At 39.4% G+C, this 554,090-nt stretch overlaps 3 protein-coding genes, 1 non-coding gene and 1 pseudogene across 6 annotated transcripts; 1 reads left to right on the top strand and 4 right to left on the bottom strand.

Annotated features, from left to right (window-relative positions):
- Window positions 1–12,899: 12,899 nt before the first annotated feature.
- On the bottom strand, window positions 12,900–142,465 carry RTL9 (retrotransposon Gag like 9). The gene is made up of 5 exons (XM_016198253.2): window positions 142,307–142,465; window positions 118,982–119,109; window positions 22,848–22,963; window positions 13,691–17,657; window positions 12,900–13,147 (listed from the first exon to the last, which is right to left on the bottom strand). Exons 4-5 carry the CDS (start codon window positions 17,594–17,596, stop codon window positions 13,031–13,033), a joined length of 4,023 nt encoding a protein of 1,340 aa, XP_016053739.2. The 5' UTR covers window positions 17,597–17,657; window positions 22,848–22,963; window positions 118,982–119,109; window positions 142,307–142,465; the 3' UTR covers window positions 12,900–13,030.
- A 5,620-nt stretch (window positions 142,466–148,085) lies between these two features.
- AMMECR1 (AMMECR nuclear protein 1) lies at window positions 148,086–253,360 on the top strand. The gene is made up of 6 exons (XM_016198259.2): window positions 148,086–148,555; window positions 196,044–196,154; window positions 230,263–230,377; window positions 245,046–245,136; window positions 246,540–246,636; window positions 249,001–253,360. The coding sequence occupies exons 1-6, from the start codon at window positions 148,086–148,088 to the stop codon at window positions 249,113–249,115; spliced, it is 999 nt and encodes a 332-aa protein (XP_016053745.2). The 3' UTR covers window positions 249,116–253,360.
- A 15,709-nt stretch (window positions 253,361–269,069) lies between these two features.
- On the bottom strand, window positions 269,070–443,484 carry TMEM164 (transmembrane protein 164). Of its 3 annotated transcripts, none has more exons than XM_087813644.1 (6): window positions 443,462–443,484; window positions 373,012–373,061; window positions 338,868–338,934; window positions 300,039–300,117; window positions 275,472–275,572; window positions 269,070–273,786 (listed from the first exon to the last, which is right to left on the bottom strand). In XM_087813644.1, the coding sequence occupies exons 3-6, from the start codon at window positions 338,925–338,927 to the stop codon at window positions 273,580–273,582; spliced, it is 447 nt and encodes a 148-aa protein (XP_087669770.1). In that variant the 5' UTR covers window positions 338,928–338,934; window positions 373,012–373,061; window positions 443,462–443,484; the 3' UTR covers window positions 269,070–273,579. The 3 variants fall into 3 exon arrangements, with proteins under 3 accessions (XP_087669770.1, XP_087669769.1, XP_016053768.1); XM_087813643.1 differs by lacking the exon at window positions 275,472–275,572 and adding an exon at window positions 442,083–442,747 and having other exon boundaries at window positions 443,462–443,476; XM_016198282.2 differs by lacking the exon at window positions 443,462–443,484 and adding an exon at window positions 442,083–442,747.
- Window positions 443,485–485,198: 41,714 nt separating this feature from the next.
- On the bottom strand, window positions 485,199–485,305 carry LOC148090433 (U6 spliceosomal RNA). The gene has a single exon (XR_015713772.1). It is a non-coding gene; the product is annotated as a U6 spliceosomal RNA (small nuclear RNA).
- Window positions 485,306–542,885: 57,580 nt separating this feature from the next.
- Window positions 542,886–543,658, bottom strand: LOC107526186 (apoptosis inducing factor BLCAP-like; annotated as a pseudogene).
- Between the last annotated feature and the right edge of the window lie 10,432 nt (window positions 543,659–554,090).

The raw sequence follows: 554,090 nt of genomic DNA on the forward strand, positions 1-554,090 counted from the left end.
ATTCACTTCCGTTAAATAGAGTTAATTTTATATATCTTATTCTCTCATTCTCATTCTTTAGAAAGCAATTCTCAGCTTTACATTATCTAAGCAAAGAATTCCAAACTGCAGCTTGCTGGTGCCAGTAACACAGACATGGCTCACTTTGCTATCTGGTAAGTAATATGTCTATTCAGTCAGGCATGCAATTGACTGTACTCTCTTGTGTGAGAGTTTTGATAGGCCACTTTTAAGATTCACTTGGCAATATGTGTTCATCTTCCAATAACTTTTAGATGCCTTACTGGAAATAAAACAAAAGGCATTTCATAAATAAATACACATCCAGGCATTCAAAAGAGAATGGATCTGCCAAAAGAGACGCTAGAGGCAAGCCTCTACTCATGCTTTACCTTTCACTCCAGCTGTTTGGGAGGCTGTGTTAAGTTCTTCTCATCTGGCCTCATGGCCCAGGGAGTCTCGAGATTAAATCTCTTTTGACTTTTTCTTGTCCTTCTGAAAGACAAACTGGTAGAATTAGGTAAGAAGAGATTTTTCTGTCAAGTAAGATTTTCACAGTTAAAATATAGTGATACACAAAATTTATTTAGACCAATGGTTCTCAACCTTGCTCTACATTGAAATTATATGTAGAGAAAAAAATAAATTATATGTAGAGCTTTAAAATATTGATGCTTGAATCTCATCCTCAGTGTTTCTGGTTGGTCTGGGTTGGAACCTAAGAATCAGAATTTTAAAAGCTCTACAAGTGATTGTATTGTGCAACCAAGATTGAGAACTACTGATTTAAACCATTCTTTAGTGTACAGGTATCCCTCACTTTTTGAAAGTTCACATTATGTCACTTCCCTTTTCTGAAAGACCTACATTAGTACCTGTTTTCACTGATGAAACGATACCATATGATTTCACTTATATGTGGAATCTAGTTAACAAGATAAACTAACAAACAAAATAGAAACAGACTCATAGAAACAGAACAGACTGACAGCTGTCAGAGGGGAAGGGAGCTGGCTGGCTGGGTGAAAAGCATGAAGGAATTATCAACAAAAAAACCCTCATAGGTACAGACAACAGTATGGTAATCACCAGGGGGAAAGGGAGGTGGGGGGAGGTAGAAGAGGGTAAAGGGGGAATAAATGGTAATGAAAGGAGACGACTTGGAGTGGTAAACACAATACAATATACAGTTGATGTACTATAGAATTGTACACCTGAAACCTGTATAATTTTATTAACCAATGTCACCCCAATAAATTCAATAAATTTTTTAAAAAAGAAATCTAAAGAGAATTTTTTTCTATGCCATTGTAGGGGCAATGCGCACCTTGAGCAATAAGTGTAGTACTGTTTTTACTATATATTAGTGTTCTTTTAGGTTTTATGTGTTATTTGGTATGATTTGGTAGGTTATTTTGGAGGTCTGTAAATGCTCAAAATTTTTTCCATATAAATGAATGAGAATAGCTTATTTTTTTAACATCATTTCAGTTCAGTAGGAATGCTCTACTTTCAGATACTGAGGGGAAAATATGTTAGTGAGTTAAAATAACACCAATCTATTACCTTACATTTCCAGAGGTCAGAATTCCGAAATGGGCCTCACTGGGCTAAAATCAGGAAAGAGGCAGGACTGCATTCCTTCTGGAGGTAGGTTAGGGGTAATCTGATTTGTTGCTTTTTCCAGATTCTAGAGGTTGTCTGTGTTCCTTGATGCATGGCCCCTCTCCTCCATCTTCAGGGCCAGCAAAATCGGGCCAAATCTTTCTCATGCTACATCATTCTGGTTCTCCCTCTTCTGCCTCTCTCTTCCTCTTATAAGTACCCTTGTGATTATATTGGCACACCTGGATAATCCATAATAACACCTTCCTCTCAAGGTCAGCTAATTAACAGTTTTAATTCCATTTGCCATGTAACCCAACATATTCAGTTTCCAGGGAGTAAGATATAGACATCTTTGAGAAGCCATTTATATACCTATGAGAATTGGGTCTCTCCTGGATCATCTGTAATTATTCCATCTGGAAGAGAGAGTGGTTAGGTGGAGGAAAAGAAGTATATACCAAAAGGAAAAAAACTAAATCAATTCTGTTTATTTTTGGGGAATCTGAAGAGACACACAGTTACACATTCCTGCTTAGGTTCCCATTTAGCTATATATGTAGTCAATAAACACTTTGGACAGAGCCTAAAATATACTAGTTACTCAATATATGTTGAATAAATAAATTGCTTATTATGTTCCCAAATACATATTTCCTCAAATTTTTCACACTTCTCTGTCTTGAATTATTTGTGCTCTATTTAAAAATATGATCACTGTCCTATCAAGCTCAAACCTTCTTTGTGACAAAATTTGAGTAAAGAGAGAAATTTAGAGGCTGAGGTGTCCAGACTAGGATAGAATTGTTAGTAGCAAGGCCAAGTGAGAACACTAGCTCCAACAAGAAGAGTGGCTAATGCCTTCTGGTCCTCAGGAGAGAGAGCTACATTCAAGGATGCATGACCTCCTTTTCCTGGTGCCAGAAGTGTGGATAGTACTGGATTTTCTGTACTGTTTTGAAGTTTTAATAGATCAATAAGCCAAATACTGTATGCTAAACAACAAAATTTCTGAAAATTAATAACAGGAAGCAGTTATTGTGTGTGTGGATTAAGCCATCTCCATTTGGCTCCACTACAGAACTGCATCTCCAAATCCTTGCAATCCCATTTCTACCTGGGTCAGTTTTCACCTCACATCTGTCTTTCTAGCTCAAAGAATTCAGCTTCCCCAAATAGCTTATGTTTGTTCTTTGAATTAAGAGAATGTGGTCATTTTAATTGGGTCTAGAGATCCTGATGCTAATTCAAATGCCAGGGAAAGACCACTGCTCCTGTCAGTTTTCCTCATTGTGAGCTCATTTCAGGAGAGTTGGGACTGGAGCAATGTCTGCAAAAGCCTACTAAAGTGCTAAAGGAGAAAATATGACAGACACCAAATGTTTTCTGACTGTAGTTTTTTTGCACGTCTGTGAGGCAACTTCCAGTACTCTCAGGAAATAAAGACCTTTTAGGGATTAGGAACATCAGAACAGTCAGTGCTGGAGACTACCCACTTAGCCTAACAATGGATGTCATCACAATAAACCCTCTTGGAACCTTTCTTGGGGAATATAATAAAACTAGTATCATTGTTTTACATTCACTTTTTTTTTTTTTTTCCTAAATGTAGTATTATTCAGCTTGAGCACACATCTCACTCACTAGTCTTAACTCGCAATGATTACTGACCATTTCCAAAATCAAATCTACTTTCAAAAAAGAAAAATCACTGCCATTTGATGATATTTGATCAAATGTGTCCAAGAGGATATCTGATGAATGTGTCCCTGCAATTAGGCAGCCCTAATGGAGGTGTTTCTTGGCTGTTTTTTGCAGTTTAGTCCAATCTATAAAGTTATACTTTGCATGTTAAACAGCTCTCACAATGGTTTTTCCCTGAATATCACCAATGACCCTAGTAAGTAAGGGTTATACCAGTTCCAACTCAAAGATGTGCACACTGAGTCCCAGAAAAGCTAAGTGACTTGGGCTTGGTCACATGTTTTATGAGTGGTGGAACCTGGAAGTAAGTGAAACCATTTCGTTTGGAAATAGTGTCTATCTTCCGAAATGCCTATGAGGGATGAAACAGTCTTTTCATTGCAGATTGTGCTTATTTAAAAGTAATTTCCCAGTGACGGTCTTGCCCCATCTTAGATGGCAGTGACTGAACCAAGAGAGTGATGCATTAAGGATGGGGGAAAGTGGATGGAGGTAGGATCTGTAGAGCTTGCTACATAATTAGCTGTGGAAATTTGAGAGTTTTAAAAAAGACATTTAGGATGATCCTAAATTGGAGCATATCTACTGTTTTATTGATCCAGTATCTTTTTTTATGCTTCTGGGAATTGTCTCTTTGGCTATCCCAACTTTATGTCCCAACTGGAGGTGCTGTGTTGTCATGTGGCCCTTCCCCTTGGGCCACATAGGAATGCTTTAAGGGTAGACATTTTGCTCAACTTTACCAATAAGTCCCCTTTCTCTCATTTTTGTGCTTTACCCCAAGAGAACTCAATCAATCACACACCCGGTGGCTATAAATGGTAATCTTATAGAGCAGTACTATCCATTAGATATGTAATGTGAGCCAAAAACGTAATTTTAAATTTTCTAATTGCCACATTAAGAAAGGAAGAAAGTGGAATTAATTTTAATAATATACCTTATTTAACACAAGACATCCAATGTTATCATTTCAACATGCAATCATTGTTTTTTAATTAATAAGAATTTTACATTTTTTTTCTCTCATACCCAATCTTCAAAATACATTGTGTGTATTACACTTAACAGCTATCACATCTCAATTTGGACTAGTCATATTTCAAGTGCTCAATAGCTACATGTGATGGGTGGCTGCCATACTGGATGGGGTAGCTTTAAAGGGCCAGATCTTCCACCACATGGAGAAAGCCAGCCTGTAGAGAGAAAAGAAGTAAGCAATGTACAGAGAGTTGCAGAGATTAGAAGCATAGAGAAATACCAAGAATACTGGTGGCATTCAAGTCCCTGGATTTAAGAGTTCTTGAGAATCAGCTGCACCCTCCCACCCAGAACGAGTCATAGCTTGGATGTTTTTTGAGATATCCATGTTCCCCTTCAATAATATCCCGCTTTGCTATTACAATATTATTTTCATTATTATTAAATTAAAATAATTTGCAAGACTTTACCTGAAAGATGGCCATTTTCTCATTTGTGTACCCACAACTCTGTTCTTAGCAGACATTACTAATTAATTGTTCATTTGCTGTCTTTTTTATAGATTCCAAATGTGACCTAAGAATTCTTCTCAACAATACTGTAAGCAGCCACTACCAAGCAATTGGAGTAAAAATATAAGTGAAAATGTATCTGCTACCTCTGCTATATAGTTGCAATGTGTCTATTTTATTCTTTCCCTTGATGAATAATAAGAGAACTGTCTTTATGAATACATAGCACACAAGACAGCCCCTTGATCCTCTTAGAAATAGTATGTGTTCATATTGACATTAGGGAAAGAACATGACCTCATGGAAGACTGGAGAACCTGCAGTAGCTGAAGAAGACACAATTAGAAATACATGATTTGAACAGCTATTGTAGCCATATATCTTTTTTGCCCCAAATGAGTAGCTTGGGGTGCCACCTTGGCATGCACAAACTTAGTCACTGTGAAATGTGGTAAATAATCAAAAGATTTAGTGGGGAACTTCTGGATGATTTTTTATAACATATCCGTCTTGTAAGTATTTAATTTTCTGATTATAATAAACATAAGCCAATGAATGAAGAGAATGAAAATAGTAAATGCCTTAATTAAAAATTCTGTAACTTAAACCTCTGGAAGAGGTTTCAAATGAATCTGAACAACTCCCTTGTGGTGCTGATGGGATTTTCACAGGGGGAAATACATTTGTGCAACTGTACCCAAATGAGACCAAAAGCAAACAGGCTTAATTAGAAATTGGAAGGCACAGTCTTCCTTTTGCCATCTTAAATTTGTTAATGGACAATAAAACTTGCAGGAGGCCAGATTCACTCTTCTCTTTCTGGTTCCTCTGTATATTTTCAGAAATTCTATTCTTTTTGTAAGAATGTCACTTATAAGAGAGGAAAAGACGACATTTTTTAATTAAATCATTCTGAGACAATCACATCTCAGCTAGTGTCATTAGAATAATTGCTGATACAATGCTGCCCTCTAGCAATGGCTTAGATTAAGCTTCTACCCCAGTAGTGCTCTCCTCAGGCCACTTAGGCACCTTCCTTCTTCCAGCACATGTCCAAAACAAGAAAGGAGTTATCACCTTCTCTAATTCCCTAATGAGAATGAAACAATAATAAAGATGAAGGTACTCAGGCTCAGAACAATCAAGTGACAATTGACCTGCCCAAGGTTACACAAATTGTCACTGGCACAGGTGGGATTGGAATACAGATTTTCATCTTGTTTCTCTACCTACCTATCTATCTACCTATAGCTATCTATCTCCTCCTTATCTTCCTCTTCCACCCACCTTCCTTCTCCTTCTCAGGATAGAGGATATTAAGTTTTGGTGATTGGGTTATATACGAATAAGAAGTTCTTAGCTTAATGAATGATCACAGCAATGAATTGTTTGGGTTACTTTAGTTTTTGGTTGAAGGAAGAAGAATCCACAAGGAAAAAGCCACATTTCTCCAGAATTTTTGTTTTTGAGCTAAGGCTTCTGAATCTTCAGCAACCCCCAAAATACAAGCCCACACTCACCTTTTGTTCTGAGGCAATCTTTATTGCAAAAGACAACAGTTGAAAGACAGCTGTTCTGGGTCTGGACAGGGCCATGAAAATTTGCCTTTCTAAACCACTCCCCCCTGAATTCTGAAAAGGTTTGGGACAATGGCATAGTTGGGGCTGGGCTGGAGAGCAAAAATGCAGTAGTTTCTCTTAAAATATTCCCCAAAAGTGAAGCCTCTAACAATATTTATAGTAATCAGTTGCAAAGTGGTTGAATTTGTAATAAAAAATTATTAAAGGGAAGCTCAAAATCATTAGCAATCAGGGAAATACAATTCAAAACCACAACAAGATTCCCACTAGGATGGCTATAATCAGATAATATCAAGTGTTGATGAAGATGTGGAGAACTTGGATCCTTCATACACTGCTGATGGGAATCTAAAATGGTGTAGCCAGTTTGGCCAGTGTGGCTCAGTTGGTTGAGCATTGTTCCATGCACCAAGAGGTCACAAGTTCAATTCCCGGTCAGGGCACATGCCCGGGTTGTGGGCTCAATCCCCAGTAGGGGGCATGTAGGAGGCAGCTGATCAATGTTTCTCTCTCATCAATATTTCTATCTCTCTCTCCCTCTGCCTTCTTCTCTCTAAAAATAAGTCAATAAAACATATTTTTTAAAAAGTGCAGCCACTTTGGAAAACAATTTGGTAGTTTCTCAAATGGTTAAATATAGACTTATATGTTTGAGAAATGAAAATGTATGTTCACACAAAAATTTGTGTATGAATGTTCATAGCAGCAGTATTCATAATAGCCAAAAGGTGGAAGCAACCAAATTGACTATCAGATGATGAATGTATAAACATTATACTAAGTGAAAGAAGTCAAACCCAAAAGACCATATATAACATGTGATTCCATTTGCACCAAAGTCCAGAATAGGCAATTCTACAGAGACAGAAAGATTAGTGGTTTCTTGGGGTGGAGTGACTAAGGAATGGGGGGTAACTGCTTAATGAGTATGGGTTTCTTTTTGAGGTGATGAGGATGTTCTAAAATTAGATTGTGGTGATGGCTGCACAATTATATGAACATACTAAAAAGACTGAATTATACACTTTAAATGGGTGAATAATATTATATGGTATACGAATTATATCTCAATAAAACTGACAAAAACCAACAATTTTTAAAATGTTGTTAGAGGGTATTTTGGTAAAGTAAAGGATAGTCCATTCAATATCCATTTATACATCAGTACTTAGACCAGTGAAATTCTCAGCAAAGGTTGTCAAAGGGTGGGAGCTTTTATTTTCTTTTTACATCTTGCCAGCTTCCCCAAGCCTAGCCCAAAGGGCTGCACCTTTCATATGAATGGTGAACTGACTCATTCTTTGTCAGAAAATGTTTATGTTTCATACTGACTTTTAAGTGATAGTTGAGCAGTGCATAGAATTAGATATTCACAATTTTACTACTCAAATGCTGTAATATATTCCATTGTCAGCTTGCCTGTATCTATTCAGACTCGACCACATCAACCATGGATGGCTCTTTTTTTTCCGCCCCTGGGGATTTCCCTTTCTTTATTTCAGGCTCAACTGCAAGTTTTTTCTCCACACTTCATTCAGCACTTATTTGGTTAAAATGGGAAAAGCCACTCCAAATTATCTCTATCAAGTTGCTTAAACTAGAAGTGTCTGATGCCTTATTAATGTGTATACTCACCCCAGTGTGAGAACTAGCGTCACTGTCAGGGGATGGGGGACATTGGAAGGCAGAGGTTTGGAGCATCTAAATGATTGATCATCTTTTTCCCTTACTCACTTCTCCAATTTTCTGAGAGAGAAGTGACAAAGAGGGAAAACAAGAGCTTATTAAGAAGAGCCAACTCTTAGTATAAGCACAAAGATCCCTTCCACTTTCAGAGTCCTATACCATTCCACATATAGCTGGGCTCAAGATGTATATTTTTCTCAATGGGAAGATGCCAGGGGAGAATCTTAGCTTCCTTCTCAGGCCAGAGCTCAGAACAGACTACTCTAATCCGGGTCTGCAGCTAGCACCTGAACAGAACCTCCTGAGCTCAGGAGCATTCCACAATGATTTCTTCTTCCTCCTCTTCCTCTTCTTCTTCTCTTCCTCCTTCTTCTTCTTCCTCCTCCTCTTCCTCTTCCTCCTCCTCCTCCTCCTCCTCCTCCTCCTCCTCCTCCTCCTCCTCCTCCTTCTTCTTCTTCTTCTTCTTCTTCTTCTTCTTCTTCTTTTTGAATGTTAGAGACTTTCCCCTAAGTACCCCCAGGAGGATTCACCTCTGGATCTAAGATGGGGAAGGGAAAAGCATGGTCATTTTTGCTCAAGTCTCAAATTTTATGAACTTCAAATATTGGTTGCTGTTCATTGCAAATTTGTTCAGGGGAACAGGGTAAGTCTTCACAGTGGCCTTCTGACTTGAATAATGAAATCATGTGTATATGATAGAATGGCAGCATGTAGGGTAAGAGTGCATGGGGCTCTGGGGTCAGACTATACATGTTCAAATCCCAGCTCTGCTACTTTTTAGCTCTGTAGCCTTGGGCCAGTTATTTAACCTCTCTGTGCCACAGATTTTTGGTCTATAAAATAGGATTACTGAGAGCACCCACCTCTCACTGCTGCTTGGAAGATTACATAGGATAATCCAGATAAAGCAGTTAGCCCATAGCTTGGGCCACTGATAAGTGTTCCACATATGCTAATATTAAACTGTGGCTTTTGCCAGGCTTCAGTCAAGGTTTTACTTTTAGATCCTCCCCCACAGTTTAAATAGAACCCTTGAAGAGAGTGGATGTTGAATATGTCCCAACTAGCCCTATCCCACCCACTTCCCAACCTCCTCAGGGCTAAGCTTAGGTTTACATATAATAACAAGATCCTACATTTTTATATCTTGCACTTGATTTTTCTCAACACTTTTACAACTTTTATCCCCTGAAGCTGTACAGTTAGCAGGATGGTGATGATTATCCCTATTTTGGAGAAGAGGAAACTGAGGCCTTGAAAGGAAAAATGACCTGTTTAGAACTATCCAGTTTGGTAGAAAGAGAGACAAAGGTACTTAAAGTCAGTCTTCCTCCTTCAATGGTCATTTCAACCTCCTACACTATGTATTCTATAACTCTTCCATTAGATCACAAGGGATCAAGCAGCCTGCTTCCCTGTCTCACAACTCTTCAAGATGCAGAGTTTTCAGACCAGGTGAGAAGGAAGGAAATGTATGATCTATATGTTAAAAATATCTCTATACTTTGAGGTAGGACAATTTATTTTATTTGTAATATTCTAGTTGGAGAATGAGGTTGATAGTGCCTTGAGGTCTCAAGCCTATTGGAAGAAATTAGGGGGAAGAAATATTGTATTTGATCTGACCAAATTAGTCCAGTGTAATGGGAACTTCACTGAGCCCAAAGTGAGGCTCAGAAATGTCTGGAAACTCTCTGAGTCATTGGTCATTAAGTGGCAGCCCAAGCTTGTACTTGCATTTGAGAATGTGGTCTTTAAGAGAGCCTTTTTATTTCAAATCAAATGGTAAGTTTATTAAGAGAAGGTTTTATATACTATTGGTCCCTGAGGGGCAGAGACAGAGACCAGGTGGTGGGTAAAAGGATAACAGAAGGGTGGGGGAACAGGACAGGGTGATATTTGCTTTCTACCTAAGCCCCAAGGACTGGGTGTGTGGAGAGAGGTCCTGGTATCTATTCACAAGGATGATAGTGGTTTTTTAAGAGATCTGTGGACTTACAGTGCTTTAGGGGCAGGGATAGAGACGAGATGGAAAATTTGGGAATCAGAGCAGAAGGTTGGGTCTGAATAAAGTTGATGGCTTTTGTTCTCCAGCCACAGGAACCAAGTCTGAAAGTCTGAGTTGAGGCAATGGAGGTGGGGGCAGCAGGGGAGAGGTTGCTGTGGGAAGGAGCTGAAGCCACTCTTCTCATATGGGCCTCACTGAGATATAGGATAGAAGCAATGCTGTTTTGATGATGTCCAGGGGACAAAATGTGGCACAGAATGGGGAGAGGAATTACTACCCCCACTCCCTAATTCTACCCCTTAAGTCCCCCACCCACACCCACCTACCCATCATTAACCCATCAGTGGTTTTAGCCAAAGCTGCCTAAAAGGAGGACAGCACCATTCAGGCCCTCTTTGGATTTGCAGAATCCACACCCCACCCCAGCAGGGGCCTTCAGGTTCTCACAGCCAGAGGCACCCACTGGCAGCTTGGGCACTGTGGAGGGGCTGTTCTCACTTGGCAATGTGGTCAGCATCCACAAGGCTGGTTAGGAAGAAAAGATCAACAGGAGAGGACTATCTCAGAGTAAGGGAAACTGTAGGATCTTCCACAAATAACCAGAGGAAACCTTCAAGTTGTTAAGATTTTGTAACACACTGGGGTCAGTGACATCTGAGTTTTTACTGCTTATGGAAACTTATTTTTACTCATGGGCCATTGAGGCCTGGAGAAACTTGAAACACTATTTTACAACAGGCAAAATAGTCTCAAGTATTTGGGCATATGATGGCTCAGCTCCATGAAGATGTTGAGTGACTCTAGAAACATTTTTAAATATATCCTTTTGGGGTGGTAGCAGAGCAGGGAGTGAGCTCCAGCAAGGTATACAGGTATATGTAAGTTTCTTTTGCTCTATTTATCTCTAGTGACATTAGCTTTAAGGAGTGGAGAGGCAAAAACAAAGGGAAGAACACTAGGGAGAAAAACAAAGAAAAGAATGTTATTGTTCTCCATTATCATGGCTATAAAAAAAAAATAGTTTTATTTTTAAAGACATTTTCCTTCCTATACGCACTTTCCAGACACAAATTGTGACTCTGTATCATCAATATCTTTTTCAGCAAGAGAAAGTTCAACAGTGCTTTCCCAAGCTAAGAGCAACCCTGGCTGAACACGGAGATCCAAAGTTCACTAGGGCCTGCCCTGGGCCAGGTGTGAGTCAACAGGGTCCCCAGAGGCCCACAGCCTCCCTGCCTGGAGTTTGGGTTTCCCAACTTATTGCAACCTCTTTTTCCCAATGCAAGAGGACTGGTGATTGATAGATCTGTTGGCAGCCTGCAGAGTCATATTCTTATCTATATTACCATGGGGTTGCCAATTTGTCTGCCAATCTTTGTTGTTGTTGTTTTCTGAGAATCATTTTCCTCTTCCTGGAATCAGACTTAGTGTTTAGGGTAATGGAACAGTAGGCTTAAGTCCTAAGAGGGCAATTGGTCTGTTCCTCTTTTCATCCCTGCTGCTATAAGCCCTAGACTGACTCTCATCTGGTGAGTCAGCCACCTATACTATCACAGTAGGGAGCTTATCACTGCTCTCTGATCCCTTTCCCCATCCTGCCTCTAAACTCTTGCCAAATTTACATTCTAAAACATGTTTCTAGTATGTTACCTATTGTTTTTAAAAGATCTTTGAGTAACCCAATTACATGGACTACGATTGAATAAATAAATTAGCCCCATTAGAATCACATTCCCCAATATCTTGATTTTTTGTCTTTGTAACCTTCACCAAATTTCAACCTATCTTACTTATGTGCTTTCTTGCTTATTGTCTGTCTCTTCCCTCCACTAGAATGAAGTTTTCATTTAATGAGCATGTTTACCTGTCTATCCCCAAAACAGTGGTTGATACATGTTAGATAATAATGTTGAATGAAAGATCAATAAATCAAATTCTGTTAGCAACAGTTCTTTTTTTTTTCATAAATGAAGTTTATTTACTTCTATGATTACAAATGTAATGCATGCTTACTGTAGAGACTCTGGAAATTACAGAGAAGTAGAAAGAAGAAAATAAGAACACCCATAATCCCATCACCTGAAGGCAAACATTGCTCACATTATGTTCTATCTATGCCTGTTTAAAGACCAAGACCCTTATCAAGAGTGTTGGCCATGAAGCACAATAGCCAAGGGGAATGAGGGCAACTAACAACTGAGGGGGTTACCCAGAGGTCAGAGCTAGAAATTTGACACTGAAAGACAAGAAAAGAGCCATACACAACAGCTGAAGAGGTCAGAAGCTGAAAACACAACAACAAGTTGAGTTAAGGTAAGAATGTAGTGAGATAGTGTTTGTTAAGAGCGTAGCCCAGTATCTGTCACAGAGTACATAATCAATGAATGTTAGCCATTACTATGATTACTATGGGTCAAAATGAATGGTTCATGATGGAGACTATAAACAGGGAAAGTACCCTGGAGACCCACTTTAGATGTTGTGATTTGGGGCATATAAAGGCAAGCCTACTGGGTAGAAATGATTGTGTAGGAGTGGGCATCACTTTCCACATAGGCTCCCCTGCCAGGTGAAATGAGTGCCAGGGAGTCCTCAAGTTTGCCTGATGACATGTGGCAAGACACTCTAAGGTGTTTTTGAGGTAGGACATGGTTTCTCCTGCTTAGACATCTCCCTGGACCAAGAACTAAAACTGGCCTTGATGATGATGGGGGTTCAGAACTTCATACACCAAACGCTCTTGAAGTCCACACTCTGATTGTCGGGGCAAGTCACAGGCATATGGGGTAAAAGAGGTCATATCACTTAAGTGGAAGGTAGGGTGAGATGTGCCTGGAGGGGGAGCCCAAAGGAGGAAGGCCACAAGGTTTATGATGTAATTAAATGGAATGAGTTCAGGAACCAGTCCTCAAGTTAGCAGCCAAGTCAGTTTTCACAGAAGAGTCCAGGGAACATTACTTGTTGGTGGAGGTCTTCTTATGACCTGCGCTCTGTCGAAGGTGGTTGTGTAGACCCTCTTGGGGGTCTCTATGCTCTTTCAGGTAGTAACAGCGTTTGGGAACATGCTGGTGCTGGTAGTGAGAAAAACAAAAAACAGCAGAGGTAAGAGCCGTGCTTACTGTGACAAGGGGTGTTCCACTTGGGTAATTTCAGTAACCTAGCAGATCAAAGAACTTGGCTAATGTACCTTACTTGTAAAAAGTGTGACAGGAGACTAGGGTAGCCAAATTTCCTAGTGACCTGGGTCCATCACACATGTGCTTACAGGTGAGACCCAGCCCCCAAAAGATGACCCCTCCCTTAGAACTGGACTTGGAATAAGTAGAGAGTTGGGACTGAGCCTAGCTGGTTCCCCCTAATCAGAAGACATAGTACCTTAACTATTCTAGGCCTTCAGTAACGAGCAGGACTTTGTTCCTCAAAGTGGTTAATATACCCAAAATAATTGCAACAGCCAGGCCTACTAATGAAACTCCAGGTTGGGGGTTATGGTCTAGGAGCTCAATGTCCCCCCTTGCCTCTTCCTTATGCTACTCAAAGGAGCAGGATGTATTCCTCATCATTTACTCCTCATTTTCTGCTCTAAAGCCTTGAATATGTTTCCCCTTTATTACCTCCTCAGTCTGCTGATGAGACTTCATTTCATTCTCCATTGCCTCCTCATTATTCCGCTTACAGGCTGTCTGCACAACCTGGCTTGAGAGGCCCCGGGAACTCTTCTCTTCAGCCAGCTGGCACTCAATGTAGAGAGACCTGTCTATCAGCTCCTTTAGGCTGCCAGCCACCTTCAGGAAGATCCGTCCCATTTTGGTGCTAACAGCTTCCGAGAGTCCTTCCAGAAACCTGGTCCGTAGGATGGCATCGGACCAAGACAAATGTTGGGCCAGCAGCAGGAAGTCAGTGGCATATTGCCTGACTGACTTCTGGCCCTGCTTGGGGTGGCAAAGAATAGCACTGAGGATGTCTATCTCAGAGAGGGAATCATATAAGCCCTGTGATCTTTTCAGGAAAGATTTATTTTCATCTGAGAGGGGGTTTCCTACCTCCAGCTGCAAGATGGACAACCTTTCCGCTGCCCCCAGATGAAGAGACACCAGAAATGCCATTTTCTCTGAATCATTCAAAAATCCCTTAATTTGCTTCTCCTCATCAATCTCCATCTCCTCCTCCTCAGAGCATGAACTCCGGGCTTCCTGCTCTTCTAAGAGGTAACAGAGTGCTGGGGTCAGCATGCCAAAGGATGGAACTTCCTTTTGTGGTGGTTTCTTCACTCTTTCGGGGGTCGTGGTAGTCACACGTGTTGTGGGCTTTGATCCAGAGGCTGTGATGTTATTGTGAGCAGCAGATGTTTCTCCAGAGTCTGTGACTTTGATGTCCACAGTGGACATCATTCCAGAGGCTGTGGCTTCCATCTGTGGTATAGACATGGCTCCTGGGACTGAGGCCCTCATTACTGGTGTGGATATCCCTCCAGAGGCTGTGGCTGTCATTTGTGGCATGGACATTCCTCCAGAGGCTGTAGCTCTCAGAAGTGGCATGGACATTGCTCCAGAAGCTGAGGTTCTCATTGGAGGTGCAGGTATCCCTCCGGAAGTTAAGTATGTTTTTTGTGGCAAAGACATAGATCCAGAACTTGTGACTCTTGTTTGCAGTGTGGACATTGCTCCAGAGGCCATGGATGACATCATTGGCATGGACCTTTTTCCAGAGGCCGTGGCTCTTATAAATGGCTTGGGCTTCCCACCAGAGGCTATGGTTGTTGTTTGTGCAGCAGACGTAATTCCAGAGACTGGAGCCCTTAATAGTGGTGGGGACATCACTCCAGAAGCTTGGGTTTGCTTTGATGGTGTGAACATCTCTCCAGAAGCTGTGGGCATCAGTTGTGGTGTGGACATTGCTCCAGTGGTTGGGGCTTTCATCAGTGGCATGGACACCTCTCCAGAGGCCATGGCTGTCATTTGAGGCATGGACATTACTCCAGAGGCTGTGGATCTCATGAACCGTGTGGACATGGCTCCAGAGACTGGAGCCCTCATTTGTGGTGTGGACAACCCTCCAGAGGCTGTGGCTGTCATTTGTGGAGTAGACATTTCTCCATAAACTGGGGGTCTCAGAGGAGTGACTATCTCTCTAGAAGCTGGGTGTCTCATTAGTGGTGGGGACATGTCTCCAGATGATGAAGCTCTTATGAGCAGTGCGGACATCTCTCCATGGTCTGAAGCTCTCATTGGTGGTGTGGACATCTCCCCAGAGGCTGGGGCTCTCAATTTTGGTGTGGACATCAGTTCCGAGGCTGGGGCTTGCATCTGTAGTGGGGACATCCCTCCGGAAGTCATGGATCTCAGGAGTGACCTGGACATCCCTCCAGAGTCTTGGGTGTTCATTTGCTGCCTGGGCATCTTTCCAGAGGCTGTGGCTCTCATTAGTTCTGTGGGCATTGCTCCAGGGCCTGAGGCTCTCATTAGAGGTGTGGACATAGTTCCGGAGGCTGCAGTTGTCATTTGTGGTGTGGACATGTCTCCAGAGGCATGGACTCTCATTAGCGGTGTGGGCATCCCTACAGAGGCAGTGTTTGTCATCTGTGGCAAGGACATGGTTCCAGAAGCTTTGTCACTCATTACTATTGTGGATATATCTCCAGAAGCTGTGGTTGTCATTTGCTGCATGAACATTGCTTCTGAGGCTTTGGCTGTCATTAGTGGCTTGGACAATTCTCCCAAGGTTGTAGCTCTCATTTGCGGCATGGGCATCACACCTGAGGCAGTGTCTCTTGTTAACAGTGTGGACATTGCTCCAGAGGCTGGCGCTCTCATTTGTGATGTGGACATTGTTCCAGAGACAGGGGTTCTCATTTGCAGTGTGGACATTGACCCAGAGGCTGGGGCTGTCATTTGTAGCATGGACACTGTTTCAGAGGCTGGGGCAGTAACTGGCTGTGTGGACATTGCTTCAGAATCTGCTGCTCTCCTTAGCGGCATGGACATCATTCCAGAAGCTGGGGATCTCATTTGCAGTGTGGACATTGCTTCATTGTTTGTGGCTTTCATAAAGCCTGTGGATGTTGCTCCAGAAGTTCTGGCCACTGTTACCTGTGTGGGCATCACTCTAGAGGCTGTGGTTGACATTTGCTCTGTGGACATTGTTCCAGACGTTGTGACAGTCATCAGTGGGGCGGACAATGCTCCAGAGTCTGAGACCATCTTCAGCAATGTAGACATATTTCCAGAGGCTTGGGTTCTCATTTGTGGTGTGGACATTGCTCCAGGGTCTGAAGTTCTCACTGGCAGTGTAGAAATCCCCCCAGAGGCTGTTGCTCTCATCCGTGGAGTAGACATGATTTGAGAGTCTATATTTTGTGTTAACTGAGAGGACATCACTCCAGAGCTTTGGGCTGGCATCAGCTGGGTGGGCATCACTCCAGATGTTAGAGCCGTCATTAGCAGTGGGCACATTGCTTCAGCATCTGGGACTGGCTTTGGCAACGTGGACATTTCTCCTGCATCTGGACCTGACAGGAGTGGTGTGGACATTGCTCCAGAGCCTGGAGCTGACATTAGCAGTGAAGACACTACTCCAGAGTCTGGGCCTGACATTAGCTGGGTGGACATCTCCCCAGAGTCTTGGGTGCTTGTTGGATGGGTTGGCATTGTTCCTGAAGCTAAGGCTGACATTATCAATGAAGATATAGCTTCAGAGTCTGTGCCTGACATTAGCAGTGAAGATATCTCCCCAGAGGCCAGGGCAGTCATTAGTACTTTGGACATTGCTTCAGTGTCTTCATCTGTAATTTGCAGTGGTGACATTGCTTCAGAGCCTGGAACTGACATTGGCTGTGTGGACATCACTCCAGGGTTTATATCTGGCATTAGGAGTGGGGATATCTCTCCAGGATCCGGGGCTAGCATCAATGATGTGGACATCTCTTCAGAGGATGGAGTGCTCATTATAGATGTAGACATCACTCCAGAAGATGGAGTTGGAATTGCCAATGGTGATATCTCTGAAGAATCTGGTGCTTCCATTAGTGGTGTAGACATTGTTCCAAAGTCAGGAATTGTCAGCAGCCCTGGGGACATTAGACCATAGTCTGAAGTGGACAGCAGTGGGGACAATGTTCCAGAATCTGAAGCTGGCATTAGCAATGGAGACAGTGCCCCAGAGTCTGAGTTTGGCATTAGCAATGGGGACAGTGCTTCTGAATCTGAGGCTGGCATTAGCAATGGAGACAGTGTCCCAGAATCTGAGACTGGCATTAGTGGTGAGGACAGTTCTCCAGAGTTTAGTACTCCCGTTAGAGGTGTTGACATGGTGTCAAATTCTGTGGATGCCATCAGCTGTGTGGACATCCCTCCTGGGTCTGACGCTGAAGTTGAGACTATAGGTTGTACATGAGATTGCAGAATTTGGACCTCTTCTCTGGTCTCTATTGTTGATCCAGAGAAGGTCGTCCTCCTGTTTGGAGGGTCATTTTCCTCCATCAGCATACTGTTGAATCGCAGTGAATGTAAGGGTATTGACATATCTGAATAGTGTGGAGGAAGGATATCAGGGGTCCTGCTGAAGCCCAAGAAGCAAGAAAATCTGTAAACAAGAAATAAGTTTAGCAGTCAAAAACTAATATAAAAAAGACTGGGAAACAGAGAAATGATTCACGATGGAGGCCTTTTGTGTGTTGCCAGCTATGTGGCATAGGAGATGGGCCTGTCAAGTTAAAGAAGCTGTGCAACAATGAACAAATTTGAAGCTGTAACAAATATCCCTTCCACCACTATTCTTTTCAAGCCAAATCACTCAGTCACACAGCACAGCCTCTCAGTTTATACACACTAAAAATGACAGCAACCTCAGCTGCCAGGTGCCTGAGCAGTCCTGGATCAAATGAAGCAGCAGCACCACCTTCTGGGCAACTGTGAAAAGTGCAGGTTCTTCTTGGGTTAAGCTATATAAGCCAGCCAAGGTGCTGGCAGGCCTAGATGTGATAGCCCTTTGCTCCAGTAAAATCATTAGTTCCTGGGGCTCATTGAGTACTGCCAGTAGTTTAGTACCAATTTTACTACTCTGATGGCCCTGAATATTTTACTACTCTGATGGCCTTGAATATCTTCTAAGGAAAAAGAAGACTTTTATCTGATCAATGACTAGGAGCAACATTCCATGAACTGAAAAGCCTGCTTATTGTCATTATTACTAATAAAACGAACAACCATTACTACTAACACTTATTGTTCACTTAGTGTGTTCCAGGCACTAAACTTTAGGCAACTATATGCAACAGCGTGCAACTTTAAACTCTATAATATACAGAGATTTACATTATCCCATTTGAATCTTACAATACCCTGCGTGATGGTATTATTATTCCCATTTAACCAGCTTTCTCAAATTATCCAGGGTTAGGGCTAAAATAGGGTCACTGAAACAGTAAAAATTGTATGTCTTTGACTATCACCCCTCCTCGGGGTTGCCTAGCTTTTAGCATCCTTAAGGCTGCATTCAATAATCTTTCTGACATCCTAGATCATACATAGCTCACTTGAAGCCCAGTCTATAGCATAAACAAATCTCAAGTTTCTCTGATGACATGAGGGTAGGCAATCACAGAGCCTCATTCTTGTGGCCCACCCACATAAGCAGTCCTAAAAGGGGCTCCTTGGCACATGACTTGGAAACCAACACACACATTAACACAATGTTGACACATCCCCACAGCCTATACATGCCAACAATGGAATACTTGCCTATTTGGGACAATGTCACAAAAGTCATCAATTACATGGCATTGTGCCTCCATAATAATAATGAGAATATTAGCAATAGAAACTCTAACATTTCTTGAGCATACACTGACTGGCAAGCACTCCACTAGGCACTTTACTTGCATCATCTTATTTGGTATCCACAGCAACAGTAACAGATTGGGTACTTTATCTTCATCTTAAAAATGAGAAAACAAAGGCCCAGAGAAACTTAATAATTTTCCCACAGTCATATAAATTCCCAGGGCCGCCCAGCTGCAGAGTCCCCTACTCTTCTCCATTGTGCTATAAAGCTCCACTTGATCTGCTCTCTCTGCCTCTTATTCAGTCACATTACCAAGATCCCTCCCTCTATCTCTAGCCTTGGACAACCCCGAGATGGAGTGTAGTAAAAGAAATATTGGCCTCCTGCTGGCACCTTGGTTACTCTACTAATAAGTGCAATGGGAAAGATGAGTTAAAAAAGCAGTCAAAGACATCCACCTCCCATTTTCAGAAAAATCTCAACATGCCACAGTTTCCCACCAGGCAAAACCCAGAAGGATCTTACCTTGTCAGTTAAGGAGAAGAGAGAGAACATGTCTTTTGTGCCCCTAGCTCTCTGAATCTGACCAATTCTCTTATACCCCATGCCCAGCCAGTTTATTAAAGTAAGACCCAATACCAGCAGCTGTTCTTTGCAGTCTCCCTTAGGTATCCCCTGCCACGCCCCCCTCCTGCCCGCCAGCCAGCCAGCCTGCCCGCCCACCCGCCCCACTGCTCCTGACTTGCTAGTGCTTGCTCTGTCTCTCTGGTCCCAGATTCCTGCCTCTATATAGGCTCTGACACTTGCCTCTGGCCGCCTTTCACTTGACAGCCCTCCAGAAGCTCCACTTTAGCACTTGGCCTATGCAACTCCACCCCATTTCCCCTCACCCCCAATAGTTGCAAGAGCCCACTATACCCACTTCTAGTTGTCCCAAACAAAAGAGGAGATTCACACAATTAAAGAGGTGAGACTGAAATGTTCCTGGCTCAAGAAATGAGAGATAGCCTCTGCGGCTGAGCAGACACAGGAGCCCTGGAAGACAGGCACTGGAACTGATGTGATATAGAAGCACAGGCAGGGGTTAGAGGTAACAGAACCAGGGATGGAGGCTGAGTGGAAGTGTCAGAGTTCCAAGAGGTCAAGTGCAGGGAAATCAGGGTTTGGGAGGATGGGCAATAGGGGCTTGATAGAGCCCTGATGGTGATAATACAAAACGTAATTTGCCCCAGTGTCAGAGACCCAGAGGGAAATCTGGCAACCAGTGTCACTGTCACAGAGCTAGGATTTGACAATGAGGCTCCAGGGCATTCAGACAGCTGGCAAGAAAAGCACGCCAATCTTGAGCACGCCAGGTGAGAGCTTGCTCACAGACTCAGGGCTACACAGCCTACTTTCTAGAACTGGGGCACAAGGTCAGAGTAAAACTAGCAGAAAGTCTTGCCAGAGCCCTCTAACCTTCTGAATAAGTACCCCTTAAACTCCCAGACTAGGGCAGAATTGGTCTCTGAGCCTTGGATAAGGCAAAGCCTTTAGATGAAGTTCAAGTAGGTAAGGTATAGGGACTCAAGAGTCTTGGGGTTTGGGGGAGGCATTCGGGTCATTATAAATCTTCCCACATTCATAATTAGCAATCAATAACACCTGGGCACTCAGGCTAAGCACTATGCATGCATTATATCCTTTAGGCTTCATGCCAACACCTGCAAGGTAAGAAAATGGGGAAATGGGCTTGGAGAAGTTATGATCAAGGTCACAGCTAGGAAATGGCAAAGCCCAGATTTGAGCCTGGGTCTGTCTGATTCAAAATCATTTCCTATCTTTGTAGTCAGATAAGTGGTTAGAAACACTTGAAGTGCTTTACTCAGTGCCACCTTCCTCCTCCCACCCCCACCAATGACTGAATCATTGTAGTAGTAGTAGTAGTAGTAGTAGTAGTAGTAGTAGTAGTAGTAGTAGTAGTAATATTAAATGACCTTAATTGATCTCCTCCCATATACCAAGAACTGTGCTGAGGGCATTACAAGCATTCTCTCATTTGATGCTAACTACCCTGTGATCTAGGTCCTTTTAGTTCCCAGATAAGAAAACTGAGTCTCAGCAAGGTGAATTGACATGACCAAAAGCACAAAGCTCTATTTGACTCCAGAGCTCACTACTCAAAAATTTAAAAAATTCAAACTGCTTTCCCCTCTCCTGTAAACCAAAAACTCATCACAGAAACCCAAACAAGAACAATCATTATTATACCTAATAATAAAAGCTAACATTTAATGTATCAGGCACTGTGCTAAGCACTTTATGTATATAATCTTGTTACGACAACCCTATGAGGTAGGTACTATTATCACCTTCATTTACAGATGAGGAAAGACACAAAGAGGTCAGTTAGCTTTCCCATGGTTGCACAGCTGGAAAGCACTGTTGTTTATGATAATAAAAAATTAGAAATAACCTATATGTTGATGTTAGAAAACAATTCACTTAATGATAAATGAATCATAGTGCATCTGTAGCAGCCATTGAAAATGATGATCTGATTTTTATTAAATAGATATGTATATTTTTGCATAGAAAAAATACAGTCTGGAAAGATATATACCAAAATGTTAGCAATGACCATACCGAAGTGATGAGATTAAAGGGGATTTTTGCTTTTGTTTTTCTTATTTATATTTTCTCATTTATTTATAATGGACCCATATTACTTGTATTTGAAGGAGAAAAGTTATTTTTATTTTTTGAAAAGGTATGTTTCCTTTAGGTTCTGTGTCTAGCCCTCTCCCTTCTTCTCTCTGTATGTTCTCTCTAAGTATCTCCAACATCTCCCCACCTAAGCAACCTTTCTTCCCTGACAAACTTACTGTACTACTTAGATCCGTGGTCAGTAGTGACCTCTGAAAAATGCCTCCAATGGCTTGTTTTATATTTTGTTGCTGTTTTTGTTTTGAAAGATGATTTATTGTTTTTCTAACTTTTATTTGTGTTTAATATTTACACAAGTAATCTAGAAATATATTCTCAGAAAACTTGAAATCTTACATACAGATCAAGCTAGCCCTGAGCCTACCCCACCCCCCATCCCCTCAAGTCCCATTCCTCTGTCTGTTCACAGTTGGGTGTGTCTCCTTCCAAACTTTTTCTAGCTTTAATGACATTCAGAGTTCATATCATGGAATTTCTAGCAAAACCCAGTATGTGTAAAGAGCTACAATTAAAAAACCATTCTGACACTGGTCACTCCAGGATTCCAACTTCCAGTCCATTGTGACCATTTGTCATCAGCCTGCTTCTAGGGAGACTACACAGAGCGTTCTTGCATGTTCACCCATTTGGTACACAGGCTTCCATTTTTTTAATGCCAGTGTTTCTACAAACACAGAGAGGGAAGGCCTTCTGAGGAAGGAAAAGCCCAGAAATCACTGCTTAGCACCTCCCAGGTCCTTCACGTCCTGCCCAGTCTGCATTGATCAATACGGCTAGGAGGTGTCATGCTTCCTGCTGCTTCACAAAAGGTAATTGAGTTTCGGGGATTGCATGGCTAGCTGCTCGAGAAAATAAGAATAAATAAGAGATAGTTCAATATGTCAACAAATAGCTTTCCAGCTCTTGAAATAACCTTTCCCTGAATTCTCAACAATATCCTTTCTCACAGCCTTAGCAAACACATACCCAGTTAACTGAAAATAGACAACCTCAGAATAAAGAAAAACCTGGTTGACTTTAGGGTCCTGATCAATCAGAAAGGGAGAAATTCTCTCCATCCCCTTGCTCCCCAACAACCCTGACACTTAAAATGCCCACCCGGCTCTTATAATAAAGGGGAAAATAGCTGTCACTGAGAGCTCACTCTGCCAGGCACTGTATTAAGCACTTTACATAAATGACATTATTTATTACACAATAAGCCAAAGAAGTGGGTTTTTCACCCCCATTTTATAAATCAGCTAAAGAACTGAACTGGAGAGAAAATAAAATCAAATAACTTACCTTGGCTCTCACAGCTGAGAGAGAGTGAAGCTGGGCTTGTCACTTGGGTCTGTCTGACTCAGCTGGTGCTCTTAACTCAGGGGAAAGTCACACACTGTCTTCAGGTCTCTGAAGGGCTGTCATATGAAAAAGAGGGTAGGTGTGTTCTGGGTAACTCCAAAGAGAAGGATTTGACTGTTACTTGGGAATTATGCTTTCATTGGATGCGCTGCAAATTCCCCAAACAACATGTATATGCATGTCCAACTCTATAGGGGAAAGAACACTATAAGAAGAGCAAACGGAACTGCCTTGCATTAGGTGCTGTCCTAAAGGATCTGTGGAATCAGAGAGAACAAGAGGGATACCGAAGGACTGCAAATGGGCAGCATCCCAACTTTCTTAAATAAGGAAACTACAGACCAGTATATTGTAAACTCCAGAGCTGTGAGCTTGATGTCAATCCTCTGAGAGATTCTGCCACAGATTATGAAGCAGGTAATTTATAAGCACTTAAGATATAAGTGGTGATAGGAGGTACCTGGAAGTCCTAGCAGAACTGTTCAAATTAGACCAGGTGCCCAGAATGGCAGCTATTGCAAACCGAAAAATGGAGGCACTAGCAGCGGGTTGTTAGATTTTTATTTTCCAAGTAAAGGCATTAACCTCAAATTCTCATTTCACAAAAAGAAATGACTCTTTAAATACTAAAAGAATAGGAAATAATCTCAGAATAAAGGATGGTCCTTTAAAGTGAAATGAATTTCACTTTAGAAAACACTGACTCTGTAGTCTTCAGGCTTTCTCTTTGCATCGTAGACTGCTACGATTTTTCAGGAGGATGGGCACTTGTCCAAGGACCTGCTTTAGGGAATCACTCCCAGTTAAAATATCAACACAGATAAGATCAGATACCTATAAAACAGGAAGTCTTTCTGGCCAGAACAGGGAAGAACAGAGTTTGACCTTATGCTAAGTGAGGATATTAACAAAGATAAAGAAAGTGTCCATGGAAAGGAGCATGAGAGACATAAAACTTGCCAAGTGTAAATTCAAGCCCTGCTGAGGCCTGACTTGGCCAAAGCATTTGACCTATACCACCCCTTGGACCATACAGCCCTCTTGTAGGAATATGTGCCTGGTATTTTTAAGCATTTGGGCCACAAACCTGTTTCTGACTTGAGGCTCTCCAAGCAATCTTCAAACTATTACTTTTCTTCCTAGGGAGAGTTCCTAAAGGTAGATGAATTCAAAACTTGCTCAATACCACCAACAGAGTGGGGTTCTACAACAACCTAGAAGAAGCTGCTAGCCTTGATTCTGTCCTATACAACATTTTTAGCAATGACATATATAAATAAAGCCATGGAAGCAATTCTTACACAATTATTCTAGGACCAAGAAGAACCTCTAGCATCAGCTTAGGGAGTGGGTTTACATTTGAAAACCCCCATGTTTTACAATCTATCTCTCTGCATTTGGTAATTTTCTCTCCTGTTCTTTGTCGCCAGTGCACTGAGTTCCTGCAATTTGTGCTCCTCATGAAAAATGCTTAGTGAATATATAAGAGCTATGAGCTCTGTACCCTGGAGAGCAGATAGGGTCTTCTATACAAACTGCTGAACATCCATCTCAATTCTGCCATCTTCCCTCAGATAATCGGTGTCAGTGTATACTTCCTGGATCAAAAAAGTGGACAAATTGATGTCCTCTTATTTGCAGAATTAGCCCCATTCCCAAAAGAGTTTAAATTGGAGTTTGACCTTATCTGTTGACATTAACCTTGCTTCTGAAGGTGAAGGCAATGCAGTACCTGCCATACTCTCTCAAAGTACATTTCTGCTTCGGATGTACCCTGGGAGGACTGTTAAAATGCAGATGAATACTTGGGGAGGGATCTTCACTTTCAAAGAGTCAGACTCAATAGGTCTGAGGCAGGCCAAGGAATCCACTTTTTTTTTTTCACTCAAAGTACCATTTTATTAAGTGCTTTAAAAATGAGGTCGCAGAACCTTCAGGCAATTTAGGATTTAGTGAAGGAAGCAGAAGATTTGTGGTACTCTCTGAGGAGTTTCATTTGAGGGCTCATATTGGCTGTTGCTTGGGAGGCACCAGGAGTGTGTGTCACTGAGTGACCAGAATTCCCCATTGAATTGCCAATCAGATAGGTTCCTCCAGAGCTGCTGATGAGTTGTCCTCCTGTGATGCCCATTTGAATCTCACTAGTGCCCACCATACTGTGGGATGAGACCACGGTAGTCACCTATGCAGAAATCCCTTGAATATCAAAGTAATTCCCTTCAGTGTTTTGGCTGTACATCTGCGTTTCTGTGTAAGGATAAGTTGCTCAGATTTTGACGCAAGCGATTCTGAAACACTCTAGAGTTTAAGAACCACTGGTTTAGGAGTCTGTGTGCCCTCATTTTAACATTAAACAAGCCTGGGCTCCATCCCCAGCACTTAAACTACTTCACCTCAGTTTCCTTGTCTGGAAACCAGGGATAATAACAGTAGCTTTCTCACAGACTCTGTGAATGTTTTAAACAACAACAAAAATGTTTAGTGTCTGGCATCTACTTGAAGCTCAGTAATCTCTCCTGGTCCTGCTTATTAATGGACCCTGCTGCCTACCTTCTCTGTGTTCAGTTACTGCCCCTGTGCCAACTGCTCACTCCCTCTAGGTCTGGCGTTCAAACTCCCCAAGCAAGAGACTTTCATTGGTCCACATTTAGTCACAATTGTGCTTCTTGGGCAAAATTCTCATCCCAGGTTCCCTCATAGGCTGCTTGCCAGCCTATAGAGTGACTGCTCTTAGATCAGATGCCCTCTCCTGGCTCAATCAGCTATTGCCAGGGAGAAGTGGAATCACATGGTACCAAACATAGCCACCTATTCATAAGAAACTTCTACTTCCCTCAGCTAGGATCTGTGGATGGAAACTCCTTAAAAGAGGCAATGGGTGTGTCAGGAATTCTGAGGCTTAGCCCGTCCAGTACACCTAGGCTTCTCATGTATCCAGCCTGCCAAAGGAATGAAGCATTCAAGTTCACTGATGTCTCTATTTAAATTCCGACTTTTCATCTCCAGGAACACCAGTTTAAAAAAAAACTAGGCTACAGTCAAGAAAAAAAATCTTAACCCTAAAATGACACTGTCTATTTCTAGAACATATTTTGAAGGTTACAAAGCACTTTTGCATCAATTTCCTCACTGCAGAGCTTGCAAACTGGCAGCCATGGGCTAGATCCAGACTGCAGATGAATTTTATTTGACCCACATAATGTTTGTAACAATTTTTTAATTAGTTGCCAACATTAAAAGGTCAGATTTAAAATAAAAAGCTGGATTTCTGGCTCTTCTCGGAAGAACAGAAAAGTCTGGATCCTCATTCTGACATGGCAACAATCAGCTGGAACAGTGTAAGCTGCTCCCTGTATGTGGAGCATTGGCTCATGAGTTACTGTTTTCAGAGTGAATTGTTTGGCCCCTGTAAGCATTTGAAGCCTCCTTTTAACCCCATGGAGTAGGTTCTGAAGGTAGTTAAGAGCACAGATTCTGAAGTCCAACTGCCTAGGTTAGGATCCCAGCTCTGCCCCTTACTGGCTTTGGAACCCTGCGCAAGTGATTTAACCTCTCTGAGCTTCATTTTCCTCATTTGTAAAGTGAGGATGGTAATAATAATGCCTACCTCATACCATCATAGGTAAACTAAATAAGTTAAGGCATATAAACTACTTAGAACAATATTTGGCACATGGCAAGCACTAAATAAGTACAATTGACTCTTGAACAACACAGGTTTGAACTGTGCAGGTCCACTTATACAAGGATTTTTTTTCATAAGTACTGTAAATGCATTTTCTCTTCCTTATGCTTTTCTTAACATTTTCTTTTCTCTAGCTTACTTTATTGTAAGAATAGAGTATATAATACATATAACACATAAAATAAAATATCGACTGTATCTTATTGCTAAGGCTTCTCTAGTCAACAGTGGGTTATTAGTAGTTAAGTGTGGGAGGAGTCAAAAGTTATACACAGATTTTCAACTGTGTTGGGGTTTGGCACTTCTAACCCCTGCATTTTTCAAGAATCAGCTGTACTAACTTCTTTCATTATCCACAATTTCCTATCTGCCTTTTGACCTCCAAATAATTCTAATATATATATTCTTTGTGGCAAGCTCATTTGTTGGCAGAATTGGACTTGAATTGGAATGAGGTTATTCATTTATCCCATTTAGAAGTATTTTTAAAAATTTATCTTTATTGTTGAAAGTATTACATATGACCCCCTTTCCCCCCATTGATCCCCTCCACCCCGCATCCACCCTACCCCCAGGTCTTCCCCATTCCTACTTAGAAATATTAATGTGTTTGATCACAGGATACTGCCTCAGATCCCATAAGGAGTGTTATATGTTATCTGTACAATATTGCTTTTCTAAAATTCAAAGTTTTGAACTCTAAAACATATCTAGCTCCAGTGGTTTCAGATAAAAATTATGTGCCTGTATTATATTATTAGTTTGTATATCCACTTGGCAGATAGGGAAACTGAGCTCCAAAGCACTAAGTAACTATCCATAAGTCCCACAGCTTGGAAGCAGAAGTAATACCGATCCTTAGGCATGAAGCCCACACTAGCTAGTACTGTGGTATTCGATGGGCTTGCTATAGGCATATTGATGCAAGACTCTAGTGGCTACCATTCGGGGTCCCCTAAAGAATGCCACCGTTTACTGAGAGTGACAAGCCCTTCTTTAGTAACATTCTGGCGATTATTTGCATTAATCTTCACTAAATACCCTTGCGTTAGGATTAGAATAAGGATTATCGTCCTCATTTTACAGAAGAGGACACTAAGATCCAGAGAAGAGGTGTGACTTGCCCAAAATCACACAGCAAAAGACAGGCAAAGCTGGAACTAGAAACTAAATTCTGTGCTTTTTCTTCTTAAAGTCGGTCCAAGAAAGGCACATGCTGAACTTTCCACATACTGACCCCAGTCTCTGCAGACAATCCTGAAATTTTCAACATACCTGATGAAAGGAGGGTGTCCCAAGATCTCAGCAAATACAAAAATGAGACAGCATATCTGGGTGGACCTCATCCTTCCCAGTACCATAAACAGCAATGTACAGACACCATCCAGTCAGAAGCCACGGAGGGGAGACTCCTCAAATCCCAAGAAAATCACAGAGACCCTACTGTTTGCTTTTCTCTGTTGATTTTTAAGAAGCTGACATTTACTTATGCCAAAGGCCAAAGGAAGTGAAAAATCTACTGGAAAGGGAATTTCATCAGTTATGAAGCAATATCTTTAAAAAACCTTTGCACAGTATCAGTTCCCTTGCTTGAAATACAGAAAATAAAGCACTGCTATTTCATATTGTTAGTGCATTAGAGACTTTGGAATGCAAGCAGCATCCCTAGGACCTCTTGCCAGTCCCCTGTCTCAACACAGGGAAGCTTTCTGACATCGCCACTAACTTAAGGAAGTTGAAAAAGAAGACAGGCCGTGACCCGGGTGACCTCTTGTCTCTCCTAAGCTTATGGCTTGAGTCCCTACTACCAACAAATCTGCACTTTGATCACACACCCACCGTGGCCCAGATCTTTGAATTCAGCAATTCTTTCTCAGGTTTCAGCGAGGCATTGGCAGCCTGAGCTATTTTGGGACACTTTCTCTGCTGTGGATGCCACTTTTGGAATATGCCAGGAACACGCTAAGGACCTGGAGCTCTCCGCCCTGGACCCGTTTTCGGGGTTGCTCGCTCTCTCTCTTTCTCTGGGCTGATCTTTTGGAGGATGGTCATTCTTGCCAACCTAATCCCTAGAGTCTGACTACCTTGCCGGGCCACAGGCTCCAAGAGGCAGTGTGGCTGCCAGCACCCTCACGGTAAGGGGCATGGAAGCACCAGGAAGCCTGGAAAGACAGATGTCTTTAGGGGTGGTGTGAGTTTGGATGTGGACTGAACAGACAAAGGAGAGGGGAGCCAACAAGATTTTCCAAACATCTTCTTACAGTCATCACTTCTTAATCTGATGCAACTGACTCGGCAGGCATTCAGGAGCCTGCGGTCTCCATTTTCCTGTCCTAAAATCCTCTGCATCTGTAAGTACCAGGGCTCACTGCTTCTCATTCTGTCTTTTGGGGAGGGGGAGAGGAGGGCAAGGCCTGGAAAGGTCATCAATATGTGACTCAGGTGTGGGCAGGCCCATAGCATTGGAGGAATTCCTAACACCCCCACCCCCACACCCCACCGGAACTGCTTCTTAATTTTGAAAATGAAAATGCCTCTTTGTTCTTGCCCAAGCCCCCAGCATACCAAAAATTCCAACTGTCCTTTGGGGTCTTCTGTTCATCTGTGCTGTGTACACCTGATTTGTCATGTTAGACTTAATGGGAGAAGTGCACCCTTGATATTTGAATTTCTTAAATTAAGCAACCACAGTACTATTGTGGGCACAGCCCCTGCTGGCTTCTCTATCTTTTATGCAGTTTGCTAAAACTGTGAAAGATGTCATAAGCAGGAGAGTATAAATGAGAATTTAGAAACTCCTTCATGGTAAAAGGGAAGAGCAATGTGGTTTGGGTTGATTCTCAACACAGAAATGCTGCCACAATGGCTTCATGCTATGCGGTGGGAAGGGCCTTTTCAGTGCCTTCCTATTTTATTGGGGAGAGAGGCCAAAACAACTACAGGCTCTCCAGGAAAGGAGCTTTTCTGATGTTTTTATTTACCACTTTCCTGAGAGACTGGACATTGTTTCTGGCCAGCTTGTCAGTCCCTGAAGGGGATATTCAACCCTTCTTTTTAGGACTGCTGAAGTTATCTCAAAATAGTTCAGGATGATAGTCAGGCCTTGTGACCTACCCTCCTCCCCCAACACCAAGACAAAATCATTCTTAGGGTCCAGGATTTGTTTGAAGGTGAGGATGAAGAATGCCATTGATAGAAAGTCATTTGGAAATCCTGCCATGACCCAGAGAAAAACAGTGTCCTTCTGGGTTTTCGTAATAATTTCCTCAGCCATAAATAAGAACAGGCCAGATCAGCAGGTCTTGCCCTTTTATTTCCATACAGCACCATAGAGGGAACATTGTCTTTAGCAGAGAAAAAGCATAAGATGTTCGTAAGACCAAGGCTGGCTACCTTCAGTTTCTCAGATTGGAGAATTAAGCAGCTGCTTATTTGTATTCTACGAAGAGTGCCAGGTCTGAGGAGGATTTGAAAACAGTGCTAACATCAGTGCTGGAGAAATCAAAAAGGGAAATTCACCTTGTTTCTAGTGGAGACTGGATTAGTTCTCAGGCTCTAGGAAGAAACTGGCCTCAGGAGGAATTTGGCTTTGCTTTGACTACTGCTTGTTTGTGTGGTCTTCGGTAACTCATGAAGTTTCTCAGCTCTTCTCCCAAAGAGCTCCGAGAAAATGATGCTTGGATCAGAGAACTTTTTGGAAAACTGGAAAACTTTTTGTCAAAGCCTTGAGTGTTGGGTGGGGAGAGGGAGGGCACTATATGTGATGGACTCTGATTGTAACCAAAATAATCCAGGTTCAGGTTTGGCAGTAGCCTGAGTTTTTGTTGCTGTTGTTGTTTTTGTCTATCTATGGTATTCTGGGAGTATTAAGAATGTTCCCTTGCCCTTCCAAATCTCTCCCTATTCACTCCTAAGGACTTGAAAATTCTTAAGTACATAATTCCTTTACTAAGGGCTTTGGCATCAGTTAAAATGCTAACCTCTAGAAGGGTCAACCTGTTAAGCCTCATCTAGACACAGCCAATCATGAGCAGGTTCTGACAGAAGAGAGAAGAGAAAGGAACATGTAGACATAAAGATGAACAAGCAGGGGTCTAGAAGAAGGAGCAGGTCAAGGCCAAAAGTACCAAGAAGCTCCATTGGCAGAAAGGGAGGGTTCTAGTCTTGCTAAAATGAAGTACAAGGCAACTTACTGAGATAGAGACTTGGTATTTGGGGAATAAGGCAAAGACTCGATTAATGAAACTGGGGTACAGAGAGGAGGAAAAATCCCATTTACTAGAGTAGAACAAGAGATAGGAGAGTTCCCTGCAAGGGCACCCTCAGGCTGTTACCTGAGCCACTGAACTAGGGCTCTCAAAAATGTTGAGTTCTCAGGACAAGGAATCAAACAGATTAAATACTCTGTCACCCCTCAATACCAGCATTTCCCTAGCCCATCAGGGCAGGTCAAAGGAGAGAAGTATGCAGGGACTAAGACTTTGAGACTCTGCTCCTACATTTTCCTTCCTTTGAGACCAACATTGAACTCATACTTGAGGAGACTCATCTTCTTCATCAAAAGCTATAAGGTAGAAAGAGGGGATGTCCCTGCACAGCCACAGGCCAAGGGTGAGGCATCCCCACATCTCTATGTGGGCTCCTTCCTGGACTAGTGGACAAGATTCTAGAGTAAGACCACTGGGTTTAAATCCTGGCTCTGCCATTCACTAGCTATGTGGCCTTGGGAAAGTCATGTAACCTATTTGAGCCTCATCTGTAAAACGGCACAATAATGGTAGGATCTATCAGACAGTGTTGTCAAGATTAAATGAGAATGATGCCTGTAAGATTGGTAGTTACAAAATAGTTACTGGGGATATAAACTGTAATTAAGATTTCCAGCTTTCTGTTGTATGTATGGCATATAGCAGCAGACAATCCTGCTCAGTGCAGGTCTAACACCACCAGGGTTTCAGGGGTTCACCATTTCCTTAAAGTAACCCTCTTCTCCTTTTCCTTCTGGTCTCACCAGATTAGAGTGTTCCCAAGACTTCCCTCTCACTGCTTCTGCAACCACTCCATTCCCCAGTTAACTACATTGACAGATTCACTGCTAAGAATACATGAAACCTTTTTCTTGGCTTTCCCCAACCTCAGACTGAGCCTGGCTACCCATTCCCTAGTGGCGAGATGGAATCATTTTTGGAAGGGTGGAGTCCAGAAGGGTGCAGCTCCTGAAGCACTAACAAAAGAATTCCTACCTAAAACTTTGTGCCTCTGGTTTTTATAAAGCTCATTGCAGCTATGGTATTGATACCTAGTCACAGCCACTCCCACTGTGGTTTCCTGACCCCCTGACTGCTGGCCCACTGCTGTTATCCTCCTCTAACACTCCCTCTCTCTTCCTCCCTCCCTCAGGACACTCTCTCTTCAGGGCTCCAGGGTGCTGCAGGTTCAAGAGGCTTTCCTTCGCTTCCTTCTCTCTTCCCCCTCCCCACCCTCTCCTAAGGATGCAGAATTCACTCTCTTTCAAGGGGTGGGGTGGCAGAAAGGAGCTCTACTTTCTGTGTAGGCATGCTCTCAGCATGCTCTCTGCAATCTAGCCCTCCCTGGTTCTCTGCTCAGCAGGAGGGAGGGGGAGAAAGCACCCCTAGGCATGATTATGGTACCTCTAGAATCAAAAGACTGGCCTACATCCTTTCAAAGACTAAATGAGAGTGGCTCTTGAACTCTCAGTACAGGAGTTGGGTAAAAATGCATATTTCAGCTACTATCCTCATAGAGATATAGAGCCTCTTGGTTTGGGGTTCATCTCTGGATTCTGTATGTTTAAAAAGCTCTCCTTGGGCCACACCTTAAGAAAGAGTGCACTCCATCTTGTGGAAGGGGCAGGGACTAGGGAGGAAAGTCACATGTCTCTGATTCCTATAACTAGGCTCAGCCTACATCTTTTTTTAAAAATGTTTTTAAATGTTTTCATTGATTTTTAGAGACAGAGGAAGGGAGAAGGACAGAGAGATAGAAACATCTATGAGAGAGAAACATCATCAACTGGCTGCCTCCTGCATGCAACCCAGTAGGGGATTGACCCCCACAACCCCAGCATGTGCTCTGACCGGGAATCAAACCAGTGACCTCTTGGTTCACGGGTCAATGCTCAACCACCGAGCCACACTGTCTGGGTGCAGCCTACATCTTGACGCTGTCCAGGAGCACATGCAAATGCCTTCTGAGTCCTGAGCTTCTCTTGTCCAGACAATGGCTCCTGGCTGCTTCACAAAGACCCTAAGCAGGGTTAAATATCTGGGCTGCAGACTTAAATCAGCAGTGCTACCAGTCTAAGGTACAACTGGACAGTTAGCTCTTATCCAGAGGCATTTGGAGCTAGTAGGAGCTAGAGAAGACCTCAGTGGTTAACAGCATGCTGAAGCCACACCAGCAGGCTATGACTCTCAGTCCAGGCCTCTTATAAGCTATGTAACCTTGAGCAACTTAATCTTTCTGTGAATTGTTCTGTTATCTGTAAAATGGGAATAGTATAATACCTCAGAGTGTTGTTCGGGGGAATTATGAGTTATTTCACAGAACTGCTTAGAACCATACCTGGCTTACATTAAGCACTCAGCAAACATTATCTTTTATTGTTGTTACTATAAATACTATTAAACATATAAACAGGGTCTATAATATTCACAAGGAATAAATGAGTTCATGTGTGGAAAGTGTTCAGAACCATTATTGCTGTGGCCCCAGAGACTTAACAGAGAAATCAGTAGCCGTTCTCAGGGTTTCTGGGGAGACCAAAGCCTTCCTGGGTAAATAGTTAGGTCTTGGGGAGAAGTTGTTCAAGGGTCATTCAGAGTCTGAGAAAGAAGATGGCAGTTTGGGAACTCTTACATTCAGAGTATAACTAAAACTCTCGTACCTAACTTGTTGCTATAGATTTATGGGATTATGGGATTTGGTTATGGGGCCTGCTAGGTCTAATTAAAGTTCTAGGACTCCTAGGAGACCGGCTGTGGTGCTCACAGACTGGATCTTTAAAAATGTCATTGTGAATGGGCTCCCACCTCAGGAGCACTGAAGACTGAGTTGTCTGCACTTACTGCTCCAGTGGCTCTTTTAGAGCTTTGATTTCTGTACTTTCTTTCCCAAGTCCCCAGTGGTTAATTTTTTGGATTTCATTAGAAGATGCTCCCCCAGTACAAAATTCAAAATCTAAAGTGATTGTTCTTTCCTTGGCATGTAGCCCCTGTATGGAAATGAGTTCTGCCCACAGAGCACTCCCCTTTGCTGCCCTGAACGCAGCCCTGAGAAGAGGGTGCTGATCCTGAGAGGAAGGGATGAGGTTTTTTGGAGGGGTCAGAAGGGCATCTTCTCACTCTGGGCCAGTTTCCCCAACCACCTTGCCCCTTTCATACTAAGGCTCACCTGGCTCTGTCCCCAGGCCTTGCCCTGGAGGAATAAATAGGAGAAGAGACACTCCATCAAGTCCCATGGAGTCAACTAATATCACTTGGACCTTAGTGGCTTCTCAGCCCCCATCTCTCACCTCACTTCTTGCTGAACATGTCCACTGGGAAGTCCCACTGCCATCCCCAAACCAACCTGTCCAAGCTTAACTTGTCACCTGTCTCTACTCATCCTCTTGCCAATTAAGTCTTGTGGTCCCTGTCTCAGTTGACAGTCTCATCATTGACCCACACTGAAACATCAGAGTCATCACCTTTTCCCTCTCTTTGATTCTCCATGACACCCAGAGCTGTGGTTCCTACCTATTGACACATCCCCAGAATGGCTCCCTCCTCTTTTTATTGCCACAGTCCTGGTCCAGAGCATTTGTCATGTCTCACCAGGACCTTTGAGATAGCCTCCCAGTTAGTATACCTGCTTTTAGCGTCTCTCCCCTCCAATCCTTCCTACCTAGTGCCCTAAGAATTGTCTTCCTGGTCTGTCATTCCTCTGCCTTAATAAAAACCTTTGATGGTTTCCTATTGCTCACAGAACAAAGTGCAAAACTCTTATAGTGACCAACAAAGCCATGAATAGGCTGATCCCAACCACCTTTCCCATTCTCCTTCTGTTGCTGCCAATAACTCCCACTCTCCTTAACATGCACTTTCAAGCAAACACTGTTCCCTCTGCCTGGCATGTCCTTCCCCTCCCTCCACTCCTCCTCCTAGAAAAACCCTCCATCCCTCAGGATCCAGCTCCAACATACATCATCTGTGACACCTGCCTAATTTCTCCAGATACCAGGTCACTCACCATTGGTGCCTCATGACACTGCTACATTCCTCAACTACAGCCCCCATTGGACCATGGGTATTTATGTGTGCCTTGGCCCCTCTTGCTAGCTAGGGAAGTCCCCCAAAGCTGCCCTGGACCAGATTGGGTTCTCTTTTGAATTTCCAGGATCCCTAGTCTTGAATACAATAAGCTACTGGTTTCCTTATTTGTAAGTTGGGGATGAAAATAATAGTTGCTACCTCATGGCAGTAGAAGGGTTAAATGAGACAATGTATATAATATTCATGCAGATAATGATAATAAAGATGGCGATGATAAGAAGGAAGAATAGTTAACATCCATTTAGTGCTTTCTAAGTGCCAGACACTGTCCTGAACTCTACATAGATAAGAATCAGCCAAATAGATAACCCATAGAAAGTGATCATGCTTGCATGTGTTTGTGTGTGTATTTACATATTACAAACATCATATAAATGACTTATGTATAACATATTCTCCACATTGTGCCTGGCATTTAGCGTAAACTCTAGTTTTTCTTTTCTTCTCCAACTTTCTCTCCTCCATCATTAGCCCTCCCCACCCACCACCATCCAGGGCTGAGGTTGGAGAGGGGTGAATATGGAAGGGGTCTCTGTGTCACTGTCCCTGGTCACAGACTATTTAGTGAAAGAGAGCAAAGCTCTTAGAGTTGCCTTTGGACTTGGTGTCTAAGTTTTGTCTCCCTATTCAAGCTGTTATTCCTTTGAAGACAGGGGCTATGCTGTACCCCTGCCTATGTCCCCCCATAAGCGCCTGCACAGTGGTGGGCACGAGGCAGGCCCTAAATAAACTCTTTTAGGCTGGGCTTGGCTTTGGAGGTTTTAGTTTTCAGTTATTGCTACTGCAGGTCTTGGAACCACAGTTGACAGGTTCTCAGAAGCACAGAGAGCAATAGCCAGAGCCACCCAGTAGCAGCCCTTCTGGCCCTGTTCTGCTGGGGACAGTGTACCAGGCCAGGAGGCTGAGGACTTGCAGCCCAGACTTAGCTCTGCCACCCACCAAGCTGGGTGACCCTGTGCAAATCTCTCTGCTTGCCCGGAGCTCAGGGTACTCACCTGCAATGTGCTGCCCCACCGGACTGTCTGAAGATGCATGGCATGACAGCTGTGAAAATTCTTTGCCAAAAAGCTGTGTAGAAATGAGGTGTCACTAATTTCAAGGGCTGCGGCTTCACTCAGAGGGAAAAGCTCAGGAAATGGTAGTGGAGGGGAAGAGCAGGGGCTTGTGTATCTAAGACATATGGGGGCCTATATTTGTTGTCCTCATGCTTAGCAGCATTAGTGATTAAAGCTGGTGCTGCCTGTGGAACACTCTGTCCTTTGGGATCCTCAGGGACAGGAGAAGTTGCAGAGCAACGAGGCTAAAGCCAGCACACAATACAGTGAAAAATAGAGTGATAGCAATGAGGAGCCACGCACACAGGTTCATACGCATTCATTCGCACTCCTGATGGCCCCCAACGCTGCCGTGCAGTAACAGCTGGAGCTAATTACAGACAGACAGACAGCTCCTTCTCCAGCTCTTTTTCTTGAAACTGTCAACCCTCCCCCCTCACCCCACCTCTGGGGATTGCCTGAGCTCTTAGAAGGGGTGTTGCTGGCGCCAAAGTTAAGTGCCTAGAAAGAACATGGAGGGGGAGCAGGGGTGTAGGAAGCTGCCATAATGCTCCCCTCTTGTGGGGGTGGGTAGAGAGGAGGGAGTGAAAGGGGGAGTGCTGGCTGGGATACAGATGCAGTTTTGTGCTAACAGATGTGCTTTCCTGGCAAGAGAGAGCCCAGGAGCTCAGTCCCTCCCTTCTCCTTCATCTGAATCCACTCTGGGAGCCCCTCTTAACCCTTCTCCCTCTTAAATCTCCAACTTCCTCTTCAAACTCTGTTATTTGGCATAAAGCTCAATACATGTTGAAGGAATGGATGAATGAATGAATGAATGAATGAATGAATGAATGAATGAATGAATACACGACCCCTCCTCAAACCAATACCACTCCCAAGCTCTGTTCCCACCTCACAGACTATGATAACTGCATAGGAACTTTCTTCTGCTTTTCTTTCTATATGTTCCATTTGAACAGTTTCAACTCTCACCTCTAGACTCGTCACTCCCATATCTTTCTTTCCAGACCAGACCTCACCAGCTGCCTGAACATTCCTTGCACTCCTCAAATCCAACATGCCTCACGTTCAAATCTTCAACACCTGACATCCCCAGCAAATTTCTGGCAGTGAGTCCAGGGGCGAGAGGGGAAGAAAGGACTTTCTGTATGCCCCCTACCAGGACAGGGGCAAACATATTAGCACAGTCACTGGGGCAAACTTCTGATCCCAGGGCCTCTTTTCACACCAGGATACCAAAGTCCTCTTCACCCTCTTAATCTTCAACCCCCATCCATAGGCAAGTCAAATTGAGAATCTTGGAGACTAACTGCCCAATCCAGGCTTCTAAGATTGGAGCCAGGCAAGTTGTTTCTGCAAAGATAAGTACTTGAAAAGGAACCAGTGTGTGCTGGGAGTTATTTTTTTCTCCAACACTCTCCCTCCAAACCCCACTCTCATTGCTTTATAATCCTGGTACTCCCGACCCCCACCATTCCTCACCCAGTATACATACACACAGTCCTCCCCTCATTCCTAACTCCATTCCTCTTCATTCTGGAACCTTATCTCCAGGCTTACTGCAAATCCCCAGGTAAATACTGAGCCAAGATTGGTGGAAACTGGGGATTTCATTCCATCACAGGAGGCCAGAGGTTAAGACCCAGACCCAGGCTGTTTACTGAGAGTCCACACTCAAATTCTTTCCTGGCCTTGACAAGGATAAGAGCAAATAAAGTCCCCCTTTCCTCTAGGTCCTCCTAGATTTGGAAAGCAGCCAAAGGACAGGTAACAAACACAGTAGCCTTTGGTTCCTGACAGCCTCAGGGCCTATGAAGGAAGTTTCTTCCTTTCTATTCCCAGAGGCTCCTGAGTACCATACACCAGGACAAAGTCAAAGTGTGATTATACCCAACTGTGTTATGGCCATGTCTAGGTATTTTCAGATTCTAAAGCAAAGTGAAAGCTTTATCACCAATTTCAGTCTGATCCACAAAGTGTAATTTATTTAAAACACTGTGGTTAATTTTGAAGCATTCATTTGTTCATTCAGCAAACATATACTAAGCATTTCAAAGAGCTGTAATCCATGGTGTCCACCTTCAAACTGCTCATACTCTAGTTGGTGAGGGGAACCCCACATATAAGTGTTAACTCACAATACAAGACCATGCCAAGTCCCTTCTCATGCCTGGTGTGGCCTGTGTGGTTCCTGTAGTCCCTTTAGCAGTAATGAAATTTTCCACTCTGTTGTTACTGATACTGATATTGATGTTGTTCTCTTCACCAATACAGGATGGTGGTTACATGTATCTCTAGGATGCCTGAGTTCATATCTGAGTTCTGCCATTCACTAGCTGTGTGACCTTGGCCAAGTTACTCAGCCTCTCCAAGCCTGGTGCCTCCTCTGTAAAATGAGGACCCTAATAGTACCTATCTCACAGTTATAGTGAAAGTTAAATGAGTTAATACACACAGCACACTTAGAACAATACCTGACACATAATAAGTGCTCAATAATGTTAGTAATTTTATTTTCCTGAGGCAACTACTGTCCTTTGTTATCACCAAAGGTTACAATTTTTATTGGGCTTCCAAAATAAGCATGTAGGTACCTTGTTTATCCATCCATTAAATCAACATATGCACATTGAGCATCTAAGCTAAGCCTGGGTCATATAGACAAATAAGACATAGCTCCTGCCTTTGAAACTAAACAATTAAGTAATCCTGGGTTAATAGTGCCCTAAAGCACCTGGAATAAGCAAACACAAATCCTCCCTGGAGAAACACACCTTCCATCCAGTTTTCATTGGATTACCATGGCTAAAGTCTGGCTGAACATGAACACATAATCCAAAATTACAAAGCACACAATAAAGTTAGAAACAACAAGAACAGAATTACATCCTCAGGGACTCACATACCGCAATTATATGATACAAAGTATTTTTTAAAGTTTTAAGTGTACTAATAAACAAAAGAGATTTTGAGAACATTAGCAAAGAACAAGATACTAGAGAAAATAATTAGAAAAGGTATTATATTTTCATAGATGGAAAAGCTAGAACTCAGAGAAGGAAGTGACTCCTTCAATGTTACACTGCTCAAAATGAGAGACTCAAGTCAGGTTCTCTGTGTCTGGTCTTCTTTGGCGGATTGAGTTACCAGGGCTGTGGCAATTTTTCTCTTTCAGTCAATGAATGAGTACAAAGCACTGTACTAGGTCTGTAGAAACTACCAAGATGAATACAATAGAGTCACTGTCATCAAGTAGCTTAAAATTTAGTAGAGAGACATGACTACAAACACAGAAAAATAACCATTGATAACAGATTGTGGGGTAGAAATAAACCACTGTGGTCTAGAACAGTATTAGTGCTCATCAGCACCAACTGGAGGTCTTCTTAAACACAAATTGGGGGAACACTGCTAGAATTTATGATTCAGTAGGTCTCCAATAAGTACCTGATCTAACAGACTTTTCAGAGATGCTGGACCCATACCCACACTTTGAGAGCCTCTGGTCTCAGGTATTGTGAAGTCAGTTATACTTAAGTGGAGGTGGGGTGTGAAGTGATCTGATTTACATCCTAGAAAGATCACTCAGGCCACTTTGGGGAGAAGGGTAGCAGAGGGGGGAAAAAAGAGATGAGGAAACAGGAAGCTATTGAAGGAATCAAGGCAAGAGAAGACTGGGAGAGAGTCCTAAACTAAAGCAATGGCAGGAGGAATGGTGAAAATGGGTCAAATTCAAGGAATGCTTAGAAAGTAGACTTGGCAGGGCTTAGTGACTGGCTAAATGCAGGGGTGAGAAATAAGGATGAGGGAAAGACAAGTCTTGGGTTTTTGCTTTGGACAACTGGTGACTCCTGGTTGTACTGAGCATATTGTTTACTGTAATCAAAAGTTTAATGTTACCAGACTTGGAGTGTGAGGTGGGGGTGGGGGCATTTCTGCCTTCAAATCTCATAGCAATAGTCCCAGGGAATTCAACAGGCATCTCTCAATGTCCACTCAAACTCTGCTTTTAGCACCATGAGTCCTCACCTCGACCCTAATCAACTTGGTATTCTCTTCAAAATACCTGGAAAGGAAAAGGGAAAGGAAGACTGTGATCACCCTGACTTAATGACCAGTCACTGGAGCCCCAGGTATGGGGCCTACCCCTCTGTTATTACGCCAGATGTGTTTATTTCATTTATTCATCACTTTAATATATATAGGGCTGCTGCCTAGAGGTTTTTTGAAATATTCACAGAGGCCACGTTACACATACAGGTAAAGAATTCATAACCTACTCTTATATAACCAGGAAAACAAATGAAGTTTAAAGGGCAGCCTAAAAAGACATTTATTCTGTATGGATTTAAAATGTGTAAAAATGAGCAATTTGCCAGTACATCATTGGTCGTGACTATTTGTAAGTCTCCTCCGTGGGCAAGTAGACTGCCAGCAATCAACAGGACTAGCAGGATGATGGATGGGATAATTGTCCATTAGGGAATAGATAACTTTTGTACCGTGGGAGGCTTCGACAGGATACAAACATGATAGATGGAAGAAGAGTTAGCTAATGTGATAGGAGTTGCAGCTCCATTTCTGGTAGTAACCGTTCTCTGGCTGAATCAATGATTAATCAAAGACACATTCTCATCTGAAGCTGTTTTTTCACCAGTGCACAACCCCCGCTTTGGGTTAAATTTAAAGTCATCATTAAAAACTGCAGTTCAAGAAACTCAAATTACTTTGCCCCTCAAGAAATCATGTCACATTAGAGAGTGTTATTGTGAGCGCTCGGGCAGGAGCTATGCAGGGGGTATACCGGTGTTTAAATGTTGAACATTTGAATCCTCAATGCCTACCACAGGAGCTGACGCATACAGTGCACTCAATAAATGTTTGTTAAAGGGAAATAAATTAATACATTTGTCCATTCATTCATCTGCTTATTCCTCCAACAGACATTCATTAAATACAGGAATTAAGAGCTCTGGCCTGGGAACCAGATGCTTCAGGCTTCAAATTGCACCTCCAACCAGTTGTATGCACTTGGGAAAGTTAGTTAGCTTCTCTGAGCCTGATGTGAAATGGGGTTACAATAGCATTTGCTCTCATAGGGCTGTGTGAAGGCTAAATGAGTTAGTGTATGTAAGTGTTTAGTACAGGGCCTAGGCAATAGTAAGTTCTCACTAAAGGGCAACTGTAATTGTTATCATTGTTGTATACACCCAGCTAGACCTTTCTCAAATAACTAAGTCCATAGAAGAAGCACAGAATCTCTTAAGAAATGACATGGCTTTTTGCTAAAGCTGGTGTTCATTAAAGTGGTTATTTATGGTTCCTAGCCCAGAGCCCTATTGCCCTAGGCCTGCCATTCCTGGCCTGGTATGTTCTTGTGGCAGGTCAGGCTGTTTCTAGGTATGTTGTGCTCTCTAGAGAAGCTTGAGAAATTGCAGAGCAAGAAGATGAAGGAAGAAGGTAAGGGCTGGCAGGGCTACAATTAATCATCAATGTGCAAACTTCTTGCACACCCATCATTGTTAACCTGCTTGGGTGTCTTTCTGTGCTGTTATATAGCTCTTTCTACCTACTAATTGATATTTTTATATGCTTTTATTGATTTCAGAGAGAGAAAGAGAGGGGGGGAGAGAGAGATAGAAACATCAATGATGAGAGTCATTGATCGGCTGCCTCCTGCATGCCCCCAACTGGTGATTGAGCCTGCAACCCAGGCATGTGCCCTGATTGGGAATCAAACTGCTACCTCCTGGTTCATAGGTTGATACTCAACCACTGAGCCAAGCCGGCTGGGCACTAATTGATATTTTTAATGTTTATCCTCTTGGCTCAGTTGACTAAGATTATTCTTGATTTTAATTTTAATTTTAAGGCAACATAGTGGAAAACATGTGACTTGGAGTTCAGTCAGGAGGTAAGTGGGGGCTCATACAAATTAGTGGCTATAAGAAGATTCTACAGATAGAAACAACTGGCTACTGGAGAGCTGTGTGACCTAGGGCACATTACCTAATGTCTCTGAGCCTCATCTGTAGAAAAGGGAAAGGGAGAATAATGATTGTCAAGACTAAGTAAAAACCACTTAGTGCCATGTGTACTGCACAGTGAGTGCTAAATCAGTGGTGGCTATGACTATTATTCTGGGGTATCATTTGTGAAAACAGAAATCCAGAGAGTTAACCCATTGTAACCACTTGCCTTCTTGGTCCTTATTCTCATTACTAAACTAGGCCTACCTCTTTCAAGCCCTTAATAGTGTCCTGTTTACACATATTCTGTTATACTAATTACAGGCAATGCTTATTTGTTTTTTATATCACATAAACTTAATACATTTAAATTTATGATTCCTATATCTGTCTACCTTGAAGGTCTTATAAGCAACTAGAGGGCAGGAGGTATAGATTTTTCATTTAATATGTGCTCAATAAATGTTGGGTAAATGTTGGCAGTTGAGCTAGCAGTTAGCCTACTCAAATTGTATATGTCTTACATCTCCTATGTTTCATTACAAGCAGTTCAGAATAGTGGAATGGGTGTATTGAATTAATACAGGCTTGGGTTTGAATCTACAACTGATACCTGGATGTAAAGTACCTACCAGTGCTAAAAAAAAATGCAGTGCTAGATAAATGATAATAGTACTAATAATAGTAGCAGCAGCAGTAATAGTACCTACAGTAGTCCCCCCTTATCCATGGGGGATACATTCCTATATCCCCAGTGGATGTCTGAAATCACAAATAGCACCAAAGCTTATATATATGTACTGTGTTTTTTCCTATACATACATATACTTTATGGCTTCTCTTTGGCATATCCAAACTGCCAGCACTACTATTCTTGCACTTTGTGGCCATTATTAAGTAAAATAAGGGTTATTTGAACACAAGTCCTACAATACCACAACAGTCAATCTGATAACCAAGATGGCTACTAAGTGACTAAGGGGTAGGTAGTGTACAGGGGTAGGCAAAGTAGGTTTACAGTTGTATGTGAAACACAGAGTTTATTCTTGTATTACTATTTATTTATTAATTCTTGTATTATTTTCCATATGAACAACTGTAAACCCACTTTTGCCCCACCCTGTATATACAGCAAGGAGACACTGGACAAGGGGATGATTCATGTCCTGGGCAGTACAGAGTGGGACTGCGTAAGATTTCATCACACTACTCAGAACTGCATGCAATTTAATACTCATGGATTGCTTATTTCTGGAACTTTCCATTTAACATTTTCAGACCGTGGTTGACAGCAGGTAACTGAAACCATGGAAAGCAAAACTGTGGATAAGGGGGCACTATTGTGCTAGCAAAAAGCAGAGTAGAAAAATTTCCCTAAGGATTAATTTTGCTCTTAAAGGTTGTGAGGGGCCTAAAATAAACTATGTGGAAGAAGTATAGTGCAATTGAATCAGATGAGCCTGGGTTTGAATCCCAGCTCCCTATATATTGACTGTGTGATCTTGCATTAAGCTCCCTGAGTCTCAGTCTCCTCATACATAAAATTAAGAAAATACCCATACTTGCCTCACAGCTTTGTGGTGAGGATGAAACAAGATGTAGTATGTTAAGTGCATCATAGCATAGTACCTCACACATAATGAGGACTTTAAAAAAGCTATTTTATGAATTAATAGATGTGTATCATCAATAAAATGGCATGAAAGACACTCCGGACACCCTTTTGCACCTGCATGAGGTTTGAAGGAAGAAGAGATAACTCCCATTGAGAGCTGGTTAAACTACTTGTCTCTTACCATGTAATATCTAGTGTTGGAGACTAGAAAATTATCAGAAACCATTTCACTGAATGCATAGAAAGAAGCCAATGTTTTATAGCATAACCAAATAGTCGCTAGAGCTCAGAGAGTCCCTCAGAATGTGATTAAGTCTTGAAAAGGACAAGTCATATGGAATAATCAATCATGCCACCTCCTCCCAAATACAGGGTGTCCCAAAAAATGTATACACACTTTGAATAATTATAAAGGCAGTGTTTATTAAAATACATTTCATTCTCAAAATGTAATAGAATCTACAGACAAAAAGTGTGTATACATTTTTGGGACACCCTGTAAATAGGAGCAAATTCACCAATAATCAATGAACCCAAAACAGAAAATCCAAGTCAAAGCAACTGAGAACTGATCATGATAGTGACCTCACTGGAATGATCCTTGCTTTTGGTCCTGGGGTTGCATGCCAAACTGGAAAACTTCTGAGGCTGAATCTTTGACCCTGGAAGGAAAGTCTGCTGTCACAATGTCACCACATGTCCTCTCTCCTCTATATGAGTGGAGAGGAGCCCAAACATGATGAAGTGAGATCTTCTCCCAGCCTAAGATGCAAAAACTGCTTTTTTTCCTCTTTCTGTTGCCCCCACCCCTGTTCTTGTTTGGACATGCACTGAGAATAGCATTCAGGATTCCTGCATTCTCTGACTCTTTTTTACTGTTTGGATTGGCTGCTTGCCAAAGCAATTGAAGAGCATTTTCAAAGAGCAGGTGAGTTTGGAGAAGATCTCTTATCTTCTCCAATATTTTAATTCCCTGAAAATTAAAGTAACCAGAGACCCCCTTGGAAAGAGCATATATGTGCTCCTAGGGCTTCCAAATTAAAATCCCTGTAAGACACCCAATAAGGTGGTTATTTTCAAGGGAACAGTACCCAGGTGTGGTAGTTGCTTTTAAGGAATTTGAGAAGTGGCACACAGGTTACATTTCTGATGTGAAAACCACTCTGTTACTTGCAAGCAATTGTTTGATGTGTGGCATTGCAGTCATGGGTGTAAAACATCTGGTTTTAACCAGAATGGGTGATTTGCTCACAATTAGGGAGGGCAGGTAAATATGGCTTTGCCTCCTGGTCTTGTATCTGGCCCAGACATGCAAATTCCTGTCTATGAACTTATTCTTCCCTGCCAGAATTCAATAAGTTAATGTCAGCAACTGGCAGAGGTCTGCTTGTGGTTACAGTGAATGCCACATGGTACGGACAACAGAGGCTGCTAGAGAAGGGAGCCCAGTTTATCTGAGGGGCAGATGACCTGGCTTGCCAGTCAGGGGAGGGAACAGGCTCTGGTCCAGGGCCAATATTGGCAGAGCAGAGAACAGAACCAGAAGAAACCTGGACAGGGAAAAGGAGACGACAACTACCATTTGTTAAGCATTTACTCTCTGCCAGGCACTGTGCCAGGTCTGGGTATGTTCTCTCATTTGGTCCCAGCAGCCATAAGGAAAGGACAGATCAAAAGCAGGAACCTGGAGCAGCCCAAATACCAAAGGGCCCAGAAGGCAAAGAAGTTGGAATCAGTTGCCAAGCAAAATTCAGGAACCTGATTTCTTTATAGTCATGGTAATTGGGATTAGGAGATTTGCATCTAAACCACTCCACCTCTTTAGCTGACTCCCCCACTGGGCCAGCTCAGCCTGTTACACTTTGAGGTGGCTGGTAAGGGCTGGTTTGGCAAGGTCTGAAACCAGGAGAGGGATGGACAGGTGTCTGCAATAGATTCCTTTGAAGAGTATATTAATGGCCATATGTCATAAAACTCCAGTTAGCATGCAAAGTGGAAGAAGAGGATCAATGAGTTGCAATAGAAAAATTGACACATGAATTTGAGCTGTTTATACTTCTGTAATCATTGCCAACAATTTCCTTGTTTGGAACTAAGATGTTCTGCCATCATTAATACAAACGTGCTTGAATCTCATTAGTAGAGACCTGTGCTTAAGCTTACTGGCAACTGCAATCAAAGCGCGGGTCCTACTGAAATTAACACACAATAGAAGTCACAACAGAACTCCGATTCATAAATTTTCTAAATAGTCTTCCCCTACAGACAACATTAGCCCTCATTTGTTCTTGAGCCCAAACTTTCTTTGGCTCTCATTAGCAGTTAGTGAACAAATGACAGTGTATTACAGCATCCTACCACTAGAGTGTACAACTCTCACACGCATGACAAGCAAGCATCTCTCACCTTGGGATTGCTGTGCCTACAAGCTGAAAAATCCAACTGCATGAAAAGAGACCCTGCTTGGTCTTTGAAGGGTTAGAAAACATTTCAAAGGTGACATACATCAGACTGATCTACTTACACTGGTTGGGCTGTGAAATGGATTCAGGGTTTGGATGAGAACCTGAAACAGTGACAACACAGTTGCATTCCCAGCTGTGTTAAATGACCAACGTATCATGATTGCTTTTTCATGCAAATGTCAATGACATAATCTTAATAGGCTTGCAGCTCTCTCAATGATGTAATAAAACAATGAACCAATTATTTTGGAGGGCTGAAGCAGCAGATGAGATGTCTGGGTATGTTGTGCAGGACACTGTGTGTGATAGATGTTGCACAGTAGGGCAGCAAACTGTGTGCTGAGGATTTAAAACCTGCTTCCCAAGCCAAAACTCCTGCCATTCATCTGGTGGGGTGTGTGTGGGGGGCGGGGGAATAAAGTTATTCAGTATAAAAGTTCCCACTTGTTCTCATGATGGAGGCCAGTTGGGAAAATGTGGTGCAGCACTGATTGAAGCAAATTCTGTTTAAAAACCAGCGGGTTTGTGGGTATTTGTTTATTTATAACTCCCCCCCTCCTACTACTCCACACCCTGCCTCTTTCTCAAAGGATTTAAGATGAGATTTGAACACTAAAAGTTTGTTTAAGTCCTAAACAGATCCAGCTACCCTTTAAATCAAGTGCCTTGCTCTGTAGATACTGACTGGGCTTTCCCAGTCAGAGCTGGTCTCCCTTGTATCTTGTGGTGAGAGGGACCTCTTGCACCAGAACACCCTTGTCCCCAGTGCTACGTTTTAAAAAACCAGGGAAATAAACAAGAGCCCATAAGCCTGAAGCCTGAAAAAAACAAAAGAATATGGATACACTCACTCCCGCACTCCTTCATTCACTCAACAAATATCAGTTGTTGTCTATTGTGGAAAGAGCTCTATTCTATGCACAGCAGAAGCTAAAATGAAGACCCATTTCTTGCACTTGAGAAACTGCCAATCTAGTGGGAAGGCTAGATGAGTACAAGCCAGGCACTGCAGCATGATCACTGCTGCAGTAGAAATATGAGCATGGGGCTGCAGGAGAGCATGGAGGCTGGCTGCAGCAGGAGCAGAAATGATTTTGTTCACCGACTCAAACTCTGACTGTTGTGGGTTACTTTTGGTTAGGCCTCACACTAGCTGTGTGACCTTGGGCACTTTGCTTAACATCTCAGTCTCAATCCCCTCATCTGTAAAATGGAGCTGGGTTGAATTGACGTCATTGGCTTATTATGAGGATTAAGTGAGATAATCTGTGTAGACCACTTACAACAGTTCTTGGCACATAGTAAGCGCCCAGTAAAAAGTCAGCTTTTTATCTTTTCTATCCCTTTTGTTTGATTTTCGCAAGACTCTGTGTCTGGTGATGGGACTCCAAGGACTGGTTTCTAAAACAGAACTGCTTTCAACAAACTCCTCCCTTTAGCCTGATTTTTTTTTTTTTTTTTTTTTTCATTTGGAATGACACAGTTCTGTCATGATTTTCCCCTCAGCAACCATATGTCTGGCAGGAACCTCAGGGAGAAAACATTTCCCAGATGGTTTTGTTTATGTCAGCCTACTATGTGCCAAGCACCCCTCTAGATGAGAGGGACACATTGCCAAGCAATAAAGACAAGGTCCCTGTCCTCTTGGAGTTTACATTCCAGTGGGAAAGACAGATGAAAACAGGTAAACATAAACAGACATAATTACCCAGAGAGGTAAGTGTGATTAAGGAAGTATTGCTGCTCTGGTAGGTGCGGTTCAGTCCTGAGAGTGTCTGCCAGCACACCAAAAGGTCACAGGTTTGATTCCTGGTCAAGGGCATGTACCTGGGTTTCGGGTTCATTCCCCAGCCCCAGTTGGGACATATAGGAGGCAACCAGTGGATGTCTCTCTCTCTCACGTCCATGTTTCTCTCTCTTTCTCTCTCTCTCTCCCCCCTCCCTGCCTCCCTTTCACTCTCTCTAAAAATCAATGGAAAAAATATCCTCGGGTGAGGATTAACAAAAAAACACAAAAAAATGAAGTATCGCCAATAAAAGGAATAATAGGGAGGGGCAGGAGAGAACTAACAGTAGGTGGTCAGAGAAGGATTTTCTCAGAAGGTGACTTTAAAAAAAAAAGTCTTTATTGATTTCAGAGAGAGGAAGGGAGAGGAGGAGAGAGAGATAGAAACATCAATGATAAGAGAGTCATTCATTGATCGGCTGCCTCCAGCATACCCCCCACTGAGGATAGAGTCAGCAACCCAGGCATGTACCCTGACCTGACCAGGAATCAAACCTCGATCTCCAGGATCATAGGTTGATGCTCAACTGCCAAGCCACACAGGCTGGGATCAGGAGGTAACATTTAAGATGAGGCTGAAAGATTAAGGAAAAAGCCTCCTGTGTCAAAAGCAAGAGCCACAGCAGTCCAGGCAGAAGGAACAGCAGGCACAAAGGCCCTGGGGCAAGGGAAGACTTTACAAATGTTCCAGAAATCAAAAGAACAGTGTGGCTAAGATATATAACCCTGGTAGGGAGGTAAAGCTGTCAGGATTATTATATGCATTTTGAAGATGAGAAAATAGAAAGCCAAGAGAGATTAATGGACTTACCCAAAAAGCCTTGCACATAGTAGGTTCTTCATATGTTGTAGAATTCTCAGTCTGTAGGGTGGGGCTGAGGCCCTCTGCCTTCCAAATTCAGGCTGAGGTTTCCCACCACAACTAGGGATCTGCTACCCAGGAAGACTGAAACATACAGTGTTGGATGTTTTTTTGTTGGTGAGTCATACGCAACACGCATTAGAGTGTGGGGTCCAGTGGCCCCAGCTGCCGCCTGATTGTAAGGGGTGGGGGTGGGCTCAGGCTGTGGCTGAAGCTTTTTAGCATGTTTATGATGAGCTGAAAGCACTCACTGCTTAATTTAAAATACTGCTCACACATACACATACAATTCAGCAGCTGGGGGAGCTGCCAGCAATTGAAGCTAAGTGTAGAAAATTGGAGGATCAGAAATATCAGGTACCCGGCCCTGTTTCCCAGCTCCCACAGGCTGTATCTGACCCCATACAATCCCATCTTCTCTATTAAACTTCCAGAGATCAAGACATGAATGGGGGCAGCAGTCGTTGGGGGAAGGGAGGCTTCTGCAGAGCCCTTCCTGCCAGCCATACTAGTTCTACCTGGTCTTAAGCTTGCCTGCCTTCCTCTCCATATATACCTATTAAAATAGCCCTCAAAGCCCAAACCCACTCTCTTGGTGAATCCTCCCTTTGCAATCCCTCCCAACTCCCCCAGTGTTCATGTCCCTGGAAAACTGACAGCTGGGAAAACTCATTTGGCTCAGGTCACAAACTGTCTGGGCTGGCTGCTAACTTTTCCGGTGTGTGTATCTTGTCTCCCTAACCACACGGGGGCCCTTAGCACACACTGGAGGAACTGAGTTGCTTTCTTTTGTATTCCTCACAACTCACAGCACAGTTGTCTGTACACAGTGAGAGTCCCATGTGCATTTGCTCATGGGTTGCACGATAGTATCATTTGAAAAGCTTTTGGGTGGAGTACCTGCTCTTCATTGAAAAACAAGAACTTCAACTTGACAAAAATGTGAAAGTCCTCCAGGGCATCCAGTTTCCTTCCCATTGCTCTCCTACATCCAGGGTACCCTGCCCACAAACTGGATGAACCTGCAGTTGTTTCCATCAAAATGCCCCACAATTTATTCCTTTGCTTATCATATCCCTTCTGACTAGTGATCCTCTCTCCCAACTCTTCCTATCAAAATACCAACTCATCCTTCAAGGTCAAATCCAACTGCTATCTCTGCCATGAAACCTAAAATTCATTGCCTTGTCCCTGAACTTTCATGGCACCCTGTTTCTACCTCTTTCGTGGTACAGGCTGGTGAGCTGTAATAACGTAGGCTCAAATCCAACTCTATTACTTCCTAAGGCAACCTCAGTTTTCTATTCTGGAAAATAGGATAACAACCTGCCTCAATGGAATACTGGAAGTTCCCAAGGAAATAATATCTGCAGCCCACTAAGCACAAGACTTGGCCTAGGGATCTCAGTAAGTGTTACTTGTCATCATTGTCTCTGGGAAGCAGGGTGAAGTAATGGTTAAGAGTGTGGGCTTGGGAACCAGACACATCTACACTCCAGGCCTGGTTCCGTCACTTCCTAACTCTGTGACCTTGGGCCAGTCACCTCCTCTCTGAGGCCCAGTTTCCTCCCGTGAAATGAAGTAATAATAGTTTCACTGCCCCCATCCCAGAACTTGTTGGGAAGGTTCAAAGACATAAAGTGCACAAGGTAAACCACTCAGCACAGGGCTCATCACATAAAAATTCCTCATTCAGGTCTATATACTCCTACAACCTATAAAACTCCTTTAAGGGCATAGACAACATTTTACTTATCTTTGCATCTCTCCCTGTCTAGCCTAGCCCAGAACCTCTGCAGCTGGCAGACCCACAATAAATCATTGTTGAATTGAATTGAAAACCCAAACCAGATGTGCCTCCTCCCCTGTCAAGTGAAGCTTTCAAGCTGGTGGGTTGGGCCTCTGCCCCTTCGACTCCCCCTCCCTCCAAGCTAAGAGGCCACCATTGTCTCCTGGGCTCTGGGGAATGAGGCAGGATGGTAGGGAGGGATAGGAAGTTGGGAAGAATAGACGGGACAAATTGGGTAAGGAAGAGCACTCTGTCTGCTCCTGGTGACTTCTAGTAAATTGCCTTTCAAGGGTGCTACCCTGAAGTCTCTGTTGAATGAAAAGAGGTGAGCTTGGTTCCTGGAGTGACATGCCAAAAGCCCTTCACCAGTGCCCAGCTGTAGAGGAAACCCTCCTATCCCCAAAACATCAAAAAATGGAAGTAAATAAAGGTGTCAGGAGAAAGTACCCTTTTCCTTTAGCGGAGATGGTAAAACTGCAGTTCCGAGATGTTCAGCTCTGAAATCATGAGGCAGGGCTTCAAAGTAGAGTTCAGCTGGTGCCACAGGAAAGTTCTAACCCCTGAGCACCCTGCCCCTAGGTTAGTGTTGCAGAGGAACAGAGGTGTGTATTTATCCTCCCACCTCCTCAAGAACCCTGGGAGTAGAAAACAAGGATTTACTGGGGGAAAATATTCCAAAAAGTACAAATCTGTTTTAAAACTACAAAAAGAAGCCCATGTCTTCCTTGTTTCTGAGCCAGAACTGTGTATGCAGAGCACAAGGAGTAGAATGCTGTCCAGCACAGGGTCAGGTTTAAGAGCCAGAGACCAGAACATGGCTGTCTGGACTGTTACTCTGGCTCTGTCACATAATAGCCTCCCTGACCCCAAGAAAGTGACTTAACCTGCCTGTGCCTCTGTTTTATCATCTATCACAAGGTGCCAATGATAGTACCTCCTCACATAGTTGTCTATGAGAATTAAATGGTCTAATATTTGTAAAGCACTTACCACATACCTGGTGCATGGTAAATATTATATGACTGTTAAATTAAAATAATTACATACCTCTGTCCCTCTGTAGCAAGACTAGCTTAGAGGCAGGGGTTCAGCAGTTAGAGCTTGCTCGCAGAGCTAGCTGAACTAAGCCCAGTCTCATGATTTCAGAGATGAATCTCTCTGAACCTCACTTTTATCATTTCTAACATGGAGATACTAACAGTCCCTCCCACAAAGGCTGTTGCAAGTTTTAAATGAGATAGATAGCTGCAGAGTCCTGAGCGCAATGCCTGATGCAGCAGAGTGAGTAAGCACCCATCAAAGGCAGAGTACTCATCATCTGAATCTTGGAGAGTGCTGCTTTCCATTTTTTGCCTCTTCTGGGTTAACACATGATATGTAGTTTTGGAAATCTTCCCACAGTGAAGAAATAATTTCATCATTTTGCCAATGAAATTCCTAAACATTTTATTCGAGAGCCAGAAAAAGGAAACATTTTTGGTCATTTCTAAACCAAGAAAGCATGGGTTATCAGCTTCCCCACTAAGCAAACCTGACCTCCAAAGCTGCAGAAGTCACTTTGCAGGACAAAATAGAAGGAATGACTATTTCACTGCAAACAAAAGCCATCTTTGTTTGCTACCCAGTTTTGGGAGAAAAAAATACCTCAACCCAGGAGCTTGGAAAATTCTTGAAAGTTCTCATTTTATTCCAGCAAATCTGACCGAATTGGCAAGACTCCAGGCCATGTGAACCTGAATCAGAATGAGTTGCCTCTGCACACCATGCTTCCCACAACACCCAGGACCCAGCAGGGTGCACTGGGCATCAATACACATTGGTCACCAATCCGTCCATGGGAGCCCCAGATTCCATTTCTACAATGTCTGCTACATTGCCAATACACTAGGAAAGCAGCACTAAAGAACATTTTGAAAACGGGGAGGGGGGAGCATCCATCAACTCAACTCTGACACAACTCTTAATTTTATGTGGATGGTTCTCTTCCAGTCTTTATCCACGTGCAGACATATTTTTACAGCATGAGTCATAGGGGAAAACTGCAGTGGCTTCAGCCAAGAACCAGATACCATACAGTTCATGTCACTAAACTTTCCAAGTGAGGGCCTTTTCTGTCTTCATTCACTCCATTCATTCATTCATTCATTCAGTCAGTCAACAAACATGGATTTAACCAGGCTCTGGTGCTATGCAGAGATGGACATGACTAAATCACAGCCCCCAACCTCAAGCAGCTCCTGGTTTAATTAGGGAAACAGGAAATTTAGCAGGAAATTATAGCACATTGTGATCAGTGCATAAATGCTGTGAAAGTGCAGATGAGAAAACATTAAAGGTAGATGGGGAAGGGATACAGGAGATGCAGAGATCAGGCAGAACTATACATAGGCATAAAGTTAGAGGAAAGCAAGGTGTCATTAGGTAGTCAAAAATAGTTCACAATGGCTGGATCATAGGCAGACAGCAGTGAACACAGTGAGAAAGGAAGGAGAGGGCAAATTATTAGGATTAAAGGTTACAGTTTCATTCTAAAGATTGTAGGAGAGCTTCAGATCAATTTTAAGCAGGGTAGTAGCACAGTACACTTAAGATTGCCCCAGTAGCAGATTGGAGGACAGATGGGAGGACATGAGTTGGGTAACAGGGGGACCATTTAGTAGGCTTTCACAGTAAACTATGAAGAAGATAAGGAGGGTCTAAACAAATGAGATGGCTTCTTCACCTACATACTGTGTCGCCTTAGTAGGTAACTTAACCTCTCTGTGCCTTAGTCTCCTCTGTAAAGCAAGAATAACAATAGCATCTCCCTGTGGAGCTGCTGGGAAGATTAGATGAGATACTACTACATGCAAACCACCTGGCACCATGGCTAGTACCCAGAAGATACTCAAGCCGTGTCTTGGGGAGGGGGGGCTGGGTGGAAAGATTGAGCAAAAAAGAAAGAAGAGAGAGAACTCATGGACATGGACAACAGTGTGGTGATTGCCGGGGGTGAGGGGAAGGGTGGGTGGGTGGAGGTGGAAGAGGGCATAGAGGGGATAAATGGTGACAGAAAAAATTAAATTAATTTAAATTTAAAAAGACATGTCATTTCCCCTTCCCCTCATTCCCTTTTCTTCCACCTCACCCTTCCTTAAAGGCTGGCACGGTATGGAGCATGGAAGTGGCCGAGGCAGGATTCTAACCCAGACAGTCTGACTCCAGAGGGCAGTGGAGAAACTTTAAAAGTGCTGTTGTCAGGACAGTTACTTAGAAGGATTGTTTAGCGGAGTCTAGGGCCCAGCTGAGGTTGGAAACTATGACTTTCAAGTGGGACTAATCAACAAAGTGATGGGATTTTCTCCAGCAATGTTCCTCCATCTGGGTGTAAGCACAGAGGAGGAGGCTGTTAGTTAAATTTATCCAGGCTTGGGTCTTTGCCTAGTTGATTGTCAGAAAGACACAGGGCAAGGGAGTTGAGGATATAGACAAGGTCCTGAAGTCTACATTATAGGATTTAGGCAAACAGACCTGGCTTCAAATGTCGTGCCTGTCCTGTACTAGCTGTTGGGCTTTGGGTAAGTCACTCAACCTCTCTGAGCCTCAGTCCCCTCTTTAAAGAAAAAGAACAGTACCTGTCTCACAAAGTTATGGTGACAATTACATGAGATTATTGAAACGATGCCTGCCACATACATAGTCATTGCTAATTTAATCATCATTTTCAAGAATGGAGAGGGAAAGAAGGTGGAAGGGGCTGACAAAGTGGGAGAATGAAGGGAGCTCAAAAGCCTGGCGATCCTCCTAAGGTAGAAAGATGAGCTTTGAGGTCAGCGGGCAGAATGTGGATAGTGGGGGGGTTCTGAGAGCAGTTTTAACCAGTGATGAAGCATGGTATGGCTAGAATGGGGGTGTGTCCTGCACATGGATCATGGATGTCGAACTCACCCAGAATGATGTCAGGACTTGGGGTGGAGAAGACAGTGAGCCAGATGTCGAACTCTTCGTTGAATGGTTGAGGGGATGGTTTGACCAGGAGGGGGTGGTTAAAAAGAAGGGTCGATGAGGAGTGGAGAGAAGAGGGTGCTGTAGCCAGATGGCATGAGAAGGAGGAGCTCTTGGCCGAGGGCGGAGAACTAACAGTCTGGAAGCAAACAGGGAAAGCTAGAGCACAGACCCCACCTCCCAGGCTTAGAGTGCCTGTGATATGAGAGTGTGAGCAGTGTCCACTAGGGGGCCCTGAAGGCAAAGCCGTGAGCTCCTCCGTCGAGACTCAGGTTTCAGCGCTTCGAGGCGTGGAGGAAGAGAACAGTCTTCTGTGAAGTTTATTTACAATTCAGCGGGAATTGTTTCCCTTGAGGGGAGGGGGGCGTCCAAAGGGTACAGAAAGGGTGGGAGAAGGTAGTAGCAGGGAGATAAATGGGTCAGAGGTGGTTAGGGAATGGGAGCACAGAGCAGAAAGAGGATGGTATGGGAGAGGACAGATGACGGGAGGGGAGACTCACGTTTGGGCTGTAGCCAAGGACTGGGGGATGTGAGGCTTGGTGGGATTAACTGTCCTCAGATTTCTAAATGGAGCTTTTTTTCCCCTTTACATCTTTTGTTTATTATAAAAGTCACATATGCTTGTTTCAAACAATTCTAATCATTACTGAAGTGAATAATCTGCCTCCCCATCCTGTTCCCCAAAGATAACCACTGTTGAATGTCTATTCCAGATTTTTTTCCTATGCGTAACACATAATATCTTTAATAAAAATCATATCCTACTGTACTAATTCTTCTGAAACTTGCTTTTTTCACAATACTATATTGGAAATATAATTGCATATCAGTATATACAGAGATCTAGCTTTACAAGGTAATTTGTCATCATTCTATGTAGTAGTAGTAGCAGTAATAAGGATAGTAATGGGTGGCAATTATTGAATGCTCTGCACCAGGTACTGCCTAATTACTTCATATTTCATATGGATTATCTCATTTACTCTACATAACTTCATAAAGGAGGAATTGCTATTTTCCCCATTTTACAGATGAGAAAATTGACTCACAGAAGTGTTTGGAAACTTGGGCAAGGTCACACAGCTCCCGATGGCAGTCTAACCTCAGAGCCCAAATTCTTAATTATTAGCATAGTGAAGCTCAGTCTGTCATTATTTGGATGTACTATATTCAACCACTCCTCCAGTGAAGACATTTAGGTTCTTTCCAATTTTTTGTTCTTTAAAAATAATGTTTCAATAAGCATCCTTATATATAAAGCATTTCAAAAGGATAAACTCCTAAAAGAAGACTTGCTGGGTCAAATGATGTTTCAAGTTGCTCTCCAGAAGCTGTGCTAATATAAATGTGCACCAAGAGTGAATATGTATACCTAATTCACCATGTCCTGACAAACACTGGGTTTTAGCAACTTTTAAATTTTTGCCAATCTGAGAGGTGAAAGATGACACTTCAGTCATCTCCATGATATTTTAATTTGCATTATTATTATTACTGAGGTTGTGGACCTTTTTATATGCATGGCATAAGCTCTTTGTGTCTCCTCTGAGAGTTCTCTGTTCATTTTTCTTTGATGATTTTTCTAGTGGATTGTTCATCATGGTCTTAGTGATCCATAGAAGCTCACTCATTCATCCCTTCAACAAGTATTTATTGAGCACCTACTGTGTGCCAGATACTGCCTTAAGACTAGGCATACAGTGGTGAATAAGCAAAGCTTCCACATTCATGAAGCTGACATGTAAGTATGTAGAAGAAACAGATAATGTGCAAATAACTGAATAATGTAATTGTAGATCGTGGTGAGTGCTATAAAGAAGATAATGCACTTCCTATAATGAAGCTCTTAAAATACTATAAAAATTAACCTGTGTCTGCCTTCTATGTTGTGACTTTATCCTTGTTAGTCTTTTGTTTTTCAATTTTGCATGAAATACCTTTTGCTATACCAAAGTTGTTCAGTTTTTGCAGTCAAATCTGTAATTCTTCTCCTCTACAACTCTTGGGTGTTTTTTTTTCTTCTTCATTTGCAAAGACTTCTTATTTCAATATTTATAAAATGTTCTCTTATGCTTTCTTCCAATCTTTAATAGTTTCTCTTTTTAAAATCTAAATCTCTGACCAAGATGAAATATATTTTCAAATAGGGAGTGAAATAGTCATCTTTAGTTTATCTGATGGCAGACCAGTTGTCACAGTAAATGGCACCATGTATTAAATAGTGTGTCCTTTTTCCCAGAGCTGATGAAGTGGAGCCCCCAGAAAGCAAGAGCCTTGCTCAGGGTCATGTAGCAAATTAGTGGTGGCAGAACTGAGCAGAAATATAAGGTCCCAGGGGTTGCTGACTCCATAGCAGCAATACACAACTGAGCTTGTCACAGCTCCATCCCCTGGTGCATTTGAACCACCCACCCTGACCTGCGCCAGGATACACTGTCTATGGCCATGGCACTTTCCACTTCCAATAATCCCTCCCTGACCTCTTACTCAGAGATAGGAGTGCAGAGACCCATGGCAGCTCTGCTGCCTATAAACCAACAAACACCTGCTGATTTCTGCTGGGATACCTCACATTGAGGCAGTTCTGGCTGTGGAGAACTGGGGGCAGGGGGTAGACAGATTTGCCATTTAGGAACCAAAATAAGAAGTGTCTATTCTAAATAAAGAAATCTGGTGTTGTTTTCATTCAATTGCTGATGGAGCAGCTGCTGTTCCAGAAGCCTTCCAATGGGGCTGCTTTGAATTATGCCAAAGCAACAAGGTGGCAGTTTGAAACCTTCTGGAACTTGTACTGAGGGCCCAGGTAGAGCAAGCCAAGAATCTAAAAGGTTATCTTGAAAAGACAAGTGTTTATACCACCTCCACTGCAGCTTGGCCTAGTATACCATTTCATTTTGGTGTTTCCTATACAGGCTTTCCCTTCTCCCTCCACATATCCCTGAGCTGAAGACATTTTCACACACACACACACACACACACACACACAAGACAGGCAGGTAAGAATGTATCTCCAGGGAAAAAGAAAAGCAAAGGAGTTGAAGTCATTCATGCTACTTGACATGACATTTTTTAAAGCTCATATTTCCCTCAGTTACCAGGAGATATCCAGTGAAAGTGTTCGAACAAAATAGGTGGATAATTGCCTTCATTATTTTACTCAGCTTTCTCCATGCATAGACACAGCCAAAGATACTGGCAAGTTCTTGTCCTACTAACCTTGGTGGGTATTTTGTTGCTTCTCTTCTAAACCCTGAAGTAAATTTACTGCTTGTAATAAGGTGAAACAGCCTTTTAGCATCCTGTCTGTCCCCTACCTACAGGCAAAGTAGGTAGCCAGCCTCTGTGGTGAGATTTAAGGTCCTTCTTCCCCCTCCAAGGATCTCACCAATCAGTCACAATGTCAGATATCACACAGCCAATACAGTGGAAATAAACATGAGTTCCAGCCCCAACTCTGCTATGACTTGCTGTGCAACCAGGCACAAGTCACTGCCCCTCCCTGGGATTCAGCTAGCTTGCAGTAAAATGAATGAATTTCCTATCCAGGTTTCTTGTCAAAATCACTCATGCTACTTATTAATATGAAGATTCCAGGCCCCAATTCAGACATACTGAATCAGATTGTATTTCAACAAAACTCCCGGAGATCCCACTATGCAGACAGGTTTGGAAATCTAGTGAACCAGATGATCTCAGGGTTGCTTCCACCTCTACCTTAGGTGATTTGACACCTCCCTCAACATTTATCTATTTTATCTCTAAGAGAGATGCTTTTCTTCACACCCACCCCATCCTCATGCAAAGCGGGATCCCATTCTCTCATCAGGAATCATGAAGGCTTTAGCCATTCATTTGTCAGATATTCAGCAGTTACCTTTGGGGACAGGACCCAGAAGGAAGGGGTATACTCATTATTGATTGGAAGGGAGATAGGAGAGTGAAAAACAACAGCAGCAACAACAGGAAAATGGGGGACTGCCTCTGCCTGAAGGCCAAGGCAGTCTGAGACCCTACTGGGGACATGGAAGGCATTGACATACTGTAGAGACCACACCTAAGGTTCATTTTCCCTGGGGTCATCTATGCCTTGGCCTGGGTAATACAATGCAAAGAGGTACAGCCAAGCTAGGAAACAGCCTTCCTTTTAGTTGGTGAGGTCTTATGACCCCTGAGGTTGATACCATCAAGTGAGGGTGTGAACATACCTCTCTCTGCCACTGGGACCATCTGATCTCAGTCCCTTGCCCAAGCATAACTTGAGACAAGAGGCCTATAAGAAGCACTGGGCCTTGACATCAAAACACTCTAGCTTTGGGGAAGTCTTTGAACTAGGGCCCTTTTCTCACAACTGGGGTCCTGCCCTCTTTCAGTGATCAAGAGCCCCCATCTCCTGCCAGTTTTATCCCCTTACTCTGCTGACCTAGATTTGTGACTCTCTGTCTCTGTGCTTGAGTCCACATTCATTATTCATTATTCACTCACCTGCTATTTTCTAAGCACCCACTCTGACCTAGCACTGGGTTAATTAGGCCAAATGGAAGAAAAACAGACATGGTTCTGGCCCCTCAGGAAGCCAACAGGCTAGCACAGTAGTTTACATTATCAGAATTAACACCACTTATTTATAATAAATTTTTTTTATTGTACTCCTTTACTATCCTGAGATTAAATTCATAGATACTATAACCTGCCTACACACATAAATTCAAAAATATCGATAAATGCCCTACCATATAAAAGAAAATTAAAGTAATCCATAGTAAACTACTATGTATTTAAATATGTAAATGCTCATACAGGACTACATGGAAAGAATAACTGAAGTAGGGAGAGGCTTGTGCCTTCGTGGAGAATCCTGATGAATGCAACAGCTACCAATACAAACTGATAAAAGGGTGTTGCATTGACAACTCTAATTCCAAGAGCAACATCACAATTGTTGAAATGATTTTCTGAAATGGTTAAAGACTTTTGGTAAGTCTCTGAAAAAAGATTGTCTCTTTACCCAATATGTAGTTTCATTAAAACCGTGGAGTTGAGGGGAGTAAACCCCTTTGTGCATATATGCAAAATATGTATAGTAGAAGTTTAGGTAATTAAAAATGGGATTTTCACCTCCACGGAACATTTGAAAATCATGTGGGATGCTGGACTAGTCTTCATTTTGCAAGACTGTCCTAGGCATTGCAGGACATTTAGCATCCCCATTTCCAGTCCACTAAGTAACCTCACAAATTTTCTAAAAAAGTCCCCTAGGGGGCAATATTGCCTCAGTTGCAAGCCACTGGTCTAGTCTTTCAGTTCCTTCAGGACTAGGGCTTCATCTAGTTCTACCTAGGTTCCCATCTCCTTCATTCCTGTCCTAGAATGGAGTCCCATCCTTGCTTCCAGTATCTGATAGAAATTGTAGCCTCACCTCTGCTTGATCAGTTACTTCAGTTAGGCTGGGTAGGATGGCTGCTTCCATCCAAGCCAACTACATGTTTAGATTGCAACCTGTTGTTGCCACTCTTTGGGTGCTGCCACTGAACTCAGCCCCTGCAGCCGAGTGTCATACCTCATCCCAAAGGTGCCGCTACTTGCAGATACCAGCCCTTGCACTTTGCACCACAGCCTCCAGACGCCCTCCATTCCAGCCCCCCATAGAATAGCCAGGTTGGAACTTTGATCTTACCAGATCCCTGTGGCCTTTTGCCCTCAGCTAGATTCCTGTAGGATACTGAAAGAGGAAAGAATTCTTTAGTGCAGACAGGAAGACAAAGAGAGTCAGCCACCCTCGGGGCTTTCTTCTACCAGCCTTTAAACAGCTTTTTTTCCTCAGTATCACACATAGAGTCCCAAACCATTTGAGAAGCCAGCCTGGTTTCCTGCAGAACACTGTAGCCAAGAGCGTGTGCTCTGGAATCAGACAAACCTGGATTAAAGTCCAGGATCTTCCTCATACTGCTGAGGGACTTTAAGAGTTTCACTTAGACTCTGTACTCTGCAGTTTGCTCATTTAGACAAAATGGTTATAATAATAGTACCTACCTCCATCCTGTCCTCCTAAGGATGAGATGAATGCTTGTAAGATGCTTAGCAGAGTGCCGAGCACATAGCAATCCCCCAGAAAATGATAGTATTGTTGCTATTCTGAGAATCACATGGTGTGCTGTGAAAACTGGCTTCAGCTTTTCTTATCCTATTCTGCATGTTTCCACTTTATCTTCTAGACAAGCTAGAAGTTTTTGTGAGGCTGACCAGTGTGTGTCCATGTCCTGGGTTGAAGTTCCATCTGATGAGAAATACCAAGCTGATAAAATGTTAAGGACTCTATTCACCCAGCCAAAAAGAATGTATTTTTATTTTGCAAAGAAAATCTGAGATGTTGTCATTGAACAGACCAGGATTGGAAAGCAGAATTAATTAGGAAGTATACTTAAATATGGCACAGCTTTCTTAGAAAATTCAAGAATTGTCTGAAAAGGTATCTGGTGAAGTTGGCTGCATGGCTAATCACCTCAAGCAGTGTCTGCACCATGCCAGAGCTTTTGGAGGAAAAGGAAAAACACAATCAGTCATCCAGGTGCCAAAGAGAGCATTTAGCATCTGGAAATGCAGAAATGATATTAAAAAGTCATTTTTATGCAAGCAGCTAGATTAAGGCTATAGACATCTTGAAGTTTCTAACCTGACTTCTTAGCATTAAGAAAGGGTCTTGAAAAACCCAGAAACCACTGAAGGGAAAGTCCAAACATTCATCAGTCAGTCAATATTCATTGAGCACCTACTATATGTATGGCACTATGTGGACTATAGAAAGCAGAGGCATATAAGAATCAGTCTAGAACCTTCTCTTAAAGAACTTGCTATCCAATTGGGGGGTGGAGCTGGGGTGAAGAGAAAGAAGAACTCCCTAGACAAAGCACTAGAAAGCCCTTCAGCTAGGACTTTCAGAGTAGGCTAACATCATTTTACTTGCTATAATTATAGTCTCACAAAATCAAACGGACCAGATATTCCACTATTTGGTAAAAAAACCAAAAAAATACAGTCAAACTTATTAAGATGTCTGTTTGACTTTACAAGAACTTACAAAGAGTGTTTCAGAACCAGGTTTTGGTGTCTGGCAGATCTGGTTGTAACTTCTGGCTCTGTCACTTTACTAGCTGTGTGACCTTGCCCAGGTTGCCTAACCTCTCTGAGCCAGTTTCCTCCTGGGGAAATTGAAGGTAAAAACAGTACCTTCTTTGAAGGATTGTTGTGAGGATTAAAAGAGATACATTAAGTAAAGCACTCGGCATAGAGCCTACCACATAATTAATGTTCCCTAAAACGGTAGCTTATTAAATCATTAAAAGAGAGAAAAATGTCTGTTACTAGCATTGGCCAAAGACATAGAGAATTTCTGAAAGAAATTTTCAACTTCTCCTATTAACAATGATGGCAAGTTCTATTCCTTGGCACACTAGCATTCTTGGGGAAGAGCTGGCCAGGCTTGTTAAGATGGTGGGTAAAGACAGTATTTATTCCTACAGCAGAACCTTCTCCCCCAAGGTTAATCTGGGTTTCATGCTGCTGCCTACACACCCAGGAGGCACTCCCTTCTGCCACTGAGGCCCCTTTCTTGGAGCTCTTGGTCATCCAATTTCAATATTCCTCTTTTTACAACCTCCCTTTGCAATTTGACATCCTACATCTCCTTCCCTGAGGTATAGCAACACAAGAAAGGATACAAAAATTGTAATGTGACCTTTTCACAAAGAATGGCCTGTATGTAAAAACCCAACAGCACTTCTTAGAAAATGCATGTACACAAAACCCCACAAAAGACTCTGACTCATGCTTGGGAGAAGCGATAGGCACACCTGAATAGATTTTCCTGTTTTAACTGGCAAAATGTATCTCTGGAATCTCTGTCACAGTATGTATAGTTTCCACCCCAAAAAGGACACATCAGGTTTTTATGAGAAATCATTATGGCAGTTCCAACAGAATGTGGATGACAGAATTTGCTTCCGAAAATGCTACCATGTGTATTTTGTTGTTTCCTGGTTGTTAATACAATACATTTTGCCTCTGAGTCAAATGTTTTTACTTATGCCCAGAAAAATGGTGAGTTACAGGAAGTCTAACAGGCTTAATTAGTGAGGAATTTTAACTTAATCCAATGGTTTTGCAATAACCCACACTAAGTCAGCCTCACTCCCTGCATTTAATGGGAAGTAAGTGGTCAGAAATGGCCTTTAGCAACCTTGTTAGAGAAAAGGCACATGATGAGCATAAACAAGGCTGGTTTTCCTGAGGTAAAAATGACAGGCTGAGGTCACTAATTATCCACAGTGCTTTCTGTATGCAGTTTCCTATTACATGTATTACCTGTTGCTTTCAGCTTTCTGTAATTACACTTTTGTATGGTCAGATAACCCTGTTTCCCCTTCATTTTACCAACCAGCACTCTCGGGAAAAAGTCATCCCTGGCCTCTTGAGTTTGCCCTGTGAGTGTATTTTAAAAGGCAAAGCTTCTTAGCCCAGCCAAATGAAACTGATTGGAAAAGCTCACCATAGAAACGAGAGGCCTATTACGTGTAATAGCTGAGCTCTGTACAGCCCGATCCTAAGCACTAGGTCACAATTTTGGAATGAAACAACCTGTATAGGCTTCAGAAGACAGCAATGAAGATGATTAAAAAGGATTGGAAAGAGTATCTAGAAGGAAAAATTAAAGGTATCAGGATTATAAGGATGATTTTATCCCAAAAAAGGAAAAAATAAATAAACAGGCTGACTAGCTGCTCTTCCTGGCTATTGATGACACAGAATAAATGAATGGCGGCATGAGGCACTTTAGGTTAGATGTAAGAAAGAACTTCATAACAATTTCCCTTAAATACTAAAGGCAGTTCATTCTTCATTCCTAAAACACTGGTAGCACCCCAACCACATAAGGGAATGTGTATTAGGCACTGGAGAAGTTCACAGGTTAATGAGAGAAATACACCAAACAGATCATTACAAGAGAGTGGGATGTGTTCTATAACAGAGAAATTGAGAACGCTTGGGAATTTTAAAAGGTGATAGGGTGTATATAGCATTATATTAAATATTACCTTCAGTGGGGTCTGAGGCAGCACCCAGTAATCAAGTACACTGATATTGCTAGAGCAAAAACACAAATAAAGACTATAAATAGTCTCATGCCAGTTTGAGTTTTGCTGCCAAATGAGTTTGCCATAAACTTACAAAAGGCTCTCAGTTTTCAGAGATTTTTGGATTTTGGAATGACAGATATGGGACTATGGATCTGTGTAAGGGGATTCTGGCCCAGCACTAGGACTTGGGAATGACAGGGGACTTCTGGCCACATGCAGCACATGTGTCTCTAATGTTCTAACGTGTCCCAACTCTGCTCCCTCAGTACCATAGACAAGTTTTGAGGAAGATGGCTGTGTGTGTGTGTGTGTGTGTGTGTGTGTGTGTGTGTGTAACTCAAAGGGAACCTCCTCATTGCTACACAGGTCAAGCCCACTTTCAGGACTTATAAGGTTGACTCTGGCAATGCATCTCAGAGGAATTAACCAAATGGTCAATAAATGGTTTTTGCTATTGTTATAAAGATTTCACATATTTGGCAGCATGATCCCTATGAGCACTCCCACAAATTTGCATGCTCATGTGGGGTTTTCAAAGTGGGGTGGAATCACTGTACAGCAGGGTCCCATCTCTGGCCTTTTTGAAGCTGTGTTCTGTGAAGAGCAGGGTTGGGAGAGATCAGCCATCCTGCTCTCTTTCCCACACCTACTCCAGTGGATGGCAGAGTTTGGCAAGGGATAAAGAAAGGTGAACCACCTACGGGGGGGGGGGGGGGCACCTCAGTGCCTAGTTATCTGAATTAGAGGAATGCTCAATTACTCTCCACCAGCCAAGTAGCTTTGCTGAGATGCTAGCCCCTTTTGAGGGGAGACACCCAGTGAACCCTGCCACACACCTTCGGAAGTTGTTTGCTTCCTGAAAAACAGGGGAAGGCAATCTTTGCACTTGTTCTCCTTTTGTTCACAATCAGGAAAAAGAGACCCTCTTCAGGGGCCATTTTCTGCTATCAGCCATCTGCAAACATCACCTACATCTAAAGCTCAAAAATACTAAGGCTCTCTTTTCAGCTTTAGACTCCTCACCAAAGCATGTCCTCTGCACTGGTCCTCCTGTCTGCCTTCTGGGACTCCAAGCCCACATTATTTCAGGATGAGCTCAGCCTACAACCACTCCCTTCAAGGCCTGGCTTCCCAACCTTGGTGATTCCAAAGCACATATCTGTTGTAACACACAAGGCCCACCCTAGGCAAAACCTAGCTGGGGCCAGAGCCTGCAGTCCCAGGATTTTCCACACCCCCACACTCCACCATGCTCTCAGCCTTCCTCTTCCTGAGGAAGTCAGTTCCCTGTAAACCTTCACTCTCCTCTCCACAACAGGAAATGCTTTGATAAGAGAAAATGCCCTCAGACATAAATAATAACCCTGCCTTACCCTGGTACTCCTACCAGACCCTTTCAATTGGACTCAAAAGAACCGTGCACTGATGGCAGAGTTTGTGGCATCACTCATAGGCAAAAAGGAGATACCTGAGGGCAGGGGAGCCTTCTCAATGCCCATCAGATTGTGATGTGAGGCCACCAAGTCAGTCCTCACCTTTCGTATGTAAGATGGACTGTGGCAACACTCCTCATAGGAATGAACTCTGTTTTCTGAATTCAAATCAGGTCGTGCAGGCAGATATCAGGAAAGACTATCTGGAATTAGGACTGATCTGGAAAGTATGAGATGTAGTTTTCCAAAGCTCGAGGGTTCCGGGAAAGGAAGGGGAGATTTTGAAAAAAGAGACATTTTGGTAAGAAGAGAAACAGAGAAATGAGAGGAGAAGTGCTGGAAGAGAAACCTGGATGGCAAGCTAGAGAACTAGTAAAACAAGATTTAAGAAAATAGTTAATATTTTTTGAGTATTTATTTTGTACTGGACACTGTAGCTATGCCATCACACATCATTCTTACAACCACCATAGAATATGAGAACTATTATTAGATCCATTTTCTGAGGCTCACTAAGGTTAAGCAATTTGTGACAAGTCATACAATCAGTGAATGGTGGGACTGGGATTCAAACACCTGTTGGTCTGGCTCCAGAGCCCTCAGCCAACTGAGGAAGAGGCCAGGCACCTTTTGATTATAGATGGAGCCTCCCTGGTGTATGTTTGTAGAGGCCCCCAGGCAACCCATCCCCCTCATCACACACAGAAGCACCCACACTGCTCCCACAGGGACCATCTGCTCCTGGGTTAATGATTGAGTTCAGAGAGGGCACCATTAAAATGTAAATATGTGTTTTGGAGGTTAGCACAGCCCAGAAGACAGGGGGGAAGCCTGCCCTGTTTCAAGGTCTTACAAGAGTTGGGAAAGATGGAGTACCCAGCAGAATGGGTGGCCTGTAGGAGCCATAGCAGGGGTGGCAGTGAGTGGCACTGTGGCAATGCGTCCCTGAGACAAACTGGGAATCTGAAGACATGGAAGACAAACTTGATTTATGTCACTGTTTTATCCAGATCTGGCCATGCCCTCCGTACACACAAATGGGGGAGGAACACCTGGTGCAGGCATTGGAGACCAACAACCTAGGTTCAGACCTTGGCTTTGCAACCCTCAAACTACATAACTTTGGGCAAATCACTGCTCTGAATTTCCATTTCCCCATATGCAAAATATAGATGGACATAAAAACATTTACTTTAGACATGAGATTGTTTGTGTAAAATTTTCAGCACAATGCCTGGTACTTAGTACAAACTCATTAAATATCAAGTCTATCTGCCCTGCTCTCACCACCTCTTGGCAGAAAAGGGAGGCCAAACTTAAAAGCCCTAGAAAAAGCCTCTGAACATAAGTAAGAACTAATACATTCATCAATTCATTCAACACATAAGCCCTGAATTCCTCCTTTATTCCCTGGAAAGTCTGATGTAAATAAACCAGTCCTTGTTCTCAAGGAGCTCATACTCTAGAGGGCACAGCTCCAACATACTACTGCCATATAATTGAATGCATTATATGATATAGGAGGGACAGTGGGGCACTTGAAGACACTGAGAAAGTTCACAGAGAAGATATTTGAGATAGAACTTGAAGGATAAGTAGCAATTGTTAGGCCAACAAGGAAAGAAAGTATATTCCAGGTAAAGGGAATAGCATTTGTTTAGGAACGCAACATGATAGGTTCAGTTGGAGCAGAAATGGTGAGGATTGATGAGATATTACACTGGAGGAGGAGTCAGAAGGGATAGGGTATTATTGAGGTGATATTCAAAATGTATAATAACTAGTGCAACATGGGCAATAAACACTTAGAAAGGTCCCACTGGTCATAAACAATAAGTAAGGCCACAATGGGGCCTCTAAGAAAGGGATTTCTCATATTTAGAATAGTTTTGGCAACTGAAGTGAATACAAGTAGATAATCGATGCATTTGTTATTGCCAATGCTCCTATGCTATTTGAACATTTAGCGTGACAGTAACAGCAATATCTGGCATGCAAAATATGTAGACAGTGGCATATAATACTATTTTACGGAAGCAGTTTTATGAATTGCTTTCGTATCAGTACATAAGAGATTTTTTACTATCCTGCCAGGGTGGAAGAGGATAGTCTCTTTATAGTTAGTTCCCTTAAGCACACAGGCCACAACCACACACACAATATGTTCCTAAACAATGTTGAATTGCTGTAATGAAGTCAGTTGAATTGAATGTATTCCCTTTGAAATTCTATCCCTGTCAATTTCTTTGAAATATTTTATCTAAAAATTCTAATTAACTCACCTCTTTCCCTTATCCTATTCATTACCTTTGCTAATAATGTCAGATATTCTTAGGTTAGAGAAGAAACATTTTTCAATTATCTTGGGATTCCATAGAGCTCCCATAGTTAATTACCTTCTGATTATCTCTGACTCATCCATGTTCATCCCACACTTCAGTCTTATGCTAGCATGGATTTTATTGTCTGACCTGTTGTTTTTCTGAGTGTCCCAAGTGAGAGACTCAGTAATGCAGACTAGCCACACAATGAGGTTATATTAATCATTTATTTGTAAGTGAACCAGGTCACCTTTCACGTCAGCTCTCCCCACATGTCAATTTTTAACACATCTAACGTGAAACAGCCCAATGAAATCAGCTCTATCTAGGTAAGGGCCTGCAAACAAATCTTTTTTAGAAAATCAGTAAGAACACAAACGATTTTTCCTCCACCACAATTTAGTCCTAACCAAATCAATAGGACAAGGGCCATCTCTACCTGGTGTAGGCTGTGAGGGCAAATTCAACATCATATTTGTAGGAAATGAGAGCCCAATTTAGGCTTTGGAACCAGATCAGCCTCTGTTTGCATTCCAACTTTACCACTTGCCTGTTGTGGGCCTACAGGGAAGTGTTTTTAACTTCACCAATCTAGGTAATTTGGGGATAAAAATACCTACCTTGCAGGGTTGTTGTGAGGATTAAAGGTAAATTGGAAAGTGGAAGTGCTTAGCTTGGTGCCTGGCAGTGAACAGATACTCATTAACTGGTAGTTATTCTTACTGTTACTATGAGTCCATTATAAAGCAGAAAGAACATGAGACCATGAATCAGGAGATGAGGTTCTGTTCTTAACTATACCACTAATGAGCCAAAGACATTGTCTCCTCTCTGTACCTCAGTTATTTTGTAAAATGAGCAGATTTGCTGAGGGATAGCTAATGTGTCACATGGGTTCCACTATTCTTCTCTTTGACGTCCATGACAGGCATCAATAATCAAGACTCTTTCCTGATCAGCAAACCTGTGGACTTAGAATCCTTCTCACCACTGGGTCTCAAATAGCCTCTACTGCTCAGTTAAAGTTGGCAAATGAAATGAATGTTATTTGCCTTCTCTGAATTAAATGGCCTCAGATGTACTTTTCAGTGCAAACATTCTATGGCTCTGTGGAAGATATGTTCTCTGGTAATATTTAAAAGGTGTCGTGAAGGATTTCAGGTTCAGAGAGTGACTTTCCACCTAACTAGATGGAAACAAATAATTCAACCTACTGGTGTAATGCAATAAGACCAACCTGGAATTATGTCTATTTCTTTGGCTGAGTCCTAGCTCTGTGACCTTGGACAACTCATTAAACTTCTCTGAGCCTCAGTTTCTTCATTTGTAAAAATGGACCTAAGACTGTTGTGTGAGATGTTAACATCAGGGAAAAATGGGTGAATATATAGAAACTCTGTTCTGTCTTTGCAACTGTTCTGTAAATCTAAAATTATCCCCCCCCTCAAAAAAAAAGTTTACTTTTACAAAGTGGGCAGAAAGGCAACTACCTTAAGGGGCTGTGAAGATTAAATGAGATAAGGTGTGGGAAAGCATGGAGTTTGTGTTTTTCTTTTTTCCCTCCCAGGCATCTTCCTTCACCTAGACATTCAAACTAGGTATGCTTTCTGAACTGTGATGCCAGGAGGTTCACCTGCCTGATGGCACTGCATTTCAGAGCCTTGCTGCCAAGCCAAAGCCCTGCAGGCAAGAAGGTTGGGTTTACACTGTCCTGGGAGCCAATGAATGTATCACACATTGCCAGAAAGCAAATTGGCTTCCCTGTTTTTGTTGGATTCTGAATGTATATGTGTGAGGGGGGAAGGGCACATGCGGGGGGAGGGGTAAAATAAGAGAACTGTGTAAGAAGTGGGTAGAATCTGGATAAGACGTGCAGGTAGATAGTTAAGGATGCAGGTTCATGCCCCACCCCACCCTTACACTTAAAACTTTTTTTTGTCCGCTTTGGGTGAAAGCAGTTTCCAGATAGACCCTGATATATTTGAATAAGTTAGTGGAGGGGGGGGACAGAAGGAATATTCAGCCATTAGGTCCATGCTGGTCCCAGCCCTGTTTGCCTACAAATCCATTCCTTCCCTTTCCTGTCTCTGCTCTGTATTGCAGCAGGAGGGAGATGGAAAGGGCAGAGGGATGATTTGACCCTTGCAGGCTCAGAAGTTCCTAGACTTTAAATGGAAAGCACTGATAGGACATTGGAAAACAAAAGGAAGAAGAATCCAAGGCATTTCTCTCCCTCCCTCTCTGCCTCTTTTTATATCCCCAGCAGTCACTGTGTCTCTTATGGCTCCAGCCGTGCTGACCAGGTTAACTGTGGCTCCAGTTTCCACCAAGTGATCCAACCCCTAGGTTCTAGCATAGGTGCATAGGAGCTCCCTGCTATGGCTAATCTCTGGGTAAGCCTCATTGTCCTCAACTTGGCATTAAAGCTCCCTCATCAGCTATGTAACCAATTCCTCACACTGGATTCCCTCTCCCTTAAATATTTGGTGGTTTTTGTTGTCTCATTTTGACCAGAATGAGCCATCCTTCATTAGCCAACAGCAAGGATTCCCTCTTCCCACCAGCTAGTTTTCATTTTGGAAAGCAAGGCTCTGAAAGATGTGGGAAATCTGGGTGGGAGATTTGGAGAGTGGAAGATGTGTGGGGAATTATAAATGGAGGTCAAGCTCAGGAGAGCTCAGGCACCTAAGAAGTCTCCAAAACTAGAAAAGAGCAAGAAGAGGAAAGTAGAGGAACTGTTTTGTTTCTTCTGGACTTTGTCCTGTCCCAACGTGTGGATGCCCTTGGAATCTTTTGCATTGGCAGAGAGAAAGTCTAAGCCTAGAAAGAGAAGAGTGATGAGCTCCACCCTGCAATTGGGCTCCAGGAACATGGGATGAAGAGGAAAAAAATCTCCAGTATGTAGCCTGCCTGTGGGTGGCGACTGCATTCCAATCAGATGGAGAACAAACCCAGGAGTGCCACTGATGCCATCACTCAGGTTTCCCAATGGGCCTTGATCAAACTGTCCCAGGGAAAGGATTTGCTGAGGCAAGGACTTCAACAGCAACAGAAAACACACAGGACTGTCCCCAGGCAAGGAGTCCCTTAGCTTAATTTCCTTGCAAACTCTGTTTAGGGCCGTATAGACTCAGCCATAGTGCTGGAGTCTCATTTATCAGCCAGTAATTGACTATGTGACCTTGCAAAATGGAGAGGGAAGTCTGGCCCTCTGCTTACCTAATAGGACACATTGTGAGTACCCAATACACATCAAACTGTAATTCCAGCTCAGAGGAGGTATGAGAGCAGATGCCTGAGAAATACTTTCTACTGGGTGCTTGGAAAGAGCAGAATGGACGAAGTACTTTGTAGTGCTCAACAGCATGGTTTTAAAGAAATTGTCACTGCCCTTTGGTCAAGGGCAATGATAATATTGTCATTGTACATGAAAATATCCTTAATTTTTTTAGATGCATAATGAAGTTTGTAGAAGTAAATGATATATCCCCTGGAATTTCCTTCAAAATATTAAGGCAACTTAGAAAAGAAATGAGAAAAAGAAAGAGAGAGAAATAAAGCCAACATGAAAAATCTTGATAGCTATTGAATCTGGGTAATGGGTACATAAGGAGTCATTATACTTATTCTACTGTCGTATATGTTCAAATGTTTTCATAATAAATATTTTAAAGCATGTGTTTTAGAGTCAGACCTAGATTCAACACCATTCATTCAGGCAACAAATAGATATGGAGTAATACTGAGTGCCAGGCCCTGTGTTTTTACGCAGCAGTGGTGGGCAGAAGGGGCACAAAACAGACCAGTCAGGACTCCTAAATGTAGGAAAGGCACTTAGATATTAGCGTCAGAAAAAAAAAAATGGCAAAGGTCCACTTCCTCTGTCTATGCTCTTTCTAATCTATCCATGTTCCTTCTAAAGCAACTTTCTGCTTGAAAAGCCAGAGTGCTCTCTGATAATTTCTCCCATGATCCCTGGAGGCAGGAGCCACCCCAACTTAGAAGGACACTGGAGTTCTCTTTTTGTGTCCTCTGCTGATGTAGCCAGTGGATGGGCAAGTAGGAAGCCCTCCACAGTAGGGACCACTGTAATCTGGTATGGGCTGCTTTATAGGTGCCCTGAGCATCTCAGATAGGACCACCCAATCCTCATTTACAGGAGATTCCTGAGCCTCCTTAGGCCACTCTGGAGTCACAGGCAAATTGCTCTCTCCCTCCCCCACCTGTTTCTCTCCTTCAAATCTGTGCAGGATTCTATGAAATTGAGTGAGAAACAAGCAGTCTCAGAATTGACTTGTGTTTGAATTCTAGCTCCACTGACTTACTACCAGTGTGACCCTGAGCAAGACGCTTCCATGCTCTGAGCTTCCATTTCCTCATCTGTCAAATCATGACAACACAATTTGTATGAGCGTTAGTGAGGAAATGCATGCAAAGTGCTTACATAGTGCCAGGTACAAGGTAAGCCCTCCCAAACCTGGGCACTGCCATTACTGAGGGAGAGGAAAGGGAAGAGTCTATCCTCTGCCCTGGTGGAAGGGGTAGACAGGAGTTCAGATCTGAGTCACAGCCTGATGATCCAGCACACAGGGCTCCTCTTTAACATGGGCCCTGAGGCAAAAGACACGATGCACCACCCTACTTGGCTAGGGAAACACAGAGTCCCCAAATGAGGTTGAGACCCTCTGGCCCTGGGGCACGATAGGATTTTAGAGGAGATCGAAGGAAACCCAGTTCTGAGCTCACACCAAAGGTTTAAGGCTAATTCCAACAAAGACCCCTGAAGCAACCCACACACATTCCCCGCCTTTCAGGCCAGATGCTTTGCCCAAATCCCAGCAGTTATTAGAAGCTTACCTTGAATTGAGTAGATTCTTTGGTCCTGCATTGTTCTAGATCCCAGCCACTAGTTCAGGATCTGGGAGTGTGAGCCTGGGAGTAGGATCTGGGGTGGCAGGCCTGCACCAGCTAAATGGATCACACTCAGCCCCCAGCTGCTCTGTATATGCTGACTGGACTTACATAGGGATGGCCTGCTCTCCCTGCAGGCCAAGTAAAATGTCACAAAGAAACCTTATGGTACAGTTTACAGATTTCATTTTCCAGGTGAAGGGACAGAAGCTAGGAGAGGTTAAGTGGTTCATCCACTATGTCCAATGCACACTCCAGAGCTGTCAAGGGGCTGAGGGCCTCCTCATCCTCCTACCAGCATTCTTGCCCATGGCTTTCTGCTGTCTCTGAGTATAGCTTTGTGGGAAGCAGCTATCACACCAGGGTAGGCCATGGGGAGGGACGATGAGGAAAGAAGAAGGATGATTCCTAGAAGAAGAATCCTCCTTTACAAGAGCAATGTGACTTGGCCATGGTTTGTTGGCTTGTTTTTAATAAGCACATATTTTATTTAACTCGTTTATGAGGAAACTAGTAAGATATCACAGGAGTGCAAAGGATAATTCAAAATAGCATGCCTTTTTAGTCATTTAAGAAATGCTAAAATGAATTTCCAAATGGAGGTAACACAAGAAAAAAAACAGTCAATAGTCCCAGCAATAATCAATTGTATTCCATCAGACACCAGACCTATACAATCCCCTGAGCCTCCAGAGTTACATTGATAGGCTATCCAGTGATTTCTTTGCTCATTTCAAAATCTTATAGAATTTTCCCTACACCTGGAAACTGCAGAGATGGAGGTTCTTGACCTTGTAGAGGAAACTTTAAAAGCATGGAGGAGTGGCAATAGTACCAGTAAAGGGAGGGAGGAACTTGAAGCCTGGTTTCTGCTCTTCCTAGGGTGTTGCCTTGGGCAGGGTAATTTATCACACTGAGTTTCAGCCTCCTCACCTGTAAAATGGAAATATGGAATGGTATTATTTATCTCATATGGTTGTTATGGGGCTCAAGAATGAAGATAATGCACCTAGTAATTGGTGAATAATCATAATAGCCAACATTGAAAGGGGGCCTCCTCTATGCCAGGCACTGGGATAAGCAGTTTACATGCCTTAATTCATTTATTCTTCACAAAAACTATGAGGTAAGTGCTGTTAATAGCCCCTTTTATCGGTGAAAAAAGTGAGGCTCAGGGAAGTTACCTGGCCCAAAATGACCCCACAAATTAGTGATGGTACCAGTGTTTGAATCCAGGCAGTGGACTTCACAGCCAGAGCTCTTAAGTTCTCCACTGCCTTCCTGTTTTCATGGGAGATGTGGTCTCGGGTCAGAGGTGGTCCCAGAAATAGAGGGGCAATGTGCAATTGGTCCAACTGTGGTCTTAATCCAGGAAGCAAGTTTCCCACAAACACATGCCCCATAAAGAAGTTTCAGAGGTGAGACCAAGGCATAGGCTCTTGGTGTTGTACATGTTTCCAGCCTTACGCTTCCTACTCTACCCACAACTGCCACCCCAGCTCACACACTCACACTCACACACATACCATCAACTCTTTTGATTGATTCCTCCTCAGTGCTTCTCGGCCTTTTTTATTTCATGGAATACATACAAAAGTATATTTTTAAGGCCCAAGGGCACTTGCTTCCCCAGCACCCTCCCAGCCCCTCTGAGGGTTAAAGGAATCAATAGCTTGGTATGTCAATTCAGTCCATTTACTGTAACTCATAGGTACCTTCTATATACTAAAGGCACAATGACCTGACTATAAGTTTCTGACCAAACACAGACTAAAAAATTTTGGAAAGTTGAACACAAATCTTTCACTATGTTTTGGGCTTTGGACCTCATTTCTTCCACTTATATTTGAAGCTGATAGATGATTATCAATTGCCTGATATTTAATGTGAGGCCATGCATTTTTAAACATGTTATTTTAAATGTCTAATCAATGTGAACTCATTTGTCATTCTTTCCTACAAGCATGGCTCATCGGAAACTCATCTGTGATTCATGAGGATGTGAAAAATACTCCCATGGGAATTTTATCTTAATTCAGTATTATTGGTCTTTCTAAGTGAAACATTATGTTTGCTCTTCTGAACAGAAAGTTCATTAATATTTATTCATTGAGAAGTATATAATTTTTTGTATTTTTGGGGTGTCTTTGACAAAATAATGGGTAAAAACTAGCCATTTCTGCATGATTCCAAAAGATACAGATGAATAAAAAAGGAGGTGATATTGTTCAATGACTAGGCTGCTTGTTCCATGCACTACTTGCCAACATCTGTGTGTTTGGTGTGAGAGGATTGACAGTATTTCCTTTTCATCCATATGTTATGGCTTTGTGTATATTGATGGCTTCTCACTAAACAACTTGGATGCCTCTTTTATGAGGGAATATATAGAAGCAGTGAGAAGTTAAAAATGGAAGGGGTAGGACAAAGGGAAAATTGTGGCAGAAGACATTCCTAAAATGGTTCTACCACTGCCATGGAGTTGTAGCCCAAGCAAAAGAATTTGCAAATGTTCTACATTAAAGTAGAACTGGGAGGCTGCAATGATGATGTAGAAAATTGTGGTTACTATGAAAAACACATTAGAAGGGGAAGATAAATTATCAATATTATACTACCTATCAGAAAAATCCCTGAACATGATGTCTGGGGAAACAATGACTTGACTTGCTCATGAATTAAGGAGTCCAGGGCCCATGTGGCAGTCACATGTACCCTTTATACACTATTCAATTGTAGTTCTGAATTGAGCTAGTGGACATTCACAACTTCAGTGTGAATGTGCAAAAAAACAGACAAGAGGATTTCATTTTATAAAAGCAAACCCAGAAACGCTCAGTAGATACACTAAAAAGCAGCACAGAAGATCAGAGTTTTCAGAACACATTTTAAAACTGCAGATCAATAGAAAGTAACTTAAAATTGTAGTAGAAGGGAATAGGCAAAGAGAAAGAGCTTTACAATGACTCTCTCCACATCCCACTCCAGAGAGAAACAGTCTCCTTCTGAAGTTGATATTACTCTGAATAACCATGTTCTAGTTGACAAAAAGTGGATAAAAGAGAGTGGCAGCCAGCTGCTGTTCACCACTGAGACTGGCTCAAGAAATAACTTTCAACAGTCATGGGAAAGAGGCATACTGTGCAAAGGGTTTACAAGGGAGACTCAGGAAACTTCTTTCTTGAAAGACCTCACGGTCAAAAATCTAGATGAAAAACAAATTTCACCTTCTTGACTTAACTGATAAGGTCATTTGACTGAATTAACCGGCTGCTTGGCTACAATGACCACATAATTTAGCTAATTCAGCTCAACCTCTCCTGAAGCTAGGCATGATCCAAGAACTTAACAGAGTCATCTGTACTGTGCTGAATGATAGTATGTGGGATTTCTATTTAGCCTTGTGCTTTTGGGGTCTACAGCTGTGAGGAGTCCTCTAAGACCCTTTAAGCATGTTCATTTCACCAACTTCAAGATATACAGGAGATTGAATATCAAGATAAAAGATTAAGAAGCTACTTCTGGCCCTGGCCAGTGTAGCTCAGTTGGTTGAGCATGGTCCCATGCACCAACAGGTCACTGGTTCGATACCCAGTAAGAGCACATGCCTGAGTTGTGGAATCAATCCCCAGTAGGTGGTGTGCAGGAGACAGCCAATGGATATTTCTCTCTCTCTTTCTCCCTCTATCTCCTTCTCTCTATAAAATCAATAAAAACATATATTTTTTTAAAAAGAAGTTTTTACTTCTCAAATATTTTAGTAAAAAGCCTTGCTAATGTTCTCATTATCATTCTGCTATGCAATCAAATAGGCAATTAATTAGAATATAGATTTTCCATGTCATTAAATATTGTTTTCACTTTGAATTTAAAAAATAAGATGGAAAGCTTCTTTCACTTATCATAATACTCTCCAGATTCATTCATGCTATTGCAAAAGGTAAGATTTCTTTCTTTTTTATGGATGAGTAATATTCCATTGTATAAATGTCCCACAGATTTTTTATTCCTTCATCTACTGATGGGCACTTGGGCTGCTCCAGATCTTGGCTATTGTAAATAATGCTGCGATGAACAGAGGTGGGGGGTTGGGGGGCTGAGTGAAAAGAGTGAAGGGATTAAGCAAAAAAAAAACCAAAAAACCTCATAAACACAGACAACAGTATGATAATTAACAGAGGGAAAGGGCAGCAGGGGAGGTAGAATAGGGTAAAGGAGGAATAAATGATGATGGAAAGAGACTTGGCTTGAGGTGGTGAACACACAATATAATATACAGATGGTGTATTATAGAATTGTACACTTGAATCCTATATAATTTTATTAACCAATATCACCCCAATAAATTCAATAAAATTTTTTAAAAACACAGAAAGCTTGTAAACACCTTTTTTTTTTTTTTTTTTTTTTTTAAACCGGAATTGACTCTTGTACCTTTTGAAAAGATTTCACATGGATCTTCTAGGGATGTTATGTTGCATATATTTATGTACCTTGTAGAAATTCAGCAAATATTAATTGAATCTTAAATTCCATCAACTACTTTTCAAATGATTGTTTAATGTGGGCATGTGTTTTATCTATATATCAATGTAAATATGTTGTGACATCCTGCCACATACAACTTACAATGTTTCTCCATTGGGTCAAGTTTGTATTTTGTTCAAGTGAAAATAAAATAACTAATGATTAATTGGGGAAAAGACACACTTTCAGTGCTCTGTGGTAAACAAGCTGACTCAGTGTCCTTGGTAAAACAAAATTCCTTCTGAGAACCAGGAATAGAATAAACACAGGATATGTCTATGCTTCTCAGCGTATTCTTTCCAATTGGAATCACGGCCTGCAATGACCTGTCTCTTCTTCCTTTCCTTTCCTTCCTTCCTTCCTTCCTTCCTTCCTTCCTTCCTTCCTTCCTTCCTTCCTTCCTTCCTTCCTTCCTTCCTTCCTTCCTTCCTTCTTTCCTTCCTGTCAAACTGTCATCATAAGGCTTCTCACTCTTCCGGCTTTGAAAATTGAATAGTCCTCAGGATATGATAAATTCCAGATTAAAAAGAATGTGTGTGTGGGGTGTGTGTGTGTGTGTGTGTGTGTGTGTGTGTGTGTGTGTGTGTTGGCTGGGGCTACTGGCTGCCACCATCTGCAAGAGAATGATAAATGCCAGTCACACCCATCTTCATGGGAGCAAGTCAACTTGTGGCAGAACAAAGTGACAGAAACAGAGCAAAATCCCCGACCTTTTGACTCCTACTCTAGTGCTATTTCCATTGTTACCTGTGGCCTCACTCGCTGATAAAATGTTTTGGCACTTTGATGTAAACCAGTGAATGTTTCTCAAGCCATATTCTACAGAAAACTAGCCAGGCATTAATAAAGGGTCCTTAGTCAACAATGCCTGAGAAATGCTGCATATTCTATCTTCCTTTGGAGATTTGCAGTGCATACTAACATTTTAAAGGTTCTTAGAAGACTTGCAATAAGAACCCTGTTCAATTTTATTTAACTCAAAAATTACCAGCCTTCTTGGAATATGGATCTTTTTTTATCCCATTGAATGCCTATTAACATCTTGTAGGGTTCCATTATATGTAATTTGGGAAACACTAGTAAAATAAATCAGGAACATGTGGATTAAACTGTACTTACTATGCTTTGGACACTGCTTAAGAAAATACCACTGGTGCTGGAATCCAGCCCTTCTGGTTTCTTTGCCAGTTCACGCTCTCCCCACTCATACACCACATGCATTTCCCATGGTCTTTGTTTCTTCTGTTTGCTAACTGTTGCTCAGATCCCTCTAATTAGCTACTCTCTTGAAACAACTGCCTTGTTAATCTAAGGCCATAGTTCTTAAAGTGTGGTCCCTGGATCAGTGAATGCCATCAGCATCAACTGAGAACTTGTCAGAAATGCAAATTCCTGGGCCTCACTCACTTCAGGCCTACTGAATCAGAAACTCTGGGGCAGAGCTCAACAATCTTTGTTTTTAAAAACTTCCAGGGGCCCGGCCAGAGTGGCTCAGCGGTTGAGCATCGACCTATGATCCAGGAGATCCCAGTTCGATTCCTGGTCAGGGCACATGCCCGGGTTGTGGGCTTCATCTCTAGTAGGGGATCTGCAAGAGGCAGCTGATCAATGACTGACTCTCATCATTGATGTTTCTCTCTCTCTCTCTCTCTCTCTCTCTCTCTCTCTCTCCCCCCCTTCCTCTCTCTGAAATCAATAAAGACATATTGAAAAAAAAACTTCCAGGGGATTTATATGCACCCTCAGACTTGGGAACCACTGATCTTCTAAGGCAAGGCTTTAAATGACTCTTGCTATATCTGCTCTTACTTAATCTATCCTCTTATTGGTCAGAAAACAGCCAAGATAAAGTAAGTTACATCTCAGGGACATATGCCTACATAATAGTCCCCTCTCTGTCCTTCTCCTAGATCAAAAGATCAAAAGACAGTTCCTTTGGCAAACAAATTACTCATTCCCTCCTTTAATGGGATGAAAAGCTTTGCATGAAATATGTAAAGATTATCCTTTAGCCAGCCTATGCACATGAAGCAATTTGCCCCACCAAGTCACTGTAAAGCTAAAACTTCTTTTTAAAAAATCATCTTGGATTTTATTAACTAAAACTATAATGCTATACAATTAATTGTTCTCAATGAGAATACATTTGTAAAAGAGCATTTTTGTCACTTTCTGGTAAGCAAAACTTCAAAGAAAAGTATTGGGAAAAGTTTTTAAGTTAGTAAAGTATGTACAATATATAGTTTTGAAAACATTGCTTTTTTTTTTTTTTACAAATTTAATTATTTTACTTTTTTATAGTTTATTTTTTTTAATTTTATTTTTGTTTAAAATATTACAGATGTCCCTTTTTCTCCCCAATGACCCGTTCCACCCCGTCCCATCCTCCTCCCCAGTCCCTCTCCCCACCATTGTCCATGTCCTTGGGTTGTGCATATATGCATATAAATTCTTTGGTTACTCTCTCCCCCTCCACCCACCCACCCTCCTCCATCCCTCTGACATTCATCAGTCTCATCTATGCTTCCATGTTATTGAATCTATTCTGTTCATCACTTTATTAAGTTCTTTAGATTCCACGTATAAGTGAGATCATGTGATGTTTGTCTTTCTCTGCCTGGCTTATTTCACTTAGCATAATTTTCTCCAGGTCCATCCATACTGTCCCAAAGGGTACGGGATTCTTATTCTTTACAGCTGCATAGTATTCCATGGTGTAAATGTCCCACAGCTTTTTTATCCACTCATCTACTGATGGGCACTTGGGCTGTTTCCAGATCTTAGCTATTGTAAACTGAGCTGCTAAGAACATCGGGGTACATATATTCTTTCTGATTAATGTTTCAGGATTTTTAGGATGCATTCCTAGGAGTGGAATCACTGGGTCAAAAGGCAGCTCCATTTCTAATTTTTTGAGGAACCTCCATACTGTTTTCCACAGTGGCTGCACCAGTCTGCATTCCCACCAGCAGTGTACTAGGGATCCCCTTTCTCCACACCCTCGCCAGCACATGTTGTTTGTTGATTTGTTGCTGGCAGCCATTCTGACAGGTGTGAAGTGATACCTCATTGTGGTTTTAATTTGCATCTCTCTGACGATTAGCGACGTCGAGCATTTTCTCATGTGTCTCTTGGCCAACCGTATGACCTCTTTGGAGAAGTGTCTATTCAAGTCCTTTGCCCGTTTCTTAATTGGGTTGTTTGTCTTTCTCTTGCTGAGTGCTATGAGTTCTTTGTACACTTTGGAAATTAGCCCCTTATCAGATTCATCCTTGGCAAATATGTTTTCCCAGACTGTGGGGTTCCTTTGTATTTTGAGGCTGTTTTCTTTTGCTCTGCAGAAGCTTTTTAGTTTAATATAGTCCCATATGTTTATTTTTTCTTTTGTTTCTCTTGCCCTAGGAGATGTATCAGTGAAAAGTCCACTACGTGGGATGTCTGTGACTTTACTGCCTATGTTTTCTTTCAGGATTTTTATGGTTTCATGACTTACATGTAAATCTTTTATCCATTTTGAGTTTATTTTTGTGTATGGTGAAAGTTGGTGGTCTAGTTTCATTCTTTTGCATGTATCTGTCCAATTTTCCCAGCACCACTTATTGAAGAGACTGTCCTTACTCCATTGGATACTCTTGCCTCCTTTGTCAAATATTAACTGACCATAATGGCATGGGTCTATTTCTGGGGTCTCTGTTCTGTTCCATTGATCTATATGCCTGTTGTTGTACCAATACCAGCCCGTTTTGATTACAGTGGCTTTGTAAGACAGTTTGAAGTCCAGTAATGTGATCCCTCCCACTCTGTTCTTTTTTCTCAAGATGGCTGCAGCTATTCGGGGTCTTTTTTGGCTCCATATAAATTTTCGAAATGTTTTTTCTAGGTCTGTGAAATATGCTATTGGTATTTTAATAGGAATTGCATTGAATTTATAAATTGCTTTGGGTAGTATGGACATTTTAATGATATTAATTCTTCCAATCCATGAGCATGGTATCTTCTTCCACCTGTTTAAATCTTCCTCTGTTTCTTTTTTCAGTGTCACGTAGTTTTCCGAGTACAGGTCTTTTACATCCTTGGTTAAGTTTATTCCTAGGTATCTTATTTTTTTAGTTGCAATGGTAAATGGTATTGCTTTTTTAGTTTCTCTCTCTGAAAGTGCATTGTTGGTGTATAAGAATGCCATTGATTTCTGGATGTTTATTTTGTATCCAGCTACCTTGCCAAATTCGTTTATCAAATCTAGTAGTAGTTTGATGGAGTCTTTAGGGTTTTCTATGTACAATATCATGTCATCTGCAAATAATGGCAGTTTTCCTTCCTCCTTTCCAATTTGGATACCTTTTATGTTTTCTTCCTGTCTGATGGCTATGGCGAGGACTTCCAGTACTATGTTGAATAAGAGTGGTGAAAGTGGACACCCCTCTCTTGTTCCTGTTTTTAATGGAAATGGTTTTAGTTATTGCTTATTGAGTATGATGTTGGCTGTAGGGCTGTCATATATGGCCTTTATTATGTTGCGGTATGATCCCTCTATTCCCACTTTGCTGAGAGTTTTTATCAGAAATGGGTGCTGGATTTTGTCAAATGCTTTTTCTGCATCTATTGATATGATTATATGATTTTTGTCCTTCATTTTGTTTATGTGATGTATCGCATTAATTGATTTGCGGATGTTGTACCAGCCTTGCATCCCCGGAATAAATCCCATTTGGTTATGATGTATGATCTTTTTAATGTATTGTTGGATCCGGTTTGCTAGTATTTTAGGGAGGATTTTAACATCTATGTTCATCAGGGATATTGGCCTGTAATTTTCTTTCTTTGTAGTATCTTTATCTGGTTTTGGGATTAGGATGATGCTGGCCTCATAAAAAGAGTTTGGGAGTTTCCTTTCCTGTTGAATTTTCTGGAATAGTTTGAATAGAATAGGTGTTAAGTCTTCTTTGAATGTTTGGGAAAACTCACCTGTAAATCCATCTGGTCCAGGACTTTTGTTTGCTGGGAGTTTTTTTATTGCTGCTTCAATTTCATTAGTTGTTATCGGCCTATTCAGGTTTTCTGCCTCTTCTTGATTCAGCTTTGGAAGGTTGTATGCTTCTAGGAATTTGTCCATTTCCCCCATGTTGTCCAATTTGTTGGCATATAGTTGCTCATAATATTTTCTTACAATCCTTTGTATTTCTGTTGGTTCAGTTGTTATAGTGCCTCTTTCATTTCCGATTTTATTTATTTGGGTCCCCTCTCTTTGTTTCTTAGTGAGTCTGGCTAAAGGTGCATCAATCTTATTTACCTTTTCAAAGAACCAGCTCTTGGTTTCATTGATTTTTTGTATTGTTTTTTAGTCTCTATGTCATTAATTTCTGCTCTGATTTTTATTATTTCCTTCCTTCTACTTCCTCGGGGCTTTTCTTGCTGTTCTCATTCTAGTTCTTTTAGTTGTTGTGTTAGATGGTTCATTAGATCTTTTTCTTGTTTCTTGAGATAGGCCTGTAATGTTATGAATTTTCCTCTCAGGACTGCTTTTGCCGTGTCCCATAGATTTTAGGTTGTTGTCTGTTCATTTTTGTTACTTTCCATGAAGTGTTTGATTTCTTCCTTGATCTCATTGGTAACCCATTCATTGTTTAATAACATGCTATTTAGCCTCCATGTGTTTGAATATTTTTGAGTTTTTTTATAGTGGTTGATTTCTAGTCTCGTGGCATTGTGATCTTTTTAAAATTTATTTTATTGTTGAGAGTATTACAGATGTCCTCCATTTTCCCCCATTTGCCCTCCTCCACCCATCTCTCAACTCACCCCAGGCCTTCACTTGTCTATTGTCTGTGTCCATGGGCTATGCATATATGCTTCTAAGTTCTTTGGTTGATCTCTTCCTGCCCTCCTACCAGCCTTCCCTCTGAGATCTGTCAGTCTGTTTCATGCTTCCTATCTTGTTCATCAATTTATTGAACACACCCAGGCTTTGAAGGAAGTTTACACAGTGAGTTCTTCACAATCTTATTAATCAATAAGCCCGCAAATATCTACAGAGTGCCTATTAAATGCAGAGCACTGTGCTCCATGGGCCCCTTGGACTCTGGGATGTTACAATGTAGTTTGAGAAAGACAACTATTAAATCAAAAACTGTCCAACAACATCTAGTAGTAACCAGAAAGTGCCAGAAGAATGTTACTAAGCTATATGCATCTAGACTGGAAAGATATATTGTTGAAAGAACATTAAGTTGAGAAGCACAAAGCATCGGTTATAGTTTTCCCTCTTTCACATAATAGCTCTGTGACTTTGGGCAAGTCACAGCCTCTATGGGTTTTAATCGATATTCTGTAAATTAAGGGTAATAATACCGTACATGTATAAAAACAGGGACTAGAAACAGATGCACTTTTGAGGTATCCTTCTGTCTAAGACCTCTGATTATAGGAGGTCTTAAACTGAAAAGTCTGCAGCTGTAAGCAGGGCTGAAATCAGCCATGGCCCTAGAGAGTACATGCTCCAACCCAGGGGTTGCCGGGTCTTCTGATTTTTCTACAGAAACAGAAATACATATTTTATGTGAAATTTACCCATTACAATTTTTGTAGCTAATGCTAATTTTTTTTTACTTGAGCCAAACAAAATGTGTCTGTATGCCAGATGTGGTTTGTCATATTGCTAATTGGTAACCTCAGGACTAAACAGAGGCCATAAGTCTTCCTAAGGAAGGTGGAATTGTGGAGATTTTTGCTGAGGTTGAAATGTAATGGTATTATCAATTTAATCATTAAGTTGTCTAACTTCAAACAGAGTCAATATTTTTTATTTTCTCCCCAAGTCTTTGTTTAATATTACACGGGCATGGCTGCAGTCAATTATAGGTCACTTAGATCACTCCTCCATAAAGCAGTCCCTGACCACCCCAGCCCCAAATGCTCTCACCATCTTTTGAGTTCCCATAGCAATTATTTTCCATGCAATTCATTTGGCAATTAATCACACAGTGCCTTGTGGCATCTTTTCCATTGTGGCCTTGAACTGCTATTTAAACATGTTATAATTATTTAAATTCCCAAATGTTTGCATCTTCTCTCCCCTCTAAATTAGTAAGCTCATTGAGAATAGAGGCCAGATACTATTCCTTACAGTGCCCGACACAGAGTAGAAGATTAATCTGTTTTGAATTTAATTTCAAAGGAGGATAGTAGAGAAGGGTATTGTACATAAGGGTAACTTTTGGCTGGTTTTTAGGTCTTACCCTCTCTAATACAGTCTGTGCCCTTTATCATATGTGAACTTATAAATTTCTATTTGATAACAATCACTTCAAGAAAGTGAAAAAATAACCCACAGAATGAGAAAAAAAATTCCAAACATATATTTCACAAGTGACTTGTATTCAGAATATATAAAGAACTATTACAACTCAAAAATAAAAAGACAACCTAATTTTAAAATGGGCAAGGTATTTGAACAGACATTTCTCCAAAGAAGACATAAGCATGGCCAATAAGCACGTGAAAAGATACTCAACATCATTAGCCATTATGAAACTGTGAATCAAAAAATCGAGATATCATTTCACACCCTCTAGAATGGCTATAATAAAAAACACAGATAATAACCAGATAAAGACATGGAGACATTGGAACACTCATTCCCACCATTGGCAGTAATGTAAAATGGTGCAGCTGCTATGGAAAACAGTTTGGTAGTTCCTCAAACCATTAAACGTGGAGTTATCATATGATCCAGCAATTTCACTCATAGGTATATACCCAAAAGAATTTAAAACATATCTTCACACAAAAACCTGTAAATGAATGTTCACAGCAGCCTTATTCATAATATCTAAAAAGCGGAAAACAGCCCAAATGTCAATTAAGTGATGAATAGATAAAAATGTGGTGTATCCATTCTATGGAATATTATTCAGCATTAAAAAGGAATAAAGTGCTGATTCATACTACAATATGGATGAACCTTGAAAACATTATGCTAAGCCGGAGAAGATAGTCACAAAAGACCACCTATTGTATGAGTGCATTTTTATAAAATGTCCAGAAGAAGTAAATCTACAGGAAGTTGTTACCTGGGGCCTAGGAAGGGAAGCAGGATTGGGAAAGGCTGCGGGGTTCCTTTTTGGAGTGATTAAAATGTTACAAAATTAGATTGTGGTGATGGCTGCACAACTCTGTGACTATATTAAAAACCACTGAACTGTATACTTTAAATGGGTGAATTTTGTGGTTTTATAGTATGTGAATTATGTTTCAATAAAGTTATTAAAATAATAATAGCTAATATTTATATAGCACCTGCTGTATGGCTGTGTCCTGATGTATTAACTCATTTAATACTCACACAACCCCCAAGAGGAAGGTACTTTTATTGTTCCTATTTGACCAATGGGTAAATGGCATTATACAAACATCAAGTGATTAGCCCAAGGCTTCATAGCAGTAAGTAGTAGAGGTGTTCTCCTAGTCCAGGCCATCTGTGTCTAGAGTGTTATTGTCATCAATGCAGTGCTATATTGAAAATAAATAGTCAACACTTGCCATTTCTTCATAATTCTTCTAGAGGTATGATGGAGAGTCTACACAGACTTGGCCTACACTAGAAGTGAGTGAAGGGAAAGTTAATTGGCAAACAAAAAGGAAAAGGCTGCAGAAGAGCACAGGAATGAATTTATAGACAGTCTGGTTCTGCAATAATTTTGCAACTCTTTCTTCTGTCCACCACAGGAAGAGTATGTACGTTGTACCTAGTATGAGAGGGACTGTGTCCAATGGCTATGTGAGGAATGAGGGGATTGGTAGTGGTAGAGCAATCATTAGAAAGGATTTTGCAGTGATTCAGCTGGCCATGTCTTTTGCTTTGTGGAGGATGCTACCCCAGTTCAGAGTGTCCTATGAAATAGAATGGAAATGACTCACATTTTCCTCTTGATTCCTATGAGTAAATAGAGTTATTCTGTCAGCCTGGATCCCCTAGATACCCAAGTTTTGGAAGATAACTAGCTTCATTCAGTTGAATGCAAGTATTTATTAAGCTAAATGCAAGGAGATACAAAGTTGATAATACCAACCATTTAGTGTATGTTTACCCTGTGCTATGCTTTTCATGTACTGATTTATTTAATCCTTAAAGTATCTCTATGAGGTGGGTACTATTATTATAATCCCCATTTTACAGATGAGGAAAGTGAGGGTCAGGGAGATTGAGATCATACAACAACTAAGACAAGAGTCAAGATTCAAACCCAAGTCTCTCAGATTCTAGTGCTTTTCCCACTATAAGACAGTGCCTCCAGAAAATATTTAATGAGCATATACTTATACAAGGCACTATAGGGGAGAAGGTAATACAAGTGTCTTATCATTAAAACACTTGTAAACCAGCTGGGGATATATAAACAGTAAAGGTTCAATAATGCTATAATAGTAATACAATCATAATATAATAATACAGGTGTATATACAATTATGCTGTGTATATAGGAACACAACATCAGGAGAGATGATGATGTCTATATTTATTAACATTTACAATTTGGCAGGCTCTGTTCTCAAAGCTTTACAAGTATTACCTCATTTGTTCCACTTTATAAGTGAAGAAACTGAGGCAAAAGGAGATGAAATAATTGGCCCAGCACCATATAGCTTATAAGTAGCAGAGTCAGGACTCAAATACAGGCAATATGCCTCCAGAGCATACCTTAGTTATTACATTGTATTCCCATGATAAGTATAGTACTTTAATAAGGGTATAAAAATGCTATGGGAGTCCAAAGGAGAAGGCTATTAATTCTGTTGAGGTGGTCAGGAGAAGTTTCCCACAGGATGCAATCGCTGCGTAGGGTCTTAAAGGAGGGTAGGAATTTACTGGTGAGATAAGAGGAATAAGGGTGTTCTGAGCAGAGGGAACAGCATGTGTACACATTGCTGCAAAGGCTTAGTTTATCTGAGGAATGTTGAAAATTTCAGTATGACTGGAGTCTAGAGTTTGATGGGATTATGAAAAAGTAGGGAGAAGTGGTGAAAGTTGAAGATGAAACTGGAGGAGTAGCCTGTGTAATCACAGTAGAAGAATTAATAAAAAATGAGCTCAAATATAATGTATACTGTGACATTCTCCCCTTTTTATTTACCCCTGATTTTTAAAAGGACCCTTTTTTTCTATAAGCTTGAGGAATGAGTTTTGCTGAATAAGGATAAGAGTTCTTTGGGAGAGAGGATTTGAAGGGTGTACTCTTTGGAAAAGAGATGGGCCATGGTACAAAAGAAGATTGTAATGAGGAAGTTTCCTAGAAGGAAGAGTCTCATCTATTTGAGAGGGAGAGAGGTACCCTTCCCCAATATTCCATTAGGTTGAGAGCAAGCATAAGTTACTAAACACCCACTCAGCCCCCATATATATAGACATTGGGAAGAGGGATAGTCCTGAAATCAGGAGGAAGAATCTACTAGTTGGCTTGTTTCAAGTTTCTCATCCCAGATATAGCTCCTCCCTCATTTGTCCCTTCATCCATGTGTCTAGGGGAATCCTTTGGCTGGCTCCTTTGTAACTCCACTATGCAAAACTAAGGGAGTTCTATTGGACTGACAGAGGTTTATAAGCAAGGAAGTATTAGGATGTTCAGTCTTGAGACAGACTGAAGCCTGAACCAAAGGAAGGAAGAGATTAACTAGAAACAGGAAGCCTGGTCCAGGTGAGAGAGTGTATGGAAATTAACACAGTGGCCCTGTTAGTGGGTGTCAGAAGAAGGGCCTTGATTCAGGAGAACCTTCTGAGGTAGGCTCACAGCAACTTGGTAACCAGTTGAATAGAGAGGAATACAGAGAAAGAAAGGGGACCCTTAGAAATAGCCAGCTAATTTGACAAATTACCAGTAGGAAGTTTGTTTACAACACTTTCATTGTGGCTTTCTAATGCTAGTGAGTTTGCCTTGTTTGTCTAACTGGGTTGATACACCAAAACCAGCTATGAGTTACGCCCTTCCTCCTTATTTTTCATTTGGTCTAGCACTCAGCTTCATGATTCTTTCCTACTGCTTTTGTAGTTTCTCTTCTGCTCTTATAACAAAAGGAATAAAAAAGTCTGAAGGTGCCATTTCCATGACCCTCATCTATGTCCTCTGTATCCAGGCAGCCTTTGTTTCTTGTTGTTGATAGTGCTGCTTTCGTTGCTGCTCCTTTTCTTTACAATTGGGACATTATTTACTCACACTCTGTTTAATAAATTTATCATGACCCACTGCATTCTTTCTTCCCAGACTTGTACATAATTATCTTGTGTTTGTGTGTGTGGTTTGTTTCTTCTCTCTATGGCCTTCTGAATTTTCACTGCAGTATTTAAAAGCAAAGAGAAAATTCTGACCAAAGCATAGGCTTGGAGTGTGAATAAATAATTCTTAGCAAAGATTTTTTTGAAAATATTATCAATAACTTAGAGGATCTATAGATTCAAACCTGAATCAGATTAATCTTCCTAAAGTACATCTCTATGTCATTGTCCTACTCCAAAATCTTTCATTGTTCCCTCAGGTTGATAGGAAAGAAGTTCAGATTTCTAAACCTTGTATGTTCTGTCTTTTCCCCAACATAATTTTGCAACCTTAATTCCTACTATTCTCCTACAGGTAGTTACACTTTCCCATGTTTGTACCTTTAGTTATATTATTTATTTTAGCTTTCTCACACTGTCCCATTTCCGTCTTTTGAAATGCCAATTGTTACTTTGTGCTTGGAAGACCTAATGAGGAGGAGGAATCAGATCTGGCTTTCAAATCCAGATTTTCTACTTACTGACTGAGTGATCTTGGGCAAGTCATTTCCCCTCCACTGAGACTCAAATTCCATATCTGTAAATGCAGATCATAATAATCTATTCTCAGAGTTGAGTGAGGGATAAATTATATGACATATGTAGATACATCTGCCACAGTGTCCATCACATAGTAGATGCTCAATAAATTATTGAATGAATAAATTTCAGGGTGGTTGTAGACCACCCAAAGGCCATACATGAATTTAAAATTACAAGACCTTGAATTAGAAATCACTGGGATTGGGAAGTCTAGCTGAATAAAACATATTTTTGCTTCCCCATTTACCACTATTTTCCTCATCCCTCAAGAGTATGTTTGTGTGCATACATGTGCAGGTGCATGTGTGTGTGAGAGAATATGTGTGTGTTTTGTGTGTAGGGGGTATTTACTTCAGCAAATACATTTCAGAGGGAATTGAGAAAACAAGACTTGTTTTTAAAATAGGTAAAGTCAGATGCCAGGAAAGTTGAGTCACTCTAAGGAAGGCCCCAAATGGACCCAGAAGAGAAAAAGAGGACTGTGCAGAAAGCCATGATAGGCTGCAAAGTTCTCTAGTTCTGAAGTCACAACTTGTCACTGAGGGAAAGTATAGAGTCTCTTGAATTGAAGGTGGCAGCCTGATAGAAGACTTCTGTGCATTACAATTTAGAACAGTAAAAGAACAGCTGAAAACAGATCCTTTTTTGTCCCTCATGGAGAATTAATATCAGATGAAAATCAGAATCTCTCCAAACCGTTTACTAGGAGTGTAGGCCATGTAAAGACTCTTCCTAAAAGCTATCATAGAAAGGGAAAGCAATCAAGAATGGCACACTGGAGAGCAATTCAAAGGTGCACTGAAAAGGGGATGATACAGAATATCATGAAAGAGCAAGACTGTTGTTAAAGAGAAAACCAGGGAGGGGCCTCAAAACATCATGAGTGGTGAGCCCAGTTACGGGAATGGAGAGCCAAATTGAGCAAGGCACATGAAGAAGCTGTGCTTGCTGTTAAGGCAGGTCTACTCTCCACCAGATTGGCAGAGCCAGCAGTGGGGGCCAGCAGCTACCATTTCAGGGTCTCTCAGGACCACTTAAATGTGTCTTCCCAGAGAATGATTCACAGAAGAGAATTGGGTAGCTCCCAGGGCACACTCAATTGACAGTTGATTGGCAGTTGTCTACATAATCATACCCACAATGGGGTCCTCATAAGTAGTTATTATTAATGGAAGTGGAATTGCCTGGGGGGACTATAATTGCTCTAATCAGTACTACTATTCAATTCAATAAATTCAACATAATATTGAGCCACCTGGTATGTATTGTGTGTTGTGCTAGCTCATACAGGATCATTCATTTATTTATTGAGCACCTACTGTGGGCTCTGGGGATATAGCAGCGACCAAAACATACAAAAACTCCAGCCTTTCTGGAGTTTACATACTAATGAGATCAAATAATAATAAAGCAAACTAACTGCCATGGAGCAGTATCTTACATATCAGGTACTTTACATACGTAATCACATTTAAACCATACAACAACCACCTATGAGAAAGGTTATTATCACCATTTTACAGAAAAGAAAACTAAGGCTCTCAAACAAATTAAAAGATAGACCAACATTATACAGTTAGGTAGTGGCAGAAATGACATATGAAGCCACCCATCCATGTCTGTATCATTCTATAATCCATGGATTTCTGTTCTAATTTTTCAACCTTCCACAGACCCTTAGAGTTAATTTCATCACTCTCAAGCTTTAACTTTTGGAGATTGTTGCCTAATGCCTAAGGGCCACTAATAAATGCCAGAATTATTCAAAGTTCAGTGGGTCAGAGCCAGACCTTGGTGATACAGAGATGATAATGCATAACATTTATTCCCCCCCCCCCCCCCCCGCCCGCTTTTTAGAACTCATTCTCTTCTTCCAACAGGGTTTTTTTTTGTTTTTTTTTTTTGTTTTTTAAATATGATTTTATTGACTTTAGAGAGAGAGGAAGGGAGAGGGAGAGAGAAACATCGATGTGAGAGAGAAACATGGATAGGCTCCCTCCTGCGTGCCCGCTACTGGGGAAGCGAGCCCATAACCTGGGCATGTGCTCTGACCAGGAATGGATCCAGTGACCTTTTGGTGCATAGGACAAAGTACAACCCACCAAGCCATCAGCCAGGGCTACCCTTAACTTCTTACTGAGTAGGTGGAGAGGCAGCCTGGCAGAATGCTTGAGTCCAGATACTAGGGGAAGATTCAATAACTTCACATCTTAGATCTACTTCTGCTTCTGCTATACTACCTGTATAACCTTGGGCAAGTTACTTAACTTCTCTATGCCTTAGTTTTTCAACCTGTAAAAATGAGAATAATAGTACCTGCTTCAGAGGACCTGAACAGACATTTCTCCAAGGAAGACATACAGATGGCAAATAGACATATAAAAAGATGCCAAACATCACTAATTATCAGACAAATGCAAATTAAATTAAAACCACAATGAGATTTCACCTCACACCTCTCAGAATGACTATCATCAATAAATCAACAAACAAGTGTTGGTGAGGATGTGGAGAAAAGGCAACCCTCATGCACTGTTAATGGGAATGCAGATTGGTGCAGCCACTGTGGTAAGCAGTATGGAGATATCTCAAAAAATTAAAAATAAAACTGCCTTATGGCCCAGTGATTCCACCTCTGGGAATTTGAGGAAACCCGAAACACTAATGCAAAAGAATATATGCACCCCTATGTTCATCGCAGCATTATTTACAATAGCTAAGATTTGGAAGCAGCCTAAGTGTCCATCAGTAGATGGGTGGATAAAAAATGCTGTGGTACATTTACACAATGGAATAATACTCAGCTGTAAAAAAGGAGGAAATCTTACCATTTGCAAACGCTAAATGAAATGTCAGAGAAAGACAAATACCATATGATTTTACTTATATGTAGAACCTAACAAACAAAACAGAAACAGACTCATAGATACAGAGAACAGATTGATGATGGTTGCCCAAGGGGAGTTAGGTTGGAACACTGGGTGAAAAAGGTGAAGGTATTGAGAAGTACAGATAGGTAGTTACAAAATAGTCATGGGGATATAAAGTGCAGCACAGGGAATATGGTCAATAATATTGCAATAACTATGTACAGTGCCAGGTGGGTACTTGAAATATTGGGGACAGGTTTGTAAAGTCTATGATTGTTTAACCACTGTGCTGTACAGCTGAAACTAATATAAAATAATATTGAATATAAACTGTAATGGAAAAAAATTTAAAAAGTAAAACAAACTGGGGGGGGGGATAGTACTTGCTTCATGTGGGGTGGGGTGGGGTGAGGTGGGGAGGGTTGTGGGGATTGAGGAAGATAATAACAAATACTATATACTGTTTATTATGTGCCAGGCACTATTCTAAGCTCTTTTATGTGGAGCAGCAGTTCTCAAAATATGGCTCAGGGACCCCTGGAGATCTGGGAGGTCAAAACTATTTTCAGAGAAATACTAAGGCCTGTTTTACTTTTTTCACTTTCATACCCTCACAAGTGTATAGTAGAGTTTTGGGAGGGCTGCATGATATGTTATTTGCATCAGATTAAATGGAGAAGCAGATGTGAAAATCCTGCTATTTTCTATTAATCTAGACATTTAAAAGATTTGCAAAAATGGAGAACAATGCTATTCTTCTTACTACTTTTTTGGGGTTTTGGAAAACATACTTATTTCTCATTAAAATGTGTTATTTATATTAACATATGTAATAGGTTTAATATTATTTTAATAAATTGATAAATAAATATATTTTTTATTTCTCAGTTTTAATTTCTAATGAGATAAATAGTGACCAATAAGCAAAATAAATACTCTTTGGGGTCCTTAATCACTTTTAAATATGTAAAGATGCTTAGGCCAAAAGATCCTTTGAGAACCTGTGACACATAATATCTAAAATGCATTTAGCACAGTAGTGTTTGGCCCATAGTAAACATTCAACAAATGTTAAGTAATTATTATTATTACACATATAACAATAATAGGAGCCATATGGTTAGTGCCTTAAAAGAAATGCTAAATGCTGAGGAAATTCACAGAAAAGAAAGCTCACATCCAGCTGTAAAATCCTGGAAAGGATTCATGAAATAGGTAGCATTTGACATGGGCACTGAAGAATGAATAGGATAGTGAACAAAGAATGTTGTGGAGGGGAATTGATTCTGGGTGGAAGAAACACTGAAGCAGAAGAGCATAGGGTGTGCTCTGGAAATAAGGAGTGGTCAAGTTTGGCTGAAGCCAAAGCTATGTGCAGGAGAACAATGGGAGATGTTGCTGGAAGAAAGATCAGTGAGCATTTAACAGGATAAAGTTTAGAGAAATGACAGGCAGCTATATTTAGGATTAGTTGGAGAGAAAGAAGCTGGACATGGAGCCATTGGTTAGGAGGTTATAGCAACAGTGCAGGAGAGAGGAGGCAAAGAACTGAGCTAGGATAGTGGCCCAGGGGATGGAGAAGGGAGAGATATGTGAAACAATATGAATGTCTATTAAATAAGTAATTATTCAGTGAAATTCCATGACCTACTCTGTTTGTCTCTCCAACATTAATGACCTCCCCATCCCTAAGATCAGTCATAATGGAGATACTTTGTGTTTATGGCCCCAAAGCTGTGCCACATTGTAGTCAAAGAAATTAGGCAGAAAAAGTATGTAGGATTTCAAAATGAATGTCCACAAGGAAATCAGGGTCCTGAAGAAAAGGACAAAAGTGGAGAGGTATTGGATATGAGGATAGGTATTAAAATCCAGACTCCCTGTACCAATCAAAATGTGTTCAGATATATGGCTTATGCAATCTAGTGGAAAGAGAAGTTATGAGATGAGCTGAAGGACAAATAAAAAGTATTTTTTCAAACAAAAGCAAAGGAAATGTTCCACTTGTCCTGAGTAAGAAATGCTGGGCAGCACATGGACATGGGGGTGGGGTATGGGGGTGGGATTAGTATATAGTAGTTCCAGCCTTTTGGCCAGTTAATAAATGGTTTGGTTTGGGTATTTTGTTTTGTTTTTTAAGCCAAGCTATTCAGTGATTTACTGCAATGTTCCCTTAGTTCTCATACCATTCTTTCTGTACTGCGTAAAGGACAATAAAGTTCCTGGGAAACTGTTGGCATCTGTGCTCTGCTATGCAGGCTGTATTAGAATTGTGAAGAGGTGGGACAGGGGTCTTGCTGACAAATAGAAAGAAGTTAAGGTTCTTGTTATTGCAAGTGGCTAATGCACATAGCTTTGCTGGGCAGGAGTGAATTTTATTCTTAGCTCTTAACCCCTGAAAATTCAGTGTAGGTAAAACATTCTCCTGGCAGGATTCCAAGATTGGATTTAGACAGTCCTCTCCTGTGAGGGAGTGTCTTCAGGGCTACAGGAAAATCTTGTGAGTTCCATTCTTCTTGAAGGTTCATATCATTATCATTATAGTCACTGTCTACTAGTGGCTCCACTCAACCTTCACCCATAGCTCACCACCAACATCATTCTGTGATTTGGAAGACTAGAGTGGGAAGGGGCTTCTGTGTCCCTAGGTGGGTCTGGGAGATTCTTCTACTGGGCTATCAAATGCTCAAAGAGAAGCAAATGACCAAATGCCTTGCCTTCCCCACCCCAACAATAGAAAGAAAACAATGGCTAACATTTATTGAGGGTTCACTAAGTGCCAGATACTCTTGATGTGAATCATCTCACTGAAACCTCACCACAAGGCAGAAACAATGATCATATTGTAGATACAAGAACAGTCTCAGAGAGGTTTAAGTGACTTGTTTGAAGGCATATACTAGCTAGTAAACGGCAGGATCAGGATTTGAACCCACATCTCCCTGACTTTCCATTAGTCCTCACCACCACTAATAGTTTCCTTTTGGTTTTCTTCTGAGTGTTTGTGCAAAGCACAGGGCAAAGCATGTTTTTAGTGACGCAGATGATCATAGCACCATGGATCTTCGTGAATCATCATGTAGAATTCTCCCTCATCTGAAGGTCTCTGAGGTGCCATGTCAGTCACCTTGGGAAGCTACCCTAACCCGTTGGGCAAATTGAAGCTTAGATTAAGGTCATCTGGTCCAGTGCCTCAGCTCATATCAACTCCTTTCTCTAACGTCCCTTTCTATAAGCCAGATAACTTGTGCTTAAACACTTCCAGTCAGGCCTGGCTTGATGGGTTTACGACTATTTTATTTTGCATTGGGCCCTGCAAATTATGTAGTGATCCTGCTTCCTGTGAAGAGAAACTCATTATCTCAAGAAGCAGGACATTCCATACTGCTCTGTCTCTGAGAAAAGGCATCCTTATGGTGTGAAGAAATCTGTTTATCTGCAGTTTCTTCCTACTGGCTTCAGATGCAAACAGATTTCAGAAAAAATTTCTAGCTCTGCAAATTCCTGACTGTAAGCAAGTCATTTAAATTCTTTGAACCCCAGTGTCCCCATCTCTAAAATAAGAATAATATCATCTTTGCAGGCTTTTTTTTTTTTTTAAAGACAGATAGGACATAGCACATTGTATGTAGTCAAAGAATGTTAACTATAATTAACATTATTATTACCCTTACAATGAACACATTGAGTGCAAATGACAGAATATGGTACAGAACACAGAACTCGATGTGTCCCTTAAGTTAATTTAGAAAATAATTTGAAGTATCTTATATTTTCAGTAGTCTTCTTACTTTCCAGGCTAAGAAAACTTGATATAATTAGCCCACTTATCATTTCACCTTTAAAGTACTGCAAGAAGCCTTCTAATTTAATAAAAAAACAACAACTCAGTAGTAGCTGTAGTATTTTACCATAGGATTGCTCAGTGTTTTAATTCCATGTAATATTTTCTCATTTCATTTGAATCTCACAATAACTCTGAGGTAGGCAGGGCAGGCATTAAATCATTCATCCATCCATCCATCCATCCATCCATCCATCCATCCATCCATCCAACCACTGTTTACTGAGGCTCTACTATATGCTGAGCCCTATACTAGGAGCTAGGTATACCATGGTGGACAAAGCACACTTGATTACAACCCTCTAGGGTTTATATTCTAGTAGATTTGAAGATGAGGAAACTAGTCTCAGTACTTCTGTAATCTGCACAAGGTGACGTGGTTAATAGGAGGCAGATCCAGGACTAGAACTAAGGTTTTCTAATGCTTATTCCAGTGTACATTGCACTCTCCCATTCCGTCTCTTGTTCCCCGGCATCCATTGCCTTCCTTTCTTATACTTTGCCCTGAGCTCTGAAGCATCTTGAGTTTGCTATTAGACTATTTTTCCTAAACACCACTTTTAGTCTTGCCATTTCAGTTTCATTATACATGGTTTGCACTAGTCATGCAGTTCAACATCAGGTCACTCTAGTGTCTCTGTGTTGTTTGCTAAGCTTGACTACTACTTATCTGGATAGCCTGTCCTGTACCCAAGAAGCAGGAGGACTAGTGACTTGAATTACTTTATTCAATCTCCCAGCTCCTTCCTGGGTTAGCTAACCTCTAATGGCCAGATAATGTAATTTCCATCTTAAAAGGCTGAAGTTGCTCCCAGTTAACCATGTATTGCATCAAATCCAAACATTGCCTGGTTTTCTAAGACCTCCATAATCTGTTCCCACCCTGCCTTTGAATCTTACCTCTTTAATTCTCCACCCCTTCACAGATCCACCCCAAGCTCATTTCCTAGCCTATAACTTGTTCATGCACACCATCATTCTTGTTACCTCCATCCCACAAATCTAGGAGCTCTCCTTTGTTCCCTCGATCTAAATTAAATCCTAATAAGCCTAAGTCCTGCTTTATTTATTTATTTATGTATGTATGTATGTATGTATGTATGTATGTATGTATTTATTTATTTATTTATTTATTTATTTATTTATTTATTTATCTTTATTGAATTCAGAGAGAGGGCAGCAGAGGGAGAGAGAGATAGAAACACCAATGATGAGAGAGTCATTGGGGATGGAGCCCGCAACCTGGGCATGTGCCCTGACCGGGAATCGAACTTCGATCTCCTGGATCCTAGGTCGATGCTCAATCCCTGAGCCACGCCAGGCTGGGCCCTACTTCGTTTATGGAATCTTTAATGGTTCTAGCCCTCAGTGATCTTGCCAACATCTGAATAGTCCTGCATCTGAATTTTAAAAATCAATTGCCTAAGTACATGTTAGAGAGGACCTCATTTGACAGCCATTCATTTGAAAAAGTTGTGGAGATTTTAATTGGGCTCATGCTCAACAGTGATGATGCAGTTTCAAATATATAAATAGATACTTGGAGGACACAATCTCAGGCTGTACCAAAAGAAATATCATGCCTAAATTGAGAAAAATAATTCCTCTACTGGACTCATTAATTCACTCACTTATTCATTTAAAACACATTAATTTCTTTTCAATGTGCATATCCTTTGTTTCAGAAATTCTACTTTTAGAATGCTACAGAAATATTTTGCAGCATTACTTGTCTTTAGTAAATTTTAAGATTCTTCCTTTTATCTTTGATGTCCTGAAGTACCATAATGATGCACTTAAGAGTTATCAATTTGTCTTAATTTATTCTGCTTAAGACTAGGTACAGGGTTTTAACCCAAGGATTCATGTTTTATCAGTTCTAGAAAATTCTCAGCCATTTCTCTTTGAACATTACCTCTTTCTATTTTTTGCTTCTGGAATTTCTATTAGATGTATGTGGAGCTTCTTATTCTGTCATCTATATCTTCTAATATTTCTTTCATAATCAGCATTTTATAGTATTGTGCTATATTCTATGATTATCATAGCTCTATTGTTCTTACTAATTCTCCCTTCACTCATGCCTTATTTGTAGTTTAACCTGTCAGTTGACATTTTAACATTTCCATGGGACTAGAACTAAGGTCTTCCAATGCTCATCCCATAATTTCTATTATTCATGTCTAGAATTGTTCTTTATGTGTGTGTGTGTGTATTCTTGCTTTATGCATTCTGTTCTTTTAAAAAATCTGTTTAAAGATTTTGAACATACAATATTTTAAAGTCTGTTCAGATTTCTATATTATCTGTAGTTCCTTAAAACTGAATTCTTCCATTTCTTATACATACTAACTCATTGTAGTGGGTTTCTTCATATGCTTTATAATTTTATATGTGAACTTAACTTCTGTAGGAGTTGTATGCTGTGAGAATTTGACTCTAAGTTGTAGAAATGGCACAGTAGGAAGTTTTTTATTCGCCTCTACCAGAGTTCTATGGTGTTCCCAGTTCTGGACCAGTTTTTATGTTCAGTTCTCAACTCAGGGTTTGTGAACTATGTGAGTACTATGAATTTGAGCCTCATACCAGTGTGTAGCTCAGGTTTAGATTTTAAACTGCTTATTGGTGAGTTTATTTCTACCTCATCCTAGGGAAGATAGCCTATATCATCTTTGTAGAGATGCAGTATAGATAGCATAATAGTTAAGAGCATGGATCCTGGAGTCAAGATGCCTAGGTCTGAATCTTATTTCTTAGCAGTGTGACCTTAAGCAAGTTACTTAAACACTTTATTCCTTATTTGTAAAATGGAGATTATAATAATAACTACTTTATAGGGATTTTGTGAGGATTAAATAAATTAATATATGCAAAACATATAGAACAGTACCTGGCACATTGTAAGTACTAAAAAAGATTTGTTATTATTGTGCCATTGGCTATTTGGCAAACCTGGTTTCCATTCATAGATGAAACAGCTCTCTTCTGCTTCTCCTTTTGTTCAGAAAGCACAACTGTAACTCAATTCCAAGCGCTTTAAAGGACTCAGACTTCAGCATCTAAGGTACATATCTGGTCCCATTATCCCCATGAGCTGTGAAACTTCAATCCATGCTCATTGCTGTGATTTTGAGTTTCCTTTTTGTCTCTGTAATCTGGAGGTTTTCCTTTCTTTTTAAATTAATTTTTATTTTTTTCAATTACAGTTTACATTCAATGTTATTTTGCATTAGTTTCAGGTGTATAGCATAGTGGTTAGGCAATCATATACCTTACAAAGTGATCCCCCTGATATTTCCTGTACCCAGCTGTCACCATACACAGTTATTACAATAATTTTCCTTTCTTGCTTCTTGAATTCAGCTATATATTTTTTGTGGTTAAATTTTATTCATAGTGTCCTTGTGTTCTGAGTTGTTTTGCTCATAATAGTAAACAGTATTAGATAATCTAGCTGTCCAATAAATAGGGGACTTGTTAAATAAATTATGGTACATTTTTCAAATAGAATAAAGATGCTCCTGACTTATAATAGTCTGACTTAGACATTTTTTTTCACTCAAAAATGGTGCAAAATAGATACACATTTTATAGAAACCACACTTCAGATTTTGACTTTTGATCTTTTTCAGGCCAACAATATGCAGTATAATACTTTCTCATGACCCTGGGCAATGGCAGTGAGATGATTTTGCCCAACTATATAGATTAATGTAAATGTTCTGAACATGTTTAAGGTAGGCTAGGCTAAGCTTTGATGTTCAGTATGTTAGGTGTATTAAATGCCTTCTTGACTTATGATATTTTCAAGTTAAGATAGGTTTATTGGGATGCAACTTAATCGTAAGCCGAGGAGCATTTGTACAATTCAGCCATAAAAAATAATGAAGTAGGTGTGTATACCCTGTATGAGCTGACATAAAATACAGCTATGTTGTACTGTTGAGTGAAAAAAAGCAATAAGCAGAGAAATATGTGTATATAATTGTGTGTGTATAAATTTATGCATTTTTGTGCATAGAAAAGGTACTGGAAGGATACACACCACAAATTATCACCATGATTACTTCCTGCATGAATGTGAGGGATAGACTTTGACTTCACTCTTTAGTTATAATTTTTATTATTATTTCTTTCCTTCTACTTACCCTGAGATTTTCTTGTTGTTTTCTTTCTAAGTCTTTAAGGTGTAGGGTTAGATAGTTTTTTAGAAATTTTTCTTGTTTTTTGAGGTAGGCCTGTAATGCTATGAACTTCCCTCTCAGGCCTGCTTCGCTGTGTCCCATAGATTTTGGGTTGCTGTGTGTTCATTTTTATTTGTTCCCAGGAAGTTTTTGATTTCTTCCTTGATCTCATTGGTTACCCATTCATTGTTTAATAATAAGTGAAAAGCCAGTCAGAGGAAGACAAATATCACATGATCTCACTTATATGTGGAAGCTAATGAACAAAATAAACTGACAAACAAAATAGATCTAGAGACATGGAAGCATGCAGCAGACTGACGATTCTCAGAGGGAAGAAGAAAAGGGGTGGGAAGAGATTAACTAAAGAACTTATATGCATATATGCATTACCCATCTGCATAAACGCTAGTGCAGTGAAGGATTGGGAAGGGGGCAGGAGTGGGGAGAAAAGGGTCAATGGGGGGGGAGGGGACATCTGTAATACTTTCAACAATAAAGATAAATTAAAAATAATGATAATAATAATTTTTAAAAGATGTGCAAGCATTTATTTTTAAAATTAAATAATTTTAAATAAATAGAAAAACAGGTACCCCCTCTCTGATGCCATCCCCTTCCAAAAGAAAAGATAGCCAACATTTACCAAGCATCTACTTTGACAGGAGCTGAGACAATAATGATGATTAAGTTTCATCCCAGCATGAGAAGTTCAACATCTAATGGGACAGACATGCATAAATAAACACAGGGTGCTGTAAAAAAATGTTCTCAAGGAGGTGGAGGAAGAGCTAACTTTCTCAGAGGGAAGGGCACTCAGATAAGCCTCACAGAGTTGCTGGAGCCTGAACAATATAAAGTTTACCAAGTAGACAAAGAAGGGAAGGTCATGGTAAGAGTCAAGGGTCCAGTAGGAAACCAATGGCACACTCACACAGGGAAAGTGAGGAGTTTAATGAGGTACTGTTTAAAAACAGTGTGAGCAGGATTAAGGGAAACCAACAAAGGATGGTGTAGCACCCCAGGGAGCCTTTACAACCTCTAGACCTGAAGGGCCAAGTTACCAGAACCCAAAGGCAGCAGTTACCAGAATCCAGAGAAATTAGGTGTAGGTATAGAACATGGCTGCCAAAAAAAATATGTGGCCTGTGGTATATCCTTCTAGAAGGACTCAACCAAACTACTGACACTACACCAAGAGGAAGCCAGAAGAATAAATATCCAGACTTTAATTTGCTTCTGATCTCCAACTGCTTGCTAGTGCCTTCTATTGGTCATTTCCAACAAGAATCCTGAGGACAAGGAAGCCAGTTAATATAGTCCATAAAGAGGTCAACTTCTGGGGATACAGAAAGAGAATGGAGAAAGGTGAAAAGTGGATTTGCAGGAAGTCTATGGGAACTCTCTGTACATCCCTCTCAATCTTTCTGTGAACCTAAAACTGCTCTAAAAATAAAGTCTATTTTTTTTCAGTCCTCACCTGAGGATATTTTTCCATTGCTTTTCAGAGAGAGTGGAAGGGAGAGAGAGGAAAAAAAAAAAAACATCAGTGTGAGAGAGACACATTGATTGGTTGCCTCCCACAAGCACCCCGACCAGGGCTGGGATCAAGACTGCAACCCAGGTATGTGCCCTTGGCCAGAATTTAACCCAGCACCCTTCAGTCCATGGGCCAACACTCTAACCACTGAGCCAAACCGGCTACGGCAGTAAAGTCTATTTTTTAAAAAGTGGATCTAGACAGGCAAATAGTGATTATTTCACATATGCATTTTATGCAGATAGAGCCACACAGGTAAAGGAATGAGAGCAAGAAAGTATAAGGGTTATGTGAGAAGTAGAGAATAGTTTAATGTGACTAAATCACTGGGTTTATGGGAAGGACCAAGGTGAGGTGATAGAATGTGGAAGATGTGAAAGGAATATTAACAAATTGTATGAGTTCCAAATTCTTAGATTTGCAAACTGCCAGCCCATGGCACAAAATTGGCCTGTAAATGTCTTTTGTTTTGAGTTTGAATGTGAATATCTTTAGACAACTAAGTGGACTCCACAGGTCCCACCACTTGCCATTGTCTCCAACCTGGTCTACTTCTCCTTTTTTATTATCTACCTGCTCCTGAAGACATTTCAGGGAAAAGTCCATATTAGATCTTGTCCAGGGGTAGAGCAAAGCATATAGGTTTAGAAACAATTTCAAATTAAGAGTTAGGGGAACTAAGCCATTAAGCCTTGGAAAAGAGATAACTTAAAAGGCCATGATGGTTTTCTTCAAGCCAACCTAAAGCTAACATAGAGAAGAGGGAATAGATTCATTTTGTGTTGTCCTTTCATTCATTTGACAAATATTTGCTGTATGTCCTCTGTGTACCAGGTTCTGACAGAACTGCTCTAAATAGCAGATTTAGGACCAAGGGATATAAGTTGCAGGAAGGCAGGTTTAGAATCAGGATAGTAATTCCTAACCGTTTTGGTCTTCAGAACTTTTTGAGTCTGATAAAAGTTATAGGCCCTTTCTGCTAAAAGAGGTACCTATACACAAACACACAAATATCCACATGCAGTTTCAGGAGAGTCATAGACCAGTGTAGATCATACATGGACTCCAGCCTAAGAATCCCTGAAGAACATAACAGCCATACAATGGATAACTATGCAGCCATCAAAAAGAAAGACATAGACATCAAGTGAGAAAAAAGAGAGGTATAAAATATTTATTAAGAAAGATTATACACACAGATATGTATGTATAATGTATAGGCTACCTCTAGAAAAATACACAATAAGCTAGTAAAAGTGATTGCCTTGAGGAAAGGAACTTGGTGGCTGGGGGCAGAGGGAAACTTTAGCTTTTACTTCAAGGAAAATTAGATGACTTGGTCTAGTTTTAGTAAAGGAGTGACATGATCTGACTTATGTTTCTAAAGGATTTGTGCAAAAATTTTGGCAAAAAAAAAAAGGGTGGCTTAGAATAGGGTGGTAACAGACAATAGTGTGGTGAAGGCCTGGGGGTGGGGTGGGAGAGGGGTGGAGGGGTCAATGGGAGAAGAAAACGGGACATCTGTAATAGTTTCTACAATAAAGATAAATTTTTTCTTAAAAAAAGAATAGGGTGGAATATACTTTTCACTAGTTGCCCTTTGACCATTTGGTATTTTGTATCATATATATCTAAGACCTATTCAAAACATATTATGTATCAGAAAAGAACCCTTGGCCAAATATCTTTCTAGGAATTAAATAGCTCCAATTATGGAGTGTTTTGCTTTAGACTGTATGGAGCTTCCTGGAAGGCCTTAGGCAAACACTAAATACATCACCAGAAATGTGGTATACAGGACTCTTGCACTTTTAGGAGGGTGCTTTAGATGATGAAGGCTATCTGTCCCCACCTGAAGATGCCAGGAGTCTAAGAACACCTACTGCATTTATAATCATTCTTTATCCATTTGACAGATATTTATTGAGCACTGGGGATATAACAGTGACAAAATAAAAGCTCTGCACTGCTGAAACTTACATTCTAGTGGTGGAAATAGGCAAGCAAATATTAATATATCAGAAAATGAACAAGCAAGCAAATATTAATATATCAGAAAATGAGAAGTGTTATGGAGAAAAATAAAGCAGGGTAAAGTGACCTGTAAACATGCAGAGAGTTGCAATTTTAAATAAGGTGGTTAAGGAAATATCACTGGTAAGATGTCATTTGCACAGAGATCTGAAGGAAGCAAGTGAGTAAGCATGTCTGGGGAAAGAACATTCCAGTTAGAGGGAACAGCAAAACCCCACTGGGAGCTATCATGGCATGTTTGAGAAATAGCAAGAAAGGCATATGGCCAGAGCTGAGCAATCAAGGGGAAGAGTAGTAGGAGTTGAGGTCAGAGAGTAGCCAGTGAAGTAGGAGGAGAACCAAGAATGTGTGGTGACCCAGAAGCCAAGTGAAAAAGTATTTCAAGGAGGGAATGATGAACTCTGTCAAATGCCGCTGTTGGGTCAAATAAAATGAAAACAGAAAAGTGACCATAAGATTTAACTGAGGAGATATTGTTGACCTTGACATGAACCATTTTGGTGGAGTGATGGGGGCAAAAGCCTGATTGGAGAGAATTCAAGAGAGAATGGGAGGAGAGAAATTGGAGCTAATAAGCAGAGACAATTCTAGAATGTTTGCTCTGAGGAGAAAGAGAAATAGAAGTGTAACTCAGGTGAAGAGAACAGTTTTGTGTTTTTTTTAGCATTGGAGATGTTAGTTTGGTGAGAGAAGAATTGCTGATGTCAAGAGAGGGGGAAATAACTAGAGAAATCACCTTGATTAAGCCAAAAGGAACAGAATCTAGTACATAAGTGGAGAGGTCTTTCAGTGGAATTATCACAGTTCGTTCATAGTGACAAGAGGAAGGGCAGGATATGTGGATACAGATACAAGTAGGTTTGTAGATATAGTGGAGGGAGTCTGCAACTGTTCTCTTCTGACTGCTTCTATTCTCTCAGTGAAATAGGAAGTAAAGTCATCAGCTGCGAAGGAATGTTGGAACTTTGAGAGGGAAGATATAAAACAGCCATCCAGGAGAGTTTGAGAATAACTGGATGAAGGAAGTAGTGAAACTGAAGGGTGACACTAAGGGTCCACTTGGGGTTAGTGGTCATGAAACTAGTCAGCATGCTGGGGCAGGTTTGGAATAGACAGAGTAGCATTTAATCAAAATTAGGTGTCTGTCACTCAGATATGATGTGGGCAGAGAGTGGCAAGGGAGACTAAGGTATATGCAAAAGAGTGAAGATAATGTTGGACATAGAATCTAAGCTGTACAAAAAAGAAAGTGAGGACACAGGAGCCTCAGGAACAGTATTCTACAGTTCAGCAAATACTTTTTCTCTTGTTCCTTTTGTTACATAAAGGCTAAAATATGTTTGTTCCTGTCAGCAATTAGGAGGGTACCAGTGACCTTGGAGCAGTCTTCTCACAATTGTATTCCTCAGAACCACTAGCCCCTCACCACCATCCCTGTGAGTGAAGTCACAAAACTTAGAAAACCCTGTGTCCCCCATCCATCTCTTGGACCTGTCTGCTTACATATTAAGGCTTCTGAACACTCTTGCTGCTTGGAAACCACATTTGAATAATCCAGTGGTTTGTAACTTTGCTTGTTCATGGGGTTTTTGTGTAATATTATCAACGTCCATCCCCAGGGACTAATACTCCATGGAACACACTTTGAGAAATAGTAACTTAGGAAGCATGTTGGGGATTGGAAGCTAAGTTTTAGGCCCAAGCCTTATTGTAGCCTTTTTCCAAGGCAGGGTGCAGGGCAGGCACCCACACCCACCCTAGACCATCTCACTGTGCTGCAGCTGAGCCAGCCCTCAGAGACTTGGGTTCTGTCCAGCTCTCCTACAGCCAAATAAACTCAATATTGTCAATATAGAAATACAGCTGATTCCCTAGTTTTCATTCAGCTGCAGCTCTCTGATATTATATCTTCAATAATTTAAGAGATGCTACTGTGACAATGCACTAGAAGCAGCATGAACGTTTATTAACCACTTCCTTGCGTCAAGCACTGTGCTGGGCATTTCACATATATTTTCTCACTCCCTCACAACAATATGATGAGAAAGTATTTAGTATTTTAAAAAATTCAGGAAAATTACAGGCAACCAGTCTTCTTAAAAAACGTGTTGCCTGGAAGAAGAGAAGTAGGCTTAGATTATAACAGGCAATGTGTTTGTAACAAACAGATTTGAAGCCCTAGGAACATTCATAGAATCAGAATATTGGAGCCAAAAGAAACCTTAGAGATCTGTTTAAGATATTAGGGAGAGGTTATTGCATTCTCTTCAAAAGTTATTACGTAAATTGTCTCAGGAGAGAGGGATTAAGAAATCTTGCCATAACTGCTTTGCTTTAAATCAAGCAATATAAAATGATATAGTCACATGAACTAAAGCTTGCAAATCATGCTGTAGGAATGCAATATTGTAATTGGTTATTGGCTGAAACTGCAAATGAACATTTGGAGTTTAATCTGTATTTCAATGTTGTAAAAGCCTGATTTCACCAGAATGCAGGGGTTCTCAAACCTGAATATATATCAGAATTATTTCAGGCTTATTTTAAAACTCATCTAGACTCCATCTTTAGAAATACTAATTCAGGAAGCCTGGTATAATGGCAGGAAATTGGCATTTTTAACAAGCTCCCTGGGCAGCATTCAGTGGTCTACCATTATGGGTGGTGGTCCAGAATCTGGTATGCAAGCGGAGGGGTCTTTCAGTGGAATTATCACAGTTCATTCATAGTGACAAGAGGAAGGGCAGGGTATGTGGATACAGATACAAGTAGGTTTGTAGATACAGTAGAGGGAGTCTGCAATTGTTCTCTTCTGACTGCTTCTATTCTCTAGACTAGCCACAATCTGAGAAACACATCCTTAGGGATATTTTTTTCCTAATAAGCTGTGAGAAGGCCAATGTCAACTAGTTAGGTGGGGCAGTTGTCCTGCAAAAAAAAAAGCTGATTTAGAGCCATAAGAAATCTCTACTGTTTCTGGATCCCTATTTTTCTACAGAATCTCATCAGTGTGATAATGAACTCTTAGAGACATCTTCTTTCCTGTAACTTGATGATAGGGACTTCAGATTTCTTGCCTCCATAACTGTGAGAGTAGGTACTCAGAGGAATCTTTCTGAGATATAACATTAAGGTGGAACCAAATTTCTCCTGTAAGCTCTTAAGTAAATAGAAAAATTCTTCTGTATACCCAGAGGTTTATGGCATTTCATTATGTTGTGGTCACTTACATAGTAAAGAAATAGGCATAGCTTATAGACTATGGAATGCCTATACCCTGAAGGGATCTTGTTCCTTAGCCAAAATCCAATCTTCGCTTTCACAGGTTTCAAAACTAATTTTTGTCAGTTTTAACCAGGGCATGATTAGGCTCTGCGGGACAAATTTCACACAATTTAAACTCATAAGGCAATGTTTTAGAAACCAAAATGTCAATTTATTATTTCAGCTTGATAATTAACCACAAAGCAAACTTATGTCAATCAGTGCATCCTCTTCCCAGTAGGAAATCTACTTAGGAAACTAAATAAAGTCAGAAAGCTGAATGGGGGAGGCAGCCTGGTTTAGTGGAAAGAGCCAGAATTTTGGAGTCTGATACATGTAGGTTGGAATCCCTGCTAGGCTACTTGTAGTGGGTTGAATGGTGTTCACCCAAAAGATATGTCCAACTAGAACTGCAGAATATACAATCTTAGTTGAAATAAGAGTCTTTGCAGGTATAATTAAGGTAAGGATCTCTACATGAGGTTGTCCTGCATTAGGGTGGGCTCTAAATTCAATGGCGTGTGTCAGAAGAGACAGAGAAGACTGAGACACAGGGGATAAGGCCATGTGAAGACAGAGGCAGGGATTGAAGTGATGTGGCCACAAGCCAAACAAAGTCTGTAGTCACAAGAAGCTAAGAGGAGGCAAGATATGGAAACTCCCCTAGAGCCTTCAGAGGGAGCATGGCCCTACCAACACTTTGAGCTCAGATTTCTGGCCTCCAGAACTGTGAGAGAATACATTTCTGTTGTTTAAAGACACCAAGTTTGTGGTAATTTTTTATGGCAGCCACAGGAAGTTAATGTCACTCATTTAGTTTTATGGGCTTGGGTAAGCCCCACAACTTCTTTGAGCCTCAGTTTCTCCATCTTAAAAAGGGGCTAATAACAGAACCATGTGAGATCATAGTGTGATTAGTGTGAGGATTAAATAAGATAATTTATATAAAGTGCTTGACTCAGAGTAGGTGCTTGTTATATGGTGGCTGTTGTTACTGATGAGTGCAAAGGTCAGCAGAAGGTGTGGGGTAGCCTGAAAAGGTGGAGTCATATATTTTATACAGCCTGATGCAACCATCGATCCCCCTATTGGAAAGACAATAAATATATCAGCAGGTCAGAGTGGGCATGGAGAGAGAAAAACAACTTTTCTTTCGAATGATTTTTATGTTTGTTTCTATAATGATCAATTATCTTGCTTACACATGTCTTGGTATTGTGAATCACTTCCTAGTGTTGATGGACTTTCCCAGCCATTGGATTTACAAGGCTACAGTAGAGTTTTCCACTGATGACATTTTGGAACATCACTTCTTAAAGACATATAGGGAAATACCTTATCTCATTAGTAAACACTTTTTTGTATGTGTGTGAACAGCCAATCCCATTTCTACAGTGTGCAACTTTCATGTCAGTTTAAGTCCCTGAAGATAGCATTTTTATATCCTATAGGTTGACCTAAAACCTCTAGAGTTGAGGGCACTCTGCTCGTTCATTCTGTAGCCCTCTGTTTCCATTTATCAGAACCCTATGAATTTATAGAGCTATGTTCACTTTCTCACCAATCTGTTGCAGAAAATTTTTCATTTTCTGCATCTGATATCCCCCACTCCCACTTACACAGCCCCAACCAGTGTTACCTCTGGGAGGCCAAGTAGATCATGCCTTATTCATCCATGTAGGTACTTCCTAGTGTACTGCATAGTGTATGGTAAATAATTGTTAAGGTGGGGAAAACAATGACTAAATCTTGTCCCTTGAGTTAGGCAAACCTGGGTTCAAACCCTAGCTCCCCTTTTTGCTAGCTCTAGGACCTTGAGCAAATCACTTCAGCTTTTGGAACCTCAGTTCTCTCATCTGGCAATAATAGTACCTACCACCTAAGTGTTTTATAAGAATTATATGAGTAAATATATCTAAAGCCCTCAGCACAGTAGCACATACATAGTAAATGCTTGGCAAATGTTAGTAATGTGTGAAGGACTGTATGGAATAGTGAATGAGTGAATGTATATTTTCAACAGGAAGGCATATAACGCCAGGAAACCATTAGTGCTTATAAGAGACTCAGGGAAGGATAAGTGACTAGTCAGTAAGAACTGGTGAATACTTCATTTATCATATCTCTTACAATGTGATTCCTACTGTTGGGAGTGCTTGAAAGCTGGAGTTTATCAGAACAAACCATTCACATGAAATGTATGGGAGGAAAATAACGTTTCATATCATAACAGTGACAGTTGCTCAACTTCAAAAGTACTTCAAAATATAAACAATTTTGAAGTGTAGAGTTGTCAATAGAAGTTATTGCTAGCAATTGCTTTAAATTAATTAAAAATACTGATTTTTTTCTGGTTTTAATGCAGAGTTTTTGAGTTATTATTGTTATTAGAAAGAGTTTGAGTAGGGGGATTGCATAGACAAATGACAACATTAAAGGAAGTCAGATGAAATTTCACACACCAAGAGAGTTGCACAGGCAATGAAAGTAATTTTTACATCATGTGACATGCTTTAAGCAGTAGTGTAGGGATGCTGGGGGAAGGGAGGAAGGAGAACTGATACACTGCAAACCTAGCCAAAATCAACTATTGCTCAAGATTCTGCACCATCAATGGCTGTATTACAGCTCTCCTGATCCCTCAGTCCTCCAGTCCTCCACTGATTCATTCCTTCAACAAAAGTATATTAGGTACTTATTATGTGCCAGGCAATTTTCTGGGTGTTAGGAATATAGCAGTCAAAAAAATTCTTGCCATCTTGAAACTTATGTTCTAGTAGGAATCACGGATCATGGGCAAAATCTGCCCCCTCACCTGTTTTGGTAAATACAGTTATATTGAAACAAAGCCATACTCATTATTTTATGTATCATCAGTGAATGCTTTTGCGTATCAACAATAAAGTTGAGTAGTTGTGTTAGAAACTGGGATTTGAGTAGTTGTGTCAGAAACTATCTGGCCCACAAAGCCTAAAATGTTTACTATCTAGCCCTTTACAGAAAATGTTTGCCAGCCCCCATTCTAGCAGGAGACATACAATTTAAAAATAGATAATATGTCAAATAGTGTTCAAAGTATTAAAAAAAAATAAGACAGGGAAGGCAGGTAGGGGATACGGAGAGGACATTTACAACTTTAAACATGGTAGTCAGAGCAGATCTCATAAATAGGGGGCATTTGATCCAATACCTGAAGGAGGTGAGCGAGTGAATTATTTTGATATTTGGGTTGTATACAGCATTGTTGGCCATTGTAGGGAGATTTACTGTTACTATGTGTGAGATAGGAAGTCATTGGAGGAGTTTTGAGCAGAGGAGTGGCATGATCTGACTTTCATGTTAATAAGATTAGTCTAGACTTTAAATCAATAAAGGAATAATAGGCTTGAGAGAGGGTAGCAAGGACACAAGCAAGGAGAATAGCTGGAAGGCTAATGCAATACACCAGGAGACAGATCATTGTGACTTAAACCAGGTGATAAAAAGTAGTCAGATTGTAGGCATATTCCAAAGGTAGAACCAACTAGATTTGCTGATAAAATAAATGTAGGATGTGAGAGAAAGAGAAGGCTCAAGAATGATTCCAAGGTCTGCCTGAGAAACTAAAAGAATAAAGTTACCATTTAGTGAGATAGGAAAGACTGCTAGGAACAGGTTTGATCAGTGGCACAGACTGGCGGGGGTTTGTGTGGGAGTGGTAAATTAAGAGTTCAGTTTTGGATTTGTTACTAGAGGAGGGAGTAGAGAACTGGGTGAAAAAGGTGAAGGGATTGAGAAGTACAGATTGGTAGTTATGGAACAGTCATGGGGATGTAAAGTACAGCACAGGGAATATAGTCCATAATATTGCAATAACTACGTATGGTGCCAGGTAGGTACTGGAATTTACGAAGCAAGGGGAATACTTTGTAAAGTATATGATTGTCTAAGCACTATGCTCTATACCCAAAAGTAGTATCAAGTAATACTGAATGTAAACTGTAATTGGCAATTTTTAAATATATAAATAAATTAAAATACTAAGATGCCTATTAGGCATCCAAGTTGATATGTCAAGCTGGCAGTTAGATATAAAAGTATGGAGAGGCCCAGGCTGGAGATACACATTTGAGAGTCATCAGCATATAGATAGTATTTGAAGCCATGAGAATGGGAGCATCATCTTAGAGAACAGAAGAGATCTAAGTTTTCAAACCTTCCTCTACCTCTCAACTTCAGATTCAGTTCATGACAAGAGCCTATCAATTCTTCCTTTATAATGTATCATTTTATTTCCAGTCCCCTTGCTACCATCCTAGTCCAAGGTCTCATTCTGTCTCACATGGCCTTTTGCAATAGCCTCCTAACTGGTTTCCTTGCTTCTAAATGTCAATTGGAAACTCATCATCTCAGTGGTCCCTCCCCTTCAAAAATTCTCTCTACATCTCCTGGGCTCCCCATCTTAAATAATGGCACTGCCATTCATACCTATTTGTTCAAGTGTGAAACATGAAAATCATCCTTGTCTCCTCCATCTCTCCAACATTCTACGTGCAATCCATTACCCAACCTTGTTCATGTATACCTCCAAAATATAACTCAGTTTTGCCCATATAGTCCAAGATGCCATCATCTCTTACATGGAGACTTGTAAGAGCCTCCTAACTTTTCCTTCCTTCCAATCTATTCTTCATACTGATGTCAGTGGGATATTTATAAAACAATATAATGTGGACTTTGCCTACCTATTTTGTAGGTTCACAGAATAAAATTAAAAGATGTTTCATCCTTTGGCCATAACTTTTCTCTCTAGTGATAGCTACCTTGGTTCTTTGGGAAATTTACTCAGTTTCCGCACTGTGATCTCATCAATGGTGTTTAGGCCTACTATCACCACAGTGTACTCCAGTGCCTTGCTGCAGACCTTCCTAAGGGTATTACAAGTGTCTAAGGCTATGAACCCTGAGCCAGAGACAGTACAGTTGAAACTCCTATGTCATTTGCCTCTGGGCTAAAGCTGCTGTTTCTGTTCACCCCAATGTGCTTTACAAATACTATGCTTTTCTCTGTGTACCATGATATGATAAGAGTTGGGAAGCACTGACTTACTACACACAGTTCCCCAAGCCTGGGAAGTGCTGCTCCATCCTCTTCTCTAAGTTCTAAGTGCCCTTCCATGCCCAGTTCAACACCTATCTTCTTGATAAAGCTGTATTTGATGCTGCATACTCAGCCTCAAAATTCCTGTATGACCTAACTAGACCCCTCCTTTGACACTTAGTACTTATAACTCTGGGTTATTCAACTTTTTGTATTGATACCTTATCTCAGTTGTGTTTTCAGCTCCTTAAGAGCAAGGATTTCCATACCTACCTTCCTTCCCACACACTGCCTTAGCATATACTAGGCACTTAATAGATTTTTATAATATGAATGAATGGACAAATAGATAAATGAATTAATGAATGGATTTATAAAACCCATCCGATGGCATAATGGAGAAGACAATTGAATTAAGTCAGAGAACCTGGCTTCTAGTCTACTTTGCCACTAGATGGTTGTATGAGACATTAGGCAAGTTGCTTGCCTTAGTTCCTTCATTCACAAAATAGGAACAATACTTTCCATCCTCACTTCCAAGTTGAGATGGGGTAATTTATGGAAAAAATATTTGGCAGGTGAAAAGTGCATGTTGTTCACGAGTAATGCCAAAGAAGGAATTGTGAAGGATGAAGAAGGAGCTAGTGAAGCACACTGCAGAAAGTTGTGGGTGGAGGAAAAGACAATAATAGTAGGGGAAATTTGCAGGCAATGTAGACTTGCCCAGGAGTGGTTGAAAATGAACAGCAAGTATAAGAGACAGAAAAATAAAGGTTCTCTGTTGACAGGCAATATAACATAGTCATTAGATACAGACTGCCTAGGTTCAAAGCCTGGTTTTAGCACTTACCAGCTGTATTACCTTGGATAAGTTACTTAACATCTCTGACCTTCAGTTTACTTATTTATCATATGGGAATAATAATAGTACCTATTTCCAGGGACTTGTGGTGAGACTCAAATGAGTTAATATTTGTAAAGTGCTTAGAGGAGTATTAACCAATGCCATGCATATAGAACACAGTAGAAGGGTGTGTTAGATAAAGCAATAGCCTTGCTTCTCCTTTCCAAGAACTACTTCAACACCTATGGCTGGGACTTCCTCATTGGACCTGAAAGCAGGGCACAGAGAAGCTTAGAGTTCCTTCCCATTGGCCATATTTGCTTTCTGGGTTCCAGCACTCAGTCTTCTAAGCCTCGTGTGTTTCAGTGTTTATAGGACCTGGCCACTTTAGCTAGGTTTCCAGCTTACAAAGTATCTTCCCCATTCTTCAGCCTTTTTCAAAGCCCAGTAGAAATTATTGTGAGGACAGACTGGAGTAGATTCCATGAGCTCCCAAAAGCAAATAGAGTCCAAAGAGCCTTTAAGAATAATGGCTTTGCAACAAGATAACGTGAGTTTGAATCAGGGCTCTGCAAATAACCAACAGGATCACCTTGGACAAATCAACCTCACTGAGCCTCAGTTTGCTAATCTGTCCAATGAAGCCTCATAGGTGGCTGTCAGGATCAAATGAGAAAATGAACATGAAGCATTCAGCACAGGGCCTGGCACATAGTAAGCATTCAAAAAGTATTAACTCTTATACTAATTCCTAAAATTATGGGTCTCCAATTTTCCAGCTCTAGAATGTAATTTAGTAACACTATATCTCCCACCCATTATTGCTCTGTCATCCCAATTTGCCCCTTCCAAACTAAGACAGTGCAAAAAGTACTCTTGGTGCCAAATTGAGAACACTGTCTCTGTATTTTATACTTCATTTGAGGTTTATGTCCAGTTCAAAGGAATTATGGAGAAAGAAACAGAAACTCTAATTATGCCATAGATTTCAACATGTCTGTGAATGCCTCAAAGACAGTGAGGTGCTCTCAGCCTACGGTGGACATCAAAATCACCAATTTTTAATTTCATTAAATATATTATTCTTATAAAATGGAAAATAATATTTTTTAAATGCTAATACTTTGATCTATCCTAGAAAGAATTCTCCTATTGAAACAAATCTCCGGTGGGGAGACAAGTGGCCAGGCAAGTATGCTTTGCAAAAGTTACCCAAGTGGCTCTGGACAGTGTGGCTCAGTTGGTTAGAGCATTGTCCCATGCACCAAAAGTCTGCTGGTTGATTCCTGGTCCGGGCACATAGCTAGGTTGTGGGCTTGATCCCTGGTTGGGGTGAGTACGGGAGGCAACCAATCAATGTTTCTCTCATACATCAATGTTTCTCTCTCTCTGTCTTTCCCTTCCCCTCTCTAAAAATCAGTAAAACATATCCTTGGGTGAGGATTAAAAAATAAGTTATCCAGGTGAGTCAGTCTGGTAAGCACCTCTGCTCTGAGAGAGGGAGTGGAAAGTGAGTTTTGGGGAAGAGGTCAGGGCCTCCCTGTGAGAAAAAAATCCAAGGCGGGTAGGTATAACCACTCTTCCTCCCACACAAAGAGGGTATGTAAAAACACACTCTGTACCCACCAGGAGAAAGCTTAGTGTTTTCTCCTCCATGCATTAATCACAGAGGACTTACCTCTTATACAAGCATCATCCTTGACACACCAATTGGAGAATTGTGCTCAGCGAGATTACAAGATTTGTCCCATGCTTCCAAAATGCAACTATATTTCATGACTGGATTAAATATGTGTCATGCCTAAAGATCAAATATTATTAATGTCTAAAGCAAGAAAAAATATTACCAAATAATTCAATTAGTTTTTGTTTATACATCTGTTCCCAAATCTAATTGTTTGCTGGCAAAACTGTTTGGCCTTGATTATGATCATTAATGAGCGTGCTTGCATTTCAAATCAAGGAATCAGTCTCTCAAACGGCTTTAACCAAATAAAATAAAAATGTAAAATAAAAAGAAAGCATAAGAAATAATTTATGAAGTTATTACTTTTTATTCCCTGATTTATATATATCAACTTAGTAAGTTATGATTTTTAGTTTGAAATATTGTTGATTTTTTAATGGACTTTGTATTTTAGAGTAGTTTTAGGTTCACCATCTTATATATTTTACACCAACTCTTTACATATATAATACACTTATATATTATTTTAAATATTAATATGTAAATATATATTTATATAAATGAATATATAATATATAATGTATGTATATATACATATTGTACATAAACATATAATTTATATAAAAATAAATATATGTTAAATGAATCTACATTACTTTGGAGGGCCACCAAAATCTTAGATTTTTCTCATATAATATCTGAAAATTTAAACATAAATTTTCATTTAAATCTTTTAAAAATAAATAAAATATCATATTTCATATAGATACATGTGATTTATACTGACAGACCTATACTAATATATAAATGGTCAGTTCTCATTTTTCTAGCAGCAAAACTCTTACTAATGAATTACAGTCAAAGAAAGAAAGACTTTTGCAAAATAATACTTCAGGAAGAAATACTAAATTCATAGAGCTATTGGTTTCAATATTCTAATACAAGGATGAAAAATTAATAATGTAGTTAGGAGTATGGACTGAAAAAGCAGGCAAAACTTATTCTGATTTTCTTCCAATCTCTTGCTAACTATATGGCCTTAGGCAAGTTATTTCATTCTCTGAGGTTCAATTTGCTTGTCTGCAAAATAAGAATAATAATAGCACCTATGTCTTAGTGTTGATGGGAAGATTAAATAAGAAAATACGTGTAACATTTTTAAAACACTGTGTGGAACATGGTAGGTGTTTAATGAATGTTATGAGATTTTGTTATCATTTCTACAAGAATGTCAGCTTCATGGTGGCAGTTTCTTTCCCATCTTCTTCTCTATTGGATTTCCAGTACCTAACACAGTGCTGCATAAATATTTGTGGGGTGAATTGACTTATGTGACAGATATCCAAAGGTCTAGTGGAGCAGTTTACTGATTTTTGTCACTGCTTCTAATCACACTTGGCAGCTGGACAAGTAACTCAAGGTGAATTTTTAATAAGAACTTTATTGAGATATAATTCTCCCATTTAAAATATACAATAAAATAGTTTTTAGTACATTCAGAGTTGTGCAGCCATCACAATAATTAATTTTAGATTATCATTACCCCAAAAGGAAATTCTATAACTATTAATAGTCACTCCCCATTAACTCACAAACCCTCCTCCCCAGCCCCCTACCACCAATTCACTTTCTGCCTTAATGGATTTGCCTATCTTGGACATTTCTTATGAAAAGACTCATGGGACCAGTGGTCCTTTGTGGCTGATTTCTCTCATTTAGCGTAATGTTTTCAAGTTTCATGAATGTTGTAGCATGTATCCATACTTCATTCATTTTCCTGGCTGAATAATATTCAATTGTATGAATATAGCACATTTTTTTTTAAATTTAAAATTTTTTATTTATCAGTTGATGGACATTGGGGTTGTTTCCACTTTTTAGCTACTATGAATAATGTGGTTATAAACATTCACATACAAGATTTTATGTGAAAAAATGTTTTCATTTCTCTTGGGTACATACCTAGGAGTAGAATTGCTGAGTCATATGATAATTCTATGTTTAACTTTTTGAGGAAATGCCAGACTATTTTCCTACTACCTTAACAGCAGCTGCACCATTTTACATCCCACCAGCGGCGTATGAATGTTTCAGTTTCTCCACATCCTTGCCAATACTATGTCTTTTTTTATTATAGCCATTACAGTGTGAAGTGCTATGTCATTGTGGTTTTGATTTGTATTTCCCTAATAACTAATTATGTTGAGCATCCTATTATGTTCTTATTGGCCATACATATATCTTATTTATACAAATGTACATTCATATCTTTTGCCTTGCTCATTTTTTTAAAATATGTTTTTATTGACTTCAGAGAGAGGAAGGAAGAGGGAGAGGGAGATAGAAATATCACTGATGAATGATGAGAGAGTCATTGATCAGCTGCCTCCTGCATGACCCTAACTGGGGATCTAGCCTGCAACCTGGGCATATGCCCTGACCAGGAATTAAACCGCAATCTCCTGGATCCTAGGTCAATACTCAACCACTGAGCCACCCCTGGCCAGGCCACCTTGCTCATTTTTAATTGTGTTATTTATCTTTTTATTATTGAGTAGTAAGAGTTCCTTATATATTCCAGATACAAGTCCCTTATCAAACATATGGTTTGCAAACATTTTCTCTCATTCCATTTTGTTGTCTTTTCATGTCTTTGATTCACAAAAGTTTTTAATGTTGATCCATTCAACTTACCAATTTTTTCTTTGGTTCTTTATGCTTTTCATGTCATATTTAAGAACTATTGCTTAATTCAAGGTCATGAAGATTTACACCTATATTTCTATTAAAGAGTCTTATACATTAGCTCTTACATTTGGGTCTTTGACCTATTTTGAGTTAACTTTTTTATATAGTGTAAGGTAGGGGTCCGAACTCATTCTTCTGCATGTAGATATCCAATGTCCAAACACCATTTGTTGAAAACACTCTTCCTTCTTCACTGAAATGCCTTAACACCCTTGTTGAAAATCAATCAAAAATAAATGTAAGGGTTTATTTCTGGTCTCTCAATTCTATCCTATTGATGTATATGTCTATCCTTATGCCAGTACCACACTTGCTGTTTCTTGGTATTAAGTTTTGAAATTAGGAAGTGTGCATCCTTCAACTGTGTGTTTTATAAGATTGTTCTTGGCTATTTGGGGTCCCTTGAATTTCCATATAAATTTTAGGCTCATCATTAAATTTCTGCAAAGAAGCCAGCTAGGATTTTCATAGGGATTGTATTGATTCTATAGATTATTAGTTAGGGTAGTATTGCTACCTTAACAATATTTTCTCCTGGGTGATGAAGATGGGATTTCTTTCCATTTTATTTAATTTCATTCAACAATGTTTTGTATTTTTCAGTGCACTAGTCTTGTACTGCCTTGGATTAAACTTATAACTAATCATTTTATTCTTTTTGATGCTATTGGAATTAAAGGAATTGCTTTCTTCATTTCATTTTTACATTGGTCACTGCTATTGTACTGAAACACAACTGATTTTTGTATATTTGTCCTACAACTTTGCTGAACTCCTTTATTAGCTCTAATGGTCATTCTTACTTTCCAACCTTGATGCCATTTATTTGTTTTCCTTGCCCAACTGCCCTGGTGAGAACTTCTAGTACAATGTTGAATAGAAGTTGTGAGGGCAGACATCCTTGTTTTGTTCCTAATCTTAGGGGGGAAGTCTTCAGTCTTTCATCACTGAATATGATGTTAGCTGTGGGGGGTTTGTAGATGCCCTCCATCAGGTTCAGGAATAAAGTGAAATTTATTTGAAACTAGAAGACTGTCACCAGTAATAGACATCTCAGACCCAGTTGTACTTCTTCTTTTCTGGTGTGACACACTTCTTCTGCTTCATATTCTCCAAACAGAGGAGAATGCCTGAAGGGACAGATTTATACCTTATTCTGGGTTTCAAACTGGAACCATTTCACTTCAGCAGTGTTTTGAAATACAACCCACTAAGAATTGTACAGATACTTAATAATTAATGTGTCAAAAATAAGACAGCAGGCTTTCTTTGACCCATGACTTTTATTTGGTTCGATGAAATCTGGGTTTTGCCAGTACAACTCATCTTTTTCTTGGTGGGAGAACAGGAATGTGGGGAGAGCATAGAGGATTCTCTGATGCATGATGCCTAGAGAAAAAGTAGCATGTATCACAAGACTGCCTAGGTTCAAATATTTGCTTGGCCACTTACACGTTTTTTAAACTATGTAACCTATACGTACCTCAGTTTCTTCATTTGAAAAATGGAGATGATGAAAATAATAATGAAGACAATAATAATAATACCTACCTCATCAGGCTGTTGTGAGAAATAAATGAGTTATGTGTAAAAGTATTTAGAACAGTTCCTGGCACTAAAATAAACTCAATTTTTGTACTCGCACTTAATCAATAGTAACAAGTGGCAAAGACATAAGTTTGAGAGCCAGATAGATCCAAGTTGAAATCCCTGCTCAAATTATTTTACTAGCTATGTGGCTTCTGACAAATTACTTTATCTCTCTGAGCCTTAGTTTTTGTGTTCCAAATAGGAAACAGAACCTACCTTGCAAGGTTATTAGAAGGAACAAATTAGATAATTCAAGGCTAATGAGGTCCTATCACAGAACTTCTGCTCATTTAATAGTTCAGGCCTGGGGCTAAGAGAAAATATCATTGGAGGCTTTAGTTTACTAAAAAATTATTTGTAAAATTATAAAAGTAACATATACTTGTAAAAAATTAAATTTTACAAAAGCATGTAGTGAAAAGTAAAAATCTCTTTTTACACCCATTCCCCCACCCATTTCAATTCTCTTCCAAGCAATAACTATAACAACAGTTTAGTGTATATCCATCCAGACTTTCATCTGTTTATATCAATACATATGATTATATACATAAGAACACATATACACATATATATTTCTACATAAATTATACCTTACTATATATACTATGGACTTTCTAATTTTACTCAATATCATATCTTTGACATCTTTCCATTTGAGTATATAGAGACTTACCACATTCTTCTTAATGGCTGTTCAGTAATCCATAGGATGGATATGTCAGTGGCTTATTTTGAAAACTCTTCAACATTCTCAGGATAACATTGTGAGTCTCCAATTGCAGTGTACTTCTTTTTCAAAGCCTGTATTTAACAATATAACATATAAATGTGCAATTTAAGGCAAATTCATAGTTTGCATGGATAGTGAGTGTTTTGTTGAATTCTCAGTCATACAGACATAATGGAAAGCTAAATATTCATGCAGAACAGAATTTCTTTAGCTAGGTCAGAAGGAAAAACAAGTCACTCGAATTATTACTATCTTTTGAATTTTTGTCTTTCCTGGTGGTTTTTAATATTGAGAAACTAAAAGAAAAAGAAGACTGGAGTGGATAAATATCAGTAAATTTAACAAAATCTTGGGAAGCTTACTAAATACAAAAGTAACTGTTGATCTGATGAATAAAACACAGAAGTAACTATAATAATTAACTTTTTGTACTGAGAAATTACTATAATAATTACTCTTTTGAATGACAAACTAGCCCAAATAATTGAGAAATGCCAAAAATGATAGCCATGTATTCAAAATAAATACATTTATATAAATAAATCCATGAAGGAGAAACTAAAATTAATGCTTTCAGAATAAACAAAATATATTGTGTCAATTTCCAATGGCCCCAAAATGTCTATGTGCTACTGATGGAGATTTCAGAATTCTGGGCAAGTATTCACAAAGTTCAAAAGTGTCATAACAGTAAAGTGATGTGGTTATAAGAGTAGAAATGTGTATAGATGAAATCACGGAAATGTCACTCACTGTAATATCTGAGCAGGAGGTTGCAATCAAGGCAATTAGCAATTAGAAAGTACAGGGCCCTAACTCCCACAGAATTTTTGGTTCAAGCAGCTCTGACAGCACACAGAACTGTTGTAAGATACTTTGTGAGAAAGCTTTGTCAGTGGTAATGCCTGCTTTAATGACATCTGAACACAGCTGTTTTTCTCCAAAGAACAGCAACACTTCTAAGCCTGCCAAATACAGATAATAAGGTGCTTACCTATCATTAACAAAATTACACTTTCCTTATTGACAGAAAAGACATGTTCACATTGTGAGAAGATTACGTACATTACAGAACTAGTGGAAAGCAATTGAAAATTATCATAAGGATGGCTGCAAAGCAGTGATTTCCACCCCTAAATGTGCCACCATCTAGGGTGTCTTCAATTATCCTAAGGATCATAATGAGCTTTTGAAAGCTTCTCAAAACAAAATTAAATACAAGTCACATTAATTTAAGATATTATGCCATACGACATTTTTAGGAAAAGAGGGAAATGGCATAAAATCAAGCTAACAATAAAAGTGCGTTATAAATTCCCATAAATTTGGGAGCCAACGATGGAAAAACTGGAACATTATGTAGATTCAGTGGTAGTTTTTATGAATTCAGAAAATTGTACCAAGGCATACCATCTAAACAGTTATAGTCAAGTGTATAAGTTTTCTATGTGCTTTGAAAGTGGGTACTCACATAAATAGTAATCCTTAAAATCTGTCTCCAACTTTTGGTTAATTTTTCTACTTAAGAGTTTCCTGAATATTTGAAGATATATTTCAATGCTAGTAACAAAATCATTAATTCATTGAAGAAATATTTATTGAGAGCATGCTATATGCCAGGTGCTGATTGAAAGTTTGTATCAGTCATGTACAGGTGTGCCTATTTTCCTGAGCCTTTCTAATAACGTTTAAAAATATCTTTAGCCCCAAAGAGGCTCACACCAAGACATATCATAATTAAAATGCCAAGGGTTAAAGGCAAAGAGAGAATCTTAAAAGCAGCAACAGAAAAGCAATTTGTTATCTACAAAGGAGCTCCCATAAGACTGTCAGCCGATTTCTCAACAGAAATGTTGCAGATCAAAAGGGATTGGCACAAAATATTCAAAGTGATGAAAAGCAAGAACTCTAGAACCAAGGTTACTCTATCCAGCAAAGCTATCATTTAAAATCAAAGGATGGGTGAAGGACTTCCCAGACAAGAAAAAACTAAAATTCATCACCATAAAACCAGTACAACAAGAAATGTTAAAGGGTCTTGTTAAGAAGAAGAAGAAAACAAGAAGATCAAAAATATGAGTAAAAAATGGCAATAAATACAGGGTGAGGCAAAAGTAGGTTGACAGTTGTGAGGACATGAAACACACCGTTTATTCTTGTATTATTAATTAATTACTGTATCATTTTCCACATGAGCAGTTGTGTACCTACTTTTACCCCACTCTGTACATATCCATCAACAATTACTTTAAATACAAATGGATTAAATGCTCCAATCACAAAATACAGGATGGTTGAATGGATAAGAAATCAAGACCCTTACATATGCTATCCACAAGAGATCGACAGACACACAGAGCCTGAAAGTAAAGGAATAAAAATGAATTTTTTATGAAAATGGAAACAGATAGAAAAAAATCTGGGGTAGCAATACTTTTACCACACAAAATAGACTTTAAAACAAAGGCTACAACAAGAGATACAGAAGGACCAAGCAATTCCAATTCTGGGTATTTATCCAAAAAAACCAAAATACTAAATGCAACCATATATGAAAAGACATATGCACCCATATGTTCATTGCAGCATTATTTATAATTACCAAAATATGGAAGTAACCTAAGTGGCCATCAATAGATTACTGTATAAAGAAGAAGTACAATTGGTAGTTATGGAATAGTCATGGGGATGTAAAGTACAGCACAGGGAATATAGTCAATAATATTGTAATAACTATGATGTGTTAGATGGGTACTAGATTTTTCAGGGTGATCACTTTGTAAGTTATATCATTGGGTTGTAGACCTGAAACTAATATAATATTGTACAACTGTAATTGAAAAATAAAAAATTATTTAAAAATAAAATATATTTAGCACTATCATTAGCATATTAGTGAAAACAGTATATTATCGTAGTTTATCACTTCTTTGAATATTAGTGAGATTATACTTTTTTATATGTTTATTGATCATATAACCATTTGTAGTTGCTCATATCCTTTGTGTGCCTTTCTACTGGTATTTTTACTATTGATTTGTAAAGGCTCTTTACATATTACTGTACCATCTATCTGACATTAGAATCTTTGAGTAGGAGCTTCTAGAGACAGCCAAATTTGCTCAGTAACTATTAGAGTTGAAGTCAGCTAATGTTGTCAAATATTTGTATAAGGTCTATGAGTATCCTGGAATCATTTTGATGTTGTTTACTTCTGTTTCTGCATTAAATCTAATTTTATGTACACTAAAGCAGGTTATGCCATAACCAAACAGATTCTACGAGCATCGAACAAGCAATATTGTTCAGTAGTCAACAGAGAAAAAAATTGGACTATTATCTTGCCAGTGATTTAAAAACAAGGCATAACAAAAAACTAAAAGAGGTTACTCTAGTCACCACCATCAATTTCCTCATTATTCTTGAAGTTGGTATTAACAGTAGCATCTTTGGAATATTTCAGCACTTTTTTAGTACTACATATATTTATTTATTTTATTTTTACTTTTTTATTTTTAAGTATGTCTTTATTGATTTCAGGGAGAGGAAAGGAGAGGGAGAGAGAGAGAGAGAAACATCAATGATGAGAGAGTCATTAATCAGCTGTCTCCTGCTTGCCCCCTACTGGGGATCAAGCCCACAACCTGGGCATGTGCCCTGACTGAGAATCGAACTTCGATTTCCTGGATCACAGGTGGATGCTCAACCGCTGAGCCATGCCAGACAGGCATTACTACATATATTTAGAAAGGACTTTGATGGCATCTAAGGCACACTATATCACCCTGCTTTAAAAAAACCTTAGCAGCCATAAACAATTAGGTCCTGGAGATTTGTGGATTTGACAGCATATTGACCTTTTCACCAGAAATGATGGAAACTAATTTGAGGCAATGCCAGTGCTGCTCAGTAACTTGAGCCATCACCCTCAATAACAGATACATATTGAAATTTCCATAGAATTCTTTTATCTCTGTGATTCAGGATCAATAAACATTTCCTGAGTACTTAATAGGTACCAGGTGTTTACATACAATTTTCCCTCTAATCCTCACTACTGATCTATTATATTGGTATCCTCACTTTCTTATGATTAAATTGTAACTCAGAGAGGTTGCCTGATTTGTTCATGGTCATACTAGTAGCTACTAAGTGGCAGAGATGGGACTTGAACCCAGATTTCCCAACTCTAAATTTAGGAGTCTTTTGACTGTGACATCTGCTCGCCTCAGCAAGTCTCGATGAGACATGTGAATGGCCCAGGCAGGCTTTGTGTTCTCATGTCTCTTCAATATTTTAAAAATATTTGTTCAACATTTACTTAATGAAAGAGGAAACTGATTTTCTACTAATAAAAATACTATTTTCATTATGTTCAAAATAAGAATTCACAGCATGCACCTATCACAGTAACAGCTGTTATTTATTGAGCACTTACCATGTGTCAGGCACTGTGCTAACCACTTTAAATGCATTATCTCATTTAATCCTAGGAGTTTGGCATCATGATCATCATCACCGTCGTCATCATCACATCTCTGTTTAATATATGAGGACCAAACAGATTAAGTGACTTAGGCAATGTAAGTGGTGGAGCCAGGATTTAAGCTCAGGCAGGCTGACACCTTAGCCTATAAGCTTAACCATTACATTTTATTGCCTTCAACTATAGCAAAATTCCTAAATTGGCATTTTAAACTACTGATTTCTTACTTTCATTTATTTTCTTTTTTGTAATTCAAAACTGAATAAAATGGAAGTAATTTACAAGAATATAATTATAAAGTCACATTTAAAAGATTTTAGATTTTCCCCCTTGTTGTTTAGTTTTCTTGATAACAAACCATATCCTACTCTTCTGCAGTTCTCATTTTGTCTTTAGTTCCCTTTTGCAATTTTTCAAACCAGACTACTTTTAGGGAGTTGTATTAGAGGATTTAAATTTTAGATAAGAGTATAAACCCCTCATTCCTGATAAACAGCACTGTGGCATGCACTATTTTGTTTCACAATTTCAGCTGATTGAGGAGAGTTGCTTACTTTAAGCAACTCGGAGTTTGTTAATGCCACAGTTGGTGGCACACCCTTTAACTTGCACATGCTCATCACAAAAATGCAGTGGCTGGCACCAGTGAGGACTGGTTTTATTTTTGCTTTTGATTTTTTACTCAAGGGCCCCATCCTCTTGAGCAAGAGAGGGGGCTAATTTCCATCTCACCAATTACTTTGGGAAGTACTGGCAGAAACCCAAGGTAGTCGGCACCACGTTTATAATTAATCTCAGAGATTTCGTAACACCCCTGTTAAATTGGCACCCCAGGCTCTTGCCTGGCTGGTAAATTGCTTAATCTTTTGTCTCACAAAGCTGTGGAGGCATCGATGACTCTAATCCATTTTTTTCAATGTAATACAGAACTCAGGAGTTGATGAAGAAGGGTATAGTTTAGATAAATCCATATTGATTCAAATATTAAAAGACAATTTTCTATGAGTTTCAGCTGACCCTAGAGGGCATATAGATTCTAGAGCAAAAGCCATTTGGTGGGTTTCCTCTACTTGTTATATGTAAACAGGTAGAACCTGATTATAATGAATGTGAGAGGGCAGCTATACCATGCAAATTGAATATTGATGTTGACAGCTGTGTAATTACAATGCTGTTTCATTACAAGACACTTCATATGTATAATTATAAGAAGTTTGGATAATTTAGAAAAACGGCTGATTGTGAGCAATGTCAGGCCATCAACAATCTGAACTTCACCTTTGAGTTATTAAAGCAAAACATTCAAACAGAACTGGTGAAAAGACTCCCCAACCCTGGCTTCTAGTTGCCCACTCATTGTGTGTACTTCTGTGGAAAACTGAAAATTTTTTTGACTGAGTACTTCTGGGTTCAAGATCATGCTTCTTCCCCCATCCCACCTCACCCTGCCAATTCTTCATGGGCACAAGACTGCTTGGGGTGTTAATAAGATGTCTCTGACTAGGACTGAGGGTTTCAAATTAAGTGTAGGGAGTGGAGGCAGTTTTATGTCTTGAAGCCTGAAAAAACAAAGCCTCCTTAAAAGGCTAAAGAGAAATGCACAGTGATCACATTTTGGAATTTCAAAAGGGAAACAGTCTGAAAATGGAACAAAATATTTGAAATCAGGACTGCCCCAGAAAACTTGGATAATTATAGCTATCATGTATTTTGAGCACTTATATGCCAGGCACTGGGAAAAGTACTTCCCATGTATCTTATCTCATTTCATCCTTTCAACAAACCTAAGAGGTAGGTTCTAGAATCCCCACCTCTGCAAAGAGGGATCTAAAGCATAGTGAGGTTTACACTACTTGCCCAAGATCATATAGCAACTATGTGGCAGAGCTAGGGTTCAAATCCAGTTTTCATGAACTCTGAAGAACTTTTTCTTAACCACAAAGAGGCCCTGCCATTCTAGTAGATATTTAGTCTCTAAATTTTTTTTTTTTTTCCAGAAGGGATTCAAAGGTAGGAGCCAAATCAGTTTTTTCATCTTTGTATGGCCTGCACAATTTTTGCCATATCCAAGGATAACACAAATTACAGACAGGTGTTCAGGCCTGCTCTGTCTCATTCCCTGGGGGTGGAGGCAGCCTTCCTCACCTTAGCCTCATCCCGATATCCCTACCCACGATCCATTCATGGCCAGCCAAGTTGGTCTCTAGAAAGCCAAGTGCCATGGCTCTACATACTTTAACCTCCTCTTAAACAGTAATAATTATGAAACCATGGGTTGGATGTTAGTTGTATTTTTAAATGCACATCAAAATAAAGAATGTTCATCTGCCATCACCTACAATTATCTCATACACCACCAGGGGGACATATAGCACATATATGAAAGCACTGATCTGGATGATCTGTAAGTGACCTCTAACATTTAACCTCTAAAAATAGTTCAAAAAGGTTGAGATGGATTTGAGCAGGATGGCTATTTGTCAATCCTTGTTTTTTTCCCTCTCTCGTAGTCTCCAGTCTCTGTTCGACTGTCCTCCACTTTCTGAGATTTTTCACAGCTTTTCAGAAGAAACTGGGCACTTTAAAGAGAACTAGCTTTTCCTATTTCCACAATTACTGACCTTCAACCTCTAGCTCAGGTATCACATCCTTAGAGAAACTCTCTGACCACTCAATCTACAGTAACCTCCTATAATGTTACTTTGTCTTATTTTTCTCTCAGCACTTATCACTATTGGAAATCACCTTGTCTGTTTTTTGACTAGTATACTGCCAGTCTCCTTACTAAATCACAAGCTCCGGGTTCCTGGCATTTAGCACAATGCCTGGCATGTAGTTAAGTGCTCAAAGAGCATTTGTCACATAAGTGCACATGATAAACCAGGGATTCTAAAGTTAGGGTAGGGCTGTGGAGTTGATGAAACAGAGGCAACATAAGGAAAGCAGAAATTTGGGTAATGTAATTTATCCAAAAAGGTAAAGTGGGCAATGACCTGGAAAGGTATAAAACTGTCTGAGGTACTTACATCACTCATTCTTTCTTGAGTACAATGTTCAGGGCACTGTACTAAGCTGACCCTCTTGAACTGGCTACTATTGTGTTCTGGGGCCTATGCCATTGGTAATCTCCAGTTCCATTCACATAACTCATGTTTACTGAGTGACTGCTATATGTCAAGCACTATTCTATGCTGGGATACAGAAGTAAGCAGCACAAAGTTCCAGCTCTCTATCTAGTAAGGGTCAAATCAGTATCAGGCACACATCTTTATATATTTTTTTCCCCCAGATAATATTTACTAGTGATCCTTTACCTTTCTAGCAAAACCAGACCTTTGCTATCCTAGAATCATATGCCCTGACCCTATTGTATTTATAACAGCTACCATCCATTTGTTGAGTATGCATTATGTGTCAGACACAGTGCTGAAGGCTTTAAATACATTATATTATAGAATCTTTTCAAAAACCCCATGAAAAAGGAATTATTAACTTCATGTAACATAGAAGGAAACCAAGGCTCACTGATATTGAATGACTTACCCAATGTCAGGTATTTGTTATGTGATAGAGTGCATTCAAAGCTAGGCAGAGTGCCCCCTGGAGTTGTACAATGCAATGACCCTCTAGAGTCACTGTCCTTAACCATAAGTATGTAATGGTGCCTCTTATACTATATAAGGGCCTCCCTCCACTAAGGAAATCTAGCTCTGAAGATTCTGGCAATCGAGACACTCCCAGGTATGGGGTCTGCCCAAGGAACTGGAAATGAGGTAGGTAGAAATGTTTCAATATTGGCCTGTGTGGTCCAGAACATAAGGCACAGGTGCATATATGTTATGGAGTAGTTAATACAGTTCATTATACCCTAAGAATAACACTGACTCTCAGTAAAGATGAAATTACTGAAGCTATAGTCCAAGAGAAGAACAGTATACATCTGAACTTCATTCCTTTTAAAATGATTAAAGACAGGGAGGAAACAAGATGGCGGTGTAGGTAGCAGCTGAACCCGCCACCTCCCTCAACCACATCAAAATTACAACTAAAACACAGAACCACCATCACTCAGAACCTCCTGAAATTTAGCTGAACAGAAGCTCTACAAGCAGGGAACTGAAGACGCACCAAGACCGGTAGGAGGGGCGGAGACGCGGGCGGATCGGGGCTGGATCGGGGAGACGCGGCCGCAGGCCCACACCCGGTGCCACGGTTTAAACCCGGGAGGGAATCTCGGCGGTGGAGGTTTCCCGGAGGAGGGAGGGGTCCCAGCCCCACAGCAGGCCCCCAGCCCAGGGCTCCAGGGCTGGGAAGAGAAGTCCCACAACTCCAGGCTGTGAAAACCAGCCGGGACTGTGCCTGAGGGTGGCGCAGGCTGTGGGAGCCTCAGGAAGCTCCTCTTAAAGGGCCCGCGCACGGACTCAGACGCGCTCCCTCTGAGCCCCAGTGTCGGGCAGCAGCTTGAAAGGAACCAGGGACATTTGGGGAGGAACTAACCTGCCTGAAATTGGGGCAAGAGGTAGAGGGGCAGCTTTCTCCCAGGCAGAAGAGCTGGCAGAGACCATTGCTCCTTTGGCAAGCCCTCCCCACCCAGAGTAGGCAGGCAGGCACCATATTTGAATCTCCAGCACCTGACTCACACCTTTGGCCCCGCCCCAGCGGTTCCCCGAGGCCCCACCCCTCCCTACCTGCAAGCTCATCCAAGCCATTTCCAGGGACTTTTCTACGCAAGTGGCCTCTCCAGCCTCATGCTTAGGACTTTCCTAAAATCTCTCAAACAAGCAGCAGCTTGCCCCATATGGCTTGCTAAGTGGCCCCAGGCCTGGCACTAGCGGCAGCCTTCATTGGTTCATAGCTTGGCCTCTCCTGGACAACACCAAGCCCAGCACAAGCAGCGGCCAACTACGGTTTTCTGAGTAGCTCATGCTGGGTGGCCCTGGGCAAGGCACTGGCACAGGCTGACTTTGCACCTCCAGGGAGGCCCCGGAGACAGTGCACCTGGTGGTCAGACTCGACCACGCTGGATTATAACCCTACTAAATCCACAAGTGACACACTCAAGAAGTGTACTTGGTGAACACCAAAGCTCCACTGAAGTAAATCCTGCTCCAAAGGGGTGTCTCTAGCACAGCAGCTCTTTGGCTGTAGTTGCAGCTGGTCCTCACAGCCAACTGGCCTGGAAGTCAGTTTATCCTAGTGACGCCAATAGCAACCAAGGCTCAACTACAACAGGACAGTGCACACAGCCCACACAGAGGAGCACCTAGAAGGCCCAGCTCAGGTGACTGGAGAGGCTGAGCCAGTGGACCCTACAGGACACCTACTACACAAAGCCATGCTACAAATTCCAGTAGACATAGCAGCTCTACCTAACACATAGAAACAAACATCAGGAAGCAGCCAAAATGCAGAGGCAAAGAAACATGTCATAAAGGAAAGAACAGAAGAAATCTCTACAAGAGGAAGTAAATGAAATAGATCCAAGCAAGCTAACAGATATAGAGTTCAGGATTTTGTTTATAACGATGCTCAACTATATTAGTAAGTGTATGACGAGAATAACTGAGAAAATCGATGACATAATAAAATACCAATTTGAAATGAAGGCTACAAGAACTGAAATGAAGAATAATTTACAGGGAATCAACAGTAGAGTAGAGGACGCTGAGAATCAAAGAAGCAATTTGGAACATGAGGAAACAAAAAACACCCAACCAGAAGAGCAAAAAGAAAAAAGAATCCAGAAATGTGAAGATAGTGTATGGAGCCTCTGGCACAACTTCAAGAGGCCCAACACTCATATTATTGGGGTACCAGAAGGGGAAGAAAAAGAGCAAGAAATTGAAAACCTATTTGAAAAAACAATTACAGAAAACTTCCCCTACCTGGGGAAAGAAATAGACTTACAAGTCCAAGAAGCACAGAGGGTCCCAAACAAGAGGAACCCAAAGAAGCCCACAGCAAGACACATCATAATTAAAATGCCAAAGGTTAAAGAGAGAGGACCTTAAAAGCAGCAAGAAAAAGCAGTTAGTTACCTATAAGAGAGCACCCATATGACTGCCAGCTGATTTCTCAACAGAAACTTTGCGGGCCAGAAGGGAGTGCCAAGAAATATTCAAAGTGATGAAAAACATGGAACTACAACCAAGATTGCTCTACCCAGTAAAGCTATCATTTAGAACTGAAGGTCAGATAAGGAGCTTCACAGATAAGAAAGAGCTAAAGGAGTTCATCACCACCAGACCAGCACTACAGGAAATGTTGAAGGATCTTCTTTAAGAAGAAGGTAATGAACAAAAGAATCTGATGAACTAAATAGATCCAGAGACATTGACACGGGGAACAGACGATCATATTTCAGAGGAAAAGGGGAAGGGTGGTGGAGGGTGGGAAGAGATTAACCAAAGAAGTTATATGCATATATGCATAACCCATGGACACAGTCAATAACGGGGTGAAGGCCTGGGGAGGGGGTGGGAGCAACATGGTGGGGGTCAATTGGGGGGGAAAATGGGACACCAGTAATACTTTCAACAATAAAGATAAATTTAAAATAAATAAATAAATAAAATGATTAAACACAGAGCAATTAAAGAAAAGCTGAGGAAAACAACCAATGCATTTATGGAGAGAATATTAAAACCATACCTCAATATAGACAACTCAGATTAAGATAATAAATATATTTGTGCTATCAGTTTTATCATAATATATCCTTTAGATTCAGTATAGAACTAAAAGCTCTAAAATGTTTTGTTTTCACATTGATTCTACATTTTACTGAAATATATTCATTTGTTTGATGTCTTTTCAAAGCAATTTTTCTTACCTTACTTCATTTGGTCTCATAAAAACCTTGTAAGTTAGAGGAGGAAAAAGATTATCTTTCCTTTATAAAAGTATAAATTAAAGGTATAAAGTGGCCAAGTAAGTTACCAACAACACCAAATTAGAATTGAAGCAGTGAAATTTGTTTCACACCACTTCAGTACAAAAATATCACATTTTTTTAATATCCCTACAATAAATGAAAACTGCTCTGAGCCTTCTACTTTTCCAGCTGGCTAAAAATGCAATCTCACTCATGTTTTTTATTTATTTTTAAATATATTTTTATTGATTTGAGATAGAGAGAGAGGAAGGGAGAGGAAGAGAGAAACATTGACCAGCTGCCTCCTGCACATCCCCTGCTGGGGATCAAGCCTGCAACCCAGGCATATGCCTTGACCGTGAATTGAACCAGTAACCTCTCAGTGCATGAGACAAAGCTCAACCAACAACCGAGGCACACCAGCCAGGGTTTACTTATGGTGTTTAGAGGCCATCCCTTGGTTAACGTTGCTAAAAGCACTAGGAAATCATACACATCCCAGAACTTTTAGGGCAGGCTCTTTGTATTTTGTCCATACTGACATGTTTATCATGCAAATACTCAAGGCCCCTTGTAGATAGACATGTCAGCTGCTTCTGTGCCACCCTTGGACATTGGCAGGAAGTGTCTTTGGCAGCCTCGTGGCCTAGTATCCAGCGTCTTTTAAGTGTACCATGCAGCCATTCTCCTTTGAGATCTTGCCTCTTCTTAGGGGCACTTAGAGGGAACAAAGGGACCTGCCAGCATGGATCAGCAGTTGAGCATTGACCTATGATCCAAGAGATCGTGGTTCGATTCTTGGTCAGGGCACATGCCTGAGTTGACTTCAATTCGGCACATTTATTCAACACACACAATACTCCTACTACTGTACTATGTATTATCTGGCACATGTAAGAAGAGAAATGTATGATCTTTGTCTTTGAAATCTAAGGAAATGAATCCACAATATGGTCTTTGACAATCTGTTGCTGGTAACTTTCATATCGCACTACCCAAGGGGCTAGGATTTTCTTTTCCGAACATTATGCCCTTTTTAAAGAGTACTTTCTTTTCTTTTCTCTTTTTTTTCTTTTCTTTTCTTTTCTTTTTTCTTTTCTTTTCTTTTTTCTTTTCTTTTCTTTTCTTTTCTTTTTTTTTCTTTTCTTTTCTTTTCTTTTCTTTTCTTTTCTTTTCTTTTCTTTTCTTTTCTTTTCTTTTCTTTTCTTTTCTTTTCTTTTCTCTGTTCTGTTCTGTTCTGTTCTCCCCCTTCTTGTTTTCACTCAAGAATAATTCTATGCTAGTCATGGGGCCAGGGATTTAAAAAGATAACACTGTCCCTGCTCTCAAGAAATAGAAACTAGGTGGAGGAAGAGAATAGGCTTACAATATCAGAATGACCTGATAGAGGAGGCACTATTTAACTAATGACATAAAGGATGAGTTGGAGTTTACTAGAAAAAAAATAGGGAAGAAAATTCCAGAAAGAAGTAACACCATGGGCAAAGAAGAGAATAAATTCCCTAAAATAAAAATAGGGCAGTGAAAGGACATAACATGCTTAAGAAACTGTCAATAATCTTATTAATGTACAAAGTTTGTTTGGGATAATGGTGAAACACAAGGCTATGGAGCTAGTCTAAGGTGTGACTGAAAATGTCCCTATATGCAATGCTAAAGAGTTTGGGATTTTTCTTAAAGGCAATGAGAAACTAACCAACGGTTCACATAGGGAACTGACAAAATCAGAACAGCATTTTTTTAATGCTCCTTCTGACAGATACAGAGGATGGACTGGATCTGGGAGAGACTGGATACAGAGAGAGTAACCAGGTGGCTTTTAGTGAAAATTGATTAAATAAGGCAATGGAAGTGAAAATGGATTTAAGGTAATATTGATGGAATAAATGTAAGAGGTGAGAGATAAATGAGAGTTAAAAATTACTCCCAGGCCTGGGTAATCAGGTAGATGGAGGTGATTTTAACCAAAATAGGAAATACACAAGAGGATCAAGGTTGTGTATAATGAGCTATGTTTTAGATATGTTGAATTTCAGGTGTATTTGGGATATCCAGGTGAAACTGCCTAATGAGTTGATTGAAAAGACAGCCTGCAACTTGGTTAGTGAAGTCAGGGTTTGAGTTAGAGATTTAGAAGTCGTCAGAATACAGGTGTTGAATTGACTGATGGCAATGAATATAGAGCAAAACAAAAGGCTGAGGATAGGGGCTTGAGGGACGGCAGCAAGAGTAAGAAAAGGCTCCAATAGAGACTTAGAGATGCAGCAATCAGATGAAGGCTGGAAGAGAAAGGTATCCTAGAAGACACAGGAGAGAGGTCCTGGAAGGTAGGGGTGGTGTTGTATAAGAAGTACAGAGTAGAGGTCAGATAGCACAAGGACTGAAAGGGCCACCATGAATTGGGCAATTGGGACATGGCTTTTGCTGGAGTAGTAGTAAGAGCATAAGCCAGACCATTGTGGTTTGAGTGTTTAAGAGGAGGTAAGGAAGAGGGAAACAGTATATGAAGCTTATTCTGTCAAGAAGGCTGTCAGTAAATGGAAAGTGAGAAATAAGATTGCAGCACAGTAAGCAAAGTTAAAAGAAAGATTGTTTAATGTGGGAGAATGTTTATGGAGAGTGAAAGTAGAGCTATGAGAGAAGAGAAAGATAATGCATGAAGCTGAGTCTCAGACAAGTCAGGGGTGGATGAGTTCTGGTCCAGTACTTCTCAAGTTATCTGTGACAATCAGCTTATAAAATTTCCAATCTGTCACAGATTGGTACTTCTGTAAAATATTATAAAAATGAATTACTAGAAAAATTTCAGTGAAAAACAAAGACATTCAAAATATGAGCCCCATTTTTCATTGTTAGGTCCAATAAACATATAATTACTTTATCAGATTGCTAGAAAAGTTTCTAAATTCTTACTCCCAATTTCAGTATTTATGTTGTTGTGGATCAGTATCAAACAGTTTGAGGATTGGAAGGAGTCCACCACTATACTTGAAGTAACACTATTCTAGACCATGGGACATGGAAAGAGGGGGGAAAGAACCCTCCTTTCAAGAGAGAAGAAGTAAGTAAGAAAGAATGGGAGAATAGAGACAACATTTAGGAGTGGGATGAAGGAGAGTTGAGGTAATTCCCACTTGAAAATCATTTTTGTGTGTGTAATGAAGTAGGAAGCTTGACCTTCAGAAATGAATAAAGGATGCAGGGGATGGGGTGGGAGGATTGAAGGAGTGCAGTAATGGGTTGAAACAGCTGCTGTGGGAAATGAGAAATGGAAATTAATAATGATGAAAAGAAAAAAGAGTTATAAAACAATAGAGAGAAGGGCCAGCTGGTGCTGGAAATCATAAATTTGTTATGGAGTTCAATTTTGTGATTTTTCCCCCAGCAGTTTTGCAGTCTCAGGACAGGGCTGTAGAAACATATGGTGGGGTTCTGGTAACATGGTTGACTAGGTGTGCAAACCGACTCTCCCATGGAAAACAACTAAAAATGTTGGGTAAAATTCAACAAACACCTTCTTTAAAGTATCAAAAATCTGGAAAGGTAGTAAGGAATTATGAGCCCACGTCTAAGTGAAGGCAGATTGATGAAGTTACTTCTTTGAGAACATTTGCTGAACTTAATTTAAACTTCAGGGAACAAGCCGTAAGCAATGTGAAAACACAGTCAAGGGCCCACTCAAGGGGGGAGTCTAATAATGTTCCTCCCCAGATAAAACTGGAATGACAAGGAGCTAAGCCATCAGTGTACCAGTGAATGAGAAATAACCCCCCCCCCCCCACACACACAATAAGACTTTGAGGAAAGTAACCTTGGTACTGAATGGAGGGGGAGGCACCTGCCTGAGAGATTGTAAATACAATCTTGTCTAATAATAATTTGCAGCTTAAATTCACATTACCACGTGCTCCAAAATACCTCAAGCTCTGAATTTAGTTTAAAGTAGACCGAGAATGGTAGTGCCACCAGGTACCTGGCAGAATGTAAATCCTCTCTGCAAGAACCCACTCTCCTGCTAAATCTCAAAATATCTCCACAAACACTTTTTCAAAGAAATAAGAATATCTAATTAAAATCACTAAGCACACAACAACAAAAAAGCACCATGTGTAAGACAAATAGGAAGTTCAAATGAGATAGATTAGAATTCAAATATATAAGTAACTATATTTAAATAAAAAATGGGCTAAATACTTGTGTTAGAACATAGCCAGATTAAATTTTAAAACTCCAACCATATGCCATTTCAATAGCTACATTTAAAACATAAAATACAAAAAGTTTGACAGTAAAAGGATGAAAAAAGACACTTCACACAAATTCTAACCAAAAGAAAGCTGGTACTACTATATTAGTATCAGACAAAATAGTTTTTGAGGCAAAAAAAGCACTACTAAAGATATAGAGAGTCATTTCTTTTTTATAAAAATACAGCCCCCCCAAACAGGATTGTTAAATTTGCATGAATAGCCTTAGGAGAAATAGACAGGTCCATATCATAATGAGAGATTTTAACACACTGCTCCCCATAATTGATAGAACAAAAACCAATACATATCTACAAGATTTGAATAAGAATAACACAACAAAATTGACCTAATATTGTATAGAACACTAAACCCAACAGTTGCAGAATACGTATTCTTTTCAAGCCCACATAGAACATTCATCAAAACCGGTTTAAGTAACTGATATGACAATATACTGGGTCATAGAGCAAAGGATTAAAATAATACAAATGACATTCTAATATCACAATACAATTAAGCTAGAAATCAACAAAATGATAACTAGAAAAACCACATATATTTTAAAATGTAAAAGCATACCTTTGAAAAACATGAATCAAAAAAGATATCATATTGGAAACTGTAAAATATTTTGAACTGAATTAAAATGAAAATACTACATATAAAACTTGTGGGATGCAACTAAAGCAATACATAGAGGGAAAGCTATAACCTGAAATGCTTATATCTTTAAAGAAATAAAGGATGAACATGAAAGAGCTAGGCATCTATCTTAAGGATCCAGAAGAAGAACAACAAAATGAAGAAAACAGAAGGAAAGAAAACATGCTGAAGTTGATTCAGGATCAGAGGTTGGCAGAGGAGATGTGGTCAAAGGTAATAAGTATAAGGGAAATTGAGGAAGCCAGTGAAAGTGTGGTCGAAATGATTTATAATGGGTATCAAGCTAAGAAGAGAAGGGGGTAAAGTAAAGGTGGGGCAAGGAGGAGATGTCAGGAAGATTGGAAAATAGCGATTGGCCTATGGACATGAAGTCGCAAAGACATGAGATCACAAAGCAATTTAATAGGAGTAAGGGAGTAAGAGGGGTGAGTTTCTGATTAGCATGGAATTTTAATGTTAAAGATTTTATATGTGAAACAGTTCTAAATGAAGAAAATGTTTGGCATGTGTTCATGTAAGTGTGTTGCTAAAATATGTGGCCATATAAGTGGGTTGCTAAAATGGATTGCTTAATTATCTTTTTATAAGTCTTTCTATTACTCTGAGTTGGTTTGTAAGACCTTACAGGATAGGAAACTACCTTACTCATCTCTACATCCCTACTATGGGGTCAGGAACACAGTGGATGCTTGACAAATGCTTGTCTACCCTGATATAGGCACTATGCTAAGACTGCATACACATTATTTAATCCTTACAATAATTTTGTAAGGTGCATACTGATATGTAATTCCAGAGAAAAGGAAAGTGAGGTTAAGTAACTTGCTTGAAATTGTAAAATGAATGAATAGGTGCTGTGCTCAAAGTCTGAGAGTAGATGTTTACTACAGCCCCAGACAAGATATGCCCAAAGCAACTATGAGGCTCTATTGTGATTCTGGTGAGCAAAATTTGGCTAAAGTAGTAAAATATCACAACATCAAAATTCCACTGGAACTTCAAGGCTAGTCTATAAAATGCATGTCCTTCCTCTTTGCCCCTCAACTGTCTACTTCTCTCACCCCTTCATTCTTCAACCACCACCAAAGCCCAGGTATTTGTTGACTGTCTTCTCCCTGTGCTCAACATTTCCATCTAGCTCAGTTTCCTGTTTCCTGGTGGATCCTATCTTATCATTATCCCTATTTATAAGACTAAAACTGAATAAAAATTGATGCTTTGATACCTCAGTATTTGTGTTTTCAGGATAGAACTGTTTCTGGGTTAATTCATCTGTCTAAGAATTGCTTGTAGGTATACTTCACTGAAGACTTTCTAATGATGATCATCAAAGAAATAATACTAATCATGATAATAATGACAACTACTTATAATAGCTCTAGAAACTATCCATAATGAAAGAAAAGCCCTTCTTTGACCCAACATTCCTCTCTGGCTACCCCCTAGTTTCTCTGTTCCTCTTGGGAGCCAAATGTTTCAACAGAATTGTCTGTCTAACCTATCTGCAATTCCTCACCTCCGTATTCACTTTTCAATTCACTCTTGTCTGGCTTATGGCCCCTCCACTTCAATGAAGCTACTCACATTATTGCAATAAGTACCCTCCATATTACCAAATCCAAAAGACATGTCTCTATCTACATCTTACTTGAATTCCTGGCAGCATTTGACATAGTTAACCATCCCCTTTACCTTAAAATATTTTCTTCTTCAGATATTGTGACACAACACGACTGGGTCTCCCACTCCCATGCCCATCTCACTGGCTGCCTTTGTTTAGTCTATTTTGCAGATTTCCTCTACTACTGTGGTACATCAGGACTGAATCCTGGGCCTTCTCTTTTTTCTTTATATTCCTCTTTATGTCATCTCATCCAGACCATGGCTTCTACTACCACCTATATGCCGATAAGTCCCAAATTTATTTTTTTAGTAAAGACTCCTATTTGAGCTCATAATATTTGCATATTTGACTCTCTACTTGACATCTCCATTTGTATATCTATCAGGTACCTTAAACTTATTATGTCAAAAACTCTTGATATCCCCCCAACCAGATCCTGCCCCTATATTCTCCATCCCAATATGTCACCAACACTTAATTAATTACTTAAACCAGAAATATAGGCATCATACTTAATTCTTTTCTTTTCCTCACCTCAACAACATATCTATAAGTAAGTCTTACTGACTCTATCTCTAAAGTTTATATAGACTATCTCCCTTCAGTTCATCATAACTGTTACTACATAGGTCCAGGGCTATCCTAGATTATGAAAGTTTCCCGACTGGTCCGATTGAACCCTTCAATGTCTTCCCATCTGGCTCTTTGAATAAAAGCCAAATTCTTTATTTTGTGATGCATGAGATACTCTTGCTCTGCAATAAGTAAATAGAAGACTTGAACAATAATATACACCAACTAAACCCAACATATATCTATAGAGCATCCCACCCAATAATAGTAGAATATGTAATCTTCTCAAGTGTATGTGGAACATTCTCCAGGACAGGTTATATGCTAGGCCAAAAAATAAGCCTCAAAACACTTAAAATGATTGAAATCATACAAGGCATGTTCTCTCCCACAAAGAAATGAAAGTAGAAATAAATAACAGAATGAGTTTCAGAAATTCACAAATATGTGGAAATTAAACAAAACACTTCTAAATAACTGATGGGTCAAAGAAAAAAATCACAAGATAAATTAGAAAATATTTGCAATGAATGAAAGCAAAACTACAACATACCAAATTTATGGGATGCAGCTAAAGCAGTGCTTAGAGAGAAATTTTATAGCTGTAAGAACTGTATTAAAAAAGAAATATCTCAAAAGTATCTCAAATCAATATCCTAACCTTCCACCTTAAAAAACTGGAAGGGCAAACTAAACCCAAAGCAAACATAGTAAAGTAAATAATAAAGATTAGAGCAGAAATAAATGAAATGGAAAATAGAAAAACAATAGAGAAAATTAATGAAGCAAAGGTTGATTGTTTGAAAAGAACAGCAAAATTGGCAAGCCTTTAGTTAGACTGACCAAGAAAAGAAGAGAAAACTCAAATTAGTAACATCAGAAATGTAAAGTGTAAAGGGGGACAAATATATGGTGATGGAAGATTATTAGACTTTGGGTGGTGGCACACAATGCAATATACAGATAATGTATCATAGAAATGTACACTTGAAACCTATATAATCTTATTAACCAATGTCACTCAAATAAATTTAATTTTTGAAAAATGAAACAGGGAATATTACTACAGAATTTATAGAAATAAAAATTAGAAAAGAATATTATAGACAATTGTATGTGAACAAATTAGATAATTTAGTTGATATGGAAAAATTCCTAGAAACACATAAACTACAAAAACTAACTCAAAATAATGTGAATTATAATAGACATATAGCAAGTAACAAGATCGAGTCAGTAATTAAAAAAAATCACCCAATAAAGAAAAGCCCAGGACCAGATGGCTTCACTGGTGAACTCTGCCGCACTTTTAAAGAATTAATTCCCAATTTTTCTCAAACTTATCCAAAATACAGAGGAGGAAGAAAAGTTCCCACTCTTTTTATGAGTCCAGTATTATCCTGAAACCAAAACCAGACAAAAACACCACAAGAAAACTTAAACCTATATTTCTTACAAAAATAGATGCAAAGATTCTCAACAAAATACTAGTGGATTAACCCATCAACAATAAAAAAAAATTATACGACATGACCAAACGGGATGCATCCCAGGATTGATTGGAAGGTGGTTTAACAACCAAAAATCAATTAATGTAATACACCATTTCAACAGCATAAAGGGCAAAAAAAAAAACCCTTTCATTAGTCACAGAAAAAGATTTGACAAAATCTAACATTTCATGGGGGGGGGGGGGGAAAGCTGCTCACCAAACTAGAAATAGAACAGAACTTCCTCAACCTAATAAAGGGCATGTATAAGAAACCCACAGCTAATATCATACTTAATGGAGAAAGACTAAAAGCTTTCCCCTTGAGATCCAGAACAAGACAGGGATGTCTGCAGCCAACAGTTTTAGTCAACATCATACGGGAGGTTTTAGCCAAAACTATTAGACAACAAAAAGAAATAAAAGGCATCAAGATCGAAAAGGAAGAAGTAAAAATATATATTTGCAGATGACATAATCTTATACAGTATTCCCCCCTTTTCCACCAGTGGATGCCTGGAACTACAGATAGTTTCATGTTTTTTCCTATACATACAACCTTTTCACTTACAAAAAGCACTTTATGGATTCTTTTAGGCATATCAGAGTTGTTATCATTACTATTCTTTTGCTTTGTGGACATTTTTAAGTAAAATAAGGGTTAAACACAAGCACTGTGATACCAGTGCTTGGTATCGATCTGATAACCTAGACAACTACTAAGTGACTAATGCGTGGGTAGCATTTACAGCACTGATACCCTGAACAAAGGGATGTCTCAGGTGGGACAAAGCAGAATAGTGCAAGATTTCATTATGCTACTCAGAATGGCACACAAATTAAAATTCATGAATTGTTTATTTTTGGAATTTTCCATTTAATATTTTTGGTCCACAGTTGACCACTTGTAACTGAAACTTTAGAAAGTGAAAAGAGGGATAAGGGTTGGGCAGACTACTTTATATAGACAGTACTAAGAAACCCAATAAAACCTATTAGAACTAATAAACAAGTTCAGCCAGGTTACAGGATAAAAGTTCAATATACAAAAATTGGTTATGTTTTTATACAATGAAAAATCCAACAACTGAAATTAATAAAATAATTCCATCTACAATAGCATCAAAGGAATAATATTCTTAGAAATAAATTTAACAAAAGTAGTGCAAAATTATACTCTGAAAAGTATGAAATATTATTGAAAGAAAGTAAAATAGACCTTAATAACTGGAGAGAAACCCCATGTTCATGGATTGGAAGACTTAATATTGTTATGGTGTTAATACTCCTCAAATTGGTATACAATCAATGCAACCCCAATCAAAATCACAACTGGCTGCTTTGCAGACATTGACAAGATGATCCTGAAATAATATGGAAATACAAGGGTCCCAAAATAGCTTTAAAAATCTTTAAAAAGAAGAACCAATTTAGAAGACTCACACTTCCCAGTTTCAAAAACCACTACAAAGCTACAGTAATGGAGACAATGTGGTGCTGGCACAAGGACAGACATATAGATCAATGGCATAGAATTGAGGGCCCAGAAATAAACCCTAAACATTTATTTTTGATTGGTTTTTGAAAAGAGTGCCAAGACGTTTCAATGGGGAACAAAGTCTTCAACAAATGTTGCTGGGACAACTGGTTATCCACATGGAAAAGAATGAATTTAGACCCCTTCCTCACACTATATACAAAAATTAACTCATAATGGATCAAATACTGAAATGTAGAAGATAAAACTATGAAACTCAAAAGGAAACATCGGTGTAACTCTTTATGACCTTGTATTTGGCAGCAGATTCTTAGATATAATACCCAAAGTATAAGCAACAAAAGAAAAAATGATAAAGGACTATATTGAAATTAAATTTTTTTGCTTCAAAGGATACTATTAAGAAAGTGAAAAGGCAACCCACAGAATAAAATAAAATATTTTAAAATAATATGTCTGATAAGGGACTAGTGTCCAGAATATATTAAAAATTCCTTTGACCCAATAATAAGACAAATAATTTCATTTTAAAATGGGAAAAGAATTTGAATAAACATTTCTCCAAAAAAGATATACACATGGCTGATAAGCACATGAAAAGATGTTCAACACTGTTAGCCATTAGTGAAATACAAATCAAAACTATGAGATACCACTTTACACCCACTAGGATGGCTACAATATTTTTTTAAAGATAAAAATAAGTGTTGGAAAAGATGCAAAAGAATCGGAACCCTCATACACTGCAGATGGCATTTTAAAATAATGCAGCCAGTTGGGAAACAATCTGGCACTTCCTCAAAAGGTTAAATATGGAGTTACCATATAACTCAGAAATTCCACCAAGAGAAATTAAAACATACATCCACACAAAAACTTGTACACAAATGTTCATTGCAGCATTACTCATGATAATCTAAAGGTGGAAACAACCCAAATGTCAATTGATTAATGAATGGATAAACAAAATGTGGTATATTCATATAATGGAATATTATTAGGCCATACAAAAGAATGGAGTACTAATAGATACTACAACATGGAGGGACCTTGAAAACATTATGCTAAGTGAAATAAGGCAGACACAAAGGAACACATATTGTATGATTTCATTTCTTTGAAATGCCCAGAATAGGCAAATCTATAGAAACGGAAAGTAGATCATTAGTTGTCAAGGTTTAGGGTGGAGGGGGGCATGAAAAGTGACTGCTAATGGGTATGGAGCTTCGTTCTGGGGTCATGAAAGTTTTCCAAAATTATGTTGGTGGTTGCACAACGCTGTGAATATACTAAAAACCATCGAATTGAAACATTTAAGTGGGCGGGCTATATGCTTTGTGAATTATATCTCAATAAAAAGAAGAAACAATCAGAGAAATTTGGGGGAATCATAAAGCAGGGTGTAGCATGGGAAACTTTAAGTCCTTTTAAAAGCCATATGCCACCATGAGTCATCTGCAGTAGAAATGACCGAATGGGGTTTTAGTTAGAGGCCCATCAAGTGGCAAAGAAATCCAGAAATCCTTTTGAGGAACCTGTGGAGGATGCAGACAGAAGGCAGCTGAGGATTAAAAGGCAGCATACTGCCCTGCCGGGCATGGCTCAGTGGTTGGGCATCAACCTATGATCCAGGAAATCGAGGTTCAATTCCTGGTCAGGGCACATGCCTGGGTTTCAGGCTCCATCCCCAGTAGGGGGCATGCAGGAGGCAGCCAACCGATGACTCTCATTGATGTTTCTCTCCTTCTCCCTTCCTCTTTCTGAAATCAATAAACATATATTAAAAAAAAAAAAAAAAAAAGGCAGCATACCTGCCAGGCAGTTGCTGTGGCATCGGGTGAATATCCCCAAAGTCAGGGGCTGGATGGAGGATATGGCTGAAGGTTCTAGGGTTAGCAGGCCACTAGCAGCTGACGTAGGAATCCTGGACAGTGAGTAGGGAGGGACAGCTGAACTTTCTTACACAATCATTGTGCATTACCTACAGTGAAAGAATGAGGCATATATCATGGACATTTAAGCAGTGGATATAGTGAGGCAAAATGAGATAGACTTCAACTAGGATCTAGCAGAGGTTATGGGGTTCACTTACCACCATACATGAGTTTAAAGTGTGCAGGGGTGGGGAACATCCAGTCCACAGGCCGTATATGGTTCATGAAATCATTTGTTCTGGCCCTGCCAAGGCAACCATGGGCTGGACTTGAAATTTAATAAATCTAGGAGCTTTTTTCATAGCTAATTTTTAAGTTGACAATTTTGTATGGCCTGTGAAAGATGTTATAAATATCCAAATGGCCCTTGGCAGAAAAAAGTTTCCCCGCTCCTGTTTTAAATTTTAGATTGAATACAGGTCTCCCCCACTTTTGAAAGTTTGTGTTAAGCCACCGTGTTTTTACGAAAGACCTACATTAGTACCTACTTTCACTAACAGAAATAAATCTGAAGAGGATTTTCACTTTTACAAAAAAGTCCAAAGTGATAATAGAGTTCAGCATTTGTTTCGGATCAGCTATTATAGAGGCAAGGTGCTTCCTGAGCAGCCAGAGTGATACTGTCCAGCTCCTTCCCTTGAAACTACACTCAGCATTTTAGCATCAACCCATCATAAATTTGAACTGTGTCTGTGAGATTTTATGTTTTATCTCAATTTAATCTGTACATCCATTACCAAGATACGTGTACTAAGGTATCAGAAAAACATGAGAGCTCATAAGGTTGTTGTGCTTAGTGTAAAACTGAACATGGTTCTGCTAGTAGCAAAGTAGTCTCTTTCAGATGGCATCCAGGGAAAAGCCTATTGCTTGAGTGGATCGATGGGTGTAGAAAGCATCATGAGTATTTATTGTATTATTCCTTCTTTCGTTAATACTATATGTTAGTGTTATTTGGACTTTTGTGTGATATTTGGTATGATTTGGTAGGTTATTTTTTGGACCTGTGAATGCTCAAAAATTTTTCCATATAAATTAATGATAATTGCTTCTTTGCTTTTCTCCATTTATGCTTACAAGAGTTTTTATAGAAATTCTCTTCTTTGGATAACGGGGAAAACCTGTATTTGCACAAGATACTTTTAATTCAGAGCACATTTTAATATTTTAATTGACAATGTTAATCTTTACTCTGCCCAACCTGCATCTCCAGGCAACTGAAACAAGTGCTCCAGAACACAAGATTAGTTATAGAAGAAGAGCTATACGTTTATAATTAAATTTGGAGGTGGGGCACATTATAGTATATACTGTACATTTTCACACCCCATTACATGCATAGAGGATAGTAGATGAAGTCTTTAAGGAAAAGAGAAATAAAAAAAAAAATAGTCAAGTAATGATTCTCCAAACTGTAGTAGATACCTTCATGTTTTGTTTGCTCAGGACTCCTCTAACTGCCCAAAACAATACTAGTTTCGATTATCTCTGCCCTAAAAAGCTTTCCTTTCCAATCCACAACTAGCTAGCTTTGTTAATTCTTCCACACACAGTATAGATATTAGCATGACTAAATCTCATAAAGGAATTTATATAACTTTGTCTCAAGGAAATAGGTAGTAAAAGACATTCAATTAGTTTGCACTCCAGTTGATGATAGAAGATATAAATGAAACATCTAGAAAATATCCCATAGTAGATCATGGTACTTTGGTTATTAAGGTGTTCATTAGATAAAGAAAGGATTCAGGAGGGAAGGATCTGCTTTGTAATCAGGTAAACAAGGCCGATTTATCAATTTGAATTGAAAAGTAGGTAAAGAATTTCAGTATTTATTCACACATTCATGCAAATAATAAAGGAAACCTCCACCACCATAACCATGTGTTCTATGTGTACAAAGTTAGATCAAAGTGGTAGCTAATAATATTATATTCTGCAGTTCAAGGATGACAGTTGAGAAAGTTTGATGACAGAGGATAAAAATAACACTTGTTTGGACATAAATGGAAGTTTCTTTTCATTGAGTTATATGAACGTTCCTCATATACCCACACCCCCGGGAACCTAAGAAAATAATTTTGCAACACTAACAAGTGTTCATCACCTCATCAAATTATATTTTGCTGAAATGAAAAATAACTATTGTAAACATGTGAACAAATAGAGGTAATGATAAAATAACCAGTAACCATTGGGTTCAATTCCATTTCCCATTTTACCACCTAGTAAATAATGTGCATAGCCTTTGTTCAAGTTGTTTTTTGCAGTTTAAAACAAAGCATTTGACAAGAGTTAGTTCATAGCAATTTAGAAGCAGATGCAGAAGCAGAAATGCTTACAGTTTGAATGTGCTCTGTTGACAAAGAGACTACGGCCTACTTACTTTTTTTATTTAAAAGAAATGTGGAATCTTTAGCTCCCAGCTTGACAGTCAGTTACAAAAAGCAGAAAGCACCTTACCGTTTCCTCAGGAGGGTATTATCACTGCACTTCAGTATCAATACCGGGTAGAAACACATGTGCTCTATCATACTTTGACCTTTACACTTCAAGTCGAAAGAATCCTGAGCAAGGTCAGTTTTTCCCATCCAGTGTGCACTTTGTGTAGATGTAAAAAAACCAAAACATTTTCACAGAATTGGATTTGTGAATTTCATTGTTGTTTGAATGAAATATATTTATTTCTATGCTGTGACTTTGCAAGAAAACAAGGACAGGAGAGGCATTTCCTCAAAGGCTAAAAGAAGGCATTACCACCACCATCAGTACTTGCCAGGGGATTTGCAAAGCATCTTGAGGCACAAAGTTAATATGGAAGATAAGCCAGGCTCAGGAGAAGTTAACACAGAGAAAAGGGTTGCAGTGTTCACCACTCCCCGTACCCCACTTTAGAAAGCCAATACAACACAGTACTTCAGATAGTAACTCCTAGTGGTCAGGTAATGATTTATTTTCTGCAATGTTCATGTTTGGGTTTGTCTATTTCCTTTATGATTGTAAGGTTTGGAATTAGAATTTAAAATCCTTGCAGGGAAAGCTGTTTTGTAATTCAGCTGGGACGTCTTTATCTTAGGGTTTCCCATTGCATCAGTCCCTTAGCCTGGCATGATAGCCATGATAGTGCTTTGTCTTTTAGATAAAATGTAGGACTAAGGACATGGCTACTGGTGCTTATTAAAGATTCCTTGCTATTTTCATGAGAGTAGGGGTATTAAACTCTTGTCTACCAGCCAAATTCTAAATTAGGAGATTACATACTGCTCTCCTAAATTCCCCTAGCAGAAGTACCCATCCATGGTATCCTACTTTGCTTCCTGTAGTAAATTGTAGCATGATGTCATTAAATGGCATTGGTTTTCTACTCTTAGTAGAGTGACAAGTAAATTGGTACCTATTGTCTGATATTGTATTTGACTAAGTTTCAAACAAATTAAAGGGTAGGCTTTGATAGTTAAGGATAAAGTATAAAATAAAAACAAAACACCCTAACAGTATACCAGTTGCTGTGGAACATTTTTATTTTTGAGATAAAACATGAATTTCAGTTTGTTTTTTGTTTGTTTGTTTATATTTAGCTTGTGGAGCATTTTTTAAAACCAATCTGCTTTCTCTTGTGCAACATAGACAAAAAAGAATTAATGCTTTTTCTTTTCTTTTTTTTTTTTTTTAACTCTACTAGTGGTTCACAAGAATTGTTATTTGCCTCAAACAGGCTAGTTCTAACAGTGATGACGAAATTTGAGAGGATGAGATCACATACCAGAAAACAGTTAACTCATCTCTTTTGTCTTTAGGTTGCATGTAACCATTCTAGATAGTTGATCTATTTCATAAAATCTTTTTAAAAGGAGATTCTCAATCTTTCCTTGAAACATATTTTGGTGTTCTTCAATCTTTCCACAAAAACTAAGTTATTTTTGTTTAACTTCTGCTCCCCTACTGCAGTTTAATGTCACCATCTTTTATCCATCACTAACCTTGTTGTCATCTAATGAGAAGCAGTTTTCACAATGGCATGGTTTTTGGAATCAGACATGCCGGTATTCAAATCCTGGCTGTCACTTTCTAGGTGTGTAATGTTGGACAAGTTGCTTCTAAGTTTCAATTTCCTCATTTGTAAATGAGCAACCTCAGACGAGGGTTACTCCGAACACCAAGGGCTATGGGGTAAGATGAGGGATGCTACTCAGCACCCAAAAAGTGCTCAATAGTAGGTATTTATCTGATTATGTACCAAGATATGACTTAATTCATAAACTCTTTGTGAATGGGAAGCATACTTCCTGGATGTCAATGTAAGTTTAGTGTTGTGCACATAGTACAGTACAGAGGCTCAATGTTTATTGAATGAATAAACTTTTTTCCCCCTAAGTGGAGAGAATAGCCCTCAGCTGTTTTCAAGATCCCACTCATTTAGCTCAAAAGTAACCAAATCAATCAATTCTTTGATGCCTCCAAATATGCAGATACCTCATTTGTCTAGATGTTTTGGCATGGTGTAGAGACAATGTAAATAACATACTTTCTGTTTCTATCAGATTCATTTCTATGAATTATAACATTTGATTATTGTCTTAGGTGCTCAGCATGGTACTGACTTAATCATACGACTCTTTATCCATTCAAGCATTCCTTGAGAAAATTTAAAAAATGAATACTAAGAACTGCCTAATAATATAACTGGATAAAATCTTTCAACTTGTGACTCATTACACTGTCTACCGTATTTACCTGTAAGGTCTGTGCTGACCAAAGACATATTTCTATTGCTTTGTTTCCAAGACACACACATACCCATAACCCACCACCGCAGGTTCCAGAGCACAATTTACATCTTTAAACCAGTGAGGTGTTGGTTAGGGCTTTACTCTTTGCTTCTAAACGTTTTCACAGGGCAAGGAGGGACAGTTGGGGAACAAGTATTGTATATATAGATTCAATTGGGCTCGCAGATCTATCCACAAGGAAAGGAACAGTACTGCTCTTTTACCACAGTCTTGGAAAACGCCTGGTGCATGCTTAGATTGGTATTAAAGCTACACCATTGTCGCCATTTCCTCGATGCTTTGTACATACTTTATAGGAGCGGTCTCAGGTGTGGAGCTCTGAGCACCTGCTTGCTCACACTCCAGCAGTTCAGCAACCAGCTTATTTGAGGTCGGTGGCTCAGGTTCCATGTAACTCGGCTCAAGTGTCACTAACACTAAGTGCAGCTCCTGTCATCGAGCCGTGCTTTGGGACTTCGATACTTACTTCGGACTTTCTTCTCTCGCCGCCCCCAACTAGTTTCCCTTTCCCTCCTTCCTCCCTGGTAGTGCCCAGCTCCTCCCTCCGCTTCCACTCTTCGCATTCCCCTGGTCGTTTCCTTCTTCCTTTCCACTGGGCTTCCCGTCTTTATCCTCCTTGGGCCCCAGGCCTGAGGCTGCAGCTAGGAGGAGGCGCGAAGGGCAGAACCCCGAAAGCATGGGGCTCGCGCGGAGGCGGGGGTGCGCACGGGGCCGCCGCGTGGCCCGGCGGCCGGGCGGGGAGCTGCGCGCGCCTCTCGCGAACTCCTGGCGCGCCCCCGATGGCCGGGGCCGCAGCGTGCTCGCCCCCGACGCCAGCTCGCCTCACTTATGGGTCGGAAGCTCTGCGTGGGGGAAGCTGTTCCAAGATGGCGGCGGGCTGCTGCGGGGTGAAGAAGCAGAAACTGTCCAGTTCGCCCCCCTCTGGCTCGGGTGGCGGTGGTGGCGCCTCCTCCTCTTCCCACTGCAGCGGAGAGAGCCAGTGTCGAGCTGGGGAGCTGGGACTAGGAGGCGCCGGTACGCGGCTCAACGGGCTGGGAGGTCTCACTGGGGGAGGCAGCGGCTGTACCCTCTCTCCCCCTCAGGGCTGCGGTGGCGGCGGCGGCGGGGGGATTTCCCTGTCGCCACCTCCGAGCTGCGGAGTGGGGACCCTACTTTCCACCCCGGCCGCCGCCACCTCTTCCTCGCCCTCCTCTTCGTCCGCCGCCTCGTCCTCATCGCCCAGCTCCCGGAAGATGGTGGTGTCAGCGGAGATGTGCTGCTTTTGCTTCGATGTGCTCTACTGTCACCTGTATGGATACCAGCAGCCCCGGACCCCCCGGTTCACCAACGAGCCCTAGTGAGTACCTGCCCTCCGCCGCCCTCTCCCTTGCGCTCGGGATGGGGCTCATAGTTGAGGTAAAGTACGAGGCATGAGCCTGCCTCCCCGCGGGCGGCTGCTCCTGGCCCCTCTCGCTACCCCGGTCCCTGAGCCACTAGACCTAAGTCAGGGCACCCCGCGCTTTCTGCCCTCCGAAGCAAGCACCCCACACTTGGAGGAGGGTGCTGCTGCAAGAGATGGCTCCCAGGCTCCCAGAGGTGTTCGCCTTCTTTTTCAATAACTTCGAGGAGTTTTGACCCTTTCCTTCTCTCTTTCGCCACCCGCGTCCCCCACCGCCTGGGTTTTTGGAAGTCTGGATTACTCAAGGTGTTGACCTCTCCTCACTTTGGTTTCCATTACCCCTGACGAAAGTCCCGCCAGTATTCCCGCCTTCCTCAAGGAGAGTTTCTGTCCCATTGCAGGGTGAAAAAAAAGCAACTATCCAACTTCTGTTCTTTTAGTGATGGAACTTAGCGCGGGAGCTTATGAGGGTCCCATATTTTCGTTCGGGTTTCCTTGTGTCCTGGGGAGGAAGGAGGTTTTTTTTAAAAAAAATTTTTCCTTACTGCCTATTTTTAACCAAACAAACCCGTTAAAATGTGTTTATAGTGAAGCACACTGCCAGCTCTCTCACATTTGAGGAGTGAGGAGTGAGGAGTGAGGAGTGAGAGACCATTTTTTTTTTTTTTTTTTTTTTCATTCTAACGTCTGGGTAATAGCTCATTCAAAGAGAGCTGTCCCTATCAGAGCCACTGTCAGTTTGTACATTAAGCGTGTCGACCCTTTTGTGTTGATTTCACTTTTAAGAAATCTATATTAGACTTGAGGATTTGAGAAATGGGTATTCCTAACTGTGTGTAGGAATTTTTGTGATTTCCTTTGGTTTTGTACTTTTAGTTATTTTACTATTCAAGTGTGTGGTTGAAATTGTTTAAAATAGTACTGTTACAGCTAAAAGCCAGGTTAATTCTGATCCGTGTCCATTTGGGTGTGTGGGAGATGGGGCATGTTGTTGTTTTTTGTTTTGTTTTTTTTTAATGTGTAAACTGAGTGTAACCTGACTTTTTGAGTTAAATGCTAGATAGAATGTAAAGCCCAAGGAAGGGCAGAACGACAAAGAGGGCGATTGTTTTTATTATGAATACTTAGCATCGACAAGAAAAATAATAGAGAAAATTTTCAGATAAATTTATACTGAAAAGCATCAACCCTTTCGCTAGCTAAGATAAGTGCCCCATGTCCCCATATCATAAATACTTGAATCGATGTTCTTTATAACTTCTTCTTTTCACTTTGTGAGATGAGGGGATTATACTGCTACTGAATAAGTACAAACACTTATGCCTAGACTAAAAATATTAATATGTAAAGTGGAAATTATAATAAAGTGTCCTGGAAATTGTAACTTTGTTTCGTTTGTTTTCTTTGACTTTGATATTTTAAGTGTATTTAATTTTGTATGACTCTTCTCTGGTCTGTGCATTTTCTTTCAGACTTTGTTCATCTTTGGGCATTGGTTCATAAGAAATGCATGGAATGGCATCCAGACTGACACTGTCAAAGAAATTAAATATCTTTACATATTTCATAGTTTTTATTCTAGGAGCTTAAGTCCTAAAGCCACACCTTTACTTAGCCAATTTTTTTTTTTTTTTTTTTTTTTTTGGTTAAGAAGCAAAATTCATTTTGAAAAGACTGCCATATAAAAAATCTATGAAATATTTATTAGCATGAGTCACTTATTTGTGACTTTTCTGTCTTCTCTTGGATATCTATGATGTATTAGAGCCAGTACTGGGATGATACATAGGTTAGCTCTGCAAAGTCATGGGACTGCAAAAATTCACTCCTGTTTAGTTACATGAGTTTGGCAAAGGCTGTTTTACTATTCACGCTCCATTGCTCCAAAGCATATGTGAACACACTTTCAGAAGGTGCTATTTTCACACATTTTAAAGTGAGTTTGGGTTAACTGAATGACTGTAACAAGAATTTTAAAAGGAAAGTGAGCTTGACCAGTTCATATGGAGAATGCTTTCGAAAATATCATTTAACAGTGGCCACTTTGAATACGTACTGAGGTATTGTTTCTCTTCTAATACCACTTCCAATGGATTTCTTTTTCATGGAATTAGATAAAATATGACATACTTTTGATTTCTGGGGATATGTTGAAATGATAGTGGAAGAATAATAACTTATCATTTAGCAGTTCTTGAATGTGTTATGTATTCTATTGAACAACTAATTTAGAAAAGACACTGAACATGACCAAGGGGAGAATGAAAGTTCACTTAAGTGGAAAGAGGACTGCATCTTGTTTTCATTTATCTTAAAGTCATTTTTGAAGTGTACTGTATAAAATTCAGGAAAATTGCTTAAAAGTAGTGTTTGATTATGGGAGTTTTTGAAATAACTATAATCACTTGACAGTGCCTCAGTAACCACCACACATTTTCTTTCTGTTTTACATACAGGGGGGCAAAAGTACCCCACTGGTTTATAGTTGTTTGTATGGAAAATACTACAATAATTAATAAATAATACAAAAATAAACTCTGTTTTTTGAATACTCACAACTGTAAACCTACTTTTGCCTCACTCTGTACTTAATAGTGTGTACTTATTAGTATCGCTTTGTGCTAGGGACCATAGGGCATAAATAGACATATTGCTTTTGCCCCCCTCAGAGTTATTAGTATCATATCATGAGCAGTGGCGTTTCAGGTCCTATCTCTGTCCACCAGAAAACATGCTTTTCATACGTTCCCAGGACCTTTCTGTCAAAAATATATAACTGGTGAAATCTGTCTTAGAGGTTTAGAAGTCCTAGATTCATCAGTTAGCCTTCCACTCTGAAAGGTTATTAGAAATTTCCAGTGATCTATCTGTTTCAGGTTTTGGGAGTGGGATGCGGGGGGGAATGTCAGGATATGAACAGGCTGTATGGATACAAATTCTTCACCATTGCTGCTGTTTCTTGGAGCACCTACCTCACTGTAGAGAGGTAGCAGTAGCTCGAGCTTGGGAGGATGGTGGAAACTTGTTTAATGGAAGACAGGTAACATTTGTGTATTGCTAAATCGTTAGTTTCAGTTGTGCAGTTGTAACAGGCACATTTGCCCACGGGAACAATGTTCAAGACATGATAAATACATGACTTGAGGTGCATTTAACTATTGAGAGTCAGAGCTCTTGGATTTATATGTGGGAACCTAGTTAGCCATGTTATAGGAAACCATTTGCTACTATAAAGGGGTCCACTGGGCCAGGTGTTGAGCCAGTTAGACTGCAGAGCAGTCATTCTCAACCTTGGCTTCACTTCGAATCACTGGGGAATTATTAAAAATGTGGATGCCTGGGTCCCAACCCCAGAGATTCTGGTTTAATTGGACTTGGATGGTGCCTGGGTATCGGGATGTTAAAAGCTCCCCAGGTGATTTTAATGTGCAGCTGAAGCGGAATACTGGTTTTATTTGACTAAGCCTTTCTGCTTGAGATTCAGATTAATTTGGTCTGGGGTGGTGCCTGGGAACCCGTATTTTACGAGCACCCTTGGTAATTTTGTTAAACAGCTGGTTTGGGAAACAGTTGCAGTGTGGTCTGTAGAAGACATCACCTGGGAACTTGTTGGAAATGGAGGCTCTCAGGCCCCACCTCAGACCAGCTGAGGTAGAATCTGCATTTTAACAAGCCCCCCAGGTGATTCTTAGGCACATTAAAGTTTGAGGAGGAGTGGTTCTCTAACATACATCATAATCTCCGGTAGTGCTTGTTAAAACACAAATTGCTGGGCCCCATTCCCAGAGTTTCTGATTCAGTTGGTCTGGGGTGGGGCCGTTAATTTACATTGCTAACAAGTTCCCTGGTGATGCTGCTGCTAAGTTCCTGGGGCCACATGTTGAGCCCCTCTGGGTTAGAGAGTAGTGAGGACCTGAATACTACTTGAGCCACTATAAGGGAATGGCAGTTTTCACCGCTAGTTTCCGGTATTAAACTTCCTGCTTCCATGTCACTATCCTTTATCATGTTCTTTCTAATTTAGCACCAGGGAGATTGAATGCTGCCTTTATCATAACAAGAGTCTGAGGTTCTTGGGATAGTTTGGGGAAGGAGGAGAGTGACTCTTGGAAACCTGTAGTATGATTTTATTTTTTTCCAGATATTGTTAAATGTGAGGGGCACATTTTAGGAGTTAAAAACAGCACAAATATGATATCTTACAGTGAGCTGTATTGATTTTAATAAGTAAAGCCCCATCCTGTTCCCATAAAAAATGCTTTGATGATTAGCTTACTAAATAACATGTTTTTTAAGATTTTAAAAGCTTTACTTACACTTATGCTTGCTGATTGCATTTTAAGAATTTACCCCATTAACAAAGAAATATAAAAGGACCCTGCTAAGGCACTAGGATTGTTTAGTCTTATATCTTTAATGCTGTGTTGCATGTCATGTCCCATGAACTTTTAATTTTAATCTTCTTATCACCTTTGAAGTTAATGCAATGCCACATTTTGTATAGACTATAGCACATAAAAGATACTTTACTATTAAATATTAAACATCAATAAGTGTGGTTTTCCATTACAATGAATACGATTTATTCTTTTACAAATCTCCTGGCCATGCAGATTTTAAGAGACTCTGATCAGGTGTTTGAACAGTTAACTCTTTCTTACCTTGGTACAGTAATCAAATTGCTGTTTTTTGGTTGCTTGGGAGGAATTACATTGTGTTAGGGAGGTAAGGTAGGCACTTTATTTCACCAGAACAGTAACAATCCTATCGCACATTAGTGAAAGAAAAAAAAGAGCTCGATAATGCAGCTCAGGTCAAAGTGATATTAAATCAGCATTTTAAACACAAGCTAGTATATTTTTATGATGTCTTTTTTGATGACAACTGACCAGAATAGCTGGAAGGTGTCTCTCTATTGCAGATGATACGATTAGGCCATTACAGATTTCCTTATCCATGCTAGCATAATGGTCATATCTACTTTTTGTTTTAAAAAACAAACACATATTTTGAAAAATTGAGCATTTTTGAAGGTATTTATATGGGTTGTTTTTCAACACTGTTGATTTCCATTAGAAGGCAATCTGTTGTCCTATCTTACTGATAAGAAAGAGAAGCATGCTCCCTCCCCCTGCCCAGTTGTCATTACTGATGTAAAAAGCATCAGCGACTGGAATGAAAGGATGTAGAAATATAAATTACAAATTATTTTTATATCTGTGTATAAAGGTATATGTAGGGCAAGGTATATTTAGTTAAATAGAAAAATTTGATGCTTATTTCACCTTCTCTCCCATATGGCCAGAGGGAGTAAAAATCTAGTTCATAATTTTTCTTGCTTATGAATCGTGTTTGTGTTGTTTTCAAGTCCTAGTTAATGAGTGGCAACTCAGAAGGAATCTCTGCTGGGATCTCTCAGTCCAATGGAAAGAAAGACTACTACTGAGAAAGTAAAAAATGCCCTGTTAGCCCATGCATGAGTTGTTTTTCACAAACACATACTAACATTCACATTGTTGTCTTTAAAAAACTGTACACTTTTTGAAATTGTATTTGTGTAAAACACCATCAGTTATTACTGTAATGGGTTATAATTTTGAAATCAGTTGTGTTTTTCATTTATAGACCATTTTACTTTTTGAGAATGTATATGTGTGAAACACTAAAACTTGGGCAAAGAGATTAGTCAGAGTTCCCTATTTCAATAGGCGTTATTCTATTCTCTGGATGTCACACATGCTTGCCTGTTTTAAAGCAGCACAATGGCCAGGGCTTTTACATTTAAATTTTCTTAAATGGCCTTTTTTTCCAACTTGTGTAATAATGTCTCTTTTTGATACTGTTCTGAATCAATTAAGCTAAGTAACTGAGGACCAGCAGTAAAAGCCTGGGCCTGCCAAGAATGGACCTTCAATGTGTAAGCTGTCTTTCCACACAGTAACTGGGCAGTTGGTCACAGGAGACTGGAGACAGTGTGGGAAGCCATTGGTTGTGTAGGTGGGAAGAGTAGATTCCCAACAGTAACTTATTTAGAGTTGAGCTTCTGTAGTTACAGTATTGCTAAGAGCAAAATGGAGCCACAAGCTTATGTAGTAAAAGGAAAAGAGCCCAAAGGAAGAAGTATGGTGTAATAGTATAGTTGGGTGGGTGGAGCATAATTTATGTTGGTCCAACTCTTAAGTGGCATCTTTTTTATCAAGTGTGGGTGTATTTTCTACAGCCCTTAATGTATCATACTTTCAAACTTGCTCAACCTTTAAAATGTTAGTGTTGGATATCTGAGTGGAAATTATATGTCACTGGGGGAAAAAGCTGTTGTGTTTGTTTTTTTGTTTTTTGTTTTTAGTATATACATTATGCTGAATTCCATGGTTCGACACCAGAGAAATAGAAAAACTAGTTCTACCTCACAGAGCTGAGAGTGTTAAGATATGATACAAATATCAAAATCACTTAAAATGCTTACAACACAATATATACATGATTGTAGATGAACTTGATACATGAAAAATTTTGTACATAAGCATGATAATGACATGGAATAAAGGAGTGGTCAGGAAGAAGGTTTTTGAGAGGATAACTTTTGAGTCAAGTTTTTAAATGACAAAGGTACAAAAATTATTGGTGAAGAGTCTATATACCAGTAAATCTTGAAGTCTTACTTGGTTGTTCTCAAACCAGTTGCTGTCACCACCACACCCCTTGCCACAGTAATTGGGGATTCCCAGCAGCTGTCTTTAGTCAGCAACTTGCACTCTCAGCATTCTCCATACCACACCCCTTGCTCTGGTCTCTAAGCTCATAAAACAAGGAAATTAAAATAGCCTTTTGTCTTTGGAACCCTTTGGGAAAGCTGGATAAGAGTTATTGGATCTGATTATAGGGTTTTTTTTCGTATTAATAAGAACAGCATTTGTAGAAGAGTCCTCTAGAATGCAAGATGAATTGGAAGAAGAGTCTCAAGGTAGAGCAGATCAACTATGCTTAAATTTATGAGGGCAGTAGGGAAACTGGCATTGAAAAAAATGAGGAAGCCATCCCAGGGGCAGAGTTTGTGAATATAGGAGTGTTATGAAATTAAGAAGTGGAAAAGTTATCAGCATATGTAGGGACTTGCACTCCAGGGCCAGGTTTTGTGTAGGAGTGGAAAGACTGCCGCTCACCTGTTTTTTGGCTTCCATCATTGCCTCTTCTTTCTTGGCTCTGTGCCTAGCTATTCTTGTGCTCTGAAAAAGTTTGTTCAACAGCTCTGTTGGAATGGCTATGAAATTTGATCATAAGTGTAAGAACCTCCCCTTCCCCTCTCCCTCTTCACCTATTCCCAACTGTATCTAATTTGAGAGAAAGGAGGAGACATGTTGGTTTATAGAATTTGGATCAGTATAAAGATAGCTGAGATAGCTTTTGGATGAGGACCTGAAATTAGGTGATTGCATGTGAGTAAAGAGGCTTTGCAGAAAAAAATAATCTACCAAATTCCCATGCTAGAGGAAGTAAAAGGGAGAGAGGCTTTGGACATAATTCAGAGTTTATAAGCCGAGCGAACCAGGAGGATGGTGGTGCCACTAAAAAAACATGGAGGATGGATAAGGAGAGAGATAGGAAGAAACAAATAGTCAAGTGAAGTCAGATTTCTTAATATGTGTATTTCAAGTGTTGGCAGTTAAAATGTCATTTCTTTTTTAATTAGCAGAACCACAGAGCGGCAACAGTGTTATTGTGCTGATTTAGTTGGTCTTTTGGGATCTCTCCAGCCTCTGCCCCACCTCCCCCATTGTGACTTTGAACTGCTCAAATGGGTAGATATCAGTGATGCTTTTTAGCTTTGTATTGCTAATAAAGATACCTGACAGAATGTTGGGTTTCCCTAATGTAGGTTTATACATTTTCTCAGTCTGCAGGCTTATCAGTTTGTAAAGCAGTCAGCATTTCTTATATTTCCTTATGTGTATATCATAGCACAGTCTTCAGCAAAATAGAGCCTTGTGGAGGACCATCTCAGGAACTTGTAGTTTCAGATCTTAGATTAAAGGAAATTTATGAAGGATTGGAAGTACTGTCTGGTACTAGATTCTAGGTCCCATGTCTTCAAGCTTAGAAAGTAAAGAATCAAGCTGTATCTGTTTTGTAGCTTTGCTCAACAATGAAGGATGGGTGTTATCAATGGACAGGATCAGCCATATTGTTTTATGATCTTTGTGATCTTCAACGGATGGGCAAATATAAAAAGTTCTGTTGAGTCCAGGCCTACTAATATTAGTTTTTAAAATAAGGTCTGTGATAGTGTTGATGATTCTTGCCTTTCCCCTATCTCTTTCATTTTACAGATAATCCACACTGTGACCCAAAGCCACATGCAGTGCTGGGAGATTACAGTTGACTGTATTATGCAATATCCTGCCAGAAGATGATGACCAGATCTCTAGTAATGGAAAATAGTGAGATTGACTTGACAGCCTATATAGCTTGCCTTGCCATTCCATATACTTTCTGTAAGCATATGACACACAATTTTAGTAACATATCTTATATATTGAGATCTTGGATTGCTGCAAGGTGGTAGCACCAGGTTCCGTGCTTTGCTTTAGGCATTAGTGGATCTTTGAGTCATTCTCGTAGAATGGAATCTGTGAAAAACTGGTCTTGTTGCTGTCAGCCTAGAGTTCCCACTGTGTCTGCTTCAAAGAAATCCTCATGTGCTAGTCATTATCAATGTGCTTCTTCTCTGTCACATTAATATTCCTTATGTAGCCGAACAGCCACGTGGTTGGGTATAGGTGGTTTGGAGTGCAAATAAATTATGTAACTGGTAAAACTTGGACCTCAGTATATACATCATTGTAGTAAGACAAATACCCTTTGTATCCTGATTTTGAACAACAGTGAGGTAAGTGTTTAGATGATGGGTGCTTTTTTACATTCTTTTTAAAAATATGGTAAGTGGAAGATGGTGTTGGTGATTTATTCACTAGGGAAGAATCCCAAGAAGTATTCTGGCCTTTTTTCCATGTCAGAGTATTGCTCTCAGTGCATTTTATGAAGTTCCCCATAGTTAACCAACCAACCAAATCAACAAAAGCTTGCTCTGCTTATTTCCCATTAAAATGAAAATCTTGCCCCTAGGTTGGCCAGGTACTTGAATTTGTGGAATAGCTCTTTGATGTTAGGAGTAGGTGCCCTGCAGTCATTGGTTAAAATTTTTTTGTTCAGTTCATGGGTCTATGTACCCCACACTCTTGTCATTTCAAAAAAAAACCTCACAAGAACAAACGGGAGTGATACCACTTCTATTTCTCTGGCACTAATGAGGTGATGTGTGGTTTGTGGTGTACTTTACAAACTTCTCTAACCATTGTCCTGTTTGGCAAGTTATTTTCCAGAAATCTACTCTTCCACACTGAAAGCATTGGCTCTATAGAGAAAGAGAGTCACACAGGGCTGGTGGTAGGAATGGAGGGCATGTTGGAATCAGGGAAGGAGAAAAATGAGATTATAGTTAAGGGAGGGGGATGGGTGGAGGTGAAAGAGGGCATAGAGGGGATAAATAGCAATGGGAAAAACTTATAGTTTTTTTGTCAGATCATCAAAAAATGTAGTTTTTGGTGTGCCACACAATTTTAGTAATTAGTTTATGTGATCCATGAGATAAAAATAGCTGATATAGATGTATGTTGCTTTTAGCAATTTTTTTTTTTTTGTGTGGTAAAAAAATAACATGAGATCTACCCTCTTAACAATTTTTTTGTTTGTTTTTATATTTTTTAATTTTTTAAATTACAGTTTAAACTCAATATTATTTTGTATTAGTTTCGGGTGTACAGCACAGTGGTTAGACAATCATATACTTTATAAAGTATTCCCCCTGATATTTCCATTACCCAACTGACATCATACACAGTTATTACAATATTATTGACTATATTTTCTATGGTGTACTTTACATCCACGTGAGTATTTTATAACTACCACTCTGTACTTCTCAATTCCTTCACCTATTTCACCCATTCTCCCAGACTGCAACCCCCCCCCCCCGTGCACAATACAGTACTGTTAACTATAAGCACTATGTTTAGCTTGTATTTTAAAGGTACATAATAGTGGTGCTACCTAAGCAATTAGTTTTTCATAGGAATTTTGAGAATTTTTAAAAATTTATTCTTATAAACATATTATTATTGTTATTATTTGTGTGTGTATATGTGTGCCCACAACCCAAAGTCAAATCGTCTTCTGGAAGATGATTCACAAACATGTATTAGAGATGCACAAAGCCTAATTACAGTAGAGCTTTGAGGTTTATTTTTTAGGCTTTGAAGTATTTATTTTTCTCAATTTATTGAAAATTATGCCCAAACTAGACTAGAAGCATTAGAGTCAGATGTATCCACTTAAAAAAATGTTTCAAGCCCGGCTGGGCGTGGCTCAGCGATTGAGCGTCGACCTAGGATCCAGTCGATCAGGGTTCGATTCCCAGTCAGGGCACATGCCCGGGTTGCGGGCTCTATCAATGACTCTCTCATCATTGATGCTTTTATCTCTCTCTTTCTCTCCCTCTCCCTCTCCTTTCCTCTCTCTGAAATCAATAAAGATATATTTTAAAAAAAAATGTTTCAAATTTGTAGCATCTCAGTATTTGACCTGGCAGCTATCATTTACTTTATTAGTGTACTTACTAACTATATTTGAAAAGAACTTGATTTTCTAGCTTACTTTTTAGATTGTCATTCTCATCCTCTGTTCTTAGAGCTTTCTAATGAATTTTATAATAATAATATAAGGAAATGTATTTGATAGGTAGAAACTTTGCCCTTGTTCACCCACTTTTAAAGATAGAAGGTCCTAGGCACTAAAGGAGAACATTAGTTTTGACAGTTGAACCTGATATTTTTGAGGAAGTGTGTTTTCTAGAGAGAAGGAAAGTTGAAAAACACCTTTCCTAATGGGATATTTTAAGTAAGGTCTTTAATTCCATATGTGTATATATAAACCACTTAAGTGCTTCTTGAAATTGCTTCTTATAGTGTACACACTTGCGTCTAATGAAAAGCTCAGATCTGAATGTGGTAGTGACATTTGTGAAATATTAGATATGATCAAGTCATGAGTCGTGAAAGTTGTTTATTTACCCTGTTGTCTGCACAACCAGTATGAGGTTCTTTATCATAAGCAGAATTGCAGACATATTATCACTGAATTGTAATGTATTATTTTGGCCTTTGGAGCAGTTTCTAGTTTCTTCCATTTAGAGATGGCTTTGCAGTTCTGAAGAGGAAAGTAGAATTTCCACCATGATTATCCCTTTGCTTATAGACATTTAAAAATGAATATTTGTTCAAGCTTCAAGATTTATTTGCCAGCATTATCCTAAGTCAGTGTGTTTTTTCATCAAAGTCCATCTCTTATTCTAAGCTAGTATTGCTTTTCATATTATGGTAAATTCTAATATTTCAGTTCAACAAGTAGTATAGCTGTTGCGGGTGGAACATTATGCTAGGCTCCTTTTGGGATATGAGTGAAAGGTCTGTAAAATAGGCATAAGCCGTACTGCCTGCCCTTAGAAAGCTTGTAGTCATATTGAGGAGGCAAGATTCGTGAAACAAATAATGAGGTTATACATGATTTAATGGCCAAATGAGTGATGGAGACAGTGAGTTTGGACAAAGACTAATGTGGGCTTGAGTTATACAGGAGGACTTCATGGACAAAATAGGGTTGGGGCTGGGTACACATTTCATAGATGAATTATTCTAAACAGGAAAACAAAGACACAGAGGTCAGAAGGAGTATTATTCAGTAGTCAGTGGATGCCAATCAAAGGTAGATTTACTGGGGGTGGGGGGGATCCTAGCAAGAACAGGCACCTGTCAGGAGGAGACTGTTGCTAGAATTCAGGCACTGGGAAATGAAGGTCTGCCAGGTGACAATTTTAAACTATTAATGGCCTATGAATTGCCTCTTTCTTGGTAAAGTTTCTCTTTTGTCCAGTTAATTATGCCTCAGCAGTTCCTTTAATGTCATGAATGTCATGAAGCCTGGAGAAGAGACTGGGAAATAACACAAGCAGGAGTCTGCTGTGTAGACAAAGTGCTTTCATTCATCAATAGACATTTAGCATAAGTCAGGTTAACATTGGTTACATCACCCTTTGCCTGAGTGCCTTCTGTATGCGGTGTTCTTTTTTTTCTTCTAAACTTCAGTGTATCAAGCATGAATTTGGAAAAATTGAGTAGCTACAAAGATTATGTAATTTAAAAATGAAACTACCCTAATTGCTATAGAATAAATAAATGCCTTTAAACCACTTTTTTTCTCCCCAAATTAATGAAAAAATTTTACTTGGATGTTGCATCTGTAGCCCACATAAGGTGGGTACTGGGAAATACAATGATTATAGGAGGATCGAGTATTAATTATTGAATCGTGTCATTTATTAAAGTAGCTTAGGCATAGATTAATAAGTGTGTTCCTTATGGTTATTAACATGCCCTATTCAAGGATGCTACAACTATAAACAAAATCTTTAAAGATTTTATAGTATTGTTTAGAAACAAAATTCTAAGTTTCCTGAATTACAATAGAACTGCATATTTTTATTTTATGTTGAACAATTACCCTTTGAAGAAAAAATTCTCACTTTTTGTTTGTTTTTTAATATTTTTATTGATTTCAGAGAGAGAGGAAGGGAGAGGGAGAGAGATAGAAACAGCAGTGATGAGTCATTGATTGGCTGCCTCCTGCACGCCCCCTACTGGAGATCAAGCCTGCAACCCAGGCATGTGCCCTCATCGGGAATCGAACTGGGATCTCCTGGATCATAGGTCGATGCTCAACCGCTGAGCCACGCTGGCCGGGCTCTCTTTTGTTGATGCATTGTGTGTTTACCACCCACAATCATATCTCTTTCTATCACCATATACTTGACCCCTTTATCCTTTACTACCCCCTACCCCCTCTGGTAACCACCGTACTCTTGTCCGTGTCTATGAGTTTTTGCTTGTTTTTTTCTTATGTGTTCACTTGTTGCTTTCAGTTTTATCTCTCTCACATATGAGTAAAATCATGTGGTTCTTTTTCTGACTTATTTCACTTAGCATGTTATTCTCAAGGTCCATCCATGTTGTCAAAAATGGCAGTATTTCATCTTTTCTTATGGCTGAGTAGTATTCCATTGTGTACATGTGCCACATCTTCTTTAATCATCTATTGAAGGACACTTTGGTTGTTTCCATGTCTTGGACACCGTGAATAATGCTGCAATGGACATAGGGTTGCATATATCTTTGTGAATACATGTTTTCAAAATTTTCGGGTAGATATCCAGAAGAGGGGTTGCTGGGTTGCTGCGTATATGGTACCTCTATCCTTAATTTTTTGAGGAACTTTCATACTGTTTTCCATAGTGGCCATACCAGTTTACATCCCCAACAGTTGTGAGTGAGGGTTCCTTTGTGATCACTGTAAATTTTAATTTTACTTTAGTAATTCTCTTCTTTCATTCTCCAGAATATGTTTCAGAATATGAAGAAATTATTTCCTAATTATGAGACTGATCTCTGACAGGTTCTAGCCACATAATCTTGAAAGTTGTACCAGTGTACTCAGGAAATAAAAAACAACACTAGCATGATGCTCATTAACAGTGTAGTCAGTTTTTGTTTGTGAGTAAATGAGCGCTCCCTCATATCATAGCCTTGAATTATGAATAATCTGTAATTTGAATTATATATTACAGTAGTGATGTGAAGAAATGCCAGATGTTAAAAGAAAATGATGGTAATATTTTAAAGTTTTTGAAGAAGTATAATGGGTTTTTTACCTATGAAAATGATTGTAGACCCCTGCCCCATAATTGCATGGGAGGACAAATGGAATCCAGTGGTTCTTAGGACAGACCACACTAAGGTCCCATCATTCTCAATATGCTTCAGACTTTTATGAACAAAGGCGATTGCCCTCGCTATAGTGAGGAGAGATAATTTTGCTTATACCTGGTCGAACTGTTTAGAGGCCAATTTCATTTTCACAAGCTTCAAACAATAGCCATGTTAAATAGGCAATGGTCTCTATAGTGTGGAGCACAATCAAGTAAAAAAAAAAAGTGGTTTTTCCGGTTTGGCTGTGGCAAGAGAACAAGCAAATTTCATTTTAAAGTGAAAAAATGGGTATGGGTCCAAAGGGTCTTGTTCCCGTCTCCATTGGGCTGCTCTTAGAACCTTTGCTGTGTTTATTACAGTTTAGTCTAGAGAAATTCAGGTCAGTTTTTACAGAAGAGGAGAGGTTTAGTCTTAAAGCTTTCTTTCACTTTCATGAAGATTATAATTATTCACCATTCTTTAATAAACATTCATTAACCCTTTACTAACTTAACTAATTCGCACCAACACTGCAGGGCCACTTTCGATTTCCCGTCCTCAAAATTGTTATATTGATTTGAATACTTTAAAAAAAAAAATGTTTTTATTGATTTTTTAGAGAGAGAGAAGAAGGAAGAGGGAGAGAGATAGAAACATTGATGATGGAGAAACATCAATTGGCTGCCTCCTGCAGACCCCTTACTGGGGATCTAGCCTGCAACCTGGGCATGTGCCCTGACTGGGAATGGAACCAGTGACCTCTTGGTGCATGGGATGACACTCAATTCACTGAGCCACAGGGGCCCGGCTAATTTGAATACTTTTGACTCCCAATCTTTCCCACCCCAAAATTGAAGTATAAATCTAGGAAGATGCGTCTCTTCCCCTTCCTTAACATAATTTCTCTCTGGAGCTTTGCCATTTTTGAGAGCAGCAGTCTTGAGTATTTGAAGGCTTGGTAGCAACTGCATTATACAATTTTTACCACTTAACACTGTTTAACTGGCCTGAATTCAGGGCAGTGCTAGGTCTCAAAAGGTTTCTAAAAGTTTTTCTAAGGAGGTTTTAAAGCAGGGAATAAATGAGATATTCCATTATGCTCCTTTCTGTGCCTTACTTAGAATTGGATATCTTTTTGTACATGTATATACCAGACACCATGAGATCCTCGTGGATTTATTAGATATTGTTTGTTATTTGGGGACTGACCTGGCTATACAGGGGCATAAGAACATGTTTTTGTGGTTCTCAAGGAGGGTATGGCATAACCTTTAATCACCTGCTTATCTTTTACTCTATGATTCCGTTTCTATAGGGAATTGGAATGCTTGGAAGGCCATTTGGTACTATTTATTTTTCTACTGTTTTGTTTTGAACTATAGGTTCCCATATGTTTAAATAAATGTTTCGTTCTTTCCTAATGTTTCTACAGTCAAGACTTTTTAATCTGTTGCCTAAGAATAGGTGTTAGGGGTTCAACAAGCACACTGAATATCCTATGTTTGATGAACAAAAGGAGTACCTTTATTTGTTTTTATGGAAATTCTTGATGTGTCTATTTTCACATTAATATAATTTAGATGACGAAAAACAGATTTGAGGAAACCTGACCCAAGGCATTATAAATGATCTTGAAAGCACAAATAATAATTTAGCATGTAATTTCCCTCATAAAATGTTTTATGGCAGACTTGTTTATGTCATAGATCTGAGTCTAAGCTGAATTAAACACATTAGTCTTTAACTTATCCAAAATTAATATCTTCTGGCTAAGAACCAACACTGCTTTATGACTCTTATATCATTTCCTTATATTAATCACCAGAAGTAGAAATTTGCTGTACTGGGGGGAAGAGAGTCATTTTTTAAAACAATTTATCCCTTCCTGACTTCTTGCGTAGTTTACAATGTAAAGAAAACATCCAAGCATAGTCGATGATAAGGATAGACTTACTAACTTAGCAACTTATTCACACATATTAGCCTTCACACAAGATTCAAATTCTCCAAATTAATGTCTCAGCAAAATGAAAAATTATTTAATCATGAATTTAATGGTTACTCATAAATTCCTGAACTTGCAGATTTTAAGTCCATGAATTCTAAAGATACATAGTAGTGAAATCTTGCCATGGTGTACACTTTATTGTATGCTCATGCTGGTTTTTAAAAATATGTATGGAATAGAACAGTGAAACTCTGAATTAATAATAGTGTAAATATCACTGAGACTACTGTTGTTGATTTTTATGAGTGATTTCCCCTATATTAAGGACCTGCTTAATTTAAATTGATTTTCTCAGAAAAGATCTTAATGAATTTGTAATAACTCTTATAGTGTTTTAAACATTGAGTTAGTGATTCTCAACATTTTTTTCCTGCAACATAACTCTGTGCCCTGCAGCATGACCTCCACATTCAGGGACTTCTACGTGCTACTTTAAGAGGGGCAGGGCAGTTATATGGAAAGCATTATGTTTTCATTCTCCATCCCCGCACCCCACCATTTTCCCCCTTTCTTACATACCCACACAAAGGTATAAGGTTTCTTTCATATCATAACTGCGACTAAACTAATTCATGATCCCAAATGAATAACCACTTATAATATGTTTAACATCTCCTAATTTAGTATTAGAGTAATGTCAAAATTTTTCATAATTTTTATTTTGGTTTGGCAGCATTAAAATGAATAATCAATTGTGTGTGATATAATAGTAAATGTTCTATTAAAATGTTCTTTTTTCATGTTCATGATTTGTTATTAAAGTCAAGACTTAGAACTTATCACCATCTTCCTCATTTCGTCTAAGAAATACATTGAAACCTTTCCTTGGCAACCTTTCATCTGTTATTACTCTAGGCATCAAACAATATGCTATGCCTTCAGCTCCACCATGACTCAGATAAGTCATATGCTCTTGTGTTCTTTTATTTAAAATTAAAATTTGTGAATCTTTAAAAAGGAGGAATATTTTAAAAATACTTGAAATGCAGCCAAGTGTCCATAACAATAAATGCTTTTGTATTGAATCTTGTCAGAAAACACATTTATTTCCTTGTAGTCATCAAAAATACAATGGAATGTAAATCTAGGCTGAACATATTTTCTCTTTTCTAATTTTATGAATATTTCAACCTATCAATTTATGTGTAGATATCACAAGGGATCCCACATATTTTGCTGAGCAATTTTAAGACCTGAAGTTTACAGTCCTTTTAGAAGACATCAATACCAGAATGATTTTCAAACTCAAAGTGGGAATTTCCAGAATATTGGAGTAAGGACATCAGAAAATCTACTCCTCTATAAAAGCAACATGAACACTGGCAAACATTTTCAAAATCAACTTTTTCAGAATTCTGGAAATTAACTAAAGTCTTCCAACAACCTGAAGAGCATTTATTCATTAAAAACAGCTGAGTTTCGGTAAGAACAGCTTTGTATTCAAACTTGCCCCAGTCCTGTCTCCCATTCCCTAGTTCCACAAGGAAACCAGCAACCTTGCACCCACAGTAGCTATGGGAAGCAGCAGCTACTGGAGGGGTCAAGCTTCCAAGTATCCCTATCCCCAGAGAATTGTCACTATTTTACCTGCCTGGCAGCTCCCTAGAAAGGCCCCATTCACAAGGCTTGTCTTCATTTGACCTGGCTTATTCTTGCTCATTGGAAAAGCCTTATCCTCAGGTCATTTGTTCAAAATAATTAGGGTCAATTGTTAACATTGCACCTGCCTGAGGTAGTGATACAGATGCCAGGAGAGTCAAAGAAGAGGCTGGCCAAAAAACTTAAGAGGAGGATATGGAGATGAGATGGGGCTTTAAAAAGCTCCAAAGTATTCCTGGGTATGTAGAAGGCTGTACACAATGTGCAGAGTTCTGTGCATGCCCAGGAAGGACCCAAGAAGGCTCTACTTGCCCACCTCTGGCTGATCTTGAGAACCTGCAGAAGCAGGAAATGAAGACTAAGGCATTGTTATAAACTGCCGGAGATTTAAAGGCATGCGCCAACGCACACAGGCTACCTAGGCAAAGGGTGAAAGATCCGTTGGTTAAAGACTTTTCCCAAAATTTCTGTCCAATCATTAGCTGACCCCTAAGCTAACTGAACAGAGACTTCAGGTGGCCACACATGACAGGGAATAGTCCAGAAATTAGTCCAGGAAAGTCACTAAACAAACAGCAACAGCTACAGCAAGCCTAGGGGAGGGATCTGATTTCCAAACTTGTTACACAATACTATTTAAAATAATTTTTAGCAGAAAAATAAAATACAATCAAAGAATTAGGTAAGTATGGCACATATACAAGAAATAAGTAGTCAATAGAAACTGTCCCCAAGGAAGCTCACATATTGTACTTACCAGACAAAACTTTAAGTGAGCTATTATAAATAAATCAAAGGGAATTCTGTCTAAAGAATTGAAGGAAAGTATGTGAATGCCTCACCAAATAAAGAATATCATTAAAGTAATATAAATTATTTTTAAAAACAAATTGAAAATCTAGAGTTTAAAATTTCAATAACTGAGACTGGTATTAATTCGAACTAATTTTTTAAAGGTTAATATGCTAATTATTTCCAGGGCAATCATTAAGAAAATGACTCAAACTAGAGTAAAGAATTGGTAGTTAGCTTTAGAAATCTCAGTGCTTTAACATGCAGGTTAGATTCTGGGAGTGAGATTATAGATTTTTTTCAAAATTAAGTTATATTTGACATTTCATTTGCTGTGAACAGGTTTAAGTATATTGCCTACATAGAATATTATGCGCTCTTTCTAGATAAACCTTAATAAATCTACAAAACCTTCATAATAATTTTCAGAACTTTCTCATGTATTAAGAATTTGTTCTTTTCTAGTTTTTAAGATGAGAAAACTATACCAAAGATAATTTAAGCCTTGTCTGTTTTTTAGTATGATTTCTAACTCTGAAAATTGCAATGCTGAAGCTTTTTATAACATATCCCTCCTCACTCCTAAAAGAGCTTAATGGCACATATTTATTTTTTGATATTAAAATTAATATATTTAAGAATTTTATGAAACCCCTCAAGAAACTGAAGACAGTTAAAAATCTCTCTCTGAGCTTGCTTGCCTGTCTTCCAGAGCTCACTCCAAGATATCTCAGTCTGATGTGCATTAACTGTCACAAAATGTGTATATCTATTGCACAGAAAGTTGTTTTTAGCTCAGGTGGAGTCTCTTAATGTGACTGTGGAAGAAAAATATTTTGTTTCTGAAATAAGTATGACACATCAATAAAAGATGAATCATTTTTATAGAAATTTCTGAATTTTAGAAGTGATTTATCTGTCAACATGCAGATTAAATGCATCCTTGAGAAAGTTAATTCAAATAAATATTTCTTAAGAATTTACTATGTCCAAGGTACTGTGGGAGATTCAAAGATAGGTCAGATGTGATTCCTGCCATTATCAAGGCTTACTGTTAAGGACAAATGTGAACTGTTGTAATATGATGAAAAAGATTACCTTTTATATGAATGCTTACTTTAAAAATAATAAAGAAGAATTATAATGGAGTTTTAGTATGACCTAACCTTTCGTAACTTACATAACTTTACCTAATTAAGTACAGAATAGATTAACGAAGTTCTAGAAAATAAATTCCATTATAACTTGTATTATAATATTGGTGATTTGTTCCTATGGGGAGAAAATCAGCTCTAATTTTGACTTGCTTTCAGTTGTGTTTATTTGAGGAAGAAGTAATGTGGCAAACAAAATGATTAAAAGCTCTGAACAGTTTTTAATGTATCTTGAACTGGCTGCAAATAGCCTGAAACAAGGACTGCATTGCTTCTGGAGGATTGCTGTCAGGATCAGGAAAGTCTAGCAGACATAGCAGGATACCTTCTAAGTAGGAAGCTATTGAACTGGTACTCTCAGAAGGGACTGCCATCTTCTCTCTCTCCATAGGGATCTTTGTCTACCTAGTTAGCATTTGTTTACCAAGCTTAAAGAGAGATGAAGAGGAGCTTAGCAATTTTGTAGTACCAGTTCAATTTAGAAGCCAGCTATACCTGGTTGAGGAAGACAGGATGTACTTCCAGTATATAAATAAAGAAGGTGCTGGTTTCACCTCCATGAAGTCAGAGCTTGTTAATAATGATAGCATAATTTCTTTCTGGAATATGTACTTGTAAAAGTCTTTTATTTGCCCTCACAATAAGCCCACTGAACTATTTTAACCAAATTAGTTCAGTTATAAATTAAATGATATTTTAAAAGTTATTTAACTTTTAATTTATGAAATGTTAATTAAATGAACTGATTTCGGAGTAATTAATGCAAATAAGTTAAGTGCCTTATAGAGGGACAAATAAAACCTATAGAAGTTTGTAGATAATAAGCATGGATAGGGGATTTTAGCTAAGATGACTGAAAAGTTGATTAGGCATACAGATATTAAAATAAAAAGGAAATTTATAAATCACCCATATTTCCACAAAAAAATCTTGCCTTCACTACAATAAGCCTGCATCTATCTAGAGATAGACATTTGTTGACCTGGGAACAACTTATGCTAATAAGAAGTTAAATTTTAAAACATTGTTCCAGGGGAGAATCAATGGTAAAGAATTATTCTGGGTCTGGGTTTTAAGAGTAGTTTAAAAGGAAGAGTCAGTCAAGAAAATTTATGTCCCTAAATGTCAGACATTGTGCCCAGTACAGCTAATTTTGTGGTTCCTTGCCCTTGAGTAGCTAGTTCACAGTCCAGGAAGAGAACCCAGAATGATGGATCAATGGAAGAAACTATCCTTAAGTTCTATCCCATAATCCCTGGGCCTTCTAAACTGGGTGAAGGGCAGTATATCAGGTGGAAGGTGATACTTTAAAACCTTCTTGCAGGAAACTGTGCCCCTGGAATGAACTGTTTTTGAAGAGGTAGTATGTGCTCATGGTATGAAATTTAAGCATCATAAGAGGACAATAGATGTAGATAGATCTCTACACCTCTCCCAGAGGCAACTGTTGCTGCCACCAGTTTTTTGTGTATCTTTCCAAAGATAGTCTATGCATATACTAGCATTTGTGTCTACAAACATTCCCTTTTTTGCCCAGAGCAGTATACTATACATGCTTTTCTACACCTTTTTTGCAGCTAAGAGTCAATCTTGGAGATACTTCTACACCAGCAACCCAGAAATGCCTAGTTCTATTTTTCTTCTAACTTTTTATTTTGAAACCATTATAGAGTCACAAGATGTTACAAAAGTAGTACAGAGAGATCCTATACACCCATCGCCCAGCTTCCCTCACTGGTGACATCTTACATAACTATAGTTTATTATAAATACTGAAAACTGATTGCCACAATATGATTAACTATACTACAGTGCCTGTTTCTTTTGAATGCCTGCAAGATATTCCAGTGTATGGATGTACCATAATTTATTTAACTAGTGCTTTATCAATGCACATTTACATTGTAGCATTACTAGTATAGGGAAATATGGGAGACAATATCCCAGGTCCCCTGCTAGCACACACATAGACTTGGTATGAATTAGGAAAAAAGTGCCCACTCTGGGCACCCTAGATGGACATATGGCTTGGAAAGCAGAGTGCAACCTGAATAACTGCATTTAGCACCTCTGCCCGTGTATCTTTTTTTTTTTTTTTAAATATATCTTTATTGATTTCAGAGAGAGAAAGGGAGAGGGAGAGAGAGAGAGAAACATCAGCAATGAGATAGTCATTGATCAGCTGCCTCCTGCATGCACCCCACTGGAGATTGAGCCCGCAACCTGAGCATGTGCCCTGACCGGGAATAGAACCACGACCCCCTGGATCCTAGGTCGATGCTCAACCACTGAGCCACGCCGGCCGGGCTGCACGTATATTTTTTTACACATAGGTGTGAATACATATGTAAGATACTGGAATGTAATTTAAAATCTACAGCATGCTACCAGTGTTCCAATTTGAAATGCTGAATCTGTCTCCTTTCAGACTTGTCATGTCTTCCCACCCCTGAACTCATCTGTAACCCTCATCACCCCTTCTAAATACCTCAGTCATTGAACATTTTCTTTGTATACGTGTCTGTCTCCCACTGTGGATGGTAAGCTCCTTTGACAACAGAGACCTTGTGTCTTCATCTTTGTGTCCTCCTTCCTTTTCCCTCCTCACTCCACTATTACCTACTAGATAGAATATTATTTTATATAAAAGTGTTGAGTAAATTTCTGTTTAAAATTTTTAAGGCAGGAAGTTCAGTGAATTTTTAAATCTGTCTCTCAGTACTTCAAAAGGTGTTATGAAATTTTAAAACTAAAATTATTTTTAATTAAAATACCCACACATATCACATTTGTAGGAAAGAAAAATAGTGTATTGTGAAGTCAACCAACTAATAATGGGGTACTACAATTTCAAAAACATTAAGCATTATAGTATTGAAAGAAAGAAAATAGAGTAGCTGAACTTGTGAAATTGTAAGATTATTGAGCTGAATATTAAAAAATGGGAATAAGAATAATCCTAAGTGTGTTTTAAGAACTCATAATGTGTACAAAAGAAATATATATGTTACAGATAAAAGAAAGCATTTTAAAGCTCTATTCACAAAGAACCTAAAGTATTATATGTGTTATAGGCATGTGTTTAGTAAGTATAATTCTGAGAAGTTACATAAATCTTGTGCCCTAAAAATATGTAATTTTCATCAGGTCTTAACTTTATATGCCAGTGATTTAGGACAAAAATTATCCATTTTACCAGTGTCTTTTTCATTACTGTTAAGCACCAGAAATATTTTATGAAATGTTTAATTATATTAAATACTTCATTAAAACTTACATCGTTGGAACCATATATAGTACATATCAATATTGCTATTAACACACAAAGAAACATGGAAATGTATTGTTTTTTTACTGTATCTTCTATTGTGTAGAATTTATATTAGCAGTGTAATTAAATAAAATGAGCAGATTAACCATACAACCTAATTGGCCTAAATCTTATACAAGTGGCAAGTTAAAATAGATATTAATAACTGCAAAATAGTTTGATTCTGAAGATTAGGCCCATCGCATAGTCAATGAATGGACTTGCTCTCTCTATTAGATAGTTAGCTTGCTTGTGTCGAGCATTTAAGGAGGTAAGGGATGGGGAAGTTGTGCCAAATAAAACTGTGGAGGAAATCTCTTCAGATGTTCACAGTGAATTCTCATATGAGAGCTGCTTTGCCAGCAGCACATAAATATTTATCCATTAAAGGGAGTGACTGTTACTGGAAGAGAATTGAAGAAAACATTAGTTTTCCTTGATTATTTGCTATAAATAATTTTTGTAACCAAATTAACAAACTACTGTACATTCATTATGAGATGGAGCATTGTTATAGAGAGGCTCTGTTATCCTGATGTTAACTATAAGGGGTACTTACCTGTATTCCAGGAAATAAAGCAAGTTGGATTGATTCCACTAGGTTTTCTTTTTCAACTTTAGTGCTAAAATTAGATTGTGTGCAACTCTGAATCATGGTTCTATAAATTCTTGGCTATACTAAGTAAATTACAGTATACCTTTCAGTACAATTTTAAGAATGCTGTAACATACAGGATCCTTTTCTTGATTTAATTTTCTCCTGAACTTGGCTGTATAGGTTTTCATTCAGCTAGTATTGAAGATCACTGTCAACTACCACTTGAGTGCCATCTATGTATTTGACAATTTAATGCAGATTAATAGAAGTTTAAGGAATAGTTTGGTGTAATCTGGTCAGTGTGGCTCAGTTGCTTGAGCATCAGCTCATGCACCAATTCCCAGTCAGGGCACATGCCCAGGTTGTGGGTGCTCGCTCGCTCTCTCCCCCCATCCCCCTTCCTCTCTCTCTAAAATCAATAAAAACATATTTAAAAAAGAATAGTTTGGTGTAGCAAGCTTCCTTACAGGAATAAAGAGGCTGGGCATATTTACTTTGTAACTGTGTTTATGCTCACTACACATTTCATATTTATCTCAGTCTGTAAACTTCCAGTATACATAGAATAATTTACCAACTTGCTCTTCCACTGGGACATACATAAGTAATCCATCTTTTCTACTTAACTAATAAGCAGGTGGCTATTTCTTTGGCTATGAGGTATGTTTCAATTTTTAATATAAATTGACATAATTAAATTTTATGTATTATCTAATCACCTCTTATTATCCCTGCCTCTGTAAATAACTCTAATGCAAATAGTGCAAAATAGTACTTTCCTTATCTCCTTTTCTTGACTTTTTCCCGCATCCTGTGAGCTGTCTGTCTCTCACACTTTGCTCCAGTGTCTTCACTTGGAGTGACCATACCCCAAGCCGGTAACTGAAAGAGGGGACACAGCCATAGGTGGGTGATGGGGAGTTGGGTATTTGTGATTACACATGAGTGTGGAGGAGGCATATTACTTAGGCTGAAGTTTATGAACTTATTTTGTTGGCTGAAAGATTCATGGAATATTTTGAATTATGTTTCAAATCATAAAAATTTAGAATTTGATTTGGGGGAGAATACATTAGTGAGGATCGTAAACAGAGTTGATTTGAGTAGTTTTGTTCAGGGAACTAGCAGGAAATGAGAATATCTTAGAAATCTTGAATCAGGAGAGAGAAGAGTGGAAAGGCTTGAAATTAAAGCATCTGTTCATTCATTTTGACTTGATTTTTTGACCTATTGGGAAATACTGGTGTAGGAGTTTATATGGTTGAATCAGAGTGAGAGATTGGTCACATTTAAAACAGTCATTGTTTAAGAGAACATTGGAATAGTTTAGCCCAGGGAAGGACTTGGTATACATAAGGATTAGCTGTGAAGTTAGGTTTGAGAGGGAAAAATAGGTACAAATAATAGCACAGGAAAGAAATAATACACTTTGGCATTTTACTGAATAGTGTGGGTGGTGATCTAGAGGTTCATGTTAGGCTCACACTATTCATCCAAAGAGAAAGGCTATGCTATGACCCAGTGGATTTTGGAGAGCTCTGTCAACCATACACTCACAAAGCCCTGCAGAGTAAGTTCTGTATTTTTGACTCCAAGGTATACTTCTAAGATCTCTCTCTCTCTCTCTCTCTCTCCCTCTCCCTCTCCCTCTCCCTCTCCCTCCCTCTCTCTCTCTCTCTCTCTCTCCTCTGTGTGTGTGTGTGTGTTCATATCCAGAGAGTGCACAATCTGACTTGTGAAATTCTTGTAGAGCTTGTGGGGAGAAATCAAAAGCAATAATATTTGCTGAGAGTTTATGTGATATGCACCCTGCTGTGTATTTTACATACTTGCTTTTCTTCCCTGTTTCTCCACCAAATCAAACTTTCCATAAGGGTATATATGTGGGTGGGTGAATGGGCATTGTGCTGAGAGAGAATTCTCCACACTGTCAAAGCCTTTGCCACCTAAAATGTCCAAACACAATGATGCCCTTTGGGCTCTTTGACCAGGAGGTTTCTAGCCTTCCCCCTTTGTTTTATTCTGTCTTTGATATATACTATGTGATGGCTCTAAGACACAGACCTCGAGCTAGTCATGGTCTTCTCCTTTCTTCCCTTAACTCTCACATTAAATGGCCGCCTTCTATGTCCCATTACTCCTCATTCATAGCTATTTTCCTATAATTTTCTGCTTTATGTTAAATTCTATTTGTGTGTTTCTCTCCTTCACTAACTAAACTAGAAGCTCCAAATGAGCAGGGATGGTATTTTTTATTTCTGATCACTAGTGTATAGCACATAGTAGAAAAGGTGCTTCATAATGATTTGTTGTACTAAATTGACCCTGTCCACTACAGTTTGGCTTTTTATCTTGTTTATACTTGTTGGATGGCCCTGTATAATCTCTAACCCATTCTTTCTATTAAGAAAAATATGGGGGAAGGAAAACCTCTTAGGTTTCTTTGTAGTCTGTCTTAATCCAGACAGCTGTATGCCCTGAATAGCTAGTTCTGACATGCCTCCAGATAACAGACTGAATCCTCCAAGGGCTTAATATTCCCAGCTCTAACCTATACCACACAGTGCTGTGCAGACTATTAACATGGGAGACTGAGGTTCAAGACATGGTTGAGGTGAGAAATTCTGAGCAGCAATATACACACCAATTTCTCCTCCAGAATGAGGACACCCAGGAAACCAGGGAGTTCTTGGTTACCTAAGGAAGTGTGAAGTGTTTCAGATTCAAATTAGATGAAGTCATGCTAATTACTGTCACTGGCAGGCCCGGTGGTTGGATGTGTTCTCTCCAACAATGAGGTGGCCTCTCTTTTCCAGAGTTGGAGAGGAAACCAGAATGATTTTCAAGTTCCTATTCAACTAGGTCTGGAGGCATAGCCACTTCCCTGAAGTGGAAGATACTCTGATTCAACAATGCCTCCTCAGTCTCAGTCACATTAGATGACTGCACCAGTTAGTGTGTCTCTGCATTTTGATTTTCATTTGGAAAATGCATCCCCGGAAGGAAAACTGACACAATAGTAAGAGCTGCTTTATCCTTCATCCACCTCTTTTGACATCCTACTCTTGAATCCTGCTGTCTTTACCAGGAAGGGAAATTGTTCAAACTCACCTAGCTTTGACTGACTCGCTAGCAGCCGGTCTCATAACTGGCTGACTCAGTGGAAGAAGGCCATTAATTCTTCTAACCAGCCCAATTTTTATAACTAGTGTTTATAAAATTCTGCTTAGCTGTCCATTGGATCTAAAGAATAAACATGATTTAGTATTGAAGGACCTTGTATCCCTCCTTACCATCAAAGGCAATGAAATAGTCCAAAATAACCCTTGAACTGGTATTAAAATTCAGTAGTAGCTAATCTAGGATACTCAGTAAGCCTAATGACCTTTTGTTAACGTCCAGATTTTGGCCAGTGCATTTATAAAACCAGAAGGAACTGGTGGAGTGAGTAGAAAGAAAAGATGATCCTAAGTAACTTTTCATACATGCTCTAAGATTTTAGGAGTCATGTGCCCATACAGCCTCATCATACAGGGTGAGTCATAACCAGAGGCTGTATGAGATTATTGTGAAATTCTGTGTAGCTCTTTAGCCATGCTGGTGTTGGGTTCTTTTAAAAATAGACCATTTCCAGACAGTAACTATATATTTAGGGCTTCCCAGGACAACTGATTTCAGTTTGTCCCATTGTGTCCATAAGTATACTTATATTCATCAGACTCTGTGCCAATTTTTGATTTGAAAAATATAGATACCAAACATATAAAGACTTCCTTCTTGCAAATGGAGAGGAAGCCATCGTAGCATAGCCATGCTCTTTCAGCCTTGCCATTTTCACTGCCAGTAATTCTCACCCACTGCCAGCAACCTCTGATTCTGTTCCCATCTTGTTTCCTCTCCTTATTTTAACCCTTCATGAGTTAACTTCTTTTCTTTGACATCTCTTTGCTTTGGAGTCCAGCAAATGGTGTACCTTTACATTCTCACAAAGCTACTTGTATCCTAGCATTTGGGTGATACCCTTTTCAAAATTAGCACACTTTCTTCTCAGGGCTTTGTTGGAGGTTGAAAACTGTTCCTATGAGATACTCATCTTCACAGGTCTCCAAAACAAATTCAGTAAGAAGCAGCACCACCACTACCATTTACTGTTTACCATGTACTAGAACTTGGGCTAATTTTTCTTTAAATCTTATTTAATCCTTACAACCTGTGAACTTGGTATTATTCCCTTCTCACAGATAAGGAAACATGCTTAGAAAGGTTAAGTAAGTTGTTCAAGATCCCTACTTAGTAGTCTCCATTCGGAAATCCTTGCTATATTCCAGATAAGATATTAGTTGTATGCATACCAAATTCAGAATTGTGGATGACCTCACCAAGCATTCCAACCCCATATTAGAAAATAACTTTAATCTTTATACTTCCTGCCATCAGGAAATGTATATTTTTGTACTCTTGATAGGTGATTTTTTACACATCTTGTTGGTTAGCAGTGGTCCTCAAACTTCAGCATGTATGGAAATCACCTTGAGGTCTTGTTAAAACACAGATTGCTGGCCCCACTTCCAGAGTTTCTGATTCACTAGATCTGGGGTGAGGCCTGAATTTGATTTTCTAACAAGTTCCCAGGTGACCCCAATGTTGCTGGTTCAGGGACCATACTCAGAATCATGGTTATTGACTAATCGTTTTTTATTCAACGAATTATTATTCAGCACTTAGTTGTGTTATAGGCACTCTGCTAAGCACTGGGGATATAATAGTGAAAAGGGCAGACAGGGTTTTTGTTCTCATAAAGCTTATAGTTTATTGGGGGGAAACAGAGGACTAAACTAATTTTATTTGGGATAACTAAACAGATCAACATTGAGAATAACAGAGTTGCTATTCTCTACTTTAGATAGGTTGAGAGAAAGCCTCTTTGGCTATTTACTCTAAGACTTAAAGGGTGTGAAGAGCTTATTAAGACTTTGAGGGTTGGCTTTTCTTATCTCCAACCTCTGTTGCCATCACTGGTGATGACTGCCTTGGGAGAACTCCATGAATTTCAGGCTGACCTCTGGGCAACTCATTCCTTGGTGCTTTCTGTGGCCTTGGCCAAGCTTGATTGCATGCTTCCTCTATGACTATTTCCCTCCTCTCCACCTCAATATCCCCCCACCCAATATAGATACTGGGTTCAGAGGAATGTAAAGGGTAGGCTAATTTTGTCTTCTGGCTCCACCTAGGTCACATTCCTTGGTATCTGATGGCTTGGGAAGAATATATACCAAGGATTGGGCCTGTGAACCTACCATTCATGGCCACTGCCTTCACCTTATAACTATTTATCAGTGACATTTTAAGATTGTCTTCTTGCCAGTTGGCAAATTTGTCCAGAAGGGGGTGGCAGTAAAGGAATCCACATGACTCCCTAGCAACCCTGATGTTGGGTTGCTTTAAAGAAGATTCCCAGATTCTTGCAGTCTAAGAATACACTTTCTGCTTTCCAGAAGTCTGTCAGAGCAACACAAAACCAAAACTTGCTTCTAGTTGTGTTGAGGAGACCTGGAAAAATTTTAGACATTTGATGACTTTGCTCTCAGCTATCCTTATCTCTTGCCTTCAGATTTTGAGCTCTGAAGTTTGATGACTTAATCTTTTTTGCTCTGGATCTGCCCTGCCATGATTTAATTAGCATTTGCTTGGAACCCTCCTGCCTCTGGAACAATTTCCTTGATGTCCAGTTTAACTCTGTTTTGATTAAACATTTCCTCTGGTGTTCTGTTCCTATAGAGGTTAAAGGGACTCTTACCAGGTATCGCTCTGGGTGTTTCCAGGAAGAGCATTTCTTTTGGCCTAGCTATACTTTGTTTTTTAGGATAACAGACTTCTTTAGTCACCTTTCTATAAATCCTCAAACCAGAGGATGTTTGTCAGCTGGGGAATACTGGAAAATGACTTTTCTGGTTGCCAAGGATATCCTGAGTTTACTTAAGAAAGTTTTAAAATAGTTGTCCAGTGCATGTTTAATGGGCTATGATGTCTCTTCTAACTACTTACATCTAGGGGGCCAGAGTTAACTACTTTATCTAGATTAAGAATCACTTTTTCCCTGTGGATTCAGGATTTTCTTACTGTTAATCTGGTTCCTGATGGTAGAGTGAACCAGTGTGTTTAACCCATATATCAATCACAAAAATGACTGAAATAACAAAAAGAGAAATGGTATGCAAGCTCACTCATATCTGGAGATGATAAACCTTTTCTGTGGCTTTGAAGTTAGAGAACCCTATTTATATCATCAGATCTGCTCCATGCTAGTGGTGTTTTAGGCCAACCTCTTAGACTCAGTTTTCTCATCTGTAAAAACCCTTTTTTAATAATGTTGCTATGAAGAGTAAAATGCATGTGAAAGCGCCTAATTGTATTTGACTCATAGAATGCTCTTATTGAATATTAACTCTCGCTTTCCTACTTAATGTTCTTAAAGTCCTAAACCATTTAATTGAGCAAGGCACCCCTTACACCAGAATCTTACATTTTCCTACATATGGAATTCATTCAAGAACCATCTGTGAAATTAGAATACTTATTCTAACAAATTATCGTACTAAATTATAATACCAAGAGTATTCTACTTCTCCTAGGTATCCAAAGAAGGAAATTAACAATAATTGAGGGGCTACTTAAAATAGAGGTCTCATTGGCCAGAAATGATGATGACATTAATAATTACACCTTTATTGGGATGGCATTATAATAATTGGCAGTTTCCAGGACCTTTTAAATGGCTAGTGTCCTTGAATCCCTGTAGCAGCCCATCAAGCAAACAGTGCACTTGGCCCCATCTTGCATATCCATATCTGAAGATGAAGGAAATTGGATGACTCCTTCATGATTTTCTGACTAATAGATGGTGGAGGTGAGCTTTGGGCCTATGTCTTTGGATGCCCATCCTTATTTCTATCCCCTTTCCACCCTATTTCAGCACTTTTACCCTACTATAACGTATTTATTTAAACTCTGAGGTTCTGGTACATGATTTACCCAATCACTAGACTTCTAAGAATAAAACATCTCTCAGGTTTCCCCCTGATTTTATCCCCGAGACATTTATTTTCCTAAGAGATACCTCTCAAGTTTGAGAGTTTCAAACTCTACCAAGGGGCTTGAGAAAGTTGTTTATGCCTGTGATGTAAATTCTGTGTGCCACAGTTAGATGCCCACAATAATTTAAAAATGGTATTTCTTGGACCTAGACCCACAACAAAATTCTCTTTTAGTGTGATTATCATTAGATTTTTTAGATTAAATTATTTCATTTATTCAACAAACATATTTAGCCCTTACTATGTTCCAAGGACTAGAGATGCAGCCGTGCCAAAGACAGATTTCTTGGAACTTACAATCTGGTGGTTAGACAATAAATAAATAGTTAGTGCTGTGAATAAAAAATAAAAAACTTTAAAATTTTTGCCCAAACCATGAGATTACTAAAATTGCAGTAGCTCCCAGTGACCCCTGGTAGACTCTCTAAAAGAGTTAGTTATTGGGAAGATGGACTCAGGAAAGGAACATTGTCTCTCACAGCACTTAGCAGTTTTTACCTTCCTTTCCATTCTTTGGACTAAGACCTTGCTTTCTTGTATGGTTGTGAGCAACTCTGTTAGAGTTAGATTGTAAGGACATGGCCAAGCACTTAAACAAAAACTGGAGAGGAAGGCTTTTATGTATAAAACACCTTTAGAAAGAGTCTCACAACTACTTTAAAGTTGTGTTTATTCTTTATCCTTTAAATGTAATGTCTTGCATTATAATGTGTTATGTGAAGAACATTGAAGATAGATGGATTTTAAAGTATCAATTCAACTATGTTATGTTTAACAAAACACAACATAAAACAGTTTCCTCAGATGCTTCTTGTTTTATGGCGTAAGACCATAGAATAAGTTCTTTTTGACACAAGTGTTTTAAAAGTTTTGAAGAACAGGGAGTCTGCAAGTTGGAAAGAAGCCATTCTTACCACGAGGAAAATATACTTGACTTTAATTTTTAAACTATAACTGCTGTTTGACCTTAAATTAAGACAGTCTGTTTCCATTGTGGTGTTTTACTGGTTTAACAATAAGAACATTTAAAGCAGCTGACACCAATTAAAATGATTCATAAATGCTGGTTGTAAATAAACTTGAAGTTTTAACTCAATAAAGTCAATGTTTTTAAATTTTATTTTAGTGGCACTGTTTCTGGAAAGCAATTTGGTAAAATGCATCAAGAGCTTGAAAAAATGTTCATACACTTTGTATGATTTTTATTTCATTCTTTCTAATTTTCTATATTTTCCAAAAGTTGTTTACAGTGAACATGTATTATATTTTATTTATAGTGAATAAAAATGTTATATAAGTGTTTTGACCCTTTCTTTCAATGGGATGCTTTTTACTAATACCCAGTCCATTTATATTATTATGACATACTTTTTTTTGAGATTTTCATCTTTAGAGTATTTCTTCTTTTTAGTGAAGTTCTATGTTTTTAATCTTCTGTTTATTTTAATTTTTAGGATATACACAGTATCAACAATTTATTTATGCTAGCCCTGATTTCCAGGTGTTCTTCTTTAAAGCCAATAATTCAATTCTACATTGGAATACTAATTTTCAAGTGGTTTATATCAAAGAACACATACACATTCACAGTATATAGTGAAGACAGTTGGCTCTGGAGCCACAATGCCTGGGTCCAAATCATGGCCCCACCACTTAGTAGCTATGTGACAACTGACAAGTTAACTGCCCTTTCTGATTCTCAGTTTCCCTATTTGTAAAATGGGGGATAATAGTAGTATCTACTTCATAGGGTTGTAGTAGGAATTTAAAAGAATTATTACATGTAGCCCTAGCCAGTGTTGCTCAGTAGGTTGAGCATTGTCCCATGTGCAAGTTGCCAGTTTGATTCCCTTTCAAGGCACATGCTCAGGTTTTTGGTTTGGTCCCCAGTCGGGGTGTATACAGGAAGCAACTGATGGCTGTTTCTCTCTTACATGGATGTTTCCCTCTCTCTCTCCCCCTCTCCCTCCCTCTCTCTCTAAAATCAATAAAAACATTAAAAAAATTATTACATGCAAACACTTGAAAAAAGCCTGACACAAAGTAAATATAAATATACCATATAAAAGTAAGCTATTTTTAGTAGTGTATATACACATATATATACACAAACTTATACATATTGTCATGATCATTTGCAAAATGCTCCTTTTATGTGTCTTTTATTTTTTATACAGTTGTAATTTTAAAATGATGATTTTTGTCTTATTCGCAGGTAATTAGAGTTAGTTTTCCTTTTGTACTTTGAAATTATTTTAAAGAGTTCCCATATTTCAGCAGTAGAAATCTTATTGATTTGTTTTCCAATCATATTTTCTTTTTCCATTTTTGGAATTGATGATCATTCATGTGGGCCAGATGGATAAGGTTGGTTTTGTTCTAGGTATAAAATAACTTCCATTTACATGGCCGGTATATTGATTACCAGTTATTTTCATCTATTAAATTATTCTATTTATTTATTTATCCTCACCTGAGGATATTTTTTCCATTGCTTTTCAGAGAGCGTGGAAGAGAGAGAGAGAGGGAGAGAAACATCAATGTGAGACAGACACATCGATTGGTTGCCTCTTATACATGCCCTGACTGGGCCTAGGGATCAAGTCTGCAACTGAGGCACGTGGCCTTGGCCAGAATCAAACCCAGGACCCTTCAGTCCACAGGTCAATGCTCTAACCATTGAGCCAGTTCCGATAGGGCTATTTAACTTATTTATTAAAGTACCACTTGAGTAGAGAATGAGGGCGATGGTGGACAGGTAAATTTGAATGTACCCCGAAGTAATAAAACCACATTTATTTTAAACTCTGTAATACAGACTCCTCTAATTGAAACTGATCTTCCCAGACAGATTTGGGGTGAAAATAGCACTACCATTCAGTAAATCATGCATTGGGTTAGACACATATATTATGTAATTTTGTAGTGTATATGAGAACTAGTTAATTATAAGTAAAACAATCATTTGGTAATTTTGCTGTCTTACATTACAAAATGAGAAATGTGTTCCTATAGAAAACAATTTGTATTTAATTGATTAACTTTTCTTTGTTGCTAAATACAATAATCTTGCAATTGCTCAGTTTCATTTCTTTGAAGAAGAGGTGCTTTTGTGGTATGTTTACACTGGCAGAATGAGGAAAGATGCTGGGCAAGTGTGGTAGCATGAAGCTGGTCACTGAAAGACTTTTCAAATAAAAAATTTTTCATCAGTATGGCAGTGTTCAACTGAGACATGTAGAGTCCCAATATCTGCATCTTCAACTGGAAACTTAGTGTTTAATGTCAAGAAGGGGTGGGAGAGGCAGGCCTGGTAGGAAATTACATTTCTCCTGTTTAGTTCTGTGTTTTTATTCTCCATCTGTATGGAAGCCCTGGATTGAGTATGAAGTTCCATATGTGCATTTCAGATCTGAAAGTAAGAGACAGCTCTAGTTTAAATTATTTTTATCTGTGGGATTTATCTAAAAAGCAAAGGTTTGGGGTATTGTTCTTGCTGATTTTAAAGAAGAGGACTAGGTGGACTCCAGGGAAAACATTAACTTTCAGGGATGAGCATGTTCAATAGCTCAGGTGGCAGATTTTACTTTCGTGTTGTATTGATGTGATGAAGCTGACAGGTCACCATCACTTCCACACCCTATACATTACATTTGGCTAATCTAGTCTGCCATGTACCTAGCAGTTCAGCTAGAGGCTTTGTAAGTCAGAGCACTTAAATATACAGAGGAAGTTGTTGTGCTGATGTTTGTTGGCCGGGCTGTTGTATTCTTTCTTATCTTCCCGGGGAGTTTGATCTTTTTGTTTAGCTTCTGCTTCATTTGTTTAGAGTTACAGGCTTTGAAGTAGGCAGTTATATAGGACTACCTAAAGAGAAGTGTAAAGCAAGAAGGTAAGCAAGCAATTGTTTCCTTCTCATTTCACTACCTTATTACCTCAGTTTCTCAGCCAGTGTCATTCATGGATTTTGTCTTTTTCCTAATCTATTCTGCACTTGCTATTCGCATTTTCTGTGGAAACGTATGTTGTTCTGTGCCTCCCACACTAGAGGCTGACTCAATGTACTTTCTCAACATTGAACTATAACGGTGTTGTCTGATGTGTTAGTGAGAAATTTTAAAAATAATTTTTGATATGATAATATAATGGCACATATCAAAGTATTTTTTCTGTTTGTTCCATCATAAAATAACGGCATATCTGGTTTAGATAATGTGAAGTTCCTGTCCTTAGTCAACTACCTTTCTATAGATATGATACTGTGATTGCAAGATTTGGGCTATTAAGAATATGATAAACTGAGTATTACCTGGTACAGTAGTGAGGTAAATTGCTGTGCCATAAGATTATTTAAACAGTCATAGTTGAAAAAATAACCCTTTAAAAATAGCAGTAACAAAGCATAAATACATCATACATCATTCAGGATTATTAACTTCCTCAAGATTTTTTAGCTGTTGTAAATTAAGGTTATTCAGATTGCATTAAAAAAAAACTTGTATGGAGGGAGAATAAGAGGAGTGAGCTATTTTTGGCATGGAGCTAAAGAAATAAATATCAGTGTGACTGGTAACTGACACTTTTGTTAAGTTCAGTTTCTACTTGACTGCTTTGATTTTTTAAATTTCATTACTTTGGATTTTAGAGTTCTTGATTTGATATTTTTAAGTGACATCTCTAACCTTTTGGTTCCGAGCACTACGTTGTCCCTGAAATTGTTTAAGTCACTTCATATTCTTCTGAGAGCTCACTACCTGTCAGAGCTAAAGAGATCTGTTCCTTTTGCTTTCTTCTTCCTGCACCATTTTCCTGCTTGCTGTAGTCTTCTACTATTTGTGGTAGGTGTTTTTTTCAAATTTAATAGGTGAAACATACCAGAGTTTGACCCTTAAATTAACTCAGTGTTGAAGGTCTTTGAGACTTCCATTTTGGTCCATGAGAGAGTAACTGGTATAAGATGTGTTTCCTTCTGCCTCAAATACCCTATAAACAACTAGGAACTGGACAAAATATATGAAACAACTGTTTTCAGATATTGGGCAACAGGTAGCACAGGACTGTGATCCCTGAGAAAAAGGGAACCAACAAAGTGAGCCCTATGCTCGCCCTGGCTTTTTTCCTGCAGCAGTTTCTGGACCATAGTATTGTGAGAGAGAACCCCAGCAGAGCCTTCAGTCTTGTTGAATTGTTGAGAGAGAGATAGGAGCCCAGGTGGGGAGGCCTACATGGTAGGAATTTATATAGCAAAGTACTGGAGGGGGGAGCTACTCAGAGAAATAGCTCCAGAAATCTGCATACATGTCCCCTTTTTCTTTCACTGAATATGAATCTGTGCAGGTGTTGAGAGAAGCACATGGGGCTGGACAAAAAACAATTGCTCAGGAGCTATAAGCTGAAAACTTATCAAAACTCATACAGGACTGAGAGACATTTGAGTTCTTACAACAAGGGTAGAGAGATTTTGCTGAACACCCAGAGTATTCAGTAGAGACCCCAGAAGGGTCATACCTTAGTAAAAGGGGTAATATAGCCCTAGAGTAAAGGGTATTCTGAATCCAGTCTAATAAAACTTAAAACCAAGTGTTGAAAAATAATTATCCACAAATAATTTTGATGCATGACAAAACAAACTTCAATACACTGAAGGAAAATAGTAAAATCAAAGCAATCACAAATATAATGATTATAATATCTGATATCCAAAAATTACTAAACATTCCTAGAAGCACTCACATGTGATCCATAATGAGGAGGAAGTCAGCCAATAGAAACAGAATCAGAAATTATGGTTATAGAATTAGCAGACAAGGACTTTATAACAGCTATGAAAATATGTTGAACAATTGAAAGTAAAACATGAATATAATGAGGGAAGAAAATGAAGACATAATAAAGAACCAATTAGAACTTCTGGCGCTGAAAAGTATAGTATATGAAATGAGAAATTCACTGGATGAGATTAATAGCAGATTAGAATGCAGAAGAAAAGATCAATGAATTTGAAGACATAACAATAGAAATTATCCAATCTGCAACCGAGAATGGAGAGAACCTGAAGATAAGAGAGCTTCAGAGAACTGTGGGACAATATCAACCAACTAATGTACATGTAATTGGAGTTCCAGAAGGAAAGAGAAAAATAGGCAGAAAAAACAGTTTAAGAAATAATGACAAATTTTCCAATTATGATGAAAACTATAAATTCATAGAAGCTCAATGAACTCTTGAATGGGATAACCAAATAAATTCACAATATAACTATTATAATCAAATTGCTGAAAACCAGTGGTAGAGGGGGCATTTAAAAAGAAGCTAGAAAAAAAAGACATTCGTGCAGAAGAACACAGATAAGAAATCATAGGTCTCATTAGAAAATGCAAGCAAGAAGACAGTGGAATGAGATCTTTAAAGTGCCGAAAGAAAATAAGAAGTACTGTCAACTTCAAATCCCATCTCCAGTGAAAATATCTTTAAAAAATTAAAGCAAAAAGAAATGAAGGTGAAATACATTTTTTTCCAGACAAACAAAAAATGAAAGAATTGTCACCAGCAGACCTGTACTACAAGAAATATTAAAAGAAGTTTTCAGGCTGAAGGAAAATGATACCAGATGGAAACTTGGATATCTACAGTATAATGAAGAGCTCCAGATAAGTGCAGTAAGTATGGGGTAAATATAAAAGACTTTGTTTCTCATTTTAAAATTTCTTTTAAAATTAAGTGATCGTTTAAAACAAAATTAATAATCTATCATGGAATTTATATAAGGTACAACAATAGCCCCAAGGGGTGGGAAGAGTGAAATGGAAGTATGCTGCTAAGGTCCCTATGTTATAGGTATAGTGATGTGATATTACTTGCAGGTAGATTGCAGTAAGTTAAAGATTCATCATATACAACCTGGAATAACCACCAAAAAAGGCACAACTACAAATATCAAATATAAACATGGTAGACAAACATATCAAAGTTACATTAAATATAAGTAGTCTAAATACTCCAATTAAAAGGCTGCATAAAAATGCAAGACCCAACTATGTACTAACTCTAAGAAACCCACTTTAAGAACGAAGACATAGATAGGAAAAAGACAGAAAAGGCTATATCATATAAACACTAATCATAAAGCTGGAGTGACTATGTTAATTAGACAAATTAGACTTCAGGACAAACAGTATTACTGGGATAAGGGAGATATTTCATAATGGTCAATTCATCAAGAAGACAGCAATCCTAAATGTATGCTACTTATAGAGACTCAAAATACATGAAGAGAAAAAAAAGCAGATACAACTGTAAGGATAGACAAAACCATGATTTAAGTTGCATACTTCAACAGTCTTAATAGTAATTGATAGAACACGTGGACAAAAAACCAGCGAGGAGATAGAAAACCTGACCAGCACTACCAATCAGTTATACCTAATTGACATTTATAAAGCACTGGACTTGACAGTACCAGAATACATCTTTGTTTTTCAAATTCACATGGTACATTCATTAGGATAGACCACATTCTGAGCCATAAAACAAGCCTCAGTATATTTAGAAGAACTGAAATAATAAAAAGTATGTTCTCTGATCAAAATGGAATTAAATTAGAAATCAATAACAAAAATATATCAGGAAAACTCTCAAATATAAATAAATTACACAGTGTACCTCTAAATGAATCATGGGTCAATGAAGAAATTTTAAGGGAAATTAAAAAATATTTTGAACTGAATGATAATGAAAACAACACACTGTAATTTGTGGGATACATCTAACAGTGCTTTAGAGGGAAATTTATAGCTTTAAGATATGGAAGATCTAAAATCAGTAACCTAAGATTCCATCTTAAGAAGCAAGAAAACGAAGAGCAAATTAACCTCAAATAAGAGGAATAAAATATTAGAAGAGTAGACATCAATAAAATAGAATACTAACAATAAAGACAAATCAATCAATAGCCAGCTCTTTGAAAAGATCAACAAAATTAGTAAACCTATAGCTAGACTATATAGGTAAAGATAAAAGAGATAAAAGATACAAATTAACATAAATGACCAATATCAGGAAGGAAAGAAGGGTATCGCTACAGATCCTATAGGTATGAAAAGGATAATAAGGGAATATTGTGAAAAACTTCATGCCAACAAATTCTATAATTTAGAGGAACTGGACGAATTCCTTGAAAGACACAAATTACCAAAACTAACTCAGAAAGAACTAGAAAATCTAAATAACCTTATATCTATTAAAGAAATTAAAATTATAATTAAAAATCATTCCATAATGAAAATCTAAGCTCCAAAGACTTCAATGGTGAATTCTATAAAAGACGTTAGGAACAAATAAACCAAATTTGTGGTAACACAGGAGGACGAAACCCTTTTCAACTCATTATATGAGACTGGCAGCACTGTAAATACCAGAGACTGACAAAGATATTACAAGAAAAGAAAACCAAAGACCAATATTCCTTATGTACATAGACATAAAATCCATCACCAAATATTAACAAGTAAAAAATTGAATCTCAACCTTTTCCTCACAGTATACACGAAAAAGTAACTCATAATATGTCACAAACCTAAATGTAAAAGCTAAATTTATAAGTCTGGAAAAGAACAGGAGAAAATATTCATGACCTTTAGATAAAGGTTTCTTCTATTGGACACAAAAACATGAACCAGAAAAGAAAAATAGATAAAATTAAACTTCATAAAAATTTAAAACATCTGCTCTTCAAAAGATATCATTAAGGAATTGAAAAGGCAAACCACAGACTAGGAAAATATATTTGCAGTATATACAGATGTGATGAAGATTGGTATCCAGAATATATATATTTTTAAAAACCTACAACTTAAAAGATGACAATTCAGTCTGTCATCCAGTGTAAGGAGTTAATGAGTTGAACAAGCACCTCTCAGAAGAAGATATGGGAGTGAATATTAACCACTTGAAGAGTTGCTTAATATCCTTAGTTATCAGAGAGCTGCAAATTAAAACCATAATGAGATATCCCTACACATTAACTTGAATTTTTTAAAAAAGACAAGACCAAGTGTTGGTGAGGATGTGGACAACTGGCACACTCATGCAGTGCCGATAGGAGTGTAATTGCTACAGCCACTGGAAATTGGTACAGCTAACTGGAAAATAGTTTAGCAGTTTCTTATAATGTTAAATGTACACCAACTCATGGCTCAGGAATTCTCTTTGCAGGTAGTTACCTAACAAGAATGAAAACTTTTGTTAACACAAAAACTTGAACGCAAATACTATCATAGCAGTGTTATTTATAGAGGCCCCAAACTGGAAGCAATCAAAATATCTATGTGGATGCGTATATAAATAAATTTTGATATATCCATCCAGTGTAATGCTACTCAACAATAAAAAGTACCAAATAACATGGATTAGTAGCAAAGGTATTATTCTAAATGAAAGAAGCTAGACACAAAAGACTACGTATTGGATGGTTCCATTTACATGAAATTCTAGAAAAGGCAAAATAATAGTGACCAAAAGCAGGTTAGTGTTCACCAGATTCCAGGAGTGTGGGCGGGAGATGGATAGCAAAGAAGCATGAAAACCTCTGTGGGGTGATGGAATTGCCTACACCTTGATTGTGATTTAGGTTATGTTTGTATATGTTTGTCACAATTCATTGAATTTTACACTTAAAATAGATGCTTTTATTATATAAGTATAACTTTAATGGAGTTGATTTTTAAAAAGAAACACTTTGGAGGTGAGGATGTCAATTCCATATAAAAAACACAAAAAAACCCCAACCCTTGGATACTTAATAGTAGAGAGAGGTTCTTGAGAGGTTGAACTGTGGACGGGGGAGCAAAGGCAGCATAAACAGCCCTGATTTGAGTACTTTATCCCTAGCTCCCACCTTTCTTCCTTCCCTTAAAATAAGAAGGGCTTGCTGAATTCCTGCTACAAAGCTGAGTCTATCCAGCTGCTTTCTCCCAAAGGGTCAGGTAAATCCAATACAAGACTTTGAAATCACAACAATTACCTTCCTAAACCCAGAAAACGTGGAAAACGAATATATCAAAGTTTTATTGCAGGTTTTACTTATTAAGCTGGCACATGGCATCAAATCTCCTTGGAATAAGAAACAAGATAAAAATCTAGAATGAAGGAGCTGGATAACTTTCCAGCTCTTTTTATGTTAGTGCTTAAATCAGCATATTTTTGGGAGTAATTGAGTGAGTTCTCAGAGTAGGACAAGATGGTAGGAGTTAGATCATTAGCTGGGGAGGTAAGCCATATGTACCAAACCCAACCAACCGACCAAACAAACAAACCCTTAGTTTGTTTTGCTTAAAGTGTTATGAATTCTCCCAATCATCCAGCATACAGATTGTCAAATGGAAGTCCCAAAACACTGTTCCATAAAAATTTTTAATGGCGTAAAAAAGATTTGACTTTATTCATCAATATTCATTCTAAAGCTCCTGGATCTAGTTATCCCAGTCTCTTGGTTTTGCTATTGACTTTAGAAATCTTAAGACTTCAGCAGAAGGTCATCTGTTTTAGCCTGGTCTGTTTTATAGATAAAAATAATTCTTTTGGTAGTAAAGGCTGAGTCTCAAACCTTAAAGTTCTTTGAAGAAATGGTTTCAGAATAGGAATTTCAAATAGAAGTTATTTCATTCTGGAAATCTATAGCAATTTGTCATTTGAAATTTAGCTGACTCAGATTTTGAGATAATAAAGATTTGTGGTTTGTTATCAGAAAAAAAATCCCACAGTTATTTCATCCTTACAATGCTACCATATATTAAATTTAATACCCACTGCAGTGTCAACTAAAAAGAGAAAATATATGCAAATATGGCATTTTTTTTTTCCAATGCAGGTAGTCTTTTTCATCTGATTTGGAGCTATAAAAAACAAAGTAATAAGACAGACTATATCAGTATATCAAGTCTGAGACTGATTTTTTTTTTTTTTTTTTTTTAGTTTACTGAAAATTGTTGATTTGGTCTAGCTAAAAGGAAGAAATGGTTCTTTCAGCTCAAAAATTGGCAGAATCAAGCTAATCCTTTAAAGTGTGCTTGTGATTTGCCTGGTTGTATGTTGGGTGGTGATTATCCTTGATTTACAAGACACACTCATACTTTCAACCTTCCCAGTCATAAGTAAGACTTTAGACTGCCTCCCTTCCTCTGGCATTTGCCATTTAAATTGGCATTATAAAAGCAGGGAAAATAGGAACATAATGCTGCTATGATAGAATTTCTGGGAATACCAGGTAGAGAAAAGTACTGAAAGATTGGTAATTCCTGATTCCCACTTTCATGTATTTGTGGTTTTCAATACTAAGCCATGCTGTCGTTTAAGCAGTGTCTCCTTATTTTCCTGAGCCCCGTTGGATAAAGACTATTTACAAAGATTGGAGGGAAGACTGTGGTATAAGGCTTTAATGGTGATTTAGTGTATTTTCCTTATCTGCAGTAAAGGATCAGTGTGTCCGTGGAAGCGTAAAATGCATTAGAACCTTATCCCTATTTACCCATTTCTATTCCTCTCCTTTCAGGGCTTCCTATCAATTTGAATTTCAAATTATCTGGAAGAGTTAAGCCTTATTCATTAATCATTAATTTTTTATTCATTCATTCATTCATTCACTCATTCATGAAAAAGCCCCATTAAGTAATATGAATTACTTAAACAATCAGGTGGTAAATGGGAATTTTGATTTGATGGAAATTTGTATATATTCCCTAGAACACCTGAGTTTGATGAAAGCTGGCTAAACAATAGGAAAAAATGAAGCCAGAAGGTTGAGAGAGAGTCAGAACAGGTGCTGGGAAACCATCAAAAATAAACTGGTAGGTTTTGCTATGAGCTTTCAATGGGAATAGTATAGAAGTTTGTAGATTGGGTCTAGTATTTCTGGCTTATCCAGCATTTCCAGTTTGTCCTGGTATCTTCTCAGCTAGTCTGTCTGAGGAGGAGGAGATTTGTGCTTATGCCTACCTGCATGATACTGTGTAGTATACATGAGATTTTCTTATTTTCTAGTATTTTAGAAACATAGATTTGCTATGTACAATTTCCCCCCAGTACTGGGGGAAAACAGTTAAATCTGTTGTAAGAAAATGTGGAGAACCAGCCAAATTCCAACACTAACCAGCTTGGTGACTCTGCATTTAGTCTCCCTGGGTCACTTTTTGTTTTTCACCTGTAAAATGAGGAGGAAAAAGATAATCCCTTCAAAGTTCTTTAAACTAATAACCTTAGACACATTATTATATAAACTTTTAACTATGTGCTAACATTTTTGTTAGGGGATTTGCTGTGGAGTGGATTGTGTCCCCACAAGATTCATACATTGAAGTCATAACCCCCACTGTGACTGCATTTGGAGATAGGGCCTATAATGAGATAATTAAGGTTAAATGAGGTCATAAGGATGGCGCCCTGGTCCCATTGAATTAGTGTCCTTATAAGAAGAGACACTAGAGAGCTCAGGTGCATGCTCACTGGCTCTTTCTCAGTGCTTGGTAGAAAGGCTATATCAGGACAAAGCAGTCATCTACAATCCAAGAAGAGCTCTCACCAGAAACAGAACCTTACTAGAACCTTGATCTTGGACTTTCCAGCCTGAAAACTGAGAAAATAAATTTCTGTTGTTTAAGCCACCTAGTCTGTTGTATTTTGTTACGGCATCCCAAGCATACTAATACAAGATTTATCCATATTGAGTATATATTTCTGAATTGAGTTCGTAATTTATATGATTTGTAAATAAGATACACAACTTTCTGTTGGAATAAGAAGTGAAAGGTTTTAACCTGGTGGTGGAAGGAAGACTCCACCATTTCTGTTTTTCTCTGAGCCCCTACGTCCTGAGGAATTATGGTATTGAGTTGGGTATTATAAGTAATTCAGTTGAATTTTTGAGCTAAGTAGCAGAAGAACCTGAACATAGTTGAGAAGCAACTATTATTTGAAGGCAGAATGAAAGAACCAAGCTAGAGAGGTTCTTTCTTTACCCATATCTACCTACAATATTAATAACCTTGTTAAATACCTCTGTTATAGCAATTAGTATTATATTGGTGGGGATTGATATCATATAGTTGATGTTACCACCTACAAACTTCATTCTAAGTAATCTAAGTCTAATGAAAAGCAAATTGTCAGAGTGGGGGCTTGAAAATGCCTAAGGCTGCTGGGGTTTTTTTTGTGTGTGTTTTTTAACCTCTGTTTGTGCCGTAGTATAGCAGGGGAAATACGGTTTATGATAAATTAATATTGCTAAGTAAATACACCTGTTTCATAGTTGTTCCCTTCTCCTACAAACATATTTCTGACCTGTTCTGTACTGCATCAATAGGATAGTCTTAAAGAAGAGCATAGGAAGTGGCATGCAACTTGAACTGGGGACTATCCTGCCCAGATTTACATTGCTTTTCTATACTGTTGCTGATTCCATGCAACTACATTTCCCTGAGAGCTACTACTATTGACCTGATGGTATTGGCTGCCAGTTGGCAGGGAGGATTCACCTAGATTAGGTGGTTACTTCTTGTTCCTGTCTACAGACTTGGAAAAATGGAGAGAGTTTTTCCAAAGATTTCTTAAAATGTAGTGGTACAAAATGTTCAGAAATAGGAAAATTCCTTAAAAAGCAATGTCTTGTTACCCTCAGGTAAACATTTCCATTAATATTTCATTTCATTTTGAGCCCCTTTCTATTTTGTATATTTTTCAATGTATGTAGGTGACCTTAAAACATGTGGTAAAAGTTATTTTCCAAAAACATTCCATTTCTGTCTTACTATGAACTGTTTTCCTTGTACCCTTGTCATTGGGCAGCTTCTGTTAACAGGCTCAAATCCCTTTTTATACTTTGATCTGTCTCTGAGTATGTTGAGGTCTTATGTCCTTTTGGGAACTCATACATGTTTTAATAACACATTTGAGAATGAAATTGCCTATTTTTTCCCTCTGTGTGTTGGGAAAATAAAACTTTATTGCTATTTTTACATAATATAAATTTTACATAATATTGGATGTCCCTATAGTAATTGCCCTATACAAAATAGTTATCACTCTCAAGTTATCTTTTGTGCTCATTTATGTATATTCTGTTTCAGTCTACATTAAAATCATTAACTTCCCAAGTTTTTACTCCATTAAATAGTGCTTTTAGGTATTTTGGGTTTTTTTCAATTCCATATATGTATTCTTTATAAAAGACATTGGATAAGCCTTTGCAAATGAGAAATTAGAGTCCCAGCTTATGAAGGAATAGTTTTAATCTGTCTACTAAAAGCCTGATTTTTTCCATCTTTGGGCATCTGTCCTAAACTCAGTGGAGTTGTCAAGTAGAAACCCTTCACATCTTTGACACAGATAGTTCCCCGCAGTACCAAAGTGGATGTTGGTAAGGAACAGGGAGAGAGCAGACAAGTCTGCATTTGCTTTACCTCTTGTGAGGGCTCTGTAGAACACATGTTCAACAGTTCCTAAAATTCCTAGAACATTAAATCTAGAAGAGACCGCGGTCCTGTACATTTTCCCATCTCCATGCTCTTACTTATTATGTATGAAGTACCTTGTCTCCCAGGCTGCCTGGCAAAATGCAGCTTATGCTCTAGCATCCTACCTCCTGCATATATCATCCCTTCATCAGTGACAGCATAGCATTGTAAGAAACTGTATAATTTCCCCCACTATGTGTTTGAATACCCTCCAACATATTTCATAATATAGTGTTTAATATGTGTGCTTTGTCTATTTATCCTACAAATTTTGAATATTAGTTTGAGTAGAGAGGATTATATAGTAAGAATGATGTCCATATATATTTTAGTGAGATAAATAAGAGAAGTGAAAGTAAAGTACTTTTAAATGACTTTCATTTCTGTGTTTCTGATAGGAAATGAATTCACTTGCAGTTTTAGATTTCTCTCTTTAGTCACTGAGGAAGAGAATATGCCACTTAGTTCAGTGTTATTGAAAAGCCATCATGATATTTTAAAGACATGTTATATATGGTACAGTGTGATTCACTTTGTTCTGGTTCTGCCAAGGGGCATGTCTTACATAGAGATATTTTGTATAGGTGGTGTTATGGGAGAGGATTGATATCTTACTGTTCATATAATGGTTGCTGACATTGACTCCACCAAGTTAGAAAGTAAAAAATGAAGAGGTGAAATTCATCTTTAGAGATAACATGTGGATTTTAGGATACTAGTATTTGTGAGAAAATAGTTCTGTCTAATTCTTGACTTTCTGATCTATTAGTCAAGAGCAAACTGGAACATTAGAATCTTATCTCAAGTTATAAGACATTCAGTGCACATGATGTAGAAAACAAAAAACCTTGAATTTACATTTTGCTTTTTATTTTAGTACCTTTACTGTAGGTCACTCAGCATTTGAATACTAACATGGACAGCAACTTGACCTTGTGTTTTAGTCATCTTTTTCAGTGCCTCTGGGCATTTGGTTTCTGGAAGAAGGTAATTCTTAGTACATACTGCTTCCTGGTTTGTATACTGTTTATTTGGGAACCTGTCTGCCATTGTGGCTACCTGTCAGAACTCAGCATAATTTAAATGTTTGAGGTGGGTGATTGAAGTGCTTCAACAGTATATCTGTTCAACCTCTGATGACTGACTAGAGAGTACTTTAAAGAAAGACTATGTTCTCCAACTCAATGACATAGTATCACAAATAAATGACATACGGTATGTCCCTCTAAGATTTAAATTTTTAGAAAGCTGAAATCCACTATATTATACCAATAATACTATGAATACTCATATTAATAGGAACCATCCTCAACTATAGGTATTGATCTTTTTACACAATGTCCTAAAATTTTAATTTATTTAATAAAACCGACATATAAAGTTGCTTCTGATGAAAATAATTGTTTTTAGACTTAACCAATAATTAAGGCTGTCAGTGGTTTGCTGCAGAATCCAAACATTTACTGTATTAAACTTCATTTAAAACTGTATTACTTTCTTGATGCCATTATATTATAGTAGATGCTTTGGTAGTTGATGCTTGAGAAATTATACTTATTGACAATACTTTTTTTTAAAAAAATGTCTTTATTGATTTCAGAGAGAGGAAGGGAGAGCGAGTGAGAGAGATAGAAACATCATTGATGAGAGAGCCATTGATCGGCTGCCTCCGGCATGTGCCCTGACTGGGAATTGAACTGTGATCTCCTGGATCATAGGTCGACGTTCAACTTCAAAGCCACTCTGGCTGGGCTATTGGCAATACTTTTATCTAAAATTTAAAATATATTTTTTGGCTTCAGAGAATTACTTCGTTAATGTTCACCATTGTCCTTCAGGTCTCTGAACCCTACTCATTTTTATAAACCAAGTTGAAGATCATCAAGCTCGATGAAATTTTCTTCTATCCCAGTAGCTTAATTTATGGGAGTTTGCTGTGAACATGCCCGCCTCCTGTACTGGCTCCTAGAGAGCAACTACTATGTTTTAGGCAACTTTGTATTTACTGTAGCACCTTTCACAATACTTTGCCCTGATATTCAGTTAAGTATTTATTGTAATTGGTGATTTTCTCTCTGATTTTCTAAACTTAGATTTATGAATCAATCAGTAACTTGAGGTTTAAATAAGTAATCAGGCAGTTGGCCATGATGGCATTTTGAAAATGATGCTTAAGCCTCTGTAGTCAAGATTGTCCAGGTTTGAGTTCGTACTTTATGTATGAACTGTGGGATTGCCTCATACCTAAAATAGAAATGTTAGTAATAGCACTGGTCTCCTAGAGGTGTCAGTGAGGCTAACATAGATAGTTTGTCTAAAACATTTACTGTGCTGCCTAACACATAGGATATGCTCAATATAGTGTAGCTGTAATTATTACTAAATGCAGTCCTATTGGGCCAGACCCAGCCCCTTGAAGTCCTGTCATTTGGTCTTTCTATCGCAGGCATCTAACCTTGCATATAGTAAATACTCAATAAATACTTACTTAAGTTGAATTGATTGATTTACCCTATTTTTATCTTCCATTACAGCCCACTGTTTGTAACGTGGAAGATTGGTCGAGACAAAAGATTGCGTGGATGCATAGGTACTTTTTCCGCCATGAATTTGCATTCAGGACTCAGGGAGTACACACTTACCAGGTGAAGAACAGTTTTTGTTACCTCTGTTTCTATATTTAAAAAAACTTATAAAACTGGAACCTGATTATTTAATTCCTTTTCCTTTCCTGAATTGTCAATATTCTTGACTCCTTTCATGTTCAGTTTTTTCTTCCATCATTTGCCGTATCTCTGGTAAAATGTGGTTGATATATATATTATCATAATATAAAGTACTGTGATTACATGTATTCTGCCATAGAAGTTTTAAAGTGTTTTTCTTTTCTTTCAATACCAGATTATTTTGTATTATTTGAAAATCAATAACCAAATGTCCATGGGTTACCAAAATGTATTATTTCAACAATTATAGTCATTGTGTCTTCTCTGTTAGGCTTTTAAAAAAATTGTTGATGTCTATTTCATCTTGCACATTTTGCTACACTTTTAGGTATTATTTAATTTGAGCCAGTAATCTAGGAAGAAAATGATGCCACAGCCTGGCAACATAATCATTCACATTCACACTTTACCCAGAATTAATTGTAGCTTACTTATTTTGTTTCATCAAACACAAAGACAAACTAATGAATGCCTCATTACAGTTTTTAGGACTTTGTTTTTAAATTCTGAACTCATAGAAAGCTATCTAGCGTGCCATCTCATTTTTTCCTTTTAAGTTTCTATTTCTAGCAAATTGTGTTCCAAAATTATTTCAAAAGAAGAAAATTCCTTAAATAATAAGCTATTAGTAAAGGAATTTCCTGTTTTTGTTCATATTTCAGGGTGATTATCTAATACAATTTCTATAGTTGTAATATGTACAAGTGTCCGTCCAACAAGAAATTAGTCCCTCCTGACTATTGGTACTTGGGGCAAGTTGCTTAACCCCCAATAGATAAAGTAGTAGTTACAGTATGTATTTTGTTCTATATACATAAGAGAGATGTGAGAGAGATGTTAGGGGAATGAAGTAATAATCAATCACTACTTCAGGATTAACATTGTGGAACATTGATTGTTTTACTGTAGAATCTCATAGATGCAGCTTATAACACCAGTTAATAAAATGCCGGTAACTGAATTTAGTATTCTTTTATTTGAAGGTGTAGCTCAGAACTGCATGGTTTTCTTAGCTTACAGTGAAGCCCAGAAAGAAAAGAAAAGAAAAGACTTAGAGGGTCATTCTTAGATTTTCACAGGTATTAGAAACTTGGTGTTTGGACTTGATTAAATAACATACAGGCAGCAAAGGGGTCAAAACACATATTCTGGAAATAACTACAGCTTGCTAAAGATAGTGCAAATGCTAGTCTAGGCATGTTAGATTTTTTTCCTGACATAAAATACTATGGACTCCTTTTTTAAAAATGTATTTGTTTATTTTATTGAATTTATTGGCAGAATTTGCTAAAGCCTCTTTGGGACAGGTGCTTATGAAATGACACTTTTAATAGCTAATCAAGGCAATTTATTATACATTTCCTAGTATAATTTGTTCTGAGGAACACTGATTGGTTCCTTACTATTGCCTGAAGAAAAGGATTCTATGGCCAAATATATTTTGGGAGCACTGATTAAACAAATTTAAACAGCTCTACTCACTGCAGGACTTCTCAGAACCTTTTCTGTTCACAGTGTTGTTTATCTCTAAGAGAGAGAGAGAATGCAGCACTTCCCAGACTTCAACTTTTTTTGTGACTATTGAACCCTTTTATCACCCTGCTCCAGCATCTTATGCCATTAGTGTGCTAAGGAATATATTTTCAAAAACATTAATTTTATTTTAAATTCTTTATATTTCTTTGTAGTTGAGTCTGAGTTGATAGCATGGAAACCCTTTGTACTTTCTAGTGAAATGTGCCAGAAGTCCCAGTATCAAATATTATATACTTTAGAAACTTTTAGTAGTAGTAACTGTAGTAGCAATTTGGTTTTGTTTAAAGAAAATACTATTTTTTTGCCTACATTGATAAGAAAGGATGAAAATATCCAACTTTTCTGGACCTGTAGATCTGTTTCCAAGGGTAATTACCAGAAGAATTAGGGTATATTTTTCTGATAATGTGATTCTGAATTAATTGCTCAAGTAGTTGAGCTTAGGAATTTCCTACATTTGTATACTGGATTACCCGCATTGTAGGCTATGGCACTTGCTGTTTAATTTTTAATTTTTCCTCATGTTTTTATACAACTTCCTGAAATTGTATATATCACATTAGAGAGATGCATGTTTGTGTGTGTATGTACACATATACATATCTGGTCTTCTCATTTTTGTTTTGCTTAATTTCTTTTGCTTAATATTATAATAAAAATGACGTTATTTAGAAGAGATGAACAAAAGAAAACAAGTGTTACAATATATGGTTGCTCTTTTTTTCTGGATTAATTTTAGAATCAAAATTGTAGAGTCCTTTTTAAAAGTTGCAGTATAATGTCTTTCAGTCCAATAGGGCACTTATTACTTCTACATGCTGCTGCTGTTGCTACTGTTATTATTATTATTATTGTTAATAGCTGCTATTTATTAAGAACCTACTACATGTGAGGCACTGCGAAGGAGCTTTATATGCATGGTCCTCACAACAACTCTTAGATATTAATATCCACATTTTAAAAATGTTTCTTTTATTTATTGAATTTAATGGGGTGACATTGGTTAACAAAATTATAAATGTTTCAGGGGTACAATTCTACAATACATCATCTGTATATTGTGTGTTCATCACCCCAAGTCAAGTCTTCTGTCACCACTTATTCCCCCCTTTTCCTCTGGAAACTGAGATTCACAGAATTTAAATAATTTACCCATTCACACATATAGTAAGTAGTAAGTGGTAGTGCCAGTATTCAAATCAGGCAATCTGACTGCAAAGTCCAAGCTCTTAACTGCTGCATTTAAGATGAGACAACATAAATTTTTCTGAGAATATATATTTTGCAGCTTCGTCATGAAAAAAATAAACATGAAAACAGATTACTGTAAATCATGGATCAATAATTTTGTTGTTGTTAATCCTCACCAAGGATATTTTTTCCATTGCTTTACAGAGAGAGTGGAAGGGAAGGAGGGGGAGAGAGAAAGAGAGAGAGAGAAACATCAATGTGAGAGAGACACATGAATTGGTTGCCTCCTGTAACCCAGGTACATGTCCTTGAACAGAATGGAACCCTCCACCCTTTGGTGTGCAGGCCAATGCTCTACCACTGGGCTACACTGGCCAGGGCGGATCAATAATTCTTCAAAAATTCTAGTTAAGAGCTAAGATTGAAATTTTGGAAAGCTATTTTGTATTACAGGAAATCCATAGATGAGATTTAAAAAGTATATCACTCAGGGTTGTATAGGCTGGTCAGAAGAAAACTCACTTGGATTAATATTGTAGAAAAGGATAATGCTTATTACAAAAATATACTACTGTATGTATGAAATTGTGTTCTTTGGCTACATGTAAATAATGGACTAGACTCTAAGAAGAATACTGTTTTTCTTAGCATAATAATTGGTGATTCTAGGAGTCTGTTCTTCTAATCTTAAAAACCCATAAATCACAAAATTGACAAATGGAATAAAATGAATTTAGGGGATTGGGGAAGGAGAAGGCAGAACGAAAAATAAACAATGAAATTAAAGACTCACCAGGCACAGGTATCTTTTAAAAAACCTGCTTTTCACTATGTTCAACTGTGATTAGATAGGCTATTGTTCAGTTTTCAGAATGTTACTCAGCTGTAGCCTTTTTATTTTAAAGTATATGTAACATAAAATTTACCATTCTAACCAATTTTAAGTGTACAGTTCTGTGGCCTTAAGTTCATTTGATGTGCATCATCACCACCACTCATCTCTAGAACTTTTTCATCTTCCCCAACTGAAATTCTGTACCTACTGAACACTAACTTCCCATTTCCCCCTCTCCGAGCCCTGGCAACCTTTATTCTACTTTCTGTCTGTATGACTATGACTCTTCTAGGTACCTCATATATAGTATTTGTCCTTTTGTTACTGGCTTATTTCATTTAGCATAATGTCTTCAAGGTTCATCCATGTTGTAGAATGTGTTAGAATTTCCTTCCCTTTTAAGGCTGAATAATATTCCATTGACTATACCTACCACATTTTGTTGATCCATTCATCCATCTGTGGATACTTGAGTGGCTTCCAGTTTTTGCAAGTAACGCTGCTATGAACACGGGTGTACAAATACCTGCCTGAGTACCCTTTTTTTTCTTTTAAAAAGCTAACCATTTTATAGAAGAGAACAATCTAGTTTGTTTGTGGTCCCCTAATCTCTAAAACCTTAATCTAAAAAAAATGACCAGGTACTTTTTAAATAAAATGCCTATCCTGGATTAAGTTTTTATTTATAAACATGCTTTTTAAAAATTAAAATATTTGTCATAGTCAAGGTGTATGTTCTCTTTGGATGAAATTTTGATTTTAGACTGAAGTAAAACCTTATAAATGGGCTGAGGATTTCCTCCCCATTGTAAAGATGCATAATTTCTGTGTAGATAGCAGGAAAACTTTGTAAGATTTATGACGTGGAACTATTAAATAAGCTATTCTTTCTTTGTCCTTGGAGACTCTGTGTAAAAGCAGGAAAAACTATAGCAAATAAGAAGCAGAATGGAGGGCTGGGAATTATTGATAGAAGTTTATCCATGGTGACAAATTAAAGTCCACAAATAACTATACTTATTAGTGGTCAGAACTTCAAAATAGAAATATTCTTTGTCTCAGTTGAAGAAGAATAACTTCTAGCATTTACCAAGGTACTTGCATTTATGGCTTTTTATGTTAGAAAACAGACAATTTATAAGATAACATAAGATTAACACGTATAGATTAACACAGACATCACAGTCAAAGAATATTCCCTAAAATGTTTGGCCAATAAATTGTCAACCAAAGTGTTGATTTATTTCTTTGTGAAAATTCAAGTTGGTAGTAATTTTTGTAGAATGAAAATCACACATAAGTGATTAGTAGATGTATTCTTATTTCATAAAAGGAATGTGGATTCTAAGTGATTATAGCACACATAAGTGATTAATAAATGTGTTCTTATTTCATAAAAGAGGGGTGTGTTCTATCATCAAACTTAAAAGACTGTCTTTTCTTCTAGTTTACTTTGTTGTATTTGGAGCTCTTCACAATTAAATAATTTTGCAAGTGTGGGAGATGTCAGGAGCTTGATTATGAACTGTGCTACTTTGTTGAACTGCTTAATTCTGAGAAATTGGCAATGGAAATGTGTTCCTTTCTAGGGAACAGTGTGACCACATAAAAGGTGATATGTTTTGTTTTGGAGTTTTGTGTGAGTGAAGGGTGTGTATGTGGGTGGGTGTGAGACTGACTGATTGATTGATTGCATGTTACAAACTGTTCACTTACTATTAGGCTGTTTGAGATAGTAAAATACTTTATTACTTTCAAACGTCCTGGCTAGATTGGGTACTTCTGGGTGACTATAAATTTGTTGTAAACCATATTTACTTTATACTTTGGTGTTGTAATCTGTCACTTTTCTAAACCAGTATGAGTTTAAAACTTTTGGGTGGACTATCTTGTGATCATTCTTATTCTTTCTTATTTTAGGTAACTAAACTTGGCTCATTGTGAACAAGTCCCTCCTCCCAAATTTAATATCAGTTCTCACAGCATCACACAGATCAATTTTTCTTATGAAAAGAAAAGCTGTACATGAGTCACTTCTGACTGTACACTATTGTCATGGAAGCTCATTCTGGAGATGTTAAGGCCATACTATTTTTGGCAAGTGTCTACGGCAAGACTCCTGGCTAAAATATGTGTTTTGAAGAAACAGATATATCAGAAACACTATGCAAAATTAATTAGCTTAATTTACATTCTATATGTTGTTTCCTTAGATGGTCTGATCCCTAAAATTTATACCTAACTTGTTAGTTGCAGTGTATAATCACCAAATGAGAAACTGTTTGTCATATTTTATAAGCGTTTAATTTAAGGTATAGTTTGGAACCTAGATTGTTACATACCTTTTACCCAAAATTATCTGTAGGATAGGACAGTTAAATATAATCTGTGGAACTCCAGAATTTTTACTGTAGCTGCTAGTTTAATGCACTCCTTCATTATCTGTGGTTGTGCTAATGTAAAGAGGTGTGGCCAAAAAATGGCCAGCAGAATGCGGAAAAAGCAACTAAAGAATAAGAACCATTCCTAGTATGGGTAATGGTTCCCGAGTTATTGAGGATGATCTGATTCATACAGCACCGACTGACACAGGAATTAGATGTAGTTAGTATATCAGATTCTAATTCCTTATGTGTTTCAGATATTCAGAGTCTCCAGTTGGAGTCCCCCATGCTGCTTTGATCAAGCGCTATAGACAATGCCTTTGGGTAGAAAAGCAGAAAAAGGCCATTTGTAAAAAAGTGAAGGTGTGTTAGAAGCTGAAAATGGGCTTCTGCTCTTTGTTCATAAAGAGGAAATTGACCCTATTCTTACATCTAACTAAACTTTACCATTTTGTTCCTAGGAGGCTACAATTTCCCCCTTTAATTATATTTGAACAGTTCATCATGTAAATCTCATCAAAATGTTGCCTTAGGAATTTATAGTATAGTAGGAGAGATGAGAAATTATATAAATAATTATAATCCTAGGTAGAAAGTGATTTTTGCCTAAGAGGCAGAGGAGGTGATGATGATACTAGATGAACAGATACTCTACATCTGTAACAAAAGCAGAAATATATGTAAAGCAATTTATGAAATTATTTTCTTTAGTCCATCCCTTGTTCATGTTGAGTAAAAGCAAAATACTTTATACAACTTTTTTTAGATTGTTTTTATTCTACATGGACAAAAAAGTCCAAAATTAGTAGGATGTGTATAAATTGTTATTGTCAAAGTGACCACATACAAGGTATCGAGTATTTTGAGAGATTGCTAACACATATTTGAAGGAGGAAATGAATTTGCTGTGAGAAATAAAAAAGAAAACCTCAGACACAGAGTATACTTAAAAGATTGTGTGTACACTCTCTCTCTCTCTCTCTCTCTCTCTCTCTCTCTCTCTTCACCAAAGAGTAGCTAGAACCAGTTGGATTATAGCCCTGATGTTTGGCAAATGCAGAAAAATTAAAACTTAATAGTTTAGATTCCGCTTTCCTCTTGTTCCATTAAAATGAATTTCCTATTTTGTTTCAGTGCAGTAAACTAATATCTCCCTTCTTTCCTGAGAATCATTGCTTGAGATGGTTTTCACTTTTTCCAGGGAAAACTGAAGTGGTGAAAATAAATTAGAATACAAATATTGTATGAAATCGTTATTATATTAAATATGGCCTAAAATCAATCTGTAGGCATTTAACGATATATTTACTTTTTTCTGAGCATTTACATATAAGTGTTTAAAGTATTTGAATCATTAGGATCTGAATGAACAAGAGAACAGATTTGTGTCTTAGTATTTTGGAAGAGTAAGACACTTAAACCAATGCATGCTCAAGGAGATTATTCCTGTCTAGACTATTATGCAAATAATACGTTCTTACTACTTCTAGAGGACAATATTGCTAGTAACTTGAGTACTTTAGAATAATTTAATGTTGAGGTTTTGTGCAGCAATTTAATATTACATATTTAGTTACTTTATAAACATGAGAAAATAGTTTTTAAAAGATTTCCTTAAAAGGCCAAGAAACAAAGACCTTCTCCATGATCTTTGCTCTTCCCTCAAACTTCATACTACCTCAAATGTGAGCATTCAAAGTAGTAGCCCTTGGAAAATTTTCTATTTTGTCATTGATAAAAATTTAGTGTTCTTTAAAGACTGAACACTTATTGTTGTTAGCCCTTTATCTTGCATTATAAATATATTTATCTTGGAAACAGCTTCCAGAGTTTTTTTTTTTACAGTCTCTCTCACATTTTAAATAAAGAGTACTCACTATAAAAGGCTTGTCCTGAAGAGCTACATTATCTGAGCTGCTTCTTAAGAAAATAAATTGAGCCCAGCCGGGCGTGGCTCAGCGGTTGAGCGTCGACCTAGGATCCAGGCGATGGGGGTTCAATTCCTGGTCAGGGCACATGCCCAGGTTGTGGGCTTGATCAGTGACTCTCTCATCATTGATGTTTCTATCTCTCTCTCTCCCTCTCCTTTCCTCTCTCTGAAATCAATAAAGATATATTTTTTAAAAAAAGCAAATAAATTGAAAAACCCATAATAAATAAGGTAGACATGGAAAAATGGTAACTTTTTTAAAATTTCTATTGCAATAAGAATTTTATAGGTGCCAAGAATTTTTGAAGATGAAAATGGTGTCTAATACATTCTATTGAGAATGACACTAATTATTAATGTGCATTATCAGTAGTTTAAAATTTACAAGAGAAGAAAATATATTAGATTCATAAAATATAGATTTACAATTAGTCTAATGTTCAGAAAATTTTTCAGTTTTACTTCAGCTCACAAAATTATCCTGTAAATAAACATTGAAACTACAGGCTTCATCATTTAAATTAAATTAGCATGTTATTGTTTGATAACTTTTTTAACCCTCATTTTTTAATTTATACATTGAAATGCCAACTTTTGTGTCCTTCCTAGTGGTGAAAGAGAAGATTTAAAAAGCCATAAAATAAATTCTTCAGAAGCTTTAATTAAAGAATTGCCCAGAACTCAACTTCCTGTTGCTATACCCAGTTGCTTTCAGGACTGCTTTATATGTTCTACAAAGCTGATTGAAAGGGTTCCAACTGTGTTTTTTTTAATTATTTTTTAAAATTAATTTTTATTATTGACACTATTACAGTTGTCCCTTATTTTCCCCCCTTTGCCCACCTCCACCCAGCCCCTGCTCCCCTCCCTCAATGAATATTTGACAAAGGAGGCAAGAGCATACAGTGGAGTAAAGATAGTCTCTTCAATAAATGGTGCTGGGAAAATTGGACAGGTACATGCACCAAAATGAAACTAGACCACCAACTTATACCATGCACAAGAATAAACTCAAAATGGATAAAAGACTTAACTGTAAGATTCAAAACCATAAAAACCCTAGAAGAAAACATAGGTAGTAAAATCTCATACATCTCCTATAGCAACATTTTTGTTGATACATCTCCTGGGGCAAGGGAAACAAAGGAAAAAATAAACAAATGGGACTACATTAAACTAAAAAGCTTCTGCACAGCAAAAGAAACCATCAACAAAATGAAAAGAGAACCCACTGTATGGGAAAACATATTTGTCAATGATATATCTGATAAGTGGTTCATTTCCAAATATATAAAGAACTCATACAACTCAACAAAAGATAGACAAACCATCCTATTTAAAAATGGGTAAAATTTTCCAACTGTTGCTACTTCACTGAGGATGGGAGAAAAGAGAATCTCTTTTAAATTCTTTAGGCTGCTTTAAACAAGGCATTTTTCTATGACAGCTTTCTGTTGCTCCCTGGCTAAGGGGGATTGATTTGCTTACCCAGGTCTCAAGAAGTCTGCTAAGGCTTTGAAATGTGTGTTGCATAAGAAGACCAGTTAATAACCATACACTGCTGTTTAGAACGTGCTGCTAATGAGGTCATGGGTCCAATCCCCATTTGGGTCAGTTTGCTTTGTTTTGCTCCATATCACAGACTGCACCCTAGACCCTAGGCAGTTGATTACAAGGGGACTCATATAAGAGCATGTGGATAATTCAGTACCACACCCAAATCTTCAGCAGCATCTCAGCATATGAAACATGCTACACTTGGAGTGCCCAAAACTTAGCTAACTCATGAATAGTTAATAATTCCAATAGTAATTGCTTTGAGTCCAAAAGAAAAAAATGAGAATATTTAAAAATGTTAATTTCTTTTCAGAAGCCCTCCGAGGAGAGCCAGTATGACTGGGGGGTGGGGAAACTCTTTGGAGTGGCAGTAGAACTGAGAACACAGGTTGGGTTTCAACAGGCCTGAAAATGCTATACACAAAGGGAGATTTCTGGTTAAATACCTGGCCCCAGAGGAGAAATTGTTTATTAGTTTCCCTTTCCTGAGTTTCCACTTCTAACTATGAGTAGGGGCTAGGAATGGGAGTCATCTCAGATAGTAGTGGATTTCAGCTGAAGTGACTCTTAAGTACTTCAGTGATGAAAGGATGATTATGTTAAATTTACAAGTTCTAAGTACATGTTATAAAATGCCATTGCTCTTTTTAAAAGTTCATTTTTTGAAGACTGCATTTTAAAGTTGTCTTTGATGGTGTATTGAGATGCTCCTGTGCCTCATGTGTCAGCTCACTAAGGTGTGTGTCTGTTGTCTAAGCATATGTGCCCTCCCGTACTGTTGCATCTTCTCTTCATGGCTTTTATTATTGCTCAGAGCAGCACACTTACCCCATTAGCCAAAATGGGTACAGACATACCTATTGGCATGACTAGATTCCTCTGTTATTATTAATCCTTATACTTCAGAGAAGACCCCCCCTACATGTATACCCATCTTGCCTAGAGTAAAAACCAAGTCATTCCAAAACCTATATTTCACTCAGAGAGTAAAATCAGTGTTCTACAATGAAATCATCCTCTGGCTCTGCCTCTCTCACCCCCACCTCCTAGTCCCATTCTTCTTAAGAAGCACAGTGTATGAGGCCTTAACCTCACACTCCAGCCATGCACAATTATTCACTACTTCCCAAATATAGTTTTTGTGTCTCTCTGGCTTTGAACATTTTTTTTCTCTCTGACAACCACGCCTCTCTCCATTTCTACCCAGTCAACTCCTACTCATCCTTCAAGACTCAGCTTGCTCATTACTTCCTCCAACACATTTCATTGATGGTTCCCAGCAACGCTGGTCTGTCTCTGTGTTCTCACAGCACTTTGTTCAGACCTCTATTATAACACTTAACACACTGGATTGTAGTGACTAACTTTATATGTTTGGCTCTCTCTTTTGAAATTGCCCTCAGCAGTAGTTTACCAAGCCACATCAAAGCAAATAGACAGAAACCAGTCTTATCCTTTTCTGGTAACTTTACTTGATCCTGACAACCATTTCTCTTCTCTTCTATTTCTGTCTGCTTCTGTTAGCTTAGGTTTGCCACTTTTTCTTACTGCCAGTGTACTTGACCCTATAGAAGTTGCCGATGCTGATTGGTAGTGAGAGGAGTAGTTTAAGGCCAGTTGGAGTTTGGGTCAGGGGACAGGGATCCTTATCCAGAATACTTTAGAAAACAAATTAACATAAGGTTGCGCTTTTCTTATAAGGGCTATAAGTGATTGAAGAAGAACAGTGTAAATTGATGTTTGCTATGGGACCATAGAGCTGGAAGGAGTACTTAGTAGTCATCTAACCTCTATCAGATACTTCAGTCTCTTGTATACTGTCCCAAGAAATGGGCATCTAACTACTATCTCAGTACTGACTTGGAACTGACTACCTCTAAACCCACTGCCACAACTCCAGTTACCACACAGCTTTAGTTGAAATGCCAGAGTCAAAGATTGCCTGTATTTAGCTCTTTATTCTTTATAGAAAGCCACAGTAACCAGCAGTGATTTAACTTACTCTGAGTAATGTCTGAGTCTTCAGAAGTTTAGGAGTGGTAAGATACACAGCTTTACAACTAACTTTCATCCATAACAATTTTAACTGGCCCCTTATTATTGAAACCATTAAAGCTGCTGCAACCATATCTTATTGCACTGCCTACATTAGACTTCTGGAATTGGCTGGGCCAGAGAGCCCATAGATTTCAAGCTTTAACTGGTACTAGATCTTTTAGTAACCCCCCAAAAATTTATTACACAAAGCTGGAACTAGAGTTAGGACACAGGTATTCTGACATTGCCTGGGATTTTCACTGCAATTTTCTCATTCGAAGGGATCCATAAATGTATGTAAATTTATACATTTTATGTTAAGAAGCATACAGTTTCAAGGCACCCAGTAATAAAATAATCACTTTGCAGTGTAAAGTCTCACTCTCAAGTTATCTGCCTTGTGTCAAGTTTTGGGCATTTTTCCATAAAATGAAGAATACCCTTAGAACTATTCAACCAAAACTACAAGAGTAACAGAATACCAGTATTAGAGAAACCCAAAGCAAAACCCAAACACGTGCGTGTGCATACACACACACACACACACACACACACACACACACAGTTTATTTTTATCTTAGATTGACCCCTTCTTCAAATATGCCTCCAATATACTACTAGTTATATTTCCTAATCACAATAATAACTTGTTTTTTTGTATGTGCTGGACTTGTCCAAGTATTTTATGTAAGTTACTTCATTTAATCTTTTCAACAACTATGTGAAGTTGAAGGTATTTCACTTATATTACAATCAGGAAAAACCAAGGTTTAGGGAGGTTAAGTAACTTGCTGAATAACAGCTAATACATGACAGCGCCTAAATTAGAACCTGATTCTGTCTGATTCCAAAGTCTGTGTTCTCAACCACTAGGTACACTGCTCTCCTCCAGTACCATCTCTCCCTTGAAAACTTCTTAGAGCCATATGTCTATCAACTCTACTGATATCCCTCATCTAAGCTCACAGGAAAAACAACCAACTAACCATTGAATAACTTTTCTTTTGGGTCCTCAGTTTCCTAACTCAGGATTCCAAAATCTCCCTTACACCCCCCTCTGTTAATTTCAGTCTTACTCAACTCCTCCTGGATTCTTTCCTTTTAGAATCCTTCAGCACACTCCCTCACACACCTCTTTTCTTCACAACTGTCCTCTCAGTCTAGTTAGATGTTCTGAACTCCCATGGTTCCATTAGAATTGATCATTTTCTCAGGAACACATGCTCCCTATGCTTTGATATATATTTTTGTGTGTGCAACATTTGCATTTAACACCAACAAGTTTACATGGAATACTAGTTCAGCCTTCAGGTTTCTAGCTTAGCAAAACCCTCTGAAATCTACTACAGTAGCACTCCCACTTCCACAGTTTTGCTTTCTGAGGTTTCAGTTACCTATAGTCAACCACAGCCTGAAAAATATTAAATGGAAAATTCCAGAAATAAACAATTCATGAGTTTTAAATTGTGTGCCATTCTAAGGTGCATAATGAAATCTCGTGCAGTTCCACTCCATCTACTTGGGATGTGAATCATCCCTTTGTCCAGAGTCTCCCCACTGTATACACTGCCCACCCATTAGTCACTTAGTAGCTATCTAGGTTATCAGATCTACTGTCATGGTATGGCAGTGTTTGTGTTCAGGTAACCCTCATTTTACATAATAATGTCCCCAAAGCTCAAGAGTAGTGATGCTGGCAGTTCAGATATGCCAAAGAGAAGCCATAATAATATAGTGCTTCCTTTAAGTGAAAAGGTATGTATATATCGGAAAAAAACATACTATATATAGGATTTGGTATTATCCATGGTTTCAGGCATCTACTGGGCATCTTGTAACATATCCCCCATGGATAAGGGGGGCCTACTGTATGACTTTTGGGTGGCTTAGGGAAGGCTTCACTATAAAGGGACTGTAGATAAAAGCCCTGCTCTTCTCTACAACTAGTCAAAAGGGAGACCATGTTTCAGGAGTAAGAAGTTAGCCTGATCCTCAGAAATTATAATTAAGGAAACAATTTTAAAATTTCCAAGTAATTTAGAACAAATTCATTGCCTTAGTTTACATTTTTACAATTTGAAGTTCCTTGGGGCAACTTATCAGAAAACAAGAAGCATCTATATAAATGAAAGACAAATATATCCATGACTGATATTTTTCTCATTGAAATTTAAAAAAAAGGAATTTCAGGAAGGAATTGTATGTGTTTCAACATGGACTATGTCCGTTTTACCATACTGAGATTTCTTACAGTTGTAGGGTTTTGAAAAAATAATAAAACGATTCAGATTGTGTCTCTTAGTGCAATCTGGGATTTGGGAATCTGAGTATTTGAAAACCAGGGAAGATTTTTAAATGTATTTTTAATTTTATACGAGTCTTTTATGGCTGCATTACCTTTTTAAAATTTTTTGTTGATTTTGAGAGAGAGGTGAGACAGAAACATTTATTGGCTGCCTCCTGTATCCCCCCTACTGGGGATGGAGCCACAACCTGGGCAGGTGCCCTTACCTGGAATCAAATGGGCAACCTTTTGGTGCACGGAACAACATCCAACCAACTGAGCCATACCGGTCAGGGCTGCATTATCTTTTCTAAATTTTGAGATAAACAGTAATGACAACTTAAGAAACAAAGACATTCCAAACATCTTCTGTTTTTGCCCCTGATCCGTTTTAAAACTTTTCTTTGTCTGAAACAAATAGTACATCATTGCAAGTCTGTTTCCAGGATAGGTATTTTAAAATTTGACAGGAAAATTACCTTTCAAATTTTTTATTCATATACTGCCTGTGAATTATTATAACATTAATAGCAATGTTAGTTGTCCATGTCACATGTTTCTTAATAGGATTGCAAAGAATTTTGCCAGTGTAAATTTGTCATTTTACGTATTGAAGTCCCACATACTAGAGATTCATTGTGGCAACTTGGCAAATTAGTGATGCAGTGGAAGAGAAACCAGCAAATGGCTGGAGGTGCTAGCCCAGAAATTAGTAACATTTTTAGCCTTTGGGATGTCAGTGAGGCTAAACAATGCACTTATAATGACATTTGCAGCCTTACGTCATAGGCTGAAGAGGTGGGAAGAGAGGGTAATAGGGCCTGGTAGAGCAGAAATCCTGCCAAATAATTGAATGTCAGATTTGATTGCTGTTGTTCTGTCTCTTGCCTAAGATGTATCCCTTTTTATGTTCAAGACTAAGAAACCTTCCAGAAAGGAAATCAAATACTTTCAAAGCAAATAAATCAGTAAATGCTCATGTCCCTGTAGTTTCACATTACAGATTTCTTGTTTCCTAAAGGATTCACCCAGGATTTTCCCATATCCCCAGAGTTACTGCTGCTTCCTTTGTATGCTCATTGCACATGGCTGGTACCTGTTAAAGAACTTGGTTAATCTTACCTTGCAGTGTGCTCAGTTTTTGCATGACTGTCTTCACTACTTAGATTGGTAGTCCCTTGAGGACCTAAGCTAAAATTTTCACATCTTTGCGTCCCTTAAGTAGCTGTGGGGGATTAGGCATAGATCAAAATAGATGTTTGAATTAGAGTGAGTTCCTATATTGTGTTGTTTAGTGGGTGGATAAGGCAATTAAAGAAATTATTAGGAGCCAGAACCTGTGCAAGGGAAGTGAGAAATGAAGATTAAAGCATCTCTGAAAATATAAATAATTAACTTGCAAAAGCAATTTACTTTCATTTTTAGGAACGTAGACATAACCTAAGGTAAGACATACATGTATTTTGTTCTCTATTTATAAATTTAGATCAAGGAATTTTTTTACTCGTTATTTGCTTTGTAGCTATCAGTTGTCATATAATAAAGAATGGTAACACTTAAATCTTATAGGAAACTTTAGGTAGACAAAATATTTAAATATTCTAGTTGCAGCTGTTAAAATTTGCTATTATGAAAATGAAACGATTGAAATAAAAATTTTAAATGTGCTCCTGTGGAAAAACATATATATATACATATACATATATATACATATATATACATATATATATATATATATATACACATCTCGTACAAATGAGATGAATGAGAAGCAAGTAGCCCAAAGAAAAGAAATGAGGGTGATACTTTACATCCTATGTATTACCTGTAGCGCACAATTACAGCTTACAAGCATTTTGTGCCACAAGGCTTCTTATTAGAATTGTTTCATGAAGGACATTTTATTCACAGTGGCACTAGTGTCCCTGACTTTTTTTTAATCCTCATAAGGGAGAGATGGCCATTTCTGTGAAGGTTTTCTTGTAGGTTCTAGTCTTGATGTTGGGTGAGTGGGTGATGATTTGTCAAAAATGATCTTTCTATAATGGCCAAACATCTTGGGGGGACCAAAATTTCAGGTGAGCAATCAATCACAGCTCATGTCTTCATATTTTAATAAATGTATTAATATCTAGTTAATTATGCTTGACTGTGTTAATGAATGAAACCACATAAAGAGGCTGTGTTTACATAGGAATAAAGCTTGAATTCAATAAACAAAACACTTTTTTCCAAAAGAAGATTTGGGCCAGGGATTGAAACAACATGTTGATAATTTTATTTATCAAGTTCAAAAAACTCCTTTTCAGAGATGCAGACTCTAAGGGTTCCTGTCTGCAATTACTAACTGTAGGAATATTTGCTCTGGAATGGATCCCACCCTACTCTGAGCCCGATTTTCCTTGTCATTTCCCCTGCAATAAATACTATGCAAAATTGTCTGTGTAACAAATAAACGGTTTGGAGATTAGAATGCTCAATATAGTAAAGTTCAGTTATAGTGGAAAGAAAAGAAGTCCTTTAGATATGCATTTGATAGGAATGTGTTAATTTCAACAAAACATCTGGTATGAAAAAAATTGTGAATGCAGGACATTTGAGGGGGTTACAGAAGGAGAAGGGATTTACTGTGCTTAACAATTGCCAGTAGTCAGGCCACTTCCAAGTTGTGATTTTGTCATACTTAGAAATTTAGTAGGATCAAATCTACTCAGTCCTCCCATGGGAGAAGATCCAAATCCAGCTGCAGTAAGAAGCAGTTACCCAGTGCCTCTGAGCTAGTTTTCATTAATATGTCTAATATTGCCCTTTTTATATTCTGGGGGGAAAAAGACTGCCTTTGTGGTTTATTGGTTGAGCTTGTACAGCTGAATCTACTGTAAAAGATCTTGCATCATTGGCATTATTTTACTATAGATGATAGTGTTCTTGCTCTTCTTATTTTCTTAATAAGGTAATTCAAACTTAGAATAGTCACTGTAGTTTCAAAGCTTGATTGAAAGATGCATTCAGTATTTTCTCTAAATAAGCAGCAATTATAATAACACAGCTGTCATTAAAGATAGAACTTATTTTCAATCCTGACAGTCTTGCTTCGTAATTACATCAGGCTGAAATAAAGTTTTTCAGTTCCACATTTACTCTGAGCAAGGTACTGCACTAGGTACTGTGGAGCAAAGATGAACTATACGTAATATCTACCCTCCATAAGCTTGTAGTCTTGTAAGAGCTCAACACGTACACAAAAGAACTATGAGGAAGAATGTAGTTAAGTGCCACATTAGATGTATAAACAACACTATTGGAAGTGAAAGAAATTAGCTCTGGTTGGATAGACTGGGAAAAGTTTTACAAGAGAACTGACATTGCAGCTGAACCTCTGTGGACATTTAAGACACAGTTTCAACATTCAAAAGTGAGGATGTGGAGAAGGTATGCATTATGTGTCCAAAAACTTCCTGAGCCAAATGCAAGGGAAAAGAACAGTGTATGTTGTTTGTGGGAGAACTGTAAGTAATCCTGTGTGTGACTTGAGCTCTAGTGAAGACAGTGGGAGATACAATGATAGACGAGGACAGGATGTTTTTAAAGACATTGAATTGCCATTGAAAGATTTTAAGCAGAGTAAAAAGGTCATCAGGGATGACTGGCTGCTTGTATATAGCGTGGAATAGAAAGGATGGAGACGAGAGACAGACCAGCGAGGAAGCTAATTTTAAATATTCCAAATGAGAGATACCACAGGCCTGAATTAGATTAGTAGCAGGAAGGATATAAAGAGATATATAACAGAGACTTGGTAGTAACAGAACAAGATGAGACTGCATGTGGGGAGTAAAGTAAAGGGAAGAGTTAAAAATGGCTCCTAAGATTCCTTACATGATCGAGAGATGATACAATTAAGTGATAAGCAATGCAGGAAGAAGTACGTGATGACACATTGCTTGTAACAGTCATTTTTAATGTCAAAGTAATTTTACTTTAATCATAGGGTATCTTTTTTCTCATTTTGAATATTGGAGATTTTCAAAAATTAAGAACTTATTGAAAAGTGTTTCCTTTCAAGATATGGTAGTGATAGTGGAGTATACTATCTAATATGTTATTATATTAGTATTATTTCAGATATGCTTTATATAAAAGTATAATAAAGAAAATAGAGGAATAAGACCATTGATGCCATTATTTTCTTTTAGCCTACGCCACGCCACTAAGCAAAGCTTAGAGAATAAAAGATAATTTTTATAGACTGCCTCTTGCTTGAAGAAACATTGATGTGTAACATTTGCTAAAGTATACTGAACCCTCAAAATTCCTCTTTCTAACCAAATATACATTTTGTGGATGAGACATCTATAAAGAAAGAAATGTTTATAAACACTGGTTAGTTGTTATGGAATTTAAATATCTGTACTTACAACCTAAGAATGTCTATTTTTCAAGACTGAATAAATATAGATTCCAGGCTTCTTTAAAGGTAAACAGCACATCTGTTGATTTATCTAGAACAATGGAAACTGACTGAATTTTGTATTATGATAAAAGCATCTTTTCTTCCATCTATTTTGCAATACTTTTGGGTAATCTTTTTTTCCTTTGGGGAACTTCCCAGATGTTTTGTGAATATGATTCCAATTTACAAGAGTTGTTTTTATATTGTAGCTGAGTGATGTCCTAACTCTGAAACACTCAGACTGATGTAATTCTAGACAAGGGGTCTTCTGAAATGTGTGTAGGAGTGCCCTGTGACACTTTGGCTTCCTTGACTTACTTAGACTCTCAAAGCTGCCTGTGGAGGCAGTTTCCTGGAGTTAAAGAATCCAGCCCCTAGTGCAGTAATTTCCATTAACAAAGAAAATAACATTTCCAGGTATCAACTGGGGTCTAGATTTTGAGCAACACTCATATAATGCAGCAAAAGTGAACAGCTAGCACCACAAAATGATTTGGATGGTTCCTTAGGTACAGATGTCGTATTTTCTGAAAGGAAGAGAGCCCTGAAATTTAGTGAAAAAGACAGGATGGTCGCTGTGGTACACATTGTCAAGAGAATTATTTTCAAAAGAAGATTGCAAACATTTATTTTAGTGCTAATGTAATAGTCAAACATTAAGTAGTGAAAACACTTTAGACCAGTGTCTAGTTTGTATTATGACATTTGTTTCTTAATATTTATTTAGAAAATTAATATTCACCACTTAGTTTTATCCAGGTAGAGATTATGCCTTTTATGATCTTCCATAGAACCCCTTCCCCTCCAAACTAGAAAAACTCTGAGCTGCCTCACTCTGCCCAGCAGTGGGTTTGTGTCCTTTGTTTACTGACTACCTTAGATATTTACCCAAGCCAGGCATAATTTAAAAAGAAAACATCTCATTTAAAAAGAGTCACAAGTTTATGATGTTCAGTTGTAGGTGATTTTTGGACTGTGGGCCCACTTGTTCCTCTCAGTTAACACTGACGATACAGAGATGACACAGATGATGAACCCAGTAAAGAGACATACTTTAAAAGAGACTACAGACTTTCTTGCCCAAAACCATTTTGAAGAATCTTTTCCCTACAGAAATACTGGCAGCATTTCACTTTCATTGGAACATTGACCTATGATTATTGTACTCAGTATTTTTGTGGGATACTTATCAATTTTAGTGTCCTAAGATTCTTAAGCAAACACATTTGCTGGTTCTGGTATTTTTCAAGGTTTCTATAGAAACTAGAAATCGCGGAGCCATTTTTCCTATCTTATTGCTCTGATTTATAATTCTGTATATGAAAAGAAGAAGTGTTATCACCTCAAACCAAGTAAAATTAGTAGAGTATCCATCCATGATGTGCTAGTACTGTGTGTCTTGTGCTTAAGGGAAACCTGTATGAATAGGAGCTTACAATATTATTAGAGCGGTCAGACCGAACTGTGTGACAAGGCAAGTAGGCCTCTGAGGCCATGAGCCATGCTTGCAGAAGGAATGGATGTGGGGAGCTGGAAGAATGTCCTGTGCTAGTGAAGTGAGAGCCAACATGGAGGTGCGAGGCGTAACAACCTCCAGAAATGCTTCCTTTGGACAGTGATGCTACTTTTTCATTTGATAATTGATTCATGATGACTGCATATTTTGTACTTAACGTATCGGTTCCCCAAGGACTTTGTTGCCTTGTCTTTTATTTTGTTTGTTCTAGTGTGTAAGTCTATAATCTCGAGGATATGAACTTTCCTCCCTTCTCCCCCTATTTTAAGTGTAACCCAAGGTATGAAAAGTTAGTAACTTCTTTAGGTGAGACAGTAAGTGACTGGGCTGTATTTCTGATTGAGTTATTAATGACCTACCATTAGACTTGTACTTAGACGTCCTTGAGTATGAACACGACTGTAGGCGAGTAGCCAGCAACACCAAAGTAGAAAAGCTCCCAAATTAAAAATAATTGCAGGAAGTCCATTATGATCACTAAGGAATTAATGAAATATTTATTTTTAAAATAATTTTGTTTGTTTTACTGACACAGATCATTCAAAATGGGCTAACAGAGTAACATCAAGTAGAAATTTTCCAGAGCCCTGCTTTGTCATATACACATAGATTTGTAATTATGGTGTTACAGGGCACGTAGATGGTTAATCCTGGAGTCCTGAAAATAGTTTCTCTTTCAACAACTCCTGTACTTCTCTTACAATCTTAATTACAAGGTTGATTTGCTCAGTGTAGCAGTCAGCCTAGCACTGTTTAAATTAGCACACATTTTGAATTAGTGGAGCTCAAATTAATGTTTTGTTCTGTTACAAAGAGTTTGTTTTCCATCACTGATAATTATTTCCATGAAAGTTAAGTCCACAGAAAATATTTTCTCAGTTTCCTTACTCTTGTTTACCAAAATCTAAGAAGTGGCTTTTAGTTGCATGGGGGAGGGAGAGGACATGACGGTAGCAAAAGAAACTGAGGTGCTATAACCAGTTCTCTCAGATTTGTGGAGCAGCCTCTGAGCAGCATTCTAAACCAGTATTATTCCTTGTAAAAGACAAACCAGACTTGGGAATCTTAAAGTCTAATGTGATTGAGGGAATGTGTGCTGGTGCACACTAATACTTTAACCCCTATCAACTTGGTAAGTTGTAAGAACCTCTTAGTTGACAAACATTCTGATAGCCCCATCAGAAGTGCACCTGAGGTCCACTCATCCTCCCCAAAGCCAACCCTTCTCCCACTGGATCATTCTCATTGCTTTAGAGGGTTTATTTTTCATCAAGCTCCCTTGATGAAAGAAGATTACTCACCTGAAATCCCACAGAGAACCGGAAGACTGGGCAGAGATTTTTGGAAAGGATTTCTTATTTGTGAACTGATGTCCTTTAGGTCCATGCTCATTTAGAAAGACTGTTATCTTGTGCTTCTTTTTTCTGTGCCTGCCTTTGCAGACTTGTGATTCATCCAGTTCATAAGATTTTCTTTTATAAGAAGGTGTGAAAAGCATAAAAATAGACTGATATTATAGGTCCCTATGTGTTTTAAACTACAACAAAATAGTAGTAATAATCACCCCACAAACATAAGAGGCCATTGAGCTCCTTCAGGATGCAAAGCATATGTGTTTTCCTCAGGGGGAAAAGACTGTGAGATCAAAGCAGCTCTGTAACTCTATCATGGAAATAGATTATTGTCTATTTATAGCAGTCTGTGAGTTGTAGTCAAAAAAATGATGCTAAACTCTGCTGTACTATGAATGCACAATAATCTAACTAACGACCAAAAAACCATTTATACCTTCTAAATGAACAGCATTTAATAGATATTAAACAGGGGAAAACACACTTTGGTGGACAGTTTTATGTGATGAATAAAAGGATATTTAGAGTGTAGGGGAATGTTGAGTGTTTAACAAAGTATAACCAGTAGGACCATTTAATTTTTATTATATTGCCAATAACTGTTTATTAAATATGAGGATATCTTTCTATATTCTTTCTTTCACTCATTAAAAATTTAGTCACCAGCTACTGAATGCTAGGCATTGGGCATACAATGTTGAGCAAAACTGAGCCCAGTCCCCATACTCATGGAGCGTATGGTCTAATAAAGTTATATATATGATGCACATGGGTATAAAGAGTCAAAAATATAGTTTTTAATTTATGTTTCTATGAGATTTTGCTCAGCTTGGTATATTTTCTACAAATAGACTAGTATCCATAAATTTGAAAGTAGTAAGGCCTTGTAAGTTTAGGTGTTATCCTCTCTTTTTTTTTTTTTTACATCTCTAAAATGTGACTTAGTTTATGAGATTTGTACTTATCATTAGGTGTTCTGAGTTGCTTATATAAATGCCAGTAATGTTATGGTAGTGTAGTGAAACTTCTATGAAGCAGGCTGTTCTACAGGACTGCTATTGACCATACTAGGCCACTGTATATATATTTGTGCTTGGCATATAGCAGGCACTCAATAAATATTTGCTAAATTAATTCACATTCATAGACATTCTCTTCCGTCAGTAATCAGTAGGACTCCCACTTATTAATGGCAAGTTTTGCTGCTGTGGGGGACAGAGCGATTGTCACGTGACTGTAATTTAAATTGCATGGCTTTTATCCATTTTATTTTTCCATCCCCTAATAATGCTGTTTCCTTTTAGTATCTATTGTGGTTTTTAAAATATGTACTGTAGTACAGATTCAGCAATTGTCATTATTTCAGCAGCTTATTATGAAGCTTTTCCAACATATTTTATTAGCCAACGTGCTTGTCTTATGGAAATAAAGTCGAAGCAGAACCTTTTAAATGGGAGAATTAAGTAATTACTAATGGTAATAGAGTGGAAAACTATACAAGTAAAATTTTTCTTTGCCTTTTAAGATTAGGTTTATCAAACTATAAACAAAACAAGAGATGAGGAGTTAAAATACCCCTTTCTGTTTGATCAGGCTCACTGTAACATATTTGTTAAAAGGAATAAAGTAAAATCTGTTTCAAGTTAAGAGATTGGAAGGTAGGTTAGATTCAAGTCTGAGAGCTTTAGCAGTACATCAAGAACCACATAGTTCTCCTGTGCTGAATCTCTACATGACATTGTGCTATTTACTTGAAAATGGGCGTTAAGGTTACCTTGCCCTGACCAGCTTATATTTTAATATATTTAAACGCACACAACCAGAACATAGAGTGGCATTTACAATAGGGACAGGTTCTCTTATTCTTAGAGCTTGATAAAAGAGGACTAAATACCCCATTTCAAAAATGAATAACTTTTCTGTTGAATAATCCTTTTATGGAGCTGAGCAGTTGGGGAGAAATGATGGGAGAATGGGTAGACTGCATGGTAAAAAGAGCAAGGGAAAAGCATAATGAGAAGAGAGCGACACCTATTAGGAGTAAGAATAAAGTGAGATGAGGGGGCAGTGGGTTAGAAATGGAAGCAGTCGTAGTGAAGACTGCATTTGCCACCCTCACTGTGTTGGTGCTCCCCCGCCCCCCCCCCCCCCCCTTATCTGCTCAGTTTCTAGATCCTGTGTGGTTTCGGCATGCTGACAAGTGCCAGGTGCCTGACTGTTATTCTCAGAAGCTCACTGCTTTCTTGTTCTGGCTGTTCCCTGGTGCCTCCAGCATCATTTTCTTCTTTGTTCCTTGAACATCCGTTCTGGAGTATTACTGGATTAGGACAGAGTTGGGAGTGGGTCCACAAATATATGAAAGATTAATGGAAAGATCAGTGAATGGTAGAAGGGGGAAGTCAAGAGATGCAGCATACAGTCCCAACTCCACTACTCAGTATCTATGTGACTTTGGACATATCACTTTCATCTCTATTTTTCCCAAATGTCAAATCAAGGGTGTGGATTAGATGATCTCTAAGTGCTTATAGCTGTGACATTTGGTGACTCTATGACTTTAGGACCTTATTCTTCGAGGACACCTGTTATGGTTTTTAATATATTGTAGCATTAGCTTTGCTATTTTATGGGGCTGTTTTGAGGGTCCCCTAGGAAGAGAGATATGAAGACCCTTTGGAAACTCTATGAAGAATCATATAAAATATAGACAGTATGAGTGATTTGAAAGAAAATTTTTCCCCAAAGATATCACATAGTAATAAAAATTAAAATAGTTCTGTTTAAATTAATGTAAGGCAAGTTACAGAGTCCTTAAAAACACACATGTGGTTATGCTGCAGTGTAGGGAAATACATGATTGCAAAGTGTAGAAATCAAGGAACCGACTCAATGACTATTGCCCAGTTAAGCAGCTAGACTGCTGAGGAGTGAGGCACTCACCTTTTCCTTCCAACCAGCCTTCTTCTTTTCAAGGTTACCTTTAAAACCCTAGATAAAATCTGGGAGTAGATTGTGTACCTTTCTCTGTCACCATCACCCATCCACTCCCCAAAGGCTGAAATAGAGCATTAACACCAGTACATAGGGGAATGGGTCATCCTGATGCAATGGTTGAGCATGACAACATGTGACTGCCTTGCATGCTCGTGTCTTATACAGTACTTGTCTGGTGGAGTTAGCAGCTGTAGGTCTTTGTCTTAGTGCTTTCACCTCTTCCCACACCCCCATTTTCTTTCATCTCTTTCTTGCAACATTTTACTATTCACACTTCCTCACCTTACTAGTGTAGAAAGAGGAAAACATCCAGAAGGGCAGATGGGAGGAGAAGAGAAGGAAAATCAAGGTGAAAAAAATCTCAGTGAGGCAGTGGAGAGGGTAGATGCCTTGTTCTCTCTTCCTCAGCATGTGTTAACTTTAGTTCCCTGTCAGTGACATCTAAGAAAATTATAGGCAGGCCACACAATGAGAACCAACATGCTAGCTCTCTGCAGACCTGTACCATCTAGGACTGGCAGTGGTTTGAGAAAAGACAGTAAACCAGTGGGTAAGACTGAATCACCCTAACATGGCACATAAATTAGAGTGACAACACATGTTTTGCAGTTTACAGAGTTCAATTTATAGATTTGATTACCATGGAGAGAGGGACGGGGGGAAAAAAAGGCATGACTTGTGGTGAGTATGAGAGAGCTCATTCATTCAGGTTGGAAAAGTAAAGTTAAAAATCAGAAACAGGCCTGCCAGCCTAGATATGTCCAAAACTAGTACTTTGGTAACGCTATTATGACTTCCAGCAGATTAAATTTCAAGTTGTGGGAAGGCTTCAGAATAAAGGAAGGCTTAGTATCCCACTAATAGGGCTTATTAAATTTAGATAAAACAGATGTTTTTCGATGGCAGCAGCTCTGAATCACCAAGATCAAAATGGAGAAAGAAGAGAATAAAAAACAAGCTAATACTTTCACTAAAAAAGTACTGTTTAATCTCAGTTTTAAAACCTGCTCACACTTATACCTAAAGCATTCAGTTAAACCCCAAGAAAAGCAGCATTAATTGGGGAAAAATTCCTTAAATCTGATTAACTGTGTATACACTATGTTGACTTGCTAACATTCTAGAAGTGGTACTGTGAAAAGAGACTGGGCTCTAGAGACAGGCAGCCCTGAGTTCAAAAGCCGGTTCTCTTACCTGTTTCTATGACCTTTGTCAAGTTGCTTAATCTCACTGAACTCACTCAAATTCAGTCTCATGTACAAAATGGGATTGTTTGGAAGACTTAACAAGAGAATACATGTATAGCACCTGACTCACAGTAGGTACTCAAAAGATATTGGCTCTTTTGTATTAAAAGCTGCTTTTGCTCATAGTGTCATGTCTAAGTATATTAGAACCAGCCCCTTAGAATTTGATTAAGAGGTATAGATTAGCAGTCTCCAAAGAGGGGTATGCCCAAATAACCCCCTGTGGGGTGAGAAAAGATTAGAAATTCTATTCATGATCTTTTAATCTAAAATATAAAAAGGTACTTGTACTCCAGTAATAGTTAATGTATGGATTGGCACCAGATGAGTGCTCTCATCTGGTCTATATCAGAGGGACTTTGTCACATAGTCCTGAGGAGAGTGTGGGGTGCCTTATTTGATGGGAGCTGGTAGTGGCACCCTCCTTCTTTCATTCACTTTCACCATATTGCAACACAGTATTTCAGATTACATGTTTGTGGTTAAGTAGATTCATGGTTCTTAGTATTCAACCTGTGGTTTCTTAGCAGGAATCTTCTTAAGCCACTTGTCCATTACTCATAGGTTAGCTAAAGCTAGATAAATTAATAATACAGGATACACAAGTAGCGTAAGAAGATTCCTGCAAAGAAACACTGGATTGATGATAACAGTAATAATGCAAGCACAAGGCAAGGATGAGAAAATGGTGGAGCTAGCTGACACTCCTACAAGTTACCTCGTAACCTGGTTGGCCAAGTTATAAAGGAAACAGGGAGATAATCTAATCGGAACTGACAAGATGTCAGCCTCCCAATAAGAGAAATTATCAAGAACATTATTTGAAATATGTATTTTTACCTGCTGTCTTTTAAGAACAAAGCTTACTCTATATATTGTGCTTTGGTTATATTAACTACTGATAGTAAGTAGTACATCCATATGCTTTATAAATAAATATACATACTGGGAATATGTGCTCAAACCTTTTTTATTGCTAAGAATGCTCAGTAAAAACAGTTTGGAGACCCACTGGTTTAGATAAGGAAAGCACGGAGCCTCTGTTATTCCTTGTCTGCTGCGAAAGGAGTTTTGTTTTGCTAAAGATTTTGCTGTGGCCCGGCCGGGCGTGGCTCAGCGGTTGAGCATCGACCTAGGATCCAGGCGATCAGGGTTCGATTCCCTGTCAGGGCACATGCCCGGGTTGCAGGCTGCAGCCGATCAATGACTCTCTCATCATTGATGTTTCTATCGCTCTCTCTCCCTCTCCTTTCCTCTCTCTGAAATCAATAAAGATATTTAAAAAAAAAAAAAAAAGATTTTGCTGTGTAGCATAACCAGTAGCATATAGAATATATCTAAGTCCATTGAAGAAAAATTGAGCATAATTCGTAGAACTACATTTCTGGGTAAATATTTCTTGTATGAAAGTAAAAGACCCATCCCTGCACTGGAGATTTTTAAAAAATCTAGTTCAGGAAAACTAAGAATAACAAAGCATCATATGAATTCATGCCTGCAAGATTATGGAACTTCTTGATAAAGACGCACCTTACTTGATGTGGTAGATTTGTTACTAGAAAAAAATCTATATACATTTCATTTCTTTAAAATTTTCCTGCAATTCTGGGTCACTTGTTAACTAGTAAACCAGTAGCAACGAGTGTAAAACAGATCCTTCCAGAAAAGGAGATAACCTTGTCTGCCCACTCCTTTCAGTATTCCTATCGTATGTGATTTTAGTAAGTCATATGTATATATCCATATATTATTTTACAATCTACTATTGTTATATGCTCCATGACTCTTCATGTAATAAAAGGCCCAGAACAGGTGCCTAATAAATATTTTGAAAATTAAAGAAAATGAAATGAAGGCTTCTCAAACAAACAAACAAACAAAACAACAAAACAAACAAACAAAAAACAGAACCTGGAAAGGTATTATCCCCTGGGATGGCAACGTTTAATTCCTAGAGAAGATAATTTGTTTCGATCCTCCCATATCAAGTTTGAAGGTTCAATCTTAGTCCTGGGGCTCCCTCCCTTCCGCTAGAGCCATAATATGGTGGCAGCCCTGTGAACATCAACTTAACAAATATGCTGGTGATCAAAGTTCTTTGCCAGCCACTGCTTATTAACAACCTAGTGTATGTAAGACACTTATACAGGCGCTATTATTTTATTTGTTGCAGTACCTCTGAGAGGTAGGTACTGTTGTTATTCCCATTTTATAGATGAGGTAATGGAGGCTGGCACAGGTTGAAAGATTTATCCAGATGTCATACAGCTAGTATGCAATAGAGCCAGGATCCAAATGCAGGTATGTCTGATTCAGAATCCAAATTCTTGACCATTCCACTGTGCTATGTTCTATAGGACGTGAAATAGTACTCATATATTAATGATGACTTCAATTTTGCATTTTTAGGAGTTACTAGTGGCCCTGGGGAAGTGATAGTTGGTCAGGGTTGTAGAGGTTTCTAAATTCTAAGAGAAAAGTCAATAAAATTTACATTCAGTTTGATTTGAGAGGTAATTCAGTTTTATAGTGTCCTAAGTCAGGTAACACAAGAATGAGATCCCTGGAAACTTTGAAAGTCTATGTCAGGTTACTTTTGTGTTACATTCTTTTGAAAGTAGAGACAATCTCACATTTTCAAACTTCCCAACATGAAAATTGTTGGTGGTCACACTGTAATCTTTTTTCTGGGCCCACAGATGTTGGTTCTTTTTTTTCCTTTTTGCCAAGACCATTGAGAGCACTGTTCTAATACTATCTAGTAATGAATGACCCAAAGTCATATTGAGTCTTAAAGATAAACCTGAGTCATAAAGAGAAAATTAAATGATGTTCATTATATTCAGGTAGATATATTTTAAAAGATTTTCATCAGAAAAAAATAATGAAAACAAAGCATTCTTTCTAGTAGTTTATTTCTAAAAACAGGATGGAGTAAATCCAGAAACTGCAGGGAGAGCAGGGAGAGCATTATGTGAACATTATATGGAGGGAAATGAGGAACACCTGCCATATACACTAAACATTTTAGCCATCTTTTTCTATGTATCTTTTTCCCCCCAGTTTTAGTTCTGCTTCACTGAGTCAAACTCACAACCTGTTCTCCTAATTTAGAGGTGAGGAACTTGTGGCTAGGAGGCAGATTCTTAACAATATTGCTTTGGTGATCACAGCATGCAGCCCAGAGAATATTTTTCCCTCCTTGTGGGCACCTGTGGCTATCTCAGAGAATAGAGGCTTTTAAGAATTCTAGATTAGAGCGGTTCAAGAACTTTAAGCCAACCAGTAGGGAATAACACTAAAGTCTAAGTAAATCCTATAGGATAGGAGCTACATAATATTTATGGAAACCTACAGGATGTATCACACTTGATCTCCCTTTCCCTCTTACCCTTCTGCACCTCCTTCTTTGCTTTCTCTCTGTCCCTTTTGTGTGTATTTATTTACTTTCTCTACCTCCCACTTCCATTTCCTGCTTCTTGTTTTCTCTTCCTCACCATCTTTATTTTCTTTTTCTTTTTCTTTTCCTCCTTTCTACTTTCTCTTCCCTTAATTCTTTCCTCCATTCCCCATTAATCACTCATCATATCACTTTAAAAATACATATATATGTATATATACTTTTAAATGACTAACCGTTAATGTTCATTGAACAGTAAATAGGTTGGATTTATTATGCTAAAGGAAAAAAAAATATCTCCCAATTAAATAACATTTTACATATGGCTTAATGATAGAAAATGTCCCTTTGGGTCATATAGCGCTCACCAAAATAAGGTTCCTTTGCCCCTTCCTTAACCATAATCATGTCTTTTGTCGATCCTCTCTACCCTTAGGTTTAATGAATAGTCACTTATTTTTAGCATTCTGTTTTATGCCTGTTATCTTCTTTAATAATGGGAAAGTGAAAAATGCTCTAAAGTTTCTGGAGTTCACACATGCCACATGTGCATTCTGTTCCCGAAGCTCTGATGAGGAATGGCAGAATTTCTAGATGATTGAAACCCCTCACAAAAAAACTTTTTTTATTTTAGACTAGTGTATCCTGGATTTGCTTTTCTTCACCTATCCAAATAGGAATTTTTAATTTTGGTTTTAATTATGTCCTTGTCCTGAAAAATGATTGCCTGTAACATGAAGCCCTTCTCAGTGTGGTAACTTTCCACTGGATAGCTGATTAAAGTTGTCAGTGTTTTAGAAAGTGAAGGAATGAATGAATGAGTGAGTGAATGGCTAGCTAGTTAGATTCATTTAAATAATTTCTGTTGCATGCTATATTGTTTATGATGAGCCTTGTAATATCTAAGATTTTGTCTCTATTCAGCTGTGTTTCTTTTCCCCTCACAGTTTCTAGGCACTGTCACAAACACTTTGATTTTTTTCATAGCCAAACTCTTAATTTCTTTTTTAAAAATGTTCATTTTCATTAAAGCACTATTTAACATTAGATATTAACTTTGACAGATGTTAATGCTGCTTCTCAGTTAGAGAAATATATTCTTGGGAAGGTGCCAATTTGCATTGAATATATTTTAATTTGGTATGTGAATTAAACTGTTGTTTAAACCTACCCATCCATCATATGGGTGATGAAGCAGCCAGCTGGTTTTGTACATAAGCAATTTTTTCCCCCATAGCAATAATCAAACATTAGAAATTGGCTTCCTATTATAGCAAAGAGAACTTTGTATGAATTTACTACAGGATCTCATTATTTGTCAGTTCCTTAGACTGCCTAGAATTTAAATTGGCAGAACCTACTTTGGTATAAAATGCTTTCCATGGACAGTATTAATATTTTAAAATCCTTTTTGCTCCTGCAGATTTTCCAATAGACAGAAAGTCTAGCTCTATTTACCCTTTGGCTACTAATGAATATTATTAAATGATTATTTATCTTTTTTAGGCAGAGGCATTGCAGGTATGAGATCAGAATTGCCAAGTAAGGCAAGCATTTACTATTAAAAAATTATTCCATTCAAAGGTGGCAACTGAAGTATAGATACTAGAAATAATTTTAGACTTGAGTTAAGAATCTGGGTTGTATCCCCACTTGTGTCACTAATTACCTGGGTCACCTTGAAAAAGTCACTACCAACTCCAGAGTGCATAGCCTCTCCAAAGGCTCACCTTCCACACTGCATGTTCTATATACAGAATAGAGTGGGGCTGAGGGAAGCTGAATCTTCTTGTTTATCAGCTGTCCACACCAGTCTAGCAGCTATGAAGTCAAGTCTCCAGCTGCATTTTTCATCTTTTTTATAATCCTTTAAATCCTTGCTAGGCTTTCATTGCTAGTTTGTTTCCCTAGGAATTTGCATTTGGAGATATTGAGGGCTTTCTACCTTTTAGAATTTTTCTATGCTCATGAATTTAATGAAAAGTTACTTAGAGTTTATGAAAAATACAAGAATTAAAAGTCTCATTTGAGTGTGTCTGTAAAATCAAGCTGTTTCCATCATGACTAATGTACTTTCACTATTTCAGAGTTTTGAAGTTAATGCTTTTGAGTCTTGGTATGGCAAGGCGTGATTGTCAGCTTCTCTTATTCTGAACATTCTTTTTTTTAAAGGCCAGAATGATTTTGCAACTAGGAAAGCTTGCTAGCCTGACCCTCAGTTACATTTTAGAAAATTTCCTTAATTTGAAATAGTTTGAATTATACCGAGCTACAATTTATCTTTCATTGGTTCGCTACAAAACAAAGTAAACAAAATGATAACTTGCCTCAGAGTGTTGAGAAATTAACTGTATAGCCACTTCAGCATGTGTATTTTAATGTAAAAGCTAGAGCTAGATACAAAAATCCCTTCATTAAAGGAATTAATTAAAAATTAATTAAAAAGGCAGAAAACAAGGGTTGGCGAGGATGTGGGGACATTTGAAAGAACCCTCATACATTAGGAACATACAGCTGCTGTGGGAAAGTGGTGGCTTTTGAAAAAGTTAAACATAGAATTACCATATGACCCAGTAATTCCACTCCTAGGTATCTGCCCAAGAATAATGAAAACATATGTCCACATAAAAAGTCAAAAATGAGTGTTCAGCCTTAGCCGGTTTGGTTCAGTGGTTAGAGCACTGGCCCGTGAACTGAAGGGTCCCGGGTTCGATTTCGGCCAAGGGTATGTACCTCAGGGTGCATGTGGGAGGCAACCAATTGATGTATCTCTCTCACATCAATGTTTCTCTCTCTCTCTCTCTCTCTCTCCCCCTTCCACTATCTCTGAAAAGAAATGGAAAAAAATACCCTAGGTTGAGGATTAAAAAAAAAAGGAGTGTTCATAGCAGCATTATTCATAACAGCCGAAAAGTGGAAACAAGGCAGATGTCCATCATCAGACAAATGGATAACAAAATGTGATTTATCCAGATAATCAAATATTATTAGGCAATAAAAAGTATGAAGTGCTGATAAATGCTACAGCATGAATGAGACCTCAAAAACACGCTGTGTAAAAGAATTCAGACACAAAGGCCACATGTTGTATGAAATGCTTATATGAAATGTCCAGAATAGGCAAATCTATAGAGACAGAAAGTAGATTAATGGTTTCTAAGAGCTGGGGGAAGGGGAGAATGTGGAGTGACTACTAATGGGTATAGGCTTTCTTTTGGGTGTGATGAAAATGTTTTAAAATTGGATACTGGTGACAATTGTACAACTCTGTGAATACACTAAAAACCATTGAACTGTATACATTAAAGGGGTGGATTTTATGATATGTGAATTATATCTCAATAAAGCTGTTATATATTAAAAACATTAGTGACTATATTACTATAATTACTTAAAATTATAAGCGCATATTTCAATTACATTTTTGCCAGGGGCTAGGACGAAGAGGGAATGGGGAGTAAGTTAGTATGTAATGGGTATCGTGTTTCAGTTGGGCAAGATGAAAAAAGTTCTGGAGATGGATGGTGGTGATTGTTGCACAACAAAGTAAATATACTTAACCTCACAGAACTGTACACTTCAAAATGATTAAAATGGTAAATTTTATGTTGTTATATTTTACCACAATAAAAAAATCAATAGCCCTAAAAAATTACATTTTATATTATTCTAATGTGTTTTCTTTTTAACAGGAAAATTGAAAGTGTGATTGGCCTTTTGGTTTTTTTATGCATGGGATTTTTCTGGTCTATGTTTTAGAGCTTCTCTCCAGTGTATGTGTATGCGTTGGTGGGGAAAAGGTGGAGTTTATACACACACACTGATCTCTTTACTTTGGCTTTGAATGAGAACTTGAAAATACTTTTAAAAACTTTATTTGCCAATAGGAAAATAAAAGAAGCCAGACCATAGGAAATTTATGTTGTTAAATTATAAAATAGTGAAATGCTGTTCTCAAAGTATGAATTATCATAGATTTCCTGATTTTCTTGGTTAATCTTGGCTCCTAGGCTGGGAAAGAAACGTTTATACTTTATATAGGACACCTCTATGTCTTTCTATGAGCATTTTCCTTTGTATAGCAGGATAGAATGACAACCAAAATGCATTGAAAATGCAAATGTAGGTATATATCTGTACAATACAGTGGGTGAGTTTCAGAATGCGAAAGAGGGGTTGAAAAAATGAAAAAAAAATCCAGCAGTGAGGAAGTCACTGAAAAAGGAATTAAATTATTTCTAAAGGCCACAGAATTTTATTAAAACCCAAACAGTTTGTAGACTCTAAATTTGTAACTTAGAGGTTAATCTGTGAAAACATGTCTAAGACTAGCTGCTATAAAAGACATTTGAGGATCAGTGTAATATAGTATGCAATCAGAGGTATGTTTAGTTTTCTTGATCAGGAAGTGGTTTCTTTTAAAAGTACAAGGAACCCACAGTACCTCTGTGTGTCTGTGTGTGTATCTATGTGTCTGTGTGTCAGTGTATTTTCTGTCTTTTCTATTGTTGCAGGAAGAATTATGATCTTCCAACATTTTTGTCCTTTACAGTAGGGTTTTTCTAGAATTTGGCATTGTGGTATACTACTTTTGATTACAGGATCCAATTGGAATTGATGTACCCAGAAATCTATCAATGTGATTAATGGTCTCCTAATCATACTTTTATTTCCTAGATTAGCCTTATTTCCTGTAGTTTCATAATTTTTGAGTCATATCTTGAATTACCCTTTTTATAGGGGGCCTGAAATCCTTGTGAGTAGTTTTAGTCTATAGTTTGCCTGATTCTTTTCATTTTCTTTGATTTCTTTTGCTTGAAGAAAATGAGATTTTGATCGTTTTTTTGAAATCTGAATGCTATTCTATGGTAACTGGCCAACCTAGTATGAACTTTTTTTACAACATGAAATGCATATATATTTTTTTCCACCAGCACTAGATCCAGAAGTCTTCCCACAAGTTTCCACTAGTCTGGTTTTTATTCTCCTCAAAAGTAAAATAAAACATTCTCAGACTCTACAAGTAACAGTAAAGTACACCAGGAAATGACTGTACAGGAAATGTGATTGATCATTCACTCTTTACAATTGAATTGGTTGTAGGATTGGCTAGTAAATGCAATCTATTGAATGAAAAAAGAATGACAACTAGAACCTTTGGGGGCTTTGAATATATTTGAAGATTATTGGTGCCTTTGGCACCTTACTGATTTTTTTTTTATCTCTTACCTTTTTCAAATGATTGTCTGCATTTGAAATTAGGAACACTCATATCTAGCGATTTCTTTAATATTTGCTTTGTTTTCAACAGTGCCCTTAAAGATAGCCGTTTTCCCCCAATGACAAGGGATGAACTGCCACGGCTCTTCTGCTCAGTGTCTCTGCTCACTAACTTTGAAGATGTTTGTGATTATTTGGACTGGGAGGTAAGACTGTAGAAAATCTTTAAAGAGAAATGAAGGTAACTTGTGAGTAATTGTTTAAAATTAGACCCAGAAAATAACTCTTTCAGCCCATTGTCCATTATAGTGAAATTAAGAGAGTAACATGGATAAATAGACCTCAGAACTGATCAGTGAGGTATGAGGGAAGGAGCTTTTTTTAAAGGCAAAGTGCCATGTGTTGTTTTAATCCCAAACTAAATTTGCTCTTCATTTTTATCCTATTTCTTCCCTAGAAGACCTCATAAAAGCTGTTAATAAATAGTAAGAAAGACTGATTGGAATTTCTCCTCTTACATCCTGGTGCACTCTGGTATAACTGCCACCAAGCAGTTAGGTAGTCAGAGGATACATCTAAGAATCAAGGAGCAAAAGAGGAGAACACACCACTTGGGGAAATATACCAGCTTGTGTGTAATGATAGGGTGTTAGTTAGGGTTAAATCATGCTAATTCATTCTTGGCCACCTTAATTTAATACACTAACAGATAATATTAAGGTTATATCTTGGGTATCTCTGTGCATTGCCATTATCAGAGTAGTCTATATCGATCATATTTTTATTCTTTAATATCTGGGGTTGGATTTTTTAAGGAAGTTCAGACTCTCACCATGATTTGCTTTGGTGTTTGGCAGGAGATAGTTAAGTGTATGTCTGTGAAATTTTACACACAGCCATGTTCACATTATTGAATGCCTACTGCATTTAAGGCACTGTGCTACATGTACAAAAGTACTAAGATTTCGTCTGCACCATAAAGCAACTTATAGCAGAGAAAAGGAGTATACACAAAGCACGAATAAATAAGTGAATAAGAGTAAGAATAAACAGTCTATAAGAAATAAAACATTGGGAATTCAGTGATATACATAGCATTCTCTTACACTCATAAATGACATGGTTGTATCACTATGATATAACATGTTTTAACTCTATTGTTTTTTTTAGAATGCCCCATGGTAACTGAGATATTTTGCCTCATGGACAGATCACTGTCTTGATAGTTAATTGGATTTGAGTTTTATTTTTAGCTTTGCCCTGATTCCTAGTGAGACTTTGGACAACTTACTCCACTACCATTCAGTTTTTCCACATATAAAATAAGACATTTATAAAGTTCTAAATCTTCATATGAAAAACCTCTATGATATAAATTATTATTGTTATGCCAGAGCTATTTAAAAAATTCTGCACAGAGTAGGGTGAAAGAGTTCCTTCTGGGTTTTGTTGTAGGGTTTTTTGGAGCAATATCAGAATATGAAAGCATCCTAAAATTTTTTTGTAAAGGAAAATATAAAACTAATTGATAGTGCTGATCCTAGAAAAGTTGGAATGTGTAAAGCCTTTTATAGAATTAAACATTCTTAATTGATTGTTTGCTATAAATTTATGGTTCCTATTTAAATTTTTCTTAAAGAGAAGTCTACCAGTATTATAGAAATATTCCACAGTAATTTATTTTTTCTTAATCCTCACCTGAGGATATGCTTTTTTATTGATTTTTAGAGAGAGAGGAAGGGGGAGAGAGAGAAGAAAAAACATCAATGTGAGAGAGAAACATCGATTGGTTACATCCCATATTCACCCCAAGTGGGGATTGAACTCACAACCTAAGTATGTGCCCTGACCTGGAATCGAACCCTCAACCTTTGGTGTATGGGACAATGCTCCAACCAACTGACCCAGCTGGCCAGGGCTCTGCAGTACCTTATTTTTAAATGATCCCAAATCATATCCCTTACTGACAAATATTACAGTTTGGTGTGTCTTTTCTTGTTTCAAGGCTACTTCTTTTCTAGCTGGAATTTTATTTCTGCTTTCTGAATTTCAAGGTGCTGTGTCGTGGTTAGGGTAAGAGTAATAACAGGGGAGAAAGCCTGATATCTAGGGGATAACTGAGCTACAAAAACACTTTTACCCTTAATTGCAGCCACCGAGGTGGAAGTATAGTTCAGGTGTGTGTGTGTGCACGTGCACGAGCATGCATGTGTGTGCATGTGCATGAATGTATACTGCATAAATATGTGTGCATGTGTTTGGGGGGAAGGAACACTGGGAGAATCCAACAGTTGTTAAATAGATATGGGTAAACAGAGTCTACCATCATCTTCTTTAGCCCACTTCAACTACTGTCTACAGCTAAATTTAACTTTAATATTATTGGGCTTTTATGTTCACAAGATGTATCAGCTTTCTGTTGGGAGAGTGAGAGGTCAAGCACTTAAGCATTGGTGCTGTGTACTCTTTCAGGGTGTATTTATCCTGTCTGGTCACTATCTGCCAGCTTAAATTTCTAGAAGAGTCTATATTGCTTCTATTTGGTATTATGTATTTAATACATTCCTTAAGGCTTAAATATCGGTGTCTATTTAGTTATGCTTTCCTGTTAAAGTACCAACAGAACATACAAGCATGTATTTAAGTACTTTAAATATATAAGTATTTGAAAGTGTTTTAGGTACTGGTAGAATGGCTGTGCTAAAAGGAAAAGACTATACTTTTCAGTTCTTATAGTTTAAAGTATTTTAGCATAAGAGAAATTTGTTCCCAAAGAGTAAGGGTGAAAATTACCTTTTAAAGTACAAGAATGTGATTTGGGGTCAAAAAAACTGTACCAGGGTCAGTGATTGAAAATGGAATGGTATTATTGTGGAATGGTGTCACAAGGATTATGATTAATAATTCTAAAAAAGCATTGCTACTTTAAACACAGAATGGTAAAGTTGAATTAAAGGCTTTAAAAAAAAAGTATATGTCAATAAAATTCCACTCCTAGGTATATACCCAAAAGAAATGAAAACAGATGTTGAAACAAAAACTTGTACTTGAATGTTCATAACAGCAGTATTCACAAAAGCCAAAAGGTGGAAACAACCCAAATGTCTGTCAACAGATTAAGAGATATACAAAATGTGGTATATCCATACAATTTAATATTATTCAGCCATATAAAGAAATGAAGTACTGATACATGCCATGACATGAATGAACCTTGAAAACACCATGCTAAATGAAAGAAGCCAGACACAAAAGGAGTAATACTGTGTAATTCTATTTTTATGAAATATCCAGAATGGGAAAATCCATAGAGAGCAATAACATATATTAGTGGTTGCCAGGAGATGAGGGGAGGGGGTGAATGGGAAGTGCTGCTTAGATGGGTACAGGGTTTCCATTTGGGGTGATGAAAAAGTTCTGGAACTGGATAGTTGTGGTGGTTATACAACATTGTGAATGTACTTGATGCCACTGAATTGTATACTTAAAATGATTAAAATTGGAAAATTTATGATATATGTATTTCACCAAATAAAAGACATATATGCAAATACATAGACATATTTAAATCTGTTTTCCATAATACTATAGTAATTCTAATTTATTGAAGAAGAAAACTTAAAATTGAAAAACGTAAAGAAAGAAACGCAAGCCATTCATAATCACACCATTCTGAGATATCCACTCTTAACATTTTGGAATATTTCTTTCAATTATTTTTCTGTGTCTTTGTATCTATAAATCTGCATATTTGTTTATGTAACTGAGATTATATTGAATATACAGTTTCTATTAAAAAGAGGATTATGGGGAAGTCTTTGTTTATGGTTTACTGTATCTAAGTTATTTATATGGCAAATTTCCTTTATGAGGAATCTGTCTGTATTATGAAAGTACACATTTCATTTTGGGAAATTTCACACTGTCAAATAGCTACAACTTTTCTTCCAAGAATGTAATATCCTGTTCATCATAAGTATCTCATTTTAACCTGAAATGCAAAGTGCTATATATGTTTATGCCTGAGGGGGAAACAGGAGATGATTACAGAATTTTAATAGAGAATTTTGAAGTCAAAGATCTGTAATGAATATGTTTCACATAAGCAGAAGCCTCTATCATGGGGTTTCTCTGGTGGAAGTAGTTTGAGAGTTGACCCCCTCTGGTGAATTGTGTTACTGCAGTAGAATTCCTAATTAAAGGGACGAAAATGCCCATATCAAAGCAGAGTGAGGGCAATGTCTAAAAGTCCCAAAGCATAATGGTAGGTAACTTCGATAACAAGACAGACATCCCTGTGAACATGAGGATGAGGGATGTGACCAGTGGTAATAGCCACCTAATTTTCAAATGATCAGCAAACAAGTGAACTGCCACAGGGCTGGCTACTCTGACTCTCATCTTCATCCAAGGTTTTATACTCAGCCTATTTTGGAACTCTCTTTTGGTAACATGTCTCTGATTTCATAATGGCACTTAGTAGGAAAGTAGGATTTATATCAGACTTTGTTTTAGGGGCTAGAATGCTTGTATTTGGTAATGTAAGGAATGTATGCTAAATGGTTTCTCAAGTGCATGTAAATAATTTCAAGTCAATGTTGAATTAACAGAATGATCAGTAATGCTTCCATATGTTCTATTTCTTCAAAATAGTAATTATCACATTTAAAATGAATGTCTATAGGTAGCTTCTCAAGGGGCCTGGGTAGTCATTTAACATAGCAAAACCACCCACAAAAGGATGTAAGGACAAATTGGAATAGTGGTCCCACCCTTCTGAGAATGGCTGATCATTGCCAGCATCCTGATCTATTTAATTGGCCTGGTAGGTATGAGAAGGATGAAAAGTGAATGATTTGGAGGAAAAAAAATCATTAACTGATAAATTGAAACGTCTACCTGCAAGGCTAAAATGGTTGTTAAGTGAAGAAAATTGCTCCCCTAGGGAGAAATCTGAAGTGATCTGCTTTGTGTTTGAACACAAAAATTTATTAGCATCGTTCTGTGTTCTACAACTGATAGCATTCTCTTAATTCTGAATGATAGGATGATTGACAGGCATGGTGCTTTAGAAACAAAGAAAAGCTCACGAAGCATGTTGGAGTCCTCTAATATGATATATAGCCTAGAACATGTATAGTTACACTATTTAGGAGCCATGTCTCTTAATTTTAAAAATCTGAAAGGTTATAAAACCAATAATATTACAATAGCTGGAGTTTAACTTGAGAAGTGATTCTAGTGTGTCAGTCATCTTGTAGCTGCTCATTTTCAAGATGATATAAATGAATAAGCTTTTTGTTTGTAGAAGAACTTGTATAACAGGTATCCTACCAACGACCTTCCGGGAGCTCCTGTAGCAATTTGCTGACACAAGACAAAGTATTTTCTAAACTACGGTCAGGCATCTTTTATTTCAGTTAGAGATATGATCATTTTGAAGGCACGAGGAAGAAATAGTTTCTATGTTCTGAAGTGGACCAATAGATCATATTTCAATAGATTAATAACATTTTCACAAACCATAAGGCACTTATGCCTCACCTGTATATACTGCTATCATTTGGGCAAAACATTGTGGTCCTAAGACAAACTGTTCCTTTTTAACACCCAACACTTACATGGCATCAACCCGTGCTGGGTGAGGCTGGCCAGCATGATTCTTGTGTGATGTCAGATCTGTCCCTAAACTTAAGAGCTAGACCCGAAGCCCCTAGTCTCGTTCTGTCTCTAAAGGACCAAACCATCTGTCATTGTATGTGAGCTTGTTGGAGTCCTGGTACTCAGAGAGCTGCACTTCACTTTAAAAGCAACCTCAAAGCACACCTCTTGAGTGATCACAGTTCCATTTCTGATGTATTTGGTTGCAGTTAATAATAGCGTGCTTTTGTAACAACCTTCATGAGAGTAAACACATGAGATGAATAAATTGGCTACCATCATTCTCTCTCATACATTGAGAAGTGCCTGTTCTCCTTTTCATCCACCCTTAAAGATTTATATTTTTCTAGCTCCTCTGAATGTACCACTGAAAACAGAGTTCCCGTTCATATACAGATGGTTAGCATGACTCAAGTCACCAAGTGAAATGACTTCCAGTTGTATATGTTCTGTCTACCCCATTATTTTCCCCAACTATGATATACACTATGTTTTGCTTCTAAGATTCCTGCCTTTAAAAAATATATATTTTTTCTAGATATATGAAGCCTATATCTGTATGAAACCTATATATAGATCTATAGCTAGATATAGATACAGATGTATAATGCCTATATCTATATGAAGCCTACATAGAGATCTCTATATATAGATAGATATAGATATATGAAACCTATATATCATATATCTATATACATAGAGAGATATATAGGCTCATATATATATACACACACATATATAGGCTTCATATATATATATATGCTTCATATATCTAGGAAAATGCTTTTCAATATTTTCTTAGAGACCTTGAGATTTTTATATATGATGTTACTATTAAGATAATTTAGTGTTTGCCCTGATGCTCTACTCTAAATGTTTTTCAAGTGCTGTGGAACATTGGGAAAGGAATGTTTCACGCTTCCTGGTCACCTATAAAGAATTTGCTGTGACTCAACAAGTCAATGTATCAGAAGCCTAGTGAGGAAGCAAGCTGAACAAAGTAAAGTAACTTCTAGAAGGTGATTTAATGCATACAAATTTCCATTAGGTTTTGGTACTCTTAGTGAAATAGTCTGTGTTGTCCATTCTTAGGCCTCTTCCAGTTGCTTCCTGCTTTCTCTGTGTGTCGTTTGGTGGGGGGATGTTTTCCTCCTTTCCCTAAGTACACAAACTCTTCCAGCCCTTTCCTTTGTAGTTGCATTACTGTCTATTCTTTCTGTACAGTTTGTGTGCATGCGTGTACAAGTGCGTGTGTGTCTGTGTGTCTGTGTCTGTGTCTGTGTGTCCCCAGCACTTAATAAAAAAGAGTCCTGCATTTTAGGAATGAGGAGACTCGGGTACTCTTCCTGACTGCCACTACCCAGCTTGGTAACCTTTCTGTATCTCTGTTTCCTCACCAGAAAGCTGGAAAAGTTGAACTGGCTAATACCTAAGGTCTTTGGATGCTGACAGAGTGTGATGCTGTGAATCCTCTTTTTAAAATAGCTTCTGTTTCATTTTACTTCCAGATAATGAATCACCACTAACCATTTAGATGTCATAAGAGGTCCTTAACTTTTAAAACAGCCATTGCTAACTTGAATGTAGGCAACAAAAGTAAAAAAAAAAAAAAAAAAAAAAAATAGTCCAAATTTTTAAATCACACATTCTAGATTTCTTTTTCACAAAAGAATTTTTCTTTTTTTCTTTTTTTGTTTAAAATATTGCAGATGTGCCTTTTTCTCCCAAGAATTTTCTTTAGGGAGAAAAATATTCTAAACCATAAATACCTCTATTTTATTACTGTATTGTCCCCTGTTTTAAAGTAACATTATATGTATAAATCTAAATTAAGCAGGTATATTAGGGAGTGATTATTCACTTTACAAATAAATATTTTGCTTTGCAGAGGTTTGCAAAGAAACTCTATAGGGTTTCTTTATTGTCTTCCTCATGATTTTAAGATAAACTCATTTACATAAATTCAACTCATATGTAATTTTTTAGGAACAAATCTTTTTCATAGACTCGAGTAAAACCATATTGAGTCAGATATTCAGTGTACAGCTCTAACCTGTGTGAAATTTTTCTTAATGTCTTATTAGGCAAATAATATTATTTTATATTAGGTACGTTTTCCAAGAAGTGTTTTTCCCCCAGCCTTTGAAAAGCGAACTAATTCACATCTGTAAATTTTAAGAAAATTTTATAGCTTTAGTTTCCTTGTCTGTAAGTTCACTCCCTTCCCCATTCCCATTTAAAAAAAAAAAAAAAAAAAGGTAGGAATGCATTTTTCTAACTTTTGATTAAAAGCAGGCTTTTTTATTTAAAGGTCACCTGTGTTGCCTGAACTTTCCTTGGAAAGCTTCAGGATGTTCAATTTTAAAGGAATGCACATTATAATTAATCATTACAGAGAATTACCCTAATTCTGACCAGGATTTCAGGTCACTTGAGCTGTCACTAGTTCTCTGTAAAACCATAATGTAAGAACAGTTTCCTTCATTGCAAATGATATATAAACATGTTTGGCTTCAAAGCTTTTCAAAGCACTTCTTCATTAGCCATGCTTTATTTAAAATCTTAACTAATTCTTTAAAAGTTCATGGGGGTAATTATTGGCTAGTTCAGGTATTTTAGAGCTCTGAGTCTGCTATTAGTTAAAATAAATGTTATCAGATTGTTGTTCAGTGCCCTTTGTGAAATAAATTGGCAGGCTTGTGTTCCTGACAGACAAGATGTCTAAGTCTCCTACATGAATCAAAGTTGGCACTAATTGGTCCTTTGGTAGGCTCTGCAAAAGCCAAGAATTGGTCCATGGAGACTAAACTAATCTCCAAGCTAAAGGTGACTAATTTGCAAAGATTTTAAAGAAGAGCAACACATGTATTTTGGTCAATGAGAGCTTTGCTGTTGCTTTTCACCAAAATAACGACAGAAAAAATAATCTCATCTGAGGTAGATGATGAAACAGTTTTTATAGTAGAATATATTAAAAGGTTACTTGTGCCCAAGTGATAGCTTTGCAATCAATTATCCTTTTAATTCATTTTTTTTAATTTTAAATTTATTTTTATATAATTTTTTCTGCTTCTAAAAGGAAGCAGAAAGTTCCTTTCTCCCTTAAAGGAACTTTGAAATCAAGGACAGCTACAGGAACTGGTCAGATCATGGATAAAAACTGCCTAACAGTATATATAGTTCCTTCAGGAGATTATTTTTTAAGTCGCTAAAGCAAGAGTTGTCTCTGGGTGGTACCAGGATTCCAGGTCATTTTTTATTTCCTCCTCTCTGCTCTTCTAAAGGGGTTCTGGGTAATATGCATATACTATTTTTATAAACAGAAAAATAATCCATGTTTACAATTGTTAAGGTTTACAAAAATAAAAATTACTGAGTAAGAAAACAAAACAATTGCAGCAACACTGATTTAAAATTTACTATTTGGCTAGAATCTGAAGTGTGCTTTGTTAACAATTGTTAATCTTTAAGTGTTAATTGTCAATCAGGTGGGCAGCTTCAAAACATCAGACTTACTTCTGAAATATGTGGAGTCAAGTGATTTAAAATCACATCTCTGAGGATTTGATGGGTAGATCTGGCCAATATGTAGTCTTTTTTTTTTGTAGTATCAGGATTGGGTAAAGTGATTCATTAGAATCTGTCATCAGCCTTTATGATTAAAATCTTAATTTTTCTTGCCCCAATCAGAATTATTCAGGAGTATAAGCTTAGAGTAGGCCCAAATTTGGAATATTTTCCTCTGTTATGTTGAATTTGCTTTCATTGGTAAAAGGAAGGGTTAGTGTCTTCAGAAGGCTGAGCTGGATGGGTGGGCCTGAAGGTACCATGGGGCTATGAGTGAGAGTGGACCATGCTGCATTGTGGTTTTTGTGCTTTTAGGAGAATTGCCACATATGACTCTTTCCTCCTCAGAATATAAGAAATGTCAGACTCTTTGTCAGACCCATGGACTGCTCAGTGCAGTGATTTTTTTTCTGTCCGTGGTACAACGGGCTGTTTTGTGAAAGAGCATGTGTTCTATGATGCCAGCCTCTAAATGTTAGGGGGTGTGTCAAACATCCTGAGTTCTCATTAGGAACAGAGTCCTTTCATTGAATTCAGTGAAACTGGCGTATTGAGCCCAGCAGGTCAGTCTTATGTGAATGACCAGTGATTGCTTTGTTAATTGCAAAGCATATTTTGCCAAATGCTACCAACAAAGACATGTCAAACAACTTTCGATTCTATAACCTCCTGATACTTTTTTTTTATTCAAGGCGAACTCACTGATAATCAGTGGAGTGAGCTATGGCCATATTACAGGAAAACCCAACATTTGGTTCTGAAAATGGGGGAGAGTGAGACTAACTGTGGCATTTGCTAAGACATGATGAACCTGAGGAAATAAATTGGTTTTATTGGCCAGGATGTGATCAGGGGCAGCTAAAGCTTTGAGGGTCAGGACTGTGGAGGTAATTATGGAATCAAATGGTCCAAGGTTTGGGTGGAGCCTGCTCGACTTAGCCAGAGCACATTTTGTACTCATCGATGCTTTTAGACAGATGACTCTTTTTCATGTTTCAGTATATCCAGATTGTTGTCTTGCTGATTAGGCTCCTAAGTAAAAGTGAGACCCTTTTGTAGTGCCACTAGTGGATTATAGGACTAACATTTGCCTTATAGACAGACTAGGGTATATTAAACTTCGACTCTGCAATTTGAGGAACATAATAGGGCATGAGGGCAGGTTTTTTTAATGTTCCTGTGTTGAGAGTCACTGCATTAGAGGATAATAGTTTTAAATGAAGCCACATTTCTAACAAGGGACCAGATAACGAGGATAAGTGAAATCTGCGGACAGTCTAGAAGCTTCATTTTGGCCATTATTTATAATCTCTTCTCCTACAAAACCTTTTATTATATAGCGAAATTGATTAATTTGCATGTATCTCTGCTCTCCTTGCCCACATGCTCTCTGATACCAGAGTGAACAAATAGAGAAATGGACAAGAGAGGAAAGGGGATGGGGCCAAGGCCAGGTGGAGGTGGTGATGCATAGTCCCCAAACTGAATAATCAACCCCAGAATAATCGAGATATATTTTAGGGGCCTGGCATTAACCTTGATACTTAATCATTCTGGGTGATATTTTTAAAAAGGTTATATAATAGCATTAATAAAAATCATTTGCTATGGAATGGTTCAGAATAAATACGGCTTTCTTTTTAGCATGAAATACGGCTCTATTGAACTGGTCTTAATGTTCCCTCAGCACACACAGATACAGCTCTGTTTAATTCCATATCCTCTTATCTGTAAGTCCTACATTTAATTTACTACCATTCTAGTTGATTTATAGCTTTGGTTAGCAAAAGTACAGTCTAGATTAAAAGGGTATTATCACAGCTGATGGACCTTGAAGGTATTTTTTTTCTCAGACCTAATAATTTTGAAAATGACTTATAGACTCTGGTGAGGCTAGATTTGCAAGCATCCATTTTTTGCCCACCTGGCTGTCCTTTGGGGAATGGTAATTAGAGGTGTGTTTGGTGGCGTAGTTTTCCCTCTTTATCCATCCTGAGAAATGGAAAGTTACTGTGATAGAGTTTTAGAGCAAGTTTGCTTCAGGGAATCCCAATTCCCCAGTTAGCTGATCTCTTATCTAGCTGATAATTACAACTACAGCCTTTGTCTCTTGGGATGCTGCTGGGCTGAAGGATCCTCCAGTCTGTCTAAGGGAAGATTCAGTTATTATACATAAGGGTTATATTTTGGAGTTGCAGCTGTGACAGATGCCTCCCTCAAAAAATGCAGAATTAGTTTTGGTGCTCATTTCAGTAGAGATGACTTAATTTGCAAAGCCAGTGATTTCCACAGGTTGGCCAGATTCGGTCATTCTCCACAGCAGGCCATTTTCCACTCTCCTGATTTGATTGCGCAGTATGACTATTTGGTGGCATCTGTGGTTCTAGGAGTAAGGAAAATGCTGTTGCTCAACAGGTGACAAAAAGCTATTATGCTTTGATTCTGTTTAGAGCATTATTACTATTGTCTTGATTCCACTGAAAAAATGAGTCACTCTGGTTTGGGCTTTATATCTTTGCAAAATATGATTTTGACCTATGATGTAAGTTATTTCTCACAGAGGATTCACTTTAAAATCACCATACTTACAGTTCAATTTACAGGAGCTTTCAGTTGTTCAAAATCATAGGAACACAGAAGAGAATGTAAAATTGTAAATGTGGCACTAACTCAAAATGGGAGAACTTTGATATTTTTTTCATATCAAATTTTATGTTGGGCCTTCTCAAAATACAAAAGTAAACCAATTTTATTTGTGAATAAATCAGGTTTTATTTTGGTCAACATGTCTTTCCAGTTTGGTCTTATTGAGGTTATTCATGTACCATATAATTGGTGTTAAACCTTTTTTAATTGTTAACTTACTTGGTTTTAAAATCTCTGAAATTTTTGTTGAAGAGCACAGAATGTACTCCTATGAAGGAAGGATTTATGCTTCTAAATCACCTTCAATTTACCTAAATTGCTTTTCTTTTTCAATACATGGCTACAGTTTGTCAGAGAATAAAAAATCACTGGGGAGTTTTCTTTTTTCAAACTATACTTGCTGAAACATGAAACCTCCTGAAATTCTGATAAACTTTGACTGCTTCCGCCCCCCCAGCTATTCCCACCCTATACCAGTTAAACATCACTGACTTAGTCTAATACTCTCAGCTCATAGGTAGGAAAACAGTCTTCCACTTTTTTTTTGTTTTTTACAAAGATCTATTTTTTAAAATATGTTTTTATTGATTTCAGAGAGAGGAAGAGAGAGGGAGAGAGAGATAGAAACATCAATGAGAGAGAGAAACATTGATCGGCTGCCTCCCACATGCCCCCGACTGGGGATGGAGTTGGCAACCTGGGCATGTGCCCTGACCCAGAATCAAACCAGCGACCTCCTGGTGTTTGAGATGATGCTCAACCAACTGAGCGACACTGCCTGTGCTCCTCTCACAATTTTTATTAGTAACCTAAATAAGCACCAAAATTCTTTTTCAATTTTAACATGACAGACTTGTATAAATTGAGTTAGAGCTGTAAACTTCACTTCAGTGAATGATGGGAGCATAAATCATTTACGCTGTATATTTTAAAAAAAAATTATGAAGGATGTGATATTGTTAAAGCAAAAATCTCAAAGTCATTGACCAGAAAGTCAGTATACGGAAACTGTTGCAAATTTGTTATTGTCTCAGTACTGTGTCAGGCACTGGGGAAATTTGTAGATGTCCTTTATCCTAGAAATGGCTGATAGCTAAGCATGCATATTTCTTCTCAGCTGTCCACAGTCATTTCCCACAGGACATGGGAGGCCTGATTGTGTTAGATTTTAAACAGCTGCTCTGATTGCATTTTCAGAAAAAGGAGATTCATAAGAATACTGATATTAAATAGATAAAAGTAGCCACAGAGATAGGCTTGAATAAAAAACATAAACTGCTCAAAAGATCTGACAGACGCTAATGGATGGGTGGATGAAGACCTGGGGAGAAAGGGAAATGGGTTTTCCAGAGGACTTTTTATTCCCTGAAAAATTGGAAATTTTCAGCCTAAGAGTGGAAGAAGCAAAAGGAGTTTTTATGGATCCCTTTTCCTCTTCTAGACCTTTACATCTATGCAGACAGAAAGAGTAAAGGTCTGTGACTTAAGTCATCTGCTCTGAAAAGAAGCCTCTTTCCTGGGTAAAGAGTTTTACCTGGCATTACATCTTCCCTCCAGTACCTTGGACCACTTTGCACTCCACTTGGGAACCATTGATCTAAAGAAATCATAGATTTGGAAGAAAAAAATGGAATTGTTAAGCTTTTGAAATTTCATTTTTATTATCAATGTTTAAAAACATTGTCTTTTTGCTCAGCCGGGCATGGATCAGCGGTTGAGCATCGATCTATGATCCAGGAGATCGCGGTTCGATTCCCGGTCACGACACATGCCTGAGTTGCAGGCTTGATTCCCAGTTGGGGGCATGCAGGAAGCAGCTGATCAATGACTCTCATCATTGATGTTTCTATCTCTCTCTTCCTCTCTCTAAAATCAATAAAGATATATATATTTTTAAAAGTTTAAAAATAAATAAATAAATAAAAACATTGTCTTTTTTATGATCTTTAGCTCTATATACACTATTCTATATAAGATATATGGGGAAAGGACATATTCCTTTTAATTGGATGCTAATCAAAGGAAAAATACATTACTTTTTAAAAGCGTTGGCAAGTAATTACACACACTGACTTGGAAGACTTTTTTAGGGTATCTTCTAAAGTTTTTCTGTCTCACATAAAAAAGGTTATAGTGGTCTCTGGGTTAGTATATAAGAAACTTCAAAAATGCCCTGCCCTAAGTGATTAGAAATCTTTATTGCTCTTAAGTTTAGCAGTAGAGTGTGAAGGCAGTGATGCAGATAGATAGCAAGGGTTTGACACTGGCCCACTTTAAACCGTAATACATTTTTTTTTTTTTTTTTTTAGAAAAGCTATATGTAATGATTGATGGTGTAGAATCTGATTGTTGTTGGTTTTTTCAGTCTGATCTGTGTTGTCTATCTACATGTAATTTAAGGTTATTTATGTCTTATTCTACGCACAGCCCCGGAATGGTGGTTCTGGTTCCAAACAGAATAGCACAGCCTGGCACATGTTGGGCACATACAAGTAAATGTTTTCCATTTCCATGGCTATCATAATGGCATTCAAATTCAAATTCAGTACTTGAATGGGAAAGGAGTTAGTAGCCCCAGATGTTTCCGAACTTACTGCGAATTGGTGATTGTACCTGAACACAAGATAGTGGTTCGCTATTTCTCTAAAGTTAGGTCCTTTAGTCAAGTTCCTTATTGTCATGAGTCACAGTTTGGGAGTGGGGGCAGGATTCTTGCCATTGACTCTCTTATTTTACACAGAACCAGAATGGTTGTTCTAGTTCCAAACAGAATAGCATAGCCCAGCACATGTTGGGCACACACAAGTCAATGTTTTCACTCTCCATGCCTGTCATAATGGCTTTCAAACCCAAAGTCAGTACTTTGGAAAGAGAAAACTGATATGCCCTTCCAAAACCAAGGGGGAAAGCAAGAACTGCATTCTCTTGAAAGTTCATTTATAACTTTTTCTTTGTTTCTGTGAAGAAGACTGTACTAATAAAACTGCCAATTTCTTTCAGGTGGGTGTACATGGCATTAGAATAGAATTCATCAATGAAAAAGGATCAAAACGCACCGCCACCTATCTACCGGAGGTTGCAAAGGAGCAAGGTCATTGTTGTACTTTATTTCATATGAGCTGGTGAAGAATTTAAACAAATATACAAATTGCAATGCAATATCTGACCTTGCAGTTATGTCTGATAATTGATCAATGTCAAATTATAAGAAATGACTCTTCCGTCACTGCCACTGCAATGTCTGTATGGAATTGGTTAATTACTCACACAGAAGTTGAATCTCTGTACTAAAAGTTTGACAGCAAAAACACACCAAAGTATACTTTCATAAAAGCAAAGATTTGTAAAAGCTGGGTGTTATTTTAGGCAATAGTTTGCTACAAATTCGAAGAACCATTTTCCCATATTCCATTGTACTATAGCCTTGTGTGATATAAACAAGCCTTTGGTTTGACAGCCACACAGTTCATTATCAGTATTAAACATTTCATTCTTAGGGGTTGTCATTACTCATTCTGGTACTACTAAGATTGCAGATTTCCCATTTAAGGTTAGGAGCATTGAGAATACATGAAGTAGTGTTTTATATACTTGGTCTGCACTTCCTAGTCAATAAACTTTTTCTATTTTGCAGATGAAATGTAAATCTTTATGACCCACCACTGTAGCACAAAATAACTTTATACTCTGTAGTATTTTGTCCTTTCTAGCCACTACTAAATTCTAGTTTCAAGTTAGTTGGAATGAATATTTCTTCTTCACATTATGGAGCTGCTTTTCTCATCAGAAAGTATATGTAATTTGGTTTTCCTGTGTTTATCTCATAAATATGTGAGATACATGACAGCAAAATTTAATATCATTAAACCCCCAACAAGAGAGTTAGTCTTTAAGGCAGTTATCTGAAGATTTGTTTCAAAAATGTCTTAATCCTGTAGTTCCATTGACTTCATAAAGCATACATAAGAGATAGAGGGACTTGGATATTAATATACCATCCCATGTCAGAACCAATAAAAATGCCCTTGAATATTGCACCCAAATACACTTGATTGACGACAGAAGATACCTTTAGGAACAGCAATTACCATGAGTTAATGTGGGAGTCCTAAATGCTACTGAGGTGGCACAATGATATTTCTGCTTTTCCCTCCCTTTTAAAGATGTCACTATTAGAGGAGAGTACAGTGCTTGTGGTTTGCTACTGAGACATGACTGAGCAGTTACTGCCAGCCTCTTTGCCTTCGAATGTGGCTGAGATAAAGAAGCCATTGTTGTTAGCCATCATGGATAGCTAGAATTTAAGGTGTGTGGCGGTGAACCTGCTTCTGTACAGGATGAAATCTTAGCTCTTCTGTGTGATTTTTAGGACCAAAGGAGTTGATGGCATTTGGTGAAAGTGATAGCTGACCTCCCTAGAAAGTCATTTTGTATTTAACCAAAGGTACTTCTTACATGTGCTTGACTGTATTTTATCGGGTCTACTCTCCGCAGGATGGGACCATATTCAGACCATAGACTCCTTATTGAGGAAAGGAGGATACAAAGCTCCGATTACTAATGAATTCAGGAAAACCATAAAACTGACCAGGTACAGAAGGCATTTTTCTAGTGCAAGGATAACCAGTACATTTTGATGCATGCGTATGCCTGTAATTCTTTGATTTCTTTGGTCTCTCTAACTGTACTTGCTTCTCTTTTCTGAAACAGAGTGGAAATGAATGGCAGGGCCATACTGAGGATGGATACAATGGAACTATGCTTGGCAGTAAAGCCTGTAAAATGTATGAGCCCATCCTTCCCACCTTTAGCTCTATGTGATTACTCTGGCTTTATACAAGCAAATCCTCTGGGCCTTTAGACTACATTATTGAAGAAAGTTACCTGAATTAGCTATTGGCAAGCTTTTGACGTGGCTTAGCAGAACCCCGGGATTCTGATAAGCAGTCCTCAAATTTGAATTTAACCTTAGAATTTTGGCAGTAATAGAAGTTTCCCATGGAAGCTTGCTGAAAAATACAATAAAGCTAGACTCACAAATGCTAAATAAACTTCTTCATGGGATAATGGGGATACTTATTTTAAAAGGAAAATATCAAAATTTTAGGCAAATGGGTTGTGGTTTCCATTTATTTTAATTCTATAAAACCACATTGAATGCCTAAAATGGACTCTCCTCAGCTCTGAGGAGTTATGAATTTGAAAATGCCTCCATCTCTGCTCTCCCTGAGTTCACAGTCTAATTGAAGGGCATGTACAAAGACGATTATTAATATAAGGCAGAATGTGATAGATGATGTGAGATCATAAAGTAGGGGAATAGAAATTCCAGGAGGGGTTAGGGGTAAGAAAATTTCAAAGAGGAGGTAGATTTGAAGCTGGACTTTAAAAATAGGTAGAATATTTGACAGGCAGAGAGCAGGGGAGAAAAGAGATTAATTAAAGGGAACTTTGTGAGTCAATACATGTAGGTGGCTTAGTACCGAGCAAGTTCTGAGGAATGTTCAATAGTCCAATTTGGCTGGTCTTTTAGTGTACATATAGAAGGTGGTCATTTGAGGAAAATATGGCAAAGAAGATAGTTTGGGTCAGATCATAAGGGTCTTGAGTTCCAGGCTGAGAAGTTCAGACCTGATTCTATAGGCAATTGGTAGCCATTGAAGGGTTTTAAACTGATGGATTTGGGGAGGTATAAATTAGAATTGGAAGCAGGAAAATTAGTTAGAAGACATTGCTATTATCTAAGAATCTCTGGCAGCAACCCATATGGGGTGAATTGGGAACCTTAACAAGAGCTGTGGCAGTCAGATGGAAGAAAGGAGGGAACAGATAAGAAAATATTGTGAAAAAAAATGAAAGGACTTAGTCATCTTTCAGAAGTAGGAAAGAAGAACAAATCAAGGCTTTACTCCAGATAAAAGGGACCAAGGTGATCCCTTCAACCAAGAGAGGAACCGCAAGAGGAGAGTCAGGTTTATGCATTGATACTGGATTTCCGGTGTTTCCTGGGATATCTGTATATTAACATCCAGTAGGTTACTGAGTCTGCGTGTGTAGAGCTCATGGACAGAGGTGGTGATTAGGGATCATCTGTAAAAAGCACATAGTTGGAGCTATGAGGATAGGGTTCATTGAACAAGAACAGAGCATAGGGTCGAAAGGACTGAAGGTAGAAACATAGGAAAATCCTACAAGGCAGGAGTAGGATGAGTAGTCATAAGGAGCAGTCTGAGAGGCATGGGGATAACCAGGGGAATGTGGAGTTGTAGAACCCATGGCACAAGAGAACTTCAAAAAGGGAGTGCTAAGCAGTACCATAATGGAGGTGTCAAGCAAGAGGAGTGGCCTTCTGAAAGAGCAGTGTCCCTGGAAGAGTGACAGCGGAAGTCAAGATACACTGAGCTGAGGAGTATTGTGAGATGAGAAAATACACATTACTCTTGAGAAGTCTGCCAATGAAAAAGGTAGAGATGAGGGAAAAGGGAATTTGAGATACCAGGATTAAGAAAAGGTTTTCATTGTTACTGTTTTTACTTAATGGCAAGACTTGAGTAGATGTGTGCAGAGGGGAAAGGAATGGTAAAGAGGGAGCAATGGATGATCCCAGAAAAAAAAAAAAGTAGTCAAGTGAGTGAGTTGCATACATGATGGTAACAGGTTGGCTTTTTTCTGTTCCTTACTGTTAGCAAGCTGGGCATCAGAGGGCAATAAAATTTGTAGAACAATTTAAACAAGGAGTAGTAGATTGGAAAGAGCACTGGACTCAGACTCTGGATTCCTGGGCTCTGATCTCAGCTTTGCTAATTATTAGCTGCATGACACTGGGCAAGTCACTGGTCTTCTCTGGGCTTCTGTTTCCTGACCTATAAAATTATCTCCAAAGTCCCTCCTAGTTCTGACACTGTCATGTCACCTATTTCTTGTTAACGTTGTCTCTCCCCTGACTTTCTTTCAGGTACCGCAGTGAAAAGATGACCCTGAGCTATGCTGAATACCTTGCTCATCGCCAGCATCATCATTTCCAAAATGGCATTGGGCATCCCCTTCCACCATACAACCATTATTCCTGACACTGAGCCGCACAACCAGTCACTGGGCCTCTCTGCAGACCTCTTCCCAGGAGACCCTACCCCTTCTTGGTCTAGCTATCTCTTTTACTGTACCATTTTATGATGATAGTTTCCGTTGCCATGGTGAAACTTCGACATAGTCAATTAAGATCATCATGGTAACGGGTAGGAAAATGGCATTTGTTAAGAAGATCTTGTTTTATTATTTTAGTTCACCAATTTTTTTTTGCAGCATATATCATTTTGGGGGATTTCTTTCCTTACAATATTATGTAGAATTTTACTTTGCTATGTCAATCAGATTTCTATCTCTGTCCATCTTGCCTTTCTTTCCTGTCTTCTTTCCTTCATTCTTCTCTTCCTTCCTTTTTTTTTTTTTTTCTTTTCACTGTGGATGGAAGAAATTGTGCAGTTTTTAAGGATTTTATTTAGATTTTTCTTCAGTTTTCCTCAGTAAGATAGATACTTTTTCATAGCTGAGTTTGAGAGTAATTCATATGAAATTCAGGTATTTGTGTATTACTCTTGAATTTGTCTAAAATTAATTTTGCCATGGAGCTTAGTATGTGGGTCTCCACTGCTTAAGTATATGTTTTTACCATGGTTAAAATATATGAACTTTAGTTCTCATATAAAACATTTGAAGGTCCATGATAGGGCTTGTCACAGAGAGTGAGAAATCATTTATGCCTATTGTGCTGGTTATCATAGGAGAGACTGCCTCATCACTTTATAGAACCAACTTACAAACTAAAACAGTTTTAAGAAAGTACAAACTACCTTTCAAATATGCTATAGGAATCATTTTGAAAAGCAACAAATATCAGGAAGAGAGCAGATATAGATTTTAGTGCCTTTGAGAAGAATATAGTTAAGTGGAATTAAGAGGGATTAGAAAAAAGGCAATTTAGAGAAATATTCTTGTAAAAATTTATTGTTTCTATGTTGTAAAACAACAGATTAGACAAATTCTTTACTCAAGTATTTTTTTAAGCTGAAAGAATTATTTTGAGCAAATAACCAAAAAGAGACATGTGTCTATTATGTATTCATTTAAATTTGTGAGCTTTACTTTTCAATATGTTGTGATTGGCCAGGGACAATTTTAGCTACTGTTTAAAGAAATGGAAAGATACCTAGTGAAACAAAAGTTCATATATGCCATGATTTCAGATGTTTGTAATGGGGACAATACTGGAGTTTTAGAAATACTATAAAATTGCTTGAATCTCTTTCTGCACTACATACTTTTGATAGAAACACATTTACTATGTTGATGCTATGTTACACCTGTAAAAATGGAATTGGCATTTAGATATGATGTAGTTGTTAGAGCCGAGATCATTTGCAGGACTACTCTTGCCATGATACAAAGAGAATTTCCTAATGTCAATAGGAGGTCTGTATGTGTATCCCCAGGAAAAATGACAGAGGATTTTGGAGAAAGATTACCTTCATTTTATGGTAGTAAATATATGTGTGTGTGTATATGTGTGTGTGTGTGTATATATATATATAAATATTTTTTTCAAACAGGAAACCAATATATCAAGTGATGAATTTAAGTATGGTGCAGAATATATAGTTTAAAAGTATGAAATGTCACTGAATATCAAATTGCATAGCTTATACATATAGTTGCTGTGACAAGTGACAGACTGCTAGTTCAGAATTCAAAAACCCTTTTCTAGTTTGTGAGATAATTAGCTAAATTCATTGTGGCAAAGCAAACTGTTTTAGTTTTTGATGAGAGTTCATAGAAGTTTGTTGGTATTCCTTCATCCACAGCATCCGTTGTTGAAACAACCATTTTCAGTTGTGATGCCTTAACTAAGAAGCCAATTGTTGGCTTGAATTGCAATCTCGGTAGCCAGTTCCATTGAACCTAGAGATTAGTCAGACAATGCTAGCTGTTGGGTTTTAGAACAGGGATTTTGAGTCCTTTCATTTCTACTTGGGAGCATTTTGGAGCAGATTAGTCTTTCAGTATAAAAACAAGTGGCTACCTGATGGAAACTTTTTCTTGCCCTTATAGGGAAACTGAGCACAAGCTGAATGATATTGTCTGCTGCAAAAAAATTAAATAAAACAAACTGAGGAGAGACAAAAGCGACCAATATTGATCCATCTTATCCATCATCTCAGTTCCAGGCTCCTCGTCCTGGTTGAGCTCATGGTTAGAAGTTTTTTCTAAAGAAAAGATCTATTACATACATATTTGTATGTATACATATACTTATACATACATACATATGTGTGTTTATCTATTTAACGGTGCTAATCAATCTTGAGCAGGTCACGTGACTGGTCATGCGGACTCTAAAATCATATCAGATTTTTAAAATTCTTGATATATGCAGATATTATACAGATTTTCTTATCAGTGTAATAATGTTATACTGAAGAAATAACCATCCTGCAGGCTTCAGAGGACTCAGTCAGCAATATTTCCCACCATGGCTTGGGGGAAAAGGATAGTTTTGTCTCCTTTTGTATTCAAATTAATGCACAGTGCATTTTTGTCTCTAAGTAGCTGTTGACTAAAAGACTGTGTAGTGTAAAGGGTGTTCTACAAACTGTAATGGCGTGCTTCAAAGAAACAAATGCTAGACCCTTTCACCTTTTGTCATATATTACAAAATGTTAAATATGTGGTTTGAATTAACTTTGAACATGTTGAAATATGTAGCATGTGTTTTGAACTCTGACAAAGATTCTAATTGCACAGGTTGTGTTCTAGCCAGTTGTGGTTTATTTGTTCAGAAACACAAATGTGAATTGCACTCGTCATCAGTATATTGTATAAGTTCAGTGATCTTTAAACAGCTCAGACGTAATACTTGAACTTCATTTGAGTAGCACAAAGTTTACATAGCCCCCTTTTAAATGTTAATTAGTTCCATTTATGTTTTTCATTTTCAAATACAACTGGGTATTTTTCCTCTTGGAAAATAGTACGCATTTTACTTTGGTATGTAGCAAAAGGCTTCCATTTCTGGAAGGGTTTTCTTGTCCTTAGACAAGGTCAGCCAGCCAGGTACCAGATTCTAAAAGAACAATTGTCCCCACCCCCCTCATTAAGTGGCCTTCTGACTGCACGACAATGTGCTACCCTTTCCAGTCTCCCCTACCTTGAGAGGTCAGTGTAATTGATGGAGGAAGTGCAAGGCTTGCTCTTTTCCCCCCAACCCACTTAAAGAATTACAAGATTTTCAGTCCCGTGCATACAGTCCCAATGCCCAGCACACCAGGAGTTTGTATACTGGCCTCTTTTCATGTTTTCAAATGTGCAGGAAATTTGAAACTGTCATCTGGAATAGGTTCCATCTCTTACGTGTGTTAGATCAAACCAAAGAAGCCCCCAGCCATGCCCAAATGCTGCTCCAAAAGCCTGCCTTGCAGTCCTTACAAAAACCTTGCAGGATTCAATGTGTTAACTTTTTTATTTTTGTACAGTTTCTAAGTGATTTTTGCTAGTGATGTTAAATTGAATTAAGTTTATTTGGGGGTGTGAGCACGTCCTCCATTTAAATAAACTGGTGACTTTCCTTTTACTTTTAAAAATGGAAACCTGTTGTGTGCCTCTCAATTTAAGGGTTTCTGATTACATTATTCTTAAGACCAGCATTGATCCTTTATATACAAAGATACATTTTCCTTGTTTTTTATTACTGTTTCAGAAGAAAATAAACCTTTTATTTTGCTCTGGACCCAGTAACTGCGCTGGTACATAGACGCACTGAGAAAACACTTTTGTAACCACCTCTGACCGTTTTTGTATATCAAAGTTGATTACTTTTGAAATATTTGGATCTAGTTTCTAAGTTATTTTAGTGTTTTATATGTTCCCCAAAATCACTTTGAATCGGTCACCAGCATAATGAGTTTTTGGTGATGCCATGGTGAGACTTGTAATGAGCAAAAGCTACCTGGTGTAGCTTTTTTCCTTCTTTCTTAGGAACTTGTTTTTTGATTACAGTTAGACATCACAGATTACCTGAAACCTCTTCAAGTATAACTAGATCCTCCTTCCTTCCACATTTAATTGCTTAATAGTTGGAAGAAACTATTGGAAATGGGCATTTTACATGACATGTATGGCTTTAAAATATTAAAAAGGAGCAAAAAGTAAAATGAGAAGGTTTATGTGGGTCTGTAAGGTATGGCTGTGGAAAGATATTGTAGTAGTTTTGACACTATTGTTATTACTTTAAAATCATTTACCCAATAAAATGTTAAAACTGAGTTACCATTTGTTGTTTATTCTTTACCTGCCTCATAGGATGTTGGTCTCGTAGGTACTTCTTACTAAAACACAGTGGAAGACTTTGAAATAATATACTTTGGAACTGGCACTGATTTCTTTCCAAACTAGCACTTGGAATACCTCACCTGCCTGAAGCTGCTCCCTGCCATATGATTTGCCTTTTTCGTCTTGCCTAGTCCTGAATCCTGGGTTGGTGGGATAGTGTAGTCTTTATTGGACAGTCTACCCTGGTCACAAATCTAAGACAAACATCCAACTTGAATTTCTGGAGCAGCTTAGCTATGCTTATGCCCGCTCAAAATTTCTTTCAAATCAGTGTTTTCTTGGTTGTTTCCCCTGTATAAGCTGGTACAGGGCAGCAGCAGTGCCATTCAGTGAAACCATCTGATAAAGTAGGAAGCCTTTTTCTTTTGCAGTCAAGGCTTTGCCATTTTTCTCACTACGGTTCAGAACCTGAAAATGCCCAAGATATGGCCACTCAGAGCTGGTACACATTCATACACACACTAGTCATACCACACAGTTACACTTATTTCCTGTTTTCTAGCTCCGGAACGTGATGAGATGAACTCTATTCCCAACTTGAGCTTGGGGAAAATGTCTGAATATATGGTAGGGCAACTGGTGCTCCTGACCTTCAAGGGCCAGAGAAGAGTTTGCAGCAAGAAAGAAATCTCTTCCTGGGTTACGACTATCAGCTGCTGCCTTATCTCTCTATGGAAAGGCTACCAAGGCCATTGTTGAAATACTTTGGCTTTTTCTAAATCATTTGCTGTCTCAGTTTCATCATGCATATTTCAGGATTAATTGCTAGTGAGTATAGGCAGGGCAATTTTCTCTTACATTGCCCCAAAGCCCCATTTCCCGTGTGAATTTGATGACACGCGCTTATGTCAATCACAGTGACTAAAAACAGCCATCTCAGATCCTAGACTACGATTGTGGTTTGAATACTCCATTAAGGCAGCCATCTGCTCAAGGTTTACCCAGTTTCATCATTTATGTTTAATGATACATGGGATTTTAAAAATGATTTAGACAATATTAATAGGTTCAGGTAGAAGGAAGTAATTTAATGAGTCCACAGCATTCATATTTATAGCATTAGTGCTTAACTCAATGGTCTGGACAGATTTCAATTTCAGTAACCACACTGTACCTATCTAAATTCTTCCCAGGTTTTCAGCATTTCCTCTTTAGATTCCATGCCCCACTAGGCACCTTTTAAAGAGCTCACTGCTTCAGAGGGTAAGCATGGCTGTGTGGGATGAGACGGTTGCTCTCTGTTCATGGAAAGTACTATCATATCCAAGGAGTCCTATTGGTGTGAGCTGGGGAAAGTCTGCTGTGAGGAAATCATACCTGGATTCAGAGCTGCCAGTCAGGAGAGTCAGTAAATGACTGCCCATTCAGAGAATGTCCGGAGATCTCCCACCTTGTGCAGCTCTGACTGCATGAGCTGAGACAAGTGTAGATTTGGGCTAAGCTCTGATGGCTTCCCACCTCTTGGCCCAGACTTTTCACCTGCAGGAGGAATAGTTTAGTGGGAGGGCACAACTGAAGCAGGCCTTGGGCATGCTGCTTTGTCCACTACATTAAAAAGCCTTTCATGATCCTGTAGCTCATGGTACAATCTCCTGTTCCAAACCCCAAGCCTGTTGAAAGAAATCTTTCAAGAATCAGGAAACTGCCTTAAGTTGTAAGCACTGTTCTGAAGCCAGCCGAACTCCTTATCCCAAGAACTTGATTACAACTGTGTTTAAAATGACTCTTAATATAATAACTTCAGAGTGTATTGACTGTATCTCAAATTGTTTAAATAGACTGACCCAGAGGGCTGGTGGAGGGCATGCGCTTTATATAAACAAACACCTGCACTTGTTGATTTCCATCATGACTGATGATAGCATTAGTTCAGAGAGAGGTTAGATGTAGGATGCGCTAAGTCTGGAGCATGCACTGGGTGGCTGGGCAGTGGCTGCATTACGTGCCTCTGTGCCCAGCTGCCTGCCCTGATGTCCTTGAGCTCATGCTCCCATTCTAAAAGGACACAGGCAAGTCACAAGGGACTGGTAATTTGTTCATCCTTTAGTCTCCATGGTGGAAGAACATCTTTGCTTTGTAATCAAAATTTGAGTTGGCCCCTCAATGTTAAAAATATGAAATTAGATGCAGTATCTCATTGTTATAAAGCACAAACATACAATAATTACTTATAAAGTTAATGAGAACGATGTGGCTGTTCTGATGACTATAAAAATTTATAACTGGGATGATAGATGACAATTGCAGTTATAGTCTTCATTTATTTCTGTATTCTGTTTTGCCTGTACAACAGCAAGAAGGTCCTGATTTGCACAGAGAAGAGGTGATATCTCTCTTGTATAGTTTTATGAGAGTGGGTATGTGTATATAGGCCTAAATTGTAAAATTGCAGTGCACTCACCCTCCTGAGACCTGAGAAGGCCTACAAGAAGTTCAGGCAAGAGAAGCATCACTCCTGACGTTTCAACAGAAATGAGTCAACCTGATTGTTCTTGCTAACCCATTGGTGGTCTTCGATTGTCATTCTGAATGTTATACATGAGGTGTTTCTGTTAGGTGTGTTTTCAGTTTTTATTACAGTTTGTAAATATACATTTTAACCACATGCATTTTTTAAATCAAATGTTTATGGAAACTTGGATCAGTTCCAACAGAATGCCAGATCCCACCAGACAATCTGAAAACCACTGCTAGAGCCCCTACATGCCTAGTTATTTTGAGAGCCTTTGGCAAGCCGTCATTTCATCTTTTCCATTTTGGCCTTTTCCTCCCAAATGTCAGGCTCAACGTGATCCATCAATATTTATTGAGTGCCTGTACCCCCAGAGTCACGGCAGCATGCTTGGTTTCAGAATGAATATAGTAGTATAATTTTGTAACACAGATTAACAGTCTAAGCTAAGCATTGTGAGGGACATACAAGTTAGGTCTAGTTGGGAAAAGTCATTCACATTAGGGCCCAGGCAACATTGACCTGGCTTTACAGGGTTTGCCTAGATGGCTTCTAGAGTGGCATTAGAGCAGGATTGTGGCTGCCCCTGTTGGGAAATGGCCTTTCTTTGGTCCTTCAACATATCGGCAGCAAAAACCACCCCACTTTGGGCATGGACATGGTTTGGTGAGTGGAGGAGATTGTTTCTGTTCTTACAATGTGGCTGCCTTACTCCCTACCTCAAGGGGATGTGCAAGGTGGTTGAGAGAGAAATTACGTGATTGTATAAGCAACAGATTTATGTATATGCAGAATGGTACTTGGTGGCTGAAAGTCGTGTTTCTTACTGAGAAGCTGCTCTCTAAAGGGCATCAGGCCCTCCCATGACCAGCAGAGAGAGAAGAGCACAGGTAGATACTAGGCACTTTGCTCTAAGAAGCTGACTTGAGGCTTAAGGAGAAGAAAGTTTATAGCACGCCTACTGGTTTGAAAAATAGCGCAGGGGAATCTGTTCATGGGGTAGGAGGAGAGAAAGGTTAATAGGGGTAGATCACCCAGAGAGGGAAATCAGAGTAACTTTCTGATCACCTGGTACCTAAGAAAGGACAGGAAGGCAGTATTAAATGTGGTATTGTAAAACAGGAAACACCACCAGCACACAATAGAATGTTTAAATCACATTTTAACTGACAGGAAACTGCTGAGAGGTGTAGCTATTGCCTGAACATGGCAGATTTGAAACTAGGAGTTGTAATAGTTCCTTTTCATCAAACTAGCATTTCCATCTAAATGGTATTCTGGATTGATCCAAGGTTACCATGTGTATCAACATATGTAAGTGGATTTGTGTGTATTAGTATAGGAGACAGAGCCGTCCGGACAGCTGGATGGGGTAATCATATTCCCCACTGCCACACAATCCTGGCAGAGTAGAAAGGGTATGTTGCAGACTGGAAAGTGTGGGAAACCCCCATCTTTTTTGAAGGACAGTAATAGTGTGAGTAATGCAAACATTTTCCTAAACTTTCTCTACTTCAAACATCCAAATGAATTCCAGGAACTCTGCATGGACACATTGCCACCCTGCTGGCATAGGCCTCAGCAATGGCCCCTTTCCCACAATTGTGGTCAGGGACAGTGGTGGGTGGCCACAGTGACCTCTGTATATGAAACCATGCCCCTTGGTGACTTGGTTCTTGTTTATCTGGCCTAGCATATGTGGTCCCTTGTACTCATTCATGAATGATGGAATTTAAAATGGGAACAAGCTGTTACTCTGGTTATTCAAACAGGATGGGATTGTTCATGGGTAGATGGGCCTAATCGGCCAGCCCCTTACTACCCCACTTGGGTTTGTACCATTCCAGAAGAATCTATGGCCTCGAAGAAGGTCAAATAGAAATTCCTAACAGTCAGCCCTAGGCTGGGAAAGGGCAGGCAGGCAACATCCTTTGGCTTAGAGAAGGTTACAGAGTGAGTCCAGCAAGTGGGGCTCACAGGGCACTTAAAAGTTAAAAAGAAACTCCTTTCTTCCCACCTCCTTTTTTTGACATTTTTGTTTATTGAGGTGAAATTCACATAACATACAATTAACCACTTTAAAGCATGCAATTCAGTGTTATTGGGTGTATTCACAATATCATGCAACCACAGGCTCTCTCTAGTTTTAAAACTTTTTCATCACTTCATAAAAACACCCCATCCCCATTAAGAGGCCACTCCGCATTCCTCCCTTGCCCATCCCCTAAATAACCTCTAATCTTTCTGTCTCTCTGAATTTGCTTAATCTGGATATATCATACAATTAGAGTCATACAATGAGTCATCTTTTGTCACTGGCTTCTTTTACATAGCATGTTTCTTTTCAAGGTTCATCCAAGTTGTAGCATGTTTCAGTACTTCATTCATTTTTATGGTTGAAGAATATTTCATCGTATGTATATACCACAGTTTGCTTATCCATTCATCCATTGATGGACATTGGGCTGTTTCAACCATTTGGTTCTTATGAATAATGCTACTATAAACATTTGTGTCTGTCTGTGGATATATGTTTTCATTTCTCTTGGGCATGGAATTACTGAGCCATATGGTAATTCTGTTTAGTTTTTTAAGGAACCGTCAAACTGTTTCCATAGGGCCTGTATGCACCATTTTAAAAACATTCCCACCAGTAGTATATGAAGTTTCCAATTTCTCCACACCCTCACCAATATTTGCTATTATCTGTCTTTTTGGTTGTAGTCATCCTAGTGGGTGTGAAATAGAATCACATTGGGGTTTTGAATTGCATTTCTTTAATCACCAGTGATGTTGAATATCTTATGTGTTTATTGATCTTTTGGAGAAATGTTTATTCAAGTCTGTTGCCCAGTTTTTTATTGGGTTGTTTGTCTTTTTGTTGTTGAATTGTAAGATTTAAAATATATATGTTCAAGATATTAAGCCCTTATCAGGTAAATTATTTGAAAATAGTTTTGTAGTTAGCCTTTTTCACATCCTTGATAATGTACTATGATGAACAAAAGTTTTTAATTTTTGTGAAGTCCAATTTATCTATTTTTTTGTTGTTGTTGCTCTTGTTTTAGGTGTAAAATCTGAGAATCCATTGCCAAGTCCTATATCATAAAAATTTATTCCTATATTTATTTTCTTTGCATAGTTTTAGCCCTTAAATTTAGTTTGTTGACCTATTTTGAGTTAATTTTTGTGTGGTGTGAGGTTGGAGTTCAACTTCATTTTTTTTAAATGTGGTTATTCATTTGTCCCAATATCATTCATTGAAAAGACTGTTCTTTCTCCCACTGAATGGTGTTGGCACCCTGGTTGAAAATCAATTCACCACAGAGGTTTGGGTTTATTTCTGGAGTCTCAGTTCTATTTTATTGATCTACATGTCTATCTTTCTGCAAGTACAACCTGTTTTGATTACTCTAGTTTATAGTAAGTTTTGAAAATGGGAAGTTTGAGTCTTCCTGCCTTGCTTTGTTTTCTCACTATTGTTTGAGCTACTCAAGAATACTTGAGATTCCTTATAAATTTGACAATTAGCTTTTCCATTTCTGAAAAAAACAATTGCAATTTTTATAGGGATTGCATTGAATCTGTAGATCACTTTACGTACTACAGTCATGCTCCACATAACAATGGGGAAACATTTGGACAAAACCATCCTTAGGCCATTTCATCATTATGTGAACATCATAGAGTGCACTTACAAAAATCTAGGTAGTGTAGCCTACTATACAAGGAAGCTATATGGTATACCACCGATGTATATGTACTCGGTCATTGACTGAAACTTCCATCGTTATGCAGCACATAACTGCATTGGCATCTTAACAATATTAAGTCTTACAATCCATGAGCATGAGCTGTGTTTCCATTTATTTAAATCCAATTTCTTTCAGAAATATTTTGTAATCTTCAATGTATGCTTATAGGCTAGCCTAAATTTATTCCTAGGTATTTTATTCTTTTGGATGCTTTTCTAAATAGAATTGTTTTCTTAACTTCCTCTTCAGATTGCTCATTGGCATATAGAAATACAACTAATTTTTGTTTGTTGATCTTATATGCTGAAACTATTTATTTATTAGCTCTAGTAGTGTTTTGTGAGTGTATTCAATGGTATTATTTTCTGTGTGTGTGCATTCAATGGTAATACCATTCAATACATATATGTGTGTGGGGGCAAAAGTAGGTTTATAGTTGTTCATATGGAAAATAATACAGTAATTAATAAGTAATAATACAAGAATAAGCTCTGTTTTGTGTGCTCACAACTGTAAACCTACTTTTGCCTCCCCTTATAATCATCTGTGATTATATAGTTTTACTTTTTCCTTCCCAATTTGGACATCTTTGATTTCTTTCTCTTGCCTAATAGCAGAGGTGAAAGTAGACATTCTTGTCTTGTTTCTGATCTAAGGGGGAAAACTTACAGTCTTTCATCAATGAGTATGATGTTAGCTGTGGGTTTTACATGTTAAGGAACTTGCCTTCTATTCCTAGCTTGCTAAGAGTTTACATCATGAGAGAGTGTTGACTTTTGTCAAATGCTTTTTCTGTATCTATTGAAAGGATCATTTCCCCCCTGTGTTCTATTAATGTGGTGTACTGCATTAGTTAATTATCTTACATTGAATCACCCTTATATATCTGGGATAAATCTCACTTGATCATGGTGTATAATACTTTTAATGTGCTGTTGGATTCAGTTTGCTGATATTTTGTTGAGGATTTTTGTGTCTATACTCCTCAAGGATAGTGGTTTTTTGCTTGTAGTATCTTTGGCTTTGGTATCAAGGCAATGCTGGCCTTATAGAATGTATTAATGTCCCTCCCTCTTCTATTTTTCGAAGAGTTTGACTAGATTAGTGTTAAATCTTTGCATGTTTGGTAGAACTCACCAATGGACCCTGTTAGTTGGGAGGTTTTTTGTTTGGGTATTTTTTGGTTTTGTTTTTCCTTTTAGAGAGATTGGAAGGGAGGGAGGAAGGGAGAGAGAGAGAGAGAGAGACATCAGAATCAGAGAAACATCAATGTGAGAGAGACACATTGATTGGCTGCCTCCCACACACACCCTGACCAGGGCTGGGGATCAAACCTGCAATCCAGGTATGTGCCCTTGATTGGGAATTGAAGCCTCTACTCTTCAATACCTCGGCCGACTCTCTAACTACTAAGCAACACCAGCCAGGCCAGTGGGAGGTTTTTTGATTACTGATTCAAAGTTTACTTGTTATAGGTCTGTTCAGATTTTCTATTTTCTAGAGTCAGTTTTGGTAATTTGTGTTTTTCTAGGGACTTGTCCATTTCATCAAGACTATCTAATTTGTTGGCATACAACTGCTTATAATATTCTCTTATAATCCTTTTAATTTTTGTAAGGTTGGTGGCAACATCCCTGCTTTCATTTCCAATTTTAGTTATTTGTGTCTTCTTTTTTCTTAATGAGTCTAAAGATCTTTCAATTTTGTTGATCTTTTTAAAGAACCAACTATTTGTTTCATTGATTCTATTTTTTTTTCTTTATTTCACTTATCTCTGCTATAATCTTTATTGTTTCCTTCCTTCTCTTGGCTTTAAGTTTAGTTTGCTCTTCTTTTTCTAGTTTGTCAAAGTGTAGAGTTAGGACAATGATTTCAGAGCTTCCTTTTTAATGTAGGTGTTTACAGCTATAAATTTAACTCTGAGCACCACTTTCACTATATCACATAAGTTTTTGTATACTGTATTTTCATTTTCATTAATCTCAAAGCATTTTATAATTTTCCTAATGCTTTTTTCTTTGGTTAAGAGTATGTTGTTTAATTTCCTCATATTGAAATTGTACGTATATGTTTATAATTGTTATATCTTCTTGATAAATTGATACTTTTATCAATAAAAAATGTCCTTCTTTGTCTCCTATAACAATTTTTTCACTTAAAGTATATTTGTCTGGTATTATTTAACCATCCCAGCTCTCTTTTGGTTACTACTCTTTCCATCTGTTCACATTCAACCTATTTGTGTCTTTGTGTTTAAATTGAGTCTCTTGTAAACAGCATGTAGTTAAATCATGCCTTTTTAAAATCCATTTTGCCCATATCTGTCCTTTTTTTTTAAGTTTCTATGTATTTTTAAATTTTCACCTGAGCACATTTTCACTTATTTTTAAAAAGAGAGGAAGTGAGAGAGAGAGAGAGAGAGGAGAGAGAGGTGAGAAAGAAACATTGATCAGCTGCCTCCCGTACCTGCCCTGCCCCGCAGCCTTTTTGTTGTATGGGATGTCATTCTGACCATCTGAGCCACCAGACCGGGCTTCGATATCTGTTTTTTAATTGATGAGTTTAACCATTTAGATTTGAAGTGATTACTGATAATGAAAGACTTTTTTCTGTCATTGTGCTATTTGTTTTCTAAATGTCATATCTTTTTTGTTCCTCAGTTCTTCTAATAATGCATTCTTTTGTGTTTGTTGGATTTTTTTCAAATGCACCATTTTTATTTCCTCTTCATTTCCTGTTTCTGTATGTTTTATTTATTTTCTTAGTGGTTACCATGGAGATTGTAATTAACATCCTAAATTTATAACAAACTAGTTTGATCACCTTTTGCTTTTCTTCTTTCTCTTCCTTTTACATAAACTATAATTTTAGAGCAGTTTTTTTGCTCAAGGCAAAGTTGAGCAAAAATACAGTTTACATACGCTCCCTGTCCACTGCCTCTCCCCACACAGCCTCCCTTACAATCAACATCCCACATCAGAGTGGTACATTTGTTGCAATTGACCAACCTACATTGATACACTATTATCATCCAAAGTCCATGGTTTACATTAGAGGTCACTCTTGATATTGTACACTGTAAGGGTTTTAAGAAATGTATAATGAAATGTATTCATCATTATAATATCATATAGAGCAGTTTCACTGCCCTAGAAATCACCTGTGATTCACCTAATCATCCTTCCCTCCCCACCAGCCTTGGCAACCACTGATCTTGATCACCCCTTTTTAATAATTATAATAGACAACATTTAGTGAGTGCATATGGGAGCTAAGAACCATGTGATACACTTTCAACAGCTTTATGAATTTCCCATTTTATAGAATAAGAAATGAGTTCAAAGAGGCTGCCAGTTATCAAAGGTCACCAGCTGCAAAGTGGCAGAGCCAGAATTCAAACCAAGTTTGTCAGGCTCCAGAGACTGAACTTTTTATAGTTCACTCTACTGTCTTGATAGGATGAGGATAATGGTGACAATGGTGGTAGCACTGGTGGTGGTAATGGCGATAGTAGTGGCATCTAACATTTATGTAAACAGTTCTTACAATATGCCAAGCACAGTGCTAAGTGCTTTATCTATTCAATCCTCACAGCAGATCTATGAAGTAGACATTATTATTATTGCCATTTTATATATGAGCAAACTGAGGCTCCGAGAAGTTAAATATTAGCGTGCTTCAAATGCACAGAGTCTACTTAGTGAAGGCTAGTGACTATATTGGAGACTTCATTTTGACCATCCACTGTCTCTCTGTAGGGCTGGAGATGGCAAAAACACAGGACAAGGTGTTTCCCAGAAAACTGATTAGTTGATTTGATTCTTTTTTTCTAAATCCTCCCCAAGGATATGTTTTTATTGATTTTAGAGAGAGAGGAAGGGATATATAGAGAGAAACATTGGTATAAGAGAGGAACATCTATCAGTTGCCTCCTGTACACACCCTGACCAGGGATCAAACTTGCAACCTAGGTATGTGCCCTGATTGGGAATTGAACCTGCAATGTTTTGGTGCACAGGACGATACCCAACCAACTGAGCCACTTGGCCCAATCTGGTTTGATATATGAAGTCAAAAATCCAGAGACTTAAACTTGTTATTTGATTCTCTGTTACATAATGGCACATGAGGTCTGACAGCACTGCTCTCAAGGGCAGCAGACTCTGTCCTTGCCTGTCCAGCCTTAGTTACTGTCTTTCTTGTCACAGGAGGAATGCCCTCAGGTTTCTGGGTACACAACTAGGGCTCAGAAATAGCCCCCTAATCAGCCTCATCAGCTTTGAAGGAAGCCGCTGAAGGAGGGGCCTAAGTAGGCCAACACTTTAACCCAGTTACATGAAGGCAGCTGTAATCTGGGCTGATCATGTCTTGCTAAGCTCTTGGTAGGGGTGGGAGAGGCTTGGGGGGGGGGGGGGGAGTGTGTCCAAAAAACTGCTTCCTGTGTCCGTGTCCCTGGATCTCACTGGAGTCTCTCCTTCCCCTTCTGGAAGAGTTTGGCCTAAAGGCTGCAAGGGCCAAGCTTAATTAGAGTGTCTGGCAGGACTGAAGGAAGGTTGGTGGTAATTTCCAACTGCAGTGAACGTCCACGGCTTAGGCTACCCTTGGTTAAGGTGGTGTTTTCTTTAAAAGGCTCACTAACTAACACTTCTTACATCTTATTGGAAGAGCTGAGGAAATCATTGTCTTCCTCTGTGTGGGCCAGACAGTCACTCACATCAACCTAGGGAGTTTGGGTTAGGCTGGGCTCCTTTCCCTCACTCCCCTCCTAGCTCACCTCTGGCAATAACTAGCCCTGGGGGCTTCCCAGGGAAGCAGGCTGAGATGTCTGGTTAGGCTGTGGCTGGGAAATAAAGAAACCAGAGCTGTTGGGGATGGCTGGCCTGGTTTGTCTGGCTCCCTCCCCAACTCTCTTTCTGGCTTCCTCCACCCTCCATCTCTCCACTGTAGTTGGCATGATAGGTTTCCCTATGCAGGTGCACTCTGCCTCCTTCCTCTCATGTCCCACAGACCATCTGCCCCAAGAGAAAACTCAACAAAGTGGGCCCCCTTCTGGTCAAGAAGTAGAAAGCTTGCCTGGCCTGAGTAAAAGCTGGCAGAGAAGAGGACAGAGTGTTGAAATAAAATGAGGCTATATTCTAAAAATTTGTTTATAAGTTTTTCCAAATGGGTTTTCTCTAGCCAGGAGGGTGATTCTCATGGGGAAAAGGAAGAGGAAACAAAGTTAATGGTCATGGAATTTCAGCGACTCTAAGATGCCTCAGATTGTAAAATATCCACTTCCTTATGTACCAGGGAAAGAGAAAAATAAGTTGCTGATTAAAGTACATCATGCTATTGCTTATACAATGCATCCTAAATTTAGAGATATTAAAATGTAAAAAAAAAAAAAAAAGTGTCTTAGAGTCAGTGAAGTACAAAAGAAAATTCCTCGAAAGTGAGGTATCACCTCTCCTCCAGACCCCATAGACCCCAACCACATGGGGCACATTAAGGCTCAGTGGATGAGTGTAGTCAAAACCACAACTAACCTCTGGGCTCTAAGAGCAAGCACAGTAGAACCCCCTTACACTAGACAGAACTTGGTCATTTAGAAAGCCTTCTCACACCCATATCTCACTGGATGTCTCACAGCTGCCCTGAAGTTCAGAGAGATATGACTTGACCAAGGGCACTCAGGACTTAAGAGGGGACAGAGAACTAGAACTGCAGGCCCCAATGAAATTACTTACAGATCCTCCATGAACAAAGCAATAAAATTGGTTTTGTTCTGGGTGAAACAAGGAAAAAGGCCAGAAGAACCCCAAACACCCATCCCTCACCCATCCCTCATCCCAAGGGGCCTCCAAGACAGATCACCAGGCTCCCTGAAGCTCTGAGGAACAATTTCCAAACATGTGCAGTAAGGGGGCTTCAACTGTATTGGTAATATTATTTTCCTCAAGCTGGACTTAGATAATATTCTTTATACCTTTTGTTATGTCTTAAAATTTTCATTAAAAACAAAACCACACTGCTGGAGATGGTCAGTTCAAAGAGATGACTCAAAACCTGGAAACTTAAAGTAAAAACAAAACAAAATAAGTTTTTTTTTTTAAATTACTGGCTGGGGTGAAGCTTGGGCATTGAATCTGTCTTTAAAGTTCCTCAAGTAGTTTCAATATTAAGGAAAATTTATGAGCCCCTGTATGAATGTTATCTTGTCAGCTCCAACATTCCAGAAATCTGAGGGTATGTCCTGGAGTGCACAGGAAGGGCCCTCCATTTTCAGGGAGCAATTGGAGAGCCCAGGGTCTTTGTAAAAATGTAACAGCAAAGGAATTGGGGGTCCTGGGAACTACGGAGAAAGAAGGCGCAGCTGAAGGAACAGTAAAAGCAGGCTATACCTCTGCAAGCCCTTGGATAGAGAGGAAAGGTAGAAGAGACCAGGGAGAACTGGTCATCGGAGCAGAGGTATGGCTGGGGATGGGTCCTTGGAAAGAACACCTATGGAGCTCTGCTATGGGCCCAGTCCCCTATCAGAGATATATCAAGGAAGCATCACTTCCTTGCTAGGACTTGCCTTGTGAGACACAGAAGCTACTGGCTGGCTGAGATGTAGGAGAAGCTGCACAGAAGTTAGGAAGTCAGCTATGAAGGACAAAGCCGTTTGGGTCATGCAACAGGAATAGCCTTCCTTACTGCCTCCCTGGGAGATACTTAAACCCCTTTACCAAGCAGCTCAGATATCCCAGATGTACAATCTAGATGCTGGGCAAATGCTGACTGGGAGAGGGGAGGGTACAAGCAGTAACAGAGTCCTTGGTTTTGGATTAGGCCAGCCTTGTCTGCTGTCAAGCTTAGCAAACCACATATTCTTTGAAAAAGCCATTGCATTTGTCAAACTGACATCTGTGTATCTCTGTTCTTCCACTGGCTTTGGCAAATAAACCAGGCAAAGGGGGAAATTCACTGGGGGATCAGATAGTAACCATCCCAAGCTGCTTCCTACCCCTCCAAGGTGTAGGTGAAGCATTCCAGGGGCTGGCGGGGCTTTTGTTATGCGAACACCAACTCTGAGTGCCCCAGGAAATGGAGGGGTGACTGTGGTGGGGATGAGCCAAGAATATGGAAAAGCAGATGGATAATGCCTTCCTCACTTTCTACCCAGAGGTCTGGGGAAGAGTCAGGGGGAACTGATATTGTCTCAGTTCTCTTCCATTCCAGCATTGCCACCTCATCCAGGATCCCAACCACAGAGAGAAGGCAGAGAAGCAGGATGGTTCCCTCAGAAAGGAGATTCAGAGGCTAGAGCTTGAGGTGCCTGGGCAAACAAAGGCACACAGCCTGTGCAGAACTCACAGGACAGGCAATAGTTATGTGGCCAAGGACTCTCCCTCAGGTAACAATGGTGCCTCCCAGGATTTTGTAGCACTCCGAGATAAAATCATTGCTTACAATCACCTTCTATGGAGCAGGTCCTGTGCCAGAGGAAGGAGAATAAATCAGACCCTACCCTGCCCTCACGGAGCTCATGGAGCTCAACATCCATAGAGTAAGAGAAAGCCTTAAGGAATTACACAATTGGGGGCAAATGACAGCCTAGGAGTGAGTACTAGGTGCTGTGGGAGCCAGGTGGAGAGGAATCTAATGTGAAACTAGGGCTCATGGAAGACTGTGCACAAGAGCTGACCCTTGAGCTGAGGCCTTTGGACGAGAAGGGAGAGTGAGGAGCTGAGAAAACAGCACAAAGAGAAAGGCAAGGGAGCTGGAAATGGTATGGCAAGAATAAATGGAATATGTAGACCTGGAGCAAAGGGTCTCTCCCTGTGTATGGTTTATGGGGAGGGAGGGTGCTGGGGATGAGGAGATGAAGCCTAGGTGTTTACAGGGGCCAGGGAAATGATACAGTCAGCTTTGCATTTGAAAGGCCTTTGCCAGCAGAAGGGGAAAAGACTGGAGCAGAGACAAAGGTAGAAGCACTAGCCCTCAGAAGAGGGAGGGCATGGCTCAGGTCATTGGTATTTAGCTCTTCTCATTGGCCCAATTTTCATCCCCTCCATCCAACATCCTCTTTCTTTCCTTCTTCCTGGGCCAGCTCTAGCCTGGACCCTCGCACCAACACCGCCCCCCCCCCCCCACACACACATTCCTATGCCTTTCAGCTCTGTTCTAAGGTTCACCAGGCTCAGGCTTGCTGGCAGCAGAAAAAACTATGGGCTTGACTCCTCTGTATCATGCAGTCATGGGTCTCCCCTTCCTCTCTCTTACCTTCCACATCATTTCTTGGCTCTCCTCCAGGATTTCCTCCCATCTCTTTCAGGGCTGGGTCCTATACACAAGGTCTGCCCAGTAACCCCAACAGCCCAAACAGGCCATGAAGTCTGGGGGTGAGTGTAAGGCACATGGGTTTTGGAGTCTAACAGACTGGCTTTCACAACCCAGCTTCTCCATTTATTAGCTCTGTCAGGTGGGGAGAGAATTACTGGTCAACTCACTGCTTTTGTGGGGGTCACAGGATGTACTGTGTGTGGAGGGACTTAGCATCATACCTGGCACATGGCGGTAGTTACTGTTTTGTAGATGGAGAACCTGGTGTGGCAAGAGAACAAATGACTTGCCTTACCTGGTGGTTTTGTGGTCCAGGATTGCAGGGCCCTGCCTCATTGATAGCCTGGGTGCCCAACTACTCATCAATGGGGAGATCCACTAGCACTGGGTGCCACTTCGGCTAGCTCTGTCCCTACTAAAAGCAGCAGTACCAGTAAAACACCAAGGAGGGCCTCCATCTGGTATAAAGGCAAGCTGGGCTAATCACACTCACCATGGGCTGGTCAGCAGGCAGCCTTGGACAGGCAGGTCTGACTGTTCCCAAACTGCAGGGTTTTGTTTTTTTAATATGTTTTTATTGATTTTTTTAGATAGAGGAAGGGAGAGGGAGAGAGAGATAGAAACATCAATGAGAGAAATACATCAATCCACTGCCTCCTGCACACCTCCTACAGGGGATAAAGCAGGGTTATCTTGTTCACTTCTCCCCATAGGCCATTCTGTCCTGTGCTGAGTGCAGGTCTGTGTGGAACAGTGCTAGCTCAGAGCCAGCCCTCAGGTAACTTGGGATGAGTGAGCCTAAACACCTTGGTTTCAAAATTACCTTATCCAACTCAGACATCCAGCCTGGCCCCATTCGCCAGGGGCCCAGTGAACCCAGGAGATAAGCCCTGCTAAGAGCCAAATACTCCCTGGGTCCCAGGCAGCTCTGGCAGAAGTAGGCAGCACATGGGAATTCAAGTCCACATGTCCTGCAACTCGACTTCCAGGGCAAAGCTGTGCTAAGAGTACCAACTGCTGTTTGGTGGTTTTCTCCATAGTGTGGGGGACCAAAGGGCCCTTTTGTCTACTTTTCAAAGCAGAGGGCCTTCTGAGAGGGTTTTGGGAAGCAAGGCTAAGACTCTTGGGTTCTCATAAATCTTTTAATAACAGTAAATGAAGAAAACATTTGTAACAGTAAGTCCCATGGTGAGGGTTCATTTTCATTCAGGGATCTTCAACAACAAAAACACCTAAGACTAAAATGCAGAATGCTAAGTACACAAATTAATGACCATTTATTTCTGAAGGTGACTGCAGAAACCATTTTGGTACAATCAAAAGGTTAGAGAAAATGGAAAACACATTACAAAATGCCCCAAGAGGTGAGCAAACTGGTAGGGGCACAGAGCACCCAAGAACCAGCTTGACAAAAATACTCACCCTGCTGTTGTTTAGGGGGATTAGGAAGACTGGTCCTAAAGGTAGCCATAGAGGGGGAATGGTGATGACAGGGAGGGGTCTGCCAAGTGCATAGCAATCTGCCTTGGGAATGAGAAAGGATGGGGGAGAGGGAGGCAGTAAGAGGGACAGAGTCGTTTGCCAGTATCCTGGCAGAAATAATTACAGATCAGACTATCTTATTGTCTTCACCACAATAACACCAATATAAATGAAGAATTCTTTAAAATATAATACAAAACTGACACTGAAAGAAAGCAAGTTTCCAAAACAAGAGCTTTTTAAAATGACTTTTGTTTCATTTCGTGCCACTCAGTAGCCAACCACTGTACAAAAATGTCACAGACAAGAGCAACAACAAATGACTAGATTTTCCTGAGCACAAACTGGCTCAGTCTATATACAGAAGAGGAAGGCTCACTCCCTGTCATGGCTCTACCTACCACCCAGAGGGCAGGACAGGTTATGCAGCAGGAAGGCCCCTTCTCAGTCTGAGGCATTGCCAAGGAGCACATGAGGGCCTATGGGACCCCTTTCTTATGCCTGCTCCAGATTTACCAAAACCACCACTGCATCTGCATCTTATCCTGCAGAGTCATGCACGGCCCTTCTTTTCTCCTCCCATACCTCCCATTCAGTCTTCCAAAGAGGACAGATGACTCTGGATCAACATCTACAGATCCAGGCAAGACTTTTTGGCCAAGGGAGTGGAAGGAAGGGCTTTCTACCACACAATGAGCCACCCAGCTTACTACCAGGGCACCACCCAGCCCTGGCACCAGTGTCAGAAGACTTGCTGACAACTTGTTATTTATGGGGAGCTATGCCCACTCCCCAAAACACTGAATTATCAGTGAGCACAAAGAGCAAAGCTCTGGCTGAGGCTGCAGAAAAAGAGATGATCTGATACCTAGCCTTGTACTGGATGGTACAGTGCGCTGACCACCTCATTTATCCCAAACATCCTGAAGCAGCTTTTGTGAGTGCTGAGACGTTCAAGGAGAAAGAGTATTGACTTGTGGAGACGGAGTCTGTGCTTTTCTCACAAGCCCACAGAGGTATGAATCACTGGGGAAGACGGGCCAGATCATCTTTGGTGTACAAGACCAAATACTGAGACTGTAAGCAGGCAGGACCATATTTCTGCTATTCTGAGCTGATGCTACAAGTTGGGCAGTTGACTAGACTGTTCTCTTTGGCCCAGATTCTTGGCCAAGGCTATCCCAGGGCTTCAGGGAACACTCACTTCTCTTCTTAGGGCTGTTTTAAAGAAACTGTCCACTTCTACGAACTCTGTCTTGACCGCACACTAAGCTCCCACACACTGGCTAATGACATGTGGAAGCTTGGCCAAGGTGGTTGGAGAACCTCCTTGGCACTAAAAGGAAAGCTCTGGGGAGGAGCTGGGAAGCACGGGCTCACAGGTAAAGGTGCCACCCTCTAAGGAAGGCTGCCATGGTTCTGGCCAGGTTACCTTTCTACATGGGCTTGGCCCAATGTAAGAGTGAGGTACAGACCAATTCAGATACATGCCGCTCCCTTAAACCTCAAACACAGTCCCTGACTCACTGTGGAGCCTCTAGATAGGCTCACTCTCTGTTCCTTTCATCTACATGTTTCTGAGCCAACCGGACTCCCAGAAGCCCTGCGTCTCCCCTTCACTTCTTCCTTCCCCTGACAGGTGTATCTGTCTCTGGCCTGGCCAGGGCAGGCATATGACTTTCACTCTCTTCTTTCCTTCCAACCAGCAGAAAGTGCCAGCCAGATTGGGACACTGAGCTGTAGCCAGGGCAAAGACAAGCTTTTAGAGGCATGCCAACACAGGAAAAGCTCAGGCTAACTGGCAACTTATCCATGCCACACAGACAGAAAGAGAGCTCATTCAGAGTCACTGATGCCACTATGGCTAGCTGAGGCACATCATCTGCCTACAAAGACTCCATGTACTGGTAGGGGACAGGACAGGCCCCCAGGAGCTCCACCCATGACCTCCTTCCAACTTTTCCTTTTGTGGAGAGGCTGAGGGGCACTGAGGCCTTGCACATTTCCTCATCAGCCCATCCTATACACTGAGCAGTTTGATGGTGGGCAAGGGAAATCCAGCCAATCAAAAGGTGCCTCTTCTGGAAGGCAACCCTAGTGAGATGAACTAAGAAAAACTTGTCCAAGCACTCAAAGACAACATAAAATGAAGGCTACATGTCATGAGGAGCTCATAGGGACTAAGAGCACCCAGTGTTCTCCCTCCTGTTCTCCCACACCCCAGGAATTGATTTCCTCAGTGCCAGCAGGCCTCTGCAAAAGGGTAGTTCTGCGGTTGCTTCCCTGGGCCTCACCTTGCTAAGAGACTCTCCTACATTCTTCTGCTTCCTGTAGGTCCATTTGCTAAAATCATGATCACTGATTCACTGAAGTTCAATCTATGTCTAATTCAGTAACGTCTGAAATATTGGAACTGGCCCAGGGCAACTCGGTTGCCTAGAGAGGGAAATGGAAGGGGAGGCCCACCAGAGGAAGTTACTGAACCATCTTTTCTGTTCTTTTTTAAAAAAATATTTTTAATTGTTTTTTCAGAGAGAGAGGAAGAAAGAGAAACATCAATATGAGAGAGAAGCATTGATTATTTGCCTCCTGCACACCCCCTACTGGGGATCAAGTCCGCAATGTGGGCAAGTGCCTTGACCAGGAATCGAACTGGTGACCTCTTGGTGCACAGGGCAACACTCAACCAACTGAGCCACACCAGCCAGGGCTCTTTACTATTTTTAAACAAATCTGTTCTTAGTGTGAGCTAACAAGGAATCACCAAAAGCCCATCCACTGCCTCCTTTCTTGAAATCCATGCATGATTAATCTCAAGTCTTTCAACAAAATGTCTTCCATTTGAAGTACTTGAATCTTCAGCCATGGGGACTTGATTCCTTGGTACCTCCTTTTAACCTAAACGTGGGCTTTGAGGTGGGCAGGGTGGGGAGCATGTGATGCCTGCCACGTTAAACATTTCAGCACTGAGTCTGGCTACAGTGATGACATCTGGACCTAGAGAAACAATACCAGCAGAATCTGTATGCCCCCAAAACCTGGATGCTGACATATCCTGTAAAACCACAAAATGTATTGACAAGAGGCCCTACAGATACAGGCCCTGATGCAAGGATTCTCCAAACTCAAACATCCAAAAATAAATGAAAAATCAAATAAATAAAATTCAAAGAGCAAAAAAATAAAAATAAAAAGCCCCAAAACAACTCTAGCTCATTCTTCCCTGAAGCTGCCTTTAAAAAGAGAGAAAGAGAGAAGATTTAAGGGGCACTCAAGATTGAAGTGGCATCTATTATCAACATTAAACTAAAATGAAGCATATGATTCAAATCACTATTTTCTCAAGTTACCACTTCTGTTGATTAATTTCTATGCTCACTTCTGATTGGAATATGGGTCAGTTCTCACAGGCAAAATGTACCCAGGATCCTGCCTAGTATTAGTTATGGACATTTTAACCTTGTTCACTTTGGATTTGCCATTGCAGCAGCTCTCTATTCTCCTCAATGGAATCAAGCCCTTGGGCTGGGTAGTGCCCCACCTCCCACTGCAGGCAGCCTCCTGGAGAATGTGGCTGGTTGGCTGCTTGCTTTGAGTCATGGGACACCAATGGGAAGAATCTGGCCAGTTCTATTTTGGCCATGAGCTGGGAAATCCCTTGGCTCTTGGCTTGCCGCTGGTATAGAAAAAGGCTTCAGTCCCCTTATGGTAGGGGCTGTGCTGGAGACAAAAGGGGACCCCAGCATAAACCTGTAGGTCCCTGGCAGTGGAGAAATGAACACAACCAATTCCATCACTGCGATGCCAAAAGAACTACTGCTTGTTGTTCCCTTTCTCCTCAACCAGCTGTTGTTAAAGCACCAACAAGCAGAGTGAAAGCTACTGACTACCCTCTCCCCATGTAAGGCCACTGGGAGCAGGGAGAAAGAGCAAAGGGGAGGAGGTCAAATCCAGCTGCCAGCACTACACCCCAGGTTCCAGGCGACATCCTGAGAGGAAGAGCTGGGGAAGGAAGACTGGTGGAAGAAAGGGACAGAGAGAAGGAAAAAAGAAATACATCAAATATCCTACTGCCCTCTCCCATGATTTCATTAAGAACTGGGTGTTCTCCAAGTCAAGTCAGGACTTGTTTCCTCAGGGAGAAAAAAAAGCACCTTCAGTCTATTTTCTTGGCTGGAAGCCGGAGCAAATCTAGCAGATATTTACACAAGGGCCCAACCATGTATGAGAACAGGATGACCAGCTTCCCGTGGGTCATGGTCATGAGAGTCTGGTGTCCCGAGGCCCAGATGCGATACCAGGGGCCGTAGAATGGGTCTGAGATGGCCGGACACAGCATGTTGTTCAAATTCACTTCGGTGACCTGCAGGGACAAGGGAGGTAGAGTGAGCGTTCACCATCCTTAGGCTTTCTCTGGCTTCTGCCAGTTCAGCCATCTATAGCTAAAGGGGGACTAGACAAGTAGGGATTGACAAATCCCCACCTGTTAATAACAGGATTTTTTTCCCTTAGGTTTTATGAGTGGGTCAAGGCTAGAGTCCCCTGGAGGTGATGGGGAAGGCTGTCTGTCCACTGGAAGAGCTGTTTGGTTTTGCTCTATCTTGCCTTCTCGGTTGAGCGTAGAGCCCATTGCTATTCTTAAGCATCTACTATGTGCCTAGTTCCTGGAGAGGTATTATGGTAGAAAAGAACAGTCAACAGCATGATCCCTGCCTCCACATAACTGGCAACCAATCAAGTTGGCATGATCAGTCTACCACATCTGACCTCAAAGCAGACAAAGCTCACAGGGTTTTCCCCAACAGGAGATCTGCAGTGTACAGAATGGGGGCCAAGTTTTCATGGAAAATTTCATGAAGGAAGTGGCACTGAATGGACTCATGAAGGATGGATGGGGGTCACGGCGAGAAATGGAGTAAGCAGAGCCCTCCTTGTAGGAGTCATGGCCTGAGTCAGGCCCAGAAGTGGGACTGAGTATGGTGATGTGAGGACACTGACTCCTCTGGAATCAAAGAGACCCAGTAGAGAGCAGTATGAATAAGGGTGTGAAGGTCATACTACTTCATTTTTGTGTGTGCAGGAAGCATGCACACCTTCAGCAAGGAGCTCAAACCACACCCCAAAGTCAACCAGAGCAGAACAATATGCCAGGGTGGGAAAAAAAGGTAACTTCTTCTACAAAGGCACTGGTGACATCAGTTATATGCCCTAATCCTGCCAGGCCCTGCAAGGCTCCACATGAAAAATGCTACATTACTGCCGCTCGCACACAAAACCAGACATGCCACTCCTGCCCCAAGGACATCACAGCACCTTCCTTCCAAAGCCCTTCAAGCCCATTCACATTAAAGACAAGTCTTCACCACCTGTTGGGGAGGTTGGGGGTTTTGTGCCATGTCACAGAGAGGTAGAGAGCTCTCCACCCTTGAGGATGAGGTGACTCACCCAGAGCAGTGGCAGAGCTAGGACTTGAACTTGGGCCTTCTGACACCCAGCCCCAGCCCTGAGCTCTTCCTATTCACTTTGCCACCAATAGACACCCATGCACTCAGCAGTCTTGGGCTCTGGGTAACTCAGCTACTGAGCCCAGCCATCATCTATGCTCCAGGCAGGTCTGAACACCCCAGAATGCACAGCGGCCCTCCAACATCACACTTCCCCTGGCCACACAGCTCAGGGTTTCGGAATAGGCCCAAAAGCCTACCGAGGCCCAGAGCGAGGGTTAGGGTCTTGCCTCCCCATGGAATCCACAGCAAACCACTGTCCAGTTGCAGCTCACTGTTTCTGACCCAAGTGGCCAAGAGTGAAAGGCAGCACCCTTACCTCTCCATGGATGAAAGAAGCAGCCATTACCAAAAGATTCAGAAAACTCTTAGAAAAGTCAAGGTTATAGATCGCAAATCACAACCCAGACACAACAATCTGACATCCTGGCCTTTGGCATCTTGTATTTTCAAAACAAAATGATACAATAGCGCCAACCAGGATTATAAAGATTTACGGAGAACTCCAAATAGAGGGGATAGAAGGGGATAGAACCAAACTTACCAGGCCCAGGATCTGTAAGACGCTGAAGTGATAAAAGAACATGAGGCCAGTTGAGAGAAGGGCCCACCGGAAACTGCTGAGGGGTTCTGGGGTGTAAGCTCCTGGGGGAAAACGGGAGATGGTGAAATAGCAGGGTTGGTGACCCACTTCTCCTCCTTTGCCCCACGAAGTGCAGGTGCTGAGGCCACAGCTGCTGCCTACTGACCCTTTCACTCCTCAGTGACAGCTACCTAAGAGACAGCCCCACTATTTGGGTACTCCAATAAGCCCCTTCCCAACCTATGTTCTGCCATGTAATTCTGGGGCCATTACAAAGAGAGGGATTTTATTTATTGTAAAAGTAATAAAATAAAATGTGACTAGAATTGAAATACTCTGTAAGTCAAAGTATATAGATTTTTCATATGAAAAAGAATGTAAAATATCTTAGTTTTATATTGATTACATGTTGAAATGATATTTTGAATATACTGAGTTAAATAAGACATTATTAAAATTTAGTTTAAAAAAGTAACACATCTCATTAAAGGAAATTTAGAAAATGTTAAAAAGTAGAAACAAGATGGAGGAAAAGAAGAAAAACATTCCCAGTGTTCTATTACCCAAATGCAACTACTGCTAACCGGGAGGGTGTCTCTTTGGTTCTTTTCTCTACGCCTTAGGAGTTTCTTTTCTTTCTTTTTAAAATTTATAATTGGTATTTTACTGTATATATAATTGCATATCCTTTATTTCCACATTTATTTTAATCATTCCCTCATGTTTCAGAAGAGAAACGTCGTTTATTGGGTATGGCATGGTGGTTGAGAATGTTAACTTTGATGTCAGACAGATTTGGTTTTAAATCTGGATTCTACCACTTACTGGCTGTGTGACCCTGGAAAAGTTACTTAAACTTCCAAAATCTCAGTTGAGTTTTCTCTAAAATGGGGATAATAGTCCTACCTACTTCTTAAAGTTGTGAGGAGTAAAGGACATAATATATTGAGAGCTCTTAGCATGAGATATGTTACAGTGTAAATGTGCAATTCGTGTTAGATGTTATAATTACCACACCATTATTATTATTCAAATAACTAAAGAATATGCCATATCCAATGATTGTGCCATGTCCCAACTGCTAGACAACTCCCTCCCGTGGTATAGCAAGAATGATATATTTTCCCTCTATTGTCACTAAGGATCGCCATACCAGTAGGCTTAGATGTATTCCAGAGCTTGCAGGGTAGGGGTATGGTTTATAGAATTTTGTGAGTGTCACTCTGAATTGAGACTTGGAGGGCAGTGGTCCAGAATGAAAGGAACCTGGAATTCTCTACCCAAGTAAGTAGGTGGCAACATTACATCTTGGAGTAGTATTTTCCCAAGTAAGTCTTTCACTGATTCATCCATTCATTCATCAGTTATTAGCACCTATTATATTTGGTGGAAGGTGTGAAAACAAGGAATACTTCTTGGTTCAGTGAGCACAGGCTCCTGAAGGATAAATGGGACTTAAGGAGGGACCTGGCTATGGCAGAACAGCCTATACTAAGGCAGATGTGAGTGGAGAGCCAGACAATTCAGAGAATAATGGGTAAGAGCTGGGGCCACAGAGGAGAGTGTGCTGGGGTAGTGAACAGAAGTAAGACTTAAGAGGTTGACAGAGCTGGTCTGCTCCTGCTCCAAGCTGGGCCACATAGGACTTTAGGAGCCAGGCTGAGGGCTTTGGGCTCCATCCTGTGCTTGCAGGGTCATGAGCCCAAATGCCTCAAGTCTCAGGCAGGTAACTGGGAGTAGGAGGGTGACCAGGGACAGAGACATTAGGGATGCTGGAGATTGGCCAACTGGAAAACCCATGCCTTTTCTAAAGAGGACAACCACCACAGCACCAGCCGATCATTCCCTGCAGGGACGTGGGCCCAGAGTTAGCAATTTTTTCACTTTTGCAAGAGAAGCCAGAAATATGAACTTTCATGTGGAATTTCCTGACTTTTTAAAAAATACATCTTTATTGATTTCAGAGAGGAAGGGAGAGGGAGAGCAAGAGAGAGATAGAAACATCAGTGATGAGAGTCATCACTGATCGGCTGCCTCCTGCATGCCCCTAACTGGGGATCGAGCTCACAACTGGGCATGTGCCCTGACAGGGAATCGAACCGCGATCTCCTGGATTCTAGGTTAATGCTCAACTGCCAAGCCATGCCCAGCTGGGTGGAATTTCCTGATTTTTAAATGTTGGCAAATAATTCAAAATATTTTAAGCATGATCAATGAACCAAAAAACAGGTCTTCTTAGATGGATTTCAGCCCATGGATGGCCAGCTTAGAGCTCTGCTGCAGAACCATAGAAAACAGTGGAAGGTTTGAAGCTAGAAAGTGATACAATAAGATGTGTGCTTGAGAAAGATCATCCTCGCCCACTAGCGAGGGGGGGATGGCTTGAAGCAGAGGGAGCAGAGGCTGGAGACTGATAAGGAGACTTCTTCAGGAACCCAAAGAGGAAAGACGATGGATGGTCTTTGAACATAATAGCAGTGGAGCTGGAGAAAAATGGAGTCAAATCACCAGAAAGTGGTGGAAGGTTGGATGTTGGGAGGAAGTGTGAGGAAGGCTATAGGAAGACTCCCAGGCTTCTAGTTTGGGCATCATTAGGTTGATAGTGCCATTTATTGCGATGGAGAAGACAGGAAAAGGCAGATTGGGGAGAAGACAGGGAAAAGATGAGGCCAATTTTAGACATGTTAAAATTGAGGTGTCTGTGGAATATCTTAGTGAAAATATCTCTTCGATACCTGGATGCACTGTGGGAAATATGGTGTGATGGATGACAGTGTCAGCACCAGATCCTGGCAGACACAGGTTTTCAAATCTTGGCTCTTGTCACTTATTAACACCAAGGCCTTGAGCAAGCCTCAGTATCTCTTTTTTTCAAATATGTTTTTTATTGATTTTAGAGAGGAAGGGAGAAGGAGAGAGAGATAGAAACATCAATGATGGGAATCGTCGATTGGCTGCCTTCTGCATACCCCCTTTTGGAGATCAAGCCCACAACCCAGCTATGTGTCTTGACTGGGAATCTAACCGTGATCTCCTGGTTCATGGGTCAGCACTCAACCACTGAACCATGCCAACTGGGCAAGGCTCAGTATCTCTTGAATTCAGTTTCATTCATCTATAAAATGAGAAACCACTGCCTACTTCACAAAGTTCTTGGATAGATGAGGTGAGATAATTTAAGCAATGACTGTAGTGTCAAATCTGGGATTTGACAAATGCTAATTATTTTTATTATTACAGGTATACCTCGGAGATATTGTAGGTTTGGTTCCAGACCACTGCAATAAAGTAAGCCACACAATATTTTTTGTTTCCCAGTACATATAAAAGTTATGTTTACATTATACTGTAGTATATTAAGTATGCAATGGCATTATATCTTTTAAAAAATAATATACATACCTTAATTTAAAAACATTTATAAAAAATGCTAACCATCATCTGAGGCTTTGGTGAGTCGCAACCTTTTTGCTGGTGGAGAGCCTTGCCTTGATGTTGACAAAAACACAGTATCTGTGAAGCTCAGTAAAGCAAGGTATGCCTGTTTAGGGGTGGGGAACCTTTTTTCTGCCCATGAAATCATTTGGTCTGGCCCTGCCAAGGCAACTGCAGACAGGACGCGAAATTCAATAAACTCAATTAAATGTTTGACCAAATATAGCAGGCTAATTTTTAAGTTGATAATTTTGTATGGTAGGGCCAGACCAAATTATTTTGTGGGCTGTATACAGCCTGTAGGCTAGACATTCCCCACCCCTGATGTATGTGAATCACAAACTCAGTGAAGAGGACGGGGCTGAACATCCAGATATAGGTGTCATCAGTACATAACAGTAACCAAAGTCACAGGAGTGTATGTAGAGACCAAGAGAGGAAGAAGGCCAGAGGAAGAACATCAAAGAACACCATGGGGTGGGGGTGGGGGTGGGGGTGGGGGTGGCAGATGAGTGAGATGGGGTGATTAAAGTGAAGTTGGGTCTTCTGGGGGAGCAGCTAGCTCAGCATTGCTCTCTGACAAGAGGCAGGCTCACAGCACATCTGAGTCAGAAAGCCCTTTAGGGTATCAAATTCATCTCTCTATTTCATAGATGGAGAAACTGAGGCTGGGAGATGGGCAGACTATGTGACAGCCAAAGTCACATAGCAGAACACGGGGGACTTCTAGGGGGCTCACTGCTCAATGTCCGTTGCAACTCCATCACACCAACTTGTATCCTTTCTTTCCTTGTCTGCCTAACAGTCTAGACCAGAGTGCCTTGGGGTAAAGAACCATGTGGGACTCATTTCTGTGTTCCTAGGATCTAGCACAGTGCTTGGTTTGTGAAAAGACATTGAGCTATGCACTTACGCTTCATGCATTTTCTTATCTGCTAAATGAGTGGGAATTGGGCACCATATTGTCACCCTGGCTGCTGGGGACATAAAGGGGAAGAAGAGGGGACCTGGAGGACTCACAGGTGCTGAGGCTGCCGCTCATGCCACTCCTCAAGCCCCAAGCCATTTTCCCTAGGTGTCCCTACCCTCCACTCTCTGCTTGGCTCTTCCTAGTGACAGCTTGGCAGTACTGACAGGCCCCATGGGCCAGGGGGTGGATGCAGGAAAGGGATAGATGGGGAAAGTGTCCAAAAGTATCCTCATCCAGGAGGCAGCTCAGCCATAGACCTAGGGAAAGCTGGGACAAGTTCTCTGGGCAGCCCCCCTCTCATTGTGTTCCTCTGTCCTGTGATATGGGGGGAAAGGAACACTCAGACACTGCCAAGGGTCAGGTTTCTCAGTGCTCTCACTGCCTCTCGCCCAACTCCCCACTTTAGTCTCATTCCTTCTGAGTTGCATCATCCATCCCACACCAGACTTAGTTCCCTGGGGGAGGGGCTGTTACTGAATTACTTCTTCACCACCAGCACCTGGTACACAGTAAGCCCTCAGAAAATGATCACTGCATGGATGAATAAAGGGCACAGATTTTCTGAAGAATCATAAAACTATAACTCTTTGGCTCAACAATCCTACTTTTAGGATTACCATTGAATACCTAAAAAACCAAGAAACTGACCTTATTTGCACAAAGATGTTTACATCTGCACTGACTATAACATTGGGAAACTAGAAACAAACCAAATGGGAGATAAGTTAAGTAAACTCTGGTACCTCAGTATTGTGTAACAGTCCACTGCCATTCAAATGACAACCTGACAAACTAAGTCCCTGGATAGTAATGACAAGTGTAAAAGACAGAACACCAAATAGTACATCGATGATGGAAAATACAGCTTAGTGGTTTAAAATAAAGGCTTTGGGTTCAGGCAGCTTTGGGTTTGAATCTTGCCTCTACCACTACTTGTAGGGGTGAGCTTGGGCAAACTGTGCTGCCCCTCTAAGCCCGTCTGCCCATATGTAGACTGGAGGTAACATCTGCCTTTTGAGGCTGCTGAGTAGAATAAGATATTGAGGAGTAAATACAGCAGCTAGGCTAGCAAACAGATGGTAGCTGCTATTTTTACCCATGTTCACCACAGGTATCCAAAACCTCATAAAAGACTAGAAGACAGGGAGTCTTGTAAAAGGTGATTTTCTCTAGGAAGGGAGACTTTGACTGTGGTTTCCACTGCTTTTTTACTGTTGTTGGTTCTTTACATAGCAAAGATGATCAAATATTCAATTTCTTTGAAAAATAAAGAAGAAAAAGAAAAAACCCTGAGAACAGATGACCTAGTCTACATAGATATATGCAAATTATATGCAAACACACATCATTATTTTTTCTATATACCTGGATGTAGCCCTTGGGATAAAAACCAATGAAAAACAAGTTTTCTTTTAAAGGAAAATAGAAACTTAAGCATTTTCAGAAAAATTAAACACATAAAACTTTTTTTCTACTTTAAGAAAAAAAGTGTGGCATTTTCTGGTAGTATCTTCTATCTCAGGAGGATAGAAGCATTTCAGAGCCAAAGGTAGGGGAAAGCCTAGATAGCTTTTTCTGAAATAGATTTCTGCCAGAAAGAAGCTTTATGAGTGCTGGGAAAGAAGTCAATTGCAGTACCAGCAGCAAAGACCTATCTCTAGAGAAGCCTCCCAGTAGCCCTTTCTGTCATTCTATAATCCCACCCAGGAAGGACTTACACCAAGGAAATGAGACTAGGCACAGTGGCATTCCTTCTCCAAATCTTCTTCTTGTTCCTTTCAACTCATTCACTTCTACATGTTACACATCCACTCAACATCAACTGAATGCACACTGGGCACCAGACTCCATGCTACGCAGTGACAATAAGGGGGCAAAGATAGCTCCTGCCATTGAGAATGACCCTGCAGCTTACAAGTGAACAATGAGATGGTGCAATAAGGTAAGCACAGTAAGTAATGGGGACACCAAGGAAGGGTAGCTGGAGAAGATAACAGTTGAAGTGAGTTTTGAAGAACAAGAAGGATTTGGGGTAAGAGCTTGAAGGAAGAAAAGTATATTTGAGGCAGTGGGTACAGCCTGAGAAAAAGTGTGGAGGCATGAAACAGCATGCTGCTTGCATCTAATCACAAGCAGGTCTGTCTTCCTGGAGCATAAAGTGGGAGGGAACATGTGTCAGGAGATGCAGCTGGAGAGACAGATGAGTGAGGTCAGGTCATGAAGAACCTTGTTTTCCATGTTACAGAACTTGGCCTTTATCCTGTACACAATGAGAGGCCATTAAGTTTTTAAACAGGGGAGGGCAAGGTCAATTTATGTTTCTAGCTAGAGTGCTGTGGTAGCAGTATGGACAATGGACTAGAGAGGGACAAGATTGTAGACAGGCTCAGATTCAGATGCAGAGATATAGATGACTTGGCAATTTGTCTGACACGGAGACATCTAGGATAACTCCCAGGTCTATGACTTCAGTAACTGAGAGGAATTGACTGAGGGGGAGATGAGATCAGATTGGAGCATGCAAACACTGAATGTCAATAGGATATCCAAGCAGACATCTCCAATAGGCTGTGGATGTCCACGTCTAGCTTTCAGGGAGGGGGGGTGGCCTGGAAACAGAGCTTGGAGTATGGATAAGATCAATAAGGAAGAGTCCACAGAACATAATTAAAGGACCACGGACAGAGCCTGAGAAACAGCAATAGTTGCCAGAAGAAAGAGGATCCATGAGAAGATAGGATTGAAAACAAGATTAAAAGTTGTCACTAGCCACATGTGGCAATTTACATTTAAATTAATTAAAATGAGAAATTTCATTCCTTAGTCACACTACATTTCAAGTGCTCAATAACCACATGTAGCTAGTGGCTACCATCCTGGAGAGTCCAGAGATAGAACATTCCCACCATTACATAAAATTAAACTGGGAACATACTTCTCTACAGAGGTACAGTAAAGGAAAAACAAACAACAACTTCTACTGGGTTTGGTAACATGCTGGTCACTGGTTATCTTTGCTATAGCAATTTTAGGAAAGTAGTGATGCAGGAACTGGCTGGTAAAAGATAAAGAAAAGTTTTCTAGGTGCAAAAGGTAAGAAAGGGAATTCCAGGAAAAAGGAACAGATATGCAGTAACAGAGAAATATTTAGCCAAATTCCCAATAATATTTTAATAACTTTTTTGAATATTCCCTTCATCCTTTTGCTCTTACCCCACCTACCTCTCTCCACAAGGAGTCTGCTTCATCTCTAGCCCTCTAAAGGAATCACTGGTTTTGGTCCTTTGGCCCATGTAGGTACAGTAGGTAACTTCTTTCTTTGCATTGCTGTTTCCTGACCACTGGTACTGCTTTCCCCTTAAAATCTCACAACCACCACACTCACTACCCTTCCATTTTACACTTGTATACAAATGTATGGGTCATGGTTCTCAATATTCCTTGAGGATATTAACAGCTGGCTTGGTACCACTCTCTCCAAAAGTATTCCTGTCATATTTCTTGATAATTTCAATATATGCCTAGTTGAACCTTCCAGTATTCTGACCTCTCAGTTCCTTGGCCTGTTCTCCTCTAACTGTATGTGCCTTAGCCACTCATTCTTATGGTCATGCCAGAGACCTTACAATTATGAATATCTGCAGCCCTTCCATAAGTCAAGCTTTCCCTTTTTACAACTTACTCCCTCTAACCTTGACCCCAACACTTCTTTGACTCCACTGGAATCTGTTATCCATTGGTTCTACCATCTTTTTGCTATCCCTCATGGCTCCCTTCTTCCCTCCTTAAATTCCATAGTCCATCATTCTAATTATCTTTGGCCTATACCTTTGATTCCATTGCACCTCTAATTATCATACTCATCTTGAAAAACATTCAGATCTGGTTAAGTTCCAATCTTCTCTTCTTCCTTGCTTGCACCTAAAGTTGAATGTGGCTGGAGAAAACGACAGATGACTGTTCTCACTTCAAATTTGTGATCACAAACCTCAAGTGCACCTTTCATGTTGCCAGGCCATCATACTACATTTCCCCAGTTCATTCACTCTCTCATGCTGCAATTTAATATTTTCTCTTCTCAGATGTTCAATACTTTTATCTCAATCTCAATCTCAGATGATGACTTTGCTTCCTACTTCACTGAGAAAAAAGGAATCAGACCAAAATGTTCCATAAGTTTTCATTATTTCCTATCTGCCTCGGGGCCCAATGTGCTCTGCCTTCACCCCTCTTACCTAGGATGACTTGCCCAGATTCCTAACCAAGGCCAGCCCTCCCATTTGTATCCAGATCATGCCCCTCTCACTTACCCAGTATCACTCCAGCAACTTTCCTTTACATGAACCATTTCTTCTCTACTAGATTATTCCCATTACCATATAAACTAAATATACTATAATAGCTCCCATCCTAAAACAAATACTTGACCTCACTTCCCACTGCAACCCCCTCATTCTTCTGCTCCTCTTTAATAGCAAAACTCCTTGAAAGTATTATCTATTACTGTACTCTCCAATATGGTAGCAACTGGTCATGTGTGGCTATTGAGCCCTTGAGATATGGCTAGTTTGAATTGAGAGAAACTGTTAGTGTAAAATACACACTGGATTTCAAAGGATGTAAAATATTGTGGTGATAATTTTATATTAATCATATTGGAATGATAATATTTTAATATATCGAGCTAAATCAAATATAAGATATATTATTAAAATTAATTTCACCTGCTTCTTTTTACCTCCTTTTTAATGACTACTAGAACATTTGAAATTACATATGTGGCTCACATGTTTTATTGGATAGTACTTGTATATACTCCCAGTCTAGAATTCCTTTCTTCCAATTCACAACCCGCTGTAATTGGGCTTCCACCAAAACAGCTCCCATCAAGGTCACAAATAACCTTTTCATTGCTAAATCCAATGGTCAATTCTCAGGCCTCATCTTATGTCCCCTTTCATTCTTGAAACATTCCTCACTTGGCTTCAGGGATACTGTTCTCTCTTAATTTTCCTCCTGACTTATAGCTTGCTTCTTCTCAGTCTGCTTTTACTGGTTCCTCCTTATCACCCTGACCTCTAAATGATGGAGAGGATCAGGATGTAGAATTCAGAACTCTTCTCTTCTCTATATACTTACATTCCCTAGGTGATTTCAACCAATCTCATGGCTGTAATACCATCTGTGTACGTGTTGATGACTCCAACCATTATATCTCAGTCCGGACCTCTGCCTTGAACTCCAGGTTCACATAGCTCACAGCCTACTCAGTACTAAACTTGAATATCTAGAGGGCATCCAACTCTTAAAAACAACTTCTAATCTTGGCTCCTGTGGTAGATTGTTACAGTACTGGCTCCTAATGAATCACATTATCACACCATCCACACCCTTATGTATTCCCCTTCCCACACTGATTTGGCCCTGTGGCTCACATGGCTCAGCCACATAACTTGCATTGTTCAATGCCATATCATCAAAAAAGATGCAATCAGAGGTTTGCTAAGCATTTGTATATTCCTTCTTGGAATGCTGCCCTAAGACCCCCCTATCATGAAAGGTCATGTGGATAGAGAAGCCCAGCCATCCCAACCATCCTAGCTGAGCCCAGGCAAAACCAGTAGAAAAATGTCTTAGTCATCTCAGGCTGCCATAACAAAATACCATGGAATGAGTGACTTAAACAACAGAAATGTATTTCCTCATTAGATCAAGGCACTAGCAGATTCATGGTCTAGTGAGAGGCTACTGCCTAGTTCATAGGTGTCCATCTTTCTGCTGTGCCCTCACATAGTGAAAGGGGCTAGGGATCTATCTGGCCTCTTCTTATAAGGGCGTTAATCCCATTCATGAAAGCCCCACCCTCATGACCACATCCAACCTAATTATCTCCCAAAGGTCCCATCTCCAAATACTATCACACTGGGGTTAAAACTTCAACATATGAAATTTGAGGGACAATAACATTCAGTCCATTACAACCCAGCCAACTCACACAGTTGTGAAAAACAGTAAGTCATTGACTCAAGCCACTAAGTTTTGAGAATGTTTGCTACACAATAAATAACTGAAAGAGCACTTCCTCCCACCCCCCCCAAAAACAATAAACAAGCACAAAATTCCTTTTCCCAATAAATGGCCTTCCATCTAAGACTGAAAAGTCTTAAGAGCCATCCTTGACCTCTCCCTTTCTCTCATACACATCTGTCTCATCAGCAAATCCTGTTGACTGTACCTTCAGTATGTATCCAGAATCCAATGATTTTTCTTTGTTTCTACTATACTAGCCCAAGCTTCTATTATCTCCTTTCTGGATTATTACAAATATCACTTACAGGTTTTCCTACTTCTATCCTTGTCCCACCTCAGTCTAATTTCAGCATAACAACTGAGTGATCCCTTGAAAAATTAATTCAGATAGTGTCAGTCCTCTGCTCAAAACCTTCCAATGGCCACCCGTATCCCTAAGAACAAAATATCTAGTCCTTACAATGGTCTATAAGGCCTTATATGTGATCTGCCCCTTCACCTATATCACCAATCTGAACTCATCTCTTACTACTTTCTCCTTCCTTCACAGAACTCTAGACACAATGACCTACTTGCTGTTGCTGGAATATTCTAGAAACTCTCCTGTTTCATGGCCTTTATATTTGTTATTTCCTCTGATTGGCACATTCTTCCTGCAGATATTCATTGGCTCACTCCCTTGCCTGAAAGCCTTTCTTCAAATGTCACGTTCTTGGTGAGCCCTTCCCTTTAAATGAAACACCCTCATTTAAAATTGCAGCCCTCTCTACCCATTCAGCAGCACTATGACCCTTACTCTGCTTTGTTCTTCCTCTATGGCACTTAACATCATCTGACTTACCATATATTTTACTTATTTCCTTACTGTCTCCTCCCACAAGAATGTAAACTCCATGAAAACAAGGATGTGTATCTGTTTTGCTCACTGCTTTATCCCCAGTGCCTGACACAAAGTAGAAATTCAATAAATACTTGCTGGAAGAATAAAGTGAGCAGCGCAATATGTTCAAGACTTTTATATAGTTCAATATCATTGAACTATAATGTAGGAGAGAAGGAAAAAATAGGAGATAAGAGCCACTTGATATTCTGGAATTTACAAATCACCTTGAGATCTTGTCAAAAGGTAGGTTCTGATGGAATAGGTCTGGGGTAGGGCCTGAGTCTGCATTTCTAACTAGCTCCCAGGTGCTGCTGGTCCTCTGACCATACTTTGAATAGCAAGGGATAGAACTCGCAGCCTGGTGGCTGATTGAAATAGGACGAGACTAGAGACAGGGAGACCAGTGTTGAGGCTGTTGCAATAGAACATAAACAGGAGTAGTGGAAATGAATTTGAGAAATGATTAGGAGGTCAAATTGACAGGATTTTGCAACTGATTGGTTGTGAATTGCCAATGATTATCTTTAGATTTCTGGCCTGGGTAATGAATGGGTGGTGGTACCACTCCATGGGATGCGGAATATTGAAGGTGCACATTTGGGTACAGGGAAGAGAATGACAAGTTTTTAGATCCTGACAATGCCATCCCATCTTTGGTGCCCACTAAATGAGACACCTCCATTTCTAGCTTTTGCAGGCCTTAGTTGCCCAGAAGATATGTCTCTGAGTGGCACAGCCCCAAGATGACCATGGATATGTGATTTCTCATTTTCTCAGCCATTGAGTGCAATCCCAAGTCAGGTTTCCCTTCATCCAGGCGTTTGACTGAATGAACTGTTTAAGGTACAAGGAAGTGGTAGCTGTCTTGATTTGGTGTCCAAGTGGAATGTCCATCTTGTCGACCTCTTATTCTGAGATGCTGGAGAGCCCACTCAGGCCAGGCTTCATCCTCAAAGTGCCTAGTGGGGACTGACAGAGTCACCCAGCCTGTGGCTATGGCAACTTAAAGACCTAACTTCCATCAGGATCAGAGAGCCAGCCCTCTGCCAACTGCATACAAAGTAAGGGCCCTGAGCTGGCAAAGAATTCATCATGTGAACCTGGCCTAGCAGAAAAACCTCTGGAGTCCAGAGACCCAGGTTGTAGCTTCTACTCTTATCAAGTTGCTATGTGACCATCTGTGTGGATCGAAACCCTCTAAGCATCCATGTCCCTCTCAGAAGGGAGTCCCAGGCCCTACATATCTACCTTTCAGGAGCACTGTAGGAATAGAAAAGTTAAAGGAGCATGGAGATACTTTAGAGAAAAGTGCTACTTAAACATAACGCACCATTATGCTTCACACAGTTCTGCAGTTTGTATTAGCTGGGTCTCTGGTGAGCTTTCAGCAAGGGGGACCAATTCTTGGATCATTTGAGGCAATGAGACTTAACCTTCGTTCTGCATCAGAATCCCCTGGAGGGCTTGTTAAAAGGCAGTTTGCTGGGCCCCACCCCAGAGTTTCTGATTCAGTAGGTATGGGTCAGGGCCTAGAAACAGGAATCTGAGAATTTGTATTTCTAACAGGTTCCTCGGTTGGGCTGCTGCTGCTGCTGGTGCTCCAGTGGCCAGGCTTTGAGAACCCCTGTCCTAGAGAATATGTGGAAAATGCAGATTATTGGGCCCTGCCCCAGATACTTGAGTCCAGGAGATGTGAATGGGTCCTGGAATTTTCATTTTAGTAACATGAACCTGCTAGGTCTTCCGATCCCACAGGAAAAACACTGACTTAGGAGTAAATTCTGGAGTTGGAAGAGGTATCAAGAGGCCTAGGAACAGCTACCAGTAGAGGGGCCACAATTTGGCCAGATGTAAGGAGGAGTGTCTCCTGGAAGCTGATAAAATTAAGGTGGGAAATACTTAATTATCTGCTCTCACAAAGTGTTCCTGAGCTCGTTACTTCTTCCTCAGCATGGAGGTTTTCAGAAACTCACCTACCTACCCTCTTGCACAAGGCTCAGGCCTTGGCCAAGTTTTCAAATTCCCCAGCTCTCCTCTCAGCCACTAGCCCCTCAAGAGCCTTCAGAATCTACTTGAGTCCTTTATCTTTTCCCCTGCCCCTCGCCTAACCAACAAAGTGAAAGTGGAAAGCTAGTGAAAGAGGAAAACTTTCCCAGCATCCTCACACTAGCTAGGCTAGAGGGGCATTGGGCCAATGGGGAGGGGGGAAAACAGGCAGTCCAACATGGAACTAGGGTTATTATGACCTTGGGGCTAATTTCAAGCCATCATTGGCCAAAGTGCTCTGGCTTTAACAGTTCTAGAAGCTAGCACAGGGACTGTATCCCAACCCTCATCCTCCAGGAAACAATTTAAAACCCACTCAAGAGAGAAGAGGGATCAAACAACATTGGAGTTCTTACATCCCAGTTTCCAGAAATGCCCCCAAAGACCATGTGGATTTGCCTGTAATTCAAAACAACCTTCCTACCCAGTGTCAAGCCTCAGGGGCCACTGCTCCCCAATTCTGAAACAGGAGCTCCCTCTAGTGAAACACAAAGGGCTTTCCAGGCAGCATGGAGACGGCTTCTTAACCTTCCTACCACCACACAGGGACTCTCCTCTGGCAGCGTGGGGACATGGACAAATCCCTTCTCAGAACAATGTTTTAAATGCATAAAATAAAAGGCAAAGGGTTATAAAATAAGCCAATGATATTAAAGGTTATCAAAATATGTAAACAGATTTGAAATACAGTCCTCTTGTGTTTCTTTATTAATGCATTTAATAATAAGATCTAGCTGCAAGTCTAATTACTAGTATAATTTCAAAGCAGTGATGAGCTAAATAGTATTCTGATCTGTCTGCAACCACTGTAATGTGATAGGAAGCCATCTGTGATTGCTACTGACAACAAAGGCGCAGGTGTGCTCATTGCCTACATTCATGGGCTACACTTCTGCTAGAGGTTAGTGAAAAGAAAGATGTGATTTTTTCCCCCCATCCAAGTTAATGCACCCTTAATTCCTATTTGTGGATTCCAGGTGAAGAACCCCTGCCTAAATAAAAAGAACCACAAGCAATGAACAAAAAACCCCCACAGGGATGAAGAAAAAGGAGCTCAGGGCGGGGGAGGAGGGATTGTGTTACCAGCCTTGCAGGTGCTGAAGCTGTGCAGGCACTCTCCTATACCCAGCTGACTTCCCGTCAAACCTGGTGGCACCATCAACAAATCCTCCTATGCCTTTCATGTCTGCACAGCATGACCCTTTCACATCCTCACCCTAAGGAGACCTGTCTCTCCCCAAAGGACACTACTTCTCCCTCTGGCTGCACAGAGCAAAGATTGTTCTTTCTTATCCTTCTATTCTCACAGAAAGCTTTTTTTTTTTGGGGGGGGGGAGACTGAAGATTCCTCTAGCCCCTCATCATTGCTTTTACATGTTTGCTCTTCTCTTTTTTTCTTCTTTCAAGCTTCAGCTTCTATTCCTCATCACTGTCACCCACTGTCTTCCAGGTCACTATCAAATTCATCCCAGATAAGTCTACATTAGGCCTTTTCCTGCCAGCATTCTGGGTGATTTCAACATCCATGCAAGTGCCACTTCCTACACCCTCACTTCATGGCTTCTTGAACCTCCTCATCTCTAGAGATCTGCAACCTCTACTCCACCTCTCCCCCTACAACCAGTTTCAGTCAGCACTCACAATCACCCTGCCTCAGTTAAGATTATGACTGTGGTCAAACACAACCTCCCAGAGTTTCAGCTTTCATATCCTCATTCCTACCATGCACAGGCCCACAGGCTTCTTTGTGACCTCTGACCCCCTGATGTCCCTGACCTTCCCCCATGGATTTCCTCCTTGGTCTGCAGCTCTCTCCTAGACTCACTTCCTTCCACACCACCTTGGACCCCATGACCAATCACTTGAACTCACACACACCCTCAAATCCCTGGTGAGCAGAGGGGACCCTTCATCCCTCCTGCCCCTTCACTAATTTATCCCCAGGGGGTGGCCTGCTAAAGATGAGAACCTAAGAAACTGCTCAGACCACATTTTATTACATTAGGGGGCAGAGTCATGGTACATTAGCAAGCAGACACCACACAAATAATAGCAAATTTAAATAATGCAAACTAAGTGACAGACACTATTTCAAGTGCTTTACATACATGAATACATTTAATGCTCATTATAACCTTTTGAAGAAGTACTATTATTCTTATTTTACAGATGAGGAAATCGAAGTGCAGAGAAGTTAAGGAACTTCTGCAAGGTCACACAGCATGTAAGTAACAGAACCAGTATTTAAAACCAGGTAGTCTAGCTTCATTATACACATCTCAGAAGAATCTGTCTCTAGGCAGCTAGGCCTGTTCACCTTCCTCTCTAACTTCTCAGCCCCTTTGACCGGGTGGGAAAGTAGTTCAGGATCACTCTACAGATCTGGCCACCTGAAATTCTCAGGGTATGTACAGAGCAGGAAGTTCATTTACATGTCAATACCAAAGCTGCAAGCTCAAGCCCAGTCTGCCACAGGAGCCCTGCCTACATTGGAGGTACTGGGTGCCTGCTCAGCTAAGAATAAAGTGAGTTCTATTTCCCATTCCACTATAGTTTCTGGGTGACCTGCCTTTAGGTGGAAACCCTAAAGGAGGAAGGTGGGTGGCAGGATCACCAAACTCTGTCCCAAACCCTGAACATCCCTATCTTTCTGGATCTTCCACATCATTGACCCTATTTACAAACCCCCAAACTCAGATGGATCCCTCAAGCCAGCTGTTTTGCTCCTTCACTCAGGCCGATGAGCCCTGAGAAAATGGGGTGATCGCATAGACCAATGATGGAAAAATACACAGAAACTTGTTCCAGGTGGACTACCTCAGTGCTAGTCACCAAAGTTCTAGAGCTACACTGTCCAATATACTGTTGACACTTGAACAACAAAGGGGTTATTAGGAACACTGACCCCCATGAAGTAGAAAATGCAACTTTAACTTTAGACTCCTAGTCATCTCTTGGTCTCTGCAGGGGATTGGTTCCAGAACCAGCAGGGATACCAAAATTCGCAGATGCCCAAGTCCCTTATATAAAATGGTGTAGAATGATGTATATAGTTGGCCCTCCACATCCAAAAATTTCCAACTGTGAACTGAAAATACTTTGTTCAGTCTGTGATTGGTTGAATCCGTGAATGTGAAACCCATGTATTTAGAGGGCGAACTGTGTATTTATTGAAAAAAACCTGCCTATAAGTGGATCTGCACAGTTCAAATCTGTGTTGTTCAAAAGTCGACTGTAGTAGCTACTAAAGATAGGTGGCTATTTCAATCTCAATTCAATTACATTAAACTTAAGTCAAATTAGAAATTCTTCAGTCCTAGTTCCTTAGTCACACTAAGCCACATTTCATCTGCTCAGAAGCCACATGTAGCTAGTGGCTACAATATTGAACAGATCAAAGAATATCTCTATCATCACAGAGAATTTTATTGAATATTACCAAAACAGTCTAGACTTAACTCCTTCTTACATAGTCTACTGCACTTGCTCCTCTTGTCAATACCCTTCTCAATCTTCCATAAACTGCTTCCATTCTCAGCAGTTGTCATTATCTCATAATTTATCCATTCTCTTTTCTCCCTTGTATTTTCAATTTTTCCTCTCACTAATGGCCTTCATCTTAGCACCTTAACATGCCCAGCATTGGGAAGAGAGGAGAGGGGAATATTAGAAAGGGAATGAGGGTAACAGGAAGAGGGGGGAGGAGGGGCTGAAAGAAAAATAACTCCTTTGGCTCTGCAACACCCTTAACCCCTCCTTCCGTAACGCCTTTAACTTCCTTTTCCTTCCCATTCCCACTTCTCCAAGAGACTTACCCTCCTGGAACTCTCTGAAACAATGTGGTAGTATTCTTGAGCACTACTACTTTGATGGACATTTCCATTAGCTTCCAGGACAATCAACCACTCCTATTCTTCTGACCATTCTCCTTACAATTTTCTTCCTGTGTCTATTATTTACAGGTTGATGCAGCTCAACCTTTTTCTAAGTTCTATTTCTTCCCCACCTACATAGCTACCCTGGACCGCCTGACATGACTGTATCCACCACCTTCACAGCAATGATACCACAGTCAGCCTCTATCTCACACTCCCTTGAACAGCTCCAGAATATTCCATTCAACTGCTTCTTGGACATCTCAACCTGAATAGCCAGAAGTACCTCAAACCCAAGTAAAATCATCTCCCCTCTAAAATATGTTCCTTCCTTCTGTGCTTCCTCCCCACTAGTAGCACCGTATTCCCCCCAGCCACACAGGCAAAAATCCTGGGACTTCACGAATGTTGCCTTCTCTATCACTCCCATAGCATCTTAATTACAATAAACACTATTAATTTAATTATTTGTTATTATTAATTTAAATTTTTAAAAAAGATTTAGAAATGATCTTAATTGTATATACTCATTTCTTGACAAGATGAAAATATGAGACTACTGCCACCTGGTGGCAATACACAGATAAACAACGAGATAAGAGTTGTGACACTCAACAGTAATTCAAATTAAAACTGAATTGATATACTAATATTTTTACCCATCAGATGGGCAAAAATTAAGAAGGTTGTTAACACACTCTTTTGTTGAGGCTGTGTGGAAGCAGACACTCTTACACATCGCTAGTGAGCATTTAAATTGGTATAACTTTATGGACTGGGAAATATCCATCAAAATTACAAACACATACACTCTTTGATCCAGCAATTCCACTTAGGGGGATTTATCGTATAGATACACTTGCACACATGCAAAATGGTACAGTACAAGGTGGTCCAGTGCAGTGTTATTTATATTAGCAAAATATCTGAAACAACCTAAATGTCTATTAATAGGGGACAGAATAAATAAATTATGGTATAGTGTTGTAGTCTTATGTTATGCCTAACAGCAAAAACCTTGGAGCTGTAACAGTGGTTCAAATCTTGGGTCTTCCACTTAGTATCTGGGTGTCAGTTTTCTGGTTTAAAAGGGAGATAACAGTAACATCTACTACCTACAAGGACTGTGTTGGGGAATAAATATGTTAGTATGTCTGAAGAGCTTGCAACAATGTCCTCTGGCATGTCACAGTGCTATATAAAGTGTTGCCATTCTTATTATACTTATTTTATCATCCACACAATGGAACACATGTTGCTGTGGAAAAGGATGCATAAGCTTCCTATAGGCTTACATGGAAAGCTGGCTAAGAAATACTGCTAAGCAAAACAGTAACAACAGCAAAGGAACAGTTGTGTAGTAGTATGCAGCAGTAATATTTTGAGATGTGTGTTTTAAGAAGGAGGAAAATAAAGTACTTTTAAAGTACTAGTACTATGGGAGGATATGCAAAAGCAAAAGTGGTATTTACTTGTGGAGTTGTAGAGGGGATTATGTGGATGGAAGGAAGAGGGGGAAGGGAAGGTGACTTTTTGTATCCTAGATTTTGAAGTACAAATGGTCCATGACATACGGTAGTTGCTGACAGGATTTTCTGACTTTAAGACAGTGTGAAAGCAATACACATTCAGTAGAAACCATACTTTGAATTTTTAATTTGGATCTTTTCCTAGGCTAGTGATATGCAGTATCATACTCTCTCATGATGCTGGACAGTGGCTCCCAGCTCCCAGCCTTGTGATCATGAGGGTAAACCACTGATACTCCACAGCATATTCATTGTTAGGTGATTTTGCCCAACTGGAGGCTAATGTAAGTGTTCTGAGCATGTTTAAGGTAGGCTAGGGTAAGCTATGATGTTCGTTTGGTAAGTTAGGTGTATTAAATGCATTTTTACCATATTATTTTCAACTTATGATGGGTTTATTGGGACATAACCCCACTGTAAATTGAGGAGCATCTGTATATCAATGAATTATGCAAAGAAAGAATCAAGAGGGAAAATGAACTGATTTTATGCCCTTTCTTAAAACTTTCACTGACTTTCCACAGCTCTTAGAATAAAGACCAAATCCCTGACCATGGTCAAAAAGCCCTCCATATCTGACTCCTGCCTGTCCCTCATGACCTGTGTCACTCATCCTCTCCAGGCTCCCTCTCCTGCTGCAGTGCTGTTATACATGTTATTCTGTCTGGCTATAAGAGTTCACCTCTGCTAATCCTACACTTCCCTTGTAAACTCCTCTATTCATCCTTCAGCTCTCAGTTGAAATGTCACTTCGTCAGGGAACTTTCCCCCAAACCTCCAACCCAGGTCAGCTTGTGTAGCTTGTGTTGCTGTAAGCTCTCATAAAAACATGTTCCTTTCCTTCAGAGTATTTACCACAGGTATACAGGGTGGGGCAAAAGTAGGTTTACTGTTGTTCATATGGAAAATAATATAATAATTAATAAATAATAATTCAAGAATAAACTGTTTTGTGTGCTCACAGATGTAAACTTACTTTTGCCCTGCCCTGAATACATTCATTTCTGTGATTATTTGATTCATGTCTGTCTCTTCCCACTACAATATGAATTCTGATATTCACTCATCAGGGCACCCCAGTGACCAGTGCAGAGCCTGGCAGAAATAAAACACATGTAAATATGTTGCTATGATTGGAATGTCTGTGTCCTCCCAAATTCATATGGTGCAATCCTAACCCAGAAAGATGATGGTATTAGGAGATGAGGCCTTTGGGAGGTACTTAGGTTATCAAGCTGGAGCCCTCATGATAGGATCAATGCCCTAGAAAAGAGGCTCCAAAGAGATCCTTCACCCCTTCCAGCATGTGAGAATATAGTCAGAAAGTGCTGGCTATGAACCAGGAAGAGGGCCCTCACCAGAAGGTTACCATCCTAGCATCTTGACTTGAACTTCCAAGATTCCAGAACTATGAGAAATAAACTTATGATTTTTATAACCTATCCAGTTGGTGGTATGTTGTTATAGCAGCCTGAATGGATGAAGACACATGTGTTAAACGAATGGATGAATCAGATACAGGGGTAGCAATGATTCCAAGGTTTTAGTTGGGGTGACTAGGTGGTGCCATCTCTCAAAAGAACCACAGGAAGAGAAGCAGGGCCAATGGGGAAGATAATGAGTGCAGCATGGACAGGTTGAGTTTGAGGGGTGCTCAGGATGATTAGGTGGAGAAGCTGAGTAACAATATAAAACTGATTCTCCTAAGTCTGGGCTGCACATAGGAATGCAGTGGTCATCTCTGTATAGGCTGTTGGTTAAACTGTGTAAGCTCATGAGACCATGTCAGGAGTAGCAAGCGAAAGGTGATCCCAGAACAGAACTCTGGGGAAATCAATATCTCAGAAAATGGAGAAAAAAGAACTAAAGAAGACAGGAAGATACAGTCAGTGAGATAGATAAGCCAAGAGAGGGATAGATTTTGAAAGCCCCAAGAGCAGAGCCTTATCCATGTAACCACTTATATTATTATGATGTATATAATATAGGTCCTTACATCTACTGGGGGTTTTTTCCTAAAATATATTTGTTTGTAAGAGAAACTTTATATTATCCATGAAATCCTGAATTTACTGCACTGGGTATATATTTTAATATATGTTATTTACATAACTATTTTTTTTAAAGTTTATTTCTGTACCACCTGAAATCACAAGATGTTGAGAGCACAATTATAACAGAAACCATGGAACTTTAGTCGTCCAAATCTAAATGACTTGAAAGATTTTCTCTAGTAGGCCAAGACAGGGCACTGGGATTGGACACTGGTCCCAGTGGAAGGGGGAAGGGAGTGAAACATTTTCAGGAGCTGGTAAAAGGAAAGTCCCAGTAATTGGTCATAGTGGTATAAGCTGATTGAGAAAAGGAGGAGTAGAGATTTTAGTCAAAGAAAGGAACATAGAGGCTTACAATCTCAGACAGGGGAGTTTAAGGGGAAGGAGTAAGGCAATGTCCAGATGGCTAAAAAGAAAGGGATGCAGAAGTCACCTAATTAAGAAACCCAAACCTTAAGAAGCTGCAGGTGGAATGAACAGTCCTCACTAGAAGTCTCTCAGCATGCTCGCTAGCATTGTAATGGAAAATTTGAGAGCCCATGGGCCAGAGACATCTAGGAATGTGGGGCAAGTGACCAGGAGGTTACATGATGGTAGTGATGAAATAGGGTCAAGAGAATGGTAAAGTAGAAGCATTTTCACATAAGGCAGAGATAAAATAATGGTCTGGAAGAGACAGTGGGGAGCCAGGCAGAACATGGGGTTGAGCAGAAAGGGCTGTTTCCATTAGAGGTAGCTTTGGGAAGGAGATAGGACTTTGTGTTCTGTGAAGAGCTGGTGGTAGAGCTAGGGGGTTATACAAAAATACATTTTCAGAGGGTCAAAGGCAAAGAGTTCAGAGGAAAAGAAACAGAAATCAAGAACCAAGCTGGTGGAAGAAAAGAGTATAGTGGACAAAGATGGTGGTATAGAAGGACTGAAGGAACAAGGGAGGAATGGGGTTCTCATTAAGCACCATTCACCACCTCAAAATCACAGGAAAAAGCAGGACTGTGCCTTTTAAGAAAACAGAGCTCCTGGGAACAAGAGGTATCTATAGGAGGGCTGTCTTGCCTTGGGTAAAACCCCTGAGCCAGTTATTTCTGGAAAATCACAAGAGACTTCTAGGGAAGAAAAGTCCCAAACCCTCAGCTTTTTTGGTTTATAGGAAATAATCTTCCCATTGCTCACTGCAGATCCACTTCTCCTTTGCAAGGCCTAGGACCAAGGCTCTGACTGAAGATCAAACCAGCCTGCGAAAATCTAGATTATTCTCTAAATGCTCATAATTTCCCCCACATGAACAGCAGGTGGCAGTAAAGAGCCATAAGAGAAGCTGAGCCCACACAAGAACCCAGAAATGGTGAAGGGAAAGTGAACCAGACTTCAGAAATCATATCATGCTCCCATGGTACCCTATGTCACACTTACCACGTTGTATTATAATTATCTATCTTCTGCCATTGATGAGGAGGGGAGGCTCACAGCCTAATGTAATAAGGAGACAGACATCTGTCTTTGAAGACAACATTGCATATGGGAAAGAATACTGGTTTGGGAGGGGATCTAGGCTAACTTTGAATCTGGACTGTGGGCAAGGTACCTAACATTTCTGAGTCTTGATTTTCTCTTCCGTGGAAGGAGGTTTTTTTCCACCAGGTTAGTTGTGATGAAAAAATAGATAAAACATGCCTAGTACAGTATGTTACAGATAGTAAACACTCAATAAAAAAGTAGGCATCGATATTTATTGTGATTATTATTACTCTTATCATTATTATAGCCTCATCTCAGGGTCAGGCACCAGAGGAAATGGGGAAAAAAATCACAAATAGTAGGAAATAAATTGGAATTAAGACTTGGAATTCCTACTTCCTCAGCTCAGTTTTCCTAAACAGTGCAGCAATAGACCCAATAGAAGGCCACAGTAGAATCAGCCACTTCTAGAATGTGCTTGCTTCCCAGATTGTGGTTTGTTTATTGGGTCGGTGGGGAGAGAGGAGAATGGCTGCTTCGTATTTTCCATGTCAGACCAGTCTAGCTCAGCTACCTGAAGGATTTTTATAGGCACCTCAGAGCACAGATAGGTTTAACTAATAGCCATGTGCACCCATCAAAACTTGCATCACACCCCTCAGAAACCAGCAACAATGAATGGTGGGGGTCTGGAGCCCTGGAGCCCTGCCTGGTCCTCTTCAGAATGCATCTATCCCCAAGACTTGAATATTATTAGGAAGCTATTGCCTGTGCCACAGGGGACAGACAAGAGAAATGGCACAAATTTCCTGGCCATTGAAACTTCAGACTTCCCTTAAAGCTCAAAGGGGAAAATAATGTGTTTAAAGCATATTCAAAGTTAAGATCATTTGACAGCGTGAGACCCCAAGTGGCTGTACAGGGTAAAAACAGTCTTGAAAAATATTTAGATATCTCTTAAGAATCCTAATTGATAGAAACCTGGGGGAGAGGGCAAACCTCTGGACAGGTAGTAGCCATCATAGACAGTAATAATGCCCATCCTCCAACATGTCCCTGAATTGACTGGTCCTTGAGGCTATCTCATGCCAGAAGTTCCTAAGATTTGCCAGAATTCCTGAGTTAGAGGAAGCACACTTCCAAACGATATTCCAAAAGGTTCAAGGGCCCATGTGGACTGTTGTCATTTTTTAAATATGTTTTTATTGATTTCAGAGAGAGAAGGGGAGAGAGAGAGAAAGATAGAAACATCAATGATGAGTCCTTGATTGGCTGCTTATTGCAGACCTCCCACTGGGGATTGAGCCTGCAACCCCGGCATGCGCCCTGACCAGGAACTGTGACCTCCTGGTTCATAGATCGACGCACAACCACTGAGGCACTTTGGCAGGGCTCAGGCAATATAAATGAAACCCTTGCTGCCTCGGGTCAAGTAGGGAAGGTTGATCTCAGAAAACTCCCAGCAACCTACATAAAGAGGCTAGTGGCTAAGACTAGGAGAGGACGTCTTCCAGGTATAGGCTTTACAGGATGGTAAAAAGACAGAAGGAGCTGCTCTCACACTTAGGCTAAAAGATATAGGAACTACCCTTCCTTTTTGTCTCCTACACAATAGAGGGAGGGGATAATTTAAGGGGCATTGCATGGTCACAAATCAGTTTCCATTCTAGGCCACCTCTCCCAGGTTGATGGTCTCATCCTCATGACCAAATGAAAGTTTTCAATAGTTTATTTTACATGAAGGTCACTGCTTTCACCTGACTCTTCCCTCAATCCCATCATCCCCCAATCCTTCGATTTCTTGCCTCTTTCAGTATTTCTTTTGTTCTGAGAGGATGGGTACTATAAGCAAGAGCACAAGGTCTGTCTCTTGAGAGAACTGAGTGTTTCCTTCTCTCCTTCCACCCTATACTGCACACTAAGGCAAGTAGAAGGCACAAGCACAAGCGAGTGACAGAGCGTGAAAGGTTCCATGCAAATCCAAACAACCACAGAGCCCAAGGCCTAGGCCCTGAGATAGGCAGTCAGCAGCACCAAGCTCACCCACAAAGGGTGGTTCTGAAAAGCCCCCAGAGTCTTTGCAGGCCTTATCCATGCCCATTTCCCACTGCCTGGCATAAAGCATGCTGCATAAACCCAGTGAGGCAGCAGTTCAAGATCCTAGTAGGCACCCAAAAGTTTGTGATTCCCCAAAACAGAAGGGAGAGCCGAGGTGTTGGGGTGGTACAGGGGTATGGTCCTCTGGACTTACCTCCTTTCCAAAGCAGGTAGATGGGCACCACGTAGAGCATAACATGCTGAATGTAGTAAACCTCCAATTCAAAGGGGAGCTGTAAGGACAGGAGGGAGAGGTATTTCAGAGCAGAGAGCACACATTTCCACAGATTCTGAACTTGAACGATCTTGCTCTTTACAACCCACATCTTTAGCAACCCCATGTATTTCACCAGTTCACCTCCCTTCACAATCAGACAAAAAAGACTGAAATAAATATACCTATGACCTAGGTCGGCATCTTCCAAAGTGTATTTTGCAGACATGGCACTTGAAAAATGTCCCACTAAGAAAGCTGGTTACCCCATAACTTCTGTCTGTAAAAACCAGTGGGGATTGTGGCTAAGGGAGACAGAGGGCTCTGGAGTCTCAAGCAGTTCCTCTTAAAGGGCCCACACACCGACTTACTCAGATTTACTCCCTCTGAGCTCCAGCACTGGGACAGCAGCTTGAAATGAATCAGGGACATACGGGGAGGAACTGAATTGTCTGGCATCAGGGTGAGAGATGGGGGCAGCTTTCTGCCAGACAGAAGTGCTGGCAGAGACTATTGTTCCTTTTCTGAGATATATCCTCACAGAGCCAGCAGGCAAGTGCCATATCTGAGTCTCCATCTACCTGGCTCACACTGTTTGCCCCATCCTGGTGATTCCCTGAGGCTCTGCCCCACTGGAATTTTGGGCCGACCTGAGCTGTTTCCAGTGGCTTTTCCAAATGAATGGCTTGTCTTGGCTCATATTTCAGACTTTCCTAAAATCTCTCTAACAAGCTGCATCTGGCCTCTGCACACTCTATACCTCTTGCTAAGTGAACCCAGGCCTGGCACTAGCGGCAGCCCAACATTGGTTTGCAGCTTGGTCTCTCCTGGGCACTTCCAAGCCCAGCACACATAGCAGCCATCTGCAGATTGCTCTGTAGCTCGTGGTGGATGGCCTCAGGCAGGGCACAGGCAGTGGCTGACCTTGCACCTCCCAGGAGTCCCCAGAGCCAGTGCACCCAGTAGACAGCTTCAAACCACACTGGATTAAAACCTATCACTTCCATGAGTGACACACTCAAGAAGTGGACTCAGTAAGCATCAAAGCCCCACTGAAGCAAGTCCTGTTCTGTAGGGTTGACCCCTGCACAGCAGCTCCTCTTCTACAGTTGCAGCTGGTCAGCATGGGAATCAATCCCTCCCAGTGATGTGCCAACAGCAATCAAGTCTCAAATATAACAGAACAGTGCACATAGCCCACACAGGAATGCACCTGGAGTGCCCAGCTCGGGTGACTGTGGAGGCTACGCCACTGGGCCCCACAGTACACCTATAACACCAGGCCACTCTACCAAGTCTGGGAGATGTAGCATATCTACCTAATACATGGAAACAAACACAGGGAAGAAGTCAAAATACAAAGGAAAAGAAACAGGCCCCAATTGAAAAACCAAGAAAGATCTCCAGAAAAAGAACTAAATGAAACAGAGGCAAGCTAATTACCAGATACAGAGTTCTAAACAATGGTTATAAGAATGCTCAAGGAACTTAGTGAGAGCTTCAAGAAACTTACTGAGAACTTCAACAGCATGAAAAAGGACATAGAAACCATAAAAAATAACCAGTCAGAAATGAAGAATACAATAACTATAATGAAGAATACATGGCATGGAATCAAAAGTACAGTAGATAAAGCAGAGGATAAAATAAACAATTTGGAAGATAAAAAAGCAAAAAATACCCAATCAGAATAGCAAAAAGAAAAAAAAAAATTTAAAAGAGGATAGTGTAATGAGCCTTTGGGACAACTTCAAGCATACCAACATTTGCATCATGGGGGTGCCAAAAGGAGAAGAGAGAGCAAGGAACTGAAAACCTATTTGAAAAAAATAATGACAGAAAACTTCTCTAACTTGGTGAAGGAAATATACATACAAGTCCAGGAAGCACAGAGAGTCCCAAACAAGATGAACCCAAAGAGGCCCACACCAAGACACATCACAATTAAAATGCAAAATATTAAAGACAAAGAGAGAATCTTAAAAGCAGCAAGAGAAAAGCAGTACAAAAGAGCTCCCATAAGACTGTCAACTGATTTCTCAACAGAAACTTTGCAGGCTAGAAGAGATTGGCAAGAAATATTCAAAGTAATGTAAAGGAAGGCCCTACAATCAAGATTACTCTACACAGCAAAGCCATCATTTAGAATGGAAGGACAGATAAAGAGCTTCCCGGACAAGAAAAAGCTAAAGGAGTTCATCACCATCAAACCAGTATTACAAGAAATGTTAAAGGGTGTTTTTTAAGAATAAGAAGAAAAGCAAGATAAAAAATAAGAGCAATAAAATGACAGTAAATACATATCTATGAACAACTGAATCTAAAAAACAATAAACGAACAAGCAGAACAGAAACAGGTTCATAGATATAGAGAACATTTTGACAGTTGGTAGATGGGAGGGGTGTTTGGGGATTGGTGAAAAAGTTGAAGGGATTAAAAAGTAAAAATTGGCTGTTACAGAATAGTTATGGGGGTGTAATGTACAGTATAGCAAATATAGTCAATAATATTCTAATAACTATGTATGGTGTCAGATGGGCATGAGATTTATTGGGATGATCACTTAGTAAGTTATATAATGCCTAGTCACTGGGTATACAACTGAAACTAATATAATATTGTATGTCAACTGTAATTAAAAAATTTAAAAATGATTTTAAAAAGATAAAGAAAGTTGGTTAAAAGTGTAAGAAATATTGCATACAATATATTCTCTTGCAGATTCACCATGTATATTAGTGGTATGTATATGAAGGACCTGGGTGGTCTCTACAATTACAAAATCTGCTTAGTATTATTTATACAGTGTTTCCCAAAGTTAGCCTGTGCCTTTTAAGAAATAACACTCAGTATTCTGCAGAATATACTGGAAGAAAGATAACCTTATGTCACTTCCTGTTCCTGGTGAATAGTTAGTGAGCTATTTAAAAGCTTACTTATCAGTTGACATGAAGAACATATGGAATAGGATTTATTATTCCTAATTTCCAGATAAAAAAAAAAAAATGATTGCTAGATCCAATGTGGTCTAGATCCAAGAATAAAGAGTTTCCCTACTGGATATTTGGGGTCAGTCCAGAGTTAGTCCTACTTTTGGGTGAAGACCAAGCAACTGGGCCAATATTTTTTGTCATATGTTGCCAAAAAATTGTCTCCAAATTCCCTCCATCCAACAAACCCATTCATTCACTCTTGTTTCCCATCTCTCTCCCAAAATGGAAGCTCTGGATTACCGAGGCAGAGCACAGTTTCAAGTTGGCATAGGCACCATGCTATAAACCCTGGCAGCGAGTGGAGAATGGAAATGGCTGGGTGACTAACTCAGTTTTAGCAGCTGGCAAGAGGCCAAGCCTCCAGGCTTACACAGCTCTCAGCGCGCAATCACACACACACATACACACACCCAAGGGGAAGCCCAGAGAGACAAGAACACCCAGGGAAAGGGTCAGCTGCCTCCTTGTTCCCTACAGGACATGCACAGAAGCAAGGCTATGTGCTAATGAGAGGAGGCATTTATGGGCTCTCCAGACCCAGGAGCCCACGCCTGCCTTGTGTCAAGAGCTGAAACTAAAAGATGGCAGAGCTCCCAGAATGGGAGCTTGGACGACTGTAGATGCTGGATAGACACTGGCTCTGGTTCTTGAAAACAAAAACCCACGCAGAAGGAAATTTTCCCATGGATCCAGATGATGCTCAACTATTATTCTATGTTCACAGAGGGAAATGTAAAACTCCACAAAAAGAGATGAGGTTCCAAGCATCTCTCTAGACCATGCCGGAACAGCTGGGAAAAAATCATGGGGTTTGACAATGGGCATCACAAGCAAGAGGTAGTTAGGCTTGAGTGGCGTGCACTGGACCCTCATAGTAATGTGGTCTTGGATCACCCTACTTTCTTTAATTTCAGTACTGCTTCATGCTTTTTCAAATGTTTTTACATCTACCATTGAAACAATTCTCTCAAAAGCCCCATGAGGTAGGGGGGTAAAGTATCATTATCCACATTTGACAGATGAGGAAACTGAGATGCAAAAGGGTTAACTGACTTGACGCTGGTCACCCAGAAAACGGATAAGGAGGAAAAAGACCCAGGACTGAGTGCTCTGGCTGTAATCTGAATTTTCAGGTACTTAAGGGACTTGACCTCTTCTGGAAACGGGCCTGGGAACCCAGGCTGCTCTCCCACACAGGGAGCAGAGAACCAGGCCAAGGGCCCCCAGCCCCTGGTCCCAGCCAGGTCATCAAACAGTGCCTCTGCTAGCCTCTTAGACTCTATTTACCCCACTGGACTCACAGTGCCCACTTGCATCTCCCTCCTTGACAGCCATCCTAGGAAGCAAACTGCCCACCTGCATGTTGTTTAGAACCATGGCTGCAAGCAAGGACTTTGGAGTCTGTCAAATCTGTGTTCTAGATTTGATTCTGCCACTTAATAGCCCTGTGGTCTCAGGCAAGGCACTTAACCTCTCCACCCCAATGAAATGAAAATAACTGTGCTGTTAAAAGATTGCTGTGCCCTGGCTAGTGTTGCTCAGTAGTTAGAGAGTTGGCCCATGAACCGAAGGGTTGCAGGTTCGGTCGAGGGCACATACCTGGGTTGCAGATTCGATCCTTGGCCCTGGTCAGGGTGCATGTGGTAGGCAACCGATCGATGTGTCTCTCTCACATCAATGTTTCTGTTTCTGTTTCTGTTTCATTCTCTCTCTCTCTCTCTCCCCCTCCCTCATTCCCTTCCACGCTCCCTCTCTCCCGTCCACTCTCTCTAAAAACCAATGGAAAAAATATCCTAGGGTAAGGATTAACAAAAAACAAACAAACAAACAAACAAACAAAGATTGTTGTAAGATTTCTAATTTTTTTTTAACATAACAAACATTTATATAGTACTTATTATGTGCCAGGAACTATCATAAGCACTTTGTTAACTATTAATCCACCTAATCATTATAACAACTGTGCACCAGATCCTTGAACAACGTTGTTTCCTTCAACATTGTTTTGTTAAAAAATTGATGACATGCTGTAGGCACTAAACTCTTGTTTATATCAATTAGCCTGTGGTAAAATTAGTTTTGTTATAGGTTGTTTCGCTTAGTCAGAGAACCTATTAATGATGTTAAGTGAGGACTTCCTGTACTATTCTAATTATCATCATTTTAGAGATGAGAAACTGAGGCACAGAGAGGTTATAAATAACTTACCTGAGGGTACATGACTCACTCGGTGACAGAATCAAGATTCAAACCCAGGCAGTCTGGCTCTAGAGTATGTAGATTTACCTGGTATACTCTGCTACCCACTACCACTCCCTCCACCCACCCACCCCCATCCAAAACAAAGCCTGACACCCAGTAGATATGCAGTGGATGGAAGCAGTTATCATTTACAGGAGTGGTAATGGTGGTACATTAGCAGCAGCAAAATTAGTACATGTCCTCACTGTCCCTCCACATGAGAACTTGGCCCAGCCCCTCCCAGTTCACATGATCCTCACCTTCACAGCCTGCTCTGCCCCACTGTGGCCCCAGCCCCACATCACAGAGTGGCCCAGCTTGGCCTGTAATACAGCCTCCTGTCTCCAGCCCACTGAGGCTGTGTAGACATCTCAGGCACAGATCTCAGTTGGAATAGTGAGGCAGCCCCCATCAGCAGTGTCCTTTCTCTGAGGGCTGCCTCACTCACTATTCCAAGACTTCCCTACCTTGGAAGGCCATAGAGAGTGTTAAACTGAGTGTGCTTACCACTGACAGCCAGAGCCAGGGAGGAGAAAGAAGATATAGGCAAAGGAGGAAGTGTAGGAAAATAGGAAGAAGAAAGGAAAGAGATGAAAGAGAAGGGGGGCGACATAAGAAAAAACACAGAAGTGGAGGAAGAAGGGAGCTTACTAGGTGCAAGAACCTACCACTGGTCATTTAATAAAAATATTTATTAAGCCCAGCCGGGCGTGGCTCAGCAGTTGAGCATTGACCTAGGATCCAGGCGATCGGAGTTTGATTCCTGGTCAGGGCACATGCCTGGGTTGTAGGCTCGATCCCCAGTCGGGGGCGTGCAGGAGGCAGCCGATCAATGACTCTCTCATCATTGATGTTTCTCTCTCTCTCTCTCCCTCTCCTTTCTTCTCTCTGAAATCAATAAAGATATATTTATAAATAAAAAAATAAAATAAATAAATAAATAAATAAATTTATTAAGTACTTATGTACCATGCACTGTGTTAAATACTTTTACCTGTGTTATCTCATTTAATTATTACAAGTTTCCTATGAAGCAGGAACTATGATCACCCCCATTTGAAAGATAAGGAAACTGAGGCCCAGAGCCATTAAATGACATCCAAAGAATAAGTGGCAGGGCAGGGATGGTAAACAGTAATCAGCAATGAGGAAGGAAAAAAAGGCAATTTTCTTTACTGAGCACTGAATCGAGGCCTAGTCCCAGGGACTTTCTCATGGAGCCTCCCCATCCTCTTTTCCCCATTTTGCAAACACTATGTGTAAAATGTCATACTTCCCCCAAAAGAAGTTCTACTTGGCTGATTCATTTCTAACCTACAGAACTCACATCTGGAACTCCACTCTAATGTACACATCCTGGTTCCTTTTCAGCTGGAGGATTCCCAAAGCTTTAGACCAAAAGTCTTACATCACTGGGATTGAAAGTCAAAAGCAATAAAAACATTTTAAGTTGCACAGATCATTAACATCCTTCTCACAGCCAAGTCAACATCTTTTCTAGAGTCAGACTGCCTAAAACACTAGGTGCATGGACTCTGTCCAAGGAAAGATCCTGACCTCCTTCCTCTAGCCCTATATCCCTGGTTACTTCAGTCACAATACAAAGCCCAAGACTCCCTGGTCACTGCCCAACACCTGAATGAACTCTATCCTCTGGATCCCAGTGATATCACACTCTTCTCTAAGCAATCCCTTCACCTTCTTGCTTTAACAAAAACCTGGTCTTCCCACAAGGACACTGCTATTTCTACAACCTTCTCAAGTTGTGGGTGATTTTCCTCCAATATCGCCTTGTATCACTGGGCAGGGGGTGGTGGGGGGGTGGTATCTTGTTTGTTCCTCACTGCTTCTTCTAAACTGCTGTCTTTTCCAGACCATTCTCTCTGCCTTCTTTCTAACCACTCAATGTGAATCTCATATCATTAGACTCAACCACCTACTACTCTTCTTGTTACAGTCATCTGTGAACCCTCTACATGTGTATTCCCTTTCAGTGCTTGAAGACTTTAACTCTGGCCTCCCTGTCTCTCCTTTCTGACACACCTTTGTCAAAATCCTTGTGTTTCCAATATTTAGCAATACTCTGGTCTCTCAATGCCATGATGTTTAGTCCCCTTGAGATCTCATCTCCAGCTAACCTCAGCCCTTTATTCCTATTGTCATACCTGTCATTACTAATATCTGGAATCCCTACATAAACTCTGTCGTGTATCACACTCTTCAACCACCACTTCTTATCTATCCAACTCACTCCCCCTCATATCCCGAATCTAACAATCTTTCTACTTTATTGGAACCTAGTCTATCAATCCTACCACCTTTTTATTGCCCCTCACTAGTCTCGTGTCCTCACTTCTATGTTTACCTATCACACCCTGGACACCCTCTCTCCCTTTTTCCTACTTGCCATGCAAAACCACATTTCTGGTTAAATCCAACTCTCTGCCTCCATGTCCCTATACCATACAAGTAAGCATGACTGAAGAAAAATATAAAGCTATGCTTTTAACCCTTTAAACTCATGATTGCAAATTTTGAGTGGGCCCTAAATTTGACCCCATGATCTGACTGCATTCCCAAGTCCATTCACTCTCCTGTCTCCTAGACAACTATTCACAGCTTCTCCCACTTTCGTCAAATATTCACTCATCTTCCCCTTCAGCTGGTGATATGGTTTCCTCTTTCATTGGAGGGGGGCGAAGCATTGTAAGAGGACATGCACAAGCTCTCACCTTGACATCACCCTCCTCTCTGAACCCATCGCCACAGCTGCTTTTTTTTCTTCTGCTGCTTTGCAGAAACACCCATGCTGTTAGCTAAGGCTACCTCTCCCATTCATGCACTAGATCCTATCCTTTCTCACCAACTCAACGTCACACCTGCAATTGTCCTTTTCTTCCCACTGGATTATTCCCATCAGAAAACAAACAAGTTACAGTATTTTTAATTTAAAGAAACAAAAATTCTTGAGCCCACTTTTTCCTCTAGCTATCATCCCCTTTATCTGTTTCCCTTGATAGCAAAACTCCTCAAAACATTTGTCTCTCCTCGTTGCCATCATTTCCTATTCTCTAAATTATCCTTCATCCACTCCAATCAATTTTCATGCCCACCACTTCCCCTAAATTGCTTTTATTACCAATGACCTCCATGTTCCTAATTCCTATGGGTAATGAGGATGGAAGCTAGCCCATATGGTATCTTTGTATGAATTCTAAATAGCTGCCCCTTCTTCATCCTTATGTCAGGGTGTCAATTTTAGGTATCTTCTTATTTGACCCATCAGCAGCATTTGATGCAGTTGATCATTCTCTCATTTTTAAAACACTTTCTGCACTGGGCATCTAGGTCATCGCTCTCTGTTCTTCCCCTATCTCAATGACTCACATTCTCAATCTCCTTTGCTGAATCTTCCTTATGTCCCACACCTTTAAATATTAGAAGGGACCAGAGCCAATTCCTTGGTTCTCTTTTCTATCTACTATCATTCAGTAGATAATCTTATTCAGTTCCTGGCTCTAAATGCCATCTATATACTGATGACTCCCAAATGAATATCTCTAGTCTAGAGTCAGGCTGCTAAGACTGAAATTCTACCTCTATCATTTAGTTGCTATGAACCTTTGGGTGAATCATTAATCTTCCTCTACTTCAGTTGGCTCATTTGTAAAATGGGAATGATAATAGTACCTATCTCATCAAACTGTGGTGAAATTAGGTGATATGAGGCATGGCATAGTGCTGGCATATAATATGTACTCAATAAACATTGGCTGTTATTATCCTCCTCCTCTTCAACATCAATCAGTCAGTAAATGGTAAAGCCAGGATTTCAATCCCAGCCAACAAGACTTAATGCCAGGTCCCCTTGGATGAAAAGCAGATGGTCTTTTCATCTTATCATTCTGCCTTAGCAAGAACCTCCAGCAAGAGATGGTGGCAGCTGGGCCTGCCCCACAGCCCTAAGATACATATCAGTATATTTATCAGGTGACTGCTAGGGTAACGTTAGCTTCCCAAATCAATCCATTCTTTTGGCCCATCTCTAGGCGAGTTTCTCTCCGGAGACCTCTTTATTTCTCGAAGGAATTTCAACACTGCTCTCCTCTTCTCACCCATGACAATCTCATTCTTATTCTCATCCAATCAATAAAAAAATAACACTCATTGAGACATGACTAAGTGTCAGGTATTGTACCTGGCTCTGGGTATACTTCAGTAATGAAGACACAGTCCCTTCCCTTCAAGAGTTCATAGTCTAGTTGACGAGGCTAACATATAAAAGTTTAATATCTGTGCAAACAAAAAATCATGGAAGTACCTGTAAATCAGGCATTGAATTTGGTTTGATGTTTTCTTTTACAGTCAGGGAGACTCCTGTATGATGTACAGTTGTGTAGAGCTACTGTTGGTGGCTAGGTTCATGGGATGCTCATAGAGGCAGAGACACCAGTTAGGGACTGGCAACAGCAATGCCTAAATCAAGCTTAAGGCAGAGGCAGCAAGAGAAGAGAAGGTAGACAGACTTGAGAGATGGTAAGAAAGTTGAATCATCAGGACTAAGCAGTTGATTAGGTAGTGGTTATTCAGGAGTAAGAGGAGGAAAGATGTCAAAGATATAGGGGCTTCTCCTTAAGTTGGAGCCTACAGTCAAGGAAGCAGATTGGAGGAGGTGGGGTACAAGAAAAGAATCTGGGACCATGCTGAGTTTGTGAGGCTAGGGTGTAGCCTGACAGGATGCTCATAAGTCAGTGGGAAAGTGGGCCTGGAAAGGATGAGAAGAGTTAAAAGGCAAGTGATATACATGTATAACTATGCATTACACATACACACACACACACACACACACACTTTATAAAGCACAACCTGGAAAAGTAAAAGGATACAATTCTAAAATGCATCGAAATGCTAATATTTTCTTTAATCACCCGAATAGAACATCTTATGCACCCCACTTTGCAGACACCTGCTCCATAGTACTCTTTCAGGAAGAGTCCATTAGTAGAGAAATATGGAAGATATAACTCAAGATCAGTATCAATAAAGAAAAATAATTGTAAAGAATGGGAGAGACATGAACATACTTACAGACTTACAGAGGGAAGGAATCAACAGAAAGGAAGAGGCTAAAGAAGCAAGAGGGGCAGGAGGGCACTGGATGGTGAGAGGACCTCAAGCAGGCATGGGATGGAACCCAGAGCACAAACAGAAGGATTTGCTCGGGCTCTAGGAGATGAGCAGCAAAAGATAAGCTGAAGTGAGAATAACTATAAAAGGGAGGGGCATGCTAGAAATTGAGGGAGCTCACTACTTAGGAACTCACACTACATGGCAGCAAATTTGGCATTACTTAGAGTCCATGGCTGATGATGAGATACAAAGGGAGGACAGGTGTATATAAAGAGAGGATACTGGTGCCAGCTCAGCCGCAGACTGCAGCCTCTTGGGAGAAAAAAAAAAAAGAGAGAGAATCAGAAAAAATAATTGCTATAGCTCTCCCCCTGCCCCCAAATTCATGCCCAATGTGATGGTATTTAGAGGTGGGGCCTTATTAAGTCATGAAAGTGGAGCCCTCATGAATAGAATCAGTGCCCTTATAAAAGAGGCCCCAGAAAGCACCCTAGCCCTTTACGCCCTGTGATGACACAATGAAAACTCTGTGACCTTGAAGAGCCCCTCAGTAGACCAGGCTGATACCCTGGTCTCGAACTTCCAGCCTCCAGAACTGTGAGAAAGACTTCTGTTGTTTATAAGCCAGCCAGTCTATGGTATTTTTCTATAGAAACCTGAACAGACTAAAACAAAAATTCATTTCCCTTAGAGGCGAAGGGGAAAGGGAAGGGAAAGGATGCAACCCACTGTTATTTCTGCTTTTGGTAATATTCCTGCCAACCAAGTTTGGCTTTAGAACACTGTATCTTCATTAACTGACCACAGACTTTTACTGTGGTTGTGGTCTGCTTGTGCCACAAACTCTTTGGGAATAAATACCACTTGTTAGAGGAGCCACAAAAGAAATGCCTGCAAGCTAAAATGAACCACAATGCACTATAGAACAGAATACCATGCTGCTATTAAAAACAAGGTGCCATGAAGAAACAGACAAATCCAGAATGTGGAACTTTCTGTGAAACAACTGGCCTGGATTAATCAAAATTTCAATGTCATGGCCCTGGACAGTGTCGCTCAGTTGGTTGGAGCATGACCCCATAAACCTACAGGTCATGGGTTTGATCCCCAGCAGGGGTGCGTATGGGAGGCAGCCAATCAATGTTCTTCTCTCTCTTTTTCCCTCTCCCTTCCTTGCTTTCTAAAATCAATAAAAACATATTTTTTAAAAATTTCAATATCGTGAATGAAGAAGGTAGAGGGACTGTTTCTAGATTTAGAAAAATAAACAAAAACTGAAGAGATAGAACAATCAAAGCAGTCTTGAAATTTGATTGGATTCTAATTTGTTTAAAGTTAAAAAGCTATTTTGGGAACAATTGTGGAAATGTGAATATAAACTGATTATTAGATAAAGTATACAGTATTATAGAATTGTTGATAATTTTCTTGAGTGTGATAATGGTACGGTGCTTTTAAATGATAATGTTCTTATTCTTAGGAGTTTCAAGCTGAAGTATTTAGAACTGAAGTGTAAACATGGCTACAATTTTTTTTTTAAAATGATTCAGCAAACTTACATAGAAAGAGAAATGAACTTTGAAAGTGAATATGGAAAAAAGTTAATTGTTGAATCTAGCTGGAGGGCATATAGTCATTTGTTACACTATTATTTCAACTCTTCAGCACGTTTGAAAACTTTTATAATAAAAAGTTGTAAATGTGTAAAAATTAAATGAATTTAAATGAGGTAATTCTGAACTAATATGATAAAATCCTAAGAAATATTAACTGGAAGGAAAAACAAGGTACACTGATAAAGGACAACAATTTGTCAATATTTATTAAAAATTTTGAGTACCCATTCACTTTGACTCACAAATTTAACTTCTAAGAATTTATACTAACAGAGATACCTGCATACATGCTCAAAGCTATATCTATAAAAATGTTCACTGCAACATTATTTGTAATAACAAAACAACAAACAAAAAAACAAACAAACATCCATTAGTAGCAGAGTCATCAAAAAATACTCTGGAAGATTAATTATACAACCATTTACAAAAAAGGAGGTACAACCATTTGTAGGTAAATCTATGCTGTATAAAGCATGATCCTTTGTATAGAAGAAAAAAGGACAAATTAATATTTGTATTTTTAGATGTATGTAAATACATAAAAAAGGACCAAGATTATATATGCCCAACTGGGCAGGGGAGCAGGACTGGGAAGGAGAGGTTGGGATAGAGAAGGAGAGACCTTGACTGTATACTTGTATATCCTTATATATCCTATATACCTTAACTATACACTTGCACATCCTATACACTTGTAAATGAATATGTTTTACAGCAGATGAATATATTCCTTTATTAATCATGTAGCTAAACATTTTTAAAAGTCAAAGAGGTGAAAAGAAGACTGTACCAAATGGTTAGTGGCAATTACTTCTGGGGAGTAGGAGGAGAGAACTTTCATGTTATATTCTTCATATCTCTATATTGCAGGAATCCTTAACCAAGAGGATATATTAAGCTATTAAGGATTAGTGTACATTTTTCTTGTTTTTAAGAAATCCCTCTTTCAGAGTATCTGAGTATGTAAAGGAAATAACATGTAAAGGGAGGAGTCTATAAACATGTAAATCCTTTGTTCTCATTTTATCCAACTCTGTGACCCCACCCCCACACCCAGTAAAGACAGATATCCCTGGCTCTACCAGGCACCTGATATTCCATGCTATCCTCATGATCTGATGTGGAGAGAGGGAGTGGCAAGTGACAGGCTTGGGGGAGACAGGTCTTTCCTTTAGGAGTCTAAACCCTATGAGGCTACTCCTGACTTCCTCCTTGGTGCTCAGAGCCCTCAAGAGACCAGGAGGGCAGACTTGTAGTTGTTAGATAGCAGTCCCCAACCAGCTCACTAATGTCAGAATAAAGTATTTGGAGCCCATGAAAGATGTAATTTGCTCTGATGGTGCAACTACTTGTGCAAGTGTATTTCCTGGTGTGAAAGATATAGCAGCCCAGACCTGCCTGCCTTGGCCAGGGGAGCCCATAGAACTTCACTGAGTGGCAATTTCAGGTCCCCAGCTTTTGAATATGTTGCCACACTTAGGTGTTTCCTTTCACCAAGATGAAAATGAAACCTCTTAGCTCTTCTCCTCCCACCTCTAATGGGCTTAAAAGTTGCTGCCTATATTATCCTGGGAAATAGCAAAGTGCAATTCCTTAGTATTGTTGCTGTTATGAAAAGTCATTTCTAAAAAGACAAGATAGTAAGCTCTGGTATTCTGCCCACCTAATAGCAATAAGAACTAACATTTGAGTGTTCTCAGGGCAAATGTCATAACAAAGTCTGTTGCATTTTCCTAAAGATGTAATGCAGAGGAGGAAGAAGATAATGATGATCATAATGGCTTATGCTTACTGATTTTTATAGGTTGAATTATATCCCCCAAAATTCATATGTTCAAGTCTTAACTACAAGTACCTCAGAATGTGCCTATATTTAAAGGTAGGGCCTTTAAAGAAGAAATTAGGATAGGAGGACTAAAGATGGTGGCGGACTGAGTGGAAGTTACATTGACCCTCTCCAGGGACCAAACTGGAATTACAACCAAAATATAGAAAAACCATTCTGAATAATTAACTGCAACTGAAGACGAGCTGGAAAGCACCCTCATAACCAACGACAAAATGTGCAGACCATGTAGAGACTGGTAGGAAGTATGGAGGTATGAAAGGGCTGGCTGCGTTCCCACAGGCAGCAGCTGAAGGTCCGGAGGGATATCTCAGCTGTGGAGGGTTCCCACTGAGGACTCTGGGGCCTAAACCCCAGGCTGGGCTTCCTAGCCAAGAGCACCAGAACTGAGGAAGGTGCTCACATAACATCTGGCTGTGAAAAGCAGCTATGTTTCTGTATGCCAGGGAGAGATGGCTAGAAATGCAGGCACCCTCTTAAAGAGCCAACACACAAAGTTTCCTGTGCAGCCTCTCACTTTGGGCTCCAGCAGAGGGAGGGCAGAGTGGACTTGTGCTGTGTGAGGAGAATCTAGGTTTGTGGGCTCTAGAGATAGAGCTCAGAGGACACCCCTCTGGATTCCTGTGTTGAGTCATTCCCCCATAGTACAGAGGACATCTTTCAAGGCAGATATTTACCTTCCAAGCAGCTTTTGCCTGAGGGGGAAGTAACTGCCCCACCCTGCTGGAAAATCTCTTGCCCTACTCTGTGGAGTTTCTACAACTTGAGGTTCATTAAAAGAATTAGATTAATCACTCTGAAGGCAGACGCAGACCTCAGAGTGCTTTGAGTCTTTGTCTGATCTGCTTCTGGACCCAGGCCTTGGAAAAGCAGACTTTGGTGTGCATCTTGGTCCTGTCCAAACACACCTAGCCCCAACAGAGGGGACCTTAGGTTGTTGATAGCTCCAAAAAGGGTACTCAGGGCCAGTCACAAACAGCGTCTGACATTGGCCTGCACCAGAGACCTTCCAAAGAGATTAAGAGTCCTAGCAGGCTTACCTAATACATAGAAACAAACTCAAATAGGCAGACAAAGTGGGGAGACAAAAAAAGAAGCCCCAAATGAAAGAACAGGAGAAGTCTCCAGAAAAAGAGCTAAATGAAATGGAGATAAGCAATCTATAAGATATAGAGTTCAGAATACTAATTGTAAGGATGCTCAACAACATTAAAAAAGATATGGAAACTATGAAAAATGACCAGTCAGAAATGAAGGATGGCATAGCAGAAATAAAGAATACATTGGAAGTAATAAACAGCAGATTAGAGGAAGCTGAAGATCAGATCAGCAAATTAGATGACAAGGAAGAAAAAAAATCACTCAATCAGAAACCCAAAAACAAAAAGCAATTAAAAAACAGGAGGACAGTTTCAGGGAGCTGTGGGACAAGATGAAACGTAATAATATTCGCAACATAGGAGTGCCAGAAGAGGTAAAAAGTAAGCAAGGGTTAGAGAATCTGTTTGAAGAAATAATGGCATAAAAATTCCCTAACCTGGTGAAGGAAAAAGTCACACAAGTTCAGGAGGCACAGAGAGTCCCAAGCAAGAAGAATCCAAAGAGGCCCAGGCCCAGATACATCATAATTAAAATGCCAAAAATTCAAGACAAAGAGAATATTAAAGGCAGCAAGAGAAAAGCAATATGTTACCTACAAAGGGGTTCCCATAAGGCTGTCAGCTGACTTCTCATCAGAAACTCTACAGGCCAGAAGGGAATGGCATGAAGTATTCAAGGTAATGCAAAACAAGGATCTGAAACCAAGACTCCTCTATCCAGCATGGCTATCATTCAAAATAGATAGTGAAATAAAGAGTTTCCCAGAGAAAAAAAAAGGCTAAAGGATTTATCACCACCAAACCAGCATTGCAGGAAATGTTAAAGAAACTGCTGTAATTAGAAGTAGAAATAGAAGCATTGCAAGAAATGTTAAAAGGACTGCTATAATAATAAAAAAGACATATAGAGAGAAACATAGACATAAAGAATTAAAATGGCAATAAATAAGGACCTATCAACCATCACCTTAAGGGCTTTAAGGGAGGATCAACAGCAATACAGTCATAGTCACAGACGTTAACACCCCACTGACTTCACTGGATAGATCTTCCAGACAAAAAGTCAATACAGAAACAGTGAATCTAAATGGCACACTAGATCAGATGGATTTAACTGATATTTGCAGAACATTTCACCCCAAAGCTTCAGAATGTACATTCCTCTCAATTGTATATGGGTCGTTCTCAAAGACAGACCACATGTTAGGACACAAAACCAGTCTCTACAAGTTCAAGAAGATTCAAATCATATCAAGCATCTCAGATCACAATGGCATGAAATTAGAAATCAACTACAGTAAAACCACTCAAAAACATTCAAACACATGGAGGCTAAATAGCATGTTATTAAACAATGAATGGGTTACCAGTAAGATCAAGAAAGAAATAAAAAACTTCCTGGAAACAAATGAAAATGAACACACAACCCAAAATCTATGGGACACAGTGAAAGCAGTCCTAAGAGGGAAGTTCATAGTACTATGGGCTTACCCCAAACGTAAGAAAAATTTTTAGAAAACTATCTAACCCTACAACTTAAAGAATTAGAAAGCTTCCCTGTGAAGCCATCCGGACCAGCGCTTTTGTTTGCTGGGATTTTTTTTTTATTACTGCTTCAATTTCATCCGTTGCTATTAGACTATTCAGGTTTTCTGATTCTTCTTGATTCAGTTTTTCATGATCTCACTCATATGTGGAATCTAATGTTCAAAATGGACCAAGGAGCAAAATAGATCCAGAGCCATAGAAGGATGGAACAGACTGATGAATCTCAGTGGGAAGGCATGGGTGGGGGAGTGGGTGGGGAGATATTAATCAAAGAAATTACATGTATCTATGCATAACCCATGGACATAGACAATAGTGTGGTGAAGGCCTGGGGGGCGGATGCAGGGTGGAGGAGATCAATGGGGGGAAAAAGGGGGGATACCTGTAATACTTTCAACAATAAAGAAGAAATTAGGATAAAATGAAGTCCTATGGCTAGGCTCTAATGTAATATGACTGGTGTCTTTACAAGCAGAGGAAATTAGGATGCAGAGAGACACAGAGGAAAGACCATGTGAAGGCACTGGAAGAAGAGGCCATTTACAAGCCGAAGAGAGACTCTCAGAAAAATCTAATGCTAGTGACATTTTGATCTTAGACTCCTGGCCTCTAAAACTGTGTGTGTGTGGGGAAAGTCTCTACTGTTTAAGCCACCCAGTGTGTATTATTTGTTATGAGAACCCAAACAAATTAATATACTGATCAACCATATACTATTGAGTTAGGCCCTGTACTAAGCCTTTTACAGCTATTAACTCCATTCATCTTCATAACACACTTAGGAGGTAGCACCTATTGTTATTCTCTAATTTTAAGATAAGAAAACTCAGGCAGAGAGGTTTCTGTAATAGTAAAATATTAGAAAATACCAAATGCCCATCTCAAGGAGAATAGAGAAAGATATTGTGGTATATCTATATGATAGAATGTTACATCACAGTGAAAATGTAACTATAGTTATATTCAGTAATAGTGAAAAATATTAGTAATATAATGTCGAATAAAATAAGCCAACCCCAGAAAAGTACATATGACATAATACTTTTTTCATAAGGGACAAAAAACAACTAAAATTAAATAATATATTATTTAGGAATAAACATATACACAGACACATGCACATATGAGGGGGTGGGGGATGGGGGAGACTCTATTTTCAAAAGGAGCAAAGGAATGATTACCAAAATTCAGGTTAGTGGTTTCACTGGGGTGGACAGGAAGGTAGGAAGCAGGATGGAGAAGCACATAGGAAAACACAAGTTATTATTAATGTGTCTACTCCTTGCATTGGGTTCATCATAGTCATTTATTACATTATCCATAAAGAAACAAATATATTTGTGAACAAAATTAAAGCGTGCTATGTATGGACAAATGGTGGAGTTTGTTATAAATAGAGGATTGTAAATATGATTACCCCAACTGTGTGCAACCAAGTTCTCTTCAAATAAAAAAGGGGTAAGGGTTCATTTAAATAACTTGTCTGAGTCTCCAGGCTTATTAAATGGCTGAGCCATGATGAGAGCCCAGGAAACCTGGCTCCAGAATGCATGATCTTAACCACTGTTGTCTGCTCAATACTCCAGGCTGTTCCCCTGATGGAAAAGAAACAGGGTCTACTATGAAACATGAAATCCTACCCTACCTAGCTACCATAATATAGGCACTAGCCATCAAAGCGGACCCAGTGGTCTCCAAATTCACTAAATCCTGATTTACCACTTCTTCAGACTGGGCCAAAAGTTCAACTTTCATGTAGAAATATGAGAGAAGCTTTGAGTAGACAAGAAGGTACTTTAGGACTTAGAAGTCCAGCCCTGAAGACATTATTTAACTTTTTACTCAAGGAGAGAAAGTAAATATTTGTGTGGCTCTCCCCAAAGAATTCAGGGGAAAGTCTAATGATAGATATTGTTCCAATGGCTAATGATAGACATTGTTCAAAAAGCCTATAGAGGAATCAGGGTAGCTGCAAGTCAAAGATAATCAGCTTATGTGCAGAGGCCAAACTGTGCCCGCAGAATGACTTATCCAGGATTGGCTTTCCTGGTTAGGTGGCAAGACAAGGGGCTCCATGAGGGCCTTTTGCACTATTGAAAGGGCCAAGGTACCATTCTCTCCTGCCTTGGGTTATAAATTCTACCCAGAAAATGTAAGCTATGCAGAGTGGGAGATACAAGAGGAAAGGTACTAAACTCACAGTCCCTCATCAGTCCAAGCAGCCTGTGGTACCATCCATCTATATTTTAGTACCTTCATGAGTATCAGATGGCTTGAAATAAGAGCAAAGAAAGGGACAAAATCATCTGAGATTTGGCTCTCAGCCCAGTCAAAACAGCTCAAGGGCACTCAGTACCCAGCCCACTGACCACCAACAACCTAATAGGGAATCCTGTTAACCTTCTACTCCTTTGATGAGTAGAAGATTAACCAGAATCTTCTTTGGACCCACTGGGATGGGGCCCAGCATTGTGTATTTTAATAAAGCTCCTTAATGTAATCTGGATGCAGAAGTGCTTAACATACACTTGGAGAAATACTACAGTAGGCTAGGCTCCAAAAGTCTAAATGGTAGGTGTGGAATCAGAGTATTTTTGTAAAAGACAAAACAAAACAAAACAAAAACCATAAAACAACCCCACAAATCTTCTCCAGAGGAATCTAGGACTCAAAAATTCCTACAAATAGAATCTCAAGGAAAATAAGCAATGTACAGTAACAGAACAATAACAACAGTAATATTTAAATAAAACCTAAGTACAGAAAGAAGTAAGCCAAGGACCAGTGAAAACAGAGCTTTAAGGACCTCAGAATATATAATCATTAGTTATAGATTATGTTTAATATATATAAAAACTGAAAAATAATTGAAATTTAGAACAGACTGACAGCTATCAGAGGGCAGGGGAGTTGCAGGGCTGGGTGAAAAAGGTGAAGCAATTAAGCAAAAATATATATATATATACCTCATAGACACAGATAACAGTATGATGATTACTAGAGGGAAAGGGGGTGAGAGGAGGTAGAAGAGGGTAAAAGAGGGATTAACAGTGATGGAAGGAGATTTAATTTGGGTTAGTGAACACAATACAATATACAGATGATGTATTACAGAATTGTACACCTGAAACCAATATAATTTTATTAACCAATGTCACCCCAAATACGTTTCTTAAAGAAAGAAATAGAATAAAAGTGCCAGTCTAAGTGGCACCTGGCAGTCACATTTGTGCTGACTAGAGGCTCTTCTGTGTACTCTGGAGTTTGGGATGAGTACAGGCTCAACCCTAACCGAATCTCCTTCATTAACATGGCCCCTGGAAAAACAAACCCCTGATGTAAAGCCTAGGCCCCATTAAACAAATACCAACTTGGGATGAGACATGCTCCTTTTGATCACCAGGGACAAAAATTATTCTTCCATTTACTTGAGGCCTATAGGTCTTAGGTTCTAAAGGAAAATAATTAATTCCGCTGCTCAGAAGTCACAGGAATTTTGGCACATAAGCTACTTTAAATTATTAAGTGTGTAATGGGTTTTTAGAAACACACTTTTAGCAGATTGGTGGGTGACTTGTACACATAGGGCTCAGCACAGGAATGGCTGGCTGCTTTAATAAGAGCCACCTGGTACATACCATCATAGGGTCCCCGGGTCTCTCTCTAGGGCAGCCTGTTGTCACTATTATTTCACCTATTAGAACTGATTGATCGGAATGCTTTCTATCCCCTGACCAGAGAAGGTGGAGTTCCCCCAAGTCTGGATAGAAAGTGGGGATCCTAGATCTCCCTTTACCCTTTCCTCACTGTTCCTTCTTCCCTCCGATGCTGGCACTGCAGGGCACAGGAAGTGAAATTCAAACATACCTGGAATTAACTATTCTTGCCTAAGGGCCTACTCAATGAAAGGAAAAAGGATCTTCGTTTTGTTCCACCATTGGAATTTGGAGTTTAGTCTTTACTTACACTAAAACACCTTGCCAGGATAAAGTTCCAGGCAATATTTTCTCTGAATAGCTCTGTCCATGCATCTGCCAACAGTACTCCCACCCCCAGCCTGTTACACAGGGCAAGCTGCCATCCCTTTGCTCACAATTGGAAATAGAACAGGGCCCACTCCTTTGGCATAAGTTGCAGCTGACCTCTGGCCTAGTTTGGAGGCTGAGCAACAGCAGTTACATACAGTGAATGTGGTATGAGGAACAAAGGGGAGTGCTCCAATTCTTTCAACGCCATCTAGATCACCTACAAATTGGCCTTCTTTCTAATCAGTCATATCTTGAACACCCACTCCATACAGAATCTTGCATCCTCCCACCCAACACACACACACACACACACACACACACACACACACACTCCCTAAAGCCCTCTTTGTGAATTTCTGTTTCCACTGTTTGTGTTTCAGTATGCCTCAGAAAAATGGAAGTGGACAGCAGTAGTTAATGTCTACTTGGAAAAGAATTCTGGAAAGCAGGAAGCTATGGATAAGCATAAGCCTCTCTCCAGATCACTCCTCGAGCCAGAAGTTTGGAATTGTCTCATGGTAGGACGATGCCGTGAGCACAGAGTTAAGGTTCCTCCTGCTTTGAGGCTCACTGCCCTTGGTCGAGAGGAGAGGTGTGCTCTTAGATCAGCTGGGGAAGGGAAGCAGGATTCCCCGCCACCCTCTGTCAGCCCTACATCTGTCCCTATGGGATGGCCCCCAGAAGGCAGCCTTGAGTCAGGACAGAAGCAGGGAATAACCAGGCAGCTTCTGGAATACTCATTTTCTTTTCTTCCTCTCCATTCACCCACCAATTAGCTTTTTCAAAGTTGCGGTCATATTTGAAAAAACATACTCCTGGTCTGTATGGACATGTTCAGCTTCTTTAGAGCACCTCCACTCTGCAGCCCACAGCCTCGCTGCTGCCACCCCAACCTACCCCTAGCCCATTTTAGGCCAACATAATTTACAATTCCCAGAAACAGCATATGCATTTGTGGCGCCAAGCCTGGCCGATTTTACAGATTTTCATTTAGCAGGTGTCTGTTGCTAAATCAGTAGCAGCTGCTAATTGCTTTTCCTCCCTCGAACCTTCCGACAGAATGAAACATCTGGTGTTCTCTCATTTGGGTTAAAATCAGATACCTTATCATTCCTCCTTTGGGTTCCATTTTCATTAAAAAGCTTTCAGCTGATGCCTAGAACAGGCTGCAGAGAGTGAGGCTGTCCCAGAGGAAGGGGAATGATTCTTAGAGCAACACAAGAGAATGAGCCTGCCTCATGCCACCAGACATCAAGCACAGATGCAGGGTTGCTCGGGCCAGTCCCCACAAGGTGGAGCTTTAAACGCATGACTACCCAGGTAACTTGGGGCTTCATTTCTCCAGCAAGAACTCTGAGGTCCCTGCCCCCCTTTTGCTTGCAGTGACCCTAACTGCCCTGAATCTGTTCCAGTACTGTCACCCCACATCCCATCTAGCTCTCCTGGCTCTTCCAGGGGAGGAGGAGAACTATTCAATATGCACAAGCTTCTACCACAAGGAACATGAAATCTCAGGAGGAACAAACTATATACAGTGGAAGGAAATTACAAGGACCTTATCATCTTGAGCTCCAATTCGTATCAGTGTTCTCTTGCAGCGTTTGGGGCCACTTTGAAAGTTGTTTTGTTTTTTTCCCCCTCACAAAATATTTTTCCTGGGTTCCAAATCTGCCTCTTGATTGTAAGTCAAAACCGTTCTTTTAAAAAAATATTTTTATTGATTTCAGAGAGAGGAAGGGAGACAGAGATAGAAACATCAATGAGAGAGTCATCAATTGGCTGCCTCATGCATGCCCCCTGCTGTGGATTGAGCCCGAAACCTGGGCATGTGCCCTGACCGAGAATCAAACCTCGATCTCCTGGATCACAGGTCAACGCTCAACTGCTGAGCCATGCTAGCTGGGGCTCAAAGAGATTCTTAAAGGTACCTGAATAGCAACTCAGATACTTTAGAGTATTAAATAATAATCTTAGCTAATCTTTATTGAGCACTTACAGTAGTATCAGGCTACTACATGTATTATTTTATTGAGGGTTTAGAAATTATTATAATCATTCTCATTTTACAGTATGGAACAGGCACAGAGAAGAGCCATTGATGATGTAGAAGCAAGAATGGAACTGTGATCTGGCTGGATTTGAAACCTGTGCTCTGCTGACTTGGTATTTCATAATTTTAAGGAATAATTATTGTAGATACAATAATGGTATTGCAATTATATATATTAAAAAAATCCTTATATTTTAGAGGTGTATAATGAAATATTCAGTTAAAATTAAATGAGATTTCCTTCAAAATCACCCTGGGATAAGTATTTGTGATGGGGTGGGAGGGCAGTTTGAGGTGAAGTGAGTTGTACTGATTAAAAGAAAACATAGGTTGTGAGTTGATAACTGCTGAAACTGGGTAATTTTTCTACATTTACATATTTTTCAATTTTCTGTAGTATAAAATCATAGATACACAAAATTATACACATACTATCCACTACACTTTAGAACCTCCTGACTTATGTAAGATTTTCTCTGCCCCAAACTTCTTTCCTGAGTCAGCTCCTACCATGAAAGCTTCTTAAGCTGGCATCTAGGCAGTATAGGGACTTAGAAGTGATTACACTCCCCTTGGATTTTTCTAAACCCTCAGTTTGTCTTACAGTCTCAAGTCACTTTACTTCAAGTCCTAGGTGTGTATGACATAGGGGAGGCTGGAAGGACAGCTGTTGGGGTAAGAGGAGGGCATCATGAGGCTCTGCCTATTTCTCCCTTATGTTTATGCAATCATCTGCTCCAGATTATTCCTTAATTTGGCTAGAGGCTGTTCTGGATTATCATGGATCTAGAACGCCCAGAATTTTACCTTTGCTTCTTTTCAAAAATCAAAATAGCTATCCAACCTCTGTTTTGGGTACCTATTTATGCTCTACGAATTTTAAAATTCACCTGCAGTGAATTTCAGGTCCTAACATTTTTTTTTTTTTTTTTACTTTCTTTTTTTATTGAGGTATATAACTCATATATTAAAGTAAAAAATACCTTAACCTTTGTCAAGCCCTATAGCTTAGGCTTCATTTACAACAGTTGAATGCCTGACTAGGAAGACCTCCATCTCTACGTACTACCCACATCTGTTCCATGATAGGTCTCCTTAAAGAAAGAACAGAAGCAGAATAAAAGCTGAGTAGTACTGAGTTGCCTTTGCTCCTTTGTATACTATACATTGGTCATTTTGCTCTCTTGATTTTGCTTCCCAAAATTTCATGTGCACACCAATCCCCAGGAGATTTTGTTAAAATTCAGATTCTTACTCTGTAGATATGGGATGGGGCCCAAGATTCTGAATTTCTAACAAGTCCCCAGGGGAGGCCAATTCTGTTGGACTGTGGACCACACTTTGAGTTTCAAGGGCTCAGGGTGCTGTGAGGAAGGTGGCATGATGTAGTGGAAACAGAATGGGCTTTGGAAACAAAAACTTTGGTTCTAATTTGCAACACTGCCTCTCACTAGTTGCCATTGCACTAGTTGTGTGCCTTTGGGCGGACTGCTTAACATCTTGGTGTCTGCGTCAGTTTACTCCACTATATAAATGAGGTAACATAAATTTCAAGGCTGCTGAGATGATTAACTTAGATAAGGGACGTAACTAATCTACCAAAGTTCTGGGCACATATGTAGGCCCTCAATACATGGTAGCTGTCACTGTGAATGTCTGACTGAGCCCCACCACTCCCTATCTTTGCTGTTATGAATCCTAATATTTCAAATTTGCCCATGCCACACCTGGTATGTATCAGTATCCTAACTTGCTGTTATGGACTCTATGCCTGTGTCCCCCATCAAAATCACGTGTTGAAGCCCTAACCCCCATATAAAGGTATTTGGAGTTTGAGCCTTTGGGAGATAATTAGGTTTAAATGACCTCATGAGGGTGAGGTCCAAATGATGGGATTAGTGCTGTTATAAGAAGAGACACAAGAGAGTTTGAGGGGTCTGTCCCTACCATTTGAGAACAAAGCAAGAAGGCAGCAACCTATAAGCCAGGAGGAGGGCGCTCACCAGAACTCAACCATGCTGATACCCTGATCTTGAACTTCCAGCCTCCAGAATGGTAAGAAACAAATTTATGTTGTTTAAGTCACTCACTGTATGGTTTTGTTATGGTAGCCCAAGCTGACTAATACACCTAAACTAAGCATACCAGCTATCCAATAAATATTTATTGAGCTCCTACTATATGCCTCTAGTTCCCTCATGGCAATGTAATATTACTGTATTTTAACAGAAACTCTATTATCTTTGCATGCTCCTCTTAATATATGTAAGATTCCATATTTTAATTTGAATGTAGATGACTTTGAACCCCTGAAACCATCACAATGCTTCCTTTGGAAAGAAGTGAATTCTCACCCTAAGCAATTTCAAACTCTGAATTACTAAGTACCTCCACATTAAGCAACATCCTACTACCCTGAGTTCCCCAAAAATAGACATTTATTAAAGGTTACTAAAGGAACCTCCTCAACCTAATAAGGGCATCTGTGAAAAACCCAAAGCTAAAATTATACTTGATGATAAAAGATTGAATGATTTCCCCCTAATATGAAGAACAAGATAAGAATATCCACTTTCCCCACTTCTACTGACACTGCACTTGAGGATCTAGCCATGGCAATTGGGCAAGAAAAAGAAATACAAGGCATCCAGATTGGAAAGAAGTACTATCTCCATTTGTAGATAACATGATCATGTTTATAGAAAATCTTTAAAAATACACACACAAAAAAATATTAGTTGTAATAAATGAGTTCTGTGAGATTGCAGGATATAAGATCAATACAGAAAAAGGAACTGCATTTCTACAGTTGCATGAGAAATCTGAAAATTAAGAAAACAATTCCACTCACAATACCATCAAAAAGAATAAAATACATAGGGATAAAATTAACAAAAGAAGTATAAAACCTGTACTCCAAAACTATAAAACATCATACAGGAAGAAAACAGCTGATATCTCTCTCCCTCCCTCCCTCTCTCTCTCTCTCTCTCTCTCTCTCTCTCTCTCTCTCTCTCTCTCTCTCTCTCTCAAATCAATGAAAACATATCCTCGAATAAGGATAAAAAATTTAAATAAATAGATATCATACCCAGTGTTCATGAATTAGAACACAATATTGTTAAGATGGCAATATTCCTCAAATTGACCTACAGTCAATGCAAGCCCTATCAAAATTCTAGCTGGCTGCTTTGCAGAAATTGACAAAATTATCCTGGAATACATATAGCAATACAAGAGTCCCATAATGGTCAAAACAATATTGAAAAAGGAACAAATTTGGAGGACTCATACTTCTCAGTTTTAAAACTTTCCACAGAGCTACAATAATAAGGACAGTGTGATGCAGGCATAAGGAGAGACTTATACATCAAAGGAATAGAATTTATGGTCCAGAAATAAACCCTGACATTTATTTTTGATAGATTTTTCACAAGGGTGCCAAGATATTTCAATAAGAAAGAGTCTTTTCAACAAATGATACTAGGTCAACTGAATATACAAACGAATGAATTTGTATCCCTTCCTCATACTGTGTATATAAATTTACTTGAAATGGATCATAGACCTAAATGGAAGTTCCAACACCATAAAACTCTTAGAAGAAAGAAAACATAGTCATAAAAGTTTGTGACCTTGAATTAGAGAATAGTTTCTTACATATTACACCAAAAGCAAAAGCAGCCAACAAAAAATTAGAGAGATTAGACTTCATCATGTTTAAAGTCTTTGTGCTTCAAAAGATATCAATAAAATACAAGGACGACCCACAGAATGTGAGAAATATTTAAAGTCATTTATCTGATAAGAGTCTAGTGTCCAAAACATGTAACTCTCAAAACTGAACAACAAAAAACAAATAACCCAATAAAAAATAAAAAAGGATAGCCCTGGCATGTTTGGCTCAGTGGTCAGAGCATCGGCCTGTGGACTGAAGAGTCTTGCATTCAATTCCAGTCAAGGGCACATACCTCAGTTGCAGGCTTGATCCCTGGCCCCAGTTGGGGCATGTATAGGAGGCAACCACTCAATGTGTCTCTCTCACATCGATATTTCTCTCTCCCTTCCACTCTCTCTGAAAAGCAATGGAAAAAATATCCTTGAGTGAGGATTAAAAAAAAAAAAAAAGAAGAAGAAAGGATTTGAAAAGACATTTCTCCAAACAGGACATACAAATGGCTAATAAGTATCTGATATGGTGTACAACATCATTAATCATCAGGAAATACAAGAAAAACTGCAGCGAGTTACTACTACACATACCTACTAAGATGGTTTAAATAAAAAAGTTAAGCAATAAAAAGTGTTGGTGAGAATGCAGAGAAACTGGAATCCTCATACACTGCTGGTGGAAACAAAAAATGTTGCAGCCACTTTGCAAAGCAATCTGGCAGTTTTTCAAAAGGTTAATCATGGATTTACCATATGACCCAGCAATTCCACTTCTAGGTATCTACCCAAAAGACATTCAAACAGATAATTTTACGAACATTCATATCAGCACTATTCACAATAGCCAAAAGTTGGAAACAACCTAAATGTCTATCAATGAATGGATGGATGAACAAAATGTGGTATATCTGTAAAAATAATATAAATGAAGCCACTTTAAACTGGAGTTGGAGCATCCATCCCAGAGGAGCTGCCTTGAACATCTTACTCCTTAAACCTTTGGAATGTTAAAACTGGGCAAAAATAAACTTTGACTGGGCTTAAAGCAGTGTTATATTACAGACAACTGTTTGCCAAGTTAACAGGAAAGTAGACTTTTATGACTATGGAATTGAAAATTAAAGACATTCTTTAGAGTTAGGATCACTATGTTAGCTTATCTTCTCCTACAGAAATGCCTTCCTTCTATTCCTGTAATTGTTCCCCTTCCCTTTCTCATAAATGCCTCTCCCCTTCACCTCCTGTTCTGAATGCTACTTGAGTTTCTGCCAGATTCAACGCTTCCCAAATAGCTATTCTTTTGGATTTCAAATAAACCCTTGTTCCTCACTTTGAACTTTTATTTTTAGGTTAACATTTCATACAATGAAATATTATTCAGCCATAAAAAGGAATGCAGTACTGCCCTAGCAGGTTTTTCTCAGTGGTTAGAATGGCCCATGGACTGAAGGGTCCTGAGTTCTATTCCGGTCAAGGGCATGTACCTCGGTTGCATGCTGGATCCCCAGCCCCGGTCAGGGCACATGCAGGAGACAACCAATCAATGTGTCTCTCTCACATCGATGTTTCTCTCTCCCTCCTTCCACTCTCTCTGAAAAGCAATGGAACAGATATCCTCTGGTGAGGATTTTTTTTAAAAAGGAATGAAGTACTGACAGGCAATAGTATGGATGAGCTTGAAAACTTGACGCTAAGTGAAAAAAGTCTGTTAGAAAAGGCCACATATTATATGATTCTACTTATATAAACTGCCCAGAATAGGCAAATACATAGAGACAGAAAGTAGATAAGTGGTTGCCAGGGCCTGGAGACAGGAGAATAGGGAGACATGACTAATGTGTACAATGCTTCTTTTAGGAATGATGAAAATATTCTACAATTAAAGAGTGGTGATGGTTGCACAACTCTGTAAAAAACAGTTTGTACACTTTAAAAGACAGTTGTGCTATATAAATTATATCTAAACTAATCTCCCCTCAAAAAAATGACTGAAAAGAGAGAGAACAAGGCAAGTACTCATTTGTGTAGTGCTTCTAAATTTTTTTCAAAGCTCCTCGCTATCTCTTATTATCTTTTGTTATTTCTTGTGTTTTCTTTATAACCTATCTGTGAGTTGGAGAAAGCAGATAGTACTAGTCCCAGTGGACAGATGGGGAAATTGATGCTTGATGAGGTCAAGTTAACTGTTCAAAGCTCCAGGTCCCAGTCAGCAGCAGGGGTGGAACTAGAACAGGGTGCACAGCAGAGCCACTCTCTACACACTGAAATTGCCTGGAATACTTTCTTAAAATGAATGTTTTGAAATTGGCTCTGGTGATTCCAATCAGGGTTGAGAACCATTGGCCCAAAGGCTGGAATGAGTGAAATCACCTGCTAGATAAGGCTATTATTCCACACAAAAAACACTACTTGGGGTAGTGGTTCAAGGTTGGGGAAAAAACTGGTTACCACTGCTGAAGGCTGTTCCTTCTTATCTCATTTTAGGAAAACAGAACCAAGACAATGAACAGCAAGTTCTGGAGACAAAAAGGCTTCTGCTTGACACTCTTACGGCTGCCACTCCCTCCATGAGTTCAGGAGCTTGGCCCTCACAACAAACCCAAAGTTCTGGCAATTTTATTCAAGTAGGAATAATAACCAGGAGTGGGCCTAATTCACCTGTCAGGAGGGAGGTGAGAGGGCTGGCCAGTTCCCTAATCAAACAGGCTGTCTTGGAAACATGCAAAAAACAAAGGAGCTATTAGTCAACGTGGAAAAGAAAGCCTGCCAGGGAATTTTAATCTCCCTCAGCAAGCCTAATTCAGAAACAAAGCCCCCTTCACCTCACCATCACTCAACAGCTCAGGTATGCTGGGGCCAAACTTCTGAAAACTAACATCAAAACCACATGTCACCCGGACTGTGCGGCTCAGTAATTGAATGTCAACCCATGAATCTGGAGGTCACGGTTTGATTCCTGGTCAGGACACATGCCTGGGTTGTGGGCTTGATATCCAGTAGGGGGCATACAGGAGGCAGCCGATTGATGATGTTTCTCATTCATTGATGTTTCTATCTCTCTCTCCTCCTTCCTCTCTCTCTAAAAATCAATAAAAACTTTTTTAAAAAATATATCTTTATTGATTTCAGAGAGAGAAAAGGAGAGGGAGAGAGAGAGATAGAACCATCAATGATGAGAGAATCATTGATCGAGCCCACAACCCGGGCATGCGCCCCGACTGGGAATCAAACCCCGATCGCCTGGATCCTAGGTCGATGCTCAACCGCTGAGCCACGCCCGGCCGGGCTCAATAAAAACATTTTTAAAAAAACCAAACACATGTCAATAGGAACCCCTCTCAATTTCTGAGATAATATTAGGAACAGTAACAATGATGGTATCTGACACTTATTAAGCACTTACTATGTACCACACATTATTTCCAATCATCTGAGCACCATTTTCCAGATAAGAAAATGAGAAACCAGAAGTTAAGTGATTTACCATAGGTCACAAGGCTAAAGACAGAGGAGCCACAGGCAGGCTAGATCCAGGGACCACATTTTTTATCACTATACTATACTAACTCTCAACATCTAGGCAGAAACAAAAAGACTGCAAATACACAGCAAACAGTGCTAACAGTTGTTACTGCTCAATGATTTCTATTTTATTCTGATGTTTATCTGTGTTTTCCATTATAAACACATATTACTTGTGTAAAGAAAATATTTATATATTTGTAAAGATAAAGGCACAAAAGCCTCAGGCTTTTTGTTGTTTCTTTTTTATAAATGTGTTGAAAATTAACCACCTTTGCATTTTTTTATTTATACTTTTTCATATTTTACAACTTTTCAATAGTAAATATCTTTTGTTGTAGTCAGGAAAACATTATATCTTTTGTTGTAATCAGGAAAACATTATTATTTTAAATGGTCTAAAAAATATTTCACCTAGGAAAAACATCACCTATCATCCCTCTATCTTCACACCCAAGATCTCAGGCATGTGAGAGGGATCCTTGCAATTTCTCTAAGCAACACAGAAGTTCAGTTTGTTTGCCTAATTTGCTTATTCTATCTGTGGATACCTATCATGTGCTAGGGGTGAGGACCTGCAGGGGACAGATATCACAAAAGACACTAATCATGCCCACAGAGAATAGTTATGATGCAGTGCTGAGAACCTGGGGACAAGCTGAATATAAAGTCCAATTACACTATGGCGTGTTAAGCAGTTATCTCCATACCTGAAAAGATTATTGATTATCTCCTGTTACATTAAAGGGAATATACTGGAGTACTGTTTACAGTATAATGCCAAAGAAACCTAAACCCCCAAAACAACAACCCTAGAAATAGAAAACTCTTCATCTACATTTATGAGCAAAATAAAAATGGAAAAATACACAAACCTTTAACACAACTTACCACTGGAGGCATAGGATTGAAAGTTGGTGGAGCAAAATGATTAGCTTTCTCTTCATACTCCTCTGATTGAATGAACATGCATTATTTTTGTTAAAAATTCTTAAAAATATAATCAGTCCCCCAAATCTCTAATGGATATTGTATAAAATTTACCACAAAGAGTTGATTTGGCTTAAAACTTAAAAATCAACCTAAATACAAGTTCTGTTGATTTCTGAGTGTCCCTGTGCAAGTTACTTCAACTTTCTAAATCTCATTCTATAAAATGAAGACGCTAATACCCACTTTACAGGGTTTTTTTTTTTGAGGATCAAAGACTAATAATTAATATCTTACACTGACTGAGGGCTTTCTATTTGCCAGGTGCTGTGCTATGTGCTTTACACAAATTAACTAATTTAATCCTCAGAACAGCTTTAGGAGGCAGGTAGTATTATCACCTCCATTTTATAGATGAGAGAACTGGGACGTACAGAAGTTAACTTGCCCAAGTTCACTACACCTCTCTCTCTCTCTCTCTCTCTCTCTCTCTCTCTCTCTCTCTCTCTCTCTCTCACACACACACACACACACACACACACACACACACACACACACAGGAGTAGCACAGCCAGGATATGAACCTGGAGGATCTTATCCCTGAGTCAATATTTTTAACTACACTAGGGTGAGATATTTGTGAAAGAGCTTTTCTGGTCGCAGAGTCCCATGTACCTGTAAGAAATTCTTATTAGTAGAGATGGAAAAGATAAGAAATACATGTAAAATCTAAACACTATAAGTAAGGGCTTAAAGATGTGACAGAGGCAGAGTCACAGGATGTCTTCTGACAATTTGCTTATAAAGGACAAAGTCTATATATACAACTGGAATTCATGATTCTCCATCCTGCTCTTCAGAATTTCAATGATGAGTTTACTGTTTCCTACTGGCCATGACAGTCCCTTAGCTTGAACTGCCTCCTTCCTCTGCAATTTGCATGCACATTCTAATCCTCTTTCAAGGCTCAGTTCAGGCTTTAATTTTCCATGAAGCCTTTCTGGTCCACTTAATGATCACTCTAGGAGGTGGTGTGCTAGAGTGCAAAGTGCACAGGTTTAGCTTTAGCACTTACAAACCACGTAACTCTAAACAAGTCATTTAAGGTCTCTGAATATTACCTCATATGTAAAATAGGGTCCTTGTGAGAATAAAATAATATGTAAATCACCTGGCACATATTTGGTGCTCTATAAATGCTAACATTAATCCTCTTTCCATTTCTTAGAACTCTGGAACAATTGCAATTTAGCCATTAAACCTGAATTGCCTTGTGATTTTCCTTTTTCACAATTTTGACTCTAATATCGCCATAACTTTCCAGGCATTTATGTCTTATATTTCTAACTGCAAGTTCCCTGGGGCCCAGAAATGTACCCTGCCTGCTTCTGCATCCCCTACGGCATTTAGCACAATACTTGACATAGAAGAGTGCACAATAAAAATCTGTGTATTCAAATTCATGGCATGTGCATGCAGCCTTTACCCAGGCCACTCCACTCCCTTTGTGACTTTGGGGACAAGGGGAGTAGATATGAACATGAAACCTATGCTGCTTTTTGTGCTGTAATAGACAAAATCATTGGTCTGAAGAAAAAAGTCTGTGTATTAACTGGTGTGATGGGGCTGGATTCATGGAGAATACAAGACTCGCAAAGATCAATCTTAACACCTTGCTGACTGGTCACAAGATAACTCGTGTCTGCACTTACATTAATTTAAGTAATTTTAAACACATTGCTGACCAAACCAGTAGGCTGCACGGGTGAGTTCTGGCTCAAAATAGCTAAACAGGTAAGATAAAGGTAGTAACTACATATTCGACAGTAGTCCCCATGATTTGGTTTGGACCAGGAACCCCAGACTCTTCTCAGCCCTCCACATCCTCATGCACTTTGCATTCATTTGACCAGAAATGTACTGGCCTTTGTAGGTTAAGGCACAATTTTGCCCAAATCAATTCTTCAGAAAGCTAAGGGCTGTTTTGAAAGGAAGGTTTTTATGTGTTAAGTACTTTCAGGAAAGCAGAGAGACATCCTGTCCCTAGTTCAGGTCCAAAATCCAAACTATAACTTTTTTAAATAGCTCAATTTGCCAGTCACAAAAATAACTTTCTAGGTCAATTAGCACATTTCAATGTGCCAATTAGCAAGAGTGAGATTCTCAAGCCTATTTGCATTGGTGACAGCAAAGTTTCCCCAAGCAGCACACATGGGTACAAGGTGTGCCAGTGGTAAAGTTGTATCCCAAGAACATTGAGGTAATTGTCGCTGGTGAGTAGCCGCCCAAGTAATGAAGATCATTACTAATCTCTTTCACTCAATCTGACATTTCAAAACATTCAAAAGAACCTAACAAAAAAAGTACTGGACAAAAGGGGAGGTGTGGTAAAGGAGGGACAAAAGAACTAACATAATAGATCAGCATGGATACACAAGATGGGCAATTTTGATAATGAGATAATAATATACTCTAGGCTTTTGGCCTTTTAGAAGAAAAGAGCTTGATAAAAAAAATCATTATCATTCTTTTCATTATTATTCTAGTAGAAAACAGATGGCTGCAAACACAACTATAGGCCATGCTAGTCTGGTCTGGGAAGAGGGCTGATCTAGTGTCTTAAGTTTCTTTTCCATTTCCAATCTCCCTTGCTCAAAACACTCTGCATTCAGAAGAAACTCTCATGGGCCTAGGAGGGCTGGGGATGCAGGCTGGGCACAGTGCTTTATTCTGAGGACCAGACTGCCAGCTTTGCAAGGAAAGAGTGGTAATTGAAAAGCTAATATGTAACCAGGTTCCACGAGTACCCTACTTAGCTCCCACTTCTTGGCTTTCATTTTCTGGAAGGCGGTTTAGCATGGAATGGATGATATCCTTTGCAAAGTCACAGGCAAAGATAAGCAACCTCGCATTACCATCAGGCCAAAAAGCCACTGGCTATAACAAAGAGCTTACAAAGTAGGCAGTGCATCTATTCTCCAAGCCCTGGACTACTGACAGTTTAGGCAGGGGAATCTTATTATAAGATCCATGGATGGGCTTGTAAGGAGAAAGGCAGGAAATGGCAGTCCGTGTGTCCCTAGTGAAATTGTGTATAAAATGTGTTTGTGTATTTATCTAGGAAGAGTCTGTATGGTCCTCTTCAGCTTCTCAAAGAAGCCTATGACCTAAATCTTTTAGATGGAGGGAAGCTAAGAAGCATCTCTAGCACCTCAATTCACTAGCATTCAAACTTGCCAGGAGTTTCAGACAACACAAAAAGAGCTCTGAAGTCTGAATCAGGAGACCTGAGTTCAGGGGGCACCCACCTTTTCTTCTTAAGCAAGTCATTTATCCTCCTAAATTCCCCCTCCAGGTGATAAGATTAGACCAGACAAGCTTTCAGCTCCCTCCTAATCTAAATAATCATTAGTGCATGTCCCCTCCTTCCTTCTAAGAAGAAGAAAAAAAAAAAAAAAAAAGCCCTGAAGATGCCTCATCTGAAGCCAGAAAGAGACCTTCTCCAGAATTGTGGCAGCAAAGAGCACTTACTTATAATACACGCCATTGGAACACACATTCCTTCTTCTAAGGTGTCAGCTTCTAAGATGAAGAACCAGGAGGAACTGGAACCTGAGCATTCTCTAGCTGGTGCCATGAGTCATAGGATAGAGTGCAGCACATGGAAGTTCATTGATGACTCCCAGTCCATTAGCTGACTGTGGCAATTTCCTCCAACCCTCTCTCTTCTCTCTGTCTTTATATATGTGAGTGTGTTTGTCTGTGTTCTGGTGCACACACACTAATTAGTTCATTTTATTTTCCTTGCTTCCTCATTATTGCTAATGAGCAAAAGAAAAGGATTAAAAATATAAATGGCCGAGAAGGAAGGGAGGGCACAAGTCAAAGGCTGGCTTCCTGCCTAATTGAGTCATCAGGCTTAAAAGAAAGAGTTGCCTATCTTCCTGTGTCTTATTTTAAGTCAATATGAGCTCAACTAAGGGGTTGCAAAATAAAAGTCCTGAAGGCCAGAAGTAGCCCAGGAGGGGTCCCAATCATTTAAAATAACCAGACCAAAGCCAATGGCCAAGACACATGCCCAACACCATGAGCTTTTCTCAGCTTTATTTTAGAAAAACACCACCAAAATTATTTACCAGAATAATAGAAATTACTAGTTAAGAGAAAGCTCATTAAAGGAGTTTTAGTGTTAAGAAATATTACTTGAACATTCTTGATAAGGCAGTTGGCTAAAGCTTGACATTTATTTGGAAAGTATTATGTATTATAACAAATATAACAGCAAATCTGCCATGAGAAAGGGAAGAAGGAGAGAGGGAAAAAGAAGGAAGGAAGGAAGGAAGGAGGAAGGAAGGAAGGAAGGAAGGAAGGAAGGAAGGAAGGAAGGAAGGAAGGAAGGAAGGAAGGAAGGAAGGAAAGAAAGAAAAGAGGGAGAAGAAAGAAAGAGAGGAGGAGAAACACTGCTTTCTATATAGACTGGTAAAGCTATTAAGGGTTGACTTGTGCTCCCCTCCCCAATTCATATGTTGAAGCCCTAATCCCCTAGTATCTCAGAATGTAACTATATTTGGAGATAGAGTGAGGCCATCATGGTGGATCCCAATACAATCTGATGGGTATCCTTATAAGAAGAGGAAATTTGGACAACAGAGACATACCAGGGGTATGTGGACACAGAGGAAAGACCATATGGAGAGGCAACAAGAGGGGAGCGCTCTGCAAGCCAAGGAGAAAGGCTTCAGAGGAAACCAACCCTGCAGGCACCTTGATCTTGGGGATAATAAGAGTACCTTGCCTCATAAGTGTATTGTGAGGATTAAATAAACAAGTCAATGGAAAGGACTTAGAATAGTACCAGGCACATAAGCACTCAAGAAGTGTCAGCTGCTGTTGATGCTGGTGTTGATTTTAAAAGGGCTAAGGAAACATCAGCAGGCTTAGTGAAACTATATACCTTTGGTATAACACATTAATGACTGAATGAAGCATTCCGACTTCAGATATGTGAATGGGCGTTCATTTTCAAGCTTGCACAATGGGAATTATAACATCTGTTTGTGCTCAGTGGTTCTGCAAGGAGAAGACTATTCAGTTTTCCTCAGGGGAAAGGTCCCACTAAGAAGAGAGATATAGGTGACCTAATTAGAGGAACCATAGCTACCTCAACTGATGGCAGATGCTATTTGGCCAAAGATGTGGGCTAGATGCATTCACATTCAGGATCACTAACTCTTATAATCAATTTTCTGGTGTACCACTCCTTCCTTGAATCTAATAGAGCTGCTAAAAAATGGAAAATGAGAGCAGACTTCTCTCTGCCCGACCTCCAAATCTTCTGAGAAAACAGTAAGAGGGTGATCAGAGAGATGGAATAAGATAGCACTGGATCCACTTCCCTGCCTTAGCAGGTTATTCCCATAGGCAGGGAGTAACTTGAGCTCCAGCGCTGTTCCACAAACCTAAGCCAATAAAAAATGTGTTTTCAATTTCTTTGATTTACACCATTCTTGGGTATTATCCCATATAGCTCTGAGACCAAGTCAGGAGTTTTGATTCTACAGTTCACCATGTGAAGTCAAATAAGTCACACAGTATGGGGAAATGTAGAAGGGAGGACAAGGACAAAGGTACCTATGTTAGCAGCCTGTGCCTGCTGATCCCAGCTAACAGGAGAACACTGAACTTAATGCACCTGTCATTAATAGGTTCTGCAACTCTAAGCAAGATAATGTATAATGAAACCAATTTTGCAATAGGTTAATTGATATAAACAGGAATTAAGTCCCTATGACATCTCAAGAAAATAACATTATTCAATGACCTCTGTACAGCCTGCCCTCTCTGACCTTAGTGTTCCCTTCTTCTGGAGGTTGAATGGGGCATTGTGCTCTTTGGAAGAAAGGAGCTAGGGCATATAAGCCACCCAGGGCTCCCATTAAAATGCGAGTTTTGATGCAGTAGGTCTGAGGTGGGGCCTGAAATTCTGCATTTCTAATAAACAGTCTGTCAGATGCTGATATTTGGACCACATTTTGAGTTATATATGAGTAACTTCGAATTTTCAGCAACTAGGACACTGATTTTCCAAGAGTGGTCTGAGGGCACATGCAATCAGCATCCCCTGGCATTACCTCAGACCCTCTCAGTCAGACCTTCTGGGGATGGGGTCTGGCAAACCTCTTTTTTTTTTTTTTTTTTAATCCTCACCTGAGGATATGTTTCTATTGATTTTAGAGAGGAACAGGGGAGAGAAAGGGAGAGAGAGAGAAAGAGAGAAACATCAATGTGAGACAATTGCCTCTCTTACATGTCCCAACCACTGGGGATTGAACCCACAACCTAGGTATATGCCCTGACTTGGAATTGAACCCACAACCTTCTGGTTCATGGAACAATGCTCCAACCAACTGAGCCACCTGGCTAGGGCTGGCAAGCCTCACTTTTTAGCCATACCTTCAGGTGATTGCTATGGACATTGTTTCAGAACCGTTGCACAAAATCAGTGGCTCTCAACTGCAGCTCCATGTTAGAAGGAACTCTTTAAAACACTGTACCCAGGCTGTATCACAGGTCAGAAATTCAGACCTGTGATCTGAGGTGGTAGGGGCAGGGGGAAACAGGGCATCAGTGTTTTTTGTTTGTTTGTTTTATTCACTAGTCTGTTTCTTACAGTACCCCTAGGTGAGACTTGAACATACTGAGGGTTTAAAATCATTGCTTTGATGAATTTTTTAAAAATTTATATTGATATATAATATGCATCTAGAAAAGTATGACAATCATAAGGATATACATGAGTATTTGTGGAGAGGGAGTGACTAAATCCTTGGAGAGATTGAGTATAGCTCTGGTTGTAGGGTCTGGAGGCTTAAGCTCTGCTGTGTGTGTGTGTGTGTGTGTGTGTGTGTGTTTAACTCCCTGAGTGTCAGTTTCTTCCTCTGTGACTAAAGGCCATGATATTTGCCCTATCTACCTTACACAGCTGTTATGTGAAAAGACCTTGTAAACTATGTTATCCAAAGAGAAAAAATTGTCATTTTGAGATTTAAACTATGAGGCAAATTTAAGTCATGAAAATGGAAAGCAGAAGGAAGGATTTACCAGCGATTTCTTTCCCTGAGCTTTCTAACATGGCCTCCTAATCCCTCTGCACTCTCGCATGTGGGACCCTGCCACCCAGTCCTGTAGCTCCTGCTTCTCTCTCTGCTGGTTTATCACTCAGCTTCCTGCCACAGTGAGATTCTACATGCTAGCCACAGGAGATGTGTAGCCCAGACTTCCCTGTAGGTTTGGACAAATGGGGAAGGAATCTAATTCTTGCCCAAGGGGGGTCCCTGACAAAGCAGATGGGCTTTGAAGCTCCCCAGCAGATTATCCTGGTTCACTGTGACTGAGTCCACACTAGAGACCCTTAGAAACATCTTGAAACCTCTGTCTAATGGGTGAGGCCCCTAGTCTCCCTTCTCTCCACCAAACTTCTCCAAGAGCTTCTGTAAGCTTTTTGGTCTGTCCTGATTCTGGCCTAAACCACTATCTCAGCCTCAGAGTTCCACAAAATACTCCTATTCCCATCATGCTTCACTGTATCGAAACAGGGCTGCATCAAACCTCAACATTAAATATAGCTGACCCTTGAACAGCACAGGGGTTAGGGATAAGACCCCTTCCCATGCAGTCAAAAATCCACATGTAACTTTTGACTCCTCAAAAACTTAACTGCTAATAGCCTACTGTTGACCTGAAGCCTTATCAATAACATAAACAGTTGATTAACATATAGTTTGTATGTTTTATGTATTATATACTCTATTCTACCATAAAGTTAGTGAGAGAAAAGAAAATGTTATTAAGAAAACCATAAGGAAAAGAAAATACATTTAAAGTACTGTACATTACTTATTTTTAAAAATCCATGTATAAATGGACCTGCACAGTTCAAACCCATGTTGTTTAAAGGTAAAGTGTATATAGATATTTTAATACTCACATGTGCACATGAGCTAAGGAGGAGGACAAGCAATATATAAAGAAGTAGCAAGCAAATGCTGTTTTATATGTTGCTGGTATGTTCCTAGAAGAGGCTACTTACCAGGCGGGTATTTACCACAGGAAACAGCAAGGCCAGAAGAGCTCCATTCAACATATGCATCTGTAGCCTGGAGAGGAAGAAAGATAAAGTCTAGGTCACACTCAGACTCTGATGGATAGGCAGAAAAAAATGTGTCAGGTTATGCCACGCCATATGGGAGAACACGTAAACAAGTGTCTCTCTGTAAAAGAACACTGGGGTTGGCACATGTGCATAATAAATGAAAAGTCACATATTTTGTATTAACGGAAATGTTCTGAAGAGCATCATCACTGCCTCAAAATCCCCAAAACACGTCCGGAACACACTTTGGTTACAACACTTCATTATATAATGAGCTCTGAGTTCCCTAAACATCCAGTCAGTCTCAATCAATGGCTTCAACTGCTGCAGCTCAGGTGGCATTAGAAAAGGGGAACTACAGTGGCCAAGTACTCTGTTATTACAGTAGAGGCCTATATCTTATAACAGGGCTGCTTATTTACGGGGTCATGTTCAATCCATTTCCCCAAACAGCAACCTGGGCATAAAATGGCTAGTACGACCCACAGGGCCAACTGCAGTGTTTTGCAAACTGTTGCCCCGTCTTCTTAGAAATGCCTTTAGGGGCTGCTATAGGAGGTATAAGGGCAGAAGTGGCAACCTTCTAGGCTTCCTTTGATCTATTTATATATTGGGTTCTGTGATTTAAAAGAAAGGGGTGGTGGGGAGAAGGCGTTCACTCCAGCATTGTGTAGTAATACTGTTTCCCAATATCAAACTTTATAAACACACACTAGAAACCCAGTATAAGTAGAGAACAACCAAGTCAGAAACAAACTTCACTTGTGAGGGCTCTGAGGATGGATTTAAATAGCTTTATTTATGACTAAAAGCAAATGGTCCTTTACTACAAAGAGAGAAACAAAGAAAGACAGTCTGTTCCTCTGGAAGAAAAGCTGATTTGATGAGTCACATATAACCACCACTGAGTCAACATGCCTCTTAGACCTCAAGTCTCTCCTTCTCCCTCTCGCTCTCACTCTCTTGATCTCTTGCACACACACAAACACAGCAGCCCTGAGATACCAGAATTTCTCCTATACCAGGAACAGGAAAGCAGTCCATACCTTGAAGACCCCCAGGACATTAGCTCTTCTCTTGGAGCTCACAGATGTGTGCCTAACAGTAAGTAAAGTTTCAAGGAGACCCAAGGGAACAGCCCAGAAGCCCCAAGGCTGCTTTTCATTTCTCCCAGTGTGTTTCTTACTGCAGCTCTTGTTGCCAATGCCATGATGATGGTGATGACACCCACTTAACATATTCTACGCAAGTATCTAATTAACTGCTATACATGAACACTATCGCTTAATTTTGATAGCAATCTTATGAGATAGGTATAATTATCTTTCCCATTTCATTGATGAGGAAAGCAAGTTCAAAGAAGCAAAGCGACCTGATCAATGCCACTCTTCAGAGCCATGATTCAAACCCTGGTTTATCTGACTCCAGTCCCCAAATTATTATATTCTTCTCCCAGCCTCCTATCAGAGCCTCCCTGCCACCGTCCTTTGCAAAAATGACCTCAGGCAGAGAATTGGAGATGCTCCTTTTTCCTTGTGGCTTTGTGGGTCTCTCTACCACCTCCAGCATCCACTTCCCGAGGCTTAATATGCTTTCAGGGAATGAGCAAGAGTGCTCTTAAGTCATAGGAGGTCATCACAGTACTACAGTTTACCAGGACTTGGCTTGGTCCATCAAAGGGAGGAGGCAAGCCAATACAATACCACTCCTACATCCCCAGGCTGGCCAGGTTACCATGCTTTTGCAACAGGGTCCCTTTTAGGGATACTCCATGCTCTGAGAAACTGACTACTGAAAACTCTGGCTCAAGCCTCAGTGCTTAGAGCAGGGGTCATTAACAGCCATCCCAGGCCTCAGGTGAAGCAGAATCTGGCCTAAGTGTGTTCCTCCTATGTGACAGCCACAGCATAAACACTCTGTAAAATGCACTCAACATAAGGAACAGTGGTGCCAGGCTTTGCCATTTGCCTTAAATGCTGGCAATTTACACCAGGCCAATTAGGAATTGGGGCACCAAATGTTGAGTCTTGAGGATGATGAAAGTGAACCCAAGGGATTGTGAAAGGCCAAAGTTAAAGAAGATAAAACTAATATTAAGATTCAAAACAAATGATTAACTTCCTAGAAAAAGGCAGGCCTTGTTCTGAGTCCTCAAAATTCATTTTCACAAGCTACATACATGCCAAAGGGTAAATTATCCATAATATATAAAAAAGTCTTGCATATCAATAATTACAAAAATATCTAACATGTATTGAGCATTTCAATGTGCAAATCACTGGGCTAATTATTCAAATGCATCCTCTCATTTAATCCTCACAGATTTTGTTATAATCATCATCTTCTTCAATTGTATGGCTGAGAAAACCAAAGCACTAAGTGATTAAGTGACTTGCCCAAGATCACACAGATAATAAGTGGCAGAGGGAGAAGTCATACTCAGGTCTCCTCAAGTTTCAAGCCTATGTGTTTCCCACTGTACCCTGCTTCAAATCCATGACATGAACATTACAACATGTTCCGTGTGTGTGTGTGTGTGAGCACATGAGTGTGTCAGATTGGTAGCGAGTTAGGAAAAAATTGTGGGATGTCAGTGGGGGAGGGAGGGTCATGCCTAAAGGCACTAGAACCCCTGTGTCTTCTGTGACAAAAATGTCTGAATTACACAGTGCAACTGTCCTCTACAGACCCAGGGCACAGCTCAACAAGTAAGCAACTAATCACATCAGAGGCCAAGGCCACCTCCTGCCTGACACCCACATTTATACTGGGTATGGGAAATGGATAATGGGCCACTAGAAGGTCCTGTGAGAGTTTCCTCATCTGTACAACAGAAACAATAATAATACCAACTCAAGATTATTATAAGGAGTCAATATGTATAAAGTGCTTAGAAAAGTACATGGTACATAGTGAGACAGAATCACTTACTGGGTTAGTGACTCAGAAGAAGTCATTTAAAATATGTATGTCAGTTTCCTCAACCTTAAATCTGGCCTAATAACAGTACCTGGCTGAAATGGTTGCTGGGAGAATTTAATGAGATATGATCACATAAAGTGATCAACATAGGCCTAGGACATAGTAATCACTCAATACATGATAGCTATTATTATCCTTAATAAAGCAATGTAAATGAATGTCATATTATTATTCATAACAACAAATAAAGCTGTTAAAACCTTCACGAAATTATTTATATTTCAATTTAGCACTTGATTACAACCAAAAACCAAAAATATGGAACAGATGACAAATTCTTCTATGAGTGGCTAAAAAGGCAAATCCATAGAGAAGAATTCTTAAAGGAAATTACATAATATTATGAAGTGGATGAAAATAAAAATACAACATATCAAAAAGGATGAGATATTTAATTCTTATATTAGAAAAAAAGGAATGGTCTCAAGTCAGTAATCCAAACTTCCACTTTGAGAATCCAGAAAAACAAAGAGCAAAATAAACCCGAGGCAAGCAGAAGGAATGAAATAATAAAGATAAAGGCAGAAATCAATGAAATTAAAAACAAAAACAATAGAGAATATTAATAAAACCAAAAGCTTGTCTCTAAAAAAATCAATACAATTGATAAAAACTCTAGACAGAATAACATGAATAAAAAGAGAGAAGAAAACATTTACCAATATTAGGAGGGAAAGAAGGGATATCACTACAGACCCCCAGAATTAAAGGGATAATAAGGGGGATACTATGAAGATTTCTATACACATAAAATTTGAGAACTTAGATAAAATGGAAAATTACCTCTGAAATCACAAATTACCAAAACTCATGCTAGATAAAACAGATAACCTGATCATTATTTCCTATTACAGAAATTGAATTCATACTTAAAATCTTCTAAATAAGAAATCCACAAACCTAGATGGTTTCAATGACCAACTCTGTCAAATATTTATAAAATGTCCAGAAAAGAGAAAGGGAAACATTTCTCAACTCATTTTATGAGACTATTATTAACCAGATACCAAAACCAGACAAAGAATGTACCAACAAAGAAGGAGGAGGAGAAAGAAAACTAAGATTAAGCTAATACCTCTCATGAATGCAGACACAAAAATCCTCAATAAAACGTTAGCAAGTCTAGCCTGGCCGGCGTGGCTCAGTGGATGAGCATCAACCTATGAACCCAGAGGTCAAGGTTTAATTCCTGGTCAGGGCACAGGACCAAGTTTCGGGCTCCATCCCCAGTAGGGGGCGTGCAGGAGGCAGCTGATCGATGACTCTCTCCCATCACTGATGTTTCTCTCTCTCTCTCCATCTTCCTTCCTCTCTCTGAAATCAATAAAAAAAATAAAAAAAAAAAAAACATAGAAAAGGGACAAAATAAAATTTAAAAAATGTTAGCAAGTCTAATGCAGCAATATCAAAATAGTAAATACTCCATCACCAGGTGGTGTTTGTCCTGGTAATAAAAGGTTGATTCAATATTTGAAATTTAAATAATGAAATCCATAAATTCAAAAAGTTAAATAATAAATACAAATACAAAACTATAAAACTTACAATGTTAATCTTTGTGTATGTGTACACACACTCACATACACATGTAGATAGAAAACAGTATACCAAAATATTAAGTGTGGTTAGTTTTGGGTGGTAGGATTAGTTTTTTCATTATCACTTTTTTGAATTATTCAGTTTCTACAATGAGCATTTATCAATTTTACACTGGAAAAAGTCCCAAATATTACATTAAAATTTTCCCATGTTTCAAAAAAACAAACAAACAATAAATAAATAAATAATGAAATTCCCCAAATTAAAAGTTTAAAGAATAAAAAGTACATAATCATATTAATTGATACAGAAAGGGCATTTCTGAAAATTCAACATCAATTTATGATAAAAAATACCAACAAACTGGAAACAGGGAAAATCCTAAACCTGATAAAGTGCATCTAAAAAATATTATATGCCCAAACATCATATTGAATGATCAAAGGCTGTATGTTTCCACCACTAACATAAGGAAAAGACAGGGGGCCTGCTCTCAACACTCCAATTCAACAAGATACTGGTAATCTTAGCCAACAAAAATAATGGAATTTGGAAAGGAAGAAAAAAACTACCCCTATTTGCAAAGAACATGATTATATGTGTAGAAAATGCTAAGGAATCTAAAAAACAACTCCTAGTACTAATACATGATTTTAGCAAGGTTGCAGGATCGCAAGGTGAATCCACAAACATCAATAACATTTCTACATAATATCAGTGTAAAATTGGAAGCCAAATTTTATTTTATTATTATTTTTTCTTTTTAATTTTATTATTGTTTAAAATATTACAGATGTCCCTTTTTCTCCCCAAGGACCCGTTCCACCCCGTTCCTTCCCCCCACCCCAGTCCCTCTCCCCACCATTGTCCATGTCCTTGGGTTGTGCATATATGCACATAAATTCTTTGGTCACTCTCTCCCCCTCCACCCACCCACCCTCCTCCATCCCTCTGATATTCATCAGTCTCATCTATGCTTCCATGTCATTGAATCTATTCTGTTCATCAGTTTATTAAGTTCTTTAGATTCCACATATAAGCGAGATCATGTGATATTTGTCTTTCGCTGCCTGGCTTATTTCACTTAGCATAATATACTCCAGGCCCATCCATATTGTCCCAAAGGGTACGGGATTCTTCTTCTTTACAGCTGCGTAGTATTCCATGGTGTAAATGTCCCACAGCTTTTTTATCCACTCATCTACTGATGGGCACTTGGGCTGTTTCGAGATCTTAGCTATTGTAAACTGTGCTGCTATGAACATCGGGGTACATATATCCTTTCTGATGAATGTTTCAGGATTCTTAGGATACATTCCTAGGAGTGGAATCACTGGGTCAAAAGGCAGCTCCATTTCTAATTTTTTGAGGAACCTCCATACTGTTTTCCATAGTGGCTGCACCAGTCTGCATTCCCACCAGCAGCATACTAGGGTTCCCCTTTCTTCACACCCTCGCGAGCACATGTTGTTTGTTGATTTGTTGATGGCAGCCATTCTGACAGGTGTGAAGTGATACCTCATTGTGGTTTTAATTTGCATCTCTCTGATGATTAGCGAAGTCGAGCATTTTCTCATGCGTCTCTTGGCCAACCATATGTCCTCTTTGGAGAAGTGTCTATTTAAGTCCTTTGCCCAATTCTTAATTGGGTTGTTTGTCTTCCTCTTGCTGAGTGCTATGAGTTCTTTTTACACTTTGGAAATTAGCCCCTTATCAGATTCATCCTTGGCAAACATGTTTTCCCAGACCGTGGGGTTCCTTTGTATTTTGAGGCTGTTTTCTTTTGCTCTGCAGAAGCTTTTTAGTTTGATGTAGTCCCATATGTTTTTTTTGTCCTTTGTTTCTCTTGCCCTAGGAGATGTATCAGTGAAAAGTCCACTACGTGGGATGTCTGTGACTTTACTGCTTATGTTTTCTTCCAGGATTTTTATGGTTTCGTGACTTACATTTGTCTTTTATCCATTTTGAGTTTATTTTTGTGTATGGTGAAAGTTGGTGGTCTAGTTTCATTCTTTTGCATGTATCTGTCTAATTTTCGCAGCACCACTTATTGAAGAGACTGTCCTTACTCCATTGGATACTCTTGCCTCCTTTGTCAAATACTAACTGACCATAATGGCGTGGGTCTATTTCTGGGGTCTCTGTACTGTTCCATTGATCTATATGCCTGTTGTTGTACCAATACCAGGCCGTTTTGATTACAGTGGCTTTGTAATATAGTTTGAAGTCTGGTAATGTGATCCCTCCCACTCCGTTCTTTTTTCTGAGGATGGCTGCAGCTATTTGGGGTCTTTTTTGGTTCCATATAAATTTTTGAAATGTTTGTTCTAGGTCTGTGAAATATGCTGTTGGTATTTTCATAGGAACTGCATTGAATTTATAAATTGCTTTGGGTAGTATAGACATTTTAATGATATTAATTCTTCCAACCCATGAGCATGGTATCTTCTTCCACTTGTTTAAATCTTCTTCTATTTCTTTTTTCAGTGTCATGTAGTTTTGGAAGCCAAATTTTAAAAAATAATATTTACAATATATCCTCCCAACTGAAAGACATATATATATAAAACAAAATATGTACAAAATCTGTTTAATGAGAACTGCAAAAGATTGATAAAATAAATCATAGAAGACCTAAATAAATAGAAAGCCATACCATGTTCAAGGATTGAAAGTCTCCACATATGAAAGATGTCAACTCTTACTAAAATGATCTATAGGTTCAATGCAATTATGATCAAATCCTATCAGCATATTTTGTAGCTACAGGTAAACCAATTCCAAAATGTATATGGAAGACAAAGAAAAAGAATTTTTAAAAATACCCTTATCATATGACCCAATAATCCTGCTCCTAGATATTTACCCCGCTGAGATGAAAACTAAGGTTTACACAAAAACCTTTACACAGATATTCATAGCAACCCTATTCATAGTAGCCAAGTTGGAAATCATCCCAGATGCCCTTCAATGGGTGAATGTATAAACAAACTGTGGTATATACATATCATGGAAAGCCACTCAGAAATAAAAATGAACAATTGATATATCTAATAACTTGAATAAATCTCAAAGGCATTATGCCAAGTTAACAAAGCCTAATTCAGCAGGTTTCATACTGTAGGGTTGCATTTAGATGGTATTTCCTAAACAACAAAACTAGAGAGACAGACAACTAACTAGTGGTTGCCAATGTTTAGGAATATGGGAGGGTGTCACTCTAAAGTGACAGCATGAAGAGTTTTTACAAGTAATGAAACTATTTATACTCTGATTTTGCTAATAGTTACACTAAACTGTTCTGGGATCATGTTCACAGATGCCTGTCACTTCAGAGCAGTTTACATGCAGCTTGGGGAGGCTAGAGTAGGCAATAAAACCCTGTCCTCCAAAAATTAGAGATCTGTGTTCTAAATGCTGCTTCTGATCACAAAAATTACTAGCACAGAAGTAGTCTGTCATTGTTTCACACCCCCCATTGTTAAAAGCCCCTCCCCATCAAATTGATGTGAGTTCTAGGGGACGTAAAGAACCAACACATCCCCCCATTCATTGTTCCTTTTTTCCCCTTTTAGGAGCTAGAAATTAAAGACTAGGACCTACATATACAGGGGAAATAAGAAAATCACTGTCCACGCTGAGGTAAAGTCACAGGCTCAAAAAAGACCTGAGAAGACCTTAAATTTACACCTAAGACTGATCCTTGGCTTGGAGACAGCCTACAACAATAAAAACAAAAAACAAAAACAAAAAACAGTAAATCATGGGGGAATGGGGAAAATCTGACTTCCAGTGTTAGCACATGATTAGATTCAAAGTTCCAGTTCTCAACAACAACAATAAAAAAATCACAAGGCATTCAAGAACTAGAAACATATGGCTCATTGAAAAGGAAAAAAAACAACAACAACAGAAACTGTCCCAAAGAATGACCAGATGGCAGACATGCTAAACAAAGATTTTAAAACAAAGGACAGGGATGCTCAAAGAACTAAAGGAACACATGGAGAAAATAAAGAAAATGATGTATGAACAAAATAGGAATGTCAAAAAAGAGACCAAAAAAAAAAAAAAAAACTAAAAAAGAAACCAAAAAGTAACTCTAGAGCTGAAAAGTAATATAACAGAAATGAAAAATTCACTAGAGGAATTCAAAGGCAGCTTTCAGCAGGCAGCAAAAACAATCCATGAACTTGAAGATAAGGCATTTGAAATTATTAAGTCTGAGGAACAGAAAGAAAGATTGAGGAAAAAGTGAACAGAGCCTGAAGAAGGAAAAAGAGAGAAAGGGGTAGAGAGATTATTTGAAAAAGTAATGACCAAGAACTTCCCAAATGTGATGAAAGATATGACTGTAAATGTCCAAGAAACTTAATGAACTCCAAGTATGATGAACTCAGAGATCCACACCACAACACATTACAATCGAATTGTCGAAGGTCAAAGACAAAGATTCTTGAAAACAGGAAGAGAAACATGACTCATCGTATACAAAGGGTCTTCAATAAGATTATTAGCAGATTTCTCATCAGAAACTTTGGAAGCCAGAAGGCATAGTGCTGATATAATTCAAAATGCTTAAAAAACAAATAAACAAACAAACCCCCCCCCCCAAAGAAACAGCTGTCAACCAAGAATCTTATATCCAGCAAAACAAGCCTTCAAAATTGAAACAGAAATGAAGACATTTTCAGGAAAAACAACAACCAAACAACTGAGGAGTTTGTGTTTTGTTTTCTTTTTTTAATGAATAGACTTGCCCTACAATAAATGCTAAAGGAAGTCCTGCAGTTTGAAATAAAAGGACACTAGACAGTAACTCAAAGTAACTGAAAGTCATATGAAGAAATAAAGATTTCAATAACAATAAATACACGGGCAATTATAAAAGCTAGTATTACCGTAACATAGTTTGTAACTCCACTTTTGGTTTTCTGCATGATTTAAGAGATTAGTACATTTTGGAAAACACAATTATTAGTCTAAATCCAGTATTATTGTAATTTTGGTTTGTAACTCCATGTTTTGTTTTCTACATAATTTAAAAGACTAATTCATTTAAAATTACTTTAAGTTTGGGGGCACATAATATATAAGATGTAATTTTGTAATATCAGTAATTAAAAGGGGTGGAGATGAAACTGTAGGTAATCAGAGTTTTTGAACATTATTGAAATTAAGCTAATATAAATTCAAAGTAAAATGTTATAATTTTACATTGTTAAATGTAAGCCTCATAACAACAAAGAAAATAGTTATAAAATATACACAAAATTAAATAAGATAACTAAATTGTTACACTAACAAAACATCAACAGAACAAAAAAGAAGACAGTAATGCAGGTAATGAGGGACAAAAAAAGTTATAAAACAAATAGAAAACAAGTAGCAAAATAGAAGTCTTTTCTTATCAGTAATTATTTTAAATGTAAATTGATTTAAAAAAAAAAACAACTCTCCATTTGAAAGATAAAGATTAGCCAGATGGAATTAAAAAACAAACAAAAACATGACCCAACTATATACTGTCTACAAGAGACCCTCATTAGATTCAAAGACACAAAGAGGTTGAAAGCGAAAGGTTGGAAAAGATATCCCATGCAAATGGTAACCAAAAGAGAACAGGAATGGCTATACTAGCATCAGACAAAATAGACTTATACAGACATTCCTCAGATACTGCAGTTTCAGTTCCAGACCACCCCAATAAAGCAATTATCACAATAAAGTGAGTTGCATAAATATTTTGGTTTCATAGTGCATATATAAAATTATGTTAACACTATACTGAAGTCTGTGAATTGTGAAAAAGCATTATGTCTAAAAAATGTACATACCTTAATTTAAAAATACTTTATTGCTAACCATTATTTCATCCTTCAATGAGTCATGATCTTTTTGCGCGTGGAGGGTATTGCCTTTATGTTCATTGCTGCCGACTGATCAGGGTCATGGTTACTAAAAGTTGTAGTGGCTGAGACTATTTCTTAAAACAACACAAACATAAAGTTTGCCACATCAGTTGACACTTCCTCTCATAAATGATTTCTCTGAATTATGAGATGCTGTTTGACAAGATTTTACCCCCAGCAGTACTTCCTTCAAAATTGAAGTCAATTCTCTAAAACCCTGCTGCAGCTTTGTCAACTAAGTTGACGTGCGACTCTTCCTTTCACATGAACACTTAGAGTCCATTGTAGGGGTATTAATTGAACTAATTTCAAAATTGTTGGGTCTCAGGGAAGAGGGAGGCCCGAGGAGAGGGAGAGAGATGGGAGAATGACCAGTCATGGAGCAGTCAGAATACACACAACATTTTTTGAAAAAGTTATCTGCTTTATATGAGTGCAGTTCATGGTGCCCCAAAACAATTATAATCATAACATCAAAAATCACTGATCACAAAACACCAAAACAAATATAATAATATTTAATGTTACTATTTTGATGTTACTACTATATATTATATTCACAATAATAGTAACATCAAAATCACTGATCACAGATCCCCATAACAAATATAATAATGAAATATTGCAAGAATTTCCAAGTTGTGACACAGAGACATGAACTGAGCAAAGGCTGTTGGAAAATGGCACCAATAGACTTGTTTGAGGCAAGGTTGCTGCAAACCTTCAACTGTAAAAAAGCACAATAAAACAAGGTTTGTCTGTAAATCAAAAAAGTTTTGATCTAACAGACATAAACAGAAAACTCTAATCAACAACAACATTACTCACATTATTCTCAAATGCACATGGGACATTTCCAAGGATAGGACCTGTATTAGGCCACACATTAAGACTCAATGAGTTAGCCCTGGCCAGTGTGTCTCTGTGGTTAGAGCATCAGCCTGCGCACCAAAGGGGGCTTGGTTTGATTTCCAGTCACGGGCATATACCTTGGTTGCAGGTTTGCTCCCTGCCCCCAGTCAAGGCACATGTTGGAGGCAACCAGTCGATGTGTCTCTCTCACATCGAAGTTTTCTCTCTCTCTCTCCCCCTCCCACCTTCCCTTCTACTTTCTCTAAAAAGCAATGGACAAAATATCCTCAGGTGAGGATTAACAACAACAACAAAGACTCAATGAATTAAAAAAGATAGGTATCATAAAAAGTAGATTCTTTAACCACAACAGGATGAAGTTAGAATCAGTAACAGAAGTAAAATGAAAAAATTCACAAATTTGTGAAAATTAATTAGCACTCTTAAACAACCAATGGATCAAAGAAGAAATCACATGGGAAATCAGAAAATGAAAGGCAAATCAAAACCAAGAGATACCATCTCACATCATTAAAATTGTTACCAGTTTGATTCCTAGTCAAGGGCAAATGCCCATGTTGTGGGCTTGATCCCCAGTAGGGGGGTGTGCAGGAGGCAGCCAATCAATTTTGCACTCTCACATCGATGTTTCTCTCTCTCTCTCTCCCTCTCCCTTCCTCTCTCTCTAAAAATCAATAAACTGTTCTTAAATATATATTATATATTTTTAAAAGCATAAAAAAACCCAGAAAATAACAAATGTTGGCAAAGATATAAAGACATTGGAATGTTTGTACACTATGGGTAGAAATGTAAGATCGTACAGCTCCTGCGTAAAACAATACAGCATTTCTTCAAAAATTAAAACTAGAACTACCCTATGATCCTGCAATTCCATTTCTGGGTATATATCCCCCAAAACTGAAATCAGGGTCTCTAAGTGATATACTTGTATACCCATGTTAGTAGCAGCAGCATTATTCACAATAGCTAAAATACGGAAGCAACTCAAGTGTCCACCAACAGATGAATGGATAAACAAATGTGTTATATACACATACAATGAAATAGTATTCTGACACATGCCACAACATGGATGAACCTTGAGGACATTATGCTAAGGAAAATAGGCCAGTCACAAGAGACAAACAGTATACAAGGGTGGCAAAAGTAGGTTTATAGGGATTTGTATGGAAACATAAATAATATATAAGTAAATAACAATACAAGAATAAATTTTGTTTTGTGTACTCACAACTGTAAACCTACTTTTGCTCACCTTGTATTACACTTACATAAGGTATACCTACCTACAGTGAAAATCATAGATAGAAAGTAGAAAAGTAGTTGCTAGGGGCTAGGGAAAGGAGGGAATGGGATTCAGTGTTTAACAGGTACAGAATTTCAGTTTTTGTAAGATAAAAATAGTTCTGGAGATGAACGGTGGTGATGGTTGCACAGCAATGTGAATGTACTTAATACCACTAAACTGAACACTTAAAAATAATTAACATGTTGCATTTTATGCTGTGTATTTTAGCATAAAAATGAAAAAATCTCAAAGAACTGTACACAAAAAATAATAAATTTTACTCTATAATTAAATAAAATTCAAAAATATGTATGAGAAGCAAAGAACTGGACTCCCCCATCCTCAGCTTTCACACATATGAAATAAGTGATACAAGGTGCTAAGCCTTTTAAACAATGCTTTTTTCATTCTAGTGTTTTCTATGTTAACATTTTCCAACACACAGAAAGTATAAAAGAATTAAGAATCTCTGTATCCACCATACCGTTTTAATAAATGTGAACATTACTGATTCAGTTGAAGCCTGTTTACCCTTCCTGAATATCATTTGTCTCAACTCCCTAACTAGGGGGAACCTTTATTATGGAGTAGTAGGATTCCTTTCTATGTTTTATGTGTTTATTACATTTGTATGTATTTACAAACCATATACATTGTTGTTTCATGTTTATCCCCTTAAATAAATGATATTGTGTGTGTGTGTGTATGTATACATATATATATATATATATATATATATATATATATATATCCTTCTGTAAATTACATTTTCACTCAACATAGCTTTCTTTTAATTATCCATGTTGATACATGTAACTATCTCATCTGTTTTTTCCTGCTGCATATTATTCAATTGTACAAATATATCAGAAGTTATTAGTCATTTTCACATTGATGGGCATGTGAATCTACTCTTTCCTTTCAGCCAGCAATAGCTCTATTTCCGCTATCCCAGAACCCCAGGTCCTTCCACTGCAACCTTCTGTTTCCATAAACCCTTGATCTGAGAGTGTACATTTTTTGCTCATTGTGTGAGTGTACACTTTTTGCCCATGGTAGCACAAGCCTACCATGTAGCAGAGAATGCAGTTAGGATCTTCCATTTTTTAACTTGCACATCAGAAAGCATAAAAAAACCCCTGCTGAATCTAGGTGGAGGTCATATAAGTTTTCAGCATACTACCCTGTTCACTTTTTTGTATCTTTGAAAATTGGCAGGATGAAAGTTGGAAAATAAAAATCAAGTAACAAAAATAAACAAATATAACAGAAAGGCTTAGCTGGTTTTGCCTGTGGTTGCAACTGGTGGTTTCCCACTTCCTTGTTCACGACCAAATGGGGCCACAGAACTACAGAGGCTCCAGAACTTTTTTCAGGTGAAGTTCAGGAAGTTGGCCAAAGCCACCATCTGGAAGGTACTCAACTAACAAAAGGGGTCACTGATCTGAACACAGTTTTCATTTTGAAATTCTATGTATATGAATGAAAGCAATTTTCATTCCCTGGGACCCTAATTCTAACAGTAAGATAAGCACACAGATGGTAAAATATCAAGACAAGGATAATGTGATAGATGATTAACATTTATGGATTACTTAAGTCTATATTAGGTTGAATGCCAAGAAATTAACATAGATCACCTCATCTATTGTCACCACCACTCAAGGAAGTAGTTACTATCCATAACATTCTTTCTTAAATGGGGAAATGGACGCTGAGACCTTAACACTTGCTCAGAACCATAGCTATAACCTAATTTCATCTTATCTCCTACTTCCACTGCACTATTCAAGATTCCTTCAAAACATATCTACCCAACAAACCAAATGTTGATGGACATTTGGGCACTGTTTGAATACATCAATATTATGTTCATCCAAATGATGAAATACTATTAATTCATTAGAAATCATGTTTAGAAGAATGTTTAATGACATGGCAAACACAGTCTATCAACTTTTAATATATCACAAAGTAGCATATATAGAATAATTTCATTTAAAAAAAATGGATATATGATACACAGAAAACTGGGAGAAAATTATACCAACATATTAACAGAAGAATTATCAGTTATTCTTATTTCCATCATTATTGCTTTCTGTTATGTTCAATGTTTTCCTCACAGTGATCATGGGTTACATTTATAATGAGAACAAAACATTTCTACTTCTTCATTATCTACTGCACAGGTCCTACATATCTTACCCAAACCTTATCTATTATGCTGTACTGGTTTTTTCTTTCTGGAATTGCTTTTGCCCAATACACAGCATAGTAAATTTCTCACTTGGCTTCCATAAAAACTGGGTGGGCTGATAAAGTTAAAAGAGACCAAAAATGATCAGTCCACTATTCCTCTAGTCTATACTGCTTTCCATGCATGCCCAGATGGGAAAAATTACCTAAATCTTCAGCACTCCTTTTACCCAGAGATGATATACATCCAAACACATGTTTAAAGCAAAGCAGCCCAAGAGGAAGAAAAAAAAAGTAGTCCCTGCTCCAGGAACCTTAAGAGACTTCCGGGACAGGATTTGGTGAGATGAAAAGAGTAAATCAGAAAATGTGGGCTAAGACCATAGAAGCCAAAGCTCCCAAGGAGAGAACAAAATTGAATATGTACACATAGGAAGAAAGGCAACTTCCAGTCTATGTAGCAGGGGAAGAAACCTGTGAACAACCTGAAAGCTTCTTCCCTCTTCTAAGCATTAAGGAAACAATATGTATGGATTCAAGGCAATGACTGGGCAATTAGATGGCTCCCAGGAAAGCAGACACCTGAGCAGCATTCTGTATAAGAAAGGAAATTGGTCTCCTTAGATTGCTGCTTATTTACTGTGGATTTTCTAGGTCCCTGGTCTCTACCTTTTAAACTGACAGCATTCATATATAGAACTTTTCCCCCCTTGCCAAGAACAGTCTTAATAAAGCTTCTCAAGTCAGAGGCAGTCTCCCAAACACCTTTATCCGTAATGAGTCCAAAGCTAAGCCAAAAAGCTGTTCCTTTTAAGGTTCCAGAGTGGCTGACCTGTTGATCACTGTGAAAGGGGATGCTGAGATGGTAATACCATTCTGAGATATTTAAGACACAAGTGGCTCAGCCTGAGCCCATCTCATAAACAGAATGATCTTAGAGATATGAGTCTCCCTGGGGAAAGTTGTATTCTTTAAAAATTTGACACATTATAATAAATGGGATCTAAAAAGAGAGGGTCACAGGGCTACTAAACTCTGGTAATATCATGTGGCCCAAAGACTTACAGGTTATCAATCTTGCAATGCCAAGATCACATGTCAGGCTGTTCTAATTCCCCTCACCAACCCCATGCATCCCGTACCTACCTTGGCTCACACCAGCCTACCGTCCTCTCTCCATCCAGCAATGCACTCCCTGCTGTCTGCAACACAGATGAAATTTCATCTCATCTCCTTCAAAAGCCTCTCCAGACTGAGTCAGCAGGTAGTCATGACCAAATAATCCAACTTGCATCACAGATCCACTCCCCTCCACGTGTACATGAAAATGAGCAGATTTATGGGTTTCAGCATTCTTGGGGAGGGGGACCATACACTTCCTTGAGACAGAGAATGTCTGCCAGCTCTCTGCTATGCACTTTTCTTACCAGCGCAGGGTGGGGAAAGAGTCCTCTGCCATTCAAACTGCACAGCTCAGTGATTCACTCCATGAGTCCCCCCACCCTGGCAGCACACACTTGGATAACCAGGCATATTAAGCAGTGGGTGTTCACCAGACAGCTAAACTGTCGGATCATAATCTAAAGCTGGGGAAATCTTAACAGCCATTCTCTTTTCTTCCTCTACTCCTTCAAAATATCCCAGCTCAGACAGAGGAGAGTTCCAAAAGGCTGGCTTCTCTAAGAGGCTCCCAGCCTCTTGTGAAATCAAGAATTTCACCCTCTTCTAAAAGCAGCAGCCACGATGCCAAAGAGAAAGCTGAAAACTAAGAGGTCGACTGCACTCAGAGTCCTTTGTGGTGGTGGAATCCATGGTGACTGGGAAGGGGGAGTGAGCGCTTGCTACCATGATGACGACACCTTTCTTCAGCCTAAATAACAGACCCGGAGACCTGGGAACTCCAAACCATGCTGCGCTGCCCAGAGCTGCTCCCAGACACAGCAGACAGGCCTGCAATTCACCTGAATGATAGTGTCTTCAGTTGTAGCCCCACCTCCCAGCTGTAACACAGAGATCTTAGCTTTCCTCCAGCTTCATCTTTGGATGGGGGGGGGGGGTAATATAAATGGACATTGATATGCTAACTGTGCTCCAAGAACAGCATGAAACACACCAGAGACCTGCACCCCCAGTAGATGGGATTAGGACTTTAGGCTCTTTAAAGATCTTGGTCAAGCTGAGGCCTGCCAAGGCTAGAGCTGGGAAACAGGAAAATCCTCTCCACATCACTGAGAGAGGCACTTAGGGTCCTGAAACAGCATTGTTTCCAGATGTGAAGGGCTTGGGTCTCCAGTTGATAAGGAGTCCTAATAGTACAAGAATCTTGGCAAAAAGGTGCAAAACCAGCTGACTCAGACTAGTGGCAGCTCTTTTTTATCCAGTGAGTCTGTTGTGGTTACTAACTAAAAAGTTAGGATTTTCTAGCTTTGGAAAGAGACCAGATCTTCTACAGGAAGTGTCAGCAGTCACTGAGAAGGAAGGACTGGCTGGCTTTTAAGGTGCATCTGATATGAACACTTCTGACAGCTCGAGAGGTTTCTCCAGCCTGGGGAGTAGAAAATTCCTGCTCTGATTCTCATGGAAAAAAAAAAAAAAAAGTGTGACTGTGAACTCTGAGTATCTCTATCCCTAAAGACCATGGGATGATGTCATCAAGATGAACTGTTGCTTTCCAGAACTATACCACCCCACTCCCACTAAAGTATCCCTTTTAAATACTTGAGAAATCTGTCCCACTATCTTTGAGCTTATTAACAAAGTCACTGTATTGTACTCATATAATTTCCTCCTCCCTCCTTCCCTTTGCCCCACCCCCACTCTCTTTCTGCTAGATTTAATTGCTCTAAACTCGGGGTCAGCAAAATATGGTTCTCCTGTTATGTTTGGAGGGGATGGTAAAAAAATACATAACATAAATTTTACCATCTTAACAGTTTTTAAGTATGTAGTTCAGTGGCATTAGCTATATTCACATTGTTGTGCAACAACCACAATCATCCATCTCTAAAACTTTTTCATCTGTTCCTCCTGTTTTTGTAAATAAAATTTTTATTGGGACAGAGCCAAACTCATTTGTTTACATATTGTCTATGCTGCTTTCATGTTGCAACAACAGTTATTTAGTTAAAACAGAGGTAATATGATCCACAACTTCCAAAATGTTTTCTATCTAGTCCTTTACAGTAAAAGGTTCTTGGCCTCTGCTCTAAACGAAAATATACAGTAGACTTCTAGTTTAAAAGAGCACTTAACTAACAGCCACTAATACAGCCTCTCCCAGCTTTCCACTAAAATACCTATGAAGATACAGGAAAAGATAAAACTCCCCAAATCACTGAAAACTTAGATTGACAGTCATCCTATCATGAGAATTTAGGAGAAGTCTCCATTAACTACAAGGCTATTGATGAAATGAGGGGAAAAAAGCAACCTGTGGTCAATTCATGCAGGAGAAACCTGAAACAAGATAGAAATGATACCTTTGTAATTAGCTAGTTACTAATAATAGGAAAGGAGCAAAAGGAAGGCCAGACATTATAAGTATGGCCATTTGGGCAGCTTTGCCAGGAAGGTGCAACTTTGTACTCCCCAGGGAACCACGGGCCCATGCTCTGCAGATCACTGGGGGAAGAGACTAGAAAAACGGAAAGATGGGCACATGCACAATGGGTCAGGGTGATATCGGGGAGGTGCTTGCTATCAATCAAACCTGGGAACAGAGGTAATTGGCCACTGTAATCCTGCGAAAATTTGGGGATACATAATCCCAAGACAAAGGAAGTCGCTCTATTGGCTCTCTTGGCTCTTGGTGCTCTTGGCTCTGGGCTCTTATGGCTCTCTTGCATTCATCCATGTTCCCTCCATAGCCATGTGGCCCTGCATACCCCACACATAACTGACTGATGGACTACAGCGGGGAACACAAATTAAGCTAGCCTGGTGCTGAACAGGACACTGTTCCAACATGGAGCAGAAACTCTGGACACTGGCTTTCATCCTCACTCTGCTGAAGCCACAGACACTTCTTCTATGATGGGACAAAGGGAAATGGGACCTTGGAAACTCAGGGGTATAATTCCTCAGAAATAAAGCTTTCTACAAAACCTCATCCGCCCATGGGAGCCTCCAGAAATTCTTATTCCAGCAGCACCCAAGAAGCCCCTTCCCATCGATAACAGAAAGATACTGAGTCTTTCAGCCACTATCAGCCTCATAGCTTAGAAATCAAGAGGTCATCACTGAGGAATCAGCAAACCAGACAACTGTATCATCACTACAGGGCTACTACTTTGCTTGCAAAGGAAATCGACAATTTTCCAAACGGGTCTCCATCCATTTGGAGACTTCTACTCCCACAAATCAGAAGGGGTAATATGTTGGCATTGGTGCTGTCTCATCACATCCTGGCAGTGGGAGATTTCACAAGTAAAACTCAGGCAGCAATTCATGTGGGAGATTGTAGTTTTTCCACATATTTTATCTGTTCAGAGTATCAGAGGACCTAGTACTATAGTGAGAGTGATTCCATAAGAATTCAGCAGAATACATGAGATGAAGCCTCTAGATTCTGGGAATGGGGCTAGAAGCTATGTGCATCAATCAGCCAGCCAAGCGTGTCTTTTTCCTTCTCTTAATTTTTGTTTCTTTCGTTCTAAAGTAGGTCTCTTGTAGACCCAAATTAAACATGAGAGGAATCAAAGGCAATCCACATGCCCTTTGTTTGACAAATAATAAATCAATCTTCCTTTAAATATGCATAAACATGCCCCCCAAATCAGTATGGTTCCTATGAAAACTTCTGGCTGCAGAAGAGAAATGGACTTGGAGGAAGCATAAAAGTCTGAATTTAGTGTCTGAACCAGGAGAAATATTTTAAAAAACTGCATCTTCAAAGAATGCAAGAAAACATGGGCTCTATAAAAATAGGTATAGAAAACCATTAGAATAAAACATATTGAGAAAGAAAGACAACAAACTGGGGTAAAAAGAGCACTCAGCAAAGCAAGGAGGAATTACAAAGAGATTAATATTGTAACAGCAGAATTAAAATTCACATTGGAGATGACAAAGAGCAAAATCAGTCACATTTATAGTATGGAAGCCAAATTTGAATCTCTCCCAAGCATGCAGAAAAAAAGGAAATCTGACCTTAGAAATCCAAGAAAGGTTTTTTATTATGAAATCTACTAATATAACATATAAAATGGGGAGGTCAAAGGAGAAAACCCAAATGAATCAGTAGATTCTCAAAAATCATTAGCTAAATTCAGCAACCATTCCTGATTTATTTTTAAAAAGCACATTGAATTTAAGAATAAGAATTCCTTAATATTATAAAAAACATCTAATGTAAACCAACTATCACCATCAGAGTCAATAGTGAAACACTAGAAACATTTCCATTAAAATCAGAAGTAAGGCCTTGGCCAGTGTGGCTCAATTGGTTGGGCATTGTTTCATGCATCGAAAGGTTGCTGGTTCCATTCCTGGTCAGGGTACATGCCTGGGATTGCGTGTCTGATCTCTAGTTGGGGGTGTGCAGGAGACAGCTGATCAATGTTTCACTCTCACATCAATCTCTCTCTCTCCCTCTCTCAATTCAATAAAAACATATTTTTAAAAATCAGAAGTAAGGCAAGAATTCCTGCCAGTACCACTATTATTTATATTGTCCTGGAAGTTCTAGCCAATAAAATCAGGCTTGAAACAAGGGTGGAGGTAGTTTTGCTCTGTAAAAGGAGATAAAGTTATCATATGGGAGTTGATATTATTAATTTCCAATATAATCCAAGTGAAGCAACTGAAAAACTATTAGAAGTGTTAAACACTGTGGCCAAATATGAAATAAACATATAAATAAAAATATTTCCTATGTACTACTAATAATTAGGTTAAAAATAGAATAAACAAATGGCATTGTAAACTATAAACTGTCCAAGAATGACTTTGATGAAAAATATGTGGAACACACACACATATACACACACTCACCCCTAAAGAACATAAAAGGAAACTTGAATAAATTAATAAATATACTATGTCTTTTCCTGGATGGAGAAACTCACTATTGTAATGATACTAATGAAATTTTAGGTTTAAATAATTCTGATCAAAACTAATAGGACTTTGGGGGAGAATATGATAAAAACATTCTAAGTTCACTTGAAAGGAAAAATGATTCAGACTAGCTAAGAAAAAAGTGTGGGTCAAATAAAAAGCTGGGGAGACTGACAAAGAGAAATGTGGCCTGCTAGTTGTTGCAAACAACTAGAGTATGAAAATGGTGGAGAACCCAACAGAAACATCAATGCACTAGTACAACAAACCCCCAAATAAACCCTAGCATATATAAGAATTTATATATGATAAAAATGTAACAGGAATAATCATAGGAAAAGTTATTCAACAAATGATGCTCAAATAAATGAAAATTGGGGGGAATTACGTTACATCCCCACCTGATTATATTCACAAAATGAATTTTAGATAAACTGACAGCTACATATTTTTAAAACGATTTAAAACTAGATCGTCTATCCGATCTTAGAATGGGAAAAGTCTTAAAGTCTTCAAGCATAAAAGCACTGGAAGAAGCTACCATGATCTGAATATGGTTTGGAAACCAATGAATTTAAGCAACGAAGCATAAAATTTTCATTAAAAGCATTGTCAACAATTTAGAAAGCATTCTGGGGAAAACATTTACTGCAAAGGTGATAAAGAATTAACACTCTTTACATATAAACAACTTATGCAGATCAACAAGAAGAAAAACACCCCTATATAAAAACTGGGCAGAGAACATGAAGTGACAATTCACAGATTAAAATACATAATGAGTAATACGCATAATACATATGTGTTTGAAATTTTCTATAATAAAATATGAAGGGGGGAAAAAAAGAGGAAAAAGGCAAGGAGAGAAAAAGAGAAGACACCAGGGATATGTAGGGGGAACTGAGGAGTACCTGGCTACACTGCAACACAACCCTCTTTCTTCTCCCTTTGGTTTGCAAAAGGGAATCTTATTTATTAAGAACTCAGGAAGCAGGCTGGTTCATGTTATGGGACGGCCTATGTTTCCTACAGGTAACTGAGACAGATAACTTCTTTTTGTTATCTCTGAAGAAATGTTCAATTTTACTTGGATGCTAAGTATCGCGATGTTTCTAAGCTGCTCAGAAATAACGTCTTAGGAACCTCTTGGATGTGCTGAATTAGCCCACTGAAAAAGTATATCAGAGTCTCCGGATATCCTGCCTTGCTTGAACTGGGTACCAGGGTAGGCTAGTTCTTCAAATTAGTGACATCTCTGATCCCCACAATTTTCAGACCTGCTTTCTTCTTGACTATCCCATAATGTCAAATAAAATGTTTAAGTGTGCAAAGCAAACTGAGTTATTTGCTTCTATCTTTAAGCTTGTCCATCTTTAGCTAAAATTTGAGAATGGATTTCCATTTTGATAATAACCCTAAGTCATAAACATAATGTCTAAACCAGAAAGATTAAATACAAATTACATTATGCTTCATCTATCAATAAAATGTTCCATGCATTAAATAATATTTGTAGTTATTCAAATACTTACATTCTCTAATCTATTATGATTAGGTGTACTCCAATAAAGATATTTTTTTAAAAATTTATCTTTAATGTTGAAAGCATTACAAATGTCCCTTTTTCACCCACTGATCCCTTCTACCCTGTACCCCTCCCCCCAGACCTTCACCCCACTATTGTCTGTGTCCATGGGTTATGCATATATGCATACAAATCCTTTTGTTAATCTCTACTTACCCACCTGCCTTCCCTCTGAGAATCATCAGTCTGTTCAATGCTTCTATATCCCTGGATCTATATTTTGTTTATCAGTTTATTTTGTTCATATAAGAAAGGTCATGTGATACTTGTCTTTCTCTTCCTGGCATATTATGCATAGCATAATACTCTCCAGGTCCCACCATTCTGTCTCCAAGGGTAAGGGATCCTTCGTTTTTACAGCTGCATAGCATTCGATTGTGTAAATGTCCAAGATTCTTGATATGATTTCAATCTTCCTGAACTTGTAGGACTTGTTTTGTGTCCTAATGTGGTATATCTTTGAGAATGTCCCATGTACACTTGAGGAGAATGCCTATTCTGCAGCTTTGGAGTAGAATGTTCAGTAAATGTCAACTAAATCCATCTGATCTAGTGTGTAATTTAGAGTCATTGTTTCCTTGTTGATTTTTTGTCTGGAAGATCTATCCAGTAAAGTCAGTGGGGTGTTAAAGTCCCCTACTATGGCTGTATTGCTGTCGATCTCTTTAAAGTCCTCCAGAAGTTATTTGTTTTTCCCCAGCCTGTGTGAGTCTTTTGTTCTGAGGTAGGTCTCTAGTAGACGGCATTTATTTGGGGTCTTGTTTTCTTATCCATTCAGCTACCCTATGTCTTTTGATTGGGACATTTAATCCACTCATATTTAAGGTTATTATTGAACGGTACTTATCTATGGCAATTTTATTTCTTTATGCCAATGTTTCTCATTCTCTCCATTTGAACTTCTTATTATAGCAGTCCCTTTAACATTTCCTGCAATGCTGGTTTGGTGCTGATAAATTCCTTTAGCCTTTTTTTGTCTGGAAAGCTCTTTATTTCACCATCCATTTTGAATGACAGCCTTGCTGGATAGAGTATTCTAATTTCAGATCTTTATTTTGCATTACCTTGAAAACATCATGCCATTCCAGCCTGGCCTGTAAAGTTTGTGATGAGAAGTCAACTGACAACCTTATGGGAGCTCCTTTGTAGATAACAGCTTGCTTTTCTCTTGCTGCCTTTAACATTCTCTCTTTGTCTTGAATTTGTGGCATTTTAATTATGATGTGTCTGGGCGTGGGCCTCTTTGGGTTCTTCTTGCTTGGGACTCTCTCTGTGTCCTGAACTTGTGTGAGTTTTTCCTTGACCAGGTTAGGGAAGTTTCCTGACATCATTTCTTCAAACAAGTTCTCTAACCCTTGCTTACTTTCAACTTCTCCTGGCACTCTTATAATGCAAATATTGTTACATTTAATGTTGTCGGACAGCTCCCTTAAACTGCCTCCTGTTTTTTAATTGTTTTTTTTCATTTTGGTTCTCTGATTGAGTGATTTTTTTCTACCCTGTCCTCTAATTTGCTGACCTGATCCTCAATTTCCTGCTGTTCATTCCTTCCAATGTTTTTTTTCCTACTATGTCATTCTTAATTTCCTTCATAGTTTCTATATGTTTTTTCATGCTGTTGAGCATCCTTATAACCTGTATTCTGAACTCTATATCTGATAGATTGCTTATCTCCATTTCATTTAGCTCTTTTTCTGGAGAATTCTTTTGTTCTTTCGTTTGGGGCTTTTTCTTTTGTCTCCCCACCTTTTGGCTGCCTGTTTGGATTTATTTCTATGTATTAGATAGATCTGCTAGGACTCCCAGTCTTTTGGGTGGTCTCTGGTGCAGGTCAATGTCAGATGCTGTTTGTGACTGGCTTTGAGTACACTGTTTGAAGTTTTCTACACTCCACAGTTTCTGGTTTCCTCTGCTAGGGCTGGGTGTGTCTGGACAGGACCAAGATATGCACCAAGGTCTGGTTTTCCAATCCCTAGGTCCAGAAGCAAATCAAGCAAAGAATCAAAGCACCCAGAGGCTGTTATTCAGTCTCGTAATGAACCTCAGGATACAGACACTCCACAGGGTGCGGCCAGAGGTTTTCCAGCAGGGTGGGGCTTGCCCCGCCAAGGACAAAGCTGCTTGGAAGGTAAATGTCTACCTTAGAAAGGCGCCCTCTGTCCTATGGGGGAATGACTCAGCAATAGGGTCCAGATGGGTGCTGTCTGAGATCTATTTCCCCAGCCAGCCCTCTGGATTCTTCTCACACAGCTCTAGTCCACTCTGCCTTCCCTCCACTGGAACCCAAGGTGAGTGGCTGCACATGAAACTTTTGTGCATTGGCCCTTTAAGGGGATGCCTGCATTTCTAGCCACCTCTCCCTGGCAGACAGAAACCCTGCTGCTTTTCACAGCCAGATGTTATGTGGTCACCTTTCTCAGTTCTGGTGCTCTTGGCTGGGGAGCCAGCCTGTGGTTTAGACCTCAGAGTCCTCAATGGGAACCCCCAACAGCTGAGATATCCCTCTGGACCTTCAGCTGCTGCCTGTAGGAGCCCAGCCATCCCTCTTGCACCTCTGCACTTCCTACCAGTCTCTAAGTGGTCTCCACTTTTCATCCTTGGTTATGAGGGTGCTCTCCAGCTCGTCTTCAGTTGCAGTTAATTATTCAGGATGGATTTTCTATATTTTAGTTGTAATTCCAGTTTGGTCCTGGAAGAGTGTCATTGTAGTTTTCACTCAATCTGCCACCATCTTGGATCCAATAAATACACTTTAGCTAAACTTTTCAGGTTGATAAAAGCTATGGTATTTCTACCTAGACTGTACTTCTATGACTTTCAGTCTCCTCCCATTTAATACACTAGACTTTATCCTAAATGCATGCTCAATATCTAAAGAAATGCTATTAGACAGGTAACTTTTTTCAAAGTTAATAGCAGGATTAGTAAGCACAGAATGGTCTCTGAGGACATACTGGTTTTAATCAAACCTAAGTGAGAGAAGTCATTCTGTGGCTTGCATATTGAAGGTGCTAGTAGATAGCTCTTCAGTAAGGAACTGCTCAAAAGAGGAAATGAATAAAAATAAGAGAGCTCAGATTCAAACAGATACAGAATAGCACTGTATGTACAGACACAACAAAACAATTCTGGTGTTGCTATATGAGCATGTACAGAGGAGAAGCCAAGAACAGGAAGGATAAGAGGCCTTCAGAGATAGAAGGCAGCCAGGCAGGAATTCTAAGAAATGGAGATATTAGAGATCAAAAGAGCACCATGCCCTAGGTTGCTATAGTGGTGGACCAGGTAGAACCCCTTCCAGTCTTAGCTCCATATTCTGAATGCATGCTTTCAGCTGAGGCAGACTTTCTATCAGCAGACTTAGCAGGTGATATGTCAACTGAGGGGCACATAAATGAAGCACCCTAGGACCCAGCTAGAACAATGGGGAATGGTCGTTCCCTCTTGTGAAGAGTACCATGGGAACCCTGTGGAGAATCCTACCCATTCCTCACTCCAAAGAGAATTGCTAGTTCCTTCACAGCAGGGGGCATGAGGCCTGCTGGTCACACCATACCCCTTTCCTGCAGTGACTGGGCATGCCACCATGATCATGCCAGCCGCTGCTTAGCTGGGAAGCAGACAAATTCATGGATGGCTGGTGTAGTAAAGGGCCAATAGAAAAAACAACCCAGAGATGGGTATATAGCTATCATCAGTGAATTCACAGAACACACTGGCATAAAAACCACAGCAGTGCCCAACTGTGTATAAACAGATTTATGAAATTTTACATAGAATGTTTTTGTGGTTTTAACCCCTTAAATACTAATAGAATAGCAGAAAATATTCACTTAAACCACATAAGGTAGTGGTTGGGAGCACTATCTCAGGAGTCACAGAGACATTGGATCAAATCCCACCTGCATCACTTACCAGCCACACGGTAAGTGATCACTTTCTGAATCTCCATTTTCTTGCTTTAACTGGGGATACTATTTGTATCTCCCTACATACATTTGTTGGAAGGATTAAATAATACATATTAAGTGATTCCCACTGTGCCTAGGAACACAGTAAACCTGATATGAGCATTAGCAGGAAAAGAAAGAATGAGAATCCTGACTCTGCCACTATGTAATTTTAGCCAAGTTACTTAATATCTCTTGGCCCCAACAGCTTTTTTTGTAATGTGGATAATGTATTCCCTATCTCACAGCATTATTTGAAGGATTAGATGAGAACATTTAAGACAAAGTTCTTTCAAAACAGTAACAAGCTACACTAATGTAAAGTAGAGTTATTTTAAGAGCTATCTACTTTCTAAAATACTGATTTTGAACTTCACGTTGAAAATGGTATTTCTATACAATGAAATAATATGTGCCTATGAAAATGATGTGTGTAGTAAAAACTTAGATGAATCTCCAAGGAATTATGTTAAGTTTTTTAAAAAAGGCAATCTCAAAGGTGACATACTGTATGATTCCCTTTATTTAATGTTCTTGAAATGACAAACTTAGAGACATGGAGAACAGATTAGTTGCCAGGGGTTAGGGACAGGGTCAACTGGGAAGGTAGTGGGTGTGACTATAAAAGGACAACAGGAGAGATTCACATGGTGATGGAACTGTTCAGTGCCTTGAGTGTATCAATGTCAATATCCTGGTTGTGATATTGTACTATAGGTTTGCAAGAGGTTACCACTGGAGAAAATTAAGTAAAGGGTACAAGAGATCTCTCTGTATTTTTCTTACAACTAAATCAATATTATGATATGATATGGTATTTATTATGTTATGTAATTATCTCAAATATAAAGTTTATTTTAAAAATGATGGGCACAATCAATCTGTAATAAAATGGAGAAAACATTAAGTTAAGAAAGCACAATAGAAAACTATCATTAAAGAAGAGAAAAGTAAAGGAATAAATAGAAATCTTGAGAGATAAGAAAACCCAGGAAGAGAAAATAAAGATTAAAAAGTTTAAAATTTAGTAAAAAAATACATAAAAATAATAAAGTAAAAATGATAAATATATCAAAAATTGGGTTCTAGAAAACAACCAAAAATAGATAAAGTGCTTATTAACCTGACTAAAATATAATATATAAGAAAGAGAACAAAAAAAACCTACAAAATTAAGCCCAAGAAAGAATACATGGCTATAGATGACAAGATAGATTCTAAAATTATAAAATAAGAGGATATGCAACCTGCTCAACTAAACTCATGACAACAAATTCGTAAACTTCGAATAAATGGATAATTTCTCAGCAAAATACAAATGACCAAAGTTGACCCGAAAAGATTTGAATAGGCTAATTAACACAGAATACATTGGAAAGGTGATTAAAGGTCTACCAACTGAAAAAGGCACTAAGACCAGATGGGTTTCACATTAAGTTTTATGTAATCTTTAAAAAACACATAATTTCTAAGAGTAATTCAAGTATTCCGGCCAGAGGAGAAAAAAAGAACATTCTGCAGTTCATTTCACACAGCCACCATAATTTTAACCCTTAACCCTGATGGAAAAAAAATGACTCCAATCTTATGAACACTGAGACCAAGGTCTATATCAAAGATTGACAAATAGAATAAAGCAATGTATCAAAATAATAATATACTATGATTGGCAGGGCTTATTCCAGTAATGTACCTATCACCATAATTCACTGTATCAAAAACTTAAAACAACAACATGATCAACAAACATTGAAAAAGTATTTAACAAAATAAAGCAACCATTCTCATTTAAAATATTTCTATGTAAATGTGGAAACTATTTAAATACAATAAGCTATCTAACCAATGCCAACAATATACAAAGAAAGAAAATTACAGGCCAATATCCCTGATGAACATAGACACTAAAATCCTCAAATTATTAGCAAATCAGGTCCAGCAATACATTAAAAAGATCATAAACCATTACCAAGTGGGATTTATCCTAGGGATGCAAGGCTGGTACAATATCTGCAAATCAATAACCATGATACATCACATAAACAAAATGAAGGATAAAAATCACATGGTCATATCAAGAGATGCCAAAAAAACAAAAAACAAAAAACCAAAAAAAAACATTCGACAAACTCCAGCACCCATTTATGACAAAAACTTGCCGCAAAGTGGGAATAAAGGGAACATATCTCAACAAAACAAAAGGCCACATATGACAAACCTGCAACCAACATCATACTCAACAGGCAAAAGCTAAAAGCGTTTCCCTTAAGATCAGGGACAAGACAAGGATGTCCACGTTCACCACTCTTATTCAACATAGTACTTAAAGTCTTAGCCACAGTGATCAGACAAAGAAAAAATCAAAAGCATCCAAATTGGAAATGAAGAAGTAAAACTTTCATTATTTGAACATGACATGATACGGTATATAGAAAACTCTAAAGACTCCACCAAAAACACACACACAAAAAAACTACTAGAGCTGATAAATGGATTCAGTAAAGTAGGAGGATACAAAATAAATACCCAGAAATCAGTCACATTTTAGACATCAATAATGAAGTATCAGAAATGGAAACTAAGAAAACGATCCCATTTACAATTGCATTAAAAAATACATAGGATTGAATTTAACCAAGGATATAAAAGACTGGTACTAGGAAAATTATAAGACATTGAAGAAAAAAAAATGAAGAAAATACAAATAAGTGGAAGCACAAACCGTGCTCATGGATAGGAATAATTAACATCATTAAAATGTCCATATTAAGCAAAGCAATCTATAGATTCAATACAATTCCTATCAAGATACTAATGACATATTTCACAGAACTAGAACAAATGTTCCAAAAATTTATACGGAACCACAAAAGACCCCAAGTAGCTGCAGCAATCTTGAGAAAGAAGAACAAAATTGGAGGAATCATGCTACCTGATATGAAACTATACTACAAGGCCATAGTAATCAAAACAGCATGGCATTGGCATCAAAACAGATATATATAGGTCAATGGAACATAATAGAGAGTCCAGAAAGAAACCCACACCTTTATGGTCAATTAATATTTGACAAAGGAGGTAATAACTTACAATGGAATAAAGATAGTCTATTCAGTAAATGGTGTTGATAAAATTGGACAAATAAGTGCTGAAAATGAAACTAAACCACCTTCTTACACCATACACAAGAATAAACTTAAAATGGATAAAAGACTTTCATGTTAGATTTGAAACCATAAAATTCCTAAAAGAAAACATAGGCAGTAAAATCTCAGACATTTCTTGTAGCAATATTTTTTTCTGATATATTTCCTTGGGCAACAGAAACAAAAGAAAAAATAAACAAATGGGACTACATCACACTAAACAGTTTTTCCACAGCAAAGGAAGCCATCAACAAAATGAAAAGACAACCCACTGACTGGGAGAACATGTTTGCCAATGATACATCAGATAAGGGGTTAATATCCAAAATTTATAAAGAACTTATACAAGTTAACACCAATAAAACAAACAATTGAATTTAAAAATGTACAAAGGACCTGAATAGACATTTCTCCAAAGATGGCCAAGAGAAATATGAAAAGATGCTCAATGTCACTAACCATCAGAGAAATGCAAATTAAAACCACAATGAGATATCACCTCACACCTGTCAGAATGGCTACCATCAATAAATTAACAAACAACAAGTGTTGGGGAGGATGTAGAGAAAAGGGAATCCTCGTGTACTGTTGGAGGGAATGCAGATTGGTGCAACCACTGTGGAAAGCAGTGTGCAATTATTTCAAAAAATAAAATAGGACAGCCTTATGACCCAGGGATGATACTCTGGGAATATATCCAAAGAAACCCAAAACACTAATTCAAAACAATATATGCACCTCTATATTCATGGCAGCACTACTTATAATAGCCAAGATTTGGAAGTAGCCCAAGTGCCCATTAGTAGATGAGTGGATAAAAAAGCTGTGATACATTTACACAATGGAATACTACTTGGCCATAAAAAATAAGGAAAACTTACCTTTCGCAACAGCATGGATGGACCTGAAGAATATTATGCTAAGTGAAATAAGCCAGTCAGAGAAAGACAAATACCATGATGTCACTCCTACGTGGAACAAAATAAACTAACAAACAAAAAGTAGTAGAAACAGACACATAGATACAGACAACAGACTGACAGCTATCAGAGGGAAGGGGGGTGGGTGCTGAGTGAAAAAGGTGAAGGGATTAAGTAAAAATTTAAAAATAAATAAATAAACTCACAGACAGATAACAGTATGGTAATTACCATAGGAAAATGTGGGTGGGAGTAGGTAAAAGAGGGTAAAGGAGGGATAAATGGTGATGGAAAAAGACTTGACTTTGGATGGTGAACACACAATACAATATACAGATGATACATTATAGAATTTTATACCTGAAACCTATATAATTTTATTAACTAATGTTACCCCAATAAATTTAATTTTTTTAAAAAAGATTCTTTTATTTTATTTTTATTTTTATTTTTGTTGTTTAAAGTATTACAGATGTTCCCGTTTTTCCCCATTGACCCTTCCACCCTGCACCTCCAAGAAATTTAACTTTTAAAAAGTTTAAGAGATGACAAAGATGGTAGTTTGGTTCACAGGGAAAAGTATGGATTATTTAATATATTATGCTACTACAACTGGTTATCTACCTTTAAGAAAATGGTCTTAAAAAGCTGTGGAACATTTACACCATGGAATACTACGCAGCTGTAAAGAAGAAGAATCTCGTACCCTTTGGGACAGTATGGATGGACCTGGAGAATATTATGCTAAGTGAAATAAGCCAGGCAGAGAAAGAAAAACATCACATGATCTCACTTATACGTGGAATCTAAAGAACTTAATAAACTGATGAACAGAATAGATTCAGTGACATGGAAGCATAGATGAGACTGACGAATGTCAGAGGGATGGAGGAGGGCGGGTAGGTGGATGGGGAGAGAGTAACCAAAGAATTTATATGCATATATGCACAACCCAAGGACACGGACTATGGTGGGGAGAGGGACTGGGGAGGGGGGTGGGATGGGGTGGAATGGAACAGGGAAAGGGACATCTGTGATATTTTAAACAAAAAAAAAAAATTAAAAAAAAAAAAAGAAAATGGTCTTAATCCAGACTGGAAACCAGAACCTACTTAATAAAAGATTCATATTTGTATATGAAAAAGTTAAAAAGTTATGTGGAAAAAATATACTATCAGCAAACCCAATACATACAGATTTTGGAGAGGTTTTCTTTAACAATGATAGACAAAGGGCCAATATAAAAGATATTCAAAGAGGTCTTACAAATTAAGAAAAATATAAATAACTCATGAAAATGGGCAGATAATATGAACAGATAATTCAAAAGGGAAATTTAATTGGGGAGGAAAAAACAACATAATAATAAAATGCATTAGTAGTCAAGGAAATTCATACACTAAGTTATGAAAATTATAAAAGAACCATAACACCTTATGCTAGTAAGGATATGAAGAAAGGGATAATTTCATATATTACATACAAGAGGTAAAAGTAAATTATAACAGCCTTTTATATGTATAATCAATATAAATAATATATTAAATTAACAAATACATATACGTTTATATATAAACATTGATATATGCATGTGTTTGTTTGTGTGTGTGTAGTACCAGTAATATATAAGTTCATATGCATAATGATGTTTATTTCAGTACTGATTATAGTGGCAGAAATCTGGAAAGAATGAATGTAAATGTTCATTAGTAGGAAAATGGCTAAAAAATTGTTGTGCCTCTATAAAATTTTCTGCACCCTTGTTTTTTATTTATTTATTTATTTATTTATTTATTTATTTATTTATTTATTATTTTATTTTTAAAATATATATCTTTATTGATTTCAGAGAGAGGAAAGGAGAGGGAGAGAGAGAGAAACATCAATGATGAGAGAGTCATTGATCGGCTGCCCCCTGCACGACCCTGACTGGGGACCGAGCCCACAACCAGGGCATGTGCCCTGACCGGGAATCGAACCCCGGTCACCTGGATCCTAGGTCAACGCTCAACCACTGGGCTGCACCCTTGTTTTAAAAGAATAAGAGCTATACCAAAAGACTTGGTTAGATTTTCATGAGATACTATTGAGTGAAAAAAGCAAGATGTATTAAATTATGTATAAAATTCTATTTTTGTAAAATAATGAACAGCAAAAACTCATGTGTGTGTTTGTATGTGTTTGTGTGTGTGTATACACATATAAGCATGGAAAAAATATAGAAGGACATACTTGTTTGGTAATATACAAGGGTGGGATGGAAAGCTAGAGGAGCCAAACAAAACAAGGAAAAGGAAAAAACAACCACCACTATAAAAAAATAAATCCAGCAATTATATTTATGTATTTTACATATAAAACATATATATAAAATGAATTAAGTTTAGAAAAGTTACAGTAAAAGTTCTAAAGAGGATCTCTGTTTATTAAGAAAAGAAAGAAAATAACCAATATTATCTCTTGATGATAGAATTAAGGATGATGTTTATTTTCTTTATGTATCTCTGCATTTTCTATAATAAGAATTGTTACTTTCATAATAAGGAAATAAAACTAATATATGTTACTTTGAAAACATTACACTAAAAAATGGAGCTGATTTTCAGAAATCAAAGGAGGAAACAGGGTTAAATACCCCTTTTGCTTAGGAGTTGTCCAAGTAGGAGATATATGAAATCAGGATACATTACCCCTCATCAAGCAGAAAGTTACTCACCAAAGCCAAGAGACTAAGTGTCTATTCCAAGAAGCTATTTGAAGCAGCAAATAGGGTATAACAGGGTATATTTCCCCCTACCTAACACTTTAATGACTTAAGTAAATCAGAAAGCCATTTACACCACTCTCAATTATCCAAGGATCTTCAGGGCTCTTTACTTCCTGTCCCTTCCCTCTGGCCTGTGGTCATTTCAGTGCTCAGGAACAGCTCCAAAATGGGGGCCAGGAAGCAGAAAAGAGATGAAATTAATTTCGTCAATTTAGCTTCTCATTAGCAATTCTAATAAAAGGCTTGATAAATGAGATGGTCACAACTCACGGTTACAATGAGGGTTCCGGGACTCTTGAGAATTTTACTTAAGTAAATTTGCCTTCTGATAAACACGATTTGCCTGAAATAGACTTTAACAGATTTAATACTTGCTATTTTTAAGAGAGCTAGAACTTGTAATAAGGTAATATTTTTTTTCTTCTCATTTTAATTTTAAGGGGAAAAAATATAAAAACACAAAAACAAAGGCCTTAAAAGTGAAGACATATCCTCAGTGGAGCAGCAGGACCACAATGAAAAGATTCTTGAAACAAGGGAAGATGTCTGGGCGCCAGTTTGCTCTCAAGAGAAAGTTTAGGAAGGCGGCAAACTTCCAAGGGAGCATGCCTTGGCCATAAACCACCACCACAAGAAATAGCTGAAAAGGATTTGTCAGGACTTGACAAAAGCGAAATCTCCACATACAACATTTGCCTGTTTCACTGTGCCCTCACAGACTTTTGTCCCTTGGGATGCTCAGAGACAAAATGGTGCAGGTCCAAGGTATTCACAGCAATGAGCTCATCATCCTAGGTTATCAAACAGACAAAACAGTCTGAATAGCAGTGGCAACAGAGCAAAAAACAATTTTCCCTTACTTGAAGACCACGATAGCTCCTGGACATGGAGGGCAGGCGAGGAGAAAAATCTGCAATGGAAAAAGAATTAAGTATGATTACTTAAAAAAAAGTGTGATTATTAAAATAAATGCTAGATGCAGTAAGACAATGTTACTTTAATATTAATAATAATAATAATAACCAAACTTTAACACAGAAAATGTAATATAAAAATTTAAAAAGGCAAACAGGTGGTTTTACAAACATGTTTGTACATGCATCTACATGTGTTTATGTCGGGGGGGAGGGAGAGGGTCAGAGATGGAGAGTGAGGGAACAAAAGTTTGGGGGTTAGGAGATGGAGAAAGCTTAGGTTCTTTTAGCCTCTGGAACACTTCCTCTTAACCTCTAGAACAAGACTCAACTTTTCAACACTTCAACTTCAATACAACACCAGTAGCTTGTCTGAGAAGCTTTCAATGCAAGACAAGTACAAATGCCATATGGTTTGCCTCCCATAAGGGAAGTTAGGTTAATCAATACCCAGCATTCAGATTTAGTAAATAAAAATATAGGCTGCCCAATTAAATGTGAATTTCACATAAACAATAAATAAAGTTTTAGTATAGGTATATTCCATGCAATATTTAGGTTGAACTTATATTAGAACATTATTCAATGTTTATTATAAATTCACACTTAACTGGGCATTCTGTATTTTATCTGGCAACCCTATCAATATTGCCTGCCCTAGGCTCTATACCTCCCTTTGATTTTCAAAGGAAACAGAATTTGCCTTCCCAAAATCTCTCTTTGGCATGAGGATTATTCTAGATTGATTATTTTAAGAAACAGCAGACACAGAAAAAGCTCTGGAAACTGAGTAGAAGTTATTACCCTTTTGTAAGAAACATTTACTTTTATCAGGGAAATCTCTATTTGTAAGTGTGTCTCCCTCTCTGTACCAGGAAGAGAAGGATGACTAAATATCTAGAAACTCTTCCATGTAGAAGGCAAGGACTAAATCTGCATGACAACCTTATTCTTCTTTATTGTGCTGTTTTGGTCTTCTCCCATAACTCACTTCCCCTCCCAACATCTTTTATATTTAGCTGGAGATGGCATTTAAGGTGATATCTTGGACTAGTTCAGGGAGTTACTCAGTTTTCCTGGGTCTTTCCCATGTACACCAGGTATACATTTTATTCAACATCTATTTGTTCTTCTCCTGTTAATGTGTCTTATATAACAAGGGCATCTCAGCCAAAAACCTAGAAGGGTAGAAGGAAAATTATTTTTCCTCCCTCACATTGGATCGGTTTGTTTCTAAGCATGACTAAGTAGTTTTTTCTTCTATTTTCCATCCAGGCCAAACTAAACAAAAAGAACCTTGTCCTAAGAGACAAATCAGTCCCATGCTACTTCATTTGACCTAGGCCTGGATTACAGCCTTCAAAGTTTGACCTTCACCCAAGCACTGGTTCTTTAAATGGACAAAGAAACCCTGCATATCGCTTATTAAACATGTGAATTGCTGGGCTCATCCGTTAAGAATGCTAATATTCACATCCTGGCCAGTAGCTCAGTGGTTAGAGCGTTGGTCTGCATACTGAAGGGAAGCAGGTTTGGTTCCTGGTCAAGGGCATGTACCTGGGTTGCAGGTTCGATCCTCAGCCTGGGTCAGGATATAAACGGGAGGCAACCAGTTGATGTTTCTCTCTCACATTGATTCCCCCGCCCCCGAGCTCATCCTCCCTCCTTCCCTCCCTCCCTTCCACTCTCTCTAAAAAGCAATGGAAATAATATCATCGGGTGAGATTGAAAAAAAAAAAAAAGAATGCTGATTCCCGAAGTCTGGGACTTCGGGAATCTGCACATTTAACAAAATCCCCAAGACAATCAACCACTCCTGGCAGCCAGATATGCTAAATATTTGACCTTGGCCTGAAGTCAGAGACATTCAGCAGGATTAAGAACTGATAAAAAAAAAATGAAACCCATATTTGTGGAGTTCTTTCACCTACAGTGATTTAATAGTGCAGTTTATAAAATCATCAATATGTGTCCTATCTTGTGAGCATTTATTAATATAGATTATCTGCATTATAGACTTTTTGGCTTTGTCATGTGTATATTCTTTAGCATTTGGTTCTTCAGTTGTCTCAGAGTCTACATTAGAAGTAAAGAATACTATAAGGAAAAACACTGTAAGAAAGACAACCACTTGAATCTCTGTCAAGAGGAAGAGAAAGACGAATAGGAAAGAAAAGAGATCTTGAGAGGAACACAGGCAGGAGTCCATTACCTGCACAATACCTCATTAGAGAACCTCTCCAAGGAAATATCCATTGAGAATGTGCCTTTCCCCCTGTGGGTTAAGTTGATTAAAAGTGTAAAACCAATGACAATTACAGGTCCACAATCCTTTATCCAAAATCACCAAATCTAAAAAGCTCTCAAAGTCCATTTTTTTCAAAGATAATTTGGTAGTAAAACATGACCTGAACTGAGCTAAGGCAATTAACAGACTCTGTTTACTACACTTATGGTGAATATTCATATATTTTCCATAAAAATAATGTATTTTGATTATCGAGTGCTGCCCCAGACCCTACTGGCAGTATGTATAAAATACTCCACATGCACTGTATTGCCTTTCTAAAACTCAAAATTTTTGATTTCTGAAATACATATAACCTTAATGATTTGTGATAAGGATTGTTGACTTGGAATTTCAATCATCCAAACATGAACTTATCCCAGCTCTCCACCCTAACCCTCAGGAACAGTCCAAGAAAGAAAAAAAACAAAGTTGGTGTTCTTTACCACTGACCCAGCAGTAAAGTTACTCACCTTAGGCAAGGGACCAAGCTGCAGGCTGCACATAGTTACAGCATCTGGCCCATCACAGGCTATACTCAGAAACTACAGTATACAGAGAGCAGAGAGGGGGCCCCCAACCACCTTGGAAAGGTCCTCAGTACCTCTGGAATCACCTAAGAGCCATGCCAGCAGCCTTCCTGAGCTTCTGAAATACCCATGATACTTCCAACATGCTAAACAGAGAAGCAAAAGTACACACTGAGCCTCAGAGTTAACTCTTAATTTTCTATACCCATAGCCAAGAAGAAAGGAACAGATTCTTGGGGGGCATATTTCCCTATAATTGCTCCATTTGGCTGGTTCTCATCCATGACAGTACTACACCAGAAACCCAGAAACCTACTAAAGGGAGAAGCCTAAAGTTCCAATGCAGTAGGGTGTCATGTTATCCTCAATTCAATCATGGATCTAACTTCCTTTGAGGTAGCTAATCTATTCTTGACTCTGAGTTTTCCAACAGTTACTTTCATGTGGCCATGCCATTCTAATAGGGTAGGCAGTTAGAAAGGCATGAACAGAGCAGGAATGACAGGCCAGGAATAGAATGCCAAAAGGGCAGAAAGTCTGGGGTACCTAGCAATAGGCAAAACTGAGAAAACAGCTATTATAGTCTAGGACCTCATCCCAGGGGGACCTTTCCTCCCCTAGCATGTAGCTAGCCATGAAGTTTAGATGCCTCTGATCTTTCATATTGCTAGTTATGTGGTTTAGATCCCCTGAGAGGAGAAATAAGGTGCCGGAAAATAGCCTTATATGGTTCCATACAAGCCTTTGCATGACCACTTCCTTAAGGATTAAGTCCCCCAAGACAATGAGGTTCTGACCCATATCAAATGACCTGAGGAACAAAGCCATGGGTCTATTGACCACAAAGACAGAATTTTGATCAAACTAGAGGTGACATTTAGGCTTCAGTTGTGTTTTAGCTCCAGGTCCAGAAAAGCACCAAAACCAGATAAAGCTACACCATGGCTGACATCAGGACCAGATGCAATAACTAATGACCCCCCCACACACTGCCAGCCAACCAATAGAAACCACAGGCTTGAAAGAACACACCTAGAAACGCTGATGAATATTCTATTGAGATTCTCCCCTGGAACCTTCCCTAAAATACCTGCCTTTGCAAAAAGAGATAAAAACCCTTAAGACAAAGGACCCTGTTTTCTCTCTCTCTCTCTCTCTCTCTCTCTCTCTCTCTCTCTCTCTCTCTCTCTCTCTCCCTTTCTCTCTCTTTTTCTCTCTCTCTTTCTCTCTCTCTCTCTCATGCCCATGCCTTTCCCCATTTCCTTCTTTCCTCACGTGCTCTCTCTCTCTCTCCCTCTGGAGCATGCCTACATCTTTCCTCCTCTTCTTCCCTTGAGCATGTTATCTTTGCTTTCTTTTTCCTAAGCTCCAAGGGCCCTTCTTTTTCCTCTATAACTTGTTTCATGTCCACTCTGTCCATCCTGGCTCACTTCTTCCACCTCTGTCACTTTCTAAATAAACTTCTTGCATTAGAGTTCTTGGCTTTGAATTCCTTCTTACTCGAACTCATGGACTGGGGTCTAACTCCACATTCACCATTAACAATTCCAAACAGCACTTTGGCCTTTCTCATCTTGCCTGTCTATTCCCAAAACCAGTATAGAGGGTATCTTTTATAAGCAATCTTGAAATCAGATGCATATAGACATATCAAACAACAGATTTGAAAAATAACCCCAAATTAATCATATTCCATTTCCAGTAAACTCATGACAAGGAAAAATTCTGGGATGTCATAAATTATAGCAGACCAAAAAGTGGAAGGAGACAAGAGAGGTTAATCTGTTAATAGAACCAACAAAAAACTGCTCTCATTCCTGAATGTATGTTAAAACTTTGAATCAACCTTCAGGTGACTATTTTCCATTATTATCTAGAGAGAATAGCTGAAGAGCTGACAACCAGATGCCACCACATCTTGATTACACATGAACTTTCCAGACTGTTGCCCACAACCAATCCAAAAGCAGAAAGTATGTCTTCCTTATAGACTGTGCACCTATCCTAGAACTTTCTCAACTTTACCTCCCCCTGACTCCTTTATCTATAGCCAATGTAAATTCTTTTAAAACAACTTACATATTTCTTCTCCAAACTCACTGTATAAAAGAGTTCCAACAACCCTGGATGGTGGGAGTGTCTGTATTCTCCATCCAGGTCCTAGTCCTTTTTTGCCTAGCATATGGCTCAATAAACCCTTTCTTTCAGAAAAACTTTCGGCCTTGAAGGTTTTTGTTTAACAATGACCTCCTTTAGCAACTTCAAAGATTTATAACATTGAACCTCTCTGCTCTGTCATGCTGGAGCCACATCCATAATCACAATTAACCAAAGGAGCCACGTGAAAATAACATTTTAATTTAGAGGCCCAAAGGCCCCCAGCCTTTGCCTAAATATCTTTGCTTTCTTCCTTGGTTAGCTGCCAGCCACCTCCAAATTTGGGTAGTATGTGTTTTAGACTAGCAGGCAGAAAGCTAAATTTTCCTTCAGCTGCAAAAAGTGTGGGAAAAGAAGACCTTAGAAGTGCAAATAAGGACAGTAGGGAAATTAAAATGCATCTGAGCATATTCCAGCACCAACCAGGCATTTTTGTATTCATGCTGAAATTCACCCAGCTCAGCACCTAAACAAAAGTGCATGGGCAGGTAGCATAGAGAGAAACAAAGCACTTGCGTTTTCCCATCATCTGGTAGGTAAGCAGAGCCTTATTATTAAATCCCATCTTACAGATGAAGAAACCAAGGAAGAAAGGTCCTGACAAGCTTTCTGATAATAACCTAGGTCCCCTAACTTCCAGATCAAGACCCTTTCCACCTCACACCAGATACATTCCAGGCCTCATAGGGGCTTCTCTTCTTTAGACTCAAGACCTGCCCCTTGACCCCATGGCACATAAAGAGTCACCCAATGGCCCCACACCTGTGCTACCACACAACCCACAAGATCTACTCTCTACAAGGTGAAACATCTCAAAACAGAAACCTAACTGGGCAGCAAATCATATTTACACCAATGGGTTTCAGAGCTCAGCATTACCTAAAGCATTAGCTCTAATCTGCCTCATTTCCAGGTTTGCTGGGTGCTTGCAATTCTTTCAATCTTGCAAAACTGAGGTCTTTCTTGGCTATTTTTTCCAGGAAAAACCTACAATTTCCACTCAAAATCACACTCTCTCAGCTTCCCCAGGAAAGCTTCCTGTACTACTCCAAGGTTCTCCTGCCCCAAAACTTGTAAATTCAGCTCTTTCCTAAGCACCTGACAAGAGAAAATTTCTGAGATGTCCTAAATTAACTATCAGTGGGCTGGAGGATGGGAGAAAGAGATAAGGGTAGTTAATCTGTTAGCAATTGTGGGCTGAAACTAACAAAAAACTGCTCAAAACTAACAAAAACCTACATTCCTCAATGTAGGTTTAAAATTGGAATTAACTTTCATGTGACTATAAAAAAAAGTTGACCACCAGATGACACGAGGCACCACCACAATTGGTTTATGCATGAACTTTCTAGATTATTGCCCACAATGAATCAAAAAGTAGGAAATATTTTTTCCTTACAGACTATGCACCTATCGTGGTAGAACTGCCTTCTCTTCTGCCTTCATCTTCTCTGCTCCCTCTATTTTTTAAAGCCAATGTTAATTCTTTCAAAACAATTTACATCTTTCTTCCCCAAATTCATTGCATAAAAAAGTCCCTTTAGCTCCAGGACAGCAGACATGTTCTCCATCTAGCCTTGGTGTTGATGGTTTAGACTGTATGTCCCAAGACCTGGTGACTTTTCTGGCAAGCATATGGCTTCATAAACCCTTTCTTTCATAAAAGCTTCTGGACACAAAATTTTTGTTTAACACACCCAATCTAGGCACCAGCAGGTGTACCAGTTCATCCTCTATCTCTGAACCACTCTGGTTCCAGATTCCCCACCTTCCCTACCCAACCTACTAGCCAAGCTATCACTTGTAGCACCTCCCTGTTCCTGTGCCAGTTATATCAGCCCCAAATTCACTGGCATCATTGTCCAGCCTCCCATTAACTTCTGCTCCACCTCAACATTAGATTCAATAAACTTCCATTTTCATATCACCTAAAGAAGATAATTTTTGTTCACAGGAGGAAGTGTCAGTACTATGGGAAATATAATTGAGAAGGAAGGCCAGTCGCCACAAACCACCCTAAAAGAAGGATTTGCCAGTTTAACAGTACAGGGTGATGGAAAAACTAAATAAAAGGGAAACAGAATGAGTGGGGGACAGGAGAGTGATGTTTACCCTGGCACACAATCTTCCCAAACCAGCCCTCTGGCTCCAGTTTTCCTGGCTCCACATCCTATGATGGCACACAGCTATTTGGGGATTCCTAAGAACTCATGCTTATAACCATCACCCACTGTGGACCCTGAGAAGGAATTTATCTGCTGAAGTAGACTCCCCATGGTCAAAAGAGAGCCCAAATTTTATAAATAATAAGAGCCTAGTGGCCATTTGCTGACAGGGGCTCCTCACCTAATCTGTATATCAGGAAGAACCTCAGACTGAACTCAGCTTTTCACAGTGTGTCCTGTTTGTTTATGCTGTCTGAGTCAACCACTGCAGGGGAATCCTGGTTTCCTCTTTCTACCAAGGTACTGAGACCTGCCCAGTCCAATCAGAACTACACAATTTGGATACTACATTTACATAAAACAGACCTAATTGGGAACCTGGGCAGGAGCTTTCAATATAAAAGTCAGCCTCCCCTTTGTCTCAGTGGAGCACAATTTAGGTTGCTACCCAAATCTGTGTCTCCTGGGCTGCAGTTCCTTTTGCTCAATTTCTTTTTATTCTTTATTGTAGTCTAAAATTAATTTTGGTTTATACCACCATTCCTTGGGCTGCCCAAAGTCTGTCCTAGGCTCTATGTATTCACTAATGTTCATACTCTCCCAGGACCACTGCAATTATCTTTTCACTGGTCTCTGGTGTCTGGCCTCCAGGAACACTGCTTCAAGAGGGGTCTATCTAGCATGGCCGGGCGTGGCTCAGCGGTTAAGCATCGACCTAGGATCCAGGCGATCAGGGTTCAATTCCCGGTCAGGGCACATGCCCGGGTTGTGGGCTGCAGCTGATCAATGACTCTCTAATCATTGATGTTTCTATCTCTCTCTTTCCCTCTCCTTTCCTCTCTCTGAAATCAATAAAGATGTATTTAAAAAAAAAAAAAAAAGAGGGGTCTATCTAAAATGCAGCTCTGATCTGCCATTTAAAATCCTTTAATTGCTTGCCAGTACCTACAGAAAAAGCTCAAACTCCTGAAGGAGAAAAGAGTTTGCCACCTCTAAATATGTCTCTGGGATATTGATTAGGACAGAAGACCTAAGAGAAGCTCTGAAAACTGAATAGAAGTTATGTTTTTGTAGGAGACATTTACATACATAAGGAAAATCTTGTAATGATGTCTCCCTCACTGTACCAGGAAGGGGGGGATGACTAAATCTCTAGAAAGCCCTCAATAGAGAAGGCAAAGGCTTAAACCTGCTTAACAGCCTCCACCTTGTTTACTTTTAATGTTTTCCTCACTAGTTTCCCCCACCACGAGCACACCAAACACCTTTTGTCTTTACCTGTATTTTTGTATTTAATATACTGGCATGGGCCATTTCAGGAAGTTATCTGGTTTTCCTGGCTCTCTCCCATGTATATAGGAGGTATGCATTTTATTAAATGTCTGTTTGTTTTTCTCCTGTTTATTATTACAGGGGAGGGAGTCTCAGCTAAGAACATAGGAGGGTAGAGGAAAAATTATTTTTCCTCCTATACAACACATACATATCCTTATTGCTTTAATTTGTATAACTATTTTCTAACATGTTTTTTGGCCAGGTATATTTCTTTTTTGTGGATGTAACCATCTGTGGTCTTTGCCTATTTTTCAACTGGCATGTTCTTTTTCTTATTAAGTTGTAAGAGCTGCTTATGTTTTAATGACATTTAATACACACTATTTGACATTTATTGCAAATACTTTTCCCAGGTTGTTATTGTCTGTCATAGCTCTGCTTATGGTAGTTTTTTGATGTATAGAAGTTTTTTATCTTTATGTAATCAGATGTATTTTTCATTTCCTTTCTGGCTTCTGGCTTTGATGTCATGCTTTGAAAGTCTTTTACAACCCTGAGATTATAGTAAGAGACACTTATTGTTTTCCTAATATTTTCATAATTTTATTTTTAAAGTTTCAATCTCCAATATCAAGAAATTGTACCACTGTTAATCCTACTCATTCTTCCAGAAAGGCCTTCTCACCTTTCCTCTTCTGGCTAACTCCTATTTACCTTTCAAATACAAAATTATGCATCATTTTCTCCAGGGAACGTTTGGTTAAATGCCCATCCTCTCTCCTACCATTAACTACTTCTGCTTACATCTTGCTGAGAAATTACCATTCTTGTCAGTATAAGGAGCTTACAGAGAGAATTTTTCCTCAAGAATTTAGACAAAAGGAAAGTAAAAGTACCTACTAAGAGTTGGGCTTTAAAATCAACATACAAGGGATTAAAAAATTATATGTTCATTTTAAAGTCAGAATGTTTCCCAGGCTTGAAAACACAGATTGTAACCAGCTTGAATTAGACCTAAAGAAAGAACGAAGTTGGTCAACCATTGAGGTATAGAATAAAAAGAGTTACAGTGCATATTTGGCAGTGTCCACAAAAAAGGGGGTATATGAAAAGTAACCTCACAGGGTGATCTGATCATAAAATCCTAGCTGGGCAGGTCATGGTGGGTAGTCCCACGCCAGGCATATGACTTCTTTAGTAAAAGTTTTACCTTTGCCTTAAGAAATCCCTGTCCATTTTTTCTGTGCATCTAGTTAATGCACCTTTGAAATACCTCTTTTCACTCTCCTCCTTCTAAAGCTTGCCCATCTTCAAGAGAGCACATAATATTGTTAACTATCCTGTAATCAGATCTCTACCTTGCTTTCTCCCACCTTCATGTAGTCTTCCCTAATTCCAAATGCATAAGTGAAACTACAAACTATCATTTTTTGGAAGCATTTATCTCAGTTTGTTGAGATCTTGCTTCCAGGCTTATCCTCTGTTTAGCTCAAATAAAGTTTTATAAAAATTCACTACAGATTTGGATGTTCTTATGTCAACAAGCCAGGGAACCTTAGCTCATCAACATCGAGTGTTCTGGTCCCATTGGCAAATTCATCCTTGTTAAGAGGACAGAAGCAGGATAGTTAGCATGGCGAAGTGGTTAAGATTACAGGCTTTAGAGTCAAGACAGAATGGGTCCACATGATGGCTCTGACACTCAGCAGCGTTATAACCCTAGGCAAGAGACTGGAGTAATTTTCATCTCTAAAATAGGGATAAAAATAGTATCTATGTCTCACAAGGTTCTGGAGATTATCAAATGAGATAAAGTACACAAAGCACTTGGCACAATGCCTAGCACATAGCTAGCACCCAATACGTAGTAGCCGTAATTATTCTGATCTCAATAGAAAATCCATCCCTACTGTGAGCGGCATCAGCACATATTGAACTTCCACTTCATCTAACTTGACTTATTTTAATTCCATGCTTGCAGAATAACTTTCTGATATATTTTCTTGGGCTTCCCTTGTCCAGCTGCCTATGGGGAGAGAATACTTGACCACTCTAGGCTCAGTTTCTTCATGTGTCAAATGGGTACTAAAATAGTATTATCTCATATGGTAGATGTGAGGATTAAATGCTTGAAGCACTTAGTTTAGTACCTGTCACACTGGAAGGAATAAAGTATGAGCTATTGATAGCATCATCTTTCTTAAATGCCCTTTCTCCTCTCACTGATAATTCCATCCAAGGCCATGACAAGTGCTATTTCCCCCATAAAGTCTTCTCCAAGAACTCCAGATAACACCTTTCCTGTTTTCTAATGGCCTGTAGAACATATTGGGTACTTAGATTTTATTTAATTTGGGATATTAAATGTCTCTCAAATGTTGTACACAGTGCTATAGTAGATTGAGAGCTAGGATTTGATTATCAATCATTTCCTCTGACAAACCTTAAATTGGCATTGGTGAGCCATTAAACACAGTCCAAAGTAATTTGTAGGGTAATCACAGCCCTCAACAATGTACCCCCCCCCAAGCCCCAAGAGCCTTACCAGTTTTATTGCCCTCTATGGTTCAGGTTTTTACCCTAAACCTCAGTTTCTACATTCTAAAATGGAAAAGAATAATAGTACTTGCTTCCAATATATTAACCTCAACTCTTGTTCCTATGCAAATATCAAATGCTTTCTGGATATTTTCATCTGGATGTCATACAGGTACCTCAGACGAAACATGCCTGAATCTGAACTTGCCATCTTCTTTCCCTAACCTCTTCCCTCTCTAACTGTTCCCTCAAAAAATGGGAGAGAAGGAACAGCTCTTGTAACAAGACAATTCCAACTAGTAGAAGTAGAAGGGATGAGGGAAACAAAATCAACATTAGGCAAATACTGTAGCAATAACTGTTGCAAGCAGGGATCATTGATAGATCCTGATTAGTAAGGAGAGTCTTATCATTTTGGGATGCAAGATATTTGTTAATTACAATGGGAAAATAGTAACTTTATAATGGAGAAATCTGGCCAACACCACCTTAACCAAATGACCAAGGTTAACATCACCAGTAATAAAGCATATCATCATGTGCTCCTGGAAACTATGTACCAAAAAGTGTACATAATCACTTCTGTGGTATTTTTGCTCAAATTCCCAAATCTAATAATGAAAAACATCAGGGACAAATTAGGGACATTTTACAAAGTAACTGACCATGAGTCTTCAAAATTGTCAACGTAATAAAAGACAGACTGAGGAATTTTCATGGATAGAGGAGACTAAGAAGACATGCAACTATGTTGGCTGGGCGGCTCAGTTGGTTGGAGCATCATCCCATACATCGAAAGGTCATGGGTTCGATTCCCAGTCAGGGCATATATCTAGTTTGGGGGTTCGGTCCCCAGTTGGGGTGCATAAGGGAGACAAACAATTGATATTTCTCTCACATCAATGTTTCTCTCTCTTTCCTTTCTCTCTAAAGTCAATAAAAAATGTATCCTTGGGTGAACACTAAAATAAAATAAAAAAAGACATGACAACTAAATGCAATGTGGGATACTGGATTGGATCCTGGAACAGAAAAAGGGCATTTGTGGGAAAACTAATGAAATCAGAATAAAGTCTACAGTTTAGCCCATAGCACCAATGTAAATTTATCAGTTTCAATAATTTTATCATGGTTATGCAAGATGTTAACATTAGGGGAAGCTGATTGAAGGGTATATGGAAATTCTCTGTAATATCTTTACAACTCTTTACATAAATTAAAAAATACTGTTATCAAATCATTAGCCTATCTTTAAATGTCAGGGCTATCTTTGATGACTCTTCTTTCTCAGCCTCCATGTGTAGTCAGTCCCCAAGTCCTGTCAACTTGAATCTATAACCTTTTCAATATATTTCAAGTCCATCCTCACTATTTCTTCCTAGTTCAGCCCCCATCATTTTTAAAATTTTATCTTTATTGTTGAAAGTATTACAGATGTCCCTGTTTTCCCCCATTGAACCCTCTACCCTGCACCTATCCCCCATACCAGGCCTTCACCACACTATTGTCCGTGTCCATGGGTTATACATATATGCATGTAACTTCTTTGGTTAATCTCTCCCCACCCACCCACCCACCCCTGTCTTCTCTCTGAGATTCATCAGTCTGTTCTATGCTTCTATGTCACATATTCTTTTTTTAAAAATTAATTTTAGAGAGAGATGAAGGGAGAGGGGGAGAGAAAGCCAGAGAGAGAGAGAAACATGGATGTGAGAGAAACATTGATTGGCTGCTCCAGTATGCACCCAGGATGGGAATAGAACCCACAACCCGGGTATGTGCCCTGACTGGGAATCAAACTGGTGACCTTTCGGTGCACGAGAGGTCGCTCAACCAACTGAGCCACACCTGCCAGGGCCCTATCATTTTCTTAAACTACTATAACAGTTTCCTATCTAATCTCCAGGTCTCTAGTGTCGCCCCTTCTTTACTCTAGTTCATTCAGTATTGTCATGTTTCTATTCATAAAAGAGTCCTGATCATGTTATGCTCTTCCTTAAAAATTTTCAGATGACAGGTTTAACACAATCCCTATCAGAATCTCAGCTGACTTATCTGTGAAACTGAAAAGCTAATTCTAAAATTCATATGGAATTGCAAGGCACCCCAAATGGCGAAAACAGTCTTGAAAAGAATAACAAGTAGAAGACCCCACACTACCTGATTTCAAAAGTTACTACAAAGCAACAGTAATAAACAGAGTGTGGTACTGCCATAAGGATAGAGATATAGACTAATGGAAGGTAATTGAAAGTCCAAAAATAAATTATCACAACTGATTTTCAATAAGGGTGTCAAGACTATTCAATGGGGAATAGTCTCTATAACAAACAGTGCTAGAAAAACTAGATTTTCAAGTACATAAGAATGAAGTTTGGAATTCTACCTAACAACTATATACAAAAATTAACTTAAAATCAATCAAAGGCCTAAATGTAGAAAGAAAAACTATAAAATTCTCAAAAGTAAACATAATGGTAAATCTTCATGACTCCAGATTTGGCCATGGATTCTTAGATGTGACACCGAAAGCACAAGCAACAAAAGAAAAAAAATAGGTAAACTGGACTTCAGAAAAATGAAAATCTGTGATTAAAAGGACACCATCAAGAAAGTAAAAAGACAACTCAAAGAATGAGAAAATTTTTGCAAATGCTATCTCTGATAATGGTCCAATATCCAGAATACAAAAATAGTTCTTAAAACTCAACAGCAAAAAGGCAAATAACCCAATTAAAAAGTGAATTACGGATTTGAATAGAATTTCTCCAAAGAAGACATACAAATGGCCAATATATCTATGAAAAGATGCTCAATATCATTACTCATTAGGAAAATACAAATCAAATCCACAGGGAGATACAACTTCATACTCACAAGCAAGATGAAAATAAAAAAGACAATTACAGGTGTTTGTGATATGGAGAAACTGAAAACTTCATAGACTGCTGATAGGGATGTAAAATGATGCTGCAACATTGGAAAACAGTATGGCAGTTTCTTAAAAAGATAAACATAGAGTTATTATATGACCCAGCAATTCCATATATGTGTGTGTGTATCTCCACGAAAAATATCCATATAAAAACATAGATGTTCATTGCAGAATTATTCATAATAGCCAGAAGGTGGAAATAATCCAAATACTCATCAATGGATGAATGAATAAACAAAATGTGGTATATCTATACAATGGAGTATTATTTGGCCATAAAAAGGAATGAAGTACTGATATATGCTACAACATGGATGAACCTTAAGAACGTTATACTTAATGAAAGAAGCCAGTCAAAATAGACCATATATAATATGAGTTCATCTGTATTGAATGTCCAAAATAGCCAAATCTAGAGAGATAGAAAGCAAATTAGTTGTTGTTTAGAGCTAGGAAGATGGGGGAAGAATGGGAAGGGGAGTGATGGCTAGATGGTATGGAGCTTCTTTTGGAGGTGATGAAAATGTTCTAAATTGACTGTGGTGATGGCTGCACATACCTGTCAATATACTAAAAACCACTGATTGCACACTTTAAAGAGGAGAATAGTACTGTGAGTTATATCTTTATAAACTATTTTTTTAAAAACTTCAATGGCTTCTTACTGCTTATTGAATAAAGTCCAAACTCCTTAATTTGGCATCCAACTCCCTCCCTCAGCCATCATCATTTGAGCCCCTAGCCAGCATTACTGTTCACTACTTTTTCATGTGCTTTTCTATCAAACCAAAATGAATTATTCACAATTATCCACATGACCCATGTAGTTTTCCATCTTTGTCTTTCCTCTCGCTATTCCTTTCCCTGGAACTCTTTCCTTGTAACTCATCTTTACATTTTTATATCCTACTGCTTTCACAAGGCCCAGTTCAAATGCCCCCTCCTATGCAAATCCTTCCATGTGTTTCAACTCTCATATAGTAGGCCCTCAAAAAAAGTATTTATTGAAAGAATGAAGGTAAGTAGTCCTCCCATATGATGGTTGCTGCTGTCAGAGGATAATCCTCTCAAAACCACAACTGCGCTTTTCTCTTCCTTACCTAGTCACAGCAGCAGCTCACTGCCTCAGCCACATTATTAAGATCCTGAGAATGGTTCCAAACTGCTACTCTCTACCTCTCCCCAAACCCTTCCCTTGATGAACAAAGTATTGACATTACATTATGCCAGGGCTGCCGAGTATAGTTGTGTAGGTTGTACACTGCACAACCCTAGTGGCGCCATTCAATTATAGTCTATGTGAATGGCACACTCTCCTAGGGTTGTGCAGTGCATAGCCATTCATGGCAGCCCTGCTTGGAAACATCAGTAGAATTTGGGAACAAAGCCAAAAATAGCCTTCAGTGAAAGAATCACTGTAACTGTATTGCTGTTGAGAAGTAGGTATTTTCCAAATCTTATCAAGAAGATCAAAAAGAAACTCAGGAGAATAACATGATCATAGCAATCACAGAGTCTTTGCAAGAAATTAGAAACCGGGAGCATCCCCTAGGAAAAAAATTGTCATTGATGTTTTTCCAGCAGTGGAGAGAGAAAAGGATATACATTCTGGTCTATACAAAGGTGTGATATATATACATGGTCTCTTTCATGAGACCCTTCAATTCCACTGATTTTGGGTTATCAAACAAGCCCTTGTTTAATTTGGATTCAAGAATATTGCTATCTGAAAGGATATTACCTGGCTGATAGACAAGTTTTACGTCTCTATATAGGTCTCTTTCTCCCATCATCAATCCATTCATCTGCCTTGTGGTTTATCAAGAAGTCTTTTGTGAGGTTGTGGAGTGTAAAACCAACACCCCTAGGTAAGCTGAAAAAAATTAGGCTCTGAACCCATAGCCAAGTTTCAGAATTAGGACCCATATCAACTCCACCAAGGTAGATGCCCTCTAAATTCAGCCAGAGCAGCCACTCAGTAAACCCTCTCACTCCAAATACCAACTCTAAACTGCAAGCAGTAATGCAGGGCTCTTGAAAATGGGGAGCCATACTGGCTGTGAAAACAGGTGAGCTGGTAGTAGAGTCTGAGTGTACCAGATGTTGGGTTTATTCCTTCTTTTTACCTCTACCTACAGTTCAGCTCAGTCTCTCACTTTCATCCATTTGCTCTATCTCGCATATTTGATTCCATGTCTTCTACCTCCTCCAGAGATTTCCTGGATAACCCACCCAAATTGATCATTCCTTTCCCGACCTCCATTTGAACTTAGTAGTACTATACACATATTGCTTCATTAGCCTCCTACTATTGTTAATAATAATAACAGTAGTAATAATAATGATGGCAGCAGCTATTCTTTATTGAGTGGTTTACTATGTGCCTGGCACTATATTCAGCATCTTTTATGTATTATTTCATATATGCCTCATGGTAATCTTATGAGGTAAGTAATATTTCCCCATCCTACCCCTCCCCTATTTACATATGAGAAAATCAAACTAAGGAAAGGTTAAGTAACTCACCTAAGGTCATACAATAAGTAAGTGAAAGTTAATCCTTGTACCCAAAACTGATCCCAAAGATTGTGTTTGTAGCCAACTATTTTTTGTCTCTCCCATATGATAATTTGTCTTTTAAGGAGTCTCCTTTGCCTCCATTACCCATAGTGCCTAACACACTGTCAGCCACAGAAAAATTTCCCAGGAAACGTGTGCAAGTGTGACTCTGCTCCCTGGCCAGAGCCCAGCCCAGGATACAAGCTGGAAGAGAAGGGAAGAGGGACAGTGAGTATAGAGGGGATCACCCTTTCAGGGAGCCACAGGAGTCCTCGTCCTCTGACCCATTTACAAGAGGATCAAGCTGCTGCCTTGACCTCAATCCCAGAAAAATATTTAGAACAGGATGACCTGGTTATCTTAAAACTCTTCCAGACAGCCCTAAAGGAACAGAGCCTAGGCCAACCAATGGGAGGGATGAATGGTATACAGTTCCCTGCAGGAAAGGGACCAACTGTGTCAGGGTCAGATCCATGTGGGCCAGCAAATATTTACAGATCTCTGCCACTGAGAAGCCATGTGACTATGATCAAGGCTTTTGGGAGGAAGGGAGGGGGACAGGAGTATGTTTAAAGAATGGAAGGGTTTTTTTACACCTCTTTAAGCCTCAGTTTTCTCATATTTAAAAATAGGAATAAGAATACCTAACACTTGCAATGCAACCAAGGTATAAAAAGGAATGTAATAAAGTGCTTATCACCCTGTACTTGCATCAGTTTGTCCTTGCTTGGGTTGGGCACAGAGAGATACAGAACATGGTTCCTGTCTGCAAGAAGGTCACAGTCTGTCTGACAAAGGTCTTATGATGTAGAGTACTGCTAGACTCTGTCAGCCAATCATAAAGCTGGCTGATAGATTACACTAACTCTCAACTCTCAGCAGGACATTTTGTCAGATGGGAAAGAAGTAAACTACTGGCAAGAATAAAAGTTGAGGGTTATGTTTTTACTTCCAATCTCCCATCCACACTTCCATATTAGAAAATTGGGGAAGGGAGACTCTATCAACCACTATTTTGGAAGTGATGCATGTGAACTCTGTTCTTTTCCTTCACAACACTCCTCACCATTTCTCATTTTCTAGTAGGTGTGTTTTTGTTAAATGTCTATCTTCCCTGCTAGACTGTAAGCTCTTGGAGGACGGTGACTGTGTGCTGGTCCTTACTGTAGATCCAGAAGCTAACACAGTGCCTGGAATATACAAGATGCTCATCAGATACTTATTGAATAAATAAATGAAACAAACTTGGTTACCTAATCAGAAGCAATTTAAAATATGCAAGCCTTATTTACGCATAGAGTGTCTCTTAAGGTCTCCAAGTAACTGGTAATGGTGGTTTGTTTCTGGGGAGAAGAAATAGTGGAGTAGGATTCAAGGGTTGGAGGGAATTATACATGCTATTTTATTCCTTTCAGATTGTTTGAGTTTTTAAATAACAACCAATCAAACATAAAATGTGAAGTTAAAAACATGCTTACAGTGGTTAGCTCTAGGAGATAGACTTCTAGGGGACTTTTATTTGCTATGTGTCATACAGTTGTAATGTTTCAGGTTTGGATCATGAGGGTGATAGAAAAACATAATAAAAAGGCAATTTTCACAAAGAATAAAATTATGGTGCCTAACTCTGCTAACCACCTGGGTTATGGGAATGGAATCAACTACAAACTGGGGCAGGTTCAAAAACCCGGAAAGCACTATCTAAACTGTACTGGGGAAAGCGATACTGCTGTTCCTCCCCACAGACAAGCTCTTCGTTCAAGAAACTGGGAATATTTAGTTTAATCCCTGAGACTGCCTCAAGCTACTATTACAGCCCAGACATCAAGCCAGCTGCATAGTTGGATATTTTTTTGAAGAGCAGGTACCTTTCTTTTGTATGTGACAATAATGATAGGGAAGTGAGAATGGGCTTCTTAAGTTCTCAAACTTTACTGGTCCCATCTTCTAGGCAAGAAAAACTAAGTTATGGAAAAGTTGATCATATTTCCCTCACTTGTCTCAGACAGCCCAGAATCCAGTTGGTTGGCTTTGTTGCCCAAACCCAGTGGTTTTAAATGCTGAACACACATAAGAATCACCAAGGCAGTTTAATTAAAACAAAGTACTAATCCTGGGGCCTACTCGTCAAGATCCTGACTCAACTGCTCCAGTCTGGGGCCTGGGCAGCAGCATTTCAGAGTTTCCCAGGTGATTTCAATGTACAGCCAGGTTCAAAAACCATGCTTCTACCCAATGCTGAATACTGCAGTATCCTCAGAGAAAGGACACTCAGTCTCTATTTTTTAAACTCTTCTTTAAGCAGTATATTCCCCTCAAAAAAGGCAGGCCAAAGGAGTCTGTAACCAAGACAACAAGCTAGGAGCACAAAGAGATAGGTCTCTGTGATTTGAAACCAAAGGAAGCAGAAGAGAAAAAGTAGAGAAGTCTGAAAGCAGACACTGAAAAATGGACAGGAAACTAGAGAACAAAGGCATGGTGTCTGAGAGAGCGCCTGGATGGCAGCACATCAAACTCCTTGCTCCATCTTCTAAACTGAGTACCTTGACACAGATGACCTAAAGATGGAAAACAACCTTGAATTAGCAAATTAAACCCTTAAAAACATGCTTTCTTCTTAATAGATTTCCTGGGGGGAAGGATGGGAATATCTGCTGTTGTGGATGTTACAAACCAATTTTTTTCCTCTCCAAGTCCTCTCTCATTTAACACCTGCACTTGACCATGTAGGAAAGCAAAATGACAATGAAGCATGAAATCCGCATGTGCTTGGATTTTTAAAAAGCTCTCTTCCTCTTTATGTGCTCTGACCCTGGAGCTAAAGTTCTATTCCCAACCATGGAAGCACTGAGGTGGATGAAAAGGCTGAGGATGTTGCAAATTGAAAGCCATGGAGTTGGCCTTTTGTCCTCTTTTTCAGGCAGGGGCCATTCTGAAAAGCAGACATCAAAAGGAAAATTCAGCCTGCGCTGAGCTGAAATTGGACAAGATGTGATGAGGCACAAATGAAAAAAGTAATAAAAAAAGAGGGGGAAAAGGAAAAGAGGAAAATGGGTCTTTCTTTACCAGAAGGGGCTCTTTTCTGAAAACTGCTTCAAATTATAGCACTTTCCACACTTGGTTCATTCCAGGAAGCTCTGCATTGTACTTAGAAGCAAAACACTTTTGCCACACATTATGAGGAGAAATTGAGGCAGATGCAAATGGCCCCGAATTGGGTGGTTTTGGAAGGGGAAGAAAATGCATGACTTTAAGAACAGCCATTCTAGGCTCATCATTCTATTTCCCTCAGTCCAGATGGACAGCCAAGAGTTTATTCAGAGTGACATTGAAGAGGCACACAAGCAAAGCTATTATGAATCAAATTATTGGTAATTTGAGGAAATACAAAGCCATACATTATCTTGTCTTAAAGGAACTCAATGAATGGTGCTTTACTTTATTATTATAATATTGGCCCACCAGTCTCTGAGGATTTTGGGTGGCCTGCTGGAAGGATGCTTGGGTCTCCCAAGCCTTTGAGGTTGACTTTTGGGCTTATGATCTTTTTAATTAGCCACCTGCTGGCTCTTTTCCTCAACACAGGGACAAATAACCAGCCTGATGTGGGACTCCTGCAGTGTGTTCTACTGGAAGGCAGGTGGGGAAATAAACTATGCTGTCCTTTCCAGTCAGCCACATACCTTCTTTCCACAAGAATCCAACTCTGGGTCACAGGCTTACACTTGCAAAAGCATTGCTTTCACTTCATCTCCAGGGGCCTACAAATTGGCCTTTCTCCTAAATGCTTTTGAACTTTACTTAGGTGACCCATTATGCTGTGTCCTCTAATTCAGTCCTGTGACAGAACTTATTCTGAGCCGAAGAAACCCACAGGAGTCAGAACAAGAACTGCAAATAACATTAAGCAACAGGTATTTAAGGTACCATGTAATTTTTAATAGCTGAGGCAGAGTTCCAAACCAAATGGCCTAAAGGCTCCTCCCAGCTCTGTAGGAACTACAAAAAACTAATAACAACAACAATATCATTTATCAAACCACATCCTTACCAATTAACTGATCGATGGTATAAAAAATAAATCCCACCAGCAGAGTGATTTTAGCAAATCACATAATCAAGAAATACCCACTGAACTTTCAGTCATGTTCTAAGCTCTCTACAGATATGGAATGGTAGAATAATGAAAAGTCATCTGTTATGTCTCAATTCTGTAAGCAGTGCCTTGGGTAAGCTGTACTCCCTTAGCTCTCCTCCAGGCCCAGTATTAATGAATCAAACCTAAACTACAGAATGTACTTTTTGCATTACTGCATTACTTCGCCTTCCTGTATCCCCCAATCCATCACCAGTAGTGCCCGGGTCAAGTGATTTGAGACTGCCTTTATACCCAAAGAAGGATAAGTAAGCTGTTTCAGTGCATGCGGACTTCATTAATGGAATGTATACCTCTGGAAGAAACTACAATGCCTGGGAATCAGAACCCTAGGTCCTAATCCCAGGACACCTGCTAACTAAAGTATGGAATTGGGCAAAAGGCTTCCCTCTCTAAATCTTGGAACCCACATCTGTAAAAGAGGGTTGGACCAGGTTGGTACTTCTCAGCATGGTTTAGCAGCCCAGTGGTATGTCGTATCAGGTGAAAGGTGAGGCAAGTGATTTACTATGAATAATAAAGTACTGAAGTTTACATTATCTGCATATATACTTATTTGTATGTTACCCCTTTGATAATTCCTTCTTTCTCACTTGCATTCCTATATGCTTTCTTTCTTTTTTTTTTTAAAAAATTCTCACCTGAGAATATTTCTTTCTCAATTTATTTTTAGAGAGAGTGGAGGGGAGGGAGGAGGGGGAAAGAGAGAGAGAAACATTGACATGAGAAAGACACATCGATTGGCTGCTTCCCGAAACATGAGCCCCCACCAAGCTGGGGATCAAACTTGCAACCAAGGTACATGCCCTTGATGGGGAATTGATCCCAGGACCCTTTGGTCTGCAGGCCGACGCTCTAACCACTGAGCAAAACTGGTCACGGCTCCTATATACTTTCCTGAGTTGTGTTACAGATACAGTAATTGGGAATTCTGCATAACTTAAATATTATCTTCTTATTGATGCAGCCCTCAGCTTTGTTTGTTGAGCATGTGAAGACCATCCATCATATGTATAGCAGCTAGAAAAAGGTTTAGAACCCACGGACTAGATCATTCATTCACTTGTCATATAGTTTCTAAGAACCTACCATGTGCTAAATACTATGTGAAGCGCTGGAACACAGTGAGTAACACAGACATGGTCTTTGCTTTTTTGTAGTCAGTCTGGCAGGAGGGAAGAGAAATGACATAAAACATGCAAATCACACTGTACTAAAAACTGTGATCAGAGTGTTGAGAGCCTGCAGCAGAGCCACCAATTGCTCAGCAGGAAAGGGGAATAGGTTCCAAGCAGAAGGAAAAGACAGGTAAAGGCTTCAATGGCCCAGAGGTTATAAAGACATGTTCAGGGAACATGTGGCTCCTTTTGCTACAAGTAGCTCCTTTTGCATGGATAATATAGAGTGCCAGGGGAAACATAGTAAGAAATGATGTTGGAGTGCTGAGCAGAAGCGAGATCACTAAGCAAGGCCTAGGAAGCCATGTGAAGGAGTTTGAATTATTCATTCCAACAATAAACCCCTATGATTCTGCTCAGAGAGTAAAGCTGGAATGTGTATCTAGGTTCACAGGTCTGAAAGCCTTTATCCCATAAATACACCGTTAGGAATCCTGTTAGGGCCTGGGGGACTGCACTTCCATTCCACTTCAGAGTAAATAGGCTTTTGCTGGCTAGTCTGGGAACCTGGTCTCCAAGAATATTGAGTTCATGGGAAAATGCAATCTGAATTCTAAACAGATTTCCAAAGAAACGTTTGGAACAAAACCCCTTCAACAGTTGTTGGGGAATGCTTGGCAAGCAATGAAACAAGGACATTGCTTTATTCCATAGAGCCAGTGTTTAAAAAATAGACTGAACACTATGAGCACTGTCTTAAAATAAACACAATATCCTCATTTTAATTAGTAGGGTTATATTTAGGCACAACCATTGAGTGGCATCATGTAGTGCTTATTTATATATTTAAATTACCACAAACGCCCAAATATGTTGGAGATGACTGGCTATTTTCACTCTAAATAAAGACAATGAAGAAATGGGGAAGAGGGTGGTCTCTTTAGAAGGAAACATGGATGCAAACCAAGTCTGTAACTAATACAATCTTCCTGTGTCCCTGCCCAAACAACTCTCAATTACCCAGGCAGTAATTCAACAAATATTTAAGTGCTAAGAGCCATCTAATTTTGTATGGTAGCATCTCCGTTTTTCTTCACTTTTCTTTCAGTAGAGAAGCCCTATCTATTTGCACTCAGAAAAACACCCTCTGACACCTGGGATGTCCCATTTTCCCCACTCACTCACTTGGTCTACTAATAATGAAGGAAAAGGAAGTATTGGTAATTTCCCAGAACTACCTTCCAAATCCCCTCAGGTCATTTTATAGAGTAACCATTCTCAAAGTTGAATGTGCATAATATCACCTGGAGAGGGGTGGGTAAAATTCATATTCCCAGGTCAATTCCCCTCCCACATATCCAGACTCAGTAGGTCTGAGCTGGGGCCCAGGAGTCAGCATTTTTAATAAGCAACCAAGGTGACTCTGATACAAGTGACTCAAGAATCACACTTGGAGTCCGGCTGGGCATGGCTCAGTGGTTGAGCGTCGACCTAGGATCCAGGTGATCAGGGTTCAATTCCCGTTCAGGGCACATGCCCGGGTTACAGGCCTGATCCCCAATCAGGGGTGTGCAGGAGGCAACTGATCAATGACTCTGTCATCACTGATGTTTCTATCTTTCTCCCTCTCCTTTCTTCTCTCTGAAATCAATAAAGATATATTTAAAAAAAAAAAAAAAGAGTCAAACTTGGAGAAACCCCACTGTAGATATTTTAGCTAGCTAAATCCTGCACTGAAAATAATAGTCACCAGTCAGAATGCTGGGTGGCTCTCACATGCCGTGACACTGACAAAGGGTAAGATAGATGAGAAAAAAACAGCATCCTACTCAACTTACCCCCAACTATATTTTAGTTTTTAAAAATTCCATATTTTTACTTTAATCAGGCAGATGGCACTGCCTTTCCAGCACTCTCCTACTGACACCAGAAAAGGAACTCAACAGGGATGATTTAGAAGGAAGATATAAACATGGGAGAAGAAACAATGTTAACTTGCTTGGCCCTGTCCCAACTTTTTTCAGCCTCCTTACCTCTCCTGCTAGTTGGTTTCCATTTCTGGAACTGAGTGCTGCTGTGGCAGGGAAGAGAGGCCAAGTTGGGGCAGTCTTCTATTATTCACATTAATGCTCTCCTCTATTACATGAATAATCAAGAGTTGACTGGAAAGAGGAATAAATGAAAGGCAAATAATCTACTGAGAGGTTAAATAGGATAAAGGCAGCCCCCTGTTGGTTGAGAGCTGTGAGGTGATAAATGAACAGTCAGGATCCCTGCCTCTTTTCATTCTCACTGTTTGCCAGGAACACAGATTTAAAGTCCATAACGTCAGCACCGAGCTTGAGAGAAATAATCGGTATCTTCCACTGTTCCTAATACCTAGAACAGTCTTCAGCACCTAATGTTAACCCTAAATGTTAACCAACTGTTGTCAATTCAGCCCAAAAGTCTAAAATTTTAAAGGTAGGGGTGAGATCTGATCTGACAATTTATTTTATTTGATTGTGATAAGAATATTTAACATTTGATAGACCCTCTTAATAAAAATTTAAGTCTATAATACAATATTGCTAACTATCGGCACAATATTGTACAACAGAGCTCTAGAATTTGTTCACCTTGTATAATTGAAACTTTATGCCCATTGATTAGCAATTGCCAGCCCCTGGTATTCCTTTCCTCCCAATCCCTAGTAACTGCCATTCTACTCTCTCATTCTATGAGTTTGACTATATAAATGCCTCATATCAGTAGAATCATGCAGCATTTATCCTCTGTGACTGACTTATTTCACTTAGCATAACATCCTCAAGGTTAGTCCATGTCATGGCATACGACAAGATTTCCTCCTTTTTAAGGCTGAATAATATTCCATTGTATGTATGTTCGTTTTCTTTATCCATTCATCTATTAATAACCATTTAGTTCATTTCTACATCTTGGCTATTATGAATACTGTAACAATGAATATTGGGGTGCAAATACCTCTTCAAGATTCTGATTTCAATTCTTTTGGATAAATACCAAGAAGTAGGATTGCTGAATCATGTGGTAGTTCTATTTTTAATTTTTGTTTTCCAGTGGCTACACCATTCTGCATTCCCACTAACATTGTACCAAGGTTCCAAATTCTCTATATCCTAGCTAACATATATCTTTTTTTTTTTTTTTTGCTATTATCAACAAAACAAAAAGCAACAAGTGTTGGTGTGACAATTTTTATTGCAAGAAAACAGAGTCCTATTCAATCTGGTTTGTGGTAAGAAAACAGGTATCCCATGAGAATCCTAGTGCAGGATAAAGCTTGGACTCAGGAGAACTGGAAGGTGGTTCTAGGTTCAAGGTGGGTGTGGGGAATAGTTTATCTGTCTCTCAAGGCATCTCTAGTCCTCTCTTACTAGTTTCCTCTGTTTACTCATAGTTTCTATCTCCTTATAACACCAGCTTGGACATGGGATGACATGACTGCTCCTCTCCCCATCATCTTTTGGCTCTTGTCCCTGCTGCGGATAGCCTTATTTAGTCTCTCAGCCTCCCAATTCTAATTTCCTAGATGAATACAAAGCTCATCTTGTCAAGCCTATGTTGCTGGTCAGGTGATAGATGGGCTGTTTTGAGGACAGATAGCCACTTTTTATCCAATCAACCCAAGCCTGGGAGACAAGGTATCAGACACAGTACATGGTTGCTGTCACCCAGTGCAGCTAGTATGGAGTGATGCCTTCAAAGTAGATACAGACCAAAAGGCACTATTATCTATCTATCTATCTATCTATCTATCTATCTATCTATCTATCTATCTATCTATCTATCATCTATCTATCTATCTATCATCTATATCATCTATCTATCTATCTACCTATCATCTATCTATCATCTATCTATCTATCATCTATCTATCTATCATCTATCTATCTATCATCTATCTATCTATCTATCTATCTATCTATCTATCTATCTATCTATCTATCTATCATCTATCATCTATCTATCTATCTATCTATCATCTATCTATCTATCTATCTATCTATCTATCTATCTATCTATCATCTATCTATCTATCATCTATCATCTATCTATCTATCATCTATCTATCTATCATCTATCTATCATCTATCATCTGTCTATCATCTATCTATCTATCTATCTATCTATCTATCTATCTATCTATCTATCTATCTATCTATATCTATCATCTATCTATCATCATCTATCTATCATCTGTCTATATCTATCTATCATCTATCTATCTATAATGCTTAGTATGAAATTTGAAAGATAGTGACATGTCCATTCATGAACTTCAAATACCCATATTTTTACTTTCTTAATTAAGAGAAAAGAAAGCATCTGAACACAACCCAAACCATATCGCCAACTCCCTGAGGTAAGGATGAAAAGAGAAGAGAGCAGGAGACAGACAAATACTGATAAAGTAACAGCACTGGCCTTTAGCCCACCTCTCCACAGGCAGTCTGTCAGTTTGCTTTACACCCTATGATCATCTTATCTTCTAAGCTTCTCCAAGTGACATGTGAGGTCAGTGGTCTACGTTAACCAGAACAAAGGAAGCAGCATCACAAACCAACAGTTGGCAATAGAGAGTTATCATTCTTTGGTTATTTTATTCCCTGGAGTGATATTGGCTGTCAGATACTTGTACTACTTCTCAACTAAACATTCCCCTAGATAATCTTCTTTTCACCTATCAATTCCCAGTGACAACAACAATAAATGCCACACTTGATAAAGTCAATAGGAGGTTTGCTAGAAACAAGTGCCTGGACAGAGGAGGAAACAAAGAAACACTGACAACCACTGAGAACCCATCTCACAAAGTGAGTAACAGATAAAGAGAAATTGAAAGGTTACACTGCCTTGAAAACGGTGTTTCTCAAAAGCAGAGCAGGGCCTACTGCAGTTGAAGAAAGAGATTCCAAAGAGGGTTTCAAAGACCAGAGCTGCAAAGCCCTAAAGAAATGTAAAAGTAATTGACATGTAGTCTTAATCTCTTATCTTGCAATTACCCCTAAGTAGCTTAGTTTAAGAGTTTTCTTGTAACTTTTAACAACATTAATTTTTATCTTATCATTCCATGTAAATAAGTTATGGTAGCTCTGGAGTGGGAAGTGGACAGAATGGTGCTGTTTTGGTACCCAACAGTGGTTATCAAACTTTTTGTCCCAGGTCCACCTATCATCCCTTCTTCAAAACAGCCCTTCAAAGTCACTTACACTTCCTGCACACGAGAGATATGTAGCTGTGAAAAGGAATGAAGTAGTGCTATATGCACTGGTGTCCAACTCTCTTGTCAGGTGAAAAAAGTTTCCAATTATAAGGCATAATCCAATTTTTGTAAAAAAAAAACACAAAAAAAAAGATGTGCAAAGAAAAAGATCTGAAAGAATAAACAGAATGCTAGCTGTGAATATTGATTGTTTCTGGTGGATGGATTATGGAGAGTTTTCACTTTCTATTTTTGCTATTTATGACTTGCTTAAATTTTTCTTACAAAACATATTTTTTTGCAATCAAGAAAAGGATATTTTTAACCCCCTCCAATTAATCAATAGGTGGTACCCCCACAGCTTTATTTTCACTTCAAATTTGTATAGGTTTTAGAGAGGCAGGAGGGAAGAAAGTAACAAAGAAAGGTCTCTGGGGTTAGAAGAAAGTTGTTCACTCTGTTTATGATAGTTGGGACTCGGTAAGTAAATCCCACAAATGTGACAGAAGTCAGTGTGGCACAGAAGTCAAACACAAGGGCTCTGGAGTCCAGGTTCAAGTCTCAGCCTACTACTAACTTGTTTTAAGTTTCTCCCTCTGTTTATTGATGATATATATGAAACACTTGAAATACGTCTAGCAGATCATGTGTTCAATGGTAGCTATTTTTACTTTCAATGGGGAAACTAAAGTGCTGTAATTGAAAATCATTTTCATTTACTTTAAGTTATAATGTTTCCAATTTACTTACAATATAGACACTGTGATGAGTGTGTGTGTACTAGTTTTTTCTACACTGTAGTGTGTTTAGTTAACATTCAGTGCTGTACTGAAAGCCCAATAACACTGGCTAGCAAGAGTTGATTGTACACATCCATTCCCAACTCCTTTTTACTTGAATGCGGACAGATGGGTAGCTGAAAATGCACCATGGAAAATGGTGAATGCTATAAATCAGTGCTTTAAATGTTTACCAGCACACCACTGTTAACAGCTGAAGGGCCCTAATTGAAAATACACACTCCAGGGGTGATTGGTTAGCAACTGAAATCTCTAATCAAAACCCACAATGAAAAACTCAGTAAAAGGCAAACAATCTGTTTTTAGAAAATGGGCAAAGAAAATGAATAGGCATTTCCCCAAAGAAGATATACAAATGGCCAATGGGCACATAAAGTGCTCAACATCATTAGTCATAAGGGAAATGCACAAGAAAACCATAATGAGATACCATTTCATACCTACTAGGATAGCTATAATTTTTAAAATGGAAAATAAGTGCCTGAGAGGATTTGGAGAAATTGGAACTCTCATACATTGCTAGAAGGAATATAAAATGGCTCAGCTTTGGTGGAACAGTTCTGCAGTTCATCAAAAATCTAAACATAGAATCACCATTTGACCCAGCCATTCTACTCCTAGTTATATACCCAAAAGAACTGAGAAGAGGGACTCAAACAGATACTTGTAAGGCAATGTTCATAGCAGTATTATTCACAATAGCCACTGGGGGAAAATCCAAGTGTCCATGAATAGATGAGTGGATAAACAAATGTGGTATATCCATACAATGGGCTATCATTTAACCTTAAAAAGGAATAAAGTACCTATAGATGCTACAACATGGGTGAACCTTAAAAACATTGTGCAAAGTGAAAGAAGCCAGATATAAAAGGACATATATTGCATGATTCTACTTATATGAGGTACCTAGATAGACACATTCATAGAGATAGAAAGTAGAACTGGTTTTCAGGGGCTGGGGTAAGGGGGAAATGGGGAGTTACTGCTTAATGCTTAATGGGTACAGAGTTTTTGTTTTGGTGATGAAAAAGTTTTGAAAATAGATAGTGGTGATGGTTGTCAAACATTGTGAATATAATTAGTGTCACAGAATTTTAAAAATAGTTAAAATGGCAAATTTTATGTTATATATATTTTATCACAATTTAAAAAATAATGTAATACCAAAAACCAATGAATTGTATATTTTAAATGGGTGGACTCTATGGTATGAATTATATCTCAATAATTCTGTCTGGGCTTCTTTTTAAAAGCCTGCAAGCATGTTGTGGGGGAATTTGGGGGGTTGATAGAAGCATTCTCTTTTTTGTTTTATCCTCACCCGAGGATATGCTTTATTGATTTTTTTTTTTAAAGAGGAAGGGGGGGGAGAGAAATCAATGTGAGAGAGAAACATCGATCAGTTGCCTCCCAAATGCACCCCAACTGGGGCTCAAACCCACAACCTAGGTATGTGCCCTGACAGGGAATCGAACCCACAACATTTTCAGTTTATGGCACAACACTCCAACCAACTGAGCCACCTTGCTGGGGTGCATTCTCTATCTTGATTATGGTATATACACTCGTCAAAACTCATAGGATTGTATGCTAAAAAAGGTGAATTTTACTGTATGTAAAATATACCTTTTTTTAAATGAAAAAATAGCCACACTCAAATGGATTGTTAATTTTAATTAGAACAATGGATACTACAAATGATACTTCATTGAAGAACTTCCTGGTGTTTCCCACCAAGGTGGGGATAAGTTAGAAATATTATTCAGGCACTCCTACCTTTGCATGAGTAAGACTGGTTGGCCCAATGTTCTCCACCCTTTTGGAATAACACATTAGGCTCAGAAGTCCCAACAAATCTTATGTTCAGACACTTTATGAAGGATTCAGATGTGTCCTTTGATTAGAAGGTAAGCTGAATTGTACCACTAGAATATTGTCATATCTATCTCCAGTGAACTTTCACAGATGACAGTGGGTGGAATAAATAAGAAATGGATTGTCTCTGGGCATACAGATCAGGTTGTATGACTGTTCTGTGCCTGATTATTAATAAATTTATGCATGGCGGAATAATATCTGAATTACTTTCACTGTAATATATGAGCTGTGAAGAGGAAACCTACAGCCCTCATTTACCTCTAACTACTAGAGATCAGTGAAACCCACCAAAATAGAATCTAATAACTGTGGACAACCAAATTGGCTTATTAGATCAATTTGTGACAAATATTTTTGGAACTTCTGTACAAACAGGAGTGCATCTGATCTGAGAATTCACTTTAAATAAAATTGTAAATGAAGAAACAAAATAGATCTACTTTCTCACTCTGGCTGTATAGTTAGCAGGGATGAGAGAATGGGATGTTTCGTGTTTGTTACTTATTTACAAGGTACAATAGTTCCCCCTTTTCTGTGGAAGATAAGTTCCAAGACCCCCAGTGGATGCCTGAAACCTTGGATAGTGCTGAATCCTATGTATGTTTTTGCCTCTACATGCATGCCTATGATAAAGTTTAATTTATAAATTAGCCACAGGAAGAGATTAACAAAAATAACTAATAATAAAATAGAATCATAAAAATATACTGGAATAAAAGTTATGTCTCTTTCTCTCTCTCAAAATACTTTATTGCATTGTACTTACCCTTCTTCATGTGATGATGTGAGATGATACAATGCCTACATGATCAGATGAAGTGAGGTGAATGGCGAAATCATTGTGACACAGCACTAGGCTACTGTTAGTGTTATTTGAACACAACCACTGTTCTACCTCCATAGTCGATCTGATAACCCAGACAGCTACTCAGTGACTAAAGGGTGGGGAGAATATACAGTGTGGAAACGTTGGATAATGGGATCATTCAAGTGCTAGGTGGGATGGAGTGGTATGGCGAGAGATTCATCACACTATGCAAAATGGCACACAATTTAAAACTTACAAATTGTTTATTTCAGAAATTTTCTATTTAATATATTCAGACTGCAGTGGAACTTGAGTAACTGAAACTGTGGAAAGTGAAACCATGAGGGGGGCAACTAGTATAGTACTATTAAATGGATTTGTTTCTTGGGAAGATTTTCCATTTACCCTGTTGCTCACCTAGGTGTTTTATGCAAAGGGTCAGAGTCAAACTTCACAATATGGACCCAGGGGGGAAAAGAAGATGACATATAACAGTGGCATTTCTTTAAATCAAGCTTAAAGTTAGGACACAAATATTAGCTTCAGGTGTGTCTTCTAGCCTCAAAGGCCATGTGATTAATTACCTCTAAGCCTCGGGACTTGAGCCCAAGCAATAGGTAACCTCCTCTGAGTGTGCATGAGAATAGGGGGAAGGAGGTTCAGTCAAACAACACAAGGCAAAGGCAAGCAGAAGGAAGTAAGCAAATAATTATTCAGTTCTTTACTAAAAGAGTATATTACTCTGTATTCTGTCATCATGAAAAGTGATTGTACACAACTCCTTAAAATACTGTATGGACAAGTTACTAGGAACCCGAATATTTACTGAACTAACAGAGCTGCTGCTACAACTCTGAGGTCTCTGTGGAGCTACATCAAGGGAGATCATGACATTGATACCATTTCCCTGAGTATTCTATAAAAGGAACATACCCAGTTGTTTCACTAAAAGGAGGTTGTGGCCTGCAAAATAGGTAAAGTACTTGAAGCCAACTCAATACATTAAAATCAAGATTCAACAACCAAGAATTTGAAGACTATAATTCACATTTCCAAAGGAATTTTTCAAGAGATTCTCCGTGGAGCCCTGGCTGGGTGCCTCAGTTGGTTGGACTGTCGTCCCATACAACAAATGGTTGTGGGTTCGATTCCTAGTAAGGTCACATACCTAGGCTGTGGGTTCAATTCCTGGTCAGGACATGTATGGGAGGCAACTGATGTCTTTCTCTCTCTCTATCTCTCTCTCTCCCTCAAATCAATAAAAATATATCGAGTGAGGATAAACAAAAAAAAAAAAGGAGGCTCTCTGTGGAATTCCTTAGAATAGAGAGGAAATATGCCCCCTCAGCACTTACAGTTGAATTTAACATATATATTTGTATCACAAGCAATTCTTCAAGTGTATATTTCTTCTCATTCTTACAAAAAAAGATAGAAGAAATAAGTAAATTTGAAGGAGGGAACATTGGTGGCTCTTACAGTAAAGTCTTCTTAACATTTAATTTTGATATCTATGAATAATCTCTTTGAACTGGTCACAATAATCTAGCATGTTCTTGTTTGCTAGGGTCCCCTGTTAGGGCAGTAGACATGGACACCCCTTCAGCCTTGCTCAGGGATTTCAGTGTTACTGCTATACAACTCTCACTCTCTAAGCTACCCATGACCCCTCAATCCACATACCACATGTATCACTCTCAGAAATTCTGGCCCAGGCAGTACAGAAAGTCAAAATCTAGACCCACTGACTCCGCAGAAAATTATTCCACCATGTAAAAGCTAGTTTTCTATGGAAAATGATAACTGATTTCCAATGTTATTTCTTAAGATTAAGAGACCAACTGGAAAGCTTTCCTTAGAATCAAGCTAATAGAGCATCCAAACCAAGGTAAAGAGACCATGACCCTCATGTATGGAACATAAGGTTTTCCTGACTCAAAAGTAGTATCTTCCACCACCCACCCACCTACTCAACTGTAAAAAGTAGAGATGCCATTTTCCCATGAACTTACTCTTGAAAAAGCCAGGAAGAGGTGCTGTCATCAATCCCCACCCGCCTTTAGACAGAGCAGAAACCTTTGAGACAGGTGGCAATTACCTTAGGTTTCCTTAGTGAAGGCAGCTCTAGAGCTTTCCTCACTCCCTGGGTACCTAGGAACACTTTCCATCAAGAAAATCTTTCTTAAATCTGTCACACCCAATATCTCTTACTCTGAGGATATGAAGCTTCAGGAAGGCAAAAGTAAGCATGATGAGGAATGAGGAAAAAGGACATTGAATCCACAGGCTTAACCTTGAGGTTATTACAAACATAAATGGACTGCTTTAATAATAACAACAACTACCTTTTATTGAGTCTTTTTTATGTCCCAAGAACTGCACTGTACAGATACTATAATCCTCACAACAACCATGCAAGGTAAGCATTACTACTCCCATTTTACAGACAAGTCAAATGAAGTTCAATAAAACTCACCCAAGCTTAAATAGCTAACTGAAAGAACCAATAACCCTGAAACTATACCACCTCCATGAGCAGTATAGAAAACAAAACATTACCGATTTTTACAAAAATCTTAAGTGTATAGCTCAAATAAGCTTTTTAAAAAAATTCCCCTTCCCCTCAATGGCAACTCAAGACAAGAACTTTTCTCTTTCCTTTAAATTGGGCAACAGTGACAAAGCTGCTTCACTATGCAGAGAGAGAGAAAAGGGCTACTCACAGTTATTCTGTTTCTCAAGAGCAGGAGGCCCACACAGGGCCACCTTTTCTCTAGCAACTGGACCCTGTTAATTGTCAGTGAAGTAGAAGGGGCATTCTGTTTTCAATTGCAAGGCCTGCAGGCACATAGAGTTTTAACTGTTTGTCTCCCAAAACCCCACCCGAGTCTATGGTTTCTGAAGACCTCTAGGTATGACTTAGCTAGAATGTGTTTTCCCAAAAGGGAGGTTGTTTCTGAGTTAGGCTATCTCCTTGACCCAAGCTGGGCCAGGGGGTTGGAAGTCCAGGTAGGGTAGAAAATGGGAGAGGCTGGGTTAGCTGGGCATGTTGGGGATAATGAAGAGAGGGAGGGTCCCTTTGATAGTGTTTTTCTTTTTCCTCAAAATGAGTCCAGAGGCAGATCTTTAGAACAGTAACAGTTGGTTATTAAGCCCATGTGCTAAGGTCACAGCAGGGTTATGGAAATATAACCAATGTAATAAGGAACAGGTCAGGGTCAGTAAGGAGCAGATAGAAGGAAGAAACATAAATGTTTTATTTCGACATATTTAAAGTACAAATGAACTTGGAATACTTAGGTTAACTATATATACAAAAATGAATAATTTTCCTCTATATACCATTAACACATAAGAAACTTCATATATAAATCTAAATTATATTAATATTTGTTTCATGAACATTTCTGTGATTTACACTGATAGTTTAAATCATAATTGTATTAGTAGCTACTCATAGTTTTTGACTGGCCCTTAGAGGAAGCAGGCAAGTGGGAACAGAATGAATGGGTGGGCTCCCAAGTTGTTTCTGACGAATCAAGCGAGCGATCCAAGACACACTTTCAAGGTGCCAGGGCCACAGAGGGCAATTCTGTCTGTGGCTAAGAAGCACTGACCAGCCTGCCTCCCCTCACATAGGCAGCCATTCTCTCCTACCTCCCAACTCAACTCTTGATGCTGGTGTGTATCTGAGCCACAGGAAGGCACACAATAACTGGAAGCCAAAGCAAAAATAAATAATTTGTGTTTTCTGACATGGCTGTGTTTTGATGGAGTTGGTGAATCACTGCTGCCCAGTCTTATCCAATAAAGGAGGGGCCGATAACTCACATCTTCTACTCAGCAGCTTGCCCTCCCCTGGCAGAGCTGATCTTACAACACCACTCTTACCCATCACTCCTCTTCTCATGAATCTTTAATGATTCCCTATTATGGACAGTATCAAGTCCAAATGTCTTCTCTTAGTATTCCAGCTTGTCATACTCTGCCTCCACCCTACCAATCTGGCATAAACTCCTTCTTCTCCCAACATACACCTTTCAATGGAGGCAGTTTCCATTTTGAACCAAACTCACAGCTTCCTCTTCCCCCATGGTTCTACCAGGATCTGGACTCCTCTACAAAATTCCAGGCAGCCACAATGTCAGTGTTACTGTATATTACTATAAATATCAACCTTCTCTTAGCCATAAAAAGAGACTATGCCTTTAAATATTCTATATGATCCTGCACTGTCTGCTATGGTAGACGCTACTACTTGTAGCTATTTCAATTTAAAGTATTTAATTTTTTTAATGAAAAAAAAAATCACTTCGTCAGTTGGAATAACCACCTATCAAGGGCACAGTAGCCACAGTGGCTAGTGGCTACTGTATTGAGAGTGCAGGTATAAAACATTTCCATCATCACAGAAACTTCTACAGGACAAGGCAGTGCTATACTATATATGCAAGGGAGGAGTAGTCTAATGTGTGCTAAAATTGTTGTTTGTCATTTCTTGGAAAAGCTGGGGATCCAAGTTTCACAAAAAGGAGTGCATAGGACTTAGGGATACAGCTCATCTTAAGTAGTCATCAAAGCATTCTTAACTGTGATTCCAAACACTTCTGTAAGCATCACAGGTAGAACTGCAACATCACATTTCAAAAAAAGTTACACACGGCAGACCTCAGGAACCTTTCAACAAAGCACTAATAGACTATTCAGGTAACTGTATACTAAGCATTCTGCTAGGCTCTGTCAGCCAATACAGATTAACATGATGCAGACTAGGGGGAAAGCCCCCACACAGAAAACTACAAAAAAGGCAAAAAGATATAAAGACCAGGAGAGAGGTACTATGGACAGAGAGGTCAGATGAGTGGGAAGAACAAGGCAGGACTGTGTGGACAGGGAGATGAATTCATATCTGGATCAGGCCCTAGAGGATGAGAAAAATTTGACACAAGGAACTCAAAGGATGAAAGGGGAAAACTGCATGAGCAAAGGGAGAGGGAGTTAGGGTCCAGAGTTCATTTATGGATGAGTAAGCTAAAGAAGAAATATGACAAATGATCAACAACCATTTGAATTTTTTTCAAACACCTGAATAATCAAATAATTGTATATTAACTTAGCTGCCATTAAAAAAATTGCTTTAGTGAGAATGTTGACAAGGAGGAAGTGGAATGGGCTCTCTTCTACGCTGCTGGAGGGCATGTAAATGGGAACCACCTTTTTGGAAAGGTAGTATTAAGCTCCTTAAAAACATTCATACCCCCTAACTTGATAATGCCACTTCTAGAAAAATGGCCTACAAAATAATCTGAAATGCAAAGATTTATATGCAAAGGAATTTTTTGCAATGTTATTTATAACCAAGTAAACAGGAAATGACTGGGTAAATTTTGATTATGCAGCCATTAAAAATTATGCTTTTGGCCTGGCCGGTGTGGTGGTTCAGTGGTTGAGTGTCGACCTATGAACGAGGAAGTCACATTTCAATTCCTGTTCAGGGCACATGCCCAGGTTGCAGGCTCAAGCCCCAGTGGGGGGCGTGCAGGTGGCAGCCGATCAAGGACTCTCTCTTGTCATTGATGTTTCTATTTTTCTCTCCCTCTCCTTCCTCTCTCTGAAATCAATAAAAAATTTTTTTTAAAAAAAGAATCACGCTTCTGATAAGTTTTAAATGACATGTAAAGTGTTTACAAGAATAAGTGAAAAAAATCAGGACACAAAATTTCAAACAATTTGAATAGAAAGAAGAAAATAAGCAAAGATGTTAACATGTTGGTAACAAGATTATGGGTGAGTTTTATTCTATTTACCAGGGCTCAGCAAACTATAGCCCACAAACCAAATCTAGCCCATATATAACTGATTTGTACAAAAAGCTTTATTGGAACACAAACACATTCATTTCTATATTGTCATTGTCCATGGCTGATTTTGTGCTATAATGGCAGATTTGAGTAGTGACAGAGACCATATGGCCCACAGAGCCAAAAATATTTACTATCTGGCCCTTTACAGAAAAAGTTTGGAAACCACTGTATTTTCCAAATATTCTATAACAAGTATGTGTTTCTTTTGCAATCTTTCTCTAAAAGGTCTATTTCCAAATTGTGAAGGGCAAGGAACAGGCTAACAACTTCAGGTGTTATTCTGTAACTGTGAGCACTAGAAATTTCTGAGGAGAGTGGAACATGATCTGGCAGGATGCCCACAGAACACCAGATCATTTAAGAAGATGGAATTTATACTGTATGCCAGGCCAAGTCTGTGATTCATCAACAGCTGTGATTCTGGGCCACTCCTCATTTGAAGGGGAAGACGAGTCTGAGATTTAGGTTATTATTTTCAAGCTTCCTCCTCTGCATCAAACCTATGAAATGGCCTCCTCCCTGCCATAACAACCAATCAAATTTTGCCCTCCAAAGAAAGGGGGAGGCCATATGCAAATTTGTGACTTTTGCCTGGAGAGGCAGTTTGAACATTTAGGGTGGTATTCCTCTCTTCTTCAAGTCAGTTCTCAGTTTTCCTAGGTTTTTCCTGTTCCTACTTTACTTTCCTGTTCTAGAAGTATACAGGGAAATGACTTTGGTTAAAGGGGTAGGAGGGGCAGGGGAAAGCACAAAAGAAGAGAATAGAAAGTGTTTGAAGCTTCTACCTTAATAGCCCTAAAGTAGCTCCCTAGATCTACCCACCCTTAGAACCTGGTCAAGAAGACCCTAAAACCTATCTCCAGGGAACATGGGCCATATGTTTGGTTTTATCTTTAGGGGAAAAAAGCTGTCTCTCTAAGAGACAGCCACTACATTCACAGGCTTTCTTCAGGTTCCCCATGCCTTTACTATCAGCCTCAGGCCTACTTTCCCAGACACACAGCAAATGACCAGATCCGCAGACCACTCTGTACTCATTCTCTCAAGCATGAACACAGTGAAAGGATGGAAATGGTCTGAAGAGTAATTTCCTTTCAAATGAACACACTACCCATCACAAAGTTCAATCAATCATCTACAGAATGAAAAACTCCAAACTACCATAATTCCAGGTCTAGATGGAATAAAAAATACAGTAAATATGTCTCTTTTTTGTTTTACTTTAAACATATGACTTTTTTGGATCTCAGTAAATTAAAGCTGTGAATTTCATTTGGGGCACCTTATAAAACAGAACAACTAGCATATATTTATATTTTATTTTATTGGTTCAAGAGAGAAGATACAGAATACACCGAGGTGCTCAATTATTTAACAGATCATACTTAACATTTTATATTTTAACATATACCCAGTGCCAACAATTGTTCTCATGAGGTTTCTGAACCATTAAGATGTACTGCTCTCCTTCTTCTAAATCAAATATAAGTAATTTGTTGTCATAGCAATGCTTCTTCCCACTCCAAAATAGTTCAATACAGGCTTTGTTTCAGCAAGCAACTGTCTACCAAAAACTGATCATTATCTTCCATCTTCTTGACAAATGTCTTCTTACATTTAGCTGCCTGGCTTTTACAGTTATCAGGGGACTGTATTTCTGTGGCACTTTTTAGCACCTGTATAGGAAAGGAGCTTATAGGACTCCTCTGGAACTGCCTGGAAGCATATCACAGCTAAGCTGCTCGGTGACAGCCAACCTCTCCAGTCATGATGACAACAATCCTTTGCATTATTACACAGATTTAGAGTTTATGGAGTGTTGTCACCCACTTCATTGTATTTAAGGTAGTACTAGGTAATGCTAATATGCTTCTTCAAATGTCTACAACAGATGGGTTATTTAGCTATGTGCATCAGTAATAAGTTACACTTGTTCTATTTTTTTCTAAGGTTGAGTTCATTTTTTCTACCCTTTCACTGTGGTATATATTAAGCTAATAAGGGCAATTAAATAAACTTTTAGATTTGTAAATAGAAGTAATAACAGAGGCACAGTATACCATTTTGCCAGTTCCTTGTGCAATGGCCTACTAGCAGATACTAACTAACTGTTTAGACAAACACAGGAGACCACACCCACAGCCAGCACCAATATCAATGCTAATCTCATATTTGTAGGGCATGTTATGGTTTACAAAGCAATTTGACAAAAATGATCTAATTTGGATTGTGCCTCTTATCCACCCATCCCCCCGACACACATAAACACAGCAGGATCAGGGTGTGGGGACCTAAAATCTTATTCCCTGCTTTATATTTTATCCATTGGTAAATAAGGAAGAATAAATGGTATCTCCAAATCCAGTTCATTCAAACTCTGACCTTCATTTCATGCAGCCATATTCTGTAAAATCTACAACCCCTCCCCTCTCCCCATTAGGTTGGAGTTTCTTTTGCACTACACTTTTGTGAGAAAAGCAAATTTGAGGGAAGAATCAGAAGGTGGGGAGGAGAGATTCTTTAACATTAGCCCAGGTCTTCAAAAATAAAAGAATGTGGACAGGGAGATGGATTCCCAGGACCTTTCACTTTTTCTTTACACATTCCTATATTTTTATGATTTTTAAATTTGTGATCATGTTATTTCTAAATTCAAAAAACAATAGTTCATTTTTTAAAATGAAGAGAGAGAAAGAGGAGTGTTGCTGCATTTAAAGGAAAGGGCAGCCAGAATCAGGGTTCCTAAATAACTCACCTGAACCACTTCTTTGAAACTCTCTGGGAGGGATGGATGTGCTAGTGAAGAGGACCAGCTCAGTGCACTTATTTAGGAGATACAATCAGAATCAGGGCTGCCCTGACAGAGCCTGAAAATGAGATTTCACAGTACCACATAGGCTCAAGAGCTGGAGCTGAAAAGTTCCATTCTCACTCAAATGTGACCAAATATAATTTGTTTCTCTGTATGACTTCCAGCGTCATGTAGTCTGATTCTATTTGAAAATCTAATAAAAGGTGTAGTCGTTGCCATAATTTCTGTTGCTTGGTCCTTGTGAGCACTTGTCTCCTACAGCCTTTATTTTCTTTCTGCAGAGTGAGCAGAGGAGCTGATGAATTATTTAGAAGCCCTATGCAACTATTATCTCAATTTCTGCACACCTCACCCCTGTCAGGTGGAAGGGGAATGAGCACTACCCACATAATTACAGCCATTGAATCTAAAAGGCAGAGAGCTAACAGGCTTTGGGCCAGGTCCCACAGAAAATGCTTGGCAATAGAAAGAAGAATGCCTAAGGGTCCAAAACCTGTCAGACTAGCCAATAGTAATGTCTACAAGGCCTAGGAGAGACAAATCTCTCCTTCTCAACCTCTCACCCAACCCAAAGGAATACAGTTTTTCAAAACTGCTTTAATGACGACAAAAGCCTCTGGCAACTTCAGGATATGAGGGTGTTAATTTTGTTTGGCAAAGTCAAATTGCTTTAAGAATTTAATTCTATAACTGGGAAGGTGCAACTCTAATTTTAAATGTGTTTCTTCCCTGATGCTCAAAACTGAATTTACCCAGGCCACATAGAGGGATGTTTTGCTTTCACCAAGTCACCCTTATTTATCTACAGGCTAAGTTGCAATGAGAACCTCTATACTGAACATTCGATCAATGGATGTAACAAAGAAGTGTAAAAAGTAACTTACTACACCTAATAACATAGCTTCAAAATATATAAAGTAAAAGTAGACAGTACTAAAAGAAGAAATAGATAAATTCACCTTTGTGATAGTAAATTTTAACAACTCTCCCAATAACTGACAAGAGTAAAAAGACAAAAAAAAAATTGGGTAAGGCTGTCAAGGAGCAGCAAAATTAACAAGGTTGATCTGGTAGACATTGGTCTCCTGCTGGGCTACAATGCAAGTCTCAACAAATTTCAAAAACAGACCACATAGACCACATCCTCTGATCACAGCGTTATTAAGTTAGAAACATTCTAAAAAAATGTTTAGAATTTTTAAAAATCCTTCTAAACAGCCATGGGTTAAGAAATCACAGTGGCAATGACAAAATACTTGGAACTGAACAACATAATAAAATACTACATATCCAAATCTGTGGGATCTAGCCAAAGCAGTGGGAAACACAAAATTATTAGCCTTTCATGCTTACAGTCAAACAAGAAAGACTGAAAATAAATGAGCAAAGCATCTGACTTAAGTTGGAAAAAAGAACAAGCAATAAAACTCAATATGAAGGATAAACAATTTTTTAAAGTAGCAGAAATTGCCCTGGCCAGTGTTGCTCAGTTGGTTGGGCATCCTCCTGTGGAACAGGAGGTTGCCAGTTCAATTCCCGGTCAGGGTACATGCTAGGTTGTGGGCTGAATCCCCAGTAGAGTGCCTGCAGGAGGCAGCGGATAGATATTGCACTGTCATATTGATGTTTTTCTCTCTCTCTTTCTCTTCCTCTCTCTCTAAAAGTCAATAAAATAATTTTATTTAAAAAGTATCAGAAATTAACAAAATATAAAATTAAAATACTACAGAGAAGATTAATAAAGCCCAAATTGCTTCCTATGAAAGATAAATAAAGCTTATAAAATTCTGATGAAACTGGTTGTTAAAAAAGAATATTATGGATGAAAACATATTTTTAATATCTGTAGGTTTTATATTTAAAACAAGTATTTTATTTAAATTAAAAATAAACAAAAACAGTTCACCCATTTCACCTACCCCACCCCCCACACACATATACCTCTGACAACCACCAGTCTGTTCTCTATATCTATGAGGTTAAGTGGTTTTGTTTCTTTTTTAAGATTCCACATATGGGAAAGATCATATGGTATTTGGTTTTCTCTGACTTATTTCACTTACCATAATGCCCTCAGGGTTCATCAATGTTGTCTCAAATGGCAAGATTTCATTCTTTTTTTATGGCTGAATAATATTATGCTGTATATATATATAGCATGATTTCTTTATCCATTCACCCACAGATGGGCACTTAGGTTTGTTGCCATATGTTGGCTAATGTAAATAATGCTGCAATGAACAAGTGGGTGTATATATCTTTTCAAATAAGTGTTTTTGTAGTTTTGTAGCAGTTTCTTCAGTTAAAAATCTATCACCAATTTTAAACCAATAAATTTGAAAATTCAGACAGAATAGTCACATTCCTAGAAAACATAAGCTACCAACACTGAGTAAGAATAACTGGAATACTTGAAAATTTCTACCATCATTAAAGAAATTGAATCAGTAGTCCAAAATCTTCCCTCTAAAAAGACATCAAAGCCCAGATAGTTTTATCAGCAGGTTCTAGCAAGCATTCAAGAAACAAGTAACTCCAATATCATGTAAACTATTTCAGAGTTTAGAAAAAGAGGAAGCCTTTTTATGAAGCTAATGTAAACTTAATACCAAAACTCAAAGAGACATTATGAAAATAAAAACTAGAGCTATATTCATTCACGAACATAGCTGTAAAAACACCAAATCAAATACTAACAAACCCTATCCAGAAATAAGAAAGATAACGGATTCCATGACGAAGGCAATTTGATTCCAGCAGTGTGAGGTTGGTTTAACATTCAAAAAGCAATCAATGTAATTTGCCACATTGAAAAAGTAAAGAACAAAAGAAATGTGATCATCTCAATAGATGAAAAAAGGCTTTGATAAAATTCAACATCCATTCATGATTTAAAAACCAACAGTTTAGCAAACTCAGAATAGAAGGGAACTTCTATAGTCTGATAAAGGATATCAACCAAAAACTCTATCATACTTAATGCAAACATTATACTTAATGGTGAAACACCGAAAGCATATCATTTTACATAGGGAACAAGGTAAAGGTAACCACTATTGCTCCTTCTATTCAACATTATACTACAAATCTTAACTAGAATCTAGCAAACCCTCTTCTGGGTAGCTACCAGAAAAAATTCAAAACATTTATATGCACCCCTATGATCAATGCAGCATTATTCATGATGGCCAAGAAATGGAAACAACTAAAGTGTCCTTTGATAAATGATTGGATAAAGATGTGGTACATATATGCAATGTCATACTACTCAGCCATAAGATGAAATACTGTCAGTTGCAACAACACAGATGGACCTTGAGAATATCACGGTAAGCTAAATAAGTCAAACAGAAAAAGTAAAAAAAATATATATGCTTTCAGTCATATATGGGATATAAAACTGAAAGCAACAAATGAACAAACAAAAACTCATAGACATAGGCATCAGTATGGTTGTTACCAGAGGGAAGGGGATGGGGGTAGTAAAGAGTGAAAGGGGTCAAATATATGGTGATGAATTATGATTTGACTTTGGGTGGTGGGCACACAGTGCAAAATACAGATCATGTATCATAGAAATGTACACTTGAAACCTATATAAACTTATTAACCAATGTTACCCCAATAAATTTAATAAAAAAGATTTAAAAATTACAATGGCTGTAAAGGAAGAGACAAAGGTCTTATCATTTGAAGATTATGAACATCAACATAGAGAATCCAAAACAATCCTCAGATAAGTTAACTATAATTAATTTAAAAGTATTTAGCTGACTCTAACCACTGAGCAAAACCGTCCAGGGCCCCCATCTGACCTTAATGTTTTAAAAATTATCTCAGTTCTCAAAATAGATAAAAGACTTAAATGTAAGATGTGAAACCATAAAAATACTAGAAGAAAATGTAGGCAGCAAAATCTCAGACATCTCTCATACCAATATGTTTGCCAATACATCTCCTGGCAAGAGAAACAAAGGCAAAAATAAACAAATGGGACTACATCAAAATAAAAAGCTTCTGCACAGCAAAAGAAACCATCAACAAAATGAAAAGGGAACCCACTGTATGGGAGAACATATTTGCCAATGACACATCTGGTAAAAGGTTAATATCTAAAATACATAAGGAACTCATACAACTTAACAAAAGGAAGACAATCCAATTAAAAATGGGCAAAGGGCCTAAATAGACACTCCAGTAAGTGGACATACAGATGGCCAAGAGACATATGAAAAAATGCTCAAAGTCACTAATTATCAGAGAAATGCAAATTAAAACGGCAATGAGGTATCATCTCACAGCTGTCAGAATGGCTACCATCAACAAATCAACAAACAAGTGCTGGCGAGAATGTGGAGAAAAGGGAACCTTAGTACACTGCTGGTGGGAATGCAGACTGGTGCAGCCACTATGGAAAAGAGTGTGGAGTTTCCTCAAAAAATTAAAAACCAAACTGCCATTTGACCCAGTGATCCCACTTATAGGGATATAGCCTAAGAAACACAAAACACCAATCTGAAAGAACTTATTCACCCCTATGTTCACAGCAGCACAATTTACAATAGCTAAGATCTAGAAACAGCCCAAGTGCCCATCAGTAGATAAGTGGATAAAAAAGCTGTGGGATATTTACACCATGGAATGCTATGCAGCTATAAAAAAGAAGGATCCCTTACCCTTTGGGACAGCATGGATGGAACTGGAGAGTATTATGCTAAGTGATAAGCCAGAGAAAGACAAGTATCACAGGATCTCACTCATATGTGGAATATAATGAACAAAATAAACTGATGAACAAAATAGATCCAGATACAGAAGCATGGAACAGACTGAGGGATCTCAGAGGGAAGGTGGGGGTGGGGGAGTGGATGGGGGGAGATTAATCAAAGAACTTACATGCAAATATGCATAACCCACGGACAGACATTGGTATGGGGAAAGTCTGGGGATGGGGCAGATGAGGGGTGGAGGGGATCAATGGGGGAACAAGGGGGACATCTGTAATACTTTCGACAATAAAGATAAATTTAAAAAATTAATTTAAAAAATTAAAAAAAAATTACAATGGCTGCAAAGGAAGAGACAAAGTTCTCATCATTTGAAGATTATGAACATCAACATAGAGAATCCAAAACAATACTCAGATAAGTTAACTATAGTTAATTTAAAAGTATTTAGCCAGATTGTTATATACAAAAATAATGAAAAAAATCAATTGTATTTCTGGACACGTGCAACTAACCAGTACAACACATATGTTAAAAAAACAAAGAAAAAACTACTAGAGATCGTACAAGGTAGTTGGTTAAGCCCTTGGGCTCTGTTATCAGACTGCCTAGTTTCTAAACTCAGCTCTACCACTAGCTATGTGACTTTGGGCATGCTACTTGGTTGCTCTGTATCCTCCCTACCTTTTAGAATTCTTATGAGGATTAAATGAATTAGTACAAGTAAAGCACTTAAACAAGGGCGCGGCACAAAGTGAGAGCTAAGTAAATATAAGGTGTTATTATTACTGTGAAGAAGTAGTTGTTAATAGGCTTATTACCAAGAGCTCTAAGGTTCCAACTATTGGATTCCAAGCCATCTCAAGGGTAAAGAGTATGGAAGTCAGCTGTCACAGGAGCCAATGAAACTCACCCATGTTTTCCCTAAGGCTGGGCAGTGAACTCTCACACCCAACATACAGCTCATTACCCACATACCCTTCTGTCTACAGAGAAATAACCAGAAGCACACACCCTTTCTCTGGAGATTTCTGCCCCAGTCTTACCAACTCTTTCACTGACAGCAAGTCAACAACTTCAAGCTTCCTGTGAGGATGCAATCCAGAGATCCTGACAGCTACTCTTCATCATCAAAAGAAAAGGTAAACTTCAGCCCCTTGGGGTAAACTAATGACAGGAGAACTGCAGTGACGTATTAAAAGAAAGGCTTTTATCACTGGCTCCATTTCTTGAGGGGAAAGAGGAAGACAATAACTAATATTTTTGAACACTTACTGTGCATCAAGTACTTTTCTCACAGCTTCACAAATATTAACTCATTTCATTCTCTCCATAACCTGATGAGATAGATAGAATTCTTACCCCATTTTACAAATGAGAAACAGGGTGACAGTGATTAGGTTACTTGCTTAAAGGCACACAGCTCATGAGTGACAGAAATTAGCTTCAAACCCAGATCTGTCTGACTGCAAAGCCCTACACCAAGCTAGAAGAAGAGAAAGAAATAAAGGGGGCTAGTTCCTAAAATGAAGGACAGCCCGGCCGGGCGTGGCTCAGCGGTTGAGCATCGACCTAGGATCCAGGCAATGGGGGTTCGATTTCTGGTCAGGGCACATGCCCGGGCTGTGGGCTCGATCAATGACTCTCTCATCATTGATGTTTCTATCTCTGTCTCTCCCTCTCCTTTCTTCTCTCTGAAATCAATAAAGATATATTTTTAAAATAAATAAATAAATAAACAAACAAACAAATAAATGAATAAATAAAATGAAGGACAGAGTGGGTACTACATGTATGAAGCTATGGACTTTAATTCTCCTTCTGAGGCCAGAAGTGAAAATGAGAATGAGAATGCAAACAATCATGTGGAGAAGAATGAAAAATCAGGAAACCAGCAGGGTATCCAAGTTAGTGCTTGTGATGTAGTCAGATAAAATGCTGGCGCCATTTTTAAGAATCCTACAAGACTACTGCCACTGTGTGACCTCATTTCATTCACTCTTTTCCGCCCAGGATATTCATGGCCATAGCTTACCCAGACCTGGTTGAAAATAAAGTAAAATCAGCTTGTGGTACAGGATTGGTAGCCAAAGAACAGGGTGTTCTGCCCTGGCTGGTGTGGCTCAGTTGGTTGGGTGTTGTCCCATTCACTGTAGGGTTGCCAGTTTGATTCCTGGTCAGGGCCATGCCCGGGTTGCAGGCTCAATCTCTGGTACAGGGTGTGCAGGAGGCAGCTGATTGATGGCCTGCTCTCACATCAATGTTTCTCTTTCTCTCTCCCTCTCCCTTCCTCTCTCTCTAAAAATCAATTCAAAAAAACAAAAAATAAAGAACAGGATGTTCTTAGGTTTTGATGCCACCAGGATTTTAACTCCTGCTGTATGGCAACACTGCTGGGCAAACTAACTTGGTGGCCCACAAGTGATGAGTATCCCAAGGGCTTTAACCTGGAACTGGTAAGCAGAAGGCTAACATTTGTACAGTACTGCCTATGTGCCAAGCATTACTGCCATCACAGCCCACCTGTCAGGGCTTCCCCTTCCTGTCCCGAGGTCAATAATTTCATTCCTCCTAATGGTAGTAACTAATCTGAATGGGCAGAAGAGGAGACAAGAGCCTGGCTTGTATCAGAGTCCTGCCTGATACAAGCTAATATACACGCCACCCAAAGTAGGGGCCTCCAGGTTCAAGAACACACACACCCCAACAGTAACATACAAATATTTTTAAGATCAAACTAACAATCTAACTGCAGCATCACATAGGTTTGACAGATTATTAACCTTAAGTGTTCTTGAATATAAGTGTGTTTTTTATGACAAAACAGATAAATGAAACATAAACTACACTAAACCTAGTTATGCATCCACCTACTCTTAACCTCTGAGGGGAGATAAAAGTTGTACATACAACATGTTGTTCAGATTGTTTCTCTTAGAAACCACTATCTCCCAAAGCCTTCTTGCAAAACAGAACATCAATTCTAGTAATTCTAACCTAGAGTAATAAAATACGAGCACCCCATATTTATGTGCCCTGTTATCTTCCCATCTTGATTTGATCTTTAGAAATACTTTTAGAGACTACAAGGCCTGAAAGTAAATAAAAGACACTTTAAGATAACAAGTATTCCTGATATGGGTAAGGAGCTAACTGAAAAGAAACTCCATTTCATTATCAATTCCTGAGGGAAAACAGAAACAATGTGTAACTACCTAAGCATAGTAAAGACATTTGAGGTGAACTGAACCATCTAGCAAGCTCCTGAAAACAGTGTTAGCTTCTCCCCACTTTTGTGTTTCATTGGTGCCTTTGGTCCCTCCTCCAGTTCTCTGACTTTTCTATTCTGCCAGGGAGTGAGAAATGAAGCAAAGTGTCACCAAATGTCAGAGGTGGAAGGGATCTTAGACACCATATGGTCCAAACCTCTCGTTTACAGATGCAGAAAGTGAATCCCAGAGAATGAAAGGGAGCTCACCTGACTCTGCAGTGTTGGTGACTCACATGTCTCTTGACACAGTTCGCTCCACAGTGGAAAATAATTGCATGCAGGACTCTAACCTAAATTAGCCTAGTAGTTTACAATGCTGGCTCTGGATGTCCATACCAGGTTGGCCACTTTCTAACTGTGTGACCTTGAGTATGTTCCTTAACCTCCCTGAATTTATTATCCTCATCTGTAAAATGGGAATGCCAATAGCATCAATTCCACAGGGTGCCTGGCACATGTTAAGTGTTCAAAATATTAGGTATGACTATCAAGATAGCCTGGCAAACTGAAAGGCAGAGTTGTCCCTAATCCTGTTTGTACAGGAAGAGGGCTCTGGGAAGAGTAACCCAGTATGTCTACCTTGAACTACACCTGACTCTTCAGAGAAATCCTCAGACTTGGAGCTGAATTTCTTACTTGGGAACTGATGGGAAACAGGGCTAAAAGAACCAGCCTATGCCAGCACCCCTAGGAACCACCATACTGTACTAATTCCCAGGCCTGCACATAAGTCCAGGTACTTCCTGCCTTTAAGGTAAGTTTCACAAAAGTTTTTTTAAAGAACGACTGAGGCAGAAAATTCATAAACACTCTAAGCTTGGGAAAGTGCCCTAGAAAAAGTAGAAAAGTACCATAATTAAACACAGAAGGGCAAGAGTTAATGGCTGTTTCAGTCAAGGGGAAATTACTCAACTTTATGCCTCTTGAGCCTGAGCTATAATTCCAGTGGTGACCGGTGCTGGCCCTCCCCAGGCAAAGTTTTCAGAAAGACTGGCCCACCCTCAACCATAAGGAAACCTGGAAGCATAAAATGCAAAATGGATTTCTTGTTAAAGATTTAACGTGAACAATTAGGTTCCCTTGTCCTTCAGCTGATCGACAGAAGAGTGTAATAGGACCTCAAAGGTCACGTTGGCCCTGGCTCTGCCATTCCCAGTGGTGTGTGAAAGTAGCTTCCCACTCTGGGCTTCCTTTCCCCACTGCAAAATGAAAGGCTTGAACTACAGGAACTCGAAAAGCCCACTGACCTCTAGCATTTTCCTGTTAAAAGTTCTGCAGATAAAATGCCACCTAAAAATGCAGTGATCAGACTATAAATGAGCCTCAATAATAAGCTCCTTGGGGAGCAGAGACCACACCTGATATTTCTTTTGTATCTCACAGTCCCTAGAATGAAGCTAGGCCTGAAGTAACTGCATAATAAATGTTGCATTATAGATATTCCCACACAGGGCCTGGCTTATCATAAGCTTTTCACGTGCCAGGCAATTTTTGAACCTCTCTCCCACCAGACTTTCTGAATATGTCAGATTTTACCATTCCTGAGCTTTTAATAAAAAGAGCAGTGCACAAAAAAACAAAGCTCCTTGTCACTTCATGTGACAATGATTAAACACCTAGGTGCCAGGAGCTCTGCTCTGTACTGAAAAGGGACAGACCAGGCCTACTGCTGGCACCAGTCCTACAGGCTCTATGAGTCAGCGTGAGTCAGTGAACTCAGGCTGGTGTGAGACCCACTAAGTACAGTTGCTACTACATCTTGGACCTCAGATTTCTCCCAAGAGACTAGGAACTAACTAGCACACAATGGGATGAGCACTTTACTAATAATCACCCATCCAAAGGTTTTGGGAATACAGAGGAGGAAATACATGTATGGAGATACTGTTAAACACACACACACACACACACACACACACACAAGAGCTTTAGAGGGCCAGTTTAGGCTCAGAATACATTTAATCCAGCCTTCTACACTACTGGTTCCTAATCCTAGTTGCACATTTTAATCACTTGAGGAGTTTTAGAAAATGCTGGTGCCCAGGCCCCACCAAGACAACCATATAAGAATGGAGCGGAGGAAACAGACACTATTATTTTTTAAATGATTCCTTACTGACTGTAAGGTGCAGCCAGGGTTGAGGACTCCTGGCCTTCACCTTCTCCATCTCTACTTCTAGTCCTAAACTTAGTGACACGTCCAGCAGACAACTCAGAGGCCTGCAACAGCCATAAAAATTCCATTTTGGTCACTCACCAGACTAATCTCTGAGCCATTAAGACAAGTCTGCCACTGCCAAAACAGTTTGGGCAGCCAAAACTTAAACAAAAGGGGGCTTCCTTAACCCTCAGTTAGTCAGAGAAGGCAATTAGGTAGTCTAACCTATGCCCCAGCCATTCCATTTATTTGAGACTTAATCAGCCTGAGATTTCATCCTTTTGGGGGAAGCTTCTCTACTCCTAAAACTGATACTTAATTTGTCCCTTCTCAACTGCCTTACTCTGTCCTCATACTGATTTTTCTTACAGCTATAAGTGCTCTCTACTCCCTCTGCAGCTCAGCACCCAGCCAGCTCTGCCCTCCCTCCCCCAAAACTTCCTCTGCCTCTTGGCCACTTCCTCTTCTTATCCCATCCCCTTTCAACTGAACCTCCTGTGCATGGGGTAGCTGCCTCATTTCAGCAAGCCTCTCTCCATGCCCCCATTTCATCTCCACCAGCCACACAGGTAGCAAGGTTCCTGTAAGCACAGCCTCCAAACACATGTTTTCTCAGTTGCCAGATCTTCTCTCATGAGTTGGTTTCCTTCATCCATTGAATCTCTTCTACTGAAACTGTTCTACCCAGGCTCTCAGTCATCTTTTTTTCATTCATTGAAAAATAATTTTTCTTAATTACTAAAGAAATGTGGATTTACACCAAATTCAAACAATACAGAAATGTATGAAGTAAAAAGTGAGTATCCCTTCCCCTAATCACTCAGGAGTAAGCGGTATTTGGTATACAGTTGACCCTGGAACAAAAGGAGATTTAGAGGCACCAACCCACTACATAGTTGAAAATCCACACTTTTGACTCCCCCAAAACTCAGTCATCCCTCAGTATCCATGGAGGATTGGTTCCAGGAGCCCCTGAAGATGCCAAAATCCATAGATGCTTAAGTCTCATATAAAATGGCATAAAAAAAATAAATAAAATAAAATAAAATGGCGTAGAACAATGCATTTAGTCAGCCTTGCAAATTCGCAGATTCACAAACACAGATCGAAAATACTGTTTCCCATCCACAGTTGTTTAAATCCATGCATGCAAAACCCAGGGATACAGAGGGCCAACTGCATATTTGTTGAATAATATCTGCATATAAGTGGATATGCACAGTTCAAACCCATGCTGTTCAAGAGTCAACTGAATATTCTTCTACACTTTTGCAACGTGTCCATAAAAATGTGCATATAAGAGTTTGTTTGCTTTCTTAGAATAGGTTTCTAACATACATATTGTTCTGCAACTTGGTTTTTTTTAAATTTTAGCAACATATTGTGAACATCTTTCAAAGTGAATACAGAGATCAGCCTCCTTTCTAAATATATCTTTACTGATTTCAGAGAGAGGAAAGGAAAGGGAGAGAGAAAGATAGAATCATCAATGATGAGTCACTGATTGGCTGCCTCCTGCACACCCCTCTCTGGGGATGGAGCCCACAACCCAGGCATGTGCCCTGACCAGGAATCGAACCACGATCGCCTGGATCCTAGGTCGACGCTTAACCGCTGAGCCACACCGGCCAGGCAGCCTCCTTTCTAAAAGCTCCACACAACTCTTCACACAAGAACATTTCCAGGGTGATTATTTAGAAGTGGATGGGTGGCTGGCCATAGACCCAGCCTGTACTCGCCAATTCCAATTGCTTTTTTTCAAGTCATCCTTGTTCTCAACCTCTTTGCAACACATGACACAGAGGACCTGTTCCTGCTTCCTGAAACTCCTTCCTCTCTTGGGTCTTCTTCACTTCCTGAATGATTGCATCACTGAGTCTTTTTTTTCTGCCTCCAAAAGTACACAGAATACTTTTCTTCATTCTCTTTCCTAGCTTGCATGATGTCCTCATCTTCCCCTCTCTCTTCCCTAAAACTCAACAAACCCCCAAATGAACTCATGACCTTTTACTCTAAGCCTCAGTTTCCTCACCTGAAAAAACAAAGGGCCTGGACTAGACTCAATACTTTTTATATTAGGAGTACAGTACACACTAGATGCTGTGGGGATAGAACAATTAACAAAAACACAGATGTGCTACTTGCATTCAGGGAACACACAGTGTAGGGAGTTGGGAAGATATATAAACAATTACGTAATACAAGACAGAAAAAATGCTAAAATAGACACGAGTGCCTAAATTTGGCAAGGAGGCTTGAAGAAAGTTTCACAAGAGGGAGTATCTGGGCTGAGCCTTGAATGATGACTAGTATTTCAATAGGAAGATAAAAGAAAAATATTTCTGGCTGAGGGTACAGCATGAACAAAAATATAAACTCAAAGAAGCATGGAAGTGCATGTACTAGAGGACAAGGCTGCAAAGAAAAGTTAAGACCAAGATCATAGAAAATCCTGAATCCTATCATCAGAGTTCAGACTTTCTCTAAAGAGTTGATCTACTTGCCAGCCCTAGCCTATGTGCCAACTCTAAGTGACTGGAGTAGCTGCCTAATATGCTCTGCCAAGAAAGATTCTGAACATACATGGAAACTCACCGGGAAAACATGTATATGATTGATTAGCAAATTGTCCCAGGTCACCATAAGGTACCATTAGTCCTTACTTAATGTCATCCATCAGTTCTTAGAAATGCAGTGAAACAATGTATAAGGAAACAATTGCTATACTAGGCAAATTGATAAAAACAAGAGTTAAGTACCTATGGCATTTCATCATTGTTATAACAAAATAACATTGAACAAAACACTGTTATTCAGGGGCCTGCTGTATATGCACATGGTGTAAGGCAATAGGGAGCTACTGAAGTTTTTTGAGCAAGGCAATGGCATGACCCACATGTGTTTTACTAGTATCATTCTGGCAGCAGTATAAAAAATGGACAGAAAGCCCTGGCCAGTTTGGTTCAGTGGTTAGAGTGTTGGCCCATGGACGAAAGGGTTAAGGGTTCTATTCCTGGTCAAGGGCATGTACCTCAGTTGCAGGCTCGATCTCCAGTCAGGGTGCGTGCAGGAGGGAACCAATCGATGTGTCTCTCTCACATCAATGTCTCTCTCTCTCTCCCCCTCTTCCCTCCTTCCCTCACCTTCCCTCTCTTCCACTCTCTCTACAAATCAATGGAAAAATATCCTCGGGTGAGGATTTAAAAAAAGAATGGACAGAGTAGGAAGACAACTAGAGAAGGGATGCTCAGTCAGGAGGCTGCTGTAATAAGCCAGGTGATGATGATAAACAACCAGATGAATTAGGGCTGAGGAATCAAAAAAGAAAAATAGAAAACAGAGTACACAATGAATGACAGAATCAAGATGACTCAGACTATGATGATGGAAGGGAGAAAAGGGGAGGAAGGGGAATATATCAAGATTTCAAGGGATTTAACCTGAATCACTAGATGGACTACAGTGCCATTAACTTCGATTGGAGCACTGCTTTTCATTTCAGATCCTTCAACCACTTTACTTGGGATGCATGGCTTCAAGGCTTTCAAGCACCCTTGAGCACACTGAAGGGAAAAGGCATGATATGCAATGCTTGATGCCCTCAGCATTTATGTAACATATAAACTTACTGTTCTCCCTTTTTGCTAGGTCACCAAAGAAACATCCACAAATATCTGATCCTAAAAACAATGGGCTAATTAAACCTGTGAATGTTCATGCTCTCAAAAGATTATTCTTCCCATTCAGCTAGAACTCACTATTCACTTACTTTATTTCACTTGATTCCCATGCGTAACCCTATGAGTCAGGAAGAACAAATATCATCTCTATCTTACAGATGATAACAGCCATAACTCATACGTACTAAGTACTCACTATGTATTAGACACTGTTATAAATACTTCACATGTAGCCATGCATTTAATTCTTACAAGAAGCCCGAAAAGTAGGTACTATTAGTCCCAATTTACAGGGAAGAAAATATGCCCAGTGATGTCAATTAACTTGCCCAAGGCTATATAGCTAGAAAGCAGCAGAGCTGGGATTTGAAACTGGCCAGTCTGGCTCCAGAGCCTGTACTTTTTTTTTTTTTTTTGCACCAGTAAGAAACCGTTCTTGATTACTGCAAATCTGTAGACTTTTAAAATGGGAAATTACAATTAAACATGTCCAAATGACATAATTGGTATCTATGTTATGTTATGTTTTAAGACACTGAAGCTCTCACTATTAGGAGGTTGATCACATCTTAAAGCTTGGTGAGCTCATAACATTTTGCTTGATTCAAGCAAAATGGACTTGATAATCTATCAAGAAAATTCAAGTTACTCCCATCACTAAGTCTTACCATGTGACCAAGGCTATCTGATATCCAGGTTCTGACCCCATCTGGAGGGATTCTTTGCAGTAATGCCTGTGTGAAGGTGGGGCTTTCTAATACAGATGGTACAAACTACTGTCACCACTTTTGGGGACTGGCGTCATTTTTGATGTTCATGTGGTTATTTTTTTAAATCCTCCCCCAAGGATTTTTTTCCATTGTTTTACAGAAAAAGTAGAAGGGAGAAAGAGAGGGAAAGAAACATTGATGTGAGAGAGACACGTCGATTGCTTGCCTCCCGTACTCGCCCCACCTGGGGCTAGGGATCAAGCCTGTAACCAAGGTACAAGCCCTTGGCCAGAATAGAACCTGGGGTCCTTCAGTCCAAAGGCCAACACTCTAACCACTGAGCCAAACCAGCTATTGTCATGTGGTTATTTTTATTGTCACTTCCACATTGATAGAATCCAGTAGAAGGCATGGCCACATACATTGCAGCCATACCAGAATATACTTTTATTTTGTTGTTCTCCAAAGTAATCAAAATAAGAATGTCATCTTTAATCATATTAGCCAACATATATATCCTACTTACTACATGCCAGGTGCTGTTGCTGACAACAACCCTACAAGGTGCAGGTACTGTTGTCACCTCATTTTACAGATGAGGAAAACAAGGCAAAAAGAGTGATGAGATTTTCCCAAGGTCTCCAGGCTCAGAAATGACAGGGCCATGATGTCAACCAGAAGTTGCAGAGCATGTACTCTTAACTACCACAGTATATGTCTTATTATATAAGAAGGTTGAGGCACACAAAGGCTCCTGATTAGCCAAAAACAACTAGGTTCTGTCAACTAGTCAGTGATGAAACCTATAACCAAGGCCCAGGTCTGGCTGGCACTTAATCCAGTGCTCTTTATTACTATTCATTCTTTACCAAGATGAATTGACTTCTCCCCCACTGGGCTGGCAGATTATTTTGACCTTTTTCCTCTTTGGCCTTTGTCACCTTTGCTGGACAAAGTTCCTGGTTTCTGATATTGGTCATTTGCCCTGGAACCTCATACAACTGTTCACTAGGATCCAATGCAAGCCTCTGTTTGGAGGCAGGAAGTGATGACTTCAGTTATATCCCCAGCTGAATGGGTCCCATTTCCAAACAACCACTATCTCATGGCAGAACACACTGGCTCTACATGCAGGCTCATTGAACACACATCTTCCTGGACTAACTGCCCAGGGCAAGCAGCCAGCAATGTGGGCACTGGGGCCAGGCTCCTCTGTGAAAGAGAGGAAGCAAGGGCAGTAAAACACAGAAAAAGCCATTGCTGTAATAGCCAGGTACAGAGGTGGCCTGTAGCCATGAGATCCTCACTTTTTAGGCTGCAATAGACAATGATGTTAAAAAACACAAGATTTTTATTTCTCTACCAGTACATCCAGGTACTTTTATGCTGGAATGGTTATGGATAGAAGGAGACCATGTGTGGTATTTTAAACACACAGTGAACTGGGAGTCAGGAGATCCAGCTCTGCCTCTATCTAGCTGTGAACTTGGGCAAGTCACTTCACCTCTCTGGGTCACAGTTTGCTCACCCGGAAAAATGAGGGAAAAGTCAAACTAGATGATCTCTGAGGTTTTTTTCAGCTCTGACTTGGCATCACTCTATTTCAACAGCCTGAGAGAGTATTTCTAGAATATTTTATCCACTAGCAATAGTCAACCAAAGGTGAAATCAGCTAGAACAAAGGGAAAGAAGAATTACGTAAAACAAAAATGAGCTTTAGGGAAGGCCACAAATGAGGTAATATAAGGCAATATACTAAGCATAGTCCCTGGAGCATAATATATGCTCAAAAATGTTGCAAGTAATTTTATTACTGCTAACTTTTCAGAGTGTACAGATTTAACCAAAAATTATAGTGAACTCTTCTTCCTAAATTCAACTATTTTTTGCCCATCTGATCCTGTTTCAGATTTACAGTGTTTAAAAGGTCCAAGGGGGACCCTAAATGACCAGCGGCACCAACCGGCCCTAATGTGGTAGACAGTTATGACTGGAAAGTGAGAACCCAGCTCCAACAAAGGTAACAAACAAAGAAGTGGGAGGAGCCAGGATTAGTTCTCAGTTTGCTGCAAACTGACTACGGAAAAAGGGGGATAAAAAAACAACAGGTGCAGACCACAGTGAACTTTGCAAATTGTTTTCAGTACAGACCCAAAGCAGGGAGTAAGAAATTTGGGAAGATGATCCTAGATGTGTGTCCATCTGAGCAAACACAGCACTGACTGTGAGGTGTGGCCAAACATCACACAACCAGTCAGGAGCCCCTGTGCCCTAGCATGCTTCACATTCTTCTCCACAAATCTAATGTGGCCTTGGCCTAAAGGTTACCCCTGACCTCCTTGCCCAAGGCAAAACCCCCCTGAGAGCCCTGCCCAGAGAGGACAGTCACAGGGGGTAGGGGGTGTTAATCAGTTCTCTTCACTCACTGGCCAGAAACCCCACAAGCAAACACAGAAACTTGACTTTGGCTTGGTGCTAGCTTGCAAGAGTACTCTAAGGAAACTGAAATGGAAAATGTAGCAGAATGGAAATCCAAAGGTAAAAGCAGCCCCTTTCCTCAGGGTGCCCAGCTATTCATCTTGAGACTGGGAGCCCAGGAAATAGGGAGAAATGCCCATGCTAAGCAGCAGCCAGCAGTGGTGGCAGATCTAGGGGCTGGATGTAAAAGTGCTGACAATAAAAAGGCACTTATGCACATGACCCTCAGCCACATTCCTTCAGGGTGCAGAGAATAAAGTGCAGCGACAGGCATGTACATGCTGAAGAGCCTGGAACTTAAAAAAGGAAACTCTTAACAAATGCAAACTGACAAGGAACAAGTGGTGATATAAAGAGGACCCTTTGTTACAATCTCCCCTAGGTCTTGGAACAAGTGACCTTCCACAGCTAACTTCTAAAGGTTGTTGTTTCTTTGGGTTGCTGTTTGTTTTATAAATGCCCTCCAAGCCAGCTCCTCCCAGGGAACCAAAATAATTACAGAAAACCTGACGCAGCTTTCTCATTTCTCTTAACTCCAAGACTAAGGAACTGTGGACTTACCCACAATGCTTAGGAATATGCATGAAGGCCTTCCAATGGTCTTGGTGGGACGGTGCACCCCACCTCAAGGCTGTGAAGTCACATGACAAGGCCTTAGCTCTGGCAGGCTGCACATAAAGGGGGCCTTCCTCTAGTGCCTGGTGGTTTAGGTCCCAGAGCAAAGTCAATTCTGAAAGAGAGTAGCTGGTCTTGAAAATGAGAGAGGTTTACCATATCCTGAGACATAAGAACAACTGTTTTATCTTTTTTCTATCCATTTGCTGATGTATAAGTCAAACACACTGAAAATCTCTCCTGAGCAGCACATTTTTCACTACCGTGTTTCTCCTTCAGCAAAGATACTGGTATACTTTAAATCCTCCTTTCTCCCAGGAGCTCTGGGAGCAGCCCTTCTCCTCCAATAATTACCTAAGCCTGGTTACAGGTGGCACTTGAGAAAGCTGCACTACCCTCAACCATATGAAATATAATGAAAAAGTAAAAAATAAATCCACTTGCCCAGCCAGCGTGGCTCAGTGGTTGAGCGTAGACCTATGAACCAGGAGGTCATGGTTCAATTTCTAGTCAGGGCACATGCCTGGGTTGCAGGCTCGATCCCCAGTAGGAGGCGTGCAAGAGGCAGCCAATTGGTGAATCTCTCTCATCATTGATGTTTCTCTTCTCCCTCTCCCTTCCTCTCTCTGAAGTCAATAAAAACATATTTAAAAAATAAAATAAATCCACATACCTGCCTCTGCTCACCCATCCCCAAACCACTCCTTTCATACTTCTGTCATGTACTCACTGGTTTCCTAGGCTACCAATCTCAAAGTAGCTTACACCATGGAGCTGTTCCATTGAGGAAAAGCAGTGATAATTAAGCCAAGAGGTCCCTGGAAAGCCAAGCTTCCCATCAGTGAGAGCCATCCTCCAAATTCTTCAGCTAGGACTGAGTGATTTAAGGTGACTTTCAAATTACTCACAAAACAGCTTTTAGGCCTCAAACAGCTAAGCCGCCCTGACTCACAGAGACTACTTGGGTGCCAACTTCATAGAACCAATATTTTTGCCCACTGCATGAAACAAAGATGCCAGGGCAGGTTTTCTTGGGTGAGGTTCTTAGAGCTGCCTCCTGTATCTCATCCCTATTATCCCAACATCAAACACTCAAGCTCACAGCAGCAGCCACCAGCATAATAATGATGATGGTGATCACCACTGTCATCATCATCATCATCACAGCTAGAGTTTATTGAATGTTTTCTTTGTGCCACATACTATTTTAAACACCTGGCTGACCAGTCACGAGTATACACGTTTCGTGTCCAAACATTGCTGACTGGTCACAAGATAACTCGTGTCTGCACTTACATTAATTTAAGTAACCTTAAACACCTTGCTGACTGGTCATGATGGAAAAGTAGCCAGCCACATGGGCAAGTTCTGGCTCAAAAGAGCCGGTCAACAAGGTGTTAAGTGTTTTCTTAGTATTTTTTTCATTTATTCCTTCAGGATAGGTATGATTATTATTCCATTTGGAATAACAAATATGGAAACTTAGGCTCAGAGAGGTTAAGTAAGTTGCCCAGGGTTACATAGCTAGTGATAGGGTTTGAACCCAGGCCTTTCCCACCCTAGAGTCTGTACTCTTATCCAGGGTACCACTGCTGCCTTGAAATACATAGTAGCAACACTACTAATATGAACAACTGCTGACATTTGTTGAGTGCTCACAGTGAGCCAGACCTTCTGCTACATGCTTTATTTAAATTATTTCATTTAATCCTCACAACAACCTTATTAGGTAGGTACTAGTATTACTCGCACTTTACAGATGAGTGAAATTGAGGTTCAGAGCTGTTAAGTGACATGCCTAAAATCATATGGTGATGAAGCTCAATAACAAACCCAGGAAATATGGTCCAAATACTCAATCCACTGCTGAACTTGCATTAGGAAAAGGAGGCACTTCTACTGCCCTACTTAGTCAGACTCCCTGCCGTGTACCAATCCAAACCTACAGGGTCCCAGAAAGAATTTGGCAAGTCAATGCCAATGAGGAAGACTCTTTAGCCCTTCTGTGTACCTGCCAGCAACTCAGATCTGATTAATCTAGGAAGAGATTCAAGACTCTAAAAGTCTCTCACCTCCTTTTCCCCTCAACCTGATTTCTGAAGAAAATACCTCTTTTCTAGCAGTTTCTGCTAATGTTCTGCCCAGAACATCTAATAAGTGTTTACCCAGGGCTCCCAGAGCCCTAGTTAAGGGCCTTAATGTTCAATCCGGCTTTGCGCCTTATTTAATCAGCACCTGAATGAATGTCTTTTTTGCTAGCAACAGCCAGAGCACAGTCAGCCAGAGTCTTTCTGCAAACACAGCTGGTCAACTGGCAAAAGCGATTCAATTTACAGGCAAAATACACTCCAAGTTTATGCCAATACTGCTGTGTGATGGAGATAGGGAGACTGAAGGCATAAGGATGGAAATCAGAATGGGCCCATGCTTCCTTTCTCTTCCAGATAATCTTGCTTCTCCCTCTTCTCCCCCTCTATACATCTGACCACAGGGCATAACTTGAACTTTTTCTGCCAAACAGGTCAATCCTCTCTAACCTCCTAGCTCCTACCATCCATTCACTTCCCTCAGAACCATCCAGCCCAGGACAAGACTCATCCTTTTTCCCTCTGGCATTTACTCCAGCAGCTACTGGAAAGGAACCACAGCCAACCAAGGGATCCCCCAACCCCCTCCCTTCAGGAGCTCAGGCTGGCAGCAGGTCTAAGTCCCTTGACACACCATGCACTGCCAGATATGCAAGCCATGCCCTGTTTAGCTGGCAGAGACCTTAGTAAACAAAGAGGACTGCAACCTAGAAGAGGATTCCTCTCCAAGCTTTCGAATTTAACCACTGCACCCAAGCACCCTAGAGGCAGACTTACCCTGGGGGGAAGTAGCAAGTAGGGTAGCAAGACACTGATAACCCCAGTTCTCTGGGTGGGACAGGGTGGGGAAGAGGCCAAAAACTGGGCAAGGAATATGGGAAAGGCCACTGTTCAAAAACACCTCACCATTTGGAGATCAAGGTAGGATAATAAGGCCCTTTTCAAAACTCATCCTCTCCTCCATGTTCAGCTGAGTCTATGAGCCACTCACTCTTCAGTATGAATCTCTCAAATGGAACTGCTTTCTTCCTAGTTTCCTCTTGGATATCACCTCCTCTAATGCAATGGGCATTTTGAATTGTAAAAGAGTTTTGGAGCTTGGAGTACTCTGGAAAGAGGCAAGCTTGCATGGGGTAAGTGGGGGAAAGAGAATTGGAAGCAGGGAACAAGGAATAGGAAAAAGACAGGGCAACATCACATTTCATTAGTTCTGCTGTAGACTTCAGTGGGGCAGCAACCATTCCATAAATCATCTTCTAGTCACAGGTGGGATGCCTGCTATCTCATTTTCTGTATTTAATGTCTGCTCACTCACGTCAATGTTCTGTGTGTCTGTCCTTGACAGTGTGAGCCTTCCTTGGGACAACACAGAGAACACTATCTCATAAGCCTTTATATCAAGGATTCATGGGCAACTGATGTTGTCTTATTAACAGTCCAGAAATGACAGAGCGTTCCTACAGTTTTACTTGGTTTGCCAAGGGAAAAATAAGAACTCTGCCTCTGATAATAATATTCAAATGACTCCAAGTTACAGTTGACACACTTTCCTGTGAAAGACAAAGGAACTCTGTGCCTTTGCACGTACCATTTCCTATGCCTTGAATTCCGCTCCTTCCTGCAACATCCAACAAACTCCTACTCATTCATTCACAATTGTTCACCGAACACCTACTATAAGCCAGGCCCTGTTAGAGGCACTAGAATAGAAAACAAGACATGTAAGGATCACCTTGTCACGGAACTGATGTGTCTTCTTCGTGATCCAGCAATGTCACCTCCTCTAGGGAGATTTCCTTAATTGCACTAGAAAAAAAAGACCCTCTGTCCTCTATGCTTTGCTCAAATCTGTTACTGTACATGTCATGTTGCAATTTAGTTGATCTCCTTTCTTGTCTGTCTCATCTAAACTTTGAATCTCCAATGCCTGACATAATGTTTGACATATAATAGCACTGGATAAATATTTGCTGAATGGATACAAGAATGAATAAATTCCCATGAGCATTGAAGAGTCCTGCAAACAGAGTTAAGTTAGCATGCAATAACTATGTGTCAATATTTCCTATTGTTAGTTCCTGAAGATATTAGAGGCTTGAAGGAAGGGAGGGAATGTAGACAGACTGGAAGGTGCTGAAGGACTGGAAGGCCAGGCTGAAATACTTCACTGACATAATACCAGTCACCAACCAAGCCACTGGAACTGTAAAGCCACATCACAATAACTTGGGGTCCTCGACCTCTAATTTCAGTCACATTATTTAACACCTACATAAACACCAAGGTATTATCAGAAGACTAAATGCCTTGCCCACAGGGAAGTCATGCCAGACAGAATGAACATTTGAACAAACTTCCCACCTAAAACTTTAGCCACTAAATAATGTATTTCAAAGTGGAGTCCAAGTTTCACCAGTATCACAATTACTCAGGAGTTTATAGTAAATGTAGATCCCCACCTAGTGATCCCACTTCTAGGAATATATCCTAAGAATCCTGAAACACTAATCAGAAAGAATATATGCACCCCTATGTTCATAGCAGCACAATTTACAATAGCTAAGATCTGGAAACAGCCCACGTGCCCATCAGGAGACGAGTGGATAAAAAAGCTGTAGGACATTCACATCATGGAATACTGTGCAGCTGTAAAGAAGGAGGATCTCTTACCCTTTGGGACAGTATGGATGGCCCTGGAGAATATTATGCTAAGTGAAATAAGCCAGGCAGGGAAACACAAACATCACATGATCTCACTTATGTGGAATCTAAAGAATGTAATAAACTGATGAACAAAATAGATTTAGTGACATAGAAGCATAGAACAGACTGACAAATCTCGGAGGGAAGGTGGGGGTGGGTGGGTGGGTGGGGAGTGATTAACCAAAGAATTTATATGCATATATGCACTACTAATGGACACAGACAATAATGTGGTGAAGGCCTGGGGTGGGGAGTGGGTGCAGGGTGGAAAGGGTCAATGGGGAAAAAAGGGAACATCTGTAATATTTTCAACAATAAAGATAAATTAAAAACAAACAAAACAAAACAAAACAAAAAATGTAGATCCCCATGCTTGCCCTACACCTCCTCAAACTCTGTGTAGAGAGCCAGGTGTCTGCATTATAACAAGCTTCCAAAGGAATTTTCAACAAGAAAAATTCAAAAATCACTGCTCTCCATACCCATAGTCTCTTCATGTCCACTCAGCCAGTTACTGGCAGAAGAGGAGCACCTGAGAAAAGATACTCTTAATTTAACAAACAATATGAAAGACAACAGATGTGTTAAAACTCGATGAGGGTGGTGAGGTCCTTTCACAATGTGTACTTAAAACAAATCATCATGTTGTACCCTTTAAATATTTCACAATTTCCTTAGTCAATTATACCTCAATAAAGCTGAAAAAAAATTTAAAAAGACGTGAAAGACCAGAAGAAGTTGAGAAATTTGGCTGTTTTTGCAGTGAGTACTTTAATGGGGCATGATGGCAACAAGCTACCCACTGAAAAATACAGAAGGGGAAAAAAGATGGAAAGTGAGTCACTAGCCTAATAACACTTTAAAAATGTATATGATATTTAAAAGGACAAAAAGAAAGTAGGTATGTCCAGATATCTACCAAGGGAAGCATAATTTCCTCATTGGGATGAAAGGGAGCAGATACTTCAGGCAGAAAATGGGCCGCAGTTCTAATAACCAGCTCTTTGTTGAATAGATAAAAAAGCTGTGATGAAAATTGAACAAAAAGATGTGTGAGCTGGAGCTGAAAGTGCCTCTCTCCTCTGGTTATTTCAAAAAACAGACAGGACATTTTCCTAATGGCACAAGGAGACATAGGAACCATGCCGATGAGACCTCAAGGAAACACAGACAGGGCCACCAGAGGGAAAAGAAAAAAGGGAATAATCAAGTCAGTTCTGTCAGTCAGTCAGCATTATCCAGACACACATTAAACAATTAATGTGCATGTATAGTATTGTATTAAGCTCTGCAGGGAATTACAAAAAAAGCAGTATTCCTTTCTGTAAAAAAAAAAAAAAAAAAAAAGTATTCTCACTACTGGAGGAGACCAAACAAACATGCAAAAACAAGCAACTCAGTCAAACACTTACAGAATTACCTACATGTATACAAAGGTATACTTTAAAGAGCCAAATAGTCTGAGGAATGTTTGGAGGGTTCAGAAAGGAAGAAAAAAGTGTTACTAAAATAACTGGAATAACTGAAGCTGGGTCAAAGTCATTTGGAAAGTTTCATAGAGAAGAATCTTCAGAGGAGTACCTATGGAGGGGAGGAACACATGACAAATCCCATGACAACAACAAAGGTGGCATATTTAGGGCAAAGGAGCAAAAATTCAGGGACCCTGTGGGTTACCCCCTGCATAGGAGCCAACAACATACTGACTCAAAAGCAAGCCTCACAACAGGCTGTGCTAACAGGTGCGTGGCAAGTGAAGGCTGGCAAGTACATCTTTCCTCTCTACTAGCTGTAGGCTGAGCCTCTAGTAAGAGTTTCAGTATCCAGTTTTATACACTGTGCATTAGAAGGGTGTGCAGGCACAGGCCAGGATCTAGAGAAAAGCCACAGAAAGGATTAGAGGATTGGATTCTAATAGCTATCAAAGGTGAAAAAAATTAAGGTTTGTCAGTTTCCAAGTCTGAGGTAAAAATACATTGGCCATCTGCCAGCTTTGATCAGCTTTGTGCAGTTTCTCTGTTTAAGCGAACACATAGTTATTCAGAGGATTAAAATGCTTTCTTTGCTTGGGGCCCATTACATGGAGAATATAGAGATAGGAAAAGGTTAAATAATTTGCTCAGGTTCCCTAGCAAGCCATGAGTTCAACTAGCATCATAACTTTAAATCCCAGGGCTGTCTGTGGGCTATTTAATCCGCCAATGCATACCATTTCTCTTTATAATGGACGCCCCCAAAAGATTATAACAATGAAAGATGGAAAAATTCTCTGCAAATTTCCATGGGGGAAAAATAAAACAAACTAAAAAGCAATGTCATGCCTCACTGCTGAGGCCCATATAAACAGCATCCCCTCGTGTCCCTCTAGACTGATGACACAGGACACAGACCATCTGATAAACTGTCAGCAGATGGCTGGATCCCTCATTGTACCCATTACCCACTGACATCAGTTCCAAGCAGGAGCTGTTATCAGTGCTCCAGACAACAGATGGGATGGGGAGGTGTGGCTGGTCTGAAGTCTGGGGGGGGAGGGGGGGGCGGGGAAAAAACCTAGTTCTCAAATCCGTCAGGTTTTCTGTAAAACAAATCCATCACAGAACAAATGGAACACACTGGAGTATATTCAGTTAGTTCTAAAAGGTGCCACAAAAAGCTCAGGACTGTTTTGAGTATGTGCCATTTTACACTTACAGCAAGGAGGGAGGAAGTAAGAAAATCAAATAGTGAACCAAAAGCAGGTAAGCCATATTTGGTGGAAATCAGACTTCTTATATATTATAAAGAAGACAGAAAAACAAATAGCAAATGGCAACTCTAAAAAAGAATAGGGTTCAGTATTACTGGCTAAAAACTAGTAACTTGGGGCTACGGGGATGACAGCATCAATTATTATTTGCCAAATGTCCAGCCTGGGTCCAGCCCACCTTATGTACATATGAAATCGAGGTTTAAATGTCATATATTATGCCTCACTAAGTTCAGTGTCCCATCAGGAGATGTTGACACAGACACATGCAGAACCAACAGGAATTGGGTAATTAGGCAAGACATTCAAAATGGGATCTTTCTGTTAAGTTTCTAAAGCAGAGACAATATAACTGTACGCAAGGGAAATAAAGGGCTACTAATTTAAGAAGACTGGTCTTTACAGATACAATCAGTCCAATTGTCTGGCATTTTAACCCTTCTGCTGAGAAATTGTAGGTTTTGAGGCTTAAATAGCTATGAGAATATCTTTCTGCTTCCCACCGTGGCAGCTCAGCTCTTAAGCCACCTCTGCCACTAACTTGGCTGGGTGATTCTTGGTAAACAGCATAATCACTCAGTAAACTCATTTCCTGTCACCCACACCTGCCAAAACAATATGCACAAGAGGACTAGCCATGCTTGAAGAAATACTTATCAATGTAATTGGTAACTGATTTTCAGCAAGGAGATTAACGATGGTGCTGCTTGCTGATCCTGAGAACCCTCAAACATCTCCGGCTTGAGTTTAGATGTGAGATCATGCTGCTTCAATCACACAAACCTCTATTGGTCCACAGTCCCAGGCTTTAAGAAATCAGACAAGCCCAAAGAGAAACTTGACACCAGGAATATTAATCAAGACCAGAACACGGGTGCAAAAACTGCCCTTCCTTATGTTTCTAAAGCTGGCAACATGGCTAAGAGGAGGGTCTGTGTAACGAGGTTTTGGGAATAAATACTTTATAGACTGTAAAGTGGGAGATGGGGAGACTAACCAACTTCCCTCCAACTCTTCTATTTCCTGGCCTAAAGCAATACTATCCTTGTTATAGACAAACTTGCACTGAATGTGAGGAACAAGGCCTTTCTATAAAGTCAAAATTGAGTCATCCTGTTGCAAGACACACATCAGAAATGTTTCTACTAAGCTCTCCCTTTTATTTCAGCTAATGTCTCTCTTCCTTAATGAGGACCTCTAAACTCCATAGAATTTACTGCCATAATATAGCCTAATTCAGCTATTTCACCTGCCAAAGCATTTCTTTGTACTCAATCTCTCCCCTTTGGAAGTACACAGTCACAGGAAGCATTTTAACATCTCCTTCTCCAGGTCCAAGCTGTTCTATCATAACCCTAAATAAAATAATGTATGTGAAAGTGACTTAAAATAAACAGTAAAGTGCTAGATAGATGTAAGGTAATATTAACCATACTTACTATCATTAGTCATTGCTGCAACCAAGTCAGAAAACAGAAAACTGTTTTCAACCATCTGTTATGAAAATTTTTTAAGGACTTACATCAAGTTCTTAAAATCCACACATTTGTGCTTCCCAGGAAGAGGTATGGAATAGGTAGGGTATGGAACACTGGAGTCATCAAAGACTAGGCGTCCCAGTAGGCCAGAGGTTACTATTTAAATGACATAACAAAGTGACTTAGGAGTAAAGTGTAGAGGAGTCTAATCCAGGGTAGGCTCAAGAATTCCTCAGCATGACTCTGTTCAGAGCTTGAGCTAAGCACAGGACAATAGGAAATGCAAAGGTGACGGGACTCAGTCCATAGTCCCCCAAACATCTATATCTCTGCAGCAACCAGTTCTAAGTGCCATCATCATCTACACATATCCCCAAGGGTGATCTGGTCAGGTAGACTTTACTGGAGAGACAGAGGTAGCAGCAAAAGATTAACAAGGATGAAAAGATGAACAAGTCCACCTGACCTCAGCAGAGAAGAAACTAGTATCCTTTTTCCACCCACAAACACCAAAAGCATTTCTAAACAGATAAAGGTAACTATTTATCTTTGCATCCTAGGCCACTGCTTAATGGAGAAAAGAATCATAGAACTTAGGCTGTCAACAGCTAGGAGTGAAGTTCTGTCTCATTTTGCAGATGGGCAAACTGAGGCCAAGGAAGCGTACTTTTCCCCAAAGTCACACAACTAATTAATGCCAGAACTACGTCTCCAAAGTCTTCAAAAGCGTCTAAAAACCTTTCCACTAAAAATCATGGTACTGCCAGGTTTGATGTCATCACACCAGCAGCAGCCCCAGTCAGGCTGAATTTAGTCCTTTGTTGACCTTCTAGATATGTGGCTGCCAGAGTCCTCAAGATCCCTTTGTGGAAGAGGTACCCTCTGACCCTCACCACCTGCCGTCCAAAAAAAGCACTCCTGTCCTAAGAGCCTCACGAAAGCAATGGCTGAGATGCGTTGATTCCTCTCATTAACAAACAGGCCATTCATTTAAAAAAAAAAAAAAAAAAAGAGGACTGGCTCAAATTTACACAGAAGGTCTAGCTGGGAGAGCCTTGGGCTTCCTGTGAATGGCATCACTTCCCAAGAAGCCTTCTCTTAAAAATAATGTTGCCCCCTCCAGTCCTGCTCAATAATGAGCCACCCAATCAACAACAGCGTCTTTATTCCAAAGCTATCTGCACCTTCTTGCCACATCTGCAAAATGGGAAGGGCTTGAAACCATTTACCACATTTTACAAATTGAGAAACTGAGGCCAGGAACCTGCAATTAAAGGAGCTCCTAGAACACAGAGTAACAAGGATGCGAGTCACAAGTAAGCATTGCCATGCTGATCAGCCTCAGCCTCCCTATAGAGACTGCCCTGCTATTCCACAGACAGCTTGCCACCCCAAAGATGGTGGGTTAGCTTTGCAACCCAGACAATTCATCTTTTGGCTACAGGCAAGTGACTGCCCTATTCCTAGGCCTCCGACAGGCCTGTAACATGGCGATAATAATCTTAACCTCCTGCCCCACACAGGGCTGTCATAAGTCTCCTGAGAATAACCTACAAATACAAAAGCAATAAAGATTCTAATGACAGGTTCCAAAACAAGTGCCCATTAGTAGATGAATGGATTAAAAAAGTGTGGCACAGTCCTAGCTGGTTTGGCTCAGTGGTTAGAGTGTCAACCCTTGGACTGAAGGGTCCCAGGTTCAATTCCAGCCAAGGGCAAGTACCTCAGTTGCAGGCTCGATCCCTGGCCCCAGTCGGGGCCCATGTGGGAGGCAACCAATTGATGTGTCTCTCTCACATCAATGTTTCTCTCTCTCTCTCCCTTCCACTCTCTCTGAGAAGCAATGGAAAAAATATCCTCGGGTGAGGATTAAAAACATAACAAAGCTGTGGTACATTTACAGAATGGAATATTATTCAGTTATAACAAAGAAGGATCTCTTACCCTTTGAGACAGCATGGATGGACCTAGAGAGTATTATGCTAAGCTAAATAAGCCAGTCAGAGAGAGACAAGTATCACATAATCTCACTTATATGTGGAATCTAATGAACAAAATAAACTGACGAATGAAACAGATCCAGAGACATTAAAAGATGCAACAGACTGACTAATTTCAGAGGAAAGGGGATGGAGAGGGCAGGAAGAGATTAACCAAAGAACTAACATGAATATATGCATAGCCCATGGACAAACAATAGTGCGGGGAAGGCCTGGGGAGGGGTACAGTGGAGGGGGTCAACAGGGGGAAAAAGGGGGAACATCTGTAATACTCTCAACAATAAAAAATTAAAATTTAAAAAAATAAACCTGTCCCTGAATAAAACATACCAGGTTTTCCACAGCCTGAAATTTAAAAAATATTTGTTTCCCTTTCTCCTCTTTCTTCTCCTCCATGATTTTATAGTTTTAGAACATTTCTTCACACAGGCTAAGTACAGAAAGACAGTGTCACTCTTGATCCTCAACCAGATTATTTTCATGCATCTGGCACTTTCCTTTTTAATCCCGTTTGTTTTGTTTTTCTTAGCACAGCTAATGAAAGGTAAAGAAATCAGCTTTCTGAGTTCCCCTGGACCATGACCACAGAAGATAGAATATGAGTGATAAGATCTAGAGGTTTGCAAAAATAAATCCCCTCTCACCGTGGATAGAAATCACCAACACAAAGTTCGAGTCAGCCTGGGGCCTGTTTCAGAGTCCACTCAGTAGGAGCTTGGTGCTGCCCCAACCCTCAGAATTCAAAGACAGACTTCACCCTAAGAGCATAAACTCCCAAATGAAAGAATAATTAAGGGAAACCTGCAAAAGTATTTCCCCAAAGTACTGCAGTAGAGACAAGGAACCTTATTTCTCTGAGAAAAAATGTCACCAGGCCTCTGGGGATTAACTGTGACATGGCATGGGGGCTGGGCTATGGTCTCCAGATGTGATTCAGAAATGGCACCTGGCTGGGGCTGGACTTCCTGCTTGTGAAAGGCCCAGAGCAGGGCTGGGAGGGACAGGCAGCTAGTCTGAGTGCCAGTCAGCTCTGGCATTATGTCCCTGCCCTCCACTGTAAGGCTGATGCATTGTGTAAAGGTGAAAGAAAGCCAAATCTGAGATATGTACAAAAACAGCAGATCTTTGGAAAATCATTTTTAAGGGTCCCAATTCCCACAGGGATGACGTACTGTACACTGCCGAGTGTCCTGAGCACAGCAATGACTGTTATCACTAAGGCTGCCCAGGAAAAATTCAACAAACTCACATGCATCATGGTGACCAGGTGACAGGGGTTGAGCAGGTAGATGACGGTCTTGGTGGCGAACTTAAAGCCCACCTCAACCCCGAAGGTCAGGCACAGGGCTACTAAGAGCAGATTCTTGCTCAGGCTCTCCTTGCCTTCCTCTGGCCGCTGGGTCACCTGCTCTGGCTGGCAGCCACGGCCACCCCTACCGTCCTCCTTCGTCTGCCTCAGGATGTGCCGCAGGGCCACCAGGATCTCCAACAGGGCCAGGGTCAGGACCACCACACTTTCCAGCAGCCGCTGCTGCCAAGAGAGGAAGGCAGCACAGTCGGGGCCCCCATTGCCTGCAAAGCTGGGGTCCACGCCCCCATAGAGCCAGTCCAGAAGAGTTTGGTAGCTATACCGGGACATGATGCAAAGTGGTTCCCCTCGACCACCGTGCAGGAAGCTAGAGTGAGATGGAACACACACCCAGAGAGTTGCCCGGGTGGTGGGACATGTATGGAGGGCACACCCCCACACCCGAACTCCCCTCCAGACACGGGGACACCGAGAGCAGGGGAGGGGAAGCTACACGCGAGGCCCGGGGTAAAGTGCTGGCTCTAACTTGTCCCCACGGCTGTCTGGGGAGCCCCCCGCGCTTCTCCAGTGGCCACCAACGAGGCACGGTTGAAACGTTGGCCAATCTAAAAGGAAGGAGAGGAAAAAAAAAAAAGGTCTCAAAGAGGCAATTGCATCGGGAATTATGAAGCGGGGAAGGGTAATTAGCGAGGGAAGAAAAGGGCAACGGGGCAGTGGCGAAGCAAGCAGGGGTCAGGGGAAGCCAGAGGCCGAGAGGTTCAGGGCCAAGGGGACCCAGCAGTGCCGCGGGGGCGAACCAGGGGTTAACGGGGGTGAGACCAAGGGAACACGCCGAGGCCAGGAGAGGAGCTAGAGGGGCCGGGCAGGCGGGGAGGGCGACGGGGATGGAGGGACGCCGGACTCCTCCTTCACACACTCGCCACAGGGGATTGCTTACTCCGGCAACCGCGTGGCCTTCTCTGCCCCCAGCTAGCAACTTCGCCGCCGTCGGGTCCCTCCGGCCAATTTAGAGCCGTGCGGGTCCAGCCGCCCGCCCCCGGGTACACCCCCAAGCCCCCAGCTCCACCCCTGGCTCCCGCCCTCCGGGCAGCACCTCCCCCAGCCTGCGGCCCGCCCGGGACCGGCCCCCTTGGCGCGGGCAGCGGCCGGAGGAAGCCGGCAGGGAGAGAGGGAAGGAGAGAGAGAGGTAGGGAGGGAGGCCGGGCCGGCCAGGGGCTGGGCTACAGCCGGCCCCCTCCCTCCGACCGGGCGCCGCATCTTCCCGCGCCTCCCTCCTGGCCCCAGGAACCGGCCGCCGCGCCCCTCGGGGCTCCACTCACCAGCAGCTCGGCCCGCGGCCCCGGCTCGGGCCACCTCTCGGCTCCCGCACTCCCCGCGCCCGGGCGATCGGCTCCCCGGGCGGCCGCAGCCGCTGCCGCCGAGCACGGCTCCTCCTCCCGTCTTCCTCCCCCTGCAGCCGCCGCGCTCGCTTCCTCCTTCTTCCCCTCCCTCTCTCCTCCCCCTCGCCGCCGCTGCCTCCTCCGGTCCGCCTCAGCCTCGCTCCCCCCCCCATCCTCCACGCTAGCGGGCCACGAATACCCCGCCTCGTCTCCTTCCCTCTTCGGAACCCCTCGCTCCCGCCACTGCCGCCCCCAGTCACACCTCCCACCCTGCCTCTTGTAGGCTCTCCCTCCCTTGTCCTTCCTCCAGGCTCAATCTCCGCCTCCTTCCCCGCCTTCCTGGCCTGCCTCTTATTCTGCACTCTTGGAGCCTGCACGCGGGCACATCCACCTTCCTTCTCTAACGTGTGCTGAAGGCGCCTCCTTGGTGAAGCCTTTTGACATACTCCACATCCTATGACTCACTTCTCCAGGGCACTTCTTTGTACACTGAGCACTTAGTAGGCACTTAGCCGGCCCTCACTAACTTCTCAGGGGGCTGAAGTCTAGTGCTGAATAAATGGGCCAGCTTTCCTTTGGCTGGGTCTGGCCTTCTCGAGCCTCCTCCTTTTTGCCCTGGAACAGTAGACTCGTGCAGGACCAGGATGGCAGCTTCCTTCACCTTTCTAGCTACAGCTCCACTCCTCACACTTCAGTGCCTAGGCCAGAGGCTTCTAGTACTACTTTTCCCTGCTCTTCCCCATCCTGTTTGGATCTGGTATTTTTCTCTTTTTACCTTGGGCTGCAAAGCCCACCACCTTCCTTTCCAGGACCTCTTTCTCCCCTTTCTCCTACCATGCCTTCAATCAGAGACTTGCTGGACCAAAAGAAAATTCCCCTGACCTGTGTCACTCCTTCCTCCTTGCAAGATAGCAGCTGCTTCCCAAACTGAACTTGGCAAAGAGTCCTGACACTGAAAGGCCAGCCAGGAAAATGTGGGTGTGCACGGGCCCAAAAATTGGATAAGGACATCTAATTGAAACAGGGTCTTCTCTTCCCTGCTGCTTTCTACACATAGACTATGGTTTGCCTTTCCTGGGACAAGGAAACAGGAAAAGGACTTCTTAAAATCTATCTCATGTTACTTTAATATTTGTTGAAGACTTACGATGAGTTAGGAGAATATCCAGAAAAACACAGCTAGGCACTTTGCCTAGGAAACACTTTCAGATGTTGGCTGCAAGCCAGACTCAAAATATAAAATACAATCTGCTATATTATCAAGCCATTGTCCTCCTATCCTTTCCAAGTCTGGTTTTCCCAACAAATTATAGCTTCAGAGCCAGGTAGCCTTGTCTAATTCCAAGCTTTTGTACAGCATCTACCATAGGCTGGATGCTCTTCAAGTGCTATTTAATAAAGAACAACCACAAACAAGAATTGATTCAAAAGCTCACTCACTCATTCTCCATAGGTGTTTTGTTAAATCCCCTGCTACATAACCAGGAACATTAAGTATAGAGCTGTGAAGCTCCTGGAAATGACATGCTGCATCCGGAGACCTCAAGTTCCCATGTTAAAGGAAGTAAGAATGAGGTGTGAAAAATAATATAAATGGAGCCACTTTACTTATTTATTTTTTAGTTTTTATTTGTTGATTTGAGGGAGAGAGAATCATCAGTTTGTTGTTCTATTTATTTATGCACTCATTGGTTGATTCTTACATGTGCCCTGACAGGGGATTAAACCTACAATCTTGGTGTATGGGACAATGCTCTATAACTAACTGAGGTACTCGGCCAGGATTAAATGAAGCCACTTTAAAATGGAGTTGGAGATTCCATCCCAGAAGAGCTGCCTTGAACATCTTACTCCTCAAACTTTTGGAATGTTAAAACTGGGCAAAAAAATAACCTTTGACTGGACCTAAAGTAGCACTATATTCCAAACAACTATTTGCAAAGGTAACAAGAAAGCAAACATTTATGACTATGGAATTGAAAATTTAAAACATTCTTTAGAATTACGATCACTATGTTAGCTTATCTTCTCCTATAGAAATGCCTTCCTTCTATTCCTGTAATTGTTCCCTTTCTCATAAATGCCCCTCCCCTTCACCTCCTATTCCAAATGCTATTTGAGTTTCTGCCAGAATCAGTGCTTCCCAAATAGCTATTCTTTTGGATCTCAAACGCTGTTTCTCTCATTTTGGCTTTTTATTTTAGGTTAAAAGGCTAGAGCAACTCAATAAATGGCTTCATTAATCCCTCCAATTTCCATGCTGAACTTCAGTTGGGAATTTGGCCTAGAGAGTCCTTGTGTTTGCAAAATGACCATCTTTAATGACTGTAGCCCAGCCAACTTTCTCACCTGAGCCACAAATTCCACTTTTTCACAGGTAGAATATCTGTTTTTAGGACCTGGATTCTAATTCCATTTATGTCTTTTACTTGCTGCAATTTATTCAACCTCTCTGTACCTCAATTCCTATCTATTAATTGAAGGATTACTAATTATCTGTTATTCAATTCTGAGGATTATGCACATTTAAGTGAATTGAATTATGTAGAACATTATGTAGTATCTGGGGCATAGAAAGTGCTCAGTAAATGCTACCCATCATTTTTACCAGTTCTGCATGCATGCATGCATGTGCACATGCATACTCAAATTCAGTGCCCTCCCCTACATCTGTATAAACAGTCCTACCCATCCTTCAAAGCCCAAGTGAAATTGCACCCTCCCAAACCCCACCCCCAGCTCCCAGAGCTCTCTCCCTCCTCTGAACTTCTATAGCAGTTATTGCCTGCACTACTCATTTTATTCTGAATCACATCCTGCCTTCCATTGTTCTCTCATTGTTAGTGCTGTCTCCCACACTCAGATCTTTGACAGCAAGGTATGGGTCTTAATCTTTTCTAAACCCCTGATAGCACCTAGCAGAGTGGCAAAGATAGTAGGCAGCAGACAAACACTAGGAGATTGTTGTCCCCATATAGTTCAGTTCAAGCAATAATTGAACTGAAACAGTGTGTCAAATTTTAGAAACTCAAAAAGCTTCACAGGAATGTCCTGATCATTTTCTTGCTGGGACACAGGCCAGAGTCTTCTTGTCTCCAAACAGTAACAAGAGCAAATGAGCTTTGCTTTTTAAGTAGAGCCTTTCAGGACACAGTGAAAAGGCAACCTCAAATCCAGGCTCCGTTCAAAGAGACCTTGGGGAAAATCATCTCTGTATTCCAGTGTACTCAGATAAAATGAATGAGTTGGACTAGAGTGGTTTCTAAGATACCTGCTGGCTCTAATATTCTGATTCTAGGAATTCAACCTTTCTGCTTTTCATTCAAGTAATGTTTGAATCTTAAAGCAGAAAGCTGATCTACCTGACTTGGTGATCTGTGCCGCCTTTCTGCCTATTAAGACCCTATATTCCTTTGTTCAAATTATCTTCCCAGTTATGAGCTCAGCTGACCTCCTGCAAAATGCAGAGTGTCAAAATTATAATCACAGACAAACTGAGGCTCAGAGAGGTAAAGTGACTTGCCTAAGATCACACAAGTTAGTGGCAGAGAGAAAACTAGAATCCGAGGTTCAACAGCATGAGCTTGCTCTTGGACTTGGCCATATGATCTTTTCTCCTCCTGCACTTCATATCCTTTGAAACCACTCCTGCCCCTCTACCCCAATCTAACCTAAGTCAAATGCCCGACCCCCTACCCCAATCTAACCTGCATGATCACCCACAAGCAAAACACAATGTATAATCCTGATATTATATCAAGTGTTATCAATAAAAATAAACTACATGTGTATGGAGGAAAATGAAAAGAGAAGACTTTGTCTTGATCAGTCTGCTTACTACTTTTTTATTTTATTTTTTTAAATATTTTTTATTGATTTCAGAGAGAGGAAGGGAGAGAGAGATAGAAACATCAATGATGAGAGAGAGTCATTGATCGGCTGCCTCCTGCATGCCCCCCAGTGGGGATCTAGCCCACAACCAGCGCATGTGCCCCAACTGGAAAATGAACTGAGATCTCCTGGATCATAAGTCATTCAACACCAGCATTAATTTTGTAACCATAGTTTAACATTTCAATTAAGCAATAAAGCTTGTATATCCTGCATTCTCTCAAGACTACAGCCAACTCTCTGTTTTCTTAGAGTATGTAAATAAATTCCCCCGTTTTCACTTCTTATCTAGCCTTTCTTACAGCTTAGAGCCACTTGTTTCAAGAGAAGGGCTGCTCAGTGCTAGCCATGAAGACCCACAGTGTCTCCCCCTCCTCAGGAGAAGCAGCATGCTCAATATTCCCCTTCAGCTGCCTCTCCCTTTATTCCTGGGAGAGATGGCATGTCTATAGGCCCTTCCCCTGATCTCTTTGTTCTGCTTTCCCTCTCCATCCTTATAAAAAACATCTGCCTGCACTGAAATATTAAGATGGATTTTTGAGGACAGGAGTACTCCATCTTCTCAAGATACCAGAACTCGAATAAATCTTTTTCCTTTGCACCAGCACCCATCTCACGAATTTGGCTTTCATTGGGGCAGGTAGCCAAATATGGGTTCAGTTATTGAGCCTCTATTGTGTGCATAGGAATATGTTAGACATGTGGGCAATCTCTACCTTCAAGAAGCTTAAAATCCAGCTAGGAAATTGGGACTCACAAACATGAAAGTTTGCTTAACAATACTTGAGAAAGGTATAATTACAAGCCAAGCAAATAAGAGCTGCTGCCACAAAAGCAACTATTGCATGTTTCAAGTGAGCTGCACAGGTCAGGAGGGCAAGAATAATTCAAGGGTGATTCAACACCAGGCAATACTCATCTATGGGGAGAAAGGTCAGCATGGCAGTGAAGGGAGCCAAATTTGTCACCCCAGAATATGCCTCTTTGCCAGAAAGATTATTCTAAGCTGATTATTTTTAAGAAATGGTAGACACAAGAGAAGCTCTAAAAACTGAGTAGAAGTTGCCCTTTTGTAAGACATTTACTTTTATCAGGGAAATCTCCATTTGTAAGCGTGCCTCCCTCTCTGTACCAGAAAGAGAACAATGACTAAACATTTAGAAACTCTTATCAATGGAGAAGGCAAGGACTAAATCTGCATAACTGCTTCCTGCATTTCGAAATTGGCCTCCTTTTCCCCATCAACATCTACTTTTGCCTTTACCTGAAATGGTATTTAAGGTGGTAGTTTGGGTCATTTCTGGGACTTAGTTTTCCTGGGTCTCTCCCATGTATACAGGAAGTGTACATATTAAACTTCTGTTTGTTTTTTTCCTGTCAATCTGTCTTTTATTACAGGGGTAGTGTTTCAGCCAAGAACCTAGAAGGGTAGACGAAATTTATTTTTCTTCCCCCACAAGAGTTACTCCTTGAGGGTTACTTACAGGGAAGGAGAAGTAGGAAGCCTTCTGGAGTGTTTACAGTGCACTGTACCTTGATCTAGGTGGTGTTACATGGGTGCACATGGACATAAACATTCACAGAGCTGCACACTTCAAAGTTTCGCACTTTACTGTATATCAGTTAAACCTCAATTTATTTAAAAGTTCGGAGAAGAGAGAAAACACCTGCAGCTGGAATTGCCAGTGTTCAACAAAAAAATTTCAAGGAAGAAACTTTTTCTGAAAGAGTTTATTGAGCCAAATGCTAGTCAGAAAAGGACCAGGTCCTGAGGCATGAAGTCTAAATCAACAACAGCAGGGCTAGGTGGAGAGGGAAAACATGTTCACTGTCAGATTTGTTTGGCACATTATGTTTTAGGAAAGAAATATATAAGAATTTGAAAGAATTTGCATTGGTTACAAAAAAAGAGGGACAGGAAAAGGTAAAGTAGGGTGGCAGTTCTAGGATAGGTGCACAGTCCATAAAGAAGACATATTTACTGCTTTTTATTGGTGATGGGCAACAGTCCTAAAAGTTCATGCATAAGCAGGATGCTGTGGCTTCTAGGGGTCACTACAAAAGTTGATTCAAAGCTGCGACATACATTAAAGAATGTGAGCAGTCTTTTGTCAGATGGTTCACAGCTATTAAATGGATAATTACTCTTGTCTCTTTCTTTCACTCTGTGACCCATAGTAATTTAATTTCAGACATCTTGAAATTTTTCTCTTGTCATCAGGAACATCCACATGGAGGAAGAAATGGTGTTTGATTGGATATATGAATGAATCTAGCCCAGTGGTTTTCACCTCTAACTACAATTTAGATTCAACTGGGTATCTTTTAAAAAAAACTGATTCTTGGGGCTCACACTACACCAACACAATCAGAAACTCTGGAAGTAGGACCTTTTTATGCATTTAAGAACATTTTTTTTATTTCTAAATTACAGTTGACATACAATATTATGTTAGTTTCATATGTATACCCCATGATTAGACATTTATGTAATTTAAGAAGTGATCACCTTGATAAATCTAGTACCCCTCTGACACCATACACAGTTACTACAACATTATTGATTATATTCCCCATCCCCCCAACTCTTCTCCAATCCAGCAACCGTCAAAATGGTCTATGTATCTATGAGTCTGTTTCTGTTCTGCTTGTTAGCTTATTTTGTTTTTAGATTCCACATATAAGTGAAATCATCTGGCATTTGTTTTTCTCTGTCTGAGCTATTTCACCCAGCATAATACCATCTAGATCCATCCATGTTGTTGCAGATGGAAAGATTTCATTCTTTTTTATGGCTAAATCGTATTCCATTGTATATATGAACCACTTCTTTATTCATTCATCTATTGAGAGACACTCAGGTTGATTCCATATATTGGATATTGTAAATTATCCTGCAATAAACATATGGATGTATATGTCTTTTTAATTTAGTGTTTTGGGTTTCTTTGGATAAATACCCAGAAGTGGGATTGCTGGGTCCTTGTTTTTCTCTTGTTATAGGCTTTGTTTTAAAGTCTATTTTGTCTGGTATAAGTATTGCTACCCCAGCTTTTTTGTTTTGTTTTGTTTCCATTTTCATAAAAAAAATATTTTTCCATCTCTTTACTTTCAGCCTGTGTGTGTCTTTCTATCTGAAGTGAGTCTTGTAGACAGCATATGTAAGGGCTGGTCTTGTTTTCTTATCTATTCAGCCACCATATGTCTTTTGATTGGAACACTTAATCCATTTACATTTCAAGTAATTGTTGATAAATGTGTATTTATTGCCATTTTATTATCTTTTTTTGTGTGTGTGTTTTTTTTGTTGTTGTTCTTCTTATTCTTAAGGAAGGCCCTTAACATTTTTTGTAACACTGGTTTGGCAGTGATGAACTCCTTTAGCCTTTTCTTGTCTGGGAAGTTCTTTATCTGTCCTTTGATTCTAAATGATAGCTTTGCTGGGTAGAGTAATCTTGGTTGTAGGTCTTTACTTTTCATCACTTTGAATATTTCTTGCCAATTCCTTCTGGCTTGCAAAGTTTCTGTTGACAAAACAGCTGACAGTCTTATGGGACTTCCCTTGTGGTAACTGACTACTTTTCTCTCGCCTCTTTGTTTTTAATTTAAAAAGTTTAATGTTGACACTATTGCAGTACTTTTATGATTCTTTCTTTGTCTTTAACCACTGGCATTTTAATTATGATGTGTCTTGGTGTGGGCCTCTTTGGGTTCATCTTGTTTGGAACTCTGTGCTTCCTGCCTTGTATGTCTATTTCCTTTTCCAAGTTAGGGAAGGTTTCTTTCATTATTTTTTCAAATAAGTTTTCAATTTCTTCCTCTCTCTCTTCTCTTTCCAGCACCCTGTTGAATATTGGTATGCTTAAAGTTGTCCCAGAGACTCCTACCCTATCCTCATTTTTTAAATTCTTTTTTCTTTTTGCTGTTCTGATTGGATGTTTTCTCCTTCCTTATATTAAAAATCACTGATTTGATTATCTGCTTCATCTACTCTACTATTGATTCCCTGTAATTTATTCTTCATTTCAATTAGTGTTTCCTTCATTTCTGACTGGTTATTTTTCATGGTTTCCATGTCCTTTTTTATACTGTTCAAGTTATCACAAAGTTTCTTGAGCATCCTTATTACCATTCTTTTGAACTCTGTATCTGGTAGTTTGCTTGCATCTTTTTCATTTAGTTCTTTTTCTGGAGTTTTCTTCTGTTCTTTCATTTGGGACCTGTTTCTTTGTCTTCTCATTTTGGCTGCTTTTCCTTGTGTGTTTCTATGTATTAAATAGGGCTGCTACATCTCTCAGACTTGGTAGAGTGGCCTTATGTAGTAGGTGTCTTGTAGGGTCCAGTGGCACAGCCTCCCCTGTCACTCAAAGTGAATGTTCTAGGTGCATCACCCTCCCACTTGTGGGTTGTGTGCACTGTCTTGTTGTAGTTTAGGTTTGATTGTTGTTGGTACATCACTGAGAGGGACTGACTCCCAGGTTGATTGGCTCTGAGGACCGACTGTGACTGCAGCAGAGAAGCTGTTGTGCAGGGGCCAATACCCTGGAGGAGGACTTGCTTAACTGAGGCTTTGGTGCTCTCCAAGTATTCCCCTTGAGAGTGTTTCTCATGGAGGTGGTTGGGTTGTAATCTGGCATGGTCTGAAGCTGACCACTGGGTGCCCTGGCTCTGGGGTGTCCTGGGAGATACAAGGTCAGCCACTGCTTATGCCCTGCCTCTGGGGCCACTTGGCATGAGCTGCAGAGTGATATGCAGATGGCTGATACTTGAGCTGGGCTTGGAGGTGCTCAGGAGGGGCTAAACTATGAACTGAGGCTGGCTGCCACTAGTGCCATGCCAGGGGCCACTTAGCAAGAGTTACAGGTATGCAAAGTCCAGATGCTGCTTGTTAGACAGACTTTTAAAAAGTCCAAAGCATGAGCCAAGAAAGGCTGTTTGTATGGAAAAGCCACTGGTAGCAGCTTGGGTGGGCCCACAAGTTGGGTGGCATAGGGTCTCAGGGAAGAATCACCAGAGTGGGGCAAACAGTGTGAACCAGGTTGATGGAGACTCAGATATAGTGACTACCTGCAAGCTCTGCGGAGCAGGGTCTCAGAAAAGGAACAACGCCTTTTGCCAGCACTTCTGTCTGGCAGAAAGCTGTCCCACCAGCTCTTGCCTTGATGTCAGACAATTCATTTCCTCCTCTTATGTCCCTGGTTCCTTTCAAGCTGCTGCCCCAGCGCTGGAGCTCAGAGAGAGTGTGCCTGAGTAAGTTGGTGTTCAAGCCTTTAAGAGGAACTGCCTGGGACTCCAGCATACTCCATCTCACTCAGCCTCAATTACCACTGATTTTTATAGCCAGAAGTTATAGGGACTTCTCTTCTCAGCACTGGAACCTTGGGCTTGGAGACCTGATGTGGGGCTGGGACCCCTTGCTTCTCAGGGAGAGACCTCCACAGCTGAGATATCCCTCCTGATTTTTATCCACCAAGCCTGGGTATGGGAGCAGCCCTTTCTGCCTCTCTGCCCCTCCTACTGTCTCATTGTGGCTTCTTCTGTATATAAGTAGTTATAGGACTTATGTTCAGCTAGATTTCAGGCAGTTCTCAATGATTGTTGTCCTTTAGTAGTAATTTTGATGTGGTTGTGGGAGGTTCCAGTACTGCATTTACCTATGTCGCTATCTTCTTTCTCAGTATGCTTTTCAGTATGCATATTTTTAAAAACCAGGATTGAGACCCTGGCCAGTGTGGCTCAGTTGGTTGTGTGTCATTCCATGCCTGGAAAGTTGCCAGTTCAATTCCCAGTCAGGGTGCATGCCTGAGTTGTGGGCTCAATCCCTGGTGAGGGGCGTGCAAATCGCAGCCAATTGATGTTTTGCTCTCACGTTCATGTTTCTCTCTCTCTCCCTTCCTTTCACTCTAAAAATCAAAAAAAATATTTTTTATAAAACCAGGATGGAGAACTACTATGGGTCTTATCATTACAACAACAAAAAATATAAGGCTACTCAAACACTTTTAAGTGGCCAAGGGCTCTTGCATACATTATTACATTTAAGCCCCATAACAAATAGTCCTGAGAGATAGGTACTATTGTTGCAATTATCACTTTACAGATGAGAAAATAAAGGCCCAAGTCATGCTGCCTATAAGTATCAAAGCTGGAATTTCATCCTAGATCTGTTAGCCCCGAAGCCAGTGAACTCAACCCGTACACAATATTGCCTGTCAACCAAGCATGTCACTAGGGAAGCACAGGCAGAGGCTTTTGATGGATGAGCTGGCTGTTTATGAAAAGATCTCTGCTTTTTAAATGGCCTTTCTTTTTTATTGAGTGTTAACTTACATACACTAAAATGCATTATTAGTCTTATGTGTATAGCTCCATGAGTTTGACAAATGTATATTGCCTTATAATCACCACCCAGATCTTCATGCCCATCTCCAGTCAATCCCCACCCCAAGAGGCAACCATTGTTCTGATTTCTATCATCATAGATTAGTTTCAGCTATTTTTGAATGCCCTATACACGGAATCATACAGCATGTACTCTGTTGTGTCTGGCTTATTTTGCTCACTATTCTGTCTGTGAGTTTCATAAGATCATTTCTTATGTCAAAAAATGCGTACTAAGAGTCTAGGAGATGCTAAATCTATCAGATTCAGGACCTACCAGGGCTCAGAGATTTAACTGCAGAACTGGAAACTGCTGTTGCTGGGAAACCTTTTTCCACCCGGTCACTATATTTCTAGACATGCTCTTACGACTAATACTAACAGTGGAGCCCCCATGACATATTTCTAAAAAATTGTCCAAGACACTTGGAATATATTAACCTCATACAGTCTGGGAAGTAGCAGAAGCCAGTTTCCTGGAGTGCTGCAATGACCTTGGCCTCTGGAGTCCAGAAGCCCCAGGAAGACTTCTGGTCCTTCCAGTTTCAGAAAGGTCCCAAAGAACATTATCAATATTTGGCAGGAGGTGGCGAGATCATTTCTGGTGCAACCTCACTTTAGTAGAGTTCAATTAACCCCTCATATTCCACTATGTCTCCCATCAGTGCTGAGCCCAGAATGTCATGGCTGACTCCAAAATAACACAAAGTATACACAGCCATTCTCCCTCTCCTTCCATCAGCCTTTCACCCCAAGCTAACCTAGCCTCTTGTGTTCCGCTACTTTCTTCATTTTTATAGGTAATTCCAAATTTCTAGATTTTTAAGTCCATTGTTATGTGAAAGCTCTATCATATAGACATCATACAATCATTTTGAACGGGTTTAGTCATATGGACACAGCTTTACTCTCTCTCTCCATTCAGGGTTTCCAGCATGAGGCGAAAATAAGTTCAGCTCATACAACAAGTAGAGATCTTCAATCAGAGCTGTAAGAGGCAGAGAATCACAATCCTTGTGATCTATTTCTTGGATTTATTTTAAGGGTTTCTTTTCTGTAACCTTGAGCTTTGACATTTGTACTTCATTTGTAAGTCTACTGTAGTCTCCAAACATCAAGCTAACTTTTCCATGTGGTACCCTAGTATCTAGTTGATTTTTTGTTTGATTGTTTTCTTCATTGTTTGGCCCCCTAACTTCTCACCTACTTGATTTCTCTAGCAGCAAATTTCACTTGTTCACCATTATATCACTTGAGAAGAAAACAGACCCACTAGTTGAAAAAAATATTATGTTCGGAGATGAAAACCATCCATATTCTAGCCTTGAGTCCTTGACTTGCTGTCTAACTAACTTCATCCTTTGCTTTCCTCATATTTTGCAGAAAGGCACAAACTCCAACCTCTCCATGCTTCACAAGAATGTGCACAGGACAAATAAGAGTATATGCATGAGGCTCTTGCCTACATAAATTCAAAAGATGATTACCATCATTAAATCTTAACTAATGGGAAAGCAATGTTTTCACAAGGGAAGTCACTTAGAAGTCACTATCAGGTACATACTAAGAAAAAGAATTAAAACTTCAGTAACAGCAGGAAAAAACAAGGTTTTCTTTTGGGGGTAAACTAACTTTGAACAGAAATGACATTAAATCTTTTATTTATAATCTAGGAAGCCAAGTTGAAGAAAAAGTTCAAGACTAGCAAATTACTACTTGACCTTCCAAATTTAAACATTTCCTTAATTCTATTAATTGATTATTAGTGGAGAAATGTTTTCTTGGCTTGTAGTCCTAAGCTACCACTTAGTTCTGTCATCAGAAATTCAATTTGGCATTATTTGGCTATTTAAATCATGAAGTAGCCAGGCAGTGGTCTTTTTTTCCAGGGATTCCAAGAAAAGTCTGCGGTTAAATGTCACAGACTCAGGCAGAGCCAAAAACTTGCTGTGGCATATACTGGGCAAAGCAGGGGACTCTTCAGGACTTGGGCTGCTTGCTACACTCTTGACACATCCTGGGAAAGCCTAGCAGGGTGGCAATGGCATATTGTTAGTTGAAATTGCAGTAGGGGACCAGCAGCCAGGAAACCTGGGTTGGATTTGTTTGGCTAGCTTGGGCCAGTCGCTCTCTTTCTTTGGGCTTCAGGTTTCTCTTTTGGAATGGAAAAGATGTCAGTCACTCACCTCTCAATTTTCTTCTAGCTTATTAATATCCCTTGAAAATAATTGGGAGTGTTGGTGTGAAAGAACTGGCCTTACAAATTTAGTCTGCAGTTTGGAATTTTGGGTATGTAGCTCATTTGTCCCTTTTCTATCTATTTATCTCTTTTCTATTCTATCATGATGCAATAATGAAGGAATTGCTTCATTGAATAGAGACATAGGCTGATTCATTCCAGGCTAAGCTAGTCACAGGTGCATGGAAGAGGGAAGACCCAGCATTTTCCTGTGGGAGGCTCCTTTCTACTGGCCATATTTCCTCACATCCTTTGTTATTATTGTGTTTAGTGAACATGTATTGAGGGCCACTATATGCTAAGTAGGATGTAAAAACAGGTATTTTATAGCTAAAACTTCATAGATAAGATATATTTTGAGCATTCGAATGAATAAATGACCATCCCTTGTTTGTGCAGAAGTTGAATGTTGCAAGAAATATTTTAAGTCTATGATGTTGAGTTAACATAAAAGTACCAACATTGTTTCATGAATTAATATTTAAATAACAAAGTAAATGAACAAATTAGACCTGAAATCAGAGTGATGGGGGTTCAATTCCTTGACAATCATGACTTTTGCCAACTCTAGGCAAATGTCTTAAACCCTCAGAGCTTGTTTTCTGATATGCAATATGTTATGCACAGTATCCACCTTGCAGGATGGTTGTGAAGATCATTGAGGTAATATATATGGAAAGTAGTTAGCACGCTATCTTGCAAGTAAGTCATTTGACTACTGTTTGCTTTAGGGATTTTCCCTCTTTCCAATTCCAAATACTCATGTTGTAATCCTAAGGCAGAAATCAAATCTACCCCAAGTGGGATAAAGTGGGCCAATTTTCTGCTGAAAATTCACTTCCTTAGTCTCAGATGGAATTGATATCTTGTCCTACCACAACATAGCAGGAGTGTTATTATTTTTTAATATGTTTTTATTCATTTTTGAGAGAGAGGGAGAAGAAGAGGAAGAGAGAGAAAACCATAGAGCAGCTGCATCCTGCACACCCCCTACTGGGGATTAAGCCTGCAACCTGGGCATATGCCCTGACTGGGAATTGAACCAGCGACCTTTTGGTGCACAGGACCACACTCAACCAAGTGAGCTACATGGACCAGGGCAGCAGGAATGTTATTAGAAACAACACCTTTTCCTGTGGTGAAGGAATAAGAGAGGAGGGGGGGGTAAGAGAGGAAAGAAGGAAGGAAGGAAGGAAGGAAGGAAGGAAGGAAGGAAGGAAGGAAGGAAGGAAGGAAGGAAGGAAGGAAGGAAGGAGAGAGAGAGAGAGAGAGAGAGAGAGAGAGAGAGAGAGAGAAAGGAAGGAAGGAAGGAAGGAAGGAAGGAAGGAAGGAAGGAAGGAAGGAAGGAAGGAAGGAAGGAAGGAAGGAAGGAAGGAAGGGAGAAAAGAAAGAAAGAAAGAAGAAAGAGAAAGAAAGAAAGAAAGAAAGAAAGAAAGAAAGAAAGAAAGAAAGAAAGAAAGAAAGAAAGAAAGAAAGAAAGAAAGAAAGAAAGAAAGAAAGAAAGAAAGAAAGGCAAGCATCTGGTATATGTGGAATTAATTTGGAGATGTGGGCAAGCTGGCGGTTTGTAGTTGCTCTTTTCCTAAAGAGCAACACTGTCAGAAATCAATATGCTGAAAGCAGTTTTGGAAAGCCAGCTTGGGAAACCCTGGAGGATTCTAGAACTGTTGTCACATACATTCTAGCTCTAAGCAAGTGCCTTAACCTAACTGGGTACTCTCTTTGTAAGATAAGCAATCAGGGCACTATCTTCTCCCTGTTACAGTGAAGATAAAGCTATCTGGCCTCTGAGGGGAGGGGATAGGCCAAGAGGTTTGATTAATTGTTCCAGCAGTCGAGTCAGTTGGGGTAGAGAAGATAGATTTCATCTGAGTTAAGTTCCCACTAGTAATAAATGGAAGGGCAAATTTCCAAGTCAGATCTGTCTAAGCTCAGAGTCTGACCAGCTAACCTCCACACCACCCTGCCTCTTACCCAGAGTCTCATATGACCTGTGTCTTGTTCTTGCAAAATGACTGACAAAGTTTGGAGGACTAATTTCAGGACAGGAGAACATTATTCTACTGTTTGGAATTGGGTAGTTGAGAAGGAAATGAGCACACAGGGTTTAAGCCCAGGACCTCAGCCTCATGATCACAATATTTTAATCATCTGAGCAATTGGTTATACCTCCTACCATTAGAGACTGGTAAGCTTTTTTTACTTGCTGCTTCAAATCAGAAAGTGATTTAGCCCTTTCAAGGACTCATTTGGCGTAGCTAGAATCTGCTTCCAAAACACTTGGGGATTGAATATCTTCAGAGGAGTTCCCTCTTGGATGGGATTCTCCAGATAGTGATGGATTTGTTTCTAAGGAAACAGACGGAAAGAACAGAGGAATACAAGACAACAGTCCTCATTTTACCCTTAGATCGGCCCCTACCATGCCAATCATATATATACACACCAGGGGTCCAAAATGAATATTTAAAACTCAGATTCTTAGTTTATCTCCATGCACCCCAGACTCTTTCCACAACCTCTCCCACTTGGCACTAACCTTTGTGGAAAAGCCTTAAATTCAGGGCCACTTTCTGCTCCTTTCCTCCATCTCTTCTCTTCATCAACCCTCCACCTGTTCTTTCATCCACATTTCATTTCCAGATGCCCTCCTTCCACTGTAAGGAATACACAGCATGGCATGTGTGTGACCAATACAGCTCCTGATATACTATTAGTCCACAGCACAGCTATACATTCCACTCCTTTCCATGTTTTATATTTTCTTTACTCTAGCTTAGAATAGTTTGCAGGAACTATACACAGAGAAAGGTATAATTTGTCGTCGAGCTGAAAAATTATAAGATGTGAATAAGATGTGGTCACTGCAGGAGACTCAGATGGGAGTTTTTGTTTTCTCCTTCAAAATGGGCCATCTCTGACAGTCACCCCATGACATTTCCTCATACACCATAATGCTATATGAACTTAGTCATGTAGATGAAGAGTAAAGAGATCCACTAAAGTAAAATCTAATTGGACTTTTAAAAGCAAACACAGTACAGCATAGTGCCTATAGTTAACAATACTGTATTGTATACATAAAGTTTGCTAAGAGGGTAGATCTTCTTTTAAGTGTTCTTATCACACCAAAAAAAGTAAATAAAGAGGCCTGGCTGGCATGGCTCAGCGGTTGAGCATTGAGTCATAATCCAGGAGATCGAGGTTCGATTCCCAGTCAGGGCACATACCAGGGTTCTGGGCTTGATCTCCAGTGGGGGACATACAGTAGGCAGCCAATCAATGACTCTCTCATAATTGATGTTTCTATCTCTATCTCTCTCCCTCCCTCTCCCTCTCTCTGAAATCAATAAAGATATATTTTTTAAAGAGGACAAGAGGGAAAGTTGGAAGTGATAGATATGTTCATGGTATTGATTGTGGTGATAATTTCATGAGTGTAGACTTATCTCCAAACTCATCAAGTTGTATATATTAAATACGTACAGCTTTTTGTATGCCAATCATACCTCAATAAAGTGTTGTTTTTCTTAAAGCAAACGTAACTGGATAAAGGTACATGGGATCTTTCTATATCATTTCTTACAACTGCATATGAATATATAACTATCTCAATTAAAGAGTTTAATTTTTTAAAAGCAGATGGAAGATCTGTATATACAGGATTTAGTCTGGGGGTTCTAAGAGAAAGAGATCAGTGGATAATTAGGTCCAAAATGTTCTGTTTCCCTCAAAGATCAAAGGACATCTAATTCTGAGTGCAGAAACTATGCCTTTATTAATATTCAATTGTTTTAAGGAAAAAGGAGAAAAACAAAAACAAAAAATACAGCAAGGAAAATGAGATATTTCTCATTGTGTTGTCAGTTCTCTTTTTCACCCTCAACATGATTTTCCCCCCTCAGTTGGATCCACTGCAATAACTAAAGCTTATTTTAACCCAGTCACATCATCTGATTGGGATGGTAATATCAACTATAAGCAGAAGGGAGCTCCTCCAAATGGTGATTTTACAAAAAAAGGATTTATCTGCCTTCTAGTGCCACTTACATCCTCTAGGGCTTTCTCAACTCTGGGCGTCTCTCTCTCTCTCTCTTCTCTCTCTCTCTCTCTCTCTCTCTCTCTCTCTCTCTCTCTCTCTCTCTCTCTCTCTCATCACATCATCCAAAGATTGAATTTCATCCTGTTTTCTATAGGAGACAGACCAAGCTTTCCTGGAAAAAAATCCCTGGAGAGATTAGACTGACTAATTCTCATTTCCAGTATCTAGGGGCAGAGGATTAGATTAAGAAATAAATAATATAATACTGTGCTCCAATTGCAGTACACAAGCTCTCTAATATATGGCATTTTTAATGGTTGCTGGCCATGATAGTTCTTAGAAGCAGAGAGTGAGTACTACATTGGTCAATGGCACTACACACCTAGGAAGAGGACAAGAGGCATAAGCTAAGATTTAGAACAGAAAAATGACTTCTGGTTTTTCTTCTTGCTCTGATATAAACATTCAGTCATAAGTTTCACATTGAAGTGTGCATTTGGGGAGGAGGGCAGAAATGCTATTTTGTTATAGCCAGTACCTATTGTTAAAGGGGCCAAATAACAAGCATTAAGCAGGACCACCCTGGGTTTTCACTTCCTATTCCTTCTGATAGCCCTCTGATGTCTTTCACTGCTCCTTCCTTCTTGTTTTTATCTCATTTTTCTTCCTTACCTTGTCTCCTTCCATTCCTTTTGCTCTGGTCTGGAAAATTATATTTACTCTCAAAGACAGCAAAAAAGAAAAAATGTCCAGATAGTGCCACCTGACTGGGAAAAATGTAAGGTATTTTTGGCCCCTCCAGCTTTGGGTTAGCTCAGACCTCTGGGGCATCCAAGCCACCCTTAATGGTTCACAGAATAACACAACTGAATCCAGATGCCTTATGAATAGTGGAGGGAAAGTGGGGACAATGCTTGGCTCTGCTAAGACTTCTTTGGCTATTCTACAAGCCTTACAGAGAAGCATATTTACAACAGGGAGGCTCTGACCTTTCCCTGCTCCCGACCCTCCTTCTCATTCCCATCTGCCAAGAGTCTTGTCTATTCCTCTGGGCAGGTGAAAAACCACCAGAAAAAAAAAATGACTGTTGCTTCTTGGATTGCTATAATAACCAGTGAGAACAACATTAGAGTTCTGTAGATGTTGAGAGAGGGAAAATAGGAGGGAGAGAAAAAGCATTCTCTGCCCATTAGACCGGTATTACAAATAAGACCAAGCAGTCACTGGTCTCTTTTATGAATTTTCCTTTCTTTCTGTAATGACAAATGAGATCAGAAGGAGGAAGGGAGGATTTTAGGGATTCAGTAGAAAAGCTAAAATTAAATTTCATAGATTGTAGCATGGATTGTAGCATGGCGGTTGAAAATAAGAGTCTTTGAAGTAAGGGAGATCTGGTTCAAATCCTGGCTCCTTCACTACTAGCTCTATTTGTGCCCTTAATCTCATCTCTCACCTGCTTAAGAAATTTCCACTTCTCTATTGCAGCAATAATTTCTTTTCTATATGCTGTAGCATCTACCAAAAAAATCCTCCATTTACGCGACATCCCTCTCCAGCTTCTGTCCCATTTCTTTTCTCCTTGTTACAGCACAATCCCTTGAAAGAACTGTCTATATTCTCTGTTTCTATTTCCTCTCCACTTCCCTCTTGAATCATCTCCAATCAGGGTTTTGTCTCTCTCTATCACCCCATCAAAATAGCTCCTCTCAAGGTCAAATGAACCTCCATTTTGTCAAATCAAATGTGGTCAATTCAGAGTTTTCATCTCGCTTGACATTGCATCAGCATTCTGCTCCAGTCACACTGGTCTCCTATTATTTCTTAAATATGTCACACATGTTCCCACTTGGGGGTCATTGCATTGGTTGTCCCTTTGCCTGGAAAACTCTCTCCCTGGATATCAAGGTGGATTGCCCCTTTGCTTCCCACAGGTCTCTGCTCGAATGCTGTTTCCTCAGAGAGTCCTTACTCACTTTATTATTTCCCTTGGCAAATATCTCCATCTGCTATAGTATAATTTTATTTGATTAATGTCTGTCTCTTTCTAATGTCAACTTCTTGCGAGCAGAGAATTTGTTTTATTCACTACTCTACCCACCAGCACTTAGAATAGTGCTTAGCACATAATACTCAATTAATATTCATTAAATGAATGAGTGAATGAGTGAATGAATGAATGAATGAATATCTCTTTAAATACTCCTACAAACAAACAGTGTCATATAGAACAAGCTCTCTGTAATGCTTAGGCAAAGCATCTGAAAAGACTAGCTTTTGCCCCAAAACAAAACAGATACACATATCAGTGAAGAGTAACCTTCATATCAGAATAAATATTGACAACTCTGCATCTGCTTTTTATGCCTGATCCTCATAACTGAAAATAGAAATAAGAATCTTTATTTTACAGGTGAAGAAAATGAGAAGGCTCAGAGAATTTAAGTAACTTTTTCAAGCCCACACAGTTGGTAAAATTCATCCTTTTATTTGCTCATTCTTTCAACAAATATGTATTGAGCATTTACCATCCGCCAAGCACAGCTCTGGACTCTGGAAATATAGCAGTTAACAAGACATGAATTTCCTGCCCTTCATGGAGTTTAAACTCGAGTGGAGTAAGTGAACTTATGAGCAAAAGATATTTAAATGCTTTTTCATCTACTTGATTCTTTGCTAGAGAATCAGCTGATACCACTATAACAGATTTTTTTAAAATGCAGGTTCTTATCCAGTACATCTGGGGTGGGGCTCAATTTTCTGCATTTCTAAAAAGCTCTCAGTGCTGCTGGTATCCCTGGTCCAGGAATCACACTTTGAACAAGGTCTTAGTGTAAGATGCACTGTCAAGGAAATAGAAACATTACTTGGCCCCTGTCCTTTCATATAACACAGCCTAGACAGAAGGATTAATTACAGCAAATGGAACAAATTTCAAGGTATGAAGACTTGGAATTTCCTGACAGGTGTGTTAAACAGGGCATTGGAACTCTAGAAGCAGCTGCTGTTGAGAGATGCAGCTGGGTAAGCAGAGCCAAGGAAGTCACAGTTTGCAAGGCTCCAGTCATTGGAGAGTTTCAATTCCTGGGGAGGAAGAGGAAAAGGACTGGAGGGAATAGAGCAGACTCCCAGTTACAGAGAATTATCAGGCTCAAACAGGAACAAAAAGCCAGAAACACAATATAGTTGGAAAATGGGGGCTTGGACTCAGGATGAAGGTTGAAGTCATCACCACAGTGTCAAGACTTGTCTTGAATTAGAGCCCCTTAAATTGCTGGAGGGCAGGATTGGTACCACAGATGGGGCAAAACCACTGGGCTGTAAGTTGGGGGTCAAGTGGCTCCAAGGGGAGGCTATGGAAAGAGGAGGGCTTTGGGACAGGGAACCAAGCAGATTCCATACTGTTCCTATCAGGAGTTCTTAAAACTCATCAAGAGGCAGAAAGTGTGTTGACCTTTGTTTTCAATGATATGGTCACAAAAAGGAAAATTTAATGTTGATTATTGGCCAGAGATACTGGAAAAAAACAACAACCCACCACCGATTTTTCTCTTATCTGTCAGGCTAGAAAGCACTTGGATATGAAGAATATTAAACTAATATTGGGAAAAAAGAGATAGCAGAGAGATCTGCTGAGAGAGAAGTGATTGACAAAAGAGGACAAAGGGAATCTGGTATTTATAAACCATGCCCTTGATGAGATAAGAAGTGCAGGAGGAAGCCAGAACTTCACAGGTAAATGTTAACCAGTCAATGTACTCCAAGTGACCTTCACAAAGAAAGGTGACTAAGGCCCAGGTTACTGGCAAGCCACTGAGCAGAGCGGCCATGAGAGTTTGACATCTCTCCTTCAAAATGAGCCAGAAAGGCAGTGTAGGCCCCTGATTCAGGGTTACACACCCAGAATAATACTGATTATGAACACGGCTTCTAGAGCCAGATGGGCATGGGTCCAAATTCCAGCTCTGCCACTTAACATCTCTGGGCCTCAGTTTCCTCATCTGTAAATAGGGATGATAACAAAATTACTTACATAATAGAACTATGGTGAGAATTAAGTTACTCCATGCGCATAAAGTGCTTAAAACAGTGCCTGACACATTGTTAGTGCTCAACAGGTGTTAGTTTGTTACCATTGTTGTAACAAGGAAGAGCTGGAAGGGACATGAGAATCCAATCCTCTCATTTCCTAGAAAAGGAGCATAGGTCCAGAGAAAAGTAGGGAGTTGCTCCAGGTCACCAGGAAGCTTATTGTAGGGTTAAGAACAGAAACCAGGTCTCCTAAGCTTGATGCCTTTCCACCATATAACATTAACTTTTCAGAGGACTGGCTTCCCTACAGCTTAGATCACAGATATATTTTATACTGCAGGCTATACATATATATACACATGTATATAATTGACACAAATTTTTCATTAAATAATACTTTGACATACGAATTCACCCTGATATTTTCTATTCTATTCTTACTAACAAAAAACAATAATAACTGAAGATAAAACCCATCAGGGTCAGGAACCAAGAGTAGAAACTGAACAAAGCCAGCTGGAGAATATTATACCTGTGAGGGGTGGCATACATAAAAGCCCATGAAAGGCACTTGGATGTCTATCAGACAGAGGACAAAGAGGCCAAATCTACCTCAGTTACACTAAATAACCATATTCCTTCCTTCTAATCACAACATCATGGTGCCCCCTTCCTGGAGAAATTAGAATCATTAGGGGTGAAGGCCGAAGAGCAGACAAAGTCTCTTTGGCCACAGGGCATGCCTGAATTGAAGGGAATGGGAAAACATCCAACATCAGAAATAAGACTGAAGATTCCAATTAGAACAAGGCTGGATTGAACATGATGTGATATAGAATTGGCTAGGAAACCAAGGATGCTGCCCACATGACATCATTTATTTTTTATTTTATTTAAAATTTAAAAAAAAAATCCTCACCTGAGGATATGTTTTTATTGATTTTAGAGAGAGCGAAAGGGAGAGGGAGAGAGAGAGAGAGAAACATCGATTAGTTGCTTCCCGCACATGTCCCGACTGGGTATCAAACCCCAAACCTGGGTATGTGCCCTGACCAGGAATCAAATCTGTGACCCTTTGGTGCATGGAACGACCCTCCAACCAACTGAGACACACCAGCCAGGGCCGCATGACATCATTTAAAGGAAGGGAAGGAGTCTTGAACTAATTTTAAAAATTAATTGGAGAAGAAAATATTGTCCTCTTGTATTCAGACTGCTCGGTAACTTTTATAGTGATACACATAAATACATACATACAAAGAAAAAAATTATTTTATTAATAGAGAATTGATTATATAAATTACCATTGAGCTGTATGATGGATTACTGTGCCATTGTTGAAAAGTATGAAGAATATCTGTACATGGTGATGGAAAATCTCAAACATGTATATTTTTCTTGATAAAAGAAAAATACAGAGGAGTGTCTATGGACTTGGCTATTCTAGACATTTCATATAATTAGAACCAAGCAATGCGTTGTGTATTATGTCTGGCTTCGTTCATTTACTGCTTTTCAAGTTTTACCCATGTTGTAGCATATGTCAGTACTTCTTTCCTTTTTATGGCCAAATAATATTCCGTTGTATGGTTATATCATATTTTATTCATCCATTCATAAATTGATGGATATCTGGGTTATTTCCAAGTTTTGGCCATCTTGAATAACACTGCTAGGGACATTTGTATATAACTCTTTGTGTGGACATATATTTTCAATTCCCTTGGGTATATGACTAGAAGTAGATTTGTTTTGCCATATGGTAACTCTGTATTTAACTTTTTGTGGAACTGCTAAACTGTTTTCCAAAGTGGCCACATATTCCCACTAGAAATGTATAAAGGTTCCAATTTCTCCAAATACTCATCAGTACTTGCTATTGCCTTTTTAATTATAGCCATCCCAGTGGTTGTAAAGTGATACGTCATTATGGTTTTGATTTTCATTTCCCTTATGTTAGACATATTGAGCATCTTTTCATGAGCTTATTTGCCACTGGTATATTTTTTTGGAGCACTATTTATTCAGATTCTTTGTTAATTTAAAAAATGAAGTATACAAAATCCCAATGATGCTATTTGCAAAAAAAAAAAAAATTCTAGAACAAAAATTTATTTTATTTATTTATTTTTATTTATTATTTTTTTAAAAAATTATCTTTATTGTTGAGAGTATTACAGGTGTCCCATTCCCCCCCCCACCCATGGACCCCCTCCACTTTGCTCCCACCCACTCCCCAGGCCTTCACCCCGTTATTAACTGTGTCCATGGGTTATGCACATATGCATATAACTTCTTTGGTTAACCTCTTCCCACCCTCCACCCCCCTTCCCTCTTTCCTCTGAAATATGATCATCTGTTGCATGCATCAATGTCTCTGGATGTATTTAGTTCGTCAGATTATTTTGTTCATTAGCTTCTTAAAGAAGACCCTTCAACTTTTCCTGTAGTGATGATCTGGTGGTGATGAACTCCTTTAGCTTTTTCTTATCTGTGAAGATCTTTATTTGACCTTCAATTCTAAATGATAGCTTTGCTGGGTAGAGCAATCTTGGTTGTAGTTCCATGTTTTTCATCAGTTTGAATATTTCTTGTCACTCCCTTCTGGCCTGCAAAATTTCTGTTGAGAAATCAGCTGACAGTTGTATGGGGGCTCCTTTGTAGGTAACTAACTGCTTTTCTCTTGCTGCTTTTAAGATTCTCTCTTTGTCTTTAACCTTTGGCATTTTAATTTTGATGTGTCTTGCTGTGAGCTTCTTTGGGTTCCTCTTGTTTGGGACCCTCTGTGCTTCCTGGACTTGTAAGTCTATTTCTTTCTCCAGGTAAGGGAAGTTTTCTGTAATTATTTTTTCAAATAGGTTTTCAATTTCTTGGTCTCTTTCTTCCCCTTCTGGCACCCCAATAATACGAATGTTGGGCTTCTTGAAGTTGTCCCAGAGATTCCTTATGCTATCTTCATATTTCTGGATTCTTTTTTCTTTTTGCTCTTCTGGTTAGGTGTTTTTTGTTTCCTCGTGTTCCAAATTGTTGATTTGATTCTCAGTGTCCTCTACTCTACTGTTGATTCCATGTAAATTATTCTTCATTTCAGTTCCTGTAGCCTTCATTTCAAATTGGTAGTTTATTATGTTATCAATTTTCTCAGTTATTTCCCTAATAGTTTGCTTAAACATCCTTATAAACAAAATTGTGAACTCTGTATCTGTTAGCTTACTTGGATCTATTTCATTTAGTTCGTCTTCTAGAGATTTCTTCTGTTCTTTCTTTTGTGATGGTTTTTTGTCTCCACATTTTGGCTGCTTCCAGGTGTTTGTTTCTATGTATTAGGTAGAGCTGCTATGTCTACTGGAATTTGTAGCATGGCTTTGTGTAGTAGGTGTCCTGTAGGGTCCAGTGGCTAAGTCTCCCCAGTAACCTGAGCTGGGCCTTCTAGGTTCTCTCTTGTGTGGGCCGTGTGCACTGTCCTGTTGCAGTTGAGCCTTGGTTGCTGTTGACATCCCTGGGAGGAATTGACCCCCAGGCCAATCAGCTGTGAGGACCAGCTGCAACTGCAGCCAAAGAGCTGCTGTGCTGGAGACACCCCTATGGAGCAGGATTTACTTCAGTGGAGCTTTGGTGTTCACCAAGTGCCCCCCTTGAGTGTGTCACTTGTGGATGTGGTAGGGTTGTAATCCAGCGTGGTCGAGTCTGAGCACCAGGTGCACCTCCTCTGGGGCCTCCCTGGAGGTGCAAAGTCAGCCTATGCCAGTGCCTTGCCCAGGGCCACCCAGCATGAGCTACACAGCAAACCGTAGTTGGCTGCTACTTGTGCTCGGCTTTGCATTATCCAGGAGAGGCCAAGCTATGAGCCAATGCAGGCTGCCACTAGTGCCAGGCCTGGGGCCACTTATCAAGCCGTATGGGGCGTGCTGCTGCTTGGTTTGAGAGATTTTAGGAAAGTCCTAAGCATGAGGCTGGAGAGGCCACTTGCATAGAAAAGCCACTGGAAATGGCTTGGATGAGCTTGCAGGTGGGGCGGGGCGGGGCCTCTGGGAATCACCGGGGTGGGGCCAAAGGTATGAGTCAGGTGCTGGCGATTCAAGTATGGTGCCTGCCTGCTGGCTGTGTGTGGGGAGGACTTGCCAAAGGAGAAATGGCCTCTGCCAACTCTTCTGCCTGGGAGAAAGCCAGCCCTCCACCTCTCGTCCCAATTTCAGGCAGGTTAGTTCCTCCCCAAATGTGCCAGGTTACTTTCAAACTGCTGCCTGGTGTTGGGCTCAGAGGGAGCGAGTCTGAGTGAGTTTGTGCCCTGGCCCTTTAAGAGGAGCTCCCTGGGGCTCCTGCAGCCTCCTTGACCCTCTGCCACAGTCCCTGCTGGTTTCACAGCCCGGAGTTGTGGGGACTTCTCTTCCCTGCCCTGGAGCCCTGGGCTGGTAGCCTACTGTGGCGCTGGGACCCCTTGCTCCCCCGGGAAACCACCACCACTGAGATGTCCCTCCTGGGTTTAAACTGCGGCACCGGGTGTGAGCCCACAGTGAGTCTCTGATTCAGCCCCAATCCGCCCACGTCTCTGCCCCTCCTACCGCTCTCGATGCTTCTTCAGTTCCCTGGTTGTAGGGCTTCTGTTCAGCCAGATTTCAGGAGGTTCTGAATAATGGTTGTTCTGTATTTTAGTTGTAATTTTGATGTGTTTGTGGGAGGTGACAGGTGCAGCTGTTACCTATGCCGCCATCTTGTTTCTCTCCACATATAACTTTTGAATCCTCTAAAACTTAACTACTCATATAGCCTATTGTTAACCAGATCCTTACCAATAACATAAAGAGATGAACACATATTTTATATGTTATATGTATAATATAGTGCATTCTTACAATAAAGCAAGCTAGAGAATAGCAAGTGTTAAGAAAGTCATAAGGAAGAGAAAATACATTTATTTATGGTATATATTTTAAAAATCTGCTTCTAAGTGGACCCATGCAGTTCAAACCTGCCTTGTTCAAGGTAAACTGTATTTATTAAGATGCTTCCTATGATTTCCAGATACTAAAAAAAAATGTACCCATGAACCAGCTATTTATGTAAAAGCTAGCACAGTGACTGGCACATACAAAATAAGCACTTGCCCAGCCAGGCGTGGCTTAGCAGTTGAGCGTCAACCTAGGATCCTGGCGATTGGGGTTCAATTCCCGGTCAGGGCACATGCCCAGGTTGCGGGCTCGATCCCCAGTCAGGCGCGTGCAGGAGGCAGCCGATCAATGACTCTCTCATCATTGATGTTTCTATCTCTCTATCCTTCTCCTTTCCTCTCTCTGAAATCAATAAAGATATATTTAAAAAATATATAAGCACTTAATAAATAAATCTATTCATGTTATTGACGGTGTTAATAACAAAAATAATATTTTTGAATGCCTAATATGTGTACTACTCCGGGCAAGTTCATAGTTCCTGAATACATAATACTCACAATCGTCTTTGAATTAGATGATTTTGCTCCATTTTTTAAAAAATATGACTTTGATTTCAGAGGGAGGAAGGGAGAGGGAGAGAGAGAGAGATAGAAACATCAATGATGAGAGAGAGTCGTCATTGATCAGCTGCCTCCTGCACATCCCCGACTGGGGATCGAGCCCGAAACCCGGGCATGTCCCCTGACAGGGAATCGAACTGCCATCTCCTGCATCCTAGATTGATGCTCATCCGCTGAGGCACGCTTGGTCGGGCGATTTTGCTCCATTTTAACAAATGAATAAACTAAATCTCAGAGGGGTTAAAATTTCCATAAAACTACACTGATTTGATACCAAAACCCATGCTCTTAATAATATCTAATACCGATAAATAACATATACATTAATACAAATAAATGGACTAAAAATAAAAACTAGGTCTTACCAATCCCCTGGAAACAATGCCTACGATTTGAATTAAGCTGAAAGATGAAATTCATTCAATGATTTCCGTGTTCCCCTCCAGCAACTCAATCAGACTTTACAGATGTTAGCACCTTGGAGAACAGATATTCTACCTCTCCAGAAGCCAAAGTCCACTTGAAGCTGGACCTATTTCACCCAGACCTATTTCACAGTAGGCCCTGGGACCTTGTTCTATCCCTTTCATCAAGAACTTTCTCTTTTTATTTTATTTTTAAAAATATATCTTGATTGATTTCATAGAGAGGAAAGGAGAGGGATAGAGAGATAGAAATATCAATGATGAGAGAATCATTGATCGTCTGCCTCCTGCACGCCCCTGACTGGGGATCGAGCCCACAAGCTAGGCATGTGCCCTAACTGGGAACTGAACCCCGATCGCCTGGATCCTGGGTCGATACTCAACCATTGAGCCATGCCCGGCCGGGCACCTTCTCTTTTTAAAAAAAATTTATTGAATTTATTGTGGTGACGTTGGTTAATAAAATTATATACGTTTCAAATGTACAATTCTATAATACATCATCTGTATATTGTATTGTGTGTTCACCACCCAAGTCAAGAACCTTTGTGCTTGGTTACACTCAGTGAGGAATAGCCAGTGAACCAAGAAGGAGTCTTTGGGAAAAAAAGAGATAAACAAGCTTATTCATTCATAATATAGTGCTTTGGTAGAGTCTGCTTGTTGACTACTCACACTATCTATCCTCATATTTTCCTATAGTGATAGGAGCTTTAACTGCACATGATAGCCCAGGTAAAGTTTGCCATTTTCAATATCCGTTGCAGCTAATGTGGCCAAGTGACTGGATTTTTAGCTAGTAGGACTCAAGTAGAAGTGATTAGTGCAGCTGCTTAGTTTTGCCCTTAAAAGAAAAAAATCGTGTCTTCCACTTCCTGAGCTTTCTCTTCCTATGAGTTAGAATATTAACAGGCTGGGGAGCAACAAGTTAGAAGGAACCTGTGCTCTTAATATCTTCAAACATCCATATCAGCCCTGGACCACCTACTTGGACTCTTGAGTGAAAAATAAGCTATCTTGTTTCAATCAAAATACTTTTGTGTCTCTTATTGGAGCAATCGAACATGTAACTAGCTGATAGGAATACTAGTGTGAAGATTGTTCTAGAAAGTTGGCTACTTTGCATGTTTTGCTCTAAATGTTTAAAGATAGAAGGACCTTTATCTTTCATCTAATCCAAGGTTCTGCTATTTTAGATGAGACCCAGAGAAGAAGAAAAGACTTGTCAAAGACTGCCCATTTAATTGGGGTTGCCATCTGTTAACATCCACATTGGTTATACTCTTTATTTATGTACTTGGCATTATTAGAAGTCAACAATAAATGCCCTTTCTAAAAATAACAAACTCAATTTGTCCTTGTTTACAAATAGGCACATTTCTAAAAGCAGGTCTGTGGCTGCCCCTTGAAGGCCAGTATACTGGTGGACTGTGGTGGTTTCATGTTTTCAGAAAGCAACCACATCATGAAGTGATAAGTTGAACTGTAAAATAGTGACACCCAATTTGTTTAAACATAATAAGAGTTTTTAGTTACACTTTTTTCTGAGAATCAACATAAATGTACAACCAAATATTTAGCACTGACTGTAAAAGTGGGGGATTAGAAAACTTGACTAAAGTAAACATTGACTCAGCAAGGTTGAGTTGTGTGGCAGGCATTCAGAGTGGCATTCAAGAGAGAATTTAGACACATGCATTCATGCATCTATTACACGAAAACATGCTTTGAATGAACTCATTTCTTGTAACAGAGCACCAACCTGAACAAATATCAGTGTCCAGAATATGGAAAGGTCAGGTAAGCAGAACATTCAGATTTACCTTCAGAAGGCAGTGGTGAATGCCAAAGATGGAGTATAAGGACAGAGAAAGATTTGAAAGAAAGATATGGTGGCAAAATGAAGTTACAGATTTGCTACATTCCTCCATAACTGTGCCAACTCCTCATCTTGATATTTTGTGGTGTCTCTTAAGGATTACTAAGGCCCTGGTAGGCCTCAGTTGGTTAGAGTGTCATCCTGATATGCCAGGGTTGCGGGTTCAATCCCCGGTCAGGGCACATACAAGAATCAACCAATGAATGCATAAATATGTAGAAAAGCACAGTGATGTTTCAATCTCTCTCTCTCTCTCTCTCTCTCTCTCTCTCTCTCTCTCTCTCTTTCTCTCTCTCTCTCCCCTTTCCTCTTTATCTGAAATCAATTTTAAAAATTAAAAAAAATTACTAAGTACTATTAGAACTAGGTTACAAATGATTGTTGGGGGCAAGATGTGGTAATGGCTCAGATCATGGCCTTTGAAGATGGATAGACCTGGGTTCTATTCCCAGCTCTGCCACTTACTAGATACTTTTCATTCCTTTCTTCAAGCTTTGATTTCCATATCTATGAGATACAGATTATATTCCCTACCTCAATAATTGCAAAGATTAAATGTGCAGTAGAAATGTCCAAAGCACTTAGTACAGTGTCTGGCATATAATAAGTGCTCAGTTAACATGCTCTGCCATTTTTATGGTGTTTATATGTGGTTACAACACTGGAACCTATTTGAGCAGGAGTAGGAACCCCAAACAAAAGCTCCTCATGGTAAGGACAGCAGTTCTTGTCTTTCAGGGCTTAATAGATTTATAATGTGAGGAAAATTCAGATGCCTGGGTCCCACTGCCAGAGATTCTGATTCAGTAGTCTGAGGTGAAGCATTTTTAAACAAGCTTTCCATATGATTCTGATAGATGTGTTCCAAGGACTGTACTTTGAGAAAGATTGGCTAGGATCTGAACAGGACTTGGCAAAAGACTGTTAGATGATTTCAACCATTGAGCAGTTCTTGACTTAACACTGTGATAGTGACAAAATTGTACTTCCCACTCTTGTTTGGAAATAGGGGTGAAGGGTTTCCAGTTTTGAGCTCTCTTGGTTCCATTAGGCCAAATATGTTTCAGAGTTAAATAAAAATTACAATTTAATTTTCTTTGGCTGCCTTGACCTGATACTTTCTAAACACCCTCTCTCCCTCTCCCCTCTCTCAGGAGGCACAAGTAATTGCTGACCATACAAAAGGGAGGCTGTTATAGCTATGGTTAATTAAGCTGTTAAGTAAGGGCCACTCGAATTATCAATTGTCTTGTTCTCATCAAAATTAGAACTGTAAAGTGGCTGGTAATGGGATAAAGGATCCATTTTCCTTCTCTGGAAGGTACACACACAGTCCCTGCAGTTCAAAATCCCAAGCTCCTTTCATGATTGTCTGAACAGTTCAACTAGGATGTTTGCTCCTTTTATGCTGAGATCAGACATAAGGGCAAAAAACACAATGTCCTACCTCTTCATACAAGACCCAACAAAATGATTCACCTGACTTTAAACACACACACACACCCCTTCCCCTTTATTTGGCTAACGCAGTGAGAACAAGGTTGAAGTTGCTACAAAAAGATCTCTAAAGCTTTAAGATTGATGAGATTTGCTTTGACACCATCCCAGCTTACCGCCATGATAAACAAAAGGTGAGAGAGCCAGCAAACTTCTTATAGAGGACTAACTGAAAAATTTCTAATATTAGAGAAGAGATACTAGGGGAGAAGGGATTTTTTATTTTTTGGTAGAAGTGAACCATCTGTTTATTTGCATTGAAATATACTATTTATGAAGTATCCTCTTGAGTTTATGTGATCATAAGCTTTGAGAGTGCCACAGATTTGCATAAAACACCATATTCTTTTTACTTTACTTTTGTTGGGTGAGGTCAGGGAATCAGAGACCTTGATTTGCTCAAGGAGGCTTTCTCTACATTATGAAATGAATCTACAGAATAAGAACTGTACCTCCACAGAGATTTCTCAACCCTAAGTCATTTCCCTGAAGAGTTTGGTCTTTAGTAACAAGTCACAAGCTACACCTTCCTTTCTCTAGCAAGCCCATTAAAGAAGCTACACAGAAACCCAAAGGGTTTACTTTTTCCGGAATTTGGATTAAATTAGTTGAATAGAATACTCTTGACCTTTCTCTATTCTGTGGAAAGAGGTCAGTGGTTCACAATAGTTTGTAAAACACTTTGCCTATTTAATTCTGATATTTCTGAAAGTCTACCATTTCATGACTGCAGAGATCTAGTATTTCACACAGGCTCCATTGGATTTTCTGTCCTGTGCATGCCCTATCTGCTCCAGCTAGAGACCATAGTACGCTCCACAGAGCACTCTGTATTGGTTTATTGATGATAATCACAGATGGCAGAGCACTGGCCTAGGAGTAAGGAGATTTCAGTTCCAGTTTCAGTTCTGCTAACAACATGCAGTGTTACCTTGAGAAAGTCCCTTCCCCATTGAAGAATCAATTTCCTCATCTGTAAAACGAGCAAGAAGAGCTCTGAGGGTTGCTCCTGCTCTGCCATTCTATGGGTCTTTCTATAAAGGCTTAATCAAATGCAAATCAGTCATGTCACATCAGGCACCCTGAAGCCAGTGGTTCCTAAGCTCTAGCATGTGTGAAAATCAGCCAGAGAAGAAACTCCAGTTTTAGAAATTTATCCTCTATCTAAAACATGATGTGTGTACAAGGTAATCCATTATATCCATTGATTGTATTAGCAGAGGACTGTAAACAACCCATGAGTCCATCAAAAAGTGACTGATAAACCCTAGCTGGTTTGGCCCAGTGGTTACAGCGTCAGCCCACAGGCTAAAGGGTCTCGGGTTTGATTCTGGTCAATAGTTTGGTTCCAGTCAAAGGCAGACACATACCTCAGGTGCAGGCTGGATCCCCTGTCCCGATCAGGCAGCATGTGGGAGGCAACCAATCCATGAGTCTCTCTCACATCGATGTCTCTCTCTCTCTTCCACTCTCTCTAAAAAACAATGGAAAAAATATTCTCGGGTGAGGATAAAAAAAAAAAGTGGTGAAATAAAGGCTGGTACATCCATATAATGGAGTACTATGCAGCTTTGAAAACTAGTAATGAAATTCTCTGTGACAAATATGGAAATATCTTTAAGTTATATATATATATATATATATTTTTTTTTTCAGATGCAAAATAGTGTGTAAGGAGTGCTAACTTTTGTGATTGGGAAGTGAAGACTGTATATCTGCATTTGCTTGTTTGTATCTGATAAAGAAACTCCAAAAAGATTCATAAGAATGAATAACAGTGGTTACCTAGGTTCGTATGGCAGGTGGGAGTGGAGTAAGGTGGCAACTAGCCACATGAGGACAGATTGGGAGAGAGACTTTCACTCTATACATTTTATATATATGTATAGTATATGTATATGTATATGTATATGTATATGTATATGTATATGTATATGTATATGTATATGTATATGTATATGTATATGTATATATGTGTGTACGCGCACGCGCTCGTGTGTGTGTGTGTGTGTGTATATAAAACCCAGCTCCACCCCAGGTCTTCCCCATGTTATTGTCTATGTCCATGGGTTATACATATATGCATATATGTTCTTTGGTTAATCTCTTCCTGTCTCCTCTCCCCTAACCTGCTCCCTACTGAGATCTGTTCCGTGCATCCATACCTCTGTCTCTATTTTGTGCACCAGTTTATTTTGTTCTTTAGATTCCACTTATAAGTGAGATCACGTGATATTTGTCTTTCTCTAACTGGCTTACTTCGATTAGCATAATATTCTCCAGGTCCAACCATATTGTCTCAAAAGGTTAAGGGATCCTTCTTTTTTAAAGCTGCATAGCATTCCATGGTGTAAATGTACCACAGCTTTTTTATCCCCTCATCTACCGATGGGCACTTGGGCTATTTCCAGATCTTAGCTATGGTCAATAACGCTGCTATGGACATAAGGGCGCATACATATATTCTCTCTGATTAGAGTTTTGGGATTTTTTAGGATATATTCCCAGAAATGAGATTGCTGGGTCAAACAGCAAATCCATTTTTAATTTTTTGAGGATCCTCCATACTGTTTCCCACAGTGGCTACACCAGTCTGCATTCTTACCAGCAGTGTACTAGGGTTCCCTTTTCTCCACATCCTCATCAGCACTTGTTCTTTGTTGCTTTATTGATGGTAACCATTTTGGTAGGTGTGAAGTGATACCTCATTGTTGTTTTATTTACATCTCTCTGATGATTAGTGACAGTGAGCATTTTTTCATGTGTCTATTGGCCATCTGTATGTCCTCTTTGGAGAAGTGTCTATTGAGGTCCTTTGCCAATTTTTTAAAAAATATATCTTTTTATTGATTTTAGAGAGAGGAAGAGAGAGGGAGAGAGAAAGCATCAATGATGAGAGAGTCATTCATCAGCTGCCTCCTGCACGCCCCTGACTCAGGATCTAGCCTGCAACCCCGGCATGTGCCCTGACCGGGAATAGAACCATGAACTCCTGGATCCTAGGCCGATGCTCAAATGCTGAGCCATGCCTGGCCAAGTTGCCCATTTTTTAAATTGGATTGTTTGTCTTCCTGGTGTTGAAGTGTATGAGTTCTTTGTATATTTTGGAAATTAAACACTTATCAGATGTATCATTGGCGAATATGTTTTCCCATACAGTAGGTTCCCTTTTCATTTTCTCAATGGTTTATTTTGCTGTGCAGAAGCTTTTTAGTTTGATGTAGTACCATTTGTTAATTTTTCCTTTGTTTCCCCTGCCCTAGGAGATGTATCAGTGAAGATACTGCTATGTGAGATTTCTGAGACTTTACTGCCTGTTTTCTTCTAAGATTTTTATAGTTTTGTGACTTATATTTAAGTCTTTTATCCATTTTGAGTTTATTTTTTGTGTATGGTGAAAGTTGGTGGTCTAGTTTCATGTTGTTGTTTTTTTGCACGTACCCGTCCAATTTTCCCAGCACCACTTGTTGAGGGGACTATCTTATTCCATTGTATGCTCTTATCACTTTTGTCAAATATTAATTGGCCATATCAACATGGTTTGATATCTGGGGTCTCTGTTCTGTTCCATTGGTCTATATGCCTGTTTTTGTGCCAGTATCAGGCTGTTTTGATTACAATGGCTTTGTAGTATAGTTTAATATTCAGTATTGTGATCCCTCCAATTTTGTTCTTTCTCAAGATTGCTGAGGCTATTTGGTGTCTTTTTTGATTCCATATAAATTTTTGGAATATTTGTTCTAGATCTGTGAGATATACCATTGGTATTTTAATAGGTTTTGCTTTGAATCAGTAAATTGCTTTGGGTAGTATGGACATTATAATGATGTTAAGTCTTCCAATCCATGAACACGGTATATGCTTCCAGTCGTTTATATCTTCCTCTATTTCCTTTTTCAATGTCCTATAGTTTTCTGAATACAGGTCTTTTAACTCCTTGGTTAAGTTTATTACCCGGTATCTTTGTTGTTGTTGTTGTTGCAATGCTAAATGGGATTTTTTTTTTTTTTTTTTAGTTTCTTTTTCTAGGTTCATTATTAGTGTACAAAAGTGCCATTGATTTCTAGGTGTTAATTTTGTATCCTGCTACTTTTCCAAATTTATTTATTAAATCTAGCAGTTTTTGGTAGCATCTTTAGGGTTTTCTATATACAATATCATGTTATCTGTGAATAATGAAAGTTTTACTTCCTCCTTTCCAATTTGGATGACTTTTATTTCTTCTCCTTGTCTGATGGCTGTAGCTAGGACTTCCAGTACTATGTTGAATAATAGTGGTAAAAGCGGACATCCCTGTATTGTTTCTGATCTTAAGGAAAATGCTTTTAGTTTTTGCCTATTGAGTATGATGTTGGCTGTAGGTTTGTCATATATGTCCTTTATTACTGGTGAGGTATGATCCCTCTATTCCCACTTTGCTGAGAGTTTTTATCATAAATGGGTGCTGGATTTTGTTGAATGCTTTTTCTGCATCTGTTGATATGATCATATGATTTTTATCCTTCATTTTGTTTATGTGATGTATACATTTTATATTTTTTAAGTTTTGTGTCATATAAAGAAATCAGCTGTTCAAAAATTACATAATAAAACAGAATAACAGAATCTACTTGAGAGTTAGTTAAAAACACTGAGCTTAATGAGACAGAACTCTAGGGGTCCACAATCTGCCTTTTTAGCTACTTCTGCCCCGTAGATTCCAATGTAAGTGGTGAGAAAAATATATTGAGAAAAACACTGGCCTAAACACTTTGGAAAACCAGAAGAATGGCAAAGAAGTCTGCAGTGTAAGTTAGGACCTTCTCTAGCAATTTCTCTCTGAAGCAGGCCCACATCAGATTTGAAATTATAAGGCTTCCAAATACATTTCTTATTTTCCTGCCTTCCTGCACCTTCCAATGATGTAATCAAGTCTTCTTTGGGAAATCCTGATATTTCTTGACAGTGGAAAATATTAAGCGTCCAGCACCTATGGTTGTATGAGTTTTATCTTTCATATGATCACGCTAGCAGAACATACCCATTTGGAAGAATAAGGGTTTTGAAGAAAGAGAAAAACCCCTCTAAAAAACAATTTCAAGAGTGATTTCACTTGCCTTACACTTCTGCTGCCAGTCACAGGAGCAGCAGCAGGACTGCAACCCCTGCCTCCTATTAAGGGGAACTGCTTGTGGATTTTGAGTCAGGGTATGGACAACATTAAGGTCTTGCTGGGAACTGAATTACACTTATCCTTTTCTTGAGCAAATTTGATGCTCTTTTAAAAGTAATATTAAGTAACATTTATTGCATATGTGTGTTAAGCACTTACGACGTTGTCTTACTTATTTTTCCAGCCCTGCAAGGTAAGCACTGCAGTGTTTTTATCTCCATTTCACAGATATGGAAAATGAAACTTAAGTAGGGTAAGTGGTTAGCTGCAGGCCACACAGCTAATAAGCAGTCTAGTTGGGATTTAAATTCTGGCAATCTGATGCTAGAGTCTGTCCTCCTAACCATTTCACTACAGTGCCTCTCTTTGGTGGTGGTAGAGGGTTATTCCTACTCAAAGACAAGATCCAGTCACCCAATAGAAAGGTTTTGCAACTCTGTCCCAAGAGCTCAAGAAATCTCCATAGGCTCTGTCTTTGACTTGCAGTCCTGATTCGTCTGGTTGGTTGCTCTGGCCAGCTATGCCTGGTTTTCTGGAAGAACCCAGATTCTCTCCCATTGGAATTGGCGCTTCAGTTTGAAAGGTTGTCTGGCTGAATGTTCAGCTTCTCCCTTGATCACTGGCCTTCAGATAAACTTTAGCTTCAATCTCTAAAGCCCACAAGCAAGTGCAGTGGAGCTTTACTCATATTCCCAGCACAGGTCCCCAGCATAGATGTATAGTATCCTAGCATCCTGCTTGTCCTACCAGCAAGAGAAGAACAGACTCTCTTGGTCTCTCTCAGACTTTTCTTTCTCAGCTAGCTGCTTCTGCTGACCCCTCACCCTCAGTCATGTGCAACAAGATCTCTCAAGCCTTGCCAACAAGTTGACAAGCATGCCATAAAGGAACAAGCCAGCAGCAATGACTCATTGGTGGCCCAGGATTGTACCTTAGAGCTATAATGCATTTGATGGCTTTTGCTGCTCCTCCCTATTAGCTGTTGGGCTACAACCCAGGCAGGGTGGAGACAGGAAGAGGAAATGTTTAATACAACAACCATAATCTATGCACTTTTTAGTTTTTCAGCAGTGGGGACAAATTTTCATCAAACCAGTCACTCATTATTGCCTTGTTCCACTGTGGGGTGCATTTGAAAATGGTTGGCCATGGTGGGGAAAAGGTAGAGTGTTTGGCCACATAATAGAGTAAAACAAACTGGCCCAGCCTCAATCAGAATAAACTGGAAGCTTTAATCAATGGTGTTAACCAGTCCCAGATAGGGGGACAGAAACAACACGAGCTCATTTTTGGAGAACATTTGCTTGGTTTCATTAGCTATTTTGTGAGCCTAATTATGCTTTGCTAGTTTGTATTTTTTATCATCTCCTTGTCATCAGCCAAGTCCTACATACTATGTGAAGTTAGACCTCTATATCTCCTTTTGCTGCTTTGACCTTATCCTTCCCCTTTTCAAAACCATTTAGCAGTTCTTTCATCAGAACACCAGAAAAAGTAGAGCCTATCCATAGTCCATTTACACAGAATAAATAGTATGGACTTTGGAGCCGGAATTCCTGAATTTTGAAGCCCAGATCTGCTACCTATAGCCTGTATAACCTTGGACAAGATACTGAATCTCTCTGTTTTCCAGTTTCTTCCTCCATAAAATGCAAATAATAATACTACCTATCTTATTGGGTAGTTATGAGAAATAAATGAGTTAATATTTGTTAAGCACTTGGAACAGTGTCGAACTGTAGTAAGTGCTATGTAAATGTTTGTTAAATAAATAATGTGTATGTTCATTCATAAAGAAATACCTCTTAAGTAATCATGAGCTAGCCAGAGGTTGGCAAACTTTTGCTGTGGAGGGCCACATAGCAAATATTTTTAGGCTTTGAAGGCCACATGATCTCTGTCACAAGTACTCAACTCTGCCATCAGAGTGCAGAAACAGTCATAGACAATATGTAAGCCAACACAAATTTGTTTACAAAATCAGTTTGGCCTAGTTTTGGCCCACATGCCATAGGTTGCTGACACCTGTGTTGGGGAATTGAGATACAATGGTATGCAAAACAGACACATTAAATCATTTGGTCTAGTGTAAGAGACAGTTATTAAATAAATAATTTTTAAGTATAGGGGCAGAGTTGGGATAGGGGTGAGTGTAACAACATACTCTGAAAAATCAGCAAAGGCTTCTCTGAGGAAGTGGCTTCCAATTGAGATCAGAGTGAGATGTAAACAGATGAATGGGGGCATGTGTGAGATGCCCCACATTGATATCACTCTCAAAGACTAAGGATGTCCTAAACAACCTAAATATCCCCATCTTACTCTTCATTTAATCTATGGAGAAATATTTGAGACTTTATTCAATTCTTTCCTGAAGTTGTTTTTAATCTTGGCATGTATAATCTCTTGTGAGAATAGCAGAATTGTTAAAATCATAGACTATTGCCAGACTGTTTGGTCTCACATGCTAGTTGTGTAACCTTGGGCAAGTTACTTAATCTCTCTGTATCAAAGTCTCCTCTTTTTGTCTGATGAAGAGGACAATGTTAGTATTACCTACCTCATAGGGCTGTTATGAGGATTAAATGAGCCAATCCATGTAACCTATTTGGAATAGTGGCTGGCTCATAATAAGTGTTAATATGTGTTAACTATTTCTATTGCTGTGGTTTATGTGTTTGATACTTTTTGTAAGTACACTAGGTTTTCCTTTTCTTCCTACTAACATAACCTCCTTCTTATTCTGAGGAGTACCATTCCACTAAATTCTCTTTTTCAGGATTTAGATACCAAGCCAATAAGACAATGGTTAACATGTATCAAACACTTATGTTCCAGATTCTGTGCTAAACAGTTTGCATACAAATCTCATGTACTCCTCAAAATCAAAGTCTTAATAGTCCATTTAAATTGAGAAAACTGAGACTCAGAGAAATTATGTAATGGGAGACTGACTATGCCAATGGACAATAGCCAGGCCATATATAAAAATAGAACTCTGACCTACACTTGCAGAAAATTCCCAGGAAACTAATCCTTTATCTACAATCACCAGCCCAGGAAGGCAGCCTGCTATAAGTCAGACTTGTAGGGGGTCAGACTGCTATCTCTAATAACAATCCAGGAAGGTAAATAATAGCCCTTGTAACAATCAGATCCAAATGTCCAGGACTTGATTAATAACTGATAGTGTAGGACCAATCAGAGAGAGCCAAATATGTACCTCTAATCAATCTCACAGGATATGCTGTTTCTAGTTAGCCTGTTTCAGGGAGAAATTTTCCTCTACCCTTCTAGGTTCTTCTGACTTGTCTAAGAATTAGATTGACCACTGATTTGTCACAGATTGACAGGAGAAAATTCAATTAAATTTAATATGTATGGGGGTTCCACAAGAAAATGGGAGCCCAAGGACAAATCAGGACTTGAGGCTTATATGTCATTTATTTATTTATTTATTTATTTATTTATTTATTTATTTATCCTCACCAAAGGATATTTTTTCCATTGATTTTTAGAGAGAGTGGAAGGGATTGAGGGAGTGAGGGAGGGGGAGAGAGAGAGAAACATTGATGTGAGAGAGACACATTGATTGGTTGCCTCCCACACGCTCCCCAACCAGGGCTGGGGATTGAACCTGCAACCCTTCAATAAACAGGCCAACGCTCTAACCATTGAGTGACACTGGCCAGGGCTTATATGCCTTCTTGAGCTGAGGAGAAAAGGGTAATCATTTAGAACTTCAAAAGATAGGAAGGCAATTCACATGGAGATGGAAAAACAAATGTTTGCCTGGCCATGCAAAGCCAATGGGAAACAGAGTGGGCTCTGATATCTAGGCCCTGTCTAGTTTCTTCTACCACACTTAGCCCATTTTCCTTGTAGATATCTCTGGTGATAGCTCTATTCTGAGAACAGTCCATTTATCTAAAATCTTTTAGGCAGTTTAGGGGGAAGTAACAAGAAAAACTTCCCAAGTGTTCTGTTTCTTAAAAATAACTAGTGTAAATTAATGCTCATGCCAGAGATACATTTTGGGGTGGCAAGTTTTGCTCCCATACACCTGCCTACAGCTTTCCTATTGTAACAGCCACCAATTAATGCATACCTGAAGACTTTTCTTTTTCCACTATAAAACTTTTCCACCTTTTTGCCTGCCTTTGAGTATCTCTACCTAAGACTAGTGATGATGGCTGACTCTCTTGCACAGCAAGCTTGGAATTCAATAGCCTTTGCTTGTTCTCACTTGATTGGTCTTTCTTTATTTCCACAGTTACATCCTAAGGGTCACAAGGCTATTAAGTGACAGAGCTAGGATTTAAACCCTTGTCCAGCAGACTCCAGAGTCCCAAGTCCTTAATCAGTATAATATATTGTCTCCCCACACATACTTTCAAGATGTTCTTGAATTGTACATTTTGATGGCATCCTCTTCACCTTTCCCACTGAAAAGAGATCATCTATTCCCCTTATGCAGCAGCTCCTGCCTCACCCTCTGTATGTTCTCTAGCTCATTGCACAAATACAGGAGCAACTTACATACCATAATTACAGGGCAGCACCCAAGTAAGAGTATAGGTGTGTGTTTTCATCAAGGCTAGCACTATGAGTAGGCAGAGTAATCAAGATAAAGATGTAACATCTGTTGAATACTTATTATGTGCCAAGCACTGTGTTGAACACTTTATATGCATTAATTATCATATTTAATCTTCAGAACAACACTAGGAAGAAAATAATGCTATTATTCCTATGGTACAAATGATGAATTGGAAGCAGAGAGAGCTCCAGCAATATTGGTATGACTTAGGGGATAGAGAAAATTTTTTTGCTCCCCAGGACACTTCTGGGTAGCACTCCTACCTGAAAACCCATTTTTTTTTCAAGGTGTTGGCAAGGTTGGCTTCTTTTGAGGGCTATGAAGGAAGAATCTTTCCCAGGCCTCTCTCCTTGCCTCATAGATAACTGTCTTCTTTTTGTGTCTTCACATCATTTTCTCTATGTTCATGTCTGTGTCCAAATTTCTTCTTACAAGGACACCAGTCATATTGGATTAGAGCCCACTCTAATAACACCATTTTGAGTTTCATTATCTCTTTGAAGACCTTATCTTTAGATGTAGTCACATTCCGAGGTACTGGGCATTAGTACTTCAACATATGGAATTTGTGGAGGAAACAATTCAGCTCATGTCAATCACATATGTTCTAATGGCTCCAAAATCTCTATCCACATCTCTTGTCCAGATTTCTTTTTTGAGCTTCATACCATATAGCCCAATACTTCTCTGACAGGTACACTTTCCCACCATGTATGTACTCTTAGCAGTTAGCATAGTTGGTTGAATGAATAAGTTACCTAACAGGCGGTTGGGTATGTGGTCTCACAACACTTCAAACATAACATGTTCACAATTGTACTCATTTTCTTCTTCTTAAATTTGTTATTCTCTGTATTCATTATCTTGGAAAGTGGCACCTATATAGTCACTCCGTTTCCTAGGTAAGAAATCTGGTGTTATTATAAACTCTCCTCTCTTGCATGCCATCTCTCAAGAGTCATGAAATTCCTTTGTTTTATTTCCTTAACATTTTTCTTATCTGTCCCTTTTTCTCCACCTGTGACTATTTCTTGATTCACAGATCCTCTTTATCTCTTACTAGGATTTCCCCCCCTTCCTTTTTTTTAATTGTTCAAAATATTACAGATGTCCCTTTGTCTCCTCATTGACCCCGTCTACCCCACACCCACTCCTTACACAGGCCTTTACCACACTATTATCTGTGTCCATGGGTTATGCACATATGCATATAAATTCTTTGGTTAATCTCTCCCCACCCACCCCCACCTCCCCCACCTTCTCTCTGAGATTCATCAGTCTGATCCATGCTTCCATGTTACTGAATCTATTTTGTTCATCAGTTTTTTAAGTTCTTTATATTCCATATATAAGTGAGATCATGTGATGTTTGTCTTTCTCTGCCTGGCTTATTTCGCTTAGCATAATATTCTCTAGGTCCATCCATACTGTCCCCAAGGGCAGAGAGCCTTCTTCTTTACAGCTGCATAGTATTCCATGGTGTAAATGTCCCACAGCTTTTTTATCCACTCATCTACTGATGGGCACTGGGCTGTTTCCAGATCTTAGCTATTGTAAATTGCGCTGCTATGAACATAAGGGTGCATATATTCCTTCTGATTAGTGTTTCAGGATTCTTAGGATATATTCCTAGAAGTGGGATCACTGGGTCAAAAGGCAGCTCCATTTTTAATTTTTTGAGGAACCTCCATACTGTTTTCCATAGTGGCTGCACCAGTCTGCATTCCCACCAGCAGTGTACCAGGATTCCCCTTTCTCCACATCCTCACCAGCACATGTTAGTTATTGATTTGTTGATGGTATCCATTCTGAAAAGTGTGAAGTGATAACTCATTGTGGTTTTAATTTGCATCTCTCTGATGATTAGCAAAGTTGAGCATTTTTTCATATGTCTCTTATCCATCTGTATGTCCTCTTTGGAGAAGTGTCTATTCAGGTCCTTTGCCCATTTTTAAATTGGATTGTTTGTCTTCCTCTTGTTGAGTTGTATGAGTTCTTTGTACACTTTGGAAATTAGCCCTTTATCAGATAAAAATATGGAATGCTTCAGGAATTTGCATGTCATCCTTGTGCAAGGGCCATACTAATCTTCTCTGTATTGTTTCAATTTTAGTATATGTGCTGCTGAAGCGAGCACCGAATCCCCATTTTAAAAGAAGTGCTGGTTTTATCAAAATGAAGGTGGGGGGCTTAGTGGAGAAGGGAAAATGGGGGGAAATGGGGGACATTTGTAATAGTGTCAACAATTTAAAAAAGCAAATTTCTCTAAAGAGGTAAAACATTGTCTTCCTAACCCTTCATACTTGGAAGTTCCATTTCTGAAAGCTGGTTTTGAAAGGCAGAAAAGTAGAGAGAGCAAGGACACACTCAGTGAGGGAGCAGACTTTGGGGCATTTACTGAGAGATATAATTCATGTAAGAGCCAGAGAGCTGGCCCTGGGTTCTACTTCCGGTAACCATCCTAAGAACAGTGTCTGAAGCCATCCCATTTCTATTTTCCAAGCTTTCTTTGAAGTTCTGGACAAGGCCATTCCCTCCCCACTATCATGAACATAAGATTATGAAACCTTTCCCTTAAAGCTTCTTTAAACTATTGCTCACTCCAAGTGGCCTACATTGATTAAGGTTAGATCTATTTTCCTGAGCAACCAGAGCAAATCATTGCCAAAGATTCTAGCTCAACCTGACCATTCAGTTCTTATCATAAAAGGGACACTACATGTTCCAGTCAGTGTATTAATGGACCTTCACAAAGCCCACAAGCTGACTGGGTTGAATTGGTTTTAATATAATTCAACTGTCTCAAGTAGTCAGAGTGTAAGCCATCACCCTATCTCCATCCTTCAGTTCATTCCATCTCCATTCCTCCTTTTAGGAAGTTTCCAAATTGGTGATTTGGGCTAATCAGCTACCTCCTACACAAAGCAGTAAAAAATAAATAAAAATAAATCAATGTTCTGTGTCCACTGTTAGCTAAGCTTTTTATCTATGGTCCAGAAATCATTTTTAAAATAGGTGTTTTCATAATAGCTGGCTTCCTATGTTGCTGTCTAACTAGCTGAGGGAAAACAAAAAAGAGGCTGGAGAGAGAGAAAGAAGATAAGACACGTCTAAAAACTTCTCCCTTTATGTCCCATCCTACAACCCACCTATCACAAACCCCAAACCTTAACTGAAACTGGAACTACACAACTGGAGTTGGCTGTGGGTTGGAAGGGAGCAGGTAGTTTTACCAATTCAGCCTGAGATTTAGTGACACTCTTATATACCACACACCTGTTACATGTACATAAAAATATCATTTCAAGAACATGATTTCTAATATTGACCCCACCCTCAATATACAAGTATATACCCAGAAGTACACAGTTTTCTGACTCTGTGTCCCATATAAGGTGAGCAGGTCTAGGAAGAGTATTTAAGTCTGCTTTCCCCACACTCCTGCTCCTTTTTTCCAGCCAGTATTGGCTTCCCTTCAACTGTGTGTGTGTGTGTGTGTGTGTGTGTGTGTGTGTGTGTAGAGGTAAGGGAAGAGAAGGGAGGAGGAAGAGGAAGACAGAGGCATCAGTCATTGATTTAGAACAAGCTCTAAAAGTGGTCTAAGCCAGTAGTCTATAAATGGCCAGAAAAATATTTTAGTCTTTGCCAGCCATATGGTCTCTGTTACAGCTACACAACTCTGCCATTGTAGCACTTAAGCAGTCATAGATGATATGTAAATGAATGAGCAAGGATATGTTCCAATAAAACTTTATTTATAAAAAGTGGTGAGCTGGATTTGACCTGCAGGCTGTGGTTTGCAGACTCCTGATCTAAAATAATGAGAAGGCTAGAGATCATGAAGGTGTGGCCATTGTTTGAGTCTGTTGAGTTGAGTGTCTTGCATCTTCACAGGCTATAATTTTGAACACCACTGGTTACTACCCAGATATGGGAGTAGAAGTCATGCTACAGAAGGATGCAAATGATTAGGCCCAGTGTGGCCTGACCTCAAGACGTGCTCTGGGTAGTGCTGTTTTAGTGCAGAAATCCTGAAAGGAGCTTTCTTCCTTTCTATTTCTTCTGATTCCTAGAGGTATAATGTGTATTTTGTTTGAAGAGGGGTGTAGGAGATAGGAGGAAGATAGGAAGATTTCCAGTGACTTGAGATTCTGATGAATCTGATTCCAGTTGAGGTCTGCAGGCCTCCAAGTTAGCAGCACAGCAAGCTTGCTCTCCTTTGTATGGATTGTCATGAATTATTTAACCAGGGTCTTATTGACAGATATTTAGGTTTTCCATATTTTTTTTTTTTTTTCTAAAGAGAGAGAAGAAGGGAGAGGGAGAGAAACATTGATTGGTTGCCTTCCGCTAGCGCCTCGACCTGGGATGGAACCTGCAACCTGGACATGTGACCCACTGGGTATAGAACCCACAACTTTTCAGCGCATGGGATGACATTCCAACCAACTGAGCCACACTGGTTAGGGCTCCATAATTTTTTGCTACTGAATAATCCTTATATATGTGGGCGTGTATTTTCATGATAAATTCTTTTTTTTTTTTTTTTTAATATATCTTTATTGATTTCAGAGAGAGGAAAGGAGAGGGAGAGAGAGACAGCTAGAAACATCAATGATGAGAGAGTCATTGATCGGCTGCAGCCTGCAACCTGGGCATGTGCCCTGACCGGGAATCGAACCCTGATCGCCTGGATCCTAGGTCGACGCTTAACCACTAAGCCATGCCCGGCCAGGCTTCATGATAAATTCTTAAAAGTGGAATGGCTGCATAAAGATGTTCCAATCTACAAATACAACAGCACAATGAAACATGAAATCTCATTGCAATATGAAAATTTACTTTTCTTATTATGAATGATGTTGAGGATCTTTTCATATATTTGAGTCATTTGTATTTTCTTTTCTGTGAACTGTTTGTTCATGTCCTTTACCTATTTTTCTATTGGATTAGTGGTCTTTTCTTTATTAATTTGCAGTGGCTCTTTATATAGTAAGGAAATTAGCTCTTTGGAATTAAATTGCAAACATTTTTCCTGGATTACAGATCCTTCACTGTAGTAGTGAGACTTTTTATAATTTCTCAGTCAGAGCATGTAGTAAAGTAACTTTATTTAGGATTTTTCCTGCATCTACTTGCAATCTATGGAAATTTATTTCCTTCTTGCCTTATTCCTTATATTCTGGATCCTATTTTTTTTCTCTTCCTTGCTAAAATATTACCTGGCTAGTGATTACCTGCCTTTTTCTAGTCAAAGAATCTTTAAGAATCTGATTAAAGGATCCAAGATGATGGTGGAGTAGGTGGAAGCTACACTTACCTCCTGCAAGGACCAAACCGGAATTACAACTAAAATATAAAACAATCAACCAGAATAAACAAACGAAGATTAGCTGAACATAAATTTTATAACTATGGATTTACAGAAGAAGCTACGTCTAGTCTGGTAAGAAGGGTGGAGATGCAAAAAGGGCTGTCTACAGATGGCCAATAGACCTATGGAAAAAATGCTCAAAGTCACTAATCATCACAGAGATGCAAATTAAAACTATAATGAGATATCACCTCATTTTGATATTTGAATGGTTATCATCAATAAATCAAGAAACAACAAGTGTTGGTGAGGATGTGGAGAAATGTGAACCCTCTTGCACTGTTGGTGGAAATGCAGATTGGTGCAGCCACTGTGGAAAGCAGTATGGAGTTTCCTCAAAAAATTAAAAATAGAACTGCCTTATGATCTAGCTATTTCACTTCTGGGAATATACCTGAAGGAACCTGAAAGATTAATTCAAAAGAATATATGGATTCATATGTTCATTGCAGTTATTTACAGTAGTCAAGATTTGGAAGCAGCTCAAGTGCCTATCAGTAGATGACTGGATAAAAATACTGTCATACATTTTCACAATGGAATAATACTCTGCCATAATAAAGAAGGAAATTTTACCTTTTGTGACAGCATGGATGGACCTCGAGAGTATTATGCTAAATTAAATAAGTCAGTCAGAGAAAGACAAATACCATATGATTTCACTTATATATAGAATCTAATGAACAAAATAAACAAACTAAATAGAAAGAGAATCATAGATACAGAGATCAGACTGACAGCTGTCAGAGGGGAGGAGGTTGGGTGCTGGGTGAAAAAAGTAAAGGGATTAAGCAAAAACCAACAGCAGCAACAACAAAACTCATGGACAGAAACAACAGTATGGTGATTACCAGAGGGAAGGGGGTCATGGGGGAGGTAGAAGATGGTAAAGGAGGGATAAATGGTCATGCAAAGAGACTTGACTTTGTATGGTAAACACACAATGCAATATACAGATGATGTATTATAAAGTTGTACACCTGAAACCTGTATGATTTTATTAACCTATGTCACCTCAATAAATTCAATAAAAATTAATTGGAAAAAAAATCCTGTTAAAGCTGTGGACCTAATGCCCAGAAATATACCCACATATAACACAACTACAACTTTGCATTTACTTTTAGGGAGGTCATAACCATTCTGAAGAATGATTCTTGAAGTGTGGCCTACGGATATCCTGCATCAGAATCTCTTTGGAAACTTGTTTAAAATGCAGATTCCTGAAGTGAAGGAATCAGAATCTTTGTATTTGCATTTGGGGTTATGGAATTGCATTTAAATATATTCCGGTAATTATGATACACACAAAAGCAACCCACAACCTAGAGGTACCCATGGATCTAGGTCAAGAACCCCTGGTTTAAGTCTCAATCTTTAGTTAGAGTGTTTGAATTCTGATAAGAACATTTGAAAGAGGAAAATCCTCAGGAATCAAGGTTCAAATGAAGCTGTAAAAATCAAGTGACTGATAGGGAAAATGACTCCTCTACAGAGGTCTCTCAAATTATACCATGAGGTCAGTTAATTAAAGCAGTATCTGTGTGTGTGTGAATGAAAAGGAAAATCCCATGTGAAGCTATCTTTATCTTTTTTTGAAATGTATATAAATTTTTTTTTTCCAATATCTATCCCTCTTTCTCCCTCCTCACTTTCTCTTTCTCTCTTTTTTTTCATTAAAGTACAGCAAAGCATAGCTTCACTCCATGAGGAAAAGGTGTTGTTAAAAGGTAAAGTGGTTTTCTGGTAGCAGCCCGAATCTTGCTAGAATAGGTGGTTGATAAGGGTGATTTGACTAGCATTTGGTTTTTTTTCATAGAAGGGTGTGCTAAGGGGAAACAGTTACTTGGTTGTCAAGACCTCAGTTCTTACTCTGTAGGGGCCACAGGGCCATTCTTTCATGTTGGTGGCACTTTCCCATCCTATAAGCAGCCTCCCCCAGGGACCAACTAGCCTTCTTTGCTGAGCAGTGTTTGCTAATGGTTTCTTCTCAAGAAATACACAGTGTGGCCTCTTATAGCAGTGTCTCTTAATTATGTGGACCTCTACCAAGACAAAAGCACTAAGCATACAATTTGCATAGAGTGCCAGGGGCCCACAAACTTTCTGAAGCCCATCCATGAGCTCCTAGGGCACTACTTCCCAAACTCAACTCCCGGACTTCTGAGAATCTAGGTCACTCCGGGGCCTTTGTAGAAATCCCAAGGCCTATGCTTCACTCCAGACTTACTGAGACAGAATTTCTGAGATAGCTGCCTGGACAAGCTCCCCAGATGGTTCTCATATGCACTGAAATGTGGGACATACTGGATCTGAGTTAAGAATCCTGATAGAGGGTTCCTTCCTGTGTTAACTAATGTGATAATTCAGTTCCCATGGATGTCTTCTCCAAGTGAAATCACTGAGCTCAGGGGAGTGCAAGACACTGGGGGTCACCACATGGTTCTAACATGCGAGTCTTCAAAAAATTAGGCTAACACACTGATTTTGTTTTCTTTCCAGATCAGATTCTACCTAGGAACATGCTGGGAGATTGGTATGCTTGAGATGAGAAAATAAGATAGTGCAGCTTGAGAGCTATTCAGTGATTCTCTTTATAGATACAGTCGATCTAAGCCCTCTATATTGTAAACATGGACTTGAAAATTGAGGTGCACAGCTTGCTGCTGCTCATCAGGGAGAGGAGGCTCAAGTGAACCAATGTCTACTTAATAAGAGAGCATCTGGCTGTGGCAGCCTGCCTAGCTTCTGGCAGCCTGAGAGTGTGTGGAGTGAGGTAGGGGGAAAGGGATCCTTTAACCAGCTCCATTCCCCAGACATGTCCCCCCACCAGTTCCCTTGATGCAACTCAGATAGAGGCTGCTTTCTGGGGAGCTGTCTTACTCTCCAGGGCAGCCCCCCTTTTGCCCTGCTACCTTCCTGCTAATAAGCAATCTTTGAGGATTGGGGAGGGCAGCCTTCCTGGAGGGCTACACGTGCTCCTCCTCTCAGCTGGCTAGAGAAGCCATGGAGAAGGAGACAGGAATGTGCAGGCCGCTTTGCGTGTACACAGAAGATAGAAGATTCCACTCAATAGCTGCTGCCAGGTCTTGTGGCAAAATAGGCACGTCATGGTTTATTTCATTGAACAAAAGCGTACTTTAAGGTGGTCACCTTTGGTGTGGAGCCTACTCTGCCAACCCAGAACTCAATTTAGCTCTCAGTTTCAAGAGGAACCATTGGGTCCCAATAGAAACAACCAAGGATAAATAAACAAATGCAGAAGACTGGTTTACATACTCAACCTCCAATTTATTAAGTATCAGTGACAGTTCTACCCGTAGGAGCAATATGTCCCCTCCTTGAGCTGGTTTGTGTAGGGGGCAAACTTCTCTTAGCTCACAACGCTAAAACATCTCACAGTGGGCTCTGCCCTTGTGCCTAAACTCTCCACCATTGGAGGTGCTATTTTACATTAGGGCATGCATTCTCAATGGCAGCAATATCACCCCCAAGGGGACAAAAACTGGTTCTTGGGAATAGAGGTATCTTAGATATTACAGTGATGTGTGGCCCTCCAAAAGGCAACAGTACATAAACAGAGACACATATATCTATAGTATTAAATTTTCATGAGGAGAAAGAGATTAGAGGTTAAAATGTCTAAAAAGGCTCTTTAGTGTCACAATAATGCAAAAAATGGTTGAGAAATATTAGTCTAGGAGAAGGGGAAGGAACCTCCAATATCAGGGCCAAATCCAGTTCTTGGCATGCTTATTTTCAGCCTGTTTATCTAACCTGTTATTTATTTGGGCATTGCTGTAGTAAGTGAGGAACTAACGTTTTCCTGGGCAGACTGCCCTAGCTGAGTCATTTAGAGGAAAGGGGTAGGCTGAAGGACGAAGAGCTGTTGAAGATTTGTGAAGGGTGACTGACTGGCTAATAATTTAATTGGATTTTTAAAGACTGAAGCCTAAACCCTAAATTAATTTCAAAAAGAAGCTTATCTTGCTAACACTAACCTTAGAATTATCAGAATTTATAGTGTCTCTTTCCACCTCAAATCAGATGAGGGTATGCAAAATTAGAGAAGGGCCCTGAATGATCTTTGCTAAGAGTCAGTGATACCAGGTGACAAAAGGGCTCACCACTTGTTTCAGGCATTCATCTCCTCATCCAATGTTCTTTACTCCTGATGCTTAACTGAAACCTGGCTTCCTGAGCAGGCTTCTCTAGTGGAGTTGGCTCATTCCCTCACAAGTTACCAACTTCTAAGCCAGGAGGTGGGGTGGCGGTCCTTGCTCCCCAGTGCTGCTCCCAGACCACTACTCCTCCACTTTCATGTAAAAAATCTCTACTCTTTTGAAGCTCCTCCTAGCCAGCAACACCACATTTTCCCGTTGTGCTTTATGGCCATCTTCTAAAGTCCCCACTATTCAATGAATACATAGGCATCTGCTTCTCTGTCTTTCTCTCTATCCCAAGTCCTACCATCTTTCTGGATCTCCACTCAGCACTTTGAAAATTCTGTTTACATTCTCTCCAAAGCAAACAGAGTGACATTAAAAAATATATATAAATTGAATCATGTCTCCTATCTCTTTAAAACCCACCAGTGGCTTCCCATTGCTCTTTGGATGAAGCCTGCACAGTCATGTGCTGCTTAACTATGGGGATAATGTCTGACAAATCCACTGTTAGGTGATATTCTCATTGTATGAACATCACAGAGTTTACTTACAAAACCTAAATGGTATAGCCTACTACTCACCTAAGCTGTATGGTATAGCCTATTGCTCCTAAGCTAAAGGCCTGTACAGCTCAGTTGGTTGAGCATCTTCCCATGCACCAAAAGGTCGCTGGTTCGATTCCTGGTCAGAGCACATACCCAGGTTGTGGGTTCGGTCCCCAGTCGGGGTGTGTGTAGGAGTCAACTTATCAATATTTCTCTCTCTCCCCCACCCCTCTCTCTCTCTAAAATCAATAAAAACATATTAAATCAAGCATGAGAGAAAGTGATGTAATCAAGAGGCATGGTAAACATATCTCTTATAGAGTAGAAAGAGCACACTCTAAAATAATAATAATAAGTATGGTATAGTAAATAGATAAACCAGTAATATTATCATTTATTTTCATTATCAAGTTATTTACTGTGCATAATTGTATGTGCTATACTTTCATACAACTGGCAGTGCAGTAGGTTTGTTTACACCAACATCACCACAAACTTGTGAGTAATGTGTTGCTCTAAGATGTTACAATGGCTACCACATCACTGAGCAATAGGAATTTTTCAGCTCCATTATAATCTTATGGGACTACCATCATATATGCAGTCTATGATTGACCAAAATGTCCATATGTGGGCATGATTGTATTTTTTCCTATGGGTGGGTTACAAGGTCCTGCATGATTTGGCTGCCACCTACTTCTGGACTCTTTTCTAGGGTTCTTGGGTTCTCTCACTCTGCTCTAGCCACATGAACTCACCAAACTCATTTCCTAAGGTCCCTTACATTTGCGATTCCCTCTCCCTTGTAACTTTGTCTTCCAAATTTTTGCATGAATTTTGCAAAATTTTGCATTTCTCCCAAATTTCCCATCCTCTCAGTTCACAGCTAAAATGTCACTTCAGAGTGGTATTCCTTGGCCACCCATATAAATTAACCCCTACCACCACCCCATCCAGTTATTCTCTTTTATATTATCCTACTGTATTATTTTCATAGCACATATATTCTTAAATGATCTTGTCTGTTTTTGTCTGCCTCCCTCAATTTGAATGTGTTAAGAAAAAATATTTTTGTCTCTCTTGTCCACTGCTATATCTTTAGTACCTAGAATAGTGCCCTGTGCATAGCAAATGTAGTAGGCTCCCATGATCCCCTTCTCTTCTTATTCATATCTTTATGTAATCCCTTCTCATTGAGTATAGTCTAAACTCGAATTCCAATCTAGCAAATAGAATACAGCAAATGTGATAGATGTCACTTCAGAGATTAGGTTACAAAAACTACAGCTTCTGTCTTGAATGTGCTGTCTCACTCCTTTGCTTACTCACCCTGAGAGAAACCAGCTGCCACGTTGGGAGTTGCCCTCATCACAAGGAACTGATATCTCTGATCAATAGTGAGAGAGGCCCTGAGGCTTACCAGCAGCCATGTGAATGAGCTTGGAAGGGAATTGGAAGTAGATTCTTTCTCAGTTAAACCTTGAGGTGTAGCTCTGATCAACACCTTTATTGCACTCTTTGGGAGACACTGAGATAGAGGCAATTAACTAAGCTATGTTCAGATTCCTGACTCGCAGACACTGTGAGATAACAGATGTTTGTTGTTTTAAGCCTCTAGACTTTGTGGTAACTTTTTGCCCAGATAGATAGTTAATATAGTAGATTCTCAATAAGTAACTGTTGGATTAGTGAATTCTTGGTGACCTCAACACTCATGTGACTTCTTCATCCTCAATAACTCTGCTTTTCATTCCACTTCAGTCACCCACTGTCTTGGCCACACCCTTGTCCTTGTTACCATTCTCCACCTCTAAAATCATAAGTTAAAACATCCCACCTTGTAACCACACCCTTCCAATCGTTCCAACTCACTCATTACTGCTGATATACTAAGTCTTCAACATCACTGGGACTCATGTAACAAGTTGATTTTCCCAGGAAGCAAACTCTCAAAGGGAGTTTAGTGTGCAGGATGTTTATTAAGAAGTGCCCTTGGGATTAATACTGGTAAAAGGTGGTGTGGGAGGTGGAGGAAGCAGAATTGGGCAAAAGTTGGGATGCAATGCAGCCCCAGAGACAGCCTTGGTCAATCCCATATGGAAGCTATGAAACTACAATGGTCCTTAAGTGTTGTACTGAATAGGCCATGAAGACCAGGGCTTTACATCCATGTCTCAGTTAGCCTTTTAATGTTGGTGAAAAGGGAAAGGGTGTGACTTTGAGTGAGGAAGCTAGCTCTCTGCAGCTGTGGAGTAGTTGAAGGCCCTGATAGCACAGTTTGAAGGCAGCCTGTGAAGGCATTCCCAACACTGAGGCAAAAAGCCCTTCACTGACAGGTGATCAGTGTGTATCACACTTCAATCTGTCAGCCTCCTTTCTGTCCTCATTTCCTTCTCTACTTAGCTTATGTGCCATTGTTCAGGATAGAGAAAATCAAAGTATTGTGCATGTTGGTGTTTCCACAAATCTGTAGTCTCCAAACTCAACTGTGTCCTCAATGTCATCTATAAATCCTAATATGTTTCTTTTGTCAGCATTCTCTCACCCAGAACTCCAGCTATTTTAAGTCTTCTCCATGTCCTTTCAAAACACTGAACTCCCTAACTCTCCCATCCTCTTCTTCTTCAAGGAGAAAATCGTCATTAGAAGAGTTTTTGCAAGTTCTTTCCAACAAATCTCCAGGTAGACAAGCTCTATTGATTCTCTCTCTCAAATAACTTTCAAATCAATTTACTTCTTACCACCTCTACAGCCATTTCCCTATTTCAAGTCACTACCCTCTTACATTTAAATGGCTGCAGCTCTCTTATAACTGATCTTTTTGACTACAGAATTTTATTCTCTCCCATTGGAGTAAAACATCATGTTTACTTTCTTCCCTATGTCTTCACACATAAGTTTCTCTGTGCCCAGAATACTTTTCTTTTTATATCTATCTCTACATCCTGGCTAATTTCTGCTTTCTAGTGAGGCCTCAGTTTAACTCACCCCTCAGTAAGAATGTATTTGACTCTCTAAACTTGATTAAGATCTTCTGATATATGTTTTCATAGCACACTGTAGTTCCTTTTTTATAGCACTTATATACGTTGTATGAGTTCTCTATTGCTGTGGAACAAATTACCCCAAAATGTAGAGGCTTGAAACAACAAGTATTTACTATTTCACAGTTTTTGTGGGTCAGGAGTGTTTTGGCTAGGTGATTCTGACTTAGGATCTCGCATGAGGTTGTAGACAAGATGTTGACTGGGATTGTTGTTGCATGAAAGCTTAACTGGAGTTGAAAGATCTACTTAGAAGAAGGTTCACTCACATGGATTTTAGTAGGAAGCCTCAGTTCCTTACTATATAGGCCTTTCCGTAGAGATTCTTGAGTGTCAACAGTATATGGCAGTGATTTTCCCCAGAGCAAGTGATCCAAGAAAGGGAGGAAAAAGAAAAGTGCAATGCCTCTATGACCAAGTCTTAGAAGTCACACATCATTACTTCTGCCACATTCTATTTGTTAGAAGTGAGACACCAAGTTCAACCCACACTCAAAAGGAGGGGAATTAAGTTCCACCCCTTAAAAGGAAGAGTATGTAAAAGAATTTGTGGACATATTGTAAAACCCCCATATACCTCTTTATAATTGTGTTTGCTTGATTGTGTTCACCAGACTGCAAGCTCCATTAGGGCAAGTACCACATCTGTCTACTTCACTCCTGTGTTTCCAATGTTTAACACAGTGCCCAGAGGATAATGGAAGTTCAATAAATATTTGTTGAGCAAAGGAAAGCATTAATTAATGAGCTGATGGCTCTTATTAGAATGAGAGAGGAGACACTACACAACAATATTTTGTGAATCAATAACCTCTTAGATCAAATTAGTGTATCAGGTTAGCTTTGGAAAGAATGGGGTTCACATGGGGTGGGGCTATATGACAAGAGTAAAAAACCTTGATGGAGGCAGTGCTAACTCTGCATCCAAAGCTGAGAGTTGTTTTTTGAAGATCCTGAACCTTGAAATAGTTCCTGAAGAGCCACATGGGATGATGGAGAGCTCTTATTTGCCTTCCTTCTGGTAGGGAAATAAATGGTAGAACCAAAAATTTAGCTTTCATTCAAAGATCTGCCAAATTCTCTCTTCTGAAATTTACTCTGATTCATTAGACCGCAGTGAGATGGAATTGTCAGAAAAATTGTCAAGACAAGAGACCAAATGCTGTCTCTAGACAATGTCTAGATATTATCAGCACTGCTTCCAGTCCTCTGCCTGAAAGTGGAAGTCACCAGGAACTCAAACAGTGCAAACTGTGGCACCTAGTTCTTGGAGTTGTTTTTGTTGATGGTAATGATAGAAGTGATGTCCTCACAAAGATAGGTCCATGATGTGGTTTTGGATATAGTTCTTTATTTCTTTGCTTCAAGACTTGCTCTTCAACCTTCCCAGTTATTCTGCAATCTACCTTAAATAAACCCATTTCTCCTTAAATCAACTATGGTCAGTTTCTGTTGCATGTAACTAAGAACCCTGACTAATATAAGCTGTCCTAAAAAATGTATATAAACACTTCGAATAATTATAAAGGGAGTGTTTATTAAAATACATTTCATTTTCAAAATTGAGCTTTTAGCTGTTAAAGTGTTTATACATTTTGGGGGAAACCCTATATGGAGAAGTCAAATGACTTGCCCAAATTTATCCACCCAACAAACAGAAATTTGCCTCAAACACAGGTATATCTGACTCCAGGTCCTAGATTCCTAACCTTCCTCATACTTCCTTCCTGACTAAGGCTTTCTCTTCAAACAGCAAGGCTCCCACTCTGTCAGGCAAATCAATAGTCCAACTGCCATCCTGATAACAACACATCAATCGAAGAATCTGACAAAAAATGATGGAGTTCCTAGTGTGCAAAATACAAGTCTTGGTTCTTGGGGTGAGGATGGAAAGTCAAATAAAGATGAAAGGGTTGTTATTCCTTCTTTCAGGAGAGCCAGCACACACTCATACATTAAAAACCAAGTGGACTAAAATAAATCCCATTAAAGGGCTAGAAATTGCTGTGGGAGCAGAGCTCTTAGAAGGAAGAGATGATATCCAATTGGGAAAATCAGGAATAGCACAAGAATGTGACATTTATCTAAACTATGGGAAAGTTTATAAGACAAACTGCTCATTTTCTTCAACAAATAAATTATAAAGAATAAAAGAAGAAAAAGAGGGGGTACCTAGAAATTAGTAGATAGTTAAGAGATTTATCAAAGATCCTCAACATTTCTACAAATCAAAAGCACAATGAAATATCACCTCGCACCTGTTAGAACGGCTATCAGATGTGCTATATTAAGTTTTATTTATCCATTCATCTATTGATGAACGCTTAGGTTGTTTCCATATCTTGGTTATTGTGAATAATGCTGCAGTGAACATGAGAGTGCACATATCTTTTTGAGGTAGTGATTTTATTTCCTTCAGAAACGTACCTGAAATGAGATTGGTGAACCATATAGTAGCCATTTTTTAAATTTTTTGAGGAGCACGCGCACGCACACACACACACACACACACACACACACACACACACACTGGAATATTAGGTATCAAAAAAGAAAATTCTTCTTTTTTTGACAATATGGATGGAACTACTTGAGGGCATTATGTTAAGTGGACTAAGTCAAACAGAGATAAACAAATAATAAACATCTACCTTGTTTAAGACATTTTCATTTTTGGTGTTCTGTCACTTGCAGCTGAGCCTATATTATAACTGATAAAGGAGATAATTGAGGTACCAGATGGGATTGAGAGCCTCAATTATCAAAGGTCAGAAGCAGTGATTGTAGAAAAGTACAAGAGAGTTGAATATTATTCCAAGGTTCTGAGCCAGAATGACCATTATCAGAAATAGGGAAGCCTGAGGAAGAGGTGGGTTGAGAGGAAAGATAATGATTGTAGTTTTAAATATGACTAGAAGTTTCATCAAGAGATTTCACGAACATTTAATGCCCAAATGATGCCAAATACAGGCTCTCAGAGACACTTGCAAAGGGAGGAAGTCAGCGTTCCCTCAAATACTCCCCCAGTTACTTTTGTGATCTCCACAGGCACTTCAGTTTATGCTTAGAAACGTGTCTTCTCATGGGCTTTCATGCTGGCTTCCTTTTCAAGACCCTTTGTCATTGCTTCTACCCCAATAAAAACAGCCTGGATCATGAAAAGCTGTCCTCTGCTAGCGGTCATCCTTAATGGTACTGCTGTCTATAACCAAGTGGTAGGCAGGGGGAAGGCTGGTTATTTTCCCAACTTTGTGAATCACTTCATCACTTGAGCCATGAAGCAGCACACCTTATGCCAAGAATCATCCAATGTACATGGCTTTTCCACCATCTGGTTCTAACTGGATGCAATCTCTTTGAAACCACTAAAGCACAGACCCAGTAATTGTGGTGAACAGACTCTAAGATGACCCTTTATACCTGGTACATCCTTGTGTAATCTCCTACCCTTGAGTGTGGGCTGGCTTAGAAAATAGAATATGGCAAAAGTGGTAAGAAGATCCTTCTGTGATTATGTTACATACGATTTTAACTGTCTTGCTAGTTAATTCCTTCTATTGCCTTCATGAACTACATGCTTTGATGGAGCAAGCAGCCTATTGGTAAAGAATTGAGTAAGACCTCTAGTCAACAGCCAGGAGGAAACTGAGGCTGTCTGTTGAACAACCTGTGAAGAACTGAATCACACCAACAACCATGTCAACTTGGAAGTGAACCTTTCCCCAGTCAAGCCTTCTGATAAGACTCTAGCCCTGACTGACACCTTGACTGTAGCCTTGTGGGAGACCCAACTAAGCCATACCCAAATTCCTAACTAGCAGAAATGGTGAGGTAACAAATAAATGTGTATTGTTTTCAGCCACAAAGTTTATGGTAATTTGTTATGGAGCAATAAATAACTCCTACAATATCATTTCTTTTATTCTCCTCATCTCTTCTCAGGTCTCTGCCTCCTCCACTCTAAAATATCCATTATGTATGTGAACATATGCAAATATATGTCTTCAGGGTTCACCAGCTCACTAATTCTCTAATCACAGAGTTTTGGCATGCTATTTTGGGCTATAACCTGGGCAAACAAATAATCAAATATAAGATTTTATGATTCCCTTACCTGTTGTACAGCACAGCTTAATTTAAAACTAGACTCACCTTCTGACTTATCACTTTCTTTTATCTTGGTGTGTTCAAATTGTCCTAAGTTGTCCTGGGCTCTGAGGGACCAAGGAAGATCAATTATGAAATTTCTAGCTTCTCACAGATGACTTTCTCAGAGCCTCAACTGACCTATTTTGGTACATAGAGGTAGATGGGTCTAGTTTTGGCTTTCCAGCCACCAGAAAAAGGGTTTTGCTCTAGGTCTTTCAGACTATCCATGTCTCCATTCTTCCTCTGGGCTAAGTTTTCCCACTCTGAAGGTACTTCGAAAAATTTCTATACCCTGCCCCAAGCCTACCTCCATTTCTGATCCATAGTTTATTTTCATATGCTTTAACAATCTATAACTTTGTCAATCAGTCAACAACTGAAGGCACATGTACTTTTCCATAAAAATAATTTTTAAAAATTTAAGATTTTTAAATAAAGCTCTATGCTTTGGAAATATAGTTATTTTTTAAATGTTAACATTTTTTGTATCTTTTTCTAATAGCTATGCCATTTTTCTTTATCTTCATAGTGCATAAAACCCCAGTTATTTGTGATGTGTGCTATTTGTTTTTCATGTCTAGGTGACACCAAATATTCCACTATTCAATGCCATTCAGTATTTATAATCCATATTAATCCTATGGAAACATTGTTTCCAGAAATTTCTTCTAGTCTCTAACTTTAATTCATTCAACCATAAATACCCATATAACAAGCACTGGTGATGTATCTACTATGAGTTAGGTGCTGGGAATACAAAGGTGACTAAGACATGATTTAACCTCAAGGAAATCACAGACAAGAGAGAGACATGTAAGTAAAGCAGTATTCATAGCACTATGTGATAAATGCCGTAATCAAAGAGTATACAAAGAGTTATGGAACACACTAGTGGAAATGAATAGTGTTCCCAGGTGGGTGGGAGAAATTTAATCTTTAAGGTAGCTTTTGAAATGAGCTTTGAAGCCTGAGTAGGATTTTTGCATATGAAGAAGGGCATAGTGCATTCTAGGCAGAAACAACATAATATGCATGTCCAAGAAGATATCTATTGAATACCTTTTAAATAAAGCTTTAAAAGATTTTTAAATTGATTTCAAGTGGCTTCATTATGCCCTCTCCTAATGATCAGAGCTACTTCAAATGATTAGAAAAATATATTAGGATTTGAAGTAGATGGTGAATAATCTTTCAATCCCCAAATTAGTACACACAATCTGGAAAAATACAACTATAATTTTGGGACCAAGTGTTTGAATTTGAATCTGTCTAAGAAAATCAGGTCAGAACACATAGTCTCTTAGCGATTAGTATATAGAAACTCCAGGTAGAGTAATTTATGATTACATCCCTTGACAATCAGAGAACTAATTCAGTAGGTTTGATGACTGCTTCATGGAATTTGCTAGCTCTTTGGAACCAGTCATGTTGAGAGCTCATTTGAGGGCTGTCCCACAGGAGTCTAACCATTCTGCTATCCTTTGCATCTTTGGGCTGTAACAGATATTCTAGGGAGCTCAGGGGAATATAAAGTGTTGAAGGGAATGTTTTGCAGGATCCTGGGGTATCTAAAAAACCAAAGGTGGAATGAAACAATCAAGGCTCAAGAATAGCAGAAATCAGGGCACCTCAGTAGCATGACCTCCCTTGAGGAACAAGGATCACAAACCCTGGGGTTCTAGCAGGGTTGAAGTAGGCTGAGATGATCTGGTGTAGTTGCTGCTTCCCTCTAGCCAATTATTGCTATGTAGGAATTTGGCCCAGTACTGCCAGATCCAGTAAAGTCAGAATTGTGGATTGATGTGTGACATGGTCCCTGGTTTTTAAATATTGGCTACTAATCCACATTAAAAAACAAAACCAAAAACACTAAGGACCAAAGCAAACAAAGAAACAAATTTTAAAAACATGTATTCAGTCTTCTCCAAAGCACTTGTCCTCTCTGCCTTGTTCCATTCAAAGTTCATGCTTATTGGAGAGAGAATTCCATTGGCCCAATCTTAGCCAAGGACCTATCCCTGATTTACTCAGCTATGACTAAAGGGTGGTGTAGCTTAGCTTAGGCATGGAAAATAGGCTGGGTACAACTTTATGTATAAAAGGGATCTTTATCAGGGAATAATGATAATGACTATCATATATTGAGTGCTTACTACATTCCAGTAACTGATCTAAGTATTTCACATGCATTGTTTTATATAAGCCTCACAACAACTTAGTGAAGGGATACTCTCATTACTATATTATAGATGGGAAAACTGAGGTTCAGAAGGGTTATAAGGGATTTGCCAGAAGTCACACAGCTAAAGATGGGAAAATCAGACAGACTGTTCCCTGATCCTGTGCTCTTAACCACTTCATGATGATGCCTTTCTAAGAGAAGGGAGGATTATGAACCAGGCAACCACCCCACTTGCTTGATAGGGTGAGATGTTGCAAGAAGCATATGTATGACATAAAAATGAGGAGACGAGGGGTCTTCCAGATTCTGACATCTAGGAAATTGAGTCTCAGGCTAGGGAAGTGGCTGGCTCAAGGTTACAGAGCTAAAAGGCTAGGAGCACTTTAAATCCTGCCCTTTCCAACATTGTCAACCAATCAGCTTCAATATCCATGCTTCCCAACACCTCATTTATATTTGTGGGGTCCCATAAAAATACTCCTCCATTTTTTTTCATTCAGTTCAGCCTCTCAGCTGCAATTCTGTATACTTACCCTTTTATCTTATATGTCCTTATTTATTTATGAAAATCAAGGGAAGCCCTAGAATGCCTTTCAGGCCAGAAAACACACCATTTTCCATCTGCTTTACTTTTTCCCCCATTTGTCAGAAGTCACCAGTAATGAAGAAAAATTAGCAGTTTTCCAATACTGGCCAGGATGGGTCCCAAACTGTGCAAACATGTACTCAGAGGTTAAATTTTAGAGGCCAGCGTCCACTGTCATCCTTGCTACACTGTCAGGTAGGCATGGTTTGAAAGCACTTGCTTTCTACAGATCTCAGAAATTATAAGAATTGGTTCAGGGAAAGTGCTGGTGTTTGGGCCAGCCTTGACAACTGGCCTTGAACGTCAAAACACATGGGGAAGTCCTTGCCTGTGTAGCTCAGTAATTAGAGCATCATCCCACGCACCAAAGGTTTGGGGGTTCGATTCCCCGTCAAGGGCACATACCTGAGTTTCAGGTTCGATTCCACGCCCCTGAGTGCATGCAGAAGGCAACCAATCGATGTGTCTCTCTCACACCAATGTTTCTCTCTCTATCTCTTTCCCCAACCTCTCTCCCTTCCACTCTCTAAAAATCAATGGAAAAACTATCCTTGGGTGAGGATTGACAACAACAACAAAAACAAACAAACAAACAAATAAAAAAACACATGGGGAAATCTCAGTCCTGGTTCTCTGTCTTGCATGCTTTGGGGAGATGCCCTTGGGTATCAGGCACTCTGAGTGAAGACTGAAGAGAGGAAAGAGTCTAAACATGGGTTGGACTGTAGAAAGCAGAGGTTGGGGGAAAGGCAGAATTGAGGTTGGGTAACCCTTTTTAAGTCACTTAAATTTTCCTGCATCCTTGTGTTATCCTCATTTTTAAAAGCTCTGGAATGAATCTGTTATACCCATTCCCACTGATAGATGCTGACCCTTTTCAGGTAGATTGGTGTTCTCATCAACTTACCTCACCTGGGAAGCTTGTACCCCTAAAAAGGTGGTGTATGAATGAGTTTTAGGAAATCCAAGGATCCTCTGAAATTGTAAAATGTTGTGGGTATGTGCATTTTTTTAAGGAGAGCAGTCATAGATCTGATCAGATAGTTAATGTATCCATGATCTTAAAACAAATGTACAAACCACTAGCCGGGAAACCTTAAAGTGAAGGAATGCACTTCTAATTGTGTCATTTCAGGTGCAATGAGCTAGGGTGCAAGGCAGGGGATTTTCCAGAGTCCTTAAAAACCACATGGAATTCATGAACAAAGTCAAAGAGATTTAGCCTGGAAGATATGGGACATCTTGGGACAGATTGAAGGAAACAGGAGAGAAAGGCAGTAGCAGAGGCAGCAGAGATGCAGAGAATTTGAAAGGTGGGCTGGAATAAAATCAAAGCCAGACGTTTTGAAATAACTTGAGCAGAGGAGTCAATCTGAAAGTTCTCTGCAGAGTTTGGCTGAATGATAGAGACAGGATCTGAATGGCTGGGAGAAAAAGCTGTCTTAAAGAAGATTTGTGTTTAACTGTGATATGTAATATTCCTTTGCAAGGCAAAACAGTAGCAATCAATGTGAAAGCAGCTGCTGCTTCCCAAATACTGTCAACAAGACAGAAAATGTGTGAGGTGTTGTGCATAATGGCTGTGATTAAAGCAGTGCAGAAATTCTGGTAGGATAAGCAGTGCTCCCAAGGTTAGGATTATCAGGTTCAATCTTAAAAACACTGCCTGTATGTGTGTGCGTATGTGGTGTGTGCGTATGTGGTGTGTATACATGTGTGCCAGTGCATGTGAATGCATACATATGTGCCTAAATATGTATGTACACAAATGTAAAAGGTTGAAAGAAAAGAAGTACACAATCTGGAGAAAGCATCATGGAGAGGAAGGGAAAGGTGAGATAGATGAGACTTGATAGTAGGGAATGATAAGAGAAAAGGAAAAGGGAGACAATGGAGAGGAAGGTTGGGTTTTACTCTAAAAGACAAGGGTCATCAATCTACCTTACCTGACTAAGTATGTTACTTAGGTCTACACACACACACACACACACACACACACACACACATACACACACACACTCTGTTAATTACTTTCACTACATAATTTTTCATGAAATAAATGTACTTCTCTCAATTGCCCTCTCTCTCTCATTTTCCTTTCTTATTTACTGCTTTCTTCACTGAATTGTATGTTCCATGAGGACAATGACCACATCTGTCTCATTTACAACTTGTAACAGTCAGTTTAGGCTAAGATCTGCTGAAGTAACAAATGACTCCCCCAAACAAAGATTTATTTCTTGCTCATATTACATGCTGGTTGTAGATTGGTTATGGCTGTGTTCCATGTGTTTTCACTCTGGGAACCAGGTTCACAGAGTAGCCTCTGTCTGGGATGTTGGTGTTCTCATGTCAGAGAGAAGAAAAACCATAGTATTGTCACACTATGGCTCTGAAAGCGTCTTCTTAGAAGTGGCATATTTACTTACACTCACATGCCATTGGTCAAAGCCAGTTGCATGGTCACTCCTGAGTTTAAAAGGATGGAGATATACCCTCAGGCATAGGTGACAAAAATTAAACAGTAGTACAATCTGCTGCACCACTGCATTCTCAGCACTGAGCATAGTTCCTGGAACAAAGTGTATCATCTTATCAATGGTTGCCTATGAACCTTGGTTCTTGGGAAAATTGTTCTAATGTGTACTGTGAGATTGGCCATAAGAAGTTACTCCTGGTTTGTACTATGTGATGTTGAAAACTGATATTTTCTCAGTCTAACGTAAAGTGTAAACAAAAGCATCTTTAGAAAAATTGTTCTTTTTATTGTTTTGTAGCACTCAATCCAAGCGAAAAACATGTGTTTTTCTTTTATGCAAAGGCAGCTTCAAGAAAAGTTTCCCAGCCCCCTCCCAAACAGATTGCTTTCTTTAAGCTCCTTCAACACAGAAATGTCAAAACTACCACTAGGTGGGGAAATGAAATGCTGGGTCAGTCTGGGGAGCGAGATTTGGAGCTTTCCAAACAGTTCAGGGAGATGGAGAACAGTCTGTGGGAGAAACACTGAACTATGAAACATCTTATAGACACACCAAACTTATCATGATCAAAGCTGAATCTGATATTCCCCTTCCTCCAAAACCTTCTCCACCTTCAGCCTTTTCTATGTCATTAAAAGGTAACTCTCTCTTTCCAATTGCTCAAGCCAAATTCTCAGAATTGTCCTTGAATGTTCCATCTGTCTCTGTCTCTCTCTCTTACCCCACATCCAATTCATCAGCAAATTCGGTCAGTTCTGCCTTCAAAATATATCCAGAATCTGATCATTTTCTATAATTTCCACTGCTATCGCCTTGGTCTAAAACATCATCATCTTTTGGCTGAATTATCACATGATCTTATCCATCTGTCAGCTATTGCTATGATGATATTGCCAAACAATCCCTAAATTTTAATTGCTTACAACATTTATTTTGCTTGCTCATGGGTCTATAGGGTGGCTGGAATAGCTCTGCTTTGGGCTGAGAGTCAAGTTTATACCCCCTCTGTGAATCTGTTCATTTTGCGACCAGCAGCCAGCTGGTAGGTTCTTCCCACAACAGATGGTAGGTGCACAACAGGTAAAGCTAAATCAGGCAAGCACATTTAAAAATCTCTGCTAGCATCATGTCCACTAAAATTTCACTGGATATAGCAAGTCATGTGGCCACGTTCAGCAGCAACATGGTGGTGAAATATATGCTGTTTGCTCTAGAAGGAAATATTGCAAAGTCACATGGCAGGGGGACGCATATATAATACTCTAACAGAAGCCATGGCTGGTGTTGCTGAGTCAGTTGAGCATCATCCTGTACACCAAAAGGTAGCAAGTTCGATTCCTGGTCAGGGCACATGCCCAAGTTCTCGGTTCAGTTCCTGGTTGGGGTGGGTATGGGATGCAACTAATCGATGTTTCTCTCTCTGTCTTTCTTTGTCTCTCTCTCTCTCCCCCCTCTCCTTTCCTCTCTAAAATAAAAAAAAAAAAAAAAGAATACTATAACAGAAAGGGAGTGAAAAATTAAGAACAATAATCTAATGTACCATACCCCCTAGCTGTTCTCCTTGCTTCTGTCTTTTGCCTCCTAGAGTTTATCCTCAGCATAATTCCTTCCCTCACCACTTTTAAGTTTTTGTTCAGAGATCACTTTCTTTCTTTTTTTTTTTAAATATATCTTTATTGATTTCATAGAGAGGAAAGGAGAGGGATAGAGAGATAGGAACATCAATGATGAGAGAGTCATTGATTGGCTGCCTCCTGCACACTGGGGATCGAACTCCTATCGCCTGGATCCTGGGTTGACACTTAACCGCTGAGCCACGCCTGGCTGGGCCAGAGAACACTTTCTTAGAGAGACCTTCCCTTGCACACTATTTAAATTGTAATCCCCTAACCATCCCCATTTTTACCTCCCTTTCCTGTATTATTTTCTCTAATAACATTTGTCACCTAACATACTGTTTATTTTAGCTATTTAGTTCATCATCTTCCCCCCCCCCCAATAGAATGTAGGCTTCCTGAGAGCAGGTATTTTGGCCTGATTTGTTCATTGCTGTATCTAGAGTGCCTAGAACAGTGTCTGGCACACAGTAGTCCTTAATAAATACTGAATGGATACCTCATTCATTCATTCATTCATGTAGGAACAAGGAGTTGGCTAAGCTAAAAATGGGAAGAGGTTGAACATGGCAGTGGAGTGGGTACTTCGTGCCAAAGACACTGACATTTTTGAGGAGGGGAAGTGAGGAGATAACAAAAGGACCTCTGTTAGAGGGGAGATAACAATGCATCACTTTATTCATGGCCATTTGGGGTCTATAAGCAGTTAGGTGATATGATAACTCAGAAACAAATGCCTGTCATACCTTTAGGCTACCTCCTTCTTGTCTTCTTCCATTCACAGGCAGGAAAGCAAAACCCAGGATTACAAATTCTGGTTTCCTGAGTTCTTTTCATCCACTCTCCTCCCTTGGCACTACTCACCCAGCAATCTTCAATGGATGACAATTCACTTGAGGCATTGGGATCTGTCAGACTGGCTGATTTTTCCCTGTGTGAATCCCAGTGGGTTACTGTCCTGGGGTAGAACCCTATTTGAGTAGCTCCCCTGGTTTCTGTCTCAGAAGAAAGGAGAAATTCCATGCAGGTGGGACACATGGTCAGCTTTAGAATCATCATCCTCTAAGTTATTGGGGTCTGAGGAAACTTGGCTGAGCTACAAGAAAGGGCACTGAAACACTTAGCACGATCTAGGTGTGAAAATGGATTCCAAAACTCACTAAGCATCTTGACATAGGGTCAATGGTTATGGAGTATAGGTCAAAATATCTGCAATTTTTGGCTTTTTCATATACATATATATAAGAAGATATAAATATATCTATATATCTATATCTATATCTATATCTATATCTATATCTATATCTATATCATCTATATCTATATCTATATATCTATATATATCTATATATATATATATAGATATATATATATATATATATATATCTATATATATATATATATAAATGGTGTGGTAGTCTCCAAAGATGACCACCATGAATTACTTCATTTAGTGTACATGGCATGTTACTTCATTTATCAAGAAGTGGAGTCTGTGTTTTCTCCCCTTGAAGCTGATCTGGTGTCCTATCTTTCTTTAACTGATAGGATGTGGTGGATGTAGCACTGTGCCCAGTTCCAGGTCTAGCTTTTCAGATGCATAAAGTGTCCGCATTCTTTTTTTTTTTTTTTAATATATCTTTATTGATTTCAGAGAGAGGAAAGGAGAGGGAGAGAGAGAGATAGAAACATCAATGATGAGAGAGTCATTGATCGGCTGCCTCCTGCACGCGCCTGACTGGGGATCGAGCCCGCAACCTGGGCATGTGCCCTGCTTGGGAATAGAACTCCGATCACCTGGATCCTAGGTCGACGCTCAATCTTTGAGCCACGCCCGGCTGGGCAGTGTCTGCATTCTTTCAGGGTCAGCCAGCTACCAAGTAAGAAGTCTGACTAATCTAATAACACCCATGCTGTGAGAAAGCCCATATAGAAAGGCCATGTGGAGGAGAATCCAAAAACCCTAGTAGACAGTAAGATACGAATCTTCAGACATAGGAAACCAGCCAAGGCACCCTGACCAGGCCTCAGCTCCTGAGCAGAGGCTTCAGACATCATTGAACAGAGACAAGTTGTCTATACTATGTAGGGAATCCTGATGCACAGAATCATTAGCAAAACAAAAAAATGTTTGTTGTTCAAACCGTTAAGTTTGGAAGTAGTTCTGTAACAATGAAAAACTGAAACAATAGAACATGTGTAGTGAAAGGCAGTTTGGTTTAGTGTCAAGCCTGTGAATCATAGATAGATGCTGCCTGAGTACCAGCTGCATGAACCTAGTCAAGTCACTGAATCTCTCTGCTCTTCAGTTTCCTTGCCTCTAAAACAGGGTCAGTAATATCTCAAATTGAAGTTGTGATGATTACGTGAATTCATGCATAGAAAGCCCTTTGAACTGTGCCTGGCACATTATAAATCTTATAAAAGGGTTAGCTGTCTTTGTGATGATGACGACGACGACGATGATGATGCTATATAATTTGCATTCTGGGTTAACCTGTTTCATTCACATTTACTCTTTTCTATACAGAAACCAAGTAGGACAAATAAAAGTACCAGCCTAGGGCCTTTGCATATAGTATGTATTCAGAATTTGGAGATTTAATTGAAGGCTCCAAATTATTTCTGGCTGGCATAGGGAAGAACTAGAGGACTGCAACCCACCACCCCTATCTAATCTTCCTCTGGATTTCCATTTTGCGTAGGCAAATGTTCAAGTTTGCATTCCTTAAGCACATATCTACAGGCTGTCATGGGAGCAGGGTAAAAGACAGCTCAGAAACCAGCTGGGAGGCAGGGAAGCCAGCTTACAAAAAGACATTACCCACAGATAATCCACAAAATGGATAATTCATAGGAAGAAACAAGGGTTGACTTTAGTAAATCACCTCTTCCCAAGCATTCCCAGTGGACTGAAAAGTTCATGAATCCTCTCCAAGTAACTACCACTACTGGAGGGAAACAGTGTGGGCCCTGGGAGGATTGGCTTTAATATAGAATAAAGTAGATAATAAGTGTTTCCACCCTTCTTGTCACTCTGGTGGAAATGCAAGCTGCCAAAGCTGAGGGGAGGTGGGTGTTAAGTGTTCATCTGACTAATTTGTAAATCAGCATGATGCAGCCCAGGCCGAGGTAGTAGGAGGCAGCTTGGAGGGAAAAACTGGGCCCCTGACAATGGTGTGTAAGTGGAGGTTGGTGGGGGAGTCTCAGAGAGGCACTTACTGAGCTGGAAGTCAGTAAGAGGGGGAGAGGCAGAATAAAGTATTAAGGTAGGCAAAGTCGTTTCCCTGCCTGTATCCATTACCTTCATTTTCTCCACTACCTGCTCATTTGCCACATGGGGTCTTCTACCCAGATTGCACAGACCTTTTCTGGTTGCTACTCCTCAAGTCCCAAAATAAAAACACCCTTCACCACCACCCTTCTCCATGTAATAAAAACTGCCACTTCCCTGGAGAGCAGAGCCCATTCTAATGGATATCGTGAAAGCAAACCCAGGTCAGAGAAGCAAGAACTGCCTGTGAGGGAGGCCTGTGAGGAATGGGAAATGAAGAAACCAGGAGAGTCCTGGAATCCAGCTAGTGTCTGGAGAAGCAGGGCAGGGAGTGGTGGGTGGGCTAGTTTGGGCAGCTGGCTGGCTGCTAGAAGAGCTTAACCAACCGAGTTCAAGGTGGTAGGGAGGAACTGTATCTAATCAATGCCAGGCTTGCAGGACAGGAATGGTGAAGGGACAGTGCAGAGTGTGCTGGAAATGGAAAGAACAACAAAAATAAAGTCCTCTCCCTAAGGAGTTACCAATTGCTGTGTCGTTTGACTCTCTCTGCTTTCCAACAGGGACACTATCTGCCAGCATATGATGTTGAGAGGATTAAAAATAGCCCCTAGTAACTGCAAGAGGATCTGTTTATAGAGTTCTGGCCTTAACACCACCTGTGAATTACACCCAACCAAGCAATCTTTTCTAAAAAAATGAACTAGTTCTTTCTCTGAAGGCTCACTGGCCACAAAAAGCAGATGGTTTTCTGCACTTTTCTCTCCTCCTTTGGAGCGATTCCTTCCATGTCTTCTCTAGGAAAAGGACCCTTCTGCTGCCCAGCAGTGCCTGCCCACCCTGGGCGGGCCCACAGGCTCTGAGCACATCTCCATGCCCTCCCCTCAGTAAAGCTTATTGTTCTGTGTCCCATTCTCTCCCTTTCTCTCTCTGTTTCTGGAGACTAGCTAAGTAACCTGAGCCAATGTTGGCAATGCTAAATCCCTTCCAAGATCCTGCTGATGCATTCTCTCTCCTTCACGTTCCTGGAAACTAGCATAACGAGTTGCCCCTTCCAAGTAACACGTGTTCATTTTGAAAGGGAAAAACTAAGTTTTTTAACCTAAAAAGAGGTTGATAGTGTGAATTTCAGACAGGCAGGCCACCAGGAAGCTATTTTTGAGGCATGCAGGCTTTCTGTTGGCAATTTGTCCCACCCATCAGTGCAAGTACAAACTCTACCTATGTCAAAGACCAGCCCTGTGCCCTTAGAGTAGGGGTCAGAGACTCTGACACAGACTTAGTGACTACAGGAGCCAGGTAGGCAACTGAAATTAATCTACTGGGTGTGGTGGGCTAGTCTCCACCACCAGCTGGAGAGCACAGACCCATTTTGGTTATGAAAGAGCAGTGCAAAGGGAGATAATAAACTGCAGCAGACAGGCTGCTCAGTGCTGGACAGATAAGAAGTGGTGGGATGGAGGTGAATTAGGGGGGAGTGCATGCTCTGTCTAAACAGGGCAGCCATTACTCAGTACCAACCCAGTGTTACTGCATGTCAGACTTCATGCTTAAAGCTGAGAGAGCCTCCACATTTTCAAGAGAAGCCAAAAGAGCTGATGTTTTAAAATGCAAAATCTCCTTGCTTTTCAGTAGTTTTAAATTGCCAAAAAATAATTCTCAAATATTGAGTGTGTAAAACACATCTTTGGGATGCATGCAACCTGCGGGCCATCAGAATATACAATACTAGGCATTGAATCAGGGCAGAATATTTAAGGTTGGGGAACTTTCAGCCTGGTACCAATTATATGCTCATGAATAAAAGAGAGAGAGAGAGAGAGAGAGAGAGAGAGAGAGAGAGAGAGAGAGAGAGAGAGAGAGAGAGAGGGAGGGAGGGAGGGAGGGAGGGAGGGAGGGAGGGAGGGAGGACGGGGGGAGAGAGAGAGAGGAGAGAGAAGGAGAAACTGGGGATAACATATATGTGTATATATATATAAATCACATGAAAGGGATTTGAGTAAGGCTTTCAGTGGAAGAGTCCTGAAATTTAGCCAATAACTAAATGCAGTCATTTTCAAATATGCACTGAAAGATTGCCTGTTCTGGTCATGGGAAGTTTGAAACCTGTGCTCGTTTCCTCTGACACTCCGGATAACCCTGGGTGTTGCCAGCTATTCACCTTCTCTGGACTGTGCACAGAGAATACCACACACACACACAACAGTGAAGATAATCCCAGAATCCATCCCCAAATTCCATGCTCTTGTGAATCTCTGGCAGAACAGGCAGCAAGCTATCCACTGCTGGCTTTAACTTTATCTAATTAGTGTAAATTGGAAAGGGAAATTTGCTTGGGGCTATCTAGGCAAATTTATTGTCTAAAATCTTCTCAAGTGATCCATGAATATAGTTTCCAAAGCACAAAAATTTATTCCATTTCCTCTTGTACTTTTCTTTTTATTTCTTTCATTTATTAAATGCCTTCTCTGTGCCAGGCACTGTGCTAGTCACTAAATATAGGAAAAAAGACAGTTGCAACCTCTGCTCTCTGGAGCTAGTGGAAGATAAGGCAGATAGAGAGAATGGAATTCATTGGGATACAACCTGTGACTCATGTCAGGGCCTGCAGAACCTTTGGATATTTCACCATATTCTGAGTCCATTGCACCATATTATGTCATGTAAGAGAAAATACGTAGACCTCACTTTGAATACTGGCTCTGCCACTTGCTACATGTGTGACCTTAGGCAAATTACCATCTTTATGCTTCAGTTGCCTCATCTGTAAAAATGGGGTAATAGTAGTACCTACTTTCTAAGATTGCATGTTTAGCAGAGGGACCGGCTCACAGTCCTTAGGAAACAGTAGTTCCCTCTTTTCATCCCTCAAATTTTGAAAGTGATGCCACTGGCCTTCCATTCAGGATATGCACTCTTGGACTGTTTTTAATAGTGGAGTTGGGTTATGCTGATCCACCCACTGTTCTTAATTCCTGTTTGATATGTTTCATGGTGTCTCTGTTTGCATTTAGTAAAAGTCTAAGAATTCTGGCCAGTGTTGTGTTGGAGTCAACTAGCATCAGCTCATAGAGCCCTTTGCACATGTTTCCCAATTCTCTTTTCAGAGACATTTTGTTGATAGCGGAAATTGGCTAGTGGCAAAAGTTATACCATAGAAATTGGCAAACAATACAAATCAGAGCTTCTCCTTCTGCCAACCCCCAACAAGTGTCAATTGATAAACAATTACTAGCATCCCACTGCCTAGGGCTAGTTGGAACCTTACTAGGTCATCTGGTCCATTCCCTGCTTCAGGGCTGGGACTAAGGTGAGCAGGAAAGATGCCTAGGCTGCAAAATGTAAGGTGACACTTACTCTAAATGTCATGCAAAGACAGGCTGGGCACACTGTACTGAGAGTGCTTTCTTAAATGTTGTGCCCTGAGTACCTTGCTTGATTCATCCTAGTTCCCAACTTACTTCCCTTCCATGCAATTATGCTTTCAATCAATATTTACTGATCATTTACTATTTGCCAGGTTCTTGTCTAGAAACAAACCAGATCCCTGGCCTGATGGAGCTTACATTCTAATGGGGAGGGGAATAACATGATAAATAAACATTTAGTATGTTAGATAGTGTGAAGTGGTAAGGCAAAAAATTAAAGCAGAGAAGGGGATCTAGGAAAAATTTGGAGGTGAGTTGTAATTTTTTATAATGGGGTCAGGGTAAAGCCTCACTGAAAAGTGACCTTTGAATAAAGACCTAAGGAGTGTAAACAAATTAAAACATGGTTTTCTACCATAGCTTGAGAACTCTCTAGGAAAAAAGAATCCACAAGCTTCCATCCTAGGCTCACGCACTGACCCATTTATGCACTCATCCAATACCTATTTATTAAATGCCCAGCGACATTGCACTCGCTCAAGATAAAATAATAGCTAATATTTACTGTGTGCTTACCACGCACCAGGCTGTTTCACACATTTTGCATATATTAACTCATTTAATCATCGTAACAACTCCAAGAAGTAAGTTTCATCATTAGCTCCATTTTACAGATAAGGAAATTGAGGAACAGGTGCAAGAATAACCAAAATATGCTACCTGTGCTCAACAGCTCTCAGTCTGATGAGGAATACAGATATATAATTATACTGTGACCTGATAGAAGAAAGGACAAAATATCATGGGTACACGGAGGGACCTAATCAGCCTTGAGAAGTTGGGAGTGGCAGCTACAAAAGATTTTTCAGAAGAAGCCATTGTTTTTTCAATAAAGGAAATTAAAAGAAGCTGGTTGCCTCCTGCATGTGGGGGGATCAAGCTCAAAATCCTTCAGTCCACAGGCTAACACTCTAACCACAGAGCCAAACTGGGTAGGGCCAGAATCTTTTTAAAGAACCTTTAGAAGATGTTTTTCTTAAATCCCAGAAAAAAACTGAATTTTTTTAAAAATGAGGGGTGCATTTAAAAAAATTTATGCGCATTATAAATCCTGTAACTAATCAGATTTCTATTCTTGCCTTGGCTGTCAGAAAGCTTAGAAATAAATTTGTGGCCCACCTCTCTAGGAGCAAAAGAACCTTTTAGCAGGCATTTTTAAAAAGGTGAATCTTGCCTTCCTGGATTTTTGTATATTTTCTTTTTCTAACTTTGATTTTCTTTTTGCTGTGATTTTTATCATGCATTTGTTTTTTACCATTTTTTTGCATTTTGAAAGCTATCTCAAATACTCTTCAGAATAAAATATAATATAAAAAGTAGATTAATTATAAGAGACAATGACACTTGAAGTAACTCTGAAAGTGCGAGTTTAGCATGGAAAGAGAGAAAAGGACATTCCAGGAGACATGAGCAGAAGAATGAAGCCATGAGAACTGACAGTGTGCACTGGGGAAAATAAGCTGAGCAAGAGAGTGGCTCCAAGCAGAGCCTGTGGACTCAAACTGGTCGTTGTCTCAGTTCCACAATTTTTATGACTTTTATTTAATGTAGCCAAGCTTTGGTTTCTTTTCTGTAAAACAGGAATAAAAGTTATACTTATTTAATAGAGGAGTAGATTCATTCAGGCATCAAAAATATTTATTGAGAGCCCTCCATGTGCCAGGCACTATACTAGACGTGGTGGTAAATAGATAGAGATGGTGGTCTTGCTCCTCACGGAGCTTACACTCTGGTGGAAATAACAGATGTAAGATGCTTAGTATATGGCAAGTGCTCAATAAGTAGTATATAATCATGTAGTAAAAATAAGAGTATAAATGGTGTTGCATGTTCAGGGTATAAGAATTATGGGACTGCAATATAGAGGAAGGAGATGGGAAGACAATGACTCTGGAAAAATATGAAGGGGGCAGAAGAGATCTTAAAAGGCTTTGAATATAATACTGAGGAGTTTGGAGTTTATTTTTTATTCAGGTAATATTTACATATGACACTGTATTAGTCTGAAGTGTACAACATACTAATTCAATATTTGTATATATTGGGGAAACAATCACCACTGTAAGTCCAATCTACATCCAGCCCCATGTATAATTATACAAAATGTTTTTCTTATGATAAGGTCTTTTAAGATTTACTCTTTTGAGTCACTAAGTTTTTATGATTGAGCCAAATCTCTCTTCCTATAGTTTTTATTTACATTTTTATCCCCACTCCTCCTTCTCCTCCTCCTCTTCCATCTATTACTATACCTACTACTTCTCATTTCTTGAATGATTACTATGCTAGGTACTGTACTAGGTTCTTAGCCTGTGCTTAATGTTACTTACCTCATAGGGTTATGAAGATTATCTTCATTTTTAAAATGTGAAAACTGAAGTTTAGAAAGGTTAAGTAACTTGACCAAGGTCACATGGTTAAGTGAGTGGTAGAGTTAATTTTTTAACCCTGTGAACACTCAATAATGATCTCTATTTAATGAGTGCTAGGCACTCACTGTGCATATCTTTATCTCATTTCATCCTCATGACAACCTTGTTAGATAATATAATTATCCTCATCTTATAGATAAATTGAGTCTCAGAGGGGTTAACTAACTTTTCTAAATTCACACAACTTATGTGTAGTATATAACTCTACATTAAAATTTTGGAGAGTACTACTATTTAAATTGGCAGATTTGCACAGTTTGTACTTAAATTCTAGATACTATAGCTTAAATGCTTTAGGTCTGCCCTAGTTGTTTTTGTTCAGTGGCTAAACAATCAGCCCTCAGGCTGAAGGGTCCCCCATGTTCAATACCAGCCAAGGGCACTTACCTCGGTTGCAGGCTTGGCCCCTGGGAGCTTGCAGGAGGCTGACTCTCTCTCTTTCCCTTCCACTCTCTGAAAAGCAATGGAAAAAACATCCTCGATGAGGATAAAAAAAAAAAAATACTTTAGGTCAACAGATAGACCAGCTGAACAGTCATTTTTGTTTTAAAGGGGTCACCATTTCCTGTTGTGCCCTGGGAAAGAATGATAAACAATATTGAAGTTCGCTTCCCACTGAAACAGCTTTACACCAGTTTCCTGAGGTGTTTACCTTTTAATAGAGGTTGGAAACCAGAGCTCATTTCCATATCAGCTTTGTCCCCATCCTCTTACTTACAAATAACACCCTCTATCAGATATCCTGATGCCACAAAACAAACTGGAGTGGGGGAGTTGTGCAAAGGAAGATTTGACCTGACGGTTTACCAAAGAAGCCAAAGGCGGCAGAAACTAATGAATCTGAGCTTGACAGGCTCTTTACACCAAAAAAAATTAAATCATTATAAAATGTTTTCTCTTGAAGCTTCTCATCCCAGCTTCTGATTCATGAGAGATAAGCTCAGAACTGCAAGCCTGCCACCTTATTGCCACATAAAACATTAATCTTTTGGGGTTTTTCCACAACCCTGACAGCACTGGGTAATCAGACAGAATTACAGCTATGAGACATTCATAATCATAGGATTTGCACCAAATAAATTGCTCAGGCTTTAATATCAATGGCCAACTATAGCCTTTTCTTTTCCTATCTTTTTTTGTTTCTGCTTCTAGAAGGCCAAGGGCACCTTTCTACAACTCTGTTCCACATACATTTCTTCAAAAAACCATGTTTCTCAATGAGCAAAATAAGTTCATTTATACTGCCCAGGGCTACCATTTGCAGATATTGGGACAAACTGGGGCTCAGTATTAGCCCTTGTTTATAGGAGCTTACCTTTTAGGCTCTGTTCACTGAATGTGTGGATAAGGTGGCAAATAAGAGATGAGAGCAGAGGCTGTGCTGAAAAAACACAAGCCTTGTATAAAGGCAGAATTGAAGATATGCCAGCAGGGGGCTCAAGAGGCTCCTTCTCCCTCTCCCTCCCTGGACTGCTGCTGCTGCCTGAAATTTCACCATGCATGTCTGATTTCTTTGGCTTCAGGTTCACTTCCCTGCTTGAATGCACGTGTCTTGGGAAAAGCACATTAATATAGGATAGTGCAAAAGAAGGTTTACAGTTGTTCATATAGAAAATAATACAATAATAAATAATACAAGAATAAATTCTGTGTTTCACGTACTCACAAGTGTAAACATACTTTTGTCCCACACTGTATGTTTCAGGGAATGAGTTTGTCTTTTCAGATGTGTAACTAGCTAAAAGCAGGCACTTTTTCTTGTAATTTAATGTTTTTAAAAAGGTAATATATTAACATGATTCAAAATTCAAAACTATTTAAAAGGGATACATTAAGACATCTTCCCTCATTTTAATTTACCCTATTCTTTGTCCAATTCTCTTTTCTCTAATAGGTAAACAATTTTATTAAATTCTTGTATAATCCTTTAATATTTGTGCAAATATATGTTTGTGGGTTTTTAAAAATATTTTCCTCATTTCTTCCATGAAGGTAGCATATTATATATCCTTTTCTGTACTTTGCTTTCTTCATTGTAGTCTACATCATAAAGATATTTCAGTATCAGTACAGAACCAGCTTCCTCAATCATCTTTTTAACAATTGTACAATACTACTTTGTATAAATTGCCATAGTTTATTTACCCAGTTCGCTATACATGGACATTTGGGTTGCTTTCAACCTTTCACTATTATAACAACATGGCAACGAATACCCCTATACATGAATTGTTACATAAGTGTGGAAGTCCACCTGTAAGATAAATACCCAGAAGGGTAAATAGTTATATTTTTTATTATTATTATTTTAATTTTTATTGCTGATAGTATTGCAGGTATCCCCTATTTTCTTCTTCTTTGCTCCCTCCACCAAGCCCCTGCCCCACCCCAAGCCTTCCCCACACTAGTTTCTGTGTCCATGGGCTATGCCTACATGCAGATATGTTCTTTGGTTAATCTCTTCCTATCCCCACCAGTCCCCTTCTCTCTGAGATATGTCATCTGTTCCATGCATCCATGTCTCTGGACCTATTTTCTTCATCAGTTTATTTTGTTCATTAGTTTCCACACGTAAGTGAGATCATATGATACTTGTCTTTCTCAAACTGGCTTATTTAGCTTAGCATAATAATCTCCAGATCCATCCATGCTGTCGCAAAAGAGCTCCTATCTTACAGCCACATAGTATTTCATTGTGTAAACTACCATAACTTCTTTATCCACTCATCTACTGATGGGCACTTGGGCTGTTTCCAGACCTTAGCTATTATAAATAACACTGCTATGAACATAGCTGTGCATATATTCTTTCTGATTGGCATTTTAGGATTCTTAGGGCATAGTGGGATTGCAGGGTGAAACAGTAGTTCCATTTTTAATTTTTTGAGGAAACTCCATACTGTTTTCCACAGTGGCTGTACCAGTCTGCATTTCCACCAGCAGTGTACTAGGGTTCCCTTTTCTCCACATCCTCACCAGCACTTGTTCTTTATTGATTTGTTGATGGCAGCCATTCTGACAGGTGTGAGATGATACCTCATTGTCGTTTTCATTTTCATCTCTCTGATGATTAGTGACGTTGAACATTTTTATATGTCTATTGGCCATTTGTGTGTTCTCTTTGGAGAAGTGTCTATTCAGGTACTTTGCCCATTTAAAAAAAAAAATTGGATTGTCTTGCTGGTGTTGAGCTGTATGAGTTCTTTGTATATTTTGAAAATTAACCCCTTAACACGTGTATCATTGGTGAATATGTTCTCCCATACAGTGGGTTCCCTTTTCATTTTCTTGGTGGTTCCTTTTGCTCTGCAGAAGCTTTTCAGTTTGATGTAGCCTCATTTGCTATTTTTTTCCCTTTGTTTCCCTTGTCCTAGGAGATGTATCAGTGAAAATACTGCTACATGAGATGTCTGAGATTTTATTGCCTATATTTTCTTCTAGGATTTTTATGGTTTTGTGACTTACATTTAAGGCTTTTAAAGTCTTTTATCAATTTTAATTATATTCTTGTATATGGCATAAGTTGGTGGTCTAGTTTCATTTTTATGCAAATACTTGTCCAATTTTCTGAACACCATTTATTGAAAAAACTATCTTCATTGTATGCTCTTACCACCTTCGTCAAATATTAATTGACCATATTGGCATGGTTCAATGTCTGGGGTCTCTGTTCTGTTCCATTGGTCTATGTGCCTGTTCTTGTGCAAGTACCAGACTGTTTTGGTTAAATGGTTTTGTAGTATAGTTTGATATCTGTTATTGTGATCCCTCCAATTTTGTTCTTCAGTCTCAATATTGCTGAGGCTATTTTGTGTCTCTTTTGGTACCATACAAATTTTTGGAATATTTACTCTAAATCTGTGAAATATGCCGTTGGTATTTTAATAGAGATTGCATTGAATCTGTAGATTGCTTTGGGTAGTATGGACATTTCAATGAGGGTTAGATTTAGTTGTAAGGTTAGATTGTTTATTTGAGCTTTTTCTTGTTTTTTGATACAGGCCTGTAATGCTATGAATTTCTCTCTCAGGGGTCTCTTGCAGACAGCATATATATATGGGTCATGTTTTCTTATTCATTCAGCTACCCCATGTCTTTTGATTGGATCATTTAATCCATTTACGTTTAAGGTTATTATTGATAGTTACTTATTTATTGTCATTTATTCTTTATACTTACGGTCCTATGTCTCTCTTGATTTCCTCTTCTTACAGCAGTCCCTTTTACATTTCTTGCAATGCTGGTTTGGTGGTAATGTACTTCTTTAGCCTTTTAGGCCTTTTTTTTTTTTTTTTTTGTCTGGGAAGCTCTTTATTTTGTCTTCAATTTTAAATGATATCTTTGCTGGATAAACTGGTCTTGGATTCAGGTTCTTGCTATTCATTCTTTTGAATATCTCATGCCAATTTCTTCGGGCCTGAAGTGTTTCTGTTGAGAAATCAGCTGACAGTCTAATGGGAACTCCCTTGTGGGTAACTTTCTCTCTCTCTCTTGCTGCTTTTGAAATTCTTTCTTTGTCTTTAACTTTTGTAATTTTAATTATGATATGTCTTGGAGTGGGTCTCTTTGTATTCATCTTGATTGGGGTTTTCTGTGTTTCCTCAACTTCTGTGACTTTTTCCTTCACCAGGTTAGGGAAGTTTTCTGTTATTATTTCTTCAAACAGGTTCTCTATTCCTTGCTCAGTTTCTCCTTCTGGAACGCCTATGATGCAGATGTTGTTACTTTTCATGTTGTTCTAAAGTTCCCCTAAACTGTCCTCCTGCTTTTGAATTCTTTCTTTTTTTTCTTTTTGCTGCTCTAATTGGGTGTTTTTTTCTACCTTGTCTTCCAAATCAGTGATTCAATCTTCTGCTTCATTATCTCTACTTTTAATTCCTTGATGTCGGATATGGTATTCTCCATTTCTGACCAGTCCTTGTTCATGGTTTCTATTTTCTTTTTCATGCTGTCATAATTCTCATTAAGTTTCTTGTAACTCTAAGTTTCTTGAGCATCTTTATAACCATTATTTTGAACTCTATATCTGATAAATTGCTTTCCTCCATTTCATTTAGCTTTTTTTCTGTATATTCCTCCTTTTCTCTCATTTGGGAGTTGTTTCTTTTTTTCTCCATTTTTGCTATCCCTTTTTGTTTGTTTCTATGTATTAAATAGAACTGCTATGCCTCCCAGTCTTCATGGTGTGGCCTTATGTAGTAAGTGTCCTGTGGGACCCAGTGGTGCAGTTTCATTGATCTCCTGGGTTGGATGCTCTAGGAATATCCCTTGTGTGGGTTATTTGGTCTCTCCTGTTGTAACTGGGTCTTGACTGTTGTTTTTCCATTAAAGTTTGGGATCTCCCCTCAGGCTGTCTGTCTTTGAGGCTCAACCTCGACCACATAGTGTGAGCTTTTGTACAGGTGCTGACATTCTCAAGATGGTTTCAACTCTTCCTTGTTAAAAGTCTCTTCAGCTAGTCTTCAGTTGGTAATTCAAGGTTAATGTTTCCTAATTTAATTTTATTTCCAGTTTGGTTCTGGGAAGAGGTGCAAGAAGAATCCACTTTCTCTGCTGCCATCTTAAAAACACTTAAGAGTAAATATTTTTAAAATATTGATAGATATTGCTAAATTGCCTCTATGGGGGTAATACCATTTTGCATTTCCAACAATAATGTGTGAGGGTGTTTGTTTCAACAATGTTATCAAACATTTATATTTTGGAAAATTGAATAATAAGGAAATAGTATGTAAGTTTAGTTTTAATTTATACTTATTATCAGTGTGGTTGAGCACCTTTTTATATGTTTAAGGGCTGTTTGCTCTGTACTTCTTTTTTCATTGAATTTTCTACAACATTCAGCAGATGCTAATTGATTACTTATTATGTAGCAAGCAGTGTGATAGGAATTCAGGGTACATCAGTGAACAAAGATGACAAAGATCCCAGGCCTCCCTAAATCTTATATTCATTCATCCATTGATTCATTCATTCTATGAACCCTCAAGCAGGCACTGGGGATTTGTGGATGAATAAGACATAATTCCTCTCTGAAGGTTCAGATTAATTGGACAAGGAAAATATTTATTATACTATGATAAGGTAAATGCCATGAAAGAGGTATGTACCAAGTGTTAATGGAGCACAAGGATCCAGCATGTAACTCAGACTTGAAGCAATCCAGGAACCCAAATTTGAGAAAAACTGGGAGGTAGCCAGTCTAAGACAGAGGCAAAGGATAGCTCTGGCACCATAAAATACAAAAGCATGGAAACTCATGTCACCTTGTCGGAATTGAAAGATAGTTCTTATTGTGGTTATGGGTGGCAGGACAAAAGTGAGAAAGGGTAAGCAGGGACATAGTTTTCATATTTGGTACTCATTACATAGCTATTGATTGGTTGAATGAATGAATGAAGTTTGAGGTAATATGCTAAAGTGGTATATTACTTATCTATTGCTGTGTAACAAGTTTTCTCCAAACTTGGCAGCTTTAAACAACAAACATTTATTATTTCACATAGATTCTAAGGGCCAGGAATCTGGAAGTGGTTTATCTAGGTAGTTTAGGCTCAGGTTGCAATCAAGCTATTGCCTGGGGCAGTCACCTCTAGGCTTGACAGAGGCTGGAAAATCCAGTTTCAAACTAACTCACATAGTTGTTGCTAGGCCTCAGTTCTTCATTGGATGTTGGAGATACATATCTCAGAGAAATACCTGACATTTATTAAGTACTATATAAATAAAAGCTATAATTATTATTGCCTAAAAACTATTAGGAGTTGTGAAAAGATTTTAAGCAGATGAGTAACTAAATCATCTGTTATTTCAGAAATTTTCGTCCAGCTTTAGTGTGGGGAGTAGACTGAGGAAGAGAAAAGCAGGAGGGAAGGAGGTCTATTAGAAAGTTGTTGCAGGTGAGAGATGACAGTAGACTCAATTAGGGTGGTAACAATGGAAACATAGAGAAGTGGATGCATTCAATATTGTAGAAGTAGATTTATCTACACATTGATTAGATGTAGGTGATGAGGAAGAGAGACTGAACATAGAAAGAGGAGCAAGGTCTTTTATTTGTGGAGGTCAGGTAGGGATGGTAAGTTGAATTAGGACCACGTAGAGCTTGAGGTACTTGTAAAACATCCATGCCCAGCTGGGCATGGCTCAGCGGTTGAACATCGACCTAGGATCTAGGAGATTGTGGTTCGATTCCCTGTCAGAGTACATGCCTGTGTTTTGGGCTTGATCCCCAGTTGGGGGCATGCAGGAGGCAGCTGATCAATGATGACTCTCTCATCATTGATGTTTCTATCTTTCTCTCTCCCTCTCCCTTCCTCTCTCTGAAATCAATAAAGATATATTTAAAAAAAACAAAAACCATCCATGAGGAAATGTCCACTTAGCAGTCAGAGTTACAGGTGTAGAACCCAGAAGGGAGATCTGGGCTAAATATTTAAGAGTCACCAACATGTGGGTCACTGAAGCCAGGAGTGTGGATAAGATTATCCAGGGGAGTATGTGTCTGGTAAGAAGAGAAGTCTGCCCAAGAAAGAACCCTGATGGTCACCACAGTTAAGAGATGGATGGAAGAGGAAGTGACTGCAAAGGAGCGCCAGAGGATGACCAGAGAGAAAGGGAAAACCCTGGGGAGTGTGGTGTTATATAAATCAACACAATGTCTCAAGAAGGAGAGAAGGAAGACACAGTGTCAACGCTGCCTGATAAGAGAAAAAGGCCATAGAGGATAAGAGCTGAAAACCATCTGTTGAACTTACCAAGAAAAACATCATTGGTAATCTTAGTGAGAGTTATGTCACTGGAATGGGTGGGTGGGGATCCTTGCCCCAGCCTCTTTCTCTAAACTGTGAGTGCACTGTCATGGGATTTACAAGCCTTGGTGTTGAGCACCAGCTCTTTTTCCTAAACAGAAGCTTAGACCCCACTGGGAACAGCTTCTTATAGATTCAGGGGTGGAATTCACTAGAACTGGGATACTCTTTGACCAAGGTGATAATAAAAAATAGGAGCTAATGTCTATTGAGTGCTAATCTCTTTACATGAATAATCTGATTTAATCCTGCCACCAATCCTATGAGGCAGGCATGTAAGCTACAGTACTTACTATGTGCCAAGCAATGTTTTAAGTACTTTACATATGTCAACTTCTTTATTATCCCTAGATAAAAATCTAGTAGCCCGCATCACAGTATAGACCCAGGGTGGGCTGGTTTAGGCTAAGATAACCAAAATCCTTAGGCATTGAAGAACTTCTGCTGCCTCTTGGCTCCAGAAAAACTCTTCTCTGAGGAATATAGAATTTTGAGGGTACTTTCTTGTGTAAATTATTTGGGCAAGACTGTTTGGAGCAGGGGATGCCAGGACAGGGAATATTTTAGAATATCATCCAGGAGACCATGATAACTTTCCCCAAGGGGTTATCCAAGATGATGCTAGTTAAGCACTGGAAGGCCCCTAACCATGGTCTTCCATTGCTCTCCTTGAATAGAGAGGAAGCTCTGGGTATGTTAGAAATTTAATTTCATCAGGACCCAAGCTCCCATAGGTTAGGGAGTAGAGAGAGCAGATTGCCATTTTAGATTGTAGCAGTGTGGACACTGTGGTAATTTCAGCTCCACTATTAAGATCACCAGGCATGCACAGGTGTCCATATGCCCAACAGAGGGCACATCTGCTTGGAGGTTTCATTGCTCTTGGTGCCACTCCAGTGGCACTCAGCCCATTAAATCACAGGAAGGTATGAGCAGCTCATTTCTTCTGCCAGACCACAAATTTGTCAATAATAGAGATGAAATTTTGTTTAACTTGTGCCTCCCATGGTTTCCCAGCTTCTAACACAGTTCTAGTTTCAGAGTAATCCTCAATAAATACTTGTGGAATTTATGAATAAAAGAATGAATTAATTTTTCCAAGGACTGGCCCTAGTTCCAGCTTAATTCTTATTTATACTAAAAACCAGACTAACTTCCCTAACCAGCAGAGCATCTGTTCCTTTTTCTAAGACAAGGTTAACAAACAGTGAGTATGGAAGGACTAGATCAAGGTGATTCAATTCAACAACTATTTAGTAAGCTTGCTGTGAACTTAGTTCTGAGTCATGTGCCCTGTCAGAACAGACATGAGCCTATGCAACTAAAAGGTTTCAAAGAATTAATATTTCAGACATATAAGAAATTATAAATCATAATATAACACCCAAATATCCATAACCCAATTTCAAAATTAAGACAATAAGCAGTATGCAGAGTTCAAAAGGGCTCTGAAAGTCAAGAGGCTTTTTTCTTTTTAAGTTTGTCATCAAAATTCTTTTGATGGCAAAAACCTAACCTGAACTGTCTTTTCTCAGACAGGAAGGATTATCATCCTACATTCTCCACTAGGTGACCCATCATTCAAAAAAAAAAAAAAAAAAATCCTTTGTTTAAAAGGTTTATTAAACAAGTTTCCCACAATCATTTTGAGTATTGCCATCATTAATTTTAGCTTTACCATAGCATACTACTATATATTTTTAAATATCTTTTTAAGGCTATTTTATAGTCTTCATCTATCTTACTAAGTGTGACAAATTATACATTTTGCTGCAGAAATATCAATAGGTTTGATTATGTGGTGTCATCTCAGACCACACTGGGTATGTTACTTAATGTCTGGTATGTACTTGTATTACCTTTCTAAAATCTAAACAATTCTGAATTCCAAAGCATACATGGTCACAAGTTTTTAAGTAAGGCATTATGAGTCTATGGTCTATTGGGCCACAATTTAGGGCTTGGTTACCAAACAGTGTTATGCAATGCTCCCTAAGGGAAGGAAGAAAAGGAGGGGTCATGGAAACTGGGTAGGCAACCAAGAGTGTCTGGTACCCCTTATTATTCTCAGTCCCTCAGCCCCCACTTTCATTTCTCTTCCTTAAGCTCTATGCTTCTTTCAGCCTCTAACTTGCCTAACGCAATGGCAGCTTCATCTTATACAAATTTCTTATGCCAAATTTCTGTATTTGTCTCAGATCTGCTCCATCCCCCAGGTTCTATGCCTTTCTCTCCCTGTCTTTAGTTCAACATTTCCCTTTTGGTCTTAAGATTCTTTTTTTCTTGCCTTCATCTTTCTGATGGCTATTGATCTTGATCCCCTTAAATCCTGGATCACTGACTCTGGACCCATTATTCCTTCCCATTAATTTTTGGTGTAGCTCTTTCTCTCTGGGGTCATTGTATTTTTCATCTATATATACCTCTCTCTTTCTCCCCCCTCATCTTCTAGTTTACTTCTAAAATAGGCATATTTAAGTAAAAAGTTAAGCCAATTTAAAGAAAGATATTAAAAAGAGTATATAGTAGTATGCTATGATATAGCTAAAATTCATAATGGCAATAGTAAAATGATTGTGAGAAACTTGTTTTAAAAAAATCTTTTTGAACGAAGGAATTTTTGTTTGAATGATGGGCCACCTAGTGGAGAATGGAAGATAACAATCCTTCCTGCCTGAGAAAATACAGTGGATCTTTGATTCAATGACATGGAAGCATAGTTGAGACTGACGAAATGTCAGAGGGATGGAGGGGGGCGGGGGGTGGAGGGGGAGAGAGTAACCAAAGAATTTATATGCATATATGCACAACCCAAGGACACGGACAATGGTGGGGAGAGTGACTGGGGAGGGGGAAGGAACGGGGGGGGGGGGGACGGGTCATTGGGGAGAAAAAGGGACATCTGTAATACTTTAAACAAAAATAAAAATTAAAAAAATAATAAATTTTAAAAAAGGTGATGGTTGCACATCTCTGTACACAGACTAAAAACCATTGAATTATATAATTTAATGGGCAAATTATATGGTATATGCATCATATCTCAATAAAACTGTTATAAAGGCTAGAAAAAAAGCATTCAACCATCCTAACAGATCCAAAGCACTATCCTATGAAAATGTGTGTACAGCAAAGGGTAAGTCCCAGCAGGAGCATAGCTGGGTGCTATGTGTGACTATAGACTGCCATTGTTGAAGGATATATATATACACACACACATACAACATTTCCATATTGTTTGTATGGAAAATAATACAATAATTAATAAGTAATAATATAATAATAAACTGTGTTTCATGTATTCACAACTTTAAACCTACTTTTGCCCCACCTTGTATATGTATATGTTTATGTATATGCATCTCAGATGACTTGATGGCCAAGTTCAGAAATTTCACAAATGCTCTTTACAAGCATCACAAGGGAAATGTAACTGACTTCCTTGTGTCACACCTTTATTCTGGGAAGACATATTAAGGGAAAATTAGTGCTGTACAAGGAAGAAAAATTGCAGTTTGAGAATGAGATGACTTCCAAATAATATTTCCCAATTTCATAAATCAAATCTCCAAAACACCCAAATCAAGACATTTCTATTGGTAATCATTTATTCATTCAGCCATTTGTTGAGCCACCAAACAGCATCTTCAGACTACTCCAGTCCTATTAATATATGCCTGAATTTTTATAAAAAGAAATGTATTACCTAATCAAGAAATGTATACAGTAAAACTAGGCACATTCCAGACATAGGGAATTCCAGGGAGCTTAGAAATGTGCTCCTCATGCACTTCTCTCCAAATCACCCAAATTAGACATTTTAACTGGAGTAATAGATATGTAGACTGTCAGGTAACCTTTGTTAATTATCCCTTGTTGAGTTAGTAAAGACTCTGAGGCTTATAGCTACTGTTTACCAGGAAAAATAATGTATGTAAGTAAGTCCTTGAAGAAATTCAAAAAGATCTGCCTTTAGAATGACCAACCATCCCAATTTGCCTGGAACTGTCTTTGTTTCAGTACTGAAAGTCATGCATCCCAGAAAAACTCTCAGTCCTGGACAAAATGTACAGTTGGTCACTCTAGCTCCCTTATAATCTTCAGAAGATTGATTGTGAGCAAATAACTCACCATCCAACCAACACTGAAAAAGAATAATAATAATCTAAGCTGTGTTTGAGTGGTTGCTAAAAGCTATTTACTTAGTACTACCCTCAAAACAACCTTATGAGGCAGATGCTATTATTATCCACACTTTACATACGAGGAGGCTCAAGCACAGAGAGGCACAGAGAACTTAGAACCTCAGAAGACTTAGTAAGCCAGTGACAGAAACAGGATTTGAACCCAGACCAGTGCAGGGTAGCTCCTACATCTTTAAAGAGTATGCCATACTTCCCTTATTCAGACAGAGCACTCAGTCACAGCAGCTTACTGGCTGTCAGACCCCACCTCTGGTCCCAAGTCATTCAATAATAGAAATATGGAGTTTTCAAAGACCTAGATATTTCCTTAAAACATTTTGGCAACAGACCTTCATGATCTGAGAAGTTTAAACAAAGTTTTTATGTTATTTTTCATCTATTTGATTCTGAATCACCTGAGCCACCTACTTAAAAAAATAATGCAGAAACGTGAGCCCTAACTCAGACCCTATTAAATCAGAATGTTTGGGGATCCACACTTTTATTAAAAATCCTGAGAATATTTTTTCCATTGCTTTTGAGAGACAGTGGAAAGGGGATAGAGAGAAACATTGATGTGAGAGAGACACATTAATTGGTTGCCTCCCGCACGACCCTGGCGGGGATCAAGCCTGCAACTGAGGCAGGTGCTCCTGGTCGGAATCGAACCCAGGACCTTCAGTCGGCAGGCTGATGCTCTAACCAGAGCCAAACCAGCTAGGGCTGGGGATCCACACTTTTTAACAAGTGCCCAGATAGGCCCAGGTACATGATCATTTGAGAACATCTGGGTTTGAAGTTTCTAAAATCAGCCAAGATCCAAGAAATATACTTTATTCATTTTCTCTATTCTTGTGTTCTCTCACTCCACCTAGTGTGGACACACCCCACATTCCATTATTTATCTTCTGTATGGCCTTCTATCTCTCCTTTCTTCCTCAGGGGTTCCATTATCTTTTCTGGCTACTACATTATAAGAGGAGTTGGGAGACCTAGGCCTCACTTCCATCCTGTCATTAATTTTATTACACTGAACAGATCAGTTCTCTCTGGACCTCAGCTTTCTCACCTGTAGAATGAAACATAATACCTCACCCTCATGTAAAGGCCTTTCCCTACTTAAAGTCTACAGTCTACAGCATTATTCTCAAGGTGTAGTATGAGATCCAGCAGTAATAATCACCCAGGATGTTTATTAGAATAGCACATCCATTGATGGATGAATGGATAAAGAAATGTGGCATATACATATAGTGGAATATTATTCATCCTTAAAAAGAAGGGAAATCCTGTCACAGCCACAACATGGATGAAACTTGAGGACATTATGCTAAGTGAAATGAGCCAGTAGCAAAATGACAAATGTTATATGATTACATTCACATGAAGTACCTAATGTTGTTAAAATCATAAAAATAGAAAATAGAAAGGTGGTTGTCAAGGGCTGAGGAAAGAGAGGAGGGAAAATTAATGTTCAATGGGTATAGAATTTCAGTTTTGCAAGACAGAAAAGTTTTCCAGATCTTTTGCACAACAATGTGAATATAATTAACACTACTGACCTATATGCATAAAAATGGTTAAGATGATAAATTTAATGCTATGTACTTTTCACCAAAATAAAGAAAAACACAGTTCTGAGCCTTACCCCAGAGCTACTGAACGAAAATGTCAAGGGTTGGAGCTGTGAAAATGCAATAGTTCCCCGTGAGATTTTTATCTCCTCTAAACTTTGAGCACCACCTACAAAATGTATAGTAAATATTCTCTTCACAGCAATAAATTTAATATCATGATCTTAGCTTCCCTTTTCCCCCAAGAATATTTATGTGCACATACACTTGCTTCCAGCTAGTGTGCTTAGAGAATATAAAACCATTTTATTAGCCAAAGCAGAAAAATCCCAAAAGGCAAATGTACTGCAAAAGAAGGTCATCCAGTCCATTTCCAAACCAGAGACAACTTTGGGTCCAGCACAGTTTTAGATTACCTATGAATCTCATCATCTTCATTAGAGCGAGTAATTGAAAGCTGGCTACGGGTATGCTTACAGATATTATTTTAAATTGTTCACATTAGATAAATCTCAGCCTCTGGTGCTGTCTGTAAGAAATAGTGGTAAGAATATTAATGAACACTGTCTTTAGAATGAGATTTTGTAATTTTTAAACCACCATGAAGACTCCTCTTTTCATTGTCACTAATTAGGGAGCTGCTGAGAAGGGGCTTGCTGTATTCAAGATCAGTGTCAGACAAGGGATAAGGACGTCACCTCACATTTACTGGGCACTTACCATGTGCTAGGCACTGGGTTCAATTCTTTTAATGGAGGATTCAGTCAATCCTTCCCCTAGGCCTATACATACATGTTTTTATCATCTTCTTTGCAGAAATGGAGGCTCAGAGATCCTCAGTAACTTGTTGAAGACCATCCAGCATGTAACACACAGAGCGAGGCCTAAAATATGGGGCTTTCTGGCTCTAGAGCCCATCATTATAACCATGACACTGCTAGTACACAGTCTTCCTATTTCCATACTTCCTACCTATTGGTTTCTGCCCCAGGCCAATAATACTGTCAGAAAAGGGGCATTTGATAAGGAGCTTTAGTTAGCTGCTTAGAAGTTAACTTTTTACCTTGTCCCTAGTACCTGGGCTTTGTTCTTAAGACAAGCTCACTTTGAAGGCCAGACCTGATACTTGTGCCCTTGTCTTATTACCTAGCCTGGCCTGTGTCTCAGGCTAGAAGCCTATCTTTCTCTAGCCAGTCATCCTTCCTTGATTATCCAATTTCATCTTTTCTTGGATGTTCTTGCTCACTTGCTTGGACATTCCTAGGTTCCTTGCTGCTGCTCTACTCATGGGGTGGGTGCCTTGTTACTTCAACTGAATCTATTTTATTTTATTTTATTTTATTTTTATTTTATTTTATCTTTAAAATATTACAGATGTCCCTTTTTCTTCCCAATGACCCATTCCACCTAGTCCCATCCCCCTTCCCAGTCTCTCTCCCCACCATTGTACATGTCCTTGGGTTGTGCATATATGCGTATAAGTTCTATGGTTAATCTCACCCCCTCCACCCTCCCACCCTCCATCCCTCAGACATTCGTCAGTCTGATCCATGCTTCCATGTCATTGAATCTATTCTGTTCATCAGTTTATTAAGTTCTTTAGATTCCACATATAAGCGAAATTATGTGATGTTTGTCTTTTGCTGCCTGGCTTATTTCACTTAGCATGGTACTCTCCAGGTCCATCCATACTGTCCCAAAGGGTACGAGATCCTTCTTCTTTACAGCTGCATAGTATTCCATGGTGTAAATGTCCCACAGCTTTTTTATCCACTCATCTACTGATGGGCACTTGGGCTGTTTCCAGATCTTAGCTATTGTAAACTGCGCTGCTATGAATGTAGCAGCTGTCCGGTATTCCTAGCACCATTTATTGAAGAGACTGTCTTTTCTCCATTGTATGCTCTTGCCTCCTTTGTCAAATATTAACTGACCATAATGGCGTGGGTCTATTTCTGGGGTCTCTGTTCTGTTCCATTGATCTATATGCCTGTTGTTGTACCAATACCAGGCCATTTTGATTACAATGGCTTTGTAGTACAGTTTGATGTTCGGTAATGTGATCCCTCCCACTCTGTTCTTTTTTCTCAAGATGGCTGTAGCTATTCGGGGTATTTTTTGGTTCCATATAAATTTTCAAAAGTTTTGTTCTAGATCTGTGAAATATGCTGTTGGTATTTTAATAGGAATTGCATTGAATTTATAAATTGCTTTGGGTAGTATGGACATTTTAATGATATTAATTCTTCCAATCCATGAGCATGGTATATTCTTCCACTTGTTTATATCTTCCTCTATTTCTTTTTTCAGTGTCCGGTAGTTTTCTGAATACATGTCTTTTACATCCTTGGTTAAGTTTATTCCTAGGTATCTTATTTTTTTAGTTGCAATGGTAAATGGTATTGCCTTTTAGTTTCTCTCTCTGAAAGTTCATTGTTGGTGTATAAGAATGCCATTGATTTCTAGATGTTGATTTTGTATCTAGCTACCTTGCCAAATTTGTTTATCAAATGTAGTAGTACTTTGATGGAGTCTTTAGGGTTTTCTATGTACAATATCATGTCATCTGCAAATAATGACAGTTTTACTTCCTCATTTCCAATTTGGATACCTTTTATGTTTCCTTCCTGTCTGATGGCTATGGAGAGGATTTCCAGTACTATGTTGAATAAGAGTGGTGAAAGTGGACATCCCCGTCTTGTTCCGGTTTTTAATGGAAATGGTTTTAGTTTTTGCCCATTGAGTATGATGTTGGCTGTAGGTTTGTCATATATGGCCTTTATTATGTTGAGGTATGATCTGTCTATTCCCACTTTGCTGAGAGTATTTATCAGAAATGGGTGCTGGATTTTGTCGAATGCTTTTTCTGCATCTATTGATATGATCATGCGATATTTGTCCTTCATTTTGTTTATGTGGTGTATCACATGTATTGATTTGCAGATATTATACCAGCCTTGCATCTCGGGAATTAATCCCACTTTGTCGTGTTGTATGATCTTTTTAATATATTGCTGTATCTGGTTTGCTAGTATTTTAGTGAGGATTTTAGCATCTATGTTCATCAGGGATATTCACCTGTAATTTTCTTTCTTTGTAGTGTCTTTATCTGGTTTTGAGATTAGGATGATGCTGGCCTCATAAAAAGAGTTTGGGAGTTTTCCCTCCTCTTGAATTTTCTGGAATGGTTGAATGGAATAGGTGTTAATTCTTCTTTGAATGTTTGGTAAAACTCGCCTGTAAATCCATCTGGTCCAGGACTTTTGTTTGCTGGGAGTTTTTTGATTACTGCTTCAATTTCATTAGTTGTTATCAGCCTACTCGGGTTTTCTGCCTCTTCTTGATTCAGTTTTGGAAAGTAGGAATCTGTCCATTTCACCCATGTTGTCCAATTTGTTGACATATAGTTGCTCATAGTATTTTCTTACAATCCTTTGTATTTCTGTTGGGTTGGTTGTTATATTGCCTCTTTCATTTCTGCTTTTATTTGGGTCCTCTCTCTGTTTCTTAGTGAGTCTGGCTAATGGTGCATCAATCTTATTTATCTTTTCAAAGAACCAGCTCTTGGTTTCATTGATTTTTTGTATTGTTTTTTAGTCTCTATGTCATTAATTTCTGCTCTGATCTTTATTATTTGCCTCTTTCTACTTCCTTGGGTCTTTTCTTGATGTTCTCATTCTAGTTCTTTTAGTTGTTGTGTTAGATGGTTCATTAGATCTTTTTCTTCTTTCTTGAGATAGGCCTGTAATGCTACGGATTTTCCTCTCAGGACTGCTTTCACTGTGTCCCATAGATTTGGTTGTTGTCTCTTCATTTTCGTTTCTTTCCATGAAGTGTTTGATTTCTTTCTTGATCTCATTGGTAACCCATTTATAGTTTAATAACATGTTATCTAGCCTTCATGTGTTTGAATATTTTTGAGTTTTTTTATAGTGGTTGATTTCTAGTTTCATGGCATTATGATCCGAGAAGATGCTTGATATGATTTCCATCTTCTTGTGTTTGTAGAGACTTGCATTGTGCCCTAACATGTGGTCTATTTTTGAGAATGTTCCATGTGCACTTGAGAAAAATGTGTATTCTGCTGATTTGGCATGAAATGTTCTGTAAATCTCAATTAAATCCATTATGTCTAGTGAGTCATTTAAGGTCTGTTTCCCTGTTGATTTTTTGTCTTGATGATCTGTCCAATGCTGACAGTGGGGTGTTAAAGTCCCCCACTATGATTGTGTTGCTCTCCATCTGCCCCTTAAAGTCCACCAAGAATTTTTTTTATATATTTAGGTACTCCTAGATTGGATGCATAAATGTTTATAAGGGTTATTTCCTCCTGTTAGATTGATCCCTTTAGTATTATGTAGCGACCACCTTTGTCTCTTGTTATGGTCTTTATTTTGAAGTCTGTTTTTTCAGAAATAAGTATTGCCACTCCAGTTTTCTTTTCCTTTCCATTTGCATGGAATATTTTATTCTATCCATTCACTTTTAGCCTGTGTGAGTCTTTTGCTCTCAGGTGGGTCTCTTGTAGATGGCATATATTTGGGTCCTGTTTTCTTATCCATTCAGCTACTCTAAGTCTCTTGATTGGACCATTTATTCTGTTTACATTTAAGGTATTGATATCAACTTATTTAATGCCATTTTCCCCCTTTATGCTGATGTACCTTTCTCTCACTATTCTTTCTTTTTCTTAGAGCAGTGCTTTTAGCATTTCTTGCAATGCTGGTTTGGTGGTACTGAACTCCTTTAGCCTTTTTTTTTTTTTGTCTGGGAAGCTCTTTATTTCACCTTGAATTTTAAATGATAGCCTTGCTGGATAAAACAGTCTTGGTTGCATGTTCTTGCTTTTCATTACTTTGAGAACTTCATGCCACTCCCTTCTAGTCTGAAGAGTTTCTGTTGAGAAATCATCTGTTAGCCTTATGGAGGTTCCCTCGTAGGTCACTGCTTGTCTCTCTCTTGCGGCCCTTAATATTTTCTCTTTGTCTTTGCCATTTGCCATTTTAATTATGATGTGTCTTGAGGTGGGTCTCTTTGGGTCCCTCTTGTTTGGAATCCTCTGTGCTTCCTGAACTTGTGTGGCTTTCTCCCTTGCTAGCATAAGGAAGTTTTCTGTCATTATTTCCTCCACCAAGTTCTCTATCCCTTGCTCCCTTTCTTCCCCCTCTGGCATTCCTATAATGTGAATGTTGTTTCTCTTCATGTTTTCCCAAAGCTCCCTTAGACTGTCCACATGCTTTTTAAGTGTTTTTTTCTTTTTGCTGCTCTGATTGAGTGATTTTTTTCTACCTTGTCTTCTAAATCACTGACTCTATCTTCTGCTTCATTAAGCCTGCTTTTAATTCCTTCCAGCGTATTCTTGATATCAGATACAGCATACTTTATTTATGTCTGATTTTTGTTTATGTTATGTATATCTTTTTTTTATGTTTTCACTAAGGTCCTCGATCTTATCATCTAGTGCCTTGTTTTTCTCATTAAGTTCCTTGAACTTCTTCATAATCAATACCCTGAACTCCGTTTCTTATAACTTGCTTAACTCCATCTTATCAAAATCTTTTTCTGGCGATTTTTCCTTTTCTTTAATTTGGGTGTTGTTTCTTTGTCTCCCCATTTTGGTAGGACTTAGTGTTTGTATCTGTATATTAGATATATTTGCTGTCTCCCAGTCTTGTGGGGTGGGATTTTGTCTTGTGAGTCCAGTGGAGCCCAGAGGTGTGTTTTCCTTATACTTCTGAGCTCTTTGCTCTAGGCGTGTCCTTTTTGTGGGTGTCCCTTTTGTGAGTTCTTTGGGTTCTCCTTTTGTGGTTGAGTCTAGATTGTTGTTGTCCAGTCCTTGGGAGGACTCTCCTCTTAGGTTGGCTAACTATGTGTATAAGCCCCAACCTCGTCATGTAAGCTGTTTTAGGGGGGCTGGCAAGGCAGGATAATACACAACTAAACTTCCAGGAAACAAGGGGTATCTTACATAATATCTTGACAGTCACAATGAAAACAACCCAAGTGAAAATAGAAGTGGGAGAGTGAAGGGAAAACACACACACACAAATTAAAAAAAGCTTTAAAAAAGAAAGAGAAAAAGAAAAGTAAAGCTTAGAGAGAGAGAGAAGTATATTGTTGTTAATAGTGATGAAAATCTAGAAAATAATAATAATAAACTAAAATGTAAAAATAGAGAAGCTACTGGGAGATAGTAGGGGCAGAGAAAAGATTCTGAAAGAAGGCCCAGCAAAAATTTAAGGAAGAAAATAGGAACAGGATAATAGTTGAAAATGCAAAAATAAAAATACAATAAAGAGAATAAGAGAAATTAACAATTGAACAAAAAGAAAGTAAGACAGAAGGGAGGATAACGAACGAATGAAAGAAAAGAAGAAGAAAAATTATGCCAATGGATTGAGAGGAGAGAGAGAGAGATAAAGCTCAGGCAGGGAGGGAGTCCAATAAGAGATTTGGGGGAAACTATAGAGGAAAGCAGTAAACTTGTTGGTTATAATGATTAAGTCCCAGCAATTAAGCAGGGAATATCAAGAAAGTCTTGATAGTAGAAGCAAGAATAAAACAAAAGAAAGCAAATAAACAAAACAAAACAGAGAAACAAAACAAAAAACAAGCTAAGCAAAACAAAATTCTTTTTTAGACACTTAATTTTTTTAAAAAAAAATTAAAAATATATTATAAAATGTAAAAAGAAGAAAAAACAAATAATTTTTCCCCTTTCTCTTCTTCCTAAGGGAAAAAGAGAAAAAAAAAACACCAACAAACAAACAAACATACAACCAAAAGAACAAACAAAAGCAAAACAAAAGAAAAACAAAAATATTTTTTAAAAAGACAGTCAATCAGGTGAGTTTCTTCTGGGCAGCTTATGTTGTCTGAGGCTCACTGTTTTGTATGCTGATTTCCATTCTCCTGGGAGGTACTTGTGAATCAGCCAATGTGAGGAGCTGTCTAGGTTTCACTCTGGTGTCCTTAGTTAGATGGTTGATCTGAGGCTCCCCGTGGACCATCTCCTCTTTTCAGCTATTTTGCAACTTTGTAGTTGCCTGGTCTTACTCCAGAGTCTTCTGTAGAGTCTTTAGGGTGCAGGATGGCTATTGTAGCTCAGGGTATCACTCCCCTTACTTAGAGGTTTCTCTGTCAGGCACTTACTGTGAGGGAGTTATTCTCTGCTCCACAGCCAGCTCCTCAGTCTCTACCCTGTCCTCTGATTCTAATTCTCCATGGACTGGCCTGCTGCAGTTTCAGATTGATTTCAGCCTGTTGCCTTTTCTGTATGGGCCGTTTCAGCAGCCTGGGCTCAGTGGGTTTGATTAAAAAACATTCCAGTGAGCCCGGCTGGGCGTGGCTCAGCAGTTGAGCATCAACCTAGGATCCAGGCGATCGGGGTTCAATTCCCAGTCAGGGCACATGCCCGGGTTGTGGGCTCGATCAATGACTCTCTCATCATTGATGCTTCTGTCTCTCTCTCTCCCTCTCCTTTCCTCTCTCTGAAATCAATAAAAAGATATATTCAAAAAACAAAAAACATTCCAGTGAGCCCTTTGCCTCCCCAGCCCCCAGCAGGGGTTTTCAGCTTTTCCTCTGGTTCCCAAACAATAGTCCCTTAGAGTCTTATTCTTGTAATGTCCTCCTGTGAGCTGTTCCCTGCAGCTCCCCGCACCACTTATCTCAACAAAGCTGGGGCAGCTCCACCGCCACCACAGCGCCTCTCAGGGCTGGTCACAAATCCCAGACTCTGCACCAGGAGCTCAGGGCGGGAGGACCCTCCTCCCCTTCCCTGCTCCATGCAGATTCAATGCTTTCTAGGGCTCAACACAATGCCTTACAGGGAGACAGAGGGTCCCTATGTGTGGCTGCTCAGTGCAGACCTCTGGTCCCTTACTACTCGGGTGCCACACGCTTTGGGAAAACCTTTCCTATGGTCATCACCCTGAGCATTAGACACTGGTCGAGTCCACCATTAGAGACTTTGTTTCACTAGGCAGGTGCTGTCCTCTCCTTGCGGACTCACCGCTCCCCTTGGTCCCTCTGCCCTCTGTGTGGGCACTCCTTCCCCTCTCCTCCACTCGGGATGTGAGATCCCTGCTTTTGGATGCCAATCCACACTCTCAATGGGAGGGAACTTTGCAGCCTCTAAGCCTCTGGGCTCAGAGCCCAGTACATGCTTCAGGGGGGACTCCCACTTTCTATGTGACCTCCTCCTTACTGGACTCTATGATGTTTCTTCAGTGCTCCCTACTCACACTATGTCCATGCAGGTATGTTTCTCTGGTTTTTCCAAGCTGTCTACATAGTATTTTAGGAGTAAGTCGAGTCTGTGGCTGGGAGCATAGATGCTCTGCTGCTTCTCACAGTGCCGCAATCTTCCCTCCCCCTCTGAACCTCTTTGATGCTGACTTCATAGACTGAAAATTAAACTACCATTGGAATCACAGTCCATAAAAGTAGGTTATGACCTATGTGTTGAACTTAAACAGGGTAACTGCCTGACAAATTAAAATATTTACGTAGGACACAGAGTTTCTTAACACAATAGATAAACTGTTCAAGATGCAACTGAATATCATCTGTCATGCCAAGAACCAAGAAAACCATAACTTGAATATCAAAAGGCAATTAACTGACAAAACCACTGAGATTAATCAGATGTTGGGATATTCTGTGTGTGTGTGTGTGTGTGTGTGTGTGTGTGTGTGTGTGTGAAATAGCATACATTTATTTCTAACAGTTCTCAAGGCTGGGAAGTCCAAGATCAAGGCAGATTTCATGTCTGGCAAGAGCCTGTTCCCTCACTGATAGCTGTGTTCCCACTGTAACCTCTCATGATGGAAGGGGAGAGGGATCTCTTTAGGGTCTCTTATTTATTTTTAAATTTATTTTTATTTTTTATCAAGTTTATTGGGCTAACTTTGATGAATAAAACTATACAGGTTTCAGGTGTACAGTTCTATAATTCATCATCTGTATATTGTACTGTGTGTTCATCACCCCAAGTCAAATCTCCTTCTGTCACCATTTATCGCCCCTTTACCCTCTCTTACCTTGCCCCACTCCCTTTTCCCCCTGGTAATCATCATACTGTTGTCTGTGTCTATGAGGTTTTTTTTCTTAATTCCTTCACCTTTTCACCCCCATTACATCCTTTCTTCAGACAGCAATCAAACATCAGTCTGTTTTCTGTATCTATGAGTCTGTTTCTATTTTGTTCTTTAGTTTATTTTGTTCATTATATTCTACATATAAGTAAAATCATATGGTACTTGTCTTTCTCTGACTGGCTTATTTCACTTAGCATAATACTCTCCAGGTCCATCCACACTGTTGCAAAAGGTAAGATTTCCTTCTTTTTATAGCTGACTAGTATTCCATTGTGTAAATGTACCACAGCTTTTTTTATCCATTCATCTACTGATGGGCATATGGGCTGTTTCCAAATCTTCGCTATAGTAAATAATGCTGCTATGAACACAGGGGTGCATATATTCTTTTGAGTGTTTTGGGTGTCTTCAAATATATTCCCCGAAATGGAATCTCTGGTTCATAAGGAAGTTCCATTTTTAATTTTTTGAGGAAACTCCATACTGTTTTCCACAGTCGCTGCATCAATCTGCATTCCCACAAACAGTGAACTAAGGTTCCCTTTTTTCCACATCTTCACCAACACTTGTTGCTTGTTGATTTGGTGATGGTAGCCATTCTGACGGGTGTGAGGTGAGATCTCATTGTGGATTTAATTTGCATTTCTCTGATGATTAGTGATGTTGAGCATCTTTTCATATGTCTATTGGTCATGTGTATGTCCTCTTTGGAGAAGTGTCTATTCAGGTCCTTTTCCCACTTTAAAGTTAGGTTGTTTGTTTTTTTGGTATTGATTTGTATAAGTTCTTTATAAATTTTGGATATTAACACTTTATCAGATGTATCAATGGCAAATAAGTTCTCCCATTCAGTTGGTTGTCTTTTCATTTTGTTGATAGTTTCCTTTGTTGTGCAAAACTTTTTAGTTTTATATAGTCCCATTTGTTTATTTTGTTTGTTTGTTACCAAATATTGCTATGAGAAATATCCAAGATTTTATTGGTTATGTTTTCTTTTAGAGTTTTATGGTTTTGAATATAACATGAAAGTCTTTAATCCATTTTGAGTTTATTATTGTGTATGGTGTAAAAAGGTGGTCTAGTTTTCTTTTATTTTGGACTTATGTGTCCAATTTTACCAACACCATTTATTGAATAGACTATCTTTACTTCGTTGTAAGTTCTTGTCTCCTTTGTAAAATATTAATTGACCATAAAGACATGGGTTTATTTTTGGACTCTATTATGGTCCATTGTTCTATATATCTGTTTTTATGCCAGTACCATGCTGTTTTGATTCCTATGGCCTTGTAGTATAGTTTGATATCAGGTAGCATGATTCCTCCAACTTTGTTCTTCTTTCTCATGCTGTGGTTATTCAAGGTCTTTTGTTGTTTCATATAAATGTTTGGAATATTTGTTCCAGTTCTGTGAAATATGCCATTGGTATCTTGATAGGAATTGCAGTGAATCTATAGATTGCTTTGAGTAGTATGGATATTTTAATGATGTTAATTATTCCTATATGCTTCCACTTATTTGTATCTTCTTTAATCTCTTTCTTCACTGTCTTATAATTTTCTGAGTACAGGGCTTTTATATTCTTGGTTAAATTTATTCGGACGTATTTTTTAATACAATTGTAAATGGAATTTTTTTAGTTTCCCTTTCTGATAGTTTATTGTTGGTGTATAAAAGGCAACTGATTTCTGGATTTATATTTCTTTATATATAGGCAACTGATTTCATATATACATATGTATATGTATATATATGTGTGTGTGTGTGTGTATATATATATATATAAAACTTTACTAAATCTATTTATCAGTTCTAGTATTTTCCAAGTGGAATCTTCAGGGTTTTCTATATACAGTATCATGTCATGTGCAAATAATGACAGTTTTACTTCCTCCTTTCCAGTTTGGATAAATTTGATGTTTTCTTCCTGTCTGATGGCTATGGCAAGAACTTCCAGTACTATGTTGAATAAGAGTGTTGAAAGTGGACATCTCTGTTTTGTTCCTGATCTTAAGGAAAATGTTTTTAGTCTTTGCCCATTGAGTATGATGTTGGTTGTGGGTTTGTCATATACGACCTTTATTATGTTGAAGTATGATCCTTCTATTCCCACTTTTCTGAGAGGTTTTATCATAAATGGGTGCTGGATTTTATCAACTGCTTTCTCTCCATCTATTAATATGATCATGTGATTTTTATCCTTCATTTTCTTTATGTGGTATGTCACATTTATTGATTTGCAGATATTGTACCAACCTTGCATTCCCAGAATAAATACTACTTGATCATGGTGCATGATTTTTTTAAATTAATTTTTAAACAGCTGTGCAATGAACCACCAGAAATAAAAGCTCCAGAATAGCAGTCCAAATGTTCCACAAGTGTGACCTCACTGTCACACTTTCTAGATGGACTGCCTCCAGTTATGTCCTCTGCCTGGCCTACCTCCCTACCTGCTCAGGCAAGAGAAGGATGGATGGTTAGACTGGAGGGACAACCATACTGATCCCCAGTGGGCAGGGTCCAGGAGAAAGTCTAGTTTGCAAACACTTGTTACAGAAAAGCAGAAATATAAAAAAACAACAAGTGACAGTCCTGAAGTTTTCCTGTGTATTCTTCATAATGTACAGTCTATATGTGCAGGACTGAAGGAGCTCCTGGCATGAGGGCAATGGCCACTGCTCCCTTCTGTCTCACTTGAACCACCTCAGAGTCCAGTGTGCTGGTCACTCTGTAATCCCCATGCTAAATAAAAACTGTAGTGACACTTACTATAGCTAGCTATTGCTAAACCTCAAAATCAGGACACATTTGATAAAGCATCTTTAAAAGGAATATACACATGTATTTGTACACAAATGCACACATGTATGCACACCAAAAGAAAAAATCAAACTACCTATCAAGGAGGTCATGGCTGTTATGAAACACACAAGTACTCTCCCATTCACTCAGCTGGGGACTACTAGATCTATGTGAACACACTACGCCTCAATCCTGCAGAACATGTGCAGAAGAAAAAATTAGGGTTATCTCCCATCCTCGGGACAGCTGAGGAAGGCAGGAGGAAGGGCAAAGGAATGAGGCTGGGCATGAGCCCAGACACCAAGGTGAAAGAGCAACATGTATCTGTTACTTCTTTTTAAAAAATGAAGTGGAAAAAGCTAGAGATATGTGAACAACAATCAAGACATGTTTCTGTCTAGCTTGCTGACCAGGGAAAGAAGGATGAAAAAGTGAGGCTCTAGGGTGTCAGCAATCTCTTTAAATTCAAGATAAGTGCAAAAATGAGCCCTGTTTTGGACAGTTGTTCCTGAAAAGGAAAGGGGAAAAAGAAAACTAAAGGGAAACTAAAGGGACTGAAGATTTGGGAATATTCTGGGAAGGCAGGAGACCCTGACAAGGAGGGAGTCACAGAAGTGACAATGAAACTTGACATTTTATCTGCCCAGATCATGCTGGGGTGGTTGACCAGGGTGGGTGCAGACTCCTTGCAGGAATGAGGCTGGGGATGCATCCTGCCAGATGGGACCAAGATGAGTACAGAACACACACACAACCACAAGACTACCCACAACTAGGATTCTACATTAAAAGCACCCGCCAGTGCTATTATTCACATTATAAGGATAAAATATCACAGGCCAAAAAGGTGCCATCAGGAACATGAAACCCGAGAGCTGTGGGATTTGAAACTCCAGTGCTTTATGACTTATGTAAATGCTTCCCCTCCCATCTTCTGCTTCCTTGGAAAGCTAAATAGTCAGGCTGTTAGGTGCCCACAATGCTGGGGTCGTGTGCTGATTCCAGAAGCAGGGAATCGGAGCAGTGGTACTGAAAACAGTTTCCCCAGTAGCTATAGCAAATGAGGAACAGGGATGCTAGGAAAACCAAGGCACAAACTGCAGTGCTTCCACTCTAGAAGGAAACTGAGCAGGTAGGAGCCCATGAACATGGAGTGGCTGGAGCACAAGTCAAGGTTGGGGAGCTTGAGGATGAGGAGGACAGGCTGCAACCACTGGAGGCAATATATGATCTCTGTCAGGCAGAGCCTTTGCCAAGACTGCTGAACACCACTTCAGGAACAGACCTAATGAAAGCCAGCAGGCCTGGGAGGCTTCCCTCTGCTTTCTTCAACTCTCACTCTCCAGGAGCTGAGCCACTGTGCTCTCTGGCTGTCAGCCTGGGATCACAAAGGCAGCAGAGGTCCCTGCTATGGCGTTGCTGCCACTGTTGTCTTCACTGTCGCAGCTTGCCTCCACCTCAGCTCACCGTGGACACTGCAGCTATGATCTTTTTAGTGTATTGCTGGTTCCAGTTTGCTAATATTTTGTTGAGGATTTTAGTATCTATGCTCTTCAGGGATATTGACCTATAATTTTATTTCTTTGTAGTGTCTTTATCTGGTTTTGGAGTTAGGATAATGCTAGCCTTCTAAAATGAGCTTGGGAGCCTCCCCTCCTTTTGAATATTTTTGGAGTGGTTTGAGAAAATAGGTGTTAATTCTTCATTGAATGTTTGGTAAAATTCACCTGTGAAGTCATCTGGTCCAAGATGTGGTTTGTTGGAGGTTTTTTGTTTACTGCTTCATTTCATTAGTTGCAATCTGTCTATTCAGATTTTATGATTCTCCCTGATTCAGTTTTGGAAGAGTGTATGTTTCTAGGAATTTGTCCATTTTTTTAGATTGTCCAATTTTTTGGCATGTTCGTAATATTTTCTTACAATCATTAATGTTTCCTTGGTGTCAATTTTTTCCTCTCTTCTTTCATTTCTGATTTTATTTATGTAGGTCCTCTCTGTTTTTATCTTGATGAGTCTGATTAAAGGTTTGTCAATCTTGTTTATCTTTTCAAAGAACCAGCTCTAGATTTCATTGATCTTTTTGTATTGTTTTTTAAGACTCTATTTTGTTTATTTCTGCTTTGATCTTTATTATTTCCTTTCTTCTACTCACTTTGCGCTTTGTTTGTTGTTCTTTTCCCTAGTTTTTGTAAAGTATAAAGTTAGTTTGTTAACTCAAGATTATTATTGTTTATTGAGGTACTCCTGTAATGCTATGAATTTCCCTGTTAGGGCTGCTTTCGCTGTGTTCCATAGATTTAGGGCTGTTTTTTTCTCATTTTTATTTGCTTCAGGGTATATTTTTATTTCTTCCTTGATGTCATTGTTAACCCAGTCATTGTTTAGAAACATGTTATTAAGCCTCCATGTCTTTGTGTGTTTTTCGGTTTTCTTCTTGTGATTGATTTCTAGTTTCATATCATTATGGCAAGAGAAGATACTTGATAATAATTCAATCTTCTTAAATTTACTGAGACTTGTTTTGTGTCCTAACATGTGATCTATTTTCAAGTACACAGTGTTCCATGTGTACTTGCAAAGAATGTATATTCTGCTGCTTTGGGGTAAAATGTTTTAAGATATCAATTAAAACCATCTGATCTAGTGTGTCATTTAAGGCCGCCGTTTTCTTGTTGATTTTCTGCCTGAAAGATCTATCCACTAATGTAAATGGGGTGTCAAAATCCCTTACTATGACTGTAATACTGTTGATCTCTCCCTTTATGTCCATCAAGATTTGCTTTATATATTTAAGTGTCCTATATTTGGTGCATAAATATTTCCAAGGGTTATATTCTCTTCTTGGATTGTTCCCTTTATCATTATGTAGTGCCTTTCTTTGTATTTTCATATAAACTTTGTTTTAAAGTCTAGTTTTTCAGATATAACTGTTGCTACTACAGCTTTTTTTTTTTTTTTTTTTCATTTCCATTTGCATGAGATATCTTTTTCCATCCTTTCACTTAAGTTTGTGTGTGTATCTTTCATTCTGAGGTGGGTCTCTTGTAGCCAGCATACATATGGGTTTTGCTTACTTATCAATTCATCTATCCTATGTATTTTGATTGGAGCATTTAAGCCATTCACATTTAAAGTGATTATTGATAAGTATGTATTTATTGCCATTTTATTCTTTTAACTATGTTCCTCTCCCCCACCCCTTCTTCTTCTTAAAAAAGACCCATCAATATTGTAATACTGGTTTGGTGGTAATTAACTCCTTTAGCTTTTTCTTTTCTAGGTAGCCTTTATTTCTCCTTCAACTTTAGATGATAGCCTTGCTGAGTAAATTAGTCTTGGTAATAGGTCCTTGCTTTTCATCATTTGAATATTTCATGCTAATCCCTTCTGGCCTGAAATGTTTCTGTTGAGAAATCAACTGACAGCCTTATGGGAGCACCCTTGTAGGTAACTAACTGTCTCTCCCTTAATGCTTTTAATATTCTCTCTTTGTCTTTAACGTTTGTCATTTTAATTATGATGTGTTTTGTTGTGAGCCTCTGTGGGTTCATCTTGTTTGGGACTCAGCACTTCCTGGACTTTTGTGTTTATTTCCCTCACCAGGTTAAAGAAGTTTTCAGTCATTTTTTCAAATGGGTTTTCAATATCTTGACTCTCTTCTGCTTCGGATACCCTTTGATGCAAATGTATTTATGTTTCATGTTGTCTCAAAAGTCCCTTAAATTATCCTCATTTAAATTTTTTTTTTCTTTTTGTCAGCTCTGATTGGATGCTTTCTGCTACCTTTTCTCCCAAATTGCTGATTCAGTCCTCTGCTTCATCTAACTTACTGTTTATTCCTTCTAGTGTATTCTTCATTTCAGATATTGTATTCTTCATTTCCGACTGGTACTTATTTGTGGGTTCTATGTTTTTTTACATGCTGTTGAAATTCTCTCTGTGTTCCTTGGGCATCCTTATAACCATTTTTTTAAACTCTATGTCTGGTGAATTGCTTGCTTCCATTTCATTTAACTCTTTTTCTGGAGATTTCTCCTATTCTTTCATTTGGGTCATGTTTCTTTGCCTCTCATTTTGGCTGCTTCTTTGTGTTTGTTTCTATGTATTAGGTAGACCTGCTATGACTCCCAGTCTTGGTAGGATGGCCTTATGTAGTAGGTGCCCTGTGTGGCCCAGTGGCACATTCTCCTTGATCACCTGAGTATGGCGCTCCAGAAATGTCCTTTGTGGGGAATATGTAGGCTCTCTTGTTGTAATTGAGTCTTGATTGGTATTGGCTCATTCGCACATGGAGTCAACCCTCAACCAATGTGTATGAGCCAATGTGTAGGTGCTGAGCACGTGAAGCAAAATTTGCCTCAGCAGGGTCCAGTGCCTGCCAAGTTCTCCCTTGGGATATGCCACTTTTGAAGCTAACTGAATCCTGCTCTGATGTTGTCTGAAGCTTTCCATGGGGTATGTTTGTTCTGGGGCCTCTTGCGGGGAACTCTGGTGCAGACCAATATTAGAAATTTCCTGTGACTGATCCTGGGTTACTTGTTTTGAGCTACAAAGTGACCCACACTTTGTGGCTTCTTCTGCTGGGCCTGGGTGTGCACAGGAAGGACCAATCTGTGCACCAAGGCTAACTTTTATCAACACCAGGCCTGGTGGCAGGTCAGCAAAAGTCCCAAGTCACCCCAAGATCTGCTTCCACCTGCCTCTACTTGCCTGCTGCCTGTTAGACTCAATCACTAAAAGAGCCAGTGGACATATTCAAGTTGCATGAGGTATGTTCTCAGTGAGTCACCAGGTAGGGGTGACTGGTGTTCTCCAGATTGATACAGGTTAAAACTTGGTTCCAGTGCTGGGTCTGAGGCCACTAAGCAAACGTCCCAGATTATACCATGTCTATCTGCCACTTGCACACATTTATGGTGGGGTAGGGTCTCAGGGTGTCATCAGGGTGAGACACGCAGAATTTATCAGACCCAAACAGACCAAGATTTGGCTGTGTGAAAGAAGGGCTCTGCACTGGTCAAGCATGAGAGGGAAAAATGGCCCCTGTCCTAGAGCCACACAACTCAGCCTGTCCAAGATTCTTCCAGGATTCTGACATAAGCAGGGCAGGGCTGTACAGAGTTAGGAGGGTGGGGCTAGTAGATCTCTTGTTAGGGAGTTACCTGTGAGGCTTAGGGGAAGGTGGTGGGAGTGGTCTCTGCCCCAGAACACACAACTTAGTCTTTCCTGGATTTTGCTCATACCTTGGCAGAATGGAGCCACAAGGATTTGGGAAAGTGAGGCCTCCCTGTGTGCCTAGATAGTAGGGCTAGCAGATATCCTGCGAGGGGCCAGCACCAGTCAGGTTCATAGGAAAGTGGGGGGAATGACTCCCATCCCAAAGCCACAAAACGCAGTCACTGACACCCCCTGAATCTGCCCTGACTTTTACATCTCTGGTCCAGGCAGCTGATTCTTCCATAGAGCATGAGCTCCACAGGGTAGCGTGACAGGGAGCCAAGAGGGTGGGGCTATTGCATTCCTCAAGGCTGATTCTACATGGAGGGGAGTGCTCCACCTAAGAAAGATGGCATCTGCAGTGTGGGAGAGTCATACAGCCAAGTATTGTGGTGGCTGTCCCTTCAGCTCTCTTCCCAGAACTACAGACCCCAGTTTCTCCTCATGTGACTCTAGTCCATTCTGCCCTTTCCCTGCTGGTGTCCAGTGCGAGTGGCTATGAATGATATTTTGTGCATTGGCCTTTTAAGAGGACACCTATTTTTCTAGCAGACTCCTGTCTCTCCCTGATGGACAGAATCCCTGCTCATTTTCACAGCCAGATGTTATATGGGCATCTCTTCCTGGCTCTGGTGCTCTGGGCTGGGGAGCCTGGCATGAGTTTGAGTCCCCAGTCTCAATGGGGAACTTTGTTGCTGAGATATCCCTCCAGAATCTCAACCACTGCCCATGGGAGCAGAACCAGCCCTTTTCCTGTCTTCACTTTTCCTACCAGTCTCAATGTGGCATCTTCTGTAAATCCTTGGTTATAAGACTTCTCTTCAGCTAGTCTTCAGTTGGTTATTCAAGTTATTGTATATTTTAGTTGTAATTCCAGTTTGGTATTGGGAGGAGATGAGTGTAACATCCACCTACTCTGCCACTATCTTGGATCTCCTCTTTCTGACACGGATTTTAAAACCACCATCATAAAAATGCTTCAACAATGTAAATTATATTAAAACAAAAATATAAAATTGCAGCAAAGAAAGAAAAGTTACAAAAAGATTCAAATGAAAATAATAGGCTTGAAAAATACAAAGCAGAAATGTAAAACTCACTGGATAGGCTCAATTGTAGAATGGAGATGACAGAGAATAGGATTAGTGAATTTGAAGGCAGATCAATAGAATTTACCTATTCCATAAAACAGAGATCATAGACTGAAGAAAATAAGCAGATCCTTACAGACCTGTGGGACAATAACAAAAGATCCAGCATTTGTATCATCAGAGTTCCAGAAGGGGAAGAGAAGAGAGCAGGGCTGAAAGTATTTGAAAGAAAAAAGAAAAAAAAAAAAAAAAAAAAGAGGCCAAAAACTTCCAAAATTGGGTGAAAGATACAAACCTACAAATTCAAGAAGCTGAGCAAACCTCAAACAGGATAAATCCAAAGAAATCCATGCCAAGATATATCATAATTAAACTTTTGGAACTAAATACAAAGAAAAAGTCTTGCAAGCAGCCAGTGAAAAACAATGCATTATTTATAGGAGAACAACAATCAACATTATATCAGATTTCTTTTCTAAAACCATGAAGACAGGAATGAAGTGACACATTTTCAAGTGCTGAAAGTAAAGAACTGTTAACTGCAAATTCTATGCTTGCAAAAATATCCTGCAGGAATGAAGGAAAAATGAAAGCAATTTCACACAAAGGATAACCAAAAGAATGTTTCACTAGCAGACCTTCTTTTAAATAATGATTAAAGGAAGTCCTTTAAACAAAAAGGAAATTATAAAAAGAAGGAAACTTGGAGCATCAGGAAAGAAGAATGGTTAAAGTGAGGCACAATCATACCATGGAATGCAACTCAGCAATTTAAAGGAACAAATTGTGGATATATGAAGGTGGTTCAGCTCTCCTGGTATGGGCTAAGTTTTATGGTCTGCCTTGGCTTCTCTAGAATGGAGTGATCTAAAGACAGAGTGCTGAGCATTTAATGGCTATGGTCCTGGGGCTTAAAGGGGGAGTTAATCATTAATGGCTCTAATTTTCACACTAGGAAATTGGCTTTGAATGGCACTGACTTCCTAGAGATAGGCATAAAGGTGGTAGTCACGATGCGTGGATTCTCCTTGGGTCAGATGAAATAGATTAGGCTCTGGTTTTAAAGGTGTATGTTCTGGCTAAGTTGAGATTCACCAAGATTTTGGTGTAGGTGAGTAGGCTTTTTGGAACCTGGAATGCCATAACTGGGCATAAGGCATGTAGCTTTCTTTTTTGAGATGATTTATTAGTGTTAGCTAGGTGAAAAACAGAACATGAATTACTGGGATAGTTTCTGAAAAACCTAAGAATTCCCTGATAACCTTAATCAGCCTAAAAGCCTCCAAGCTTAAGACCTTGTTTGCCATTACTCGTGTCTTTTAAACAATCCCAATTGTGCAGTTAGTCATTTTTCTCCCCAAATGGCCCAGAAGTGGTATTGTCAGAGTTAACCCTGATTTATGTGAGAGTAGATTGGGTGATATACATCAAAATATTGTCTAGCTGGATCACTACTACTCTGTTCAGTATTCATACAAAGAACCTTTCATTGATCACTATGTTAATTAGGATAAGACTTGGCTGCTGTAACAAAGGAATCCAAAAATAGTTCAATGGCTTAAAGAAATTTATTTTTCTCTAAAATAACAACAGTGAATGGTTCAAATGTATAGAGTCACTCTGCCCCATGTAGTCATTCAGGGACCTAGGTTCAGCCTATTTTATTTCTCCATCACCCTTTGAGCTTTGGCCTCAGCAGCATAGTTGCAGCCAGGTCCGATGCACCTGTGTGCATCAGCTCATGTGAGGAGTAAGGCCACAGAAAAACACTTGACAAAATTTTACATGCCAGGTCTGGAAGTAGCATACATCACTTGCACTGATATGCTAGTGATGAAAACAGTCATACCACCACTCTAATTACAGGGCTTTAGGGCTAAAAAAGGGAATTCCTAGCTGGGCAGCTATGTCCCAGCTACAACTCTACTATTATAGAGGAAGAGAAGAATAGATTTTGATGGGAAGTCTGCCAATGTAATTATGTGTGTACTCTGGCCAAGATGCCACATTTACCTTCTTTATTCTCCTTGATCTATGTCACAGAAGACATTAACTCAAATGTCTATAGGAGCCAGGCAGGCCAGAGAGCATGTGACCTATATCAAAGGAGTTGTCCCCACTGGACTGTAGCCAATTATAGTCATTTGGGATTTTTAAGCTTACGGACACTGGCATCCTAATAGAGGCATCAACTGGTGGTGTCCACTCATGCAAAAGTGAGTTCCAGTCAGATGTGCAGCAGAGGTGCTAAATTAAGGCTTAGTACATGAGATTTCCCTAAGCTCCTGAGTGTACCCAGGGTGTAAGAGAAGATCTAGACATTTTCTTTTCCTCTTAACACCTCCCTGACACATCCCTGAGCTATTCTTATAGGACAGGTGAATTTTCAGAAATAGAAATGATGCTCCCAAAGATTGGGTACATGCCGATTGCATGGCCTATTATATAGGGCTGGTAGTAGCCTATATGATACCTTTAGAAATTAGAAATCTCAAGCAACATGGAGATTTCTAAATTAGGATTAGAAAAAGATGGCCCTTTGGGGTAGAAAAATGTGAAAAAGATGTCAACGTCCAGGTGGATGCAGCTCTGTACAGGGCAAACAGCTTGGTGAAAAGAGGACAAGCTGAATTTTAGTCCCACACCACCTTGGCCCGGGACCTTTATGCTGAGCACAAACCTAGCTACCCTGCTGCCATGCCTAGTAGAACCTTAATTGTTCTGCCTGCTGTTGTTGCTGCCTGTGGACACCAGGGGGCAGCCAACTATAAACATTCTATCTACCCTTGGGTCTCCAAGAGAATCTGATGTGCCCAGATGTAGGACAGCGTTCACATTCAGGTAAAATCTATAGCTCCTGGTCTTAGCTGACTGGGGAAATTCACTGCACATTGATCTCTTTGAGACTGAAAAATTGGGCTACCAGTTTGTTTCACCCTACCCATGGCACCTATTGCTTCAGGAAGCAAAATAAATCCAGTTTCCTGCGGACTTAATTATGTCTTACCAGATAGAACCATGAAATATTTCTTAAAGGAGTTTGGAAATCTGAAAAATTCTAACATAATGCACAACAGCCCAGCATAATTCTAATATATTCTTGTTTGCAGAAAGGGTCCTACTTTATTGTCTTTCTAACAGTCGAGAGAGAAGGGACATGATTTAGGGAGTATTCCCTTAGGAAACTTAAAACAGTGTTTCCAGTAATAATTGTATCTGAGCAACCTGAGTTTAGTGGGTTCCATTGTTACTCTCTTAGGTGGCAGCACCAATGGTGATGCGGAAACAGGTCAAGCTGATTGTGAGAAAAGTTCTACAGCCTCTTTGCCTTGAAGCATAGGGCAGAGTACTGTTGGTCCTCTGTATCTGCGGGTTTTGCATCTGTGGATTCAACCAACTGCAATCAAAACAGCATTTTCAATCTACAGTTGGGAATCGGTGAATGCAAAGGGCCAACTCTATGCAATGTTCTATGTCATTTTACATAAGAGACTGGAGCATCTGTGGATGTGGATATTTGCGGGGCTCTCTGGTATCTCCAGCCTTAGGAAATAGGTCAGCTCAGTCCAAGGAAATGCACAGAAGGTGAGTGTGTGAGGTTATGGGGAAACTAACAGAATTTGAGAGGACTTGCTGAGGCCCAGGTGGAGCAACAAGGCTAAAATGGGCCTGAAAACAGAGGGGAACATCAGGAGCCTAAGTGCTGAGTCAATCAAGGCTGAGAACCAAAGTGCATGCAAAGAAGCTAGTCAAGAGCACAGGCATTCAGTGCTTCCACCTGGGATGTTACCTACTTGTATTCCTCTGGACAGACTAAGCCTAGTTAATGAGGCCAGGATGGGGAACATAAGAGTAAAGCAGGCTTTCAGTACCTCTCCTCTAGGCTGCAATAGGCACCGTTCCTGTTGTGTAGAAAGAGTAGTGGACTTGCCCTCTCTTGTGCTCTGGCAAGGTGTTCTACATGTTGTCTAAGGATAAATGCACTTTGGTGGACAACCTGGCACCCTGAATAGTTTTTATTAGAAACATGGTTATGAGCTTAAAACCATTAACACACGAAATGACTTTTTGCAGGCAAATTTAGCTGTGGAGGTTCTGATGAGGCCTGGTTTTCCAATAGATGGCAGCATCTGCTGGTTATATTTCTTCATTCCCAGTAAAGTCTAGTGACAGCTTTAGGGAAATTGAGGGGAAGGTGGGTTGTGGTCTGAAAAATGGGAAGGAGAATAAATTTCCTCATGTTTTGTATTCTCTTACAGTGTCATGGTGTATCTGGGGACACAGCTATCATAGAGCATTTCTTCTCTCCATTGGGTATGCTGAAAAATCAGAGAGGGTCCAAAGAGGCAAACAGGAGCTTTAGCTTTCTTTCCAAAGAATGTTGTGCAAAAGAGTGATCACTCTGCAGGAAAAGCAGCTACCAGGATTGCTTGTGGTGTGGGTTTCTTTTCTGTGGTATGTGAAAACACTGGCTTTATTTCACTTTAACCCACTGAAAATTGTTTATCTAAATATGAGCTCATCTTCCTTCCTTCCCATTTCCAAGTAGGTCCTCCTCAAGTTCCCCTATCAATAACTATCTTACTTCCTTTTAGAAATTTCCACTCAGTAGTTGTGGCATTTCACATTGGTAAAAAGAATAACCAAGACCATTCTTGGCTCAAACCTTAAACTGCCTCAAACCTTAATTGCCCTCCTTGTCAAGAATTCACAGCTGCCTGGGGTCTCCTCTCCCCAAGGTCAGTCAGCAATGTAACCAGGACCTGTGTGTCTGCAGCTGGTGGGAACCCTTGGAGAGGGGCTTGCATGGAACTTGGTTCCTCTTTCCACCCAAGAATACCCAGACAAGTCTTAGTCACTCACTGATAACGTGATATGTAAGAAGCAGAAGTGGTATTTGAATAGAATTTTTTACTGCAAATCTAGTCATTGTTCTAAGACATTGAAGAGTATTTTGAACAATAGAAACTCAATTAATGTTCAATGAGAGGCAGTATATATAACACAGTGGTTAAGATTCAAGCTTCTGACAACTGGGTTGTTTTTATTTTGTACACCTTGCAAAATATACCATTCAGTGGCATTAGGCATATTTGCAATGTTGTGCAATCATTTCCAGAATTTTTTCATCATCTCTAACAAAAACTCTGTACTGACAACTGGTTTTAAATTCAGGTTCTTCCACTAAGTAGTTGTGTAAACTTGTACAAATTCTTTAGGGGGCCTCAATTTCCACATTTATAAGATAAAAATAATAAGTGCACCTGCTTCACAGGATTGTGTGTGTACACATAATACATCGTGATATTAATTAATATTAATCATTAATATTAATTGATTGGACAATTTATTTCTTATTTCTTATTTATTGAGTTCTTACTCTCTGTCAAGCACTGTGCTTGAGCTACTAAGTAACAGGGTTTACATCTCTTTTTTTGTCATTAAAAAAACCTTTATTGGGTTATATTTATGTTGCCTTCCCACCCAAAATAAGGGAAAAACTAGAAACAGAAATAATAAATCCCAATAAAAGCCCCTCAAGATTTTATAAACTATTAATTTAAAGCTGGTAGTTAATACAGTAAAGGCAGAATTTTCAGACTTGTATAAAAAGTTCTTATAATTTAGGTAGATGTTTTCTTTACCCATTATAAAATTTCGCACCACAATGTGAAGTTATGCTACTCTGAAATTTATACCATCTGTACAAAAACAAAAGCAAGGGATCATGAAAAAAAAAGTGTATGTTCTTCATGGCCTGAAAGCACAAACAATTTTGAGTAACTACGAGAGCCTTACATTTTTCTGCATCTCACCTCTTCCGCCTATCTGTATAATTGGTAAATGAAAATCAGAAAGATCT

The sequence above is a fragment of the Miniopterus natalensis genome, chromosome X (assembly GCF_054644295.1).
Source record: "Miniopterus natalensis isolate mMinNat1 chromosome X, mMinNat1.hap1, whole genome shotgun sequence".
NCBI lineage: Eukaryota > Metazoa > Chordata > Mammalia > Chiroptera > Miniopteridae > Miniopterus > Miniopterus natalensis.

Bases quoted from the DNA above. Each gene is read 5' to 3' on its own strand.
- RTL9 (XM_016198253.2), bottom strand. From the start codon at position 17,596: ATGTCAATACCCTTACATTCACTGCGATTCAACAGTATGCTGATGGAG. The intron at 13,148-13,690 runs GTAATAAAGGGG...TCTCACTACCAG, and splicing joins CTCATCAGCAGACTGAGGAG to CACCAGCATGTTCCCAAACG.
- AMMECR1 (XM_016198259.2), top strand. From the start codon at position 148,086: ATGGCGGCGGGCTGCTGCGGGGTGAAGAAGCAGAAACTGTCCAGTTCG. The intron at 148,556-196,043 runs GTGAGTACCTGC...CTTCCATTACAG, and splicing joins CGGTTCACCAACGAGCCCTA to CCCACTGTTTGTAACGTGGA. The intron at 196,155-230,262 runs GTGAAGAACAGT...TGTTTTCAACAG, and splicing joins AGGGAGTACACACTTACCAG to TGCCCTTAAAGATAGCCGTT.
- TMEM164 (XM_016198282.2), bottom strand. From the start codon at position 442,472: ATGTCCCGGTATAGCTACCAAACTCTTCTGGACTGGCTCTATGGGGGC. The intron at 338,935-373,011 runs GTAAGGGAAAAT...CTTCCTCTCCAG, and splicing joins GGAGCTATCGTGGTCTTCAA to GCTACAGATGCATATGTTGA. The intron at 300,118-338,867 runs GTAAGTAGCCTC...CTGTCCTTACAG, and splicing joins CTGTGGTAAATACCCGCCTG to CTCCCCTTTGAATTGGAGGT.